General features: G+C 42.9%; 4 protein-coding genes, 2 long non-coding RNA genes and 1 pseudogene across 28 annotated transcripts; 3 read left to right on the plus strand and 4 right to left on the minus strand.

The window, feature by feature from the left end:
* Positions 1 to 299: 299 nt before the first annotated feature.
* On the minus strand, positions 300 to 289,099 carry TMCC3 (transmembrane and coiled-coil domain family 3). 18 transcript variants are annotated; one of them, XM_086399087.1, is made up of 6 exons: positions 288,960 to 289,099; positions 186,948 to 187,064; positions 173,284 to 173,378; positions 9,628 to 10,544; positions 6,941 to 7,076; positions 300 to 1,546 (listed from the first exon to the last, which is right to left on the minus strand). In XM_086399087.1, exons 4-6 carry the CDS (start codon positions 10,527 to 10,529, stop codon positions 1,244 to 1,246), a joined length of 1,341 nt encoding a protein of 446 aa, XP_086255213.1. In that variant the 5' UTR covers positions 10,530 to 10,544; positions 173,284 to 173,378; positions 186,948 to 187,064; positions 288,960 to 289,099; the 3' UTR covers positions 300 to 1,243. The 18 variants fall into 18 exon arrangements, with proteins under 18 accessions (XP_086255213.1, XP_086255226.1, XP_086255221.1 ...); XM_086399100.1 differs by lacking the exon at positions 186,948 to 187,064 and adding an exon at positions 171,855 to 171,955 and having other exon boundaries at positions 288,960 to 289,095; XM_086399095.1 differs by lacking the exon at positions 173,284 to 173,378 and adding an exon at positions 275,975 to 276,097 and having other exon boundaries at positions 288,960 to 289,090.
* On the plus strand, positions 114,444 to 120,841 carry LOC147371426 (uncharacterized). The gene is given in 3 exon segments (XM_086399083.1): positions 114,444 to 114,824; positions 115,217 to 115,296; positions 117,633 to 120,841. Coding segments are annotated over 2 exon segments (1,578 nt in total). The 5' UTR covers positions 114,444 to 114,824; positions 115,217 to 115,250; the 3' UTR covers positions 119,165 to 120,841.
* On the plus strand, positions 288,594 to 295,712 carry LOC147371427 (uncharacterized). The gene is made up of 2 exons (XM_086399103.1): positions 288,594 to 290,091; positions 295,136 to 295,712. The coding sequence occupies exon 1, from the start codon at positions 288,726 to 288,728 to the stop codon at positions 289,332 to 289,334; it is 609 nt and encodes a 202-aa protein (XP_086255229.1). The 5' UTR covers positions 288,594 to 288,725; the 3' UTR covers positions 289,335 to 290,091; positions 295,136 to 295,712.
* Positions 295,713 to 310,949: 15,237 nt separating this feature from the next.
* On the minus strand, positions 310,950 to 316,272 carry LOC147371428 (uncharacterized). The gene is made up of 3 exons (XR_015163562.1): positions 316,161 to 316,272; positions 315,653 to 315,783; positions 310,950 to 311,272 (listed from the first exon to the last, which is right to left on the minus strand). It is a non-coding gene; the product is annotated as an uncharacterized LOC147371428 (long non-coding RNA).
* A 16,454-nt stretch (positions 316,273 to 332,726) lies between these two features.
* Positions 332,727 to 361,503, minus strand: LOC147371429 (uncharacterized). 5 transcript variants are annotated; one of them, XR_015163564.1, is made up of 4 exons: positions 358,182 to 361,480; positions 357,225 to 357,382; positions 356,436 to 356,582; positions 332,727 to 333,087 (listed from the first exon to the last, which is right to left on the minus strand). It is a non-coding gene; the product is annotated as an uncharacterized LOC147371429 (long non-coding RNA). The 5 variants fall into 5 exon arrangements; XR_015163567.1 differs by lacking the exon at positions 332,727 to 333,087 and adding an exon at positions 354,013 to 355,605 and having other exon boundaries at positions 356,436 to 356,500; positions 358,182 to 361,503; XR_015163565.1 differs by lacking the exon at positions 332,727 to 333,087 and adding an exon at positions 354,013 to 355,605 and having other exon boundaries at positions 357,225 to 357,370; positions 358,182 to 361,478.
* Positions 361,504 to 377,764: 16,261 nt separating this feature from the next.
* Positions 377,765 to 405,803, minus strand: NDUFA12 (NADH:ubiquinone oxidoreductase subunit A12). 2 transcript variants are annotated; one of them, XR_015163569.1, is made up of 5 exons: positions 405,697 to 405,803; positions 404,808 to 404,890; positions 399,434 to 399,521; positions 378,455 to 378,606; positions 377,765 to 378,035 (listed from the first exon to the last, which is right to left on the minus strand). XR_015163569.1 is itself a non-coding variant. In XM_086399104.1 (4 exons), the coding sequence occupies exons 1-4, from the start codon at positions 405,780 to 405,782 to the stop codon at positions 377,855 to 377,857; spliced, it is 438 nt and encodes a 145-aa protein (XP_086255230.1). In that variant the 5' UTR covers positions 405,783 to 405,803; the 3' UTR covers positions 377,765 to 377,854. The 2 variants fall into 2 exon arrangements, 1 of the variants encoding a protein (XP_086255230.1); XM_086399104.1 differs by lacking the exon at positions 378,455 to 378,606.
* Positions 401,428 to 401,873, plus strand: LOC147371431 (HIG1 domain family member 1A, mitochondrial pseudogene; annotated as a pseudogene).
* Positions 405,804 to 412,563: the final 6,760 nt, after the last annotated feature.

Below are 412,563 nucleotides of genomic sequence, written 5' to 3' on the forward strand. Positions count from 1 at the left end.
AGCAGAAATGTGACCGCTCCTTCTACTCCCTTAGAACTTATCCTAAGAGACAGAGGGCAACCTTGGCTCAGACACTGAATCTAATTTATTCTTACAGGTCTTTCAGGGTCTGCCAAAGACCCTCTCAATCTTCACCCAGGCCACCTGCACCCACTTAGATGCCACCCCCTTAAACCACATATTCTATTTTCTTCCCTTTTTCCAGTGTTCCCACTTCAGGGCACTTTAGCTTTAGAAACTATGATCCTGCTGTCCTTTCTTGGAGAGAGAGAGAGAAAAAAAAAAAAAAACACTCCAAATGTGAGCAGCCTTTTTTATTTACTGAGTACACTTTGCCAGCCCTCACAGACTGAATAAAATGAATCACAGAAAACGAAACACATCCTGAGAGGGGCTGATCACAGTGAAAATTTGCTGGAACACAAATACAGTGCTTTTCGGACCTCAATTAAAGACACAGTTTGAAGAGGGATTGGGGAGCATCTCTGTATGCCTGGAAGGTGGTACGTTCGACAGTCAGTGAAGGTGGAATCAGGACTGTGGCTCCCTGGGTGAAAGAAGGCAAGACCCGTTCATAAATCCTCACGTCTTACCATTTAAAGAGCAATGGAACAGCTAGGTTAGACTTTTGATGGACTAACAGGTGAACCGTAAGATTCCCATGTGACAGTCACACACAGTTGGCCACGGTGGACACTGGGCACATGGGGGACCAACGGCCAGCAGCAGACAGTGGGATAGATTACACGGGATTTACTGTGCTTTCACAGGCCCCACAGGCTCACAGGGTCGCCATCTGAGCGTCTTCCCCTCCCCAAGTCCTGCCACATCTTCACTGCTTCCAGGACTCGAGGGGAAATGTAACCCTAGCAATGGTGAAGCTCAGTATCGACAGACACTTAAGAGAGACTGAAAACCTCTCTCCTTCTGGGTCACTGATTACACCGCGTGCTTGACAACCAGAGGCTGACCATGCTGAGCTGGTCAGGTGGGCAGGAAACCAGGACTGATTAAGGCAGTGAGCAAGGTGGGGAGAGCCTGGAAACAGATTCACGGTAACCACGCACAGGGACCCAGCTGGCAAGTGCCACCGAGTGACGAGAACTGTAGTTATTTACAATGCACAGCCCCGGTCCTTGTATTCGTCCGTCGGCACAAATGTTCATTTTAAAGTTTGGTAGTATGCACAGAGTTTTCTTTAAAATAAAAACTTGAAAGGATGTGAGGACAGGAACCGGAGACTTCATCTTGGTATTATTATCCTTTCTATGGCACACAGAATGTGGTCCCAGTTTTTACAAAATATCGCAAAGAGAGTCACAGCGAAGAAGGTGCCGAGGATGTGGAAGCGGCTCTTCATCATGGGCGAGATGAACTTGGCGATGGTGGACACGCACACCAAGATGACGGTCATGAAGGCGAGTACGACATTGATGCACTTGCCCAGCAGGACTTTGGCGTTCACCGTGTCCGTCTGCAGGGCTTGCTGCTCCTGCTGGTGGAGCTCCAGCTTAGAGATGCGAGTCTGGCAGGACTCCAGGGCTTCCTGTGGGCGAGAGGGAAAGCGAGGATCAAATGCTGTTGGGGCAACACAGGAGCGGGAGCCAGGACGTGCACAGGGCCGCCCTGCTCAGGACGCTGCTGCTGGGGCAGCTTCACACCGACGCTGATGATGATAATGGTGGTGATGACAGACAGGTGTCAGACAAGAATCCCAGGGCTCGCCTTATCCTGCTATTCATGGATAGAACGAGCTTGTATCTACAACCGTGAAATACCATGAATAAGGAATTTAAGGGCAGGTATTTTGGTTTTTGGCCGCACTGCACAGTATGTGGGATCTTAGTTCCTCGACCAGGGGAGGCACTGGAGGCACAGGGTCTTAACCACTGGATCACCAGGGAAGTCCCACAGTTAGGTATTTTGACTCTGCCTCTATGTAGAATAAAGTGCATAAAATACTGGCATCTGGTGGAACTCTCAGGGACAAACCAGTGAAGGGGGTGGGGTCCCGTTTGGCAACAGAAGACTATCTTCAGCAGTGAAGGAAGTGGCATCTCCAACTGCTGGTCCTCACGTCACTGCTCAGAGTCTGCGCATCTGTTGCAGAGCAGTGGAGGACAGTGGGAGAGACAGGGCTGTGGACCGCGGGGCTCCCGTGGCTGCTCTCTGAATGCCGCATCCCCAGGGCCCTACCTGAGGCCACACCTTCTCCCTAGGTCTCAGCACCCCCCCAAGCTTTCATTACTTGTACTCCAAGAACATCTCCAGCCCAGGTGTCTCTTCTGAGACGGAGCTGTGTGTCTACATGAGTCCCTGACATTTCCATCACTGCTGCCGTTTAGTCACTAAGTCATGTCTGACTCTTTTGTGACCCCATAGGCTATAGCCCACCAGGCTCCTCTGTCCATGGGATTTCCTAGGCAAGAATATTGGAGTGGGGTGCGATTTCCTTTTCCAGGGGATCTTCCCAACGCAGGAACTGATCCCACGTCTCTTGCATCTCCTGCACTGGCAGGCAGGTTCCTCACCACTGAGCCACCAGGGAGGCCCTGACATCTCCGTCAGAGCTTCTCAGAAGCACCTCAGATGCAATGTGGCCAGTTCTGTATACACGTCCTCACCATCCTCACTCCTGCCATCAACCCCGTTTCCCTTCCAGTTCCTTTTCTCAGAAAACAGCTCTTGGTGAGCCAAATTCTCATATGAGAAGCATGAGGGGCATTCCTTGATGCCCTTCTCATGACCCAGCCCCACCCACACAATGTCTGCCATTTATCTTAACTGGTCCGTTCGTCTCCCCTCCCACAGTAACCCCCCACCTAAACCACCAGGGTCTCTGCCTGCAGTAACTTTACACTCGTTTCTCTGCACATCCTCTCCATCCCCAACCACATGAATCCACTTCCCACACAGCAGCCCAGGTGACCTCTGAAAGATGTGTATCTGGTATGGCTCTTTCTCGTAGAACCTTTTAAATCTTTAACGTGGCCCAGGCCCAGCCACTCTCTCCTGCCAAGCTTACCAGATAAGCCCACTTACTCCCCGCTTTCACTGTGTTCTAGCCATCCTGGCTTTATAAAGTGCTGAAAAGGACCATGTTCAGGGCCTTTGCACACGCGCTGTGCTGTGCCTAAAAGGTCTGCCTCCCCACACACCACCCCACTCCATCTTTCAGGTCCCATGTTGATGGTCACATCCTGAGGGAAGCATTCCTGGACCCACCAGACTGTCAAGCCCTTCTCCGGGCCTCGTGCCTAACCAGGGGACCATGCCTGCACTGTGCCCTGAATACCTCCAGCAGGAGGCGCAGGCTGGCTGCAAGCTCCGGAGACTGAATGCCAGTAAGGGGACCCGAGGCTTGAAAAAGGGAAGAAACATACACCTCCCAGGAGAAAAAGACCTAAGAGGCAGTACAATGACCTAGTTTGGTTCACCAGCCTATTTTCTAACTTATTTCCCAATATATGTTTGCTCAATTAAAATCCAGTCATGTTTTCAGATTTTAAACCAGCATAATGGTGCCAACATTGATTTACTTTCCTTTTTGTGACCATACTCTATGGGCCAAGGGTTCCCTGTTACTATAGTAACTCTCATTATACAGGCTACCGACAAAGCAGGTAAAACTTCTTCAGATCCTCACAATCTAAACAATGCTGACTTCCATAGCGACAGGCAAAGGGCCCCCCAGATCATGTATTCTTTTAAAATGCGTAAGTCCACAGACAGCATCCTCTGTTTTAGGCATGGCATGGAACTAGTGATGGAACGGGACAAAAGATCACCATTTTAGGGAAATGCATTCACCTGTGACTGGGGAGATGATTTACATATACAGAACAGATTGATTCTAGACACTGCCTTAGAACTTCGGTCAAATTTTTAGCCAAAAGAGAAAGTCAAGAAAATTAAGCAGTCAACTGTGAGGAATTTTGGTCACAGCACCCACTAAGAAATTAAATAGTGGGCCAAAGTAAGTACTGCATTTATTGGGGATAAGGACAAAGGACAGGATTATCTTTAAACTTTTCATTTCGAATTCAGGGTTAAAAAAACTCATTTGCTCTTTAAAACAACAACAAAAGCTTTGTATCCTAACAGGCAACAGTTACCCTCATCTATGCTATTCCATCACCTTGTATAACCCTGCCTATAAGCACAAAAGAAACAGGAAAGAGGAAGCTGAGCAGGCCCAGTCACCAAAGCCCCAAGAAATAGAGCTACTCATACATACTAAATATGAAACTGACCAGCATCTGTTTTTTGGCTGCCAATGTGTCAGGTAAAGGTTTCAGTATTTTATCTATCTTATCCCATTTAATCCTTCTGACAGATGTTTGAGGTAGAGCTTGTTAACATTTCCATTTTACAGATGAGGAAGCTGAGGCATAGCACTGACTTGTGCGGGGTCACACAGTAAGAGACAGGGGCAAGATTCTAACAGCAAAGGCCCTCCAGTCACTCACACGGACACCCCTTTGCACTTCTGAGCTACAGGTAAAACTAGAAAACGGTAAAATGAAATCTGAATTTTTAAGCTCTCTCTGAAGTTCACCTCCCCCCTTATCTTACCCCTTTCATCTCTAAAGTATATTTCTTTTAAAAAAGAGTAACAATATAAACCCAAACAATCCTGTAAATAAGCAAACCATATATAATATTTAGATATAAGCCAGTGGAATCCCAGATGTATGCTAAACAGCATGCTCTAATAAAACAGACTGTGCTGTTTGCCTGGCAACACGTCACATTTAGACGGGTTCACATCTTTTACACCAGTCAGCAGTAAAGCTCAGTCTCCTAGCCCAGAGCGGAAATCCGCTTGGTGTCTTCTGCACCAAGGTCCTCAGGGGCAAATAAGTCTGATGCTTTCTTTGGCTCCCAGCATTGTCCAAGCAGACAACTGGCAGCAGCACTGGCTCAGCCCTTGACAGGAAGGAACAAAACATGGACAGCTGAAACTGGCTCACACACTGTGGGAGAAATCTGCGTTTCAGCCCCTTGTAAAGTGGGGTTGGAGAAAATAACCACGCCTACAAAGAACATTTGTAAAACTGAAGCTGTGCGTGACCTGGATAGTACTCTTTGTTTTCTTTTCTTAAAGAAGGGAATCTATGGGAATGTAAATCACTGCCGCCACCATGGAAAACAGTACAGAGGTTCCTCAAAAAATTACAGATAGAACTACCATACAATCCACAAGTCCCACTTCTGTGTACATACCGGAAGGACATGACATTACCATCTAGAAAAGAAATTCACACCCTCACATTTATTATAGCGTTACTGACAATAGCCAATCCGTGGAAACAACTCAAGTGTCCACTGATGGATCACTAAAGAAAATGTGGTACACGTACACACACAGGCATACTATGCAGCCATGAGAAAGAGAGCAATGCCCTTTGCAACACGGATGGGCCTAAAGGGTATTAACGCTAAGTGAAATGAGTCAGACAGACAACCAACACTGTAGAATCTAACAGGGGAAGGGAGGCGAAATGGGTGAAGAGGGTCAAAAGCACAAACTTTCACTTATAAGATGAATAAACCCTGGGGAATGCAATGTACAGCTTGGTCACTATAGTTGACAACGTTGTATTGTATATTTGAAAGTTGCTCAGAGTAGACCTTACAAGTTCTCATCATAAGAGAACAAATTTGTAACTATGTGAGGTGATGAATGTTAATTTACTGTAGTGATATTTTTGCAATATGTACACATATGAAATCATTATATTGTATACTTTCATACAGTTGTATGAAAATTATATATGAATAAAAACTGGGGGGAAAGAGACCTTCTGGAACCCCAAAAAGGAGCTCAAGAAGCCTACGGCTGCTTCAATACAGCATTGTTGTTCACTTGCTCAGCTGTGTCTGACTCTTCTGCGATCCTATGGACTGTAGCCCATCAGGATCCTCTGTCCATGGGATTTCCCAGGCAAGAATACTGGAGTGGGTTGCCATTTCTTCCTCTAGGGCATCTTCCTGAGCCAGGGATCGAACCCAGGTCTCCTGCGTTGCAGGTGGATTCTTTACCATCTGAGCCACCAGGGAAGCACCATGACAGCATTAGTATCACACTATCACTAGAACACGCTTTTGCTTATACTGATCCATTTTCCTCCATCCACTGGGATCCCATCCACCCCTTCGAAACCCACCTTCTCCAGGACTTTGATTCAGATTCATTACTCAAGGACTACTTGTAAGACCTTGAACAAGTTCTCTGTGCCTTGGTCTCTACATCTGAGAAATGGGAAGAGTAATAGGAGCTATCTCAAACAGAAACAAATGGGTGTACAGACACCTCAAGTGCTTTGACAGTGCCTGGCACAGAGTATGTGCTCAAGTGCTTGAAATTCCCACAAATATGAAAGCTATTATTTTACAGATAAGCAAAGAAACTTAAAGCTTGCTCAGGACCAGGTAGCTGGTAAACAGCTGGGACTGAAATCCAGGGTCTAATCACTTTGTGGCCCCCTGCCCCACAAGTCCATAGCTTGCTAGGCACCACACGCCTGAATTTCTGAGGCTTTCAGAGCCTATAATCATGTAACTTGGCCCTCGTTCATGTTGTCTTGAGGCCCCTGGCAGCTGTGTTCCTCTTGATTTCTCACCTAAGCAAGCATGTTGAAGGCAAGGTTCGTCTCATACTTTAAAATTTGTAAAAATGTGGTGATGGTGGGGAGAGCAGAGTATAGGCGCTAGGCTTGGTGTAGGTAAAAAATAATTGTTAACTACTTTAGGCAGAAAGCAAACAGACTATAGCTTAAAGTCTGTAACAGGAGCTACTGGGGTCAACAGGGTAAAGATTAAATGTCTGCTCCTGATGCCAGAAATTCTTCCAGGCTTGCGTGTAATGTATCGGTTTGTTAAATGAATGAACGGCGGGGAAGAGCTCACGTGAGCTCTGGTGGGAGGGGGGAGGCACCTGGATGTCCCGTGAGCGCTCATAGGCCTGGTAGGCCACCTTCTCCTCGATGCTGGCTAGCTCCTGCTTCAGGTTGGCCGTCTCATGCTGATGCAGGTCCGTGAGGTCGTGGAGCTGGTCCTCCAGTCGCTCGTACCTTTGTAAAGAGATGAATCGATTCTGAGCGCGACGTTTCAAAAGCGTACGACAGCACTTAGAAAATGACATCCTTTGTGCCTGCCGTCGCCACCGCCCTGTGGCTTGTGCTCATCCAGGCAGACTGAGCTTCCAAGAGTACGTCTAGCTGTAGGGGATATGCTTTTGGATAACGCTGAACTCTAGCTCCAGAAAGGACTGGTCTCTGCAGTCTTAACTCTGTCCTCACTACTGAGGGTTCATGCAAACCAAAGTGGGCTATTCTGCCCATGCCACACCAGCACCTTGCTGGCTGTGGGGACAACAGGGCAGACTCCAGTGGCTCCTCGTTTGGGCTGGTCAGGAGGCGGGGCTGGCAAGAAGCCTGCTCAAGGCGAGGACCCACTGGCATGCTGGTGCTTCTCCCTCTTCTGAGCCCTCAGTGCCCGGTGGCTCACCGCCATAGCTCTCGTGCACCAGAGAGGCTATAAAGACAGGACTGGTTTCTATGTGGAGCCAAGTCCACTGATTTCCCAGTGTACACGGTGATGGTGAATACAGGTCTCAGTTCTTAAGTGCCAATAAAAAAAAATTCAGCTTGTTACAAATTCAAGATGGGTTAACAGGTGGCAGTTCGAAAAGTTCAAATCTAAAGAAGGACCAAGATTCTTATTCCCAATGCCCAGTCCCCTCAGAGAAGGGGAATTTTGTCTTATATCTGAAAACTTATATAATGTTTATTTTGAAACAGGAAGCACTATTTGGGGAAGATGCATTAAACCTGGATGACTTTTGAGTAATGCCAGTTTTAGACACTCCATATAGGTCACTTGAAAAAATCATTTTAAAAAACACTTTAACACAGATTTAATGATCATTCTCAGGTAGGACCTTGTAGCTGCTCAATGTTGGGTGTTTGTAAGCAAGCCTTTTAAAGACCTCTTAACAGATGAATGAATAAAGAAGGTGTGGCACACACGGACAATAGAATACTACTCAGCCATGAAAAAAGAATGAAATGCTGCCATTCGCAGCAACACGGATGGACCTGGAGGTTATCAGACTCAGAGAGATAAGTCAGACAGAGACAGACAGCACGTGATGTTGCTTATCTGTGGAATCTTTTAAAAAAAGATACAAATTAACTTATTTAAAAAACCGAAGCAGACTCACAGACTTAGAAAGCAAACTGATGATTGCCAAAGGGAAAGCGTAGGGGAGGGATAAGTTAGAAGTTTGATACTAACACGGACACACTGCTCTATATAAAATAGGTAATAAGGACCTACTGTACGGCACAGGGAACTCTACCCAATACTCTGTAAAAGCCTAAATGGGGAAAGAAGCTGAAGAAGAACAGATATATGTGTATGTATAACAATCACTTTGCAGTACACCTGAAACTAACACATCGTCATAAATCAGCTACACTCCACTATAAAATAAAGATTAAAAACAAATATCTCCTAAGGTAAGCCATATAGTGAGAGACTAAACCAGGAGGATCACAAACATAACCATATAACAAAATGAGAACCAAAACTGTTTGAATTGATATTTGTGACTTGAAATAAAATTTGGACCCAAACAGAGCTGTATCCCAAACTACCTGAATGGAATTAAAGTCAATATTATTTAGAAAAACTGTGACTCAAAAATTGTTCTTATGTGACAAAGAATCCAGAGTCAAACATGCACACAGAAAGTTTTAAAAAAATTGTTTCATAAAATATAAGAGCTGGAAAAGCCACATCTCTAAACTAACACTCACATAAAATCATATATCAGATATAAAACAACATGTAAACTAAATTTAAAATTTAAATCTTATAATATGTAACAGGCATTCACTGTTTCATCTATATTCTTAGAAGTTAACATTCACTTGTCAAAAAAACCTGACGCGGGGACATTTTTACTGGGAAAATGGTGGAAAATCACCTCATATTTGGACATGTACACTTTTTATGCTAGAGGCACCAAAAAGCCAGCCATATACAACACTTGAATTTAAAAATTAGCTTATATAAATCCACAAGATTTGAATTTTTAAGATTCCTTTTGAAAGGTTTTCATTTAGGGTGAAAGGTTTATTAATAAGCAAAATGTAATCTCACAAAAAAATACATTATATAAAGACATTTAAAGACATTATAAAAATACATTATATAAAGAGATTTAGGTACCAAATAGAAGTTACCTTGCTGGACTGTGAATTTGTTTTTTTACTTGACAGTTATTACGGGGGGGAAACCCAAATACAGATCTTGAAATTAGTATACTGAGATCTTGTGACAACTGTCTACTGAATCAGGACCTCAATATGCATGTGAGTCATTGACTATATGGTGATATTTTAACAGACCCACATGCATGATGTCTTTCTCTAAGCTGTCAGGCTTCAAGTAGCAAATTACAATATTTAGAATTGCAAAGTACGGAAGGGACTCCGGTTCCTAAATGCCTTTTGACCCACATTCACATTAAAAAAAAAAAAAAAAATTCGCATATCACTTTCAAACAATCTCTCCAGTCTTAGAAACTCAAGCTCCTAAGAGCAGAGCCTGAAATACCTGTATCTCTCCTCTTGCAGTGTCTGAGAGATGAAGCCGTACTCCCTCTTGAACTGCACCTTGAGGGCCTCGATGTCCTCAGCCAGCTGCGCCTGGGTGTCCTTGATCTCCCGGAGCTCCTCCAGGATGGCAGTGAGTTTGCTCTGGCTGTCCAGTGCTCCCGAGCCCCCAGCCGCAAACGACTGGTTCCCATTGCTGTCGGCGGAGCCGGATGTGCCGCTCGAGCACTCGTCATCGCTGCCGTATTTGGGCTTGTTCACGATGGTGGCGCTGCCCCCGTAGACCCTGGCGCTGGCCTCGGGCCGGAACTCCTCCAAGGAGTTCTTCAGGTGGGCAATGTTGTCAGCGCTGCCGAACTTATTCCGGATCAAGTTGGCGAACTCTCTGGACTTGTTGAAGACAAACACGGGCGGGGTGAGGGACACCCCCGGCATGCCCGACTTGCTGCTCTCCAGGCTGTGGGGGGCAGTGCGGGACTTGGCCTGGGCATCCTTCAGAGAGGGCGGGATGTCCTTCAGCTGGTCCTTGGCAGTGTCCTTGGCGCTCCGGAGGGCCCCGTTCTGCTCGAGCTCCCGGAGCTTCCGGTGGTACTGATCTAACTTCTTCTGCAGCTGGGCGATGGAGTGAGCCGACTTCTGGTTCTTCTTCTCGAACACCTGCTTGATGCGGCCAGCCTGCTGCTTGTCGGCGCTGTTGACCAGCTTCAGATACTCTGCCACGTTCCCATCACGGGACGTTTGCTCGATTTTTATCTGCTCTGTGACCTTGAGGATTTTCTGTCTCAGGCTGTCCGCATTGAGTTTGACCTTGTGGAAGTCCAGGATGCCATCTGGTACATCGAAGTTGAGGTTGGTGTCCGACCCGCCTCTGCGGATGTTCAGGGGCAGGCTTAGGGTATTCATGTCATGGCGTTCTACCTGGAGGAGACAACGGGTAGGGGGACGGGAAGCACTATTAGACTGGAAGTCCAAGAGAGGGTCACTGTGACCGACCCTGTACACACACAACAGACATACTTTATGCCCCAGATTTTCAAACTGCAAGTATTCACCGGATAAAAACTCCCTACTATCCTCTCAAGTTGAATGAAGGACAACCCAACTCCTTCCTGCACTCATGTACAGGGATGATGAGATTCCGCTCTACCAAGTTATCCAATGTTCTGTCTGATTAGATGGTAAGCATTTGTTGCCAGTATAGAAAATCCATCACACGATGATGTTATCAGTCCTCATGGTTTTCCAAAGTGCCCAGGTAAGTGGAATGCCTGCCATGCCCCGTTCACAAAGAACTTCACCATTGTGGGAAATGCGCCCAATTCAGAACTCAATCATTTAACAGAAGGGCAGAAAAATAAAAATAAAAAAGAAAGCAAAGTTCCAGTAGGTACATTCGTCCACACAAGAATCGTTTTCTTAATGGAACCATTAACAGATGTGATAGAATAATATGGTACAGGATTAATTGAGTAATACAACAGCAATATTTAGATGTGGAAACAAATAACCCAAACGACAACCAAAGTGATTATAAACAACAACAGTGACAATACTAAGACCATGAGAAACAGCTTTCTCACTCCAGGGCCACCAGGAGAAAAGAACTGCATCATTGAGCACCCTGGCCAAGGGAGGTGACTAGATTCTGCTCTAAAAGGGACAGGCAAATGGGATCCGCATGGCAGGCACTGATGATCACAGGGTTGGTCTTGTCTGGGCCTCACCATCACACTAGGCAAAGAACATGTTATATCCATATAACACGTAGAAACAGAGACTTAAAGAGCCAGGATTTGAATCCAACTCATCCTACCTCTGGTCCTCTTTACACTCTTGTCCCCAGAGGACTAAACACAGGTCTTTACAGCATCTGAACACAACCTCTGAACAAAAATTCTTAGGTTCTAAACTGAAGTATTGGAGAAGGCAATGGCACCCTACTCCAGTACTCTTGCTTGGAAAATCCCATGGACGGAGGAGCCTGGTAGGCTGCAGTCCAAGGGGTCACGAAGAGTCGGACACTTAGTGAGCGACTTCCCTTTCACTTTTCACTTTCATGCATTGGAGAAGAAACTGGCAACCCACTCCAGTGTTCTTTCCTGGAGAATCCCAGGGATGGCGGAGCCTAGTGGGCTGCCGTCTATGGGGTCACACAGAGTCGGACACAACTGAAGCGACTTAGCAGCAGCAGCAGCAGCAAACTGAAGTATCTTATTTGTAAAGCTGACAATCTTTTGATTAGAAGAATGACTTAGGAGTCTTGGGAGATGGAATGGGAGACAAGACAATGCTCACTTCAAGTTAGCTTTTTTTAACAGGAGAAGAAGCTGATACAGCCAAAAACTGCTATGACAATAACAGACCTCATACTGACAAGTGACCCAGGCTCAAATGTGGACCATTTCCAACACTTAGCATCAACGCTTTGCCATATGCAAAACCCTACCCAGTGCTTTTTCCATGGAGGGAGTCCAGTAGCCCAGGGGGACACAATCCCAGGTCAGTGGGTCAGTGGGCCTCCTTCACAGCTTAAAAAAAGTTTCTTAACTTACTTCTTGGCCCCCCTCTCTCCACACAAGACTTGGTTGTAAGAGATCCTGGTTGCTTTCTTTGGCAGATGAGCATCACATAGGAAAGGCTGGAAGGAATTAAATGCCAGATCACTATTAAGACTGTAAAAAAGGATAAAGGAATTGTGACTTCACCTGGTCAAGGGGGAAGGATGGGTGTAGGAACTAAAGAAGGTACATAATGATCACCTTCAAGTCCTGAAGAGATGACCACAGGAAGTTCAAGGAAGCCAAGCACCTACGGCTCACCCCATGGATCCAAACAGGAATAGGCTCAAAATACAGAAACAAAGGAGGCACTAAACTGAGGAAATGTTTACTTTGGGCCGACAGAGTTAATAACAGTATAACTGTGAGGTCAGGAATTCAGTTTCACTTAAGATAACCCATCTGATCATGCTGCTCTACTTCAGAGAAAATCTCTCTGGCTCTCTCATGCCTCTCAATTTATTTAATACAACCTGGCCCCTGTTAAGGGCCCAGCTTAGCTGTCAGGCCTCCAACATGCACCTGATGAATGCCAATCATCTTACGCGAACCATGTAAGTTCCTAGGATGTGTATCCATTTTCTATGGACTTCCTCATATGCACCGTATTTTCAATGGCAGCTACATACCCACTTCTGTTTATCAAAATTCAGTATATTCCTTATAATCCATTTCAAATGCCACTTTTTTCCTCTGAAGCTTTTCCCAGTCCTGTCAGAAAGCTGCCTATCCTTCCTGCGATCCTCCATAGTGCTCTTGCTTCACTTTACTCCGCCTCTGAGCACTCACCCACTCCTCCAGGGGAAAGGTGGTGTCGCAACTGCCCCCAGCTCTAGAGTGAGCTCTGGCCCTACTTCACAAGAGGCTGTCAGTTACATATTTGCTGAACTAAAGTGACCTCATTCTTTATTCCCGAAGAATCTGCACTGAAGTCATTTAAGACAGGGGTCCCCAACCTCCAGGATCTAATGCCTGATGATTTGAGGTAGAGCTGATATAATAATAATAATAATACAATTCAAGTGCACAATACATGTAATAAATGTAGTGGGTCTGAATCATCCTGAAACCATCCCCCCCGCCCAACCCCAGGCCTGGAAAATGTCCTCCTCCATAAAACCGGTCCCTGGTGCCAAAAAGGATGGGGTCCCCTGATTTAAGATATATTTGAAGGGACTTCCCTGGCGGTCTAGTGGCTAAGAACCCACTTTGCAATGCAAGGGACTGACCAGGTTCAATCCCTGGTCAGGGAACTAAGAGCCCACATACCATGGGGTAACCAAGCCCCTGTGCCACGACCACTGAGCTTGTGTACCCCAACAGACACCCAGTGCAGCCAATAAATAAGTAAACAAAACTATAAGATACATTTGAAGAGAATTTAAAAAATGGCCTTAGAAGTTCTGTCCAGACGGACCGACAATTTCAGGTAAAGATGTTTTCTTAATACCGAGGTAGTAATTTCTACATCATTTCAACCTGATTTCAACTGATCAGATTTTTCTAAGTATCAACGTGCAACATGAAGCACAAATAAAAACAAGGACTTCTAAACTTTAAGCTTAATTTACACACAGAAAAGAGAGTATTTGAAAAGAATAAAACTCGAATTTTCACAAACTCTAAACCTAGTGTAACCAGGACTCAGTTAAAAAAAAAAAACAAAGAACACACAAGCTCCCCCACGCCCCCGTCAGTCACAACAACATCATCCCCCTCTCCAGAGGTAACCACGGGCCTCGCTTCTAACAGCACACATTCGTTCTGGCTAATATATCATGTAGTCCGCTTGTCTTTTTTGCTCCACATCGTGGGAGTCATAAGGAGGAAGGCTCCTGTCACTCAGATAAAAGCAGATTAAGTTGTTTTTAAAGAAAAAAAAAAAACCCTGCTTACAGTCCCTGTTAAAAAGTCCACCACACCTTGGAGGGTACCGGGGCTCTTAATCCTTACCTTACCAAACAAGCAAGAAGTCATCACCTGTTCCTCTTCCTTTAATTCTCAGCCCCACAGCAGCTGCCTATCCCGCCCTGGTGTCTCAGGGCACTGGCCCGGTTCCCTCACAAATGCTGGCCCCGGCCGGCGGCGTACACAGGAATGTTTGTGCTCAGACAGCTGGCTGACTTCTCGCTCACTTCAGCTACAATGCCTGGCGCGTCCTCGAGAGTCCAGGTGGAGGACAGCAACCGTGTCTAAAGCTCAATCAATGACTCCTTCTGCTGGCTCGCAAATCTTAGAAACTTCCGATGAGGGTGGAGAGCTGAAACTTGTGTTGGGCTGCAGGCCTCAGCCTTTTATAGCCCAGGCTCTGCGAGATAATTAAGAGTCAGCAAACCCATACAATCCCTGACCTCAAGCTGGGGCTGCAGGTACCGGCTGGAAGAAAGCTGAGTGAGTCCTCCAGCCACCATATCAGACTTGGCACTGAGGTCATGGTACAAACGCAGCTGTTTCGGGGCTGGGGCCCAGGGAGGAGGATTAAGGTCCACAGCTCGCCCAGAGCCAATGAGCTTGGGGACCAGGTGGGTCAGGGCACATGCGCTCCAACGCTGGCACTGCATTCACTAGCTGTGTGTTCTCGGCTATACCTAATTACCTGTGTGGTCTTTGATTTCCTAATCTACAGAATGAGGAGACAGAACCAGACAACTCAGAGATAACACTGCAAAACTCCCTGACGCGTATTCCAAGCTATCTTGACTGTGAGAGGGCAACACGGGACCCTGGACTTGAAAGATAGACTGCTTTGGTTTCCATCTTGGCACCGTTCTTGCGAGCTGTGTGGCCCTGGAAAAATGACTTAGCCTCTCTGTGCTTCAGCTTCCTCTTCTGTAAAATGGAGATAGTGATTCTTTGAAGAGTTGTGAGGAATAAATTAGCTAATTCGTATCAAGCACTTAAAAGACTTCCCGGCACAGAAATTAACCATTTTGGTTTCAATAAGATATACTATTGTTTATCATCCCTATGTTATTTACAAATGTACCTATGTAAAAACTAAAAGAAAAACAAGCTGCAAAGTGCTAACAGTGGTTATCTTTGTCCTGTGGGGTTATGAGGAGTCATTCTTTTTATGATGCTTTTATATTTTCCAATCTTTAAAAAATAAGGAACCCGAATTACCGTTTTGGTAGAAAAGACGCTGGTTTTAAAAATGACTGCTAAGCTTCAGTTCTCTTGGAATGATTTGTCTATTATTACCTTACATGAAAGCAGACCACCAGCATTCTAGTGAAAAGCCATTCCTCATAATGTTTTCCTTCCAGCAGCAGTAACATTTCCACTGTCTTCTCAGTGTTCTGGAACAAAGGCTAACGAAAAGCCTTAAGCCCTGGACACACGTCAAAACCTGACACTGAATCATCTCTGCTCCAACCCAAGCCTCCAGCACAATTACCCCTGGGAGCTCACCTTCCTCACTGGGATGCCAGGCACATCTCAGTCATTACCAGTGTTGCTCAAACACATTGTTCAGGCTTCAAAAGAGGGCTGTCCCCCAGGACATCTCACGTGTACCCACTAAAGGTCAGAGAGACGTGAACAAAAAGAGCGGCATAGCCAAGCAGAGGCACATGATCCAAACCAAGAGGACTGGAAGGCAGAGTGTGGGCTCCTGTGGACGCAGACCGGCATGGACTTGAGGCAAGAGGGCCCGAGGCCCTGGGGTCACAGAGGGGCCAAAAGCTGCAGGGGCAGAGAGATCAGAGCCAGGGCAACAGATAACAACCTGCACCTTAGTCCTGAGGCCAAATACAATGAACCTCTGCTCACAGAAAAGCTGCCTGAGCTCGGCCACATAAGGAAAGGCCAGGTCCTGCAAACTGGCGGCCACTGCCCGGGCCTGGCATGTTTCAGAGCACACACAAGGGTGATTTTACAGACACACCCACAAGGGAGCTGCAGGTTCAGGATCCAAAGGTTTTCAGGGTTTCCGTGGCCCAGGTGTCCAAGCCAACACAGCTGAAATTTTGTACTATTACTCATTTTAGCCAAAATCTAACTTTCGGTGTAGCATCAGGGCTGTTCCTCTGGTGTGCTGGTCAGAATGTGCTAGGCTTTGCTGGCGTAACAACCAACATCAAAATTCTAGGGGCTTAAGAAAAAGGGAAAGGTTTATCTCTCATTCATGCTAACAAGCCTGCTGTGAGTCGGCTGAGGGACCCAGGCTGTGGCGGAGCCCCTGCATCAGGAGTGCTGCTGGTGGCCAGGGCAGGGTACTCGGTGATTGTCCACTGGCTCCTAAAGCCTTCCCCAGAAGTCTCCTGGGCTTCCTGAATTCGATGCACTGGCCCTACCTAACTTCAATCCTGCCACATGCCCAGGAGGAAAACTACCATGTTAGTGACACATGCCATATCTTATTGGCTAAAAACTCTGAGACCGGTTCTGCTGTTATTACCATTTCACAAATGAGAAACCTGGATGCTGAGAAGTAAATTGCCCAGTAAACAGCAGAACTAGGACTGAAATCCAGGCCGTCTGTCTCCAGAGCCTGTTTCCCTGACAGTCATGACTGAATGCTCTTATTACGAGTCAGGCATTATGCTAAATTTGTTTATATATTCTTCACAAATATATGAATAGAATAATATACAAACACATAAATTGTGGTGCTGGAGAAGACTCTTGAGAGTCCCGTGGATTGCAAGGAGATCAAACCAGTCAATTCTAAAGGAAATCAACCCTGAATATTCATTGAAAGGACTGATGCTGAAGCTGAAGCCCCAGTACTTTGGCCACCTGATGTGAAGAGCAGACTCACTGGAAAAGACCCTGATGCTGGGAGAGATTGAGGACAGGAGAAGGTGGCAACAGAGGATGAGATGGTTGGATGGCATCACCGACTCAGTGGACATGAGTTTGAGCAAACTCCAGGGGCTAGCAAAGGACCGGGAAGCCTGGTGTGCTGCAGTCCATGGGGTCGCAAAGAGTTGGACACAACTGAGCAACTGAACAACGAACCAACCCAGTTGCTGGACCCTGGACTCAAACACTTGGTTTTCTCGCCAACTAAACCAATCTGTACTGGAAAAATAATTTTGAAGGTCAATAAGCATCCTTATCAAGATGTAATTATTACATCCATGGGGACACCTAGACAGAACATTTAAGACCTCTATTCGAGAAGGAGGCCACTTCCCCTACCATAACTATATGCTAGAAATGGAAAATCTGAAAGATGCTCACGTGGTATCCCAAAGGATATGTTATTAGTAAACTGTCTTAGTACACTGTTTGTTCTAATTTGTTCAGACAAAGAACACTTCCTTTCGCAGTTCAAATCTAACAACGGCACATTCTGTTCACGGTGTACAGAACGGGAATTGAGTCACTAGTTTTATCATAAAAGTTTTAATTTCTCCCCACCTCTTCCTCTCAGTATCACTGACAAAAGAAAATCTGTAGCGTCAAAAGTTCTATTTCTTGATTGGAAGGCAAAGTAAATCTGGAATCAAGGATCATTTGGAACTGGGGCTGAAATACATGTCCTTTTGAGAGCTCAATCTTTTATTCATAGATCCTGCTAATTAACAGTGTATGGGAGATTAGGCAAAGTGTTCAGAGATCTCAAAAATAAATTCTTCAAATATCTTCAAGCGCTTACAAACACTTAATACTGTAATTAGAAATAATTATCTTGATAAGCCTCTACCAGGCAACAGTGGTAGGTAACCTACTTTGAGTTACATATACTAGAAAAATACTTATTTCTTCAAAAGAGCTTTCAATTAATGCAAACTAATCCCTTACCAAATTAGTCTGATCTGGTAAAGATTTACCGTATACTCTATAATTTATCTAAGAATTGAATTAAAGACAGGGAGGCCAGATTTAAAAAGACTGTGCCTTGAAGAGCAGAAGGGGAAGGCTATGGTGATGAAAACCAATCTACCCAGAGAACCACCTGCAGCTCAAGGATGGTCCCCGAGGGAGCGTAGGCGAGTGTGAGGCCACATGAGACAAGGGTTCTGCTGACAAGAGGAGGCAGTCTCTGGGGACCCAGTGTACCTCGAAAACAGGCAAGCTCAGGAAAGAGAAGTGAGCCCCTCACCTCCACCAAGAACTCAGCTTTCTCTTAGGAAGAATTCGCAGTTTTTTTTTTTTCAGAGGATTTTAAAACTTTATTTCACTGAGATTAAGACTCCTCCTAATGAGGTTTCTTTTGTTTTAAAGTATCTTTTTTTTCAGAGTAGCACTGACATATATACATGCTGCTGCTGCTGCTAAGTCGCTTCAGTCGTGTCCGACTCTGTGCGACCCCATAGACGGCAGCCCACCAGGCTCCCCCGTCCCTGGGATTCTCCAGGCAAGAACACTGGAGTGGGTTGCCATTTCCTTCTCCAATGCATGAAAGTGAAAAGTGAAAGTGAAGTCGCTCAGTCTGTCTGACTCGTAGCGACCCCATGGACTGCAGCCTACCAGGCTCCTCCATCCATGGGATTTTCCAGGCAAGAGTACCGGAGTGGGGCGCCATTGCCTTCTCCGACATACATGCTACCATGTGCTAAACAGACAGCTGGCGGGAAGCTGCTGTGCAGCACAGGGCGCTCAGCTCGGCGCTCTGCGCAGACCTAGAGGGTGAGATTGGGGGTGGGGACGGACACATACATATGGCTGATCACCACGTTGTGCGGCAGAAACCACCGCAGTTCCTTCTTGTGGGGAGACGTGGGATGGGGAGCTTTGAAGATGGGGAAACAGGAAGCCCCAGTTTTAATACTAAACACAGAATAAGCGTCACTGAGGCTTTTAGTTCCTATACTCAGAACAAAAGGAGGGAAGGGGTGAGTGGGAAGCCCCGGCGCAACCTAACAGCTTCGGAGGGATTCAGGGATCTGTCCCCAGCATGGTTATTCCCGGTCTGTTCCCGGCAGCATCTGTCAGTAAAACAGATCCAGGAAAGGGACCTGAGCACTTACCTTTTGAGGGAGAGGGGGGAGGACCATGTTCTGCTGCAGGAGAACCACCCAGCCCCAGGAACTGAGGGAGCAGAGGCAGCTCAGAAGAAGGCAGGTGCCAAGGTCCTGAGCTAGCGGGCAGAGCAGGGTGGTGGCCAGAGTGGCAGCCTGGGGCAGACAGCCTGCCTCCCGCGAGGCCGGGGCCCAGCCTTCTCCTTTTCCTGGAGCATTTATTCACTGCCTCCTCTCCTCAAAACACAGACGGTGGGTGTTCTCGGGAGGGCCACGTACTTGAGCAAAGCTTCTGAATGCTAACTACAAAGCCAGCCGTGTCCTGGTGTCTTTCAGCACCTCCAATCTGAACAAGGAGAGAGAGGGAAACGCATCTCCCTCTCAGACACACAATGACGGATAACTTAGTACCAGGGGCAGCGACCTGCAGCAGAAGCTACTCTCAAGAGGGAAGAATCCTTGAAATCTCATCTGGCCTAATGCCTGTTTTTAAAAGCAGCAGCCTGAGTATGTACCCAACTTACTTTTCATTGCAATCTATGCTCTCTTCATTCTAGGGGGCCTACACAAAAGGGAAAGTAATTTGACTTGGATTGACATGTATCACTGCTATACTTAACACAGATAACCACTTGACTGGGGATCAGAAGGCTGTGTGACAGTAACAGCTCTGCTCTTCAGCTGCTGTGTGACCCCTGTGGAAGCTTCAACTCAGGTACTTTAGTTGTGTATCAATATCCGGACCACATATTCAATGGACCCATCTTACTCTATAATCTTATGAACTCAATGTTAAAAACTTTCAAATAAAGTACTTAAAAAAATAAAATAGCCAACAAGGACTTACTGTATACCACAGGGAACTTGCTCAATACTCTGGAATAACCTAAATGGGAAAAGAATCCAAAGAAGAATAGATATATGTATGTATATAACTGAATCACTCTGCTGTACACCTGAAACTAACACAGTATTACTAATCAACTATATTCCAATATAAAATATATTTTTTAAAAGTACAGCTTCTTGGATCAATACATAAGATGGATATAATAGTGAATACGATAGGGATGTCTATCAGACACCAACCATCATGTTTCCCTTTTTTGCTACTAGGATACTAGGCAGTTTAGAATCAAATTCAGAGTAACTGTTAGACTTGTCAATGAGTCTATTTGCTTTTCCTTCCTTTTTTTTTTTTTTTTGAACTTTTGGATATTATTGCTACTCTGCCTATCATAATCTGACTCTTAGTGGAAATAGGCAGGTGAACTTTAATGATGCTGGGTATGTCATCTTGCCAAGAGATGAACACTAGACTCTCACTCCCATGTGTGACTGGGGGAATGTGCTTGAACACACTGAGCTCACACACTGGCACAGTAACCTCTCTCCGCCTTCCCTAGGGCACCCAGAGAAAGCCACAGCAGAGTCACAATCTGGTCCAAGTCCTTTGAAAAGACGCTATATTAAGACTGAGCCAGAAAACACACTCAGGCCCTAAAGCACCTTCCCCAAGGAAACCTAAGCCTTATAACTGAATTATTCCCTGCAGGCCAGGGGTTTAATTTGGTTTTGGTCCTGTAACAAATACTGGAGGAGGGGCACAGGTCCTGGATGATCTGTGTAGTATATAATTCTGTTTTAAACGAATCAGAACATTACTAGATATCAGACATGGCTTAGAAATAACATACTTAAGTTTTGAGGAAGCAAAGGAAAACTGATCTGTATTCATTTCTTTCCCTTTGGCAATATGGACATTACTTCCTTTGAGCAATTTTATTTTTTCTAACGTAAGCCAGCAGTATTATCACCAAATAGCAATTGGAAATAAAAAGCTGCTTTTAGTTTCACAAAAATTATAAATAACATTACTTAAAAAAAAAAAAAAAACTTTAATGTCCATGAAAAGTGTACTCAATCAACATTTTGCAATTTATGTAGTATGGAAAAACCATCTGACTTTGAAGTCACGTTGGACCTTCAAATGAGACAATCAAAATAAAAACTCTGACCTCCTTGGGCTGAATAAAATTTCCTTTTTAAAAGATAAAGCAGATCATGTCCTTTTCAAAAACCCTTTCGAGATCCCTAAAGTGTGAAATCCTTAGCGAAGACTTTAAAATTCTTGATCAGAGTCCTCTCAGCCTATACTGCTAGTAGACTCATCCATAACGTGACTGTGAGCACATCTATGCACCAGCACTACAGTTAGGATGAAGCTTGATACACACTCTCATTTGAATCCCCGCAGCTCCATGAAGTAGGAGCCATTACCTATGCTTTATAGATTTAGAAGTGAGGAGCCATCACATAATTTGTGATTACAGCTAATAAGACACAGAACCAACATGTGTACCAAGGTCTAAAGCCTTTAATGTTCACCGCACTCGGCCAATAAGCTCCCGAATGCTTCATACACTTGCCGTGTTAAATACCTGCTGTTTCCTCGCCATAGCACGACCTCTCATACTTCCATCCCAAGGTGTCTTCTGAGGTCTAATCTAAATACTGTCTCTTTCACACAGCCTCCCCCATGCCAAAGCCCAGGCTCCTTTACACTCTCCCCGCAAGGACGCCCTTCAGGTGCATACTCTCCAGGTCTGGCAAGCGCGTGTGTAACATCTGTTCTGCTGTCTTAAAGCCTAGAGGAGGAGGGAATGTCTCCTAAGCCACCTGTGTCCTGGCCTACATTCCTTCTTCAACAGGACCTTGTTATCTGCTGGGTGAATCAATGGCTGACAAACAGCCAACTGGGGCAGCCAGTCATTCCGCGTGCTCACATCCTTTCAGCTGCTTGCGTCCGAGATCAAGAAGAACCTGTAGCTGAAGTGGTGCTGGACTGTCTTCAAGACAGACCGGACCATGGACTGTTAATGGCTTTTGATTCATGCAAGAGGTCAAATATTCAAGAGACTAATGTGTCCCATGGCTCTTTGACGCTCCAAGCAGAATACAGGCGACCGATTATCAATTGATAGATACTAAGACCCTGTGGTGTTGGAGAAGACTCTTGAGAGTCCCTTGGACTGCAAGGAGATCCAACCAGTCCATTCTGAAGGAGATCATTCCTGGGTGTTCATTGGAAGGACTGATGCTAAAGCTGAAACTCCAGTACTTTGGCCACCTCATGTGAAGAGTTGACTTATTGGAAAAGACTCTGATGCTGGGAGGAATTGAGGGCAGGAGGAGAAGGGGACGACAGAGGATGAGATGGCTGGATGGCATCACCGACTCAATGGACATGAGTTTGAGTAAACTCCAGGAGTTGGTGATGGACAGGGAGGCCTGGCATGCTGCGATTCATGGGGTCGCAAAGAGTCGGACATGACTGAGTGACTGAACTGACTGACTGAAGACCCACAATGTGCAAGAGGTGTACTCTCTTCCTAAGTGACATTTCCCCTGAGATTACCATCCTGTCACAGAGAACTAGGTGTCTGCTCCTAACACATCCATGTCTCAACTCAATCCATCCTTTGTGGTGGCATGTAAGGAAACAGTCTTGTACTGTATTAAATGACAATCTTCAAAAAATAATTTATTCAATGTGCCAGCAAGATTATCAAGAGTACAGCTGATCCCTGAACAATGTGGATTTGAACTGGGCAGGTCCACTTGCACACAGATTTTTTTCAATCGATAGTATAGTACCGCACAATCTGTGGCTGATTGAATCTGCAGACGCAGGGCAAAGAGGGGCAGGAATGAGAGGGGAGTACGGGGCGTGAGCACCCAAAGGTTTCAGTATCCAAGGTCGGGGGGTGGTCCTGGAACCAATGTCCCAGGGACACCAATGCCAACTGTAGTTCCTTGTCCCTTAGGAAATCACAATTCAATAGAACTGGAACAAAAAATAAAACAGCCCTTCTTTCCTCCAAAGCCTAAGAAGGAAATGACTTGTTTAAAGGCCAAAAGCAGGGTCCAAGAAAGAACAGAACCTTGGCAAAATAGTTCACATTTATTTTTAAAAGGGAAGCTACTAGATATTAAGAAAAGGATATGGGATACTAGATATGGGATACTAGATATGGGATACTAGATATGGGAAAAGGAACTGACTTTTCTGAAGTCATAAAGCTAGCATGTAGATGAGCTATCATTCCAGTTGGCTTCAAGGGCTGGGCTCTAATAATATTCCCACCTGCTACTGAGACCTGCTGCATATAACAGACTCTTTCCTAGACATGAATGTGTTTCCCATAATCCCTACAACCCCTAAGATTTTGTTTACTTAAATCACTGTGTTACTGTTAAATATTACAAAGTAAAAAGTATGTATGGTAGAGAAACCAGAAGGGTGAATACTAATGGACGGATTTAGACAGTTCTTGGTACCACAAGGCAATTTACTGGAGATGTCCTGAATCTGACATTTAATAAGTAAGACAAAACACTACGCTTAAATCCCAAGATACCATGGGTAATAAAAAATGCAGGTTGCTCCTGTTTCAACCATTAAAAATGATTCTCAATGCCAGGGAAACCTGCCAGCTTGTGCATCAACTCCCTCTCCTGGCTAAAGCTCCAGTGGCTACTGGAGTCATTAAAGGCTTCGCTACCAAGATGCAGTTAAGAGGGGGCTTCCTTCTCCCACAGACACAGCAGTTCACAAGCACTCGAGTCACGTTTCATAGACAACTGTCCTGTAGGAACTTATTGTTCTGTAATCTCAGAGGAAGGAAACTGCGAAGAAATGAATTGTAGACTGTGATTTTTGAGATAAACACTATACCATGACCCTTCTTAGAATCCAAGTCTATATTTGGTTTGTATTTCCAAACAGAGGCAGCAGCCTTTCAGGGCCACTTATAACACTTGCAGCAACTAGCCAACTCAGATTCAGGGGAAAGCCCTGATTGCAAAGCTGTGTGTCCTATAACTGTGTCACAGTGGTGGCATACATGAGTGGTTTAGAAGCAGAGATTCAGAGCAGGACTGTGTATGTTCATATCGCAGCTCTGCCATATTAATTGTATCACCTTGGGCAAGTAGTTACTTACTCTCTCTCTGACTCAGTCTCCTCATCTATAAAGTGGGAACAGGTATTGACTTCACAGGCTGACTGTGAGGATTAAATGAATTAATGTTTTATGAATAAACTGCAGTTAAGTGAATAAACTGCTTGGAACAGGGCCTCGTACAGAGTCACTGCTGTCTAAGTGTAAGCTATCATTTATTAAACACAACGTACCCCCAATGGGTACTCCCCTAGGTCAGGAAGATCCCCTGGAGGAGGAAATGGCAACCCATTCCAAAATACCTGCTGGGAAATCCCAAGCATAGAGGAGCCTGGTGGGCTACAGTCTGTGGGGTTGCAAAGAGCTGGACACGACGGAGCACACACGCACACCCAACAGGTGGGAACTTCAGAAAAGTCCAGAACCAAGAACAAAGGCGCTGCTGCCGCCATGACTAAGCTCTTCCAGCAGAAGCGGACCACTGCCCCCACCCCACGGAATCCGCTTGCGTCTGCATCTAGCTGCACACAGAGAAGAGAAACGACCAGCAGGGTATCACACTCACACCAGGAGGTGCCTGAAGGATCAAGTGTCAATGAGCCTGAATAGCAATGCTAAGACTTCTTTAAAAATGCCACCATCGCTCATTATTAGAGAAATATAAATCAAAACTACAATGAGGTATGACCTTACACCAGTCAGAATGGCCATCATTAAAAAAAAATCTACGAACAATAAATGCTGGAGAGGCTGTGGAGAAAAGGGACCCCTCGTGCACTATTGGTGGGAATATAAACTGATACAGCCACGATGGAGAACAGTTTGAAGATTCCTTTAAAAACTAGGAATAAAATTACCATATGACCCAACAATCCCACTATTGGACATATACCCTGGGGAAACCATAACTGAAAAAGACACATGTACCCCAGTGCTCACTGCAGCACTATTTACAATAATTGGATCATGGAAGCAACCTAGATGTCCATCAACAAATGAATGGATAAAGAAGTTGTGCTGCCTATACACAACAGAATATTACTCAGCCATAAAAAGGAAAGCATTTGACTCAGTTCTAATAAGAGGGATGAACCTACAGCCTATTATACAGTGAAATCAGTCAGAAAGAGAAAGACAAAAATCATGTATTAACGTATATATAGGAATCTAGGAAGATAGTACTGATGAACCTATGTGCAGGGCCGCGGTGGAGATGCAGACATACTGAACAGACTTGTGGGCGTAGTGGGAGAAGTGGGACACGTTGAGAGAGGAGACTGAAACACACACATTGCCATATGCAAAATCAGACAGCCGGTGGAAGTTTAATCACGCAAGGAGCTCAAATCTGCTGCTCTGTGATAACCCAGAGGGGTGGGATGGGGTGGGAGGTGACAGGGAAGTTCAAGAGGGAGGGGAATATGTATACCTATGGGATGGGAATACCAGACCACCTGACCTGGCTCTTGAGAAATTTGTATGCAGGTCGGGAAGCAACAGTTAAAACTGGACATGGAACAACAGACTGGTTCCAAATAGGAAAAGGAGTACATCAAGGCTGTATATTGTCACCCTGCTTATTTAACTTATATGCAGAGTACATCATGAGAAACGCTGGGCTGGAAGAAGCACAAGCTGGAATCAAGATTGCTGGGAGAAATATCAAGAACCTCAGATATGCAGATGACACCACCCTTATGGCAGAAAGTGAAGAGGAACTAAAACGCCTCTTGATGAAAGTGAAAGTGGAGAGTCAAAAAGTTGGCTTAAAGCTCAACATTCAGAAAACGAAGATCATGGCATCTGGTCCCATCACTTCATGGGAAATAGATGGGGAAACAGTGTCAGACTTCATTTTTTTGGGCTCCAAAATCACTGCAGATGGTGACTGCAGCCATGAAATTAAAAGACGCTTACTCCTTGGAAGAAAAGTTATGACCAACCTAGATAGCATATTGAAAAGCAGAGACATTACTTTGCCAGCAAAGGTTCGTCTAGTCAAGGCTATGGTTTTTCCTGTGGTCATGTATGGATGTGAGAGTTGGACTGTGAAGAAGGCTGAGTGCCGAAGAATTGATGCTTTTGAACTGTGGTGTTGGAGAAGACTCTTGAGAGTCCCTTGGACTGCAAGGAGATCCAACCAGTCCATTCTGAACGAGATCAGCCCTGGGATTTCTTTGGAAGGAATGATGCTGAAGCTGAAATTCCAGTACTTTGGCCACCTCATGCGAAGAGTTGACTTATTGGAAAAGACTCTGATGCTAGGAGGGATCCGGGGCAGGAGGAGAAGGGAACGACAGAGGATGAGATGGCTGGATGGCATCACCGACCTGATAGACGTGAGTCTGAGTGAACTCTGGGAGTTGGTGATGGAAAGGGAGGCCTGGCGTGCTGCGATTCATGGGGTCGCAAAAAGCTGGACACGACTAAGCGACTGAACTTAACTGAACTGACTGATGGCTAATCCATGTTGTTATATGGCAGAAACCAATACAATATGTAAAGCAATTATCCTTCAATTAAAAATAAATAAATTTTTAAAAAATGCCCATCAAAAGCAGATGACCTAGTATATGAGTGATTTAATCTAACTTTTAAAAAGTTACGGTATCTTTAAAGATTAAAATTTTAAAGCTCAATATCTGGTCCTTAATTTTTAAATAAATTCATTACTTTTCTATGTTGCTATTTTCGGTAAAACCAGAACTCTAAATTAAGACCTAAAGACAGACATCTAACATTTCCCATCTCTAAGTCTTTAAGCCAAACAAGAGGAAATTGTATTAGATGAGCTTATCTAATGATGATAATTTGCTACTTTTTCTAAAGAGCCTCCCAAATTACTTCTTGAGAGTATTATGTCATGGAAGCCTGTCTTTATAGATGAAGTGTGGAATTTTTTTTTCAGCCAGGTTACAGTTAATTCTATGACCTTATCTATCAATGACAACATTCTCTAATTTTGTGTAGGTTTTCTCTCCTTCAACCCTTATTCAAATTGCCACCAAATTGTTATTTCTTTGTGCAGCAATTTCTCTCTAGATTGACACTTTCTTGCTATTTCTGGGTCTGTCTTCCTGAATCCAATCCCATTCCCTACCTTACCCTACACAAAGGGCAATGGTCTAATCGGTTTTACTGCTTTCAAAATTTTACTTTTTCTATCCAGTCCATAGAGAGTCATCACGCTAATTTTCTAAGCTTCCACTTTCATCACGTTATAACAAGATACCCAAGATGTACAGTGGTTCTTCCTTTAATAAAGAAATTAGGTTCTTCCTCCTCTTGGTACTTAATCTGAGTGTTTTTTCGCATTTGAACTCTTCAATGTCTTCCTCCTTTCTACCAACCACCCACCAGACAGATCCTGATGCCATAGTACACTGAACACATTTTTGTACTTTTTTTTTTAACCTTAATACTTATTCCTAGTGGATACACCATTTCGAAAGTCTCTGTCTTACCCCAATTCTACCACTCTTTCAAGATCTCTTCTGTGAGGTCCATGTCCCATCCTTCCCGATTCATTTTGGCTCTTATTTATACGGTCCAGTTGGTTCCTACTTGTTTTATCTTTCTTGATGGACTTTTAGATTACCAGGAGTATTCACTTTTTAGATGCCACACAATACTCAGCACAGAACTGGCAATATCACTGGGTAGCAAATACTTATTATAACCAACTTCTCTATGCTATAAAGCAGTATATTCCCAATTCTGAATGAGACCAAAGTAAGAAATACACATGTACCATGACATACATGCATATGTGTTCATGTACACACACATATATAACCAAAACATAAATTTTATAAAACAAGTACTTATCTTTATACATGCAATGCAACTATATTTTTAAAAATCATGGCTAACACTTTTTTAAAAACATTTAACATGACAACTGAATATTAGTAAAGTATAGTTAATTCTGTTAGGTATGTTAATTTTATTATGTAGAAAAAGTCCTTGTTTTTAAATACATTTCAGAAACAATATAACTTACTTTGAAAAAGATTACATACACACACAGACACAAAGGAAATGTGAAAATTTTTAATTGCTGAATCTGATAACATGGATGGGTGTTTGCTATACTCTTCTAGTTTCCCATCTAAAAATATAAAATGATAGTTGCTAGCCATTAAATCTATTTCATAACCAACTAATGGGTTTCTATCTTGTTTGAAAAAATGTGCTTTATAATTAAGAAAAAGACATAAACCACTTGTTTCTATGTTTACTAATTATATTTAAGGAGACTCTAACATACTGAAGAGGGCTTCCCCTGGTGGCTGGCTCAGTGGCAAACAATCCACCTGCCAGTTGATGGGGTCTCAAGTCAGACATGACTTAGTGATTAAACAGCAACATACTGAAGAATGTTCTGTAGTTACTTCCTGGCTAGTAGGTCAATAAGGGATTTAATCTTCCACTGCTATGAGCCACTAATCTCTCCTTTAAAATCCTTTCTATGGAACTTTCTGTGAAACACGACTATCTTAGCAGGAAGGTATAAGATTAAGGACTGATGTTTTACTTGCAGAGATCACAGAATCAGAATTTACCTTAAGACTTCTCATCCTAAGAATAATCTTTGTGGTTTTCATCAAGGCTTTAAAGAGTAACATCTGGGAATGTTAAAAACGATGCACTGAAACTGAAACATTCTAATAAACACACACATTGGTTAAGACAGTCCTCTTCCTTTTCCTTTAAGCACTGGGTCTAGTAAAAGAGTAAGTTTCACAAACAGTCAGTAACACCTCAATTTAACTGACTGGAAGAGGGAAGTATTATAGATGAGTGAAAGAAATTTCCAGGTAACTAGAATTCTTACCATTTATAGGCCAATATATTAAGTCGGGCTTCCCTGGTGGCTCAGAGGTTAAAGCATCTGCCTGCAATGTGGGAGACCTGGGTTTGATCCCTGGGTCGGGAAGATCCCCTGGAGAAGGAAATGGCAACCCACTCCAGTATTCTTGCCTGGAGAATCCCATGGGCGGAGGAGCCCGGTGGGCTACAGTCCATGGGGTTGCAAAGAGTCGGACACGACTGAGTGACTTCACTTCACTTCATATTAAGTCTTGCTGATTGCGGATTTCTAAATTACTAACTTCCCATGACTGCTTTCCTGTTGACTGAGATCATCTATATGAGCAAGTCTGAACTGTGACACAGCATCTTGACCTCAGGAAGAAACCTGGTCTAGATCCGTGTGGGACCTGGGGTTTAGTTACCCCTCCAGTCTTAGGTCCCTCACTTGAGAAAATGAAGTGGCTGAACTCTGCAACCTCCATGCCTTTGCAGCTCTTCTCCTCCACAATTCTATTACCACTAGGTCTGTAAACCTGGCTGCTCTCAGCACATACCAATTAACATACATTGAATATTTATACTTCCGGATAATGAATTTTACTCACCAAAATGAAAATCAAGCAAAAAGCAGTTAAAAATAATATGCAGCAAGTTAAAAAGAAAGAAAGAAAAAGAACAGTTGTTAACATACCACATAAGTGGATCTCAATAACATCATTCTTAATGAAAGAAACCACAAACCGAGAAGGACATGCTCTGTGATTCCAGTGACTGGGATGTCAAACGGGTTACGCGTGTGGGGAAGCAGAGAGGACCTGCCACAAGGTGGCATAGTGGAGTGCTGGATGCTGACCAGGCCAATGCAAGGGACACTTACATGGTGCAACACAGGCAGAAACCATTCAACTGTACATTCAGATGTAAGCACGTTACCACAAGTTATTCTTCAAAAGAGTAAAAAAATAAATACAAAAAAATCATAGGAAATGAAGATCACTGTCAAAATTACTATTTTAACTTTACAGGGCCTAAAACATGGCTGCTGCTGCTAAGTCACTTCAGTCGTGTCCGACTCTGTGCGACCGCATAGACGGCAGCCCACCAGGCTCCCCCGTCCCTGGGATGCTCCAGGCAAGAACACTGGAGTGGGCTGCCATTTCCTTCTCCAATGCATGAAAGTGAAAAGCGAAAGTGAAGTCGCTCAGTCGTGTCTGACTCTTCGCGACCCCATGGACTGCAGCCTACCAGGCTCCTCCGCCCATGGGATTTTCCAGGCAAGAGTACTGGAGTGGGTTGCCACTGCCTTCTAAAACATGGCAGGTGTTTATTAAATGCATATTGATTAACATATGAAATTGTTCGGTTCTAGCAGGAAAAGAATTTTCAACGGTGTGTCCATTCACACTTTTGGTCAGCCCTTTCACATTTTTAATGTTTCTGAAATTTTCATGATACTCTCTTACAAATATTTGTTTTTAATACCCGGATACAGAAGAGCAAATGTAAAGTACAGAAAAAGAGTAGAAATCCTCATGATACACTAGCAAGGCACTAATACCTACGATGTAACTAAATTCATCAGATTTAAATGCAAAAATATTTTATCTTACATTCTGCAAAATGCAGTAAAATCCTAAATACCATGTTGACACAGATTGAAAATCACCTAGTTCATTACATGATAGTTATTTAGAAAGCCAGTTTTTCTTAAAGAGGCTGAGAAACCTCGTTGTACACCATATATAAGACCAAATTATTTTTATGACAGTTAACAGAATTGATTAAATTAAGTTCCAAGCCAGGCCCCCTAAGATACAGAACTCACACTCAAAAAATGTTTTCCTGGGCATTTTTTGAGCCACGCAGTACGCTAAAAGCACTGGCGTCAGAAAGATGAAATGATGAACTCTTCCCTAGGAGTTCACTGTTTGGGCTGGAGACATACAGAGCTACACAACTGCAGAAAAATGTAGTAGGTACTCTAGAAAACAAAGAAGTGGAAATACTGGATACAGAAGGCTTCAGTGAGACATCTTCCAAGATGCTATCTGACCTGGGCTTGGAAGGGGAGGCTCAAAAATCAGCTGAGAGAGACCACAATGGGTCCACAGAGGCAGACTGCAGAATATTTAGGAAACAAAGTTTCTTCAGATGTCTAGAATTTATAACAAGTAATGGGTCATTCTAAGTCAGGCTGGGGCCAAAAAAAAAGTGCAAGGCAAGAATTTCTAAAGGAAGGAGACATGAAATGCTAAAGAATACAGACAGTCTGTGCCAGGCTCTATTATACTTCATCATGCAGACAAGGTGAAGCTGGGATTTTTTAAGTGATTGGGAAATTTTTTTAACCATAAAAATAAGATACTCAGAAATAGAGAAGCTTAAATGTCAAAAAGAGTAGGGGAAAAAAATCATCCATAGCCCCACCCTAAAAACAGACGCTGCTTAGACTCTCAGTAATGTTTTTGAAACACAGAACTATGACTCTACTTACTGTACATAAGGATTTCAGACTTGGTTCATGTACTGTTCACAGTCACATAAGATTTATTCATGAATTTGTGAGACTCCATCAATACTGTGCCTGTACACTCACACTGCACTGCATAGGAACAGTACTGGGATGCAGGGATCAGGCAACCAGATCTATTAAAAACAAAATCATTTGAAGTTAAGGACAGCTGAATTCTCCCCTAAAATAATAGTGCCCATCATATGATGGTAAATCAGGCATTCTGCCTCAGAAACATGATTGGTGATTTATTCCATCTTTACTCATTTCTTTGCAAGGGATCTGAAATGCTAAACTAATTATCACAGCGGCTGGTGCTTTTTTATCAGAGGGTTTTTTGACAGATTGCAAAGGACAAAATTTTACCTAGCATGAAAGAAAAGGCCAGAATTAAAAATGACTTCCCTGAAGGGTACAATTCCTTTTGTCTTTTATTTACAGATTGAAAAAAGAAATCCTTCAATGTATGCGCGTTACAAATTATATTCTCTTCACTGTAAGCCATGGTTACAGAAACATCTCAGATTCTTCTGCCTGCAAGAAGGCACCACAGTAACCCTGCTCTACACTATATATCTTTATGACTCAAATTCTGTAAGAAAAAAATATAAAAAATCCAAATTAGATTAGTAAAAGAGGGGAAAAAAGGCTGTGAAGGATAGAAGGTAGTTTGGGAAAATTTTGATGACAGATGCTTTCATTTCTCTTTACTGGGAACTGAAACCAAATCATAGGCCAGTACCTGGCTCAGAGCCCTAACTTTCCAACAAGACTGTAAAAACTCTGAGACAGGACACCTGCTCTGAGCTTACCACAGAACTGCTTTGTGCAGAATTACCATTGGAAAACACATTAACTTTATGCCCCAAAGGAAGAATGCCTTTCTTAAAAGGCTTTGTTCAAGCCTACTTCCCTAAGATATATGAATGGTGGGGTATTCTTTTGCCTAATACTGGGAAAGCCCATGAACTTATTAAGACTCTAAGGGCTGCTAACTACACATGAATATTCCAAAGTAGTACACTTTATTAATTAGACTCAGTCCATCCACCTTATTCAACATTCCAAAATGTTAGAGGACCATCTGTTCAAGAGTTCACCAACTGAGAAAATTATGAAAACTCATTCAGCCCAAGATGTGATCCTGAATTTGATGAACTGAAACTTCTTTGATTTGTATACTTGATGATGCCTGTGATGCCATTCATTACTTCAGATGTTCCTTTGACTCATGTTTTATTACTGAGGCCACTGTAAATATATCCATAAGGACCACAATCCCTGTGTCAGAGAAAGTTTTGCTCAACCACTTTTTGTCCTAGATTAACATAGAGTCAACAGTTACTGAACGTATTCTTCATACTACAGGATCGACTCATAGTGCTCCTACTTAATAGAGGGAAGGGCGTATTTATTTTATTAAGGGGCATATCCTTCAAAGAAGCTGCACTTTATATATAAATAGGGGGAAAGTGACAAACATACCTGGGCAAGGATTAAATGACAGACTTGGGCATCATCATTTATTTACCACTAATATAGCATCTGTCATCAAAAGTTTCAATAAATCTTGACAAATGTTCTCGACCCAACCTAGGATATAATTACCCGAAAGTGTTCCAAATCACTTCTGAATTTCACACTGAACAAAACAGCCATTCAGGTTTGGGGGCTCATTGCTAAGTCTTTTCTTCCCCTTGCCTCACACATCACTAAGTTTCTTTTTTTATCTTCTAACACCCAACCCTTCCTTTCTCTCCGACATCTGACACTTGCTTGTCCAGGTCTTCTATGCTGCACCTACAACCATCCCTTCACTCATCTCACTGTCTCTAGGCTGCACAGCAGGGGTCTCCAACTTCCAGGATCTAATGCCTGATGATCTGAGGTGTAGCTGATGTAATAATAACAGAAATGAAGGGCACAATAAATGGCATGGGCTTAAATGATCCCCAAACCATCCCCTACAACCAGTCCATGGAAAAACTGTCTCCCATGAAACAGGTTCCTGGGGACTGTTTCTAAATTCTGTTAGAAAAGTCAAGGTCCTCCATGTCTTGACCCAAATCTGTCTCTTTCTAGACTTTGTACACACACCCTCTTACCTAGACCAAATGACTTGATCCAGTGATCTCTGACTAGATCAACATGCCCAGATCACTTCTATTAACTCACCTCACCTTGGCTCAAGAGCACCCTGCAACATGCAGTCCAACCGCCCCTTCCACCTCCACCATCTCCCTGGTGCCTGCCACATGCCCAACAGCACAACAGATGTTTGACATGTTTCTAATCCTCACCTCAGTCCTACAAGTTATGGTTCATCTATCATGATGAGTATCAAAGAAATCAAAGACTTTGACAAATTCACAAACTGGTGACAGATGAGCTCAAGCTCGGGTCTTAGTCCATAGCCTGTGTTCTTTCTAAAACCTCAGGCTTCCTGGAATACCATCCCCAACTCTCTCCTTACCAAAACCTTGAGGTTCCTTCAGAGTCTGATTCAATTTAACCTCTTTTATCCAAAGGTGTTTCTCATCACCTCCAGTCTAGTAAACAGTGCTTACTCAGAACCTCTGCTGCTCTTACTGTCTGAGTCTCTCTGGTTGCAGTAAATTCTTTACTGCCTCTTATTATTAATTGCCTTATTTTCCCCCTTTTTCATAGTCCCACAGCCCCATGTTGCCTCTTGAACACAGAAGGCACTCAACTATCCTATAACTGAGTGGTTCTCCACTTTGGCAGCATGTCCTATGGGTAAAATTCCATACCAGCAGGATAGTTTCAGTACCGAATAAAAAATTCAATATGATGTCACAAACTAAGAAGATCAGCAGACAGGGCTAATCTGATGGCTTAAAAATGTTATCAAAGATCCAAGCTCTTTCCATTTTTTCATTATACCATCTTCAGAGCATCTGCAAGTTCTCTCAGAGAGGCAACTGAGCTACTGTGGTTTTAAGAACCACATATAGATAATTTCCAGCTAAAGACAAGTACACTGCTCTTCTTTCATATTTTGTTAGGAAGGAAACTATTTTCTAGAAACTCCTCAGCAGATTTCCCTTAGGACAGGACTTTGGATAGGACTGAGTCCTATGTCCCTGAGCTAGCTGCAAGGGAGTCTGTGGAAGCAGTACCTAACATTTTTAGCCTCTACTCTGCTGGCTCCACCAGCCAGGGAGAAAGGAAAGAAGAGGAGTATTTGGATAGACAACCAACACTGTTAGAGAAATATCAATACAATGATAAGCTCTGTATAATGAAACCCCTTCACAGTTCAAATAGACGAATTATCTTAAGAAAGTTCTGCTAATCAGGTTATAACAAGCAATCCTGTTACAACAGGGTGTTGTTTGTACACTAGGAGAGATAAGAACTGGAATCTCCCAGTCCTTTAGCCAATAGGTTGTAAATACACTCCTTTTCCTCAGGTCCTTAAATATCACAATCTCTTTCACCATCATGACCATCACAAGGAAGGAAAGACAAGCAGGGGAAAAAAAAAAAAATCAGTCCTTTTGAGCTTCCATACATTTCTCCAAACACACTAAAACATTAAAAAACACTTTTGAGAGATTTAAAGAACAGAAATGGAAATGAAAGTATTTCCAAGTCTCTGCCTCCTTGTCTTATTCTTTGCTTCTCCTAACAGGACAGTCTGCCTTGTATCACCACCATTACCACTGCCCCCACCATTATCTGTTTCTAATTCTGGAATCGGCTTAGACATCCACTAATGGAGAACCACTTAAAAACCAGTACAATGAAGAACAATGCAGTCACCAAAACAGAGGTGGATCTGAATGGGCTACTATGGGAAGTTGTCCAAGCTAAACTGTTAAGGGAGAAAGATACAGAGCTACATCTATAGTACACACTCAAGCTCTATATATTTGAGCTTTAAAAGACGGGTGGTGGTGGGATTCATATAAATGTGATACAAGTGTACTTTATTGGTAGAGAAATTTCTAGAAGCATGTCTTAGGAATTGTGGATGGTAATTACTTCTGGGGAAATGGCAGAGAAAAAGCAAGGGAGTAGTTAACACAAACCTTGGGATAGCATCACCTCCTAGGTGAGGAGATTTGTGATACAGCGATATGAAATCAGGGAGAAGGTCAGAGGGTTAAGTCTGAATTTTTGCCCTGGGTTTTAGGTACAGGGGTGTCTCATATTACTTTTTAAAATGGCATATCTCTGTGTGCAATATTTTACAATTTACAAATATTTAAAAATAAGAACTATAGAACAAGTAGTGTTAGTCACTCAGTCGTGTCCGACTCTTTGTGACCCCATGGATTGTAGCCCACCAGACTCCTCTGTCCATGGGATTCTCCAGACAAGAATACTGGAGTGGGTTGCCATTTCCTTCTCCATAGAACAAATTACACAGTTTAAAAAAAAAAAAAAAAAGAAAGAAAAAAAACCCAGGAGCGTATGTTTAAGGCTTCCCAGGTGAGGCTAGTGGTAAAGAATTCGCCTGCCAGTGCAGGAGACATAAGAGACACAGGTTCCATCCCGGGTCAGAAAGACCCCCCTGGAGGAGGGCATGGCCATTCACTCTAGTATTCTTGCCTGGAGAATCCCATGGACAGAGGAGCCTGGTGAGCTACAGTCCATGGGGTCACACAGAGTCAGACACGATTGAAGTGACTTAGCATGCACTCACCCTTGAATAGGTACCTTGAATATGTTTATGCTATGTGATGAATAACAACCTCTTTTAATCCTATCATTTTACCTCTGAATCTACACTTAACTATTTGGGTATTATCTTAAAATCTAAATTTGAGGCCCTACTTAAATTGTGACCTGGATTTAAAGGCCCTCAGGAGACCCCCTTCAACAGGGCCTGAGTTAATCTCCCTGGGGCATTATCCTCAGTGGCTCACATCCAGGAATTTGAAGGATAAAGTCCCATATGTCCCCCAGGCTACAGGTGGCTGCAAACAACTCAACTGTGTACTTTGGGCAATCCAACTGGACTCCTCAGTGGCTGGAGGAGGGGAACAGAGAGGAGGAAGAGCCTGGGGCAGAGTGGGCCAGCCAGGCTTGCAAGGGCTTCTCCTCAAGAGCCCATCCACCAGCAGTGACAGGCAAGAAGAGACCCACTGCTACACCCCTTTTGAACAGCCTCGCACAGACAGCAGCTCCAGCTGTTTCACAAGCTGTGCTCTAGCAGTTCCGGGGGGCCATTTCCCCCTTTCATTCCAATGGAAACCCTGCGTGTCAATCTCTGTCAACCACTGTGCTCACAATGCTATGAGACTACTAAGATGCTCTGTTGTTAGAATAGCTAGCCCCCCAGTTTTGTTTTTTTAGTAACAGAAATTTAATTTTCAAGATTCAAAGGATCAAACAATGACCGCAAACTTCTCCAACTCTCCATACCCCTCACTCCCCAACCAAAGCTGTTTTAGCTTTTAAAGATTGGGGGTCATTACCAACAGTAAGACCACAGTTGGGAACTTCCCTATGGCCCAGTGGCTAAGACTCTGCGCTCCCAATGCAGAGGGCCCAGGTTCGATCTCTGTTCACGGAACTAGATTCCATGGGCTGCGACTCAAGAGTTTACAAATCACAACTAAAAGATCCTTCATGCTGCAGCTAAGACCCGGCACAGCCAAGTAAATAAAAGACTAATTTTGTGACATTCCAGGCAAATGCCTGATTCAGAGCTAACTGGGGGAAAATGACTGAATTAATAAATGTGTTCAACATGTCAATGTCCAAGAAATGAAAGAAAGTTTGTATTTATTGCAGCAATACCCCCACAGTTTTCTAGGACATAGATGCAAGAGCACAGCCACAAACTGAACACAGACTTCCCATGAGATTCAGCAGCTCTCAGAAGCAGAGCACAGGTGAAATGGAACCGTCCCTGCTCTCCACCCACCGCCGTGGGGTGGCGGAGGACGGCCAGAACAGCCCTGGTGCTTCAGGCCACAGCGCTTCCCCTCCGCTGCTTCCTCCCCCAACCATAGGCCACACCACACACCCTCAGCAGTCACTTTCCTGCGGTCTCAAGTTTCAAGGGGCGATGTCCACTTGTCAACAGACCGAATGTTAAAAGACAAAGTCAGACGCCAACTCAGTAAGCTCAGACCCAGGAACACTTTCAAAATGACAGGGAAGGAGCAGGACTGGCTCTTTTCCAGCCAGTAGCCGGCACACTCATGCCTAGATGTTTGTTCACCTCCTAAATCACACACACATTGGGTTTACATTTTTAAAGGACCAAGCGGTAAAGAGTTCGGTGGTTCATTAGGAGTTGCTGCAGTTTAAGGATGTAGAAATCCACTGAGAAATTACAAAAGGTGCAGGGCAAGCAAAAAAAAACAAAAACAAAACAACCATTAAAAGCCCCCAAACAACTTGTATTTCTCTTTCAAGCACCTCACAGGATACAAATCACCATACAGCTCTACCATCCATACTGACACAGCCTGGCTGAAACAGGAGCGCACGGAAGAGACTTACCAAACACCACACCACACATCAGGGAGCAGAGACCTGGATCGGCAACCAGCTCACCCTCCTGCTCGAGAGGCATCTGAGCCTGGAAGGCAGGCAGGCTGGATACTGCAACAGCTCCTACTGTATGACTCACCCTGGACTTTGGAGATACTGCTCACATATCTCTGGGTATTCCCATGTTTGCCTCAGAGAAACTCCACGCCCTGTACCATAACCACTACTACTGCCAGCCGTAATACACTGTATTCAGCCTACTGCTGACAAATGGGCTCTTTGTGCTGCCAGGAGAAAAGATACAATTCCATATTTTCAGAGAGAGGCAGACTAGAACAGAGTCCTGTTATCACACCACTCTGGGGGTGCGAGAGGAATTTAGGGGGATGTTCGGACTGGCACTCCCGGTTTACAGACTAGGAAACGGGCTCAATTCAACCAACTTCAGTTGGGCAGAGCCAACACACACCAGCGATCTGAACACAGGAAACCCCGACAAGAACGGAGGCAGGGTGAGCAGCAAGTGGTCAGAGCGCGGAGGGAAGGGCAGTGAGTGGAGTCGGGAGAACCTTCCTTCTGTTGCTTCATGCATGGGACAGATGCTCGCTGGTGCCTTCGCGTGTCAGGCGCAGCGAGGCGTGCTGGAGCTGCAGAGGGGGCACCCCCACCCCTGGGCTAGAGGCAAGGCAAACAATGACAGTTGCTGATGAGCCATGGGAGGTTGTACATGGTGCTATAAGGTAGCATACGGGAGGGGCAGCCAAGGGGGAGACAGGCGGAGCAGGGCAGGAGAGGTGACAAGGCTGGCACAAGGCAGGAAGAAAGAGATTTGTCAGTCAAAGGGTGCTTCAGGTGGTGCGTTCTGAATCAGCCAGCCAGACAGCCCGTGAGGATGTGAAGGGTACCACGCGCGGCAAAGGTGGCAGGAGAAGAACTGGGTCAGCAGAGAGGGATCAGACGTTGAAGATTCCAGTTAAATCATGCTAAGGTGTTTGGATTTCATCTGAGAGGACAGGTGGCTGCAGTTAAAGGGATGAGGGTAATCAGCTCCCTGTTTCAGACAAGTCATTCTGAAAAAGATGAGAAAATGCATCCCAGTGGCAGGGATTGGAGCCCGCAGTAGTGACCCAAGGCAAGAGCTGGTAGTGGCGGGATGAAGTGGTGGTGGTGGGGAGAACAGAACAGTGTCTGGGGAATACACAGGAGGCAGCATCAAAAGGACGTGATACCCATCGGATGCGGGAGTGAACGGGGGAGTCAAGGGAAACCCCACTTGTTTCTTTCTGGTGGGCGACACATCATTCATGAGATAAGCAACTGAGGACAGGCAGGAGGAAGAAGAGATCTGCAGGGAATTCAGCATCAGACAAAATGAACTTGAGGTGCCTGCGAACATTTCAGCACAGGCATACAGAGGGATGCTCAAAGAGACAGGGGTTGAAGACAGAGAACTGGAGCCTGTGGGTGACACTGCCTTGGGGCAGCTCACTCAATCAGAGGATGTGCCTGGATTTAGGGTCAGGTAGACCTGGTCAAAACCCCACTCTGCCACTTAGTAGCTGACCCCCAGCAAATAAATTAGTTCTTCTGAGGCTGTAGTTTCATCTGAGGAAATTCCTCCTAGAATGTAGTGATAGCAGCAAAGAATCTGATGTCAGGTCAGACACAAACATTAAATATTTCTCTCTTGCCCTTCTTTAATCATGAATGGCTTTTTGTAATAATAAGTTGAGTACTAACCTCTGCCACAGATTACAAGTTGCCCCATTGTCAGTCACTTGTCTTCGAATCCTTTTGACCTTCCTTGTATGAAGAGATTCTCAAATGTCTGAACTGCTAGCTCAGGCCAGAATCAGTCTAAGAGACCAAGGGTTTCCTGCCCTTGACATTAAATAACTAATGCAAAGATCTCAAAATGGTTATGTGGTTTAGGTGGTACTGATTTAATTCTGTCTTGGGGGCATGATGGGGTGGGGGGAGAAAAGAGCACTGGCTGTTTGCAAAAGACAGAAAACTGTGTGGGTCTAATAAAGCCTCGTGAAAATAACAGGACTTTTTTTTTTTTTTTTTCCGGAAAACTACTGTAATATTTAAGAGGAAGAGTGTCTCCTGAAGTGAGTATTTACATAGCCTCTATCCTCTGGATCAGTTCAAATAAATGTCTTAAATGTTAAATAATGAACTCCAGCAAATGGGTCTTATCTTAAACCTAACCTTAAGTTAATAGTATACTCCGTATGTAAGAAATACATAGTTTCTTTGTAAGGTTCACTTTGCTTTTTCTATTTATAACTCTCAAAATGGACATTTAAAAACTACAGTAAAATTGAAAACTCACATTTGAGTGCTAAGGCATACAGAATTCAATTTTACATAGCCAAGCCTGTTCATTTTTCTCCTGGTTTTGCCTTCAAATCTGGGTGCTAATTTGTTTTACCCATTTTTTATTGGCTGTCTTCCTAGCCTGAAAACCTAGCCTTGGTCCCTGGATATTTTATTGTATTTCCAACTTACTTGCTACAGTCTTACTTGACCCTGTTTCCTGATCCCTCCCTAGCTTCATATATTCCCATTCTTTCATCCACAGCCTAGCTTAACATACCTACTTCATGTTCTCTGTCTCAAAATATCGCCAAAAAATTCACAAAAGTTTCTAATATAAATTTGTTTTACAACCGCCTCAAAGCTCTCTTGTTGCTCGGCTTATTTAGTTAGTCTGATTAAAGACAGCTGCTGCTACTGCTAAGTCACTTCAGTCGTGTCCGACTCTGTGCGACCCCATAGACAGCAGCCCACCAGGCTCCACCGTTCCTGGGATTCTCCAGGCAAGAACACTGGAGTGGGTTGCCACTTCCTTCTCCAACGCATGAAAGTGAAAAGTGAAAGGTAAGTTGCTCAGTCGTGTCCGACTCTTAGCCACCCAATGGACTGCAGCCTACGAGGCTCCTCCATCCATGGGACTTTCCAGGCAAGAGTACTGGAGTGGGGTGCCATTGCCTTCTCCAGATTAAAGACAGAGAACGATCTAATTCAGAGCTATGGTCTTGGCCACAGGTGGTCCAGCTCAAGCATGACCAGTTTCAGAGAGCACTTTGGTCCCTCTGTGCTGAAGGAGAACACGCATCCTCTCCCCAGTGTGCCTAACCCTAACCCAAGGTTCTCAGAGACTGTCTGGATGGCTCCCTTTAAGCTCACACAACACACCTGGCCAACCCACGTTAGCCAATATCTAAGATTCTGACTCCTCAGTGACTTACAGATCCCCTCAAAGATACCCCCTAGTTCTTCCCTGCCTTGAATGGACTTGAATTTCCCACACTTGAATAAACTCAACTAATTTTCTATGTGTAAGATACTGTCCTATCTTGCTGCCACCAGGAGACACAACGAAGGCAGGGAGACAAAGGCAGATAGCGTCAGCCGGGATGGGATCTGCCACTAATCCAGCACACCCCCATGCCGCCCAACTCCAGACCTGTGTTAAGGAGATGCACACACATCTGACTGAGAGACTGTGTGCTCAAGTCGTGTCTGACTCTTTATGATCCCATGGACTGTAGCCGGTTAGGCTCCTCTCTCCATGGGATTCTCCAGGCAAGAATACTGGAATGGGCTGCCATTTCCTTCTCCAGGGGAAAAGCCTACGGGATGTAATTCTTTCCATTTAAACGTTTCTTTGGGGCTTCCCTGGTGGCTCAGTGGTAAAGAATCTGCTTGCCAATCTGGGAGGAGCCCACACGCTGCAGAGCAACTAAGCCCATGTGCCCCAACTGTTGAGCTCTGCAGCCCGGGAGCCACACTGCTGAGCCCAAAGGCGGAAGCTCGTGGGCCCTAAACTCTGTGCTCCACAAGAGAGGTCACCGCAATGAAAAGCCTATGCACCGCAACTAGAGTAGCCCCTGCTCACCACAGCTGAAGAAAAGCTCGCACAGCAATGAAGACCGAGTACAGCCAAAATAAATACATAAATAAAATAAATAATTTTCAAAATACTTTGAAACACACACACCTAACTACTACACGGTGATTCACATTAGAGGTGTTTGAAGAGCATCCCATCCCCATCACACTTCACCCAAACTGCCCTGTGGCATCCACTAACAGAGCAGGTCAGATCCAAGAAACACTTTACCATAATCTGGAGCAGGACTTTTCTCATCACCACATTCTGCTCCAGGGCTGCCTGAATTTCTTCTGAACCCTGACTTTCACCCAGTTCTGGGACCTTGTGTGACCCAAAGCTTTCTCCTTGCAAGTTCAGGATTAGCTACTTGCTTTGCTAAGCCATTCTATATACTTCGTCTCCCTCTATAAACCTAAGATATCTTTTTAATTCTTCTCTTTCTCATGAAAGATCTCATTTAATTCCTTCAAGCAGAGACTCTGGAGACTCAGGGTTTGAGTAAACAAGGAGAGTTAGCTGCTTACTTGCTGCATCAGAACCAACTGGGGCAGGAAAGCCTTTTGAAAAGAAAAGATTTTCCTGGTAAACAGGCACAACCCTCTAGAAGGACATTTTGTTCCCATTGATCCTTATTTAAAAGACATATGTCCTTTGACCCAACGATTTTGCTTTTAAAAATTTATCCATATATGGTTAGAGAAAAAAAGATGTACAAAAATACTCAGTACAGTATTAACAAGTCAAAAGAAACATGGAAAAAAGCACTCTAGAAGGAACTTAAATTGTATTATCAATAGGAGACTAGTTAATTAAATGACAGATATGGAGGTTGTGAGCAGAGAACTTTTCTGTAAAGATACACAGGAGACGTAATAGCACATATCTCTGGGGATAAAGATGAGACATTGGAAAGAGACTCCATTTTCTAGCACCTGCCTTTTAGTGCTATGGATTTTTTTCCCTATGAACTTGCATTTTTTTAAGTGTGGACTGTAAACAGGAAAGCAAAGTGTACCTTCATAATTTTCACTTACGTGGATGATCTACAAGACACTTCATTTAACAATGTTATTCAATCTTTGTAAACAGGAAATAGAACGAGGAACAAATAGAAACTCTACATATTAAAATGTGTTTGTTCCAGCAGGTAGTGATCTCATCATTACACATTAGAAACCCTTGTCTCAGAGTCTGAGAAGATCAGGTTTCTTTTCTCTAAAGTACCTGCTGAATGTGCTATAGACGCTTCTACAATCTAGGTGGCTCAATTTAACCATCTCCCTTGTGCTAATAAATGTGTTCTGACACTTAAACTTAGTTTTATTCTAGAAATTGAGGGAAGATTGGGAGGAGCCCACAACTTTTGTCAAAACCTCGAAAAAGGAAAAAACCCTTCAACTTAAAAAAAAAAAAAAAGACTGATGCTCAAGCTCCATATAAGACTTACTGAATCTTTGGGTCTGGTAGTCCAATTCCTGTATCTTTTAACCAGCTCTCCAGGTAATTTCTACATGGCTGGTCCTACCTCATGCACAGCAGAAATAACCATGTTTAGCAAACTCTATGTCTTATCTGAACAAAAGCACACACCATAGAGTAGAAAATTCTATAAACAAAGGTGTTCACTACTGCACTACTCTGAGATTTTAAAATTATTATTTTTTTGAAACACTGATACAGAGTTTGGGGCTGACGCTGGCTGCAAGCAGAACCACTGGGCACTACCATCAAAGCTTCTGGCTCATTTACTTTCTCAGATTGTGGCTGCAATCACCTGACCACACAGCCTCCTTTTTCCTACCCACTCCCACACTAATCTTATGTCCGAATATAGTCTGACAACTACTGAGCTCATCTGGTATTTCCTGAACATCTGACTATAAGATCACCTGTGTGTGCTGTGCTTAGTCACTCAGTCGTGTCTGACTCTTTGTGAACTTATGGACTATATCCCACCAGGCTCTGTCCATGGGACCTGGGGCCCCTACTATCCTTGTCCCACGCCAGACCTAGTGCATCAGAATCTCTAATAGAGTTTCTGGGTGTTAAACCAGTGACCCAGGTTACTCTAATAAACAGAGAAGTCTGGAAAACACCAATTCAGGTCACACTCGTTTTAAGATGAGGAAGTCAAGATCTAAGTTGTTAAATAAGTTTTCCAAGGACTTACCAGCTGATCACTGACAGCTGGGACACCCGAAACCTGGTGAGGTAATTCTCGCCTCTTACACCTTTATTACTTATTATTCTGTTTACCATGAGTATCTGTGAAGGTTCTGATTCACCATGATGAGGCCCCAAGTAAGTGACTAATGAATCTGAAGGCAGAGGGCACATCATGACATGCCACTCGTTTAAACAATAACATCGCTGTAAGGCTGTCCAACATCTAGCTACCTGCACCTAAAGTTCTTTCACTTTCAGTATCAGGATGAGGGTGTGCGTGCATGCATGCGTGTGTGTGCATACGCTCAGTCATGTCCAACTCTGCGACCTCGTGGACTGTAGCCTACCAGGCTCCTCTGTCCATGGGATTTTCCAGGCAAGGATACTGGAGTGGGTTGCCATTTCCTCCTCGAGGGGATCTTCCTGACCCAGGGATCGAACCTACGTCTCTTCCATCTCCTGCATTGGCAGGCAGGTTCTTTACCACTACCACCACCTGGGAATTCCATCAGGATGAGGAGGCACATAAAATAGAACATGTAATGGAAAAAGACATACAGTTCCACACATTTATAACTAGGTGGGGAAGATTCGAAGTCCTCCGATCTCACTATCTCTTGCTCAGATGTTAGAACCTTTACCCAAAGGAGTCTAATAACCACACACTTTCATTACAGCAACAGCCCACACCTTGCTGTTGGGAGGCAGAAGAGGACAGCTCCCACCGAGATTCCACAACCTTTCCCTGCAACCAGTATCTCTTAACCCATCGATGAGAAAAACCGATGGGAGACAAAACCCTCAGCTTGGAAAGCACACAGCAAGCTTTAATTCGGGGAGGGTTCCGTGGAGTTATAATTGCCTCTAATTGGCCCTCCCACACAGTCTCACAATTTACAGCTGTAATCGGTTCCACAAAGAACGTGTTAAATTTCTTTTCTACCTTTGAAATCAGAATCATTTCTGGTTAGGTTCTTACAACATTATAGTTTTCTTTTCTTTTACAGAAAAAGGATGAATGAGTGAATAAAAAGCAAAGATGCAGACAGACCTTTTGGAAATGAGCACTGAACCCTCCGACTTAATGATAACCCAAAGGGATTCAAATTTGTAACAGAGACTGATGCCAATTCGGGAAACCTTTCCGTTCCAGGGCACATGATCCAAAAAAACACATTCATCTGGTCAGACGTTTTCCATACTCTGATTTTTATCTTTCTTGGCATGCTCCACTCTCCTTTAATAAAGTCACAACCCGTTGTTGCCATGGAACCCAATCAGACTTGGAGCCTGTTACTATGACTTCCCTGCAGGTCTAAAAAAAGACCGAATGACCAAAAAGAACAGCCCTTTCTTTAAAAAAAAATAATAATAATTTATAAGGCAAAAAGACTCCAAAAAGGACCCAACCCTTTTATATCCACTGAAGTTTAAGCTCTCGTGCTGGCTAATTTAAACGCTGGAGCCAAAGCTAGCCAATGTTTTATAAAAATTTGTCAGCTGAGACATTCCCAAAAGATGGTTTTATAAATAAGTACCTGGCAAAGAGGATAAAAATGTTCTTAGGATTCTTCCTTTTTTTTTTTCCCCTTCCAGGCAGTCTTTCTGAATTCTGAGTAGCTGTTTAGCAAACATGTGTCAATCAGCAGCTACCAAATTGCAATATTCATTTCCACCAATACTTAATTTTTGCCAAGAGCTCAAGATCTCTCTGTAAAGAAAAGATAAGCTAAACAGTACAATCCACCCTGGGTTCTCTCATATCTGGAGCTGGACCAAAGCTGTAGAAAAAAATACCTGAGACAGACAGCAGAGCTACTTACAGAGCTACTGAAGGAAAGAGAATGAACACGTGTTGAGTGCCTACCATGAGCTGTGCACTTTGAGGTCATCGCGAGAACCCAGCAACAGATGCACTTCCCTATCTCTGTTTTGCAGCTAAGAGACCAAGACTCAGAGAGCTTAAAACAGCTTGCTCCAAGCTTCCATGCTAGAACGGTGTCTGGCGCCCAAAGCCAAAGCTATTCATTTGTTCAGCCAACATGTATTTCTGGCCTCACAGGTGCTTTTGCATTTTGTTATGTTTCTTTTTCCTTACAATAGAGGACAATAGAGTCTGAAGCTTCTAAAGCCTGTCTGTAAAGAGGGCATGGCATCTATCTTTACTGGCACAAGGGGCCAGTTCTGGCTGTCCCCGCTTATCACAACCACCACATCTGAACAGCAGCAGCCTACTCCTGGGAGAATCATGAGTAGATGCCCTGGCCTCTTACCTGAGTTGACAGGGGGCCAGACATCCACTACATCCCTCAAAAGGCTGCCCTCTGAGAAGGCCTTCCAACCCTGAACCCTGCAGAATAGAGAGGACCAGGAAGCTCTTGGTACCTGTTTTTTGTGCAATTTCAGTGGCGAAGTAAAAGCCAAGTCAGGAAAACTCAATGACAGTTATTCTATTCAACCCTGGTTGTGGATATCCAGCTTCAAGAAATGACTAGTGAGGAGGAATGTGGTAAAGCATAGAAGTTACTTTCAAAGTTATACTATTACTCATACCAGCCTTTCGGCTAAAGATACTTTGTCTGTTTCCCTGTATAACGAAATACAACTGCTTTTATTAAAAGAAATTTCAAAAACCCAAACAAAACCACAGTGAGATAGCACTTCACACCTAGTAGGACGATCACAATCAAAAGGCATAAAATAACAAGTGTTAGCAGAGACAGGGAGAATCAGAACCTTCATAACCTGCTGGTGGAAGCAAAAAAATGGTGCAACTGCTGAAGAAAATACTCTAGCAGTTCCTCAAAAGGTTAAATATAGAATTACCAGGGGCTTCTCCAGTGGTCCAGTGGCTAGGACTCCAAAGCAGAGAGCCAAGTTTCGACCCCTGATCAGGGAATTAGATCCCACATGCCACAACTAAGCCCTGGCGCAGCCAAATAAATAAATATTTTTAAAGAGAATTAGCATATAACCCAGCAATTCTACTCTTAGGTATATATCCAAGAGGAACAAAACTTACACCTGCACAAAAACTCATACACAAATGTGTATAGCAGTTTTAATTATAACAGCCCCCAGATGGAAAGTCCCAAATGTCCATCAACTGATGAATGGATGATAAAATGTTGTACATCCATGCAATGAACCACTATTTGGCAAAAGAAATTAGGTACTGACGTTACACCATGGAAGAACCCTGACATCATTATGCTGATTGAAAGAAATCAGAGATAAAGACCGCATGACAGAAACTCCACCCATTTACAGAAAATGTCCAAAATAGGGCAAATCCAGAGACAAAAAAGTAAATTAGTGGTTGCCTTGGCCTCGAGTTTGGGAAGGGAGGAAATGGAGAATGACTGCTAATGGATATGGAGCTTCCTTTCGTTCTGGAATTGATTGTTGTGGTGGTGTCACAACTCTGTGCGTATACAAAAATCATTAAACTGTACACTTACAAACGTATGAATAGTACGTGAATTACATCTCAATAAAGCTGTTTTCTTTTCTTTTTTTTTTTTTTTAAGGAAAAACCAACACAACTCTTTTTCGGTTTTTTGTTGTCCTATTAAATGAAAATAACCCAACTGACAAGACCACCTGACCTGGGACATGTGACTTTGTCTCTGGGGTCTCTGTGTTTTTAAGGAAACAAGGCTCAAGCCTGAACCTGACATCCTCTTCTGCTGCCCTATGAACAAAGGAATCTTGTGACTTTTTATTTGAGGGGAAAAACCATGTGGATGAACCTCTCAGCCAGTGTTCAAACAGGGGAGTCAGACCCCATCTGTCGGCCAGGCCAGGCTCTATCCCATTCTTGCTGACTCTCTAAGTTCCCTCCTTCGGTTCTTCCCTTCACCCCAGCCGTGAGCCTTAACTGGTTCCTGAACACCTGCCATGCACAAGGTTTGATGCCAGGCGGTTTTCATCACCACTAGTTCTCAATCCACAGTCTAGAGGTATGCTCCACTCTACAGGTGCGTAACAGGCTCAGGATGATTATGCAAGGTGATGAGGGGTGCATGGCCGCACGCTGGCAGAGATGAGATTGGAACTTGAAACCAAACTCATTTCTACACCTGAGTTTTTCAAACTGGGTCCACAGGCATATTCTGGGGTTCCCTGATTTTGCTACGAACAATTTAAAAGAATGTGTTTATTTAGACAGTGAAAAATATTAAAATTTGGAGGGGCATACAACCATCTGCTAAACAAGTTAACTGGAAACTCTGGGGTTTTAAGGCTTTTTCCACTTCTGCTCATATGAGGCCAGGTATCTGTACTTCTTTAGTTGTCACGGTGAACAGGAAATGTGTCAGCTAACTGTCTTGGGGTGCTGGGGCTGCCATAACAAGGGACCACAAAATGAGTGGCTTAAAACAACAGAACTGTATCATCTCGCAGCACTGGAGGCCTGAAATCTGAGTGCTGGCAAGGCCATGCTCCTTCTGAAGGTGTTGGGGAAGGGCCTCTCCAGGCCTCTCTCCCAGCTTCTGGGCACCTGAGGCATTCCTTGACTTGTAATTTCATCCAGTAATCCTGTCTTCACATCATCCTTCCTCTGTGCATGTCTGTCTCCCAATCCCCCATTTTATAAGAACACCAGTCACAGTGGATTAGGGCCCACCCTGATGACTTCCCTTCAACATGTGTGGACGAAGAATGTCACCTGCCGTATTGGTGAACAAAGGATGTAGTGGTCATCAAGCCATTAGTCACTGCAGCCACCTTCAACTGTGCACCCTGGATACTGGCCCCAGATGATTAAGGTGCTTATCAAGGGAATGATTTCAGTGAGCCCAGACTCCCGAAGCTTCCCGGAAGCCTGGCACGCAGCAGGTGCTCAATACACATGTGATGAATTAGGCTGAAAGCAGAATCATTACAAGCGTGACTCTTACCTGTGCCGCTTCTGCAAGGAAGTTGGCCTGACATCTCCCATATAAGATGCTGCTGAGCTGGTGAAAAGGGACAGGGAGGAGACACTGGGTGGGAGGGGGTTGGAAGAAGCCCCTCAGGGGCTACAGGGAGCTCATTCTTCAATCAGTGCTATGCCAAGATGCCTGAGTGACTCCTCTTCCCCAGCATGTGTTGAGATGTAGGTACCACCCAGCTGGATGCGCTGCATATCAGGGCTGCTGTCCATCAAAGCTCTCAATCTCAAGGTGTGGTCCTGGGGAAGGGAACACCTCAGACCACAAAGATTGGAAAGTAAAGGGTAGCCTACTTTTCTGCCTTCTCCCAAAGTGCTAATCAATGGAAAACTCTGCCTGGCCACTCAAGGAGGCCGTTATTCTCCCAAGTTAACCCCCATCTTTTCTCCCAAGGACTCTGGAACCCCAGGTCCAGGAAACTCACCAGAGCTCCTGAAAGAAAGCCACAAGGGTTCAATCCTCCAGGAATTCTCACAGCAAAGGTGGACTCTGAACTTGCCTACAGAGTGACTGGCAGGAGTGAGATATTCTAAGCATCTCAGAGTCTGCTGAATCTAGAGAGCGATGGATGGTGAAGACCCAAGCACAAAAAGACCGCTCAAGGTCAGACAGCAAATGCATTCAAGAGAAGGGAGAGGGAATACTCTTCACCAGGGAGGAGCCTGTGAAAGAATGCATAACGTCTCCCCAACTCCAAATTCAACCTCAGCTAATCCTTTGTATAAGTCCTGGCCATGTGGATTTGACTGGGGTGGGAGTAGGGTTGGAAATGGGGGTGACACATTATAATAATGGGAAAATCGTTAAGTACTGACTTCATAAAATTCTAAGGCACTTAAAGGGTGCCTTTCATCTCGGAAATTCTACAAAGGAACCAAAATCATTGCAAGACTATTTCCAAAAAGCAAACAAAACCTCACTGAGAGATGGTACTATAATTTCTTGAGTTTGCGTCAGTCTGTTTTCTGTAGTTAGAAAAAAGGTGCCGGGTTTGGGTTACGAAGGCAGTGTTCCACTATAAAAACCTGCTGGTTGCTATGACAATGAACATCTCTGTTCCTCCCTTTTCTGTAGCATCCTTCTTACATCTGAATCAAATCAAAGGACCTATCTGTGATGGCCAGGGTTTAGTATTTCCTTTGCAGGAGGATATAAAAATGCATATACACACATACACTCATACACAAAATACACCATCAAAGGGCTAACCAGGGCCTTCCCTCGGGGCTCAGTGGGAAAGAATCCTCCTGCCAGTACAGGGGACACAGGTTTGATCCCTGGTCCAGGAATATCCCACAGGACGGGGGAAAACTAGGCCCATGTGCCACAACTACTGAGCCTGTGTTCTAGAGCCCACGAGCCTTAACTACGGAGCCCAAGCACCACAACTAGGGAAGCCCGCATGCCTGCAGCCTGTGCTCTGCAACAAGAGAAACTACTGCACTGAGGAACTTGAGCACCACAGCTACAGAGCAGTCCCTGCTCACCGCGAAGAGAAGCCTGCGTGCAGCAACGAAGGGCTGGCACAGCCATACATATAAATAAAAAAAATGGGGGGCTAATCAGAGGTGAACCAAAAGCTCAAAAATGGGTACTACTTTTTGTCCTCCCTGTCCTCTCCCTACAAACATCTATCAGGAAATACCTGGGCAGGAGAGTATGAATATGAAGGAAGGTGAGCTAGAAAGCCTTAGAAGTAGACACTTCATCCCGCCTACAGCATCTCAGGGTAGACTCTCGGTCAATTCTTTTCAGAAAGGCCCACATGAGGCCAGAGCTCCCTGGAGCACTGCCATTTTCTATCTGCAAAACTGCTGACCTGAGCTCCTCCAAGGCAGTGCCCACGTCTGACTGGCCATAGGGGCCAGCACAGCGCCAGGTAGGTACACAAAGCAGCACTCAGGACGATGAGGGGGCCTCTGGAATAACGCAGCCACTCCTTACATTTTCATCCAAGATCTCAAGTTAGAACCCATCCTGCTTCAACTTGTGCCTGCCTGAGAAGCAAGCCAGGGAATTCTAGATCCATGCTCTCGGGTGTACAGCTTGGGACCTGCAGTGCAGCGTGGCTATTGGTTTCCATCACTGTGGTCCTGAGTCTTGACCACTGACGCTTCCCCAGACCTGGGGCAAAACAAAGAGTAAATGAGAAAGTTACAGCACTAATGTGGTTTATTGTCTCCTTTCCAGGACTAAGGCTGCTCGTCACTTAGCTAGATTTAATTGCAAAACATGTTTGTTTTAGAAAAGCTATGAAAATACCAAAAAGCCAGTGGAAGAGAAATAGAGCTCCCACTGTTCTACTTGTCCAGAGGTTGTGTGTGTGCATGCTTAGTTGCTCTGCTGCTAAGTCGCTTCAGTTGTGTCCGATTCTGTGCGATCCCATAGACGGCAGCCCACCAGGCTCCTCTGTCCCTGGGATTCTCCAGGCAAGAACACTGGAGTGGGTTGCCATTTCCTTCTCCAATGCATGAAAGTGAAAAGTGAAAGTGACGTTGCTCAGTCATGTCCGACTCTTAGTGACCCCACGGACTGCAGCCTACCAGGCTCCTCCGTCCATGGGATTCTCCAGGCAAGAGTACTGGAGTGGGGTGCCATTGCTTAGTTGCTCAGTCGTGTCCAACTCAGGTTCCTCTGTGCACGGAGATTCTCCAGGCAAGAATACTGCTATGGGTTGCCATGCCCTCCTCCAGGGGATCTTCCCAACCTAGGGATCGAACCCAGGTCTCCCGAACTGTGGGGGATTCTTCACCGTCTGAGCCACCAAGGTAGCCCAAGAATACTAGAGTGAGTAGCCATTCCCTTCTCCAGGGATCTTCTGACTCAGGGACAGAACCGGGGTCTCCTGCATTGCAGGCAGATTCTTTACCATCTTAGCCACCAGGCTGCCAGGGTCTGTATTTGAATTTCTGTGTCACTACAATTCCAGGGATTGTGGCCGTTCTCCCCATTGGTTAGAGGCAAAGGCTCGGGAAAGCTGACCAATACGGATTCAAGTTCGAGCCTTTCCACTTTTTACTGGTATAATCATGCTAGAGTCATTTTCCCCTGTTTGAGCCTCAGTTCTTCATGCATAAAATGAGGATAACTGCACTTATTTGCTTTCAGGCAAAATTAAAATGCATACAAACTCTAAACAAATACTATTCAACATACACATGGAATCTAACATCACTATGAACATTTTCTATGACAAATATTAAAATACGGCTTTAAAAAATCACTCCTATAAGTACAATTATTTGACAAAGTTACTTAAAAATAGATGGTAAACTTAAAGATACTCTTTTTCCTCTGCCCCAGGAATGTCACTTCAAAGAATCTTTCCTAGAGAAACCCTCCCACGAGTATACAGACCTTCTCAGAATCAGCCTGCCTGCCCAACATTAGCAGAGTGGCTACATACACACTCTGGTTTATTCATATACTGAAATAATGTACATCAGTATAAATGGGAATGAAGCTGGATAAATTTATAAACATCATGTTGGGAAAAAATAGCCAGTTACAAAAGAGGTGCCATTTATATAAATATTTAATACAACAAACAGTATTATAAATTGCTGACGGATTCTTTTTTTGTTTGTTTGGTTGGTTTTAATTTTCCAGAAGGAGAACTGGGCCTCTGACAGTCCTTACGGATCCTCCCCGTGTGTAAAACCATTAAAAGAATGAAACACAACAAATTCAGGTTACGGAGACCTCTGAGAAGGTAGAAAGGGAGAAGATGTCAAGGTACTGTGTCTGGAACCACTTATTTCTTAAAAAAAAAAAAAAAAAAAATCTGGTACAAGCATGGCAAAATATTAACATCTGTTAAATCTACGTGGTAGGTCTATGAGTGCCACACTTTAAACAAATGTCTTTTCCATATCTGAAGTATTTAGTAACCAAAAATAAATTTACTATTTATCCAGAACTATTTGGTTAATGATTTGATATGGGTTTTCCTCATGTGCAGAACATTCTCCCCTCTGTGAATTTGGTTTAATTTTAAAAAATGGTGTAAGTTGCTGTTTCTGATGGGCCATTTCGTTACCTTATCATTTTGGAATCTGATGTCACTGCATTTACTTCCATAGGACATTAACTGCAACCTTAAATTAAAATCAACAACCACAGTAGGCTTAAGAAAATTAAAATCCACTGAGAGTTTAATAAGCTAGCTGCCCTAGAAAAACATCCAGCCTCATTTTAACTTACTGTTTAAATAAACTAAGGAACAATTATCCAATGGTAAAGAACCCACTTGCCAACGCTGGAGATGTAAGAGATGTGGGTTCAATCCCTGGGTCAGGAAGATCCCCTGGAAGAGGGCGCAGCAACCACTCTGGTATTCTTGCCTGGAGAATCCCATGGACAGAGGAGCCTGGAGGGCTACATACAGTCCATAGGATCACAAAGAGTGGGACACGACTGAAACAACTTAGCACAGACCAGCACAGGGAACTAGCTCCCACACGCCGCCACTAAGAGTTTGCATGTCACAACTAAAGACCCTGCATGCTGCACCTGAGACCCAGGGCAGCCAAAAGGGGGGGAATCATGTACCAACTAAGCAACTGTGATTTCTGAAATGTCCAAAGTATCAGAAAACATAAAGCAATCTTTGTGTACAGATTTAATCTCTCTCTCAACTGTATACGTATTATTCTTAGTAAACAAATCAGCTCTCATTAACATCACCCCAAATGTGCAACAAATATTTTTTAAAAATGAAGGCTGAGAAGGCATCAACATTAATTTAAAGGAAACCACATAAATATATGACTATTTCATTCTTCTCTTATTTGCCCAAAGAAAAGTTTCAAAAAATGTCTGTTGAAATGGTAGGCTCAGCAAAACCAGAGATGAGGGACGCTATAATCCTGATCTTCGCCAACAAGCAGGACCTCCCCGATGCCATGAAACCCCACGAGATCCAGGAGAAACTGGGCCTGACCCGGATTCGGGACAGGAACTGGTATGTGCAGCCCTCCTGTGCCACCTCGGGGGATGGACTCTATGAGGGGCTCACATGGTCAACCTCTAACTACAAATCCTAATGAGCATTCTCCACCTATCCCCCAGAAAGGAGAGAAATCAAAAACCCATTCATAGGATTATCGCCACCATCACCTCTTTCAATTGCCACTTTCTCTTCTTTTGAATTTGAACTCTGGAGTTACACTTCTGCGGTTTGGGGGAGGGAGTTAGGGATTTTCTTTCTTTTCTTTTTTTGCTTTGCGTTAGGATGCTCTGATCTGACTTTTTGACATGAACACAAAGTGCTAGATGCTCTTGTTGACTTCCAGCAAATGGGATGGGGGAAATATAGCAGTTCTTGGTAAATTCCTTTATAATAATGGTTTGATTTTTTTATCTCTAGAGAATCTTCTTTTCCAATGTATGCTTTTTTCCTTTTTGCCCAGTTTCCTTATCACTTGCTGTAGATGGCTTATTTTGCATTCATGCAGACTATGTTGCAAGTCTGTTTCATCTAGTAAACTGAAAATTATTGCTTAATCAAACTGCCATTTGTCTTTTATATTTAAGGCCTTTTCCCCCGCCATATGAGTTCTGACTTTAACTTAGTAAATTCAAATGTGACCTTTTATATCTAAAACCAGTATAGTAAACTTAGCCCACGTGGCAAATAATGAGTAATATCCTTGTAATATGTTCCAGTTCCACATCAGTATGTTAAACAGGTAATGTAAGAAGTTCTTTGAAATTTCAGCTATTAAGTTCTGAAACATACATCATGCATGAGTAAGGATAAAACTCAAGTTCCCCATTGCAAAGCTAACTTACACTGCATAAAACTATGAAAATATAACCTGTCAAGGACAAAGTTTTTTTTTTCACTGCAAAGTTAGCAACTTTGCTGTGTTTTCCCTCTTTGTTAACTTTTAAAACATACTCTTCCAGAAAATGGAGCAATAATGGTGTATAACATACACAGATGAAATATTTGTAGATATTTTAAGTGACTTTTGGGCAAAACTGGAATATATCCTTTTACCATGTTTCAAATATCTAAGACCAGTAGACTTAACATTACTGGAATGGTTATTTTGTTCATTAATAAATCATTTAACAATTCAAATTATATGCACCTTTTACCTAGTTGAAAAAAAAATCTGTTTCCACATTATAGCAACCTGAAGATGTCTTTTTTTTTTTAGTAATTGAGTGATCCATATCTCCATTAATTAGAACACTGGAAAAGATGTTTTATAAAAAGTATTCTATTGGATTAACTCATGCAAATAGATATCCTGTTGGTTCAAAAATACACTATCTCCTTTAAGGAAGGAAATGTGATGAATGAATGATGTGTAGACTTGAGGAATGACAAAGGGGTAGTAGGATGTAGAAGAAGAACCTACAGATGACAATGAATGTAAACTTATTTTTCTTCAAGTGTAAGCAATGTGCTTGCTGGTGATAGCCAGATCTTAACAAGATTACTTGCTTAGCTGGTTAGGACCAGTAACTAGATTATTGAGACCACTATGATAATACTTTGAACCAAATGTTAATGCTTGATACAGAATAGTGTAGCAGCATCTGGTTCTTATATAGCCTTAAGGACTAATTGTAGAGATCCTCAAGGAATTAAAACTTAGGGAATTTCAGAAATGCAGACTGCAAATGCAGTTTACAGGAAAAGGTGAAGTGGGTTTTGTTTATGAGGGTGTCTGAAAACAAAAATTGAACGGGATATCATGGTATATGATTGGACAGTATTGGTCCTCCATGCTTTGGCCATATTGTATAATGGAGCTTTTACCAAAGATGTATGAGAAATACAAGGCTGTAGAAAATTAACTCTTCAAAGTAAAACTCTTGACAAACGTTTTACTTAAAGCAGACGAGAAAAGGTGCTATGTTGTAGGCTCCTAATGGTGCAGAGGGATTTTTGAATTCAAAATGCAACTAAAGTATCAAGTTCTCAGCGTCACTTTAGTAGAAGTATCTCTGGAAATGAAGCTGACACACACCTAAGAACATTTTCGTTGCTTTTAAAATTCCCAAAGCTCCATCATACATTTAATTACCAGTGTGTTAAATTACATATAAGGTACATAAACATGGGTTATACAAATGTCAATGTTACAGTAACATCCTGAAGCGACAAGCACAAAGGTCTAAATGCCTAAACTGGAGGAAACTTGAAACCCTCATGTTAATTCTTAAATGTAGTATTTCTAACTTGTGACAAGACAGATTGGTAGGCAGCCATTTTTGTGTCTTAAAATAACTGGGGGCATAGTTAAAATTTTATACATCAAGTGATTGCTAAGGAATGTTGCAGGTGAGATGTGGTTATTTTTAGTTTATTTGAAATGTCTTAAGGTGGGGGGAGGAGGGGAAGCAAATATCTGAAATTTGGAAAACCCTAAATCTTTTGATAAGAAATTGTAATTTTCACTTATGTTATCTTTAAGGATATAAAAGGTTGATAAATTGGTGTAAATTGAGCCATAACCACTGGTGATCATGGGGACCGGTAATTAAGGCTGCAGAAAAAAATTACAATCTAAGAATTTAAGAAATAAGATCCTGAAGATTTTGTTTAATTGCATCAATTTCTGTATTTCATGTGCATTTAAAAACTGCAGTAAGTTGAATGGGTTAATCTTATCTAATATAAGTAAATGAGTCTGTAGACTGTGATCTCCCCAAACTAAAAAGTACAGTACTTGGAATTGTGTTCTTTATGGTTGTAGTGTTGGTAAAGCACTAATACGCAGAAAATAAAGGAATTACACAGTGAAAAATAAATAAATAAATAGACAGCATAAAGCTGAAGAGCTCTCCTTTTAATTCTTTCTTTATAAATAGAGCCTAATTTGAGCCCTGAGTACTTAAAATCATTTTAAATTGCCAAAGTGCTAGTTAAGTTTCTCAACAGAATTTAATGCACTCCCACCTACCCAAACAGTAGGAGCATGTCTGGGTACTAAAACAGACAAAGATTTGGTATAAATAAGAGCCCTCACGGCACCCATGGTGGTAAGAGTACATGAACGAGCCGTGTGAATGAAAGGAGACTATCACTGTAATTTGGGTGCCCACATATCCAACAGATGATGCCAAATCAGCGAGTACCTCTAAATTGCTCAGCACATGAGGTAAACTTTGGCTGGCTCTATAAAAGAAAGATCACTTGATAATTTGTTTAAGTCAGGAGGTTTCGACAAGCACAGCGGCCTTTCCCAAATGAAAACACGTGTAATAAAAGCATACTCGTTTCACTATTATAATACACTCATGGGTCAGCCTATGAAATGTTAAGTGTTAATTTCTGGGTACAAGAAACAGTTTCAACTTCCCTCTGTGTCAGACACACGCACTGTAACCCATGTGAACCTCTCCGTAATTAACTTCGGTGCATATAACCACCACTAAATATTTAGTGATATTTAGCAAGCCACAGGAGTAACTTACAAATATGGGGAATTAAGCCAAATACAGCAACACCTTATTACCTACAAACATGAAATCTTGTTTTATTATGTTAACATGAGTCATAAACCAACTTAAATTCCTAGTACTGAGGATAGCACAAGGGAGCTACAGATGTTTCCTAAGGAGAGGACCAAGCTTTTCCTAAGCTTTAAAGTAGTCTGCTGAGAGTTATTCCTGTCCTTCCATCTCTGGAGCTCAGACGGTGGACCACAATGATTAAGGCAGCAAGAACACATATTCTTTATACTGTAACAGCTTTTGCAAACATACAGAAGGACAAACGAAAGTGAAAGTGTTAGCTGATCAGTCGTGTCTGACTCTTTGTGACCCCATGAATCGTAGCCCACCAGGCTCCTCTGTCCATGGAATTCTCCAGGCAAGAATATTTGGAGTGGGTTGCCATTTCCTGCTCCAAGATTTTACATTAAATAGAACTTGTTGACAGGTAACATCTAGTTCAAAAGGGTTGAAAGCAAATTTTTATTTTTAAATGAACAACTTTACCATCTCTTCTGTTTTACCTTTTAGTTTTTCCTTACCATAAGTGATACTGGAAATAGGCCTGTTGAAAGTTTCAAAATACATGAGCTAGAGTTCTCAAAATGCTCGTTTTTGCGGGGAGGAGGAGGAGAAGGGGAGGAAGGATATCATTCCAGAAAAAATGAACCAAAAGCATAACCTTTGATTCAATACATTTACAACCAGAGAAAGAAATTCATGAAGATGAAACTATACATATGGACAGCAGTGTATTTTTAAAGAGAAGTAACTGCAAAAAATGGTGCAGGAATAACTATGGCATTTATGTGCAGACATCTTAAAGAGGATCAAATTCTAACTGGATCAAAGATTAAAATATATAAAAAGAAAAATCATAAAATGTATTGTAAAACACCATGGTGTTTATGGTTTTTTAAAGAGTCATTTAAAAGGCCATTCTAAGAATGACACAAACCTTTAATAAGTGCTAAAATTTTTAAATTTCTCCATGGCAAAGTCTGGCTAGTATATATTCCATGTTTGCTACATGCTACATCTATATATATGCAAGGTATTATTAAGTCAGTGTGGAAGGCAGAATTCTAAGAGAGACCCCAAGGCTCCTACGCACTGGTGTATATACCTCATATGATAAGCTCTCCTTGTGTGTAAACAAGACTTGTGAGTAAGATGGGGTTTTACCTCCATGATTCAGTTCAGTTCAGTTCAGTCGCTCAGTCGTGTCCGACTTTTTGCGACCCCATGAATCGCAGCACGCCAGGCCTCCCTGTCCATCACCAACTCCCAGAGTTCACTCAGACTCATGTCCATCGAGTCAGTGATGCCATCCAGCCATCTCATCCTCTGTCGTCCCCTTCTCCTTCTGCCCCCAATCCCTCCCAGCATCAGAGTTTTTTCCAATGAGTCAACTCTTCACATGAGGTGGCCAAAGTACTGGAGTTTCAGCTTCAGCAACATTCCCTCCAAAGAAATCCCAGGGCTGATCTCCTTCAGAATGGACTGGTTGGATCTCCTTGCAGTCCAAGGGACTCTCAAGAGTCTTCTCCAACACCACAGTTCAAAAGCATCAATTCTTCAGCGCTCAGCCTTCTTCACAGTCCAACTCTCACACCCATACACGACCACAGGAAAAACCACAGCCTTGACTAGACAGACCTTTGTTGGCAAAGTAATGTCTCTGCTTTTCAATATGTTATCTAGGTTGGTCATAACTTTCCTTCCAAGGAGTAAGCGTCTTTTAATTTCATGGCTGCAGTCACCATCTGCAGTGATTTTGGAGCCCAAAAAAATAAAGTCAGCCACCGTTTCCACTGTTTCCCCATCTATTTCCCATGAAGTGATGGGACCGGATGCCATGATCTTCGTTTTCTGAATGTTGAGCTTTAAGCCAACTTTTTCACTCTCCATTCTCATTTTCATCAAGAGGCTTTTTAGTTCCTCTTCACTTTCTGCCATAAGGGTGGTGACTTGTGAGTAAGATGGGGTTTTACCTCCATGATTAGGTTACATTATTTGTCAAGGGTAAAAGAATGTTGCAGATGTAATTAAGGTCTCTAATCAGCTGACTTTAATTCATCAAAAGGTGGAATCACTGAGTGGGCCTGGCCTATCAGGTTTCTAGAGGTGATGCGACAGAGACACTCGTCTGCTGGCCTTGAAGAAATAAACTACCGTGTTGTAGAGAGGGCCACGTGGCAGGGAACAGCAGGCAGCTAGGCAGCCTGCAAGGGCTGAGGGCCTCAGTCCTACAACTGCAAAGAACTTAACTCGGGAAACAACAAATGAGCTTAGAAAAGGATTCCAAGCCTCAGACAAGACTGTAATCCTGGCTGACACCTTCATTTTAGGCTGATGAAACTTAAAACGAGAAGAGACGCAGGTAAGCTGGGCCTGAACTCTTGGCTCATGGAAACTGTGCGATGATAAATGGGTGTCACTTTAAGTTGCTAGATTTGCAGTAATTTGTTACATGACAGTGGAAAATTAACAGACAAAAATGACAAACAGAAAAAAAAAATGTGCAAAACAGCATATTTAATAAGTAAAAACTCCTACCAATCAATTTGAGATTAATAACCCAATAAATGAGCAGAATATATAAACAGGTAATTCACAATAAAGAGAAATGTTTTTAAGTGTATAAAAATATGATTAACATATTGTACTATAATTACATAAGATGTAACCGTTGGGAAAATCTAGGTGGCGGGAGAGGGTAAATGGACACCTCTGTACTACTTTCTGCAGCTTCCTCTGCATCTAAAATTATTTCAAAATATTAAAAAATACGGGTAATCTCATTCATATCAGGAAAAATATAAATTAAAATGAGGTACCAGTTTTTACCTACCAGATTAGCAAGCATCAAAAAACCTTGCAATACACTATGTGTCAGAAAGATGTGAGCTGAGGCATGTTCATACATTGATGGTTACATAAACTGTAACAGTTTCACTCTCTACTGCACCTTCAGCTCCTACTGTCTGTACAGGTACAGTGTTCAATTTCACAATACTATAACTTAAAAGGCACATACCCTTTGATGAGCAAACCCACGTTTAAGAATTTAGCTTTCAAATGGAAGAGCCGCTGGAGAAGGGACAGGCTACCCGCTCCAGTATTCTTGGGCTTCCCTTGTGGCTCAGCTGATAAAGAATCCGCCTGCAATGCAGGAGACCTGGGTTTGATCCCTGGGTTGGGAAGATCCCCTGGAGAAGGGAAAGGCTACTCACTCCAGTATTCTGGCCTAGAGAATTCCATGGACTATACAGTCCATGGGGCTGCAAAGAGTCGGTCACGACTGAGTGACTTTCATATATTCTTCACATGTGCAAAAAGAAGCATGCCCCAGTGTGGTGAGTGAGGTACCTATAGTAATTAAAGACTGAAAGCAATACATGTTTCCTGTAATAAGGAAATGGTTAAATAAATTATGGAATACCCATAGACTGGAATCCTGTATAGCAATTATAACAAGATTGATTAATCTGCATTGATAAAGATCAAGAGTAGAATATGTTTTCCAGCTTCTCAAGTCCCGCAGAGCAATTTCACAGCATACCCACAATCACTTATTTGGTCAGTATTTACACGTCCCAAGTATGTACCATGCTCCATGTCTGGATAAAAAGGATGTAACTATCCCCATGTGAGAAGATGGAGCAAGTGCCCACAGGCAGAGAGGGGAGGCAGGGGAGCCCACAAAGAACGGAGACCAGGGCTCAAGGGCCAAAAGGGCATAAAAGACAAAGGTCAGATGAAGAGGCTCAGGTGACAGGCTGGGCTTCTGTCCTGCTGAAGGATTTAAAGCAAAATCTTGACAAGACATTCAGTGAAGCAAACAGTTACTGTAAAAACCAAGCAGGGGTCCCGCTGGAGAAGTTCAGGATCTGGAGACCATGTGTGATTTCATGAGAGATGTCTTAGGGCATCTCAACTTGAGCACTTCCAGTAAGCTGCATCACCCAGGCACACCCCTTCACCGCATACCTGCTAAGACCTCCAGAACCATGAGGACAGCATGAAGTCCTCTTGAAACATGCCATCTTGCTTACTGGAGTCAGAGGATATACTCGACACATTGTCCTCGCTTGGAGAAACATTTACAAGCAGATGTCTAAAGCACCTGGACAGGCTTCCCTTAACCATGTTCCTTTACTGGTTCTTCATCCAACATTTAAGGATGGAGTCAAAGCAGGAAACTATTCCGCTACATTTCTACAACCTTCCTGTGTTCTGAGCTCTTAATGGCTGAAGCTTTTAAGCACCATCCCTGATGCCAACACACAGCCTGAACAGCTCTTACTGAATGGACCTTATATTTTCAGATAAATTAAAATCTATGCCAACTAGTGTTCAGTCTCAAATAGAGGCCACCTGTTCCAATTAGTGAGATTAAAATAGTATACTACTGACTATCTGAAGTCAAGTCCCAAGTCTTCTGGATTATCACAAAAATCTTTACAAAAGACAGAAAAAAAAAAAAAGGAGAGAATTTTGGTCCTAACACACAGTTGCACACACAGGTGTGTGTGCAATCCAGGTGACGAAGTATAGCTTTTGCGAAGGGACAGACTTTATTTCTGGACAAGTGCTTACATCAAAATTTCTGAGAAAGGCTGCTCAAGGCATCATTTAATTTAATTAAGAAAAGCTCAAGGCATCATTTAATTTCCTTACAACAAGCTTACAGATACAGCTTAATTAGATTCAACTTTACTTCAGAAAAACACAGAGCCCAAATTTCTTCTCCATCCATGTTTCTGTCCCTGCCTGAAATTCCCAAAGAATCTGCATCTTCTGGATGTTCCACTCTTTAGCCCCATGCCCTCCATTGTCTCAGTTTTTCTCAGGTCATCAGAAGACTAGAAAGACAGCCTGGAACACAACTCTCAATTTCCCAACCTCTCCCAAACATTCCTATCCCAACAAGGCTGCCCTCAACTCACCAGAGTGTGCTTTTGTTCATCCCAAACATTCAATTATTTAAATTTTTGCAATCCATGAGAAGAAGAAAAATCTCTTAGCATTTTCAAGACCAAAGGTCTTAACTGTTTCATAAAGGAAGAGAGATAACACATCAAGACTGGTGTTTTCCTAAATGATTCTGAATCATTTTAGGTGGGCAAAACTGAAAGCATTAAATACACACAGAATCAGAGAGAGTGAGTTAGTCCCTTGAAAACAATCCTCAACCCAACGCAGCTGCTTGAGGCTGGGAGCATGTCTGGGTTCTGTGCTAACATCCCCTTTACCAAGCTCCCGCGCTTGCTCATCCCCTTTTTCGCCTGGTGCAGAGGCCAGATGATATTCTCCTAGAGCAGTTAACACTGCTGTTGTTTTTTCAGTTGCTCAGTTGCGTCTGACTCTTTGCGACCCCATGAACTGTAGATCCCCAGGCTCCTCTGTCCTTGGGATTCTCCAGGCAAGAATATTGGAGTGGGCTGCCACTTCCTTCTCCAGGGGATCTTCCAGACCCAGGGATTGAACCTGCATCTCCAGCACTGGCAGGTGGACTCTTTACCACTGAGGTACCAGGGAAGCCCAAACTGATTTAGAAATACTAAATAAATAAAGGTGCTGGTGGTCTGCGTAGGAGGTGTGGGAATGAGTGAGGTTTGGGGAACTCAGCAGTAGACAGAGGATGACTCAGTGTCAGAACAACCCACACTGTGCTGGGTCTGCCAACCCCACTTCTCACGGTCACTCACACAAGCAGGCGGGGGAGGAGCGACATTTCAGGGTGACTCCAGCCTCTGAACCCTTCACTCCAACCCTCAAATCTGGAAGCAAATTGAGGGAGTGGTGTTGGGGATGAAGAGGAAAAGGTGGTTGAGAAAATTTAGGAAGCAAACCATTGGATGTGGTGGGTAAGGGGGCTGATTGAGTGGGCTTCCCCGGCATCCAGTTTGGGGATTGACTGTATGGGAAAAGTATTCATCAGGAATTGGGGGGGTTGTGAGAGAACAAATTAAGTTTGACACACAGACTTTGAGGTGCCTGTGGAACATGTGCACAGAAACATGAGACCACAGATATGAAAGTGAAAGCTGCTCGGGCGTGCCCGACTCTGTGACCCCATGAACTGTAGCCCACTGGGCTCCTCTGTCCATGGGGTTTTCCAGGCAAGAGTAGTGGCGTGGGTTGCCATTTTCTTTTCCAAGGGATCTTCCCAACCAGGGACTGAAACTGGGTCTCCTGCATTGCAGGCAGACTCTACCATCTGAGCCACCAGGGAAAGGGCAGAAACATACTATACAATAAAGCCACACCTAGGTTGAGCTCTCAGGTCAGCACATGAGGCAGGAAGCATACACACTTTCACAGAGGGAGATGTGCCCCTCAGGACGGACGTGCCAGCTCCCAGAAGGTGACAGACCCCACCCCTGCCTTCCCCCAGGGTGCCAGCGCATGACTGTTTCTTAGGCTAAGAAGCTGATGATGTTGCTGGTTTGTGTTTAGGGGCTGTGTTGTATGGAAATTATATATGCCAAAGACAAAGGGTGCTGGAAGATGCTCTCCAAAGAGACTCACGGGAACGGAGAGCTTCAGAGGTGACAAAAGACTGAGGCTGAAATTCTAAGTTAAATCTATACATGATGTATTCCATGACTTTTGCATCTGGTACGTGCTTTTTCCCCAATACCCTTTCCCAACAGGTAGGAGGTCAAGACAAAGATGAACTCACATCACAAAACTTGATTTTGGAGAAAAAAAAAAAAAAGACCATAAAAGGGACCTCAGAAAAGATTTTTTTTTTAAATCTTAGTCACACCCCACAGCATGTGGGGTTAGTTTCCTGACCAGAGATTGAACCTGTGCCCCTGCAATGGAAGGCAGAGTCTTAACCACTGAACCACATGGGAAGCCCCAGAAAAGATAATTTTAAAACAGTCGCAGCAGATCCAATACAGCTAAGTAGTTTAATATATGAATTGTTACCCCTCCTATTTACTCCAACCCCACCAGAAATCTGGAAATAAAGTCAGAAGCATAATGGCCTAACATTAAATTATTTAATTCACTTTTTTCACCCCAAAATCACAAAATTTTAAATCTGTTCATCAATTAATTCTCTACTGAAAATAATTAAAACTTTCATCAAGTTCAATTTTGAGATGTTTATCACATAATTTAGCAATTAGTATGGTATTAAAAGTGTTTTAAGGACTTCCCTGGTGGCTCAGACAGTAAAAGCGTCTGCCTACAATGTGGGAGTCCTGGGTTTGATCCCTGGGTCAGGAAGATACCCCTGGAGAAGGAAATGGCAACCTACTCCAGTACTCTTGCCTGGAAAATCCCATGGATGGACGGAGGAGCCTGGTAGGCTACAGTCCATGGGGTCGCAAAGAGTCGGACACGACTGAGTGACTTCACTTTACTTTAAAAAGTGTTTTAAGTGGCTTTCTTTTAAGAAATTCTCTTCTAAGACAGGAGCTGGTATAATGCTTAGTCCTTAATCAGTTTGTATTCATTCTATCTGGTTACAGTCTATTTGGTTTTATTTTTGCAAAGTATCAATAGAATGATGTGGAGTTAATGTCTGAATTCTCTTCCAGTTCTAACACGGTGAAATCTTTAAGTCTAACTTTCCAACCTCTGCCTTAAGGGTTAGAAGGATATGCCTGCCCAGTGAAGCTTGAGTCCTACAGAGAGATCCTATGAGGCCAGAAGTTGACTCAACTATAACATGAAGAAACCACCCTTGTTTTGTCTTTCCACTGCTCATCCTCCAGAGAAAACACATCAGGAAGAATATGATTCTTTAACAATGTCTTTAAGTTGTAAGCTTATTCAACAGCCTTGAAGATGTCCCCAACTACTGTCAAAATTCTTACACCCTAGGCATTATAATAAGTTTGTAAATGATCACTCTAAATTGTTCACCCACCGAATGCTTACTGGGAACAACCACCTGCAGAGCACCAGCAATGTGCAGTTTGGTGGGCCCCCAGCAGAGCACCTTCATCCCCAAGCACTGAACAGGTTTCTTAAGACAGAACTTTCTTCTGCACTCAGCTCAGAGGCAGAAGATTGGGAAGTGGCTAAAATGCAAGATCTGGAATTAGATCTGGATTCATCAAACCCTAGCGCCACTATTTCCCAACAGCCACAGGCCTCGGACAAATCACTTAACCCACCTGGGCCTTAACTCCCCCAACTGTAAAACATAAGTATAAATAGGATATTGTGAGGATTAAGGAGTGCATTTGAATTGTTTGATATTGGCACCTGGTATATAGTGAGGAACTGGTAGCTATTGGCTATTATCACTGTCGCTGCATTCTTCTCTTTATTTACATTCTTTGTGCCTTCTTACAGAGGAATAATCGACACAGACACTACATTCTCCTTCAAGCAGCATCGCCCTCTCCCAAGTCAGTGGAAGCAGCTGGATTATGCATAGATCATATATCCCCATGTTCCTTTTCTGAGGAATGTGAAGTCCTCACTCTGATTCACAGTACAGTGATTCATGGTTCTCTTCTCTCTCACCACTCCCCCCATCACCACGCTCCACTTAGAACACAATTAAACAAAGAAACAGCAGGGCTGAAACAAAGTCAAGCTGGGCTTGACTTAGCAGCCTCTCCTAAGTCAAGACCTGGGCAATTTCCACCCAGAAGCACGAGGCTCATTTCTGACCTTAACGGCAGACCTGGAAATTTAGGCAGTGGGTCTGAAGCAAACACATCCTGTGATCCAACTGGGTAGCAGCTGTCTTGGTGTTCCACAGCGGATGTGACAAGCGGGCGTGTTGTTGGAGGCTGGCAATTCATTTTCCTCTAAAGGGAGAACCAGTGAGCCCACAGCAAAGCATGGCTCAAAAAAACACACATCAATCCATTCATGCTACACTGAAGACAGTTCCAACTCACACATTCATCTACTGACTGTCCCTTTAATTAACTCTTTAGAAGAAAACAAATCACTGATTAACAATTGTACTCACAGACCACTCACTCAAGTTACCCCTTCACCAGGTCAGCGTCTCACCTACAGAAGAAGTCTGTTTCCACTCACTCTGGTTCCTGTTCAGGAAGTAAGCATGCAATCATCAACTTATTACATCACTGCCCAATCACTTCCATAAGTGAGAAGGGCTCTGACATCTTCCTCTCCCTGACTGCCTCTGGCCACTACTCATCATGCAGTTCTGGATCTATTTCCAAACCTCAGAAGGTTTAAAGATGTACTACAGGTGGCAGCCATACCCGACACAGGTTTTACTTCAGACACTAGAGACTCCTACTTACTATCATCACTTCCTCCTACAAAAGAGAAGGGTATTTCCTGGGGCTACAGGGATAAAAAAGATACATTCACTAGATACTAAATTTCCAGAGAGGCCAGGCTGTTTCATCACCCATACCTTGCTGATGCATGGAACAGCAGCGAGCACAGAGAAGGTGCTCCGAAACATTTGCTGAATGAAGCCTCTTGCTCTCCCAGCGCCAGCGTCTGTAGTTCATAAACATGTAAGCAATCAATTGATGAGGAATGTGCAATGGAGGAAGGTACCACATGCTAAAAATCCAAGAAAAGTCTCCATATTATTCACAAAATCAGCAGTCTTTCCATTCTCAAGCTTATGAATACATGTTTCAGTTCAGTCGCTCAGTCACGTCCGACTCTTTGCAATCCCGTGGACTGCAGCACGCCAGGCTTCCCTGCCCATCACCAACTCCTGGAGCTTGCTCAAACTCATGTCTTACATAGCAATAACAAAAACTGGCCACCATCTATTGAGTCTTACTGTGTAGCTGACATTTTATAGACATGACTCATTTATTACTCACAACACCTCAACGGTGTGGAAGAGGAAACTAAGGCCTAGGATAACTATAAGGTCCAAGGTCGAGTGCTTAGTAAGCAGCCCTAACTAGCCCAGGATCTGTCCTCTGCGGGCTAGCCGCATGAAACTGGTTCTGTAGACCGAACAGTCTGGACTGTGCAGGCAGGATGGAATAGAAGTTGATGATGTCCGAGAGTAATGAGGAAGCTAAGGCACCAGCTATCTCCTCCTGAGGTCGTAAGTGGCTAAACTAAGGTGGGATGTCTGGGGAACACAGGAAGAAGGAAAGGAATCCAGAGAAATGTCAGACCTCCAGGGGCATGGCTGACAGACTAGAGATGGGGGGAAGGCAGGCACTCCAGACAACTAGCAGCTCTGATCAGTGGACCAACAGCATAAGGAAAGAAATTATTTACCTCACACATGGAGAAAAACAGCTACTACTGAGTATATACAACCACTCTTTTTACAAATTCTCTTACTGAAGACTCACAATCACTCCCCAAAGTGGGGATTATTACCACCTTTTATACATGGGCAACTGGAGGCTTGGAAAGGTTAGAGCCTGCCCAGCAGTCACCCCGTTGGGAAGTGTGAAGAGCCAGCTATGATCCAAGTCTTCTGCTTCCAGAGCCACAGCTGTTGGCCCTAGACCCTAGTGGCTGAAGATGGCATTTTAGGACACTTAAAACTAGAACTGACAAAAATTTGATTCAGACATAATTAATAAAAACCAGTAACTGTATAGAAAGCGGACTCCCTATATTCTTAAATAGATAATAGGCTTTAACTATCTAGGGCATGGGAAAAAAAGTAAGATTCTAATTATGTACACTCTTTCTTCTAAAATAAGGGGATATAATGTGCAGTGAGTTTTAACATGTACCATTTCTGAGTTTTACCCAGATGAAATTTAAAAATGTGAATGACCCTGACTTGTCAGCTTAGAGGCAATCACAGAATTCATCAGTTACATTACATTTTCACCAAGGGGGGTGGGGGGAGGAATTTAGGTTAATCCACCTGGCTGTAAAAATAGACTTGTGCACTGTTAAAATAGTACACTGCCTCATTATTATTCTAGTCTCAAAGGCTTAAACAAGCTCAGCAAGCAGGATGTCTATTTTCCCTGCTCTCTCAACAGGGTATCAATTTTGAACACAGAAAGTGACCATTCGGTAAACAAGAACTTGATCTCACTGAGTCTTAACCCCCCAGGGGGAAACTTCTTATCTCTGAAAGGTTAACCAACTCCTCACACACACCTCCATTTCTCATTATAATGTTTTTAGGGGAGCTAATTTACCAAATAAGTCCACAAAAAGGTTCTTTTTAAATCCTATGTTAGAACCTTACTGTATGGCACAGGGAACTCTACTCAACGCTCTCTGATGACCTAAATGGGAAGGAAATCCAAAAGAGAAGGGATATAGGTAAACATACAGTCAATTCTCTTTGCTGTACAGCAGAAACTAACACAACACTGTAAAGCAACTACACTCCCATCGAAAAATAAATAAACGAATCCTATACTAGATGATTTGTCAAGGCAAAGGTGATATAAAGAAATTAAGTATCAGTGTTCCTTGAGGCTACCCTCAGCATCACATACTTTCTGAGTGTAAAGAAAATAAGTTTTTATAGCTACATTCAAATGAGTACCATGAAACAGTAGTTAAAATCATCTAATGGGATGCTTTCTGCATGGGAAAATTGCTTCCGCCTGGCCTTCATTATAGCAGCCTTCAGGACAGATGAAAATTATATCAGCCCCATCTGAGTAAAGGTCTTTGCTGTAGAACTTGTGATCACTGTCCACTGAAGTTCTAGCCTTCCTCAATTTGATTTTGTCCAGTCCTTACCAGATTTCATTTGCCCTATATAAGCTAATTTAGAATAATCAGTATATATACGTCTAATACAGTTTTAATATATGGTCTATATAAAAACCAGGTGTCTCCATGTAGTACTTTAACAGGGTCAACAGAATTTTAAACAACATAAGAAACCCCCTTCACAAACGGTTCCCCTACTTTAACAGGAAAGATGGGTGTGGAAATGGAACAGCAGCAGATACAGCAGAGATAAAGTCTGTCGCTGACTTACACATCTGCTTTGCCACTTTCCATCTCAGTAGTTAAGCTAAAAAGAGCTGAGTTTTGGAAAGTTCCATGTGCTTTTGCCAAATTGCTTAAATGGGTTCACAATGAGCCATCCCTCCCTCAAAGATTACTAATCCTGCTGTTTACACGAAGATTATCACAGTTGTGACAAGAGAAACCCAGCTTCCACACTTTTTTCAAACCTGAAATGTCTTCCGTCAACTACAACACGATGGACCACACATGTCCCTGATTACAAAGTCATCAGAAAAAGATCTTTATCTTCCTTTGCAGTTATATTAGTCAGCAGCCATCCCTCAACAAACGTCTAACTTTAGGTAACCAAAGATTTTTTACTATCAATATTTTCTTTCAAATGCAGTTTCTAGTTATTTTCATTACAAACTGTTATGGAACTTTTAAGAAAGTGCAGAAAAAGAGAGGGAGAATTCTTTTGTGGGGAGGGAGAGCGGGCTGCATGCTGGAGATAAGTATTACTCCACTAAATGTACTTAATCCGAAAAATATTAAATCATTTTGTTAAACTGATTAACAGATGCGAGCACGATCCTACCTCCTGAACTTTAAGCAGAGAGGCTGGCAGTCATCGACTAAGATCGTGCAAGAGAGCAGTTAGCGCAAAGAACACCTTCAGGCAATCCTCGCCCGAACAAATGCCAGGAGGAGGTGCAGTTCTAAATGGCAGTTCAATCAGTCAACGGGAGAGCCAAGTGTTCAACCTGGACGATCAAACATTCCTGAGAGCAAAGCGCTCCCCGAGGCAGGTGAGGCTTCCTCTCTCCTGAGGGACCGGCGCGCAGGCTGAGGCCTCCCTCCCCGTTCGAGCACTACGTGGTTCGTCTCCGCTGCTCACTCTGAAAAGCTATTTTCGCCCACAGCCAAAATCAGTAACAGCAAATTACACAGCAAACAATGGAGAGGGCGCCTGCTCCTGACGACTAGAAACTGTACAGGCAGCGCGCAAGACTGACTTTTCACTGGGGCAGAGCCCGGAGGAGCGGCCGCGGGAAACCGGGAAGCGGGGTCTGCCGCCTGTCTACGCTCCGGCCGCGCACAGCCCCAAACCCGAAAGCCCCGACGGCTCGGGAGGCGCGGCGGCTGCTCTTGAGTTTAGGAATCTGGGAGGCCGAATTCCGGGGACACAACGACGCGCGCGGCGGGATCCCCTCGCTTCTGGCCCCGCGCAGAGAGCGCTCCCTGGCGGAGAGGGCAGCGGAGCGCCGGTCGTCGAGGAGACCCAGGCGCGCCGGGACCCGACGAGCGGCGGTGGGCCTGGGCTTGGCGTTGCTCCCACCCCGGACGGGAACTTGAGGTCTCGGAACCGCGCGGGCCGAGCTCCTACGCCTCTCTTCCAATCCCCGTCAGCCCGAAAGGTGCAGGGAAGTCCGGGCTCCGAGCCGCAGGGAAGGGAGGGAGGGAGCCGGCGAAACGTGCAGGGCGAGGTCGTTCCAGCAGGAGCCCACGCCCACCCAACCTCTCCCCTGGGAGGGCGCCCCCACCGCCACAACGACCGCGACCCTCACCCTTCTCTTGCAGTGGTGGTGCCGGCCCGGGTCGGAATAGGTCCGGTCCACGGTGAGCGCCGTGTCGCTGCCCGGCATCTCGGCGCTGGCGCCGGGAACTTTCCCGGGATCCAGTGCCGCCGCGCCGCGAGCTGCCGGCGTGCTCCGGCTTGGGCTTGGGCTCGCCCAGGGGAGCCTCGGCCAGGGGGCGGTGCGGGCTCCCGCAGCTGCTACCAACACCCGCGCGGCCGCCCTGCGCCGCCGCCGCTGCTGCCGCGGAGTGGAGAGGGCGGGAGAGGCGGGGCAGGGACGCAAGAGTCTCCGCCCCTCTCCCGTCTCCGCCGCGCCCCCTGCGCGCCCCGCCCTCCCGAGACCCTCTCCAGGTGCCTCGGCTCTGCCTCCCTCTCTTGCTTAAACTTGATTCCACCTGAGTGGCATCTTCACTGTTTGTTGACTTACCTGATGAAAGATGGATTTTGGTCAAGATGTTGAGGCATGCCTTTAATGCTTCCTTTCACGTTACTCTTATTCAACATGCACTTATGGGACACCGTGCTAGGCCCTGGGGGTAGGGATCCGAATTCTTTTTTTGTGTCTGAGGTGTTGTTTTTTTTTTTTTTTTTTTTAAGTGCTCATGTTTTTCTTCTTCTGATTCCACTGAGCAAATACTACACTTCCTCTTAAACAACCATCTATAGTGTTGTGTATTTTTATTTTTCAAGTCTGGCTCACCTTTATGTTGGAAACTACTTGAAAATCAAGATACATCTTTTCATTTTAGTATGCCCTATTTCGAGTGAAGAGTTCCTCCCCACAAGAAATATGGAGTCTAGAGGAGACAGTGAAAACACCTCGTCTGGTTATTGAGACAGTGTACCAGTGGGAGAATGAGTTGAAATACTGAAAGTGCAGCTGCTCCAGAGAAGAATTAGAGTTAGACCTTACCAGCCCAGAAGGAGGAGGATTGGGATCCTCTCCTTCAAAGGGCTGAGGGGAAGGGAAGTACAGGCAGAAGAAAAATCCTGAGCATAAAAATAGAGGTGCATGCTAAGTCACGTGCAACTCTGGGCAACCCCTATGGACTGTAGACCGCCAGGCTCCTCTGTCCATGGGATTCTCCAGGCAAGAACACTGGAGTGGGTTGCCATGCCCTCCTCCAGGGGATTCCCCACCCATAGATGGAACTCGCATCTCTTACCTCCACCTACATTGGCAGATGGGCTCTTTACCACTAGCGCCACCCAGGAAGCCCCCAAAGGTACGTTTGGAAAACCTCAAGCCATCAGTTTAGGGAGTCTCTGCAGGAACAGAAAGACTGGATGGAAAAAGTAGGCAGCGACCATGTGGTGCAGGGCTCTACTTCAAGGCTGATTAGTTCAGCCCTATTGTTGGATACTGGGAGAGCTGCTGGAGGGTTCTGAAAGGGGACAAGACAGTGTCAGGATGGAAAGTAAAGAAGAAATATCTAATAGCTGTGAGATGCACTGATTAAAGATGGGTAAGGGACACCGGCTAGAAGGCTACTGCAAAAATTGAAAACAACTTCAATGTCCTTCAGAAGGAGATTGAGTAAATTACAATATAGACATCCAGTTAAGTGGTGCTGCTAAGTCACATCAGTCGTGTCCAACTCTTCTCGACCCCACAGACGGCAGCCCAACAGGCTCCTGTCCCTGGGATTCTCCAGGCAAGAACACTGGAGTGGGTTGCCATTTCCTTCTCCAGTGCATGAAAGTGAAATATGAAAGTGAAGTCGCTCAGTCGTGTCCAACTCTTCTCAACCCCACAGACGGCAGCCCACGAGGCTCCCGTCCCTGGGATTTCCCAGGCAAGAGTGCTGGAGTGGTGTGCCATTGCCTTCTCCAGTGTTAGGTACCTGTAATAGAATGGCAGCTCTCAATGTATGGCTACAGAAATAGCTCTAACATATCTGGTTAGTAAAAAAGCAATGTGCAGAGTAATATATATATAGTATTCCACCATTTATATAAAAACTATATATATATATATGGTTAAATATGCATAACATATTTTGGGGAGAATTAACATGAAACTAGAGAAATCGACAAGAAACTGATGGCAGGAGACAGGAACTAGGTAGCTAGAAGGAACAGATGAAGGTTTATTTCTCACCGTATATGCTTTTTGAACTTGAATGCTTGAACTGTGTGCATATATTGACTATTTAAAAAGTGAAATAAAACATATCTTTTATTGAAGGGGGGTTTGGGGGAGAATGGATACATACACATGTATAGCTGAGTCCCTTCACTGTTTACCTGAAACCATCATAACATTGTTAATTGGCCTTACCCCAATATAAAATAAAAAGTTCTAAAAAAGGCAAGGATTTCTAAATATATATATGTATTTTTTTAATGAAGAGGACAAATTTATCAAAACTAACTTAAGAAACGGAAAACCCCATAGAGTCCTAAAATCATTCAAAAATTAAATCAACATTTAAAAATACTCCCCATATATGAAACAACTCCACCAGTCCCAGAGAGTTTTTCAGGTGAGTTACTCCAAAGCAGAGAAGAGAGATTTCAAATGTGAATGTGTGTATGATGTTAGCTAGGGTGGCTACAGAAGGCCTCCACGATAAGGTAACATTTGAGAAGAGATCTAGGAAGAATGGGAGCTAGCCACGTAGATGTCTGAAGACTGTTGATGAAAGGAACAGCAAGTATTAATATAAAGTCCCCAAAGCAGGAACATTTGGGAGTGTTCAGGAAGAGCAAGGAGGCCAGTGTTACCTGGGACAACAGTAGATGAAATCAGAAACATTTCAAAGGACCAGGTCCTATAGGGTAATTTAGACTATTTTAAGAACTTTGAGTTTAATTCTGAGAAAGATGGGAATATCTGAAATTTTCTAAGCAAATGCTCTGTCTTTTCACTTGGGAGGAAAAAAAAAAATGATCCCTACCTCAAGGCATACAAAAAAATCAGTATCAGATAGATTAAAGATCTAAAGGAGAAAATACAATTATTAAAACTGCCAAAAGGAAGTGGAAGAATATCATTCTGATCTCAAGTCATAAAAAGTAGTTCACAAAAAACATAAACCACAAAGATTCGACTACACTGTTTTAAATTTTCTGCTCATGAAAAAAAATAATAAAGTGAAAAGATAAGCCACAAACAAAATGAGCTAAAAATAATCAATATAGATGAATTTCATCAACAATACTGAGAAACAAAAAAAAAGCAAACCACATAAAACTGCCTGTTGTGAGATTCTATTCAAGTAAAGTTGAAATAGGAAGAATAAATGGCATTTTTAGGAGAACAAAGATATATAACTAAGCTATTAAGAAAAGTTAAGAGCATGATATACACAAATTTCAGGAGAGTATTTACCTCTAGTGTGGAGATAAGGATTCAAGAGGAAAGGGAAACAAGATTATAAACAATGCCATATTTACTGAATGGCTATTGTTATACTAGATATGTTTTCATGCCTACACATATACACAATATTTCATAATAATTTAAAATTCTAAAGATAACAAAGACTCAAAAGACAGATGTGATGATGGCATCCTTAATCCTGGATTTAAGTCACCAGTGGAGTATCTACTTATATACACAAATGTAATGAGCACCGAAGAATTGATGCTTTTGAACTGTGGTGTTGGAGAAAACTCTTGAGAGTCCCTTGGACTGCAAGGAGATCCAACCAGTCCATCCTAAAGGAGATCAGTCCTGGGTGTTTATTGGAAGGACTGATGTTAAAGCTGAAACTCCAGTACTTTGGCCACCTGATGCGAAGAGTTGACTCATTTGAAAAGACCCTGATGCTGGGAAAGATTGAGGGCAGGAGGAGAAGGGGATGACAGAGGATGAGATGGTTGGATGGCATCACCGACTCAATGCACATGGGTTTGGGCGGACTCTGGGAGTTGGTAATGGACAGGGAGGCCTGGCGTGCTGCAGTTCATGGGGTCACAAAGAGTTGGACACGACTGAGTGACTGAACTGAACTGAATAACACTTTATAAGTATAAATCTTGATATAAAGGCAAGACAGTCTGTTGTTATTGTCTTTATGCCAATGTAATCTTATAAAGATCCATTCTGAAATCTGTTAAGAGTCTGTCTCTGGGTTTTCCCCCTTCATTTGCCTGATGCCTCATTTTTTCAGGTACCTAGGACTGTAGAAATTATATTGATCAGGTGTATGCATGTACAAGTGTGTGTAACTGTATCTGTGTGTAACTTTAGAGAGGCCAGACCTAAGTAAGTTCTCTGACAAGCCAAGATTGGGCTTTGGTTAGTGACAGCAGGCAGCTATTTTCCATTTCTATTACTGTCTTGGTGTTGCTTAGAAGAACTCCATTCTGGAAAGAAACGCTGATCCTCCACAAAACGAATGAATTAAAACTATATTAGGCTCACTTCAATTTCAATTAACAGAGGATGTTCTTTTTTAGATCATTTTGATTTTTTTCATAAGCCAGTTGCCCAAAAGCTGCTCTACTGGGCACTCATACAAAATAATGTTTTTAAAAGCCCAAATTAAATAGCACAAGAGCAAGCTCCCCAGAAAAGAAAGAAAACAAGCTGTGTGGATCACCATTGGCTCTCTTATTTGGAATTAGGACCCATGGGGAAAACAGATCATGTGCCTTCTTTTTCTCTCTTCTTCTCAGGGAGAGGGAGGGAGAGAGAGAGGTGGGGAGAGAGAGAGAAAGAGAACACACATTTTTTCTTCAACATAAGAATTATCTGTGCCTCTGATAACAGCCTCCAAAAGCCTCTCTCTGCAAAACATAATTAAAATTTTTTTAAAAACTGCACCTTTTAAGTAGCAAATGCAATCAGAACAATATGGAAGATAAAGGTACAAAATCTAGGGTGTAAACCAAGAATTTACTTCCAAAGTGTAAGGTACAATAACGCAGCATGTTCTCAGCAGGAGAGAAGCGAACTGGGTCATTAAAGCCATAATAGTGTAAAACAGTGAGAAAAGGCTTCATAAAAGAGACAGGGTTGTACTTGATTCTCATAGTACATATTTGTTGTTTCTGCCTGCCCCAGCATCCAGCCTCTTATTCTCAAAATATTAACAGTACCTGGATTTTTCTTTTGGGATCCATCCCATCTCCATCCTCAATTCAAGTAATTTAGGTGAGACTGACCACGCTGGACCTCTGGCTCCAGGAAGAGGCACGTGATCCAGACTTGGCCAATCAGAGTTGGTTCAACGTGCACAGAAAGAGGCTCATGACCCAGTCAGAGCCAATCAGAGTCTCCCCTGAGACTTCTGCTGTAACTACTGGGAAAGAACTGAGCCCATCAAGGTGGCACCAGGTTCAGCCGGTAGAATATAAGCCTGCTGCCATGGTGGGCATTCCTGCTATATGTGGTAGACACACAAACACAACTTCCTCCCTGAGGGAAACAGCCATGAAAGGGGAAAGACTCATCGCTGAATTGTTGGAGCACTGAATCCAGCTTTTTCCACTATCTACTGCCACACGACAGCTCACCCTAAGATACACTGGCTTACAACAACTACCTAATTCATTTGCTTATGAGTCTGCATTTTGAGCAAGTCTGCAGAGTTTGGCTTTTCTCTGCTCCTTGTGATACTGGCTGGAGCTGGAGTGTCCAAGATGGCTTCACTCACCTGTCAGCACCAAGAGGAATGGGGGTGGCTGGAATACCTGGGGCTGGCCAGGCCTCTATCTCAATGTGTATACGTTTATATATTTAAACAAAATATTTTTATATTTCATAGTCTCCCTTCTTCCAGGGATCCCTTCTCCCTATTGGAATAGCTGGACTTATTTACATGGTGAGTGGTTTTCAAGAGATGAAAAACAAATGATGCCAAACTTCTTAAGGGCTAGCCCGGAGTTGGCAGAGTAGCACTTCTGTCACATTCGATTGGTTAGAATGAGTCAAAAGCCCAGACCAGGCTCAAGGGGAGCAGAAGTAGCATCCACTCTTGACTGGAGTAGTAGACACATACAGGGATGGGAGAATTGTTGGATGCCATCACAGCAGACGATCCACCACATCAAATGTGGCTAGATTCTCCCCTCCTTTCTGGTTATATGAAGCAAGGCATTTCTCATTTTACTTAAACCAGTTTTTAAAAACCGAATACATTTAATGCTGGGTCTGGGTAGACAGAAGACAGTGAGAAGGGCAGCATTTCAAGAGAAAGCAGGACCTAAGGACAACACAAACAGAGGAAGAGTGAGCAGAGAATTCCAGTGAGGACAGTTTTTATCAGGCCACTAATTGAGCCTTCCTTGGTCAGTCCATGCCAGATGACCTCTTAGATTCTTGAACTAATTATACTCTATACCTCTTGTTTGAACACAAAAGTTATCTTATCACGTTATTTAAATATTTAGTGTGGTGTTTTGTATGTGCCCTCCCCCAACTAGATTATAGGTTACCTGAAGGAAAAAATGATGCCTTCTAGGTAAGTGTGTGCAGTCCTGGTTCCTAACATAGTATCACACATTCAATGCATACTTGCTGAGTGAATGGATAGATTCAACATTTATCAAACGCCTAGTTATTTTCCCAGCATTAGGGTTTTAAAAATGAGTAAGAGGTAAGCAAAAGGTAGCTTTTGCCCTCCAGGGGTTGGAATGAGCAATATTATAAGGATGAAAATGTGCTGAACAATGAGTGTTACTAATTTTCATATACTAAGTAGTTACTGAAATTTGTGATTTCACAAATTTCTGCGATTGCTTATTGAGCATCTTTGATGTGATGGGCTCTGTTCCTGGTGCTGAGGATATAAAAATGAGTAAGAGGGACGTCCCTGGTGGTCCAGTGGTTAAGTATCTGCCTGTCAACGCAGGGGACACAAGTTTGATCCTTGGTCCAGGAACTAAGAACACATATGCCGGGTGGCAACTAAGGCTGTGCACCGCAAGTACTGAGCCCATGCACCTCGAACCTGTGCTCCACGATAAGAGAAGCCACTGCAATGAGAAGCCTTCGTACCCTAACTCGAGAGTAGCCCACACTCGCTGCAACTAGGGAAAGCCTGTGTGCAGCAAGAAAGACCCAGCGTAGCCAAAAATAAATAAATAATTTTTTTTAATTTAAAAAAAAAGAGGACAACATGGTCCAATCCTGAAAGGCTATCCCATTTAGACAGGGAGACAGACTGCCAAAAAAAAGGGGTTACTATGAATGCAAAGATAGTTATATCCTTGGTACAGTGGTGGGGCAAAGGGAAAAAGTCATCTCCTGGTGAAACTCAGTTCCGTACGTTAGGCTTCCTGTCACTATAGCAGGGAGAAGGAAATAAACATAAAGGAAAGTGTGACTTTAAAGATGAAAGTGTAAGCCTCTCATAAAGTAAAGGAAAATGTATTCCTTTCACATAATATTTTTATTTAATAGTAGAGGGAAGTTTCCTTCTCCAGGGAAAATATGTAAGACAAAAAGTACAGCAAGCTTTTCTCTTAAGGATTTAAGGACAGAGAGTGGAAAGTGAAGAATAAATCAGGTGTTTAAAATTTGTTCAAATAGCTTAAGGTAAATACATGCTGATATATATAAAAAATATATACATATAACTTGTTTATACCCCAGACCAGAAGCTTCCAGGGCTGATACAAATATAAATATCTAATTTTAACCACCTGATTTACAGCCAACTGGAAATGACCACTCTTAATGTTTATACTTAATTTTCAAGATAGCATGTTCTATATAACTGTAAGAAAACAATTGCTGCTATTTATTTAGCATTAGCAATCATCTGGCACAGTAACCCATAACTTCCACTTGGCAAGATTTTGATAAAAACAGGAAAGTAAAAAGATTCAAACTTTGCAGGCTTGTGAACTTACCTTCTAAGTTTCCATTTTTCTTTTTCTTTTTTAATTTAACAATTTCATGCTACCAATTTCTCAAGAGCAATGAAATCTTTTTTCAATTTTTTAATTGACTGATGATTGCTTTACAAAGTTAATTTGATTTCTGTCATACATCAACATGAATTAGCCATAGATGTACATATGTCCTCTCCCTCTTGAATCTCCCTCCCACCTCCTGCCCATTCTCACCTCTCTATAGTATTACAGAGCCCCAGTTTGAGTTCCCTGAGTCATACAGCAAATTCCCATTGGCTATCTATTTACATACGTTAGTGTATATGTATGCATGCTACTCTTTCCATTCACCTTGCCCTGTCCCTCTTCTCCCTCACCCTTGTCCGTAAGTCTGGTTTCTGTGTCTGTGTCTTCATTGCTAAGAGCGATGAATCTTAAAGAGGATTCTACATGGAGATTTCAAGTGTTCAAGACACTGATCCCTAACATTTATCTTCCCTGAATACATGAAGCTACATTAAGAGGTACAAAAATGTACTTTATCTCATCAAAATGAAAAGCTTTTGCTTTGTAAAAACCTTGTTAAGACAGTGAAAGGACAGAATACAGATGGGGAGAAACATTTGCAAAACCACAAATGCAACAAATTAGCTGGGTTAGAATCCAGAATATATAAAGAACTCTCAAAACTCAGCAGTAAAAAAAAAAAAATAAACAATCCAGCTGGATTTAAAAAAGACAGAGGAACCATAAGTCAAATTGCCAACATCCGTTGGATCATAGAAAAAGCAAGAGAATTCCAGGAAAGCACCTATTTCTGCTTCATTGACTACACTAAAGCCTTTGATTCTGTGGATCACAACAAACTGTGGAAAATTCTTCAAGAGATGGGAATACCAGACCACCTCAACTGCCTCCTGAGAAATCTGTATGTGGGCCAAGAAGCAACAGTGAGAACCGGACATGGAACAACAGACTGGTTCTAAATTGGGACAGGAATACATCAAGGCTGTGTATTGTCACCCGGCTTATTTAACTTACATGCAGAGTACATCATGTGAAATGCTGGGCTGAATGAAACACAGCTGGAACTAAGATTGCCAGGAGAAATATCAGTAACCTCAGATATGCAGATGACACCACCCTTATGGCAGAAAGCGAAAAGGAACTAAAAAGCCTCTTGATGAAAGTGAAAGAGGAGAGTGAAAAAGTTGGCTTAAAGCTCAACATTCAGAAAAAGAAGATCATGGCATCTGGTCCCATCACTTCATGGGAAATAGATGGGGAAAGAGTGGAAACAGTGTCAGACTTAATTTTCGGGGGCTCCAAAATCACTGTAGATGGTAACTGCAGCCATGAAATTAAAAGACGCTTGCTCCTTGGAAGAAAAGCTATGACTAACCTACACAGAATATTAAAAAGCAGAGACACTGCTTTGCCAGCAAAGGTCCGTCTAGTCAAAGCTATGGTTTTTTCCAGTAGTCATGTATGGATGTGAGAGTTGGACCATAAAGAAAGATGAGTACCAAAGAATTGATGCTTGTGAACTGTGGCATTGGAGAAGACTCTTGAGAGTTACTTAGACTGCAAGGAGATCAAACCAGTCATTCCTAAAAGGAAATCAGTCCTGAATATTCATTGGAAGGACTGATGCTGAAGCTGAGACTCCAATACTTTGGCCACCTGATGTGAAGAACTGACTCATTGAAAAGACCCTGATGCTGGGAAAGATTGAGGGCAGGAGGAGAAGGGGACAACAGAGGATGAGATAGTTGGATGACATCACCGACTCGATGAACATGAGTTTGGGCAAGCTCTGGGAGTTGGTGATGGACAGAGAAGCCTGGCGTGCTGCAGTTCATAGGGTCACAAAGAGTCAGACATGACTGAGTGACTAAACTGAACTCAACTGAACTGAACTGAAAAATGGGCAAAAGACATAAATAGATTTCATCAAGGAAGATATACAGATAGCAGGTCACATATGAAGAGATGTTCAGTGTCATTAGCCATTCAGTTCAGTTCAGTCGCTCAGTCGTGTCCGACTCTTTGCGACCCCATGAATCGCAGCACACCAGACCTCCCTGTCCATCACCAACTCCCAGAGTTCACTCAAACTCACGTCCATCGAGTCAGTGATGCCATCCAGCCATCTCATCTTCTGTCGTCCCCTTCTCCTCCTGCCCCCAATCCCTCCCAGCATCAGAGTCTTTTCCAATGAGTCAACTCTTCGCATGAAGTGGCCAAAGTACTGGAGTTTCAGCTTTAGCATCATTCCTTCCAAAGAACACCCAGGACTGATCTCCTTCAGCATGGACTGGTTGGATCTCCTTGCAGTCCAGGGGACTCTCAAGAGTCTTCTCCAACACCACAGTTCAAAAGCATCAATTCTTCAGTGCTCAGCCTTCTTCACAGTCCAACTCTCACGTCCATACATGATCACTGGAAAAACCATAGCCTTGACTAGACAGACATTTGTTGGCAAAGTAATGTCTCTGCTTTTTAATATGCTATCTAGCTTGGTCATAACTTTCCTTCCAAGGAATAAGTGTCTTTTAATTTCATGGCTGCAATCACCATCTACAGTGATTTTGGAGCCCCCGAAAATTAAGTCTGACACTGTTTCCACTCTTTCCCCATCTATTTCCCATGAAGTGATGGGACCAGATGCCATGATCTTCGTTTTCTGAATGTTGAGCTTTAAGCCAACTTTTTCACTCTCCTCTTTCACTTTCATCAAGAGGCTTTTTAGTTCCTTTTCACTTTCTGCCATAAGGGTGGTGTCATCTGCATATCTGAGGTTCTTGATATTTCTCCCGGCAATCTTGATTCCAGCCTGTGCTTCTTCCAGCCCAGCGTTTCTCATGATGTACTCTGCATATAAGTTAAATAAGCAGGGTGACGATATACAGCCTTGACGTACTGCTTTTCCTATTTGGAACCAGTTCGTTGTTCCGTGTCCAGGGAAATGCAAATTAAAACCTCAATTGAGACATCACGACATACCTATGAGAACCTATCAGATTGGTAATAATAAAAAATAGTGATAGCACTAAATTCTGGCAAGGATATGGAGAAACTTAATAACTCATACATTTCTGGCAGGAATGTAAAATGGTACAATCTCTCTGGAAAATAATTTGGCATTTTTCTATAAAACTAAATATGCAAATACCATATGACTCAGCAATTACACTCTTAAGTCATTTATTCCAGGGAGAAGAAAACATATGTTCACATTAAAACCTACACAAAAATGTTCATAGTAGCTTTATTCATAAAAGCCCCAAACTAGAAATGGCCCGGGATGGCCTTCAGCAGATAAATGGTTCAACACACTTTGGGACATCCATACTATGAAATACTACTTAGCAAGAAAATGGTACACACAAATGATATACAACAACTTGGGTGAGTGCTGAGGGAATTATGCTGAATGAGAAAAGCTAATCTTCCAAAGGTTATATATCACACAATGATTTCATTCATGTAGCATTCTTGAAATGACAAAATCATAGAAATGGAATCAAGACTGGTGACTGCCAAGGATTAGGAACTGGGTGGGGAGGAAGGGGGATACAGGAGGAGGCGAACAGAGTGATAAAAGGGCAACGCCAGGGATCCTGTGATGATGGAAGTCTTCTGTATCTTGACTGTAGTGGCATAGTACTCATTCATGTGAAAAAACTGCAGAGAACTAAACACACACACACACACAGAACTGTCCCTCAGTATCCATGGGGCATTCGTTCCAGGACCCACTGCAGATTCCAAAACCCACAGATGCTCCCATAGTCAACCCTCAGTATCCATAGTTCCACATCCTCGGATTTAACCAGCTGCAGGTATAGTATGGAATGTGTTCACTGAAAAATTATGTGTATTAGTCGACGCATGCAGCTCAAATCTGTGTTGTTCAACGATCAATTACACGAGCAAAACTGGGAAAAATCTGATTAAGGTTGTGAATTGCTTCAATGCTACCATGTTATTTGTAGTACTACTTCTACAAAAGACGTTACTTTTGAGGAAACTAGGTAAAAGGTACCCGGGATCTCTCTGTATTATTCCTATAACTACATGTGACTGTATAATGATCTCAAAATGAAAACGTTAATGTAAAATGTATTTTAGGACTTCCCTAGTGGTACAGTGGGTAAGAATCCGCCTGCCAGTGCAGGGTTCGATTCCTGGTCCAGGAAGTTTCCACATGCCCCAGAGCAACTAAGCCCATGTGCCACAACTGCTAAGCCTGTGCACCTGGCACCTGTGCCCACGCAACACGAGAAGCCACCACGATGCACTGCAACGAGGGGTGGCCTCCGCTCACCACAACTGGGGAAAGTCCATGAGCGGCAGCAAGGACCCAGCACAACCAAAAACACGTAATTTTAAAAATAAATAAAATAAAATGTATTTTAAATGTAGGTGCAACTGGGATGATTTTCACAGGAATATCTTTGGGTTTGGGGAAAGGGGAACAACACAGCAAGTGGGAGTGGGTGGTGCAGGTTCAGTTCAGTTCAGTCGCTCAGTCGTGTCCCACTCTTTGCAACCCCATGAATCGCAGCACACCAGGCCTCCCTGACCATCACCAACTCCCGGAGTTCACCCAAACTCATGTCCATGGAGTTGGTGATGCCATCCAGCCATCTCATCCTCTGTCATCCCCTTCTCCTCCTGCCCCCAATCCCTCCCAGCATCAGGGTCTTTTCCAATGAGTCAGTTCTTCACATCAGGTGGCCAAAGTATTGGAGTTTCAGCTTTAGCATCATTCCTTCCAAAGAACACCCAGGACTGATCTCCTTTAGAATGGACTGGTTGGATCTCTTTGCAGTCCAAGGGACTCTCAAGAGTCTTCTCCAGCACCACAGTTCAAAAGCATCAATTCTTCGGCACTCAGCCTTCTTCACAGTCCAACTCTCACATCCATACATGACCACAGGAAAAACCATAGCCTTGACTAGACGGACCTTTGTTGGCAAAGTAATGTCTCTGCTTTTGAATATGCTATCTAGGTTGGTCATAACTTTCCTTCCAAGGAGTAAGCGTCTTTTAATTTCATGGCTACAATCACCATCTGCAGTGATTTGGGAGCCCAAAAAAATAAAGTCTGACACTGTTTCCACTGTTTGCCCATCTGTTTCCCATGAAGTGATGGGACCAGATGCCATGATCTTCGTTTTCTAAATGTTGAGCTTTAAGCCAACTTTTTCACTCTCCACTTTCACTTTCATCAAGAGGCTTCTTAGTTCCTCTTCACTTTCTGCCATAAGGGTGGTGTCATCTGCATATCTGGGGTTATTGATATTTCTCCCGGCAGAGTGGGTGGTAGAGAGAATTTTTTCTCTGGAGGAGCGGTCCACAGAGCAGAGTGCCTCCAAGTTCTGGCCCCTTACCACACCACAGGAGGGGACCAGCTGTAGAGATCGGCAAGTAAGGGCCAGACCATAGGTGGTGTCCATGAATGAGATCGCCAACAGCAGCCCTTGGCTGCAGTGACGCTGTGTCTGAAGCTCTAGTCAACTCCGAAGACTTTGAGGCCAGGGGTTAGTCCTTTATCCTGAGCCAGCCAGTGCTCAGCTTTTTAACAGAGAAGCAGTCATTCTATGTTTTTGTTTGAATAAATGACTGACAATTAAGAACAACAGACCGAACAGACCGATCATTTTCAGTAAAATGCAAAAATTCATATTTTCTACATTGAATAGAGAATTTCACTGTTCTGCTGAGAGTTCCCATATTGGTTTGAGTCTCTGAATTACATTCTGTAACACACAGATGATAACATGAGTGCTATGTTATTTCTAACCTCTTGACCTCCCATTTACTAGGAAAGGGTTGCATCATCTGATCACCGTTTATGACTCTTGGCTGTCTGCTCCTGCAGTTTCCCAGAAGCCACAACAATGACAGAAAACAAACCTAGATGCAAATGCCTTACTTTGTACTCGGCACAAAGTGTTCCTTTTGGTTAAGTCTTTACTAGAGTTGTGACGCTCAGGTTCCCACTTCCCTTCACCACAGAGGCAGCAGTGTTCTGATCTCTAGCTGACTTCACGCTCTGCATGACCAGCCAAGGAGAATTCTTTCTCATCAAACACATACTGAGCCTGAAGGCTGAGCTAGCTTCACTTCAGAAACACAGCGTCTGTGAATTCACTTTGCACTTTATCAATTCACTTTGCAAGATAAGGATGGTGGGAGATGAAACTGCCAGAAAAATCTGATGTGATGTCTACACAAGTCCCAGTCCAACCAAAAGAGAGGCTGCTGCTTGCTGAAGCCTTCCTTGTCCACTCCAATCCACACTCACGTATCCCTTCTCTGAATTCTGACAGCATCTGTTGCTTCTATCAGTCAGATAAACATTTAAGTAGAAATGTTCTTCTGCTGTTGCAGGAAGGCAGTACCATACACACCGGAGATAGGCACGCTGCCTGGATTCTAATCTGGATGTTACTACCTACTTAGCTATGAAGCCTTGGTTCTCTCATTTGTAAGCTGAGAATAATAAAAGAATCTACCTCATTATTGCTAAGAGTTAAAAGACATATGAAAAACATTTCCAAATGACGGCTCAATAAATGTCTACAGAAAGCAAAACAAAATCTAAAATCTGAATTCACGTGACACATTTTTCTCCTGATCAGTAAGACTTCCACGACCGGCCTTATCCTGGAACGTATCCTATTAAGGAAGAGGTGCACTCTGATGTCACACCTTATCTTCACAAATTTTGTAACAGAACTAAGAAAGAGTAGGCGCCTGTGGCCAAGCTCTGGACCAAGAAAGGTAAACTTCTCTTCACATTAACCTTTGATTCCCTTCGTCTTCAAGGTACCTGCTCCCACATATAACCCAGAATTGTTTTTTGTTTTTTTTTGTTTTTGGCTTGTACACTTTGATCAAATAATTCCATTTCTAGGACTCTATTTAAAAAAAAAATACAACACAGGAAAAGTTTTATAGACAAAGACTGCCCATCACAGTGTTTTATCATTCTGCAAAGTTCAGAGCAATCTAAAGGACTGTTTGTGAAACAGTTGTTTATTGTTTATAAAGATAAAAGGTTAATGATACAAATTATGATAGTTCTACAAAAGAGAGTATACCTATTGCAAATTATACTTAGGAAGAATGTGTAATCATATGGGGAAATGCTTATATAATAATATTATGCAAAAAATCTTGATAACCCTAATTTGTCAGATTGACAAAAATTTAAAAAGTATTCTAGTTTAGTGCTGGCAATGACCTGAAGCAGCAGGAACTCTTACACATTGGCGGTGGGAACATAAACAGGTACAAGCCCTCTGAAGCACCATCTGGCATTATCTCATAAAGTTGAGGCCATGCCTATCCTATGAGTCAACCTCTCCACTCATCAGTATGTATCCTAGAGCTGCCTATCCTATGAGTCAACCTCTCCACTCATCAGTATGTATCCTAGAGCAGTAGTCCTCAAACTTTTGGGCGCCAGGGACTGATTTCTTGATTTCATGGGAGACAATTTTTCCATGGACCAGAGGTTAGGGGGATGGTTTTGGAATGATTCAAGTACATTCCATTTGTTGTGCACTTTATTTCTAATCCAGTGCCACTGCTGATCTGACAGGAGGTATCAGCCTGGAAGTTGGGGACCCCTTTCCTAGAGGAGACTAGTCAACCAGAACAGAAAGACAAGGATGTTCAACATGGTAAGAGTCCCCAGCAGGAAATAACCCAACTGTCATCAACAACAAATGGGTAAACTGTAGAAGCTGTATTTGAGAATTATATTTTCCACTTAATGTCTGTCATCTGTTGCTGAAAATCAAATGCATGAAAATGCTAACTACAGCCTATTTCTCATTAACTTGACTAATTTTTACAAAGTATGGCTTTTTGGTTGTAGGTAGCCAAACTGATTGACCCAGAGTCAAACAAAATGCCCAGTATAAAGTATCATAAATGCTAATTCTCCCTGACCTACCCCAAATGTTCAGAGCAAAATGATTAGCAGAAGCCCTGAAACATTTTGCGACTGAAGAGTAAGGGAAAAAATCTTCCTCTACTACTTTTGTGTCTTCCTATGGCATCTGTCCAGTACTCTGTACAGAGTCAGCAAAAGATGATAGTTGTTATTGTCTTTTGGATAATATGGAGGAGGAGCAGCCTACTCCATCTGCACTGGAATTTTAAATATATCAACTCTGAATTATGCCAAACCCCTTCCCTGCCCCCATCTCTGTGATAGTACATGCTATTATTTTTTCATTTTGCTGAGTGGCAATTGGGTCTCTAAATAAGTTATCTGACCAAGGGTATTCAGCTAATAAATGGCAAAAGTGAAGTCCAAATTCCAGGCCTTTTTGACATCAAAGCCCACTTAGGTATATATCCTTGGACAATTTATTTAACCTTTCTAGGCCCCAGTTTCCTCACCTGTAGAGTGGGGATACTTGCAACCATTAACATTACCATCTCTTAACCAAAGACCTACACTAGCATCACTAAGAAAAGGAACAAGGAGGAACCTCAAGGCCTCTGGAAACTCCACTGATGCCTGGCGCCTCACTTAACATGCAGTTCATATGAACTTGCTCCCCACCTCCCGCTTGATCTTTTTCTGCACCACTTGAAGAGTTTAATGAACAGCAGCATTTTTAATAGTCCCATGAAGATGATGTCTATTTTCTAAGCTTCTCGTTTCCTGTTCTTTCCTTGAAGAAAGAAAATGAGCAGAGCTTTTAAAAGTCAAAATTATATCATTAGGACTTTATCTGAAGGCTCCTTGTAAATCTTTTTTTTTTTTAATCATTTCCAAGCACTTTTAGCTTTCCAGTTTTTCATTTCAAAATGCAAAATGAGAACTCAATTTTCAGATCACTGTGGAAGGGATGGCTAAATTTCCTACCAGTATTTAGAAGTACTCACCATCCTAGCTGACACTGTTGAAAGGTATTCTACAGTTCTATTATTTCTCATTGCTTCTTGCCAGATCAGCTGTGGCTGACGCACTCCCAGTCAGTATTTCTGACATTCCATTGAGAGAATGTCTTTCACAAAAGAAAAAAAACTGCTACCCTAGGCACAAGATTTAAAATAGCTAACAAAGCATCATGCAGGGTACCCAGCTGGTAGCCACCCCTGCTTATGAGCATGAACATGCATTTAACATGTGCACACACACACATGAATTATCAGAAGTTACCAAAAATGCAACAGGGTTTGGTCATTTGGAGTTAAAAACAATAATAACCCTTTCAACTGCGAAAAGGGACTCTTGGAGGTAATAAGAGGAAAAACAAACAAACATATGATAAAAGACGAAATTGTTTATAAAGCTTGATTTGGAATATCTGTTCCCAAAGAAGAAGAAAATCCATAAATATTACTGTGGCCTCCCGACTCTGGTAATTGTAAAACTATTCTCTAGACACAGCTCTATGGAGATGAAGTTTTTCCCAAGCTTGATTAGTTCCATCTGATCCTTTTACAAACGGAATTACATTTTGTCAATTCAAAAATAGCATAATGTCTTAGATATAGACGGCAGCCCACCAGGCCCCGCCGTCCCTGGGATTCTCCAGGCAAGAACACTGGAGTGGGTTGCCATTTCCTTCTCCAATGCGTGAAAGTGAAAAGTGAAAGTGAAGTCGCTCAGTCGTGTCTGACTCTTAGCGACCCCATGGACTGCAGCCTACCAGGCTCCTCCGTCCATGGGATTTTCCAGGCAAGAGCACTGGAGTGGGGTGCCATTGCCTTCTCCCAAACCATTAGAATACAGGTTATCAATTAGAATGTATATTATTCATAAAATTCCAGTGCACAAGCACCTACTTAAATTATTGTGTTTAAAATATTTTCCCTCACTGAGATAAGGATCAGCTGCATGATAAATGATTGTCTAATGCTGCAGTGTCCAACACAACAGACACTAGCCACACGTGGCCCATGAGCACTTGCAATGTGCCTACTGAGACTGAGGAACTGAATTTTTTATTTTATTTTAATTAAATTACATTTTGAAGATTTAGTACCCCCAAATGCAAAATATTCATTAATATTTTTGGTACTGACTACATGTTAACATAAACAACAAAGGCCATTTTTATTTAGTTGCCAAAATGTGAAAACACAGAGGTTGACCAGTATTCTGTAAATCTCATTACAGAAAATATGAGACAAATATAAACATACTATTATTTATGCATACCTCTTTCTCCTCAAATGATCTCTCAGGTCAAAATTAATCTTCCTTCCCTGCTAGCATGTTATGTATAATTTTAGTACCGTATTTATGACAGTCTAATATTTTTATTGACCACATCAGGTGGCTGGCAGGATTTAAGTTCCCCCATCAGGGATTGAACTCAGGCCCAAAGTGGTGAAAGTATGAAGCCTTAACCACTGGACTGCCAGGGAATTCCTGACAGTCTAATTTATATGAAATAAACTGTGCATGTCTACCACACCCTCCCTACTAGACTGTAAGCATTTTGAAATAGGAGGACTAACTTGCTCATTCTAAAAATCTGCCACTCCCCACTGTGGTTCTTACAATGGAAATCCTTTCATAAATGTTTGAGAACTTGAATACAGTGTATACAAGTTTTTTTTTTTAAGTTCATTTTTCTATAAAAGAAAGCCTAAAACTAATCATGAGGAATTCTATGCTCATGGAAGGAAAGACGCAATATCAACTAAATGACAATTTCCCCTAAATCAATTGATAAATGAAACTGAAACTGACCAGTTACCATGACCAGGAATAAGACCAATAGAGAGGGCTCAGAAATAGATTCAAGCATATTTAGTAGCATAATCTATGACAAAGGCAGCATTGTAAGTCAGCGGGGAAAGGAAAATACTGGTAGTTCACATGGAGAAAAGGAAAACTGCACTAGATTCTCACACCAAAATAAAAAAATTCAGGTGCAACTCACCTCTGAAAAATATGTCATGTTTTCTACTATTGATGATTCATTGAGATTTCCAAGTGGACTATGTAACACATAAATTACACACTGTGAACACACCGTCCCTACCCCATGGTAATAGAAAGGAACAGAAATGAGTACTTTTAAGGACTTATTTTAAAGATGCCCACACAACAGGGTACATAAAACACATTTTTTCTTCTTTAATGTACTGAACCAAGCCAGAAGTCACTGCGGCTGAAGGTCAAAATTTCAGAACTGAGGTAGAGGCCAGTAAATCCATGGAGGGGCTCAGTTACTGTGCAAAGTACTTCTAAGGGCTTCTTTGAAGTTAACTCCATAAAGCTGGAATCAAATCCAGCTGCACAGTGACAGTGCTCTACTCTATGAAACAGCGCCTCTCGACTCAGCCCCATCTGGGTTGTTTCACTGAGGCAAAGCTCCGTGTGACCCTCACTCACTCAGATCTAAGCCAGTTACTCTCAGTGTAACCCCACGCATCAGACACTCAGAGCAGAGGCAGTGCGATCCCGCATGCCGCATGGTTTGCTTACACTTTCTGCAGTTCTGAGCAAGTGGTGGAATTTCTTCCCGGACTTCCAGGGAGGCCAAAACCCCAAAACCAGGCTCGGAAAGAAAAGAGTGTTTCAAACACGTTGCCTATCAATACCACATGTGCTCAGATCATCTCCCACCTGAGTTTATTTCCTGCTTGAAAGCCTGTTTTCTAGATCTCATAGCTTCGATTCTCCTGAGTGGGCTTGTAGTGACCTCGTAACACAGATGGGATATTGCTATCACCATTGGTATTAGTTTGTGGGGCTGTCACGACAAAATACCTTCAATGGTAGAGTGGCTTCAATAGTAGAAACATATCTTCCCCCAATTCTGGAAGTCCAAGATCAAAGGACCAACAGGGATTGTTTTCTCTGGGGCCAATCTCCTTGGCTTGCACATGGCAGCCCCCTCGACGCTTTGCCTTTTTCCTTGGTCATCACCCGTGCCCTTATATCCTTGGTACCTCAGTGTGGTCAAAGATCCTCTTCTTAAAAGGACACCAGTCAGACTGAAATAGGGCCCAACTTAACAGCCTCATTTTAACTTAATCATCTTAACTTAAAAATCCCCTTTTCCAACACAGTGATGTTCTCAAGTATGAAAGAGTAGGGCTTCAACATGTGAATTTTAGGGGGACACAATGCAGCCCCAAACACCACTTATGGGATGATTAATTTGCCAAATACATGTAAGCAGCCATGCTGTGAAGCTGGGAGGAGCAGCAGCTGAGAAGTGAAAGAGAAGGGATCTCTAAGCCCACAGAGAAACTCCATGACCTGTAGGGGAGTGGGGGAGGGGGGGTAGGTAATGCCCGATTTCTTTTGTAGAAAACTTCTCATTTTGATTAGGTACTCTCTTAAACTCCTACTTAAATTTCACATAGACTTAGGTATAAGATTTCATCCAAAGAGATAACTAAAGAGGGGTGTGTGTGTGTGTGTGTGTGTGTGGGTGTGTCGCTCAGTCATGTCTACCTCTTTGTGACCCCATGGACTGTAGCCCACCAGGCTCCTCTGTCCATGGAATTCTCCAGGCAAAAATAGAGTGGATAGCCATTCCTTTCCGAAGGAGATCTTCCCAAACCAGGGGTAAAACCCGGATTTGCTGCCTTGCAGGTAGATTCTTTACTGTCTGAGCCACCACAAAAGCCCACTAAAGAAGTAATGGTCCATTAATTGCCTCTAACAACTCCTGCAAAATACCTAGCCTTTTCTCCAATTCTCAATGTGTCATCTCTCTGTGTAAAACATATGTGTAGGGCCTAGTGATAAACGGGCAGAAAAGGAGAGTGTGGGGAGAGAAACAGAAGAGATGGGAGAAAAGGAAAACCAGTGAATTGATATTTTTAAAGAAAGAAGTACAGTAAGAAAAATAAAATACACTCGAGAGGTAAGACCATGCTGTAACTGGCGCTTCTCTGAGTGAAATGCTAGGGCAGGATGGACCAAGAGAATTTTGGATGTGAAAAAGACATAATGAGATGGAAAAAGAAGTATAAATCTGTTGTAAAGCTCAGTGATTCACTTTTGAAATGAGATATGATCTACTTAAAAGGACCTGGGAGACAAGGAAAGCATGGAGGTATGAGGAGATGATGCCATAGCAACAGCTGGGCATGGGGATAGAAGGAAGTTCTGCTGTTGCTGGGTCAAATGAAGAGTGGGGTTTTTCAGGTCAAATAAACAGAACTGAATCTGAGGTTAGCAAAGGACTCTACAGTCCCAGACTCTGGTGTTAAAAATCTATACCATGCCTAAGTAAAAAAATATCTTTTAAAGAGCTCTGGCTAAAGATGGGGTTTTATAATTACATATTGATTTATATTGGATTTCTTGGTCTACTGCAGAGTTTGGAATCTCTCCAGGAGTACTTCCCTGCCAATTTCTAGGTAGTTTATAGCAATTTCCAAGTACCTCTGAATATACATTTTCAACAGATGGGATTATTAAATGCTTAGTGCAAACAATGATCCATAGATGTGTTACCACCCACCAGTAGACAAAGTAGATCTTCTCTCTGCTCCACTCTCATTTCAATAAATATTTACATCCTTCCATTACTCACTTCAAGACTGCAGGATATGGAATTTCATTGCTCTTTTAAGGTGAATGCAAGAACTTACTGGTGCTTTCCAAATTTTCCAATTAACTTGCTCTCAGAAAAATTTACTTTTGGCTCAAAGAACAGATCCAGTTCATGGTCTGTAGACACTTTCATTAACAGATCAGTCATAATTCTCAGCCAATATTTTTTTGGTGCCAATATTTTTTTCCAAGTAGGAACTCTTTTTTTTTCATATATATATTTTACTTTTAAAACCTAGAATTGCAGAACTTTCCAGAATCTTCAAGAGTGTATGGTCTAGCCTTGTGTTTTAGATGAGGAAACTGAGCCACAGATATGTAAAATGACTCACTAAATCAGTAAGATGGTTGGAGGAAGGGGTGGGAGAAAAGAGAGAAGAGAGACTGTGGGCAGGTCCAGAGCCAGGTCTATGTCCATGCACTTTCACACACACACACCTCGCAGCATCCTTGTCACAGTCCCAGGACAGGGGAGAGACTGAGGCTGAGAGATGTTAGGAAACCTGCCCACTGTCACCGGAGGGACTGATTTAAACCCAAGTCTGTCTGATACTGCACACCAACCCTTCCCGATTTCCCTACACTTTCAAAGAAAATAAACAGACCAAGTTATATTAAGTTCAAAGCTGATATTTACAATGGCATTATATAAAATTTCTCAAAACCCTGGGTTTATTCCTTACTGTTCAATCTCTGATTTTTACCTGTTTAAACTTTGGCAGCATAATTGACATTTACTTAAGAAAGTATGAATTACTACATATTTAATCTTCCCTGGTGGCTCAGCTGGTAAAGAATCTGCCTGTAATGAAGGAGACCTGGGTTTGATCCCTGGGTTGGGAAGATCCCCTGGAGAAGGGAAAAGCTACCCACTTCAGTATTCTGGCCTGGAGAAGTCCGTGGGGTGGCAAAGAGTCGGACATGACTAAGCAACTTTCACTTTCTCAGAAAGTATGAATTAATACATGCTGCTGCTGCTGCTAAGTCGCTTCAGTCGTGTCCGACTCTGTGCCACCCCATAGACGGCAGCCCACCAGGCTCCTCCATCCCTGGGATTCTCCAGGCAAGAAGACTGGAGTGGGTTGCCATTGCCTTCTCGGGAATTAATACATATTTAGGTATACTGCTGCTAATGCTACTGCTAAGTCGCTTCAGTTGTGTCCGACTCTGTGCGACCCCACAGACGGCAGCCCACTAGGCTCCTCTGTCCCTGGGATTCTCCAGGCAAGAATACTGGAGTGGGTTGCCATTTCCTTCTCCAATGCATGAAAGTGAAAAGTGAAAGTGACGTTGCTCAGTCGTGCCCGACTCTTAACAACCCCATGGACTGGAGCCTACCAGGCTCCTCCGTCCATGGGATTTTCCAGGCAAGAGTACTGGAGTGGGGTGCCATTGCCTTTTCTGATATTTAGGTATAAATCAAGTGAAATCCCAGCTGTCTGGCCTTAATGAATCAGTGATAAAAAAATTCATAATCTTTTGAAGGGTTATTTGAATTATTTGAAAGAAATACAATGCAGACCCTTTAGCATGTCTTACCTAAATTGGAAATTTACTGAGTATGTCTTACATGTGTGTGTGTATGTGTGTGTACTCAGTTGCATTGGACTCTTTGCCACCCCATGGACTGTAGCCTGGGATTTTCCTGACAAAAGTACTGGAGTGGGCTACCATTTCCTTCTCCATATCTTTCATACCCATCACCTAATGTTCATGGTGAGAGGCACAAAAAGGTACAAGAAATCAGCTAGTAACTGATGCAAACTCAAGGCCATGATGGGTGCGTGCTCAGTCATGTCCGACTCTTTGTGACCCTATGGACTGTAGCCCGCCAGGATTCTATGTCCATGAATTCTCCAGGCCAGAATACTGGAGTGGGTCTCCATTTCCTCCTCCAAGGATCTTCCCGACCCAGGGATCGAGCCCACGTCTCCCATGTCTCCTGCCCTGGTGGCTGGATTCTTTATCACTGAGCCACCTGGCCCCCTGGCACCAGAAACCAAGCCAAGAAGTGGGGCAGAATGTACATTTAAAATACATCCAGCATATTTAAATATGAAAGCTTCTTAGAATTTTGTATTTGTTTCACAGAACTTACAGTCTTCTTGGGAACCATTTCATCAAACTAAGGACTGGTGCTCAATTTCTCTGGCCCTGTTAATTAGATCGGTTTTATTTGGCAGAGAGAATAAATAATTTGTATTTATTTAAAACAGGTTGGTATCTACATAGCTACTAAACTCAACACTGTTGGGCCACAGGGCTAATGAGACCTGATGCTTCACTCCTGTTGACTCAAAGTGCCATCACCACAAAGGTCATCCTTAAATCTTCATTTGGAAAATCTGAATTGCATGAGTGATTAGGTAAGAGTGTGACCTATTACTATAATAAAACAACCCACAGGTACGCATTGGGTTGGCCAAAAAGTTTGTTCATAATAGCTTCTGGAAAAACCCAAACGAACTTTTTGGCCAACTCAATACTATTACTACTTTAGGAGCCAATGGCATAATGTTAGTTTTTAACAGACAGCAAGTAACACTCATTAGCAGACTTTTTGTGTCCTTCTGCTCACATTTAATGCATGAGGTTAAAGCTATTTTAATACCCAATCTTCTTTCAGATCACTTTAAAAAATCTAAGTCTGTCTTGGGTCATCCTCAGTAGAATGGAACTGGGAAGGCAATGAATTGCTTTTGTTTTTATGTCACCATGTCCATAATGAGGCGATGTTTTTAAAAAGAAAACAATCAAAAAGTTCAAGGAACGATACCCTTGTAACTTTGTGCTCTTTTGTAACCCAAAGTGATAATACTGACAAACCTGGTAATTATGCTTTCTAAATCTCAGATAGCTTTCTCTCAGTTGCCAAAAGTACATTCAGTAAATTACATCTACTTCCGTCAGTATTTAAATTCCCATTTGTATCCCAGTAGAAACACACATTTCCTGAGGAAAAGAAGCCATGTTTTAAAGAAGGAAGCTGACATCTTTAAGCTTGGATTAAGTCTTTTTAAGATGGAAAAAACTTTTGGCAGGATCTGAGTTCATCCTACTCCAGTAGAAATTGGAAACTTGTCCCTTATTTCATGAACATTACTATACAAATTATAAAACATACTGGTACCACAACAACCAACTCCACAGAGTATATATGCAGCTTTTGATGGTAACCTGGGCAGGAGGGAAGGCAAAAAAACCCTTTGTTTAAAAATTGAAGTATAGCTGATGTAAGATAGCATATAAATTACAGGTGTAGAGTATAGTGATTCCCAATTTTTAAAGGTTATATTCCACTTATGTTACTATAAAATAATGGCTATATTTCCCTTGTTATAAAACATATTCTTTTTTGCTTTGTTTTTGTTTTACAACATATTCTTATCATTTATTTTATACATAATAGTTTGTACTTCTTAATTACCTACCCCTAAACTGCCCCTCCCCCTCCCCTTTCCAAAAGTCACTTAATTTTGAACTTGAGGGTTTGTGAGGATACTTTCTATTTTCACTATCCCAGACTTCCCTAGACTTTTCACTCAGGGAGAACATGTGATGCCGATTCATTCAAGTCTAGAGTGTGAGGAACATTATTTTACTGGGTTAGGCATATAAAGTCAGTACAGTTGACGAAACAGGAACAAGCAAAATGAAACCTCAAACCAGGCTGATAAATAGTCTCAGGATTATCCCAGTTTTCTTGCTCTCTGGGTTCACCATCTCCCTTGGAAAATCTATTTCCATTTTTTTAAGAGGTCCAGACAACCAAATTAACGAGTCGTCATTGCAACTTTCACTTGGAAAACACTTTGTTTTATGAAACATCCTGACATTTATAGCAAAACCGAGGCAAACCGGCCAGTTGGTATTTCCGGGGGGCCCACTGTGTGTCAAGTTTTGACCAGGTTGTAGGGTGACAGCTGCAGAATGAGACCCCCAATTGCCCCTGGCTGAATGCAGCAAAGCACTGATGGGGAAGACCAGCACGGCACACTGCGGGCTTCCGGCAAGAAACAGGTGTGTTGGAGTCTCAGGGCCCGCAGACCTGTTAGGGGAAGCACACTGATGGAAACCGCCCACCCTGGCCAGGCACCATAGTAACCATTTGCATGAGTTGTTTGATAGGAGATCTTGCTAAGGAACACGAAACTAATAAGCCCCCACCAACGGGAAGAGTTCAAGAAAGATCAAAAGGAGACACCACATGTCTGACCGCCTCCCAGAATCCTTCTCTCTGGCATCAGTCTTGGCTGAACAAGGCGTGTGCCACCAGGAAGGACTCTGAGTCAGAACGATTGGCTAAGGACAACCCGGAAACTAATCCCCTCACCATAAAACCCGAGACTGCAAGCCATGTGGCAGAGCAGTTCTCCTAGGTTCCCTTACCCTACTGCTCTCCACCCGGGTGCCCTTTCCCAATAAAATCTCTTGCTTTGTCAGCACACAATTCATTTCTGAGTGTTAGACAAGAGCCCAGTTTCGGGCCCTGGTCCCCCTTCCTGCAACAGACCTAACCAAGTCTAGAGCTGAGAAGGATTCCCTAATAAAGAGACTCTTAACACTGAAGCCTAAAGAAAGAACAGCTGTTTAAGCTGGTGCAGAAAGGATAGAGAAAGACAGCTGAGGGGAAGAGTGGTGTACACTTGAGAAATGGAGATAAATATAATGCAGCTGGAAAAAGTAAGTGATGAAGCTGAAGAAAAGGTAAGAGCCACACCATACAGAGTCTGGTGGGCCAGAAGAGGGAATCTAGAATTGATTGCTAGGGCAATTAGAAACCACTGATTTGTTTCAAGCAGAGAAGTCATACCCTGCTGCTGCTGCTGCTAAGTCGCTTCCGTCGTGTCTGACTCTGTGCGACCCCATATGATCCAATTGTTATTATTGTTTGTGGTCATTTTAGGTCACTATGGCTGCAGTTGGGGTGGAAGTAGAGAATCTAGTTTCTTTCTTCTGATAAAACTAAATAAAGAAGTGAACATGCATAGGTACCACACCCACTCCTTCTTTTAATTTAAAAAAACCCTCCAATTAAGTAGGAGGGTCCTCTGAGCAGCAGGATGCAGGTTCAAAACTATTATTCAGTGTTAATAAGCTTCCTGTGGTCAAGGGAAACTGTTACAATTCATATCTGGGGTTTGCCCAGATATGATATTAAAGAAAAGCATTCTTTATTCTGGGAAGTAGCTTTCTGATCACGCAAATGTCAGTGGGATACCCACTGTCCTTTGGTAGCTCTCCAAGCCAGTAATGTAATCCAAAAGCAAATGCTCTGATGTTATTAAGCGTCTCCTTTAATAAATGAAAAGGCTGTTCCACTGTGAGAAAGATGTATCTTTACAGAAAAACTCTGCTCCTCATAGAGTTCTGCATTTTTGTGGAGAATATCATTTAAGAACCCAAGGACTTTCCTGGTGGCCCAGTGGTTAAGAATCTGCACTTCCACCACAGGGAGCAATGGTCTGTTCTCCCTGGTAAGGGAACTAAGATCCCACATGCCACATGGCATGACCAGATAAATAAATTAAAACAAACAAAACAGTTACCAGCTAGGAGGCTACTGCTCTGCTCAGTTCAGTCACTCAGTCGTGTCCAACTCTTTGCGACCCCATGGACTGCAGCACGCCAGGCCTCCCTGTCCATCACCAACTCCCAGAGCTTGTTCAAACTCATGTGCATTGAGTCGGTGATGCTATCCAATCACCTCATCCTCTGTTGTCCCCTTCTCCTCCTGCCTTCAATCTTTCCCAGCATCAGGGTCTTTTCCAATGAGTCAGCTCTTCGCATCAGGTGGCCAAAGTATTGGAGCTTCAGCATCAGTCCTTCCAATGAATATTCAGGACTGATTTCCTTTAGGATTGACTGGTTTGATGTCCTTGCAGGCCAAGGGACTCTCAAGAGTCTTCTCACTGCTCTGCCAGGCTTGGAGTAAAGAGAACAGGGGAGAGATGCTGTGGAATACAAACAAGAGGACGTGCTGATTCCCCAGATGTCATGTGCTAGGGAGGGACACTCTAAGGAGGGTTGTTGATGGTTGGTTGTGTCAGGGTGCCATTCACTGACCAGTGTGACCCCAGAGGAGCCAGAGCGGGTGTGGAGGAGTGTGAGTATATTCGGATGCACTCAGTGGCCACCAAGTGCTAGTAGAGGTAAACAAATAAGCAAGAGTGGAGGTCAGAAGACAGGGAGGAGCGAAAGAATTGAGGGTGGGAGTTGTAGGCACATCAGTGCTCTCTGAAGCCAAGCGTGGTCTAGGAGAGAGAGCAGGATGGGAGGGGAAGGGTCACCTACAGACCCAGAGAAAGCCTGGACCCTCCCAACAGCCTCCTCTCCAGCCCCTTGCCTCCACCCTTGTCCCCAGTAGTCTATTCTCCACAGAGAATCTGGGGTTGACTTTAATTATTTTATTTTTTTTGTTTGTTTGTTGTTTTTTGTTTTTTTTTTAAATTTTATTTTATTTTTAAACTTTACATAATTGTATTAGTTTTGCCAAATATCAAAAGTCATTGTTTTACTCAAAGCCCTCCAATGACCTCTAAGTTCACTTGAAATAAAGCCAAGTCCTTACAGTGCCTGGAAAATGTCTCAAGATCTGCCCTGCCCCTCTCCTCACCACAGACCACTTGTCTGGGTTCATCTCCACATCCACCCCTCTCCTGCTGGGCTCACTCTGCTCCAGCCTCACTGATTTCTTGCTGCTCCTCAAATGTACCAAGTACTCCCCTGCCCCAGAGCCTTTGCACTGGCTGTTGCTTTTGCCTGAATGGTCTTCTAAATATTCTACATGTATTACTTCCTACTTTCTGAGGTCTCTAGTCAAAAATCAGCCAATCAGTGAGGACTTCCCTGAGTATGCTATCCTAAATTGCAGCATTCATCCATTCCCCTTTCCCTACTGAAACTTAGTAATATCTGATATATGTCCACTAGACATATGGTTCATTATATACAATATAGTGTTATACAATACAGTTGTATATATTATATACATTTACTATGTGTCAGTTGTCATCTGATACAGTATGTGTTAATTTTTACAATTTCCCAGCCCCAAGCATAACTCCATGAAACCAGCAACTTAATTCTGTTCACCGCTGCATCCCTAGAGCCAAGAAAATTTCCTGGAATGAAATATGCACTTGCTAAATTATTTGTGGAATGAACAAATCCCAACATTTCATGACACCATAGAAGAGCAGAAGGGATTGAGGATGTAAGAGGAAAACAAGAAAAGAGTGTCACTAAAACCAAAGACGAGTGCACTGATAAAAGCAATAGTTAACACTTATTGTTGCTTATCACTATCTTGGGTTCGGAAGATCCCCTGGAGGAGGGCATGGCAACCCACTCCAATATTCTTGTCTGGAGAAACCCATGGACAAAGGAGCCTGGCGAGCTACAGTCCATACGGTTGCAGAGAGCTGGACACGACTGAAGTGACTTAACACGCACACACGTTGCTGCAGCAGACACGGTGCTCACCGTTACACGAACGATCTCATTTAGACCTGGCCACAATCCTAAGAGGAAGTTGAGTAATTCCCCAAGGTTGCCATGTGTACTACATCCTGCTAAGAGAGGAATTAAATTGAGTCCTAAAAGCTGCCCACTGAACTCATTCACGTGGAGACCACAGGTGACTTTAACAAAAATCTGGCCGTTTCCGGACTGAAGAAGAGTGAGAGGTGAGAGGAAGGGGAGGAAACGAGGACAGGGAAGCAGCCACAAGTTTTAAAGATTATACTCCATTTATAATTATAAAATGTTGGCTATAATCCTTGTGCTGTACAGTATATCCTTGTGGCTTCCTTTATACATAGTAGTTCGTACCTCTCCCTCCCTTACCCCTATCTCACCGCTTCTCACTTCCCTCTCCCCACTGGTAACCACGAGTTTGTTTTCTGTATCTGTGAATCTGCTTCTAGTTTCTTGTATTTGTTAGATTCCACATATAAGTGATATCATACAGTATTTGTCCTTCTCCAACTTATTTCACATAGCATAATACCCTCCAAGTCCTTCCACATTGCTACAAATGTCATCCTTTTTATGACTGAGTAGTATTCCAGTGTGTATATATACATGTGTGTGTGTGTGTGTGTGTGTGTACACACACTCTCTCTCCAATACTTCCTAATTGAGGCTAACTTAGGGCAAGATGACCACAGCCCAGTACCAACTCCCCAACTGTGGCCATTTCTTATGGAGACATGGCCATCTCCAATTAAAGGGACAGAGAACAGAACCACAAAGGCTTTACTTTTAAAATTGAAAACATCAAGTCCTGCTCTTTAGTTATCACTGTATGTTACAAATATATATATATATATATATGTGTATATACACACACACTCTCCTTTATCCATTCATCTGTTGATGGACACTTAGATTGTTTCCATATCTTGACTATTATACATAATGCTGGTATGGACACTGGGGTGCATGTATCTTTTGAGTTAGTGTTTTTAGTGTTTTCAGATATATGCCAGGAGTGGATATATGGGACTTCTATTTTTAGTTTTTTGTGAAACCTCCACACTGTTTTCCACAGTGGCCGCACTAATTTACAATCAAGGTGGGTTTTATTTTAGGTGACAACGAAATAATTTGAATTTCTAAAACCCAACCCTTTCAGAGTTTTGCTTAGCAACTCTATGGGAGCAATCAGCATAGATAAGGTATTTGTTTTCCAAGTTTCCTGCTCCAAAGAAATTCAGATTTTTTGCTTACAAATTTGGTTTTTAAAAGTCATTGGCTAGGCATAAAACTTGCTCCCTACATCCTACAAGATGGAAAAATCCACAGAAAAGATGTGTAATTGGGTCAACATGACAAAGAAACAAAAAGAAGACCTACTCCAGTTCTCTCAGGAGGCTGAAAATTCAGAGCTTTAGAAAAATCAACGGAGCCATACTGTTTTGTGACAGCCTGGAACACAGACCCCACAGTGTACATGGAGGAAGAAAACCTAGCTGGTTAGTCCTTCTGGGCGAGCCACTATTGAGCTCTGTCCCCTTGTGCAATCTGTCCAACGTCAGTGTCAGAATGATCTTTCTTAAGGCTCCCTTGGTTCTGGGCAGAATCAGAGAAGGAGGAGCCAGAAAAAGTGCTTTATGCAAATGCAACCCTATTTCTTGTGATTGAAGGTGAGTAAGCATTAAAAGGGGGCTTCCCTGGTGGCTCAGTGGTAAAGAATCTGTCTGCAGTGCAGGAGACCCAGTTCAATCCCTGGGTAGGGAAGATCCCCTGGAGGAGGGCATGGCACTCTAGTACTCTTGTCTACCTAGAGAATCCCATGGACAGAGGAGCCTGGCACCTGCAGTCCACAGGGTCGCACAGAGTCAGATACGACTCAGGCGACTAAGTAACAGCAAGCATTAAAAGATACTTCCAATAATGTATGCAAGCTGACAGTAACCGTTTGGATATGTGTACAAACATTCACCAACCGATTCAAGAGAACAAAAAAAATTCAGTGATTGCTTAACAATTACACATGTCGTTTATTTAGAAACACCTGCATACTTACTGTTAATTCCTACCACTGGTGCTGCGGAAGCCAACTGACAATGAGGTTAAGCCAGGCCTAAGCTGGAAGCGCTGTCTGCTCTCAGAAAATGCAGAGTGTGACATACTTACTTTCAGCTTGCTCTGAATCTGACAGTGTAACAATTCTGTACGCAAATCCTGGCACACAGTAAATGCATTACTAACCAAAGAAAAACCAGTACAGCCAGTCTAATTATAGACCAGACAGGCTTTAAGCCTCTCTTTAGTAGTTCCTAATTGAGGCTTACTTAGGGCAAGATCATACATGACTGCAGCCTGGTACCTACTCTCCAACTGGGGCCATTTCTTATGGAGACATAGCCATCTCCAATTAAAGGGACAGAGAACAGAACCACAAGGGCTTTTCTTTTAAAATTTAAAACATCAAGACCTTCCCTTTAGCTATCACTGTATGTTACAAATATTGAAAATGTTGAATGGGGGCAGAGGTGGTGGATTAATTGTTACAGAGACCAAAAGCATCAGGTGTTTCACTTATGTACCATTCTGGGCTCCCAGAACCTCTGCTGCTGCTGCTAAGTTGCTTCAGTCGTGTCCAACTCTGTGCGACCCCATAGACGGCAGCCCACTAGGCCCCCCAATCCCTGGGATTCTCCAGGCAAGAACACTAGAGTGGGTTGCCATTTCCTTCTCCAATGCACAAAAGTGAAAAGTGAAAGTGAAATCACTCAGTCGTGTCAGACTCTTAGCGACCCCATGGACTGAAGCCTGCCAGGCTCCTCCGTCCATGGGATTTTCCAGGCAAGAGTACTGGAGTGGGGTGCCATTGCCTTCTCCAGAGTAGGAGCGAATCAATCCCACATCCAAGCAGATAACAGCTAAATCACCCTCTCCACACAATTCTTCCTGGCATCCTCCTCTATCTCTGCAAAACAAGATTGGTTCTCCTTCCTCTCCCTGACCCCAGGGCCTAGGTCCTCGGCTGCCCAGTGACAGTAACACTTGAATCACACCATCTTCTGGGCTGCTGCTGCTGTAGTTAGCAACAGCCAAGGTGGGGCTGGGGAGAGCATAACTTTGATGATGTACTTGTGACTTCAAAAAGAGTCGCCTCTGGGCTTCCCCAGTGGCTCAGAGGTAAAGAATCTGCCTGCCAATGCAGGAGATGAGAGTTTGATCCCTGGTCCGGGACGATCTCACATGCCACGGAGCAACTGAGCTCATTTGCCAAAACTATTGAGGTTGTACTCCAGGGCCTGTGAGCTGCAAATACTGAGCCCATGCACCTAGAGCCTGTGCTCCGCAACAGAAGAAGCCACCACAATCAGAAGCCCATGCACTGCAACGAAGACCCAGCGCAACCAAAAATAAATAATTTTTTTTAAAAAACAAAAATAAATAATTTCTTTAAAATATTAAAAAAGAGTTGCCTCCTAAGCTTCTGGGAATACTCCTTGCCGCCAAGTCAGCCCTGGCTAAGATCACGAGTATGCCTATGTGTGCATGCTCAGTTGTGTCCAACTCTTTGCAACCCTCTGAACTGTAGCCCACCAGGCTCCTCTGTCCATGGAATTTTCAAGGCAAGAATATTGGAGTGGGTTGCCATTGCTTCCTCCAGGGGATCATCCCTACCCTGGAATCAAACCCAGGTCTCCTGCAGCTCCTGCATTGCAAGCGGGTTCTTTACCACTGAGTCACCTGGGAAGCATCAGGATCATGAGTATTATCAATGACAAAAAAAGCGAGGAGGAGGTAGGAGAGAAGGAGTGGGAGGATGGGAAGGGGGAGAAGAGGGGTAGGAGAGGAAGAGGAAGAAAAAGGCAGTGCAATCCTTTACTGGGTGTTTGGCACCCAAAACTGAAATTGGACTTCCCAACACAGGAATCGAACCAGGGTCTCCTGCATTATAGGCAGATTCTTTACCAACTGAGCTATCAGGGAATCCCCGAAATTGGACTAGGAAATAAATATGATTGAAACCAAGTCCCCCTAAGACTGACTTACCAAGTTGACGATTAATCTCTTTCCAAAACTTCATTCCCATTCTTGTCCCCTCTGACCTCAATTCTGTGCTAACTGAACACTACTCAACCAGAGTCAGATGACCAAGATTGCTGTTGTTGATAACGGTGTTAAGGTACTAAAACTGTTTGTAAAGATGAGAATTGCTCTTATAGATGTCATCTTCAATGTACAAACTCAGGTTGTTTCTCCAGGGCATGATGAGCTCACAGATCCCTCATGAGCCAAGGCCAGAGAATCATAAACCAAAGACATCCTGACTCTAGAAACCACAGTTAAGAAATATCACAGAAATGTCACAAGATGATGACGACTAGTTTCTTTGTTCTTCTTTAAAAAGATTCTTAACCTCAAAGACCACATTGGAGTGGATCTCTTCCTCCCATACTTGGCGCTCTGCAAAAAATCCTCACTTTGCTGCAGGCTCCCACTGCCAGAATTTGGTTTTCTGCACCACAGGCACGCAAGCCCTTTGCTTGGTCACATGATGATGGTCAGCATGGGAAACCTTCCACAAATACCTCTGACCAGGCTTTCCCTCCTCCCTTTCTGCAGCTGGCCCGCCCTCCACACCTCAGTCAGCCTGCATTGCTCACCATTCCCTACACATGCTGACCTGTCTCATCTCCGTGCTGTTTTTTAGCTGATGGCGTAACCTTTCCTCATGGCGAACAGAAGGGGAAAAAGTGGAAATAGTGACAGATTTTCTTGGCCTCCAGAATCACTGAGGATGGTGACCGCAGCCATGAAATTAAAAGATGCTTGCTCCTTGGAAGGAAAGCTATGACAAACCTAGACAGCATATTAAAAAGCAGAGACATCACTTTGCCAACAAAGGTCTGTATAGTCAAAGCTATGTTTTTTCCAGTAGTCATGTATGGACGTGAGAGTTGGACCATAAAGAAGGCTGAACACCAAAGAACTGATACTTTCGAATGGTGGTGCTGGAGAAGACTCTTGAGAGTCCCTGCATAGCAAGGAGATCAAACCAGTCAATTATAAAGGAAACCAACCTTGAATATTCATTGGAAGGACTGATGCTGAAGCTGAAGCTCCAGTACTTTGGCCACCTAATACAAAGAGCCGACTCATTGGGAAAAACCCTGATGGTGGGAAACAAGACGGGAGGCAAAAAGAGAAGGGGGCGGCAGAGGATGAGATGGTCAGATAGCATCACTGACTCAATGGACATGAGTTTGAGCAAAGTCTGGGAGATGGTGAAGGACAGGGAAGCCTGGCGTGCTACAGTCCATGGGGTTGTAAAGAGTGGGATAAGACTTAGGCACTAAACGAGAACAACAACCCCTCCTCTCTCACAGGAACTCCACCCTTCCAGGCCCAGATCACATGCTCCTCCCCAAAGCAGTCTTCCTCAATTACCAGAAGCAATAATCTTCTGTCTACAACAGTAAGTAAAGTTGGTAATAAGATTAGTGAGCACATACTATGGGACAAGAATCACGTGACACAGTTGATCGTTTTCTTCCTTTAATCCTCACAGTGACCTCCATGAGGACACACCATTACTGTTCCCTTCTGTAGATGAGAAAACCGAAGCTGAGAAATGTTAGATATTTTAAAAGGGCAGTGAGGGCAGTGGGCTGGAGTAGCTTGACTCCAGAGCTCACACGCTCTCCTGCAAGTTGCCTTGTACTGTAATATACACGTGTCCCATCTGCTTTGTGAATTTTGAGGTCGTATATCTTTGGCTATCCCATTATACTAACTCAGGGCCTGGCTCAAAGTGGGTGCTTGAATTTGAGCAATAGTAACTTGGTGCTGTTTTATGCATTTCTAGAGCTATCCCATTATAGTAACTCCGGGCCTGGTTCAAAGGGGTGTTTGACTTTGAGCAAAAGTAACTTCGTGTTGTTTTATGCATTTCTAGATAGATCACTATGCCTGATTTTTCCAGGCATATGATCTCTCTCATTTCATCCAGCAAAAAGGCTTTAGGACAAGTAAAGAATGGCAATTATAATTGGCCATCCAAGGTCAAGAATCCAAGACCCAGGAAGTAGGAGAAATCTGATCCTTAAAACATTCAAGAAGCATCAAAAGGGCCCACAGGACGTGGACACCACTGTTTCCTAATTTTGGTGACCAGATATCTGAGACATGTAAGAACTGCCTTTGTGTGCATCAGATAGATCACTGAGAATGGTGAGTCCTGGGAGGGTCTTTCTTTTCAGGTAAGTTTATTATAAATGTATGCCTGCTGCAGTCAACATTCCTTTAGATTCTCTGTTTTCAGTCTCATGGAGAATGATAAACTCTTGTTGAGAGCATAAGGCAAGGTGGCTCAAACAGCAGGCGGGCTTTCCTGCTAAGCGGACTTGGTCTGAACGTCCTGTGGAGGAGGAAAAAGTTTTCGTTTTCCACGACTCTGTTAGGGTCCCTCTTGCTGCTGTTATTTAGTCCCTTAGGCGTGACCAACTCTTTTGTGACTCTATGGACTACAGCCTCTGTCCATGGGATTTCCCAGGCAAGAATATTGGAGGGGTAGCCATTTCCTTCTCCAGGGGATCTTCCCAACCCAGGGATAGAACCTGTGTTTTCTGCATTGCATAGTCCTTTTTTTTTTTTTTTTTTAAATTAAAGGATAATTGCTTTACAGAATTTTGTGGTTTTCTGTCATACATCAACAAGAATCAGTGCAGGCAGATTCTTTACCAATGAGCCACCAGGGAAGTCCTAGGGTCCCTGACTGGGCCTGAAAAGTAAACTGACAGGAGAAAAGCATACAACTTTATTTAACACAAGATACTTCATATGGAAATGAAGACCCCAGGAAGCAGTTAAGCCTGTGTACTTTTAAGCAAGGTTTGATGGAGAATGCCCAGTGGTGAAGGAATACGACAGGTTAAGGAATATAAAGTAACTGGAGGAGCCTGGTGGGCCGCAGTCCATGGGGTCGCGAAGAGTCGGACATGACTGAGCGACTTCACTTTCGCTTTTCACTTTCATGCATTGGAGAAGGGAATGGCAACCCACTCCAGTGTTCTTGCCTGGAGAATCCCAGGGACGTGGAGCCTGGTGGGCTGCCGTCTATGGGGTTGCACAGAGTCGGACACGACTGAAGCGACTTAGCAGCAGCAGCAGCAATAAACTGAGGGAAACTAGCAAAGCTTGTTTGTTGAGATTCTCTCCGAGTACCTTTGTCTTTGGAGATAAGGATGCTCCTTTGCTCAGGGTGTAGGAAGGACACCTCTTGCAGAAGGGTTTTATGATCTGTGTTGGGAGAAGGGAGAGGAAAGGTCAGAGTGACCTTCCTGCCTGTGTTGTTCATTCAGCTTAAAATATTCAATACACCAAGGGCCATACAGCATAAAATATTCATACACCAAGGGCCCCATTGGGGTAGTATGTCCTGAACCCCTTCACTCCCAATTCTGCCCCATTTTTGTGATGTAAGACTTAACATTTGATCCTGGGTCTGCTTGTCTGATAATCAGCACCTGTTCATCCATAAGATGACTGGAGGACAGAATGCAATAATGCATAGAAAGTGCCGAGTACAGTGTACTCAGAAAGTATTTAATGATTACTATTACTAATATTAGAGGTCTTCCTTGGTGGCTCAGTGGTAAAGAATCCACCTGCCAACTAGGGGATTCGATCTCTGGTCTGAGAAGATCCCCTGGAGAAGGAAATGGCAACCCGTTCCAGTATTCTTGCCTGGAGAACCCCAAAGAGTTTGGCAGGCTACAGTCCATGGGGTCACAAAGAGTCAGACATGACTTAGTGACTGAACAACAACAATTACTAATATTAAATGGCCACTGTTGGAGATCATGGTTTACAGCTCACAGGAACACTTTTTTCATCTGAAAAATTCCTCATTGAAGTTTACTGGTTAGTGCTATTTTTTTCTGGTCTGCAGATCCAACAGTGAATACAGATATCCACACCTCTCAACATAAAGAAGGAGGGGAGGTAAACTGTGGAGGGACCATCTAACAATTAAAGCTGCTTGAAATCTGAGACTGTGAGCACTCCCTCTTTCCTACCCAACAGAAGATGCCTCCTATGGATGTTGCCCTTTGTCCAACCTCAGTTCCCTAAGATCCTACTTCTAAGAGCCTAGCCACTTTCCCTAGCTACTTACAATGATGATTCTTAAACTTCAGAGGCCATAAGAATCATTGAAGGTGTTTAATAAATGCAGATTCCCAGGCCCACTACAAGGGATTATGATTTAATAAAGACCATCCCAGGTGATTTCAATATCAGGGGTTCTGGGTGCCACACTTTGAAAAGCCTGGGCAGTGACTGACACCTTAGAAATACTTAACATGTGTACGTATATTTCCTGCATCAGAAAAAGACCGAAAATCTTCTTTTACTTTTCTAACTCTCTATCTGCATTTTAAAAAACAATGCTCACTTTCAGCCTAATCCTTGGATTCTGCAATAAGGGGTGTGTCTTCTAGTTATAACTTATTAGCTATTGTCTATTATTGTCTATTAGTTATGCTGAGTCATTTTAAAGTCTCCTTTAACTTAATGTTGTTGATGAAACACTGAAAAGTTACCCTGTTGTTCCTTCCCAAAGTTGCAGATTAGTGTATTATTTTAAGACAGGTCAAGATCTTGACATTGATTATAATATATATAATAATTTGTAAGATTATATGTTATAACTTATATAAGTGATATATATATATATATATATATAAAATCAATCAAAGTTCTGGAACAGAGGACATCAGGAGAGAATGCAGTTGCAAATACTAAACCTGCCTCAGAATTGACCGATGAGAGTATTCATTTCTTTCCCTTGACTCCAGTGACTGGGGACAGCACAGTATGAATATTTAAAACCAATAAGACCATAAACTCTAGGGGCAGACTGCATGAATTTCAAATCCAGCTTCTGTACTCACTACTATGTGATTCTAGGCAAGTTATCTAATGGCTCTGTGCCTTAATTTCTTCATCTATGAAATGGGATGTTGGAAGAATAGAGTTGGTTCATAGTATTATTATTATTGGATGCTATTATTGGATGGTCATGTGACCCAAACCAAGCCAAAGACACTCGGTCCCAGAACTTTGGTTGGATATACTTCTCCTAGAGTCACTAAACTGGTAAACATATGAGAACTGCCAGGGGCCACCTGTGGAGAAAGTCTTCCTGAGACTGAGTCTCCCACAGAAGAGAGAGAGCTGAGAGACAGAGCAGTCATTTCTGGGGTTTGTTATTGCTTGAGACCAGAATCTAGTCATGCCTGGACATCTAGGGTAGGACTTGTCAATGACCTGGTCTATTAACTCCCTGTTTTCTCTGTTTGAGTTGGGAGTTGGTGCTTCCCTGATAGCTCAGTTGGTAAAGAACCACCTGCCACGCAGGAGACCGTGGTTTGATTCCTGAGTCAGGAAGATCCGCTAGAGAAGGGATAGGCTAACCGTTCCAGTAGTCTGGGTTTCCCTGGTGGTTCAGCTGGTAAAGAATCCGCCTGCAATGCAGGAGACCTGGGTTCGATCCCTGGGTTGGGAAGATCCCCTGGAGAAGGGAAAGGCTACCCACTCCAGTGTTCTGGCCTGGAGAATTCCATGGACTGTATAGTCCATGGGGTCACAAAGAGTTGGACACGACTGAGCAATTTTCACTTCACTTCATTTCCCATTACTTGCAAAAAAAGAATTTTGACCTGGTTTTATTGAGACATAATTCAGAATACAATTCACTCCATTAAAGCATACAATTCCTTCAGTGGTTTTTAGTACATTTCCAGAGTTGTGCAACCATCACCATGATGTAGGAGTTTTGATCCAAAACTCCTCAGAAATGGCTCAGGAGGCATGAGGTGTGGAAGATGGTGGGGACAGACTTGTGCAAATCTGCTTGCAAAAGCATCACAATTTTGAAACTACCTTTAAAGTTGGAATCATCAACTATTTGATTTGAAAGTGGCTTCCAGCTCAGCACAGCATAATGGAAAAGGAAGTGAACTGGAATTAGAACCCTTAGTTTCTTTATTATTATTATTTGTTAAGGTCTATATTGAATGTGTTACAGTATTGCTTGGGCTACCCTGGTGGCTCAGACAGTAAAGAATCCAAAAGCAATGCGGGGGACCTGGGTTCAATCCCTGGGTTGGGAAGATCCCCTGGAGGAGGGCATGGCAACCCACTCCAGTATTCTTGCCTGGAAAAACCCATGGACAGAGGAGCCTGGCAGGTTACAGTCCATGGGAATCATAAAGAATCAGACACGACTGAACCACTAAGCACAGCACAGTATTGCTTGTTTTCTATTTGGGGGCTTTTTGGGCTCAAGGCATGTGGGATCTTAGCTTCTCAACCAGGAATTAAATCCATACCCCCTGCATTGGTAGGCAAAGTCCCAACCACCAGACCACCAGGAAATTCTCTAGAACTCCCAGTTTCTTTTGAGGGAAATTATAAAATCCCTATGATCCCTTCATCCTCTACACAATTCTATGCTTTTAGTTAAATCCTGTCAGGTTCATGACAAAAATGAAAACCAAAGAGGGTAAGCCAACTGCCCAAAGTCGACAGAGGTATTTACTGTTAGACACATTCATGGACACAGTTCAGTTTTCTCTTGCTAGTTTCAAGTAGTTCTTACTTTTTCTGCAGGATTTCATACTCAAGATCCAGTTCTTATCTCTTGAAATGCTTGGAGGTTAGAAAGTCTTTGAAATACTAATCAAATAGTCATCCATTCATTCTAGAAATACATTGTGATTAACGGTATTCCCCAAATTTATGTTCAATCTCGGTGTGTCTCTCTTCAGATATTATTCTACCTATAGAGGAAAATTAATATACTTTCTTTAAAGCAAAATATGATAGTTAATTGCAAAAATATTCTATAGTATTTAATATGTTAGTTAGATAACAGGCTGGCAAGTTTCTACACATGTTTGTACAATAATCTTGGTTTGCAGAATCAGGAGGTTTCATTACAAAGTCCTGCTGGGGATAGATAAGACTGATGGTTAAGGGAATAACTGCATTCTTCATCTATTAACAACAAAAATAAAAAGATTTGATAACCAAACTGAAAATTTAGAGTAATTTCACTTATAACATCTTGTGAGACTTTAGATGAAAGGCATAAAGAACTCTAGCTGTTATTAATCTCAAATCTGTCTATCTGGGCACAAAAGAACTCTATATGTAGGCTTTTGAAATTTTTGGAAACACACTTCCTGGAAGAACCTGAGAGTCTGGATCTGGCCAACAAAAGGTAATCCAGACTGGGGCAGGATGCATGGTACTTAGCCATATTCAAGGTCAGAGAGGAATTTGCTTTATCTGAGCTATCCTGGGAAAACACAATTAGAACACCCAAGGAAATATCACCAGCAGGGATAGTATTTGTGATCATCATTGTTTTTAGTGCGTGTTTTTCTCCTCTGTGAATCTAGACAAAATTAGTTGAACCCTGTAAAAAGAGTACTTTATTTAAGCTATAAGCAAGAGGTGGTAAAATATTTAAACTGAGTAGTGAGACCTTTGTATGGGCTTCAAGGGGTCAATAGTGAAAAAGAGAGGAACACAGTCCATAAGTCCATCACCCTGCTACAACCACCATGAGGGTGTTAATGTGCGTCTGTTTACTTTTCTCCGAAGCAGTCATTATATACACTTGCAACTGAGAGGAGAAAAAGCTCTATCTAAGATGTCCTGCCAAGTCCTGCCTTTACCGAACTATCCTCTTTCCCAGCACATATATTGTCTTCCTTCAAAACCAACAAGCCCTATCCCATCACCCTTGCTACAGTGATTAATACAAGCCCAGGCTCTCCAGGGATGCAGGCAAGTAAGCATCCCCGACCAGGCTGCTACCCTCATACACGCCAAAGCTCTCCACTCTGTCCTCTGTCCGTAGTCTTCCAGCAGCAAATTGCTCTCTGTCCTCAAACTTCAAACATTTTCTTCACTTCCCCGTTCTAATTGAAACCTGTGGTCACTGCTTCCCCTGCTGTTTTCTCTCGCGTTTTCACTGTGCGAAGCCTGAGTCCACCTCCACAGCTGGCCTCCTCCGTGTCGGTGATCTTCCTTTCTGTCTACATTCCCACCTTTTAAAAGCTGTCATTAGATTCAACGACAGGCGGCTCCTTGCTGCAGTTATCAAGAGAAGGCCACCTCTTACCACTCCCCCCTCATTCCTTTTGGTTTTCCTTTGGCCGTACTGAACGGCTTGTTTGAACCATTCAGTTGGGATTGAACCAGGGCCTTTGGCAGTGAAAGCATCGAGTCCAACCACTGGACTGCCAGGGAATTCCCCATCCGCTCTCATTCCTTAAATATATTAGTCCCTGACTCACTGTTACCTTTGCCAACGTTACTTACTTTATAAAATACTTCCTGATTTCAAAATCCATAGGGGAGCCTCCCAATACTCCTGGCCTCTAAGCTCCTTGACCACTTTCCCATCACATATCTTGTCCTCCACCCTACCGCAGCTTCCCCCATAGTCATGCTCCAGACCATGCCACTGCCAAACCCCACTGCCGCCCTCCTCCATTTCAAGCATCCCACCACCACTTGCTTGACTTCCGGCTGACTCCCTTTAGTTCCCTCACAATCCAAGGAGACCTATGAGGCACTGATCTTACCATCTTTTCACTATTAATAATATCCTGCATTATCTCCACCCAGCTTCTTCGGACAGCTTACCATTCACCTACGTATACCTCCAACTCCTTGCCTCTCCTTCCCATCCTAATATTCACACAGCAAAACCTCTGCCTTGTCTCACTTACTCTGTGCCTGCATCAGTGCAGCTCAACATGGCTGGAGAAAAACATACCCATGTGGCTGTTCTCATCTTAAATCCATGACCAGAAACCAGGATTGCCATCTGATAATCCTGCCATCTGGTCCCTCTGCCCTCCCTCTCTCCTAGACGGTTAATTCATACCCCTCTTTTCTCAAACTTCCAACACCTGCTCCTCCTCCATCCTCACTCTTGGCTCATGATTTTGCTTTCCATGTCTCTTGGAAAAAAAAAAAAAAAAAGGTAGCGATCAGAAGAGAACTCCCACAAGCTCCCCCCCACCGCGTTGACCCACCACGCGCACCTGTGCCCATTCACACCTGCTTTCCCTCCTGTCACAGGTGAGCTGTCTGTGGTCCTGAGGCCAAGCTCCTCTTTCCGCTCTACACCCCAGAACTCCTTCCCTACTCAGGGCATATGGCCAGATTCTCCCCTCTCTTTCCCGCATCATTTTATTTTCTCCCTCGGGGATCCTTTACAAAAGCACACAAACATGCTGTCATTTTTTCATCCTTAAAAAGCCCTCTCTTGACCACATCTCGGTGAAAACTAAGTCAGACCCTGTCCATCCTGCTCAAAGGGTGTCATCCTTGTCACCCTACTTAGAGAAAGGCCAGCATCTACTAAAGACCTCCACAGGTGCTCCACCCACTCCACCCTCTGTGCCTCAGCCCAGCCGGCATTTTCATTCTTCCAAGCACACTCACTGGGCATGCTTTCTCAGGCCTTTGTGCATGCGGTCCCCTCAGATGGAACAATCATTCACGCCTTCACCAGAGGGGCTCTGTTGGCCTCCCAGCGTAAAGCTGCAATGCAACCATATCCCCAATGTGCCCTGTCTCTTCACTGCTTTATTTTCCTTCTTTGCATGTATCGATTTCTAACATATAGTGTGCCTACTTGTTGGGTTTGTTGACTGTTTCCTCCAGTCAATATTCACAGAGCTGGAATATAAACTCTGCAAGAGCAAGACATTTTTTTTGGTTTACTTTGCTACTGCCAATGGTTCCTCAGCATTGCAGGGCCTGGCTCACAGCAGGTGTTCAACAACCATCAGTTGGCTGAATGAATGAATGAATGGTTAAAATTAAAGATGTAAGAGTCATATTTTATCATTTTAAAGTTTTCATAATCATGTTTATTTACGGTTCTTCTATAGCCTCTGCATTAGAGTTCTCTGAATCAAACATAAGGACCTTCATTTTATCATGTTCTCCTGTAAACCTGTCCCTGCCTTTCAAACAGAATTTGATTTTAGAATGAGAAAAGTCAAAATTCTGGAGCACCTTCAGTAATTCTTTTCCTGCTTTCATTTCAGTTTATACTGAGTTTGGTTTGAAAGGAGGTGGCTTTTGTGTCTGTCTTGGGGAGCAGAGAAAATCTTGGGAGGACTTGAGAAAATATCTGGGAGGAGAAAGCATCAATCAGAGCTTAGAAAGAAACTCATTCAGAGGGTAAGGGGGAAAAATACTGACGCTGGAAACAAACGGTAGAATCAGTCATATCACTTGAGAATATGGTTCTCTGGGTCCGAAGAACACTGTGGCCCAAAGCTGCTTCCAAGATCAAAGGAAAAGTGGAATTCCACAGCAGAAATAAAGATTTTAGCCAGGATTAAAAGTACAAATAAAAACAAAACCACAACAGGGTTTGAAGGTGGTGCCAGCAGTAAAGAATCTGCCTGCAATGCAGGAGACCCCCCAGTTGGATCCCTGGGTGGGGGGGGGAGATCTTGCCCACTCCAGTATTCTTGCCTGGGAGAATCCCATGAACAGAAGAGCCTGGCAGGCTACAGTCCATAGGGTCGCAGAGAGTCAAACTCAAGCGACTATTAGTACTTAACACACACAAAAGTACAAATAAAACCCCAACAGGGGGACAGCGAGCCCAGGAGCTGGAAAGACCTCAAAGTGAATCTGGCTCCCCGACTTCCCAGCGCTGGGAGGGAGTTCCAAGGCGGTGGGGGTTGGGGGGGGAGTGGGAAGGGCTGGACGGATTTTGGCTCCTCCCCCACCCCAACCCCCACTGAGTCCCCAGAGCCCAGCACCGGGTAAGAGGCTTGGATACTGAACAAATGACATTTGGGGCGAACAAATGCCGAACTCAGGGGAAAGTGAAAGTGAAGTCGCTCTGTCCTTTCAACTCTTTGGGACCCCATGGGGTGTAGCCTACCAGGCTCCTCCCTCCATGGGATTCTCCAGGCAAGAGTACTGGAGTGTGGTGCCATTTTCCTTCTCCAGGGGATCTTCCCGATCCAGGGATCGAACCTAGGTCTCCCGCATTCCAGGCAGACGCTTTAACCTCTGAGCCACCAGGTCTCCCACATTCCAGGCAGACGCTTTAACCTCTGAGCCACCAGGGACTCCGTGCAAGGACCTTCTCAATTCAAGCTGCCTCTACAGGTGAGCCAGACTTCACAGAATTTGCTTGGTTTTCCCCGTCACTTTACTGCCCCTCTCACGGTCTGCTTAACCCACTCTCAGAATAATCTTCTCATTTGTTGTTTGTTTGTGTCTCCGCTCCACAATGGAACCGGCGTCAACGACGTCAGTCCCTCAGCTACCAAACATTAATTTCCATTTAAAAACAAAGTGTTTTAGCAGAGAACTGGGGATGCGGGAGGCACGGTGCAGAGTCTGGGCTCCACTTATTAGTCCAGGCTGACAGATTTTTCATCAGGTTCTTGTTTTTCTCCTCTGCAGGAAAGCTTATTTCCATAGAAGGATATCCCCTCTTTGTGTTCATTCTTCATTCACAGTTTTAGTGTTTACTTTTGCTTTTTGTCTTTGCACAGTCCTTGCAGTTTCAAGAATCTGAAGAGACTCTGGATGGGAACGCCTTACCCTTCCCTGAAAATATCTCCGGTGCCTGCCGGTAGGAGCTGACACATTCCCCTGGTATTCCTTTCCCATCTCTGTAAGGCAAAAGGGTGCTAGTAAATCATGTGGACACGCCTCAGATAAGCTGGTATTTGTGTGGGGGATATTTTTCAAGCCTGGGGCCAAGACTGTGCAACAATAAGTTCATTTCAACGGAGTTCTGGAGAGAGGGTTCCAGATGCAGTCTGGACTACATAACCATTGACCTGTTCAGAAGTCCAGCAAAGCTGAGGAGGAGGAAGGCTTCAAAGCCCACTGCTCAGAGAACAGCTGTGCCCGCTGAAGCAAGAGGCTGCTCTCCCCAACAGTTGGGGTGCGGCGAGGGGGTCGGGGAGGTGAGAATTGCTTGGTAAACACTGGAGCAGAAGAAATGATAGCTGGGGACACCCCCAGCAGAATAAATCTCATGAATGACGGCAAAGGCCTTTTCTTGTTTTGTTCACAATGTCTCCAGCATCTACCTATGTGTACAAGTTATAATTACTGTTCAGTAAATATTTATGGGATGCATGAATGAAGGAGGCAGAAAGCCTGGGCACCACAAAAGTCCTTTTGAATAAAAAGGGGAGTTTTGGAAGGGGTTAGATCTGCTCTTGTCATGTTAAGTTTTTCTAGGAGATGTTTATAATTCTACTGAAACCCCAGGTTGCTGTGGCCTGAAGGATAAAATGAGTCACTAAAGTTTTTTTTTCTGCTATATATGACAAACCAAAAAAGGGGGGGGGGGCTTCAATCAAAAATTATGGGGCCTAGTGTGAGCAAATATAGTTGTGAGCCAAATATAGGTGTGAGCCAAATATAGCCAAATATAGGAGATGAAAAACTAAGATAAAGACTCCTGGACACAGAGCTATATCTGTGTGCTGTTATGTATGTGTATACAGAAATATACAGTTACTATTTATTAGCACTTGCCTCATTCCAGACACCATTTAATTCATCTAATACCAATAAGATGTTGTAGCACTGTTATTTCCATTTGGTAGATACAGAAATTGAGGCCAAGAAGTTTTTAAAAAGGCTAAATATAAAGCAACCTTGACAATAAAGTGCTTCTTCCTTTCCCCAATGAAAAAATTACCCTCTTTCAAAGATTCTTGGCTAACTGAAGAAAGCTTTTAAAAATGATAGTGCACAATTTCTGATATGCACTGTTCAAAATAAGGAACCACCAAAGTCACTGACTTAATTCTTCCTTTGGCCAGAAGAAGAAAAGACAGAAATAAATTTTCGAGGATCTCTTTCTTGAAAGAACTTTATGTAATCTTGTGTTAGTCGCTCAGTCATGTCCAATTCTTTGTGACCCCATGGACTGTAGCCCACCAGGCACCTCTGTCCATGGCATTTTCCCAGCAAGAATACTGGAGGGGGTTGCCATTTCCTTTTCCAGGGGATCTTCCCGACTCAGGGATCCAACCCAGGTCTCCCACACTGCAGGCAGATTCTTTACCATCTGAGCCACCACAGTTCCTAATTTGAATAATGTTATACCATGACAATTAATTGGCAGGTAATGTTATTTCCATTGGAGATACTAAATTTTAGACAATCTGGGTGTTTCCCAGTGGGTTTCTTAGAGACAACTCTAAAAAGACATTTCATGGTTACTAAAAACAGAGTAGGATTTTATTATGGGATGTTTTCAGCCTTCAACTTTATTCAACAGCTTTCTCTTCCACACAGCCTTACCGTTTAGCTCCCAGTCTCTGTACTTACATTAACACCCTCTCTTACACGCTTAGGGTTTTTTTAACCAGCAATTGCTGAAAAGGAAAACTGCTATTTCAGGCCACAGACAAGATTTCATTTGCTGAGTCTAAGTCAGAAGAATAGAAAGTAAATTGAAGGCCAAACCAAAGAATATGAGAATAAATAGACTTTAGGAATAAACATAAAATTTACAGTATGTTTCTTCCAGGGAGGTGAATAATACATAATCAATATCTATTATATTTTCATCTATCAATTTGATTCAATGTATACATTGCAAAAAGGTCTGGTAGGTCTTCATAGAACTCTTCAACTTCAGCTTCTTCAGTGTTACTGGTTGGGGCATAGACTTGGATTACTGTGATATTGAATGGTTCGCCTTGGAAACGAACAGAAATCATTCTGTTGTTTTTGAGATTGCATCCAAGTACTGCATTTCGGACTCTTTTGTTGACCATGATGGCTACTCCATTTTTTCTAAGGGATTCCTGCCCGCAGTAGTAGATATGATGGTCATCTGAGTTAAATTCACCCATTCCAGTCCATTTTAGTTCGCTGATTCGTAGAATGTCGACTTTCACTCTTGCCATCGCCTGTTTGACCACTTCCTTTTCATTATAGGGGACTGGAATGCAAAAGTAGAAAGTCAAGAAACACCTGAAGTAACAGGCAAATTTGGCCTTGGAATATGGAATGAAGCATGGCAAAGACTGATAGAGTTTTGCCAAGAAAATGCACTGGTCATAGCAAACACCCTCTTCCAACAACACAAGAGAAGACTCTACACATGGACATCACCAGATGGCCAACACCGAAATCAGATTGATTATATTCTTTGCAGCCAAAGATGGAGAAGCTCTATACAGTCAACAAAAACAAGACCGGGAGCTGACTGTGGTCCAGATCATGAACGCCTTATTGCCAAATTCAGAATTAAATTGAAGAAAGTAGAGAAAACCACTAGACCATTCAGGTATGACCTAAATCAAATCCCTTATGATTATACAGTGGAAGTGAGAAATAGATTTAAGGGACTAGATCTGATAGACAGAGTGCTTGATGAACTATGGACGGAGGTTCGTGACATTGTACAAGAGACAGGGATCAAGACCATCCCCATGGAAAAGAAATGCAAAAAAGCAAAATGGCTGTCTGAGGAGGCCTTACATATAGCTGTGAAAAGAAGAGAAGTGAAAAGCAAAGGAGAAAAGGAAATATACAAGCATCTGAATGCAGAGTTCCAAAGAATAGCAAGAAGAGATAAGAAAGCCTTCCTCAGCGATCAATGCAAAGAAATAGAGGAAAACAACAGAATGGGAAAGACTAGAGATCTCTTCAAGAAAATTAGAGATACCAAGGGAACATTTCATGCAAAGATGGGCTTGATAGAGGACAGAAATGGTATGGCCCTAACAGAAACAGAAGATATTAAGAAGAGGCGGCAAGAATACACAGAAGAACTGTACAAAAAAGATCTTCATGACCCAGATAATCATGATGGTGTGATCACTCACCTAGAGCCAGACATCTTGGAATGTGAAGTCAAGTGGGCCTTAGAAAGCATCACTATGAACAAAGCTAGTGGAGGTGATGGAATTCCAGTGGAGCTATTTCAAATCCTGAAAGATGATGCTGTGAAAGTGCTCTACTCAATATGCCAGCAAATTTGGAAAACTCAGCAGTGGCTACAGGACTGGAAAAGGTCAGTTTTCATTCCAATCCCAAAGAAAGGCAATGCCAAAGAATGCTGAAACTACTACACAATTGCACTCATCTCACACGCTAGTAAAGTAATGCTCAAAATTCTCCAAAACAGGCTTCAGCAATATGTTAACCATGAACTTCCAGATGTTCAAGCTGGTTTTAGTAAAGGCAGAGGAACCAGAGATCAAATTGCCAACATCCGCTGGATCATGGAAAAAGCAAGAGAGTTCCAGAAAAACATCTATTTCTGCTTTATTGACTATGCCAAAGCCTTTGACTGTATGGATCACAATAAACTGTGGAAAATTCTGAAAGAGATGGGAATACCAGACCACCTGACCTGCCTCTTGAGAAATCTGTATGCAGGTCAGGAAGCAACAGTTAGAACTGGACATGGAACAACAGACTGGTTCCAAATAGGAAAAGGAGTACGTCAAGGCTGTATATAATCACCTTGCTTATTTAACTTATATGCAGAGTACATCATGAGAAACGCTAGGCTGGAAGAAGTACAAGCTGGAATCAAGATTGCCAGGAGAAATATCAATAACCTCAGATATACAGATGACACCACCCTTATGTGAAGAGGAACTCAAAAGCCTCTTGATGAAAGTGAAAGAGGAGAGGGAAAAAGTTGGCTTAAAGCTCAACATTCAGAAAACAAAGATCATGGCATCTGGTCCCATCACTTCATGGGAAATAGATGGGGAAACAGTGGAAACAGTGTCAGACTTTATTTTGGGGGGCTCCAAAATCACTGCAGATGGTGACTGCAGCCATGAAATTAAAAGACGCTTACTCCTTGGAAGAAAAGTTATGACCATCCTAGATAGCATATTGAAAAGCAGAGACATTACTTTGCCAACAAAGGTCCGTCTAGTCAAGGCTATGGTTTTTCCAGTGGTCATGTATGGATGTGAGGTATGGATATGAGAGCTGGACTGTGAAGAAAGCTGAGCACTGAAGAATTGATGCTTTTGAACTGTGGTGTTGGAGAAGACTCTTGAGAGTCCCTTGGACTGCAAGGAGATCCAACCAGTCCATCCTAAAGGAGATCCATCCTGGGATTTCTTTGGAGGGAATGATGCTAAAGCTGAAACTCCGGTACTTTGGCCACCTCATGCGAAGAGTTGACTCATTGGAAAAGACTCTGATGCTGGGAGGGACTGGGGGCAGGAGGAGAAGGGGACGACAGAGGATGAGATGGCTGGATGGCATCACTGAGTTGATGGATGTGAGTCTGAGTGAACTCCGGGAGTTGGTGATGCACAGGGAGGCCTGGCGTGCTGCGATTCATGGGGTTGCAAAGAGTCGGACACAACTGAGTGACTGAACTGAACTGAACTGATACATTGCAAATGTCTTCATCATCACTACAGCTACTTTTTGAGTCAACTAACACAGTTTCCTGTAGTCTTTACTGTGTCTGTCTGGTTTTCTTAGTAGAAACACACATGACTATAAATATAGGCCCTTTCCCCACCATGTTGTTCAAATAGCTGCACATTATTACAAAGTATATTTACCAATATGCTCTGGAAACACTGGATTGTTTCCAAATGCTCAATATTACAAAGGGCACTGAAACAAACATCCTTATGGATAAACACGTACATCTGTTCTTAATGATGTCTATAGGATTTTACTAAGTCATAAAGCCAAGCAGGACCCCATGGGATCTTCCTGGGGACAGGCCTCTCATCGCGCCTCCCCATGTCCCTAGCCTCTTCCCTGTAAAAAAAACCTTTAGCCTCCTAGGCTCAGAAAAGTTACAGAATCAGAATAAACCAAAGGAAATCAAACAAGACAAAATTATGATAGTTTAACTAAAAAACAAAATCAAGGATCTTTAGTTCCTCCTTAAGGGCTATAGATAATATCTTGAGCCATATCTTTGAGTTGTTTTATAGATACTAAAACCCCGGCCAGGTGAAAGAAGTTAACTGCATGCTGACCAACAGCATGCAGATCCCAGATTGATTAAAATCAGAAAAGCTGATGATCGATATTTCCAAAACATCACCCTGTTACCTCACTATTAACCACTATTGTGGTTAGAGAACTGAACACAATCTGATCATCCATCTCACGAGCCTCCCTCTCACACTGTCTTAAAAAACCCTTTCCGGAAAGCCACTGGAGTGTTTAGCTCTTTTGAGCATGAACTTCCCAAGAATACCTCCCCATCCCCCCCTGGAACAAGAGATTTTCTTTTTTTAATCACCATCAGTTAACTTTACCTGTCTCTGAACTTCATACAGGGCTTCCCAGGTGGCTCAGTGGTAAAGAATTTGTCTGCCAGGGCAGGGGGCTCAGGTTTAATCCCTGGGTCAGGAAGATCCCCTGGAGGAGGAACTGGCAACCCATTCCAGTGTTCTTGCCAGGAAAAATCCCATGGACAGAGGAGCCTGGCAGGCTGCAGTCCCTGGGGTCAGAAAGAGTGGGACGTGACTGAGTGACTGAGCGTGAACTTCATACAGGTACTCCTTTCGTGCCTGGCTTCTTTTGCCCAACATAATACCTTTGAGATGCAGTCATGCTTTTGCATGCGTCATTGGATCATTTTTAAAATTAGCTCATCATTTTCATTGCTATGAAATATTTTACTACATGAAAGTGCCACAATTCGTCTATCCATTTCCCTGTTGATGTCCATTTGGGTGGCTAGCTTGGAGCTATTAGAAATAAGGCTGGTATAACACCATTGTTCATGTCTTTTGGTGATGAAGGAGGGCAGAACAGGCCACCCCAAAATGTGCCACTTCGCCATGTGGGTCATTTTGAGCTGAAGGCAAACAAGATCCAGCAACAGGAAAAGTTTTTCCTTCTCCCCTAACTGCCTAAAAGTAGGAAGGGGGACTGTACTAAGAACACAGTCGTTACCAACTTCTTCATTAGACTTAATCTGCAATGCAGGACAAACGTTTGTTTACCAAATGCTTGCCTTTCTTTCTTACAGTTCTGTGTGGGTTCCTCTCCTCTGAAGCTCCAGATTCCTGTCCCTTTCCTTATCTCAGGATAGGGTACAAGCCTAACTGCATGGCTGCCTTTGATTCTCATATCTTGTGGATTCCTGTATGTAATTAGATTCATTTTTCTCCCATTCATTTGTCTTTTTATTATGGGGAGTCTCAGCTAAGAACCCAGAAAATTATTTTTCCCTTCCCTCCCAGTGAACACATGCAGTCATTTTTCATATATGTTTATTTAGGAGTGGAGCTGCTGTTCAATGGCTAGGTATAGGCATGACTTTAGTGGAAACTGCTGATTTTTCAAACTGACTGAACCAATTTACATTCCCACAAGTAATATGAGATTAGTTCCAGTTATTCCACACAGTTACCAATATGCTGTCTAAACTTGAAGATACTTGATAGATACGACATGACAGAGTCTTACACATTCCATTTATATTACAAAAATTTATTCTGGATTTTCACCATTGGAACATAGAGTACAATAACAAAGGAGGGTTTAGACATTTGTTTCAAGTGGTTGATTCTTGGTAGAAACTGTCTGTACTATTACAATCATTATTATCCTGGTCAACATGCCTGAGACCTTCTAACACACACAAAGGTCAGAGAAAAACCCCTATAACCTTTCAAGTCAAGCTGCTAACCTCCCAAATGAACCTCTAAGACATGATAGTCCATAATCAGCCACATAATTAACAAACTGAAGTCAAGGGCACTTTTATCTCCAATCAAAATGAAAAAGATTTATGTCTAATTACTAATGCATCTGATGCTCATCATAATAAAACTTATCTCCATGAGAAATCTCACAAAATGAACTGACTTTGACTAGTTGAAGCCTCACTCATCTCTGAGAAGAGTATTTTACTATGTCCAGCTTATGAAACAGTGAACTGAGACTTTGAAGAGTTCTGGCTGAGATGGTGAACAGGCTTCACAGGCTCTGTGGATATACCAGTCCAATTCTTTGTCCTCCAATTAAATCATGGCCACAGACTCTCCTACGTGTGCACTTATAAAAAGTAACTTGTGACTGTCGACCTGGTGGCTCTACCTGTTACACAGCTGGAGCCATGAACGTTGTACCTATTACACAGTTGGAGCCAAGAACGTTGGAACCCGCAGAAATACCAAGCAGTGTGAGAAGCTGAGTCTGCAATCCTCCTCCCCATTTCCCAGTCACACCAGGGATGGGACTGGTGTTGAGGGTCTTCCAGCTGCCCCTCAAGGATCTACTGTACCTTTCCTGGGAGCTCAGCCCACACAGGCTGCAGCAAGAACCTCCAGGCAGGTTCACCGTGGGGCAACACTGGCAGGAAGCGGAAAAGAAGAGGGAGGCTGGGAGAGTCATTACAGCAGTCTCCTTCTCTGCGGCTCCCTGCAAGCTGGCTGCATCTTTTGACCAGAAGGCATAGCTCTGGCCAGGCAGCTCCCTGCGTACGGTCTCTGTCCTCGGTTCTGGCGACCACTCCCTTCCTCTTCAGCTCTAGGGCAGCAATCAGCCTGAAGTAGCCCTGCACATGTCCTGCGTTTTCTCTCCACCTTTATAAGGACTTTCTTTATTAATTCTCTTCAAATTATGTCCTATTTGGACTCTAGCTAATACTATAGTCTTGTCAAAGACCCAACCTAAAGCCCTCACAGTAAATGAAAAAGAAAGACACTATTAGACATATCCTAAGGGAATATGTAACCTTAGGAGGCCTGGAGGAAGAACAAGAATGAATGGGCTTTACCAATCCACCTATAAACACACCGCCTACAGGGCTGGTGGTTCCCTCAACATGCAGTGAGCACCTGGGATGCAGCAGGTCTGGTGCAGGGACTTTCACACACTCTGTCATCATGTGCTGTGTAGCTTTGAGCAGACTTGTAACCCCTCGGCACCCCAGTTTTTCATCTGTAAAATGAGAACAATTATAGGACCCACCTTGTAGGGTTATTGAGAGAACTAAACGAGATAATACTGTCAAGTGGCCAACAGGACAGAATACATGTTCAATAAATGTTACTATTAATAATAATGATTTTGAGGAGACAATAGTTATGAAGACGAGTAAGCAACTCTTAAAACAATCTTCCAAGGTAGGTATTTCCCTCGTTTTAAGAGTAAACTCGGGCCTCGTGAGCTACACCACAAAGAAGAGGCAGAAGAGAGATTCATCTGGGGCTGCTTCTCGTGGATAGAAAAGCCCACACTGATCTGTTGACTGTGCTTTCTATGTAAGAATGAATTCTTTAATGAGTCCAAAAGACAACTAACCTGTTAGTCAACTAAAATAGAAATACCTTTATCCCTCGGATTGGTTCCAGGAGCTCTGTATAGACCAAAATCCAAGGATGTTCAAGTCCCTTATAGAAAATGGCTTAGTACCATCGGCCCCCCTTATTCACAGATGGAAGCCCAAGAATACTGAGGGGCCAACTGTATATTTATTGGAAAAAAATATGCATCTAAGTGGACTTCTGCAGTTTAAATCAAGGGTCAACTGTACATACATGTATACACGACACATACTGAAAACTAAAATAAAAACTATTATTTTTTAAATCAAGTACCCTGATTTTTTTTGTCTTTAATTATGAATAAAATATCTTACACCTACTGAATTCACTTGTGCAAAAAGAATAGGTTGATGCCTTCTCAAAGTGTTCTGTGAATAGCTATGGCACCAGAAGTCTTAGACCTTCATCTGAAGATAAAGGTTTCCTTAGGGAGCTATAGGGAATCTACAATTTCACAACCGCATAAAGTTGGAAAAAACACTTTTGTAAAAGTGATGACATTCTTTAAAATTGATCAGCATCATGTCATTGTTCATACAACATTTAATTAATCCTAAAGAAGTATTACTGCAGATGGTGATTGCAGCCATGAAATTAAAAGACGCTTACTCCTTGGAAAGAAAGTTATGACCAACCTAGATAGCATATTCAAAAGCAGAGACATTACTTTGCCAACAAAGGTCCATCTAGTCAAGGCTATGGTTTTTCCAGTGGTCATGTATGGATGTGAGAGTTGGACTGTGAAGAAGGCTGAGCACCAAAGAATTGATGCTTTTGAAGTGTGGTGTTGGAGAAGACTCTTGAGAGTCCCTTGGACTGCAAGGAGATCCAACCAGTCCATTCTGAAGGAGATCAGCCCTGGGATTTCTTTGGAAGGACTGATGCTAAAGCTGAAACTCCAATACTTTGGCTACCTCATGCAAAGAATTGACTCATTGGAAAAGACTCTGATGCTGGGAGGGATTGGGGGCAGGAGGAGAAGAGGATGACAGGATGAGATGGCTGGATGGCATCACCGACTCAATGGACATGAGTTTGAGTGAACTCTGGGAGTTGGTGATGGACAGGGAGGCCTGGCATGCTGCAGTTCATGGGGTCGCAAAGAGTTGGACACGACTGAGCGACTGAACTGAACTGAACTGAAAGAAGTATTAGGGCTTCCCAGGTAGCTCAGCTGGTAAAGAATCTGCCAGCAATGCAATAGACCCCAGTTCGATTCCTGGGTTGGGAAATTCCCCTGGAGAAGGGATAGGCTACCCACTCCAGTATTCTTGGGCTTCTCTGGTGGCTCAGATGGTAAAGAATCTGCCTGCAGTGCGGGAGACCAGGGTTCGATCGCTGGGTTGGGAAGATCCCTTGGAGAAGGGCATGGCAGCCCAGTCCAGTATTCTTGCTGCAGAATCCCCATGGACAGAGGAGCCTGGTGGGCTATAGTCCATGGGGTTGCAAAGAGTCAGACATGACTGAGCAAATAAGCACAGCACAAAGAAGTATTATTACCTTCATGTTTCAAAAATCATATACAATATATATTAAGGATCTTAAAATCTTCTGTCATTTCATAGATGCCTTCTTTCTACATCTGTTGAAAGTGAAGTGAAAGTGTTAGTGACTCAGTCATGTCTGACTCTTTGTGAACCCATGGACAGAGGAGCCTGGTGGCCTAAACCCATGGACTACAGCCTGCCAGGCTCCTCTGTCCATGGAATTTTCCAGGCAAGAACACTGGCATGGACAGCCATTCCCTTGTCCAAGGGACCTTCCTAATTGAAGGATCAACCCTGGGTCTCCTGCGTTGCCAACAGATTCTTTATCATCTGAGCCACGAGGGAAACATCCTACATCTGTTTAAGGCCAATAATAAAACACTTACGAATCTTCTGTTATCCTCCTCTAAGTCAAAATTAATTAAAATTTTTAAGAAAGAAGAGAAATTAATTTGAATCCTGTTGACACTAAATCTGTATCTATTCCACCATCACCACATCACACTCCCCTCTGTACCCCCCACTCCCACCCCACGTTGCCACAATTCACAGTCTACATAAAGGATAACACAGATGTGGCCCATTGCTCTCACATTCTTCTCCCCAAATGAGTCATGGAAGAGGGTCCTCCTTCTAGCCAGTCCCCAGAAATTCTCCTAACATGCTATCCCAAGCAGCCACTAACAGTCATCAGATTTGACTTGTGACACAAACCTCATCTGCTTTCTCTGAAGGAAAACATCAATTCAGATGAACAGGGCAATATCAGATTCAACAAAGAATATTGGCTCCGTAGAATAGGAACTTTGCTATGTTCACTCCAGTTATCTCCAGGGCCTAGAACAATGCTTGGTTCATAGGAAAGAAAGAAAGAAAGTGAAGTCACTCAGTTGTATCCAACTCTTTGTGACCCCATAGCCTACCAGGCTCCCCCGTCCCTGGGATTCTCCAGGCAAGGACACTGGAGTGGGTTGCCATTTCCTTCTCCAATGCATGAAAGTGAAAAGTGAAGTCGCTCAGTTGTGTCCGACTCTTAGTGACCCCATGGACTGCAGCCCACCAGGCTCCTCTGTCCATGGGATTTTCCAGGCAAGAGTACTGGAGTGGGGAGAGGAAAAAGACATATATACAGATTTGGTCTTAAAAGTTCCCCAGATATAAAAGTTTAGAAAGTGAAAAGCAAGTCATTTCCTCTCCCACCTACCCCTACCTCCCACCCTCTTCCTTCAACTCCTCCCCCACCCAAAGGACGAGGGAGGTCTGCAAACTATGGCCCAAGGGTCAAACCAGCCTGCCACCTGTTTATGTACAGCCTGTGAGCTAAGAAATTGTTTTTACATTTTTTTCAATAGTTGAAATAAGTCAAAAGAAGAGGAGTATTTAGTGGCATATGAAAATTACATGCACTCAGGTTTCAATTTCCATACATAAGTTTTCACTGGCACACAGCCACATCCGCTTGCTTGTGTTGTCTGTGGCTGCTTTTTCACCAGAGTTGTAGAGTTGAGCAGCATCCCTCATCTAACAGAATAGATCCTATCAGCCTTTCTAAAAACAACTCTCTTTCTAACCCACTATCTTTTATTCATCCATCTATTTATCAGATTGCTTGACACAATACCTTCTGTCTGCCTGCTTTTTTTCATTCAACTATATATCATGGCCATCTTAAGTTTCCCTAGACCCACCAAGTTTCTAATAGGTATTTCATCATCAGTCATGCATTCAAGGGCATTCCTTCCTCTCCTTGCTTATCTTCCATACTAAGTACAGGAAGTGCAAATTGGAAAAGGTTCAGGAGAAATGGGAGCAATAATCCTCTGATTTCCCTTTAAAGTAAACACAACACCCTGATCATCAGTCATTCCCCAACTGCGCTGGCCAGGTCTGGTGGAACACACCCATTGTAATTGTGCTGCCTGGTTGGGAAAATTATTGCCAAACAAATGTCTTAGGTGAGTGAGCAGCCCTGAACAAAAATAACAGATTTTATTCTTCTGCCCTTTTATTTAATGTGAGTAACCAACTCTAGACTGTGTAATACTTGTACCTAATTTCCAGCAACTAATAGATTCACTTAAACTGTGAATCTGTTACATTGACTTAGTTTCTGTAATTTTTCTGATGGTACTTTCTTGACATTCCACCAACAAATGTATTTTTACTTACTAGATTTCAATTTAGTCAGTAAATCTGTACTAAGGTAGGTGGTCTTTGATATTTGCTTGAGAGAGGATAGAGGGGAAAAACATTTTAACTGTGCAAAAATAATTTCTGGGATTATTTTCAGGTATGATTTGAATTAAGAGTTAAGTTTCTTCTTCTAGAAGACTTCCTGTAATAGCACTGAAGTGAAGTGAAGTCACTCAGTCGTGTCCGACTCTTTGTGACCCCATGGACTATAGCCCACCAGGCTCCCCTGTCCATGGGATTCTCCAGGCAAGAACACTGGAGTGGGTTGCTATTTCCTTCTCCAGGGGATCTTCCTGACCCAGGCATTGGACACAGGTCTCCTGCATTGCAAGCAGATGCTTTAACCTCTGAGCCACCAGGGAAGCCCCAAACTAAAGAAAATGACACACAAGAGGGAGAGGATATGTGTATATAATTATGACTGATTCATGTTGTTGTACAGCAGAAACCAACACAACATTGTAATTTTCCTCTGATTAACAAATAAATTTAAAAAAGAAAACAATACTTTATTGACCTTACATTTGATTCTGGTTTATATTGGTTAAAGTTGGCAGGTGCTCCGGTCATACCATGCCAAAATTTAGTGGTTTAAAACAGAAATAGTCATTTATGCTGCTCATGAACTCTGCAACTTGGGCAGTGTTCAGTGGGGACATCTCTTCTGTGCTCCATGTGGCATCAACTGGGGTCACTCAATGGAGGCTACAGGATCCACTTGCACATGACTCACTCACGTGGTTGGTAAGCTGGCACTCACTAACCAGCATCCTTATTTCCTTTCCGTGGGGGCCTCTTGATTTGGTGTCTTGGGCTTCCTTATAGCATGGTTTCTAAGAGTCAGTATTCAAAGAAGCCAAGGCAGAAGCCGCAAGTCTTCTTACAGTTCACCTTGTATATCACACGGTGTCATTTCTTCTTCACTCTACCAATTAAGGAAATCATTAAAGCCAGCACAAGTTCAAGGGGAGGAGGAGAATTCAATCCCATGTCTCAACAGGAGGAGTTTCAAGGAATTTACCTACCGTAGCACCGTTAATCTACCATAGCACATCATAGAAACAGTGTAAATGTGTCTCTGAAAATCTGGAAATGTGTGGAGGGTCCCAGATTGTTTGAAAAGGGTGCCAGATGCCTCTCTTGGGAGGAAATAAATCACGTTAGTCAGAAGCACAGACCATTTGGGTATGATTCCTAGCCCATACACCAGCTACACAATAATGAACAATTTGCTTGATTCTTCCACATCCTCACAGCCTCAGCTACAAAATGGGGGAAAATAATGTCTATTGCATCAGGTTTGCAGGGGGAAACCAAGATTCTGCTTTTTAATTTTTTAAAAAACTTAAATATAACATATGCAAATAATACACAAAATTAAAATTTCTATGAATTTGCACAAACTGAACACATTCATCTGACACATTCATCAGGCCTGGGGAGCAACAGACAGTGGTAGGGACTTTGGCGAACAGGAGAGCATATCTCCCCTCTCAGGGAGACTCTTGGCTCTTGCCAGTGGTTGCTATGTGGGAATAAAGGTGGAGTGTGCAGAGGGTCAGACTTAGCCCAGGGCCCCTGTCTGGGACTTTGTGGGAGGTTCAGGAACAGTGGTAAGGGACTGGGAAAATCAATGAGGGCTGAACAACAAGAGAGGCTGACATTTAGGGTGTAGCCAAGCATGCCAGTAACAGGTATGGAATTGACCAGGCACAAGGTTCTGTAGCGCTTTCCTCATGGCTCAGAAGGTAAATCTGCCTGCAATGCGAGAGACCAGGGTTCAATCCCTGAGTCAGGAAGTTCCTTGGAGAAGGGAATGGCTACCCACTGCAGTATTCTTGCCTAGAGAATTCCATGGACAGAGGAGCCTGGCAGGCTGTAGTCCATGGATTCAGGCCTCCAGGCTCCTCTGTCCATGGGTTCATAAAGAGTCAGACATGACTGAGCAAGTGACACACGCAAAATTTTTTAAGGAAACTTGTCTTGAATTCTGAACACAAGAAGGCTTCTTGAGATAATCAGCCAAGGGCTGGCCCTTCACATACACCACCAATTTTCATCACTAAAGCCATTTCAGGAGCTCCACTCTCATGAACTGTCCTCAGGCTTTCTCCCCCACTGCCTTTGCCTCTGTCCACACGGTGGGAGGGGGAGGTCACGTTCTCTCTTTTCTCACTGTCTTGCTTGCTTTTTCACAAGTTGCCCTTCTGTGTGGAGATCCTAAGGCTCTCCCTCTTGTGAAATGTCTTGTGACACACATCATCCTATTGGAAGATCAAATCCTTTTTGGAAAGAGACAGACACATGTTAGGGAAATGAAGACAATATACTGCCCATGACTCTGGCTATGAAATCTGAGGCATCTGGTAGACCTTTTCAAACAATTCTGAGCCCTCCCCACCCTGACTGTGGCTCATGGTTTAATCAGTGGCTGATGGAGTACAGAGATGCGGTGGGAGGAGGGAAAGTCTGGGATCTAACAACTAATCCCATAACTGAAAGATCTACAGAATGGCTGCCCCCAGGATGCAGCTGGTGAGAGCCACGTCAGGAATAGGACTGACTTACTTGGAAATATTCAGATCAAACTACCACCTAAACATTATATCCATGCTTGCAGCCTACTAAATGAGGCAGTGCACAGTCAGCACTCAAGCTCAGTGCTGGGCAAAGAGCAGGCGACCTATAAACCCCTCCCCTCTCCCCACCCCTTTACTCTTTTCCCCTTTCTATTGGGCTGTGTGTGATTACATGAAGCTTTATTTACTTGAGAATTCTGCTAGTTATAGTCAGCTCTTTTTCTCAAGCTCTACGCCCTGATCTGAACAACATGACCACATAGTTTTCTATTGACTAGGAAGATGCCTTTGAATCATTTCATTCACTTGTTAAAGATAAGGCCTCTAGTTCAGAGATTGTGAGTGTTTCTGGATATATACATTCTGTTACCTATAAATCATTATTACCTTGGAGGTAGTACAATGATACAGCTGGTTTGTTCATGTGTATAAACACATTTTTATGCTCAGCACACATTCTACGAAGAAATCTAGGTACTTTAAATACAGCTGGAAGGAGACATGACATAAATTAATGAAATCAAGTTGAAGGACAAAATTCTCCTTAAAATATTTTTTCCACCCTATATCCTTATTTACAGTGCATTTTAATAAGTTCTGTTTGGCGTATTTTTTTTTTTGGTTGTACCACACAGCTTATGGGATGTTAGTTCCCTGACCAGGGATTGAACCCCAGCTCTCAGCAGTGAAAGAGTGGAATCTTATGCCAGGGAATTCCCTGGGGTATCTTAAACTACTGTAAAACAAATCAGTTAAGACAGCACTAGATTCTTCACACTGCGAATAAAAATCTTTACTCAATAATTTAGGATGAGCTATAACTTTTAAGAGAGTCAAGATTACTTTGGAAAAGGAAGTATGGGTGGTAACAGGAACATGTTTTAGGCTCTACTAGTAATAGTAATTTATGAGACAAGAATACCACTCAAATGTAATACTAAAAGTCTAGATTTTGGTTTAGATTTTAAAACATTTTTATTTTCATCAACATTTTAAAAGCATTTTAAAATTTAGCATATGTTTTTCTAGAAATGCACTTGCACGCATACACTTTTATATAAACTGGGCTATGGATTCTTTTTGAAATATGTTTTTTCAAAACAATAATGCAAGTATTTCTACTTTAGCTACATCACAATGCCGAAGTTAACTAATGGCCTATTGTTGGATACTATGTGAAACATTTCGCTATTTTAAACAATGCTAATAGAATAATTAGGGCTTCCCTGGTAGCTCAGTGGTAAAGAATTCGCCTGCCAAAACAGGCTTCAAGCCCTGGGTTAGGAAGATAACCTGGAGAAATGGCAACTCCCACTCCAGTATTCTTGCCTGGAAAATCCCATGGACAGAGGAGCCTGGTGGGCTGCAGTCCATGGGGTCGCACAAGAGTCAGAGACTAAACAACAACACAACCATTCTTTATATCAAAGCTTTACATGCCTGTCCCTTTATTTCCTTAGAATAGTCTCCTAGGGGTGAAATTACTATGACAAAGAACATACACATTTTAAAGCTTGGAATATAGATTTCAAACCCTCCTCCCCCAAATCCTATCAATTTACACTCCAACAGAGAGCTCTTCTCCGCAGCTGGGCCAGCCCTGGATTGTCCATTTCTTTACTGTCCTTACCACCTCAGTGGCATTTGTTTAATGACATAGCTTTGATTCTTTGTGAAGTGTTTTTCATACATTTATTATCATCTAAATTTCTGTTGCTGTGAATCGTCTGATCAGGATGCATGCAGGTGCAGGTTTTACCACATACATTGTTAATGCAGAGCAGACATCACAGGCCTCCAGAGGACTGAATGCACTATTGAAGCAATTCTGGCTGTAAAATATACATAGAGTGACCAAAAAAAAAAAAAAAATGAATCACTCAAACAAACCTCTTACTTCTTGTCTGAAGTAAACAAAACACGTTCTCCATTAGTGGGTCAACACAATTAGTACCTCTTCCTAAAGAAAAAGGGCTGGTTCTAGCTGCTGAGTCATTTAGATTATGTTCCACTTGGCAACATAACTTTCATTCCTTTTGCAAATAAAGAGATGTTCAGAACTACTCCAAGTTCCAAGCAATGCGTTAACGACAACAGGAAACACACACCCACAAAAGACAGATACACTTACAAGCAGGAATCCAGGCATTTATACAAAGTCCAATAACTATTTTATTATTTAATCGAGTTAATCTTTCTTAAGTTAGGACCTCACTGTCAAATACTGGCTGGAGATAACTTAAAACATCTGAAATCCAAAAGCCCTCTCTCCGAGTATTTTATCAGTTTAAGTATTAAACAGTATCTTGTATTTATGGATGCAACCTGGTACTCCAAGTTTGTTATTTCCCATTCCAAGCCTCAGTCAGTCAGTTCAGTCTCTCAGTCGTGTCTGACTCTTTGCAACCCCCTGGACTGCAGCACACCCAGTCTCTCTGTCCATCACCAACTCCCGGAGTTTACTCAAACTCATGTCCATTGAGTTGGTGATGCCATCCAACCATCTTATTCCCTGTAATCCCCTTCTCCTCCACCTTCAATCTTTCCCGGCATCAGGGTCTTTTCCAGTGAGTCAGCTCTTCACATCAGGTGGCCAAAAGATTGGAGCTTCACCTTCAGCATCAGTTCTTCCAATGAATATTCAGGACTAATTTCCTTTAGGATGGACTGGTTTGATCTCCTTGCAGTCCAAGGGACTCTCAAGAGTCTTTTCCAACACCACAGTTCAAAAGCATCAATTCTTCAGCACTCTGCTTTCTTTATAGTCCAACTTTCACATCCATACATGACTACTGGAAAAACCATAGCTTTGACTTAAACAGACCTTTGTTGGCAAAGTAATGTCTCTGCTTTTTAATATGTTGTCTAGGTTGGTCATAACTTTTCTTCCAAGGAGCAAGCGTCTTTTTAATTTTCCAAGCCTAACCTGCCTCTTATATTCACTATTTCTGTCTAATGGCAGGGCTTCCTTCCCAGGTACTCAGGTTGAACACTATGACATAATCTTTACTTCTCTTCCTCCTTTACCCTCCAAATCCAATCAATTGCCATATCCTGGAGACTGTTCTTGCTTAGTTTTTTTTTTTTTAATATAAATGAACCATTTATTTTAGAATAGTTTTAGATTTACAACAAAGCTGTAAAGATAATAGTGCTCCCATATTCTCCTGACCTAGATACCCGCAATGTTTGCACTTCATGGTACCACAGGGCACCTGTCACATAGGAAACTCCACACTTCATTGAGACATCACTAATTTTCCCCGTGTCCTTTCTCTGTGTCAGGATCCCATTCCCAGTATATAGTACTCCTAGCCATCACATCTCCTTAGTCTCCTGTGGTTTGTGACAGGTGCTCAGGCTTGTTTTTGAACACCTGGACAGCTTTGAGGAATACTGGTCAGGTATTTGGTAGAATGTCCCTCTGTTTAGGTTTGTCTGGCGTTCTTCCCATGTTTGACTGGGGTGATGAGTTTCTTGGAGGATGACCACAGAGGTGAAGTGCCGTTTTCATCCCACAGCAAGGATACGTGCTATCGACGCGACTTACGTGTAATGACAGGAACCTTGACCACCGGGCAGACAGCACTCACCAGGTCTCTCTAGAGTTACTCTTCCCCCACTCCTGCTTTCCACACTCATTTTGCAAATGAGGAAACAGGTTAGAAGTCAAATAACTATGTCAAGGTTAGAAAGTAAAGCTGAAATTGGAACATAGTACTTCTCCCCCCTAGTTCTGTGTTTCTTCCACAATACTAAGGGTTGGTAAACAATGATGGTACCATAGGCCAGATTCTACTCTCTGACTGTTTTTTTTATTATTATTATTTTAAATTTAAATTTATTTATTTTAATTGGAGGCTAATTACTTTACAATATTGTATTGGTTTTTTTTATAAAGCCTACAAGCTAAGCATGGCTTTTATATTCCAAATGGTTAAAAAAAATCAAAATATTGGGGGGAAGGGATAGTTAGGGAGTTTGAGATGGGCATGCACACACTGCTATATTTAAAATGGATAACTGACAAGGACCTACTATACAGCACAGGGAACTGCCCAATGTTATGTGTCAGCCTGGAGGGGAGGGAAGTTTGGGGGAGAATGGATACATGTATATGTTTGGCTGAGTCCCTTTGCTGTCCACCTGAAGCTATCACAACACTGTTAATTGGCTATACTCTAATATAAAATAAAACGTTAAAAAAATAAAAGTCAAAAGAAGAATATTTCCTAACATGTAAAACTTACATGAAATTCAAATTTCAGTGTCCATAAATCAAGCTTACTAGAATATAGCAATGCTCACTTGTTTATATATTTGCCTGTAGCCACTTTTATGATACCTCAGCTGAGCTGAACAGTTGTGACAGAGACCATATGACCCCCCAAATTTTAAATATTTATTATATGGCCCTTTTCAGAAACCATCTGCCAACCCTGCACTATGCCATGATGCTAACTACCCACCAAACACCCTCATTTTTGTCAGGGGGTGGAGAAAAGAAGAATCCCTTCATCCCTAAGAAGATTTGCTAACTGTGCAATCTGCAAAGTGTAAAAAAGACCCTCAGAAATATTTCTTTGGAGCCCAGATTCAAGGTTTGCTGTGCTTTCCCATTCTTAGTGATGAACTCATACGTGTGGGGTGAAAGAGTTGGGTGGGAGTGAGGCAGAGATGCGGAGACAGGGACACAGAGCAGAAAAAGACAGAGAAACACACATTATAATGGATGTTAGGATTTGGGGGCAGATCCCTCAATGAACAGATGGTACATAAAATTAGTGCAGTGAGTCAAAAATCTGTACCCCGGGAGAGTTTGTGACAGGCCAGGGAGCCTTTAATGCAAGCATTGAGATCCCTCTCCTACTTGTACAGCAAAGGCATCCTTAGAAGCATTCCCTGCATGCTTCCAAGTCACAGCTGCTCCAGCATATTCCAGAGAAAGCCCCTCCCAGCCTTCCCCCTGGCTCAGACCATGACCCCCATCATTCCTATCCACAAACGACAAGGCTGGCCACTCGCCCAGCTCTCTAACACTGTTCTCTATTTCTAACTCTAGGAAATGAGAGACATGTCTCATGATAACTGTATTCTGCGGTGTTATTTTAAGTATCTGGCTTTATTGCGTATAAAATACAGAAAATTACTTTTTCTTCATCTTTTATGAATAATTATTTTCTTCTTTATGGGCTCTCATCAAATGCCTATGAAATTTCTGAGTTAGGAGCCCCCTCCTTTTGAAGAGGTTTTTTTTTTTTTTTTTTTTTTATGAAGCAGATAAGAAGTGGGCATTGATCAAGAATCAGGAAAATGGGATCATCTTTGGAGAGGAAGATGCAACTGTTGCAGAAAGACAATGGGCAAAGGGAAGGTCATTTGAGGATAACTTGATGAAAGTAAATAATAGGCAAAGCAGCCAACCTAGGAAAGTTCAAGGATAAGGGCACTGCTGAGGCTGTGTAAACATGTTGACCTAAAGAACTCTACAACTGCTCAATTGTTGATACTTTTCTAAATGTGTCAGCTTCCCTGATAGCTCAGTTAAGAATCTGCCTGCAATGCAGGAGACCCCGGTTCTTTTCCTGGGTCGGGAAGATCCCCTGGAGAAGGGATAGGCTACCCACTCCAGTGTTTTTGAGATTCCCTTGTGGCTCAGCTGGTAAAGAACCCGCCTGCAATGTGGGAGACCTGGGTTTGATCCCTGGGCTGGGGAGATCTCCTGGAGAAGGGAAAGGCTACCCACTCCAGTATTCTGGCCTGGAGAATTCCATGGACAGTCCATAGGGTCACAAAGAGTCAGACAGGACTGAGTGACTTTCACTTTCAAATGTGTCAGCATAGAAATCCTGTGAGGTTAAGAATTAACCTTGTTTTTCAACTAAGGCCTGAAGAAGGGAAACAGCTCATTTAAGTTATCTCCATGAAGTCATATATTGGATTTATCACTATATTCCCAGAACCTACCCTCATGCCTTGGAACACAGCAAGTATTCAATAAGGAGTTGTTAAACGTGTCATTTGGCCAGTTGACCAAACTCCAGCTTGTGTCTCCAACTATTCATACTGCTCATGGATGAAGAAGACTCCTGCAATAAATGATCCTCTCCCTTCTATGCCACCTTCAAAGTACAATTTGTTGATTCATGACTTGCCAGTTTGGTTATCATCTAAGTACAGTTCGGTCACTAGTGAGTCAGTAGTAGGTACAGAGAACCAAGGGAGGGATTCAACATCCCATTTCCTGAGCATTTTAAGTTAATTCCAACTCAGTGGGTAGATTATACTAATCTCAAAAAGCAAATGTATACAACACAATATTTATAGAGGATCAGTATTTACAGGGAGAAGGCAATGGCACCCCACTCCAGTACTCTTGCCTGGAAAATCCCATGGACGGAGGAGCCTGATAGGCTGCAGTCCATGGGGTCGCTAACAGTCAGACACGACTGAGTGACTTCACTTTCACTTTTCACTTTCATGCATTGAAGAAGGAAATGGCAACCCACTCCAGGGTTCTTGCCTGGAGAATCCCAGGGACGGTGGAGCCTGGTGGGCTGCTGTCTATAGGGTCGCACAGAGTCAGACACGACTGAAGCGACTTAGCAGCAGCAGCAGTATTTACAGAGGGCTTCCCAGGTGGTGCTAGTGGAAAAGAACCCAACTGCCAATGCAGGAGATATAAGAGACACAGGTTCAACCCCTGGTTCGGGAAGATCCCCTGGAAGAGGACATGGCAACCCCCTCCAGTATTGCCTGGAGAATCCCACAGACAGAGGAGCCTGGAGGGCTACAGTCCATAAGGTCACAAAGAGCTGGACATGACTGAAATGCTTTAGCATGCACCCACAGCATTTACAGAGGAAATGTTACCTTTTAATAATTAAATCTTAAAGTTGTTTTCCAAGCTTACAGATGGGACTGGCTTTACTTAACAGTTTGGCAATAAGAAAATGAAGGGCAAGATGAGAATTCTGCAGAATTCTCTAGACTAACCTTCTCATAAAAGCCATATCTGTAAAACAGAAGAGTATGAGGATAAACAAAAAAAGAAGAAGAAAAATTCAGCTGCTTTTTACTTTCTCATAAAAAAGCCAAATTATCAGTCACAGTACATTCTGTATAGTCTATTCATTAACCTGTATTTACATAATGATGCAAATGTTCGAGGCCACAGTTTTCCTTGGAGGAGGCATGGTTTGAAAACAAATACTATCATGATGCTACACAAGGCAGGAGAAAACCGAATGGGCAGTGTCACAGGTTTGCTGAGCCCCTTTCAAAAAATTCCCTTTTCAATCTTTAGAATGAGTAGAGACTTTCTGGCAATGCCATCTAACTTTGTATTTGAGAGACATGTGGGGGATAACAAGGCATGAAATTGCTTTGCAAAAGAACTCATTTTTCTGATTTAATAAATGGTATGGGGGAAGGGAAAGGTCCATTCAATCCTGATCTGAATTAGGGAGAGCAAAGAAAATCTTTAATGCTTTTCAAGTTAATCCTGCACTGAGATATTGGTTCTGAGAGATGATGAGAAAAGAAAATCTAGGAGCACTTGGTCATGAGAGAAAGTGACTTTGTTATTTCCAAGAAACCAATATATTGTCCGTGCATTTGCTAACAGACCACCCAGCCAGGATGGGATAACTGGATATGTAAAACTTAGTGTCTACCAATGGAGAAGGCAATAGCACCCCACTCCAGTACTCTTGCCTGGAAAATCCCATGGACGGAGGAGCCTGGTGGGCTGTAGTCCATGGGGTTGCTAGGAGTTGGACACGACTAAGCAACTTCACTTTGACTTTTCACTTTCATGCACTGGAGAAGGAAATGGCAACCCACTCCAGTGTTCTTGCCTGGAGAATCCCAGGGACGGGGGAGCCTGGTGGGCTGCCGTCTATGGGGTCGCACAGAGTCGGACACAACTGAAGTGACTTAGCAGCAGCAGCAGCAGCAGTAGTGTCTACCAAGAGTAAACTGGTTCCTCAGGCAAAGCACTAATAAATCACTGGTTTGATTGTGGAAACAACAGTTTATTATTTTTTTTTAACTAAGACAACAGAGAGCTCATAGTCCCCAGAAGGAAAAGGTACTTTCCTGCCAACATGGGACAAAAGTGCAATTCTTCAGAAGCAGTCCACCAAAGGCTTCCTCTCCCCTCTCCATCACGGCTGGCAATAGAATTTTATGTCTCAAATGAATGAACATTTTAATAATGTTTTCTGATAAATGTGATTATGAAAGTAATTTCTCTTTGCTCTGTGAAATGAAGACACATTGAAATTGACTGCATGTGGAGATTTTGTTTATTTAATAACCTGGATATGCTATGAAATCTCAAAAGTACTGGACTAAAGGAACTCAAAGACTCATTGGATCCATGGTATATTCCCTTGTTCCAAGGCATGGCCCTTGGACCAGTAGCATGAGCATCATTCTAAAGCCTGTTAGAAATGCAGAATCTTGGGCCCCATCTTAGAACTAGTGAGCCAAAATCTGCTTTGTTACAAGATAGCCAGGTATTCTGGATGTACAAAATTTGTATCCTTTCTCCTTCAGCTGTACATCTCTTGAGTTTAAGAATCCTTCGTCTAGCATGCAGATACATTAGTGGTGGTATCTAAGGATCAGAAATGCTTTGGCCATTGGTAAGATGGATGCCTGGGTACCATGCTCACCCCTGCAGGAAGGTAGGGAGTCAGGCCATACGGACTGAGGCCATACGGACTGACTGCCAAGGAAGAAAAAATCAATCAAAGTGCTATTATAAGATAGAGAATGAGTGATGGGCAAACACATTAAAAGATATTCCCAAAGTGATGAGTTGTTAAGGATGAGCACCTGACCCAAGTCAGGTCAAGGAGGCTCATTTGTGAGTCTTTTGCCACATCTACAGAGAAGGAAAAGCTCTTGGTTCTCAGGTTATAAAACTGATAAAATAGAAACCTAGGGCCACCCCTAGGGTGACCTCTTAAGAGAAGGCCTGCTGGGCAACAAAGCAAACCCCTGGAAAACAGGGCTAAGAGGTGGAGAAAGACCAAGTCCCCAGGACTTCAATATAGTGGCCCAAGCACAGGGCCACTAATTCCAGGGGCACAGCACACTGTTTTCTGATAAAACCTGAATGTGCCCCCGGGAGTGATGCAACAGCACGGCAGCCCTTCTTGGCTGAAGTTATGCCTGAAGCACACATTCACTCTGGACTTCTGTTACATGTACCAATACATTTCTCCACTTAAAAACTTTTTTTTTTGGTTTGAGATAGATTTTCCATGACCTGAAACCAACTAAAAGACTGCTAACACTCATGAGGTGCTTTAAAAATACTCAGGCTCATATCCAGCCCAAAACTTTCTCCCCTACAACAGACAGACTGATATGGCCTAGGTAGGGGTGGGCGTTGGGGACAGACAGTCAGATTATGCATTCTTATGCATGTCTGGGAAGGTGTAAATGAATAAATCCTGTTTAGAAAGGCAACTTGGTAATTTCTACTAATATCAAAAAGGATATACCCTATAAAATAAATAAGTCATGGGATATAATATACAGCATTATATATTAAATTATAATTAACAATACTGAATTAATTAAGCTATTATTAATTATAGCATTAAACTACAATTAATAATATTGTATTTGTATATCTGAAAGTTGCTAAAGGAGTAAATCTTAAAAACTTTTCATTACAAGAAAAAAAATTCTATAACTATGTATGACGACAGATATTAACTAGACTTACTCTGGTGATCATTTTGCAATATATACAAATATCAGATCATTATGTTATATACCTGAGACCAAAAAAGAAAAATATAGATGGCTAATAAATAGAACAAAACAAAAAGGATATACCATTGGGCCTAGTAATTCTACTTCTACCAACTGATTCTATATAAATCAGCACATGTACCCATAAGTATTCACATATATTCAACTAAGTATTATTGGGATGACAAAAGGTTATACAGCCAAACTGCGCAACAATACAAGGCTGAAGTAAATGGTTTAGATGGTCCATTTGAAATATGGAACAAACATTCCACAGCTATTAAAAAGAATACGTACAGATGTAGAAAACAAATTTATGGTTACCAGGTGGTAACCATAAGCTGAGGGGAGGGATAAATTGGGAGACTGTACATGTGCGTGCTGAGACGTCTGCTCAGTCATGTCTGACTCTTTGTAGCCCACCAGGCTCCCCTGTCCATGGGATGTTCCAGACAAGAATACTGGAGTGGGTTGCCATTACCTCTTCCAGGCAGTCTCCCGGACCCAGGGATTGAACCTGAGTCTGCTGCGGCTCCAGCATTGGCTGTTGCTGCTAAGTCACTTCAGTCGTGTCTGACTCTGTGTGACCCCATAGACGGCAGCCTACCAGGCTCCCCCATCCCTGGGATTCTCCAGGCAAGAACACTGGAGTGGGTTGCCATTTCCTTCTCCAATGCATGAAAGTGAAGTCGCTCAGTCGTGTCCAACTCCTAGCGACCCCATGGACTGCAGCCCACCAGGCTCCTCCGTCCATGGGATTTTCCAGGCAAGAGTACTGGAGTGGGGTGCCATGGCCTTCTCCCCGACCCACGGATTGAAGCTGAGTCTGCTGCAGCTCCAGCATTGGCAGGGGGAGTCTTTATCACTGAGCCACCTGGGAAGCCCAAAAATCGGGAGACTGGGACTGACATATACACACTGCTATATATAAAATAGATAACTAATGAGGACCTACTATATAGCACAGGGAACTCTACCTGATACTCTGTGATGGCCTAGATGGGAAAAGAGTGCAAACGTAAGTGGATATATGCATATGTACAACTGATTCACTTTGCTGTACACCTGAAACTAATACAACATTGTAAATCAACTTTACTTCAATAAAAATTTTTTAAAAAAGAAAAAATATGGCAGCTCTACATGTGCTATCCTGGAACAATTCTCAAGGTAAGTGTAAAAAGTAAGGTATGAAATACCTATTATTCCAGAGTATGCCCCCATTTATATAAATAAAAAGGATAAATAAATACATGTATGCATATTATGTGTGTATGTACATGTAGGTATAATATGTACAATATGTATATGTATTTATGAATAGAATATCTTTGTAGAAGTAGATAAACTTAATAATAGTTGTTTCTGGGGAGATTACAGGATCAGAAAGAGATCAACATCCTTTACGTTTTCTAACAACTACATGCATCAATTCCATATGCATTGCCCTGGCATATCTGGAACACTTCCCTCCTGCTTCCTTTAGAAACACTGGCCTGGAGAAGATGGGGATGCTTGTCCCAGGGAAGGAGTCTGGAGACTGAGCCATCAGCAGCCCCCTCCTCTCTTATTAGACCAGGAGCTGAGTATTCCACAGCCACTCAAAAATTATTGACAAATCGCTCAGAGAACTGAATGTAATCAGGGAGGGTGGACCTGCACGAACAGGAATGAGAGTTATTTTCCCCAGGAGCAGACATACACAGACTGGGCCCTGGGAACATCTGTCTTGCTGAAGGAATGCTGCCAGGCAGGGAAGGTTCCCAGCTGCCCTGCCATCAAAGCAACCCTCTCCGTGATTTCTTTCTCTCAGGTGGCCTGAATCCTCACTGACATCTGGCCTGGCCTGTTGGCCAATCAGAATTACTGAGCCCTCCTTCAGGACACCCTTTTGATTTCTAAAGACCTGCCCCTCTGAAGCATGTACAGCTGAAAACACTGAAAGCTTCAAGCCCAGTTTAAATGAAAAGTGTAAGCAATCTACGCATTAATTCTGAAGTAGCTTGACTTTCCTAATGAACTGAGGGTTAGACAGTCACTGGCATGAGTCTGGGATGTTCTACCGAGGTCCCCATGTGCCTGTTGACAGTGAGACACACACACAGGGACACAGGGTGACCTGAGACACTCATGGCCAAGACCACCCACACAGGGACAGCTGCCAGTGGGGGAAGCTCGGGGGCTGGCACTGGAGTCACTATCACTTTACTGCTTTGAAATGTGCAACTCAAGTGTGATGAAGCTGTTGTTTCCATTAAGCTGTGGTGAAAGTGAAGTTGCTCAGTCGTGTCCGACTCTTTGCGACCCCATGGACTGCAGCCTACCATGCTCCTCCGTCCATGGGATTTTCCAAGCAAGAGTACTGGAGTGGGGTGCCATTTCCTTCTCCAGGGGATCTTCCTGACCCAGGGATTGAACCCGGGTCTCCCGCATTGTAGGCAGATGCTTTACCATCTGAGCCACCAAGGAAGTCTATTAAGCTGTAACTCACCTACAAATTAACCTCGCTGCACTGATTCAGTTAAATGATGTTTTAGAAACAGTTCTGATCCCAGTATTTGGAAACAGAAACTCATTCTCCCTTTCCCCCCAGGAAAACCCATCCCCCCTCACTGCCCCAAACTCCATATCTTACTGGTGAGCCTTCTGAAATGGATGTGTGGTTATGTGTGCATAGGCAGGGGGTAGTAGAGGGTGAGTTGGGAAAGTGGCACATGCGTGCTATCAGAGAGCACAGAACTGGTTTTAATACTTTCCCAAATGAACACACAAACTGCACTTTATACCTTTCCAGGCCTCGGATTTCTCATCTGCCTACGCTCCCTGGGAAATCAGGGAAAAAAATTTTTTTTTTTTTCTCATTCATTAATGAAGTTTTTAATGTTAAAATTCTTTTGTTCCACATTATATTCCTTAAACTTTCATTTTTTTTTCTAAAAAACTTTTTTTTATTTTACTTTGATGTATAGCTGATTAACAATGTTGTGATAGTTTCAGGTGGACAGTGAAGGGACCCAGCCATACATATACATGTATCCATTCTCCCCCAAACTCCCCTTCCATCCAGGCTGTCACATAACATGAGCAGTGTTCCCTGTGCTGTAGAGTAGGTCCTTGTCAGTTATCCATTTTAAATAGAGTCGTGTGTTACATATCAATCCTATTATTTCTTATTAGTCTTAGCACCTGCTTTGCTGTGGCTCTTTGTTTTTTAGAGAGTTTTGGTATGGTATCTAATGTGATTTGCGGTGTCATGTAGCTGCTATTGCATTTTCTGCAAAATCAACTGTTATCTTTGAATAGGGACTTTGGCCCTTTCACATTTACTGGAACAGCTGATGGATTTCATGGGACTTACTTAGGGGCAGACTGTAGGGCAGGTACAGAGGCTCTGAATGGTCTCAGAGCCTCTTGCACTGCACTGTCGGCGCTTGGACCAAAAGCACCCGAAGAGGAGGGCTGGCACCAAAAAGAGCTAGAGGTCACAGGGAGCTCGGTGCTCTGCGATGACCTGGAGGGGTGGGATGGGGGTTCAAGAGGGAGGGGATAAACATATACACAGGGCTGACTGACTTTGGGGTACAGCAGAAACAAACACAACACTGTAAGGCAATTATACTCCAATTAAATAAATAAATAGAGCTAGAGGTTTAGTTGTTTTGATGATTACAGCTGGAGCTGACCGTGTCGTGATCTTTCACAATGCCCACCTGGGGAAAGCTTAGTAAATACTTATTGAACTGAGCAAACTTTGTCTCCACTCCAGCTGCTATAGAACTGTGTGCATGTTCAGTTTGAACACTAAACAAAAAAGCAGAGTGCAAGTATGAAATACTGTTAACACACAATTAAAATGTATTCAAAATGGACCTGAGTCTATTATTAATTACTGTTGTTTGGTGAGCTCCGGGGGAAATGTGGCTCTTTTCATCTGGGGGGATTTAAAAAGCCACACAGGCAGTTCCAGTTGAAACACACTTGCGAGGGGCCTCCTGGGTCTAGGCAGACTGTGACTCAAGTCCACGAGGGCTACATACTGTGCTCGGTGTATGGGGAAGTTCTTCCCCTGGGCTTCATCTGAGCCCACCTCCATCCCTCACCATCTCACAGGACAAGATACAAACTCGCAACTCATGCCAAATGCCCCATCTGACCCGAGATCTCTTCATGCAGAGCAGTCTGCCTGCCATGGACAGAGTCTGACTCTATTCACGTTGCATGAGGTCAGGTAACATGTAGTTGGGTTAGACTGGAATATGGCCAACAATCCTAACCAGAAAATGTCTAGAATGATCTGTGATCCAGTGTGAGTGAATTTATACCTCCAGCAACAATGCCAAGACTTGGGATATGATAGAGACCCAAAAATGCTGAATGAATGAAGTGAAAAACCAGACTACATCCTAAATTTTTAAGGAAGCAGTTAAACCAGATCCACGGCAAGATCTAATCTGAATCATATGAAATAAGTTTTAAGGGTTCGTGTGAGGTGAATGGGACGAGAAACTGGCTAGCGATTCCTTACACCTGTAAACGACTTCCTCAGCACTTTCATATCTGTGATCTCACTTCCTTATAACGAAAACCTTATAATGGTGGTTAAACAAGTATTATTATGCTTATTTTACAGATGGGGAAACTGGCTCAGAGAAATTGTGATTGTTTAACAACTTTATACTAAACAGAGCTAGGATACGAATTCTGATGTCTTTGACCTCACCTTACCATAGGAAGCTACAGTTACTATTGTTTATCTTTTATAATTAAGCTACATATAAACATAGCCTCATACAAGCACACAGTACTCAGAACATCTTCCTGCCTTCATCGGTGTCTGCTTCAGTGTTTCCACAATGGAAATCAACTGACCTGGGAGGCAGACAAACCTGGATTCAGGTCCCCACTCGGATCTATGTGACTTTGAACCAGTAACCATCTCTCTACGCCTCTGCTTATGTATCTGGAAAATGAGAATAACAAGATCTGTCTCAAAGGGTTACTGTGAGGATTAAATGAGAATACAGGTAAAGTGCTTAATACGAAGATTAACACATTGTCAACATCCAGTGAGTGACAGCTCTCATGATTATTATGGTAAAGTGAAGGAGAAAAACGTAATCTGGGACTATGAATTTGAATCGAGGGTTATACAGCCTAGCTTATAGTGACTCGTAGCTGTTAGTTTCAGACTGGATTACCAATTGAAAGAGTTTAAAATCACTGAGTACAAGATATATAAAATGAGAATCTAGGAATGCATTGAGATTTTCACATTTTTAAGCAGAGAATGTCTACATGCATTTAAACATAGGCATACACACTCAACATTCAGAAGTGGAAACAGAGACAGATTTTATTTTCTTGGGCTCCAAAAGCACTGCGGATGGTGACTGCAGCTATGAAATTAAAAGACACTTGCTCCTTGGAAGGAAAGCTATGACAAACCTAGACAGCATATTCAAAAGCAGAGACATCACTTTGTCGACAAAGGTTCATCTAGTCAAAGCTATGGCTTTTCCAATAGTCACGTATGGACATGAGAGTTGGACCATAAAGAAGGCTGAGTGCTGAAGAATTGATGTTTTCAAATTGTGGTGCTGGAGAAGACTCTTGAGAGTCCCTTGGACTGCAAGGAAATCAAAACAGTCAATCCTAAAGGAAATCAACTCTGAATACTCATTGGAAAGACTGATGCTAAAGCTTAAGTTCCAATACTTTGGCCACCTGATGTGAAGAGCCGACTTATTGGAAAAGACCCTGATGTTGGGAAAGATTGAAGGCAAAAGGAGAAGAGGGCAGCAGAGGATGACATGGTTAGATAGCATCACCGACTCAATGGACATGAGTTTGAGCAAAGTCTGGGAGATAATGAAGGACAGGGAAGCCTGGCATGCTGCAGTCCATGGGGTCACAAAGAGTCAGACATGAGTTAGCGACTGAAGAACCACCACCACATACACATGGATGCAGGCTGGGGAAACATACACTTTCCTACATTATAGCAAACTTCTTGATGAACTGCAAAAACAACAGCTCAGTGGACTTTCTTTCAGCACAAACAACACTGCAAGTGAGAGAATAAGATCCATTCTGATATGACTCTGTACCCACTACAGGTAGTTCATCCCCTGAAAGTACAACACACTATAAAGATTTGATCAATTTCCTTTAAAGTCTGGAAATCAGTTCTGATCACGAACTTCACTATGATATTATATCTCTAAAAGCTCTTCAACATGTTTCAAGGCTGAAAATCCAAAAGATTCCAGGGATACTGATGGCTAACAATAATTAACCATCTTTTTTAAAAACTGAAAGCTGCTAATACAATATATCAGAGAGCCAACAGATTCTTTAGTAATAATTCACAATGAACACAGATTCTGGAACTGGATGGTCTGAGTGTTTTGTTTGCTTGGCCACACAGCATGTGAGATCTTAGTTCCCCAACCAGGGTTCAAACCTGGACCCTCTGCATTGGGAGCACAGCATCTTAACCACTGGACTGCCAGGGAAGTCCTGTCTGAGTTTAAATTCAGACTGTACCACTTCTTAGCTGGGTGATTCCTAGTAAATTATTTCATCTTCCCGTACTTCAGTTTCCTATCTACAAAAGGGAAATAATAAGAGCATATACTTCATAAAGTTTCCTTTGAGTATTAAATGAGATAACTGATATAAAATTCCTAGAAAGGCACTTAGCACAGAGTCATAAATCAGTAAATGGTATCTATTGTTCTATATATACACAAAATATCCTCATTTAAAAACACTTACCACTTCAGTTCTATATCCATCCTTCCTCAGTGACCAACCTTGGAAGTTCCACCCAGACAATGATGTGAAAACTGATTTATCTTGCATTCTCTGCTCAGAAAGGCCAGGTACTGTGACTGCCACAGAATAGTTACTCGGAAAATATTTGATAAGAGAATGAAATAATGACAGCAATATTTTAAAGCACTTTGGAAATATACCATGAAAAGCATGATATTCATTGTGATCCTCAAGGGTAAGGGAGAAAGAAAAGCTATTCAAAGCTTAGATTGTCTTTCTCCCATTGGAATAAAAGGGAAATGAATAAGAGCAGCTATTGCAAGAGGCAGTGGAATTAAATTATGTCAATTTCCCGGCATGATAATAACAGAAAGCTCCATCATGGAGGCTAGGCTGGTCACCTATTCATCCACTCTGTTCTTTTAAATGACACACCATCCTCTCACAAACCCCTCTGTTACTGATCAATATACATGAGTCACTGAGAATTCACATTATACAAAATCACAAAAAAGCAATAGGAATTCAACAATATTTTTTCTAGCTCTCACAAATATTTGGCCCCCAAACCATGGGTATCAGAGAGCTGAATTTCCAATACGCTTTTCAACTGTCATCTGAAGGCAAAATCCTATGGAGGAGGCTCCGGTCAGTGGTTCCTATGGGGATACTATGCCAGGAAAGATTCATAATCAGAAGGGTGGGAGCTGCCCAAGAGCTGCAATGAAAGCTCTGGTCAAAGCCCACAGAAATTCCAGGCTTCAAACTCAGGCATTCCACACAAAAAGACAAAATTATCCCCTGGGGGGCAGAAGCTGCACTGTTACAGAAGCGTGTATATATATATATAGGAAAAAATCAACTGCTCCAATATAAAATTAAGTGGCAAAATGTCCATGATATTTCTCCCCTCTAAAAGAGAACATTGTAGACCAACATGTATAGTGACTCTATTCAAACAAACCCAAGCAAAACCTTCTCCACTGCCCTTCTTTCTCTGTAATTTACACATAGAAAAAAGAGACTGTCTGCTCTCATCCGATTCCTCTTGAAAGGGAATCAACATTCCACATGTGCCTTGATCAGCTCAGAGTTCAGGGGGCCTGTGCTTCTCTCATTCCATGCAGTACTTTTCAAGATGGTTGTTACTGTGAACGCATTTGTGGCTTTGATTTTTAGCAGCTTCCCTCCTCCTCTGGATCAAACCAAGATTAGACTTGACTGACACTGTCCACAGCCCCACCTGGCCACATCCAAGTTAAGTTAGGCTCTGAGTCAATGACAAGCAGGGCTGAGGGTTCAGTAAGACAGTGGCTGTCAATTCTGGCTGCATATTAGAACAATCTGGAGAGCTTTAAAAACTTTTAATGCCTCATTCTAATGCCAGAGATTCTGTCTGGTTTGGTCGATTGGAGCATTCTTTTCAAAATCAGTATTTTTTTTTTTAAGCTCCCATGATTCTAATGTACAACCAGGTTTCAAAGTCACTGCAATAGGAAATCCCTCTTAATAGGTAAATATGCTCTGGAATTCGTCTGTAGCTCGCTATCTGTAAATAGAGCTCAAGGCGCCTGACAGGACTTCTACAAAACAACTCATAGACTGCACTAAGCATTTAATAAACTACATTCAATTCTCCCAACAACAGGGAAGTGGATTTTATGATCACTTCCATTGACCAGATGCAAAAACCAGTCCTCAGGAATGGCAAGTAACCTGTCCCAGGCATTCACAGGAAGAAAGGGGAGAGATAAGGAACATTTCTGCAGATTTCAAAGACATGTTCTTCATGCTGGAACCCTTCCCCAGTGGAGCCCCATGCCTTGGCCTTACTGAAATGTTTTACTTGCTCCTGGCGCCCTGAGAGTTGGGCTCCTCTTGGTTCTCTAGGAGACTGGGGTTCAATCCTGAACCTCTGGTTAATTCTTACCAGCCCTTCTTATCTTTTGCTTCTGATACCATTTTCTTCGCCTTGAAGGAACTCTGTCCAGTACAGCTTTGGTATTTCAAAATCTAGGCATAGGTCACTCTCGGGTACAGCTCCCTCTGGTCACTGACCTCCCTCCCCACCTCACCCCAATCCACCCTACCACTCTCTCCCAGACTCCACCCATAGTCGGTCCTGGGTGACTCTCAGGTGTCTGCATGCTATGCCAACCGCAGTATCACTTAAATCTCTCTGGGTTTTTTTCCCCCACATGAACTATCGTGAAGCTGTTCATCTGGCATGTTTATGATTGTTCCTTTAAATTTATATATAGGACTGATTGTTGCTTTTTCATTAAAAATATTTTTATTTTTATTAGTTTGGGGCCATTATCCCAGTACTCCTATAGAATTCTGAAATTAAATTGCCACATATCATCATGAAGTCTCCTCCTGAGATCTTTTTCTCATCTGTAAGTTTCATGACCATGGGCTCTATGTTTTTTCCCCTGATTCCTAATAAAAAGGGTTCTTCACTACTATCCTTCCTTTCATGTGGCCTGAAACTGACAGAAATAACATTCACTAGGAAACAAATCACTCACTGGACTCTCTCCAGTTAACTGTATTAGTTATTCAGTCACCAAGACTCTTCATGACCCCATAGACGGCAGCATGCCAGGCCTCCCTCTCCCCGACTATCTCCCGGAGTTTGCCCAAGTTCATGTCCACTGAATGTGTGATGCCATCCAACCATCTCATCCTCTGTTGCCTCCTTCTCCTCCTGCCCTTGATCTTTGGCAGCAACAGGGTCTTTTCCAATGTGTCAGCTGTTCATATCAGGTGGCCAAAATACTGGAGCTTCAGTTTCAGCATCAGTTCTTCCAATGAGTACTCAGGGTTGATTTCCTTTAAGACTGACTGGTTTGATCTCCTTGCAGTCCAAGAGATTCTCAAGAGTCTTCTCTAGCACCACAGTTCGATTCTTTGGTGCTCTGCCTTTTTTATAGTCAAGCTCTCACAATCATACGTGACTACTGGAAAAACCATAGCCTTGACTATATGGACCTTCTGTCGGCAGAGTAATGTCTTTGCTTTTGAACATACTGTCTAGGTTTGTCATAGCTTTCCTGCCAAGAAGCAACTGCCTTCTAATTTCATGGCTGCAGTCACCGTTCGCAGTGATTTTAGAGTCCAAGAAGAGGAAATTTGTCACTACTTCCACCTATTCCCCTTATATTTGCCACAAAGTGATGGGACCAGATGCCATGATCTTCCTTTTTTTAATACTGAGTTTTAACCTGGCTTTTTCATGCTCCTCCTTCAACCTTAGGAAGAGGCTCTTTAGTTCCCCTTTGCTTTCTGCCATTTGAATGGTATCATCCATACATTTGAGGTTGTTGATATTTCTCCCTGCAATTTTGATTCCAGCTTGTAATTCATCTAGCCCAGCATTTCTCATGATGTGCTCTGCATATAAGTTAAATAAGCAGAGTGACAATAAACAGCTTTGTTGCACTTCTTTCTCAGTCTGAACCAGTCAGGTGTTCCATACAAAGTACCAACTGTTGCTTCTTGACCAGCATAGAGGTTTCTCAGGAGACAATAAGATCGTCTGGTATTCCCATCTCTTTGAGTTGTCCACAGTTTGTTATGATCCACAGAGTCAAAGGCTTTTGTGTAGTCAATGAAACAGAAGTATATGTTTTGCTGGAATGCCCTTGCTTTCTCTATGATCCAGTGAATGTAGGCAATTTGATCTCTAGTTCCTCTGCCTTTTCTAAACCCAGCATGGACATCTGGAAGTTCTTGGTCCATTTAATGCTGAAGCCTAGCATGCAGGATTTTTAGCATAGCCTTACTAGCATGGGAGATGAGTGTAACTGGCTGGTGGTTTGAACTGCCAGACAGTTCATTAGTACTGCCCTTCTTGGGAAATGGGATGAGGATTGACTTTTTCCAGTCCTGTGGCCACTGGTGGGTTTTCCAAATTTGCTGACATACTGAGTGCAGCACTTTGGTAGCATCATCTTTTAGGATTTTAAATAGTTCTGCTGGAATTCCATTGCCTCCACTAGCTTTATTGACAGCAATACTTCCTAAGGACCACTTGACTTCACATTCCAGAACGTCTGGCTCTGGGTGAATGACCACACCATCAAGGTTATCTGGTTCATTTAAGATCTTTTTTCGTACAGTTCTTCTGTGTATTCTTTTCATTTCTTCTTGATCTCTAGTGCTTCTATTAGATCTCCTTATGGTGCTCACCTTTGAATGACATGCTCCTCTGATAGTTCCAATGATCTTGAAGAGATCTCTAGTCTTACCCTTTCTGTTATTTTCCTCTATTTCTTTGCATTGTTCACTGAAGAAGGCCTTCTTGTTTCTCCTTGCTATTTTCTGTAACCCTGTGTTTAGATGGGTGTACCTTCCTTTTCTTCCTTGCTTTTTGCTTCTCTTCTTTCTTTAGCTATTTAAAAACCTCCTCAGACAACCACTTTGCCTTCTTGCTTTTTCCTTTGGGATGCTTTTGTTTGCTGCCTCCTGTACAGTATTATGGGCCTCTGTCCATAGTTCTTCTGGCACTCTGTTTACTAGATTTAATCCCTTGAATCTATTCATCACCTCCACTGTATATTCATAGGGGGTTTGATTTAAATCACAACTGCCCGGCCTAGTGGTTTTTCCTGCTTTAGTTTAAGCCTGAATTTTGCTATGAGAAGCTGATGATCTGAGCTAGAGTCAGCTCCAGGTCCTGTTTCTGCTGACTGTATAGAGCTTCTCCATCTTCAGCTACAAAGAATGCAATCAACCTGATTTCAGCCATGTATAAAGTCATCTCTTATGTTGTTGAAAAGGGGTGTTTGCTATGACCAGTGCATTCTCTTGGCAGAATTCTCTTAGCCTTCACACTGCTTTATTTTGTACTCCAAGGCCAAACTTGCCTGTTACTCCAAGTATCTCCTGACTTCCTACTTTTGCATTCCAATCCCCTATGATGAATAGGACAATTTTATTTAATGTTAGTTCTTGTGTTTTTTTTTTCTTTTATTTATTTTTTTGATGTTAGTTCTAAGAGGTCTTCTAGTTCTTCATAGTACTGATCAGCTTCTTCGGGATTAGTGACTGGGCATAGACTTGAATTACTGTGATGTGGAATGGTTTGCCTTGGAAACAAACCGAGATCATTCTGTCATTTTTTGAGGCTGCACCCAAGTACTGCATTTCGGCTCTTCTGTTGATTATAAGGGCTACTCCATTTCTTTTACAGGATTCTTGCCCACAGTCATAGATATAATGGTCAACTGAGTTAAATTCACCCATTCCCGTCCATTTTAGTTCACTGATCCCTAAGATGTCGATGTCTACTCTTGCCATCTCTTGCTTGACTACATCCAGTTAACCTTGATTCATGGACCTAACATTCCAGGTTCCTGTGCAATACTGTTCTTTACAGCATCACATTATACTTTCATCACCAGAAATATCCGCAACTGAGCATCATTTCTGCTTTGGCCCAGCTGCTTCATTCTTTCTGAAGCTATCAGCAGTTGTCCTCCACTCTTTCCCAGTAGCATATTGGACACTTTCTGACCTGCAGGACTCATCTTTTGGTGTCCTATCTTTTTGCCTTTTTGTACTGTTCATGGGGTTCTCACAGTGAGTGTCCTGGGGTGGTTTGCCATTCCCTACTCCAGTGGGTCATATATTGTCAGAACTCTCCACTATGACCCGTCTGTCTCGGGTGGTCCTGCACAGCATGGCTCATAGCTTCACTGAGTTATGCTAGCTAACTTAGTTTTCAAAATCTGATACGGGATTTTGTGAGTACCTTGTTGAAATTAAGATTTACTATGTACTCTTCTCTGAACCAAGTCACCATAAAGAATATTCTTAGTAAATCTTTATGGCTCTTAGTGATCTCTTTACTATTTTCTCATTCCCATCATCTATTTGAGAATCTACTCTAAACTTGTTAAGGATTAAGAGAAAGGTCAAAGACTATTTGTGAAAAACAGTATAGTATTTTCCCATTTTGGGAGCCAATGCTCCTATTCTCCACAACTTTTCAAAATTTGCTAATAGTTGCCCTAGTCAACGCCCTCACACATGGAATGTAATCAGACAAGGCTTTCTTAGCCTCTCTCCACCTATCCTTTCAGTGCTCTTCTAACTCATTTATCTTTTATTGTGGGCTTCTCTGGTGGCGCAGATGGTAAAGAATCTGCCTGCAATGGTGGAGACACAGGTTCAATCCCTGGGTTGGGACGATCCCCTGGAGAAGGGAATGGCAACCCACTCCAGTATTCTTGCCTGGAGAATTCCATGGTCAGAAGAGCCTGGTGGGCTAGAGTCCATGGGATCACAAAGAACTGAAAATGTTACTGGGGTAGCATTTTCACTTTTAGTCATAAGAAATAATAGCGAGATCCTTGTGTGCTTTGCCCAGATTCTCCCAATGGTTTTTCCAAAACTGTCATATTCGATATAATACCACAACCAGATACTGATATTGATAAGATCCCCATATCTCCTTCAGACTTCCTTAGTTTTTACTAGTACTCATATGTGTGTGTGTGTATGTATGTGTGTGTGTGTATGTGTGTGAACTTCTCCACAACATCACTACCTGTGCAAAATCATGTATCCAGTCAAGATACAGAACAAATGGTTCTAACACCACAAGAGTCCTTCGTGTTGCCTACCCACTAATCTTTTAAACATGCTTGCTCTGTTCTTTCTGGATCAACTGTCTTAAAGGAAAAAGCATATGCAAAATACGAGTTGAGAAGTGCTTTCACTGGGCTATTGGTTAACTTCACTGCTTCCTCCCCCTTTAGAGCACGGCTTCTTAAAACTGCATAAACTTGTTTTCTGAATACTACTACTACACTCTCCAGAATTTTTTTTTTTAATGCTTTTAAGTCCTTAGGTGTTCTTTATTTGATGCTCATATTTATAATTTCTTTGGAGTTCTTTATCTGATGTTCATTTTTATAATTTCTTTAGAATGAAGCATGACAAATGGGTGGAGAGGTTTTTTTTTCCTCCTTTGTAGCAGAAAGGAAGATGGTTTCCAATTATAAGAATTTATGAGACATCTTTCGTTTGAGTATGAAACTGTAACCAGAAGCTATAGATCTCTTACCATGTTAAAGTATCATTTTCCCTTCCATATTAAAGTATGGCATTTGACACATTCCTTGAGGAAAAGGATCACATCCTACATTTCTTTCGTGTTTACAGTGGCTGCTGTCCTTGACTCTCAAGGACCCATACATCCCAGATGATTAATCTAAGTTAAGGATCAGTGGCTTTTGTGTAAAGGGCAGACAGTAAATAGTTTAGTCTTTGCCAGAAGATTGCTGTTGCAACTGTTCAGTTCTGCTGCTGTATCATGAAAGCAGCAACAGGCATTATGTAAATGACTGAGCCTGGCTTATGCCAATTACACTTCAGTAATACTTGCCAAACCCTGACCTGAACTAATCATGGTTAAGTCCATTTCCTCAGTCAATGACTGGCTCACAAATGGACACAGGACCCAATCCTGATATGTGGAATGTGACAAAAGTTTGCTGAGGGGCTCCTAGGAAAGACTATTTCACGTTTTAGACGGTTAAGGAAGAGACAACCCTCCTTTTCCCTTTGGATATTAGCAGATCTGGATGTGATGCCTGGAATCACTGCAGCCATCTTGCTCCTGATCTAAAAATGCAGCCATAGGAGGGCAGAACCTTGAGGATCACAGAGGACAGCAGAAGCTTGACACACCACGCTTTCAGACTGCTCCTTCTTCTTATGTAAGACAACAGATTTCCTTATCACTTAAGCCCATGAGTTGGCCAAAAAGCATCCTAATTACTATACCCCCTTCAACGCTTAGCAAAGTACTTCATAGAGGAAGCTCACACAAACTGAACCTTCAATGCATGCAAATTAGAGTTCTTTCCATTGTAAACAACAACCTAGCTCCTTTTAAAGACAAGTTCAAATTTTCGGGGGAGGGGGAACAGTAACACTAATAAGAAATAATAGTAAACCTCATATTATTTAAGATGAATAGAAAACCAAAGTATTCGATAATTTTTCATTTTTCTCGAAATAAATGTGTTTCAAGATTATCCACTCCTTACAGTTCTCCTCCCCTTACTTGAAGCCTTCCTCTCCCTGACTGGCCCTTGGAAGGCAAACTGCATGCAAATGTCTGTATACTCATCAGTCTTACTGGGCATGGTTCCAACTGGCCACCCCACATGAACACAATAAAAGTTAAACATCAATTAAAATTCATGCAATCCATTTAGCTCTCTGAAAAATCACTAAATAACCATACACATTTGGGGCCCAAATTAATCCTAAATTGTTTCCCATCAGTCTTTAGTCATCAAACATACTGGGCCTCATTTTAGACTCTATTAATTGCTCATTCAGCTTTCAGAGTAGGCCATGAAAAATGAACCCAGGATAAAAAATAAAGACGTGGAATGAGATGCCACACTGGGTCAAGTTCAGCTGGCCAGGTAAGTCTTTTAGTAATAGTGGCACTAGGGAAATTCCCCGGGAGGGCAAGCCCTATCCAGGGCTGAGGGGACACAAAAAGGGTTCTCTTCTGAGACATCCGCTGATTTATTCATCTGCTTTCAACACAGACCTGGATGTCTAACAGGCATCTCACATTTTAACATGTCCAAAGCAGAATGCATAATTTCTCCTCTAAGTCTAGCTCTTATCCCATCTTTTCCATTTCAATAAATGGCACCCAACTACGTAAGCCCAAAGTCAGCATCACCCTTGATTTCTTTTTTCTTACCAGCCTGATGCCATCAGCAGTTCTCACTGACTCTGCAACCAAAGCCTGTCCATTCCTCCCCATCCCATGCCACCACCTTAATCTGGATCTCTGTCATGTCCTTTTTGAGATTACTGCCACCACCTCCTAAATAGCCTCTCTGTTGTCCCTTCTGTCTCCCAACAACCCATTCTTTTAAAAATTAAATACAATCCCATCGCTCCCCTGCTTAAAACCCTTCAGTAGCTTCCATCTGCATTTTTTTCTATTTAAATTTTTGGCTGGTTTTTTAAATTTCTTGGCCATGCCCCATGGCATGTGAGATCTTAGTTTCCCAACCAGGGATCAAACCAGTGCCCTGCAGTGGAATCTCAGAGTCTTAACTACTGAACCACCAGGGAAGTCCCCCAGCTGCATTTTAGAATTAACATCTTTATGAATTTCCTATTGCAGCTATAAAAATTAGCATAATTTGGTGGCTTAGCCCAACACAAATGCACTCTCTTACAGTTCTGGAAATCGGAAGTGTAAAATCAAGTGTCAGTAGGGCTGGGCTCCTCCTGGAGGCTTCAGAGGAGAATCTGCTCCCATGCCTTTTTTGGCTTCTAGAGCTTCCTACACTCCTCAACTTGTGGCTCCTTCCTCAGCTTCTCTGGTTCTCCTGCCCTCCTCGAACAAGGACCTTTGTGATGACACTGGGCCCACCCCGGTCACTCAGTATGGTCGCCCCATCACAAGATAATTAACTCCATCTCATCTGCAGTTTCTTTTACCATGTAAGTGACATTTTTACAGGCTTGGAGACTAGGACACGGATAGTTTAGAAGGGCCCTTCTTCAGCCTATCATAATACAATATTGTAAAGTTTAAAAATAAAATAAAATTTAAAAAAAAAATCAAAACCAACACATGGATGGACCCAGAGAGAATCCTACAGAGTGAAGTAAGTCGGAAAGAGAAAACCAAATATCGTATATTAACGCATATGCATGGAATCTAGAAAAATGGTATAGACAATCTTAATTGCAAAGCAGAAACACAGACGTAGAGAACAAATATATGCATGCCCAGGGGGAAAGGGGAAGTGGGAGAATTGGGAGATCGGGACTGACACGTATACACCACTGACACTATACATAAAATAGCTAACTAGTGAAGATACACTGGACAAGACAGGGAGCTCTAACGGTCGCCTGAGGGGAAGGAAGTCTGAAAGGCGAATGTGTGTGTGGCGGATTGATCTCGCTGTACAGCCGAAACTAACACAGTGTTGTAAAGCAACTACACTCCAATAAAAAGTATTTTAAAAAGCACAACATAAATAAACAGAGCAGCTCCTGACCATGGCTTACCAGCCTGATGTCACCCATGCAACCCAGACCCGATCGCCTATCTCTCACTTACATCCTCCTTCTACTCAGGCTCCCGTCACTCTGTCAATGTGCCAAGCTGGCTCTCCCCCTAGAGTCTTTACCCCGCTGTCCTCTCCATCCGGGCCAGTCCTTTCCCAGAAGTCCGCACAGTTGATTCATTCTTAAGAGCTCAAGTGTCATTTCCTCACTTATCACCACCCGAGACCGCCTCCTTGACCTATATCCTCACTGTCAGTAAGTCAACTCAGGGGGAAGATTCCCTGGTTTGCTCACTGTATCACCTAGAACAGTGACTGACACTTGCCGCAACTAAATATTTGTTGAAGGACTAAACTTTATGACTCCAAAACGTTGGTGATTTCCCCATAACATGCCTCCAAATCTCATTCTGGTTTTATAATCCACAGACTTACACAAATGCTTTTTCAACTCGCCCACATCTTCATCCTAGATCAGTGTGCAGGATAAGGCTAAACAAGATGAAATGTGATAAAAACAACTGTAAAGCCTGCAAAATATTGGTGGGGGAGGTGGGAGGTGGAGTGAGGGGACAGGGCTGAAAAAAATGTGAATAACATAACACGGGCTTCCCTTGCAGCTCAGTTGGTAAAGAACCTGCCTACAATGAAGGAGACTTGTTTCCTGGTTTGGGAAGATCCCTTGGAGGAGGAAATGGCAACCCACTCCAGTATTCTTGCCTGGAGAATCGCATGGACAGAGGAGCCTGGCAGGCTATAGTCCAGTCCAGTTGCAAGAGTCGGACACGACATAGCAAGTAAACCACCAACATAACACGGAAAGTAGATTCAGAAGGAAGAATTACAGATGACTCTTAACTCAACATGACTTACCAATAGGACACAGCTACCAAAAACATAACCTTCTGTGCAATGGAGGTTTTCAAGCAAAAAGAAAACTACTTCTTGGACACACTTCATTAACAAAAATAAGAAATTCCCCTGCAGGCAAGTGGTTAAGATTCCATGCTTTCGTTTTCGAGAGTTTAGGTTCAATCCCTGGTTGGGGAAACGAAAATCCCATGAGCCATGCATGGCGCAGCACCCCCTGCCTCACCACTCACAAAAAGCTATCATTTACCAAGGGTACAAAATGAACTAGGCACTGTAATGAAAGTGCCACATGAAATGCCTCATTGAATCCCCAAAACACTGTTATGGAGGAGTGTGTTAGTCCCTCAGTCATGTCCAATTCTTTGCGACCCCATGTACTGTAGCCCACCGGACTCCTCTGTACATGAAATTCTCCAGGCAACAATACTGGAGTGGGTTGCCATTCCCTTCTCCAGGGGATCTTCCTGACTCACGGATTGAACCTGGGTCTCCTGCATTTCAGGCAGATTCTTTACTATCTGAGCCTCCAGGGAAGCACATTATTTATATTTCTCGTTCCACAGATGACAGAAATATAGTTCAAAGGAGTCAGGTAATTTGCTCAAATTTATAGAATTAGCATGTGTTAGAGTCAGGATTCAGGAGTCCAAAGGTCTTTAAAAGTAATGGTCTACTGTACCAGCTTTTACTGACTATGCTGGGCACAGTGAAGGGTTGATAAGAAAGCACTACCCGTTCTTTAGGAATTGTGGGATTCAGCAATCTGAGCAGCCAGCCCTGTGTAGCCTGGTGAAGCTTATGACCCATAAACTGGAAGGTGAAGTCCTTAATTTATAACTGCAGAATACCCGCATGCTGATTAGCTCCCAAAACACTACCACCTGCCAGTAATTCAGGCTTCACGTTTCAAAAATCATCTGACACTTCCTTCTCCTTCATCTCCATCTCTCGTGAATCATAAAGTCCAGCTACCAATTCTACTAATATTTCTGCTTATAATTACTGAGTTTCAAAGAAAAACATCCACTGTTAGAAAGACAGTCTAACACTATAAAAAGATAGATAATAAAAAAAGTAAGTCTCCCTCCCATTATAGACCCCAAGTGTTCTTTTCTGGAGACAACTGTTACTGTTAAAAACACACAAATGGGAAAGGGAGTGATAGGATCAGATGTGGGTCAGCCTGGGTGCAGTGGAGGGAGGGTTAGGGCAAGTGAGGCAAACACCAAGAGGTCAGCATGGAGGATACTGCAATTGTTATGGCGACCCATGATACAATTGTGAAATAGGACCATAGCAACCAGAAGAAAAGACCCTGATGCTGGGAAAGATTGAGGGCAGGAGCAGAAGTGGGTCAAAGAGGATAAATGGTTGGGTGGCATTATCGACTCAATGGACATGAGTTTGAGCAAACTCCAGGAGGCAATGATGGACAGGGAAGCCTGGCGTGCTGCAGTCCATGGGGTCGAAAAGAGTCAGAGACGACTTAGCGACTGACCGACAACAAACTTGAAGAATCTGTGGAATATAAGGGGGTTGAGTCATTTAGAGACAGCAGTGCTTGGATTTGGGGATGAAAGACAGTGAAGAGTCTGGGATGACCTGCATGCCTGGCTTGACGATGGTATTGTTTCACTGAGATCAGAGTATGCAGTGAAATCGGAGTATGAAGTTCACAAACACAGCCGTGGATGTGTTTGTGGTAGTTGGGGCATAGAGGAGACAGACAGCAGTGGGGGTCTAGAGCTCAAGAGGGCGGTCAGGCTGCAGCACAATGGGGCTGCTGAAGCTGTGCACAGGCTAAGTTCGCAGAGGGGGTGGCCCGAGCAGGGTGAGAGCATCCCTGTCTTGGGATGGGCAGAGGAAGCGGCATCCCGGATGTCGTCACCACTGCATGGACAACAGAAGACGCTCCAGACGCCTGTATTTATCTGGAGGTGTATTTTGACATGTATTCAGTCCTGTTTTGAGCCTCTGTCATTTCATATGCATGTCCTTCTGTCCTGTAACACTTGCCATTCTTCCAAAGGTGGAGATTTGGCATGTTTCAAACATGAGGGATAACGTTTTAAAAAATTTTTTTGCATTTTAATATTTTCTTAAATTAGGGTATGTAGCTGCTAGCAGTTGGACTGGGTCTGAGCAATATAACAACTGAGGTGGGGAAGGTTTGAAATGTGCGTGCACTGCTCGCTTTGCTGCCTTGCGTTTCTGCCACAGCCGAGAGAACTACTACCCCAGTCCTGGGCTCAAAATAGGCACATGAATGGGGCAGAATCGCCCCAGCTGATCCACAGACCTGAGAGGGAGAAATAAGTGCTTACTGTCTACTAGGTGGCACTGAGGTTTTGTGGTTGTTATGCAACAGATGGTGAGGGACAGGGAGGCCTGGTGTGCCGCATTCCATGGGGTTGCAAAGAGCAGGACACGCCTGGGCGACTAAACAACAGCATGCAACAGTTATTCCTTTCCCTTGTGTTGAAGTATCATTTATACACAATGAAACGTTCAGATCTTAAATACACCTTCAGTCTGTATTCACCTGCGGAACCCACACCCCTGGCCATTACCAAGTGATTCGCTGGCCCTTTTGAGTCAATCGCCACCTCATGCCCAAAAGCAAACACTGACTTCCTCTAACATCATATCTTAGTTTTAAGACTTCTATCATTGCAACCTACTTTGGGGGTAAGTTGATATACAAAAGAGTAGGGATTAGCAAAATCCAGCCCATTATCCATTTCTGTATGCTTCATGAGCTAAGAATGGTTTTTACATTTTTAAACAGCTAACAGAAAAATCTAAAGAGGAGTACTCGTTTGTGACGTGTGAAAATTTTCAAATTTCATCGCCTGTGATAGTTTTTTATTGGCATGCAGCCAGCTCCATTTGTTGATATATCATCTATGGCTGCTTCTGCACTATAGCTGTGGAGATGAAGAGCTGAGATTCAAGAACATATGCCCCAGAAGCCTGAAGTACTTACTACCTGGCCCATCCCCCTCTCTCCATCACACATGTGGATCCAAGTGCTGGCAGAGGGGGACGGGGGGTGGTCAATGCTGAGAACCAGGAGTTCTGAGTGCTGTTCTAATTACCCTCAATCAAGTTATATATAAAAATCATACAGGTTCATGGAGAAGGCAGTGGCAACCCACTCCAGTACTCTTGCCTGGAAAATCCATGGACGGAGGAGCCTGGTAGGCTGTAGTCCATGGGGTCGTGAAGAGTCGGACATGACTGAGCGACTTCACTTTCACTTTTCACTTTCCTGCATTGGAGAAGGAAATGGCAACCCACTCCAGTGTTCTTGCCTGGAGAATCCCAGGGACGGGGGAGCCTGGTGGGCTGCCGTCTACGGGGTCACACAGAGTCGGACACGACTGAAGCGACTTAGCAGCAGCAGCAGCAGCAGCAGCAGCAGCAGCAGCAGCAGCAGCATGCATGTTCATGAAAGTCTAAATACTGTCAAAACACACAATGTGGAAAGTAAGAGCCTCTCATAAGCCCAGCTCTAGGGCAGAATACTCTACACTAAGATTTCCAAGCAAACTAAAGCTAAGTTACAACTAATGCATAATCATTATTATCCTGTATCGTTTTCATATGATGGTCACCATCACGAAGATCCATTACTACTGAAACAGGAAGAGTGAAGCTGTGAATAGGAATAGGCCAAAGTCAGATGGAAGAGGTAGGATGACTGCCAACATTTCACCTGTGAACTACAAGGGGAGACAGGAAAGAGTCTGATCCCCAGAATCACACTGCATTAAACACCCAAATCCCGCCAGGCCAGTCCATGGGCACATCAGACCTCCAAGGACAAAAGGAGGGGTCCCGAAGGGGGACCAGCCACCACACACTGTGCTGGCTGGGCTTTGCCAGATTACAGGTGTGCATGGCTGCCTTAGAAACAGCCTGAATCTTATCCTAGAATGCAAAGTGTGTTCTCTCCCGGCTAATAAAGTACAGTGCTATTCCTCTGCTGGGAATACCGGTAAGATTTACATTCTGCCTTTAGGAATAACACCATCTGGAGACACCTTTCCAATATATGGCTTTGTTCAATAATTCCAACTCTAGAAGACCATCTCTTCAAGTTTTTCCCAACTACCTCAGCCTTCCTTAATGGAAATATTTCTCTTTTCATTCAGTGATTTCTCCTCTAATTGAGAACCATTTTGATACTCTAGAAGGGATGTGGGATTGGGGGCAGTGACAGATCTGAATATCTGCAGGGCTTTTCTTATGCTGAGTGGCAAACATAAGTCGGGATCAGAGTTCAATTTTGGAGACAACAGGGGAAAAGCTGATGCCATTTCTCATGCCATCCCTTTAAGTGTATCTGCATAAGCATTAAAGTTTATTAAAGGTGATAAAGTATTACTTTAAAGGCTATCAATTTAGTAGCCAACTGTGGATGTTCACATGCTTCTGTTTTTGGGGTGGGGGGTGGTTGTTGAGTATTTCAGGAAACCTATGAATTCTTTGCTCAGAAAAACTCACACGTGCACACCTTCCCTACACACACACACACAAATATTCATGGTGCCTTCAGGCTCCCAGTGCATGGCGAGGGATCCCAAGTTTATAAAAGTTAACTACGGGATGGGGGGGGCGGTAAGGGGAGAGTGTACCCCGAGGGGCTGTATTAGAGACAGTCTAAAATGACAGCCTCATCACCTGTGAAGTTTGCCTCAGAGGCAGGGAGATAAAATGAATAAAATAGGCTCTTAATTTGCAGCTCAGCTGGCCTTTGGGGGGAAAAAATGCAAGGGTTTGATTTGAGAGTGACTAAATTGGTATTCGTATGCTCCGTGTGTCTGTGTGTGTAGGTGCACGTAGATGTGGGAGTTGCGTGTGTTCACGTGAGTCCACCCTTGAGGGACGAATCGTCCACTCCTCGGTACTGTTCCTCAGTTTAGCAGCTGAGATGAATTCACCCAGGTGAGAGCCAGCTGGTGGGGCCCCAGGCAGCCTGCCCCGGGCCGGGGGGGGGACCCTGTTAACCTCTTCCCACCTCCAAGTGTCTATGCTCACGGCCACCATTAAGGTGAGGACACCAGTCCCCATGGGAGCCTTTCTGGCAGCTGTGAAATGTTCCAATTCCTTCTAATCGCAGAGGACTGATCTGCTGCTTACTGCTAAACTGCCTTAAACTACATCCCGCTGTGTGGCCCAAAGGGGATTACCAGCTGTCATGGAGCTTTTATCTTTCCACCTACCCAGCAGCAGACAGGAGAGCTCAAAATGTGACAGAAGTAAGACTAGGAGTAAAGAAATTCCCAGAGGGGCGAGTCTGTGTCTCTCAGAGGCGCTGAAAGCATCCTACACAAAAGTAAAACATGAATCTTGGGTTTCCTGAATTCTCCTCTGCCTTTTCTTGGCTAAAAGCATGAGACTGATAAGTCAGTGTCTGCCAATTGCGAGCTCTGGCCAGCAAAGAAAATCAGATGGGGGAAAGGCAGGCGCCTGAGCACGGGCTTGCTAGCAGGCAAACACACACAGGCCAGACGTGGGGAGAAAGGAAAGAAAAGGCCACCGCCCTTCCTGAACTTTCAAGGACAGCCCTACAATTGTTTCAAAGGGTGGTCCAGACAACACAGGAACTCCTAAGAGTTCAGCTGAGGGAAGAGCACGTGTGCGCACCACAGGATCATCAGACTGGCTCTGTTTCCATGTCCATGATCACACACAGGTTCTGCTTCCTATGGCAGCAAAGGCTGTGCTGCCTTCAGAGCTCTGGGCTGTCTTGCCAGGTCTGGCGTCTATTCCAGAAACCCTTGGGACCAAGAGACTGATCAACAGAGGAAGGGGGAAAAAAAAGAGTGTTTTATTGTGCAAAAGCCCAAGTAACTTTTTTAAAATGTGCGTTGTTTAAAATCTTCCAGTGGATTCCCACTTCCCTGAGGATAATTTCTCAGTTCCCTATGTTGGCCTTTATGTAAGAAGACCATATACGTAGATGCTCCAAACAGGGACACCTTGGAGAATGAAAGACACTGCTATTCCTAACAATGCTGGGACAACTGTCATAAACCAGGACTGTCTACCAAGACACCAGACTCTGGGCATCCTCTGGCTCAGCCCAGGGACCCCCCTTCCCTCCCACCGCCCACAGGCTTTCTCCCACCTCCTCGCCCTGTTCCACGTGTCTGCAGGTTTCTCACCCACCCCACTCTTGCTCAGCCCTCTCAGGTCTCAGTCTGGAAGGAACATGGACAGGGAGGTCTCCTCTGACCCCTGAGACAAGGTTGGTTCCCTCTCACAGGCTCCCAGGGCACCCAGAACACCGCTCATCACTTCTGCTATCTTCATTTACTGGCTGTGGTTGCCTTCTGCAGCCGCCTCGCTGTTTGGCCTCCAGGTTGGGGCAACTCAGATCCTTGCAGTAGGCCTGATGCAAGGAGGTGTTGGGTTCTTCCGGTCTCACCCACGGCACCTGTTTCAGATGCTTCCCTTAACCACCGTCCCCATACCACGTGAGCTAAAGGCTGTTCCAAGGGCTCTCAGGGCCTTAGGCTGCCTCTGACACACGCTGCTGACATGGACCCACTCAGCACTCTGAGCCCTCCAGAGCAGAGACTGTGATCCAGTCACGCAGGCACAGTGTGCTCCTTGGGGAAGAGGCTGGAAAACGATGAGAGAGCCACGATCCCTGGTCAGAAACCTTGGGCCCAGATGCACTTTGGGCTTCAGAATTTTTCATTTGAAAATGATAGCTTGATGTAATAGTGCCAGTGGAGCTGGGGCAGCACCCAGTAATCTGCCACCACTGATATTTCTGCAGCAAAACGTGTGAATATTCACACTGAGCGGCTAAATAAAGCCTCAAAATAACCTCACCCTGACTCCCTTCGGGTCAGGCTTTGCAAGCCACTGAGTTCAGAGCAAGTCAGAATTTTCTGCCCCGGTTATGAAGGAATTTTGGTTGTCAAGAGCTTTTGGGTAAGGAAACATTCAAAGAAATAATAGCTGAGAACTTTCCTGAATTGCTGAAAGTCATTACCTACCTGGTCACAGCAGGTTCTTGAATTTTTGTCTATAAGTATTGAATAAAACTTTTTTAAATGCCCCCCCCAAAAGTTTTTGGGTATTTTAATCATGGGAAAGGGGCTGTGGACTCGTGACAGCTGACATTTTATTAATACTCATCTTGGTGCTGTTCCAAGTTTCTATACAGTTGTATATAACACAACATATTCTACATATATCTATGGACATGTTATAAATAATATATAGGCTGCATCTATAAAATGTCATTTTGTGCTCAAAACAATCCTATAAAGTAAGTGTTCCTAAAAAAAATAAATAAATCAATCAACTAAGTGTTCCTGCTTTATTGTTCAGATAAGGAAACTGAGGCACAGAGAAGCCACAGGACACACCCAGGGTCAGCAGCAGACTCCAACACCGACACACGCGCCCCAGCTAGTGCTCAGCCACGGCTGAGTAAACGAATCAACAAAGCTCGCGTGTGCATGCAGCAAGGTGCAGGGGAAGCAGCTGAACAGCAAATCTGCCGAGGTGGCCGGGTCAGTTCCCTGGGGCTGTCTGTCTCAAACCTCTTTGATAGGCATTGCTTCTACACAAAGATTCTATCCCATCTTAAACGTTTACAAGCGGCCCGGCCTCCTGGACACAGAGCCTGCCTGGTGCAGGGGTTGGCTCCTGACTCAAATTAGGACCATTAACGACAGTTCCCTGCAACTTGGGAGCTGGCATTACAAAGACATTCTCTTGGACAATGAGACGCACGCATGTTTCAAAGGGATATAGGAAACAACCAGAGACAGCCGAGACATCCAAACCCAGCCTGACATATTCTACTCTGCAGACTATGATTTCTTTTTAAATAAAACACTGGCTGGCACACGGGACCTAGTAGGCCAGTGGGGGCTGCCTCTTGCTGCTGATACGTAACTGATTATTGTCGAGTCATTTGGCAATGATATTCTTCCATTAAGGCTTACCGCGCACCTACTACGGGCCAGGCACTGCTTAGCAGATAATGTGGTGCACGCTCTCCCAGGTCATGCGACTATAGTGGAACATCAACAACAAGGTGAGTGTCATGATCCCGGGAATAAATGGGCAGCAGAGAGAATTATCAGCAATGGGTTTAAATCAATTTGTAATTGGACCTGAAGTGGAACAAAAACTAATTATAGTATTTATGAGCTGTTCAAGTTTAATCCAACAAATTTAGATTATAAAACTAAACGCTTGTGAAGGATTACTGACGCAAGCAGTAGAGTTTCGTGCACTGAGTCATTCTAACGCTCCCGTGTCGAGCACAGACCATCTAGACTGACTGTTATCATTAACAGAAGATTAACATGATTTGCATATATATTGTGAACGTCTAATTAAATAGTTCAATAGTGGAAAAACTAATACAATTTGAGAGTATGGTTTCCAGAAAACATTTAGTTCAGCCAATATCTTTTGTCCATTTAAAGCCAGGTTTATCGCCAATGTAAAACTGCATTCTGCAGAAAGCACTTTGCAAAAGTATTCAGACACCTGCATTTCAAGAGATAAAAGAACAACACTAAAGTGCCTGCAGCTAGAGTAAATATGATTGTGTAGCTCTGGCAACAGAAACATATTTGATGGAACATATGACAGACCCTGTTAGCTGTGATTGCACTTATTCTTTTCTTTCTTGTGAACATGACCCCCATTTTGGTCACTACTCTAACATGCCCTGCTAAATATACTATTTTCCGGCCTCCCTTGAAGTCACAGATGGCCATAGGTCATGGTTCTGGTGAATAAAGTCCAAGTCTGTGTCTGGCTCCTAATAAAAGGAAATAGTTGGCAAAAGGAACCCTTCTCCTACTCGTCTCCTAACCTGGATGTAGACGTGATGCCGGAGCTGCAGCCACCATACTGTCACCATGAGGATGAAAGTAAACATGCCAAGTAGCCCTGATGAGGAATTCAACCAGACTACCTCTAGACTTTATATTATGTGATTAAAAAAAACACACTCTTACTTGTTTTAACCACTGTTCTTTGATATTTCTGTTCTTTGCAACTGAACATTACTAACAGAATAGCCCAAGACAGGAAGTTGTACTGAGAAGTTTGAACCTTGGGTAACCAAGACCGAGAATTCTCTATAATCAGTGACTCAGTGCAGACAGAAGGAAGTAGCCAGTCTGGTACAGAGCAGCATAAAATACTGTTCATCATGGAACCATCAAGTCAGGATGGTGGCAGAGGCTGTTGGCTGTTTACTCGACATGTGTCTCTGTCTTCTTTCTCACCAACATATTCTTTTCCAGCCCCAGAGCAAGTCCCATTTGAGTCACCTGGGCAAAACCTAATAAAAGACAGGAAAGTTGGTTTGGGGCTGTGCTCTGCAACTGTGTAGACAGTTAAGCTTCCAGCTTTCACTTTACATACGAGAGATTTCAATATGAGGTGCAGAAATGTGGTTTACTTCAGGGCAAGTGCAATTTACTGTTAGAACCTTCAGGCCATTTTCTCTGTTTTTTGGTAGAAGTAGGTTTCTAGGAGCCTGGTATATTTGATATAAGATTATTACTACTCCTGGACTCAACGGTAGCTGTATAAATACACATGGAAGAGGTAGCTGCACTTCCCTTGAACCTAATGACCTCACCTTTCCCCCTTTTAAATCGAGAAGCAGTCTGTGCTCTTTTACTCACTCTTGTGTTAATGCTTCATTTGTAAATAACAAAACATTATCTATTTATTTATTCTAAAAAAGGAAGGCATGGGGGGAGTCCCAGAGAACAAGGCATACTCAGAAATTCTAAGGCTGGAGAGCACCAGGAGCTAAGGTTTCATATATGGGCAGGCAGGTGTGGGAGAGTTCTGTGTCTCACACATTAAAGACTGACTTTCATTCCAGTGGCAACAAGGAGCCACTGAAGGATTTTAAACAAGGAACTGACATACTCAGATGTCTTCTTTAGAAAGATCACATGGGCTGCACTACAGGGAACAAACTGCAGGTGGCACAAGAAGCCACTTACAAATTAGTAACAAATGATGCAGGCCTGATTACAGCTATGGCAACCGACAGCTCTGAGAGGCATGAAGGGAATGGGCTTGACATCAGCTTGGGTTCATTGGTACAGGACAGGAAAGCATCACAGCGGCTCCCAGATTTGACAGGGGATAGTTGATACCATTCAGAGCCATAGAAAATGCAGGGGCGGCAGGTGAATGGTAGATGGCACCCGCACTTCTGTGCATGTGGTGGGGCATCTCCTGGAGATATACCACCAGACGGCAGAACACACGGGTCAAGCCCTCAGATCTGAACAGTAACTAACTGTGCATGCAAACAAAGAGCCATCAAACTGTAGATGAACTGAATCGTGTAAAGAAAACGAGTAAAATAGGAAGATGTATCAGTGAAATCACAGGAAAAAAAAAACACTAACAGCAGGGATCTACAAATAAGAGAAGGAAGAGATGGCCAGCAGCGTAGGAAGGGAACCACAGAGGAGGCGGGGCAGGGAGCAGGGAAGCAAGGCGGGACGCCCAGGGAGGAGCTGGAAGGCCTGAGTGGCCTGCAGGGCCCACCACTGCAGAAAGTGGAGCTCACGCCAGCAAGGCTGCTCCTCCCCAGTACACACGGGCTTTGACCCATGGCCAGTGTGTGTGCGATCCTGCTCCCCCGCCACAGCTACCCGGTCAAGAGGCGATCGTTGCCCCAAGCAGTGTAGAAGCCTGGAGTGCCATCGCCCCGCCGCGGGGACTGTGAAGCCGGCTGAGGGGGGAGGAGAACAGGAACACAGAGTCCCGGTCCGTGTTCTGATAAATGACTGTTGTGCTAAGGTGAATTCCAGCTGGTTTTTCTTACTTGGAATAATCCAAGTCTATATCCAGTGAGAGACGCAGAAATACAAATGGCTGTATCGCCTGACAGAGTGAACTACATGCTTGATGGAGACGGAAGAGGCCGCCGCGCAAGTTCCAGAGCAGGCGAGATGAACTGGGGCTGGGTTTAGGGAATGCTTCCAGAAGGGAGGTGGCATCTGGGCTGGCACTTGAAACATTAGGAGGCTTTTCAGGGGGAAAGAAGGGAAAGAGTGCGCTCTAGCTGAAGGAGGAGCACCAGCAAATGCAGAGAAGCAGGAAATAAATGGAGCATTAAGGCAAATGCAGGGGATGGCCATGCCCCCGCCAGTCTCCTGGTCTGATTAACTCTGGCGCTGGCACACCCTTCAGGAGCCTGCAAAGCCTTCCTGCCCTCCCTCAACAGCCTGCCCAGCCCATCTCAGCCCTTCCCACGCTGTCTCGGAAGTCAGCTTGTGTGCGTCTGCGTCCCTCTCCAGGCTGGAGGCACGCATCCTTTTACTTCCGTCCGTCCGGGGCCTGGCACAGAGCCTGGCACAAGTGGGGGTTGAGGACAGACCTGAGCATCTCCAGTAACCTCTGCTCAACCAGTGCACTTGGAGGAGGTGGGCAGCATGGAAGTCTGAGAAGGGACCCTGGGGTCTGGTAGCAGGGAGGCTGCTCGTTGAGGCTGGCTTGGATGAATGTGGGTGTAGCAACATTAAAACAACTTAAGTTTCCTTTTTTTTTTTTTAGTGTGGCAAAATGTATAGAATATAAAATTAGCCATTTGAGTGTCCAGTTCAGTGGCATGGAGTGCATTTATATCGCTGTGCAAACGTCACCACTATCAATTCCCAGAACTTTTCATCTTCCCAGACTGAACCTCTGTACCCATTAAACACTTAAGTCCCATTCCAGCTCCTCTCACCCACCTGTAACCACCACACCACCCCCTGTCTCCATCTATTCTATTCCTCTGGGTACCTCAGTAAATAGCATTTGACCTTTTCAAAACAATTTAGGTTTAATCGTGCTTTAAACTGCAAACATTTACCAAGTGTTACCACTTCCTCCTCCTGAGGCAGGCAGGGTAGGACTATAGGTCTGGCTTTGGAGGCTGATGAAGCTGGGGCTCAGGAAAGTTAAATGATTCACCCAAGCCTCAGCTTTAAGGGGTCATTAAGTGGCCCATGTTCCCCAAACTGCCAGGCTCAGCTAACCCTCTCACACACTCCATGGAGGCCCCTTCAAAATCTGGACTGCTGGGGGGCCATTACCTCAACGCACACCCCACATATCAGCTGGTCTCCCTTGCCTTGGCCCAAAGGTGGGTGGTTTGGGCACTTCACTAAAGATTAGCAATCAGAACAGGAAATGGCCAATTTAGTAGGGCAGGGACAACAAGGATTTAACCTTAGGCCCGGGTGTGTCTTTCCAAGGTCGGATGCTCCCTGCTTAGGAGGGAGACTCGCTCAGAGAGGTCAAAGCCATTGCCAGCATGAATTATTCATCTGTACACTTGTTTGGAGTCCACCTGAATAGGCAACACAGTACAGTCATAGCAGAAATGTGCTAAATGATTAACCCTCCTCCTGCCAGAGTCCCTGGCTGCTGGGCTGGTTGTCTTTCTACTGAACATCCGGAGAAAGGTCCTGCTTTCCATATTCAGGTCAAAAGGTTCGCTTGATTTTGTTTTTTGCAGTCATTAGTCAACACTAATGAACTATTCGGTGGTGGTTTGGTTGATAAGTCGTGTCTGGCTGTTTGCAAACCCATGGACTGTAGCCTGCCAGGCTCCTCTGTCCATGGGATTCTCCAGGCAAGAATACTGGAGTGGTTGCCATTTCCTTCTCCAGGGGATCTTCCAGACACAGAAGTTGAACCTGGGTCTCCTGCATTGCAGGCAGATTCTTTACCAACTAAGCTACAAGGGAAGATCCTAATGACTATTTGCAGACTGCCAAAGGACTCATTGGAAAAGACCTGATGCTGGGAAAGATTGAAGGCAGGAGGAGAAGGGGACGACAGAGGATGAGATGGTTGGATGGTATCAGTGACTCGATGGACGTGAGTTTGAGCAGGCTCCAGGAGTTGGTGATGGACAGGGAAGCCCGGCGTGCTACAGTCCATAGGGTCACAAAAAGTCGGACACAACTGAGTGACTGAATTGAACTGAACTCAAAGGATGCAGGGTTTCTTTAAATTAGTTTGTTTGCTGGAATTAGAAATGGTTCAAACTGTGCATTCATTATCTTCTAAATCAATGTAGAAAGCTCTTAGTGAGCCTAAAGATAATGAGGCTCATTCATTCCATTCTCATCGATACCAACTAAAATAATCTATCGGGTGTTTGTGTGTGCATACATAGGATCTAACATTAAAATCTGAAGACAATCCTTTAAAGATGCTCGTACTTTTTATTTGCCTGTAAATTTACCTGAAAGATAAAATCAAAAGCTAATTAGTTTGATCCCATGTGGCTCCGTTGTGCTTAAGCCTTAAGGAAGATTATGTCTTAGAATTTAAGAATTTCCCTTTGGGCTGGTTGAAAGATGGAAATCCTGTCTCACCTTAAGACTCTGTAAGTGAACCAGAGTGGCTGGGAGACAGATATGGAGGAGGAACCAAGGAGGCTGAAGCAGGAAGACCTAGATTCACAAGCTGCCTCCCACTTATGACACAGTGCTCTGCTGCTGCTGCTGCTAAGTCGCATCAGTCTGTCCGACTCTGTGCGACCCCATAGATGGCAGCCCACCAGGCTCCCCCATCCCTGGGATTCTCCAGGCAAGAACACTGGTGTGGGTTGCCATTTCGTTCTCCAGTGCATGAAAGTGAAAAGTGAAAGTGAAGTCGCTCAGTCGTGTCTGACTCTTCGCAACCCCACGGACTGCAGCCCACCAGGCTCCTGCACCCATGGGATTTTCCAGGCAAGAGTACTGGAGTGGGGTGCCATTGCCTTCTCTGACAGTGCTCTTGGGAAAGCCTATTTATCTGAGCCTCAGTTTCCTCATCTGTGAAAAGGGATCATACCTTCATCTACCAAGGAGGGATTCAGTGCAGAGATTAAATAAAATGAGAACTAATAGCAGCAACAATTCACTGAGTGCATACAATGAGTCAGGCACTGTTCTGTGGAAATTACTGCAATGCACTTTACAAATACCAACTGTAATAACAACTTTATTGCTGGCCTTTACTGGCAATTCACAGTGTTTCAATAAGTTTAGAGGATATGGACAGGTTTCTTCCACTTTATTCTTAAAATCCCATACTGTTTGAGTACCAAAGGTCTTACCTCCCAAATGCCACTTTTGAGTCCATAAGGATCTTCTTCCCGCCCGTCCTCTCTTCAAGGGATGAGGGGAGAAACTGAACCAGAAGGAAGAGGACAGGGAGCTAATATATATTAATTGAGGCACCAAACTTCCATAGCCAGAAACTTAGCCAAATGTTGGGTGTACAAGGATAATAAATAGAAGTAATGTTAAAATGTATCATTATGCTTTTTTCCACCTTTTGTATTTGAGGGCTGATGGACTGGCAGCGGCAGGGATTTGGAGGCTAGTGGTGACCAGCGCTACAGCCACTACAGCCACTGCTGGTTGCTCCCAACAAGCCACCCTGAGAAGTCAGGTGGCACCCGAGGCATTTCAGCCACTGCCCTCCAGGGAACAGTCCCAGCTGGGCACAAACAGGGACTCAAAGACTCAGCATGTGGGCCGCTCATTCCGGCCACCGGCCACTACCAGCCACACAAACCACGCTTCCTGCTCTTCTCAGGGGCCTTTTTAAGGAGGAGCTGGAGTGCGGACAGGGCTCTGAATGACAGAGACCTCCAGACAAAACCAAATTACCTAGACAGCCGATTTGAGTCGTTGGAGGAGACGAAGCTGTTGGATTAGAATAAGATTTGGTTTTCCTCCGCTACCCAAGGAGTTCAAATGAAGCCTGAGTTCACTCTAGAAAAATAAGTTACACTTTCTTTGCAAATACAAGTGGTAAGAGTAAATCCAATATTAATATCCTGCAGCCCTCAGCCATGGTCTGGGAAAGGTTGTAATTATTTCCTCTGCCTGGAAAGCTTTCCCTCACCTTTTTGCACTCCTCTTCCTAGTTAATAGCTTTTTCAGATGCTTGCTTGGAACAACTTCCTGATGGAAACTTCCCTGGAACAACCCCTCCACCCCCAATCCACATCCCCAAAGCCAGGTCAGTGCTCCCCCCTCCCCCACGGCCATGCTCCCAAGCCTGGCCTCATCAAGGCAGGGACCTCTGTGTTGTAAGTGCTTGTTTTTTTGTTTTTTGTTTTTTTTTTGCCTCTGCAGCCTGTGTAAACTTTTCAAGTCAAGGACTGTGTCTTGTTCACCACTACATTCCTGCTGCCTAACACAGCGTCTGACAATACATATATGTTCAATACTGATTGACAAGTGACTCACTGATGACCATGCAAGGAATACATACTCCTTAGGTGTCAACAATTTGAATGTGGAAAGACAGCTGTCTGCCAGGGAACGCCAAGCTCAATACAGAAGGGAGAAGAAGAACCTGGGACGTGGCTGGTTAGAAAAGACCTGCTCATTTTGAAAAGGGTCCAGAACTAAAATTATGTTTTTGTTTTGTTTTATTTTTAGTGTAACGCCACATACATGCCACACCCAGCACCTGGCCAAGCTCCGCCCCTAACTGGATATGGGACTTGGCCCCAGCTCCTCATCACTTACTCAAGTTTCACTTTCATGTAATCCCATCATCAGAGCTTCAGGGTTCTTAAGGGATGACAGAGACTTGAAGAGTCTTCTTTTAATTCTGTATTATACTGAAAATATAAAACAATAAAACGAATCATGCAGGAGTGGAATTTTGGAGTATTTCTTTCTGGTTTTCTACAATGCACATGATTATCCTTTTTGTGTTATATATTCTAACGAGGTCCATGCCCATGGACAGCTGCCACCTCTGGGAACCTCTGCTTCCCCTGCTTCTTCAGCTCCCATTCACTCTAGGGTCCAGTGAGGGCCGTGGCATCTGCGCTGGCTGTCCCCAGGGGCATCAGAGTGTGTACTGTCACTAGGGCTTTTCACATTTGTTTCCAGTATTTGGTGACCAGTCTTTTAAGTGCTACTTAAACTTGTTTTTTTCTTTTTTTGAAAAACAAACAAGGGACTTTCCCTGATGGTCCAGTGGTTAAGAATCTGCCTTCCAACGCAGAGCATGGGGGTTCAATCCCTGGTCGGGGAGCAAAGATCCCACGTCATAGGGCACCTAAGCCTGCACAATGCAACTACTGAAGCTCGTAAGCTCTAGAGTCCGTGCTCCACAACAAGAAGAGCCTGCGCACCACAGCTAGAGAGAAGCCCTGCAAGCTGCACCTAGAGAAAGCCTGCATGCCACGACAAAGACCCAGTGCAGCTAAACAAGCAAACAAAGCATAAGCAAGGTGAAGGGAACAGTATAAAGAACCCATATGCCCCTCACCCTTATTTCATATTCTCCCCCACACTGTACGTGTATTGGGAGCGCTTTAAAGCAGACACCATGTACCAAATCTTCAACACCATTTTTAACTGTCCCTGTGCCCTGAAGCTGCCTTTGGAAGGGACAGAACCTCAGAAATGCACAGAATGTATAAAGAGTACCAGTAGGTAAAGGCCGCTTATGGATGTACACGCTCACAGCATCACGCTGATTTTTTTCTCCCTGACCTGCACGAGAGGGAAACCTTCCAAGTAACTGCTTAAAAGCAAACTCAGCAAATGCCTTTGATCCCTGTGAAAAACTTAGAAGGAACCAGGCAATTTTCCAAAAGCACCAGACTTCACACAGTAACACGCCGGGTCAAATGGACATTTCTGCCTGATACCCAGTTATTTCAATTGTCACCTCTCCAGTTACTTAGTCTCCCTGCTTCATTCCGCCTGGATAGTGGAAAGGGCCACCTGGTTCACTGACTGCCGCTGCCTTTTCTTTTTCCTCACATAAAGAAAAGGGACTATTAATTACAGGTGTCATGAGAGCAAGTGAGAGCAAGTGATCTTGTCTAGACACAGAGAAAGGGGGCTCAGGGGCCTGGAGGCTGAGCTCTCTGAATATTGACCCACCCAGGGACACAGACACACAGACATAACTGGGACTTGCTCAAGCACACAAAAGCACAAAATGAACAAATCAATCAATCAGTCAAAGCTAAAGAGGCTAGAGGCCCAGTGGAATGAATGCTGGAGCCTGGATCCCCCAGGCCAAGTACTGGGAGCTGCTGCTGCTAAGTCACTTCAATCGTGTCCGACTCTGTGCGACCCCATAGACGGCAGCCCACCAGGCTGCCCCATCCCTGGGATTCTCCAGGCAAGAACACTGGAGTGGGTTGCCATTTCCTTCTCCACAAACAACTAAAATAAAACCTAAAAGATAACACAGTGAGTTTCAAACATACACCATCGCAGGACTTCCCTGATGGTCCAGGACTTCCCTGATGGTCTGGTCCCTGATTGGGGAACTGGGATCCCACACGCTGCGTGGCATGGCCAAAAAATAAACCCCAAAATATCAACTCAACAAAAGAGTTACTCTCTTTCTTCAACTTAACTTCTAAGTCTTGGTCCTTGGAAGAGTCACTTCTACACAACTAAAATCACGGCATACGGGTACTTTTATACGTGCTCCTCCTCACCTAATATACCAAACACACCCCCACGTTGCCTGTCTTCCTCAGAATTGTTTTACATAGCTGCATGGTCTGTAGGTATGCCTATAAGCGCAAATGTAATTCTCTGCTCTATTCCTTCCCTCTTTCTTCAGTCACTCATCTTTTGGAAGTGAAGTGAAAATTGCTCTGTTGTGTCCGACTCTTTGCGACCCCATGGACTATACAGTCCATGGAATTCTCCAGGCCAGAACACTGGAGTGGGTAGCTATTTCCTTCTCCAGGGGATCTTCCCAACCCAGGGATCGAATCCACGTCTCCCGTATTGCAGGCAGATTCTTCACCAGCTGAGTCACAAGGCAGGGGGTGCAAAAACTGTTCTTTCGCCTCGTCTCCATCCCCTTCTGCCACAAAGCGCCCATCCCCAGAGGCACCCCTGCTTCCAGGAACTAGCTTGTGCTTCCGCCCCTGTAGGCAACACTCTGCAGCTACTCTCCACCTGGCCTATTCCTACCTCTGTGTAAGGGTTCAGATTAAAAGTCACTTATTCCAGGAGGCTTCCCTGACCCTCCTGATGACCTTAACTTTCTGGACTTCAAAGGTCAAGGTACTCATCACACTCTGTATTGTAACCATTTGTCTAATAGTCTGTTTGATCACTAGAACTGAGCAGAAGTCATTTTTCTGAGCCCGATTAGCCAAGTGGTCTGGTCTCCCTCCAGCCTCAGTTTCCTCATCTGTGGGAGGGGATAATTACGCAGTCTCTCACACCATTCACAAGGATGTGAAAATCACATGAGGCAGTATTGCAAAGATTCTTGGTACAGCATGAAGGTCTGTAAGAATGTTGATAATCATTACTGATTATACAACTGTACTTAATCCCAAGAGATAAAAAGCAGCCACATAATTTTAACTTTTTGAGGATCACAGATGAATAGTGATCGCTAACATTTACTGAAGGGCTCCCCTGGTGGCTCAGCGGTAAAGAATCCACCTGCCAATGTAGGAGACTTAGATTCAATCCCTGGGTTGGGAAGATCCCCTGAAGAGGAAATGACAACCCATTCTTGCCTGGGAAATCCCACGCACAGAGTCTGATGGGCTACAGTCCATGAGTTGCAAAAGAGTTGGACATGACTCAGAGACTAACCACCACCACCACCACTTACTGACTGCTATGGGCACTGTACAAGGCGGTGTATATACATTTTGTCATTGTCTCCTCATGCAAATGAATGGGGTAAGACCTCTTATTGTTCTCATTTCTCAGAGGCTCAGAAGACTAAATCATTTTCCGGAGGACACACTGTTTTAGAATAGGATGCTAAGAACCCATGTAAGCCTCTCTTCAACAAGTGCCCACATTCGTGTCCATAGAAAACAGTGCCCACAATGTCCATAAGTTCATGGGTTCCCTAAAGCCCACGTTCTGTGGGCTGAGCCCTTGTTCAAGGCAGAGAAATGAATTCTGCAGAAAAGTTCAAAGATTTACACACCTCGCAGTTCTGGGTGGTTATGAGAATAAAACCTGTGTCAGCAAGAATTCGAGAGCCTGGGAACAGGTTATAAATCCTGAGGTCTCACCAGACATTGTTGCCTTGGCAATTTAAGTCATCGGATGACTGAAGACTCTTGGCCCAAGAGCCACCTGGCATGAATACTGCACTCTGATAAATCAGGTGCCGGGAGAAGCTGATGGTACCAGCTGTCAAACTCCAGCCACTAGCAGCAACACACACTTCAGGGTATAAATAGTTTCTGAAGACACTCATGGCTTGATGGAGCCCACAAACTGGAAAAGCATTTGCTAAACAGAATGTAAGCGGCCACAAGGAACCAGAGCGGGAGCAGAAACAAGAGTGTGCAGAACCATCTGGCTTTGGCCTCTCCTAATCTCAGAAAAGCTTTAGAAACTGCGAGGCATCATCATGGGTGTAAGAAGTGCGTGTGGCTCACACCGAGAAGGGTGAGAGACAGCAGCCTGGCCACCAGGCATGGTGAAACCCATCCCTCTGCAGAAAAATCCCTGGGCCTGTGCCACAAGCCAAAATAAGCAATTAAAACATGAAAGCAATCTCGTGGGCCAGGCTGCATTTTTCAGCGTGGCATCGCGTGGGCAAAGCCTCAGAGACCACCTGGGAATGGACTGAGATGAGCCAAACTGGTTGCCATGGTGAAGGCTCCCTGAACCAAGGAGCAAAGGCTTACAGAGTATGTGGCTTCAAGAAAAGCAGCCTGCTGAGTAGTGTGAGGTGTGACGGTCCTCACAAAGACAAGGGTGGAGACCGGCTGTTCAGGTTCTCTTGGAGACAGAAAGGGAATGTGGCTGAGGAACTGGTTGAAGTGGGGTCAGGGGGAGCAGCCTGAGGGAATTCCCCACCCCTGAGACCTGTCACGTGTGGGCACACACACAAAGAAAGGAAACAGACACACACACAAGAAAGGTGCCAAGCAGCCCCCTAAATGTCAGAAAGGCAGAAGCCTCCTTGAAACAAGGTTTGCTTTGCTTTTAACAAAGGGCCTGGGGTTCTCGTGGCGAGAATACTGGAGTGGCTTGCTGTTCCCTCCTCCAGTACACAGCAAGGGACAGGGAAGCCTGGCGTGCTGCAGCCCATGGGGTCACAGAGTCGGACACAACAAGCGACTGAAGAACTGAACAACAACGTCCTCTATCAGACATTATGTTGGCGCCCCGTAGTTCAACTTCTATCAGAGCAAAGAGGGAGGAAATTATAGGCCCACACACTTTTACCTTTAATTCTGAGACCCAGAAAGTTCCAAAATATGAAAGCTTTTTTCTAAGTGTGTGTAAATCAATCACTTGGTAACAAAAATCTGATGCCAAGTGACACATATTTATAGTCTTCCCTTCTAGCTGTAAGTCATACCACAGATATATCAACATGTCTGATCGCAGAGTGCAACCCCAGCCCCACTGGGGGTCTGATGCAATATAAGATGTAATAAGCCAAGAATTTCCTTTAAAATTTCAGATAACTGATTCTGGACATATATTTCCTTTTCTACACATCGGTAAAAATCAAAGAAATGCTGGACCATTTGGGATGGGATGGATACAATCAAAAAGACAGCTGCAAGATCTCATTTAGACTCTTTGAAGGAACGTGGCTTTGAGGCAATTTGCGTGTCCTCATAGGGTCCATGGACAAGCCTATCCTTATGTTCCAGCCCTAGTTTAGAATTTACCTCTGATGATTAACTCTGTGAAACTCTACCTCTGCACCCAGATAAATCCAAAGCAACACCAGGCTTTTCATGCACACAGCAAAGTTGGGAAGATTTTCTACCATGATGGTAAGGATGGGTAACAAGTCAGCCACTACCTACTCCTCTCCCAAAAGTGTGTGAGCTGAGGACTTGATTCCTTTCATCTCCAAGGGTCCATGATTTTAGAAGAGGAGTATAAAAAAAGCAAAGTTAAAGATGAGGTATTTTCTCAAGGATTCAAAGAGCATTTTCAATGAACAAAAAGACCCCAAGCTTTTCTATCAAAATGATCTGCTTTTCCTGTTTCACAGCAGAAAGATCATTTTGGGCACCTGGAGACAAGGAAAGAGGATCCAAAAAAAAAAGGAGTAAAGATGGTTTATTAACAAAAAGACTTGGATTCAAAATCACACACCGCCACTTAAGAGCTGTGTAATCTTGGAAAGTTTACATCCCCGAGGCTGAATATCATCTGGAACCTAGAGGAAACAATACTTTCCTCGTAGGGTTTTTATGAGGATGAAATGACATGGAAAACATTCAATATATGGTAGCTATTATTGTGGTTGCAATTAGATTCTGGAACTTGAACAAGGCCTGGCCTCACTTCTTATTTCACCAGATTGCCTGGTTCAGCAGAGTGTAGGGAATACTGACTTCACAAGCACAGAGCCAGTGGCTAATAAACACACATAGCAACAAATCACACTGGTAAACCAATCTCCCTCCGCTAATAACTGCTTCCCAGGCTTCTGCATTTGCTTTGTTAAAGAACTCAATAGGTCCTGAGGGCTATGAAACCAAATCTTCTAGAAAAGGGTGAGTTACATCAGAATTAAAGATTCTGTTAAGGGCCTAGTACTATGGGAGGAACCCATTCAAAGCCATCCTTATTAAAGAAGGCTAAGCAAAAAGCAGTCCATCCTAAAGGAAATCAGTCCTGAATATTCATTGGAAGGACTGATACTGAAGCTGAAACTCCAATACTTTGGCCACCTGATGCAAAGAACTGACTCATCTGAAAAGACCCCGATGCTGGGAAAGATTGAAGGCAGGAGGAGAAGGGGACAACAGAGGATGAGATGGTTGGATGGCATCACTGATTCAGTGGACATGATTTTGAGTAAACTCCGGGAGTTGGCGATGGACAGGGAGGCATGGAGTGCTGCAGTCCATGGGGTTGCAAGGAGTCAGACATGACTGAGCGACTGAACTGAACTGAAGCAAAAACACTAAGTAACTTGGCATGTTTTCTGAGGCTTACCTTACACCCTCCCCTCAACCAATCCTTTCAGGTGACAAACTTTTACTGAGATGCACTATGTACCACATTGAGTGCTGGGGCACAAAAATGAAAACATATGGCCCCTTCCCCTCAGAGAGTTCAGGCTTGCAAGTGAGACAGTTGCAAGAATCAGTTAGTATGGTACATGCTATCAGTGCTAATGAGAAACACAGGTTTATAAACGGACTATCTAACACAAACAAACATCTTTTTGTTTCCTTAATGTAAGATATTTCCATAATGTTGGGATTTTATATAGTGCCCATGGTTGACTTTAGAAATTAGGGGAAATAAAAACTTTACAGGAAAAATAAAGAGCTCAATGATGGAATGATATGACTGATTTTCTAACATTCAAATACAGGGGTGAGTGCCAAAATTCAGCAAAGAACCAGAACTTTGATGGGACCCATGAGAAGAAAGGAGGGCACCCCACACCACCTGGAGGTGAAACTGACAAGTCAGGCTTCCCCAAGAAAGCGGTACTTAAGGTGAGACAAGAACTGAGTGACAGTTTGCCAGTGAGAGTGTAAACTGGAGTAAATGCAGCCCTTTTAGAGAGCAATCCGGGAATATCTGTCAGTATTTAAAATGTGCAGGAACTTCCCTGGTCGTCCAGTGGCTAAGACTCTCTGCTCCCCATGCAGGGGGCCTGGGTTCAACCCCTGGTCAGGGAACTCGATCCCACACGCCACAACAAAGACTGAAGATCCCACGTGCCACAACTGTGAACTGGCACAGCCAAACAAAATAAATATTTTTTTAAAATAAAATGTGTAGACCCCTCCACTCAGATGCTCCTCTTCTACTGAGATGAATGCCAGGAAACATACACAAAGGTCTGTATAAAAAGATGTTCACTGCATCACTTGGATGCATAAGTGATAAGTATATAATAAGTATATAAAAAGATGACACTGGAAATAACTTGTGTCCACCAAGAGGGGATTCTTTAAATAAAGTGGGAAGTACACCAGAACATAACTATGAAAATATAAAACTTACAAATAGCATATTAAGTTTTAAAAGGCAAGTTACAGAATAGCGTGATCTTATTTTTGTATAAATAATTTTATATATACTTCGTTTGTATATGAATAGGAAAAGTCAGAAAAGATACACAACAAGCCATATTAGGCCTATGAGAGCTGGTAGGGGAGGGAGAGGGGTGAGGAGAGGGAATTTCATTCTCTCACCTTCTCTATATTTACATTTTTATGACAACGTATTTCTTTAGTATTTAAAAAAGTTTTTTTTAAAAGTTTATTAATTGGATAGTTATGAGTACAAAAAAAGCAGAGATTTTAGAGAGTGTGTATTCAGAAACAGGCTTCCCTGGCAGCTCAGCGGTAAAGAATCCGTCTGCCAATGCAGGAGATGCAAGTTCAGTCCCTGGATCAGGAGGCTCCCCTGGAGGAGGGCATGGCAACCCATTCCAGTATTTTTGCCTGGAGAATCCCATGGACAGGAGCCCCATGGGCTCCTGTAGTCCACGGGGCCTCAAAGAGTTGGACACGACTTAGCACCTGAGCACATGTGCATGCATTCAGAAACAGATGGTTGCTATTTGAATACAGGAGGCACCTGAGTGCAGGCGACGGGATCCAGGGGAGGCTTCACAGGAGAGACTGAAATGAGGGGTTCTCCTTGGAGAATGGAGGACAGAGAGTACGGAATGAGTAAACAGCACAAGAACAGAAGAACCGAAGAATGCTCTTCAAACGGACGAGAACAGTGCAGAGAAAAGTGGACCAGGGATTTTCAAGAGTGAAAAGCAGGAAACATCTGAAGAGCAGAGGTATCAACACATCTTTTTATTTTTTAATTTTTTTAACACATCTTTTTAAAGGAGGGTATCTACTAAACAGATTAAAAACTAAATTTTCACTAAATCCCGACTACAACTTTGTTTGCTGAGAGGGAAAGTAGAGGGAGAGAGAAAGTTGTTTTAAACAACAGAACAATTTAAATTAAAATGCCAATTTATTCACAAATTGTTCCATTACAAATACCAGTGACACAACGGAAAGGGCTTTGAAAGCAAACCTGTAGTTCGTCCAAGATGAGTTTCAGACCAAACCCCAGCCTCTCCCTCTTTCTCCCTGGTGGAGACTCACTTATCCCATTCGTTTTTGGGAGCCCAATCCTTCTCTCAGAAAGATCTAAGGTAAGTGGTTTATACTTCAGTGTGAACTTATAGTCATTCTTACCTTTCAACATATTTTAATTTTAGGTCCTAACTTCCCTGGTGGCTCAGATGGTAAAGAATCTGCCTGAAATGCAGTAGGACCGAGTTCAATCCCTGGGTCAGGAAGATCCCAAGAAGGAAATGGCAATCCACTCCAGTATTCTTGCCTGGAGAATTCCATGGACAAAGGAGTATGGCGGGCTACAGTCCATGGGGTTGCAAAGAGTCAAACACAACTGAGCAACTAACACTTTCACTAAATACAAATCCTTAATTTAGAGATCCAATGTTTTTTAAAGCAATTGTGAACATCAGGCAACAGGTGAAGATGGAGGGAGAAAGTTCCTCATGGCCATGGGTGGAGTCACCTACACTTGGAAGCTAGTCTTCTTTTCATGTCTAAACCACATGGAAACAGCCCTCTCAGAACTGTGAGCTTGGTCCAGGATCCATAGGTTGGATTCTAAAACACTGATGGAGTAGAGGTGGGGATATTAGTCCCTTGTAGCTCATTTCCTTAAAACACATCAGCAAATGAACTGAAGCTATAGCCACTTTCTGGTTAATCTAATCAACTAGAGACAAGAAAACTAGTGAATTCTGCTGAGAAAGTATCCCTCTGGTGGTTAAATGGTCTCTTGGGCTGTCCACATCCATCAAATTAATTCAATAACGCTAAGCTCTCATTTCACATTGTGTTATATGAATATTACTCTGCAGGTTCAATGTTGATGACCTAATAAGCATCTCACCAGCATTTGTGAATAGCTTGGCAGCTAAAAGGTCTCTTTCTCCCTTCCTAAAGCAGGGTCTAAAACAATGCCCACGGGATCCTGGGGGAAGTACCACAACTACCACAGTTGAAACCCTGCCCCACTTTTAAACAGGGGCTTCAATTACGAAAAGGTGATGGTTTAAAACGCTTTAAGTTGACTGTATGTTTCCCAATCCAAAAAATAAGTAATTTTAAGGCATCTGGCAATTGATAGGGAGAGTAAATATATGAGGGTTAATCGTCCTACACTGCTCATATTTGGAACAATAATAAAAGGGAAAATGAAATAGCAAACATTTTTTAAAGTCTTGCTAACAAGACTAACGAGTAACCATTTCTGACCTATCAGATGGGCAAATTTTTTAAAAACATTCTTCCAATGTGGGAGAGTATTTAAGAAAGCTGGTGCTGGGCTGTCCTGGTGGCTGAGTGGTAAAGAATCTGCCTGCCAGTGCAGGAGACACAGGTTTGATCCCTGATTCGGGAAGACCCCACACGCCTCGGAGCAACTAAGACTGCGCAGCACAACTACTGAGCCTGTGCCCTAGAGTCTCTGCTCTGCAACGAGAGATACTACCGCAGTGAGAAGCTGGAGCACTGCAGGTGAACTGCAGCCCCCGCAGAACAAAGACCCAGCACTGCCAAAAATAAATATACATACAATTATTTAAAAAAGAAAGCTGGGCCCGGTGAGAGTATACTTCCTTTCAAAGAATAACTTGAAATTTTGTTCAAAACATCTTTTAATGTGCATATGCTATGATTCAGCTATTTCATTTCTAGGGACATATTCTAATAAAATAAACAAGTATACAAAGAAAGATGGACAAAGATAATCTTTGTAGTGGTAACCTGTAATAGTAAAAAGTTGTAAAAATCACAAATTTCCATTAGTAGTGAGCTGTAACTTATGTTATAAAATGGAATACTACACAGTCATTAGCACTGATAATGCAGAGGCATATGGATTCATAAGTAGATTCATAACATGCTAGTAATGACAGAGGCAGGTTATAACACCTTATATAGCATGAAATTTCACTTCCGTTAAGCAACACAGACACACATACACAGAATATAAATTAAGAAGTGTTAAGCAATTTATACACACATACATCCTAAACTATAAATTGAAAAAGTACAATTCTCTTCAAAATATGCTAGCATAAACTGTGATATACAGATGTGTGAGTTTTAATTTATATCCTACAAGTAAGCGCTTATTTAGCATCTTAAAGACTTAATTATATGTTGGGGCTTCCCAGATGGCTCAGTGGTAAAGAATCTGCTTGCCCATGCAGGAGACACGGGTTTGATCCTGGGTCAGGAAGATCCCCTGGAGAAGGAAATGGCAACCCACTCCAGTATTCTTGCCTGGGAAACCCATGGACGGAGGAGCTCAGCAGGCTACAGTCCATGGGGTCGAAAACAGTCAGACATGACCTAGTAATGACCAGAACAACAAATCACATGTTGACATGTCTATTATAAGGCTTCAATTACTTTTATTCTCTGATTAATATCAGAGCATTTGTTAATAACCATAATGGATATTGGAAATGATTGTTACTGATAAAAAGACACGTGTTGCAAATATATGGCTCAGCCTGAAATGTTATACCAGCAACTCTGCCACGGTCCAGGTGTGAGAATCAGGCGAGCCCAGCTGCCTCTGGCCCTCCAGCTCGTGTGGAGGTGGGTTCTGTGGTGTGAGCAGCCTGTGAGGCCAGCTGAATCCCACAGCTGCGGTGCTACAACTGCTCGCCCCACATGCTTCCATTCAAGGCGCTCCACTTAGGGTCTGGAAGGCCGGGAGCTGGGGCCTCACCGGCAGTTCCCAGCGTGGCTGTGTGCCCATCTGGTGATGCATGGTTGTCCCTGTAACAGGATTTGGTCCAGAGAACGGTTTTTGATTTACCCTTCTACCTCTTTGGGAAGCTGTGGCAATGGTCTTTGCCACGGGCCTCGCCATGGTCCTCACCTCCAGGGATCTATAATCATTGGAGGCTACTGATACCTACCAAGCATGACCTTATTAATTGTGAACTACTGAACTGACTTTGGTCACCGTGCAACCAAGGCTGTCGTATGCCGGAAATGCAGCAGTGATTACCTACAAATTGTGGGACACTGAGACTCCTGCCCACCCTTCTCCAAGGTGCTTTCTAATTTTTCCTGTAATGAACAGGCAGTATGTGTTTTCTAATAAATAAATAAAAGGAAACAAACTGCACAGACTGCACTGTCACCACCTGCTGGCAAATACTTAGAAGGGCCACTCAGGTTAATGCAGACTCATCACCAGTAAGCAGCAGGGCTGAAGCTCTACTCACTGGCTTCAAGTCATTTTCTATTCAGGAGTGTAACATTTGGATTGTTCTGGAGGGGAAAAAAAAAATCACCTATTGTGATGGACAGCATACTTTAAAGTAGGAAGCTCTCTTTAAGCAAGCTGTGTTAAAAGAATTCTGACTTTTCCGAAGAAAAATACAGTTCCATTGACTGTGGTCTAAGTATAAAGAAAATCATACTCTGCTGGATGTAACATTATTAATTTGGTCATCTGTCAAATAGTCCACATGTTCTTAAATGCATCCCTCCCAACTATCAATATGTAAAGCAAAATACATGTCTACTGGACCTGTCTTCACAAAAACATCTATTACCTGATGACTGTAAGCTGAAAAAGGAAATGGCAACCCACTCCAGTACTCTTGCCTGGAAAATCCCATTAACAGAGGAGCCTGGAGGGCTACAGTTCATGGGGTTGCAAAGAATCAGACATAACTTAGCAATGAAACAACTATTGACTATAAGTTAGGTCTATATTCTATAAGATGTCAATCCACATCACCACTTGACTTTTTCCCATTGCTGATGGCATTCCCACGCTTCCTTCAGCACCATCTATTGCCACAGCTGTTTGGCACTGTCTGAACAGAAGGCGTAAAAACAGCCCTTACTACCACTACCCATGTGCTGTGTGATCATCTGGGAGTTTCCTTCACAAAGCACCATCCCCAAACAAAATGTTCTCCTTTATACCTTCATTCACTCTTTTCTTACCACAGGATGGCATATCTTTACCTTTGCCTGTCCACCCCACGCCATCTTCTTGAGGCCAGTATCAAATATCAGTAAAGCCTTGTTTAATTTATCCCCCAAGAAGTAAATGTTTCTTGCTCTGTGGTCTTGGAATACTGTGTTGGTCTCCTTCTAGCAGTACTTGCTTCATCCTAACTTAGACGATACTGTTGCAAACGTGAGTTGTATGAACCAGCCGACATGCACACTTAGCACTCATGGAGCACCCCCCGCCACCATGATGTTTGACTGAGTATTTGCCAAGTTGAAAGTGTGAACCTCTGAATATATGGCTCAGATCTAAATAGCCACTGACTTGGATATGTGTGAGCACACTCTTCACACACATACACACACACATATACACCACGGATATAACCAGCTCAGGTGGTGAGAGATGATACCAAACACAGTAAGAATGTCACCGAGGTCAGCAGCTTCACATGCAAAGCCAAAACAGTGCCATGGGCTACACCCAGTTTAAATCATTTTAAGGATCTGGTTCTTTGGCTGTTTTTAACCAGGGGGTCGTCAAAATGGACTCAATCAGTAAGGCTATAATCTCTTCAGTCTTAATATCTCTGCTGAATTTCTAACAGGAATATCAGTATCTTAGCCTCAGGGTTCGGGTTCTGTAAGCAAAGCCAATTCCGCACAGCCACAGATGGCAGGAAAAGGCAGCAGTTACAACAGCTCCATGACGGGACAGCCTTTCCCCAGGCTGCTCTCTGGGCAACAGGGCCTCCTGGTGGCACAGGACTCGTGCGTGCGACCGGCCACAGGTAACCGCCTCCCTCTCCCTGTCAACCTCTGCTGTCTTCCGTGCCCAACTCCCATCACCCCAGCTCAGGAAACAGGAAGGCTGCTGCCCTCAGAACATCCATCCTGCCAGTTCACCCCATTCCACCCTGTCCTCTCTCCAGTGGAAGAGGATGCTACAAGGACACCCACCCCACTTCCAACCATCTCTCTCCCATTACACCCTCACACACTACTCATCATTTCTATACATTATTTACACATCCTCTTTCATTAATAAATATGTTACTTGGAATCCTTGCTTGAAATGAATGGAAAACAGACAAATCCTTTTAACAGGGAGGATGGGGAGCAAGGGCCCACTGTGAGCGTGACACACACACACTCAGTGGTTATTCACACAGAGGGCACACAAGACTGTACCTGCAACTGTTAATCCACTCTCCACACTGGAAGGGACTACAGCGGTCCTCTAATTTCAGGAGGGCCCAGACTTTCGGATTCCAAGGCAGGTGCAACTCTCTCCCCCACACGATCATCCTACATAATTAAAAGGGAAGGAACAACATGGAGCTGCCAGTACTCTATGTTACCATTTTGGGACTTTTTAAAATCACCATCTCTTTTGGAAAAGGATTCTTTAGTATCACAAAGGAACATGCTACCAGAATGACAATGATTAAATTTAGCTTTATGAAACTGACTTCGTTGCATTTCCTCGGTCATGGACCTGAGCTGGTTTGGGGATAGACTAATAGGAATCAGTGACCTAGATTGTTCCAAAGTTTCAGATCCTCCAAGAACCAAAGTTTTAGATGTTAAAGATATTATATCATTACTGTACATTATTTCAGTACAGTTAATATTTTTGATTAAATAAACTCACATTTTTAGTTTTCTTTTAAAAGAAAACTATAGATCATGTCCATAAAGGAAAAATCAATATCACTTGCCACAAATAAAAGCAACCACAAATGAATGCAATAAAAACAAAACATGTTATTAAATTCCAGCTAGATACTATTGCCTGGTCTCTCTCTGCACTGCCAAGGGAGATTGGCAAGTGTTAGAGCCGTTATTAAAGACTATCATTAAAAAAGCTTTCTCTTTGACAAGATCAGAGGGTTGAAATTAAATTGAAAAGAAATTACTTTCACACAAGGTGATGCAATATTATTTAGTGCTAGATCCAGGCTCCATCTAAAATCATCTCTAGTGGTTCATGTCCTACTCAAGAGGCATACTAATCAAGACACTTTGGTGGCTGAATCTCATTCATTCATTCAACACACTTCCTGAGCACCTACTACGTTCCAAGCAAGGTACACAATAGAATGAACAAAACAAACGTGGTACGTTTCACAAAAAAGCTCACCTTTCAGTGGTGAAACCTACATTAAACAAACGGTGACACAAAGTGTATTTGTGGGGACTTCCCGGCTGGTCCAGTGGTTAAGACTCCATGCTTCCGCTACAGGGGGCATAGGTTTGATCTGTGGTCAGGGAATTAATATCCCACGTGCCACACAGTGCAGTCAAAAAATGAAAAAAAAACTCAAAAAAAGTATATTTGTGCTGTTTTATATAAATATATGTAGATACGTGTAAGATATATCAAAATATGATATGCCTGTGATAAGGTTGTATACACACACACACAAACATGCCTTTATTTGTTAAGTGCTATAAACAAAAAAGGGCTTCCCAGGTGGCACTAGTGGTAAAGAACCCACCTGCCAATGAAGGAGATATAAGACACAAGGGTTCGATCCATGGGTCGGGAAGATTCCCTGAAGGAAGACACGGCAACCCACTCCAGTATTCTTGCCTGGAGAATCCCATGGACAGAGGAGCCTGGCAAGCTACAGTTCACAGGGTCGCAAAGAGTTGCACAGAACTGAAGCAATTTAGCAGGCATGCATAAAGAGAAAAGAACAAGGTGTCATGGTATAGTTTTATTAGTAAGACTCTAAACAAGGGGTTCAGGAAAACCTTATGTGAATGTAACAATTAAGTTGAGCCTATAGGAAGAGCAAGATTTAGCAGGCTGAAAGTGTCGGGGGAGGGGCGGGGGAGAATGCGTGGGGCATTCTAGGCAGAGGTAACCATAGTGTAGACAAGAGCTTGGCTCCTCTGGGGAACTGGAAAAAAGAAGCGCGGCTGGAATGCAGCAAGTAGAGGAAGAGTTTTCCAGCCTCTGTCGAGTGATCAGAACCTTTCTACCTCTCTCTGCAAAGATCTCTTCCATCCTTACACCGCTCCCCAGAAATGTCTCCTTTTACTAAAGAGAAACCCATCTCTCTGCCTCATTTAATGAGTTTACACATTAATATAGCAGTTCAACCCTTTGCCTCACAGACAGAAAAAAATTCAACCCTTCTTCCACATGGGAGCCCATTATATATCTGCAGAGAGCTAGCATGTTACACCTGAAGCTTCTCTTCCAAATTAGACAACACCCAAGTTTCTGCGCTACATATGGTCTGTGTCACTCTTGCATGGAAGGTAGATTTTCCAAGGCCCATTTCTGTCATGGCATTAGAATTTCCCTCTCCACATATAATCCAAAGTTTGTTTTCAGCCTTGGGTATTCTTTTATTTTGCTCTGTTAGAAAAAGCTTTTCTGGATAATACCCAAATAAGTTAAGGTCAGGCCTGAATTTCTTAAGAACTGGGAAATCTCAAATGTATACCATCATTAATATTTATTTCTTCTTTCATGTCTCTTTCCCACATCTTGGAAGACACATTTCATTTGTAGGGGTGGGCTAAGGATCTTTTTCAAATAATGGAGTGGCAATAGATTCTGATCTAAACTGAATTCAAAGATATCATACTCAAAACTTGCAGTATAAAAAAACACACAAGTTATTATTGCTCAAACTGACCATCCATTTATTTGGAAGACTCTGGGAAGGTGCATGTAATGCAAGAAAACTGCTTTGGATTGCTTCACGTCCAGCCCCAGACTCCCTGGAAACTAGGGTGAGGTTACAGGGACAGTGCTGTGTAAGCAGGGCACTCTGCCAAGCAGGGCTCACATATCTCCACTTCAAGACTGGAGTGGAAAAACAGACCAAAACTCTCATGAATAAATAGTGTATCCTTGGCATGCTGGATGAAAGTTAAGTGGCCTTTAACACAATTTATCCAAATAAATTGGCATCTCTCAGTATTCCTACCCGCTGCCTCCCTGCCCTCTCCCCTCTTATCATATTAGGTCCAATTTCTAGCTGCTTCCTGTTGCAAGGTGAATTGTCCCAGGGAAAAAAGGTTGCTTCCACGTGATCTCTTATTCCTGAAGCTTCTTTCACTCTGTGGCTGTCATATTACCCATTACCCCTTCATCAGGTGAGGCCCTGTGGTCTGAGGAAAAGCAGAAGAAATTCAAAGGCAATGAGCTGCTTCTTCCCTATTAGTCCTAATACCTTTGGGGTAGGTAGTGGGAGATACTGAATAGAACAGAGAAAGTCTATCTTCTCATTAGCCTGCCCATCACAGCTCTCCTTCAGCATGTAATCTGAAGAAGTACCATGCAGGTATGAGTAAAATTGTATCACCAATAGCATTAAAGCTTAGTGAATTTAAGTGACAGATGAAAGGGCTTCTCTGTCTCACCAGAAGCAGCCGACATGTAAAGCTGTAGGGAACAGTGTTCCCATTAAAATACCAACTCCTAGAGGGCAGAGGGGGCTTCCCAGGTGGCGCTAGTTGTAAAGAACCCACCTGCCAATGCAGGAGACATAAGAGTTGCGGGTTCGATCCCTGGGTCGGGAAGATCCCCTGGAGGAGGGCATGGCAACACACTCCAGTATTCTTACCTGGGAAATTCCATGGACAGAGGAGCCTGAGAGGTTACAGTCCATGGGGTCGCAACAAGTCAGACACCATTGAGTGACTAACACTCACACTCGCTCTTTCTTCCACTTTACCCTTCCCTTCCCTGAAAAGACACTGTTTTGGTGAGACTCTAATGTTGTTTTCCTTTTTCCTTTTATTTTCGTGCTTTTATATTTGATGTTTAAAATCATCTTCAGGAAAATTCTAGGGGAAAAAGTGAAAGTGTGTTTGTGTAAATTGACACCAGTTGCTATAACAGATAACTCCCCAATCTTAGTAGCTTAACACAATCGATCTTCCCCTCAACTCACATAAATTCCCAAATGAGTGTTCTTTTTTTTAAAATTGGAGTTTAGTTGCTCTACAATGTTGTGTTAATATCTGCTGCACAGCAAAATGAATCAGCCATACATAGACACAGATCCCTCTTTGTCACCACGGAGCACTGAGTTCCCTGTGCTACAGAACAGGTTCTCATTAGTTATTTATTTTATACATGCGTGTGCTCAGTTGCTCAGTCATATCTGCCTCTTTGCTACCTCAAGGACTGTAGCCCACCAGGCTCCTCTGTCCATGGAATTTTTCAGGCAAGAATACTGGGGCAAATTGCCATTTCCTACTCCAGGGGATCTTCCCAGCCCAGGGATCGAGCTCACGTCTCCTCCGTCAGCAGGCAGATTCTTTACTACCGTGCTACCTGGGAAGCCCATTTTATACACGGTACTGTATCCACGTCAATCCCAATCCCCAAGTCATCCCACTCCCCTTTTGCCCCTTGGCGTCCATATGTTTGTTCTCTATATCTGTGTCTCTATTTCTACTTTGCAAATAGGCTCATCTGTACCACTTTCCCAGATTTGTTAAGTCTGCAACCCAATTTAAAAGCAAACTATGCCATCCAGTAAGCTTATTTCCTTAGAAGACATTATTTTAGAAAGTGCAGAGCAGAATATAATTTACAAGTCATTAAGAAAAACACCCTCTGCTGCCTTCCTAGCAAAACACTTCCCCACTCCTTGCTGACAGATGACTTCAAAACAGCCTCTGAAAGGAATCTTAACAACTGTGAGCAGTTGAATAGTGAACAGCACAAAGAAAGGAGGGTTTATTATGCATTTGTTTGCTTCTCAAGAAGAAGACTTAGGAGAGATTTTCTGGGGGCTCATCTTCCCCCAAATTTTTATTGATGCATGAACTTCAAACTCTTCATTGTAAAAATTTCAAATACACAAAAGAGAGAGACTAAAGAGAAGAAGTAACTCTTTCAAGGTTTCCCAGCAACAGAGGCAGGATGTGAACCCAGGTCTAGTTAACTCTGCAGTCCAAGCCCTTAACGGTGCTACCACCCTACCACCTTCTGTTGACATGTTCATTGGTTCCAAAGTACAGGTGAAGGTTAATGTCCTTCTGAATCTAGTGTGTGTTGAGGATGGGAATAGATGGGAAAGGATAGAAGGAACACTCCCGCCCAAGGTCTGGGGAAATCCCTGGGGCAGACAGGGACCCTGACAACAATTTACAGACATGACCTCGAGGGCATCAGCTTTCCCAGACCTCACCGGGAACCGCAGTAACCAACACCTATTCTGGGAAGTCCCTCTAACCAGCAGGCCACTCCAGGCTGTGGGTTCCTGTGGACCAGCCCCTGGTGCCCTGCTGAGTCAGAACATTCCCAATCCCACTAGGAAGAGGTGGATTATCAGACAAGTGTTGCTGAAGCAGACAGATGGCAAATTCAGACTATATAATCTGAAGTAAGATTACTAAAAGGATTGTTTACAAAGGTGTGGGTAGGGTATGGGGCCAAAACTCATGACCATAGGGACAGTCACCACCCAAGGCTCGATAGAGAGAAGGAAGGAACTGCTGAAGTCCCAGGAGGGAGGAATATGGAGACTCTCCTTCACCAGAGCTGAAACCTGTGGTCAAGGTGGACTCAGGAGCCAGAGGGGACTTAAGAGGGAGGAAGCTGGGAAAACTTACTTTACTATGAATCTTCTCTCCCGACCACTCTCACTGGCCTCCCCGCTGGCTGAAACCAATGGGGAAACCAGAGGATGAGGGAGCCTGGTAGCTGGTTCACAGTTCATCTCCCAGGACTCAGAGCAGGATGGAGAAGGAGGGCTGGGGCTGCCGGTGAAAGCTGGCAGGACACAGGGGCTCACAGCCACCTTCCTGATGGTACCAAGCCACGGCTTAAGTGGACACATACTCGGCAATGCCCAGGACTCTAGCTCTCCAAACATTCAATGGGCCGCCTTCTCCCCACATCTGCCTACGGTGGCTCAGAGCAGCTGAAGCGATCAGAGCACACTGCTCCTCAGTTCAAAACCTTCCAACATTGTCCACCTCATTCAGAATAAATCCAAGTCCCAGAATGGTCTGTGAAGCTCTTTATAAGCTGGCTTCTGCTGCCCTCTCTGGTCTTACTGCCTGACTCACACGTGTAAATGTGGGTGTGTACTGAATGAATTAATGAACACGCACAAGCATGAGAGACAGAACTGCTTCATTTCAGCTGAGCTCTGCTTCTGAGTTCTCACCTCAGTGCCCCAGAGCACTTGGCCAAGCCCTGTAGCGGAGCTGTACTTTCATCACACCTATTGTTAATGGTTTTTCATAACTATCAAGGTAATTCACGTTCACTGTAGAAAAAGAACAAAAATTTGAAGATTAATTCAGCCACTGTCAACAGAGCTTTTATGCATATATTTAGTATAGAAAACTGGTATACTATTATGATTTTGAGAGTTCCAAAGAATAGCAAGAAGAGATAAGAAAGCCTTCCTCAGTGATCAATGCAAAGAAATAGAGGAAAACAACAGAATGGGAATGACTAGAGATCTCTTCAACAAAATTAGAGATACCAAGGGAACATGTCATGCAAAGATGGCCTCGATAAAAGACAGAAATGGTATGGACCTAACAGAAGCAGAAAATATTAAGAAGAGGTGGCAAGAATACACAGAAGAACTGTACAAAAAAGATCTTCACGACCAAGATAATCACAATGGTATGATCACTCACCTGGAGCCAGACATCCTGGAATGTGAAGTCAAGTGGGCCTTAGGAAGCATCACTACGAACAAAGCTAGTGGAGGTGATGGAATTCCAGTGGAGCTATTTCAAATCCTGAAAGATGATGCTGTCAAAGTGCTCCACTCAATATGCCAGCAAATTTGGAAAACTCAGCAGTGGCCACAGGACTGGAAAAGGTCAGTTTTTATTCCAATCCCAAAAAAGGCAATGCCAAAGAATGCTCAAACTACCGCACAATTGCACTCATCTCACATGCTAGTAAAGTAATGCTCAAATTCTCCAAGCCAGGCTTCAGCAATACGTGAACCGTGAACTTCCAGATGTTCAAGCTGGTTTTAGAAAAGGCAGAGGAACCAGAGATCGAATTGCCAACACCCGCTGGATCATGGAAAAAGCAAGAGAGTTTCAGAAAAATATCTATTTCTGCTTTATTGACTATGCCAAAGCCTTTGACTGTGTGGATCACAATAAACTGTGGAAAATTCTGAAAGAGATGGGAATACCAGACCACCTGACCTGCCTCTTGAGAAACCTATATGCAGGTCAGGAGGCAACAGTTAGAACTGGACATGGAACAACAGACTGGTTTAAAATAGGAAAAGGAGTACGTCAACGCTGTATATTGTCACTCTGCTTATTTAACTTCTATGCAGAGTACATCATGAGAAACGCTGGGCTGGAAGAAGCACAGGCTGGAATCAAGATTGCCGGGAGAAATATCAAGAACCTCAGATATGCAGATGACACCACCCTTATGGCAGAAAGTGAAGAGGAACTAAGAAGCCTCTTGATGAAAGTGAAAGAAGAGAGTGAAAAAGTTGGCTTAAAACTCAACATTCAGAAAAGGAAGATCATGGCATCTGGTCCCATCACTTCATGGGAAATAGATGGGGAAACAGTGGAAACAGTGTCAGACTTTATTTTGGGGGGCTCCAAAATCACTACAGATGGTGACTGCAGCCATGAAATTAAAAGACGCTTACTCCTTGGAAGGAAAGTTATGACCAACCTAGATAGCATATTGAAAAGCAGAGACATTACTCTGCCAACAAAGGTCCATCTAGTCAAGGCTATGGTTTTTCCTGTGGTCACGTATGGATGTGAGAGTTGGACTGTGAAGAAGGCTGAGCGCCGAAGAATTGATGCTTTTGAACTGTGGTGTTGGAGAAGACTCCTTGAGAGTCCCTTGGACTGCAAGGAGATCCAACCAGTCCATTCTGAAGGAGACCAGCCCTGGGATTTCTTTGGAAGGAATGATGCTAAAGCTGAAACTCCAGTACTTTGGCCACCTCATGCAAAGAGTTGACTCATTGGAAAAGACTCTGATGCTGGAAGGGATTGGAGGCAGGAGGAAAAGGGGACAACAGAGGATGAGATGGTTGGATGGCATCACCGACTCGATGGACGTGAGTTTGAGTGAATTCCGGGAGTTGGTGATGGACAGGGAGGCCTGGCATACTGCGATTCATGGGGTCACAGAGTCGGACACGACTGAGCCAATGAACTGTTTGAACCGATTCTCATTTAACAATGTGGCATTAAACTTTCTTCCAAAACATATTGTTTCAAGACTGCATTGCATTTCACTGAGTCTCCAAACTAATGTCACTAACTAATCCCCTACTACTGTACATTCCATTTGTTTCCCTTTTTCTAGCTATCATAAAAAACAATAATAAACATTCTTTCATATCCACGTTTCCATTATTATATGCTCCAGACAGATTCCTATAACTGCTTGACAAATGCAAATACAAATTAGAGCATTTCGAAGTATTACTGAATTGCTCTCCAGAACAAGTGCCTCGATTAACACTCCCAGTATCGGTATTTAAATACAGTCATCTCCTTTTTCTTTTACTAATACTGGGTATTAATATTTTTAAAAATATATAATACCATGTTGAAACTGTCAATTTTCTATCTCTATTAAATAATTAGATCACAGATTTCTTGAGAAAGAAAACTGTCTTTGACTTCTGATATACAGCAGGCACTTGATGTTGGAAGGATGGATGAATGGATAGATGGATGGATTGGATGGATGGACGGATGGATGGATGGAATGGACAGACTAGATGGATTGAATAGATGAATTTTGTTAAGGAGTACCAAGAAAGACACTGAGCCACATGAATAAGTTGTCTTTTTCCAATTTCTAGGACACTCCTGACTGGTTTGTGTATTCATCACGGTGACAGTCTCTCCTCTTTGGTTAAATTCCACTGGGCATCACTTTGTTTTTGATTATAAAGCATTGGGCTCGTATTCCACCAAATCTGGCTCTCCCTCCCAGTTGGCTTCAGCAAAGAGGTATTAAAATTACTAATTTGGGCTTACGTGTTTACAGTCTCAAGTATAACTAATTAACATTTTAACAGCAGAATAACAAGTCCCAGATTTTCCTTAGTAAAGCAAAACTGAAAGTAAACAGCATAATGGACGGCTCCATAGCATCCAAACCCACCACCTAGAAAGATATCATCACCAGGGGCTGCAGCTTACCGAGAATCTGTACTGAGAGAAATTTAACCCAGTGATGCCACCATGGGGAGCTGCCTGGTACCCATTCACCCCATGTGCAGACCACAACTTGTCAGTCCTCGGGGAATCAGTAAGGGGAGGGGCTGGAGTCTTGTCTGCTGGTGTAGCCCCTGTGCCCAGCATTGTCTGAAACACGGTAAAGTGAGGTGAAGTGAAAGTCACTCGGTTGCGTCTGACTCTTTGAGACTCCGTGGACTGAGTCCATGGAATTCTCCAGACAGAATACTGGAGTGGGTAGCCTTTCCCTTCTCCAGGGGATCTTCCCAACTCAGGGATCAAACCCAGGTATCCCGCATTGCAGGCAGATTTCTTTACCAGCTGAGCCACTAGGGAAGCCCAAGAATACTGGTGCGGGTAGCCTATCCCTTCTCCAGTGGATCTTCCCAACCCAGGGCCTCCTGCATTGCAAGCAGATTCTTTACCAACTGAGCTATGAGGGAAGCCTCTGACACATGGTAAATACCGGTTAAGTGTCTAGTGAATAAGCAGACCCCAAAGAGAGGGAATATGGGGCAAGAAGATTCATGGAAGCCTGGTTATACTGAGTGGGCTATACTGCTCATAAATTCTTGAACCTGGATTTGGACCTAGGTCAGAAACAACCCCATTCACTTTCTCTGTTCTATGCTGTCTTTCCACATTAGAGAACAATGTTTAATGCCCTCTTTCTGAAAACCTGTGCTGCAATAAATAATCTGAGTCACAGTTTCAAATTTAAAGTGCCTCAAATAATCAATCGTATTTCATCTACTGTGAAGGGGTTCTCACAGCAACATTCCCCCTGTTTCTAATGACCCCAGTATGCTAAAAAGATATGGAAGCAAGAACTACTGTCTATCCACAACAAACTGGCACTAAAATCATAGGCTTCTTGGGCTGGGAAGACAGAAGCAAAATGAACAATGTACTCTCCAATTTGCTTTTGTTTTTTCATATGTACCCTGTGGCTGGAGATAAGAGTTAATCACTTTAATGACATCAAGTGCCAATAACAGCTTATGTGCAAACATAGCAGAAGAAGCCGTATAACTTATCTACTCATTTATTTGGCATTAGGCACCATGGAACCCAGGAGACCCCAGTTCAATCCCTGGATTGGGAAGATTCCCTGGAGAAGGGAAAGGCAACCCACTCCAGTATTCTGGCCTGGAGAATTCCATGGACTGTATAGCCCATGGGGTCACAAAGAGTCGGACACAACTGAACAACTTTTACTTTCAGGCACCATGGAAACAAAGACAGGAGGTTCCTCCTACCCTCATGATTGTCAACTGGAGAGATCTATACACAATCTATCAGAGTACAATATGGAAAAAGCACAAAGAGACCCATGTTCATGTTACAGGAAGTTTCTGACCAGGTTTCTCAAGGAGGTGAGAAGTTGTGGCCTTAAGAAAAAAGAATGGACTGTTAGAAAGCAAGAAGGACCATGAATTATATTAGTTGAGAATATATTAATTATACTAGAAGTTACTCATTGAGTGCCCTACTATGGAACCAGGATACCCTCACTAAGGTAGAACCTGTTATTATCCCCATTTTAGAGAGGAGGAAGCTGAAGCTTAGTTTAAATAATTTGCCCAGCTAGTTAAGTTCCTAACCATAAGGAGAAGCAACTGAAAGTAAAGATGTGAAAACTGTATATAACAATCATTGTCCCAAATACCACTTGAAAATTAGGTGTAAACTTACTGATGATCTGCTGTTACATAACAAGCTACTTTCAACACTTAATGGTATAAATAAATAAACATTTATTATCTTTTAGTTTCTGTGAGTCAAGAGTTGAGGAGCAGCTTAGTTGGGCTGTTCTGGCTCAAGATCCCTCAGGAGTTTGCAGTCAAGATGGCAACTGAGGCTGTGTTCATCTGAAGACTTGACTGGGGCTGGAAGATCTATTTCCAAGACGGCTGCTGGCATGAAGCCTTCATTTTCTTGCTTTGGGAATCTCTCCACAGGAGTCAATATCCTCATGCCATGGCCCTTGGCTTCCCCAGAACTAGTACTTCAAAGGAGAGCAACACAGAAGCCACAGTGCCTTTTATGACTTACTCTCCAAAGTCTGACATCATCCCTTCCTCAACTTTCTATTAATTAGAAGTGAGTTTTGGGGGGTTTCCCTCGGGGTCCAGTGGTTAAGAATCTGCCTTGCAATGCAGGGGACACAGGTTCAATCTGTGGTTGAAGAACTAAGATCCCACATGCCAAGGAGCAACTAAACCCACACACTGCAAATTACTGAGCCTGTGTGCCACAACCAGAGACCCAACGAAGACCCCTCGTGCTGCAGCTGAGACCCGAAGCAGCCAAATAGATATTTTTTAAAAAGAAGCAGTGAGTTGTTAAGCACAGGCCATAACCAAGGGGAAAACAATCTCTTCTACCTTTTAAATGGAGGAGAATATTTGGACATATTTTTAAACCACCACTAGACCTCAGACTGGAAATTAGAATTGACTGCAAGGACCCTATCTAGAGAAAAAGATTTGCATCCCAGAAAAAAGGGGGTGACAAATAAACCAGGTCCCAGGTGCTGGGGAAATAAGATGGCAGCTCTAGGCCATCAAAGGGCCAGGGAGCTGTTCACATTCATTAAAGACTGAGGTGAAATTATTTGAGAGGAGTTAGGTGCCTGGTAAAATTCATAGTTTTTGAAACAGCAACATGCAGTTAAAAAAAAATACTTCTCTACTGTTATTAATTTCTTTTGGTTTTCCCTGCCATTGAGCAAAAGATCTTTTGAAAATGTTTTTATTTCTTAGATGTGTTTCTAGAAAGGAGTTGGGCTGGATAGAAACAAAGGAATTAAGATCTCAGGAGCAGAGGGGAGTGGCAGCCGGGACCAAGGGGAGGGAGACCAGGGGATTGGAAGAGGAGGAGCAGGGCCCCCGGGTAAGCTGCTCCCACCAGAGAGTCTCCTTCAGGGCTCTCCTGGGCATGCTGCAGACCGGTGAAAACCGGTGTTCTGTTCAAAAGGGAGGGGCTCCTCCGTTTCAGAGCATGCAGAACCTAGATGGAAATGAACCTCCGAGCCCAGAAAGCTGAATGTTAAACCAATTTACATGACCTCCCAAATGCAAAAATACAGACCATGAAAGGTCTTAACATATTGCACGCAGTGTCTGCACCAAGTTGGAGAAAAATAGAGGAGGCAAAGCCAAGAGAAAGACGAGCGTCGTGGCAAAATGAATGATGTTCAGCTGGACCTGGGTTCGAATTCTAGCGTCTTCTCTCACCAGCTGGGACACGGTGGGAAAGCTATTCTTTCTGAGGTTTGATTCTCTGATTGTAAAGATGGGGGTACTAGCAATTTCCTCACCAAGTGGTGAGGATTTAATGAGAGATGTAAGCATTCGATGATGGTCATATTATTAACACACAACAGGGTAGCTAAGATATGAAGTTGACCTTTAGAAATAAAAACGGAGAACGTTTGCTTATTTTCTCCATCTCGGTGTACAGTTTATGAGAAATCCTCTCAAGCGTTGCTCAGAGAACAGATGGTGAGTCAGGCACCTTCTCTCCCTCTCCCAGCCTCCCTGACCTCCAATGCTCTGCTCTCCAGGGCAAGGGGCCGGCCCCACCTCCCCTGGGCTAGCAGGGGAAAACGCAAAGAGCTGCTGTCCCCAGAATACCAGCAGCATCTCCAGATGGGGTAAGTTCTGGGGAGGAGCTGGGGCAGTGAACTCCCAGGGTTCCTTCATCCCCATCTTTCTGAGACCATGGGTTTTTTTGCCCAGCATTGTTTAGGTCAGTTCAGTTGCTCAGTCGTGTCCGACTCTTTGCGACCCCATGAATCACAGCACGCCAGGCCTCCCTGTCCATCACCAACTCCCGGAGTTCACTCAAACTCGTGTCCATCGAGTCGGTGGTGCCATCCAGCCATCTCATCCTCTGTCATCCCCTTCTCCTCCTGCCCCCAACCCCCTCCAGCATCAGAATCTTTTCCAATGAGTCAAGCCCTACTCAACAGCAGCTTTTTCACATCCCAGAAATCAGGCACCACGGTGGCCCTGTGGGCCTCCTGGAATCCTAGGGAATGGGATGCTGGAATACTAGGGAAAGGGGTACTAAGGGTAGGTAAGGACCCTCTCTGCAGCACACAGTGAGAAATAACCCTTCAGGGTTATTATCACTTCAGCTTCAGGTCACAAGCCACAGAGCAATATAAGCTCATAACCAGTGGGGCTGTGTGCCTACGTCCAGCAGTGCAGTTCGAAGGCCTTTATGAAAAGGAAAACAAATTACACAGGTGTTATAAGGTACCTTAAAAGAAGCTGATGGCAACACAGATGCAACTAAGCATTATCCTAGGCGAAGTAAGTCAGAAAGAGAAAGACAAAAGCCGTACGACACCACTTATCGTGGAATCTAAGGTAGGGCACAACTGAACCTATCCACAAAACGGAGACAGACTCACAGGCAGAGAGATCAGATTTGCGGTCGCCAAGGGACAGGGGGAGGCTGGAGTGGGAATGTGGGGTTGGTAGATGTAAACCATCGCATCTAGCATGGGTAAAAGAACAAAACCCCACTGTATAGTCCAGGGAACTATATCCAGTCTCCTGGAAAGAACCATCATGAAAAATATTTTAAAAGGAGTGTCTATACGTGCAAAGCTCACTCACTCTGCTATATAGCAGAGATGGAACAATGCTGTAAATCAGGTTTTTTAAAAAGCTGATGAAAGGATAATTGCTGTTTCCCACTCCACATGACCAAGTGTCAACACATCAACAGGTCAGCTGGTCAGCTCACTCCCACTCTCCAGTGGGGAAGGGGACGAGCTGCAGCCCAAAGCTGGCAGAACGCGCAGGGCGGAAACCGGCTGAAATTCTTTTCCAGACCTCGTCCTTACTGTTTCCCAAGTCTCATCAGGGAAACAGTTCCTTGACCTCCTTGATACCTTGCCAGCCAAACAGGAAACTTCAGGCCCACGTGGCCACATCCCGTTAATAACGGAAGCACTCTCCTAAAAGCAGGCAAGCCCGGCTTTAGGAAGGATCCAATCAGCAGATACAATACAAAATTTTCATAAACGATTCATGCCTCTCCAGGGCTTCCCTGGGACTTATCAGGAGAGGAGGGAAGACGGCACTGACAGCCTCCTGGGAAGTCAAATTATTCTGGAATCTTGGGGAATAAACAGAATGTGTTGCTATTTACTTTTAATAACAAAACCGCCTAGCACCTGTCTACACCTGTCTCTCAGTCAAAGAAAATTGTTATTGCTGTTACAGGGGAACGGCTGGCTCTAAGGGCTGCCAGACACACGTGCGCAGGGGAACTCAGGTGGACCCTCCGTGGAGTTAGGAGACACTTGATCGCACACCCACCAGGTAGCTCAGACTGACTCCGGCCGGCAGCTTCTGGCCCTTTCTGAGCAGTAGGAATTTTTCAAGTTCTCTGTACAATAGTTTCCTCATCCTCTGGGTCAACAACAACAGCCAAAACTTACTGAGCCCTTGTGATACAGCAGGTACTGTTCTGATACGTATTATCTCTTTTCTTTTCACAGCTACCCTGAGAGGCAGGTTCTATCATCATCCCCGTATCCTACAAATGCAGAAAGTGAGACAAACGGAGTTTCAAGAAGGAAGCTAGCCAAGGTCCTGCAGCTGAAAGAACAGAGCTGGGATTCAAACTCACAGTCTGGTCCCAGAGGCTGTACACTTGCCACTGTGATATCCGAACTTGCTTATTGCATTCCATATGTGTTTCTGGGTTTTCTCATGACATTTGAGGATTAAGTCCTTCTCCCCTTCTTCGAAATCCTACCAAAACCAGGTGGCCTTCGATGGCGGGCATCTCATACCTGTTGGTCAGTGTCTATGTTTCAGCAGCCTCGACCCAGGAGAAGACTGCTGTTTCATGCTTTAAAAAGAAAACCAAAACTTAACATTGACTTTTTGAGATTTCTTATGCCAAATGTTATTTTCTAGTGATGACGTAATTTTATTTCCCTAAAGAAGCAGAATAAAATGGTGGAACAAGGGTTTTGAAGAGAGAGAGAAAGGTTCCAATTGGCCTCCTGCCATTTCTTGATGAGTGACCTTAGGCAAGTTATTTAATCTCTCTCAGTCTGAGACTCCAAGCCTATAAAATGTGGGTAACCATACTTATCTTTGAATATTATGATGAGAAACGAAGGATATAAAGTATAGAAAGCATCTATTATAAGAGTAATTCTCTAAGGCTTTTTCCTGTTCTAAAGGCCTGTGACTCTGTAGCTATATCTCTTGGGTGGTTATACATCTTCAAGGAAGCAAGCGTTAGCTTTGCTGGCTTGCTTCATTCTCAAGCATGTCCTGGCTGTGGAGCATCAACGAGCCTCCACTGAGTACTGTCCTCCAGTGCACGGCCCACGCCTTCCACCCCAGACAGCACTAAGGCACACGTGTGTGCAAAGAGAACCAACCGTTCCAAGAAGAAAATGACCGAGCAGAAGACTGACAGGAGAAGGCACTTCTTGCTGCCCCTGTGTCAGGCTAGATGAGAGAAATTTTTAGGGAAGAGCAGACTGAGACAGGCAGAGAAGGTGAAAAAAAATTCAGTTCAGTTCAGTAGCTCAGTAGCTACTGTTGTGTTCGACTCTTTGCGACCCCATGAATCGCAGCACGCCAGGCCTCCCTGTCCATCACCAACTCCTGGAGTTCACCCAAACTCATGTCCATTGAGTTGGTGATGCCATCCAGCCATCTCATCCTCTGTCGTTCCCCTTCTCCTCCTGCCCTCAATCTTTCCCAGCATCAGGGTGTTTTCCAATGAGTCAGCTCTTCTCATCAGGTGGCCAAAGTATTGGAGTTTCAGCTTCAACATCAGTCCTTCCAATGAACACCCAGGGCTGATCTCCTTTAGGATGGACTGGTTGGATGTCCTTGCAGTCCAAGGGACTCTCAAGACTCTTCTCCAACACCACAGTTAAAAAGCATCAATTCTCTGGTGCTCAGCTTTCTTTATAGTCCAACTCTCACATCCATACACGACCACTGGAAAAACCATAGCCTTGACTAGACGGACCTTTGTCGGCAAAGTAATGTCTCTGCTTTTTAATATGCTGTCTAGGTTGGTCATAACTTTCCTTCCAAGGAGGAAGCGTCTTTTAATTTCATGGCTGCGATCACCATCTGCAGTGATTTTGGAACCCAAAAATATAAAGTCTGATACTGTTTCCACTGTTTCCCCATCTATCTGTCAGTTTCCCCATCTATCTGTCATGAAGTGAAGCCATGATCTTAGTTTTCTGAATGTTGAGCTTTAAGCCAACCTTTTCACTCTCTTCTTTCACTTTCATCAAGAGGCTTTTTAGTTCCTCTTCACTTTCTGCCATAAGGGTGATGTCATCTGCATATCTGAGGTTCTTGATATTTCTCCCGGCAATCTTGATTCCAGCTTGTGCTTCCTTCAGCCCAGCATTTCTCATGATGTACTCTGCATATAAATTAAATAAGCAGGGTGACAATATACAGCCTTGACGTACTCCTTTTCCTATTTGGAACCAGTCTGTTGTTCCATGTCCAGTTCTAACTGTTGCTTCCTGACCTGCATACAGATTTCTCAAGAGGCAGGTCAGGTGGTCTGGTATTCCCATCTCTTTAAGATAAAAAAAATTTCAGGAAGGGCTCAGAAAGAGAGCACAGTGAGATCTGGAGTGTAAAGATGGAACATCACCAGCTATATTCAGTCAACAATAAGACAGCTGGTTAGGCAGCAGATTTAATGGCAGGAAGTTAGAATTAAACAAATAATTGATAGTGGATAGATTATTGTTATATTTTGCTTTACCAAGTTCATGTATGTGACCCTACTTAATACTTACAAGGGCAATGCTAAGCTGGCATTATCTCTACTTTGCTATTGAGTCAGAGACACTCAAAGACTCTGGTGCTGGGAAAGACTGAAGGCAAAAGGAGAAGGGGGCGACAGAGGATGAGATGGTTAGACAGCATCACCAACTCAATGGACATGAAGAGGACAGTGGAGGACAGAGGAGCCTGGCATGCTGCGTTCATGGGGTCACCAAGAGTTGGACACAACTTAACAAATGAACAACAACAATGACTCAGTTCACTTTATTTCCAAATTTGATCCTCAAAATAATTAGAAAAGATGAAATATAATTAATCATATTTCATCCACTTCAAAGGGGTGCTCACGGCAACCTTCCCTCTGCTTCTGATGACCTCAGTATGCTAAAAAGATATGGAAGCAAGAACTATTGTCTACCCACAACAACTGGCACTAAAACCACAGGCTTCTTGGGCTGGGAAGACAGAAAGCAAAATGAGCAATGTATTCTCCAATTTGCTTTTGTTTTTTCATATGTACCCTCTGGCTGGAGATAAGAGCTAATCACTTAATGCCATCAAGTGCCAGTAATAACTTATGTGCAAGCATAGCAGAAGAAGTTGTACAACTTATCTATTCATTTATTTGGCATTAAGCACCATGGAAACAAAGACAGGAGGTTCCTCCTACCCTCATGATTATTATCTCCATATATAATGCTAACTTTATTATCCTGAAATGAAATCTAACTCATAAATAATGTAACAGCCATAACTGTGACAACTAAAACTGTCCCCCAAAATATCCAAAGTACTGTTGAGGGGATAGGATGCCCTCACCCACCCAAAGTCAAAGGTAGGGCCAAGTCACAAACTCAGGTCTCCAGACTTCTGGAACAAGGTTTTTCATTGAAAAGGTGGATGTGGCCAGAGTAGAGGACAGACCACCAGAGCTATGAATGGGAAGCCTGAACATCAGTGAGGTCAGGCCTGCAGCTTCCTGTCCTTCTGCCACTGGCCACCGGTATTGAGAAGATGAAGACATTTCCATCCATCACATTCACTCCCATCCTCAGGTCTTCAGTCTCTAGAACTCATCTTGGCGAAATGGAAATTTTGTCTTCTGTTATGGTATAGAGTCCGTATCCCAGTTCTAACAAAAAGTGTAAAAATACAGGATTCTTCTTGAGAAGAATCATTTACATTCTCAATGGCCAATTCAAATCAAGTTATAATACAAAACACATTTGCTTTAAAAGTCTATGCTGGGAAGGAATGGAGACACAGAGGTAGAAAAGGGACAGTGGACACAGAAGGGGAAGGAGAGGGTGAGACTGAGAAAGTAACACTGACATATATACACCGCCATGTGTAAAACAGATAGCTAGCAGGAAGCTGCCATACAACACAGGGAGCCCAGCCTGGCACTCTGTGATGACTTAAGAGGGGTGGGATGAATTGCTCAACTGGGTAAAAGTGAAAGTGAAGTCGTGTCTGACTCTTTTGCGACCCTACAGATACCAGGCTCCTCTGTCCATGGGATTTTCTAGGCAAGAGTACTGGAGTGGGTTGCCATTTCCTTCTCCAGGAAATCTTCCCAACCCAGGGATATAACCCAGGTCTCCTGCATTGTAGACAGACACTTTACCGTCTGAGCCACACTGGCTTATTTTGGGGTTATATATAGTCATGACTCGGAGAAGGCAACGGCAGCCTACTCCAGTACTCTTGCCTGGAAAATCCCATGGACGGAGGAGCCTGGTGGGCTGCAGTCCATGGGGTCGCTAAGAGTCAGGCACAACTGAGCAATTTCACTTTCACTTTTCACTTTCATGCATTGGAGAAGGAAATGGCAACCCACTCCAGTGTTCTTGCCTGGAGAATCCCAGGGACAGAGGAGCCTAGTGGGCTGCCGTCTATGGGGTCACACAGAGTTGGACACGACTGAAGTGACTTAGCAGCAGCAGCGTAGTCATGACTGATTCGGCTGTTGAATGCAGAAACCAACACAACACGGTAAAGCAATTATCCTCCGCTTAAAAAAAACAAAAAAACAAAAAAAACAGTCTGTGCTTGACTCTGGATTGGATTTACCTTCCTCTGGGTCAAGCCACCTGACAGGATGATGGCTTTAATCAACTCTACCAAAAAAAAGCAAAAGCAAAAAGACATCCAGAGCTCACATTTTGGAGCGCTTCTGGTAGCTTCTAGACTGAAAATTTTAAGCACAGACTGTCAGGAACAAATGCAAAGCATTATTTTCATTCTTGTGGTTCAATTCACGTGCTCCAATGGCGTGTTAGCATGCTTGTAAACCTATGTGATGACCCATCAGACAGTGAGCAGCATGCGTGTCTCTCAGCTGGTTGCGTACCATTCTCTCAGCAGACATTAAATAACAAAACTACCGCCTAGGGACTGCTGTCCTGTGGCTCACTTCCCGAAGTTCTATCTACTCAGAATTATTCATTCCGCAAATGATTACCAAGCACCTACACGGCGCAAGGCACCATGAGAAGTTGAAAGCTGTCCCTGGTCCTCCCAGGATTCCACAATCTGATGAAGAAAAGGAGCCAGGTACCCAGGCAAAGAGCCCTGTGGGTGGGGGGTGGGGATGGGGTGGGACACGAAAGCCTGGGGAGATTGAACGGAGAGTCCAACCAATGTTTGCTTATGTGGTAAACAATGCTAGGAATGGTATGGATAAATAAAATCCACAGACAACCTCAGATTTAAACTAATCGAACAGGTCAAACCTGTTCAAAAGATTAACGGTAGCCTTAAACACATCTACTGTTGCCTGAGACTGGCTTATTAGAGGGAAGAGAGACTGCTGTTTATCGAAGTTCAGTTGAACGACTAATTCAGTTCAGTTGAGAGACTAATCACCAACTGAGAGAGAAGAGAATCATAGGCAAGAAGGAAATAACTTTAGCCGGGAAGTTTCTGGTGCTTGCAGTATAGGACAGACGTAAAGCAATATGCGTACACATACAGTGATGTGCGTAGTCGCTCAGTCATGTCCGACTCTTTGCGATCCCACGGACTGTAGCCTACCAGGCTCCTTTGCCCATGGAGATTCTCCAGACAAGAATACTGCAGTGGGTTGCCATGCCCTCCTCCAGGAGATCTTCCCAACCCAGGGGTCAAACCCAGGTCTCACGCACTGCAGGCAGGTTCTTTACCATCTGAGCCACCAGGGAAGTCCGTGTATAGTGATATGGGTGTACAAAATTTAACAGCAAAAGACTTACAAACCAAGGGAAAGACAGAGCAAAAATATCTTTCAGATTTTTTAAAGTCCTCTGACACAAAGTTCAATTTTATTATCTCTGTCCTCACTTGTGAAAGAACAAAATTCTACAGTTTAAGAAATGGATAAACAGTGCCAAGATTTTCTTTTCTTTCTTACAACTTGGAAAACAAGATGTTTTAATTTTCTTCTTTGTATTTTTTATACCAACCCCCTAATTTCTTCTCCAAAAAAGTATAGCATTCTATGCTATGGAGGGTAAAAGAAGACTTCTTTCATGATACAACACCTTCAGCTTGGAAAATGCTGTGATAGTGCTGCTAAGGTTTTTAATAGCTTCCTTGGGAAGCCATTAAAAAACATAGTTTACCCACGTAAAGTACATATTTCAGTGGGTTTAGTATGTTTATTATAGTGCAACCATCAACACAATCTAATTTCAGAACATTTTCATCCCAAAACAAAATCTTAAACCCATCGTCAGTGACTCTCCATTTTCCCCTGACCCCTGACAACTGTACCTCCTCACAGGGAATTAAGTGAGGTTAAGTACAGAAGAGGAGGTCAAGAAACATAGCTCTTACCATCAAGATGATTTTTTTTTTTTTAAATAGAAAGGAGTAAGAAAATAATTGAGAAAACCATTTGATCCTTGCAATTTGCTTTTACTTTCAGCTTAACCATGAAATATTTATGTCAAATAATATCTGCAACACTTAAATTGTTAACACAGGATCTTTTATATGAACCTCTGTCATCAGTTAGGGTTAGATTCAGCTGTGAGTAACAGAGACTCCAGATAATGATTTAAACAAAATAAAAATGTATTTCTCTTGTGTGTGAAAGTCCAGAGGCAGGCAGCACAAAGTCCTCACAGACCCCAAAATCTTCCAGGTCACCTTTCGTACACCCTTTGAGTGTCGACCTTGGTCTTACGATTCAATACGGTGGCTACAGTCATCATAACTGTGTTCCAGGCTCAGGATGGAGGAATTGATAAGAAAGAGAGGGCAAAGAGCACCCACCAGTTTTTTCAAAAACATTCTGCAGGGTACCAAACAACCCTTCTACTCACATCCCATCAGCCAGAACCACTTCCCTGGCCTCTTCTGGTTGCATGGGAGGCTACAAAATGTAGTCTTTATCCTGGATGGCTTGTGCCCAACTAAGAGTTGTGAGCTCTGATAAGAAACGCATGAACATGAAGTCGTTAAGTATAATGAGCAGTCTCTGCCACAACAGATAATATGCTCAAAACTCAAGATATAACAAATGAGTATTTTAAAAGGAGAGTATCACTGGTATCACTAAGTGCCACTTACGAGAAATTTGCAGAACTCTGGCTGCAAAGATTTACAAAAATAAAGGAAGAGCCAGTATTCAGAAGTGAGTCACAAATGAGATGAAAAGCTGCTGATAAACTGCTTGGAGATAACTAGTTCATCAACAGCTCTTTTTATCTACTTTGTGGATGATGACGTGAAAGAAAGTTCATTGATGCTTCAGAAAGTAATGCAATGGTAAAAGGGGGTATATTTTTGATCCAATAAACCTATATCCTGAATTGTCTTCAACAGTGACATAAAACTATATGTACAGATATGTTTGTTGAAGAGTATTCAATAAGAAAAAATACTTAACTGTACAGAACTGAATTATAGAATTAGTAAACAAAATGCTGTAATATATAGTCATTACAAATAAAATCCATGTACAAACTTTATCCTATGAAGTGAACAGAAGTTTTTTTACTGATTGCTATTAGATATACATTAAATGCATATAATGAAAACATGAATTAAACTTTTTAATAATGACCAACTGGGATAGGTGCCCCAGACCAGTAGAAAGCTAGATGGGCTTTATATAAAGTCAAAATAATTCTCTGTTCTGTCGGCCTGAAGAAAAAATAAAAGAAATTTCAATCAACATATAGCACCAACTTAGCCAAAATGACGCCTCATGTATGACTCTAACCAAAACTGTAAAACAGCTACACAGCTAACTGTTCTGAATGTACCTCCTTCTCCTACCCTGTATCATTTAATGGCATTAAAAATAAATAGATCACTGACAATGTGGAGACTAGGAGGCAAAGGAGTAACTTCAAGAGTTTAAAAAAAAAAAAGTGAAAGAAGCAAACTGAATGATCAAAATTAACTCATCAGTTCCCAAATAACAACTGTTAAAACTGCAATCTTTTAGGGACTTCCCTGTTGGTCCAGTGGATAAGAATCCACCTGCCAATGCAGGAGACATAGGTTCAATCCCTGGTCCAGAAGATTCCACACGCCTCAGGGCAGGGAAGCCCTTGTGCCACAACGGCCAAAGAGCACACACCCTAGAGCCTGAGCACCGCAGCAAGAGAAGTCACCACAATGAGAAGCCTGTGCACAACTACAGAACGCCCATGCACAGAAGGAAAACCCAGCACAGCCAAAAATAAGTAAGTAAAAATTTAAAGAAACTTTTAGAAATCTTTTAGAAAAGGTATACTTCCTATGGGGCTTCCCAAGTGGCGCTAGTGGTAAAGAACCCACCCGCCAATGCAGGTGATGTAAGAGACGTGAGTTCAATCCCTGGGTGGGGAAGATCCCCTGGAGGAGGGCATGGCAACCACTCCAGTATTCTTGCCTGGAGAATCCCATGGACAGAGGAGCCTGGTGGCCCACAGTCCATAGGGTTGCACAGTCAGACACAACTGAAGCGATTTAGTATGCACGCATGGGAGAAGGAAATGGCAACCCACTCCAGTATTCTTGCCTGGAGAATCCCAGAGACAGAGGAGCCTGGTGGGCTGCTGTCTATGGGGTCGCACAGAGTCAGACACGACTGAAGCGACTTAGCAGCAGCAGCAGCAGCATACTTCCTATGAGACACTTGTATGCTCTCTTCTTTCCACAAGAATGAGTTATGAGCCTTATCATATTTCCTCTTTTGCTATGGCTGCCATGAGGCTCCATGTAAAATCAATCAATTTTAATACTTATGGCTTATGGTCAATTTTAATATTTATGGTTAGTATTACTATTTTAGCATTCTCTTCTTTTCCTTGCTTCTGATTTTCAATTGCTAGATCCACTTTACTAGCTTCATTAGTATACATCTGTTGAAACTCACTCCAAATTCTCTGCAGCAAGCAATACGGTAAGTCAAATGAACTCCCTGGAATTTACATTCCACCAACCTTAACATATAGTGTATCTCCTCCTATGTGAGCTCATCAGAACTAACCACTGCAGAAAGCTTTTGTGACAGCTTCTGCTAGACTATGACACATCCATGATCTCCCCCAAGGAGACATCTGGCCTTAAAACACAAACAGCATGCTTCATTCTGATGTAGAGCCTGTGGTTAGAAAGTGCTTGTTATCATTTTCTATTCATGTTTCTCATCAGAAAAAAAAATTCTATTCTAATTCTTCATCACAAATATTTCAAACCATCTAACGCATGCCCTTTGTAACACCAAACTTGCTGCCTTTGTAAAGATTATAGATTTTTATCCTGTGTAAATTATTTTACAACACAGACTACAAAAGGGGAAAATAACAGGAGATTCAATCACTCTCTGGTTTATTTAAATGAAAAATTATTCTCTTGCCTCTATAAAATGATGATGTTTTTCTTTTCTGTCCGTGCCATTGTTTCACGTTTTGAAAATCACATAAAATACAAACACCACCAAACCAAGCAACACACAAGAAGGTTCTCATGAAAACTAATTCTCTTAGCACACAGGGAGGATTTCTGATACATCTTTTTGGTGGCACGTTCACTTATTAATTCTTTCAATAAATATTCATGAAGAACCTACTATGTGCCAGGCACTAGACAAGGCAAAGACCCTGTCTGCTCTTTACTTATATAGTATCATTTTGGGCAACACAAAGGTTTTGTTCAGAGTTAAGTGTTCTGCTTGCAAGCTGCAGTAAGGTCATGTCATTTCTTTTCCACATTTTCTTAAGCCTCGAGCATCTTCTGTGTCCCGTTGCCAACTGGTCTCTTCTCCAGCACCCAGACCTCCTCTGTGAACTCACAACACAGTAATACATGACACAGGAACCCTAGGGCACTGCTCTAGTAGTTACTGAGCAGTTCTTGTTTTGCATCATTTGAGAAATATTTTCAACACAGCCTTGGTTTTGCTTCTCCTTATTTCCACCTGACCCACAGATCCAACACTGCAGCCTCACTCACCCACCTCACCCATGGCTTCCCATCTTCTCATGTCACCTCGTCCCCTCTCCTGGACACAGTAGTTCTGCAGGAGATCAAAGACCTTCCCTTTTCACCTCTCAAGAGGACTAGGATCTCCATCTCTCCATTTGACTATAAGTGAGTAAGACAAGCTGGGTCTTTCAACCTTCCCCTCAAGGGAAGTTCAAAGTGTCTGCTTTGTCAGTGGCATCAAGTAGGTTTTCCCCTATTATTTTGACACATTTGGAATCGTCACAGGCAGTCTGCTTAAAACAAAAAAGTGTCGTGGTGGGGATGGGGGGAAAGTAACGGTGGGTGACAATCCACAACAGGGTTTGAAAATGATTAAAACCAGTAAGAAGACCTTTGTTCGGGTAGAATCCCAAACCAAGGCACTGGAGGGCAAGAGTGACAAATGCAAAATCTGAGGACCAACTCCAGCGATGATTATGCAAAACACTACTGGCCTTTCACGCTTTGATGGCCATGCACTAATTTCTCCAGCTTCCAGCACACTAAATGCAAGCATTGTGTAATGACAGCAACTGGATGGAAAGGTAATTGGGAGCTGAAAATAGAGACTTTGCCTCATTATAATAATCCTTTACCAGAAATGTTTACTGTGTAAAAAAGCGCTATTCCCTGGGCACCTGTCTAAAGAAGTAGCCATTAAAGATGCTAAGAGTGTTACCATTTCCAGTGTTTTAAATCTATGAATGCTAAAAAGCCTATAAAAAATAAATACCTTTGCATTTATTTTTTAAATTTTTATTTTGATCAGGGGCCCAGGAGGACTGAATCCCATTTCTAGGCGAAAAAAATGTGAGAGCAATAAATTCAAACCATGAGCCTAGACTGCTTAGCTGACTTCCCTCTAATGCTACTTTTTTTTCCTCCTCTTTTCCTTTCCACTCCTAACACTCTTTCTTCAATATCAGGCATCCCACCATGCTTTGCACAACCCTTTATAAGAGGGGAGGTAAATAATGAGGAAGAGAAGAGACAAAAATCTTCAACATTTCTTTTCTTCTGCCACCCCTGTAGTCTGACTTGCTCCTGGAGGTACCCTGGGGGTGCAGATGGAGTAAGGATGACAGTAACCACCACTATGTACTCACTCTGTTCCAGGTATGTTAAAAATACAGTCTAATTCTCATGAGAGCTTAATAAGGCCTAAATACTTTTTAAATCATTCTTTGATTGCAAAGAATAGAAAATATAGCTAACTGAAGCTTACATAAATAGGGGCCTATTTTTCTCGCATAACAAGAAACAGTTCCAGATGTTTCGGGGGGTTCACTAATGGTAGGACTTGGGGTTGGCATCCCTGATTTTCCTGGTCTTCTGCCTCATAGTCACAAAATGGCTGCAGCAGTTCCAAGCATCATATCCTAGCCCTGTTGCATTCAAAGCAGGAAGCAGAAAGTAGCTTAGGCAGAGGTGCTCCTCTTTTACCTCCTACTTACCCAAGGGAACAAAAATTCCTCTCAGAAGACTTCCCCATGCATTTCATGGACCAGAAGGTCACGTCTGCACCTTTAGGCCAGAAACAAGGCCCATCTTTCCTGAGTTTAAGTGGCTTTGTTAACAAGGAAAGAAAGAGTAATGGTTTGGGACTAAACAACAAATAGTCCAAAACAGTACCACCATCTCTAAACAACAGATGAGGAGACAGGGTCTTGGTGAGGTGGTATAACCTGCCAAAGTTCACAACTAGCAGTAAGTGGCAGAACAAGGATTCAAAACTGGGGGTCAGCGTGCTTTCTGATCCCCTGAGCAAACTCTAACTGCAATAGTCCCTCCTGCTGGGACCTAATTCCTTCTGTCTACAGTGCTCCCTCCTTTTTTCTTTCATTATATGTATTTTTTCTTACGATAGCCACACTGAGTCTCTGAACTCAAATCTCACCGAAATCTGTAGAGATCAGCTCCTCCCCACCCATTTGTAAGAATTAAGTCCAAATCCATCAGGTCAAGAGCCCCTGAGTTTCAGTGTCTGCTCTGCGTAAAACAGCCACTCCCTAATTACCTATATCAGGAGCTGGAAGGGACTTTCCAGGCGGTGCTAGTGGTAAAGAATTTGCCTGACAATGCAGGAGAGGTGGGTTCAATTCCTGGGTGGGGGAAGATTCCCTTAAGGAAATGGCAACCCACTCCAGTAGTCTTGCCTGGAAAATTTCATGAACAGAGGAGCCTGGTGGGCTACAGTCTATGGGGCTGCAGAGTCAGACATGTGCTGAAAACCGCCCTCCCCAGGGGCACCAGGGGAGCACTCATTTCGTTAACAGAGCTGCAGGGACTCACAGGCCTCCGAGACACAGGGCAAGCAGAGCCTGACAAAGATGTCACCATCAAAAACACAAAAGGGCGAAGGCCTTTTATAAACCTGAAAATGTCAGGCCTGTGCCTACAGCTCAGACCCAGGTGGGATGGACTTAGCCACCCCCACAGGCAGCCCCGGAGGCAGCGGACGACGAAGGGCAGGTTCCCAGGGCAGGCTCCAACAGCCCCTGCAGATTTCCTAATCAGTGGCCGCTGTCCTTAACTGTACAGTGGAGATGACAGTGGATCTCACTGCACTTTTTTGAGAATTAAAAGATTATGTGCGTCGTACGTGAGTACTCAGTCACGTCCGATGCTTTGCAAACCCGTGGACGGTAGCCCGCCAGGCTCCTCTGTTCATCCAGTTCTCCAGGCAAGAATACTGGAGTGGGTTGTCATTTCCTCCACCAGGGGATCTTCTCAACCCAGGGAAGGGAGGAGCACGCTGCTCACTAGATGAATGCCAGTGCTTTAGCAGGAGTGGCAGCAGCAGCAGCACCAGAAGAAAGAAACAAGACCAAACTAGTTTTAAAGATTCAAAGTGAAATGAAGTCAAGTCGCTCAGTCGTGTCCAGCTCTTTGCAACCCCATGGACTGTAGCCCCACCAGGCTCCTCTGTCCATGGAATTTTCCAGGCAAGAGTACTGGAGTGAGTTGCCATTTCCTTCTCCAAAAGGTGCCATTAAATTGCCTCGCTGTCTGCTCAGCCCAGAGCTCACCAACTCCCTAAATTCACTCAACCATGAACAATCACCCAAGGCAACACACAAAGTATACAGTTTGATATGACAAACGTCGTGTCGTATTTTTATTTTATGTTATGTATATGTCTTCTTTGTATATTTGTTTTTGTGTGTTTGTGAGGGGGAATATATTCCAAGGAATCAAGAGAATGTACATAACAGGTGCACACATTTAAAATTAAAAAAAAAAAAAGAAACACCCACACACCATCCCACAGCTTACAGAATAGAATAAAAATCAACATCTTGGAAGTCCTTTTTGTTCTTCTAGGATTCCCAGCCCTTTCTTGCCTTCCCTACCTGCTCCCACCCAGCACAGGCAAATGCCAATCTGAATTTTGAATGAACCATTCCTTTGCTTTTCCTTATAGTTTCTCTCTATATATATTTCCATGTATATATGGATATATATATCCCTAAGCAATAAATCATATAATTGTATATGATTATATATTTTTACTAAACTTCATGTAAATGAAATTATACATTCTTCTGCAATTTGCTTTTTCATTCAATATTTATCTTGAGTTTTATCCACGTTTACACATATAATTATACTTCATTCATTTGCATTGGTATTTAGTAATAATCCACTGTAGGAATACAACACAATTAACTTACACATTCTCCTGTTATGGATATTTGCCTTGTTTCTAGTCCAAAACGCCTAACCTCAAGACGAGCTTCTTCTTGTTCAGTGGCTTAGGCAGTACCTAAATATTCAAGATAACCATATAATGTGTTGTCCAAACTTAGACATATTTGAGAGTGAAAGGAAATGCTATTAATAAATACATTAGGACAAGAAGAATTAACTATTTTGAATGTCACCCTTTAAATCCTGAATATGATTATAGGATTTCTTAATTACCCCCCTAAAGTGAAAACCAAGGCATTTAAATCCAGTCTTGATGGTTTACATTTCAAAAGCTGTTAGCATCTTCATCTGGAAGTATAACCCTGAAGGAGAGCCCTGACAACGAATTATTTCTTTTATCCTGGGAAGAAGAGAAGCAAATTCTTTGGGAAGTAAGATGGAGACAATGCACAGCTTCCCAATCCTCTGCTGTCTCAGACATTCACAGTTTTATTATCATTGTCTGAAGAAAATTCCAGCTATGATAACAACAGAAAGACAATGTTTGAAATGCCTTCGAATCCAAGTCCTTTTTCTGAGCCCAAGGAGGGCTAAAGGCTCAGCATCTAATGTCTCATTTAATCTTTACTTCTACGCTGGGTGGCAGGTATGAAGCTCAGAGAGGTGGGGAAACTTGTCTAAGGTCACAGTGCATGTAAGCAGCAGAGCCTCAAAGGTTGTGTCTAAGTTGATGATCATATAATTTATTGTACAAATCAGGACACTTCTGGGAGTGAGAAGGCACTGCTATTTACAACTGCACCAGGAAACCAGGTGTCACCGGCACCATGACACAGGATGGCTTTGGTTCTAAATTTTCCCACATGCTTTCCTAATCTTCCCAGTTCAGATACGATTAACTTGGGGGACTGACCAGATTTTTTGGACCCTATTCTCTAGGGTTCACATTCCTTTGGGGTAGAGAGGCAGCTCTCCAGAAGGACACCCGGAATCCGTCCCCCGTTCCTCTCCAGTAAACCTGGAAGACCTGTGTGACATCCCAGTAGCGTCCTTCCATCCAGCAGAGCAGGTTGGAGTGGATCGTCATTTGCTTCCCTGATTCCTAATTAAATTACAGCAACATTCCTCCTCCCAAAGAATCAGCAGAGTTAATGACCCGCTCACTGGAGCGAGCATCACTCTGAGCGGCTGCGGCCACGTCCTCTGACTGGAGGCTCCGCAGCCCTCTCCTTCAGCAGGTTCACTGAGACTCCTAGCCTTCGCGCCTTCCTGTGTACATGAGTGTGTCCTTTCTCACCGTCTCTTATCTGTCTTTCTCACACACATATGCTGTTTTTTCTTTAATTTAATGAAATATACAGTTGGTGGGACCTGTTTCTGCATCTTCACCAGCAGCTGGGGCATCTCCAGTTTCTCTTGTGTGTTTCTGGTTTGAATTACTAGAGCTCTGTACTGTGAAGCTACAGTACCAAGTCCTGTACTAAGGAGCTCCTAAGGGGCTGCCCTGGCTAGAGAAGACTGGGTTTGTTTTTAATGTGGGTTTGTTTAGACATACAGAAGTAGAGAACTACAGAACAGTATCTCCTCGGCCTGAAGAACACATCTGCCTCTGGCTATACAAAAATGCTCACATCCACATTATTTGGAAACAGCACAAATGTTCAACAAGAGTAAAATGATAAAACATGGTAGAGTCATACAGTAGGAACGCATTCCAGTAGGAAAAACGCACAGATAAGTTAATAATACACACAATAAATTAATCTCACAATCAACGTGCTGAGGGAAAGAAGCAAAAAAAGGGGTATTACAAACAGTATGATTTTATTTATAGAAGGTTCAAAAATGGGCAAAACTCAACTATGATGTCAGAAATGAGGAGGAGGCAAAGAATAATGACTAGGTTGGTAATATTCCATTTCTTCATCTGGATAGTGATCACAGACATGGTAACTACGCTAATTCAAGTAACACTACTGAAGACAAGTGCATTTTCCTGTATGTATGTTACACTTGGAGAAAGCTTTACTTTCAAAAAAACCTAAAACTGAAGTCTCTTTCAGTCAAATAGTCTGTAACTTGTACCAGAAGTACCTTCACTGTTAAACTATCAGTGTGCCCTTCGGCAAATCACTGCTGTGTATTTATTTCGTTACCTGAAATAGCACCTAGAAAAGGAAGTGGCACTTGGAGAAGGAAAGGGCAACCCACTCCAGTATTCTTGCCTGGAAAATCCTATGGACAGAGGAGCCTGGTGGGCTAGAGTCCATGGCGCTGCAAGAATCAGACACAACTTAGTGACTAAACCACCACCAATAGCAACAGATATGTGGCATCTACATGAGAAGTACTTAGTACAAATGAGTGAGACATACTTAGTAAGTGCCTGGTGCATAAGTGCTGCTCAGTCCTAAGCTGTATCTGACTCTTTGTGATCCCATGGACTACAGCACACCAGGGTTCCCTGTCCTTCACTAACTCCTGGAGTTTGCTCAAACTCATGTCCATTGAGTCAATAATGCCATCCAACCATCTCATCCTCTGTCACCCCCTTCATCTCTGGCCCTCAATCTTTCCCAGCATCAGGGTCTTTTCCAATGAGTTGGCTCTTCCCATCAGGTGGCCAAATTATTGGAGCTTCAGCTTCAGCATCACTCCTTTCAGTGAATATTCAAGACTGATTTCTTTTAGGATTGACTACTTTGATCTCCTTTCTGTCCAAGGGACTCTCAGGAGTCTTTTCCAGCACCACAGTTCAAAAGCATCAATTCTTCGGCGCTCAGGACTCTTTTTTACATGACTTCTGGAAAAACCATATCTTTGACTAGATAGACCTCTGTCAGCAAAGCAATATCTCTGCTTTTTAATACACTGTCTAGGTTTGTCATAGCTTGCTCCTCCCAAGGAGCAGCGTCTTTTAATTTCATGGCTGTGGTCACCATACACAGTGATTTGGGAGCCCAAGAAAATAAAATCTTCCACGTTTCCAGTTTGTTCCCTTCTATTTGTCATGAAGTAATGTGACCAAATGCCATGATCTTAGTTTTGTGAATGTTGACTTTTAAGCCAGCTTTCTCACTCTCCTCTTTCACCCTCATCTAGAGGCTCTTTAGTCCCTCTTCGCTGTCCGCCATTAGAGGGGTGTATCATCTGCATATATGAGGTTGTTGATATTTCTCCCAGCAATCTTGATTCCAGCTTATATGAGTCATCCAGCCCAGCATTTCGCATGATGTATTCTTCATATAGGAGAAGGCAATGGCACCCCACTCCAGTACTCTTGCCTGGAAAATCCCATGGACAGAGGAGCCTGGTAGGCTGCAGTTCATGGGGTCACTAAGAGTCGGACAGGACAGAGTGACTTCACTTTGACTTTTCACTTTCATGCATTGGAGAAGGAAATGGCAACCCACTCCAGCATTCTTGCCTGGAGAATCCCAGGGGTGGGGGAGCCTGGTGGGCTGCCGTCTATGGGGTCACACAGAGTCGGACACGACTGAAGCGACTTAGCAGCAGCAGCAGCACCATTCTTCATATAAGTCAATTAAGCAGAGTGACAGTATACAGCCTTGACGTACTCCTTTCCCAATTTTGAACCAGCACACAAGTAGGTACTCAAAAATGTTAGCTGTTTGAACTGGTGGTATCCCTTCTATGCCTGCCTTCCTCATATTTGGGACTTGCATCTCCATTTATCACCTACTCTGGATAGAGTGAAGACATACTGAAATGGACAAGTCCATTTACCCCAGTCAAGGGGGCTATTGAGAGGAATGGATAAGTCTCTTCCAGTGGACAATCTGGCCACACGTACCAAGAGTCCCTCAAAAATGTTTCCACCCTGCAATTCCATCCCAGTATCCTAAGGAGATGAGACATGCAAACAAGATTTGTATGTGCTGCAATGCATTTTATTTATAAAAGTGGAAAACTGGAAACAATTTATTATCTCAGGAAATAGGTAAATAAAATAAGGGTGGTGAGAAGTTTTAATGACATGAAAAAGCTAAATATGAAAAGAAGAGACCTATATGTTACCCATCAAAAAATATTAACAAATATACAGAGAAGAAAAAAGTAAAAGAAATTAAACCAAAGTTTAAGTTAATTATCTTGAGAAGATCATACTACAGGGATTTACGTTTTTCTTCCTTATACTTTTCTGTTTTTTCAAAATTCTTCTATGAGTACATGTTACCGTTTATAAATGTGAAACACAGAGTTTGTGTCTCCTTCTCCACAGGCCTTTATCTCTGACGTCAAGGTGACAGCCAGTTGCAATTCATCATGTTTTAGGAAGGACCCCACCACACAATGGAAAGCGTCAGAAGGAAGGTGACTGCCAAGTTGGCAAAGGGCTTCAACAGCAAGACCCGTGAAGAATGGTTGGAGGGAAGGGGATGTGTACCTTGAGGAGGACCAGTCAACAGGATAGCTTTCTTGGAGTACCTATCACGTGGAAGAGGGATTACCCTTGCTCTACTAGAACCTAGAGATTGGAACCAAGACCAATGGGGTCAAAGGTTCAAGGAGGAGAGAAGGGAAGAATGAAGATTTAGCTCAAGAAGCCAACACACTGTATGATCACACTATGAACCTCAGGCTTCCTTCCTGCCCCACAGCAAGGAGCTCCTTGGAGGTAGCCAATGAATTGTTTTGTTAACCTTTGGGAAACCACAGAGCACCATCCTGAGGACCATCTGAGCACCATCCCAGACCAGTCTACTGTGAACAACCGCGTGAGTTACGATCTCTGAAATTCATCGCCTTTTAATCCCTCTCTCTTGCCCTGCAGAACAGCCTTTAAATTATACACAAACTGGGCCGCTCCTGTTTTCTCCACTGGATGATCTTAATCCAAGGCGTCACCACCTCTCTCCCCTATACCAACAATGGCTTCCCTGCTGGTTTCTAGCACCTCCTGTTGCCCCCAGTCCATCTGCTACATAGAAGCTCAAGGAATGGTTTTCTTAGACTAAACTAAAAAATTATGATTTCAAGACTCAAAGTGGAGACTCCAGCCTTCAACAGGGCCCTTCTCCGTCGCTCCCCGCACTCCTACCAAACGAATCGTCTTTTCGGTTTATCATTCACAGCCAACTCTCTCCCACTCAGGGTATTTGCACGTGCTGAAACACTCTCCATCCCTCACTGGCTTGACTCTTCTGCAACTCAAATCTCAGGTGTCATTTCCCAGTTTTAATCCTATATATAAAATGGCATCTCAATGCCCTAATGAAACTTCATGTGGTTTATAGGATTTTTGTGAGTAGCCACAACTGACCAGATGGCCTCCAGGCTCTCCACCAAGCAGAACCCCCTGTAGTTCCTCAAATTCGTGAGCGTTCTCTTTGTCCATCAGTTTTGTGTAGGTTGCTTTCTCTGACTGGAAAACTCTTCTTGTGGCTAATTCCTATCACCTTTAGGTCTCACCCTAACGTGACTTGGACTGACTTGAGGGAAAACGTCCCTTCCCTCTAGATACTGGGTGAGGTGCCTCCCCAGTGCATGCCTACAGCCCTTGGAATTATTCCATCACAGCACTCACTTTCCTCAACTGTATTTGTAGCTGTTGCTACTTGGCAAACTACACCAGGGATGGCACCTATATTGCTCAGAACGACCGAATAAATGACTTCATCTTAAAAATATGATGTTTTCCCCCATGAAGGAGCAAACTAGAGTTAAAAAATAGGAAAATAAAAGATTGCAGCAGGAAACATTCTAATAAGTGCTATTTTCTTTCTAGCATAATGAAACAAATCTAGACTTCACTCAATTCCCTGTCCTGAGCAAGGGTTCATTTGTTGCCACTTTTATTTTCACTACCTGGCACAGTAATTATTCTTGACCGGCACTTGAATGCCCTGGGCAATCTCCGGTATGCACACAAAAGGATCGATAGGTACTAAACAGACTGAAAAGATGTATAGTATTAAATTTGCAAAACAGCAGGAAATAAAAGAAAAGTAAATCAAGAAAACACTGGAGGACAGAAGACCAATAAGCAAAAAAATAAATCTTCCATAGTCTACCTTCCCAAAGGTATATACAGCTTCTGTTCATTTGATGAAACTGTTTTGAGTGAAAGACCTTGGGAAGCCAGAAGCCAGAACCCTAGTCTTGTTCTCAGTGTGGATTCAAGGTGAAGGTGCTCTGTGGTGACCTAAATGGGAAGGAAATCCCAAAGAGGCGATATATGTACACGTAGAGCTGATTCACTTTGTGTACACTTAGTCAGTTCAGTCATTCAGTCGTGTCCAGCTCTTTGCGACCCCACGGACTGCAGCACGCCAGGCTTCCCTGTCCATCACCAACTCCCAGAGCCCGCTCAAACTCATGGCCATTGATTCGGTGATGCCATCCAACCATCTCATCCTCTGTCATCCCCTTCTCCTCCCACCTTCAATCTTTCCCACTAACAAAACATTGTAAGCAATTATACTTCCAGAAAAATTAATTAAAAAAAAATAAAACATCTCACTTCACTAAGGATTGGATGAGATACTGAATGTGAAGCAGTCAGCACAGAGGCTGGCATTTATATGCCTAGTAATTATAGGAGCTATTATCATCTTTTCCATTTGGTAGAGCTGGATGTTATGATGATGAGAGCTAACAATTACTAAGCACTCTTGCATCAGGCACTGCTCTAACACATTTCATGTACTAAGGCATTTATTCCCACAGTGATGCAGGTACTGTTATTATCGCCAATCTACAGAGGAGGAAACGGAAGCAACACCATGCCAAGGTCACACAGCTTGCCCAGCTTGAGCCTCAAGTCCAGGCCGTCTGACCCCGGGCCTCTGCTCTCTGTTGCCAAAATACACCATATCCTGTGCTGTCTGGGGGCAGTGCCACGTCTCCCCACGCAACTTGGAGAGCTCCCTCGGGGCATGCCCTGCACTGTGCACTTCTCAGGGACCTCCATGACAGCTTTAGCAGGGAACCTGAGCCACCATGAGGACTCCAGACACCTGTGACATCTGATAGGCACACAAGACACAACTGACCGATTTCCAGAACACCTATTTTGTCAGATGACCTTGAAGTAGACCATCTGTCTACTGAAGAAGGTATGTCTGAAGGGAACATAGAGGGTCTCTGCCACAGGAATGCAAGCTCCCTCCCCAAATACAGCTCTTGGGCTTTCAGAGTCAGATCCCTAAAGGTTTGAAAAACTCTGAGAACAATCTGACCAGTGTTCATACACTCCTAGAGTCTAAACTGTCTCAGCTGAAGGTCTCTGTGAGTCATTCAAACTAAAATACCTGCCAGACAGAATGACATGTGCCTCAAAGCCTGCTGATCTGTAGAGCACTACCATTACCCGCCTTGGCTCTGATGGACAACAAAACTCTTCATGTTGTCATCGTTACAGACACTTTCACTGAGTGTGTCACTGTGCTAATTAGGTGCTAGCAAGGCAGGTAATAGGACACAAACCTCATTAACACAGACTCCATTAATGTGGAATGTGTGAGAATGCTTACCATTCAATTTTACTTTTTCATTATCTATAAATGAAAACAATATGTATAATACATGAATAAATAAAATCTATTTATCCAGTCTGCAAACACTTTTTGGGAATCTCTTATGTCATAGCAGTAGGGTGGCAGTCAGAGACACTGTTTTGTATAATTCTCATTAAAAGAGAACTCTGTAATGTAAGAAGTAATGTATTCATTTTAAATAAGCTAGAAGTCTGGAAAATTTAAGTATGGTACATCCATACTGTAGAATGCCTTGCAATTATAATAAAACCAGTGGGGTAGATCAGTTGGTGCTAACATATTAACAAGAGCAATTGCTAAATGAAAAAAAAAAACAACAGGTGGAACTCTCTCTCAAATATCTCATTTATTGGAAAAAATAACAAGATGATATGAATAAGAAGCTACCTACATAAGTACATATGCAGTGAAATTCTCAGGAAATCAAGTTAAGAAAATCAAATGGCCTGGCATGGAAAAGCAACCCATTTTTTTAACTGTACTTTTGTAATGTGGAATTCTTTATCATTTTCATGTTATTTGCATAACATTAATGCTAATTAAAAGAGCTTAGCATAAATTATTATTTATTGGCCCATGCTAAGCACAGTGTCTGGTACATAATTGGAATTCCAGTATCTATTGCATAAATGTAAATAAATAATGCTATGAATGACCGTTTAAATGTATTAGTCTTTCCTATTCACTGCATCAGGTCTCATTCTAATAATACAGGCAAAAATACAGGGTTGACCAAAAGGTTTGTTCAGGTTTTTCCGTAAGATAGAATAGAAAAACGTGAATGAATTTTTTGGCCAACCCAATACTCTGGAGTGAGTTCAAGTCCATGCATGTGCTTGTGCTGGGCTCAGTCACAGCCAACTCTTTGCAACCTTTGGACTGTAGCCTGCCAAGGTCCTCTGTCCATGGGATTTTTCAGGCAAGAATACTGGAGTGGGTTGCCACTTCCTCCTCCAAGGGATCTTCCTGACCCAGGGATCAAACGCACATCTCCCACACTGCAGGTGGGTTCTTTACCACTGAGCCATCAAGGAAGCCCATGTATGTGCTTAGAGAAATTCAGCTGTAACAGCTCTGAAAAATATTCTGTAACCCACACTGTACCTTTATGCTCCTGCCCTCTTCTCTCTCACGCTCTGTGCTACACGAACAAGTGCCTGTGTTTGCCCGTGCACATATACACACAGTCAGGAAAACAGTTCACTGACAGAAAGGAAAGAAAGGTCTGGAGTTATGAAAGGCTTTGCTGCAGTTGCTAAAAATGGTCATTTTTTAAGCAGATACCGACTTGAGGAAGGCAAATCGATAACCTCGTTACCGCTTACTTTGCTCTATCACGAATTCTGAAGTATGTTTTGAAAAGAGTAAGTTGCTGCAGATTCATTTGAAAAGATGCATTTTTTCCTACCAGCAACCACAGAGATGCTACTAAATAGTGAGGGTAAACCTTAAGCATCTTGAAGGCCAGCAACACTGAACTCCTGGATTGAAAGGTGTTAGGTAAAGCTGGCACGTCCGGCTGCTCCTTGTGCTGCTCCTTCCTGCATGAGAGATGGCGAGCTGGGGAGTTGAAAACTGACAGCTCTACTTTCTCAGTGCTGATAAATGGGGAACAAATCATGTATTTGCCCTGAGTGAGCAGTACGTTGTCTTAAATTGTTTTGCTGGCATTTTTTTCCCCGAGTAGCAGCAACTAGGCAAAAAAAAAAGAAAAGACATCTGGTAACTTCTTTAGGGAAAATTTGAACAGATTTGTGGGTGTAATGCTAGTCAATCTGTTTCATAAATAAACCCCAGGCAATGTCATCAATTAAATATCTTTTTAAAGATGGCTTTAACATGAACAATGCCCTGGAAACTAACATCCCAATATCCTAATAATCTTGAGAACCACCATGTATGGAACATTCATTACGTCCTGGCAGGCACTGTGCAAAGAACTCCTCAAGGAAAGCAACATTTTAATTCTTACAGCACAATAGTGTGTCATTTTTATCTCCATTTTGTGGATGAAGAAACTGAGACTGAGGTGAATTAACTTGTCTAAAGTCACAGAGTTTGTTAGCTGAAGAACTGAGATCCAAGCCCAGTGTCTGAAGCACAGTGCTCAACAGGCTTACCAGAGAGAGAAATGTTAAGGATTCAAGGTTAAGGATTGAAGGGAGCCACTTTCTCCATGCACTAGAGCTGACCTTCTCTGACCTTCAGCACTTTTTAGCAAAGCAGGCCAGGTGTGGCAGACAAAACAGCAGGCCTGGCACCTGGAAGCCCAGGGTTGTCCTGGTTCTACCATGAGCAAACCTGCTTGCATCATGTAACCTGTCCAAGCCTTGCTCTTCACAGATGTGAAAGGAGGCGGCTACACTAGAATATCCTTCAGATCTAAAACTGCACGTCCAGGAGCACACACATATAGAAACCATTTTTCCTGGATGGTAAAGTAGAAAAAAGTCTAATGTAAGCCACAGTGTACAACTGAGCCCACTTTACAGAGAAAAGTCCTGACAGACGGCAACACCAGCAGTCATCTTCCAATGCAATTGCACTAATGACCTCCAGGTGCCAGTGGTCCATTTCTGGTCATCCTAACTGAGCGATCAGCAGCATCTGCTCTGCGAAGCCTCTTCTTCACTTGACTTCAGGATCTAGTCTCTTCTATATTTCCCTCTACCCCACTGTGCTGCTACTTCTAATTCTGCTTTGCTGCTTCATCCTCGCCTCCTCAATCAACGCAGTGCCTCAGAGTTGAGTCCTAGACCCCTTTGTCTACACTAATTCTCAGGGTGTTCTCATCTGGGTTCATGGATTTAAATGCAATCTGCATGCTGCTATCAAATATCCATCCTGGAACTCCAGACGTGTATATTCAGCTGCCCACTTGACATCTCTACCGAGATATCTAGTGGGCATTTCATGCCCCCAAATGAGCTTCCGATTCCCACCTAATTCTGCCCTTAGTAAAGACATTCTACAGTAAATGGACACTATACTCATCTAGGTGTTCAGGCCAGGGTCTCTCTGACTCCCACCTTACTGAGGGTTAAAGCCAAAGTCTTGTAATACTTACAAGTCCTTCCAGGTTCTTATCACAACTCATTTCCAATCATTTCTCTGCCCTTATCTCCAATTAGTCTTCCCCATTCCAGCCACTCCAGCCAGCCCTGGCTTGGGCAATTACTATCCACTCTGCTTGGAACACCTCCCTGCATAACCCACAGGCTCGCTTCCTCACCTCTCTCAGGTATTTGCTCAAATATCACTTTACCTGATGATCTAAATTGTAACCTTTCCCTCAAAGCACACTCTTCTTCCTCTCTCCCCTGCTTTATGTCTCTCCATAAAATTTTACCATCTGATGTATTTATATTATTTTCATGTATTTCCTTACTGCCTATATTCTCCAGCTAGAATGTAAGCTCCAAGGAGGGAGGAAGGTTTACTGTCTTGCTTATTGATGTATCTCTAACACCTAAACTATTGCCTAGAACAGAGCAGGCACTTTTTGTGGAAAAAAAAATATTTACTCTATAATGTTGTATACATAGCTTGTGAAGAGTAGAAGAACAGATCAGCCTCCAAATAAGCTACTTTAACGTAAGGATTATTTTGAGCTGAAGATAAATGAGATTTCCAGTTACCACATGAAAATAGTCAGAATACAGAATTTTTAACAACAACAACAACAACAAAGTATACAAGAAACAGGAAAATATGGTCATCCGCCCTTCTCTCTTCCAGGAAGGACAGAAGTTAATCACCAAGGCAGTCTAGACCCCCATCAGCTCAGAGAACTCTATACGGCACTGGAGAACTCTATGTAATTATCCGCTAAAACAAGCCCTTACCTTCCATTAGTTTCCTTATACATTGATCTTCTCACAGTCTGCCAACCCTAGGATCCCCAGGTCCTTTTCCTTTGTCTTATCACTTGTCTAGAAATTCACTGTTCTCTTGTGAAAATGCTATATAAAACCTCTTCAGTGTCTCATCTGAGTCCTCCCACAGGTATGCATGATGCACATGTTAATAAACCTCTGTCTGCTTTTCTCTTGCTGATCTGTCTTTTGTCAATTTAATTTATAGGGCTCAGCTGGAAAACCTAGAACAGCAGCGGAAAGCAGGGTTTTTTCCTCCCTCTATATTTGGGCACACCAGAGCACACACAATAGCCATTTCTCTGTGAGAGGGAGGAAAATGATGAAATACCATCTCAGACACTAGTTTCTTTTCCTCTCATCTAAAAACAGGGCCCAGTTAGGATTTAAGGAGAAGTATATATTGTGGTTGTCTCATTTAAACTTCACAGTCCCAAAAAAGAAAGAGGAACATGACATCTTTAAGGTAACTTTTTAAAAGTATTTGAATTAGGATTAGTATTTTGTTTCTATCATATATAAATTAATTTTTAACATATACACTTTTTACATATATGTTAAGTTGGAGAATCAATCATGCCAGGATTTCTATGATAATCTTGAAACTGTCTTTACATATCAACAGCCTATTTTATTTATTTTAATCTATAGCAGATTGCACTGATAATTCTTTTTTTTTTTTTTTTTGGTTTTTCAAATTTTAAATCTTTCAGCCATCATGATTCTGCAATGGCAAATGATGTCATCAAGTAAAAAAAGTCAAAGGTCAGACACTAGCATGCTGCTGCTGCTGCTGCTGCTAAGTCACATCAGTCATGTCCAACTCTGTGCGACCTCATAGACGGCAGCCCACCAGGCTCCCCCATCCCTGGGATTCTCCAGGCAAGAACACTGGAGTGGGTTGCCATTTCCTTCTTCAATCCATGAAAGTGAAAAGTCAAAGTGAAGTCACTCAGTTGTGTCCAACTCTTTGCGACCCCATGGACTGCAGCCCACCAGGCTCCTCCATCCATGGGATTTTCCAGGCGAGAGTACTGGAGTGGGGTAGACACTAGCATGAAAGAGCCTAAAGATCTAGGTCATAGGTTCACTGCTTTACTAGCTAATTTCATTAACTTATTTAACTTCCCTGATTCTTGGTTTGCTCATCTGTGAAAGGATGTTAGCCATCTAGTAAGATTTGTGGGAGGATCAATGAGATAATCCATGTAAAACACTTAGCACAGTGCTAGGCAAAGAGGAAGATCTCAATTATTATTATACTTTATCTGAAGACTTTGGCTCTTAAAATTCGAAGGGCTTATAGATCCCAAACTCTCCCCCAGCCACCCATCACTCTATCTCAATGCCTTACTTTATTTTCTTGGTACATTTACCACTACCGGAAATTATCCTATTTGTTTATTGGGCTTACACTTGCCTCGCCACACCAGAACATAACCCCCCAAAATCAGGGGCTTTATCTTGTCAACTGAGCCTAGAGCAGTGTGCCTGGCACACAGTGGTGCTGAAATCAGCATCAGTTGAATAAATGAATATCACCTGCCCATCCATAAACATAATACCACAGAGTGCCCAGGCTAGGAATGAAAAGAAAGCGAAGTAAGATAGAGAAAGCTGTGCCATTTTGAATAGGGTGGCCAGCAAAGGCTTCTGAAATGCTGACACTGAAGCAAAGAAGAGCAGTTTCGATGACAGTGGGTCAGACAGTGTGACTGGGGTGAGATTCAGGCATGAACAGGATGTAAGACGCTGCGGGGTGGCAAGATTGGGTATTAAAGAAGCTGAGAGTGGGGCCCCTGCACTTACTACCCTTTGTCTGGACCTCAGCTAACAAAATACTTTGGTGTCTGCCAAAAAAAAGTTTTCCTTTATTCATGAAGCTTTTATAGCAGTCCTGACGTCTCCCTCCTCTGCCCCTTGGGCCTTTCGTCCTTTCTTCAACTACAGCACTTCCAGCACTTCTGTGGAATTGTAAGTTTCCCATCTTACCTGCCTCTTGTCCCCTCCAGTGAGCTCCTTGAGGGCAGAGACCCCACAGGGTACCCAACAGATAAGGAAAGAAGAGAGCTTCTGGCTGATGCTTCTCCCTGTGGATACCCTTCTGCTATAAAGACCAAGTTTCTTCCATTTAAAACAAGGCTTGCAGGAGTGATGCCATTCCCTGAAAAATGGCAGAGCAGGAAGCTCGAGGGATCATCCCGCCACTCAGGCAACCACTGAGGTGGAAGAAGTGGTGGGAATCAACTATTTGGGAACCTAGAATCTAACTGGACTCTTACAGCAACCTGGGGAGTGCCTGATGAAGAAAGAGGCTGCTCATCTTTCTTAAGCAAGCAGTGTGGGTAAACCAGCTCCCACCCTCCATTCCTCAGCTCCATCACAGCTGTGCGGGGAGCAGTTCACATTCCTGGAGTGGCTGACTGGTGCCAGGATGGGCAGCGGGGACCTCGTCCTCTAAAAATTTGGGGTTGTGCACTCTGGTTGATCTGGTGGTGCTTGAGGCACTGACACAGACAGTTGCCCTGGTTTTAGCCCTCTCAGTGGCAGCAGCTTCACTGATGGCATCCAGTGGAAAATTTCAGAAGACCAAAAAAAAAAAATCCCTCCTGGGATTTCCCTGGCAGTCCAGTGACTAAAACTCTATTCTTTCACTGCAGGGGGCACAGATTTAATCCCTGGTTGGGGAACTAAGATCCCACATGCTGCATGGTGCGGGAGAAAAAAAAACAAAAAAAACCCCTTATTTTTGGAGCTAGACATTTAAATATATCTTTGTCAGGCCACTGGCTGACCTCCAAGATAAGGGAACAGAAACTTCAGTGACCAGATACAACAAGAAATGCATATTTGCAACAACCACTGTGGAAATGTCACAAATAGCAGCGGCCCTCAACACCACCAACAAAAAGATCAACAATCCCTGAAGAGTGGAGAATGAGATTTCCAGTTACCACATGATAATAGTCAGAACATAGAATTTTTAACAACAAAAAAATACAAACTATACAAGAAACAGGAAAATTTCTGTTCTGGTCATTCACAGGAAAAGAAAAAGAAATAGAATGCATCAGAAGCCATCCCCAAGGAAACCTAGACATTGGAATTACTCGTCAAAGATGTTACATCAACTGTGTTAAACCTGTTCAATAAGCTAAAAGAAATGAACAAATAATCAATAGAAATAATAGAACAGTCTTTTGGACTCTGTGGGAGAGGGAGAGGGTGGGATGATTTGGGAGAATGGCATTGAAACATGTATAATACCATATATGAAATGAGAAAAAAAAAAGAAGGTTTCTTTGATTTGAAAAAAAAAAGAAAAGAAAGAAAAATGTGATATGAGCAAAAAGAATATTGACCAAAAAATAAAAATTATAAAAAGAAAATAAATTCTGGAAGTTAAAAGTATAATGACTGAGATGAAAAATGAGCTGGAGATGTTCAGCATCAAATCTGAACAAGCAGAAAAAAGAATCAGCAAGCTTGAAGATAGGAAAAATCAAAATTAACAAATCTGAGCAGCAGAAAGAAGGAAGAAAAGTGAACAGAATCTAAGTGAGGTTCGTATGTAGGAGACTTACTGTATATACTGCAAGAAGCTCAACAAACTCCAAGAAAGATAAAGCCAGAGGTCCACATGGAGACAAATTATAGGCAAAATGTCAAAACCCAAAGAAAGAGAAAAATTTTAAAGCGTAGAGAAGTGACTCTTCAAATACATGGGAGTGTCAATAAATTTATAGCTGCTTTGTCATCAGAAGCCATGGAAACCAGAAGACAGTGGAATAACATTTAAAGTCCTGAAAGAAAAAAGTTAACCAATAATTCTATGTCCAACAAAACTATCCTTCAAGAATGAAAGAGAAATTAAAATTAATGTCTATATAAATGAAAGATAAAGGAGTTCATTGCCAGCAAGAGCTTCCCTGAGAAATGATAAAAGAAGGCTAAAATGAAAAGAAACTAAAGCCATAGGAAGAAATAAAGAACACTGGTAAAGGTAACCACGCAGGTAAATATAAAAACAAGCATTACTGTACTTTTAATTTATAACTTCTCTTTTTTCCTATATTACTTATAAGGCAGATACACAAGATAAATCTTGTTTGGGGGCACGCAGTGTATGGTGGGGTAAATCTGACAGTGTTAGTCACTCAGTTGTGTCCAATTCTTTGTAACCCCATGGACTATAGCCCACCAGGTTCCTCTGTCCATGCAATTCTCCAGGCAAAAATACTGGAAAGGGTAGCCATTCCTTTTCCTAGGGGATCTTTCCCACCCAGGGATTGAACCTGGGTCTCCTGCATTGCAGGCAGATTCTTTACTGTCTGAGCCACCACAGAAGCCCATCCATGGCAATGACAATATAAAGGAGGAGGAACAGAAATGGAGTGTATACTACTGAAACTAAGTTGGTATTAGTCAAACTAGATTATTATACGTTTTCTTTTGATTTGAATGCTAATTTTAAAATAAAGTTTATAAGAAGTATGGTGTCATGGTGGAAAAACTATGAAATCAAATAAGAAAAAAGGCTGAAATTGCCTCACATCACACCAGCTTTATCCTGATTGAGTTGAAAATTTTTTTAATATTTCCTAGATATTTAGATATTTTCTAGAAGAGTCAGACTATAGAGGGGAGCATTTCAGACAGGGGGAATAATATGAGTGGCAGAGAAGTTTTTTTTTTTTTTTTTTCCCCTTTTTCTGAAAGAGGTTCTCCTTTGCTTAACAAGATTTTTCAGAGTACTTTGGATATCAAAGACACTAGAGTATAAGAATTAAGAAACAGACTCTGAGCTAACCTATCCAGATTTTAATCTGGACCTATCATTTACTTTCTGTGTAATTTTGGACAATCTTTCAATACCTCAGTTTCTTTATCTGTAAAATGGGAATAATAATAGTACCTACTTCATGAGGTTGTTGTGAGGAATAAATGTTAATACACATAAAGCACTTAGAAGAGACTCTGGAATATAGGTAAAGCCTAACAAATATTATTTCTTCTTATAATCATACAATCATCTAAAAATCCCCTGAGAGGTTCCAGCAAGTTCTACAACTGTAGCAATAAATAAAATGTAAAATTCTTTACCTTATTTCACAGTCTAATCAATCAATCCATTTCCTTTCAGATGCAGATAATTCTTAGATCTAAGATTCAGAACAAGTGTAAAGAGTCAGACACAACTGAGTGAGTGAGCTGACTGAAAGCCTATCAATATTTTGGTAGTGCTTATTTAAAAAAAAAAAAAGTCTTCCACCCGCCATCAGCTCTACAAGGATCAAGTCACTAGCCACTGCAGTGGCTGACCTTTAACACACCCTGAAAGGAGTTCAGGGCAGAGATCAGCAACGAAGCACTCTGTGCTCTGGGAAAACTGAAAGAAGAGACCTTTAAACCGTTAGGTATTTTTAGGAGAAACTTTTTATAAACCTGGATTCTTTCACCTTCCCATACTTAGAAAAGTACTAAAACCATAAACTAAGATGTCTGTTCCTCCTCCTATCAACAACCTTGTAACAAGATATGTGCTTTATGTAGCCCTTCACCGAAATCACATTTATAGTGACCACCCACATATGCACCGAGCAGTTCCTCAGAGCTATCTGAGAGGTTGTCTCCTCAGCTGCAGTTCCCTGGAAGTCCCCAAATGAGACTCACAGCTCTCACACTGGGCATTTTTATTTCAGTAAACAGAGTAATAATGCAGTTAGTTCTAAAAGCTTTCTTCTAAACCAGCATTACAGCATTTGTGTCTTTCTGTCATTGCCATTTCCACAGGATATACAACAGGATATAAACTGCCATGCGGCTATCTAGAAAGCTAAGATGGTTAGCCATGTGAGATTTATTCACTCCTTTAGTCATCCATTCAATAGACACTGAGTACCATTAATGTGCCAAGTACTGGGAAACAGGATTAAACAAAACAGACAGAAACCTAAGTTGACTTTCTGACAGGTAACCACACATAGGGAGGCGGCTGTTCAGGGATGCATGGGACCTGGGCAGGCAGGAACGGGGTTACTGTTCTTATCTTGCTTCCTTTCTGACCCCTCTGATTTGGAACTATATTATATCACATTGTATTCAACTCAAGACTCCTGACCCAGAGGTAAAAACCATGCAAGTGAATTCCTTAAGTCCCTGCTACTTCTCACCACCATCACCCAGTCACCCAGCCCAGAAACCGAGGAACCAAAAATGACTCCGTCTCTTGGTCATCTCCAAAGACAAATACTGTAATCACACAAGAGCCACACTAGTAAAGATGAGTTGAGAGCTCTGTATCTAGATGACCTTTTTTCAAAAAGGATCTCCATCTTCTCAGGGTGATTTAACTAGATTCCTGTCCGAGGCAGAAACGAAACCACTGTCCTCCAAAACCTGGCTTCCCAATTTGAGTCTTGGTTTGGACAAGTCATTCAACCTCTCTGACGGTTTCCTCAACTGTTAAATGGGGACAGTAATGCACATCTACAGGCTATGGTGATGAGTTAAAGACGTGAAAAGTGCTTAGAACACCTAACACGTATGAAGCACTCAACACACACTGAAAAACATGAACCTCCCAACATTCCTTTCAGTGGTTCATTTTATCTGGAGAGGATCACATCTGTGAAAAGTACAACCCAACAGATGAGTGCATAATTATCACAGCACACCAAGCAGAGAGGTGGATTTGGAGGGTGGGAGAGGCAAGTCTCAGGCCACAGTTAAGGGCCTGGGCTGGTTGCAAGATTTGGCTTTTCCAAGAGCTTGGAACCCTATCAACTGGCACTTTCTGCAAAATTTCCCAGGAAGACTCTGCCTCCCACACCCGTCACCCCACCCCCAACTTCCACTTGTTTTCCTTTAAAACTGATTCAACTGACACAGTCGGGAAAGGAGAGGGTGGGATGAATTAAGAGAACAGCATGGAAACATATACATTACCATGGGAGTCCTGGGTTTATTCCCTGGGTTGGGAAGATGCCCTGGACAAAGGAATGGCTACCCACTCCAGTATTCTTGCTTGGAGAATTCCATGGACAGAGGAGGCTGATGAACTACCATCCATGGGCTCATAAAGAGTTGGACACGACTGAGCTACTGACACACACATATACATTACCACAGATAAAATAGATAGCCAATGGGAATTTGATGTGTGACACAGGGAGCTCAACCCAGTGCTCTGTGACAACTTAGAGGGTTGGGGTGGAGTGGGAGATGGGAGCGGGGTACAGGAGGGAGGGGACACACACACACATATATATAAACCTGTGGCTGATTCATGCTGATGTATGGCAGAGGCCAACACAATATTGCAGAGCAACTGTCCTCTGATTAAAAAATAAAAGAAAAAAATGATTTACCTAAGGAAGTATGGGCCTCGAGGCCAGGGCCTAATGTGGCTAACAGGGCCCTGGCCTGGTGCTTCCTATACAGAATCCCCCAAACCCTGTGTCAAAGGAGACCCATCAGGAGAAGCACACTGCCAGCCCTTCTCACAGCTCATCACCGTTGGAAAACTCTCCCTGCAGCTTGGCTCTCCTCTCTCCATCTGCATTCGGAGAAGTACACTGACCCTGCCCTGGAGAGGATGTTTCAGGGGATCACTGAGGGGCCGCTGGTATTCCTTTCACAGCACGTGGTTCTTTCTCCCTGAAGACCCCTCTCCCCAAGTGGTCAGAAGCCTGCATTTCAGCAGCACATCATGCTTCACCCTGAGGCTGACGGCTCTGGGTGAAAACAAGCCAGGGCTGCAGGACAACTCAACAGACATCCAGGGGCCTCGAGGGCATTTTGCAAAGGGAAATAAGTCCAACAGGGAAAGACAAACACTGCATATTCTCACTGATAGATGGAGTCTTTTTTTTTTTTTTGCCACACTGCATGGCTTCTGGGATCTTATTTTCCCAACCTGTGTGGAATCTTAAAAAGCCAAACTCATAGAAATAGAGTAGCATGGAGGTTGCCAGAGGCTGAGAGGCTGGGAAACTGGATAATGATTTCCACTGGCTATCTATAGCCAATTCCCATTGGCTACCTATTTTAACTGTGGTAGTGTGTATGTGTTAGTCAGTCGCTCAGTCCTGTCCAGCTCTTTACAACCCCATGGACTGCAGCTCGCCAGGCTTCTCTGTCCATGGACTTCTCCAGGCAATTGTTGGTCAAAGTGTACAAAGTGTACTTCCAGCTATAAGTTAAGGATCTAAGGTACAGCACGATGACTTAAAATTAACAGTATATTGTATTACAGACTTGAAAGTTGTTAAGAGGGTCAATCTTAAATGTTATCACCACACCAAAAAAGGGTAATTATGAGCGGGGATGGAAGCACTAACTAACCTTATTTGGGCCATCGTTTTGCTATATATATAATACATATAGCACACTGTACACCTTAAACTTATATATGTCAATAATATCTCAATAAAGCTAGAAAAAAGTACCAAGACCTGTGGTTTCTCCCCAGCTGCCTGTCCCACTGAAGTCTAGAAACGTTTTCTTTTTGACATTTTAAAATAAAATTCAAGAAGTCAGTTTCCTTGCTGTGACTACAGAAATGCTGACTATTTGGATGATTATTCCTCTTTCTTATCTGATGACATCTCTGTGAGGATAGGGGCTGCAGCTCAATCAACTCTGCATTCCTAGCACTGAATACAGAAACTAGCCTAAGAAAAGGCTGTTGAATAAATACATAAGTAAATTCTATCTTTATAGCATCTACTGACATCTAAGAATTCCAAATTAGAAGTTATAAAATTTACATATAAAATGTATGACAGATATCTTAAGAACAAATAAGCTGCAAAATCAATTATGCACTACATACTACACAGAATTTGATGAAAATTAGCACTCTCTTCAAATAAAAAAAATGTACTGTAAAACAAGCTTTGTTATTCATTGGTATGAACACAGAACCAATCATTCTGGCCTTCACTATTATAGAATGCTTATATTTTCCAGTTTATAAGGTGGGAAAAACAACAGTTACCTCATTGAATTTTTGTGAGGATTAAATGAGTTAATACATGAATAGTACCTGGGATAGTGCTTGGCAGACATTGACCACTTAAGAAATGTTAGCTATTATTATGGCTGTCACCATTATCAGGCACTGTCCTGGATAAGACTATTACCCAAGTTAGAGAGAAGTTCATTTAGTTAATCTGCCTAGAAAAGTATTAATAGAAGCAAGATGCACATATAGTCTATCCCCTTGACAACAAAATTTGCCCTCAGAGCTTTAGATATCTTCTAAAAGCCATTAATGGATTCTCATCATGTAAAAATTGCCTATAAATTGTTTGTTTCTTAGAATGTGATGGTACCTTGAAGCAAAAATAGATACTTAGCAGACCCTAAATGAAGCCCAAAAGAAGTGAATTAGCAGCCTCACTCAAAGGTTCTTTAAAAAAAAAATTCAGAAAGCAATTTTTACCTTCTCTTCAGGCCAGATGATGATGGTCCTGATTCAGAAAGGTCTGGGGCACTTTTATCTGATATGGGCCTGTGTGTATGTGAGAACTTCAGATGACTACTGTTTGGGTCAAAAATAGTCACTGAGAAACAAAAACTGAAATACCACTGAGAATCAGAAAGCAGAAGTATTTTCAAAGTTGTTCCATTTGCCCTCTCCCGCTGTGGGCGTTTCCCTGCTTCTTAGAACACCATCCTTCAGTGAGCAGTTCCCAAAGTGTTCCGCAGGCCACCAGTCCCCAATGTGCGGGACCATGCGAGGGCCCCGAGGTCAAGTTTGGGAAATATATACTATTTTCTTCTCCAGAGAGTCACAATGCCCACCAACATATCAGAGGTCTTGAGCTTCTTCCAGGAAAGAACTCGGCTAGTTGCGCTTTACCCACTGGTTGAGAATGTAAACTAAAAATGCTGCTGCCAATCCAATTCTGTGAGGATCCAGCCAGTAGCCACTGCGGTCACTCACCCACGATGGGCCTGAGGGGAATTCAGGACAGAGAAAAAGAGCATAGTCCAAGCAGGCTTCCCTGGTGGCTCAGTGGTAAAAGAATCCACCTGCCAAGGCAGGAGATGCAGGTTCGATCCCTGGGTTGGGAAAATCCCCTGGAGAAGGAAATAACAACCCACTCCAGCATTCTGGCCTGGAAAATCTCATGGACAGAGGAGCCTGGTGGGCTACAGTTCATTGAGTAGCGAGAAACGGACATGACTTACGTGACTAAACCACCACCACCGTATTTCAAGTACTTACTGGTCCCGAGGAAGCTAAGATACATATCTAAGGAGAAATCTCAATGACCCCAGATTCCCCAATCTTCCCATAGAGAAGCATTTAACTTGAGATGCTGTTCTTTGCAATTAGCAGTAATCTTTTTATGTCTGACCACATTTTTTTCCCCCCCCCCAGCAAAAATGTCATATATACTCTGGCTCCCCCCTTACTGCTTCAGAGCTGCTTCTCAGAGCTATCTGAAAGGTTGTCTTCCAGGCTACAGCCCTCGGTTAAGGTCCTCAAATAAAACTTCTTGTGCATTTTTCTTTTAGTCAACAAGAAATCAGCCACATATACCCTTTTACCAAAATAAATAAATAAATATATATATATATATACCAGAATTTTCACTTTGGATACTGAAATAGCCTAAAATTAATCACTTCTTTCCATTTAGGAATGACAGTGAGCTCATTACCTGGCCTGGCAAAGTCAACACTTAAAAGTAGATAGGAAAGAACCTTAACCTTATGCATTCTCACGGCCCCTCAACCAGTGCATGCTTTCATGACCAGAATCAAGTCAAAAAGAAACTATCCTCAGGATCCATATGAGGTATATCCCAAACCCAGGAAGGCAACCATAAATTCTAGGAATGGTCCACATAGAGCATCATTTCAGAAAATTTTGAGAATAAAAGAAAAGAAGAAGATGTAAGAGCAATCCAATCAACAAAAGAAATTTAATTGTCCTCCTATTTAAGTCCAGGAGAAGAATGCAAGGGCATCACAATCTAATCAGAACATGTCCAAAGTCTTTAGGAAGAAACTCACTGAGGTCAGTTTAACTCAGCCCCAACCAGAGAGGAATGCTCAAGGGGTTCCTTGTCAAACTATCTCCAAAGACCCCAATCTCTAGAACATTATCTTAAATCTACAACTGGAAAAAATTTTCCAGAATCCTGAATAGCTGTTTGCAATACAGCTTTTTCCTAGCACGTGAAACCGCACAGAAAATTAGGGGTACTGGAAGCATCTTGCCTCCCACCCTCAGGTCACTGTAACAGTCACTCGACCATTGGTCTCCCTGATGACCAAACTTACTAAAAAGGCACAGCATCAGCAGAGAGGAAAGTGACGTTTCTAAAATAACTAAGAATAAAAGCATCCTGGGTTATGTAACTCTTTGTTTCCCAGGATTCAAAGGTGTTCAAGATGCTTGAGACTGAGAACCCCCTAAGTGGGGGAGGAAAGGTGTGGGGAAGGTTTTACTTGAATAGATCTACAGAAAAGCCTTATCTCATAGGCTCTGCAGCTGAACAGAAAGTCACCTAAAATTGCCACCATTTTGCTCCATCACTGTCCAACAGAACTTTCTGCAATGAAGAAAGTGTTCTGTATAAGCACTGTTCAGTATGGTAGCCACTAGCCACATAATAGCTACTCCACCCTTGAACTGTGGCTAGTACAACTGAAGAACTAAAATCTCAATTTTAGTTAATTTTAACTTAGATAACCACTAAGCCATGTGGCCCATGACTTCTGGACTAAATAGTACAACTAGCTAATATAGTCAAAGTTCCTTCAACATGAATTCCACAAAAAGAGAGGTGGTCAGGGATCAAGGGAGGTTCTTCCTAGGTTCTGGGAAATGGATTATTTTACTTATCAAAGGAAGAAGGGAACAATCGAGTTCAGTATCTCATGAATCTTCATGTACACCACTAACTTGGCTAAGGGTGAGCATTATTCCCATTATGACTAAAGGAGAAACTGAGATACAAATCAATTAATTGATATAATCAGTAATTGCTATTAGCAGAATCTCTACATGTCCAAAGGGTTTTATATGTGATTTTTACAACAATCTTCCAAGAGACACATTACTGTCTTTCTTTTACAAATGTGGAAACTGAAGCTCAAGGAGGTTAAGTGGCTTAGGAAATGCCACTTAGGTGGAGCTAAGAATTGAACTTCAAGACTACCCCGCCCCCCAAAAAATACACGTGTGGTCTTTACCAAAAGTGACTTTTCATTTCTAGATTTAATCAAGTATTTTTTTGAGCATCATATACACAATACCATGCCGAGTGCTTGGTGAACAGGTGATACGAAGGTAAACAAGGAAAACCAGCACACTGAGCTTGAGAGTCACGTGGGCTTGTTAGTCTTCTCTACAAAGTACAGTAATTATTCAATTACTCACAGTTAGCAACGTCAGCCCAGAATATAACATAAGCTAATATTTTTAGTACTTCAAACACATACAGAGCCAAAAACAAAAGTGACAAGAGAAAAAAGTGAAGAAGTTAGACTTCATCAAAATTTAAAACTTTGGGAATCAAAGTAAAAACAGCCCTCAGCAACAGAGTAAAAAGACAAGATGGGAGAAAATAATTGCAAATCACACAGCTGACAAGGGACTTGGATCTGAACTGTATTTTTTAAAAACTCTTTCAACTCAACAATCAGAAGACAATCTATACACATTTTATGTTGACATATGCTTACATTTCTAGGAGTAGAATGCTGGACCATATGGTCATTCTGTGTTTAGCATTTTGAGGAGGTAGCAAACTGTATTCCCAAGTGGCTGCACCATTTTACAAGCTCACTAGCAATATATGGAGACTCAAATTTCCCCACAACCTCATCAACACTTGTTATTGTCTGTCTTTTTCATTTTAGCCGTTCTCGTTGGTGTGGAATGGCACCTCATTACAGTTCAATTTGCATTTCACTAAAGACTAGTGATGCTGAATATCTTTTCATGTGTTTACTGGCCATCTGTGTATCTTCTTTGGAGAAATGCTTATTCAAATCCTTTGCCTGTTGTTGTTGTTGCTGTTTTTCAGGGACAGGGGGACTGGGGAAAGGAAAATCAATCCATTTCATTGAGGAGCTCCAAGGAAGGATCCAAGGTTTGGGAAGACAATGAGATCCAGGTCTCGCCAGGATCTCTCCAACCTCACAGTCACTGAAAGTCTTGTCTGTTTTAAAATGGGTTGATTTTATTGTGAAGTTGTAATAGTTTCATATATATTCTGGATACAGTTTCCCTATCAGATACACAATTTGAAAATATTTTTTTCCTATTTTGAATCTGCCCTTCTATGAATCAAGTCAGGTTCTCCAGCAAACAGCCCCATTCCTTGCTCAGGAAGGAACATATCATCTGAAAACATAAAGGACAACATTTTTTAAAGGGCATTTCACTTTCTAATGTGGAGCAGTTGAGAAACCCTCTCAATCCACAGCACAGAAGGGTCACTAATGACTTGAAAATAATTATGAAGCAGGAAGATGGAGCAGACTGGGAAAGAAATGTTAGGGCTGAGCTAGTGAGTCACAGATTTTAAAAGTGAAAAATACTGCTCATCTTTTTCCTTCCTCTGTTTTGTTTTAAAATCTCTCTTTGTCACTATTTTTCTAAAAGGGCCTACATGCTTCATAATCATCAGAATGTGAGCCACACAGGGCAACAATCTGGAGAACCTGACTTGAGCCACAAAAAAAGCAGAAATGTGTTAGTTATGAGCCATGTTACCCAAGACCAGAAGGTCCATGGAGGAGTACATAAACACTTGTGCACAAGTGCAGGTAGCTCGAATCCCGACCCCTGGATCTGCCTCCTACACAGCTGTCATCACTATGAACCTGCCAAAACCAAACACAGCTGGAGAGAGAGGACATCCAGATGGACAGGTACTAGATATGCAAACATCTCTCTCAACAGACAGACAGACACAAGTTTCTTGGGAAAGAAAACAAGAAAGGGAAGAAACAAGATTCAAAGCAGTCCCACAGGGTGAATACTGGGGAAAACCCAACAAGATCAACATGGTACATTTCCAGCAGATGCCAGCTGTTAGTGTTAACATTAATATTAAATAACAACATTAACTTTAAAGTTCTGAATTTATGTTTAAAACAGTAATTACATAAAAAGAGACTAATGGAAAACTGGCTTGTGTAAAATCCACAGGAGGAAAAAAAGTTGAGAGTTTTGGTTGCCCACAAGCTTCACATGTGCCAACAGAGCAATGCAGCTGCTAAATTACTATCCCCACAAGGCTGTCAGCATCAAAGGAACTGATAGGTTCAGTAAACTCTACCAGACAGGCCATGTCTGATGTGTAGGCTTGGTGTGGGCACAGAAGATACGGATAATCTGAAGCATATCTAGCAAGGAGTGACCAGGATAGCCATAGGTCTGGAATCCAAATTAAATACAAAATAGCTGATGGAACAGGACGTGTGTGGACCTGTAAATGTGGAAGTTTAAGGTAGCGACATTCAAATATCTGAAGAAATGCCAACAGAGGATGGCCCTACGTTATTGCGTGTTGCCAAAGGTGAAAATTGCAGGGGAATGCTATGCTCCATATGTGAAGTGATTTTCCTGTACTCGAAGTCATCCAAGAATTGATCTCATGGGCTTGAGAAGCTCTATTTTGTTGGACACGCTGGGCTACTGAACAGACGATTATGTGCCAGCAAGAGCAATCTAAGGATCCTGTGGTGGGTCCCAAAACTAAGGATCCCAAAGTTTTAAAGTCTCTTCCAGCACCAAGAACCTGCAGTCCTATGATTCTGATTATGACTGAAATTCATCACACTAGTAGACAAAGCCCAGTGCTTATCTCTCCTCCAGCTCATCTTTATGTTGTGAATGGTGAACATTTAAAAGTACTCTTGGTAGGCCTGGAAAAATTATTAAGTAACATCAGAGTCTCAAATATTAACTATTTTTGTTAAATACTTTTCCATTGTACTTAAACCCTATTGCTTATCTGCAAAAACGTAAATGAGATGATAAAACTGAATAAACTCTGAAGAACTCAAAGCAATATAAGGGATTTTTATTATGACTGATGGTGATCAGTAAACAGAGAAGCACCCAATAACTTTAAGAAAAAAGAAAACACTTTCATATGGAGCAGCAGTTTCTTCTTTTCTCTCAAGTATAAACTTCCAAGGCAGATCTAATTTTATCTTCATCTCAAAATTTCATAAACAGAGTGCCAGACTCTTGCATACACAATTTCAACAGAGTATCCACCACAAAATATTAGTAAGAGAACTTGGAGTCTGGGCTTTGCCTGCTGTCCTCAAAGAAGAATAAATGCAGGATCCAGGGAGAATGTAAGAGTGAAAGCTGGAGCACCTAAACTAACCACAAACCAAAGACACAGGCTAAAAGGCACAGCCTAAGCATAATCTACAAAAGGAAACAACAGATGAACTGGACTTCACCAAAATTAAAACCTTTTGTGTACTTGCCTGGCAGTCCAGTGTCAAGACTCCACACTTCTAATTCAGGGGGCATGGGTTCAATCCCTGGTCAGGGAACTAAGATCCCACAAGCCAAGGAGGCATGGCAAAAATTAAAATCCTTTGCTTTTCAAAAGTCACCATTAAGAAAATGAAAAGACAAGCCACAGATGCGAGAAAATATTTTAAAATCACATCTGAAAAGGGACTTGTATTAAGGATAAATAAAGAACTCTTACAACTCAATAAGAAGACAACCCAAGTAAAAAATGCAAAAAAAAAAAAAAACTGAACAAATATTTCACCAAAGAAGATATATGAATATCTAATCTAATAAGCACATATAAAGATGCTCAGAATCAACAGTCATTCAGTTCAGTTGCTCAGTCGTGTCCAACTCTTTGCGACCACATGAATTGCAGCACGCCAGGCCTCCCTGTCCATCACCAACTCCTGGAGTTCACTCAGACTCAAGTCCATCAAGTTGGTGATGCCATCCAGCCATCTCATCCTCTGTTGTCCCCTTCTCCTCCTGCCCCCAATCCCTCCCAGCATCAGAGTCTTTTCCAATGAGTCAACTCTTCGCATGAGGTGGCCAAAGTACTGGGGTTTCAGCTTTAGCATCATTCCTTCCAAAGAACACCCAGGACTGATCTCCTTCAGAATGGACTGGTTGGATCTCCTTGCAGTCCAAGGGACTCTCAAGAGTCTTCTCCAACACCACAGTTCAAAAGTATCATTAGGGAAATACAAATTAAAACCACAATGAGACATCCCTACACATCCACTACCACGGCTACAACTGAAAAGACAGTTTCAAATTTGTAGGGCAACAGAACCCGTCTCATACTCCAGTAGTGTGAAAGTAAAATGATAAGCCACTTTGGAAAACAATTTAGCAGTTTCTTAAAAGGTTAAACATACATCTACCATATGTACCAGAAATTTCACTCTCAGCTATCTACCAATGAATAATGAAAACGTTCGTCCATATAAGCACACACACACAAATGATCATAGCAGAGACAACACAGATGTCAAAGAAGTGAATAAAGGTAGTATATCCCTACAGTGAAATATTCAGCAATAAAAAGGAAGGTAATATGTATATCAATACATATTACAACATGAATGAATCTCAAAATCATTATGCTAATTGGGGGGAAAAAAAAAACAGACCCAAAAGACCATACGTTGAATGATTTCATTTATGTGAAATTTCCAGAAAAGGCAAATTCACAGAGAAAGAAAGCATATCAGTGCTTGCCTGGGAGTGACAGCAGAGACCAGCTGCAAATGTGCCACATTTGGTGGTAACAGAAAAGTTTTAAACATGGATTATGTTGATGGTTGTACAGCTCTATAAATTTACTAAAAGTCACTGAATTTAAAACAGTTGAAATTTACAGCATGCAAAATATTCCTCAATAAAACTCTTTTAAAATATAGTACAGCCCTGAGACCCATGAAAAAGTAGGCCTGGATCAGAGGGTAGATCTTTTAGTCATGTTCATTACATATGTCATTTTCAGTTCATAGAAATATAATGGAGAAAAAGAACAAATTTCCTTTTTCTTCTGTCTTACTTATCAAAAGCAATTTCTTCAGGTATCTCAAAATTTGAAGCCATAAGTGCCAGATTCTCTTATAATGTGATTTTGGAGTCAGGGTGCCTAGAGGTTAAAGACGGGGACTATGGGCTCAACCTGTATCTAAAAGCTGCTTTCCGACTTACTAGGCAACCCTGAGCATGTGACTGAATCTGAACCTCTGTTTCTTGTTCCTGTAAAACAAAACTCATACATTGCAGAATTCCCTGGTGGCCCAGTGGGAAAGAATCTGCCTGCCAATGCAGGGGACATGGGTTCGATCACTGGTCCAGGAAGATCCCATAGGCCACGGGGCAACTAAGCCCATGCACCGCAACCACTGAGCGCACCAGTCACAACCACTGATGACCATGTGCCCTAGAGCCACGCTCCACAACGAGAGAAGGCACTGCAACGAGAAGCCCGGGCACCGCAACTGGAGAGTAGCCCCAGCTCACCGCAACTAGAGAAAAGCTCATGACGCAACGAAGGCTCTGCACAGCCAAAATAAAATAAATAAGCAATTAAAAAACAAAACCTCACACATATCACATGGTCTAACACACAGGAAGTACTCGGCAAATGATGATGCTCTGATTTTGATTATCAACACATCATCATTATCATCAATATTACTGCCCCTCCCTCAGGAGGCATGAAACGTGACTGATCCACACATGTTCTCAATGTACTTTTAGTGCTTCGTAACTGCTCTGGTTCATTTAATTCAGACTCCCACGGCAGAGACATCACCAGGACTCCTTGTGATCCTCATTTGTTATCTTAAAGACTCCGACTTTGAAATAAAGTCCCCAAATCACCTCATAGGACAGAACAAAACCTGTCCCCTCTCCTGGGAAAAGCTAGGTATTTTCCAAGTACCCAACAGAAAAAACATTTACTAGGTAGGCTTTTGTTATTTGTTTCTTGGAGAACTGGATAAAGAAGAAAACGTCAGCCTTTCCTCAGAGATGCCCAACAGTGGAAAAGAGCACTGGAAAAATAAAGTCATCCGTCAGAGGAGCTGGCGCAGGGACTTGACGACCAGACCGTGCCCCAGAGGGTCACCAACACCCACCGAGTGAAGAAGGGGCCCTGGTTCAGTGTGGGCTGCTTTCTTAGTCAACAGCTGGATCCCAGCCAAGAGCAAAAACCTTTTTCTTTTTTATGTTGTTTTTTTTTTTTAATCTATATGAAACAGGAAGGGAAACTGCATGCGAGTGAACTCTATTCTGTAAGACAAGCGTCTTCTGGTTCTCCCTGTCTTCCTTCTGGGCTTGGGGCAGGGGGCCAGAACCCTGTAAAAGTATCTGTGGTATTGAGAATGAGCTTATGTTCTCTGGGGGAAAGTCTTGGGGAAAGGGCTAGTTAGGGAGTTTGGAAAGGACATGTACACACTGCTATATTTAAAATGGATAGCCAACAAGGACCTACTGTATAGCACAGGGAACTCTGTTCAATGTTATGTGGCAGCCTGGATGGGAGGGGAGTCTGGGGGAGAATGGATACATTTATGTATATGAGCTTCCTCATAGATCAACTGGTAAAGAATCTGCCTGCAATGCGGGAGACCTAGGTTTGATCTCTGGGTTGGGAAGATCCCCTGAAGGACAGCATGATAACGCACTCCAGGATTCTTGCCTGAAGAATCTCCATGGACAGAGGAGGCTGGCAGGTTACAGTCCATGGGGTCGTAGAGAGTCGGACACGACTGAGCAACTAGGCACAAGCACACGTGCACACTGAGTCCCTTCACTGTTCACCTGAAACTATCACAGCATTGTTTGTTAATCAGCTACACCTCAATACAAATAAAAGTTTAAAAAGGCAAAAAAAAGTACCTGTGGTACCAGGTGAACCACTTCATCACCAATGACTGGAAATGTACAATGGTTACACCTGCCCAGCCCGTGTCCCTCTCCATGGCCCACCAGCGCACACAGCCCCTCAAGAACCCAAGCCTCCCAGCACATCCCTCTGGCCAACACCTCAGAGAACATCTGGGAAGAGACACCAACAACATGACCGAGGGGCAAGTGGCCTTCAGTCTCCACACTTGCTGGTCAGCCACAAAAGCCCCAAGAACTCAAAGTCTTCGTAGGAACTATGTCATGGGATTTACCTATCAAGAGGACCGCTTTAATTCAGCATCCAAGAAGGCCTCGTGGCCTCTATGGGGCTTCTCTTGCTCATTTTTTATTTACTTATTTTTGGCTGTTCCAGGTCTTTGTTGCTGCGTGAGCTTTCTCTTGTTGCGGTGAGCAGGGGCTACTAAGTTATGGTGTGCAGGAGTCTTCTCCTTCCTGTGGTTTTCTCTTGTGGGGGAGCATGGGCTCTAGAGCACAGGCTCCGTAGTTTTGGCACACGAGCTTAGCTGCTCTGTGGCGTGTGGGATCTTCCAGGACCAGGAATAGAACCCGTGTCCCCTGCACTGGCAGGCGGATTCTTATTCACTGGACAGTCAAGGAAGTCCTCCTGCTCATCCAAATAGCAGTAAAATAACAGCAATAAAAATAATAAGGAAAGAAACTTCCCCACATGAAATGAGGGCCGGATATAAATGCCCTAAAATCTGAATGGATGATGCTCCCGTCATTCTGGATCTGTCCTTGAGTGTTGCCTCTATTTTGCTTTTCCACCACAAAGGGAGAGACCTTGAAAGCTGAGAAGGCCCACAGGGGACCAGAGAAGTGAAATAACTTACCAAAGGTCACAGAACATAGAAGCAACCAAGCCAAGACTAACACCAAACTTCTTCCACACAAACTGGGAAACACTGTTGTTCTGAATTACAATCCATCCTCTCCATTAAAGCACATGTCCCTGACCCAGAAAGTGTTCACAGGGGGACTACAAAGGGAGCTGATAACAAGGTTCAAATCTAGTTCTGTCCCGTACCAAAGTGTGTGACTGCAGGCAACTTCCTTAACCTTAGTTTTCTCATCCATCATAGGAGGCTAAGACAAGTGCTAACCCTGTAGGCTATTCTGAGAATGAAATGTAGCAACACGGTCTCTAAAACAGTACCTGATGTAAGCACTATAAAACTCAAGATCATCACCATTCTAAAACAGAGGGGAAGTGAAAGTGGAAATGGGGATTAAATGGAAAAAAAAAAAAGTGAATGTGTGATTATTAAGTAAGTAGAACACGTTGCGACCATTTAACTTCAAAAAATTTAGACACACCAAGAATCATGTTAACAGTAGCTAGTAGGGGTTACTTCCCTGGTGGTCTAGCGGCTAAGACTCTGAGCTTCCAATGCAGGGTGCCAGGGTTCAATCTCTTGTCTGGCAACTATATCCCACATGCCGAAACTAAAGAGTTCAATGCTGCAACTAGGATCTGACGTAGCCAAATAAATACACTTAAAAAAAAACACACCAGCAGCTGCCAGGAAAATGAAAGCAAAACAAGAACACGTTTACTAAAGGTACAAAATGACTCCAATTATGTTAAATGATCATACCTATACACACACATTCAGACACACTTCAAAAAGAGAGTGAAGAAAATAGATAAATGAAAATAAATGAAACCCTCTGCTATTCTCTGAGCCATGGGATTATGGTTGACTTTCATTATCTTCTCTGTTTTCCAAGTTTTAACTCTGCAGACATGTACTACTTTAGAAATCAACATAAAGGCGAGTTTTAAAGATTGTATTTAAAGAAGAAACTTGACCCCAGGCCAAGTCTCAAATGGCTGAAGGGCTGTTATAGAGCAGCTGCAATGGGGTGGGTGGAGCCCTAAGAAGCCAGGCCTGTATTCAGGCCTGTGTTTGGGAGGGAAGCCCAACAGATGGAGATGGGGGACTCTCAAACCACCAAGCAAATGTGAAATTTGTTGCCTGAAGTAACAACAGGTCAGGGACCAGCAGAACTCTTTAATAAGAACAAATTTCAAAAAGAAAAGAAAATGGGAGTGATGACTTCGGCAGTCCCTAGTTAAAGAGAGAGATATGAAAGCCTGGGGAAAAGGGGGAATGAGAAAAATTCCGGAGAAAGCTAACCAGCAGCCAATTCTCTTTCTCTGGCTGAGACAGATCAGTGGCCAGAACTAAAGAGCAAAAAGATCAAAATGGCTGTAAAAAGGAACAGTGGGCCCCTACTGGGGACAAGGCTGGATGGAACAAGCCACCTGGGCTTGGTGTTTCCAGCTGCTCTCCAAGTCTAAGACCATCCCCCATCCTCAGTGAGGACCAAGAATGTCCTTCTTTGCAGCAGCCAGATGGGAGAAGTGCATCTGCTGACTCTGGGACCGCTGACACAGACATAAGCCAGAGGGCCCAGAAAGAACTTCCCGTGGGGCCTAAGAAGACTGAGTTAGCCTGCAATCTTTCTCTACACATCTTCCTGGCCTGTTTTTAGTCTCCAGTTCTTCCAGCTTGAGTTCTCAATTTCTTGTTGCTCACGCAAAGGGCAGACAAATGGAACAGAAGAACAAGACACACAGAACAGGCGGCAGAGGACAGCTTCACCCAATCCCAGCATCTCCTGTTCAGGGTCTCACTCTCCTCTGAGGAGCCGCTAACCTTGCAATCAGCTGAAGCAGGGCACATCCTCCCCCTCCCCCAATCCCAGCATCTCTGCATCTTCCCCCCCACCGCTCTTGGTGTGCTCAAGAAGGGCAGCTATCTAGGATCACTGCATGTTAAGGTTCATCCAAACCACTCACCAAGTTTCCCTATTTCACAGATGAGAAAGAGGAGGCAGAAAAAAGAGGATTCTGTGTCTGAGTCTATCAAAGTCAGATGAGGTAACACGCTATCCCCAGACCATCTGATTCATGGCCTTGCCCAAGGTCACAAATCTGTGTAGTGACAGAACCAGGACAAGAAGGTCATTAGCCTGCTGCCTGCCCCTTCTCTGGCCTGTGAACTGGACTGCACTCTACACCGCTCATTGTAAAAGCTCCAGCCCAATTCCAGGCTCCTCCTGGGCAGACATCAACGAAGAAAATAATCCAGAAGGCTAACTCAAATCCAGGTGTAATAGACAGGAGTGACACTTCTTCTAAAAGGACAACTATAACAAAAATGTCTCAATCCAAGAAGTGGCCCTACAGGGTGGACTGTTAGCACCTGTGATGACCTATGGATGAAACATTACGAATATCTGCACAGTCTTAAAGTATCATCCCCAAATATCAATATATATGAATAAAAGTATCATTAATTACTTGATTGTTTTAAAATGTACCTACAAATTCTTTGAGACTCCTCCCTCTAGAAGATGGAGCTTAAACTCCCTTCCTCTCCCTAAGTGTAGGCAGGACTCAGTGATTTCTCTTCTAATGAACAGAATATGGAAAGGAGAGAGGGAAGGGGAGGGGAGGGGAGGGGATGGCGCGCGGAGGCAAAAAAAAAAAAAAAGAATATGGAAAGGAAAAAAAGAGTAATTTAACAGCAGCAAAATCTGACAGACACCACCTCATGACCAAGCGATCGAGGTTAACATCACCAGTGGTGAGTCACGTTGATGTCATCTACTTCCTGACCTGATACAATGACCAGGACATATCACTTCTATTTCACTCATTGCTATAATCTATAACCTCAAACTAACCACAAGAAAGCACTAAACAAGCCCAAATCAAGGGACATTCTGCAAATTACCTGATCACTACTCTTCGAAAAGTGTCAAGGTCATGGAAGACAAGGGAAGAGGAGGAGAATAACCACACATGACAATTAAATGCAATATGAATCGAATCCTGAAACAGAAAAGAATATTAGTAGAAAACTTGGGGAAATCTGAAATCGGAATGAAGTCCATAGTTAGTAATTAAAGTTAAGAGCATTGTACCAATGTAAATGTCTTAGTTTTGACAAATGCACTATGGTTACATAAAATGTTAATATGAAGGGAAGGCAAGTGAAGGATGTACAAAGATTGTCTATACTATCAATATATACTATTTGCAAACTCTTCTGTAAATCTAAGAATATTTCAAAATAAAACAAAACTGATGCTTCAGGAAGCTGCACTGTGCTTACGCTAAAGGCTTCAGGTCCCCACAAAACCCCTAAGAGTTTGAGAAGAAGCTACACATCTCTTGGCTATCATCTCTTGCCTAATACCATAGCTGTGACAAAGACACATCATCAAGAAATGGCATGTACCATCTTAATTATTCAGCTGTCTTTACACCGCAAACCCTTTCTAAACTCCATTCTGATAAGGAAAGGGATGAACACAGCGCTGAGGCTCTGAGCATGGCGAAGCTCCAGTTCGTTGCCTCTGGTCCCATCACTCAGCACTTTGCTAGTTTCCAACACAGGATGAGTTACTGACACACCCAGAGGACGCATTCTGAGTGTGCATCAATACTAATTCATTTACAGAGAGGGTTTTGCTTCCCTCCTCTCCTTCTAGAAACAGCCTGATTTAACACTTCATGCTACCTCAGAGATAAGCTGTCACTACACCTTCAACCATCCATAACTGAGAAGATAAAATCTTCCCAATAACCTTGAGGGAAAACATTTAAAAGTTCTCAGCATCTAAATATATGCATTTTACTTCATAGTTCCTTTCTATAATCTTTGGGTGAGGCTCTTTTGTTTCTTCTTTATTTTGAAGACGAAATGAGGGACTTCTCTGGTGGTCCAGTGGTTAAGAATCTGCCGGCCAAGGCAAGGGACATGGGTTCAATCCCTGGTCCAGGAAGATTCCATATGCCCATAGAGGAGCAACTCAGCCCATGTGCCACGACTACTGAGCCCGCGCTCTAGAGCCCGAGAGCCGCAACCGTGGAGCCTGCGTGCTGCAACTACTGAGGTAAGCCTGCACACCTAGAGCCTGTGCTCCACAACAAGAGAAGCCCACGCACCACAGCGAGAGAAAGCCCGCATGCAGCAGCAAGACCCAGCACAGCCCAAAGTAAATAAATAAAAAGACATAGTAGACACACCGCTTGTAAAAATGCCCACAAGTTCACTAGTCCTCTTGTATCCACATCCTTTTTCAACATTATGTGGCTTCCTCCACCAAGCGTGTGGGGGTAGGGAGCATTATTTTCCCTACCCCTAGAAGTGGGGCTGGCCTTGTAACTTGCTTTGACCAGTAAAATGTGGCAGAATTGACACCATGCTGGTTCTGAAGCTAGGCCCAAGAGGCTTTGTTTCCTTTCTGCCCACTCTCCTGGAACTCCAACAGTCACGAGACCACGCCAGGGCTAGTGGGCTTTAGGATGAGAAAACTCGTAGCATGAAGATGAGGTCTCACAACTAGACCCCAGCCAACCCATCAGTCGACTCAGATACATGAGCAATTACAGCCAAGGACAGAACTGCCCACCTGACTGAGGCCACCTGAGCCCAGCCCAAACTGCTGACCAGCAGAGTCCCAAGCTACGTAAATAAAGCCACTAGATTTGGGGATAGTTTATTGCACAGCAAAACCTAGCCAATACAATGGAAGTGTGCAATTTTAATGCTATTAATTTTTCTGATCTTAAAAGTATCACATACTTATTGGGAAAAGGTTAGGAAAAAAGGAAAAGGAGAAAATTACCCCGAATTTAGCAGTACAAAAAAACCAATACTCTGGTATATTTCTTTCCAATCTTCAGTGTGTATGAGTGAATGAAAATGGGATCAGTTTAGTTATAATTCTATATCTTGCTTCTCCCCCACAAATATTCTAGAAGTTTTTATGCTGCAAAAACAATTTTTAATAATTTCATAATATTATCATAGATGTACAATTTATCACAGTGGCTCCAATGATAAAGAATCTGCCTTCTCTGGTAACTCAGATGGTAAAGAATCTGCCTACAATGCAAGAGAATCCGGGTTCAATCCCTGGATAGGGAAGATCCCCTGGAGAAGGGAATGGCAACCCACTCCAGTACTCTTGCCTGGAGAATCCCATGGACAGAGGAGCCTGGTGGGCTATAGTCCACGGAGTCACAAAGAGTCAGACGCGATTGGGCAACTAACTTTCACAATTTAAACCTGTGCCATATATTTTGTGGTTACTATAAAACGAATAAAGTTAATTTTTCATTATTATAAATAATGCTGTTCACTGGAGCACAGAAACTAGCCCCCTGCACACACACACCACCCTCGCTTGCTGGCAGAGATCCATTTTGTTTAGTTCACCCTGTGGGCTACCATCTTTCCAGAGTCTGGGCAGGCGGGGCTCTCCCCAGCAAAAGAAAGAGAGGAAACTCTTTTGATTAGTCTAAGCTGCAGGCTAAATCCATCTCATCACCAGTTACTGTATGGTCCATTTAATGCCATTCTGGTCTGTGAGACAGGAGAAGTCTTCTGGGAAGCTTTGGAAAAGGTTTTCCTGATAGAAAGACATCTGCGCAGGAAGGAAAGGTCCCTTTTCTCAGCACCACCTATCAGTGTGTGAGAAAGTATTGCCAGAACTGATGCAGCCCTTTGTGACCGTCAGGAGCTACACCCGAGGGGAAGAGTCAACAGGTAAACACAGCAAAGCAGGAAAAGGAAAGAACCCACGTCCTTTTGGCTGGGGCTGGATTCCCTGGAAACACGCCACCGCTGGACAGCAAGACAAGAAACCTAAATCTCTCCTTGCTTAAACCATCCTTAACCAGATTTTCTGTTTCCTGAGGGCAAAGGGACAGAGGCTCTTTAAACACTGTAGCAATGGGCCTCTTCTTCAGCACTCTAAGGCTTATATAAAATCTATAAAAATAACTGGGTGAAAAGACACATATAAAGTACTCAATATTCTAACATCCAGACAACTGATGTAGTTCTCACTTGTTCCAACGTTTTAAAAAAATTCTCCTAGTAAATTCCTTTATTCACTTAAGTCCAAGGATGTGAGAGTTTTTCTTTGGGTCTTGTGTTTTTGGCACCACTGTGATTGGGAGCATTTTCCCATTACAGCCAACAGACTGTTGCTGATACATAATACTGGTATTATTTCTTATGTATATACTCACAAGTTTACTGATGTCTCATTAATTCTAGAAGTGTCACCATCTGGACTGTTTTTATTGGTATATAATTATGTTGCTTATTAAAAAAAAAAACTTTCTTCTTATTGTCAGCTACACTTTAAATACACGTTTCACGCTTTATTGCACAAGCAAGCAATGCCAGAACAATAATGAATATCATCTTGGGTTTTTTAAACTGAAATCTCTAGTGTTTCCCACTAAGAAAGATGTTAGATGCTAGTTTAAGATACATGTACATGTGTGGACCCACACACATACATTATTTTTTGGTTTATCCTTAGATATAAATTATCTAAGGAAACATCTTATTGTTCTAAGAATTTTATTTTTTAAGTTAAGAATGGGTGTGCACAGTATGGTCTGTCATACTGGAATTGACTTGGTCTAATTTACAGACTTCCTAAAAAAACTTCTTTATATTTCTGACATAAAATGTTATGCCAACATCTTGAATGATTCTTCGAATTAGACTTTTCTTTTCCATGTACTTTATCAGGTTTTTTAAATCACATGACTAGGGTAGCTCTTCTACTTGAGTATGATAGCAAATATATAACATGGAAATTACCTGATATTTGGAAATTCAAATAAGTTCATAAGTAAAATTGCCTTAGGAACCCATTACCTCATGGCAAGAGAGGAAAAATCCCAACAGATCATGTTAAACAGTTTAGAAAGAAGGAAGGAAGGACAATTACTGAAACGCTGGTATTACAATGTACTGACATTTCTAGAGCTGCTGCTAGACACAAAACTATATAATACTTGCCTGATGCTGGGACTTAGCTCTGGCTTTTTGTTGTTTTGTTTTATTTTGTTCTATTGCACCAGAGACACTTCTCCATGTTTCAGACAGTATTACTCAGGAGGGCAAAGAAAACCTTAGTTTCTCCATGTGGAAACACAGAGCCAAGTACCTGTCCATTTCTCACCATCTCCATATGTATCAATTACATACTTTCACAATAATGCTGCAGAATAAGCAATACAAACACATCACTGATACACAGTAATAAGTGCTTACAGCTCCTACTGTTAGGTATGGTGATCAGTTAGGTAGTTCTCCCGATCTTGGCTGGAATTACTTACCCTGGTATAATTGTCACCCTGGAGTCAGCTGGCTCTTCACTGATTTAGGAAGTTCTTGGCTAGGAAAATTAGGGTCATTTGGCTCTGTTCTGAAAATGTTCTCATGGTAATGAGATGGAAGCACAGCAGAGCAAGCAGAAACACTCAATGCCTCTTGAGGCCTGGGCTTGGAGCTGAAACGCCATTCATCACTACTACAGCACTCTGATGGCCAAAGCGAAAATCACAAGGCCAGGCCAGATTCAAGGGGTGAGGAAATGGAGCCTGGAACTGAAAAGAGTAGTGGTAGAGAACTAGCCATGCTTGCGATCAGCCACAGTATATCTCTGCCTTCAGCTCTCTGCATCTAAACATTAGTGACACCGCATCCTTTCCACTCACATCTCACCACTGCAACATTTGCCCATAAATCACCCTTTCTCCTCACAAGAGAGAGGCTGCTTTTTTGCCCCAACACTTTAGCTGTCTCAGGGACCCAAGGAAGCAGCTGGGCTTTCTGCTCAGGGGAAGGAACAAGAACTGCTAAGTGAGCTGGTAAAAAGTTGGCCCAGGGGAGAGGGCAGGGAGGCGAGAGAACAGAGACTCCATGGCAGACCACAGAGGCATGGCTGGGCATGGCTCATGCAGAGTGGCTGCTGGGGAACCGTGTTCTGCATCTCTGCCTTTCAGTGAGTTAAGAATACAGGAAAATGAAGTTTAAGGCTACAGAGTACTCCCTTTAGAGGTGGAGCTTCTCCATGTCAGCAGTGTGTGTCAAGATGGGCAAGTGTGAGTTAAAGGCTGTGCAGTCACTGGCTGCCTGATCTTGGGGGGCTCTAGACCTCTTGTTGTTTAGTCATTAAGTCGTGTCCAACTCCTTCTCGACTCCATGGACTGTAGCCCTCCAGGCTCCTCTGTCCATGGGATTCCCAGAACATGGACAAGAATACTGGAGTGGGTTGCCATTTCCTTCTACAAGCGATCTTCCCAACCCAGGGATCAACCTGAGCCTCCTCCGTCTCCTGAACTGACAAGTGGATTCTTTACCACCGAGCCATCTGGGAAGCCCCCAGATCTCTTAGGACACTGATTACAAACAAGGGGTTGGATAAGTCTCAACTTTTCAGCACCAACATTCCATGGCTGTGGATTTTACTTTGCTACGAAGCTGAACTCTCTTCATATATACTCTTTCTTCAGGTCAACCTGTAGTACAACTGGTTACAATTTTAAAGATCAGAGGAACACTACCAACAGCAAAACCTTAAATCCAACCTCTCAAAATACGGATTCTGCCACCCTAGATGATCAAAAGCTGCCAAGGACCATCGTATAAAGGAAACCAAAAGTGTATATTCTTCAGGGCACTGCAGGTTCACTTTTGACTGAAGAAAGACTCAGATTTATTTTAAGCAATTGACACTGCTGAATTTTTTCACATTGAGAATTACTATTATTTCCCCCATTTCAGTTATTTTTAAAAAATTCAACTTATTTTTTGAATAGGTGATACATGAACATGGAACTAAACTCATTAAGTTATAAAATAATACAAAGTAAAAAGTAGGCTTCCCTAGCATTCTTATTCGTAAAACACTCAATTACCCTCCCCTCAGGGATGATCATAGCTACCAGTATCCTATATATATAATAAGTGCAAGCATTTGTATATCACGTGTGTACACTTGGGCAGACACACACACATACACACTGTTCCTTTTAAAAACTAATAAATGGTATTATACTAAAAATACTGTTTTACATCTTACTTTTTCCCCTTTTAATGGCATATATTGGGCATTATTCCACATAAAGCTGCCTCATTCTTTTAAAAGACTGCACTATATTCTGCTGTATGGACATTCTATTGCTCAACCAGTTCTCATAATGAATAATTAGGTTGTTTCCAATATTTTGGCACTTCAAACAAAGCTACTCTGAGTAACTTTGTACACCAGCTATTTTACATAGATGCAAGCGCATCTAAGGATAAATTCCTGCAAGTGGAATTACTTCACCTGTTGATAACTGTGGGTTTCCCTGGAAGCTCAGCTGGTAAAGAATCTGCCTGCAATGCAGGATACCTGGGTTCGATTCGTGGGTTGGGAAGATCCACTGGAGAAGAGATAGGCTACCCACCCCAGTATTCTTGGGCTTCCCTGGTGGCTCAGATGGTAGTGTCTGTAACTTGGACAGATAAAGCCAAATCACTTCCAGATCAGATGATGGCAAATTATGATCTACAGGCCAAATCAGCCATGAGCTAAAGATAGTTTTGCATTTTTAAAGAGCTACTTTTTTAAAGAGGAGGAGGAGGAAGTGGTGGGTGGGGAAGAAAGTTTGACAGAGACCTCACATGGCCTTTAAAGCTTCAAATATTTACTATCGGGTTCTTTACAGAAAAAGTTTGTTGACCCCTTCTCTTGGTCAACTTTATATTCCCACTAGCAATTTGTGATGAGTGTCTCTCCACTATTTCAGTTTTAATCTTTGGTCAAATTAAGATTTAAAATAATGCTTCGGGTTTTGTTTCAGTTGAAGAAAAATTTGAAGCACCTATAATACACACTGGCACTATGGTCTTTCCAGGAGAAAACACAGCTTGTCAAATATCAACTGACACTTGAATTGCTCCTGATTCAACTCTGTTGACAAACTCGAGGCAGATTTAGGACTAGAACCTGGGCCTTCTGCCTCCTGGTCTTACACACCTTTCTCCTAAACCACAATTTTCACATGTCCAGAATCACAAAACTAATAAAGAGTACAACTGGTCCGACCAACACCCCAGCCCACTCTCTACCTTCCCCATCTCACTGGGGTCCAATCTGTTTATTTCTCATGCAAAACGTGTTTTCAGTCCACTTCATTGGGTTGGGGGTAGGGCAGGGGACGACAACAAGAACAAAATAGAAAACCTTCTCTCTTCTAAGTATCTAGAGAATTCCAAATTCATAAAGGACCAAACCCAACCATCCATGCATTCTAAATGTGTCTTTTTTCCATCAATCTTTATAAATAGCCTCTACCTCACTCACTCTATTTATGCTTCCAGAGTCTGGCTGCTTCTGCAGTGCCTGTGGTGGAAACGGGGCCGGGGGCCCTCTGGAAATACACACGGGAGTTTTTGTAGACACTTAAGAATTCATGAACAGAGGAGCTTGGCAGGTTACATTCTTTGGGGTTGCGAAAGAGTCAGACACGACTTAGCGACTAAACACATACACACAAGAATTCATACTCTGTGTTAGTTAATTTTATGTTGTCAACTTGACTGGGTTAAAAGAAGTCCAGAGAGCTGTAAAATATTATTTCTGGATGTGTCTGTGAGGTTGTTTCTGGAAGAGATGAGCATTTGAACTGATGAAAAGAATAAAGCAGATGGCCCTCCCCAGTGAGAGTGGCCATGTGCCAATCGAGGGCCCAAATAGAGCGAAAAGGCAGAACGGAGGGCCAGTTCCCTCCCTGCTTGAGCTGAGACATTCATCTTCTCCGGCTCCTGGATATCACATCGGAACTTCTGATTCTCTGGATTTCAGATTCAGACCAGAATTTATACTACCAGCAGATTCTAAGGCCTTTGGAATGGGACTGAATGATACCACTGGCTTTCTTGGTTCTCCAGCTTACAGACAGCAAATCATAGACTTTCTCGGCCTCTATAACCACATGAGCTAATTTTTATAATAAATCTCCTCTTGTATATATATTTATACATATCCTATTCGCCTGGTTCTCTAAAGAACCCTAATATATCCGCTTCCATGGAATTTGAGGGCCAAGCAAACGTCCATGGCCTTGGATATGGAGCAAGAAAAGCATCTCATCTCTGTCAGATCCAGCCCTCGCCTTCCTCTGTCCTCCCTGGTCTCCTAGGATCCAGCACTCATCTTTCTCCAGTGTGCCAGGCACTGCTCTCTTGCCCCCATGACTGCTCACCCACGACTTCAGATGGGAGCCAGCCGCATTAAGCGCCCCCCGCCACGTGGATGTAACACTGCTGCTGGTGGAGATCCTCCAGCCTCCGCCGCGCGGATACACACACTCTGGTCTGTGCCTGCTGAGCACTATCGTTTCCAGCTAGCCCTGTGGCTAAATCTAAACGATGCTCGAGTTGGAAATGCTTCCTGTAGTCCTTCCAGCATCATAAAAAAAATGCACTTGAGAGCAGTCACCACTGATAATAGCTTTAATAAATATAATCCATCCTATTTTCAACTAAGATTTTAGCTTTCACCCAGCAGGGCTTTAATAGAAGTCCTAAGCCAGAGAGCAGGTCGTTGAAAATGGAGAATATCTTTTTTAATGAACCAAATAGAAGGACTTTTGTTGCCATCCTAGGTTTTCTTTTTCAAGTCTTCCTGGCCCTCATCATTCTGAAACACAATTGAAGATAATTCTTTTCCCTCACAACACCACGTACTCCCTCCCCTCCACTAATTCCTACCTCCATTTTGTATTCTGTTATAGAGTTGGACACGACTGAAGCGACTTAGCAGCAGCAGCATAAAGCTTTTTAATAGGACTAGTAATATAAGAGAGAAACTAAGCAGTAGATGGAATATTTTGTTCCTTGTAATAGGCTGTGGTCAAAAAGTCATGCAAATTCTCACCAGGATACCAAGAAGGGAGAAATACATGCCAAGAAGATTCCACAAGGGGACTCGGATGTGATCTCTCTCTGCCGATACCTCAAAATAACCTCTTAAGGTTTTGGCAGCAGGCTCTGGGTAACACAACGTCTCTATAAATCAGCTCAGTCACGCAGATATGATTTAGTTAGCTCCCAGGACAACAGGATGTTTGCCTGACGTTTGCAGACAAATGAGGAGGACAGTCCTAGAGACTGCCTAGCTTCACATTGAGGCTCAAAGGGACTACCCCGCCTTCCACACTAAGCTGTTAGCTCCCTGGCTTGTAGTGGACATTTTAAGGTGCTAGACTGAAGGCCAGAGGAGAGGAGGGAGGCAGAGGATCAGACGGCTAGGTAGCATCACCAACTCAATGGACATGAATTTGAGCAAACTCCGGGAGATAGTGGAGGACAGGGGAGCCTGGCGTGATGCAGTTCATGGGGTCACAAAAGGTCAGACATGACTGAGCAACTAAACAACAACAACATTAACCCATTAGAGAAGCGCGCGTGAGATGGCATGGTTGAAGCCGGCCCTCCCACCGTCATGCAGTGGTGGAGGCTGGAGCTGCCCCAGGGGTTATGAAGAAAAGCACTAAGTTAAAATGACGCAGCACAGACAGTGAATGAAACAGGGCAGATATGTGTATATAAACACATACGACATGCCCCATGAAGAAGGCTGAGCGCCGAAGAATCCATGCTTTTGAACTGTGGTGTTGGAGAAGACTCTTGAGAGTCCCTTGGACTGCAAGGAGATCCAACCAGTCCATTCTAAAGGAGATCAGCCCTGGGATTTCTTTGGAAAGACTGATGCTGAAGCTGAAACTCCAGTACTTTGGCCACCTCACGCGAAGAGTTGACTCACTGGAAAAGACTCTGATGCTGGGAGGGATTGAGGGCAGGAGGAGAAGGGGACGACAGAGGATGAGATGGCTGGATGGCATCACCAACTCAATGGACGTTGAGTGAGTGAACTCCGGGAGATGGTGATGGACAGGGAGGCCTGGCGTGCTTTGATTCATGGGGTTGCAAAGAGTCGGACACGACTGAGCGACTGAACTGAACTGACATGGTTAGTGGCTTTTTCTCAAATTTTTATTCATTCATCTATTTACTCGTTCAACAAACGGTTATTGAGGGCTCACTGAGTGCCAGGTATGAATACTAAGAACTAGGGAAATGATGGTAAACTAGATAACTGCTTATGGAGCTTACAGTGTAGTGTTTACAGCTTAGTTAAGAAAGAAATTTATAACTGATGCCCATTAAAAAAAAAAAAACCAAGTAGTTGGGGAAAGTTGATATTCTGGACAATTGAGAATTATCACATATACCATAAATGGATTCTCAGTTCACAAATAAGTAGACTTACCTATAAATAGTCTACGTACAACTGAGTAAATCAAAATAATAGTTCTGTTCATTCAGAAAAAAAAAAAAATGTTTATTGAGGACAAGCTGTGTGCTAGTTACTGAATTAAAAGCTGGATTACAGAAATGACTGATAAAGTGGCCCAGTGGCCAAGACTGTGCTCCCAGTGCAGGGGGCCTAGGTTCAATCCTTGGCCAGGGAACTAGATCCCACATGCCACAACTAAAGATCCCACATACTGCAACGAAGATCAAAGATCCTGCCTGCCCCAACTAAGATCCCGCACAGCCAAATAAATCAAAATATATATTATTAAAAATACTATAAAAATAAAATAAAAATAAATATTAAAAATAAAAGAATGGGAGTGAAGAAAGTCATAAGGTTTGGAAAGAGGGCAACACTTAAGACTATGAGCAGAGTCTTAAAGAATGTTGAGTAAGGCAATGCCCAGCAGGCAAGGGGTTGGGAAGTTCATTTCAGATGGAGGGAAAAGAATGCACATTCCCAAGTGAAAGCAGTGCCATCAGGGGGAGCAGAGAGTGCATCTGGGCAGTGGCCAAAGATAAGCCTAGAAAGAGAAACAGAACCCACATCGTGAGCGGCTCTGTACACCCCGACAACACAGCTGCACTTTATCTGGCAAGCAGCGGAAAGCCTCTGCTGTGTTTTGAGCACGAATGGATTAAACGATTAGATTTGGCTGTTGAAATATTACTCAGGCTGAAGTAATATGCACGTCACACGCTTCTGAAGGTGTGGCTGAGGGTATAAAGGCTGGAGGAAGGGAGAATGGTGCAGGAGAGCAATGATGCAGAGGCAGGAGGATAATGACCATCAGCTGTTCTTCTCAGCTTGATTGCAAACCAAAGGGAGTGTAACTGAAAATTAAAGAAAGATATCTCAGAAGAGGTCATCCATTAAACTCTGTCCAGGCTCTTCATTAAAGCAAAACAGAACAAAAAGCAACCTAGCGTCACATCACAAGATGAATAAAACCGCCTGTGCCTTTAGACCTATTAACTGCATTAAGAGACTCCAAAGAAAACAATACTGATGAGAGAAAAACAACTTTGTTCAAAGATGTTTTTAGGTCTACTACTCAAATAGCCAACAAACAAAAATAATCCAAATGTCTAAAAATAAGAGACAGTTTAAGTCAGCTGTCATCAGCATGACTAAGTACTACATAAATATTAAATATAGCCATAACTAAAAAAAAAACTTATAACTAAATGCATGAATAAATACATAAAGAAAACAAAAAACATATAGCGGCAACTATCCCCATACACTATGTGAGGGGCAAGCTTCAGAATAAGACACATACAATGCTTATAACCATAAGTGCCCAGTATGTGTCAGGCCTAATGCTAAGTTCTGAGAATCCAAAAATAACCCTGGGAAAGCCAGACTCAGACAGTCATAGCAATGCAAGAAGTTCCAGACAAAGTTGGTCACCTCATGGTGCGAGAGAGAAGACCTGCCCAGCTCAGAGCCAACACACACACACAATACAAATGTGGACATTCAAATCAGTAGAAGAACTCAGTCACAAATCTGATCACCCCCAAACATGTACCTATGGATTTTATTAGCTTATCCTGGACATGAAAATAAAAACTGTGAAACTTATGATGTGTGCGTGTGTGCTAAGGGGCTTCAGTCAGGTTGGACTCTCTGAGATGTTATAGACTAATAGCCTGCTAGGCTCTTCTGTCCATGGGATTCTCCAGGCAAGAATACTGGAGTGGGTTGCCATATCTTCCTCCAAGGGATCTTTCCGACCCAGGCTTCAAACCCGTGTTGCCTGAAGCTCCTCACTGCAGGTAGATTGTTTACTGCTGAGCCACTGGGGAAGCCTGTGTGACTTATAATGAAGAACACTCAAATCCCCAAGACCTTGGTTTGAGAGACAAAGATTTAAAAGTAAGAGGATGGCAGCGGAAGGGAAAGACAACAAAGATTCACCCAACAGTATTCAGCTCCTGAGGAGGACTGAGAAAAAAGAATCAGAAATGCTGTCAAAAGACCGAAGCCTCCACATCTGGGAGAATGGTCATGGGGTTCCCTAAAACAAGAGACCCAAAGAGAAGATAAAGTTTGAGAGTAAAAACTAAGCTTCATTGTTGTTGACATTCAATGTTGCTCATTTGGGAAACGAGAGGGAGACGTATGCAGGACTGTGCTAGAAAATGACTTCTGGAGATTTGGAGCCATAGGGTACAGACTCAGAATCCAAGTTATTCTTGTGGAGACAGCTGAAACCAGAAATGAATACTGAACAACAGGTATGAACGTGTCTACCTAACACTCCTAAATGGAGAAGATACACCCCTTTTAGCCCCTCAAATATTCAAGCATCTACTCACTTTCAAAGTAGTAGTGCTATCAAATTAATAAAATAATAATAAGTGGAGCAGAGATGTTTGGATAGCATCACCGATTCAGTGGACATGAACTTGGGCAAACTCTGGGAGACAGTAAGGGACAGAGAGGCCTGGTGGGCTGCAGACCATGGGGTCACAAAGAGGCGGACACAACTTAGCAACTCAGTAACAACAACAAAATGGAATAAAGACTAACAATACAATAAACTATGGAATAAAGGATCAGTCTACACACAGAGCTGATACACTGATCTATTTTTCCATGAGACCCATTCTCTACTTTTATAATGAACATAATTTGGAAACATGATTTGATTAATAACAATTAATATGAGGGACTTCTCAGGTGTTCCAGTGGCTAAGGCTCTGCACTCCCAGTGCAGGAGGCTGGGGCTCAATCCCTGGTCAGGGAGCTAGATCCCACATTAGTTGTGGCATGCACAACTAAGAGTTCCCATGCCACAACTAAAATACCCTGCATGCCACAACTAAGATCTGCTGCAGCCAAATAAATAAATATATATATATTTTTTAATAATAATAGTTAACATGAAAGCTAACTTTTTATGCAGCCATATATTCAGAACCACCCTCCTACTAAGCCTACTTCTAAGATAAGGACTGTGGGACTATATCTCAGGTAAATTTCTAACAACATATCTGGAGGATAACAAACACTTAATATTTAGGGAAGAAATTTTGCAAACCAAGGACGACTTTGTATGGTTCTCAAACATGAGGAAGTTGCAGAGTACGATATATTGAGCATTTGAGTGTATGTACATACTACTGAGTTCTTCTGCTGAAAACAATCTGGGGTGCCAAAGTGGAGGTGGGTGCTTTCACTCATTTGAAATCTACGATTACTCATATGTAAATCAGAGGCAATGCAAGGAATGTGAGAAACTCAGAATCAATTCATCTTTTTAGTACTACTGAGATTCTTTTTGGGTTTGTGATCTGTATGTGCCAACACTACAATTGTGTTAGTTCCAGAAATAACTCGGAAAACCATTTTCAGTGATGAGCTTTGAGCAGCAAAACTGGAAAGGATATTGTCGATCTAGTGTACATTCAGGGTATGCTGAACGTCCTGCTCTTTCTCTCACACACATGCTTCAGAGCACAGATGTGAAAACAACGCTGTAAAATTCAGGACTACGGGGAGAGAGCTGAAGAAGGAAAAACACAATTTGGGTACTTACTCTGGGTTGGATATCAAATCACCAGTTCTCCTATTTCCACTTGCTGAAACACATTCCCAAGAAGCTAAAGTGAAAATAATTCTTGTTCTTCCTGAGCCTCTATGTTTGATTCCCTTATTGTCTGTGAAGACAAATGGCATGAACTTTTAAGGGGAAAGTCCAGACGAGGATTAAGAGGGAACTTCTGGTTTTCTTAAATCCATCAGCGGAGGCATACAAACAAAACAAAGCTTCCCAAACACATCATAGTTACCTAGGGAACGTGTTAACAATACAGACTTCTCGCCCTCTCAGAAAAATTCTGATTCAGTAATTTCTGGGGTGGGACTGGAAATCTGTATTTTTCCAAAGCCCTCCCCATTCCCACAAATGATTCTAATAACCAGCCAGATGTGTGAGCCATGAACAAGAAATGGTACTCAGACTCAGCAAATAACAGTAACAGTTTTCATGTGGGCAGCATCTCAGAGTTTACAAAAGCCATATTCACATAAACTATCTCATCACCATGTCACCGATGATGAGGTTCAGAGTGGTCCAAGGTCCACAAGCCTGCATGTGTCACATCTCAGTTCAGACGCCACAGTATAATAACATATATAACATAATATATAACATATTAACATATATATAACATATATAATGTATTATATGTATACATATACACATATACATATGTATACGTATACATATGTATATGTATACATATACATACACACATATATACATATATATACATATATTATATATAATACATTATATTATGTTATATATATGTATCTCTGCTAAGTCGCATCAGTTGTGTCCGACTCTGTGAGACCCTATAGATGGCAGCCCATCAGGCTCCCGTGTCTCTGGGATTCTCCAGGCAAGAACACTGGAGTGGGCTGCCAATTCCTTCTCCAATGCATGAAAGTGAAAAGTGAAAGTGAAGTCGCTCAGTCCTGTCTGACTCTTCGCGACTCCATGGACTGCAGCCCACCAAGCTCCTCCGTCCATGGGATTTTCCAGGCAAGAGTACTGGAGTGGGGTGCCATTGCCTTGTCCGGTATATATGTATATATGTATATATATGTATATATGTGTGTGTATGTATATGTATACATATACATATGTCACATCTCAATTCAGACGCCACAGTATAATAACATATATAATATATAACATAATATATAACATATTAACATATATATAACATATATAATGTATTATATATAATATACATTATATAATGTATTATATATGCTATACATTATGTTTCATATTAATATATTAACATATATTAAATATTAATATATTAACATATATTAATATAATCAATATATAATATATTATATATAATACATTATATTATATATGTTATGTTAATATACATATATAACATATATAATATAATATCTATTATATATAACATATATACATACATGTATGTGTATATACATGTATGTATATATGTATATATACATATGTGTATATGTGTACATATGTATATGTATATACATACATGTGTATATACACATATGTACATTATATGTTATATATGTATATATTAACATATATAACATATATGTTATACATATTATATAACATATATGTTATACATATTATATAACATATATGTTATACATATTATATAACATATATGTTATACATATTATATAACATATATGTTATACATATTATATAACATATATGTTATACATATTATATAACATATATGTTATACATATTATATAACATATATGTTATACATATTATATAACATATATATGTTATACATATTATATAACATATATATACATATACAAATATGTGTATGTGTATATGTGTATATGTATACATATATTTGTACATGTGTATATGTATATATACATGTGTACATATGTATGTATATATGTATATATATGTATACATGTGTGTATGTATACATATACATACACACATATATACATATATATAACATATAATATAATGTATTATATATATAATACATTATATGTTATATATGTATGCTGCTGCTACTGCTAAGTCACGTCAGTCGTGTCTGACTATATACATATACATATATATAACATATATAATATAATGTATTATATATTACATATGTTATATATATGTATATTATACGCATATGTATATATACATATACATATATATATTTGTATTAATATATTTGTATAATACATTATGTTATATATATGTATATAGTAACATATATAAATATACATATATATGTATACATATATATATGTATGTGTATATATGCATACATATATTTGTATGTATGTATACATACACATATATAATATATATATAACATAATATATAACATATATAACCTAATATATATAACACAATAACTGCACCATTACTCCAAAACCAAATTTCTGAGCACTGGTGAATTCTCACCTGATCTTGAGTCCCATTTCCCATAGTATCCATGTACCGGACTGGCAAATCACTATGGTGCACCCAGACAATTCTTACAGCTGCCCATAGTTCAGAAAGACTATCTGCATCCCAAGTGACCACTTCTTACTATATAAGCACTAGCAAAATCTATTAAATGGAACTTTAATAAATTTGTAGAATACACAGCTTGTAACATTCTAATTTCATAACTTGTAATGATAAATTATCTGAAGATAAAGAAGACAAAGGTATCCACTTCAGAAAAGAAAGCAATGCTAACAAACCTCGCTACTAATTTCCATAATAAATTTCCATAATTCTAGTTAATGAAACTCATTAGGATCTTGAAGTATGAGAACAAGATCCTTTGTAATTAGAAAAGGTGCTACGAACAACAAATAAAGGTAGATGGGTGGATGTGTATGTTTAGGCAGCCAGAGAGAGAAGCAGGGAAATGCAATATGAAATGTCTTGGTTTGGAATGGGTTCCTGGTTTTCTGTCCATGTGGTTCTGCATAACTTCTGAGTGCTGTGGCAAGAAACGCTGGTTCACATACTGGAAGACAAACTGCAGACACACCTGGGACACAGGCAAAAACCCAACGCTACCAGAAAGCCATGGCCAGATCCAGCCGCCTGTGATCCATAAGAATGGCTTTAACATGTTTAAATGACTGAAAAAATCGGAAGAATTCTATTTCATAATGTGTGAAAATTATATGAAATTAAGATTTCAGCATCCATAAATAAAGTTTTACTGGGACACGGCCACATCTACTCATTCTGTGTCATTTTATGTATTGCCTGGAATGGGTGAATTTAACTCAGCTGACCATTATATCTACTATTGCAGGCAGGAATCCCTTAGAAGAAATGGATGACCATGATGGCTCATCATGGTCAACAAGAGAGTCCAAAATCCAGTACTTGGATGCAATCTCAAAAACGACAGAATGATCAATGTTCATTTCCAAGGCCAACCATTTAATATCACAGTAATCCAAGTCTATGCCCCAACCAGTAATGCTGAAGAAGCTGAAATTGAACGGTTCTATGAAGACCTACAAGACCTTTTAGAACTAACACCCAAAAAAGATGTCCTTTTCATTATAGGGGACTGGAATGCAAAAGTAGGAAGTCAAGAAACACCTGGAGTAACAGGCAAATTTGGCCTTGGAATACGGAATGAAGCAGGGCAAAGACTAATAGAGTTTTTCCAAGAGAAAGCACTGGTCATAGCAAACACCCTCTTCCAACAACACAAGAGAAGACTCTACACAGGACATCACCAGATGGTCAGCACCAAAATCAGATTGATTATATTCTTTGCAGCCAAAGATGGAGAAGCTCTATACAGTCAGCAAAAACAAGACTGGGAGCTGACTGTGGCTCAGATCATGAACTCCTTATTGCCAAATTCGGACTTAAATTGAAGAAAGTAGGGAAAACCATTAGACCATTCAGGTATGACCTAAATCAAATCCCTTATGATTATACAGTGGAAGTGAGAAATAGATTTAAGGGACTAGATCTGATAGAGTGCCTGATGAACTATGGTCTGAGATTCATGACATTGTACAGGAGACAGGGATCAAGACCATCTCCACGGAAAAGAAATGCAAAAAAGCAAAATGGCTGTCTGGGGAGGCCTTACAAATGGCTGTGAAAAGAAGAGAAGCGAAAAGCAAAGGAGAAAAGGAAAGATATAAGCATCTGAATGCAGAGTTCCAAAGAACAGCAAGGAGAGACAAGAAAGCCTTCCTCAGTGATCAATGCAAAGAAATAGAGGAAAACAACAGAATGGGAAAGACTAGCGATCTCTTCAAGAAAATTAGAGATACCAAGGGAACATTTCATGCAAAGATGGGCTCGATAAAGGAAAGAAGTGGTTTTGCACCTAACAGAAGCAGAAGATATTAAGAAGAGATGGCAAGAATACACAGAAGAACTGTACAAAAAAGATCTTCACGACCCAGATAATCACGATGGTGTGATCACTCACCTAGAGCCAGATATCCTGGAATGTGAAGTCAAGTGGGCCTTAGAAAGCATCATTACGAACAAAATTAGTGGAGGTGATGGAATTCCAGTGGAGCTATTTCAAATCCTGAAAGATGATGCTGTGAAAGTGCTGCACTCAATATGCCAGCAAATTTGGAAAACTCAGCAGTGGCCACCGGACTGGAAAAGGTCAGTTTGCATTCCAATCCCAAAGAAAGGCAATGCCAAAGAATGCTCAAACTACTGTATAATTGCTCTTCTCAGACACTAGTAAAGTAATGCTCAAAATTCTCCAAGCCAGGCTTCAGCAATACATGAACCGTGAACTTCCTGATGTTCAAGCTGGATTTAGAAAAGGCAGAGGAACCAGAGATCAAATTGCCAACATCCGCTGGATCATGGAAAAAGCAAGAGAGTTCCAGAAAAGCATCTATTTCTGCTTTATTGACTATGCCAAAGCCTTTGACTGTGTGGATCACAACAAACACTGGAAAATTCTGAAAGAGATGGGAATACCAGACCACGTGACCTGCCTATATAGAAACCTATATGCAGGTCAGGAAGCAACAGTTAGAACTGGACATGGAACAACAGACTGGTTCCAAATAGGAAAAGGAGTACGTCAAGGCTGTATAGTGTCACCCTGCTTATTTAACTTCTATGCAGAGTACATCATGAGAAATGCTGGGCTGGAAGAAGCACAAGCTGGAATCAAGATTGCCAGGAGAAATATCAATAACCTCAGGTATGCAGATGACACCACCCCTATGACAGATAGTGAAGAGGAACTAAAAAGCCTCTTGATGAAAGTGAAAGAGGAGAGTGAAAAAGTTGGCTTAAAGCTCAACATTCAGAAAACGAAGATCATGGCATCCAGTCCCATCACTTCATGGGAAATGGATGGGGAAACAGTAGAAACAGTGTCAGACTTTATTTTGGGGGGCTCCAAAATCACTGCAGATGGTGACTGCAGCCATGAAATTAAAAGACGCTTACTCCTTCGAAGGAAAGTTATGACCAACCTAGATAGCATATCAAAAGCAGAGACATCACTTTGCCAACAAAGGTCTGTCTAGTCAAGGCTATGGTTTTTCCAGTGGTCATGTGTGGATGTGAGAGTTGGACTGTGAATAAAGCTGAGCACCGAAGAATTGATGCTTTTGAACTGTGGTGTTGGAGAAGACTCTTTGAGAGTCCCTTGGACTGCAAGGAGATCCAACCAGTCCATTATGAAGGAGATCAGCCCTGGGTGTTCTTTGGAAGGAATGATGCTGAAGCTGAAACTCCAGTACTTTGGCCACCTCATGCAAAGAGTTGACTCATTGGAAAAGACTGATGCTGGGAGGGATTGGGAGCAGGAGGAGAAGGGGACGACAGAGGATGAGATGGCTGGATGGCATCACCGACTCGATGGACGTGAGTTTGACTGAACTCTGGGAGTTGGTGATGGACAGGGAGGCCTGGCGTGCTGCGATTCATGGGGTTGCAAAGAGTCGGACACGACTGAGCAACTGAACTGAACTGAATTGATGGCTGTTTTCACATTGCATAGTTAAGTAGCCGTGACAAGCAGCCATATGACCCAGGAAGCTCTTACTATCTGGCCCTTCAAAGAGAAAGCCTACCAATCTCCGCTTTAAGGCAGGTGTTAGATTACTTCCTGAAAAATGACTCTGATCATAAATAAATAAAATACTGAACTTAGAATTATCTCTTATTTCTTTTCTTTGATATTGACCTTAAATGCATACATACCACCATCGAGTAACCTCTGCTTGGGTGTCCTGATATTGAACTGAAACTATTCCCATGGTTTCTGAATCCAGAAGTAGGGGCAGGTGAGGGCTTCTGCACATTCAACTCCATCATTACAATGACGGATGCATGAAGAGGCAGCCAAGCAGACTAATCCTGCAGGGCTCTCTGCATGGGCTGGGTCTGAGCCTTCCTTTTATTGAGGGGTAACAAAGAGTCGGACACGACTGAGCAACTGAACTGAAAGAGCTTTTTACTCTGTCAACAAATATCTCAGGCACTATTGCCATTTTCCCAGCCTTAATATTCAAAAATCTGAAATGCGGGACACAACGCATAATTCAAAGTAGAATGGCAGGAGTCACTGCCCTCCCTTTCACAAGGCAGGAAGGTGGCCAGTCAGCGTCCAGACAGTCCTGGCCTATTATAAATAGTCTTGTTTCTGCCATCTCTGAAGGCAACACAAATCATGTATAAAGTGTTTTATAGTATTGCACCAGTCAGCTAACTCAATCGTCAGGATACCTCAAACCCTGTGATTTAGACTCAAAAGAGTGGGGAGCCTCGCACCTTTGAACTGCCTCTTTGACTATTCCATGTCACAGCTTGCTTGAGGTGAGGGGAGGAAAACCAAAATGTTCTCCATTAGAAAATCAATGTAAATACCCTGGAAAGCCAGTTAATAAGCATAATGGTTTAGAAGAGAAGTAAACAGAGTGGTTTATTATTCACAGCACAAGTACGTATTTTAAACTGTGGCTGTATCACGAACACATCGATTGCTGGTTAACTTTTTATTTTTTTAAGGCTTCTTGTTTGGTTGCTTATGTGTTATGGTTGAATTCTTAAGGTATTTTACTCACATTCAAACAGCACCTAATCCAAGCCTCTTTCCCAGTGTTTTTACCTAAACCCTCTGTGAACCATAGTTTCCAGTTTCATAACATATCCAGTCCTTAGGTGCCAAGTTAACAAAGAAGGTGCCCTCATACTGAAGACCTCTGTGGGCTCATTTCCCTGTTGAAAACCTGAATGTGCTTTCACAAGCTGTAACTCTAGCACGAATCCCAGCTCTGCCTGGTGGATGTGCACAGAGACGATACGGCATTTCCCCGAGCTCCAGTTTGCAGCTGACGACCGAGGTTAAGACTACTTTATAAAAAAATAAATAAATAAAACACACACACACACACACACACAAAAGACTACTTTAAGTGATGATTTTGACTCAGGAAATTTACTAAATATCACTGAATTACACACTTACCATTGGCCAGTTTCATAATATGTAAACCATTCCTCAATAAACTTGTTAAAAAGTTAGTTTTTTAAACTTGTGGTGAAGGCAAGAAGCCATCAGTGAAAATGAGCAAGTAGAGAGACAGGCTCACTGAGGAGAAGAGATCAGGGCGAGGCGGGAGTAAACAGGCGAAGCCAGAGGCCCAGACAGAGGCCCTCAAGTGTTCCCAGGTGTCACGTCCTATTTAAAACCCTCTTCCTAGATTCCCCTGACTCTCTTCTGCCCCTCAGAGTTAAACAGGCTCTTTTCTAGGCTGTATTTCGGATATGCTTTTGTAAATGCAATTATCACATTGCATAGCAAATATTTCTTTAAAAGTCTGCTTTCCACTTAACTGTGAGTTTTTGGGGTAGCAGTCCTGGGCAGTCCTGGTCCCTAATTTAGTCTAATAAGGTTTAAGAAAATCAGATGAATGAAAAAATGAAGAATTACCATTGCTGCAAAAAGTAAACAAAAACAGATGGCTTTGAAGAATCAATTAACTGTACACGTATATGCAAAGCACTTAGTACAATGTTTTCATGTCATGAGCGTTAGTAGACGGTGTTTTTCTTTATTAACAACAGTTGCTAAGAACTACACTACAGAAAGAAGTCTTTTTTGAAACTACTCTAACCTGCAAAATAGAGATGTCCAAATGCATAGAAGGCCTAATTTTAGGGGACCCTTGTCTTATTTCCAAAACTTAAGGGCCCAGATACTGGCCAGATTTCAAAGAACCTCACAGAGCTATCTACAATTTGTGATCAAAATCCTCCAAGGTCACAATTAGCAGCAATCCCACTCTCAGTTAACCTTGTACTTGCAAGCCGAAGCCATTATTGAGTAGTACTTGTTGGGCTGGCTGAGAATTCATTCTCCTCAAGTTTGATCTGAATAAAAAGAGACAAAAGGCAGCAGAGAGTAAGGGAGGGAAGAAGCGAGGGATGGTGTTCCTGACTGTCTCCTCCTCCTCTTCCCAAAGGTAAGCTACTGTCCAGAGTGTCAGGAACTGCTGGACTATTGACTTAGCTGGCACCATAGGAGACTGCTTCAGCCATTCAATAGTATTTACTGAGCCCCTCCTATGGGTCTGCCATTGATCTAGGCACTAGACACATCAATGAACAAAGCATTTAAACATACTCAAGAACAATGAGGTAAGGTGACACTACTATCTGACATCAGGCATTAGCAAGATCTGAAAAAAGAGACCACAGATTCATCCATATATGGAAACCTGATAAATGCAAAAGGTGGCACTTCACATTCGTGAGGAAAGGATGGGAATTCAGTAAGTGTTGCTGAAGTGGTTGGTTATCAACATGGGGGGAAATACTAAATTCCTAACTCACTTAATATGTTGAACTTAATATCAAGTGGGTTAATGGTCTAAATACAAAGTTCAGTTCAGTCACTCAGTCATGTCTGACTCTTTGCGACCCCATGAACCGCAGCACGCCAGGCCTCCCTGTCCATCACCAACTCCCTGAGTCCATCAAGTCAGTGATGCCTTCCAACCATCTCATCTTCTGTCGTCCCCCCCTCCTCCTGCCCTCAATCCCTCCCAGCATCAGGGTCTTTTCCAATGAGTCAGCTCTTCGCATCAGGTGGCCAAAGTATTGGAGTTTCAGCTTCAACATCAGTCCTTCCAATGAACACCCAGGACTGATCTCCTTTAGGAGGGACTGGTTGGATCTCCTTGCAGTCCAAGGGACTCTCAAGAGTCTTCTCCAACACCACAGTTCAAAAGCATCAATTCTTTGGTGCTCAGTTTTCTTTATAGTCCAACTCTCACATCCATACATGATCACTGGAAAACCATAGCCTTGACTAGACGGATCTTTGTTGGCAAAGTAATGTCTCTGCTTTTTAATATGCTGTGTAGGTTGGTCATAACTTTCCTTCCAAGAAGTAAGCGTCTTTTAATTTCATGGCTGCAGTCACCATCTGCAGTGATTTTGGAGCCCAGAAAAATAAAGTCTGACACTGTTTCCACTGTTTTCCCATCTATTTCCCATGAAGTGATGGGACCAGATGCCATGATCTTAGTTTTCTGAATGTTGAGCTTTAAGCCAACTTTTTCACTCTCTTCTTTCACTTTCATCAAGAGGCTCTTTAGTTCTTCTTCACTATCTGTCATAGGGGTGGTGTCATCTGCATACCTGAGGTTATTGATATTTCTCCTGGCAATCTTGATTCCAGCTTGTGCTTCCTCCAGCCCAGCATTTCTCATGATGTACTCTGCATATAAGCTAAATAAGCAGGGTGACACTATACAGCCTTGACGTACTCCTTTTCCTATTTGGAACCAGTCTGTTGTTCCATGTCCAGTTCTAACTGTTGCTTCCTGACCTGCATATAGGTTTCTATATAGGCAGGTCACGTGGTCTGGTATTCCCATCTCTTTCAGAATTTTCAGTGTTTGTTGTGATCCACACAGTCAAAGGCTTTGGCATAGTCAATAAAGCAGAAGTAGATGTTTTTCTGGAACTCTTTTGCTTTTTCCATGATCCAGCAAATGTTGGCAATTTGATCTCTGGTTCCTCTGACTTTCCTAAGACCAGCTTGAACATCTGCACATTCACAGTTCACATACTGCTGAAGCCTGGCTTGGAGAATTTTGAGCATTACTTTACTAGCGTGTGAGATGAGTGCAATTGTGTGGTAGTTTGAGCATTCTTTGGCATTGCCTTTCTTTGGGATTGGAATACAAACTGACCTTTTCCAGTCCTGTGGCCACTGCTGAGTTTTCCAAATTTGCTGGCATATTGAGTGCAGCACTTTCACAGCATCATCTTTCAGGATTTGAAATAGCTCAACTGGAATGCCATCACCTCCACTAGCTTTGTTCGTAGTGATGCTTTTTAAGGCCCACTTGACTTTCCATTCCAGGATATCTGGCTCTAGGTGAGTGATCATACCATCATGATTATCTGGGTCATGAAGATCTTTTTTGTACAGTTCTTCTGTGTATTCTTGCCACCTTTTCTTAATACCCTCTGCTTCTGTTAGGTCCCTACCATTTCTGTCCTTTATTGTGCCCATCTTTGCATGACATGTTCCCTTGGTATCTCTAATTTTCTTGAAGACATCTCTAGTCTTCCCCATTCTGTTCTTTTCCTCTATTTCTTTGCATTGATCACTGAGGAAGGCTTTCTTATCTCCTCTTGCTATTCTTTAGAACCCTGCATTCAAATGGGTATATAAATACTAAAGACAAAGCTTAAATTCTTTTTAGGAAAAACATATGTAAATATCTTTAGTTTGCAGACAGGGAAGGACTCCTTGTGAAACCAAAAGCACAAACCACAAAGGAATGAACTGGCAACCTCAAATACATTAAAATTTAAAATATTCTATTAAAAAAGATAAACTGGAAAAATTGCAACTCAGTAAGAAAAAGACAATATAAAAGACAAATAAGCAAAATATATGAACTGATATTTCACAAAAGAGGAAAGTTGAATGGCAAATGAATACAAAAACCTATGTTCAACTATACTTGTAATCAGAGAAATACAAATTAAAACCAGTGAGATAATATTCTACCCATGTCTGATTTGCAAAAAAAAAAAAAAAAAAAAGTTACACTCTTGACAGTACCAAGCATTTGGTAAAAATACAGGCCATTCATAAACTGCCGATCAATCTCTTTAGAAGAGTATGGCAATATCCAGCAGAATGGACAGTACGATTACCTTGCAGTCCCACTACCCACCTCTAAATACCCTGGCAAACAAGTAGATACACAGAATAATACAGCAGCACTGCTTTAAAACAACCTAAATGTATGGCAAAAAGAGAAAGGATAACTTAATTACACAGTTATTTCATTTTGTGAACATACTATAAAAATCCATTATCAGCTATTGGTATCAAATGGATAAATGCCACATCATGCAAAAAAGCAAATTATAAGAATACATAATACATTCATACGCACACATATGGTGTATATGTTGGGATACATACAAAATTTAAAGACAGGCAGAATAACAGTGTGTCTTACTTAAGGATCTATGCATATATAATAAAGCATAAAAGGTCATGGAGTCTGTCACGTTAACCCCTGTCCTCCCTGATCCTCTGCATCCTGCTGCTGTTACTTAGCTCCTCAGTCGTATCTGGCTGTGCAACCCTACGCTACAGGCTGCCAGGCTCCTCTGTCCCTGGGATTCTCCAGGCAAGAATACTGGAGTGCGTTAGCCATGTCCTCCTCCAGATCTTCCCAACCCAAGAGTTTAATCTGGATCTCCTGCATTGCAGGCAGATTCTTTACCGCTGAGCCACCAGGGAAGCCCCCACTGCATCCTATCAGTCATTAAGTTCTACTGACTCTACTGCCAAAACACGACTCAAATAGAACAAGCCCTTTCCCTTTACCCCCTGGTCATGGTCATCGGGATCAATGACTGATAGCCTCCTAATCAGGTTTCCTACCCCAATTTTCCACCTCCAGTCCATACTCCACATTATGGGCAATGGAAACTTCTGAAGCAAATGTCTGATTTTCAGAAGTCTGCTTAGAAGCTCTCAATGGCTTTTGGTTGTTCTTTGGACACTTCTCAACATGACCTCCACAGCCGACGGGGCCTTTCCCCTTCTCTTTCCCTCCTCAACTATTGTGTGCTCCCTTGCGCTCTAGGCAGCAGCTACTCTACATGCCTCTCGCTTCTTTTGGTGTGCTACTCCTCTCCCCATTTTGCACACACTGTTTATCCCACATGGAATGAAATCCTCCTCCTCTTTCCTGGTTGCCCTGCTCAGGCTTCAAGTCTCTGTCAACAGTCACTTTGTCTGAAAGCTTTTATGAACCTTCCCTCCACCCTGCCCTGAGTAAGAAAGGACCTTCTAGCTTGCCGACAAAGGTTTGTATAGTCAAAGGTATGGTTTTTCCAGTAGTCATGTACGGATGTGTGAGGTGGACCACAAAGAAGGCTAAGCACCAAAGAATTGATGCTTTTAAAATGTGGTGTTGGAGAAGGCTCTTGAGAGTCCCTTGGACTGCAAGGAGATCCAACCAGTCAACCCTAAAGGAAATCAATCCTGAATATTCATTGGAAGGACTGATGCTGAAACTGAAGCTCCAAAATTTTGGCCACCTGATGCGAAGAGCCAACTCATTAGAAAAGATTCTGATGCTGGGAAAGACTGAAGGCAGGAGAAGAAGGGGATGACAGAGGACAAGATGGATGAATAGCATCACCGATTCAATGGACACGAGTTTGAGTAAACTCCGGGAGTTGGTGAAGGACAGGGAAGTCTGGCGTGCTGCAGTCCATGGGGTTGCAAAGAGTCGGACACGACTGAGCGACTGAACAACCACCTCCACCACCTTTGCAACAGCATGCCACCACTCGCAGAACTGCTTCACCACCTCCTCAGACAGACTCCAAGCCCTCTGACAAGATCAGTGCCGCTCAGAGCTCATTCACTCACCATGATATCTAGCACACATTAGGAGGTTCATTTGAAATATCTGTTCCATGAGCGTTACCACGTTACATTTAGTCCACGTACAAACAACGCTTGCGAAACCACCTCAGTTGTTTCCTTCAACTTGAAGATATGCAGGGCTCTAAATTCAGAAAGCCATGAATTACCTGCGGTGTTTATGTTTTATCCCCTCTGCTGCTTTGGTAAGCATTGTTTGACACCAGAGAAGCACTCCATCAAAAGGAGCAAGAACTGGCAAGACTCAGAACCAGCTAGCTTGATTCTCAAACCTTAAAAAAAAAAAAAAAAAAACTCCATGTATTTTCAAAGGTCAACACCTCGGTTACAAGAGAGACATAATGCCTGAAATCTTGTTAGGATTACCATGATTAAAGTGGAAAGGTTTTTGGCAAAAGGACTGAAAGTTTATTCATTTATGTTTTTTTGCCCAAAGATTTTTGGTCTAAGGCTCATGTGGCTATGCTTAACAGCTGCCAAGGATAGAGGCTGCCTGCGAGTTCACCAGCAGTTTACCTAGAGCTGCTGTTGCTGCTACTGCTAAGTCACTTCAGTCGTGTCCGACTCTGTGTGACCCCATAGACTGCAGCCCACCAAGCTCCCCTGTCCCTGGGATTCTCCAGGCAAGAACACTGGAGTGGGTTGCCATTTCCTTCTCCAATGCAGGAAAGTGAAAAGTGAAAGTGAAGTTGCTCAGTCATGTCCGACCCTCAGTGACCCCATGGACTGCAGCCTACCAGGCTCCTCCATCCATGGGATTTTCCAGGCAAGAGTACTGGAGTGGGGTGCCATTGCCTTCTCCGTTACCTAGAGCAGAAGCTCTCAATTTTAAATCCCCAACCTTCCATCCCATTCTTTTTTTTTATTAGCATAAACATTAAGAACACAGACTCTGGTGCCAGGATGCCTGGTTTAAAATCCGTGCTACATCATTTATTGGCTGTGGTATCCTGGGCAAATTACTTAGCTGGTCAGCATCTCTAGCTTCCTCACTTGAGCATGGGGATAAAATGGCACTTATTTAAGAGGTTTGCTGTGAGGATTAAATGGGCTAATTACACATAAGGCACCTAGAGTAAAGGCTCCATAAGTGTCAGACATATCTAGGGCAGAAGAATAGGTTTGGAGGAGCAGGGATGTGAAACAGAATGGATAACACGGAAGCAAAAGTCATCTGCTACATAATAGTAACAGAGCACTTTGGACAGATTATTACTCAGCCTTCAGAAAAATCCATTAATGCAAGTGAGCCAATCCAAGTCACATGGCTAATAAACAGCTGAGCTGGATTTGAATTCAGGCCATCTGTTTCCAGAGATCAAGTCCTGAACCACTATGAAATCGTGTCTCCTACCTTCACATCTGCCCCTTCGGGAATGGGATTCCTGCCTCGAACAGGAGAAAGTGAAGGAAAAAAAGATGTAAGGAGTGGAAAAGAAGAAAGAATAAACAAAATAAGGTCAGACTCAACTACTTCTGAATTTAAGTGATAAAGTGACAGGTTTCCCTTTATCATCCCTTCGCACAGAGCCTACTATCTCTGTGGTTGACACTCTACTGTGAATCTGGTGAGCCAGGATGAAATTAAAGTCACTGTGAAAGACTGCAACAGGATCACAGATCCCTCTCGACTTGGTAAGACCCAAATGTGAAGTGGACCTCACAGTCATGAAATGAGAGGGTGGGCAGGAGTGCCGTGCACTGAGTATCAGGGACACAGAAATGGTACCCCTACCCAGAGCATCAGGACAAGCTGCAGGGCTTTAGAGTTAGACACACAAAGGATTCACACTGTTGTCTGGCCCAGAGCATCTGAAAAAAACGACTTGACATCTCTGAGCATCACTTTTTCTATATGTGAAATGGGAACAAGAACACCCCCCTCTTCACGGATAAACCACACTGCTACAGTGTCAGGAAGAAACGGGAAGACAGCACTAACGCATGGCAAAGGCAGGTGAAGAGCGAGAGCAGACTGGTAACTGGTGGTGGTATTCGGTCACCAAGTTGTGTCCGACTCTTTGTGGCCCTATGGACCGCAGCACGCCAGGCTCCCTGTCCTTCACTATCCCCCAGAGTGTGCTCAAACCCATGTCCATTGAGTTGGTGATGCCATCCAACCTGTGTCACCAATCTTGTCTTCTGTCACCCCTTCTCCTCCTGCCCTCAGTCTTTCCCAGCATCAGGGTCTCTTCCAGTGAGTTAGTTCTTCGAATCAGGTGGCCAAAGTACTGGAGTTTGAGCTTCAGCATCAGCCCTTCCAATGAACATTCAGGGTTGATTTCCTCTAGGACTGACTGGGTTGGATCTCCTTGCTGTCCAAGGGACTTTCAAGAGTCTTCTCTTGCACCACAATTTGAAAGCATCAATGCTTCAATTTGGTGATACCTCTTTCTTTTTTCAATTTAATAAACTTACACAGCACTTACAATATGCCAGGCACTGTACTAGTCAGTCACTTTACAATTATTAACTTATTCAACTTTTGTGGCAGATTGTTTGCCAAAATGGGAAACATTTGGCAAACTTACTGTATCCTTACTGTATCCTTGTCCTTGGAGAGTCCCCTCCCACATGGACTCTAAGGCTGGCCGGATACCTGATTTGCTCAATGGGACAATAGCAAATACGACATAAGCAGAGATCTGAAAAACACTTGTGCTTTGGGGTTTGCCATCTCTTGCTGCTTTTTTGAACCCTGAGACCTCCACATGAACATCTGCCACCCTAAATGAGGTCCCCGAAGACCAACTCGCTTGTTGACTGCCGGACATGAGTAAGGCCACCCTAGATCCTCCAGCTACCAGCTGACCCACCAGGACCACAAAGCTGGAGAGGACTCAGTGGAGCTCAGTCGGGTTGGCCAAGCCAAGAAGAGCCACCCAGCCAACCTACCGACTCACAAGCTGAGTAAAACAGTTATTGTCTTAAGTCACTAAGCTTTGGGATGATTTAACAAATCAACACAAACTGATACAACCTTCATAACTATTGTGTTAAATAGGTATTACTCTTATTCCTATTTTACAAGTCAGGCAAGGGAGTTAAAGAGAGGTTAAGTGACATGCACATACTGTTAAATGGCAGTCAAGTCCACCCCAGGCAATCTGGCTTCTAAATATGGGCTATATTTGTGTGTCTATATATTTATATAGATACCTCCCCAACACTATGCTGCTTTACCTAACAAAGGTAAAGACATTTGTATCAGTTGATCCAGACATTTATCACACAGATATACTCATATGAAATCATGTATATATAAGAGTATTCAGCACTGCTGATAGTAGCAAGGCTAGAAAAACCAATTCCAGCAGATCCATGTAAAGATACCACGTGAGGCCATAAAAAGAACAGGTAGCTCTACAAACACCAATCTTGTGTACACAGAAAAAAGCAAAATGCATTTATATGTTAGCATTATATGCTAACATTTACATTTGTGTGTAAAAAAGCAGGGTGGGGGACGTGAGTATACATCTGCTGTGTCTCTGCACAGACTATTTCTGAAAGTACACAAGAAATGGGTTTAACCTCAATCATTTCTAGGGGAAGGGAAGCAGCTAGCTGAGCAACAGAGTAGGAGGAACAATGTTCACTGTAACCTTCGTATCTTTTAAATTTTATGTAAATGCATCACTTATTAAGTGTCACTTTAAAGCTGTTACAAACATGAAGGGAGATGACCCATGGCTGGCACAGATAAGCCATCAATAAGTAGTAACTACCATTGTCCTTATTTTTCCACAGTTGATTTCTAACTCCTTTTTTCAAACTTTAAACTTTTTTTTTTTTTTGGAAGAAATAGAATGGTGTTTTTATTCTCAGCTGGCAGTGAAGGGACCACAGCATGCTCCTGCCTCAAGAACTACACCCCTAAGGCAAGTGCTCCCAGCCAGGAGTCTGTGACAAGGAAGCAAAGGTGGCAGGATCTTGCTTTCTTCCTCTTGCACTGTTTCAAAGGCAGTCATAAACTGGCGTCAGTAACCCAGCAACTGCATCTGGCAGTTTCTGACATGTAACTACAAGGGGAAGGGTGTTGTAAAGGTAAACACCAGATAGGGGATGTATGTATTTAGCATAGAGGCAAGTGAAGTGTAGCTCCTGCAGAGTTAGAGGGCAGAAAAACAAACTTAGTTACAGACGTGCAGAATTAGGAGCACTTTTATCTTTTTCCATCAGAGGGCAGACAGACTGAAAAGCACAATCAGAAAACTAACCAATCTGACCACATGGACCACAGCCTTGTCTAACTCAATGAAACTATGAGACATGCCGTGTAGGGTCACCCAAGATGGATGGGTCGTGGTGGAGAGATCTGATGAAATGTGGTCCACTGGAGAAGGGAATGGCAAACCACTTTAGTATTCTTGCCTTGAGAACCCCATGAAGAGTATAAAAAGGCAAAACTATAGGACACTGAAAGATGAACTCCCCAGGTTGGTAGGTGCCCAGTATGCTACTGGAGAAGAGTAGAGAAATAACTCCAGAAAGAATGAAGAGACAGAGCCAAAGCAAAAACAACACCCAGTTGTGGATGTGACTGGTGATGGAAGTAAAGTCTGATGCTGTAAAGAGCAATACTGCATAGGAACCTGGAATGTTAGGTCCATGAATCAAGGCAAATTGAAGTGGCAAACAGGAGATGGCAAGAGTGAACATTGACATTTTAGGACTCAACAAACTAAAATGAACTGAAATGGGTGAATTTAACTCAGATGACCATTATATCTAATACTGTGGGCAAGAATTCCTTGGAAGAAATGGAGTAGTCATCATAGTCAACAAGAGTCTGAAATGCAGTCCTTGGATGCAATCTCAAAAAACGACAGAATGATCTCTGTTCGTTTCCAAGGCAAATCATTCAATAACACAGTAATCCAAGTCTATTCCCCGACCAGTAATGCTGAAGAAGCTGAACAGTTCTATGAAGACCTACAAGACCTTCTAGAACTAAAACCCAAAAAAGATGTCATTTTCTTTATAGGGAACTGGAATGCAAAAGTAGGAAGTCAAGAAACACCTGGAGTAACAGGCAAATTTGGCCTTGGAGTACAAAATAGAGCAGGGCAAAAGCTAATAGAGTTTTGCCAAGAGAACGCACTGGTCATAGCAAATACCTCTTCCAATAACACAAGAGAAGACTCTACACAAGATCACCAGATGGTCCAATACAGAAATCAGACTGATTATATTCTTTGCAGCCAAAGATGGAGAAGCTCTATACAGTCAGCAAAAACAAGACCTGGAGCTGACTGTGGCTCAGGTCATGAACTCCTTATTGCCAAATTCAGACTTAAATTGAAGAAAGGAGGGAAAACCATGAGACTATTCAGGTATGACCTAAATCAAACCCCTTACAATTATACAGTGGAAATGAAAAATAGATTCAAGGGATTAGATCTGATAGATACAGTCCCTGAAGAACTATGGACAGAGGTTCGTGACATTGTACAGGGGGCAGGGATCAAGACCATCCTCATGGAAAAGAAATGCAAAAAAGCAAAATGGCTGTCTGAGGAGACCTTACAAATAGCTGTGAAAAGAAGAGAAGCAAAAAGCAAAGGAGAAAAGGGAAGATATAAGCATCTGAATGCAGAGTTCCAAAGAACAGCAGAGAGAGACAAGAAAGCCTTCCTCAGCGATCAATGCAAAGAAAAGAGGAAAACAATACAATGGGAAAGACTAGAGATCTCTTCAAGAAAATTAGAGATACCAAGGGAACATTTATGCCAAGATGGGCACAATAAAGAACAGAAATGGTATGGACCTAACAGAAGCAGAAGATAAGAAGAGGTGACAAGAATACACAGAAGAACTGTACAAAAAAGATCTTCACAACCAAGATAATCACAATGGTATGATCACTCATCTAGAGCCAGACATTCTGGAATGTGAAGTCAAGTGGGCCTTAGGAAGCATCACTATGAACAAAGCTAGTGGAGTTGATGGAATTCCAGTGGAGCTATTTCAAATCCTGAAAGATGATGCTGTGAAAGTGCTGCACTCAATATGCCAGCAAATTTGGAAAACTCAGCAATGGCCATAGGACTGGAAAAGGTCAGTTTGCATTCCAATCCCAAAGAAAGGCAATGCCAAAGAATGCTCAAACTACTGCACAATTGCACTCATCTCACATGCTAGTAAAGTAATGCTCAAATTCTCCAAGTCAGGCTTCAGTGGTACGTGAACCGTGAACTTCCAGATGTTCAAGCTGGTTTTAGAAAAGGCAGAGGAAACAGAGATCAAATTGCCAACATCTGCTGATCATCAAAAAAACAAGAGAGTTCCAGAAAAACATCTATTTCTTTTTTTTTTTATTTAAATTTATTTATTTTAATTGGAGGCTAATTACTTTACAATATTGTATTGGTTTTGCCATACATCAACATGAATCCACCACGGGTGTACACGTGTTCCCAATCCTGAACCCCTCTTCCACCTCCCTCTCTATTTCTGCTTTATTGACTATGCCAAAGCCTTTGACTGTGTGGATCACAATAAACTGTGGAAAATTCTGAAAGAGATGGGAATACCAGACCACCTGACCTGCCTCTTGAGAAACCTGTATGCAGGTCAGGAAGCAACAGTTAGAACTGGCCATGGAACAACAGACTGGTTCCAAATAGGAAAAGGAGTACGTCAAGGCTGTATATTGTCACCCTGCTTATTTAACTTCTATGCAGAGTACATCATGAGAAATGCTGGGCTGGAAGAAGCACAAGCTGGAATCAAGAATGCCAGGAGAAATATCAATAACCTCAGATATGCAGATGACACCACCCTTATAGCAGAAAGTGAAGAAGAACTAAAGAGCCTCTGATGAAAGTGAAAGAGAAGAGTGAAAAATTGGCTTAAAGCTCAACATTCAGAAAACGAAGATCATGGCATCTGGTCCCATCACTTTATGGTAAATAAATGAGGAAAGAGTGGAAACAGTGACAGACTTTATTTTCTTGGGTTCCAAAATCACTTTAGATGGTAACTGCAGCCATGAAATTAAAAAACGCTTATTCCTTGGAAGAAAAGTTATGACTAACCTACACAGCATATTAAAAAGCAGAGACATTACTTTGCCAACAAAGGTCCCATCTAGTCTAAGCTCTGGTTTTTCCAGTAGTCACGTATGGATGTGAGAGTTGGACTATAAAGAAAGCTGAGTGCCGAAGAATTGATGCTTTTGAACTGTGGTGTTGGAGAAGACTCTTGAGAGTCCCTTGGATTGCAAGGAGATCCAACCAGTTCATCCTAAAGGAAATCATCCCTGAATATTCATTGGAAGGACTGATGCTGAAGCTGAAACTCCAATACTTAGGCTACCTGATACGAAGAGCTGACTCACTGGAAAAGACTGCGATGCTGGCAAAGATTGAGGGCAGGAGAAGAAGGGGACGACAGAGGATGAGATGGCTGGATGGCATCACTGACTCAATGGACATGAGTTTGAGTAAACTCCAGGAGTTGGTGATGGACAGGAAGGCTTGGCGTGCTGCAGTCCATGGAGTCACAAAGAGTCAGACACGACTGAGCGACTGAACTGAACTAAACTGAACTCACCAATGGGAGTGGTTGGAGTGGCTGCAGACAAATAGGCCAGGTGGCAGGCATTTCCCTTTCTCGGGGTCTGCTGACTCACACTGAAGGGCTGCAATCGCAGATCCATGTCTCAGGTCTTTCCTTCAGGGCCACGGATGAACATTATCCTCCTGGAATTTAGGCTCCGGGTCCTGCTTCGAAGTTATTTATAAGTGATTCACTGCTGACTCCTCCTTCTTCCACCACCCCCAACTACTCCAAACTTTAAACTTTCTATTTTTTTATGGTAACGATAACCCTATATGCGAGGCAGCAAAAGAGACACAGATGTATAGAACAGTCTTTTGGACTCTGTGGGAGAAGGCGAGAGTGGGATGATCTGAGAGAATAACATTGAAACATGTATTTTATCATATATGAAACAGATCGACAGTCCAGGTTCAATGCATGAGACAGGGTGCTCTGGGCTGGTGCACTGGGATGACCCAGAGGGATGGGATGGGGAGGGACATGGGAGGGGACTCCAGGATGGGGAACACATGTACACCCATGGCTGATTCATGTCAATGTATGACAAAACCACTACAATATTGTAAAGTAATTAGCTTCCAATTAAAATAAATAAATTAAAAAAAAATAAACTTTCTATTTTGTATTGGGGTATAGCCAATTAACAACCTTGTCATAGTTTTAGGTGAACAGCAAAGGGACCCAGCCATACACATACATGTATCTATTCTCCACTGAGTACAAATAAGTTTTTAAAGTAACTCTTGAAACCCTTGGCTCTCATAGGAAGGAGCTCATTTTGGATGCAAAATAGAGAACAAAATGTTAAACCAGCTACATGAAGAGGTGAAAGAAGAATCGAGCAGGTGGCTTCTCTAGAGGTCACCTGAGGTTCAAAGCAGAGTGGTGTATGCACCATGCCAGCTTCTCCCGGCAGAAACCCAGTTACTGGGCATCTTCTGTGCTGCCATTCTGAACACCCTCATGCACTTTCCCTTTCAATCAAAAACTCCAGGGAAAACAGTCACTGCTTTCCACGTAATAGAATTTACTCTGCATTTACTGATCTACAATGGCTGAATGGTCACCACATGCATCTTCCTAACAGCAAAATTATCTCTTCAGGACCAGAAAAAGTCCGAGACAGGAGTGGACAGTTTGCAGGCAACAGAGTAGACTGGCAAGAGAAGGGTTTTGGGGTCAGGCAAGCCCGGGTCCAATTCCAGCTCCAATACTTAGCTGGGTGGCCTAGAGCAACATACTCAATGTTCCTGAGCTTGTGACTGCATCTGTAGAATGGTGACAAGAGTTACTATTTCAGGGGGCTCTTATTAATACGTGTACCACAGTAAATGTTCACTGAATGCTCACTATTTTCATTATCACTGGGGCATTTTAACCAAGGCCCAACCACCTTTTTCTATATCTCTCTCTCGCTCTCACATACACACATTCACACAGTTAGCAACCTTAAACATACATGTGGATTCCTATCCCTTCCTTCCTCCCACGTCAGCAACTTCAGTTGACTTTACCTCCAAAATACCTCCCCCGGCTCCATCACTCCTGCACTCAAAGGTGGCCTCCCTCTACCACTACCATTTCCATCCCATAATCCATTCTACACACATAGCCAAACTGATCTTCAAACAAGTAAAGCAGACCACATCATTCTACTCCTTTAGTTAAAATTCTCTTCTAAAGAGCATTCCTCTAACCAACAAGGACCTACGGTATAGCACAGGGAACTCTGCTCAATATTATGTGGCAGCCTGGATGGAAAGGGAGTTTGGAGAATGGATACATGTATATGTATGGCTGAGTCCCCTCACTGTTCACCTCGAACTAGCACTATATTGATAATCAACTATACTCCAATACAAAATGAAAAGCTTAATAAAGTGGGAAAAAAGAGCATCCCTCTGCATTTAGGCCTAAATCCAAATTTCTTACCAAATTTCTCCATTCCACTCTCCTCACCCCACTCTGCTTCAATTCTGGTATCTTCTCTCTGTTTTTCACACAGGCCATGCCTGCTCCTACCTCAGGGCCTTTGCATTTGATGTTCTTCAGGCTATAGCACTTTCCTCAAAACTTCACATAGCTGACTTCCTTTCCTGTGTAATTCACAGTTCAAATGTCAACTTCTTGGAAACATCTTCCCTGCCCACACAAATTAAAATGGTTTCACTCCCGGATCCACTTTCCATTCTGTAACAGAACAAACCCAACTCCATATTGACCTATTCCTTTAGCTTTAATCTTTGAGCTCTGTTGCCTGAGCTTAAGTCATAGAGGTTCTCCATCCGTTTGTAAAAGAATATTGCCTATAGCCTGAAATACACAGGACAGCCCATTCCCAAGGCTCTGACCTTTAAAAGTATAACACTTTCCCATCCATATAGAGACAAAAAGTTGCAGAAGAGAGAATAACTTTAGTCTTGTTGAAGATTTATGGGAACATTGTGACTAGACCCTCCTGGACAGCTGCAAGAACAAGCTTGATTCTGGCACCAAGGAGTTTGCAACAGTCAGCCACACTCCCTCCCGTTTTAGTAGTATAAAAGCAGCCGGAATTCTAACTTAGGTAAGATGGATTTGGGGGACATTACTCCACCATCTTCGTAGTCTGCTGGCTTTCCAAATAAAGTTGCTATTCCTTGCCTCAACAACTCATCTCTTACTTTATTGGCCTGTGCTTTATTGGCAGTACAAGCTTCAGCTGGCGACAATTCCATTATCCTGCTTTATTTTCTTCATAGCACTCATCACTATGTAAAATTATTTGAATATTTGTTTACTTCTGTATCATCTAATTTCTCAACCAGAATGTAGCCTCCAAGAAAACAAGGTTTTTAGCTATCATCTGCTCTCTGTACTCCTAGAGCTTAGAACAGTGTCCACACATATGTTTAATACATATGCCTTATGGTGGTGGTTCCCTCGTGGCTCAGATGGTAAAGAGTCCCCCTGCAATGCAGTAGACCTGGGTTCAACTCCCTGGAGAAGGGAATGGCTGCCCACTCCAGTATTCTTGCCTGGAGACTCTCATGGAGGGAAGAGCCTGGAGGGCTACAAAGAGTCACAAAGAGTTCATGGGGTCACAAAGAGTCAGACATGACTGAGTGATACTAAAAGACAGTAACACTTTGCACTCCTTTATAGTGGTGGTGGTGGTGGGTGTTTAAAATGCAAATTGCTGAGCTCCAGTCCTAAAAGTTCTCATTTAAAATAACTGAGGTTGAGCCCAGAAATCTGCCATTCTAGCAAGCATTCATCTCTTTCATCCTAAAGAAGGTAGTATGCAAATCTCATTTCAAAATACTTTGGTCAGTGCCCTCCATCCTCAAATCTAGATTCTCCATCTAACACACCTTACCTAGTCCTACAGATCCCATCTCAGTTGTTTCCTTAATAACCCTAGTGGCACTCAAAGTAAAACGAGGTTACTGAAATTGGAGTTTAAACAAGTAATCCCGCCAGTTTCCATTTCTGCTGCTCTTCTGATGCCAGGCATGTCAAACTAGCTGGCCAGCCCCACTGGAATCCTGTTCTCCCCAGACACACCTGAGCAGGTCTGGACTCACTCCAAAGGCAAACCAGGTAAATTTCCATGTCAGCTCACTAATAGATTTTCCAGAGGCAGCTGAGGCCAATTCACACTTGCTCTACATAAACTCACTCTAAATATCACCCACCCCCACCAAACATTAGACTTACCCTGGCACCACCTGCTAAAGGACAGGCCAGAGTTCCCTTTGAAACACCCTAGCCCCTGAGAGGAAGAAATCTTTGAAAGGGTCACAGGTGACCAAATTAATAAGCACATACATAGGGCTTCCTAGGCGGCTCAGGTGGTAAAGAATCCTCCGTCAGTGGGATTTTCTGGGCAAGAGTACTGGAGTGGATTGCCATTTCCTTCTCCAGGCAATCTTCCCGACCCAGGGATCGAACCCAGGTCTCCTGCATTGTAGACAGACGCTTTACCATCTGAGCCACCAGGGAAGTCTTGAAAGGGTCACAGGTGACCAAATTAATAAGCACATATGTAGGGCTTACCTAGGCGGCTCAAGTGGCAAAGAATCTGTCTCGCAACACAGGAGACATAGGCAAGAGAAACCGGGTTTGATACCTGGGTGAGAAAGATCCCCTGGAGGAGGAAATGGCAACCCACTTCAGTATCCTTGTCTGGAAAATCCCATGGACAGAGGAGCCAAGACGCACTCTCAAAAGAGTCAGAGGGGACTGACTGAGCTGAACACACACACATACCTTAGTCACAAAGCAACCCAACTCCAACCCAGAGAAATTCACAAGCTCTGGTGAATTACTGTTTTTCCCATTTCCTCTCTCAACCTTGTCTCCTCAGAAAACACTCTCTGCTCTGGCACATAAACTGTCATGAACGTTGGTGTTTAGGAGGTCTGGGGAAATGTCACAGTATCTACCTGGATCTCCTTGAATTTCCTCTGCTCTCTCTTCTACTCTGTAAGTGCCGAGATCCTGCATTTGATTAAAGCAACCTGGTCCCCAAGATTAAGATCCAAACGGCATGGGGGGACTGATAACTCAGAAAATCACCAACACTTCCATGGCAATCACCGACACTTCCATGGCAATCACCAACACTTCCAGGTTAATCAGCTCCCGCAGACAGGCAAGATTAAACTGCGCAGGACATGTGAGCGTGCTTTGCAGGGCGGACAACAAGCACCACCAACCTTCAAACTGTTCCTTGGGGTGGAATAAACCCTGCACTTCAGCCTGTGGATTGGAGTTCCCAGCCACACCCCCCCCCCCCCCACCTCCTCCAGAAGCTCTGGTGAAGGGGGAACGGTGTGAGCAAGACCCTCACACTCGCGGTTTGGGGAAGGAGCCGCTGTCGAGGGCGCCCCCAGCCCCGACGGAGGTGCTGGGAGCCGGCCTCCGGGACTCCGCGCGGGTTCCCGTCGGTGGGCAGCGCCTGGCTAGCCGGAGCGACTAGAGTTTACACTCCGCGCCTTCCAAACGCCATAAGCGAGCGCATTTCTGGAGAAGACTGGGGACCACTACCTCCTCCAAACGCACGCACCCGCCGCGGCGCCGTCACTTGCAGGACTCGGGCTGGGGCCCGCCGCTCCCTTCGTGTGCGCCAGAGGAGCCCGAACCGTGCCTGCCGGCAAAGTTTCGAGGCTCCCGAGGAGCGAGCGAGGCGCCGAGCTCAGAACGCAGCGGCGAGGCGAGCCGGCTTGGGGAACGCGGGGAAAGGGGCTCTCCTCAAAACGGGGGGCGCAGGGTGCGGGGAAGAGCCCACCTCGGGCTCGGGGAGGCGCGGACACAGAGCTCTCGACGTGTCCGCGCGGCCGCAGGCAACCGATGAACCCGATGCCCTCAGGCGAGGAGGGATCCCACGGTCCCCCGTGTACCCCCAAACCGTCGGAAGGGCGCCGCCCCCCTCCGCACGCCCAGGCTACGGCCGCGGCCCCGCGAGACCCACCGTCCCAGCCCTCTGCCCTTCCCGCCCGGCTCCCCAGTCGCCCGGAGCGGGGCGGGAGGGACGCGCTCTCACGCTCCCCGGCCCCTCGCGCTTCCGAGGCGGGGCACACTCACCCTCCGCATGGTGCCGGGACGGTGCTGGCCGGGCTCTGCGGCGCGGGCACGAGGCGACGGGGCGGGAGCGCCGCTCAGCTAGCCGGGAGGGCCGCGCTGCCCCCACCCGCACACGCGTGCGCCGCGGCTGGCGAGCGGGCGGACCGGCGGGCCGGGGCGGGGCGGGGCGGTGGCTTCCCGGCGGCTGGGTCCTCGGGTCCGCCCCCTCCCGCGTGCCTAGCTCGGGGACCTCCCGCTCTAGGGGCCTTCCTCCCCGGTCGCGGCGGCCCCACCTTCCTCGAGGCGCGGCGCCCTTCTCCTTCTCGAGGTCGCGCCCCACCCGAAGAGGAGCCGGTCCTCGCGGCCACCTCAGCACTGGGAGACGGCTGGAGTTGAACGTGGGGACCCTGCGGGCACCCAGTTTAAGGAGCAAGAGGGATTGGTGGAGAACTGAAGTGAGAGTTCTACCCACTTTGAAAGTACTTCTGTACTGCCCGTTGGATGGGAGGATGCCTGCTAGTGTCCCATCCCCTCTATAATAGAGTCAGCGATTAGGTCTTTTGGAATCAAGAAACCTTTGTCGGGGGAGCGGGGGTGGGGGAGAGTTAAGTGTGGGAAACCGCAGATCAGCCTGAGGCAGGAGGAAAGACAGCCTCACGGAACAGAGATGATCTAGTTTTCCAGATGAACGAACTCGGTAGGGCCAGGGCATCCTCATTACTGAAGAACCCACAGGTCTTCCTGGCAAACCCCTGCTTGCTAAGCTTGCTCTTCACAGTCTCCCCACCCCCACCCAAACTTCTCCAAACAACAGAGAAAGCCCATCCCCAACTGCTGATGCTGGGAAAAGGATGAGGGGCACGGGATCTAGTCCTCCGGATCAAGAAAACACTGCACACCTGGAGCCAGAGTATGCAGGAGCCAAATCTTCAAGAACAAATTAGAATGGAACGATGTGTGCAGGTCTTCGGGAAGAAACCTGGCCTTTCTCTTTTCAGCTTCTATTGCTGAACAAAGTAAATCAAATAGCAAAGAATTCAAGGCAGCCTAAATTCAATGTAGAAGAGAAGAAAAAAAAAAAAATCCCTGTTTACCAAAAGAGCCTTTGAAAAACTTACAAGGACGCTTGTGTTTTCAAACCCAGCTGTGACAGGTAAGCAGGCAACAGCAGTAGGAACACAAAGGCTTGTGCTGGGTAAACACTTGTGAGAATGTTGCATCTTTTACATTGCCTGACTGCCAGTTATTCTGGCAGCTCACCGCTTACTGCTGTCAAAGATACACTGTTGTAATTTTCTAAGGTTGATAGTGTTAACGGCACCAATTATTAAACAGACTAAGTACTTTTATGATCAAATGAATGAAAATATTTTGTCTAGATATCTCTTGGGTACCTACCAGCACAGATAAGAGGAAAGACTGATGATGTATTGGGAGAAAAAGTAAAGAAAGGAAATTCATGAACTCTGCTAACCCACTTTTTATGTATTTATGATCTGCATGCATAAATACATGAGGTTTTTGCTCCCTTGATCTGAATCCTTCAGACTGGCCTTTGATGTTTTGCCTTTGGGGAAATAACAGTTGTAGCCAGTGTACTCACTCATGCACCATAGGCTTTACCTCTGTTACCACTTTCAATCTATACAACCCTATGAAGTGAGTACTACAATTTTATGGTTTTTCAGAGAGCGCTACAGAGAGGGTCAGTCATTTGCCCAGGTTCATACAGCTTGTTAGTGACACAGTCAGAATTTGAACTCAGGCAGTCTGACTCCAGGGCCCATCCACTTAATCCCAGTGCTTTACTACCCTGCTGTGCTCTGCTTCATGTAAAAGATGCAGCAGTGAAAAATGTTACTCAAAGTTAAAACATGAGCTCCTGTCATAAATCATGTAAGTTGCTTGCCATCTCTGAACCTTGGCTTCCTCATCTATAAGATGAAAACTTGCACTAAATAAATGCATTAAAGATCTGTCGAGAAATAAAGTTCTAGTTTAAAGTATTATGTACAAGTGAAAGTCCCTCAGTCATATCCGACTCTTTGCAAACCCATGTTTTATACAGTCCATGGGATTCTCCAGGCCAGAGAATTGGAGTGGGTAGCCATTCCCTTCTCCAGGGGATCTTCCCAAACCAAGGATAGAACCCAGGTCTCTCACATTGCAGGCAAATTCTCTACCAGTGAGCCACCAGGGAAACCCAAGAAAACTGGAGTGGGTAGCCTATCCCTTCTCCAGTGGATCGTCCCAACACAGGAATCAAACCGGGGTCTCCTACATTCAGGCAGATTCTTTACCAGCTGAACTACTAAGAGAAGTTTGGAGTATTCAGTTCAATTCAGTTCAGTCGCTCAGTCGTGTCCTACTCTTTGTGACCCCCATGGATTGCAGCACACCAGGCCTCCCTGTCCACCACCAACTCCCGGGAGTTTACTCAAATTCATGTCCATTCAGTCAGTGATACCATCCAACCATCTCATCCTCTGTCATCCCCTTCTCCTCCCGCCTTCAATCTTTCCCAGCATCAGGGTCTTCTCCAATGAGTCAGCTCTTCGTATCAGGTGGCCAAAGCATTGGAGTTTTAGCTTCAACATCAGTCCTTCCAATGAATATTCAGGACTGATTTTCTTTAGGATGGACTGACTAGTTGGATCTCCTTGCAGTCCAAGGGACTCTCAAAGAGTCTTCTCCAACACCACAGTTAAAAAGCATCAATTCTCTGGTGCTCAGCTTTCTTTATAGTCCAATTCTCACATCCATACATGACTACTGGAAAAACCAGAGCTTAGACTAGATGGACCTTTGTTGGCAAAGTAATATCTCTACTTTTTAATATGCTGTCTAGGTTGGGCATAACTTTTCTTCCAAGGAGTAAGTGTCTTTCAATTTCATGGTTGCATGAAATTATGTTTAGAGTATTACCATGTGAATGTATTGTGCTCAGCACTGCGGGAAATCTTAACCTAGAGGTACGGAGTTAGTAACTTCATGGGTTTCTATAATATCTCACCAGAGCCTCTGGTTTTGTAGTGCTTATGCTGCTTTCTACAACACTACCTCTCTCTCCTCCTTCTAATGAAAGTCCTTTCCTTTGTGAATGCAATTTGTAATCTAATTAATGTTAATTTCTTACTCAACTTGAATAAGGACCCTGGTATGAAGGGGGAAGTTTGAGTTAACTAATTGTTATGGTGATCTTCAAGCCTTAGTTAGCTTAAATAATTTTTAAACTCCCTTCAGAAACCAACAGGATTATTCAACTGTATCAAATAAATGACAACATATCATTTGTTAATGGAACAGAGTGATACTGAAGCTCATCTATGGAAATCCCCATGTTTCCAATACTATCATTAACTAATTTGAAGAACCAATTTAAAAGTGGAACTAGATTGAATCAGATTTTCCTCTTTTTGCAGGGGAGGGCCTCTGTTTCCTTTATATACATAAAGCATATTCAAAGGGTTTTAATGATAAGTTATATTGCTGGTTCATATTATCACATCTCCATCAGCCTTCTATACTGAGATATATTACTATTTGTTTCTTTGAAAACCACCTAATATTTGAGAACATAGTATATTTTTTTTCCTTTTTTTTTTTTTTTCCAATTGTGTAACAACATTTCCACCAGTCTCAAACAGTGGTATTTAGTCCTCTTGATCTTCAGGCCAGATTTATAGGTCCTCCACTTAAACACAGCAGGAAATGTACTAAGATTATGGGGCCAATTTAACTTCTTCCATTAGTTATTAACAACCATAGGCATTTGATATAAAACTGGGCAAAAATGAACCCATTTGCAATTTCACATAAATAGTAAAAGAGAAATGAATAATTTGTCTACTTTTTGTAGATAAGAAATGTTGCCAATTAGCATAACTTCTTACCAGTCTATCATCAGCTTGAAATGACTTAGCAATGGAATATTGTTTTTCTTTGCCAATGTTCTTAAATCAGATTCCTTCAGAAAGCATCTATTAAATACCTACTAAGAAGGACATACGGTATTGGTTGAATCAACCCATATTTCCCTGAAACAGATCAAGAATAATATAAGGAAAAGAAATGGTCATAACTACGTATGCCCCAGGCACCATGACAAACCATTTTACATGTATCAATCTGTTTCATCCTCACAAAACCCTACCAGATATTTGTTATTATCTCCATGTGATAGGTTAGGAAACTAAGGTTTATCATGAATAAATCCCTTCCATAGGTATCAAGATTGCCGGGAGAAATATCAGTAACCTCAGATATCCAGATGACACCACCCTTATGACAGAAAGCAAAGAAGAACTTAAGACCCTCTTCATGAAAGTGAAAGAGGAGAGTGAAAAAGTTGGCTTAGAGCTCAACATTCAGAAAACTAAGATCATGGCATCCGGTCCCACCACTTCATGGGAAATAGATGGGGAAACAGTGGAAACAAAGACAGACTTTTTGTGGGGGGCACCAAAATCACTGCAGATGGTGACTGCAGCCATGAAATTAAAAGACGCTTGCTACTTGGAAGAGAAGTTATGACCAACCTAGGCAGCATATTAAAAAGCAGAGACATTACTTTGCTGACAAAGGTCCATCTAGTCAAAGCTATGGTTTTTTCAGTAGTTATGTATAGATGTGAGAGTTGGACTATAAACAAAGCTGAGCACCAAAGAATTGATGCTTTTGAACTGTGGTGTTGGAGAAGACTCTTGAGAGTCCCTTGGACTGCAGGAGATCCAACCAACCAGTCCATCCTAAAGGAAATCAGTCCTGAATATTCATTGGAAGGACTGATGCTGAAGCTGAAACTCCAATACTTTGGCTACCTGATATGAAGAACTGACTCATTTGAAAGGATTCTGATGCTGGGAAAGATTCAAGGCAGCAGGAGAAGGGGATGACAGAGGATGAGACGGTTGGAGGCCATCACCTACTCAATGGACATGAGTTTGAGTAAATTCCAGGAGTTGGTGATGGACAGGGAGGCCTGGCTTGCTGCAGTCCATGGGGTCACAAAGAGTCGGACATGACTGAGCGACTGAACTGAACTGATAGGTGGCATGGCTAATAAGTGGTGCAGATTTAACCCAAGTCTGTCTAACTCCAGAGCCCATGAGATTAACCAGTGACAAGTAGATGCTGATACATCACAGACTCCTCTCTCTAGAACTTCTTCAAAGCAGTGGAAATGTGAGCCAAGAGTTTTATATCCAGTAAAGCTGACTTTCAAGTATTTCTACTTGAATAGATTGGATTTAACTAAGAAAGTGGAGAAGGCAATGGCACCCCACTCCAGTACTCTTGCCTGGAAAATCCCATGGATGGAGGAGCCAGGTGGGCTGCAGTCCATGGGGTCGCTAAGAGTCGGACACGACTGAGCAACTTCATTTTCACTTTTCACTTTCCTGCACTGGAGAAGGAAATGGCAACCCACTCCAGTGTTCTTGCCTGGAGAATCCCAGGGACGAGGGAGCCTTGTGGGCTGCCGTCTCTGGGGTCGCACAGAGTCGGACACGACTGAAGTGACTTAGCAGCAGCAGCAACTAAGAAAGGGTTCTTGAAGAAGATGATTGTTGTTTCGGTTGCTAAGCCCTGTCCGACTCTTTTGTGACTTCTCTGTAGCCTACAGGCTTCTCTGTCCGTGGGATTTCCCAGGCAAAAATACTGGAGTGGATTGCCATGCCCTCCTCCATAGGATCTTCCCAACCCAGGGATCAAACCTACATCTCTTAGGTCTGCATTGGCAGGCAGATTCTTTACACTGAGCCACCCAGGAAGCTCTGAAGAAGATGAGTCCTTATCTTTTTTTAAAGAAAGGACAAGATTTAAATTAAAAGAGTGAAGACTGTTCTTGAGAGGGGTCAGCACAATGGCCAAAACATGGAGAAGATGACAATTAAAAACAAACAAACAAAAAAAGACCTGATCTCCTAAGGAGTCCTGGGGCACATGACTGGGGAGATATGCCTGGTGGCCAGTTAATAAGAGGCTGAGGATACTCATCAAGGTACAATCATACACATTCCCTTCATTTTTATTTGCACTATCACAATCACTCAAAAATATCCATTTATTTTGCTGTAGAAGTTCAGTGTGGTTGCTATGCCATTATTTTTCTTCTTGCCCTTGCCAAGACCTCTATGACTTCTCTGAGCCACAACCAAGGAATCGGGCACTCCATTAATATTATTTTATTTTTTTAGGTGCCTGAGGATGCATGATTGGAGAAAGAGTAAGGAAGAGCTTACCTGGAGTTGTGTGTAGACTTTGTCAGAGAAATTTAGTTCTGCTCTCTCCTGAGGTTCTTTGCAGGGTTGGCTCCCTAATTGGTATTTGAAAAGATAAAAATTCACCTATACTCCTCATACTGTTTACATATTTCCACATCCCTTTCTAGTCTCAATCCAAATGTGTACCTGCTTGCAATCTATTAACATGGCTTTCTCTTCTGTTAGACTCCTTTATAGAAGGCTTCTTAAAGTGTTATTAACTCAGTCATATCCGGTTCTTTATGACCTCATGGGCTGTAGCCCACCAGGCTCCTCTGTCCATGGAATTCTTCAGGCAAGAAAATTGGAATGGATTGCCATTCCCTTCTCCAGGGGATCTTCCTGATCCAGGGATCAAACCAGGGTCTCCTGCATTGCAAGCAGATTCTTTACTTTCTGAGCTACTATCGCCCATCTCCTTAAAGAAGGGACTGTCTTAATCCTTACATCTCTATGGCCTATCACAAAATAGGTACTCAGTATATGTTTAATAAATGAATGAATGATGTTAAAATCATATTGTAGTCTTCTCCTTTCCATTGACAAAAGATTTTCTATATTAATAATTATCTTTATTGATGCTTATATGGACATCTCATTGGTGCTGCTTCCCAGGTGGCTCAAGTGGTAAAGAATCCACCTGCCAACACAGGAGATGCAGGAGACATGAGTTCAATCCCAGGGGTGGAAAGATCCCCTGGAGGAGGGCATGGCAACCCACTCGAGTATTCTTGCCTGGAGAATCCCATAGACAAAGGAGTCTGACAGGCAGCAAAGAGTCATGACATGACTGAGTGCATGCATGCATTGTGAACATTGATATATTATCATTTAGCCATTCTTTCAAGTCATTCGAGTTCTTTCTACTCTTTAGAAATTCTTTGTGAGTTACTGAGTAGAGACATGACTTGATATAAGCAAAAATTTAGAGGCAAATAATATGAATGAGGTTGGTCAAATGGTCCAGATGTAAGAAGGCCAGTTAGGAGACTCACCTCAGTCACACAAAAGGGTGCTGATGAGGTGGCTAAGGCCAGGATTAAGATGATGGCTGTGGAAATGCGAAGGGAGAATTCATTTCTATGTCTACTGCTAAAGCTGGAAAGTTGTAATATGGGTTTATGTCTGCTGCTGCTGCTGCTAAGTCGCTTCAGTCGTGTCCGACTCTGTGCAACCCCATAGACGGCAGCCCACCAGGCTCCACCGTCCCTGGGATTCTCCAGGCAAGAATACTGGAGTGGGTTGCCATTTCCTTCTCCAATACATGAAAGTGAAAAGTGAAAGTGAAGTCGCTCAGTCGTGTCCGACCCTCAGCGACCCTATGGACTGCAGCCTTCCAGGCTCCTCCGTCCATGGGATTTTCCAGGCAAGAGTACTGCTGCTGCTGCTGCTGCTAAGTCACTTCAGTCATGGCAAGAGTACTACTGAGGGCTAAATATATGACAGACAATAGCAACATTGTTCTGTGTTGAAGGGCATTGTTTTAGCACCACGGACAGCTCCTGGCTTGCAAGGCAGGGGCTGTGGGTGGAATGGGGCCATTATCACTGTCTGATGGCTCCTCTGAATAAAAAGCAATAAATAGCATTTGTTGAGCATGTACTCAATGAAAGCCTTCCATGCATTAACTTATTTAATTTTCACAAGGAAGTAGGCACAGAAAGGACCCCCAAAGTCAGACAGATAACAAATGAGGCAGAGCTAACTTCTGAACCTAGGCATTCTGGCTCCAAAGTCTATTACATCATATTGTAAAAGACAATTACAGTTAAGTATGATAAATTATATGACAGGAAAACCACAAAAGAGAGGTATCTGAACTACACCATGGAGGGAAAGAAAGGGAGGAGTATTCTGGGAAATTTTCTGACAGAAGAGAACACTGGAACTAAGTTTTGAAGGATGAATGGGATGTACCTAGAGAAGAAGAAGGCTAATAGTTTACTTGAAGCCCTGCGTTGAGAAGGGTTCCGAGGCCAGATCCAGGCTCAGCAAAAAGCCTCCTGTGATCAATTAACAAATGAGGTAGAGAACAATAGAAAACCTGAGCTATCGAGGTATGTGGGCCAAATAATAAAGGATCTTGCATGTAAGTTAAGAAGTTTAGGGCTTCCCTGGTGGTCCAGTAGTTAAGAATCTGCCTCGCAATTCGAGGGACATCGGTTCAATCCCTGATCCAGGAAGATCCCATGTGTGCATGTGTTAGTCATTTAGTTGTGTCCAACTCTTTGTGACCCCATAGGCTGTAGCCCGCCATGCCTCATGGCAACTAGGCCCTTGAGCCCTAGAGCCTGTGCTGCACAACAAGAAAAACCACTGCAGTGAGAAGCCTTCACAACAGAGAATAGAGAATAGCCCCCACTTCCCACAACTAGAGGAAGCCTGCACGAAGCAGTGAAGACCTAGCACAGACAAAAATGATTAATTAAAAAGAAGAAGTTTAGACATTTTTTTCTAAAAGCTATGAGAAATCACCAAGGAGTTTTAGGCAAGACATGGCAGGTAAAATTTGCATTCTAGAAAAAGCATCCTAAGATGTCCTAATACCTAAAGTAATGAACAAAAACTAGCTTAGAGAGAGGGCAATACATTCATCCTAGATAAGATGGGAACAGAGGCAAACACACTACATTCACTCAACAATAGTTACAAGAAGCTCTGATTGGAGATGCCCTTATTAAATAAGAGTGAGATGAAAAGAAATTCGGAGGAGGCAATGGCACCCCACTCCAGTACTCTTGCCTGGAAAATCCCATGGACGAAGGAGTCTGCTAGGCTACAGTCCATGGGGTCACTAAGAGATGGACACGACTGAGCAACTTCACTTTCACTTTTCACTTTCATGCATTGGAGAAGGAAATGGCAACCCACTCCAGTGTTCTTGCCTGGAGAATCCCAGGGACAGGGGAGCCTGGTGGGCTACCATCTATGGGGTCACACAGAGTCAGACACGACTGAAGCACCTTAGCAGCCGCAGCAGCAGAAAAGAAATTACATGGCAACCATGTAAATACCGTACAATCAAACATGGGAGAGACAGGGAGGAAGGAAGGTAGTGGGTCAACTATGAAGAAACTAGTCTGGAAGAAAATATAATTCCAAGATACAGGAGATCCTCAGGGATTATACTAGACAAAAGGGCCTTAATAAGAAAATGAATCTGAGAAAAATAAGACCTCAAAATTCAGATGATAAAGTGAAAGAGGGAGATTAAAGAGATTTCAGAGCTAAGGAAATGAATCGAGAACAGAAGCAACACCATTATATATCTAATACACAAATTAGAAATGTCAAAGTAACAGGAAAGACATGATTGAAAATTGAATTAATGGCATGGATAAAAGACTTGATATAATTATGGGAAATACAATGGAAAAACACACAGGGAGTAAAGCAATTAGGGAAAAGATAATAAGAGAACAAAGAGACCATCAAACATAAGGATAATTGGTGCCCCTAATAAAGAATCCAATAAATGCAACAAAATATGCATGCAGAAACACAATACATGGACATTTTTCCTAAAATGAAGGGAGAACTGAATCTGCAGAGGAAATTTTCCATTGTGCACCAGGGGGAAAAACTGCTTTGAACAAACAAGATATTAATTTTCAAGGGGAAATAACTTAGACATTGGGCAGAAAAGGCAAATCATCCATGGAGGTAGAGGTGGGTAGGGATGGAATCAAGCTGGATACAAACATTTCCAAACAGCCTCAATGTAAGAAGACAATAAAACAATGTCTAGAGAGTTTGGAGAGAAAAAAGTGTGACCTTGGAATATTACAACTAGCCACAAGTAGATGTCTCAAACATGAAAGAACAGAATGAAACACCCATGAATCTTTCTTGGAAAAAAAAAAAAACAGGGCTTCCCTGGTGACTCAGTTAAAGAGTAAAGAATCCACCTGCCAATGCAGGAGACATGGGGTTCCATCCCTGATCTGGGAATGTCCCACGTGCTGCAGAGTAATTAAGGCCGTGTGCCATAACCATTAAGCCTGTGCTCTAGAGCCCGAGAGCCGAAGCTGCTGAAACCTGCACGCCCTAGAGCCCATCCTCTGTAATAAGAAAAGCCACAGCAGAGAGAAGCCAGCCTGCACGCTGCAACTACAGAGTAGCCCCTGCTCACTGCAACTAGAGAGAAGCCTGTGTAGCAAGGAAGACTCAGCACAGCCAAATAAATAAATAAAAGTTTCCTAAAACTCCAACCAATCAGGACCAAGAAATGAATTTTTTTTAAAAAGAATTCAGGAACAGAAGACACCAAGGTAAGAATCCAAAGAATATGGTGATAGGATGGGCAGATAAACCAGATAAACTGTTTATATACAGAATTAAGACAAAGGACGGATGGAATTCTAGTTATGGAACAAAATGTAGATATTACAAATCCTGACAAAGTAAAAATAATAGATTTTACAAATCAGAAGGTGGGAGAAGGAAGAAGTAAAATGCTAATTACTTCATCTCTCACCTGCAGGGATCCAATTGCTATCACCTAAAATTGAAGCATAAACCAAGGGAAATAGTGTAACTTCCTAACAATTTCCTAACTTTTTTCTTAAGCTCAGGAATGCCTTATAAAAACACTTCTCCCAGGTGAGGGGGAAAAGTTGTCTGAAACTAAATTACCAGTTTAATTTTAGTTTTTCCTTTTGTAAAGTGAAAGTCGCTTAGTCGTGTCCAGCTCTTTGCGACCCCATCGACTATACAGTCCATGGAATTCTCTAGGCCAGAATCCTGGAGTGGGTAGCCGTTCTCTTCTCCAGGGGATCTTCCCAACTCAGGGATCGAACCCAGGTCTCCCGCATTGCAGGCAGATTCTTTACCAGCTGAGCCACCAGGGAAGCTTAAAATTCAGTACTTCAATTACAATAACTTCGGTAATTAATCATAAAATTCTTTCCATCTGTCTGTCTCTCATCTTCTACCTTTATATATACATAAAAGAGACCTTGAATTATGTTACTGTTTCTGGGTGGTGAGATGTTTTCCCAGTTTTAATGAAATATAATTGACATATAACATTGTATTAGTTTAATCAATATGTACCACATACTTATTTGATGTATATATTGTAAAGTGACTATCACAGGAAGTCTAGATAACATCCATCACCTCACATAGGTATAATGGCAGGATTTCCTTCTTTTTTGGGTGGTGAGATTCTGAGGAATGTGCTGCTTTTATTTTTTCTTTGTACTTTTCTGTATTGCCTGAAACTTTTGGTAAGGAACAGGTATTTTTATTTTAAAACAATTACCTTTTTATTATAAATGAATATGGCTGCCCTAAGTGATTTGACATGGAAAGACGTCCATGATACATTGCTGAGTGAAAATATTGCTGGTTTCAAAATTGCATCTGCAGTATATCATTATTTGAGGTAAAACCTACATAGCATACATGCTAATATATAAATTAATAAGTCTGAAAAGGCAAGCACCTAAATGTTAGCAGTATCTCTGAAGCTGGGATAAAGAATTTAAGAGAAGGGTTTATAACTTCAGTATCATTTTTTAAAAACCTTTTTTAATTGAAAATGAAACACAGGTACAAACACAAACAAAAAGGAAATGTGTAGTCTTTTAAGTTCCTAAGGTGAACATCCTGTAAATACAACCCAGGTCAACAAGTATAACACTGTCAGTAGCCCCAAAACCTGTCTGGTGCCCCATCCTCTTTCCTCCCCACAAAATATCAGTATTATCATGACTTTTGAAGTACTGATATCCTTACATTTCTTTATGGTTTTATCATTCAAGTACACATGAACTTAAAAATACTTTGATATGTTGTCTCTTTTAATCTATGTCTTGTTCTCCCTCCATTCCTTTCTTCTCCTATATTGGCTGAAAAACCCTGGGGGGTCTGTCTTGAGTTTCCCACAGATGCAAGCTGGACTTGGTTGCTTGCACAGTTATGATGCACTTTAATGTGTCCCTCTGTCTGTCCTCCATATTTCCTGCAGAAAGACAGCTGGATCCAGATTCTCTTTGGCAAGACTACGGGTGATGTGATGCTTTTATCAAGTGCTATAGCATGTCTGCTCGACTCTTTTTGGGTGATGTTAGTAGCTATTATCAATATCTCAATTCATTGACTTTTTAGGATTGCAAAATATTTCTACATACCTCAATAAAATAATACGTATTAACAGAAAGATTTCTAGGGAATTCCCTGGCAGTCCAGTGGCTAGGGCTCCACACCTCCACTGTAGGGGGCACCAGGTTCAATCCCTGGTCAGGGAACTGAGATCCCACAAAAATGTTTTGAGTTCTACTTTTCTTTCTCATTCATTAACTGAAATGCTTTTATATGGAGATAATTTCCCTCATTGGTTACCCAGTGTTGCAATTTATACAGAAAAGGCAAGATCATTGTTTGATTCTGTTTTCTTTACCAGTTTTGAAGATAATGAATTGGTTCCCTATCATATTTGGAAAGTAATCAATTATTTTTTAATATCCATATGAATTCATGGGTTAAGCATATTTGGTGGATTTTAATCAATTGCGAAGATCATCCTTCCTGAAGGCTCTGTCTCATCTTTGGCCACACCTTCCAGTGAACACCTCTTGGCTGGGGATTCTCCTGCTCTCCATCCAGGAGCTGCCCCACTGCTCCCTCAGCTTTGTTAGCACAGATGTTGATACCACACAAGTCTTCCTGTATTGGGGGATTCGGCGGTAATCTTGTCACCCAGTTTTGCTAGAAACATGTCCACGGGTTTTGGATTTAGCCCTCTAGTTTCTCTGTCTGTACTGCCTCATCTTTGGCCAGTTAAAGCCTCTTCAATTCAGCTTGTGGGTTTTATTGTTTGTTTTCTGTTTGGCCATATCCCTAAAACGCTTCATACCTTCCCTGCTCTCAGATTTCCAAGTTCAACTGGTAGATCTTCTGTCCCAGATAGGAATCAACTATTTCTCTGAGACTTAACCATTTCTCCAAGAAGCCTTAATTTAATTGAGAGGTAGATTAAGAGAGGCAAATATTTCAAGACCACAATATTGGTACTAGGCATGCTCCATGTTTCTGCCTTGCTCACAAATTTTAGGCCTCTGGATATATATGATTTATGTATAGTCTTATGGTCTTAGCTCTGTCCCCAAAGACACCTACCACCTGTATATAATCTATAGACCACAGGCTATATATACATAGACGAAAGACTTTGTCTCTTTCACTCCACTTAACTCTGAACTTGGCTTCCCTTCTCTACTGTCTATTTCCACTCTTTCTCTTTCAAGGCAATACCCTACCCTGAAAAGGATCCCTGGCTGGTCAGCTAGAAGAATCTGTAAAGGTTACACTGCTCCAGCTCCTCTGGCTTTTACTGCGAACCCACTTCACTCTCCAGCTACTGGAGCTGACAGATATCTACCCATGACAACAGCTCTTCTCAGGTTACATTACCATGCCTTCCAGTGAACGCCCCTTGACTGGGGATTCTCCTGCTCTCCATCCAGCAGGTGACCCACTGTTTCGCTCTGCTTTGTCAGCACAGATGTTGATACCATGCAAGTCTTTCCAAATTGGGGGATTCAGCGATATCTTGTCACCCAGTTTTGTTGGAATTGTGTCCACGGGTTTTGGATTTAGCCATCTAGTTTCTCTGTCTGTATTTGTCAATTCAGAGAAATTTCAGAAAATATGCTGGAGCTACAATCTTCCCAGCTCGTCTTATTTTACTATATTTTTACAATGGTTATGTTTAGGCTGTTATGTTTTCTGGGAAGGAGTGGAAAGCAACAATATTTTCATTTGGAGAAGGAAAAAAAGATAAGTCTGGCTGCATTGTACTGTTTGGCTTTGGGGGAGTTTAACAGATAAAATCAGCTGGTACGCACTAGTACAGCTGTACCACTAGTAAAATATTTAAATACATCCATTTCAGCTGGCACCAGGCTCAACTACTCCCAGGTGGCGCTAGTGGTAAAGAACCCCCCTGCCAGTGCAAGAGATGTAAGAGACCAGGGTTTGATCCCTTGGTCGGGAAGATCCCCTGGAGGAGGGCATGGCAGTCCACTCCAGTATTCTTGCCTGGAGAATTGCATGGTCAGAGGAGTCTGGCAGGCTACAGTCCATAGGATCGTACAGAGTCAGACATGACCAAAGCGACTTAGCAGCAGCAGCATTTCAACTAGTAAATACCACTATTTCAACCCCAAGTTCTCGTACCTTGATATTCCTTTCCTGTGCCCCCAACCCGCCCCACCTCCCCGTTCAGAAAAGTTAATGTCTACCCCGGGAAGGGTCCTCCAGGATTCCAGCTCACTGGCTGCTTGGTTAGTGCCCAGACGACACTGTTGGTTCAATATCCCGACCGTGGGGACTTCCCCAGTGGTCCAGTGGCTAAGACTGCACTCCCAGTGCAGGGGGCCCTTATCCAGTTCCTGCTCAGGGACTAGATCCCACATGCTGCAACTACGATCTTGCAGTTCGCATGCCACAAGGAAAATCGGAGATCCAGAGTGCCACAGTTAAAACCAGGCATGACTGAACGAATGAATGCATAAATAAATAATAAAAAATATATCCTGACTATGACCTCTGGGAAGACTACACAGGGTTTTGAGACTGGCAGTACATGGAGATAAGAGAGAGGATGAAATGGGTATGTGGCTTCTGAATGGGCCTCAGCTGAATAATTCAACCAGTATTTCTGAAGCATTCCCTGTGTGTTAGGCACTGTGCTAAGCTACACCCTGAGGAGCCCACAAAGTTCTGTGCCCTGGGGCCATGGGGAAGGTGACAGTTTTGCCATAGAGAGGTACAAACCTCAGTCCCTGAGCGGAAATGGGAGGAGCGATGAAAGTGCAGACTCAATGTCAAAGCTCTTAATTTGACATCACCTAACAAGCTCACATCTCTCCACCTTTGGAACACTGACTGCCATGAAAGTCCCGGCAGCTAATTAAACACACAGTAAGTAAGCCAGGCAAGGAACAGCCTGTCCTTGTACACAATGAATCCAGCAGTCTCCTTAGACACAAAAGCTGGCATCTTTATCTGTAGAGTGAATCAGTTATTTAACAATTCATGTTCCGTGTCCTAATTGGACCAGCAATGGTTTCTTTGAATACTGAGGAAAAGAGACCTAGAGTAAAAGCAGGTCGGCAGCACAGTATTTGTCTAAATAAAAACAAAATTTTTTCTTAAGAAAGACTTTTACAGTCAGGAATGTAACATACTTAAGAAGATGCTCTAATTGTATTTGCCCAGTTACTGGAAGCACAAATCTCTTGGAGAAAAAAAAAAAAAATTAAATAGGACTAGCTGTCTACTGTCAGAGCCCAAAAGGCACCAAGAGGAAAAATAAATAACCGTGACACCTTCATTCCTCCAGAGTCAACAAATTCCAATTGATTACATGTATTACTGCTGCTGCTGCTAAGTCGCTTCAGTCATGTCAGACTCTGTGTGACCCCATAGACAGCAGCCCACCAGGCTCCCCCGTACCTGGGATTCTCCAGGCAAGAACACTGGAGTGGGTTGCCATTTCCTTCTCCAAAGCATGAAAGTGAAAAGTGAAAGTAAAGTCACGCAGTCGTGTCCGACTAGCAAATACATATTGTTATTCAGTCACTCAGTCATGTCTGACTCTTTGCGACCCCATGAACTGCAGCACACCAGGCTTCCCTGTCCATCACCAACTCCTGGAGCTTGCTCAAATTCATGTCCATCAAGTTGGTGATGCCATCCAACCATCTCATCCTCTGTCGTCCCCTTCTCCTCCTGCCTTCAATCTTTCCCAGCATCAGGGTCTTTTCAAATGAGTCAGTTCTTTGGATTAGGTGACCAAAATATTGGAGTTTCAGCTTCAGCATCAGTCCTTCCAATGAATATTCAGGACTGATTTTCTTTAGAATTGACTGGTTTGGTCTCCTTGCAGTCCAAGGGATTCTCAAGAGTCTTCTCCAACACCACAGTTCAAAAGCATCAGTTCTTCAGCGTTCAGCTTTCTTTGTAATCCAACTCTCACATCCATACATAACTACTGGAAAAACCATAACTTTGACTAGATGGACCTTTGTCAGCAAAGTAATGTCTCTGCTTTTTAATACGCTGTCTAGGTTGGTCATAGCCTTTCTTCCAGAGAGCAAGTGTCTTTTAATTTCATGGCTGTAGTCACCATCTGCAGTGATTTTGGAGCCCCCCAAAAGAAAATCTCTTACTGTTTCCATTGTTTCCCCATCTATTTGCCATGAAGTGATGGGACCAGATGCCATGATCTTATTTTTTTGAATGTTGAGTTTTAAGCCAACTTTTTCACTTTCTTCTTTCACTTTCATCAAGAGGCTCTTTAGTTCTTCTTCACTTTCTGCCATAAGAGTGGTGTCATCTGCGTATCTGAACTTACTGATATTTGTCCCGGCAACCTTGATTCCAGCTTGTATTTGTATTCCAACCAAAGTATTGGAGCTTCAGCTTCAGCATCAGTTATTTTAATGAACATTCAGGGTTGATTTTTTTTTTTAGGATTGACTGGTTTGGTCTCTGTGCAGTTCCAAGGGACTCTCAAGAGCCTTCTCCAACACCACAGTTCGAAATACATACTAAGCATCTACTATGTATCAAGTGTATCAATACTTTGGCCACCTGATGCGAAGAGCCACTCTTTGGAAAAGACCCTGATGCTAGGAATGACTGAGGGCAGGAGGAGAAGAGGGGGACAGAGGACGAGATGGCTGGATGGCATCGTCAACTCAATGGATGAGTTTGAGCAAGCTTTGGGAGAGGGGAAAGGACAGGGAAGCCTGGTATGCAGGTTCCTGGGGTTGCAAAGAGTCAGACATGACTTAGTGACTGAACATCAACAACAATGTATGAAGTGCAGTCTCTACGATTACCAACTTCCACCTTAATCATCAGGGAAATCAATATGCAGACATGACTGTTGTAGAGGTCAGCCTTGCTTCTGTAGAAGAAGTAAGAAATTCAATGTTTCCCACAGTGGAGGTAATACTTAAATAGGAACCAGACATATATTGTGAGTAGGACATTATTGTTTATACCTTCAGTTGGGACTTCTGAGAAAATGAACAATCACAACAGTTTAATTAGTCTGTAGGAGTTTATGACGAATGTGGGAACCCCCTGTCTTGGATCCTATTTCCAAAGCAGAAGAATCAGACCCTGTAAAATATCAGCCGACAAAGTCAGAATGTTACATTGACAACTGCTACCATTAACTTCTAGTAATACAGTGGTTTGCAAGATGGGAAGGCAATGTATCAAAAATCTTGGTGGGGTGACAGAGGGAACTAAAAGGGATGTTTTTCAAATTACACATCCCCTTAATAAGAGATTTTATACAGAAATGACTATGAGCACAGGCTTTGGATTCAGACTGCCTAAATTCAAATCCTGGCTTTAGTATGTATTAGTTGTGTGACTTTAGAGAAATTATGAAGCCACTATATGATTCCGTTTTTGCAGTTGTAAAAGGGGAACAATGACAGTAGTAGTATCTGTTCATTCAGCTGTTTTGAGAACTGAGCGAATTAACATAGCTAAAGCCCTTAGAAACATGCCTCCCTCTCAGGCCCCTTTCTACTGCTGCCTCTCGCTGACCTACATTGACTTTCCTGGGGAGGCCTCAAGTCTTAGACCATGACAGAATCAAGAGCGGGGAGGAATCTTGGAGGCCATCTGCTCTCATCCATTCTGGAATCCTCTCTCTGAAACCTTGGCCGAGTCATCTGGCTCCTACTTCAACACACTGAAAAAAATCCGTTCCATCTCTGGACATTTGAAATAACACACTGAAAAAACCTGTTCCATCTCCAGACATTTGAAAGGCCTCCCTTGTATTGAGCTGAGTCTGTTTCTGTCTTCTCTGACTTTTGCTCTCTCTGCTGGAATCAGAGACAATAAGGTTATTAATATCCCTTTAAATAATGGAGGACAGCTAATGGTGTACAGTTAAGCCTGTGGGCTCTATGGGCAGATTGCATGGATGGACTGACTCTCAGCTTCCCCGTTTGCTGATTGTGTGATCTCGGGCAATTTAATCTTTCTATGCCACAAGATTCCTCATCTGCAAAAAAAGCATACTAATTCTGCCAATTTCATAGGGTTGTTGTGGGGACTGAATGAAATAGCATACTTAAGGAACCTGTTGCATGATATTCAATCACTGTCAGCAATGTCATCATACATACATGGTTCCTAAAACTCAATAAATGGGGACTTCCCTGGTGGTCCAGTGGTTAAGAATCTACCTGCCAATGCAGGGGACACAGGTTCAATCCCTGGTCCAGGAAGATCCCACATGCCACAAAGCAAGCAAGCCCAGGCACCACAACCACTGAGGCCGCACACCCTAGAGCCTGTGCTCCACGACAAGAAGCCTGCGTTCTGCAACTAGAGGTAGCCCCCCTCGCGGCAACTAGAGAAAGCTCTCATGCGGCAATGAAGACCCAGCACAGCCAAAAACAAATAAATGAATTTAAAAATGAATGTCATCAACACCGATGCTGTTGATAACCCTCTTGGGCATTTGTTTTTGGGGATAAACATCTGTATTTCCTTCACTTATTCCTGATGCAATTCCAGTGCCCCCTCAGCCGTTCCCTCTGAGTGAGCTCTGATTTGCCAGTCTTCCTCTCCAGGGTTCCAGCTCCCTTTTCCTCTTTCACTGTACCCCCCGTATGGAGCCCAGGACTCTGGGGGCTTCTGGTCCACATAGACCAGAACGAGCCACCATCTTGCTTGTTTGGTTGTTGCTTCATCTACTGATTCATTCACAAATGATTTTAAGCATTTATATTTTTATAAATGGATCCTAAGGGAGAACTGGCTTTTTTAGCAAGCGCATCACGGTCTTGATTGACAATGAATGCACAGTGACCTGACTCCTCTTTAGTTAGAAATTTTACGAGGTATTTCCTTTGCACTCACAGCTGAATGTTGAAGGTTGAGACTTTGGATTTGTTTCTTTTACGTAGCTCACTCAGCTCCTTAAAATATACTCACCTTTAAATCAGAGTAAGGGTTGCAAACTGGCAGCTCCAGGGCCAAATCCAGCTGGCAGAAATGGGCAGTGTCATCTTCACCCCTGCCTCCCTCCCTCCCTTCCTTCCTGCCCGGTATAAAATATCTGACTTGCTTTTAGCAAAGCACAGACTCCCCAACTTAACCAGGGTTTCCTCCATGCTCTGTTGCCCCATACAGGGTATATACACATTTAAATGACCTTCCTGGCCCTGAAGGCATTGAAGGTTTAGATCCCAGCATTTGGGACAGTGAGCAATTTGCAAAAGGGAGGGGTCATCATAGCAGTTTTTATTTTAGAGCATTTACGGTGGACAGGCACTGGGATATATATACATTCCATACATCCTACAACTTTAAGAGACTGAGAAAGAAAAGCCAGCCCAGAGCCACAGAGCTGGGGGCAGCCCTGGGACCCATGCAGGCCTGGGTAGGCCAGAGCAGCCACTGCTGTGCTCCATGGAAACGGGTGCTTTTCTGAAGCAGTCACACCTGGTCTCCTTATTCTTAAACATTTAAGGAAATACAGAGGCTTTAATTCAGCTGAAAAACCGAAGGGGAGCAGACTGCTACCCCCAAACATTATACTGTGGCATACTGATTATTCTGATCTATAGTTACTTGAGAAACAGCCAGTTTAAGAAGGACTCTCTGACCCTTCTCTGTCCCCCTGAAGGCAGGAAACAGATCTGTCATCCGAAAGCTACCTTCCCTGTCCCAGGAAGGTAGAAAATATTATTTATCACCAGAAATCGGGAATTTAGGACAGGGAAGGCTGTATAAACAAATTTTGTTACATCTTCACTAATTTGTTACTCTAAGTCCAAAATCCTTTGTCTTGTCAATTCTTTATAAATTCACCGTTTTTTGTGTGTAAAAGGTGTAAAAGCTGCCAGTTTTGGTCTCATACTTTTATGGGATTCCCATACATAAGCATTAAATGTTTTCTTCCTGTTTATGTGCCTTAAGTCAACTTACATATTAGGCCAGACAAAGAACCTATTGTAGAAGGGAAGAGGGGGACATTTTTCCACCCCTATGAAATTATGACTAGATGTGAAAACCAAAACCCAGAAAAGAGAATAAGCAGATAAGCCCCAGAACAAAATGATAAAAACTCTCCTAGCTTTTAAGAGGAAATTCTAAAAAGCCTGAGAATGAGAGTTTTTCTGAAGCTATTATTATTAAACTAAGTGGTCACATGTGCGTGTGTATCTATACTATATTTTATTTTGTTGAATATGCTTTTATGACACCACAGCCCATGTGTAAAACTTGATTTCTCTAAGGACAGTGCAGACAGAGCACCAGAACTGATCATTACTAGCTGTGTCTTCAGAAGCAGAACCAGATAGGGCAAGGAGCTGCAGAAAATTAACTGCCTCATAAAAATTCCAGACTAGCCAGCCCTCAATGACAGCAGGGGCCTCCCTCCCTCCCTCCTTTGTGTTCTCAATAGGGATCAAATGAAGGCCCACAAACTACTGATACTATCACGTTTTTAGGAAAGACCCCCTTTCGTCAGTTCACATGTTTCCGAGGGCCAACTGCTGTGTCCCATGTGAAATACTGAAGCACAGTGCTTGCCTGCCCTCCTGGAGCTTAGAATCAAGACGATGCAAGTTCTTTCTTTTTGAGTGTCACTTACTCAGAATTCTAAATATTTCTTGTAATCATTTTCCAACATGTCTCTGAAACAGAGATGGATTATAGTTTCTGGAAGTATCTAGTTCCCAGGATGCAATGGACTGAATTATGTCCCTGCCAAATTCATATCTTAAAGCCCTGACCCCCATGTGACTGTACTGGACACAGGGCCATTCAGGAGGATTAAGGTTAAGTGAGGTCATTAAGTGTAGCTGCTGCTGCTGCTAAGTCGCATCAGTCGTATCCAACTCTGTGCGACTCCAGAGACGGCAGCCCACCAGGCTCCCCCATCCCTGGGATTCTCCAGGCAAGAACACTGGAGTGGGTTGCCATTTCCTTCTGCAAAGCGTGAAAGTGAAGTTGCTCAGTCGTGTCCGACTCTTAGCGACCCCATGGATTATAATCCACCAGGCTCCTCTGCCCATGGGAATTTTCCAGGCAAGAGTACTGGAGTGGGGTGCCATTGCCTTCTCCTCATCAAGTGTAGAGTCCTGATCTAATAGGACTGGAGTCCTTATAAGAAGAGGAAGAGATACTGGTGCTCTCTTTGTGTGCACACACTGGGGAAGGCCACGTGGGCACGCAGCAAGAAGGCAGAGCTCTGCAAGCCAGGGAGAGGGTTCTCGCCAGAACCCAACCTTGCTGGCGCCCACATCTCAGACTTGCAGCCTTCCAAATTATAAGAAAATAAATCCCTGCTTAACTGACTCAGCCTGCAGTATTTTGTTATGGCAGCTCTAGCGCACTAATATATGTGGTGTGATATTAGCATGTGTAGAGTAACTAAGGGTACAAAAGCATCAGTATGAAATAGCATCACTCAGATGCCCCTCATCAGTTCAGGGGCCTGGTGGGCATCTACTATTTTGCCTGCTCTGCTTCTCTGACTTGTTTGGGGAACTCCTCATCCCCAGTCCATAGAGTTCATGTGGAGTTGTCACTCACTGTTTACTGCCCTATGCTGACCATAGGCTTGCTTATTACGGTACCCAATCACCCTGATGACAGTGACGGTAACTGGTACAGCAGCTGGCATGCCACACAGACAGGACATCAGAGCCTTTCTCTGCATTTATATGCAGTACTTACCTTGGACATTTGATATGCATTGAGAGAACTTGCTTTTTCTGCTAGGCTTGCAGAAAAGTGAAAGTGTTAGTCACTCAGCAGGGTCCAACTCTTTGGGACCCCATGGACTGTAGCCCACCAGGCTCCTCTGTCCACAGGATTTTCCATGCAAGAGTACTGCAGTGGGTTGCCGTTTCCTTCTCCGGGAGATCTTCCCAACCCAGGGATCGAACCTGGGTCTCCTGCATTGCAGGCAGACTCTTTACCATCTGAGCCACCAGGGAAACTTGCAGAGCTGGGTCTTAAAAGGCTGGCTGCATATAGGAAGCCTGACTGTAATGGTAGAGAGCAAGCCTGGAGGAGAAATGAGAAGACAGAGAGTGCATGTTATGTCCGGCCATGTCCCAAACCTACTCCTGGCTCCCCACTCCCCAAAGCAGCGTACTGCTTCTCTTTTAAGCTTAAGCTAGCTTGAGTTTGATTTCTGTCACTTGTATCTAAGAATCTCAACTTATCCAGTAGGTTCACTAGTCCCTTTGAGTCCTTTGCTGGCCAGATTTGGCCAGAACCCAGGCTCAGAGCGACTTTCATCCTCCGATTGTGCTGATCCTTTTCTTTTCAGAGGAGGGCAAGTTTTATCATCAGATTTCCCATGACTAGACACATACTTTCCCTGCATTCCCCTCTAGGTTCTTCCAGCTAAACACCTCAGTTTTCCTGTCTTTAAAACGGCAACAGCTACCTGTAAAAACACCGAATCAGTATGCTGTACACTCAAAACTAATATAATATTATAAACCAACTATACTTCAATTTTGTAAAAATCGGGAAGTGTTGCTGTGAAGTAATTTCAGGAGGTATCTAGCATATTATTGGGCAGTAGTCAGTGCTTGGGAATGTTAGCTCCAATCATGGAAAATTCTCTGTATGGTGCCTGAGGCCCTCTCTTAGGCTTCCATATAACAACCTCTTATTTTTCCTCATGAAAAGCAAAAGCAATGAACAGATCACAGTCAATATCTGTTGTTTTCACAGTGAGATCTTAGTCCCCTCCCAGAGGAAGGTTGTCTATCTGTAACAAGGGAGGAGAACACATGTGCATAAATGCTCTGCTTAAAATTGTGCTTTTTTAGAAATCATTCTTGCCTACTTTTCCTCTTCAATTCAAGAATGAGAAGAAACCATTTCTTCAGCATCCGTTAGCATAATGTAACATAACATGCTCAGTCCCGTCTGGATCTTTGTGACCCTATAGACTGTAGCCTGCCAGGCTCCTCTGTCCGTGGGATTTCCCAGGCAAGGAGGTTGCCATTTCCTCCTCCAGGGGATCTTCCCCACCCAGGGATGGAACCCCCATCTCCTGCATGTTCTTCACTGGTACTCGGGTTCTTTACCACTGAGCCAAATGGAAAGCCCAGCATCCAGGAAGGAGAACTGAAATGAAAGATTACCAGGGGCGCTCAATTACTGCTCTGAGGAAATTAACAAAGAGGGCTGGCAAGCCTGCCCTCCCTGGCATGGTCACTGGATGGGCTTGCAAAGATTTGGTTGGGTCCTGGGGAAACTCCTCTGCTGTCTGCCATCACCACCAAATGGGAGGTACCACCGCACCCCTCCAGGGGAGGATAGTTTGGGAAACAGAAGAACCTCAGGTTTAGGCTGAAGCGGGAGCTTCATAACGCTGCTACCTGGATGGTACATCTGGTATAATAGGGATAAAGGAAGTGCAAAACCCTTTTGACTGGTCTCAGCCTCCTGGGATCCTGAAATCTCCATTACTTGGGATAAAAAAGAATTGCAGTACAAACTGCCCCACAGAGGAGAAGCTTCTGGTCAACAATTAGGGCTTGCTAAACAACCAACCAGAGCAGGGTAGTGCTGACACAGGCTTGGCGAACCATTAAATCATCACACTCAGTGGGTCAGCCTCAGTCAGGGCCACCAGCCTTTGCTGTCGTGGACAGAGCTCTGAGTCACACTGCACGCACTCATCCACTTTAGTCTCGCCCTGTGAGGTGGGTACCTATCCTCCTTATATAGAGGAAGAAACCGGCTTAGAGATACGAGGTAACCAGTTGGTAAGCAGAACTTGCTAGTCTGTATAAATACAACACCCACATTCTTCCCCACTGCAAAAAAGTATTCACATATTTAAGACTCTTGTTTCTAAGGCATGCAATGAGGGCAGTTAGGCCAGCACACCCCTAATTAACTAGATGGGCTTCATCTTCCTAATAATCTTCATCATTTTTACTCTAAAATAAAAAGCCGTCCTATCAGCACCATTCAAAATGCTTGGAGAAGGAAATGGCAACCCACTCCAGTGTTCTTGCCTGGAGAATCCCAGGGACACAGGAGCCTGTTGGGCTCCCATCTATGTGGTCGCACAGAGTTGGACACAACTGACGTGACTTAGCAGCAGCAGCAGCAGCATAATGCTTCCTTTCCCAGAGAAGAGGCTGTTCTCCGGTATTTTCTCAATCAACCTCATGAGAGCCTGGCACATTGTTTCTCAGTAATCGTAAGCAGCGGTCATCTGCATCTCTTCATTCGCTGAACACTGAATGGGTCAGGCCTTTTTGCTCCATGTCCTGGGTCCTCAGAGGGGCCTGCAGCCCTTTTATTGTTATCCCTCTTCTGGCCTAGCCAAAGACCAAAGCAGATGGCCCAGCTCTGGGGGTAGAGACCTCCTCTGGTTTCCCCACTTGAAGACCAGTTAATCACCTGCAGTAGTTCATGCTTCTTCCTCTTCCGTACAAATAAGACCCAGGCACTTCTTGAGAAACCTCTGGTTTGCAACGTTTTGAAAACTTTTCAAACAATCATCACTTGCGCTTCCACTCAGCAGCTGAAGTATCAATGTGGCGGGGTGGAAAGTCAGGGCGACATTGCTGTCCTGCAATTGCTGCATTTATTTCACTCATTTCACATATTGGCAGGGGCATAAATGGTTAGGTGTTTACTTCTTCATTGGTTTAGGGCCCTCTCTCACCCCGCACCCAGTCTCATTCATCAGTAACTGGAGACAGCTGTCTACAAGGAGTCTTTATGGTGTTTTAATGTTATTTTATTTTCCTAAAATGTCAGTTGGACAGCCAAGAAAATTTCCCCTTAGAGTCCTTGGAGGTTGTTCTGAGCTGAAATCACCACCCCCATGGTTGGCTGAGCACTAGATGAAAAACAATGTTATAAGTCAAATTAATATTTTAGGGAAGAAAATGTGTGAACCCACACCGGCAGTTCCGCCAGCATAATTTCAAGCTTTAGCCACAAAACTGCAGAGGAACGACTGAGGGCCAGAGTCATCCCTGGCCATCAGTTAGGGAGCCGAAATCCAAGAGAGGGAGAGAATGAATAATGGTGATGAGGTCTCCATTCATCCACTGTGGCAGATTAGAAGGCCATCAGAAGGCAGGAGTGATGACATTTTTAAACGGATTCATTCTGTGAGAAGACAGCTGGGTGAAAAGCAGTGGGTCAGAGCTTATTAGAAACCACAGCTGAAGCCGTAAGGAAAGAACATAAGACACTGTAGAAAAATAATGATGATGAGAGATAAAGCAGCTTGACAAAAGCAGTTTACAAAACTGAACGTACAATATTGTCCAATTTTTGAAAACTACAAGAGAGATACAGACAGGCAAGCAATAGGCATGAGTTGAGTGCCAGGGTTTTTAAAACTGACTTTGCAATAGAATGTTCTGGAATTTTTTTTTTTAAACACAGACCCATCATCCCTATCCCTGCTGCTGCTGCTGCTTCTAAGTCGCTTCAGTCGTGTCCGACTCTGTGCGACCCCATAGACGGCAGCCCACTAGGCTCCCCTGTCCCCGGGATTCTCCAGGCAAGAACACTGGAGTGGGTTGTCATTTCCTTCTCCAACGCATGAAGTGAAAAGTGAAAGTGAAGTCGCTCAGTCGTGTCTAACTCTTAGCCACCAGGTAGACTGTAGCCCTCCAGGTTCCTCCGTCCATGGCATTTCCAGGCAAGAGGACCAGAGTGGGGTGCCATTGCCTTCTCCTCCCTACCCCTAGAGGTTCTGATTTATTAGCTCTGGTTTGGCATCTTTATTTTAAAAAGCTCCCCAGGTTGTTCCGATGCATTGTCAGCACTGAGGACCACTAGTACATACAGAGAAAAATTTAAAAACCAGAAATGGCTTTACGGGATATGTCTAATTTAATTTTAATGCAGTTTTTCTGTGTTCCTACATATTGTTCTATGAACATGCATTACATCTCTGATCAGAAAAGGTTATTAATAAAAATTATAACTGAACTTATTAGGAAAAATCACCCCAGGCAACAAGAAATAATAATAATGACTAACATTTTGCTGAGAGCCAGATATGCTCTTTGTCTTGTTTTTGTTTTGTTTTGTTTTTCAGCAATTGGGAATGTCGGATCTTTGTTCCCTGATCAGAGATTGAACTGAACTCATGGCCCCTGCAGTGGAAGCACAGAGTCTTGACCACTGAACCACAAGGGAACTCCCAGACACTGGCTTTATCAATGTCCTTACAACAACTCTGTGACTGAGGTACTGGTATTTCAGCCATTCTACTGATAAGGAAGGTGAAGTCCAAGAGGTTCCAGCTCAGACACCAAGACAGTGACAGACACAGCACAAACTCAGGACCAGTTACTAGAGAACCTGAGGCTTACCCTAAAGAAGTCCTGTGTGGTCCCTCCCCTCCATCACACCATCACGGGCCCTCTAGATCCAGGGCCTCACCTGTGCCTGCTTCCGGCTTCCCAGGGCTCATGGGAAGTTTCCTCTCTGAATTCCCATCAGTGTTCTACTTCTTCCAAAGACTTCCCACAGTTTGCTACTCCCCTCAAAGGAGAACCCTGTCTCCATGCAAGCTAGAGAGAGAGGAAAAAGAAAGAAGAAATTGAACACCACAGGATACTGACTGTCTAATAAGACATATTATAAGAATCCTTTTTTAAAAGTATTAATTGATTTTTTTACTGGAGTGGAGAATGAAGAGGAGGTGCCCCAGGCAATTATACTTGGGGATACAGATGGGAAATTCTACAGGGTTTTCCCCTGGGGAGATGACAGAGTGCTTATCAGATTATTTCCCCATTTCACAGATGGTGGTGCCAAATTCTTAAGAAACAACATGAAAGAGAAAAAAAAAAATGAGTGATGCCCCAGCCAGAACCAAAAATCCTTTCTGGTCCACAAAAGGTTTGTGGATTTTAAAAGATTTTTTAAAAAATCAACAGCTATTTACCTTCATCCTCTTTCATGATTAGGTTTCCAGATAAAACACAGCATGTCCTGTAAGATGTGAATTTCAGATAAGTAATTTTTTTGGTAAAAGATGTCCCAAATATGGGACATATTTATACTAAAAAATTATTGTTTATTTTATTGATAGGTCAGTTTTAACTGGGAGTCCTGTACTTTTGTGTGCTGAATATGACAGACCTATTTCATGAGAAACATGATTTTCTTTCTTCCTTGGACATTGTTTTTCCTTCTCAGTGTCATCAGCTCAATGATTTGAAGAAGCATAAACCAGAAAATTGAGCTCATCAACTGAGCTCATCCTTTTGTGTCAAACAACCCACTAAGCCAACTCCTCTGGTAGTCAATAAGTGTTACATCTTCCAAAGGCGCACACACACACCCCTTATACACATGCATTCACAGACACCCACACACCTTCAGACATGCCCAGGCACACACTTTCACATATATGTATACATATGCATACACACAGAGTACAAACAGATTTTAATTTCTCCTAACACTCTAAAATGCAGATCCCTCATTCTCTTTTCAGATTTTCACGGCTTTCCAAACACATTTTCTTATTTGTTCAAGGAGAAAAAGCCATGTCTCCAGTTTGCTTTATGTGCCCAGCTACACTAACTGGGCTTCCCACAGAGATGGTTGGCAATAAGACCTCGTCTTTTGTATTTCAGAAATGTTGAATGTTCTTTTCTTGCCACTGTATTAAACTGCTATTTTAGTATAAAGGGGATGACAGTTGTCTTAGGGTCAGATACTAAACACAACTTCATAACAAGGAAAAATACAAAACTGCAAATTGAAAACTTGAACCATATAATAAAAATACTTGAAAATGAGAGAAAAGAAAAATTTTAAAGTATTTTCAAGAAGGATAGTAGTTAAATGAATAATTCCTAGATCCAGCCTACTTGAGTAACTAGCTGGCCAAGTTACTTAACTTATCTGTAAAGTAGAAGTAACAATAGTTTCCATCTCATGGATTGCTGTGATATTTAAGTACATACATAATTAAAGATGTACAAAATAGTGGCCAACACACATTTTTTACTATTACAATTACCTCTTATTTGCCACACACAGGGGTAGCCTCTTTACATACATAATTATATTTGATTATCAAATGAATGTGAGCTATGTAGTCATGAGGAAACTGAAACTCACAGAGGTTAAGAGACTTCCCTGAGGTCACACAGCTAGCATGCAATAAGCCAAGATTTAAGTACCAATCTCAGTACAAAAACACTGTTCTCTTGATTACCCAGTTTTAAGGTAACAAGCAGAAAGTACACAGGTGGCAAGGTGGTAGCTTTTCAAGGAGAAGACCTCTATGGTCATTGCTTCTATGGAGTGGGGTGGAGGTGGGGTATTCAGAAAGATTTGGACTGGTGCATCAGGTAAAGAGTACAGGACCTTCTGTCTAGTTACAAACCTCACCCAAACATTTGCCAACCAGATTAGGACCCTACTTTTTTGTGACCTCTCCATGTAAATCCCAAGGAGGTGGAAAGCCCTGACCCTGACTCTGCCTGACTCTCTGTTTTAAGGCAGTTAAGGTAGGGCTGATCCACCAGCACTGGGCGTGTTCTAGCAGCAGCCCCAAGGACTCGATCCTTTATCACATTTGTCTACTCAGCTTCTCCACCTGGATATCTAAGACTCTCATCTCAGACTTAAGTCCAAAACTGGCTTTACCTCTGAGGGCCCCAGTTCAACAGATAACAACTCCCTTCTTCTGGTTGAGCGGACCTAAAGGTGTGGAGTTGTCCTTCACGTCTCTCTTTCTTGTGCCCTTGATATCTAATCCACTGACTCATCCCTCATCCAGTCCTGATGGTTCTACCTTCAGAATACATCCAGAACCTGACCACCTCCCTCCATCTCCACGCCCACCCTCCCAGTCTGTGCATCGCGCCTTCATCAGCACCACTTCCATCCTTGTCTTCTGCCATCACATCATCTTCACACAGTGGCCAGAGTACTCTTGTTACATTTGCCTCCGATCGCCAGGCTCCTCTGCTCAAACTCCTCCAAAGTCTCCCACCTCAGAGGGCCTGAGAAGCCTGTCATTATCCACAACTCTGCCTCAGCTCTCTCGGACCTCCCCTCGCACCACGATCCGCAACCCCATCTGTTCCAGCCCCTACCCCTCCACACCAGTCCTTGCATGGGCTGAGCCAGCTCCCGCATTAGGCCCTTCGCTCTCTGTCTGCTGGAAGTACCCCACCACATTGCCGCCGTGACTCACTCCCCAGCATCCTTCAAATCACTGTGCTCCTCCATCTCACCCTACCAGAGGACCACCCTGTCTACCTACATAAAACAGCGATGTACCACCCTCACCCGGGCACTCCCTCCCCCTTAACCTGCCTTATTTTTTTCACAGCATTTGTCACTTCCTGATGTGCTCTATTCACCTATTTGCTTATTGTCTCCATCCTCTAGAAGGGAAGATCCAGGTGGATAGAGATTTTATCTGTGTTATTGACTGCTGTTTATGTATCCTCAAGGCCTAGAAGCCTATGTACACGCAGTAGGTACACAATAAATATTTGACAAATGAATGAATGGAAAGAGTCTCATGTCATCTGAACAGGACACCTCTGCTGATTGCTTCAGCTTTCCTACTCTAAAGTCAGCCTTTAGAAAGACTCTTGAGACCTCCCTGGTGGTCCAGTGGTCAAGACTCCACACTTCCATTGCAGGGGATGTGGGTTGGGGAAATAAGATCCTGTAGGCTGTGAGGTGTGGCCAAAAAATGGAAAAAAAAAAAAAAAGACTCTCCACTCTGCATTCTTTTCCATCTTAGGAGTCAAAACTCCAGGGTGATCCTGAACAAATCTTTTCTGGCTGGCGTGCTGCTGCGTTTGTGTAGTTCTGCTCGGTTGGGTTGAACAGAACAGGCTCATGGACAAAGCCACGTGCAAGGCTCCCTGTGTGTCTCTGGCTTCCCATGCGTTCTCGGTGGAAACATGTCTGGGGCCACTGTTCTAAAGCCTCCAAACCAACCAGCGCATGACGAAAACCTCATCACTCAAGCAGAGAAGAAAACAAATCCATCCACCTCAATACCCACTTCCATGGAAACTTGGCATTAGTTCAAAAGGCCAGTGCTGGCAACACTTTTGACTTTTATTATCCTCTTTTGTCATTCCAGGGATTGTGTTTACAGGCACATGCTGAGAGGAGGCGGCCTTTCGAATTGAATGCACCAAGCAGGAAACCTTCCAAAGCCCAAATTAATTATCTTCAGCAGCATCTAAATAATTATTATTTTGTGAGGAGTTTGCCAGTCAGAGACTTTGGCACATCCATTAGGGACCCTGAAACCACGCCAAGGACTTAGCCTTTCACTGCAGAAATCCCTTTACCCCCCCAAATAAGCAAGGCTGTTAGAGAAAGTCTTTGCTGATCCAGGTGGGAAGCCTCACCCAACCCTCTGGCTTCTGCTGCATCTCCTAACAGCTGAAGTGTTGCCTACAGGAGCCTCACACAGACACTGAACACTATGAAGGCAGAATGCTAGAGTATGCAGTTGCTAAATGTCCAAGGATCATTCCTAAAAGGATTCAGGCATATCCAGTCACCACTGTGTTGGTTAGTCATTTCTCCAGGATTACACTGGCAAAACTATCAATAAGTCTAGAGTTCCTGTTAATGGGTCCCAGGTTCATGTACACGCATGCTACCCACATGAAGAGGACAATGCCCAGTGGAAGTACTTGAACTCTGTGGTTTTTCTGGCACTTGCTTTAGCCATGTCCCCTCTAAGATTCCTGAACATTCAGCCAGCACAAATTTCTAGATCGTTTTTAAAGTATATTTAAGACACTGAAGGCTCAGATGGTAAAGAGTTTGTCTGCAATGCAGGAGACCCAGGTTTGATCCCTGGGTTGGGAAGATCCCCTGGAGAAGGGAATGCAACCCATTCCAGTATTCTTGCCTGGAGAATTCCATGGACAGAGGAGCCTGGCAGGCTATAGTCCACAGGTCACAAAGAGTCAGACACGACTGAGCAACCATCACTTTCACTTTCGCACCATACTTTAATTTGTCATCCATTTTAAGATGCACCATTATTTTATGTTGGAGAAGGAAATGGCAACTCACTTCAGTATTCTTGCTTGAAGAATCCCATGGACAGAGGAAGCCTGATGAGCTACAGTCCATAGGGTCGCAAAGAGTTGGACACAATTGAGTGACTAACTCATACCTACATACATTATTTTATGTAAAGCTAAGAAAGACAACAATGCTGTCAATTAAATTAGAACAAGCCATTGATTGTAGATTGGGTCCTGATCAGAAATAAGTTGTCAAAAATTGTGTATCTTATGAATACAATCATGTGTGTGTGTGTGTGTGTGTGTGTGTGTGTGTGTAGGGAGAAAGAGAGAGATGTAGTGGGGGAAAAAGGAAACTCATATAAGTGGTTTGGAGCAGTTTTGATATTTCATATTTTTACCATTTCTAAAATTAAAGAAAATTACTATACTGCTTTAAAAATCCACTTGGGATTTTAATAGAATTTTTTATATTATCAACTGTACGAATTTATTTCTATCTTAGACTCTACTGAGCAGGCACCAAGTTCTCTAACATGAAAATGAATTATGTAATTGCTTTTTCTGCTTGCTCTGCTTGCAAAGGGCCAAACCAAGTTCAGTGTTGCTGCCTCAGCAGAGCACATATGATTAAGTAATGCAGTAAATGGCCATCGTTCTAAGATCTTGAATCCACTCACTCACTCTTTCAGGACTGCCATCTAAACTCCGGTCACTGGTAATTTTCTGAGTTTATCTCTCGTTTCTCATTTACAGAATGAGAAGCTAGAACTAAATTGATTTCTAAGCACCTTTTCTGCTTTAACATTCAGCTTTATACTAACTCCAGTTTGACTTCTAAAATATAGGAATCATCTGGAAAACATTTAATGAGCATACGTTCAAGGCACTCTCATTATTGCTTTTCATATGGTGTTTCATTTAACCCTGAGGCAGCTCTGTGAGGTATAACAGATGTTACTATGACTATTTTACAGATGCAGAAGCTGCAAATAAATGCCGAGCAAGGTCTTTTGTTTTCTGTTACAGATTGAGTGACATATAATTCACATCCCATACAACTCACCTTTTAAAATGGAAAATTCAATGATTTTTAGTATATTCGGGGCTTCCCTGGTGGCTCAGAGGATAAAGCATCTGCCTGCAATGCAGGAGACCGGGGTTCGACCCCTGGGTTGGGAAGATCCCCTGGAGAAGGAAATGGCAGCCCACTCCAGTATTCTTGCCTGGAGAATCTCATGGACAGAGGAGCCTGATGGGCTTCAGTCCACAGGGTCGCAAAGAGTTGGACACCACTGAGTGACTTCACTTTCACTTTCTTTCTTTAGTATATTCACAGTAGTGCAAACAGCTGTTGTTATTGTTTAGCTGCCCAGTTGTGTCCAACTCTTTTGCAACCCCGTGGACTGTAGCCTGCCAGGCTCCTCTGTCCATGGGATTTCCCAGGCAAGAATACTGGAGTGGGTTGCCATTTCCTTCTCCAGGGGACCTTCCTGACCCAGGAATTGAGCCTGTGTCTCCTGCATTGGCAGGTGGATTCTTTACCACTGAGCCACTAGGGAAGCCCATGCAAACCATGTACCAAACTCAATAAAAGCCATGTATCATAATCAATATTAGAACCTTTAAATCACCTTAAAAAGAACCACCCCTTTTAGCAGGCATTCCCCTCATTGCCTACTTTCTCAGCCCCTGGCTACCATTAGTCTACTTTATGTCTCTAGAGTTGGCTAGTCAGGATATGTGCTACAAATGAGATCATACAATACAGTCGTTCCCTTTGTATCCACGAGGAATTGGTCCCAGGAATCCCCACAACCCTAAAGGTATGCAAATCCCATAGATAAAATGGTGAAGTACAGTGAATACAGTTGGCCCTCCATGTGCATAGTTTCATATTTGCAGATTCAACTAATCATGGGTATGGAGGGCACATTGTATGTGGTCCTTCCTAGTAGGGTCTTGAACCCAAGTTTTCCGGACTGCAGGATTATATACCATACTGCCTTGGTGCCGGGTATTTTGAAGGACATAGATAAAGTAGGATGCTAATCCCTGCTCAAGTTTGAGTGAGAAAAGTGTTAGTGGCTCAGCTGTGCCCAACCCTTTGCAACTCCATGTATTGAAGCCCACCAGCTCCTCTGTACGTAGAATTCTCTAGGCAAGAATACTGGATTGGGTAGCCATTCCCTTCTCCAGGAGATCTTCCTGCCTAGGGATCGACATGCATTCAAAACAAGAGCAGACATCCCTATCAAATTACTGATGGCATTTTTTGCAGATCTAGAACTTTAAAAAATCTTAAAATTTGTATGGAAATACAAAAGATGCCAAATAGCTAAAGCAATTTTGAGAAAGAAAATGAAGCTGGAGGAATCGGGCTTGCTGGCTTCAGACTACACTATGAAGCTATAGTAATCAAAACAGCACAAAGTCAGACCTATAGATCAATGGAAAAGGATAAAAAGCCCAGAAATAAACCTACGTACCCATGGTCAGTTAATCTATGACAAAGGAAACAAGAATATACAGTGGAGAAGACAGTCTCTTCAGTAAGTGGTGCTGGGAAAACTAGACAGCCACATGTAAAAGAATGAATGAAATTAGAACATTCTATAATACCATACACAAAAATAAAATGGATTAAAGACTTAAATGTTACATCAGATACTATAAAACTCTTAGAGTAAAATATAGGCAGAATACTCTTTAACATAAATTGCAGCAAGATCTTTTTGGATCCACCTCCTAGAGTAATGAAAATTTAAAAAAAAAATAAACAAATGGGGCCTAATTAAACTTAAAAGCTTTTACACAGCAAAGGAAATCACAAACAAAATAAAAACAGAACCCACAAAGTGGGAGAAAATATTTGCAAATGATGAATCCAACAAGGAATTAACCTCCAAAAGATAAAAACAGCTCATGCAGCTCAATATTAAAAATAAAAAATATTTAGAAGATTTAGATAGACATTTTTCTAAAGAAAATGAAAGTCATTCAGTCATGTCCGACTCTTTGTGACCCCATGGACTATACAGTCCATGGAATTCTCCAGGCCAGAATACTGGAGTGGGTAGCCTTTCCATCTTCCAGGGGATCTTCCCAACCCAGGGATCCAACTGAGGTCTCCCGCATTGCAGGTGGTTTCTTTACCAGCTGAGCCACAAGGGCCAAAAAGCACATGAAAAATGCTCAATATAGCTAGTTATTAGACATATGCAAATAAAAACACAATGGGAAAAAAACCACAATGAGATATTACCTCACACTGGTAAGAATGGCAATTGTCAAAATGTCTACAAGCAATAAATGCTAGAGAACGTATGGAGAAAGGAGAAGCCTCCTACACTGTTGGTGGGAATGTAAATGGTACAGCCACTATGGAGAACAATAAGGAGGTTCCTTAAAAAACTAAAAATAGAGCTACTGTATGATCCAGCGATCCCACTCTGGGGCATGTATCTGGAGAAAACCATAATTTGAAGATATATGCACCCCAATGTTCATAGTAGTGTTTACAATAGCCAAGACATGGAAGCAACATAAATGTCCATCAACAGATGAATAGATAAAGGCAATGTACTACATGTACACAATGGAATATTATTCAGTCATAAAAAGACTGAAATAATGCCATTTGCAGCAACATGGGGGGCTTCCTACGTGGCGCTAGTGGTAAAGAACCCACTTGCCAATGTAGGAGACATAAAAGATGCGGGTTCGAGCTCTGGGTCAGGAAGAACCCCTGGAGGAGGGCACAGCAACCCACTCCAGCATACTTGCCTGGAGAATCCCATGGACAGAGGAGCTAGCAGGTTACAGTTCATAAGGTTGCAAAGAGTCAGACACCACTGAAGTGACTTAGCACGCACGCATGCAGCAACAAGAATGGACCTAGAGATTGTCACACTAAGTGAAGTCAGTCAGACAAAGACAAATACAACGTGATATCACTTATACGTGGAATCTAAAAAGATAACGCAAATGAACTCATTTACAAAACATAAACAGACTCATGGACTTAGAAAACAAATTTATGGTTACCAAAGAGGAAAGGCAAGGGGAGGGATAAATTAGGAGGTTGGGATTAACATACACACACACACACACACACATATATATATACATAAAATAGATAATCAACAAGGACCTACTGTATAGCACAGGGAACTCTATTCAATACTCTGTAATAACCTATATGGGAAAAGAATCTGAAAAAGAATGCTGCTAAGTCACTTCAGTTGTGTCCGACTCTGTGCGACCCCATAGACAGCAGCCCACCAGGCTCCCCCGTCCCTGGGATTCTCCAGGCAAGAACACTGGAGTGGGTTGCCATCTCCTTCTCCACTGCATGAAAGTGAAAAGTGAAAGTGAAGTTGCTCAGTCGTGTCCGACTCTTAGCGACCCCATGGACTGCAGCCTACCAGGCTCCTCCACCCATGGGATTTTCCAGGCAAGAGTACTGGAGTGGGGTGCCAGTGCCTTCTCCGTGAAAAAGAATAGATGTATGTGTATATATAACTGAATGACTCTGCTGTACACCTGAAACTAACACAACAATGTAAATGCACTATACTCCAATATGAAATTAAACATTTTAAAATAATTAAGAAAATAAAACAATAACACAATATAAGATAACAGGGGAGACAAAAGTGTGATCGGATAGATCTCCCTGACTTCCCATTTCTATTCTTCTCGGTCTGCATATGGAGGTTTAGCAGGTCCTCAGAGGCACTTGGTTCTGAGCAGGAACCCACGCCCACACACTCTGAGGTTCACTCAGAGCTATAAAACTGTAAAGAGAAAAAGCAGGTAACTTTCCTGGCCCTTTATAGTCAAAGAGGGGACAGACTGTGGTCTTGTTTCTGTACTGAGTCTTGAGCTGACAAAGCATTCATCAAACACCTCCAAGCCACAGCTCAGGATTCTCCCTTCCTGTACCCTGGCTGGAAGTTTCAGTCTTTGTACTCAAACTGCTGCAAATCTTCTCACCATATAGGCCAGCCCCTTTCCCTAATGTGTGGAAGGACACAGGCTGGCACCTTGCAGAGGTGACTATGCTGGATATTCTCTATTTGTCCCACACCATCTTCGCCCTCCTCTCCCTGCTCTGGACTCTGAAGGCTGGTCTCTGGGCTCACCAGGCTCCCTTGCTCTTAGGTTAGATCCAGGCAGCTGCTTGCAAAAGACAGAAGGGCAAGAAGATGGAGAGCCTGGGGTCTTTAGTCTCTGGCCCCTCTCTCTTGGGTCCAGGGCTAGTAGCAGCTGCCTTCTCTTGCTAGCTTCCAGATATCTAGCCATCCTTTGATGGTTCCCTTCAGTCCAGTTCAGTTCAGTTCAGTCACTCAGTCGTGTCTGACTCTTTGCAACCCCATGGACTGCAGCACACCAGGCCTTCCTGTCTATCACCAACTCCCGGAGCTTGCTCAAACTCATGTCCATCGAGTTAGTGATGTCATCCAATCATCTCATCCTCTGTTGGCCCCTTCTCCTCCTGCCTTCAATCTTTCCTTAATCTTTCCCAAATCTTTGAAAATCATCTCTCCATTAATTTTTCAGTTAAATTCTTCTGATTGTGTCATCTGTTTCTGCTAGGACAGCTAGCAGCCTTCAGAGATAGCTACTGAGAGCTACGTGCATGCATGTTCAGTTGCTCAGTCATGTCTGACTCTGTGACCCTATGGACTGTAGCCCTCCAGGCTCCTCTTTTCATGGAATTCTCCAGGCCAGAATACTGGAGTGGGTTGCCATTTCCTCCTCCAGGGGATCTTCCTGACCCAGGGATCAAACCCGCCTCTTTTGAGTTTCCTGCATTGGCAGGTGGATTCTTTACCACTGAGCCACCTAGGAAGCTTCAAATAATCACTCCAAAAGGGGTAGGCAGAACTAGCTGTCTATTTATCAACTTTCCTTCTGCCTTAATGGGCTTCCTTGATAGCTCAGTTGGTAAAGAATCAGCATGCAATGCAGGAGACCCTGGTTGGATTCCTGGGTTGGGACGATCCTCTGGAGAAGGGAGTCTACCCCCTCCAGTATTCGTGGGCTTCCCTTGTGGCTCAGCTGGTAAAGAATCTGCCTTCAATGAGGGAGACCTGGGTTGGATTCCTGGGTTGGGAAGATCCCATGGAGAAGGGAAAGGCTACCTACTCCAGTATTCTGGCCTGGAGAATTCCATGGACTATATAGTTCATGGGGTCACAAAGAGTTAAACAAGACTGAGCTTCACTTCATTTCTGCCTTAATAATAATAAACCCACTTTATTTGTAGCTAGACATGTAGCTACTCCTAATTTTCTCACCCTCCTTTGCAATTAGCTATTATGGCCTTATGACTCAATTCTGCCTGTAAGATGTAAGCAGAAGTCAAATGTAGCAGTTTCTGGGAAAGCTTAAAAGAAAGCTAGATAATGTCATTTGGCCTTTTTTCTGTGTTCTTTCCTCTACTACTTGAAACATGGTAATGATGGCTAGAGTTCCAGTAGCTGTCTTAGACCATGTGAATGAAGGCTATACCTTAGTAATGGTGGGATGGGACACCTGAAGGAGCTTGGGTCTTTGCATGTGTAGAGTTCCTATACCAGCCTGGACTGCCTACTTCTGATCTCTTGCACAACCCATGCTTGCTTATGCCGCTGTTATTTTTGGCTGTCTGTACGATGCAGCTGAGTTCAGACTAAAATTGGGGAGTGAGATTGGAAAAGAAGTGTGGTTTAGGAGAAAGAACTTTAGGCCAAAAGGCAGAAGATGCTGGTTCAACCTGTAGTTCTTCTACTAAGAGCTCTACTACTAAGTTGCTTCAGTCATGTCTGACTCTGTGTGACCCCATGGACTGCAGCCCACCAGGCTTCTCCATCCATGGGATTCTCCAGGCAAGAACACTGGAGTGGGTTGCCATTTCCTTCTCCAATGCATGAAAGTGGAAAGTGAAAGTGAAGTTGCTCAGTCGTGTCCGACTCTTAGCGACCCCATGGACTGCAGCCTACCAGGCTCCTCTGTCCATGGGATTTTCCGGGCAACAGTATTGGAGTGGGGTGCCATTGCCTTCTCCCACTAAGAGCTCTAGAATATTGAGAAAATCACCTGGTCTTCCTGAGACTCAATTCCCTATCCATTAAGTTGGAAAAATAGTATCCACTTCACATGATCATTGAGAAGATTACATAAGATAAATATGTTTCAGTGTGCTGCAAACAGCAAGCGCATGGTTTTAAGTGTATGGCTCTAGAGCTGGACTGGGAGTTATAATCCTGCCCCCACTCCTTACTAGCTGTGTGCCTTTGAGAAAAGCTGTGTACCTTTGAGAAAAGCTGTGTACCTTTGGGAACTGACTTGGCCTCAGTTCTCTCATCTTTAAAAGTGCATTATAATAATACATGCCTTACAGGGCTTCCCTGGTGGCTCAGATGGGAAAGAATCTGCCTGCAATGTGGGAGAACTGTGTTCAATCCCTGGGTCAGGAAGATCCACTAGAGAAGGGAATGGCAACCCCCTCCAGTCTTCGTGCCTGGAGAATTCCATGGACAGAGGTGCCTGGCAGGCTACAGTCCACAGTGTCACAAAGAATTAGACATGAATGAGCAACTAACACTTTCATTTTCATAGGACTTTGAGTATAAAATTCGGGAATTTGTGTAATTACCTTATTTTATTACCTAGCACACAGTAAACATTCATTAAATGAGTAAACTACTGCTATTGTTATTTTCTGGTCATCACCCTCTAATCATTTTTATATATTCTTATAATGATTATTTTCATTTTAAGTAATGGATTGCATATTTCTATGACAAAGGAATGTCTATATACTGTTACAGCCTTTACTGCTCCAAGCTCAATGCCAAACCCAGAAGTACTTAATTAAACAGCTCACAAATCATTTTGCATGCTTCAGTTGAGGAGGTCCAGTTTTTCAGTGAGGTTGAGATTCCTGTTCTCAGAAAAACAGCTAGATTTACCAAAGAGGAATGAGATGGGGAGAGGCTGGGAGAAGAGGCTGAGAAGTGTTGAGATTTCAGAATTAGTAGGGCATTATATAAATTGAGAGTCCTTGTTGCAGACAACAGAATTCACTCTGGCTGGCTTAAGTAGAAATAAGAACATGAAAGAAGCTAAAAAGCTCACAAAATCTTTGGGAAGAACCAAGCTTGAATGCAATGCAGCCAGAAAAAAATGCCCTGCCACAATATGGAGCTGTTTTAATGCAAGTTTACAAAGAACCATAAGAAAGTACCTTGGAGGTTTACAGAGAATCTGCTCTCCTTCCCTCCCTCCCTCTCTGTTTCTGGACTCAGCTGCCCTCTTACATCTAGGCCTCATAAGTTGGGCAGAAACTATCACATGTCTCAGTCTATCTGCAAGGGAGTCTAAGAATGTAGATTTTAGCTTTCTTGACAGAAAGGGGTTGGAATATGAGTTTACTGAGTCAACTTATAGTATCTGCCACATAAATTTTAGGACTTTCTGTTTGCCTATGGCTTCATCAGTGTGATGTGTCAGAAAGACCATGAGGTATAGTGAAAAGATCACAGGCCATGATAACAGATAAATGTGCTTCTTTCTTTTCTTTGCACAGACCAAATCTGTTCCCATCTTAGAGTCATTGCGTATGTTCATCTTTTACCTGGAACTCTCTGCCCCTGTGACTTCTCATGGTTCATCCACACCTGTCCTCAAGTTCTGGCATGAATGTTACCTCCTCAGACAGGCCTTCCCTGACCACCCATCTACATGATTTCATCTCACCCAGCCTCCCATCATGTCATCCTTTTATTTTCTTTTTAGAATTTATCTGCTATCTTCTTGTTCCTTGTTGTTGTTGCTTTGCAGCCTGTACTCCTCTTACCTCTAAATAGAATGGAAATTCCATAAGAGCAGAGACTTAGTCTGTCTTATTCACAGCTGTACTCCTGGAGTCCTGAAGAGTGGCTGACACATGACAATATTTATTTTATTATATATATATATATATATATATATATATATATATAGGCTTCCCTGGTGGCTCAGATGGTAAAGAATCTGCCTGCAGTGTGGGAGACCTGGGTCCAATCCCTGGGTTCAGAAGATCCCCTGGAGAAGGGAATGGCTACCCACTCCAGTATTCTGGCCTGGAGAATTCCATGGACAGAGGAGACTGGCGGGCTACAGTCCATGGGGTTGCAAAGAATCGGACATGACTGAGTAACTTTCACTATGTATGCTTATATACATGCATATGTAAGTCTGGCTCTAGAGCCTGAGCATGCTAAATATAGCAGGTTAATTCTTGGATACATGTGTGCATGGACGTCTTTGAGTCATCTCATTGGCCCTCTCTATTATATTTAACACTGCTAATTATCTCTTTCTCTGTCTCCTCACGGGCTTCTCATCCTCAATCCCCTTGTCCCCTCTCTTTACCTGCTAGTGTTCTATAGACTTCCATCCTGTGTCAACTGCTGTTTTTGCCACATGCTCTCCTTGGGTTTTATTCAGCATCACGATATGCTGAATATGAATGCCTATATTTTGTGCTCAATTTCTAGTGCTGATTCTCCAAGGGGGACAGAACTAAATGTTCTTGGCTTCCTGATGTCACCATTTGAGCATCCTTTATGCATCTCAAACTCAGCAAACACAAAGTTGACTTCATCTGCTATGTGTAGTCAAGTTAGTATCAGCCGGTCTGAGGAGAGGGTGCCATTTCATCTTCCCCCCAAACAAAATCTACTCCTTCTCCACATCCCCCACCTCAGTCAACATCACCAACCATTTAGCCAGTCTTCAGGACCAACAACCTGGAATTCACTTTAGAATTTCCTCCCCTCTTCTCATAGCCAATCTATGACCAACTCCTATGGATTTTACTACTTAAATAGTTCTCTAGTCCATCCTTTCTTTTTATTCCTGCTCCCAACAGGATTTCTGCATTTCCTTCCAAGAATATATATCGCAATAGTGTCCTAACTACTCTACCTGTCTCTGGTCTTGCTCCCTCAAATCTGTTTCTGAGTATCACTGGTGTGATCGAACTACAATAACATTTTGTTTGCTCTAAGCTACGCTCTGCCGTGGCTCTGCCATTCATTGCCCTCAAGATAAAGTTCCCCCTTGTTAAAAATCAACCTTGACCTGGCCCTCGCCCACATCCCAAATCTACATCAAGCCCCTTCCCTACTCCCAACCTTCACCATCATCTATGCTGCAGAAATGACCAGTTGGGGACTTCCCTGGTGGCTCAATGGTTAAGAACCCACCTCCAGTGCTGGGAACATTGGTTTGATCCCTGGTCTGGGAAGCTCCCACATGCCATGGGCCAACCAAGCCTGTGTGCCACAAGCACTGGGCCCACCTGCTGCAACTACGGAAGGCCCTGGACCTAGAGCCTGTAGTCCACAAGAGAAGCCACTGCAATGAGAGGCCATTGCAGTGAGGAGCCTGTGCACCACAGCGGAGAGCAGCCCCAGCTCAGCCCACCTAGAGAAAGCTGGCACACAGCAGCAAAGACCCAGCGCGTGCAGAAATGAAAATAAATCAATTTAAAAACAAATGGCCAACTGGCCAGTTCACTGCTTTTCCCCACCAAAGCCCACATATAGAGGCCCGTTTTGCTCCTTGTGGAGTAGGAATCAGGGAAAGTCAGTCAACTGGAGAGGAAAGGAAACGTTACGGTAGCTTTTCGGTTCCCCAGTTTCTTCTTGAAGCCCAGCTGCAGTCCTGCCATTTCACTTCTCCAGACCCTCCAAGAGCTTTATAATTCAGTTCTTTTATTCACTTCTGGCTCAAGTTGTGTCTGCTATTTGAAACCAAAAGAGTTTCAACAAATGCACTGATGAACTGAAAGAAAAGGCATCTGTTTACATAAGATGATTTGCATGAGAGGAAGGAAAGAGCCCCGTCACAGGAAGAGGGAGATGACTGGGGAGGCTGGCCCAGCCAGGCTGGGAGGGATGCGTGTCTGAGCAGCGAGTGGAGCAGGAGAAGCTGCTAAAAGACGATGAAGACTATTTCACAGAGCCTCCCTCCTGCAGAAGCACAGCTTCTGGGTCCAAGTGACCAAGCACCACACAGGGCAGAGCCTTCTCCACCTTCTGTAAGGGACGCAGCTGTGGCACATTTAGGGCTCCAGGGAACATGGAACTGCTTTGGCATCTCCAGGTTTGCTGTCTGGGGATCCCAAAAGAGATGGCATTCATGGCACAGTCCTCAGCGTTATCACCTTGGACACTAGCAGCATGGGTGCAGAAATGCACCCTCCCCAAATGGCTCAGTGGGCAACAGATATCTTTGAGGGGAGGAGATGAGGGCACAGGAAGAAGACGTCACGAATGTCCCTTGGTAACGGTAGTGGACAGACTGGTTTGCAACACAACCACTGGGGAATCACGAAAATAACTGAACGAGACGTGAATGGGGACACTCAGGCTCTGAAACTTGAAGATGTGAGATGAATTCAGCAAAATGTGGGTTATTGCCATTAGTGCGCCCCCACTGCGACCCCCAGGCCAGGGAAAGCTGAGGAAATTGAAGGTCATGGTATTAGATCTACTTAAAAATGGTTTTAAGTGAAGGAATAAAATAACCCTAGGAAAACTAAGTTGGAATTATCTATGGGACTTTCCTTCAAAGCCTTGTCTAGAACTCACAAGATGTTTATGAAATGTCATCCACTAAAAGATATAATTTATAATTTAGTATGCCAAGATTTTCCTACTGACTCAACAAAGTAGAGGAGGACAATAGAAAGCTTATATTCCAGGGTAACAAGTCTGAATGTCCCCTTTATAAAATTAGGATCTCTGGGTAGTTAGCCACAGAGATCTTGTCAATTATTCTCGATCTCATTTGGGAAAGAAGTAGACAGACATTTTTATAACCTTACTTTTAGTTCTGCATTTCACATGGAGTGCTTGACCCAATTGTGAAATGACACATTTTCCACAGCCTGGTTGGGATAAACCTGACTGAACATATAGCAAATCAATTTACCCATGGAATGGATGGATGTCAACCTAGCCTTAAAGAGAAACTTTCTCTCTAAAGAAACTTTGAACTAAATTGATACTTAATACACCTTTCGGATCTTTGGTTCTTTTTCATTCTTATAAGTGATAATACTGAGTTTCAAATTGAAGTTGATGAGTTATAAAAACCTTCATTTATAATATCCTAACTATGTTTACAAGGAGAAGGCGATGGCACCCCACTCCAGTACTCTTGCCTGGAAAATCCCATGGATGGAGGAGCCTGGTGGGCTGCAGTCCATGGGGTCACGAAGAGTCGGACATAACTGAGAGACTTCCCTTTCACTTTTCACTTTCATGCATTGGAGAAGGAAATGGCAACCCACTCCAGTATTCTTGCCTGGAGAATCCCAGGGACGGAGGAGCCTGCTGTCTATGGGGTCACACAGAGTCAGACACAACTGAAGTGACTTAGCAGCAGCAGCAGCAACTATGTTTACAGACATTTTAATAACACTCAGGAGACATAAAATGCAGGATCATTAGTTCATTGGAAGATGAAGACTTGGGGAATTAAAATGTTTCTCAAACATAAATTTTCTAGTAAATGAAATCCAGAAATCAAACTTCCTATGTGACAGGAATCGCTCAAAGCAAGTAACAAAACCTTCTGAGACAGATGTCATTTTTTCCCTATTTCACAGATGAAGAAACATAAGCTTGGGACTTCTCTGTGGTCCAGTGGCTAACACTCCAGGCTCCCAATGCAAGCAGGCTGCATCCGATCCCTGGTCAGGCAACTAGAACCCACATGCCACCACTGAAGGTTCACGCGCCGCAACCGAAGATTCCACGTGCTGAACCAAAAGATCCCATGTGCCTCAACTGACACCTGTGCAACCAAATAAGTAAACAGAAATAATTTTTAAAAATGAGAAGGAAAGAAACAGAAATTTGGAGAACTTAAGTAACTTGCCTAAGAACCCACAGCTAGTAAGAGCCGGGCAGGGATTTAAGACAAACTGACTAGAGAGACCAGATGTGATATCAGCATAAGTACACAGTGTCCCGACTTCTGCTAGCTCCTTCTTTAGCCAGTATCTGTACCTTTGGACTGTTTTGGTGCCAACTCTGATCCCATCTCTATGTGATCTTATCCTTCAAGCATGTAACCGCTTTTCTAGGAAGTCTAACTGACCTAGGATGAATTAGTGTCTTCACTATGGGTTTTTCATTTTGACATGACCAAGTAATTCCATAATTCTCAGCAGACACTGGCTGGGTCCTGAGTGTCCTAAACTAACTCATTTCTGGCACTATCTACCTGGAGATAGCATGAGATTCTACAGGTTAAGGGCTCAGTCCAAAACACTGCTCTTCCTTACCCCCCAACTTCAGATGCCAATCACAAGTTCAGGCTGTCACCTGAGCTTCTGATTTACTAGCTAGAGATGACAGGTCCCTGTGACTGAATTCTCGGGTTTGATTAACTTACTAGAGCAACTCACATAAGCGTTTTACCTGCTAGATTACTGGCTTATTAGGAAAGGATATAACCCAGGAAAAGCCAGATGGAAAAGATTCATAGGGCAAGAGATGTGGGAAGGGGCTCGGTCTCCTAGCACCTCCTTGTGCTCACCAATCTGGAAACTCCAAATCCCGTCCTTCTGGTTTTTCTATTTGTTTAGTTTGCCACACTGCATGGCCTGTGGGATCTTGGTTCTTCAACCAGCGATTAAACCCAGGCTGCAGCAGTGAAAGCACCCTGTCCTTTTGGTTTCTATGGAGGCTTCATTACATAGGCATGCTTGATGAAATCTTTGACCATTGGAGAACAATTCAACCTCCAGTTCCTCTCTCCTCCCCAGAGGCAGTGGGAGGAAGAGGGACTGAAAGTCCCTTTCTTCAGAGAAGGGGTTAGATGCTTGAAAGATAAAACCACATATAGATGGGTTCAGAGTTGATACCAAAGTAGTCCAAACAGCTGTGGTCCATTCCCCTGGCAACTACCATCCATCCTTAGGTGCTTTCCAAAAGTCACTTCTTTAATATAAACTCATGTGTGGCTCAAAAGAGTTTGTTGTGAATACTGAGACACCTTTATCACTTAGAGAAGTCCAAGGGTTTTAGGAGCTCAGTGCCAGAAAGGAGGGCAAAGACCAAATATATATTTCTTATAAATCACAGCTTTCATGTTTAAGTTGTGGGGACATTAACTGGAAAAACCCCTCAAATGCACCTACTACATCTCAGTGAGTTCTTTATAATCAAGATTTGAAAAACAACCACAGGCAAAAATATTGGAGAATCACAAGGTGGAGGATTACCAGTGTCGATGACCTGCAATGTGCCATGAAGTGAAAGTGAAAGTCACTCAGTCATGTCCGACTCTTTGCGACCCCATGGACTATACAGTACATGGAATTCTCCAGGCCAGAATATTGGAGTGTGTAGCCTTTCCTGTCTCCAGGGGATCTTCCCAACCCAGGGGTCAAACCCAGGTCTCCCATATTGCAGGCAGATTCTTTACCAGCTGAGCCACAAGGAAAGCCCATTATGTGTCAAGCACTGTGCTAAGAGTTCTAAATGCATTACCTCATTTATGTTTGTAACAACACAAGAACTAACTGTAACAACACAAGAACAAAGACTATCAAAGGGTCAGTTAGAACAATCAACAATGTTAAAGAACAATGACAATGCAAGATATTAGAAGACTTCAACAGCCTAAGAGGAGACAGACTAGGAAGACGGTCCTTGGGAAGAGCCTCAAACAAATGGATTTAAATTCTTCTTAATTTATATTTTGAATGGGTATATATGCAAAATTCAAAAGGTACAAAGAAAGTCTTTTGACTATTTTATCTAATCAAAATAGTTTATTGATTGGGACCATAAACTTTTTTGTCCCAAGAGTTTTATAATGGACATTTGATATTTGTGTTTGCTCCGCATCTTTTCTTTGTAGTTCTTTTATATTGTGAATTCTCCTTTCCATAAATAGAAACAAAGATAACACATATCCTGAAACCCTTTGCTGCTAGGATATAGACATGTGACTATACTCCAATAAACCCCAAATCTAAGCAAGACTGGAAATACAAGCAAAAAAATTACACATTATTCTCCTGGTAAGTATGGCCCTGGGGAATTTGCCTTTCTGCAGGAACTGCAGTGGGTCCAGGCTTTACAGAGGTTGAGCATCCCCTGCCTGGCAGCCACAGCAGGACTTCTGCTAGAACACTCCGATGGTGTGTTCAGACATTTGGGATGTCGTTGGACATTTCTCCTGGATGCTTTGCTTCTGACTGTTTGACATGCAGGCTTTGTTGTTGGCCTTCCCAGAAATTCTAGTTAATACCATGTAATGAAGTTCTACTGAAACTGGATAGAATGGATTCTTTCTTTGAAAGAGATCACAAGGTACTGGCAATCTGGGATAGATTAGATGACCTGGTTGGCTAAGAAAGCAGTAAGGGGACTTCCCTGGTGGCTCAGTGGTAAAGAATCCACTTGCCAGTGCCGGAGACACAGGTCCAACCCCCTGGCCCAGGAAGACCCCACATACTGCAGAGCAACTAAGCCCGTGCACCACAACTATTGAGCCTGTGCTCCAGAGCCTGAGAGCCACAGCTACCGAGCCCACGCACTGCAGCTCCTGAAGCCTACACACCCTGAGCCGGCGCTCCACAGCAAGAGAAGCCGCTGCAATGAGAAGCCTGCACGTCACGAGAGCGGCCCTGCTTGCCACAGTTAGAGAAAAGCCTGCACAGTAACAAAGACCCAGCACAGTCAAAAGTAAATAAATAAAACAATTTAAAAAAATAAAGCAGTAAGTACGGGATGCAGGTAAAACAGTGGCACCCAGTGGTAAAAGAGTCATGAAAACTACTGCAATACAAGTTAGGATGATGCTGTTTCTTCCTCAGTTTAGTCAGACACATCACTAGATTATATCTCAGGATGCCACAGTTAGAGTGAGGCCAGCCTCTATTCCCCAGTCTCCCCACTATTAGGCAGGATTTGTAGGGCTGAAAAAACTGCCCCACATCTCCTGGGCTTCTCAGAGAAATCAAGAATGTAAACAGGGCTCAGACTATTCGGAGAAAATGGCTGAGAAGATCTTTTTTGAAGAGGTTTCAGCTCTAAGTCTTTTCTCCTTTGACAAGAGTGCAGGGTGCTTGGTGCTATCTCCCAATCTCAAGCCTGTTGAAAGAAATTTCCAGTAGACCACTGAGTAAGTTGCAGCAGCCTCCTGCAGCTGGCAGACACGGAAGACCAGGGTCTGACTAATGACCAAGAAAGTGCAATCCAGTCATGGAATGAAGTCCAGTTTCTCCAGCAAAATGTTGAATGTTAAGAAGGGCTGGTTAAGTGCTCTGGAGAGAACAGACCCAGGAGGTGCTCCGCTGGAATCATCGGGCACTCTCAGAGCTTGCTGGGGCCAAGGGAGGGGATTTCCCATGACTACTTGAAGGTTGCACAGGAGAAAGCCTTGGATCCTAACAATAGGTCTTTTTAGACAGACCTTGACAATCAAAGCTGAGCATGTACTGCTGGATATCAAGGGACTAAGGAAAGAGTTGAAAGGAACCACCCAGAACAGAGATTTGTCCTATTGAGGGAATTGCAGGAGAGGAGGACTGTAGGGAGTGTCCAAAATCCCTAGGCCAGTACACCGAGGGAAGAATCCTCCTGAGCCAAACTACGGCCCCCTGGGGGTCGCCAGCTTTAATCATCTCCAAGGCCCAGAGAACATGAAGCCACACATCAAGTCATAACTCACTGGCCTCTTTCCCTCTCATCTTACCCGATCTTCAATCTGAGAGAAAAAGACAATGATAGCTAGCAGGTGGAGGTGAAGGTCATCGGGGAGAGCAAGAGAAGCTGTCAGAAGTTTCATCTCGGGGGAGAGGAAGATCAGCTCTCCTCCTCCATCCCTGAGTGAAACTGAGAGAGTTGGTGGTAAACATAAAAGTGCCTTTTGATTATACCATGAGTTGTGTTCATACTGGGGCTTCCCAGGTGGCTCAGTGGGAAAGAACCAGCATGTCAATGCAGGAGACACAGGTTTGATCCCTGGGTCAGGAAGATCCCCTGGAGTAGGCAATGGCACCCCACTCCAGTTCTCTTGCCTGGGAAATCCCATGGGTAGAGGAGCCTGGTGGGCTCCAGTCCATGGGACCACAAAGAGTCGGACACGACTGAGCGACTAAGGACAAGCCCACACACCCAGTGGCCAAACTGATCGCCTGCTGTTGTGCAAAATGAAATGTCAGAGGAAGCAGGGCTCCGGTGGGCGGGGAAGAAAGGAATACGAAGGCTCTCAGGTGAGAAGTTCCATCTAATCGCAGAAAACAAATTAAAGAAAAAAAATCATGGGCTTAGGAGTTTAATTCTCACTTCAGAGCACGGTCAGTGAATGAGAAAGGTTCTACGACCTCCCTAAAATACTCTTTCATCTCATGAAGGCACAGAGCTAATGAAGCTGAAAAGTCAGAGGCAGAGACAGAGCCTGAAGATCGATGGATTATAAAACAGACTGAATTCACAGTCTCACCAGGTCTTTCAGGACATTTATTGGGAAAAAGTGACTCTTGCCCTGAGTATTGGAATGGACATATTTTGGAGGTGTCACATAGCCCCAAAAATCTAAAGTCCCAGAACACAACTCCCTGGATCAACAAAAACAGCCCGTCCTCCCATTCCAATGAGGCTGGTCCCGTCCTGTTCAAAGACACCAACTTCACATGGTGGTGACCTTGCAAGGGGATGTCCCCACGGTCCACCCCTACCTCTGCTCACTGACTCCAGACCCACAGTTACAGTCCGATTCCAGCATGCCCTGAATCAAAATCAGACCTGGGAAGAGCAGGCTGGCACACCCAAAGCACTGCAGGACTGTGGGAAAGTATTCTGACATTGTTAGGAAGAGAAGGTCATCATTTTAGATTGGATCAATTTCATTTTATAGGTGCCCTCACCAAAAAGTTCTGGATTCAATGTGCTAGATCAAACAATCAGAAGAGGTGTCAATTTCTTGCCTGGTTGTCTGAGACTGAGTCTCAGCGGCAGCCTGTGCATGTGAAGTTCAGAAGCCACACATTCCTTGATGGAATGTACACCCCAAGTTATCTCATTAGTAAAGATACAGGTGTGCTCAGAAGGGTTTCCTCACGAATAACGAAAGACTATCATATCACTCAGGAAATTCCAAGGGTTTTAGGAGCTCTGTGCCAGGAGCCAGGAATGAAAACCAAATATATATATTCCTTAACATAAGTCATAATATCACATATATGTACCCCAATGTTTATAGCAGCATTATTTACAATTGCCAAGATGTGGGAGTAACCTAAGTGTTCATCAAGAGATGAATAGATAAAGAAGATGTAGTATACACACAATAGAAAACTACTTACCCATGAAAAAACAATGAATGAAATTTTGCCATCTGCAGCAACATGGATGGACCTAGAGGGTATTATGCTAAGTGAAGTAAGTCTGACAAAAAAAGACAAATACTGTGTGGTATCACTTATACGTGGAATCTAAAAATGCAAGTAGTGACAAGAAGGAAACAGACTCATAGAGAACAAACCAGCGGTTACCAGAGGGGAGAGGTGGGGGTGGGCAAGACAAGAATAGGAGATCAAGAGGTACAAACTGCTATGTAGTAAAAAATTAGCTACTGGTATATATTGTACAATACAGGCTGCTGCTGCTGCTGCTAAGTCACGTCAGTCGTGTCCGACTCTGTGTGACCCCATAGACGGCAGCCCACCAGGCTCCCCCGTCCCTGGGATTCTCCAGGCAAGAACACTGGAGTGGGTTGCCATTTCCTTCTCCAACAATACAGGCTAGGTAGCCAATATTTTATAATAAAAATAAATGGAATATAATCTTTAAAACTGTAAATCACTATGCTACATACCGGAGAAGGCAATGGCACCCCACTCCAGTACTCTTGCCTGGAAAATCCCATGGATGGAGGAACCTGGTAGGCTGCAGTCCATGGGGTCGCTAAGAGTTGGACACGACTGAGTGACTTAGCAGCGGCAGCAGCAGCACGCTGCATACCTGTAACTTATATAATATTGTACATCAAGTGTGCTGTTGTTGTTCAGTCACCTAGTTGTGTCCAACTCTTTGACACCACGGATTACAGCATGCCAGGCCTCCCTGTCCCTCACCATCTCCCGAAGTTTGTCCAAGTTCATGTCCATTGCATCAGTGATGCCATCCAGTCATCTCACCCTCTGACACCCTCTTCTTCTGCCCTCAATCTTTCCCAGCATCAGGGACTTTTCCAATCAGTTGGCTGTTCACATCAGATGACCAAAAATACATCAACTATACCTCAATTTAAAAAAATCACAATATCAGAGTTATCCGTTTCATTAGATTGTAAGGTCCATGAACATCCATTTTTTTCTTCTTCACCACAGTATCCCCAGAACTGGTGCAGGGTTCTCTGTACATGGGATTTTCTCAATAAATGTTGGAATAAACGACTCACTGATTTTTAATATGATAATTGTATTGTCAATTATCTATTCCTAGATAACAAATTGCTTCAAAGTTAGAAACTTAGAACAGCACACAGTTATCATCTTGGTTAACTGTGAGTCTAGACCTCATGGTTCTTGTGAGTCTAGAGTCCAGGCAAGACTGTTGGTTCTCTACTCCAGGGTCTCATCTGAAAGCTGCAATCACTGTCTTGGCCAGGGCTGCAATATTAGCTCAAGATTTGACTGGCAAATGATCCACTTATAAACTCACATGATTGTTGGAAGAATTCAGCTTCTCGAGGATGGTTAGCCTGAGGGCTGCAGTTCCTTCCCCACTGTCAGTGGGAAGTTACCCTCAGTTTCTGCCATCTCAGAACATGGTCACTTGCTTCCTCAGAGCCAGCAAGGAAGAGGGTCTATTAGCATGATGGACGTTAAAATCTTACGTAATAAACTGATATACATGCAATCACATACATTCCATTACCTATTGATCAGAAACAAATCTCAGGACCCACTCACACTCAAAGGGAGAGAATTACACAATATCATGGATACCAGGAGGTAAAAGTCTTTGGGGCCGCCTTATAGCCTGTCTGCCTCAGTGATGCACCAAATACCCTTATTGAATCAGCTAAGCTGTAGCCATTCTCTAAAGAAGGTTGGACAGTTAATGTCTGTGAAATGCCAGAGGGTCCTCATTAGCTCAGCCTTCATTACTCAAGTCCCAGCTATTGTCAGGTTACATAGGGAAGCAAAGGTCATCTCAAGATAAAAATATTCACTAATATCAAATTAGTTCCCATTCGAAAAACATTTCTTCTCTTAATGCTAGTATATGTCCTCTTAGATCACATTTTGCCAGAGTACCTCCTGCTAATTGTGCGAGCCTGCAATGCAAATACAATCAAAACCAATTGCATGGGCACTTCAAAAGAAAATTATTTGACTATCAGAGGCTTAGGAGAGGCTCTTGGGAAAACCAATGAATCCCTAAAATAACTTTGTAAGAATATTCTTATTTGGACCATGTTGGGAAATTTGATCATGAAATATTATGCATCCTGCTGTCGTACCAGTTTTGGATAAATATTATGAAAAACTGTCAGCAAAATATTCCTTTTTCTTATGCTAAGAAAATTGCCTAGATGCAGAATAATTAAGTAAACTAACCTTAAATATAAGAGAAAATAACATAGTCCCATAATTTTATTTTTTTACTTACTATAACCTTGAGTCTTTTGTGGCCTGGGTTCAAATCCTAGTTATATTAATTACTAGCTGTGAGATAGGCAAGTTAATATTTCTGTGCCTCAGACCACATGTCTATAACATGGAGATGCTAGTAATAATACCTGAATCACCTTGTTCCTTATTTGACCCTAATGACAACACAAGGAGGCCAATGTTAAGGCAGGTGCTCTTGATGGGATTAATGACTGTGATTGGAGTAAGATGACCAGATGTTCCTTTTTTTGCCTTTAAAATGCTGGGCCTCCACAGCATAAATCATAGAGGCCAACTAATTAAGGTCAGGGGAGTCTGCAAGTTCAGGATAACTTCCTCATCTCATAGGTTTTTTAAAAAGTCCATACAACATGAATCTACCAAAAACAAAGACTAGATGATACACTGCACCTCATAAGATATAAGAGCATTTAAGTAACTTTCCAAAGGTCAATAGATTAAAAGTGATGGATTCAAAGCCCTGTGTAACTAACTGCAAAGCCCACTTTGATGCTTTTTTCCCATAACTTTCTCTGTGCACAGCCCTGTGGATGGGAGGATGAGTAGTAGCAGGGAGGAGTGGGCCGACTAGGAGAAATACCCAGTGCTCAGATCCATAGCCAGCCCCAGAAAATCGCCAGCCTTGCTTCCCCACTCCCTTCTTCCTCAATGAACCCTTCATTCCTTAGCTCTCCCCTCCCTCCCCCACAGCTCTTATGTTCCTCCAGGCTGCTGCTTAAGAAGGTTTTTGAACAGTGCCCTTGAGATCTCAGGAAAAGAGAAACAATCTAAATCGAAAAAGCAAATAAACATTGAACCATCTTCCAGCTGTTCTGTTTGAACAGACAGAGGAACCTGAAGCAAGGCCCAGGAGTGTTAAGAGTTCATTTTCAAAGCACAGCTCAGAGAGTGCTCATGCTTAATAAACCAATGGAGTGAGACAGAATGTAGAGACCGGGGAAAGGGTCATTGCTTGACAGATCAATGCCACAAACATAAACAGCCAAGTCCACACACATGCAAATACAGATTGAGGTGCTGCTTGGGGCCAGGAAGCATCAACTGTGTCTTTGGAACTTGTGGTTCCAAGCACGAAGCCTGGCTTTCCCACTTGCTAGTCACAGCATCTCTGCTCCTTCGTATGTGAGGAAGAGAATAATCAAAATCCTTAGAGATCAAGTTGGGAATGGCAAAGAAAATGAAATGCTGGGATCCAAGTGGTATTGCCTTGGAAAATAATCATTGTGAGGGAAGGAAAGTATTATTCCATAGCTGGTGCTGGGTACAGTCTGAAGAGTGAAATGAATTCATTCCACTGTGGAAATATTTAACTGAAACAAAAAGGACTGTAGATAACATGCTACATGGTATTTAATGATAAGGTCTGAGAGGCAAATCTCATGAACAAAAGCACACAGAGAATTCCAAACCCTGAGGTTATATTATCATCTCAGTACAATGATGAAAGAGGATTAGCGAATATTCACACCCCAGAAACCTCAAAAAACCAGGTACAATAAATATCATCCAGGTGGGTCAAATATCTTAAGTTTAAAATGTCTTATCCCCAATAGTCCTGCTTAATACAGTTTATATATATATGTATATATATTCACACACATATATAGTGTTTTTTTCAGATGTTAATTGAAATCTCAAAAACATATATTTAACCAATCAAGAAAAACAAATCTTGTCTTGTTTTCATTTTAGTCACTCAGTTGTATCTGACCCTTTTGTGACCCCATGGACTGTAGCCTGCTCTACAGGCAGGCTCCTCTGTCCATGGGATTTCCCAGACAAGTATACTGCAGTGGGTGGCCCTTTTCTTCTCCAGAGGATCTTTCTAACCCAGGGATTGAAACTGTGTCTCCTGTACTGCAGGTGGATTCTTTACCACTGAGCATATATACCATAAAAAGATATCTCAAAGAAGGTTATGATTGATTCATTGATTGATTGGCTGATAGGGGAGTTTAGATACATTATCTCCAATCATCATAAAAGCTCCCAATGCACTTTACAGAAGGGAAAACTGAGGCTCAAAGTATATAAAATCATGCAACTGATAGAGATGTGCTTAGTTTCAAAGCTTCTAATCTCAGACCACAGCTTCCTGCCTGGAAGAAGGAAGGGAATGAGCAGAGATTCTGATGGAAAACTAGAGGCTGGCCAGGGAGGAGGCCACCAGGCTCCGGATCTGGTGGGATAGGTTTATGTGGTCAAGCGCATCAGGAAGCAAAAGCTTGGCCACTGTGTGTTGTTAGTGGGTCATAATATGAATAACTGGCTGAATATTCCAAGTGTGGACTGTTATCAGTACAATGGCTAGCCGACAAGAAGGTGTTTCTTTTAACCACCCCAGTTTACCCCAATCCCCCAGTGAGAGCAGATTGAAGGCTCATATCAGGACCTACTGAATGAGACAGAACATTGTCTGAGTGAGTCTTACTGACATCAGGAACTACTAAACACTGCCCATAGTTCCAAGTGTTATACATTTTTGCCACTAATACTTGTGCATGAATTAGCTTGTTAAGGAAATAAGCAAACTAATGACTTCCCAAGACCAGAAGAAAGGAGGTTCAGATGAATGAGTTTTGTAAGGGAGAGGGACTGTGGTTGGGAAGAAGCAGAGGGTAGAACCAAAGTGGGTATAGCCAGAGCGAGAGCTGGACGGAGGTCAGGGGGACGGAAGGCCCTGAAATAACAAAAGGGATCCAAGGAAGAAAGCTCAGAGGACACAGAAGATGGGATCTCACTTCTTTCCAAACCTTATTGTTGTCCATGAAATTGAGCCATCCATGGGCAGCTGTCCCTTCCTACGTAAACCAGGGGCCCCTGGGATGGGTCTGCAGTCATAGGCAAATATCTCTTTTGTTTTTATGTCTCAGATGAATATAGACAGCACAGTATAATGGAGAGAGGAAAGGCTTAGCACTTTGGAGCTAGTGTTGGAGGTGACAGCTGCCTCTTTCACCTACTGGCTTAGAAATTACTTACCTTCCATGAGAGTCAAGTCCCTCATCTATACAAAAGTTCATAGCAATTTATTAAGGTAACACCATATGCCGTGCAATACTTGTTAGGTAAGCAGGTAACACCTACTAAGGTAACACCTCAGCACACAGTCTCATGTTCCACAGATGAGTGCGTCCTTCCCTCATCTATAACTCTAGTCCTGCACTCTGCCCACCCCAAGCAAGCAGAAATCACTGAGTTCATTCACTCCACTGCCTGGCTCTGAGCCATCTGAGGTCAGCACCTCTCCTTCCCCTTGCTAGCACCCTAACAGTTTGCTCTCTTTATTTTCCTACTGCCCCTGCTCTGAGGACCTCTGAGGACTTGGCAGACTCCAGAGGGGAAACATAAACCATTTCTATGTTATCAAGAGGGAAGTTAGGACACAATGAAAAATAAGCGGTTTTTCCAGAAAACATTTGAGAGAAATCCCAAATTGTCATCCTTTCCCACCATCCACCCCACTGTTTGAACTGCTGCCCTGGACACTGGAAGAAAGCAGCTGGCTATCAGGGACTGTGGTCCACAGGGAATGCTTATTAAGGGCTGGGTTGGGGTCAAATTTTCAGGTGTCTCATCTTCTTTTTATTTTTTATTTTTTTTTATTTTTTTGTGTGTCTCATTTTCTGAAGCCCTCGGAAACTGCCTCTCCTGAATGACGGCAGCTGCAGCACCAAAGTCATTTTATCCTGAAACAATTGCCAAGCACCAGGCATACCCAGCCTGTGGCGCTGGAGAGGCATGAGTGACATGCTTCCTCGGATTATGTCCATCCCTTTGAGGAAAAGCATATTGCTAGGTGATAGTAACCTCTGGTGTCAGCCTCTGTTTTTAGTCTCCAAGTGAGTGATGAATCAGGTTCTAATCTGACAGTGTGCTTAAAGACATATTAAAGTCAAATTAAATTACAGTGCCTCAGACACCACACACATTTCTAAAGAACAGAGCCAGAAGGCATTATACCTGCTCAGTTTCAACACGCATCCATTATAACCTAAATTATTCTTATTACATATCCCATTATACCTCAGAAGGTTAAATGTGACTCTAAGATGAAGTAAGTTTCCTCCAATTTTAATCAAGCCTCCTATATTCCGGTAGTTCATTCCAAAAGTTGGAGATAGAAATGATTTCTCTTGAATATTATCACTGTGCTGTGAGCTCAGACACTGCTGGTAGAATCAATACTCTCAATCACTGAGATCGATCTGGAACACTTGTGACATTGGCAGACACTGCCTCGGGCACTGGGGAGACAAGGGTGAACAAGAGCAAGAATTATTCTTGCCCTTGTGGAGCTAGTTGAGGGAGAAGCGAGATAATAACCAAATAATCAAATAAGTAAATGGTTAGAATTGAGTGCTGAAATTATATTACTAAGTCTCTGATTTTATCTCCTCCATCCATCTCTTAGTTCTGTGGTCTTCTATTCTAGCACCTGTCTCTATGTGACTAAGATGGCCACTTGCAGCTCCTGACTACTACAGTGCTAATGAATGATGATCCTAAAGGAACAATTGTCCCTAGAGCTCCAGCCTGTCCTGGAGAGGATGCTGATAGGCCTGGATCAGATCACATGCTCCTTCTCACAATGAGATGGAGACCTGGGAAAGGAATATTCTGATTGGCCAGCGTAGGTCACATGTGCACTCAAGGTGGCAAAGGGAGGGGTGGTGTTAGTTTCCTTGTACCACACACCTAAGCAGGATTCCTATGGCATGGGAGACAGTAGCTTCCCAAGTTAAAGGATGATGGGCCAATGAACATTTGTCCATGAAAGTGTCAGAAGGTTGATATTTAAAGTTAATCAAGTGAAAGAAGAAAAGAAGTAGCAACGTAAGTTATGCTTTCTTTACATTCCTTCCTGCTCCTCTAAGGGCCAGGGACTGAGGCATGCTACAGGGTAGAAAGAGAGAGGGTTTCAGGACTAGACAGACATGGGCTCAAATCCTGTCACCACCACTTTTTAGAGGCTATGTGGCCTTCAGCAAATCATCCAACCCTCTAAAAGAGTTTCTTCACTGGTAGCAAGGGGATAATAGTTCCACTCCATAGGCTCGATAGGGACATGAAATTGTACAGTGTAAACAAGGAGGTGCAGCAATGGGACCATTGGAGCTACTTGATGGATGGTGGGTATTTAGAAATCTCCCTGAGGTACCATACTGTGCAACAAATATTGTAGACAGACAGGGTCCTAATATGGAATGGAAGGAGGGAATGGTGTTTAGAGACAAGAGGAAGAAACAAAATATATACAAATAAATAAATAAACTTCCATTCATATTTTGAAAGTGCTCTGATGGAAATAAACAAGGTAGAAAAAACAGGAGAAAAACAAATACAACAGAGTAATAAGAGTGGAGGCCTCCTTTAGACGGAATCGGCCAGGAAGGCCTCCTTGAGAAGGTGATATGTGTCCTTCAGAAGTCCTGAAGGCTGAGAAAGAGACTGCCACACAAGGAGTCCAGGGAGTGGGTTCTGGACAGAGGGAACAGCAAGTGCGGAGGCTCAGAAGCAGGGAAGGGGCGGTCATATTCAAGGAACAGAAGGAAGGACAGAGGTGGGAATGGTAAGGTTAAAGAGAAACCCGAAACAGATCCTAGTAAGTATGGATCCTTTCAGTCCATAGTAAGGTAGTTCAAGTTCCACACTAAATGATGTATCTGGCTAAAAATTCTAATAAGATAATTAGAGTTGTTGGGTGGAAAACAGAACAGATAAGGGCATGCGTGGGGCAACCAGTTGGGAGACAATTGCAGTCATCTAGGTAATAAGACCAAAGAAGGCAATGGCACCCCACTCCAGTACTCTTGTCTGGAAAGTCCCAGATGGAGGAGCCTGGTGGGCTGCAGTCCATGGGGTCAAACAGAGTCAGACACGACTGAGCGACTTCACTTTCACTTTTCACTTTCATGCATTGGAGAAGGAAATGGCAACCCACTCCAGTGTTCTTGCCTGGAGAATCCAAGGGATGGTGGAGCCTGGTGGGCTGCCGTCTATGGGATCTCACAGGGTCAGACACAACTGAAGCGACTTAGCAGCAGCAGCAACAGGTAATAAGACAGTGGGAACCTAGCCTACTCTGATGATAGTGGAGATGGGGATAAATGGCTGGATTAAAGATATATTTTGGTTGTAGAACCAGGAAGACTCAGAGATGGATTTGTATGTGGGAGGTGAAGGAAATGAAAGAATTAAAGATAAATCTTGCCTCTGGGGATTGAGCAACTACTTGGGCAAATGTGGGCCATTTAGTGAGCTAGGGACACCTTGGGAAGAGACAGATTTAGGATACTGAGATTGAAGTCCCTATAGAGACTCAGGGGGTGACAAAATGGATTAGGCAGTTTGATGACAAATCTGGGTCTTAAGGGAGAGGCCAGGGCTAGGGTACAAATCTGAAACCATAGAACTGGATGAGATCATCCAGGAAAGAGGGGAGATAAGAAGAGAAGGGAGAAGGTCCTTGCATGAGCCTTGAGACTCACAGAGGAAGAGCCAGCAAGAAACAGAGGCCATGATCTAGAGGGAAACCAGAGAGTCAGAGGAACAGAGGTCAGGAGAGGACATCATTTCATAAAGAAGGAAGCAGTCAATTCTGGTGAAAACTGTTGAGTGATTAGTAAAATGAGGACAAGGAAATGAACTTTAAATTTAGAAACAAGTGAAATGAAGCAGGAAAAAGGCTAGCAGAGTTTTGTCAAGAGAACATGCTGGTCATAGCAAACACCCTCTTCCAACAACACAAGAGATGACTCTACACATGGACATCACCAGATGGTCAATACCGAAATTAGACTGATTATATTCTTTGCAGCTGAAGATGGAGAAACTCTATACAGTCAGCAAAAACAAGACCTGGAGCTGACTGTGGCTCAGATCATGAACTTCTCATTGCAAAATTCAGACTTAAATTGAAGAATGTAGGGAAAATCACTAGGCCATTAAGGTATGACCTAAATCAAATCCTTTACAATTATACAGTGGAGGTGACAAATAGATTCAAGGGACTAGATCTGATAGACAGAGTTCCTGAGAACTATGGATGGAGGTTTGTGACATTGTATAGGAGGCAGTGATCAAAACCATCCCCAAGAAAAAGAAATGCAAAAAGGCAGAATGGTTCTGAGGAGGCCTTACAAAGAGCTGAGAAAAGAAGAGAAGTGAAAGGCAAAGGAGAAAAGGAAAGATATACCCATCAGAATGCAGAGTTCCAGAGAACAGTACGGAGAGATAAAGTGAACCATGCAAAGAAATAGAGGAAAACAATAGAATCAGAAACACTAAAGATCTCTTCAAGAAAATTAGAGATACCAAGGGAACATTTCATGCAAAGATGGGCTCGATAGAGGACAGAAATGGTATGTACCTGACAGAAGCAGAAGAGATTAAGAAGAGGTGGCAAGAACACACAGAAGAGCTATATAAAAAAGATCTTAATAACCCATATAACCATGATGGTGTGATCACTCACTTAGAGCCAGACATCCTGGAATGAGAAGTCAAGTGGGTCTTAGGAAGCATCACTAAGAACAAGCTAGTGAAGGTGATGGAATTCCAGCTGAGCTATTTCAAATCCTAAAAGATGATGCTATGAAAGTACTGTACTCAGTAACATGCCAGCAAATTTGGAAAACTCAGTAGTGGCCACAGGACTGGAAAAGGTCAGTTTTCACTCCAATCCCAAAGAAGGGCAGTGCCAAAAAATGTTCAAATTACCACATGATTGCACTCATTTCACATGCTAGCAAAGTAATGCTCAAAATCCTTCAAGCTAGATTTCAACAGCCTGTGGACCGAGAAGTTCCAGATGTACAAGCTGGATTTAGGAAAAGCGGAGGAATAAAGATCATACTGTCAACATCTGTTGGATCATAGAAAAAACGAGAGAATTCCAGAAAAACATCTACTTCTGTTTCATTGACTACACTAAAGCCTTTGACTGTGAAGATCACAACAAACTTTGGAAAATTCTTAAAGAGATGGAAATACCAGACCACTTTATCTGCTTCCTGAGAAACCTGTATGCAGGTCAAGAGGCAACAGTTAGAACAGGACATGGAACAACAGACTGGTTCCAAATAGGGAATGGAGTACGTCAAGGCTGTATATTGTCACCCTGCTTATTTAACTTATAGGCAGAGTATATCATGCTAAATGCTTGACTGGATGAAGCACAAGCTGGAATCAAAATTTCGGGGAGAAATATCAACTTCAGATATGTAGATGACACCACCCTAATGGCAGAAAGCAAAGAGGAATTAAAAAGCCTCTTGTCTTGTTGAAGGTGAAAGAAGAGAGTGAAAAAGCTAGCTTGCAACTCAACATTCAAAAAATGAAGATCACGGCATCCGGTTCCATCACTTCATGGCAAATAGATGTGGAAACAATGGAAACAGTGACAGACTTTATTTTCTTTGGCTCTAAAATCACTGCAGATGGTGACTGCAGCCATGAAATTAAAAGGCGCTTGCTCCTTGGAAGAAAAGCTATGACAAACCTAGACAGCACATTAAAAAGCAGAGACGTTACTTTGCCGACAAAGGTCTGTATAGTCAAAGCTCTGCTTTTTCCAGTAGTCATGTACGGATGTGAGAGCTGGACAATAAAAAAGACTGAGTACAGAAGAATTGATGCTTTTGAACTGTGGTGTTGGAAGACTCTTGAGAGTCCTTTGGACAGCAAGGAGATCAAACCAGTCAATCCTAAAGGAAATCAACAGTGAATATTTATTGAAAGGATTGATGCTGAAGCTGAAGCTCCAATTCTTAGGCCACCTGATGAGAAGAGTCAACTCACTGGAAAAGACCCTGATGCTGGGAAAGATTAAAGGCAGGAGGAGAAGGGGATGATAGAGGATGAGATGGTTGGATGGCATCACCAACTCGATGGACATAAGTTTGAGTAAGCTCCAGGAGATGGTGAAAGACAGGGAAGCCTAGCGTGCTGCAGTCCATGGGGTCAGAAAGAGTCGGACATGACTGAGGAACTGAATGATGACAAATAAACAGAAGTCCACCCTTGACAGTGGTGCTCTCAAACTCATCTTTCCAAAACACATCTGATTATGTTACTCCCCTGATTACAAAATTCAGTAGCTCATCTCCAAAGCCTTAGCAGGGTGCATGGGCCGGGTCCTTCCCACCAAAGCCTCCATCTGCTCTCATCCACTCCCCACTTCTCTGCCTGTGCTTCCTGTGAGCAGTGACCACAGATAGTCCTGCCTCTCCGGGAAGCCCCTGCTCTTTGGGTCTGTGGACATAGTTTCTCAGATCTGCCCTGCCTGCACTGCCTTTCCCTTGCTCCTGGCGGATGCCATACCCTGATTCCATCACGAGACAGTGTTGTTGGAGCCACAAATCCCCTCCTTAGCTCTCTAATACAGCACTTCTCAGGTTGCGTTAGAATTGTTTTCCTATTCATGGCACCCACTAGACTCTGAGTGAGATTCTTTACAGCTGGGAATTTGTTTTGTTTATCTCTGCACTCAGCACAGTACCTAATGCATAGCAGCTGCCTACTAGGCATTTGTTGAATCAGTTTCCTAAAGACAAAGTTTTAACTACTCTTTAAAAAGCAATTTTAAAGTAAATCTCTTAAACCTGAATGCATATACAAGTTCCCCTTACTCAAAAAATCATCTTGCAGGGTACAGAAACGTGATCACTCCTATTATCACTTGAACTGTGTTCTCCACCCCTTATTGAAGTCTTAACTCTCAATACCTCAAAATGGGACCTGAGTTGGAAATAGGGTCTTTACAGAGGTAATCAGGTGGCGGGGGGGCTAGTCCAATATACCTAGTATCCTTACAAAAAAGGAAAATTGGGACATGGAGGCAGACACACCCAGAGGGAAGACCATGGGAAGACAGGGAGAATGCCTCGTGAAGACAGAGGATTAGAGTGATGCGTCTACAAGCCAAGGAATGCCTGTGGCCACCAGAAGCTAGGAAAGAAGTCTGGAAGTTTCCTTCCTCAGCACCTTCAGAGGGAGCGTGAACCTGCTGACACTTTGATTTTGAACTTCTGGCCTCTGGAACCAAGAAAGTAAATTTCTGTCATTTTAAGCCATGTAGTTTTTGCTGCGTTGCTTTGGCAACTCTAGGAAGTTATCAACAGTACAACCCCTGACATGCAGGAAGCCCCAAATGTATTTTCTTTCTCTTGTCACTTTGGCAGTCCATAAGTTGAACTCAACCCATTATGCTGAAAATGTTTAAAATACAGGAAAAAAAAAATCACTCTCATCAATTTTGCCTAACAGAGAATGAAGAATCCCCAAAGACCTGAATTTAATCAGATTTAAATTAATCTACATTTTGTATTTGTAGTAATATTAAATTAACCAAATGCATTTTATAATAATAATGTAGTCTGAAGATGGAAATTGGATTATATTAATTTGAGCACTCTATTTTTATTTAGTAAAAGAAAGTTATGCCTTTTCTTCTGCTCATTTTATAACCCTGAGTGAGTTCCTTATAAAATAATATAGTCTATTAATTAAAAAATACTCTATGAAAACCATAAAGTTCTGTAGTGAAACAGTGAAACACATGGTTTCACTGAAAATTAACAGTGGCAGTTAATTTTATGTCAACTTGACTGGAATAAGAAACATCCAAATAGCTGGTAAAATGTCTTGTGAGTGCTTCCAGAAGGAATTAGCATTTAAAATGGAAAGCTGAGTAAAGAAGACCATCCTCACCAGAACATATGGGCATCACTCAATCCATTGAGAGTGTGAATAGAACAAAAAGGAAAAGGAAGGGCAAATTTGTTCTTTGTTTGAACTGGGGTGACCGTCTCCTCCTCCCCTCAGACAATGATACTTATTGGTTCTTGGGACTTGAAGTCAGCCAAGAAACACCACTGGCTTTCTTGGGTCTCCTGCCTGCAGAAAACTGTTCAGGTGACTTTTATATATCTATCTATCACCTATTGGTTCTGTTCTTCTGAAGAACCCTGACTAATACAGATGGGGACGTGGCAGAGAAAGTATCATTGACTTAGTTGAGTAGAGAAGAAAAAAGTAAAGAAGCTGAGCTGATACTTTGGGAAGGCATTAGTCAATTTAACCAAAAAAAACAGAAGCCACTTTAAGTGTTTAAACAGAAGGAATTTAATACAGGGGATTGGTAACACATAACAGAAGAGATGGGCTTCCCCAAAGGCTTAGGTGGCAAAGAATCTGCCTGCAGTGCAGGAGACCCGGGTTCGATCCCTGGGTCAGGAAGATGCCCTGAAGAAGTAAATGGCAACCCACTCCAGTATTCTTGCCTGGAAAATCCCATGGACAGAGGAGCCTGGGGGGCTATAGTCCATGGGGTGACAAAGAGTCTGACACAACTGAGCAACTAACACTACTACTACTACTATTACTACTACTACTACTATTACTACTACTACTACTACTACTACCAAGGGCAGAGCTAAGCACCAAACAGAACAATGAGGCGAACCTGAGATGAACAATGGAAGGAGCCACTATTGCCTTCAGGCTGGAGCGGGTTTCTCAATCGGGAACTATTGGTGTTTTGCACCAGATGATCCTCTGTTATCAGGGGCTATGCCCTGTGTAAATAGGATGTTTAGTCTTTATCTCTGACATTCAGCCACTAGACGCCAATAGCACCACCGTCCCAAGCTGTAACAACCAGAAATGTTTACAGACATTGCTAAATGTCCCTTGAGTAGAGGGAGTGGGGATTAGGTAGAAATGTCCCTAGGGTGAGAACCACTGAACTGGAGAGACAAAAGGAGGAAGTGGTGTTACTGGAACTTAGGTACAGGGTCACCTAGGAAACGCTGGATCCACAAAGCAAGAGGTTTGTCCAGTGAGAATTAGAGACATGGAAAAGAGGCTTTAGGCAGAGAGGGAGAAGGAGAAATACCCTGGCTTTTCCCCTGCCCCCTCAATTTCCTGCAGGTTGGTGTTGGTTTCCGGAGATATGCATGCAAGCATGCATACTAAGTTGCTTCAGTCGTGTCTGACTCTTTGCTACAGGCCCCATGGACTGCAGCCCACCAGGCTCCTCTGTCCATGGGATTCTCCAGGCTAGAATACTCGAGTGGGGTGCCATGCTCTCTTCCAGGGGATCTTCCCAACCCATGTCTCTTATGTCTCCTGCATTGGCAATTAGGTTCTTTACCATTAGCGCTACCTGGGAAGCTCCGACATACAGAGCAGATCAAGGCAAAGGCAAGAAATGGCCTAAGGGTGCAGAATTGGTGCAGAGATTCCCTTAAAACTTTGGCTCTGAATGGAGTAAGTATTTTAATCTGAGGTCCAACTTTGAGATGTTCCAGATCACCAGATGATCACCACGTGTCATACAGAGGTAACTTACTGTGAAACCAAAGACCAACTTTGAGATGTTCCAGATCACCAGATGATCACCACGTGTCATACAGAGGTAACTTACTGTGAAACCAAAGAAATCCCTTGTTTGCATGGGCCCCTCCAAGGTGCCAGGAGGACTCTAGTAATGTGTTCAACATGGTCTTACATTTTAGTAAAATGCATTTCACACTCCTCCTCATGTTGGGTGGACCTGAAGTGGGTGTGGGCACTTCAGAGCAACAGGGGCTCCTGCCCTGGGGCCCACACATCAGAGAGCCGCATGGAGCCTCCTCCTGCTGCACCATTCCCTCTAGATGAGAAGTCTGCAGTGTCTGGGGCTATGCCCACGGAGAATTTATACCCTCCCCTTTTGCCCGTACTTTGAGTACCCAGGGCTATAAAATTGCCTGTCCATATGGTCCTGAGCCAGCTCCCAGGGTCTACATGGGCCTCTCCTCTGAGTCCAGACTTCCAAGACTGGAATGCACACCCTTAGGAATAGGAATGCACACTCCTAGGCCCAAGAGGGAGCCAAGGCATAGCAGTTTGCTGGGGTTTATAGATAAAGCTTGGTTGTATGGACTGTAGTGTTTGCACATGTGATGAGGCCCTGCAGGGTGCAGAAGGGAGCTCGATAGGAATAGGAAGAGAAGGGGAGTCATAAATAAGCAATAAGATCAGTATAAATTATTCCAACATTAAGAAGCAAATTCTAAGTCCTCCGTTTTTATTCAAATTATATCCAAGGAAGTAATTCACAAAGAAGAGAGAAGTTTTGAATAAAAGGAAAGAATCAGCTTTTATATTGTGTGATATCTGTTTCTTCTTGATCTAGCATGACATACTGACATCATAATCTACCCAAACAATGACAAACTGGTTAATGAGGGTCCTCAGTTCAAAAAGTATTGAACATTAGTCCCTGTGCAAGAGAATTTGAGATACGTATGAATTCTTACAGCTTATATGTAAAAGAAAGTTGATGTAGGATCTCCCAAATTTGACAATTTAAAAAAACTACATGACTTATCAGTAACCAGTTATGAGGCTGAAAAACTTTTTCTATCATATCAATAAAAATATTTATTCAACCAGGCTAGAAGAAAGACTGAGTAATCTTGCTATAAGGTGTACAGGGACTTCCTGGTGGTCCAGTGGCTAAGATGCCACACTCCCAATGCAGGGGGCCTGGATTCAATCCCTGGTCAGGAAATTAGATCCCAAATGCCACAACTAAGAATCCACATGCTGAAACAAACAAACAAAAAATATCCCATATGCCAAAACCAGAAATATCCTGCATGCCACAGTGAAGATTGAAGATCCCATGTGCTGCAACCCAGGCCTGCTGCTGCTGCTGCTAAGTCGCTTCAGCCGTGTCTGACTCTGTGCGACCCCTTAGACGGCAGCCCACCAGGCTCCCCCATCCCTGGGATTCTCCAAGCAAGAACACTGGAGTGGGTTGCCATTTCCTTCTCCAATGCATGAAAGTGAAAAGTGAAAGTGAAGTCGTGTCTGACTCTTAGCGACCCCATGGATTGCAGCCCACGAGGCTCCTCCGTCCATGGGATTTTCCAGGCAAGAGTACTGGAGTGGGGTGCCATTGCCTTCTCCGAACTCAGGCCTAGCTCAGCCAAATAAATAAATGGATATTAAATAAACTAAATATTTCTTTAATATTAAAATTAAAAAAGAACTTTACAGAGGTATGTCACCAATCAATATAGAGAGAAGGATATTAAAGAGATGTGTCAAGCCATCAAATAATGATGGTATTATTATTTTTCTAGATTTTTGTAGTATTTGTCAGTTTTTAAAATTTTGTGACTTGCTGTAGTTCCTTTTCCCATTTCATGTAAATATTAAACTTCATGTTTAGTTGTTCACAATTTTTAATTCTCTTCTCTAAAGAAAGAGCCCGCCTCCCTCTAAATTGCAAAGCTTTGGTTTCCACAAAATCTGGCTTTTCCCCTGGCATCATAATTTATTCTGTGAGTTGTTTGAGTGTGGAGAAATGAAGTAAGAGGGGCTTGAGGGCTATGCCTGGAGATATTTATAGAAAATTATCTGAATGGGCAGCTCATCCTGACTCCCAAAATGTCAAGACATTTTATTTCCAGGTGAGTCAGTAAGTGGCGCTTCTCGAATACCATTTTCAGATGACTGAATTACGTCCTCTTTCCTCCTTGTTTTTGTTCTGTAGTCATGGTGGCAGCTGATGACAGGAGATTGAAGTGGGTGAGGGGCAGATGTTTAGCTATGACTCCTCCGTCTCTCACACGGTAGAGAGCAAAAACAGACGACTAAAAAAGAAAAAAAAAAAGAGGCCACCAGAACACGCCTTCAACCCTGGCAAAGAGTTTTGCTATTGGGAGCCCCTTCCATTTGGGAAGCCCCAAGGTCAACCCAAAGTAGATAAAGCAGGAGTGTGGGTATAAGGTCATAGAAGCCAAAGTTCAGGGGCTTCGTTTGTGAGCCTATAGGCTGCAGAGCAGTGACTATTCATCTCACTGAACAAAGGACAGGGATTAATTCTTAGTGTGTAATTTATTATTTGTTTTAAAAAGAAGCTATTTTATCTTGAAGTTATTAGGGTTCCTAAGTGTTCACATTTCCTCAGAAACAGTTATTGGGATTTGCTGATGTAATTCCTACATAATTCCTTGGTGTGATTATGTAGTTCCTTGCGACAGAAGAGCTGCCCTGAGCAAGGCTGCCAGTCCATTTTCCAGCAAAGGTTTTTTAACTCCTCAAAAACTTTCTGGTTAAAGTGGGTTGAACACAAACTCTTTATCTCTGCTCCCTTCCATGATCCCAATAACACAACTGAAAAAAGAGTGAAATAGGAAAACTTCACAAGGACAAAAAGAATGAAAGACAATGGCAGCAGAACAGGATTCAACAATCCTGGAGACCGTAGTCCTGGAAAGTGGGACTCAGCAGGAGAGTGGATCAGAAGTACTCGCCCTCCCTTACCACTTCTAGGCCAGAACAGAAGAACTTTCACAAAGTGACTTCAAACTTATATTTTCTGGGGTTATTTTCTTTTATAAAACGGATCACTTCAACTTATAGAATAGAAGCTTTCATTGACTTAACAGGGAGAGTTAATCAGGAGCAAGTCAATTATTACCTCCAGATCCATCCTCTATCCCTGGTCAGGAAGTTCTCTTTCTGGAGAGATGGGACCAGCAAATCCTGGATTCAGAGAGGGCTTAGATGAGATGTTAGATCAAAAACAGTAGTCAAGGCGGAGTCAGCTGTCTCTGAAACACAGATACTGGAGGAAAGGAGAACAATTTCCCAAAATGAAGTTGGGTAACAGTGACAACAGCTGATACATACACAGCGTGTGACGCAGTTTCTGAAACACTTTATACACATTAACTCAATTCTCACAACAACCGTATGCTCGGGGAACAATTATCACTTTATTTTATGTACAAGGAACTCAAGGCACAGAGAGTTTCAGTACATTCCCGAAGGCCACACAGCCAATTAGGGGCAGAACAGGAGATGAACCCAGACAGTCTGGCTATACTGAGAGGGGGACATGAATCCCAGGGGGCAAAACTCACGAAGGTTTACCACAGGGAGAACTGTGGCTTATGTTCCAAAAGTTTCATAGATTGTGGAGGTTATATGCGGTTAACTTCTGGTAGCTACAATGTGAGCCAAGCAAACAACAATGCCACGCTCATTCATTCTGAGCAGATTCTTTTCTGCAGCAGCAGGTCCCTCTATAGCTATAGGTCTATGGTGGCCTGATTAATGACCCCCTCCCCGCCAAAAGATGCCATGTCTCAATCCTGGGAACCTGTTACATTACATGGTAATAGGGGCCCTGTGGGTGTGGATCTTGAGATCTAAATGCAGAATCTTGAGATGAGGGTTCTCCAGTCCTCAGGCCTTTCGTACTTACCCAGCTCAGAGTACCAGGTGAGACGCTCACGGACTACACACCCCTCTGCTAATACCACACGCAGCACACATCACGATTCCAATCACCAGTAAGAAGCTGCTGACAAAGGTGAGTGGGAGTGGACTTCACATAGATCTGTGTCTTAACTGGGATATGAACTGAAAATTGGTACTGATTACACACCACATACACTGAGTACATACCCACAGGATCCCCATGTAAGAAATGGTTTCTAATCACAGAATAGAAAACTCTCTCATTAAGGATAAATGTACTGTGACAAAAAGAAAAAAAGTGCTATGACATTTGCAGAGCTTGAACGCCAACACAAATGGATTTTGTGCAGGAATCAGAATTTCTAGAGTGCCAAAGATGTTGCTGTGATTTCAAGGAAAGAACTGTGAATAAAGCTTGGCTCAGCCGTGTCTGTAGAAAGGATGAAACGTTATTAGTCATGGATGGAGACTGGTGTGGAATCAACAGCCCACCTGTTCTCTTGGTAGAAACCATCTCTATTCCTGTTTAAATAATTTTGATATTGTGAATTGATAATCCTAAAATGATCTTTGAAGCTTAGGAAGGAGGAGGGAGGAGGAGCTTAGGAAGGAGGGAGGAATACCATGGGGGCACCTAAATGAGACACCAGAAATGAGCAGATGGAAGCTACAAACAATATAAGACAGGGAGGGGCCAAGCAAGTCATTTTTCCAAGGGTGTGTCAGTCATGTCAGGTCTGCAAGAGAACTATGAACCTGATGTGTTCCTTAGACAAGAAGCAGAAGGTTATTGGGTGTAGAAGTCCTGAACCAGGAAAAGATACATTGAGCCAGAAGCTGCAGAGAGACATCTGAAAGGCTATGTTACTATTAGAGGAGCTAGGCTCAGACCTTGACTTAGAACAGTGATAGCAAACGCACAGCTACTCTCTACCCCATGCCCATGGCAGACATCACTTACACTTTCTCGCTGAAGCCAGAGGCAGCCTCAGAATCTTTCTTAGCTTGGATCTCAGTCCTAATACTTATTGATCAGAGTTGACAGACGAGATGAAATCTATTTGCTATCCCTGGTTTCGAACAGGGATACAAGAACAAGAGGTAAAAGAACCAAACGTTGGTTAGAAAGGCACACACATTAGTATCTTGAAAAAGCACCAAGGGCAAGTTGAGTAGAACAGAAAGATTTGGGCAAGAAAGAAAGGAAGGACTTCCAGGGTCTGAGGCCAAGGGGGTATCCAGGAAGTTGCAGGAAATGACACTAGCCAGGCTGAGGTCTAGAGGGAGAACTTAGCAAATGTTTCCTCATGTCTCTATGGCTTTAATGGGATTATGGGCCCATCCTGAACTGATCACTGTCATCACATGTGGGCTCTGCTGATTGGTTTAAGTTAATAAAGCCCACCTGTAGAGCAAAGGGCATTCCCACCTAAACCTCATGACTAAGAGTCAGCAAGAGGTGGCTTCCCGAAGGAACTGGGGTACCCCTCCCATGAAGGAAGAGACGTAATGCTGAGGAATAACAACAGGCTTTACCTACACTGGGTAGGATTTACAAGGACCAGATTTGGAGAGCTCTTATAGAAGGGCAGTGGGATATCCATCGAGTAGGTGCAGGGTGGCTCAAAGCCCACAAAAATAATTTCTGGGGACCACGTAGGAATTTCTTTCCTCCTCTAAGGAGACCAAAGAATTCATACCTGCCACAGAAATGAGGAAGCAAGTTTAGGTTGCAACTCAGAATATTCCCAGACCTAGTAGAGACACAAGCTTGAATTTCCTTGGCTAAGCATTTCAGGCCAGCTTTTCAACGTTATATGAGGGTGACACCTTGGAACCAGCCAGGAACTAGATCCTACAGCTCAAAGACAACAATAGCAAGTGCTTTCTGCAACCGTGAAAGCATCCTGTGTTTGTAATTTTGCTTCCATGAATGTTTCCTCGAGATGCGTGACAGCCAATTCCTGAGGTCTGAAAGTCCCGAGTGATTGCCTTCTAGAAAAGAAAAGAAGAAGGAAATGGGGCGATTGTGTCCTAGGTCTTTGTCACTCCTGGAAACAGAAAATTCCCCAGGGCTGGAGAGGGGATGGCAGCTTTGAAAAGAAAGGGAGTTTGGATGTTTGGGATACATGGAAAAGAGGAAACGTGCAGAAAGGCAGTGATGAGAAGCAGGTGTGGGTTTGATAGGCAGAAAACCCCATGGGTTATAGAGGAGGAAGAATTTGTAAATAAGAAGAAAGCCATCAGTGGAAAGAAAGGTGTTAGTTTGCTGCAGTTTGTTCACAAATAGTATCAATTGTGTTAGGCATCTGCCAGGTGTAAGCATTAGGAAATCTTTCCCAAATTGTCTTTAGAAAGAAAAAGAATTTATTAGCTCATGTATTTGAAGGGAGGGCTTTCCTGGTGGCTCAGTGGTAAAGAACCCACCTGCCAACGCCGGAGACGTGGGATCCATCCCTGGATCAGGAAGATCCCCTGGAGAAGGAAATGGCAACCCAGTGCAGTACTCTTGCCTGGGAAATCCCATGGACGGAGAAGCCTGGCATCACAGAGTCATACACAACTTAAAGATCAAACAACAATAACAAAATTAGAAAGAGACAGATGTAGAATGGACTTTGGGCAAGATCTGATCCAGTAGGGACTTCCCCGGTGGTCCAGTGGCTAAGACACTGCACTTCCAACACGGGGGGACTGGGTTCAATCCCTGGTTAGGGAACTAGGTCCCACCTGCCACAGCTAAGAGTTCTCATGCTGCAACTGAAAGATTGTGCCTGTTGCAACAAAGATGGAAGATCCCATGGGCCGCAACTAGGACCTGGCACAGCCAAGTAAGTAAATAAATATTAAAAAAAGATCTGATGCAGCAACTCAAAGGATTCCACTTCTTCCCATCTCTACTCTCTTCATCCTAAGGCTGGCTCTTCTCATTGCTGCAAGATGCCTACCAGCAGCTCCTGGGGAAAAGGAACATGCTTCCTCATTAACATAGACGGAAGAGAAGGGATGCTGTGTCCCAGAATCCCTATCAAAGGACCTCTGATTGGACTTACTTAAGTCCTGTGACGACCTTTGAACCAATTACTGTGTTCAGGGGAAGGGAAATCAGGTTCTAATCATAGGTGGCTATACAGCCCCTCACATCAAATCTGCATGGCTGAGAATGGTCCAAGTTGTGGTTTTCTTAAACAGGAAGTTATTATGAAGGAAGACAACTAAAGGCTGGAGAGCCAATAGCAGATCTCCTCATATCAAATGTATGGAGAAAGGAGGAATATACTTAATATATATTTCTAAATTAAAGATAAAGGCAAATAGCAGAAGTCTCTCTCCTAGAAGAGACTTTGGCTTAAAAAAAAAAAAAAAAAAAAACTGATGACCAGAAGAGAAAGGCTCCCATAGTTTGACCGTGGCCTTGCTCGGCTGGCTGGCAGCTGCTCCACCAAATGAAATGAGGCTCGCGGTAACAACTCGCATGGATCACCTCTAAAGAGGGATCTTGATATACACACTTAACCTCACATTCTTAGAGGGACTCATGGGCACATCGCAAAGAGGGAGTTAATGTTCTGTTAAGTTCTTGCTTTATTTATTCGCAAAGATGGTTTTTTCCTGAAACCCAGCACTGTATTAGCATCCTGCAAGTCCCTCTGATTCAAGTAAGCCATAGGAAGATGGATGACTGTTCACTCACTGAAGAATTTCCCAAGTTAAGAAGACATACAATTAATGGTGGAGCAACTCAGCTAGAAACTCTTATATGCCACGGAAGACAGAGAATAATGAGAACATTCTTCGGTGCCCAGAAGAGAAGAGTGAAATAGAGTCAGTAGCATGATAACTGTTCAGTAGATCTTTTTTTCTTCCTGGGCTTGTTGTCCTTGGTTCGTGGCATGGGCCTATGGAGCTGAGAGAGCCAAAACATTCATCTGAAACAGAATTCTCCAACCACTATGTCAGACTGTAGCAGCAGATTCCAAAGTCTTGCGTGGTAATGAGATGATTCTTTAAACAAATTATGTTATATCCCTACAATGGAATTCTATTCTTTCACTTAAAATGATGCTGTAGATGAAAATGTATTGACTTTGTTTTTTAAATATTTATTCGTCTGGCTGTGCTGGGCCTTAGTTGTGGTACATGGGATCTAGTTCTCAGGCCAGGGATCAAACCCAGGCCCCCTGCATTGGGAGCATGGAGTCTTAGCCAGTGGACCAAAAGTGTATTAACTTTAGCCAGTGGACCAAAAGCCAGGGAAGTCCAAAAGTGTATTAACTTAAAATGATGTTCAAAATATATTATTGGGTAAAAAAAGCAAATTAAAAAACCACATGGAGGTTACAACCGTACTTTTCAAAAATATGAAAATATTTCGGCACAGAAACAGTGAGAAAATATATTCTAAAGTGTTTCCAGTAGTTTCCTCTGCATGATGGAATCATGAATATTCTTTTTTTTTTAAACCGGAGGATAATTACTTTACAATATTGTGTTGGTTTTTGCCATACATCAACATGAATCAGCCACAGGTACACAAATGTCCCTTCCCTCCTGAACCTCCCCCCACCTCCCTCGCCATCCCACTCCTCTAGGTAGTCAGAGTACAGGGTTGAGCTCCTGTGTCACACAGTAAATTCCTGTGGGCTATCTATTTTACATATGGTAATGGATTTGTTTCCCTTCTACGCTCTCAATTCATCCCGACCTGTCCTTCCCCCCCCCACCCCCCCCCCCACCGCCCAGCTGTGTCCACACGTCTCCTGTGTCTGCGTCTCCATTGCTGCCCCGCAAATACGTTCATCAGTACCATCTTTCTAGGCAATCATGAATATTCTTTGTGGATCTTTTTTATATTCTCTAAATTTTCTATAATGTTTATCTATGGCTTTTGTTATAAAAATACAGCAGAGATATTTTGAACTAAAAAACTATACCCGTTACATCTGTAACTCTTTAATTGTACTTCCATCTTATTCTTTTAAAAGTGTGGCATTCTTGGTAAGCAGCCACAGGTCCTCTGTGGCATGAGGCAGGGGAAGAAATGCATGCATGCATATATAAACGAGTGAATGAATAAACACGGCCCCAATTACAGCAGGAAAGGAAACTCTGGGGAATCCCAAGCCTGACCCTCTGTTCTCTCACTTTGATTTAGTTAACATTGAAATGAGATCCAATTCCAGGAGAATAGTCCCAGCCCTGGCCACATGAGACATTTTAATGCTTCTGGGTCTGCTGACAGAGTTTTCTTGCTCCCAGGAGAGGCATCTCAAGAACATAGATTCTCAGACTCGAGTCAGGGGTCCATCACTCCCCTCTGGGCCCCAAGAGGCCTTTCTCATCCCATAATCTCTAGATCACACTCTCCTCCCCAGGCAGGGCCACATTTGGCCTTGGAGGGAATGCCACCACCCGGACCCAGAGGTACTCCTTGACCTTCACACTCACTCCAAGGTTTCTGGTGCTGTCCCCTGCTTCAGACACCTCTAGTCCTGCCCCACTATGCAGCCAGCATCACGGCAGCAAGCCTGCTCCCAATATGTTAGAAGTCCCTCCCCTCTGCTTTAGTCCCGAACAAAGCTGCAAACTCCCCCTCAACAGCTGCCAGCATCTAGAAACACAAAGGCCTCTTCACAGAGCTGTTCTCAGGTGGGAAGAAGGTGGACACATCAAGGTCCAACTCAGTCCCACAGTACCCCCACCTTTCTGCTCACCAGGCTGCTAGACGGGACACGAAGTGACAGAAGTGGAGGTGAAAGAAACTCAAAAGCCTGCAAGTAACATGTTATCTACAAGTTGCTGAGCTGCAGTAATTGTTGCCAAGGGTAATACAGGCCTAGTATTGATAGGTTTGTTTTTTTAGGAGAAAGTAGAAATTTAGGTTATATTATCTGTAATCCCCAATTTTTAAATACTGGCCATATGCCATATATATATATATGCATTTAATATTTGTTTATATTTGTTTCTATATTTATTTGCACCGGGTTGAGTTGCCGTGTGGGATCGAGTTCCTTGACCAGGATTTGAACCCAGGTCGCCTGCATTGGGAGTGCAGAGTCTTAGCCACTGGACCACCAGAGAAGTCCCATGTGTTCTATATTTTTAATCCCAAAATAAGTCTGTCCTGGTTAGGAATTCTGTCCAGTTGCAATAATAGAGATGAGAAATAATACGGCTGATGGTAGAGTCTTGGTTCTCTCTCACCTGAAAGAAATCCAGGGCAGTGCAGGGCTGTGGGCAGCTCCACGAGTATCACGTTTGAATCACTTGGCTTGGCTTTCTGCCTAGTGGTTGCTAAAACACTGGAACTCGAATTCAAGATAAACCAGCTGAAAGTCCCTGGGCACAGCCATTTATCTTTCTATGCTGGTTTCCTCTTTTGTAAGATGGACTAGAATGGTACCTGCCTCACAGGATGGATGTGAGAATCGAATGAGGTAATACATGAAAAGAGCCTGGGGCACAGTGAGACCCGTAAATGTTGTATAAGACACAGTAAACCCCATCCTAGATCCTTCTACATGGTAATGACAAAGTAGCCTTTAGAGAGCTGGGCATAGGACAGATAAGAGATGAATTGTTCTGTATGTTAAAATGAGAAGAGCTCAATTTCCTATCTTTTCCCCCTCTTAGAGCAGGAAATGACAGTAAGAGAAGGGAGGAGAGAAGCAAGTAGCAAAGCAGAGTGCAGAAGGACATTTACAAAGATCTGATCTTATTTTTTGACACTGATGATCTTTTTTGAAACGTAAGCCCGTCTGTCACCCCAAATCTTTAAAGTCTGCTAGGCACTAAAGTATCTATTATAAGTAATTTTAAATAAAATATGAGAAGGGGATGAGTTCTGTGGATATTGACGTAGGATACAAGTGGACAGCATATGAAAATGAAGTCACTCAGTCATGTCCGACTCTTTGCGACCCCGTGGACTGTAGCCCACCAGGCTCCTCCGTCCATGGGATTCTCCAGGCACGAATACTGGAATGGGTTGCCATTTCCTTGTCCAGGGGATATTCCCGACCCAGGGATCGAACTTAGGTCTCCTACATTGCAAGCAGACCGCTTTAACCTCTGATCCACCAGGGAAGCCCAGCAGACAGCATGTATAGGACTGTATATTCTAATGAATAACTAATTCAACAGAAATGAGAAGGATTGGGAGTTTGGAGTTAGCAGATGACAATTAGTATGTATAGGATGGATAAATATCAAAGTCCTACGTTAGAGCACAGGGAACTATATTCAATATCTTGTGATAAACAAGATAATGGAAACAAGTATGAAAAAGAATATAAATATGTATAACTAAATCACTGTGCAGTTCAGCAGAACTGGAGCCATTAACCTCTGGAGCCAGAGGTTAATCTGTAAGAACATGAACTCTACCCTTCCCCAAATCCTTGGAGAGATTACTGGATTTTCTTCAAATGTGAAAGGAGGGGTGAGAGTTTGAGTCAATTTTATTAATACCTTGATCTAAAGCAGCAGCAACACCCTAATAGACATTTGATTTGCATAGCTACTACCTACCCTCCTCCAGTCCTCAACCACACTCCCGATGACCCTTCACAAAACTGAAGGGGAATCTTCTGACACTGCCTCTGCATTTGTAACACTCTTCATCAAATCAGGAAGAGCTTGAGTTGACTGTAATTCTAAAGGATGAATGGATGCTGATGGTGTTTCCTAGCAACAACTGGAAAGAAATCAAGGTTAAGTGATACAGTGCCATGAGCAGAAGCAAAAGATCCACTGAAACAGTCAGAAGTAACATAGGCTTAAGCACGGACCGTCAGACCAAAAGTGGCAATTGCACGCTGCTCCCATTAGGACGCTGCACAGACGAAGCAACAGCAAGAGACAAGGTAGGCTAAAGGAGGCCTCATAAAAATGACCCCGATCACATTGCTCAAAACCCAGGTTTGGCGGGACAGCCTTAGCCAGAGAAAACCATTTCATCTATAGACAACTGAAGGTCATAGAAGGCTGTCAAATAAATCCCTTTGATCTCATTATAATGACATTTATTTCTATAAAGCCATATAGTATTAAATAAGACACTAATAATCACATTTCAGAAGGATAAAAACAACTCTCTTCACTACCGTATTAGTAAATTTAACAAGCACTGATTGTTACCCAAGTACCAGCTAAAGAATACTAGTGTATCCTACGGCGTTTGTCAGAGGTATTTTTATTGCCAAAACAAGAAATTCAGCGTGAGCTTCACTTGAGCAAAAAGAGGATTTGGGGGAAGGAGTGAGTCGTGGAATCAAAAACATCGAGGAATCAGGGCAGCGCCGAGGAACCAGAAACCAGGGATTTAACGCGCCTGGGACTCTTTCTGCTTTGCTGTGACTTCTTCATTTCCTCAGGCTTCTCTCTGAGGCTACAATATGGCTCGTAACAACCCTGGAGCTGTGTAGTTTTGTGGTCCCAGGAGGGAAGAGCACTTTCCTTACTAGTTTCACTTAGGAAAAATCCCAGGGCGGGATGCGTTACCCCATGCTGGGCTGTGTGTCTTCTGGGCTGCTCACTGGGGTCGGGAAGAAGGTGCGAGCATCGGTCAGGCCTGGGTCACACACTCACCCCTGGTGTCGGGACAGGAGGTAGGATACACTGGTTAGCAGAGTTGGGATGGGAAGAAGTCCCACAAAGAAAGGGATGCTATTTTCCAAAAGAGAAAAACCTGGCACCGAGCAGAAAAGAACACGTGCCCACCACATTTCTTGAATTGGTGAGGAGAGTGATTTTCATAACCCACTACTATCCTTAGCTTGTCTAAGTTGTCTTGGTAAAGGCAAATCATTACAGAATCCACAGCTGTCTGGAATGTACTGTGGATTTGGTTTAACCTCGCAAAATTGTAACTAGCCACCGTAGGAAGGGGGACTTTAGTTGTTCATCTCTGAAAATATCAAATCCCATTTTCTCCATAAATAAAAAGATGATAAAGATAACATCTAATATAGTAGCTACATTTGAACTCTGTTTCCAAATAGAACAGTTACATTTATTAAGGATTTTTTAGTCAGTAAAATAACACAAAATTCAATTTTTATTAACATTTAAAGGAATATTACATACAATAATTTTTTAAAATTACTCATTCCTATAGTGATCTGGCTTCCTGTGTAGCTCAGCTGGTAAAGAATCCACCTGCAATGCAGGAGACTCTGGCTCAATTCCTGGGTCAGGAGGTTCCCTTGGAGAAGGGATAGGAGATCCACTCCAGTATTCTTGCCTGGAGAATCCCATGGACAAAGGAGCCTGGCGGGCTACAGTCTCTAGGGTCAGAAAGCGTCGGCCATGACTGAAGCGATTGAGAGCGCACACACACTAACAACTGTCTCAAACAATTATTGAATCATAAATTGTATAATTGTGTCTCATATTTGGGCAAAGAAGCTAATCTCTTAGACTTCAAAATGTTCTCTCAAACAAGACACATTTGCAGTGTGCAAAATGAAACAGTTGCTAATTCTAAGTGAGTGAAGTGGAAGTCATGTTGGACTTTATATGAACCCACGGACTCTAGCCTACCAGGCTCTTCAATCGATGGGATTTCCCAGGCAAGAATACTGGAGTGGGTTGCCATTTCCTTCTCCTGCTAATTCTAAGACCCTAAGAGAAATCTCAACATCAAACTTGATGTGAGAAACCACCGATCAACAAAAAACGAAGGCAAGAAAGCTGTTATCCAGTCAAAAATCAAGGAACAACTGTGCCCCGAAAGACCACAAGAGAAAATGTGAGAATAAGATCTTAGCTCTTCTTCACCAATGGGAAACTAGATAAGGGGGTTTTTAATTTAGGGTATGAGGACAGTTAGGGAGCTGGGGCAAGCACAGTTATATGACAAATATTAATGGCCATCTCAATTCTCTAACTGAAAAACTCAGGTCAGTTTGTATAGGGGAAGCTGTCTCCAAATGCAACAGCCTTGTTTGAGATTCACTGGTAAAGCCTACCTAAGCAAGGGAAGTCATCTGAGCTCACAGAGAAGTACATAATTCAGAACAAAGAGATGTCTGTCAATAGACTTGTGGTTGCCAAGGTGAGGGGGTAGTTGGGAGGGAAGGATTGGGAGTTTGGAATAGATGCAAACTAGTATGTATAGATGGATAAGCAACAAGGTCCTACTGAATAGCACAGAGAACTCTATTCAGTATCTTGTGATAAACCATAATGGAAAAGAATATGAAAAAGAATATATATATATATATATATATGTAAAACTGAATCACTTTGCCCTACAATAGAACTTGTTTTAAAGTCGCTAAGTCATGAATGATTCTTTTGTGACCCCATGGACTGTGGCCCTCCAGGATCCTCTGTCCGTGGGATTTCCCAGGCAAGAATACTAGAGTGGGTTGCCATTTCCTTCTCCAGGGAATCTTCCAGAGCGAGGGATCGAACTCGTGTCTCCTGCATCGGCAGGTGGATTCTTTACCACTGAGCCACCTGGGAAGCCTGTGGTAGAAATTAACACATTGTAAATCAACTATACTTCAATTAATTTAGAAAAAAGAAGAGATGTTAGTTAAAACATCCCTACATTTTTGGACAAAATTCCAGCAGAGTGGTAGTTTTCCCAGTGGACAAGGCAACTTTTCTCCACTGGGAATATTAATCATGATACAGTAAAAGCTGGTCGGACACCACCAAGCTTGGAGTGGGTTCTCTATGACAGACATCATTAATGCCAACCAGGAGTTATTCCTCCAGCTTTTGTTAACAGAATCCTAGTTTTGCTTACCCTTCATGTCTTTCAACAAGGCTGAGTCCTGGTCCAGCCACTGGGGATGACCACTGATTAATAAAACAAATATGGGCATCTCATGAGCCTTGCCAGGTGACTGGTTTAGACATGGGCATGAGATGCAATTCTGCTGAAAGTTTCTGGGGAGATGTTCATGCTCTCAAAAGGGACATAAGACAGGGGCATCCCCCTTTCCTGACTCTAGATATTGTCCTCTGCGTGTGATGTCTAGAACTGCAGCAGCTATTTTATGAAAGGAGCCAGACTAAGAGAAAAAATCCCCATATTGAGGATGGCAGAGTGGAGAGATGGGAAAACCCATCTCTTGATCCCTTGATAATGTTACTGGGCCCTTGAACTTAGAAACTACAAACTACTTCAGTTACTTAAATCTTAACTACAGATTCTTTATAGGTTTGTTATTAGTGTATTGAAGGCACTTTTGAATTGGTTTTCTTTATAAGCCAAAGCTTCTTGAAACTGTACCCAAGCCAGAGGTATCAAAATCCAATTTCAGGACATGATGGTCAGATCAGCCTTCCAGCCTCCTCTACTTGCTGCCCAACTTTGTGTGTGATCTTTTAACGTTCAAAAACTTGGCATCCCCATCCTCCTTTACCTCCCCTCTCTTCCTTTCCATCCCCTCAACCCCCCACCAGACCTTTACTTCAAACCTTATCCACCCTCAAGTCACACTGCACTTAACTGCAGGTAATGGAATTTTTAGGAGACTCAACTCAATCTATATCAAGCCCAACTGCAAAAAGGTGGAATAATCATATGGTGCTTGCCCAAGGACGGGGTAGTTTTTAAATGGATCTATAGTAGGGTGAATGTCACTTTCTTTTATGCTGAGGATACAGTATATAACCCATTAGAATTGAGTTTTAAAATCATTTTTTTTTAACTGAGACAAAATTCACATAGCACAAAATTCACCTTATAAACCATTTTAAAATGTGTAATTCAATGGTTTTTAGTATATTTACAATATAGTGCAACCATTATCACCACCTCACTCTAGAATGCTATCTGATCCCATCATTCCTCCCCGCAAAAAATCCCAGGCCTGTTAGTGTATGTGTGCATGCTAAGTATCTTCAGTCGTATCTGACTCTGTGAAACCCTACGGACTATAGCCCACCAAGCTCCTCTGTCCATGGGATTTACTACGCAAGAATACTGGAGTGGGTTGCCATTTCCTTCTCCAGGGCATCTTCCCGACCCGGGGATCAAACCCGTGTCTCTTACGTCTCCTGCATTGGCAGGCAGGTTCTTTACCAGTAGTGCCAGCTGGGAAGCCCAGGCCTATTAGTGAAAGTGAAAGTCACTCAGTGGTATCCAACTCTTTTCGATCCCACAGACATGGAATTCTCTAGGCCAGAATACTGGAGTGGGTAGCTGTTCCCTTCTCCAGGGGATTGTTCCAACCCAGGAAGTGAACCAGGTCTCCTGTGTTGCAGGCAGATTCTTTACCAGCTGAGCCACCAGGGAAGCCTATTAGTTGTAAACTTACACGTCTTAAAGGACTTTTACTGATTTCGTTTCTTGTAGTTTGTATTATGAAAATAATAGGGTGGATTGTTTTTATTCACTTTTCCAATGCAAAATTACGTTTTACAACTTCCCTGGTGGTCCAGTGGTTAAGAGTCTGCCTGCCATTGCAGGGGACGCGAGTTTGATCCCTGGTCTGGGAAGATTACGCATGCTGTGGGGCAGCTGAGCCCAGGCACAACTGCTGAGGCCTGAGTGCCTACAGCCCATGCTCTGCAACAAGAGAAGCCACTGGAGTGAGAAGCCCACACTGCAACTAGGGTAGCTCCCCACCCCCACCATCATAGCAGCTGGACAAAGCCTGCATGCAGAAATGAAGACCAAGCACAGCCAAAATAAGTGAATAAATTGGAAAAAGAAAACTCAACAAAATAGAATCACAATACCACTGTGATTTATGTTTTATTGTCGTTTGTGCTTTTTCAAACTATAGATGCCTCCCAGATTCTGATGGGCAAACCCATCTCTGCAGGCATCCTCTCTCGGCAATCAGGACTATGCTCTGATAGAGGATACTTGTAAGATGTGCATATTTTGTGTGCATGGTTCTTATATGGCCAACTGCTTCTTCCATGAGTGAGTTCTTGTTTTTTTCCACCTAGCTCAAGTTAGAGTTAATGGTTCTAGTGATTTAGATGAAACTCTTAACATTACAAATTTACTGATCCTACCTGCAAAAAACTGCTTTTCATAAATGAAATAGTTTTTAATGATAACTTATTTAAGTTTCAAATTAGAACACAGACTTTTTCTGTCACATACTTTTCCATCCTCTTCCTATCGCTTTGAAAGAAGTATCATAAACCCCTTAAAATGTGGGAGTTGATGCTTAGCCTTATTTAGTGACATAAAAATGATTGTCTATTTTTTACCCATTTTATTGTGGCCCAAAGTTCCATGTCCAGGCTACATGCAGTCAGATCCGCAGACCTTTCTAACTGGAATCATCCAGTAGAGTCATAACATACACAAATTGTAAAGACCTGGATATATCCTCAAATGCACATGCAGATACCTCATGGAATGTGGGCATCCACTTTAACACAAACTTTTTTTAAAAAATAGAGGGTTTTTTTTTTAATTAGTTTATAGTAATAAATCATAACAGACACCACAGGCCATCAAATACCCATATTTATAAATCAAAAATTCATAATCAGAGCTACACCTAATAAGAAAGATGGTGCAGACCAGTAACAAATTTCATTATTACACAGAAGTGACAAAGTCATAAGAATGTTATATCCATGAGGACATTCAGTTCAGGCAAAGAAATCAGTGTATATTCAGAAAACAAACTAACAAACAAAACCAGTGAAATTCATTGGTTTCACTAAAAAGTCTAAGTGAATTCCACACTCAGGCACAGTTGGAGTTGGGAGTTAAACACTCTTAATAAGTCTGTCCTGTGCCTTCTCTTGGCTCCACTTTTCCTTTCATTGTTCACTTTCAGGCTCCCTTCCGAGGTGCAGTGGCTCCCAGCCACACCTGGAATCTATCCTCCAAGTGCGTGTGTGTGTCCAGTCATGTTCAACTCTGCGACCCCACAGACTGTAGCCTCCCAGGGTCCTCTATCCATGGAATTTTCCAGGCAAGAATTCTGGAGTGGGTTGCCATTTCCTTCGCCAGGGCATCTTCCTGACCCAGAGATTGAACCTGCGTCTCTTGCATCTCCTGCATTGGCAGGTGGGTTCTTTACCAGGTAAGCCTTATAGAACGAGGCTTCTATAGAAGCCTTATAGAACGAGGAATTCTATTTTCCAGTGTTTCTAACTAAATCCTACTAGTTGAGTTGCACTGGTCTGTCTTAGTCACCTATTCATTCCTGAACCAGTCACTGAAGCCAGTGAAACACAATACTCTGAGAATATTTAGAGTGGGTACAAACCCACTGACCCATATGGACTACAAGCAGGGGTAGGATAGTTCTCAAGGTAAGTCAGGATTCTATGACAGAAAAAAGGAAAAGGGATGCTGGGCATCCCCAGCAACAGATGTCCAGACATATGCTTCCCAGGAACTGGATTAACTCCCTGACATGTCCTGGTGGATAACCCAGAACTAATGTGTGGCACAGCTCCAAGGGGCACCATTCATACTGTATCCACGTAGGTGAAAAGTGCAACACAGGAGCTATTGTGCCCAACCTTTCTTTGGACAGGAAGGCTGGATCAACACCAGATGAACCTGGGAAACAATTTTTGTAAGGCCAGTTCTGTCCCCAAGAATTTGTTAGACAGTTTACCACCACATCTCGACTTCGGTAATCCCATTCTTTCCCTGAGTCTTAAGACAGACATTACCCTCCTGGAGCCGGCGCTAACAAATGTGCCCTGATTATAGGGCACTTATGAGGCAACTGCATTTCATACTCATGGGCACTTGGCACCAGCAGATGGATCATTTTGTATTTGAGAAGAATGTTATAAGTCATTTTCTTCTGTAGGAGCATGATTTAAAACAGGGATGCAGGCCTGGAGGTCTCTGCAAACTGATCACACAAAGTGATTGCAAACCCTTGATATAATCACCAATCTTTTTGGAAACACAGCACGACATCCTGGCAATTAGTGTGCTTTTTTCTTTCTTCTATAAAAACTGCTCAATGAAACATTTTCAGTTCTCTATTTATAACTAGTTGCATGCTTTAATGCTATCCCCTACAGATCCTTTCACTTCCTAAAATTTCAGATTTTGCTATTCAGGGCTGCTGCCGTTTTAATTTCAGTCATCACACCTCTATCAAAAATACGAAATCTGATCAATACTGTTTTACTTTAGGTGTTCAGTCAGTGCTGAATACACAGGTTATTTCCTGGAATAATTTTGTTCATCTTGTTTTTCAAAAAGGAACAATAAATACTACGAAGAAAATAAAACAAGCAAATTTATATAAATAGAATTCTTAAATAAGAGGAAGTTTCAAGAGAGCTCCTTTAGATTAGACAGACAGGGAGCATCTCGCTGTGGAAGCGATACTGGTTAAGTGAGACACCAGTGATACAACAGAGGGTAGAACACAAAGATGTTACTGGTCTAGACCGAAGGAAGAGTAAGTGCAAAGGCCCCAACTCAAGAATGAATCCTGTTTTGAAAGGGGGCTGGTGTGACTCACATATGGTGTGTTATAGAGGGAAAAACAAGAAAGATAATGTCTGAGAAACGGGCACATCAGGAATACCAGACATTGTTCCCACAGACACTGGTTCATTGCCGCTTTCGGTGAAGTCGCCTGTATTCTTGAGCACAGGCACTCTTCTGCGTATGACAAAGCAGAAGGCATTCTCAGCCCATGGATGTTAGTGCTGGCCAAGGTATGGCAGGGTCCATACTCAGAACAACCGTCTATTTCCATGGGAACAGATCACAGCTCCATCCACAATGGAAGCGGTCCAGGGAAATGAACTTGTCACCAGGTGGCTGCTGGACTTTATGCTGGGTTCCCTCAGAGTCTGGCCCTAAGTCAAGGAGTTGTGCTCAGGAGGTGCTCCTGGTAAGCACTTAGCTGCTTTGTTCTAATCTTAAATTCTAGGTCCCATCCTCAAGGTTCATTGGTAAAATCCTTCCTAAAACCTTTACACCAATTGTCAACATTGCTTTTTTCAGGTCTCTGACCATATAGCCAGTGATCGTTTTAGAGCCTGGCTCAGGTCATGCTTTCAAGTCAAAGTATATGGTAAAAGGCATTGCTTGGAACTTCCCTGGTGGTCTACTGGCTAAGACTCTGCACTCCTAATGCAGGGGGGCCGAGTTCGAGCCCTGGTCAGGGAACTAGATCCCACATGCCACAACTAAAGATCCTGCATGCTGCAGCAAGACCCAGCACAGCCAAATACATATAAAGGCATCGCTGTACGGCAGAAACCAACACAGCATTTTAAAACAATTATCCTATGCTGGGATTTGCCCTCTACGGTCCTTCAAGATCACTGTGAATGGGGCTGCAGGATACAGCAGTATACTTCCACCTGGTAATACATATTGTTCAACAATATCTATAAGCCAGGCTTGACTTTTTCCATTCTCAATTAATTGGCCAGCAACTCTCCACCAGGGCAAAGGGACAGATTGATAGGGGCACTGAGTGGGAATAGGGTACTTAAAGGCACAGAGTGAGGAGAAATCTGCTTACCCAAAGTTAGAGTGCCTTCACGGTCTGCTCTGGTCCCATCTGCTATGGCAATGCTACTGGAAATAGCCAACTTTTTGAGTAGGTGAATTACACAGCACCTGACGTCACAGGCTCTCCAACATACCAGTAGCAAATGGGAGCCGTATCACGAAAGGAAAAGAGTAATTTTTCTGAAGGGGATGTGGCCTTGTTCCAAAATCCTGTGGGCTTCCACTGTGACTCTCCTAGAGATTTGTTTCTGACTTTAGTAAAGCATTTCAATCTTTCAGATACTTCGAGAGGGCCGAGCAGCAGAGCTGCTTGGTCTACAGCCTAGGTGGGCCACCGAGAGAGGCTGCTTATGCACTGCCAACTTTTCAGGTCACTTGGGAAATAAATACGAGCAAAACATTTGTATGCTATATGCTGTCTCTAAAATCCAGAGCCTTTCTTAATTGTAGAACAGGCAAGGTGCAGCAATTTGCCCTTTAACACTGAAGAGGCCCATCTCAACATGCACTAGACCACTGAATCCCTGAGAAAATCACGAAGGAATCAAGTCCCTCCCTTTGTATGATATTCAGGTTCCATCCTTGGCATATGTTGTGTCTTATCAGGGCATTTGGGTATCTGATATTTCATGCTCTGCATCAACACAGTGGGCTAATGTGACATCCTACAGTTTGATGAGGCATTAAATGTCCTCATGTAGCAATTGGCTAGAAGTGACATCCATTCTGTCCCTGTCAGGTAAAAGCAAACAATTGCTGATGGATTCTACCAACCAAAATGGGTAAAAATACAGTAGTTAGACCAACAGTTACATATCAAATGCCAGAGGCTGTACTAACTTGCTCCAGTGAAGAGACCATTGGATAGCATCTACAATTTAAATCACCTCAAGGTTAAGTTTGATCATTATAAACTGCTGTCACCCTCCAAGGCCTTTCTCGCTGGTCAAATGGAAGTACACTATATTTGAGGATGACAGGAATGTCCACATTTGTACCTTTCTTCCCACCAATGGTTGCATTTAACTGTCATTACCCCAAAGACATACTGCTTTTTCACTTATTATTTTGGTAAGAATGGAATGCTCCAATGTCCTTCCCTTGGCCTTTTGCCACAAGTGTATTTACTCCTGAAGGCAGGGATCCAATGCTGGGCTTCTGCAAAGGGTGTCTAACCATCTACACTTAGGAACTGAAGAAATAAAGCATGGGGTAGAGGAAAGGGAAGAGGAGTTCAGCCTTTCCCATGGGCTTCGAGTGAAATGGGGTCCAACGTGCCACTCACAGCCTATATTTTTATCAGTGGGCCATGGTGTTCTCAATCTTCCCAAAGTTGGTCTAATTTGGAACAAGTGTCCACTGAAACACTGATATTTCTTTTTTCTAAGTACACATATCTATTAATATAGCACAGCCCTTGAGGGTTTCAGATCAGATCAGATCAGTCGCTCAGTCATGTCCGACTCTTTGCGACCCCATAAATCGCAGCACGCCAGGCCTCCCTGTCCAGCACCAACTCCCGGAGTTCACTCAGACTCACGTCCATCGAGTCAGTGATGCCATCCAGCCATCTCATCCTCTGTCATCCCCCTCTCCTCCTGCCCCCAATCCCTCCCAGCATCAGAGTCTTTTCCAATGAGTCAACTCTTCGCATGAGGTGGCCAAAGTACTGGAGTTTCAGCTTTAGCATCAGTCCTTCCAAAGAAATCCCAGGGCTGATCTCCGTCAGAATGGAGCCCTGTGAATTAACTCAGGTGTGAAATCGAGAGAGAAGCTGTGATCTAGCTTGATTCAGGTGTCTATTATCCAGACCTATAAAGTTGTTTTCAAGAAAAACCAGATTAAGAACTAAGGTAGCGAGTTGGGGGTGGGGCTGTAGAAAAAAAAAAAAAAAGAACTAAGGTAGCTGCCTACTACTTTCATTCCTAGAAGCCCCAAGCTAACCATCAGCAGAGATCACTGCAGATCAGACCATTTCCTCGTTACCATCTCTGTCCACCTTCCCCCTCCTTATGAGAACCACACCCACTTTCCTTCTAACAGGTGAACCTCCAGCATAGCCAATCCAGAAAGAACAGCCAGAAAAAAAAAATAAATAAATAAAATTAAAAAAAAAAAAGAAAGAACAGCCAGGACAGAACTTCTAATTTTTCACATTTCCCTTTTCAATCTATTCCTAATTGCACTAGAAAGCCACGCTTTAGGCACTGACAGAAAAGTCAGTGAAGTGGTAGACAGAGCATACAAAATCTCAGTCTAGCACAGGCTAGCTTTTAGCGCTTAGTGCTGCTCTGCTTTGGTCAGTCAACAAATTGCAGACAGCTGCGCCAATAATATGCCGACTATCATATCTCCTGAGAGCACCACATTCAACCTGATCCAGCTAAGTAGGGAATACTCAGCAGCAAAGCTATGGGAAAACCTTAATTTCTTATGATTGAGAAAGTTTCAGAACTCAGGTTCAGAAACCTGAGGAATTGGCTAAGTCATATAATTGCCCTGAGTTTCACTCAACACCTTGAGTGGAGATTTGGGGATTAAAGTTCATTCTCTCCCTTAAGTTATCCAGTATCCTTGAAAGCAATCACATGACTCTACAACCTTTTTCCATCACTAAATTGTTCCATCTCTGTTCTGCTAAACTATTCTATGGTAGCTGCTAACTGGTATCCAAGGGCCTTATCCTTCAGGGGCTTATGGACCCCAGTGACTAAGGACAAGAGCTTGATAAGCTGATCACTGCAGCTGCTAGCTTCCCATCCAGAATACGAAGAGAGGTGGTGGTGCCTTTCATCCTATCCAACATCAGTGTGGATGACAACTGCAGCCATGAAATTAAAAGATGCTAGCTCCTTGGAAGAAAAACTATGACAAACCTAGACAGCATATTAAAAAGCAGAGACATCACTTTGCCTACAAAGGTCCATACAGTCAAAGCTATGGTTTTTCCAGAAGTCATGTACGGATGTGACAGCTGGACCATAAAGAAGGCTGAGCACAGAAGAATTGATACTTATGAATTCTGGTGTTGGACTTCTCCACTCCCTTGGACTGCAAGGAAATTAAGCCAATCCTAAAGGAAATCAACCTTGAATATTCACTGGAAGGACTGATGCTGAAGTTGAAGTTCCAATACTTTAGCCACCTGATGTGAAGTGCCGATTCATTAGAAAAGACCCTAATGATGGAAAAGATTAAAGGCAGGAGGAGAAGGGGACGACAGAGAATGAAATGGCTGGATGGCATCACCAAGTCAACTGACATAAATTTGAGCAAACTCTGGAAGACGATGAAGGACAGGGGAGTCTGGTGTGCTGTAGCCCATGGGGTTGCAAAGAGTCAGACACAACAGAGCAACTGAACGACAACATAACCAGTTCCAAAGATTCCTTATTTCCCGGAAGGTCTTTTGCCTACAATCCATTCTTTGGAACCAATCTGGATATTAGTTAAAGCTCTTTTATTTGCAAGCAAAAAAAAAAGAAAAATGTCAGTGACCTTACTTGGCTTAAGGAAATAAAAATATATTGGAATGGATCCTGGGGTAGTTCCAATCAACTATGAAAGAACCAAAACTCAGGAAATAGGAAACCTCTCATAACCTTTTTACAGGCCATCATAAAATCATCCAACTTTGATGTCTCTCAGTCTCTCCATTCAAGTTTCAAATTCCCATGAGAAGATCTGTTTGGCTCAACTCAGTGTTAGGTCTCCCCATCAATCAGCTACGGCAGCAAGGCAGGGACACAAAGCACAGAGACCACCACACAGGTGACAGGGGACCGTACACCACGCAGCTGCCCCAACAGAAGTCTACTTCAATTACCCGTGTTTGTAAGCTTCTATTTTGCAGCTGATAAATAAAAAGTTAAGGGCAAAAAAGCACAAAGTGAAAGTGAAGTTGCTCGGTCGTGTCTGACTCTTTGCAACCCCATGGACACCAGGCTCCTCCGTCCGTGGGATTTTCTAGGCAAGAGTACTGGAGTGGGTTGCCATTTCCTTCTCCAGGGATTCTTCCCCACCCAGGGATCAAACCCAGGTCTCCCGCATTGTAGACAAGACGCTTTACCGTCTGAGCCACCAAAAAGCACAGAAGACACTGCTTAATCAAGTAACTTTAATCAAGTTAACAGTAAGCAGTACAATTATAGGAAAAGCCCCATATTTTACACGTAAATTGCTTTTCGTTGTCTTTACTTGTAAGGTGTTGAAGGTGGGACCCACTCCTGAATCTTCTTTCTAGTGGTGGAATAAGGTACGTACTGTTGTGGAGTGCCACTCAGATTGAATTTATGGTTTGTCCAAATGAATTTACGAGCAGTAGGTGGTTTTACTGTTGGAGGATCATCAGTCATACAGTGAAGCCAACGATGCCTTAAAGAGAGAGAGAGAAAAAAAAAGACAGTTATGAAGAGGTAGCCTAGTGTAGGAGGAGGAGAGCTAAGACAGCAGTTCTCAAGTTATTACGTTGCTTGAGCTCAAATCTCAGCTCTAACTAGCTGAACTTTCCCATGCCTTGGTTGTTTCATCTGAACATTCTTACTAAGAAAAGTATAAGGATTAAATCAGATAATACCTAGAAAAACTCCTGTGCGTGGCAGGTACTCAATGTTAGCTACTGCTTTTATGATTATTATATGTCATCAAATCTAGGACCCCATCAATTTTAAGATACACCATTATTTTATGTATCACTAAGAAAGAAAAGAAGATGCTGCTAATTGTGGCATTACTGATTATAACATACATCTTAATTTTAGATATAAAAATGTAGTTTAGAACTGATGACGTACAGCATTATTCTTTTGGATGCTGGAGGCTGCCTCCGCGGTTTCAGCACGCTCAGGATGCTCTGGTTCATGAAGCTCTAGTTTGAAACCCTTCAGGCTCTTGTCGAAGAAGAGGGTCTCTGCGTGCATCTTAAGTCAAAGCTTAAGTCTGAGCACTGGAGGACATACAGTTTGTTATAATAAAATTGTTCAACCACAGCCCAAAGTTCACGAGTGTTTCAGCTTCAAGTGTTTGTAAAAAGATACTTGGGGGGAGGTGCCAGAAATCTGGCCTAAAGAAGGAAGCCGGGCATTTCCTTGGAGTACAGAAAACTCTCTAATAACAGAAAAGAAAGAAACTAAGTCCAAGGGACAAAGAGTAGAACTGAGCAGAAAACCAAGCTGAATTTATATGGGAAAGGAAGGGGAGAGAGAATTCATAACAAGATTCTGAGCTCCTAAGACAAAGATGACTCTATAAGAAAAGGGAATGAGGTGACAGGCATAGAATTGCAGCTCCTGAGGAAAAAAAGGGCTGGGGTGGGGTGAGGGGGGATTACCCGGCTAGAGAGGAAAGGGCAAGTCAAGGAAGTTTCAGTAAAATAAGACTAAAGCTTGGACTGCAAGGAGATCCAGCCAGTCCATTCTGAAGGAGATCAGTCCTGGGATTTCTTTGGAGGGAATGATGCTAAAGCTGAAACTCCAGTACGTTAGCCACCTCATGCGAAGAGTTGACTCATTGGAAAATACTCTGATGCTGGGAGGGATTGGGGGCAGGAGGAGAAGGGGACGACAGAGGATGAGATGGCTGGATGGCATCACTGACTCGATGGACGTGAGTCTGAGAGAACTCCAGGAGTTGGTGATGGACAGAGAGGCCTGGCGTGCTGCGATTTATGGGGTCGCAAAGAGTCGGACACGACTGAGCGACTGAACTGAACTGAAAGCTAATGAGAAAAATGCATGATGCTATGTAAGTTTAAGAATATCTGCTAACAGTAATTGATAGATACAGCTAGGTAATTGTCTAAGATCAATAAGATATTATTACAGTTGCTATATTTGTGTCTAAGATAATTATATCATGACCAGCTAACACAATGAAGAATGAGGAAGTCTAAACCCACCGGGCTGCTTTCTCTCTTACATCCTCCAAAGGAAAATGGGGATTAGTCAAAGTAACCTGGACCAATAAACCATGACATTATGAGACACCAGTGGTGAGACAGGAGGGATTAGCTGTGAAAACCAAAGCTTTTACTTACCAAGGGGTTTTATGTAAGTTAAGGCACAGCAGAAATATTTAACTTTTGCCTTTTGAGTCAGCCTAAGTAACTACAAAAAAAGTGTGTTCAAAAAAATGTTAGTTGCTCTGTCATGTCGGACTTTTTGCAACCCCATGGACTGTAGCCTGCCAGGCTCCTCTGTCCATGGAATTCTCCAGGGGAATCTTCCCAACCCAGGGGCTGAAACCAGATCTCCTGAACTGCAGGCAGATTCTTTACTGTCTGAGCCATTTTTATTCAAATAATTGTCATCAAGACTCCTGAAAGTTAAAATGATATTTAAAGAAGCAGAATCCAAAGCTTTTATATGCCTATTCAGTAACTTAACTGAGAGCTCACAGAGAGAAAGAAAATGCTAAAAAGAGAGAACTATAAGAGGAGGGAATTCTCTGGTGGTCCAGTGGTTAGGACTCAGCAGTTTCAGTGCCAAGGGCCCAGGTTCAATCCCTGGTCAGGGAACTAAGATAAGATACTACAGGCTGCACGGTGAGGCCAAAAAAAGGAAAAAGAAAACTAAAAGAAATTTTTACCGCCAACACATAAAATCTGAAAATGTTCATCTAGTAAGGCTATTGACTGGAGTCAGGGAATGAGTAAACAATCATTTATTCTCATTCTGTTAGAATAAGAAGCTACAAGAAATAAGAAAATGTTTATAATCTGCTAGCCTAATTTAACCCTTCTAACTATATTATTAAATAAAGCGTAAAAAACAATATCTTTTAGATTTTCACACTGAAGAGTTTGCGCAAACAGGTTTTCATTTGGGTCACTTTTATTCCAATTAATTAAAGGCACCAATGGACTAAGAGTACTGCCTAAAAACTGTGTTGAGCTGGCGTCAGACCCACTTCAACTTTATATCACTGTTATTATCTTACAGGACAAAATATAAACTTCAACTTGATGATAAAGTCAGTAAGACTATAAATAAGGAGACTGGCAGAAAGGCAGAAAGTTCTAAATACAAAAGAGATAAGTATTTGTCATGAAAACAGATTACACTTTGGGAAAAACTTAGTACTCAAATATATTCAAGTATGTCAAAATTAATAACAAAGATATTAAACCATAATTACAACACAACTCAAATGGAAATAAATCCCACAGGTGGTTGATCCAATTTTCAGTTGTTATTGAAGAAAACAGAGACTGGAACACAAAAAGAAGTGTAGAAAGGAACAGGAAAGGACGACCTTCTCTTTCTTTGAAAACATACTACTTTACTTAAGTTTGAGGTTGTTAGCCACTCTAAGTACAAAATGGAGGGATTTATTTCTGAAGAAAGAATAAAACAGCCTAATAGGAAATTTAAGAAATAAAAATATACACCATATAAAACAGATTGTAAGATGGTAAACAATCTTTAAGATGGATATTAATAACAAAGATAAAAAGTTTAATTTTCCTTTTCAGAAATATAACAGCAACAAAAATACAGGCAGTTTTGAATCTTTTCCTCGGATAATAAACATTATTAACTTTGGGAATCAAGGCTGGAGTTTGTGTTCATGTTTCAGATATTTTTACCTAACATCACTGAGCCTAGAAACAACAAAGATTTTTCAACTTTTCAAAAGACAGACTAAGAAAAACCACACAAACCCCTCCAGATGGTTTTCTGAGGTAAAAATATTCATTATACTAAAACTATTATTACTCCATCTCACTTTAGTTTATGAAACATTCTCATGCATACCACTCAATCACTTAAATTAATACTAAGTATTTTGTATTTTAAAGCTGAGGAAACAGAGTTGAAACCACCTTCCAAGGTCCCACAGCACGTATGTCACACAGCTGAGGCTTGAACAGTTTCCCAGGAGCCGAAAAGAACATCCTGATCAGGAGCTTACATACGAGCAACAGATGAAAACTGGCTGGGATGATGATAGCACTTAAGTATCTGTCAAAACCCTGAGATCCAGCTAACCATAGGATAAGACTGACATATTTAACAAAATAAAAACCAAAGACAATTCATGACAAAATAGCCAACTCAAACTTCTTTAGCTCAGTAACTACTGTTTTTAATTAAATGCAATCTGAATCAAAATCTCAATAGGGTTTGACAATTATAATTCTAAGGATCAGCTGCAAGCCTATCTTAAGAACACTTTGAAAACACAACAATCAGGAAGGCTGGCAATACCAGACTTTAAAGTCACAAACATTAGAACAATATAAAAATTGGTACAAAAACTCTGTACTAAGAATTTTGTACAAAAGTATAATAATAGAACAAAATCCCCTAGACTTAAGGATATATAAAGTAAGGTTGGCATATCAAATTATTGGGGAAAGTAAATTTTTCTCAATAAATTATGCTAGGACAATTAATTTTGTTGAGGAAAAAGTGCAAGAATATTTATATTCATAAGACGTGTTGATACTAACAGAATATGAAGGACCATTTCTGAGCTTAACATCAAAGTCCAAAAGCCATAAAGAAAAAAAAATGGTAATTTTATTACATAAAAATTGAAGTATGTTTATGTCCTAAAACTCTGAAAACAAGATTAAAAAATAAAAGAAATGGGGAAATATACAGAAAAGTAGTTAATCTATCACTACAAAACAGAAAAAGTTAAACATCCAATAGCAAAACAGATAAATGATGTTAAAAGATAAGTCATAAAAAAAGATAAAAAATTTTAACCAAGGGAATAAAAATTAAAACAAGATATAACGTTTTACTTGCTAAGCTGGTAAAGATTTAAAAATAAAATAATATCTAGTATTGGTGAAGTTATAGAGAAATCAAACTCACATACTGTGAATGTATTTACCCTGAGAATGTCAACTAAGGGTAATTTGGCAGTAGGTACCAAACACTTCCAAAACATGTACATTTCTGGACTCAGCAATTTTACTTGTAGGAATGTGCCACAGAAAATAGGATGTGTGGATAAACACTTACATACAAGGATACTGACCAAAGTTTACTTATAATAGTAAAAACATAGAAAAAACAAAACCAAGAATAATATAGGGAATACTTTAACTCAGGCCATAGCCACATGACAGAGGATTAAAGCCTTAGTAAATATTATGTTAACAGAGAATATTTTATGACTTGAGAAAACGCTCACCAAATATTAAGCTTAAAAAGCAGGTTATTTACTTAATTTACTGAACGATCAGATCAGATCAGTTGCTCAGTCGTGTCTGACTCTTTGCGACCCCATGAATTCCAGCATGCCAGGCCTCCCTGTCCATCACCAACTCCCGGAGTTCACTGAGACTCACGTCCATTGAGTCAGTGATGCCATCCAGCCATCTCATCCTCTGTCGTCCCCTTCTCCTCCTGCCCTCAATCCCTCCCAGCATCAGAGTCTTTTCCAATGAGTCAACTCTTCGCATGAGGTGGCCAAAGTACTGGAGTTTCAATAGTAGATAGCATTTGTAAGTCATGGCACTGTTCTAAACAATTTATAAATATTAACTCATTTAATTCTTAAAACAACTCTATGAGACAGATGTTATTAACCCGATTTAATAAATGAGGAAACTAGAGCACCAAGAGTTTAAAAATAACTTGCCCATGATAGTGAAGCCAGGATTCAAACACAGGCTACCACTTTAAAAAATCCACTTACATTAAAAACAAAAGCAAAGGATATATATGCACAGGAAAAGGGGAAATGAGAAGAATATATATCAAAATATCAACAGTATTTTGTCTCTGTGTGGTAGGGTAATAGGTTACTTTTATTTGCTTTGTGATTTTCTGAATTTTCTGTAACAAACATGTACTACTTGGTAAGACAAAAGAAAGCTATTAAAAATTAAAATCCTAATTCAAAACAACTAGCAGGGTTTTAAATCCTCATTGAAATCATCTGTCATTTATTTGAGACTATAAGTAGGTTCTTCTACTTCTAACCCCACTTCACCCCACTTTAGACCATCACTTAAAAAAAAAACAAAACACTCTCTTCAATGTACTGAATGTTTTAGTGGCAGATAGACTGCTTCTCTCAGTCTACCTTAATGGGAATTCTTCCTATGTCACTTCCACAGCACAACATCTTTCACTATAGTTACACAGAAAAGGTTCAAACTGTTTTTCTAATTTAGAAACCTCAAAAATTTCTACATATGACTATGTGTGCCATATTTTATACTTTGATAACCTGTGAACATCAAATAGATTTTGTCTGGAAATTGCAGATAGTTCTTTGTTCAGCAAACTACCCAGTTTATTTCCACAATCAGGTATGAAATTTCCCAACAACACATCTTTGTAAAATGTTACATTGAACAGTGAATAAAATGTGTTATTTATTATAAAGCAATATTCTGTAACACCTACATATCTACCTAAACATGCATTTTATAGTTTCTTAAAACACAGCCACTTAATACTCTCATTTTCTGGAACAGAAAATAAACATTAGGAAGGAACTATTTTGAAAATAACCTGTAACCCACTGTACTGAGTAACACTTATTTCAATTCAGAGTATTTTATACAACACTTACTATCTGAAGAAGGACAGACTGAGCAGATATATCAAGAGGAAGACAATATTCTCTGGCATTGAGAGATGGCAATTTACTTAGGAAAATAATATTCTAAAAGACTAAGATACAATTCAGTGGGACAAGATATTAAAAAGGACAGGCTGAAGTTAGAGTGGAACTCAGAGGTAAATATATTACAGCTTCAAATTCATACAAAAGCTATGAAAGGAGTGACAGATATACCATTTTTGGATCAGCCAGCAGAAGCAAATAAAATTACTGTATCCAAAAAGCAAAATAACAGTTGTTTCAAGTAAAACAGTATGTCCACATTCATCTAACAAAAGTTTACTGAGCGACTACTACGTGTGAGACACTGATTCAGGCATTAGCAACACAAGAGTGAACGAGATTCTTACCAAGAAGCATGGCAGCTGGAGAAACAAACCATGAGAGAAGGACGGGGCTCTTTCAGCTAGGGCAGTCTAAGAAGTCACTGGAACAGACACTTGAACAACCTGCAGGCCTGAGCCATGCAATCTGGGGAAACATCCAGTGCAAAGTAACTGAGGTAGGAGTGTGGTCACTCCGTAAGAAAAGCCAGAAGGCCATTGTGGCTAGTAAGTCAAGAGTCAGCAGGGTGGTGAACTGGGCAGGGCGCACAGACCTGGAAGGGCCAGGACGGCATATGGCCTTGCAGACCGAGTGAAGTGAGAGCCGCTCAGTCGTGTCCGACTCTTTGCGACCCCATGGACTATACAGTGCATGGAATTCTCTAGGCCAGAATACTGGGATGGGTAGCTTTTCCCTTCTCCATGGGATATTCCCAACCCTGGGATTGAACCCAGGCTTCTCTCATTACAGGTGGATTCTTTACCAGCTGAGCCACAAGGGAAGCCCAAGAATACTGGAGTGGGTAGCCTATCCCTTCTCCAGTGGATCTTCCCTACCCAAAGAATCGAACCAGCGTCTTCTGCATTGCAGGTTGATTCTTTACCAACTGAGCTATTAAGGAAGCCCTGCAGACCAAGTAAGGAGTTGGAATTTTAATTCTAATCATAATGGAAAGCCAATGGAGAGAGTTCTGAGCAGAGTACTGATATAATCTGAGTTAACATTTTAAAATAATCACTCTAATCACTTAATCATCTTCCCAGGTGGCGCACTGGTAAATAATCTGCCTGCCAATGCAGGACATGCAAAGAAACATGTTTGATCCCTGGGTCAGGGATATGCCCTGGAGTAGGAAATGGCAATGCACTCCAGTATTCTTGCCTGGAAAATTCCATGGACAGAGAAGCCTGGCTGGCTATATAGTCCATAAGGTCACAAAGAGTCGGACACGACTGAGCAACTGCACGCGCGTGTGAGCGCGCAAGCACACACACACACAATCATTCAGTATGTTGGGAATACTGGTATATTGTAAGAATGTAAGCCAACTAGTTAAGTGGTTGCAGAAGTCCAGGCAAGACATTACTGTGTTCTGGACTGGGGTAACAGCCATAGATGTAGTGATTAGGCATGGGATATATTCAGAAGATAAAGCAGAAAGAACATGTTGATAGAACATGTTCCTAGAGAAAGAGTTTAAAAGGACCCTTAAATTTTTGGCTTGAATAAACAAGAGTCATTTAATGGCTTAGGAACATTTTGCCTGAAAGGTTCATTAACCTACCTACACTGGGAATCTGAAGATATTTTAAAAAATCAAATATATTACATTTATAAATGTGCCCTAAAATGCTTTAAGGGATGTAATTAACTAACATTGCAAGTGGAGATAACTCCTTAGGAGAATTTCTTTCCATTAGCGTTTATTAACCATTCATCAAAGAACAAGAGAATATAATTGTTTTTTATTTTTATGCACAAATATTCAAGTTACTAATCTTGCTATCCTATTCATAAACAAATCCTCAAAGCTTAAGAGCAACTACATTTTAAAGTTTGCAGCTATAGTTAATAGAATATTCATTTTAAACCCAAATTGCCATTAGTCCTGTCTATATTCAAAGCCCCTCTACACTAAAACACTCAAACTGACAAGCAGCATATTAAGTGAAAACATCTGTGCTATATTTAGTGAGGGGAGGGGGAAGGGAAACAAAATATTGTATATAACAAATATATTTGTATACACACATTTACCTATATATAGTTATTAAAATTTATAACCACAAATCTTCTAAAGAAGATGTGACCAATAAACTACAACCTGTTCTCCACATTGTGGTCCTTTGAAAACATTCCTTCTCTACTCAAAAGCCGACAAACTGGTATCTGTTCAATCAGTGAAAAAAACCTTAACAGTGCTTATTTCTTGGCTAAGGAATTATAGTTTATTTTTGTTTGTCCTTCTATGGATTTTCCAAGTTTTCTATAACAACTGTACATTTTTACCATCATGATTATAAGGATTCTTTTTAAAAAGGAAAATTGCTTATATTATACACTGAAAAAAAAGAGTAAATAAAACTGAATGATTAGGAACACAACTAACATAAACATTTATTTTAAAAGACTAAAGGAAATATGGCAAATGCTGACAGTGGTTGCCTCTTAGGGGTGTATGTGGATTATCCCTGCCCACCCAACAGATTTTTAAAAATTTTTCTGATCTCTCCACATTTTGTTCAAGAACAGATTCCATTTAGATTCAATGAAGTTCATACTGCCAAATGTACGTGGACACTTCTCTGTCCTTATATTACTTAATCTCTCAGCAAAAATCAACACAGTTAGACTTCCTATGATTATTGAAATGCTCATTTCTCTTGTCTTCCTTACTTTGCTGCTGCTGCTGCTAAGTCACTTCAGTTGAGTCCGACTCTGTGTGACCCCATAGACGGCAGCCCACCAGGCTCCCCCATCCCTGGGATTCTCCAGGCAAGAACACTGGAGTGGGTTGCCATTTCCTTCTCCAATGCATGAAAGTGAAAAGTGAAAGGGAAGTCGCTCAGTTGTGTCTGACTCTTCTCGACCCCATGGACTGCAGCCTTCCAGGCTCCGCGGTCCATGGGATTTTCCAGGCAAGAGTACTGCAGTGGGGTGCCATTGCCTTCTCCGCCTTACTTTGCTGCTGCTGCTGCTGCTCAGTGGCTTCAGTCGTGTCCGACTCTGTGCGACCCCATAGGTGGCAGCCCACCAGACTTCCCTGTCCCTGGGGTTCTCCAGGCAAGAACACTGGAGTGGGTTGCCATTTCTTTCTCCAATCCTTACTTTGCTAGTAACTACTTATTCTTTACTGGCTCGACCTCTGTCCTAAGCTACAGATTCATCTATCCTGCTGTTTACTTAACATAATTGTTCACTTGGATTTCTGGCACGTATCTCAAATTTCCTTCATCCAAAAAGGAGGCTTCTGATTCCTACCCTCCACCCTCACAGGCTACCCTTCTCCTAGTCTTCCCATCCTAATGAAAGGTACCACCACCACCCAGTCTCTCAAGCCCGAAGTAATCATCTCCAGGTAATCCTCCCCACCTGCTACCTCACTTCTCTAAAAGGCTTCTAGAACATCTTCTGTCAAGTGAAAAAAAAAAAAGCTGACTAAAATGATGTTGTGTGTATGTATGTGTGTGTGTTAAGTTGCTTCAGTCATGTCCGACTCTTTGCAACCCTATGGACTGTGTTAGGTATCCTAAATAAATTAACCCTACAAAAGAAAAACCATTGTCAATGTCACCATGGCACTAAAAAAATCTTCAAGGACAAATTATTTTCTGTAAAAAAAAAAAAAAAAAAAAAAGCGAAAACTTTTGAAAATAAGCTATAATTTCTTTTAAAAAGTACTTATGTATTACTTGAGTAATTTAACCGTTAATTTTAATAAGAAAAATTAATATATGGGGAGGAGAGACCAGTACACTACACGGAAGAAGGAAGGGCATGTTACTTTAAAATGAACAGAAGGTGCCACCAAGTGGGAAAAAAGTATATCCACAGTAAAGAAAAATCCAGGCAAGCCATGGTTTTTTCTTTTTTAACTTGGTTCAAAGGATTTCAGAGTTCAAATATTTCAAACCACACATAAACAAAACTTTGTTTCTCCTGATGTAAATGAAAACAGCAATTTTATACTATTATGCAAAAAACTGCCCAAAATTTTCTTTCTATTGGTATTCAACAACATTTTATCGTGTCAAATTTCATGTAGATACTGATTATTTACTTGGTTTACTACCATAAAAATGAAAATAAATATTATTATGCATTACTGTATAGATGGTGGCAATTAGCTAACTTAAAGATAAAATTAAGGGTACTCCAAAATGGTATAAGACAGTATTTGTAATCCACTGAAATAAAGACTTTGAGTATTCTATTCAGTCAAGTTAAAGGAGAAATTAAAATCTAATTGTTGACCCCATAAATGAATAAAGGACTTCCATGGTGGCTCAGACGGTAAAAGCATCTGCCTACAATGCGGGAGACCGGGGTTCGATCCCTGGGTCGGAAAGATCCCCTGGGAGAAGGAAATGGCAACCCACTCCAGTACTCTTGCCTGGACGGACTGGGGAGCCTGGTAGGCTACAGTCCATGGGGTCGAAAAGAGTCGGACTAAGCGCCTTCACTTTCATTTTAAATGAATAAAACAGATAAGAAAAGGAAGGTACTGTAACAAAGAAAAATAACAGTAAGTTACAATACAGTATTAGTCTACCAGCCAGTACTCATTAAGTGACTATAAACTCCAGGACAGGCTCATATATTTTCATCCGTATAAATGTACAAACCCATGAGTACCTGAAACATAGTGGGGTGCTTAATAAATATTCACTCAATGGCATGAACTATTTGTAAGCTGGGTGCTGTGCTGGGCTCTAGGCACTAATTTTTTTCTTTAATTTTCAAGGTTCGAGTGGCTCCACTGCCCATCCAAGATGTTTGCACCACCACGGATACCTTTTGTTTATCTACTAATAGACCTTACCAACTGCTGACACATTCAAAGAAAAGGAAAGCTTTGAGACAAGACCGACAAAATGAACTCATTTTCCCACACAATTTCTCATGTTACCACAAAGATGGGGAACATTAAGTGAGCTACTGCTGCTGCTAAGTCACATCAGTCTTGTCCGACTCTGTTGGACTTCATAGACGGCAGCCCACCAGGCTCCCCCGTCCCTGGGACTCTCCAGGCAAGAACACTGGAGTGGGTTGCCATTTCCTTCTCCAATGCATGAAAGTGAAAAGTGAAAGTGAAGTCTCTCAGTCATGTCCGACTTTTAGCAACCCCATGGACTGCAGCCTACCAGGCTCCTCCGGCCATGGGATTTTCCAGGCAAGAGTACTGGAGTGGGGTGCCATTGCCTTCTCCGAAGTGAGCTACAAGTTCATTAAAAATATGCCCTGGTTCTACCAAAAACACTGAAAGGATGCCACTGAAGGGAAATCCTTCCCCAGGTGAGACTATGTAACTACTCAACAGACTCAAAGACTGTCAGAGGCCACAGAGGGCCCCTGAGAACTCAGCAGGGCCAAGCACGGGAGCCACAGCCTGAGAACACAGGGACGCATCAGGTGTCACTCCCACAGGGAGTCTTTGCAGTAGTTCGTCGGGGGACGAGGCTCACTCAGACATCCATCTTTCACTCTGTAGATGACACAGCACAGGCTCAAGTGAGATGAGAACCACACAAGGCAGGTGCCGGAGCTGCCCTAACTTTAAAGCTTCATGCCCACAAAAGCTAACATCTCTGTTAACAACTACAGGCACGGCTTCAGGACCACCATTCCTAGCAGGGACTTACCGGTTCTAAGAGCAACAAGACAGGGGAGCCAAAACATAGCTGACTCATCAGGCATTTGCAAGTCCTCTCAATCTAGATGCAGTTTGCCAATCAAGGATCAGTTTAATCCAGCACTATGACTGATACAATCTAACCTGGTTTCCAGGGTGACAGAGCTAGATATTTAACTGAAGATCAGAGTCTCTCAACCCTTTTACCCATAATTTATGAAAACTGCATACTATGCTAGGTAAAATCACACTTGAAGTCCTATCTCCAGCACCAACCTCTATTCTGACCTCCGGACTAATGTTTTCAACTATCTACCCACCACACTCACTTGGCTGTCTAACAGACATCTCAGATGGAACTCTCGATTACCCCTTCCAATTGTGCTTCTCCCATTCTGCCTGCTCCTCCTCTTCCCAGCTAATATACCACTAGCAGTTGAGGCCAAAATCTTGAAGCTACCCTTTTCCCTCAAAATCCAATCTATCAGCAAATCTAGTTGAGTCCATCTCACTTCAAAATGCGTCTCTGTGGTGGGCAGCCTCTAAGATGACCTCCAATGACCACATCCTCCTGGTGGACATACCTCTCCTTGACTGTGGGCTAGCCCGACGGACTCAACTAACAGAATACAGCACCAGTGTGGGGTGTCACTTCTGAGATTAGGTTTAAAAAGACTGCAGCTTCCAACTATGGTGCTCCCTTTCATTTGCTCCTGATTGTAACTCTGGGAAAACCAGCTGCCGCATCATGAGGTAGTCTTGAGGGGAGGCCCACACGAGTGTTCTAAGGTCTGTGAATGAGTTGAACAGTGGATCCTTCCAAATGTAAACCTCAATATGACTGCAGCCTCACATGGCAAAGAGATGGGGAAACAACGGAAACAGTAACAGATTTTATTTTCTTGGGCTCCAAAATCACCGTGGACAGTGACTGCAGTCATGAAATTAAAAGATGCTTGCTCCTTGGAAGAAAAGCTATGACAAACCTAGATAGCATATTAAAAAGCAGAGACATTACTTTGCCGACAAAGGTCCATATAGTCAAAGCTATGGTTTTTCCAGTAGTCATGTATGGATGCCAGAGTTGGACCATAAAGAAAGATAAGAGACAAAGAATTGATGCTTTTGAACTGTGGTGTTGGAGAAGATTCCTGAGAGTCCCTTGGACTGCAAGGAGATCCAACCAGTCCATCCTAAAGAAAATCAACCCTGAATATTCGTTAGAAGGACTGATCCTGAAATTCCAATACTTTGGCCACCTGATGCTGACTTATTAGAAATTACCCCGATGCTGGGAAAGATTGAAGGCAGGAGGAGAAGGGGATGACAGAGGATGAGATGGTTGGATGGCCTCACTGACTCAATGGACATGAGGGTGAGCAAGCTCTGGGAGATGGGGAAGGACAGCGAAGCCTGGCGTGCTGCAGTCCATGGGTCGCAAAGAGTCGGACACGACTGAGCAACTAAACAACAGCAAACACACGGTGTCTTCTGTGTGGCCTTGTGAGAGAGTCTAAGCCAGAGATATCCAGCTAAGCTGCACTCAAACTCGTACCCACAGAAACTGTATGATAATGTTTACTGCTTTAAACTAAATTTGAAAAATCTGTTACACGGGAGTAGACAACGGTGTGTGTGTGCTCAGTCGTGCCTGACTCTGTGAACCCAGGGACTATACAGCCCCCCAGGCTCCTCTGTCCATCCTCTGGGATAACCCCGGCAAGAACACTGGGATGGGCTGCTGTTTCCTCCTCCAGGGGATTTCCCTGCCCCAGGGAATGAACCCGCATCTACTGCGGGTCCTGCACTGGCAGGCAGATTCCTTACCTCTGTACCACCAGGAAAGCCCCCGAGAGCCATTAGCTGGGGCTAAGCAAAGTAAGCATCTGTCTGCTTGGCACAGTGGGTGGAGAGGAGGAGTGTGGCAACAGACTAGTAAGGTGATAGAGCCTGCACGGGGAGAAGGCATTCCCGTGGGGAGGTAGCGGGAGTTGCCAAGCTGATGTGGGGTGCTGGAAGCATAGTGGGGTAAGAAGGGCGTTCAGAGGTGGGGAGTGGGAAGGAAGCAATGAGAACTTCAATACATAGAGTGGAATTCATCAAATAAGTAACTCTATTTAAAAAAAAAAGAAACAGAAATATGGAAAGAGAAAAAGCTGGAATATAACCTACGGTGTTGGACTGGATTCAGTGGCACTGCTGTGGATGCATGGTTTTCAATATGTAGACTAAAAAAGACAGAGATATAGATGTATACACACATACACACAATTGTTAGAGCCAACTAAGCTTGTCCACTGAGAGAGCCTGGGAGCAGTGATGTCCCAACAGCAGTGAGCATACTTTGCACTTAGATATTATTATAGTTTCTAAATACTATACGGAAAAACAGCAAGAAAACAAAACAAACACAGGGCTCCTCAAAGAAATGGCTGTTTTCATGGGTGGGGAGGGGAAAACATAAGATGAACCTGGAAAAATTGTTGTCAGAAAGAATGTGCTCCAAGAATGCTGGAGATGTTTTAAAAGGACCACAAATGCAGACTGAATGGACTCCTACTGGTCAAATTTGTTCAATCTGAGCAATAAAAGAACAAATTATATTAACAGATTATGCTGCTGCTGCATTGCTTCAGTTGTGTCTGACTCTGCAACACTATGAACTGCAGCCCACACTATGGACAGAGCGCCCTCTGTCCATGGGGATTCTCCAGGCAAGAATCCTGGAGCAGGCTGCCATGCCCTCCTCCAGGGGACCTTCCCGACGCAGGGATGGAACCTGTATCTCTTATGTCTCCTGCACTGGCAGGCAGGTTCCTTACCACTAGTGCCACCTGGGAAGCCCATTAAGGGACTATAACCCATGGATTAAAATAACAGTTCATACTGCTATAAATAAATTGAAGTTTCTTGAGTAATTGGATAGTTATATACTTCAAAGTTTCTCCCCACAAAATGCTAATTGTAAAGGGAAAATGAGTAACTTGAGAATGCAGAAATCTGGGGAAATCAGAAGCCATTTAATAAAATGCAACAAGAAGAACCTGACATTGCTTCCGTGACATTCCTGTCACAGATGCACAGCTCGCATGGAGTTATGAGGAAACACACCGAGAAGCACTCCACAACACAACTGGCCTGCAATCTTGTAAAGTGTTAAGATCATAAAAATCAAGGAAAAACTGATGAACCAATCCAGTGTGGAAGAGACTAGAGAGAAATGAGGTCTACATGAAAGGCATGACCAGACCCTCCTGCTATAAAGGACATGGTTGGGAACACTGATGAAACCTGAAACAGGGTCTGACCATTACACAGCAGTGTGTATCACTGTTCATTTCCTAACTTTGACGGTTACATCATAGCTATGTATGTAGGAGAATGTACTTGTTTGTAGGAATTATATACTAAAGTTAATTCTGTCGTAATATGACATCATTTTGGAAACTTACTTTGAAATGATTCAAGTACTTGGACTTTTCAGAAAATTTGGGATTGTTCCCAATTTTTAAAAAATCGTAAAACAGGACTTCCCTGGTGGCGCAGTGGTAAGAATCTGCCTGCCAATGCAGGGGACACTGTTTCCATCCCTGGTCCAGGAAGATCCAACATGCCATGGAACAGCTAAGCCTGTGTGCCACAACTGCTGAGCTCACGCTCTAGAGCCCGCGAGCCGCAACTACTGAAGCCTGTGTGCCCGAGAGCCTGCGCTCCGTAACACGAGAAGCCACGGAAATGAGAAGCCTGCACGCTGCAACCAAGAGCAGCCCCCACACTGCAATGAGAGAAAGCCCACGCACAGCAAAGAAGGCCCCTCCCAGCCAAAACTAAATAAAGAAATAAAATGTAAAAACCTGTAAAACAGATCACAGTCTATCTTGCGTTCCAGTGACTTTCTAAGAACTTTAAAAAAACAGCCAAAGGATTTACCCATGACTTACAAGATCCGCATGCAGATGTAGCTACTGTAGGCCCTAGCTAGTTCTCCTTCCTCGTCTCCTGACATCTTCCCCTCACTCATTCCATTCCAGCCCAACTGGCCACTTTGCTGTTCTTTTGAATCAAGCAATACATCTCAGACACAACGGGCCTTTGCACCTGTGGTTTCTGCTGTCTGGAACTCTTCATTTCCCCCACCTCAGTCCCCTCCCCTTTTCAAATGTCACTTCTTCAAGAAGCCTTCCCTAACCCCTGTATAAAACAGCCACCACCCCCTCGAGAGAAGGCCCTCACTCTTTATGAATATCAGCTCCCTTGCATTTACTGTTTCCTAAAATACATATTTGTTTTTCTGCTTCCTCTCATGAGAGCAAGGGCTTTGTTTCACTCACTTGTTGTATTCACAGTGCCCACAATTGTTCTTGGCATCCAGTAGGCATGCCATAGGTTTTTTGGTTTTGTTTTTTTTGCCATAGGTATTTGAATGAATAAAGATGACAGACTGTAGTTCATTAATCTATACGTAATACCTGGCTCTCTAATGAAAGAAAAATCAACCCAACTTGAGATTTATTCATGGATCAAATCAAAGGTAAGATCAGAGTTCCACAATGCATTGCACTCACTCAGAAAAGGGGGTTCTGAGAAACAAACAGCTGAAGCCAATCCAAACCACTCTCTCCAAGGCAGATTTATCACAAGCCTTTAAGGTTCCTTTACAAACAAGGGTCCTCAAAGGTGCTCAGAACTTAGGGGGCTCCACTCCACAAAGAAACCCAGCTTTGTATCCTCAACTGCCCCCAGGCAGCACCCCAGCGGGTGATGTTATCTTCTACAGCTTTCAGCTTGGCTGAATAGCACTTATCATTTCAGATTTTTAACTATTTAATGGCTTAAAATGTGTTTCATCCCACATAATTTAAATCAATTCCCTCCCTAACCCCTAATCTAGATAGGTACTCTGAAGGAGATGGCCATCCATCTGAACAAGACAGCCCACAGACCTACACACTCTCGGGATCAACCCCTCCCCAAAACAATCAACCAAATAAATGAAAACTGCAGGATACCTAGTCACCTAAAGCCAACACTCCACTTTGAGATCGTGGTCTCAAATAGTGCCCCTGACATACAGAATGCCCCTTCAGAGAAGGCAGGTAGCTCCAGACCTAAAATCACAGCTCTTCACATTTTCACAGACCACAGATTATTGTTTCCCATTAAAAAGAGCACAAAAATCCAGCCTCAAATAACATCAGTGCTGCTTTCTCATGTTAAGAGCCAATGAGTTTTATTAAAGACACACTTCAATATCGTAGTCTTCAAACTACGTCACTGACAGGGGTAAACGCTCCTAAGCAGTCCAAGCAGGGGACCACAAGTTGAAAACTGCATGTACGTGAACCCTTATAAACATACTTTCCTTAGCTCACATAATATTTAAAAAAACAAAAAAACTACTCTGTCCAATGAAGTAGACTGTTCAATTTAAATAAAACATTAGATTAGTTCACTTCCTTAGTCACATTAGCTGCATTTCAAGGCGCTCTGGGCTACATGAGGCTGGTGGTTTTGTTGTAGTTCAGTCGCTAAGTCGTGCTGGACTCTTTGTGACCCCACGGACTGTAGCCTGCCAGGCTCCTCTGTCCATGGGATTTCCCAAGCAAGAACACTGGACTGGGTTGCCATGCCCTTCTCCAGCGGATCTTCCCGACCCAGGGACCAAACTTGCGTCTCTTGCACTGGCAGGTGGAATCTTTAACACTCACTGAGCCACCAGGGAAGCCCCACTGGAAAGCACAGTTATAGAACGTTTCCATCATCACGGAAAGTTCTATTGGACAGTGCTGTATTAAACATTCAATAACAAACAAACAGAAAATAAATCTCATAAAGAAATACAGATTTCCACTTTCTCTTGAAAAATTGTATCTGGAAATCCTTGGCTGGACCCCCACCTGGTGGAGCCGGAGAGGGAGCAGCACGCTGCCCTCACTGACGGAACGCGTGCGTTCAGCTCACTGTAGCGCCCAGAACCCCCAGCCGTCTCACAGCAGCACTTCCGCCACTCACTCAGTGCCTGGGTTCCTACTTGAGCCTTTAGAATGAAAGTGAATACTATGAGATTATCTCAGTTTCTACTCAGTAGAGCCCAAAACTACTTCTGATGATCAAGTTCAACTAAAAGATCACAATTAACCTGATACTTTATTTTTAGGTGTGTGCTTTTTTTGTAAAATTTTCTAGACCAGGATCTTCTAGAAAGGATCTCTAGAGTATATCAACCAGCAATCTATGAAATAGATACAAATACTTTTTTTGAACTATTTTTATTAAAAACTTGGTAATTCAAGTAAGCGGATTTGAAATTTCATTTTTAAAATAGACATATTAGAAATCATAGTTTTTAGAGACCTAAGGAATTTGAGGGAATCTCACTTAACAGATGAGAAATCCAAACTCCAGAGAGGTTAAGGAATGTGCTTTAAGTTGAACTGCTGAATTAGATCAGGGCCAGAGCTCTTTTAGCCTTTCTCTTCACTATGGCCAAGTGATACCACAGCATCCTGCTTTTCCTCAAAGATGACCACACCATTATGTAACCCAACATATAATATGATTGGTGATACCTCTTCATCAAGAGAGAGTCTACACCTCTCCTGTTAAACATGAACAGAGTTTTCTAACTGCCTCGGCCAAGGGAATGCAGACTAAGTACTGGATGATTTCCAACACTAACTCAGATAAAGCAACATGGCTTCTGCCTGGTGCTCCCTCTCAGAGCATTTGCTTAAGTAGGCTCAGGCTACCTGAGGGTATTCCAACCCAACACTCAGCCATGTTCCCCGCTAAAAGCCAGCATCAATTGCCAGACGGAGACAGAACATCTCTCCAGACTGTTGTCAGAGCTGCTCCAGGTCTTTGCTCAAACCCTCCAACCTCCACCTTCAGCCAGGTTGTCCTTGCTTAAAACCAGCAAACAAGCCACTACCTCCACCCACACGTTTAGTAAAAGTGAACATAAATTTTTAAGTTAAAGGGTACAGAGATAAGAAAGGCAGCTACAAGCAAAAACACAGATGGAACCAGATGAGACCAACCAATGAATCTGACCTCCAACTATAATAACCCTGAGTCATCTTATACATTGATTTCTATGATATTAACATATTAAATGGCACACCTACCAACAGTGATGACCAGACATTAATAACAAAAAAAGGATAAAAAGGGAGTGGCACCCCACTCCCTGAGGATGGGGGGAGCCCTACCTTTCCTGGCAGACTAATGCATATGCCTCCCCATCATTAGGCTCACTTCTCCTCCCTTTGTCTTTACTTTTTTAAAAAAAATCCCTCTTGCCACTGATTTGAGTAAGATGGAGGAGGAGAAAGACATGTGCTCATCTCCTCCTAAGAGAACACCAAAATTGCAACTAGCTGCTGAACAATCAACAGGAACCCACCAAAAAAAAGATACCCCACATTCAAGGGCAAAGGAGAAGCCGCAACAAGATGGTAGGAGGGCTGCAATCGAGTTTAAAATCAAACCTCATACCAGCCAAAGATGCTTGGAGAATACACACAAAAAAACCTTGTGTGCACCAGGACCCCAGGGAAAGGAGCAGAGACTGAGCCAGCCCTGCCTGTGTTTGAGAGTCTCCTGAAGAGGCATGGGGCCTCAGGAAGCATTATGACGAAGAAAGTCAGTAGAGGTGATGAAATTCCAGCTGAGCTATCTCAACTCCTAAAAGATGATGCTGTTAAGTGCTGCGCTTAGTAACATGCCAGCAAATTTGGAAAACTCAGCAGTGGCCACAGGACTGGAAAAGGTCAGTTTTCGTTCCAATCTCAAAGAAGCGCAATGCCAAAGAATGTTCAAACTGCTACACAATTGCACTCATTTCACATGCTAGAGAAGTAATGCTCAAAATCCTTCAAGCTAGGCTTTAACAGTATGTGAACCAAGAACTTCCAGATATACAAGCTGGATTTAGAAAAGGCAGATGAACCAGAGATCAAATTGCCAAAATCTCCTGGATCATAGAAAAAAGCAAGGGAATTCCCCAAAAACACCTACTTCTGTTTCATTGACTATTCTAAAGCCTTTGACTGTGTGGATCACAACGAACTGTGGAAAATTCTTAAAGAGAAAGGAATACCAGACCACCTTACCTGCCTCCTGAGAAACCTGTATGCAGGTCAAGAAGCAACAGTTAGAACGGGACATAGAACAACGGACTGGTTCCAAAGAGGAAAAGGAGTACGTCAAGGCTGTATACTGTCACCCTGCTTATTTAACTTCTGTGCAGAGTTTCATGAGAAACGCTGGGCTGGATGTAGCACAAGCTGGAATCAAGATTGCCAGGAGAAATATCAATAACATCAGATATGCAGATGATACCACCCTAATGGCAGAAAGTGAAGAGGAACTAAAAAGCCTCTTGATGAAGGTGAAAGAAGTGAAAAAGCTGGCTTAAAACTCAACATTCAAAAACTAAAATCATGGCATCTGATCCCATCACTTCATGGCAAATAGATGGTGAAACAATGGAAACAGTGACAATTTTCTTGGGCTCCAAAATCATTGCAGATGGTGACTGCAGCCATGAAATTAAAAGACGCTTACTTCCTGGAAGAAAAGCTATGACCAACCTGGACAGGATATTAAATAGCAGAGACATCACTTTTCTGACAACGGTCTGTCTAGTCAAAGCTATGGTTTTCCAGTAGTCATGTATGGATGTGTGAGGTGGACCATAAAGAAGACTAAGCACCGAAGAACTGATGCTTTTTAACTGTGGTGCTGGAGAAAACTCTCGAGAGTCCCCTGGACTGCAAGGGGATCAAACCAATCAATCCTAAAGGAAATTTATCCTGAATATTCATTGGAAGGGCTGATGCTGAAGCTGAAGCTCCAATCCTTTGGCCACCTGATGCCAAGAGCCAACTCGCTGGAAAAGATCTTGATGCTGGGAAAGACTGAGGGCAGGAGAAGGGGGCAATAGTGGATGAGATGATTGGATGGGATCATCAACTCAACAGACATGAGTTTGAGCAAGAGTTTGGGGAGACAGTAAAGGACAGCAAAGCCTGGCGTGCTGCAGTCCCTGGGGTCGCAAAGGGTCAGACACGACTAAGCAGCTGAACAACAACTACTGCCACCTGGGCAAGAAGCTGATCTGTGAATATGTTCTTGCTTCTCCACTCTTTGGCCAGTGAATAAAGCTTGTGCTGAGTCAATCTCAGTCAGGGTCCATGGGATGTAATCAGGAACAAGATGATTCCAGCTTCAGCCCTGAGTCTTCCCCTTGAAGCCTCAGACATCCTGGAGCAGAGATAAGCCATTCCTGCTCTGTCCTGTCTGAACTCCTGACCCACAAAAACCCCAAGATAAATACTTATTGTTGTTTTAAGCTACTAAGTTCTAGGATAACTAGTCACACAGCCATCACAATTGGGACCGATGCTTTCAGAACACCACCGATTAACTTAGCAATAGAATTTCAACAAATATTTGTGTAATACTGCCAACTTAAATAAAATAAAATGCTGATGCAGCCTACCATTCAGGGGGCACCATGCTTCCATCCACATCCCAGAATGTGTTTTTGCCATTCATTTCAGTAGTATATATAACCCATCGGTGTCGGCCTGGAGGGAAAGATCAACGTGTAGTTTAGAGAGATGTGAGGAGGTAAAGACCAGCTTTCTAAAACAGCGTATTTGCGTAGTATCAAAGTAAGCTTTTTATTAAGAAAAGACTTTTATATGCTCTTATGTAAGAGAAAAGTTAGAGAACTATAGAGACCCGGGTGTATTATTGAAGGTAAACTCCAGGAAGTACATGGCAAGGTTTATCAACAACCCAGAGGCCACCTCAGGAAAACCCCTCTAGGGCAATGGACTTGCTCTGTGGGTGGAGCTCAGGCCTTTTCCACAGTGCAGAACCCTTGCTTCTCCCGCAGGTGCCCTGCCAAGCAGGTATCAGAGAGGGAAGGGGAATACTTTCCCAGTCATTCTGGGTATTCAGGAGAGAAAAGTGCTCCTCCTGAAACTGGGGCAAGAGAAATGTATTCACAGCAATCACACTTGAGGAACAGGTTTCCGTATAAATATTTTTAAATAACCATCAGAGATTCTTTAGGAAATTGGTGGTTATTACATAATAAACAAGCATTACATATGATGGTTAGATAAGTAGAACAGCTCATGTTATCAAAATAGTATGGCTACATGTTTTAACAAATTTCTATGAAACAGCTGAGAGCCTAACCACAATTTACAAAACTGTTAGGCAAAGGCCTATATTTTAAGGAACATTGTCACTTTTTTTTCTTTTACTTTTTACTGGGGTATAGTTGATTTACAATGATGTGTTTCAGGTGTAGAGCAAAGTGAATCTGTTTTTATATATATATATATGTATCTCCACTCTTTTTTGAGATTCTTTTCCCATATAAGCCATCACGGAGTGTTAAGTAGAGTTCCCTGTGCTATACAAGACTGTCATTTATTATCAATGGCTGTTAGGCAAGTTACAAGCCTCAGTTTCTTTATCTATTAAAAGTGGCTGATTATACCCACATCTTAACGTTGCTATGAAAACTAAATGTCACACACACACCCCTAGTTTGGTATCAAGCACATAGGTGCATAATAAACATTAATTTCTTTCATCTCTTCCTCACTGCCCTCACCCCCACAAAGGGAATACTGAATTCATCCCTGTAATGAATTTTAAGCCAATAAGCAAAATGATGCCATGATAGAGCTGGGCTTTAACAATCTCATAATCTATACATATCAAAATTTTAAATGTGCATACTCAGACTCAGCAAATTCCACTTACAGGAATTTACTCTTAGAGTACTTAAACAAGTGAATGTGGACATTGTTACAATCAAGTTCACTGCAGCATTGTCTCTAACAGCAAAAAGTTGAAGGCAATGTAAGTGTCTACCAATAGTGAACTATCCAAGAAAATAATGGTTCTTCCATACAGTGGAATACACTGGTGCTATTAAAAAGAATGGTGTGAAAATCTGTAAAATAGGAAAACACAAGTGTTCAAACAGAAAAGAATGCTGTAGATACCTTCAACTTACTATGGGAAAAATGACCCATGATTTTTAAGTAAAAGTATTTCAGTTTACAAACAACATGCATGACATAATTTTAAAAAATGAATGTTTACACATGCACTGAGGAATGTTGAAATATATATATATATAATACTATTAAAATGGGGTAAAACTATGAGACAAGGAAGCTTTCCTTTTTCACTTCATACACTAAGTTTCAATGTTTTACAACAAAACATATCATTTTTTAAATTAGCAAAAGTAAAGATATTTCCAATGTGAGGCAAAAATGGAAAGAAGAAAAGGGGAAAAAATGAAGGAAGTTTATTATTATACTAGTTTGTAACAAAGCGATGAATAGAAAGAATTTTGGCCTGGGGCTCTGCCACTACCTAGCTGTTATTTAACTAAGTTCCTTCTGGATAAGACATTTTCTTGGGCCTCAGTTTTTTTCTCTATTCAAAAAAAAAAAGCTGAGAATACGGTAGGAACCTGAAACGTCTTGAAGTTGTCTGAAGAGTCTTCAATCACTATGTCAAGCGACACAGATATTTCTCTTTCTTCATATGATGAAGATCAGGGATCTAAACTTATCCGAAAAGCTAGACAGGCACCATTTGTCCCCATTGGAATGGCAGGTTTTGCAGCAATTGTTGCATATGGATTATATAGATTGAAGAGCAGGGGACATACTAAAATGTCTGTTCACCTGATCCACATGCGTGTGGCAGCCCAAGGCTTTGTTGTGGGAGCAATGACTCTTGGTATGGGCTATTCCCTGTATCAAGAATTCTGGGGGAAACCTAAACCTTAGAAGAGGAGATGCTGTCTTGGTCGTCTTGGTGGTGCTTGCTTTAGTTAGACATCTCATATTGAGGTTATATGTTTATGCTGAAAATAAATTGTTTGGGTCAGACAAGAACATGGTAATTTGAAAATTGGCCTCCTTTCTTGCAGGCTTGATTTGCCTGGTGACCAAGTTACTGGTGACTAGTTCACTAGCTAGGTCATTCAGGGGAGTCAGACCAGCACAAAAGAAACATGTCACTTTTAAATACACTTGATAGTGGTACCTGTCCACCTTCTTAAACTCTTCTGTTGAAATTAGTTCTAAAGAAGACAACATGGCAATCCTGAAAATGCTCCCAGTTGCTGCAGAATATCATATGCTTTTGATGTAATGTAGGAATCCTATTTACCCCAGTTAATGTAACTTTCTGACGGCCTTGTGGACTGAGTACTGTTTTAAGGGCTGGTTGGCTCTTGAGGAACCCTTTCAGAACAGTGCATGGAATACAACATTATAAACCTCCCTGCAAGTCTGTGTGTGTTTTTAAACCAAAACTAAAAAGCTGGTAACAGAGCCACTTTGAAGTAGTATTTATTTTAGAATCATAAACATGAGAGTAACTTAACTTGTGGATCCCTTTTAGCTCTTTAGTAATTGTAGAATTATATTTTGCTGCTGTTATATTAGAATAATTTTAAATTATTTTGAAACATGTATTTTAAGTGCTAATGCAAAGGTAAATGAAAAACACTTTTTAAATGTGTGCAGTATGTTTATTTTCTCCAAAAGTATCATCAACTAAATAAAATCCCTACAATGGAAGTCATTGATGAGCAAGCTGGTTTGGTCAGACATTATACAAACTTTGGTATATCACAGAATGCTTTGTTGTACTTGTGAATTCTCGTCTAACCTGAATTTACATTCCATGGTGATAACATGGTAAATGTAGTGTTATTAAAGTAAATGAACACAAAAAAAAAAAAAAAAAAAAAGCTTTTTGATAATCTCTTAAAATCAACTGCAGGCCTAGAACTCTGATTTGCCTAAATATTACAAAATTATGGTTACAGAGTGTTAAGATACTGCTGTTTACCCCTTGTAGACCAACTTGCATCCAGTGCAATCACACATGGATACATGATTTGTATGTTCCTAAAAATATTAAGGTCCATGAGCAAGTTTCCTCTGTAAAATGAGGGAGGGGGAGATGTTAAATATTAAAGTAGATAATGTACGTTATATGTGTTTAGCAAGCACATGGCACTCAAGGCCATTATATTTCACCTTATCAGTTTTTCCCCTGGATAAAGACTAACTATTCCCTCTCTGATACTTTTAATCTCAATCAAAATATACTTTTTTTTATTATAAAAGTAACAAATGCACATGGCAAAAAATTTCCAACACTTCAAGAAGGTAATAATACTAACAACAGTAGTATAGTATTTTTTGAGCACTTACAGCCCGAGCAATAGGCCAGTGGTTCTCAATGGGGGACAACTCTGTCCCCCAGGGGACATTTGGCAAAGTCTGGAGACATTTTTGGTTGTCACAACTGCAGAAGGGAAGTGTTTCTGGTACTTGGTGGGTCGATGCCAAGGATGCTAAGCATTCCATAATGCACAGACCAGCCCCTCACAACAGAGAAGTATCTGACCCACAGTGTTAATCTTGTTGAGGCTGATAAATCCTACATTTAGATAAGCTCCTCCCATTCACTTATCTATTTTTTATACAAGTTTATGAGGCAAATATTATTATGATGATGCTACTTTATAACATGAGGAAGCTGGGGCTGAGAGACATTAATTAAGTAAACTTCAGAGTTACAAAGTTTTAACACGGAGAAACAAAATGTTGAAACCTTACCATCTGATAATACTTCTAAGTTTCTTGTATTTCCTTCCAGCATTTGGAATATGAACACAAAAAGCTTAATTTTCTTCCTGTGAGGCAATAAATTGTTCTGCATCTGGAGTTTCTTGTGTTACAAACATCTTTGACATCTTTCTACATAAAATGTATTGGTTTACATCATTCTTAATAACAACAAAGTATTATAAAAAATGCAATTCATCAGTATCCAATTTATGCACAATTAATGTTGCTTTTAGAATGTACTAGTAAAACAATGCTGCAATGGTTGCTTTTGGTTTGCAAGAATATTTAAGGTGGATTCCTAGAAGTTGAATTGCTGGGACAAAAGATACGTGCAATGTAAATTTTAAGAAAATTTACTGACTGTCCTCCAAAAGGACTGTACTAATGTATATACTTAAAAAAAAATTATTTATCTGGCTACACCAGGTCTTAGTTGTGGCACATGGGATCTTCAATCTTCCTTGTGGCACGCAGGATCTTTAGTTGTGGCATATAAACTCTTAGTTAGGACATATGGGATCTAGCTCCCTGACCAGGGATTGAACTTGGGCCCCTTGCACTGGGAGCATGCAGTCCCAGCCACTAGACCACCAGGGAAGTCCTCATGTATATACTCATGGCATTTCCCCAGTAAGTATTTATCAGATTGGCAAATGCTTCAAAACTCAACAGGTGAAAAAAGATAACGCTGTTTTTTTGAACTGCATTTCTGTAATTACAAGTGAGGATGAGAGGGATAAGTTAGGAATTTAGATTTAAAATATACACATACTATACATAAAATAGATAACCAAAAAAGACCTACTATATAGCAGAGGGAACTATACTTAATATGTTGTAATAACCTATAATGGAAGAGAATGTAAAAAAAGAATATGTGTATTTATACACGTATACATGAATCCCTTTGCTGTATACCTGAAACACTGTAAACCAACTATATTTCAATAAAAATTGAAAAATAAAAAAATCATGTATTCTTTTAATAAAAAATAAGAATGAGCATCTTTTCATGCCTTTGTTAGTGACTTAATTTTCTTTTCCTATGGATTATCTTTTTCTTTTTTCTATTGAGTTCTTCATCCTTTTACAAGTACCTTGTAAAAATACATTACGGAAAACAAAGTAAAATCAAACCCCAATCTCACTCCCATTACTTATACCCCAAAATACTGCACTTACCAAAAAACTGCTTGTTGTCTTCATAGTATTTATTTCCATATTTGTCTTCTCCCACTAATGTGCCAACCCTCACATCATTTGCCCTGGGAATGTCCAAAAGAAAACAGACATTTTGGAAAGATTTTTTATTTACAACACATAGGTAAAAAAGAGAGTATTAACTTTCACAAACATAGGCAGCTGTGCCAAGGAGAAAAACGAGGAGATGCTGGATATGGTCACCGATTGTATACTTCCAGCACAAGCGAAGAGAAACTGAGCCAACTGATGTGCCTTAAATGCACTAAATATTTACACGCAATACCTTCAAATTACAAGACTACTTTAAAAAATCTATTATCCCTAGGTCTGAGCCACTGAAGTTAGCAATAAACTTCAGGAAACCTGGAAATTAAAGTGTTTCATCTTAAAATGATACGAACATCTGGCTCTTTCATTCGGCTCTAGGTCTCCAACTCCGTTTCCCCGGACGATGCTGCTCGTCCAATTCACCGAGTTGAAGGACTACTCGGGGAAAATTGTAATCACTTGGTTTAACTCCTTACAGTACATGGAAGGAAAGGGAAGGAGGAAAAAAACCCCAAAAGCTTCCCAAGGTCACACAGTGTGAGCTTTTGGCAAGCTCATTACTCTCCAGGAAGCAGAGCAGGGGTGCAGCCCATACACGCCCTCACCTCTATGTCACAGCCCTGTCTCTACAGCCGGCTTTGATCCCGTCTCCGGGAGACCCCGGGACAGACTTCCGCCCGGGGAAAGCCAGGCTGACTTGGCCGGTTGTCCTTGAGAGGAGTTGCGGATTCTCCAAGGTGACCCAAGCCCGAACCCCCTTCCAAGAAACCAGCCAGGGTAAGTCCAGTCCCAGAAGCCAAGAGCATGGCTGGCTGCCTACCTGAACAAGACTCGTAGATAGCCGCGGAGGCCACCGTGGCCGCTGACCTGCTGCAGCCCGCGCTTCAGGACCTGCAGCAACTCCATCTTGTCCTGCAGGCCCCGCCTCTCCGGCGCGCCGCGGAAAACCCACCGGCGGAACCAGCCACTCAGCGGCAGGGAGCCGACGACAGAAAGTTTCCAAGCACGCGCTGCAGGAGGAGTTGGTTTTGCGCATGCGCGGGTCTGGAGCTCCCCCTTGTGGCCGCCTCCCGTTTTACAGAGAAGATGAGCTTTGTTGTCCCTCCAGAGCTGCGTTTTCAGAGATGCCATTTAGAAGACAGGACAAGTGGAAAAGTCACCTATACTAGGGTTTCCCAGGTGAAGTTTTCTCCTTTGGGGACCTCAGTTTCCTCATCTAAAGTGATTGCTTCAGACTACTCCAAAAATCCTTTCTAGAGTCAAGATTCTTTAGAAACAATTACCATCAAGGAATTCAATATTAAGCACAAAATGATTATTGCACATTTGAAAGTAAGTACATTTAATACTACAGTTGTATAGGTAGGCCATTGAGGAGGAGGAATAGAAAAATACAAGATTAAGTATCTACTTTAAAGGACTTAATGATTCAGTTTCAAGTTTTGAAATAATAAAAAACTATTTTCTAATTTAAATTAGATGCATATTTAATTTTTTAAATAATCAGTTCAGTTCAGTTGCTCAGTTGTATCCGACTCTGAGACCCCATGAACTGCAGCACGCCAGGCTTCCCTGTCCATCACCAGCTCCTGGAGCTTGCTCAAACTCATGTCCGTTGAGTCTGTGATGCCATCCAACCATCTCATCCTCTGTCATCCCCTTTGCCTTCATTCACTCTTTCCCAGCATCAGGGTCTTTTCCGAAGAGTCAGTTCTTCACATCAGGTGGCCAAAGGATTGGAGCTTCAGCTTCAGCATCAGTCCTTCCAATGAATATTCAGGACTGATTTCCTTTAGGATTGACTGGTTTGATCTCCTTGCTGTCCAAGGGACTCTTCAGGAGTCTTCTCTAGCACCACAGTTCAAAAACATCAATTCTTTGGTGCTCAGCTTTCTTTATAGTCCAACTCTCACATCCATACATGACTACTGGAAAAACCATACTGGAAAAACTAGACGGACCTTTGTCGGCAAAGTAATGTCTCTACATTTTAATATGCTGTCTACGTTTGTCATGGCTTTTCTTCCAAGGAGCAAGCGTCTTTTAATTTCACGGCTGCAGTCACCATCTGCAGTGATTTTGGAGCCCAAGAAAATATAGTCTGTCACTGTTACCATTGTTTCCCCATCTATTCGCCATGAAGTGATGGGACCAGATGCCATGATCTTCGTTTTTTGAATGTTGAGTTTTAAGCCAACTTTTTCACTCTCCTCTTTCACTTTCATGCAGAAGCTCTTCAATTCCTCTTTGCCTTCTGCCATAAGGGTGGCATTTCTGCCATTTTTAAATAATAAAAGGAATTAAATGAACATTATTTTTTCTAGCATCTAACTTTATGACTTTCAATATGCTTTAAAACACACACTCCTTGATCTGTCAGTTTGAAACAGTCCTCTGAGTCCCAGCTATTTGAGATGAGAAACTTGGCACATGGTCACTTTCTTCATCTCTTCTCATCTTTTGTGCTTCCAGATGCCAGTTTACCATATCATTTCTTTAAAAAGGCCAAGGCTTATAAGATTTACACTCTAACCCATAACTGAAAGTCTTCATAATTGTCTAAAGAGTTTTAAAAATGGAAACACATTATTTCCTGAGAGGACTGAGTAATAAGATTGGACCCAGACATGTAATGTCACACTACTAAATCTTCAACCCCAGAAGAGAAACCTCCAAATGTTAGGATCAAATTTTCTTTTCTTAGACTCAATCACTCAAAATTATGTCACACAGGAATTTATTTTATGCTTAAGTGTGACTTTCATGGTCTTTCCACAGGCTTTTTTGTTTTTAAAAAATTCCATCTGTCTTATTTCACAATATAAAAATTATTCTAAAAGCATAACCATATTATTACTATCTCACCTGAAAAAGTTAATAACTGCTTAATATAAAATATCTGCTGAGGAAGGTTCAAATTTCCACAATCATTTAATACTTTTTTTTAGTTTGTCCAAATAAGTTCCATATTTTGTAACTGATTTTCTTTTAATATTTGATTCTCCCCATTTCCCACCCCTTGTTTTTGGTCCTTCTGGTTTATTTGACAAACACAAATTTCTCCTGTAGAGTTTTCCACTGTCTGGATTTTGTTGATTGTGTCCTTGTGTTCTTCTAGCCCCTGTATTTCTGTTCAGTTCAGTCGCTCAGTCGTGTCTGACTCTTTGCGACCCCATGAAATGCAGCATGCCAGGCCTCCCTGTCCATCACCATCTCCCGGAGTTCACTCAAACTCACATCCATTGAGTCGGTGATGCCATCCAGCCACCTCATCCTCTGTCGTCCCCTTTCCCTCCTGCCCCCAATCCCTCCCAGCATCAGGGTCTTTTCCAACAAGTCAACTCTTCGCATGAGGTGGCCAAAGTATTGGAGTTTCAGCTTTAGCATCATTAAATCTAGGCACCTAACAAGATTTGTGTTCATTTTTTTGTTATCTTTCCATTCAGGAGCATATATGGTGTCTGCTTGTCTCATTTTTTTGGTGATTTTAGCTGTCACTGCTAAGCATTGTCTAAATACTTTCATTCCTTCATTAGCCACAAATCTCCTATAAAGAGAAAAGTGTGTGTGTGTGCTCAGTCATGTCCAACTCTTTGCAGCCCCACTGACCTTAGTTTGCCAGGCTTCTCTGCCCATTCATTTTTCCAGGCAAGAATATTGGAGTGGGGTGCCATTTCCTCCTCCAGGGGATCTTTCTGACCCAGGGATCGAACCCATGTCTCCTGCATCTCCTGCACTAGCAGGCAGATTCTTTACCACTACCACCACCCGGGGAAGCCCTGTAAAGAGAAAACTTCCTCTCAACTATTTGGTTCCTAAAATACTGTTCATATAGGAAAGATGCTTGATTCTCCCTTATGGAACAGTTTTCAAAAGTACAATTTGGTTTCCTAGCATCCTGTGTATATGTGGGGGGAGAAGCAAAAAAACCCATAAAATTTACCATCTTGTTTTAAAGTGTATAATAATGTTAACTATATATATAGTTGTGTAGCAAATCTCTAGAACTTTTGTATCTTGCAAAACTGAAACTCTCAACCCACAGAACAACACTCCCCTTTCTCTCTATACTAGGTTGTGCTGTGCTTTGCTAAGTCGCTTCAGTTGTATCTGACTCTTTGCAACCCTATGGGCCATAGCACGCCAGGCTCCTCTGTCCATGGGATTCTCCAGGCAAGAACACTGGAGTAGGTTGCCATGCCCTCCTCCAGAAGATCTTTCCCACCCAGGGAACACCCAGGGATAGATCGAACCTGCATCTCTTACATCTCCTGCATTGGCAGGTAGGTTCTTTACCACTCCCTAATAGCTCAATTGGTAAAGAATCAGCCTGCAATGCAGAAGACTCCAGTTCAATTTCTGGGTCAGGAAGATCTGCTGGAGAAGGGATAGGCTACCCACTCTAGTATTCTTGGGTTTCCCTGGTGGCTTATCTGGTAAGGAATCCTCTCTCAAAGCGGGAGACCTGGATTCAATCCCTGGGTTGGGAAGATTCCCTGGAGAAAGGCTACCCAATCCAGTATTTTAGCCTGGAGAGTTCCATGGACTGTATAGTCCATAGGATCACAAAGAGTTGGACACAACTGAGCGACTTTTACTTTCTTTACCACTAGCACCACCTGGGAAGCTTCTATTGGAGCTCCTATTAGGTCACCAGAGCCCAATAACCACTATTCTACTTTCTGAGAATATGACTACTTTAGATACCTGCTATAAATGAAATCATGCAGACCTTGTCTTGGCTCAGACAGTAAAGAATCTGCCTGGGTCAGGAAGATCCCCTGGAGAACGGTATGACAACCCACTCCAGTATTGCCTGGAGAATTCCATGGACAGGGGAACCTGGTGGGCTACAGTCCTTGGGGTCACAAAGAGTCAGACACGACGAACACTTTCACTTTTACTTAGCATACTATCCTTCAGTTTCATCCACGTTGTAGGATGAAATCCATGTGACAGGATTTCCTTTTGTAAGGCTAATACTCTACTGTGTGTACATATCACTTTTTCTCTATCCATTCATCTTTCAGTGGGTGTTTTTGGTTGCTTTCATCTCTTAGCTATCACGCAGTAAACATGGGAGTGTATACATCTCTTCCAGATCTGTTTTCAATTCCCTGGGATATAAGTCTGTATGTGTGTGTTAAAAGGATGTGTTAAAGGCATAATCTTTCACCATGGATTGATTTTTAAGATTTCATTTTTTCCTAGTGTTGTTTCTGCTTGTTTTAAAATGTTTGTTCCCCATTGCTGTTCCCGTTTCTTGCTTTTTTTGTGGGGGTGGGTGGGGGTGGGAAAGAAAAGTTTATTGCAAGGCCAACCAAACAGAATGGGTGGCTCATACTCTAAATTCCCAAACTCCCCAGTGGTTTTCAGGGAAAAGTTTTTATAGGTAAAATTTGGGTTGAGAGCTACAGGGTATGTGACTTTCTTCTGATTGGTTGGTGGTAAGGTAACAGGGCAGTGCAGGAATCTTTTGCTCAGCCTGCAGTTGCTATCCTCCACCTGGGTGAGGGCCTCAGATTTGTAAAATTGCCAGGCCTGCTATGAAACCAGGTAAACCATCTAAACGACTTGGTTCTTCAGTCTCTCCCTTGTTTGCACGGAGACCACCATCCTATTCAGGATTTCTGCTGGCCCCACGACTTTTCTAAGTTCACTGCCCATAATGCTGACTGTCAAAATCAAAGTTCAACTCTCTCCACTGTGGGTGCCTAACAGCCCCAACATATGTGCTCAGTGTCCACCCAAGCCAACTCTGCTACTTATTTTTTTTTAAATAAACATATATATATAATATATATATATATATTTTTTTTTTTTTTTTTTTAAAGAAAAAGGCAGGTCAGTGAGAAGGACAGAGATGGGCTGGTTGAAAAGGCCTGGGGAATTACCTCCATCCCTGGAAGCAGAGGGCAGGGGATGAAGAGCAAAATGCAAGTGAAGGTGAGTGGGGGCAGCACACCCAAAGGGGACAGGGACCTTGGTGTGTCCCACAGACACACAGGGAGAAGGCTGAAGAACTAGGCCTGAGTCAGGCACACCCCTCAGGGCTCCAGAGACCATGGGAGGCAGCTGGGACGTGTCCAGTTGGCAAGCGGGTCCATGGAAGGTTGTTAAGAAGGGAATGGACGGGCGCAGACAGATGTGCTTCAGAAGGTTCTCAGTGGTGCTGCTGGAGAAGGCTGCCGGGGGCAGAGGCACACACACAGAGGCGAAGGGATCTGTGACCAACTCTGGAAGCTGAAGCTTCAGGGGTTACTGTTGAACTCGATGGGGGTGGGAAGATGGAAGAGCTGCCCTAGGTGTTGGCTCAGGTGAGTCGGTGGCTGGTGGTGTTGGTCACCAAGGCAGGTCACTGAGCCAGCAGTGCTGGGGACTCCGAAGTGCCTACAACCACAGCACACAGTAGATGCCCAAAAGGATACTGGTTGAACCAGAACACCCACCTCCTTTTTGATTTCATTTTTTTCTTCTTAAAACTTGTTATGTACACTTTGAATCATGTACAGATAGGACAATTTCAATATTTTTTAGGATCTATATGTATTGCTTATTGCTGACTCATTCAAATTTCCTTCTAACTGATAATTTTGTGAGCTCATATTTGGTTGAGCTTAATGTGTGACAAATTGAGGTTCTAAATTAAGAGGTCAGCCAACTACACTCGAAGGGCTAAGTCCAGTTCACTCCCTGTTTTCTAAATGCTTTACTGGACCACTGCCATGCCCATTCACTTATGTACACTCTACAGCTGCTTCTGAACAATAGCAGAGTAGTTGATTCAGACATGGTAAGGTCCTCAAAGTAAAAAACACTGATGCTCTGGCCCTTTACAGAAAAGTGTGCAAAACTCTGATGTAAATTAATGTTTTCCCCAGAGTTTTGATTCTGCCAGGACAGGGAGGGTTCATGACCTGGGACAACTTAAGCCTGCTTTGAGAACTCATGCCATATTTCTTTCAAGTCCAGCAATAGATCAAAGGCCTTCAGAGTTATCTATTCCACAATACTGTTAGAAGCAGTAATACACTATCTTCTTTGATTATGCTGTTCTCATTTCAAGATGGTATGGATCTTTTTCATTTAACAGGTCAATCATTCAACCTGAGAAGCACATGTCCTTCTGTGGAACTTTTCTTGTATCAAATAATTTTCTTACCTCGTCTTTTGTTTTCTCTTAAGTCCTTACTATTAAAATGTTAGACGTCCTGTTCTCTTTTCTCATTTTCTATTTCTCTGTCTCTTGGTTAGAGTTGACCCTTAAAATCATGGGTTTGAACTGTGTGGGTCTACTTACATGCAGACTCAAAAAAACACATACACAGTACAGTGCTACAGGAGCTGCAGGTGGTTGGTGCCCCTAACACCCATGTTATTCAAGGGTGAATTGTACTTTGAAGGTTGTTGAAACCTTGAAACCTTTCCTCAACAACTTTATCTTGCAACCCTTCTAATGAATTGTTTTGGCTATCAGTTTAAATTTCCAGGGGCAGTTTCTTCCTTTAAATTTTCCTTTTCAAAGCATCCTATTTTCATTTAATGAATACATATTTCTTTCAAAATATTAATAATATTTGAAGGTGGGGTACTTTTCTGATCACTGCATTGTTATCTTCCCCCACCATCAGATTATAGCTGATCTCTTATATATTAAAAATTTTCCTCAAATATCTGATGATCCTGG

Source organism: Bos grunniens, chromosome 5 (assembly GCF_055505025.1).
Source record: "Bos grunniens cultivar Pamir isolate PY7600 chromosome 5, Bosgru_T2T1.0, whole genome shotgun sequence".
In the NCBI taxonomy this organism is placed as follows: Eukaryota; Metazoa; Chordata; class Mammalia; order Artiodactyla; family Bovidae; genus Bos; species Bos grunniens.

Coding starts and splice junctions, on each gene's coding strand:
- LOC147371427 (XM_086399103.1), top strand. CDS start 288,726: ATGAACCCGATGCCCTCAGGCGAGGAGGGATCCCACGGTCCCCCGTGT.
- TMCC3 (XM_086399084.1), bottom strand. CDS start 70,844: ATGCCGGGCAGCGACACGGCGCTCACCGTGGACCGGACCTATTCCGAC. Junction 7,077..9,627: donor CTGCAAGAGGAGAGATACAG/GTATTTCAGGCT, acceptor CTCTTTACAAAG/GTACGAGCGACTGGAGGACC. Junction 1,547..6,940: donor AGCGCTCACGGGACATCCAG/GTGCCTCCCCCC, acceptor TCTCGCCCACAG/GAAGCCCTGGAGTCCTGCCA.
- NDUFA12 (XM_086399104.1), bottom strand. CDS start 405,782: ATGGAGTTGCTGCAGGTCCTGAAGCGCGGGCTGCAGCAGGTCAGCGGC. Junction 404,891..405,696: donor TATCTACGAGTCTTGTTCAG/GTAGGCAGCCAG, acceptor GGACATTCCCAG/GGCAAATGATGTGAGGGTTG. Junction 378,036..399,433: donor AGCATGGTGCCCCCTGAATG/GTAGGCTGCATC, acceptor TCTCTCTTTAAG/GCATCGTTGGCTTCACTGTA.